Source organism: Saccopteryx leptura, chromosome 12, assembly GCF_036850995.1.
Source record: "Saccopteryx leptura isolate mSacLep1 chromosome 12, mSacLep1_pri_phased_curated, whole genome shotgun sequence".
In the NCBI taxonomy this organism is placed as follows: domain Eukaryota; kingdom Metazoa; phylum Chordata; class Mammalia; order Chiroptera; family Emballonuridae; genus Saccopteryx; species Saccopteryx leptura.
In genome coordinates this window covers 26,058,997-26,635,712 of record NC_089514.1, presented here as the reverse complement: position 1 = coordinate 26,635,712, position 576,716 = coordinate 26,058,997, and the positions used below count along the sequence as shown (strand labels likewise).

The 576,716-nt window shown below is 38.5% G+C and overlaps 2 protein-coding genes, 1 non-coding gene and 2 pseudogenes across 5 annotated transcripts; 3 read left to right on the top strand and 2 right to left on the bottom strand.

The window, feature by feature from the left end:
- The first annotated feature begins 6,968 nt into the window (after positions 1–6,968).
- On the top strand, positions 6,969–20,825 carry LOC136384063 (isovaleryl-CoA dehydrogenase, mitochondrial-like). 3 transcript variants are annotated; one of them, XM_066354116.1, is made up of 13 exons: positions 6,969–7,183; positions 8,233–8,322; positions 8,527–8,578; positions 10,870–11,039; positions 11,877–11,970; positions 12,170–12,306; positions 13,960–14,056; positions 15,172–15,265; positions 15,778–15,859; positions 16,592–16,696; positions 16,795–16,867; positions 17,517–17,602; positions 20,488–20,825. In XM_066354116.1, the coding sequence occupies exons 1-13, from the start codon at positions 7,031–7,033 to the stop codon at positions 20,527–20,529; spliced, it is 1,275 nt and encodes a 424-aa protein (XP_066210213.1). In that variant the 5' UTR covers positions 6,969–7,030; the 3' UTR covers positions 20,530–20,825. The 3 variants fall into 3 exon arrangements, with proteins under 3 accessions (XP_066210213.1, XP_066210211.1, XP_066210212.1); XM_066354114.1 differs by lacking the exon at positions 20,488–20,825 and adding an exon at positions 18,135–18,573; XM_066354115.1 differs by lacking the exon at positions 20,488–20,825 and having other exon boundaries at positions 17,517–17,738.
- A 25,114-nt stretch (positions 20,826–45,939) lies between these two features.
- Positions 45,940–46,015, top strand: TRNAT-GGU (transfer RNA threonine (anticodon GGU)). The gene has a single exon. It is a non-coding gene; the product is annotated as a tRNA-Thr (tRNA).
- Positions 46,016–91,939: 45,924 nt separating this feature from the next.
- Positions 91,940–483,761, bottom strand: THSD7A (thrombospondin type 1 domain containing 7A). The gene is made up of 28 exons (XM_066354435.1): positions 483,239–483,761; positions 314,120–314,951; positions 275,999–276,247; positions 272,981–273,162; positions 241,042–241,197; positions 239,430–239,642; positions 192,227–192,421; positions 182,194–182,428; positions 177,818–177,933; positions 167,008–167,140; positions 165,728–165,831; positions 149,903–150,097; positions 147,787–148,050; positions 136,195–136,373; positions 133,873–133,878; positions 130,553–130,686; positions 124,877–125,030; positions 123,186–123,330; positions 121,035–121,150; positions 117,257–117,374; positions 116,858–117,003; positions 115,859–116,033; positions 108,846–109,019; positions 105,694–105,789; positions 101,613–101,695; positions 101,045–101,255; positions 98,018–98,105; positions 91,940–97,297 (listed from the first exon to the last, which is right to left on the bottom strand). Exons 1-28 carry the CDS (start codon positions 483,411–483,413, stop codon positions 97,213–97,215), a joined length of 4,959 nt encoding a protein of 1,652 aa, XP_066210532.1. The 5' UTR covers positions 483,414–483,761; the 3' UTR covers positions 91,940–97,212.
- LOC136384090 (tropomyosin alpha-3 chain pseudogene) lies at positions 334,063–335,395 on the bottom strand (annotated as a pseudogene).
- LOC136384277 (small nucleolar RNA SNORA42/SNORA80 family) lies at positions 366,722–366,832 on the top strand (annotated as a pseudogene).
- Positions 483,762–576,716: the final 92,955 nt, after the last annotated feature.

Sequence of the window (576,716 nt, the reverse complement as noted above, 5' to 3'; positions counted from 1 at the left end):
CAAAAAGTTTTACTTCCTTCTTGGAAGAAGAGAGTAGGAAACTCAACTGTGGCGGGATCCTCACTTCCTTCCTTGTCAGGCCTCCCTACATAACTCCTGGCTGTGACACTCTCAATGTCTGTTGTTACTCCTCTTCCCAATTAGAGACCCTGCTCTCTTGTGCAGTGGTCCCCAACCTTTTTTGGGCCACGGACTGGTTTGATGTCAGAAAATATTTTCACGGACTGGCCTTTAGGGTGGGACGGATAAATGTATCACGTGACCGAGACAAGCGTCAAGAGTGAGTCTTAGACAGATGTAACAGAGGGAATCTGGTCATTTTTTAAAAATAAAACATCGTTTAGACTTAAATATAAATAAAACATAAATAATCTAAGTTATTTATTCTTTCTCTGCGGACCGGTATCAAATGGCCCACGGACTGGTACCAAACCACAGCCCGGGGGTTGGAGACCACTGCTCTTGTGAACTGGTCTCACCAAGCAGCTTGCACTTCATGATCTACTTTGTACCACTAGCCAGCATTTGTGTACTTCTTCTTTTCTTTAAAATTGATTTTAGAGAGGAAGGGAGAGAGAAACACATCGATTTGTTGTTCCACTTATTTATGTATTCATTGGTTGAGTCTCGTATGTGTCCTGATTGGGAATCAAACTTGCAACCTTGGTGTGTTGCGATGATGCTGTAACCAACTGAGCTATGTGGCCAGGGCAAGATTCAATTTTCTTAAGTAATTAAGGACCTGATTAAGACAACAAAAAACACAGGAAATTATTTTGATAAAACATGGAATCATTGCTTTTTTTTCTTTTGTATAAAAGAAAACTTTTACACAAAGAATTTGGTCCTCTGTAGCATAGAAACAAAACAAAACTTTAGCCCTGGCCATGTAGTTCAGTTGCTTAGAGTGTTGTCTCCACACAACAAGTTGTGGGTTCATTCTTGGTCAAGGGCACATACAAGAAGCAACCAATGAATGCACAACTCAATAGAACAACAAATCATTGTTTCTCTCTTTTCCTCTCTCTCTAAAATTAATCACTAAAAATTTATAAAGAATTAACCATGACGGAAGACAATTGGACTTTGGGTAATGGGAATGCAGCATAATCAAATGTCAAAATAACCTGGAGATGTTTTCTCTGAACATATGTACCCTGATTTATCAATGTCACCCCATTAAAATTAATTTTAAAAAAAGAACCAAAGAATGCATAAATGGGTGGAACAACAAATTGATATTTCTCTCTCTCTCTGTAAAATCAATCAATAATTTAAAAAAAGAACTTCAATTATGCTTTGATATTTAAATTCAATCACTTGATTAAATTTATTTTAACCTTATTCAGCTTGACCTCACATAAAATTTTCTTTCTAAAGATTTCTTTTTCGCCCTGGCCGGTTGGCTCAGCGGTAGAGCGTCGGCCTAGCGTGCGGAGGACCCGGGTTCGATTCCAGGCCAGGGCACACAGGAGAAGCGCCCATTTGCTTCTCCACCCCTCCGCCGCGCTTTCCTCTCTGTCTCTCTCTTCCCCTCCCGCAGCCAAGGCTCCATTGGAGCAAAGATGGCCCGGGCGCTGAGGATGGCTCTGTGGCCTCTGCCTCAGGCGCTAGAGTGGCTCTGGTCGCAACATGGAGACGCCCAGGATGGGCAGAGCATCGCCCCCTGGTGGGCAGAGCATCGCCCCTGGTGGGCGTGCCGGGTGGATCCCGGTCGGGCGCATGCGGGAGTCTGTCTGACTGTCTCTCCCTGTTTCCAGCTTCAGAAAAATGAAAAAAAAAAAAAAAAAAAAAAAAAAAAAGATTTCTTTTTCATAAACTTTCTACAACTTTCTGTGTCCCCTTTAGTACACATGCTTGTTTTCTCATTCATTTAGAAACAGTCAGTACACAATTATTTCACTTCCCTTAACAAAAACATATCTCCATATCTCATGCATTTTTTTAAGCCAAACCATATCCAATTTATCTTGTATACACAGTTGTTTTTCCTATTACCATTAGTTTCTGGAACTTTAATTACATATTAGAATTCTTAACCTTTAAAATGTTAATTCCCAGTGAAAACTAAGAAGAGAGACATTTTCAAATATCTGATACACCAGTATTTTTAGATTGATACATTTATGAACATACTTCATAATTTCTAGAAATACATATTTTCTCATAGTACCAAACATTTTTTTAATGTGGCAGAAAAAATATTTATTTCTTATTTATTTCTATTAAGTGAGAGGCAGGGAGGTAGAGAGATAGATTTCCACATGTGTCCTGAAGGGGATCCACCCTGAAAGCCCCCTAAGGGGCAATGCTCTGCCCATCTGGGGCCATTGCTTCGTTGCTTGGCTACTGAGCTGTTTTAGTTCCTGAGGTAAGGCCTAGGTGCCACTCTCAGCCTCCAGGGCCGACCAACTTGCTTGAATGAGCCATGGCTGTGAGAGGTGGGGAGAGGGGAAGAGAGAGAAAGAGAGAGAGAAGTGGGAAGGGTGGAGAAGCAGATGGTCTCTTCTCCTGTGTGCCCTGACTAGGAATCGAACCCAGGACTTGCACACACCAGCCGATGCTCTACCGCTGAGCCAACCGGCCAGGGCTACAAGACATGCTTATTAATAGATACAAATATTTTTAGTTTCTTTATAATAAGCAAAAAGTAGATAAACCTACATTCAGTAATCATTAATTTATTATTTTATCTTACTTGGAAATGCCCTCAACATTCAATGAATATCCATCATTTGATTTGGCCAGCAAAACCTTAAAACTTCAGGTTACCAAAAATATTTTTATGTTGCTGAAGAGTTAATCTAAAAGAAAAATCTTATTTATATTTATTTCATTTACTTGCTTCTAACAATTAAGTTAGATTACTCATGAAAATTTTATTATACCAAATTTTCTTGATGACAGATTTTGCAACAGAGATAACATGAACTTTATTTAACTAATAAATCCAGGTTAAATAAAAGTATTTAATGCTGGCCCTGGCCGGTTGGCTTAGTGGTAGAGCGTTAGCTCGGCATGTAAAAGACCTGGGTTCAATTCCCGGCCAGGACACACAGGAGAAGTGCCCATCTGCTTCTCCACCCTTCCCCCTCGCCTTTCTCTCTTATCTCTCTCTTCCCCTCCCACAACCAAGCCTCAACTGGAGCAAAGTTGGCCAGAGCATTGAGGATGGCTCCATGGCCTCCCCCTCAGGCGCTAGAATGGCTGCTGCCGCAACAGAGCAGTGCCCCAGATGGGCAGAGCATCGCCCCCTGTGGGCATGCTGGGCGGATCTTGGTCAGGTGCATGTGGGAGTCTGTTTGACTGCCTCCCCGCTTCTAACTTCAAAAAATACCAAAGAAAAGTATTTAATGCTGATGAGTCTAAAGATAGTCCTATTTATCCAAACCAAACTCAAACCAGCTTCAATCTCAAATATTTTCCCAGATAAAATAATTCTGAAAGGCATTTGGGTTAGTTCTTATCTTAAATTTGAGGTTTCTTATATAAGCACCTGTTTGTTTAAGCCAATTTAAAAGGGAGCTGGTTATTAAACAAAATAAATTAACCATATCATTCTAAGGAAGAAAATACCATACAACACACATGAACACTGTAACAGGCAGTTAGACAGCCATGTGCAGAGCAAGTGATAGGGAACCCTGAAAGTGAGAAATTTGGTTATGGTAATAGTAGCTTTTAGTTGTAATGAATAGATTTGTCCGGGTTAGGAAATAGTTAATCTGCTTGCTGTTCTCTATTACTGGCTTCCTGGCCTTTACTTTGAAATGTAGCAAAAAGTTTACCTTTGCAGGCCAGCTGGGGAAAGGCTGCATTGGGGAGGGACCTGACAATTAGGGGGGTTTAAATCACAATAGTTGTTTATAAAAGCGTAGCCACCGGATTTACTGTGAAAAGTCATAGCCTATAAAGTATTTAGAAACTTAGTTCACCAATCTTTCATCTTTACCATGTAATCTAAAAAAACAGGGAATCTTTTCACAGAACCTGGAGGCTCCAGGTCCCAGCTGTTCCTGGGAGACACTTGGCCCTATTGCCTTGAAGATTTACCACGGACACCAGACAGGACCATGCTGTCTGCTGATTAGACCTGTGCTACATCAAAAGAACTTGCGGAGGAAATGTTCCTACAACTGAACTCCCACTTCCTGCACATTGTGATGTGACTAACTGCATGGACTTTTACCTTTTATTTTCTTTTGGCCCTGAACCCTACAAAAACCTCTAGCACCAGGAGAATGTCAAGACAGCTTGTGGACAGAATTCCCCTGCCTTCACAGGGCTACTGGTTTCTTTGATAAAGACACACCTTGTTCCTACTCAGTCCTCATCTCTGTCTCTCTCTCTCTCTCTTCCTCTCTCTCTCTCTCTCCCTCTCTCTTTCTGTGACAGAGAGAGAGACAGATAGGGACAGACAGGAAGGGAGAGAGATGAGAAGCATCAATTCTTTGTTGCAGCTCCTTAGTCTCCTTAGTTGTTCATTGACTGCTTTCTCCTATGTGCCTTGACCAGCGGGCTACAGCAGAGAAAATGAACCCTTGCTCAAGCCTGCGACCTTGGGCTCAAGCTAGTGACCTTGGGTTTCAAGCCAGTGACCTTTGGGCTCAAGCCAGCCACCCTGCACTCAAGCAGGTGAGCCTGTTCTCAAGCTGGATGAGCCTGCGCTCAAGCCAGATGAGCCTGCGCGCAAGCCAGTGAACTCAGGGTTTCAAACCTGTGTCCTCTGCGTCCCCATCTGGCACTCTATCCACTATGCCACTGCCTGGTCAGGCCCTCATCTCTCTTTAAATTGGCAAGAGGGGTGATGGGTAACGCCGAGTCCAGCTTTGTTTCCCATTACACAGGACTATAGGCTCGACCACAGGAGGTTACGAGGGCAGAAAGTCAAGGGTGACAATAATGGGCAAAACTGGGAAGACAAAGATTTCACCCCCTGGGTTAACTTTCCCCTGGCATATTACTAGACATGCAGGATAAAACCCCTTAGCAGGGGAATGAATAAGGAGGCCAGAGACTAGCCCCAGCAGGAGAATGTATAACTTGTCAACTGTATTAGAAGCTGTTTTATACTTTCTATAGACATAAAGATGAATTGCAACACTACCACCAATGTATCTTACATAATTTGCTTTTGCCTTTTCTCCAAGGATACTTGGCTAAGACATTGTTTTTCAGAATTAGGTAGCATGATCAATCACTCATAAGATCTGGGAGAGACTAGATATCTTGATATCAATCAAGTGATCTCCAGGTTGGAACAACCGGACCTGACAATCTGAAGAGACATATACCAAAGACTTTGAAGACACTCCTGAGAAAAGTTCACCACCACCATCCTTGCTTAGCTAATCACATATGGTTATGATTTTAACCGTTACTAACCATTCTGAAATCACTGTAAAAGACCCAGCCTGAAAAGAGATGTTAAAGCACACCATAAAGTCTGAAGTCCTCTGCCTTCTCAGGTCACTGGCCATCCGATTAAAAGTACATGATCATGATTCAATCTTTGTCTCTGCTTATTGAGTATATATGTGACAGGTAGCAAGAGCACTGGCATTTTCCAATTAGTATACGTAGAGACAGACACACACAGAGATCTTTTCACCGTAAGACAGACATCATAGTGCAAAACTCACTAACTTAGAAAGAACAGCTGGCATAATCACATTGATCTGTTCACATGGCTAAGTTGTTTTTCTTTTTTCTTTTTAAGAATTACCTTACCGAAATTTGCATTTTAAAAGTTGGCTTGGGTAAGAGTTCCTGGAGAAGACCTAATATTCACATCTCAAAGGCACAGGGAAAGAAATTCAAGCTCCTCCTAGAAAGACTGGTTTCATAAAACAAATATAATTCTTTTTAGATTAATAGGGCAGTTTTTGCAAGGTTTTGGCAAAAAGAATTGGTGAGCTTCCATTGATTTTTGGAGCCAATACCTCAACAATTGGGTTGCAGTTTAAATGGTGGCAAGAGATTGACAAATCCTTCCACCCATTGTTGGGATGTTTCTGTCCCTCTGGGTACATTTCTTATCAGGCTCTGACATTAATTTCCAATGTGGCCAAATTTCTGATCGGAAAGTCATTCAATTCTTTTAAATATCTTGTCAGGTTTCAGCTGAGATAAATAGTATTTCTGGTGGTATAAAACATTCCCGTGAGCCGAAGGCACAAAGTTGATTACCTCTAGAGTCTTTCTCTCTGTTAGCCTAAAGAAAAAACTGACAGCTGTCATAGGGAGAAAATCTTTCCTCTACCTTCAAGTTTCTTTTGGCTGGTCTAATAATCAAATGGACTTGAGACAGATTAACAAGACATATTAACCAAATATAATACATACATATGTTTGAGAACCCCACATATGTGAGAGAGTCAGAGACCCCACCTGTAGAAAGCTTCAGAGATGAAGAGAGAACAGGGGTATATGAGACATCCTGGACTAAGGCAGGGGTATAGTGCCTGCGGGGGTCCCTGCAGGATGATAGGAAGAGCAGATGCTTAGTTAATAGAAGTTTGTCCTGCCCTATAGATAGTTCAAAAGAGGGCAAACCCCCTAATTCAAGTTCTCCTAGGTAGAAGGGAGGGGTAGAAGTTTCTTTTGAGCCTGAAGCTAAAATCGTCCTTAGCTCAAAACAATCCGCATTGCAATGGTTCCCAAACACTGCAGATTTGGGGAGTTTTCCCTTTGCTGTTTCAGAGCTGCTGCCGTTAGGGCTGCAATTTCAGCGCAGGGGAGGTCCTGTACTATACTCCACTCAGGAAAGGAGACGCTTTCTGTCTATTCTACTTAAAGGAGATCCAACTTAGCACTGACACCAGCAGGTTTGGCGCCTGGCACTCACACCGCCCCACGAGCGTCCACTGGCAGGGTTCGCCACTGAAGGGCTCGGCTGTGGGCTGGCAGCCGAGAGTGACAGGCGGCTGGAGACCCGCCCCGCGAGGTGGGGCAGCGAGCCCGGATTGGTGGAGCGCCCAGGGCGGCAGGGCTCCGCTCGGGCTCCCGCTGGAACAGAGGTCGGGCGGCGATGGCCAGGACCGCTTGGCTGCTGGGACGGCGCGCGCCCAGCTGGAGGCTGCTGATGCCGCTGTCGCCGCTCGCCCGCCTGGTTTCCCAGCGGGCCCACTCACTGTTGCCCGTGGACGATGTGATCAACGGGCTAAGCGAGAAACAGAAGCGGGTAGGGAGCCTGTCCCTCTTCCCTGCCCCGCGGGCTCCCGGCGTGGCCCGTCTGCCTGCTCCGTGTCGCCTCGGCGCGCTCCTGCCCACGGCCACCCAGCCAGGGGGCGCCCGGGCTGCGGGGGTTCGATGGGGAGTCAGACAGGAAGGCTCCCGGGAGACTGATGGTGTTCTGGCGGATGTTGGCAGCGGCCACCCACATGTGGCCAGAGTGCCCTCTCAGCCAGGTTAATCATTATTCCACAAGAAATCTTTTTCAAACACTCACCTCCGGGGTCTTGACATGCAGGGTTATCTAACCCCACCGAGTCAGAGCACCAAGTGGACTGGAACAATGTCCTTGAAAGATGGCATTCCACGTGGCGCTGAACCAGAGCCCTTCCAGGGGGAAGGAGGCTGCCACTTGGACACGGGGCCCTGGAACCTGGTTCTCCTGTGGCAGCCCGGAGCCTGCGCCAGTGCCTGGGGAAACTGCACGCCTGTCGGGGTTTACCGTCAGCAGAGGCTTAAGTCACCCGGGAGAACTGGAAATCAATTCTGGTTCTCAAAGTTTACTGCCAAGCAGTGTCCAATTTCTGAGTAATTGCTTTCAGGCAAAAAAGGGCAGAAAAGAGCCAGACCAGCACCTAGAACTGAAGGAGGCACAGTAAGGTGTGTGTGTGTGTGTGTGTGTGTGTGTGTGTGTGTGTGTGTGTGTGTGTGTGTGTGAGTGTGTAGGCGGGTACCGGGAAAGGCGGGAAGAATTACCCAGGGTCAGCTCGTGCAGGGCCTTGGCCGCTTAAGTATAAAGGAAAGCTGTGGATTGATTTTATGTAGGGGAGTGGCATTTAAAAAAAATTATCTTCACGCTGTCTAGACTGGGGACCTCAAGAAAGAGGGGTAAAGATTATCTGGAGGAAGCATAAACTACGAGCCTCTAAGTTTCGGCTGATGCTGTTTGGTGAAGGGTCTGGGGGCTGTTGCTCTGATGTGTCCTCAGCAGTGGAGACGCTGTCCCGCGTGGCAGTGCAGTGCCGTTGAAGGGGCGTCTGTCCACCTCTCTCCCTCTAGTTTCGTCAGACCATGACTGAGTTCTTCCAGGCGCACCTAGCCCCCCAGGCCCAGGAGATCGATCGCAGCAATGAATTCAAGAACCTTCGAGTGAGTCTTGAGGCCCACACCGGGGAGTCCGGAGGGTGGTGGTCTGGGAGCTGGGCTGGCCTGGGACGTACCCTGCAGCTACAAGAGCTCGTATAGTCTTCCGGGAAGTGAAACTCCTCAGAAGTGCACCCCTTTCTGGGGTGTGTTTGGGCCTCATGGTTCCAGGTGTCCAGGGTCACTGTACTCACTCCGTTTTGTTGGCAGGAGTTCTGGAAGCAGCTGGGGAAGCTGGGAGTCCTGGGCATCACAGCCCCTGGTGAGCACAGTGTCACTCCCTAAAGAGAACTTTTCTTGCATGCCCTTTAACACCAGTCCCAAAAGAAGCAGGGAAGGAGTGGAAAGATCGGGCTGAAAGAAACCTAGAACTTCCTCCCTCTTGGTTCTGGGAAAGTGCCCATTGATGTCAGCCCTCCTATTTCTTATATTTGTTGTGCTTTATTTAATTTTTAAAATTAATCTTCGGAGAGTGAAGAATGGAGAGAGGGAGAGAAACATCAATTTGCTGTCCCACTTATTTATGCATTCACTAGTTGATTCTTGTATGTGCCATAACTGGTGATCGAACATGCAACCCTGGTGTATAGGGTTGCAATGCTGTAACTAACTGAGTTGCCAGGTGGGGGCTCAGCCCTTCTATTTCTTAGGCAGAGATGTTGAAAAGGTAAAGAGATTAAGTCAGTGTGGTTCACTTAGATCAGGATCGCTTAGACTTTTGAAGTCTACACGCTTACTAAGCTCTCCCAAGTGATCTGGCAGCTGTCTTAGTACCTCAGTCCGCGGGTCAGGCTCTGCCCCATAGTAGCATCTAGGCACACAGCTTGGCCCTGCGGCTCCTTTGGGAACAGATGGCGGTGAGGAGGAGAGGGATGCCTGTCTGGGCCTCCACATGAGGTAGTAGATGATCATTCACTACCCTGTCCTACAGGCTGCCCTGTGTCCTTGGGTTTCCAGGGATAAAGGGCAGAGATCTTGTGGGCTCTGATTTGGATGTTGGCCTCTAGAGAGCTGGTCCAGCCTGGCTTGCCGGTGTGCCTGTGGCCTCACCAGCTAAGCCTGGATGGCATTCCCTGGCTCAGCTTGTACTCACTGGGCATTGGCATAGAGGTGAACACAATACACTTCTTATACCTTCCTCTCACCACTTGGGAACAGTTTTTGGATTCGAGCTGATCACAGAAAGTTACATTGTGAGTAATGATAAAATGAAACCACTTAAAAATTAACTTAACCACCTTAATGGAAAATGGTAGGGAGAAGGCCACTGAGAACTCCCTAACAAGATTCCTTCTTCCACTGTGTCTTGGGGGTTTATGAGCCCCCATAGAGAATATGCTTCTGAATCAGATGGTAGTTAGTAGAAGAAAGAGGTAGTTAGAAATCAGAACTTCAAAAAGAAAGTCAGATATGAGTTCTGGTTTCTGCCAGGTTGTCATGGTCACTGTTTCCAGTGTCACCCACCTGTGGGCTTTCCTTCCCGGAATTACAGGCCGGGGGTCAGGTCAGTTAACCCCTCCCAAGATCTCTGGATGACCCTGACTTCTCAGTCAGAGTGAACACATGCAGAGGATCTCACCAGGGTTTACACAAACAGCTGGACAGGGGCTTGGTACCAGATCACCCTGCCACTTTGATCACTTTGATTTTGTATCTGTGCCAAGGACAGGTCACATTTTTTTTTTTTTTTTTTACAGGAACAGAGAGAGAGTCAGAGAGAGGGATAGATAGGGACAGACAGACAGGGACGGAGAGAGATTAGAAGCATCAATCATCAGTTTTTTGTTGTGACACCTTAGTTGTTCATTGATTGCTTTCTCATATGTGCCTTGACCACGGGCCTTCAGCAGACCGAGTAACCCCTTGCTGGAGCCAGCGACCTTGGGCCCAAGCTGGTGAGCTTTTTGCTCAAGCCAGATGAGCCCGCACTCAAGCTGGTGACCTTGGGGGTCTCAAACCTGGGTCCTTCTGCATCCCAGTCTGACACTCTATCCACTGCACCACCGCCTGGGCAGGTGACAGGGCACATTTTTATGAGGAGTTCTGATATTCCCCACCGGCGTCTCTTCTGCCTCTGCTGCTCTGCCCACCGAGTTTTCTTTAGGTCCAAACCTCTGCTAGGAAAACCTCACCTTCCTCAGGCCTCTTACACACACATCCTTTGTGTCTGTTCTTTGTGCTTTGATCTTCCCTCTTTGTGTTTCTTGGTTCAACTTCAGGTCCTCTTCCTTTCTTTATACATCTGCCTCTCTATTTCTGTCGTTTTCTGAAAAGTGGGTACTCGGGTTCTGTTGTCTTCATTAAGAGTTCTGTCAGGCATAAAGCGGGGGTTGCACTGACTTCTCTAAATCCCACCTCAGAGGCAGCAGAAAAACCAGTCTGTGTGTTTGTAAGCAGAGTCCATGGCATCAGCTTGTTGACTTTGTCAGGGGGAACTTGGAACAGCTCCTACTAGGATGTTTCTCCACTGTCAATAAATGTTAGGCTCCTGTCAATGTCCTGGGTTAATCTGAGCCGCCTTTTCCGCTTCCCCTGCACAACCTCCCCTCCCAGTCCAGTACGGCGGCTCTGGCCTGGGCTACCTGGAGCACGTGCTGGTGGTGGAGGAGATGTCCCGTGCTTCCGGAGCCGTGGGACTCAGCTATGGGGCCCACTCCAACCTGTGCGTCAATCAAATTGTGCGCCATGGGAACGAGGTCCAGAAGGAGAAGTACCTGCCCAAGGTGAGGAAACGGGAATGGAGAAACACGCTGCTGTCACAGTGCAGCCACCAACCACGAGGCACCTCCCCTGTGGGTGAGGGCCAGGCAGACTTGTGTTCTATAGCATGCTGCCCTGAACCAGGCATGGTTAGGAAGGGGTCGGGGATTCGCTTGCAAATACTTCAGTCCAAAAATTAAAGATCAGCTCTGGCCGGTTGTCTCAGTGGTGGAGTGTCAGCCCACCATGTGGATGTCTTGGGTTCGATTCCCAGTCAAGGCACACGGAAGAAGTGACCATCTGCTTCTCTACCCCTCTCCCTCTACCCCCACTCTTTCTCTTTCTTTTTTCCTCCTGAAGCCATGGCTCAGTTGGAGCAAGGTGGCCCCAGGTCCTGAGGGTGGCTTCATGGTCACTCCTCAGGTGCTAAAGTAGCTCGGTTGCCAAGCAATGGAGCAACAACCCCAAATGGGTAGAGCATTGCTCCATAGGGGGCTTGCCAGGTGGATCCCAGTCAAGGAGCATGCTGGAGTCTGTCTCTCTGCCTCCCACTTCTCACTTAAGAAAAAAAAAATTCAAGATAAAAACTAAAGATAGGGCCAGACATCCTGAGTTCATCACTGAAAAAATTTTCAGAGAGCACTTTAAGAAATGGACTAGTAGGATCTGCTTTCTGTGCATGGAGAACAGAAAAAGGGAGAGATGTTTTAGCTTTGTAGACACAGGGTTTCTCTCGTAAGACTTGACCAATAGCCATTCTGAGAAGTTCGAAGGGGTGTCATGTGAACAGGCAAGTAGTGTCTGAGTTCCTGCAGGTGCCTCTGAAGTCATAACCAGGCCCTTTGGGCTTCTCCTTGCAGCTGATCAGCGGTGAGTATATTGGAGCCCTGGCCATGAGTGAGCCCAATGCTGGCTCTGACGTTGTCTCCATGAAGCTGAAGGCAGAGAAAAAGGGTGAGGCACCTTCTGACTTGGGAGCTGAATCGGGTGGAGGGAGAGACCCTCTCGGGCTGAGGGAGCAGTAATGCAGGGTGGCTGCTGCTGGGTTTCCAAACTGTGTCCAGCTGGGCACTTCCTGCTCAGCAGGTCTGTGGACCGACTGGCTGCGACAGGCCAACGTGGCTGGTGTAAGCAGCCAAACCTCTGTTCTTAGGAGATCACTACGTCCTGAATGGCAGCAAGGCCTGGATCACCAACGGCCCCGATGCCGACGTCCTTATCGTCTATGCCAAGACAGATCTGGCTGCTGTGCCAGCTTCTCGGGGCATCACAGCCTTCATCGTGGAGAAGGTGAGTGGAGGGCAAGGCACGGTGGGGGGGGCCTCTGTCTCCCGACAGTGTTGCAGATAGACCCTTTCGGCTGATTGCACACACGCTCAATCCTGGACACTGTCACGCTCCCTGGGGCGAGGGCGAGGCAAGAGCAGACTGGGAAGGGGGTGGCTGACATGTGGAGCCCCGGGGGACGGGGCGAGTCTGACATTGGTGGAGCCACTCACCCAGCCTGGCCACACAAAGGGCCAGGAAATTGAGGACTGGAAGGGGACAACTGGCTTTGGCAAGAAGGTGTCATCGGGATGCCCAGAGCAGCGATGGAAGCCTGAGGGCGGTGGGGGTGCGAGTGGAGGCTGAGTGGAGGCTGCAGCTTTAGAACTCTGACAACACAGGCAAGAGGGACACAGGGTAGCAGTTAGAACGAAAAGCTGGGAGTTTGAGTTTGTTTTTTAAGAATGGGAGAGGGCCGAGCACATTTTTTGGTAAAGAAAAATAGGAGAGGGACAACTTGAGCAAGTAAGCAAAACTCAGCGGGGAGAAGACGGAGAATTGAGGGTGGTTACAGGTGATGGGGGAGGTTCATCTGCCTGCCCTTGGGGTGGAGGGCCAGGGCACCTGTGAGGGCTGGGGACCATGGGCGCGAGGGAGTTGGTAGGCGGTTCCATGAATTAGTGTTGTAAAAGTTTGCCGTACTCTCCCTAGGGCAGGGGTCCCCAAACTATGGCCCGCGGGCCACATGCGGCCCCCTGAGGCCATTTATCCGGCCCCCGCCGCACTTCCGGAAGAGGCACCTCTTTCATTGGTGGTCAGTGAGAGGAGCACATTGACCATCTCATTAGCCAAAAGCAGGCCCATAGTTCCCATTGAAATACTGGTCAGTTTCTTGATTTAAATTTACTTGTTTATTTTAAATATTGTATTTGTTCCCGTTTTGTTTTTTTACTTTAAAATAAGATATGTGCAGTGTGCATAGGGATTTGTTCATAGTTTTTTTTATAGTCCGGCCCTCCAACGGTCTGAGGGACAGTGAACTGGCCCCCTGTGTAAAAAGTTTGGGGACCCCTGCCCTAGGGAGCAGGGGAAGGCAGCTGGCTAGGATTGGAGGATGAGAGTTGAGTAGCCTGAAAGGGCTGGCTGAGATCGGAAATCTCACAGCTGGGTAAAGCCGTTCAGCCAGGAGGCAAGCGGATTAGCATGTGCACTCCTCTGGGCGCTGGCCAACGCATTTCGCATCTGATCTGCCTGGATCGAAGCATGCAGGTGGTTGAACTGATCCCGGCTGGGACTTAGTTAGGTACAGATGGTGGAGCAACCGAGGGCCAGAGGACTTGAATGGGCTGGGGGAATGTCTGGGAAGTGAGGAAACAAAGACAGGAGGGGTCCGGAGGGCCCCAGGGATCGGGCTTTTGAGGAAGAGGTGCCCCCTGAGAAGTGGGGAGAACTGAAGCCAGCAGCAGGGAAGGCTAGGGACCCCGTGGGCTGGTAGGGCTGGAGCTGCCAGCAGCGGAGCAGGTGGGTCCAGGGGCCGGGGCCCTGGGACTAGAGTGCTGGAGTGACATGTGAGTACTGCGGCTGGATGGGACAGTGGGAACTTTTCAGGGGTGTTCCCTTTACAGGACCCCCTTGGGGCCTGCTCTGTAATCAAGGTCACCTTTTGTTTCTGTAAAGAGTATGCCTGGCTTCAGCACCGGCAAGACGCTGGATAAGCTAGGGATGAGGGGCTCTAACACCTCTGAGCTCATCTTTGAAGACTGCAAGGTTCCTGGTGAGTCTGAGAAACGGTGGGCCCCGGGCCTGACCCCTTCATAAGCTGAGAATGCCCAGCTCTTGCTAGAGAGGCTCCCCACTGTTAGCATACCAATGACTATGCCTAGACCGCGGGGGGGGGGGCTGCCACTACCCTATTTGCCAACTGGCCCGTACGTGCACTCTGGAGCTGTTAGGGACAAGTTTTCCCTGTGTGCCTGACTGAGGGGAGAGCCTACAATGTCCTTCAGACATCCCTGTCTGTCCATCTCCCTGCACAGCCTGGGGGAGGTACCCAGTAACAATGCTGAGAAGTCAAACCCATCCAAATACACGGACGGAAGGCAGACTTAGCGAAGGGAAGGCCATTCCGTTGGAGTATTTTTCTCCCCTGAAGTATAATGAAAGATGCGGCACGTTGTGGGCGCACCAGCACACCCTTCCTGTGCTAATGAGAACAAGGACACGGCCTTGGTCACTGACTGGGTTTGCTCTGCCCCGCAGCCGCAGACAAGCCCTCACCCCCAGGACCCCCCACTCATGCAGACTATGCTTTGGTTCCAAGGAGCGTCGAGGGGAGAGGGGGTCGGTGCAGACCATCTTTTGTAAGCAGGAGAACACTCCAAGGTCACCCAGGGTCCTGGCATCCGGGGTAGAGAGGGGCTCTGTCACTAGTGCTGAATTTCCTATCTGCTGGGCAGTGGCTCTTCCATGGACTACCTTGGAGAGGAGGGGAAGGGAGGGGACAGGTTATACTGGACCAAAGCAAGCTCATCCTGAGGGAAAGAGTAATTATGGGCATAGGTGTGAGAGACGGGCAAATCAGCTTTTCTTCTGTCTCATCCAAGGCAGTGGAGAAGGAGACCAAAGGATCGGACCTTTGGTTGTCTTGCGGGTGGTGTGTGGATGGGTGTGAGGGTGTGTGGCGTGGTGGGGGTCTATCTAGCAAGCTCTACTTCTGACTGGAAGTGATAAACTCCCTCCTTTTATCTCACCCAGAACCACCCTAGTTGAAGGTCAGGTGACATATTTCGCTACCTGTATGGGAGCCATGGTACCAAACCTAGTGGCTTTTATACTAGTGAGGAGTCTGTGGACAGCCCTCTTTCCTCTGACCAGCGCTTCTCCCGGCAGCCGACAACATCTTGGGCCAGCTGAGCAAGGGCGTCTACGTGCTGATGAGCGGGCTGGACCTGGAGCGGCTGGTGCTGTCCGGCGTAGCCCTCGGGTGAGTGTGAGGCGCAGGGCGGAGCTGGGCTCTCGGCCACCTGGGCCAGGGGCGCCCTGGCCAGAGCAGCTGCAGCTTCCCCACGGGGGCCACGGGGGGCCACGGCCTGGCCATGCACATTCCCTCCTGGACCTAGAAAGAACCTCCCTCTTCCTCCCACATGTTAACTTCTTCACACTGAAGGGCAAGACCGTTAGTTGAAAGACACAAGGCTGAGAAGCAGGACTGGTCAGTTACTGAGGATGTGCAACAGGACACCTGCTCTGAGGCCCCGCCAGGCAGGGCTCTCGCTGCTCTGTCTGCTCCCGAGGGAAAGGGCACAAGTCCTGGGCAGCCAGTGCAGTGGCTGAGCTGAGATGACAAGTGTCCTCACTCTGTCTTCCCCTCCCTAGAACTCCAGCTCCTTGTCTCACTGAGTTGCCCCCCCCCCAGCCTTCCCACATTGGCATTTTGCCACCCCCGCTGGACGTGGGGGGACAGTGAGTCCCTGCCCGTCTTTCTCCTCTCCACAGGCTCATGCAGGCTGTCCTGGACCACACTGTCCCCTACCTGCACACCAGGGAAGCCTTTGGCCAGAAGATCGGCCACTTCCAGGTAAGTGGAATGCTTTGTTGAAATGTGCTCTTTTGTTGGGTTTCAGCTTTCTCTCTTTTTTTTATTGCTTGATTTTAGAGAGACAGAGACACACACAGAAAGAGGCATTCACTTGTTCTATTTAGTTGTATTTCCTTGGTGGCTTCCCATATGTACCCTGACCGGGGATCAAACCCACAACCTGTGTATCAGGACAACACTCTGAACAAGTGAGCTATCCAGCCAGTGCGGGTTCAAGTTTTCCTTAACAAATGAGGATACAGGGCATGTGCTAGGGGCATTTACTATCCTCCCCCAGCAAAATGAATCTGAATGCTAGGAATACAGGCTTCTTGAGCATGCTACCTGGCTTTGGAGGTTGTCGGGAAGTTCATAACATGTCGCCTCGCTTCCTGTTTGAGATGAATGAACTAGGCATTGTTAGGTTGGAGGGTGAAGCATGCAGTTTGGGGAAGTGTGGGGGAAAGGGAGATGCGTTTTCTAGTCTAGGACGTTAATGAGGTGAGGTGAGGTGGGTGGAGGGCCGTTTGTGGGTGCAGCGGCAGCCCTTTGGCCTTGATTCCAGACCTGCTGCCGTCTCCGTCATCCCAGCCAAGTCCTGTCTGCTCTCTGTGCCCTGATGTCCCCATCTGGCTGTCGGGTTGCTACTGCTGATCTGCTTTTGGTGGCTGTGGAGAGTGTCTGACAGGAATGTGGCCCCAGCATGTTGACTTGACTTCCCCTTCTGCCCAGTTGATGCAGGAGAAGATGGCCAACATGTACACCCGCCTAATGGCATGTCGGCAGTACATCTACAATGTCACCAAGGCCTGCAATGGGGGCCACTACACCCCCAAGGTGAAAGCCTGCCCAAAAGGGGGCAGTGGGCAGGTTACTGGGATCCCTCTCTGTGTGGCCCTGGCAGGGCCATGCTGACCTGGGACCCCCTCCCCCAGGACTGCGCGGGTGTGCTTCTGTACTCAGCTGAGTGCGCCGTGCAGGTGGCCCTGGATGGCATTCAGTGTCTCGGTGAGTGGCCCCCACGCCCAGGGCTGCCCCTGCTTGGGAGCCTGTGGCTGCCTCTAGCAGGCGACATCTCTCCAGCCCCAACTCTGAGCTTCAGTTAGCTGCCGCTGAGCAGCTGCCCCGAGGCTCCTCCAGCCCCACACAGCTCCTAGAACATGGAAAAGCCAACGAGCCTGGGACACTGGGAAGTGCAGCGAGAGGTGCTGAGGTGGGGACAGCCTTGTCTCACAGCTGCACAGCGCTTAGGAGCACAGACCCCAGCCGGCGGGCTAGGCTAAGGCCCGGCTCTCCCACTGACCGGCTCTGGGACGCGCACATTACTTCACTTCTCTGGGCCCGGCGCCCCATGAGCGCCATGCAGTATCTCCTTGTCCCCCTTTTCCATGTTTGCCAGTGACCTTCCCCTCTGCCTGCCTGCTATCCCTCCGCACTCCAGGTGGCCTTCCAGCCCCTTGTCCACTGTCCTCCCGAGTAAGCTACCCGGTACCCTGCCCTCTCCCAACCTCCTATTGGTTCTTATTCACCAGTCTCTCTCTCTCTCTCTCTCTGGCCCGTTTCTGTGTCCTTCGCCTTCTGTTTGCCTCCCTCGGTCTGCCCACTGCCCATCCCTTTCCCTGTTGTCCTTTCTTCTCTGCCCATGCCCTGGCTACAGGTGGCAATGGCTACGTCAACAGCTTCCCCATGGGCCGCTTTCTGCGAGATGCCAAGCTGTGTGAGATTGGGGGCGGCACCAGCGAGGTGAGGCGGCTGGTCGTCGGCAGAGCCTTCAACGCAGACTTCCGCTGACCCCAGACCCGCACCCCTGCCCCGTGCCGGGCAGCCCTCCTCCGCTGCCCGAGGCCGGTCCTGCTGCGTGGCTGCCCTTCCCGCGCCAGCTCTCCTCCGCTGCCCGAGGCCGGTCCTGCTGCGTGGCTGCCCTTCCCGCGCCAGCTCTCCTCCGCTGCCCGAGGCCGGTCCTGCTGCGTGGCTGCCCTTCCCGCACCGGCCCTCTGGCCCCTGCACTGTACAGAGACAATGGTGGCCAAGCGCTGCGGGCCTCGGACAGGCCTCGGAAAAGCGTTCAGTGGCTTAAAATGGACTCGGCAGGAAGCACAGTGGTTCTTCTGGGGCTTTCTGGGTGGGCTTTGGTGACCCTGCGCCTGGGCTCTCTTCCAAGCCTGACGCCCTGCCCTCCGGGGTGGCACGTGGGGGTGGTTGGGCAGCCACCTGTTTTTCTGGGGTGGAGTTCTGGCAGGGAGCTCAGTTACTGGGACTTGGTATTCTCTTCCAGGGAAAACACCCCTCTGCCCAGGCTCTGTTACGCCAATATCTAGAGGCATCAGCCCAGCAGCTTCTGAGCAGGCACCCACTCTGCACAGCCCCGCGCCCCTCCAGGGACTTCATCTTTTAAGGCTGAAACCCCACCATTTTGGGGTGGAGCTCTGGGAACAGGCCTCTCAGAACACGTGTGCCAGGCAGAGTCCAGGGGGCGCAGAGGGCAGCACGCTTGTGAAAGATCAGCTGACGCTGGCCTCTGGCAGCAGCACTGCGGTGCCCTGCCCCCACCCAGTGCCGGCCACGTGGCAGCCCACAGCCGACCGGGCAGCAGGCCTGCGTCATCCGGCTGGGCTCCAGCCAAGGCTGCCCGTGGACCCTGCTCTGGGCACCCTGGGGCTAGTTCTGCAGCGTCACAGCAGCCGCTGCCATTCTGTATTAAACATATTGTGAAGCAGCCCCATCTGCTTTCTAACTGGTGTTTTGGGGGAGAAGCAGTTGACTGGCTGCTGCCTCCTGACTGGCTCCAGCCCTTCCTGCTGGGAGAGGGGTGGGTCCAGGTCTGCCCCTGCCCTCCACTCCGCTCACTGGTGAAAAGGGGCCTGGGTGGAACCAGCCCTTAGGAGAGAAGTCTCAGCCTCCCTTTTCCAGATACCCAGGGGGTTTTAAAAGGTAGTTGGAAGCCCAGAGTGGTAAGATTCTTGGAGCTTGAAGGAGCTCATAAACTTTTGGAAACCAACCCATTTTTTTAAATTGATTGATTGACTTGAGAGAGAAAGGGAGAGAGAGAGAGAGAAAAATATTGATTTGTTCCACTTATTTATGCATTTATTGGTTCTTTTTTTTTTTTACAGGGACAGAGAGAGAGTCAGAGAGACGGATAGATAGGGACAGACAGACAGGAATGGAGAGAGATGAGAAGCATCAATCATCAGTTTTTTGTTGCGACACTTTAGTTGTTCATTGATTACTTTCTCATATGTACCTTGACCGTGGGCCTTCAGCATACTGAGTAACCCCTTGCTCGAGCCCGTGACCTTGGGTCCAAGCTGGTGAGCTTTGCTCAAACCAGATGAGCCTACACTTAAGCTGGTGAACTCAGGGTCTCTAATCTGGGTCCTCCACATCCCAGTCCGGCGCTCTATCCACTGCGCCACCACCTGGTCAGGCTATTGGTTGATTCTTATATGTGCCCTGACCAGGGATAGAACCCACTACTCTGGTGTTTTGGGACAATGCTCTAACCAACTGAGCTACCAGCCAGGGCCTAAAAGAAACTATTTATTCCACTTACATTTATTTAACTTACTTGCTTTGAACAATTAAGTTAGATTGCTTTGAAAATTTTATTATACCAAGTTTTCTCACTGACATATTTTAAAAGCGATAACATGAACTTTTTAAACTAATAAACACAGATAAAAATAAAAATACAGTGCTCACAAAAATTAGGGGATATTTTATAGCTTCATATTTATCTTGAAATATCCTCTAATTTTTGTGAGCAGTATATTATTTAATGTTGATGATTCTAAAGATATGCCTATTTATGAAACCAAACTCAAACCAGCTCAAATATTATAAAATATTTTTAAATATTATAAAAATATTATAAAATATTTTTCCAGCTCAAATGATTCTGAAAAGAATTTGGGTTAGTTCCTATTATAACTTTGAGATTTCTCATGTAAACACGAGTTTAAGCCCATTTTTACAAGCTTCTTTTTTTACTATTTTTTTTATTTTATTTATTTATTTATTTATTTATTTATTTTACAGAGACAGAGAGAGAGTCAGAGAGAGAGGGATAGATGGGGAGGGACAGACAGGAACGGAGAGATGAGAAGCATCAATTATTAGTTTTTTCGTTGCGACACTTTAGTTGTTCATTGATTGCTTTCTCATATGTGCCTTGACCGTGGGCCTTCAGCAGACCAAGCAACCCATTGCTTGAGCCAGCAACCTTGGGTCCAAGCTGGTGAGCTTTGCTCAAACCAGACGAGCCCGCGCTCAAACTGGAAACCTCGGGGTCTCGAACCTGGGTTCTTCTGCGTCCCAGTCCGATGTTCTACCCACTGCGCCACCGCTTGGTCAGGCAACCTTCTTTTTTTAAAAAAAATAAATAAACGACATTATTATGAAGTAGAAGATACCTTATAACACACATGACTATACAGAGACACACAGAGGTCTTTTAGCCATAGACAAAAACCATATGTGACACTAACTTAGAAAAGTTAGTGTCTAATTAAATTGATCAAACATAATTAAATGACATAATTAAATTGATCAAACGGCTAAGGTGTTTTTTGTTTTTAAAGAACTACCTTCCTGAAATTTGTATTTTATTTTATTTATTTTATTTTTAGCAAGAGGAAGAAGAAGAAGGAGATTGGAAGAGAAAGAGATGAGAAACATCAACTAATTGGGAAATAGTAAATTTAAAGGAAACCTCCACAAAACTAATCTAAAGACAATGTGCAGGAAATAGAGATGGTTCTTTTCCTCCACCAATTGACAAGAATAAAATTATTACATTTTTATTTCAACAAGGAATCTGGCAGGAAACAAGCGTTAACCAGCAGTGGGGCTGTCATATGCTTAAGACTAGTGTGCATCCCAAGGAGTTAAAATTCCTTGTAAGGGTTCGCCACAGGAAGATGGGGGACAGAGCTCCAGGAGGTAGATTTCCGGTGTAAGAATCGAGATGTAATCGAGATGTAATAGAAGCCCATGAGGTGCTGAGCTGGGATTAAGGGTTTTACAGTAAAACTACCTAATTCTGGAAACCCATGTCTGATGGGCCACCGTCCTAAGAGGGGCCGAAGGGGCCACCCTCTCCAGATGGTATACAAAACATGGGAAGAGAAACAGGGGACACCCAATCTCTGCCATCATCTCTATTCTCTTACAAATGAGAAACGAAGGCTCAATACAAGAAGCGCCTTTGGACCTGACCAGGTGGTGGTGCAGTAGATAGAGCATTGGGCTGGGATGCAGAGGACCCAGGCTTGAAACCCAGAGGTTGCTAGCTTGAGCACGGGCTCACCAGCTTGAGTGTGGGAACATAGACATGAGCCCATGGTCTCTGGCTTGAGCCCAAAGGTCACTGGCTTGAAACCCAAGGTCACTGGCTAGAGGCCAAGGTCACTGGCTTGAGCAAGGGGTCACTCGCTCTGCTGTAGCCCCTCCCCCCCCATTAAGACACATATGAGAAAGCAATTAATGAACAACTAAGGTGCTGCAACAAAGAATTGATGCTACTCATCTCTGTCTCCCTTCCTGTCTATCTGTCCCTATCTGTCCCTCCTTTTGACACTCTCTCTGTCTCTGTCACAAAAACAAACAAACAACAACAACAAAAAAAACACCAAGATGCGCCTCTAGGATACATCCTTAAGAATTGCAATACAGCCTGATCAGGTGGTGGCGCAGTGGATAGAGCGTCGCACTGGGATGCGGAAGACCCAGGTTCGAGACCTCCAGGTCGCCAGCTTGAACACAGGCTCATCTGGTTTGAGCGAAGCTCACCAGCTTGGACCCAAGGTCGCTGGCTCAAGCAAGGGGTTACTTGGTCTGTTGAAGGCCCATGGTCAAGGCACATAAGAAAAAGCAATCAATGAACAACTAAGGTGTCACAACAAAAAACTGATGATTGATGCTTCTCATCTCTCTCTGATCCTGTCTGTCTGTCCCTATCTATCCCTCTCTCTGACTCTCTCTCTGACTCTGAAAAAAAAAAAAAAAGAATTGCAATACATTGGACCCACAAACCTTAAAAGAAAATCAAATTAATATTCTTCTGTAATATAGCATGACCTCAATATAAATTTGGAGATGGGGAAGTTTGGCATAAAAATGGTGGTTTAAATTATAACACTATCTTCCAACTAGATCTTGTAGGAGATAAGGAAAATGGACAGAGGTGCCCTATATACAGGTCTTAGTGCTACAAAAAAGCAGTCCTGGGTTATATAAAAATAGTAAAGTAGATCCTGCCTTCTTGGCAATGATGGGTGAAAAGGAACCTGGTTCTGGGGACATAGCAAAAAATTCTTTGCCCTCATTTGTGACATCACAGGAGTCGGTGGCCCCCTCGGTCCCAGACCAGCACTACCATATGCAAAGTCTAGAGAACTAAGGGGGGATGGAGAAATTAAGGCTAACAATGAAAGCAGACCACCACCTAAGGCAACGCCCTCTCGGCCCTCTCCTCTACGGGAAACCTCGGGATCATTAGGGATCGTAAGGGTCCAGGTCCCGTTCACCATACAGGATTTAATAAGCATTACAGACAGATTAGCTTGACAGATGATCCCAGCCCATTTAGAAATGAATTGGGGGGAAAAACAACACCTTAACCTTTGGTCTATCCTGGAACAATGTTAATCTAGTCCTCCAGGAAGTTTTAACAACTTCTGAAGGCAAAAGCATTAAAGGAAAGGCAATAGCTTATGCTGATGCTGATATGTTACACCTACAAAATGTTAATTACCCACCGGGAAAGGAACCAGGACCTTATACAGACCCTCATTGGGATTATAACATAGAAGGTAGAAAATAGTTAAGGGACCACATGCATTTCTGCCTCTTACAGGGAATGAAAATTTCTCAAAAGAAACCAGTTAATAATAAACAGGCGATCCCCATGGAGTATATGCTAAGGGTAGCTTCCTCCGTGTTCTATAATAGAGATCAAGAAAAGCAGGAGAGGGCCCTAGAAAGGGAAAGACTCAAGGAGAAGAGGCAGGCTCAGTTAATAACTGCCCTGCAGGGGCAATGGCCACAAAACCCACCAAAGGAAAAGCCCGATGATTCTCTCTCTGGGAATGGTCATAAATGCAGAAAGCCTGAACATTGGAAGCACAAATGCCCGGGGGTGGGGCCTCCCCCCAAACTATTTTCCTATGACAAAAGTTCAGCCATTATAGGCAGGGCTTCCCCAAGGACCAAAGGGTCCTGGATCAATGCCCTTAGATGCCATGGCCTTAAACTGATGGAGCCCTACACTCCAGCTCGCTCCAGTTGGCTCCTGTTAGGAACACCTTCATAGAAGGGATGGAACCAAGGGGAACCCTTGAAGTGGCAGAAGACCTATTAATTTTCTTAGACATGGGAGCTGCCTTCCCTGTTAACCTCCCACCAGGGACACCTCTCTTCCATCACACTTCATACAAGGAGTAGATGGCACACCCTGGGTAAGACATTTCACTCCACTCCTAAACCGCCTTGGGGGAAGCCACCTTTACACACCAATTTTTAGTTATGACAGAGTGCCCTATGCCATTATTAGAGATTTTTTTTTTTTTGTATTTTTCTGAAGTTGGAAACGGGGAGGCAGTCAGACAGACTCCCGCATGTGCCCACCAGGGATCCACCCTGCACATCCACCAGGGGGCGATGCTCTGCCCATCTGGGGCATCGCTCTGTTGCAACCAGAGCCATTCTAGCGCCTGAGGCAGAGGCCACAGAGCCATCCTCAGCACCAGGGCCAACTTTGTTCCAATGGAGCCTTGGCTGCGGGAGGGGAAGAGAGAGACAGAGAGGAAGGAGGGGGGGTGGAGAAGCAGATGGGCGCTTCTCCTGTGTGCCCTGGCCGGGAATCAAACCCGCGACTCCTGCACGCCAGGCTGACACTCTACCACTGAGCCAACCGGCCAGGGCCCATTATTAGAGATATTTTAAGTGAACTTAGAACTCAAGTAATTTTCTCTACAGACACTGAGGAACTTGTCCCCATTATGGCATTATTCATTAAAAGCAGATCAAATAAAACTAATATAGATAGGAAACAGAACTCAACTGTTGAGTGAAGTTTGGCAATAGGAATTCCTGAGCTCACAAAGTCAAACCAGTTATGATCAAATTAAAGGATCCAACTAATTTTCTTAAAAGAAGACAATACCCCATGAATTTAGAGGCCAGGGCAGTTCTACAGAAAATCATTACTACATTCCTTGGTCATGAGCTACTAGTATCTTATAATTCTCCTGTGATTCTCCTATCTTAACTGTTCAGGAAAGGATGGGACCTATGCATTGGTTCAGGATTTAAAGGCAATCAATAAGGCTGTTATCCCTATACATCCTACAGTATCCAACCCTTACACTATCTTGAGACAATTCCTCCCCAAGCCCAATGGTTCTCTGTACTAGACTGAAAGGATGTCTTCTTCTGCATCCCATTAAACCCAGCTGGCCAATTTTTATTTGATTTTTTTGTTTGTTTGTTTGGGTTTTTTTGTTTGTATTTTTTTGAAGTGAGAAGTGAGGAGGCAGACAGATAGACTCTCGCATGCACCCGACCGGGAACCACCCGGCATGCCCACTAGGCCATGGTGCTCTGCCCACCTGGGCCATTGCTCTGATTCGACTGGAGCCATTCTAGCACCTGAGGCAGAGGCCATGGAGCCATCCTCAGTGCCCAGGCCAACTTTGCTTCAATGGAGCCTTAGTTGCGGGAGGGGAAGAGAGAGACAGAGAGAAAGGAGAGGGGGAGGGGTGGAGAAGCAGATGGGCGCTTCTCCTGTATGCCCTGGCCAGGAGTTGAACCGGGATTTCCACATCCCAGGCTGACGCTCTACCACTGAGTCAACTGGCCAGGACGCAATTTTTATTTGCTTTTAAATGGATAGACTTGCAGGGACATAAGCAACAACTAACTTGGACTGTCCTCCCTCAGAGATTCAGAAATAGTCTACATTTATTTGGACAGGTGTTGGCAGAGGACTTAAGGAACCTAACATTTGAGGGGGGTGGTCAAATAATTCAGTGTCCCAGCATGCTGTCATAAGGGTTTAAGCTTGTCCCGGGAACTTCAGCACAATTAGCAGAACTAATAGTTCTCACAAGAGCCCTGGAATTAGGAAAGGATAAAAGATTACACACACACACACACACACACACACACACACGTATATGTATATATCCATATGTACATATATATGCTAATTCTAAATATGCATCTTTAATATTACATACTCATGCAGCTATTTTGAAAGAAAGAGAATATCTAAATACAAAACAGGGATCAATAAAATATAGACTTTACATTTTACAACTCCTCGAATCTATTAAATTGCACCCAAAATAGCAGTAATTCATTGTAGAGGCCACCAAAAAGGAATAGATAAAATTGTATCAGGAAATAGGTTTGCTGACAACACTACTAAAAAAAGTAGCTTTTGCAAGAGAACTAGTGGTCAGGGCTCTAATACTCACAATAAGCTTAAGTCAATTTATACATCAATACTACATAAGGAAGGAGAATAAATAGGCTAAGCAGTGTAGATGCACTAAAAATAAAGCCAAATGGGTCCAGGCATGTTTTTTAACAGGACCAGACAATGCCAGGCGCAGGCTGAACAGGAATAGCATTTCTGGTCTAGCATCTATCTGCTCATAAAACCTTTGGCGGCCCTGGCCGGTTGGCTCAGCAGTAGAGCGTCGGCCTGGCGTGCGGGGGACCCGGGTTCGATTCCCAGCCAGGGCACATAGGAGAAGCGCCCATTTGCTTCTTCACCCCCACCCCCCTCCTTCTTCTCTGTCTCTCTCTTCCCCTCCCGCAGCCAAGGCTCCATTGGAGCAAAGATGGCCCGGGCGCTGGGGGTGGCTCCTTGGCCTCTGCCCCAGGCGCTAGAGTGGCTCTGGTCGCCGCAGAGCGACGCCCCGGAGGGGCAGAGCATCGCCCCCTGGTGGGCAGAGCGTCGCCCCTGGTGGGCGTGCCGGGTGGATCTCGGTCGGGCGCATGCGGGAGTCTGTCTGACTGTCTCTCCCCGTTTCCAGCTTCAGAAAAATACAAAAATGAAAAAAAACAGAAAAAAACAAAAAAAACCTTTGGCTACTGTCCTTTTTGGGTCCCCTGAGCTTCCAGGTTTTTTGCTTCTTTTTGGACCTTGTATTCCTCATTGCCTTTGTCCTTTTCCTGTCTTCCAGGCTAGAAACAATTCACTTACAAATGACTGTCGCTCCAGGAGAGTTAGGCATACTTCTCAAACCTCTAGATCAGGGTGCTGACAAATTCTCTATAGAACCCTGACCCTTGCCTGGCCAGACAGGGAACGAGGGATGCTATTCCAGAACCAGGTGGATGCCCTCAAACAGCAGAAAGTAGATACGGAAGATTGACTGTCAACCTTCAACACCCCCAAATCATTTGGATGGTGTCACTTGATTGGGCAATGTTAGGAAGGACGGACAGTTATCAGGATAGGGGGTGGGGAACGAGGGGTTTTAATCTCACCCACTGAATGAGGCATCAACAGTCCTGAGACTGAACAAAACAAAATAACCAGTGTCTCAGCGGTTACAGGAAAAACTACAAATGGGAACTTTGAAACTCTATTACTGATAGCCCGGGAAGCAAAACCTTGAAGCTAAGAGTATAAAATTGCTACAACGTTACCAGATGGGGTGCTCAGACTAGCTGAGCTTGCCCACTCGTGCCTTGTGCCAAGTGTAAAGCCCTACTTAATAAACTGTTTGCTTTGCTTGAACACTGCACCCTGTTTCTTGCCTGAATTCTTTTTTGTGATGAGAACCAAGGAGGGACTCGGGTCTTTTCAGGTGACAATTTCTCAATGTAATCACTTCCTACCAGTCTTCTCCAAAGACAGGTAAACAGAAAGGACCTGTTTGGGGCCCTTTAACGTTGGGTTACCTGGAGGGGTCAGTTTGATCCATTCAGCCTTTGGCAATGCTATGCCAAGACCTTTCGTTTAACACTGTCAATATCCCAATTTGGGATATTATTTATCCCATTTTTTTTTAAACTAAAGGTTTTCATTCTGGTAAAAGGAGTCCTGTGACTCACCTTTCTCTTTGATTCACCCGTATTAGTATTTAAAAATACACATCTCATTCTGTTTATTTGACTTGGAAGCCCTTGCTTTTTATTATTTTTAAAACTGTTATTTATTCATTCATTTATTTTTTTATTATTTTTTTATTATTATTTTTTTTTACAGAGACAGAGAGTGAGTCAGAAAGAGGGATAGACAAGGACAGACAGGAACGGAGAGAGATGAGAAGCATCAATCATTAGTTTTTCATTGCGCATTGCAACACCTTAGTTGTTCATTGATTGCTTTCTCATATGTGCCTTGACCACGGGCCTTCAGCAGACTGAGTAACCCCTTGCTGCAGCCAGTGACCTTGGGTCCAAGCTGGTGAGCTTTTGCTCAAACCAGATGAGCCCACGCTCAAGCTGGCGACCTCGGGGTCTCGAACCTGGGTCCTCTGTATCACAGTCCGACGCTCTATCCACTGCGCCACTGCCTGGTCAGGCTCATTCATTTATTTAATTGATTGATTTGAGGAAGGAAGAGAAAGAGAGAAAAGGAAGAGAGAGAAAGAAAGAGAGTCAACTTGTAGTTCCACTTTAATTGTGTGATTGATTGCTTCTCACACGTGCCCTGACTGGGGCTTCAACCTGTGACCTCGGGGTTGAGCCGGTGCCCTTGGGACCAGGTCAGCACTCTCAGGATTGAACTTGAACCCTGGGCATCAAGCCAGTAACCCCAGGATTGAGCCAGAGATGCTGGGACTAAACCTGGTGACCTCAGCGCTCTAAAGCAACACTATCCGCTGTGTTACTGGCCAGAGTTTGAACTAGCTTTTTCAATGGTTAGAAGCTCGTACCCCCAGAAATAGTGGGTGGTCTTCATGACACTTAAATATGCAGGTCAGCATGTCAGAGAACACTATTAGTTCTTCCTTTTGATCAGAGTGCTAATAATTTAAGCACAAATATTATAGAACAGCTCTTTGACTTAACATATTTTCCTAAACTCTTAATAGCGCACATTTCAGTTTTAAGAAAATTTCAGTGATGACACAATATGGAGAACAAATGGGGGAATAAATCAAGAGAAATTTGCAAAGAAAGCTGTGTCTGAACTTAATACTGCAATAAGTTCAAGAGACTTCCACCAACTATTCTTACTATAAAAGCACTTAGAAATATTCTCGGACAACTTTTGGGAATGACCTACATCATTGCTTTTAACCTTTGTGCGTGTCTCATTACCTTTGTCTGATTTATATTGACATCAAAGCTGTCGCACTTGCAAGGTGGGAGTTCGCGGTGATGGATGTTCCCATACTTACTATTTTTGGAAGAGTATTTGGCAAACAAGATGTTGCCTTTTCAGGATATTTTAGGGAGAGCACATTGCAAATAAGTAATGCCCCCTAAAAGAAAAAAGAAGGGAATAAAGAATATGTAGATTTGGATAAATATAAACCTTTTTAATTTTTTTTCTTTTTCTGAAGCTGGAAACGGGGAGAGACAGTCAGACAGACTCCCGCATGCGCCCGACCGGGATCCACCCAGCACACCCACCAGGGGTGACGCTCTGCCCACCAGGGGGCGATCTCTGCCCCTCCGGGGCTTCACTCCGCCAAGACCAGAGCCACTCTAGCGCCTGGGGCAGAGGCCAAGGAGCCATCCCCAGCGCCCGGGCCATCTTTGCTCCAATGGAGCCTTGGCTGCGGGAGGGGAAGAGAGAGACAGAGAGGAAGGAGAGGGGGAGGGGTGGAGAAGCAGATGGGTGCTTCTCCTGTGTGCCCTGGCCGGGAATCAAACCCGGGACCTCCGCACTCCAGGCCGACACTCTACCACTGAGCCAACCGGCCAGGGCCTTAAACCTTTTTAATTTTATTTTGACAGTTTCAGCAGTGAGGGACTAGATATTTTCTCCCTCCAATATGCATTAGATGGAGACTTTCAGAGGTGTGTGCTTTTACTATGGTATTTATTTGATTCATGATTCATAAAGCACTTTTGTATGAAAGCCGGCCACTGTCTAAGTCAACACACTGACTTTAAAGATATGCTTTGGACATAACTCTCTGTACTCTGACTGGAGCAGCAGGGAATGCCAACAGAATTTAAACTCAGAGTCTTTTCAAAGTAAAATTTGTTAAAGAGAAGCGTACCTAAAAAAAATGTTGGTAGAAGTAAAGGGAAGTCGGTGACTAGGGGAAAAAAGAAGCAGAATTGTATTCTTTTAGAGCTACATTTTGAGAGAAAAATAGTTAATTTTTTTCATTCTTGCTATTTTAAAGTATTTTCTCTACCTTCAGGGGAAAAATAGCAACATTTCTGAAAAAGTGGTAGTCCGATATTGCTTTATTTTTATTTATTAATTTTTTTTTGTATTTTTCTGAAGCTGGAAACGGGGAGAGACAGTCAGACAGACTCCCGCATGCGACTGACCGGGATCCACCCGGCACGCCCACCAGGGGCGACGCTCTGCCCACCAGGGGGCAATGCTCTGCCCCTTCGGGGCGTCGCTCTGCCGTGACCAGAGCCACTCTAGCGCCTGGGGCAGAGGCCAAGGAGCCATCCCCAGCACCTGGGCCATCTTTGCTCCAATGGAGCCTTGGCTGCGGGAGGGGAAGAGAGAGACAGAGAGGAAGGGGGTGGGGGTGGAGAAGCAAATGGGCGCTTCTCCTATGTGCCCTGGCCGGGAATCGAACCCGGGTCCCCCGCACGCCAGGCCGACGCTCTATCACTGAGCCAACCGGCCAGGGCCTATTGCTTTATTTTTAACTAGAACCAGCAGACGGTGATTCTGATTAGTTATTCTAAGTCTTCAAGTCAGAGAACCTCGTTCCAGCCAGGGCTACGTGTGAGTTATTAGTGGGTGGGGAGTCTGCCTGGCACAAGTCCTACAATGCTAAGTTCCAACTGTCAGGGACAATCCTGCTCTCCATTTATTTTGATGAGCAGAGCCGTTCACATAATACCAATAAATCCTTTCAATGGGTTTCTTCTTACATAATGGGCTTTTAGTCGTTTAGGCAACACAACTGGAGGGGTAACTAAAAGCAGTTAGAGCAGAATGAAGCAGGTTGCCAAGGGAAGAACCCACTATTCCTCTTAGCATTCTATTCCACTAGAATTAAAAGCTTTAAGATAAATATTTGTTTCTAATTATTAAGATTTCTCTTACAAACAAAAATGGCATATCTGGGGGGATAAGGCTATATTAAGCATGTATTTAAAAATTTTAAGCTAGAAGAAAGGAGGAAATATTTTGTGTTTAGCAAAAGCAAAATTCATTGGAAAATATCTATTTGTCTGTCTGTCTGTCTATCTATCTCTGGAGTCTTGATTAGTAGTTGATATGATTGGTGAAGGACAAGAAATTAGAATCTCACAAATTCTTTTCTACTTTGCTAAGCCTGTTGGAAAATGTCGCCTTAGCCTTTCAACATTTTCTCTCCGTGACGTAGGCACCAGACATATGGAAATCATACAGTCTGAGACCTCCCAATGATTAGCCGGTTTGTGGCTCTTTTATTCATTCATATTCCACCTTCCCCCAAATAATGCCCACTTTTAAATAACATATACATAGCATTTTTATCTTTTAACTTTCCCAACAATGCCTCACAGTAACCAGACTGTGTGGTATCATTCCTATTTTGCAGATGTGTATGAGATCTTAAGATTTAGAAAGGTTAGGTGATCTATCCACAAGGCCAGATCACCCGGTAGAGAAGATGAGAGTGTCCTAAAGTTTGTAGTCTCTCCATTTTGTGAATATTGTATGGCTTTCTATACCAGCAAGGATGGGTGACCTCCAGAAATTCAGCTGGGGCCAACGCCTAGGATGCCAGGCCAATTGGCTTGGTTTTCAGCATCGGTTTAGCTTGGCTGCTTGCTCACCAACCAGGGTGTCGGGGAAATCAACTGAAAGAGAAACATATGGATTCTGTCTGGAGCTTTCTCCCTCTCTCTTACAGCATTGGCTGTTTCAGAAGTACGGATCTTCTGGGGTTGTTTCCTATCTGGTCCTGGGAAGTGAATGAAACACTTGAAAGAAAAAGGAAAGAACAATATACTCACACCTGAAGTCCTCAGATCATTTAGCAGTGAGTAAGCAATGCCTAATCACAGGGCGATTTTCTTTGACGAATAATTAAATCAACTCACACTCGATGCCAAAGAACAAAGATAGTAGTAGTAAGTTTATAAGATCCAGTTAAATGCACCATTCAATATTGCTGCCTTTCATGCCCTGAAGTTGATATGCTGATAAAAATGACTTTCAGTTATTAGATGTTCATTTTGGAAATATATGTCCTATATTTGGGATTTGGGGATATTTTCTATTTGATTAACGAGGTGCGCGTGTATATATATATATATATATATATATTCATTTTAAATGCCAGCCCAGCAAGTTTACATACATATATATAGGTATGTATATATATATATTATATACATATATGATTAAGAAAAATCTCATTAAGGAATCCAGAAAGATAATATTTTGCAAATAGTGACACTACCACATAGTATCATGTTAGATTTGGAAGTGTCCTTGGATAATTTCAGTTTTCTACCTTATGTGTGAATTTCCTTTGCAACATCCTGAATATACTATTACCACTCTCTACCCAGATCCCAACATGGACAAAGTCATTTCTTTACAACAGTCATTAGAGTGTTAGATGCTGTAATTGTTACAGAGCAGCTCTAACACAAATTAAAATCAACTCTGTTTGTTTTCAACCCATGCTGCTAGTCCTCCCCCGACTTTTTCTTTGAGTAAAATGGCTGTAAACTTGCTGGGCTGGCATTTAAAATGAAATTGAAAAAAAATTAGTGTGTGGTAAAGGCGTACAAGTGTTTAAATATATTCTATGAATGGTCTTTTGAATGGGATCTTTCAAACAATGCAAAAGAGGTAAAGAAAAAAAAAGAATGCATCACTTTCCCTTCATTCTGTTCTATTTTTAAGCACCCCCATCATACTATTTTATTCATCTAAGTGAAATAAAGATCTTGGTTTTAGACTAAACTGTAATTTAAGCATATGTGGGCATGATTTCCACTTGAATTAACACTGAGGGGGATGCTTAGAAAGAATTGGATCATTTTGTCTGGGTCCCTGATCAAAGAATTGAGATTTAGACTGTAGCATGGCATTGGCAAATCGCACTGTCCCTAACTTAGACTGTAGAAGAGCGGCCAGTGGTTAGAGAAACTCTTTGCATGACAGACTCCATGAAATATGAAAAAAATGATTATGCTTCGGCTTTACTACAAGTTACATAGTATGACCTATTTCCAGGAGGGAGGTGATCTCTCTGCATCTCTTTGAGTCTCTGATGGTTTACTGCTCTGGGCGTTTTTCAATAGTGGTGGCACTTCTGGTCTGAAAAAGTTGCACTGGATAGAATTAAATAGGCAAGAAATATTTTATTGCAAGACTATTATTGTACTAGGGGAGACAGGCTGAACTCAACTGTACGGGGGCAAAAGGCGGGAGAGCTTTAAGCACTGGTGGGAGCTAGTGAGAGCGCCCGGAGGACATTAGGAGCGAGGTTGGTGGGAACAGTTAGTCTGTTTGCTAATTGGCACTTAACAAAGTTAGTGTCCTGACCTCCCTCAGAAACAGGGAGATGGGTGCTCTATCTTTCTCCATGTTTATATTTCAAGGTACTTGACAAAGACATTCCTGGGTTGTAAAACTGGCAGGTGGCTGGGAGGAGATTGACACCTCAAAGAAGTGGAGAAAAACTTACAATTGCAAGTTTTCTAAAGTGAATGCTCTGAAACAGGGACAATCAGGAGCTAGTCAGGAAGAAGCCTAAGGCACGGTCAGGAGGAGGGAATGGGAAGGCCATTTGCGGCAGACAGCAGGACCCTTAGGGAATGTAGCCACAGCTGTGGCGCTGAGAGGCAACACTTCCAGGGGTTTCAAAGTGGTGAGCATCACTGAAAAGACAGGGCTGGGCGACTGTCAGAGGACAGCTCCTGAGATCTTGTGAGACACCCATGGGACTCCCAGAAGCACATGGACGGCTTGCCAATGACCTGAAAGTGTGTAATCTAGTTAGAGACAAGACGAGTGAAAATTGTGTCATTATCATTGAGACCCAACAGATAACCGGTGACTGGCCCAGCTTGGCTAAACATCTCAGATTGACTTTGAAACTTACGATACCCTCAGTCCAGAAGCACAGATAGTACGACATGTTGCTGCTTTGTTATTTTTTAAAAAGGGTGTTGTGGTTGGGTGGAAATAACACTGGATAGACAGCTAAAAGATCTGAGTTTTAAAATTAGTATTTTACTTTTGTTTTATGCTACTATTCACCCACTAAACGGTCTTAGATGAGTCACTTAGATTTCCCTTCCTTTCTTAGAAGGAAATTGGGGATAATATATATGTTTCACAGGGTTATAATCAGAACGGAATCAATATACATGACATCCTTTGTCAACCACTGTGCACACAGGTGATCATATCCTTCTTTTGACCTCTACTGGCTCGTTCATTACTTAAACACAGCCTTTGCCTGACCCCAATCATGTCTCTTTAGGACCAGGGCAAATGTTCATCAGCAGATGATTTCTCCTACAATCCAGTTATGCAAATTTATTTCAGTTCCCATTCATTTGAACAGAACATACATGTTTTAGACTGATGCTTCCTCCATTTCATCTGTCACACTTTCTTACTCTCCCAGCCTGCTAAGTCATGCACTTGAACTTCCTTCTTTCCTACTCTGTCAGGAGGTCTTATGTGATGAGACAGAGGTCAGTGGGAACCTTGCTCCACACACTCCTATCTGAATACAAATGTAACTACTGCCGTTTGCTACCAGTGCTCAGACACTTCAGTGGTTGGTCAGTGGTTTCTATGTTCTTTATGCATTGGTTCAAATCTGACTAAATTATGACTCTGTAGCCATAAACTGCTTGACATCAATATCTGTACATGATACGCCAATTTAGTCTGTAGACCATCCAAAGAAGGTGCCGAAGAAAAATCTGTAGTCTTTGATAGAAACTCCAAGTGTCGATAAACAAAAACATTCTTTGATGGGAAAGTTAAACATTTGCTTACCAGAAAAAAACAAAATTCCTAACTTTAAAGGAATTGCTGATTTTTCTATATTATTTTTCAGGCCCCCAAATCAAACTGTTTTGAGAGGCCTGTCTAAAGATGCAGCTGCAGTTACTGTGGCATTTGGCCCTTGTTCTACAGCAATTTAGTTGGAACAAGACCCTAGTGTGTGCTAGTCTTTGGCTTTGTACCCTTCTAACCATAGGCACCGATGGCATTCACGATTATGGATTCAATAGGGCCAACTCTTGTCAGTAATTTGTGAGAAAGCTCCCACGGAGATACCTATGGTGCCGCTGAACAGTGATGTTGGTCGTGTGTTATTTTGCTTTAGGAAAAGCGACAGCCTTCTAACCCGGTCCTGGAAAACCTCCACTCTATCTGATGTAAATTACACCTTGAGTACACTTTGCCTGGGATTGCAATTAGCAGCTGGGGCCTGACCAAATTCTAATTTGTGCAACTGCGGATTACTTAGCACCGGAGAAGAAATAGACTCGGCCATAGCCTTGCTTTGTTCTGTAATTTTGCCTGGGGTTGTTAAATCGCTGTTGGATTCTGCCACTGTGAGCAGCCGGCGGGCTTTCAGACATTTCAGCATGAAAGCCTCTCAAGAAAACATGAAAATCTTTTAACATAAGGTTATCTCCAGGAGACTACATTTTGGTTTAGTTATGTGATTGCCTTTGAACAAATGTGTTTTTCTTTAGCTCTACTTAGTATTTTTTAAATTGATGGACCTGCACGACAGGTTTTCAGATCGGATGCTTTCAACTCCCTTTTTGGGGGTAGAAGTTTCAGCATGAGCTCTGAACAGTTGCGTCAGAGGAATAAATTAAAATATGATCAAGTAGACTGTATTTTGCTAATCTGATTCTTTTCCCGGAAACAAAAAGAGTAGAGAGCTAGAATTCTTAAGTAAGAGACAATAAAATTCTTGGAAGAGAGTTGCTGGATAGTCTAAAATGTTATTTACTGAGGAAATCTTTCACATTTTGAAGAAAGTAATAATTGACGTACAATTGCGTTGTTTGTGAGGTGGCAACAAAGGACTCTTCGGTTCACACAGTGTCAGCGGACTGTGACCCACAGGCCAAATCAAATCCAACTTGTTTTTGTAAAAAGTTTTCATTGGAGCATATCCATGTCTGTTTGATTATGTATTTTCTACAGCTGCTTTTACAGAGACTATATGGTGTAGATTGAAGACCTAAAGTTATACCATGTGGCTTTTTCTAGAAAACAGTGTGTCCATTGCTGGCTTACACCATCACTTTTTCCTTGTAGAATCAGAGATGTGTGTGCACACCCTCTAAATTATTAGAGAATTCGCATACTTGACGAAGCGTTAAGCCTAGGATTTTCCCACGCCTTGGACTCAGTCCAGACATTTGTGGCCATCACAAGCTTCTTGTTCCCTTTTTGTCCCCTTTCTCAAGTCTCTGGGCCCAAGCTCTTATCTGTGACTTGGGAACCAGCACTTTGATAGACTGTTGTTTGATTGATGGTGTATATTTTTTACCTAAACCCTTGGAGTTATGGGGTTTTTTTTGTTTGTTTGTGGGTTTTTTTTCTTCATTTTTCCAAAGCTGGAAACGGGGAGAGACAGTCAGACAGACTCTTGCATGCGCCCGACTGGGATCCACCCGGCATGCCCACCAGGGGGCGATGCTTTACCCCTCTGGGGCGTCGCTCTGTTGCATCCAGAGCCATTCTAGCACCTGAGGCAGAGGCTACAGAGCCATCCCCATTGCCCGGGCCAACTTTGCTCCAATGGAGCCTCGGCTGCGGGAGGAGAAGAGAGAGACAGAGAGGAAGGAAAGGGGGAGGGGTGGAGAAGCAGATGGACGCCTTTCCTGTGTGCCCTGGCCGGAAATCTAACCCGGAACTCCTGCACGCCAGGCTGATGCTCTACTGCTGAGCCAACCGGCCAGGGCTGTAGTTATGTTCTTAACCCAAATGGAAACATGTATATTGCAGTAGTCTCACAATTTAGGCTGCCTGTTTAGAGCTGCCCCTGTGCTATAGTTTGCTCTTATATTCTAAAGCATAATAACACTTCTCCTCTCTTAGCTTTGGCTCGGACTGATCACACACACACACACACACACACACACACACACACACCTTTTAAACCATTACTGTAGACTAATTAGCATCTTTCAAAATCTGCTATTTGAATTGGATTATTTATCCCTCTATCACTTGGGAGAAAGGTAGATGCATGGATTGGTTATTTTTCTTTTGCCCATCCAGAGCTACTCATTCTGGCTATTTTTACTCAGACACCCCACGCCCCCCCCCCCCCCCCCCCGAAGTAGAGCCTGAGAAAAGGGATGCAGGAAATTAGTTATTTTGGGAAATGATGACAGCGGACAGGATTCAGGGGACTCAAAATGGGAAAAGAGAAGGCAGTAAAGCAAATCCAAGAGTGAAGTTACTAAAGTTGAGTGTTAGTTATTGCTATCAGCAATGGGGACTCAATGGGAACCCTTTGAAAAACACTGTAGATCTTCTCTTAAAATTGTTTGCTCAAGAAATAGAAGAGGATTAATTTATCTAATGGCTACCAACCCTGATTGCTCAAGGGTCATCTCAGGGACCATGAATTTTCTTGTACGTGCAGTTTGAGCATGTTGTAGAATGAGTAGGCAGACTAGACTTATGCAAGTGTGTACACACAGCAAAGGATTCCTGAGGCACAGGAGACATGCTGTGTAGCTGAGCCAAGGTTTATTGCTGTAGCTGGTTTCACAGCAATGGCCAGAACAAAATGGCTGCCCAAGGGGCTATGAGGCAGGATGTATGTCTCACTACCTTTCTCAGCCTGCTGCACACCTTAGTGGGCCCTGTTCCTAGATCACCTGAGTTCCCTTGCCATCTGGCAGGAAACCTGAATTCAGGAGAATAGAATGACTGGGTATTTATTTTCCCAGCTTCCTCCCTCTTCTCATTTGCATTTCCTGCAGCTCCTATTGGGTAGTTCTGTTTCTGCGGCTCCAGCTCTCTTTGGGTTTTGGTAACACCATTACACCATTCTCTTACACTAAAGGCCACAGCTCCTGCCAGGAGCACTTCTTGTGTAGCTACAGTTCTCCTTTGTACTTAAATAGCCTTTTGTCTGTCAGGCCTAGAATAGGGTTTAGCCCTCTGTTGTTGCTAACTCTTGGACCCTGCCCAAACCACTTTAAACAGTCCTTTCATTGAACTTTCAGCTATTAAATACTTTGTACCTTAATTTTCTGTCTAAACAAATTAAGGTTTTCATTAGCAAAATAAAAAGACAATCTACTGAATGGAATAACATATTCGCCAATAATACAGCTGATAAGGGGCTAATATCTGAAGTTTATAAAGAACTCATACAATTAAACATCAAACAAACAATTCATCAAACAAAAAATGGGCAGAGAACCGAAATAGACGTTTCTCCAAAGAAGTCACACAGATGGCCAATAGACATATGAAAAGATGCTCGTTGTTACTAATCGTCAGTGAAATGCAAATTAACACCATAATGAAATACCCCTCACACCTCCCATCAATACTCCTCATCAATAAATCAACAAACAAATGTCGACAAGAGATGCGGAAAAAAATGAACCCTCATGGAGTGTTGGTAGGAAGGAAGATTGGTGTGGCCACTATGGAAACAGTATGGAGGTTCCTCAAAAAATTAAAAATAGAACTGACTTATGACCTAGCATTTCCACTTCTGGATTTATATCTGAAAAAACCCAAAACACTACTTTGAAAGATATATGCACCCCTATGTTTACTGCAGCATTACTTACAATAGCCAAGTATGGAAGCAACCCACATGCCCATCAATGGACAAGTGGATAAATTAAGAGGTGGATGTATATATACATAATGAACTTTTACTTGGCCATAAAAAAGAATAGATTCTTGCCATTTGTGACAACATAAATAGACCCAGAGGATATTGGGCTAAGTGAAATAAGTTAGAGAAAGACAAATACCACATAATTTCACTCATATGTAAATCTAAACAAAAAATAGATGAAAAAAGAAAGAACTTAAATAGGCTCATAGAGAGAACAGAATGATGGTTGCCTGAGGGGAGGAGGGTTCAAGGGACTGAGGGGAAAAGGTGAAGGAACTAAGAAGTATTTGTAGTTATAACGCATTTGAACTTAAGTGACCTGCAACTTCAAATAGAGTGTTGTAAATATAGCTTCGTATATATGAAGCACATGGTAACTTCACATCAAAACAAACAAACAAAACACAAGAGTTATACAAAAAATAAAGAGGAAGAAATCTAAATACAACACTACAGAAAGTCAACATACAAGAGAAGAGAGCAAAGGAATAAGAAATGAGTGAGAAGAAATAAAAACAATTAGAAAACTGTTAAGAAAATGACAATAACTGTATACCTATCCATAATTAAATATATATGGATTTAATGCTCCAATCAAAAAATGGATGAGGCCCTGGCCGGTTAGCGCAGTGGCAGAGCGTTGGCCTGGCGTGCAGGAGTCCTGGGTTTGATTCCCGGCCAGGGCACACAGGAGAAGTGCCCATCTGCTTCTCCACCCCTCCCCCTCTCCTTCCTCTCTGTTTCTCTCTTCCCCTCCCGCAGCCAAGGCTCCATTGGAGCAAAGTTGGCCCTGGCCCTGAGGATGGTTCTGTGGCCTCTGCCTCAGGCGCTAGAATGGCTCTGGTTGCAACAGAGCGATGCCCCAGATGGGCAGAGCATCGTCCCCTGGTGGGCATGCCGGGTGGATCCTGGTTGGGCACATGCGGGAGTCTGTCTGACTGCCTCCCCGTTTCCAACTTCAGAAAAATCCAAAAAAAAAAAAAATGAATGAAGAGATAATATTTCATATACATAATGAAATATTACTAGCCATAAAAAAAGAATGAAGTCTTATCATTGTGACACAGGGATGGACATAGAGGATATTATGCTAAGTGAAATACGTCAGAGAAATACAAATGCCACCTGATTTCACTGATATGTGGAATTAAAATAAGCAGACAAAACAGAAACAAACTCGTAGGTACAGAGAACAAACGGATGGTTGCCAAATAAGAGAGAGGTTAGGGAGCTGGGGGGAAGAGGTGACGGAATTAAGTACAAATTGGCAGTTACAAAATAGGCCTTGGGATGTAAATTACAGGTTAGGAAATAGAGTCAATAATATTGTGGGGAATCACTTTGTAAATAATGTAATTGTCTAACCATTTTACTGTACATCTAAAAGAAATATAATAGTAATCATCAGCTGTAATGGAAACAGTTTTTTAAATAAAAAATAAGCAATTTTTAAAAAAAATTTATAAAAGTTGAGACCTATTAGTCCACAAAGAAAAAAACATAATAAATTCTAATTAGCAGAATTATAATGAATACATTCTTTGGCTCCAATGCAAAATAAGCCAGAAATTAGTAATAAGGCAGGAAAAGATTTCCAACTATTTGAGATGAAATGAACATTAATGCAAACCAGTCTCCTGTAAACCCTTAAATCAAAGAGAAGTTCAAATCAGTTTCTAAATCATTAACAATAAAAACATGTAAGAACATTAATGACTTATTATCAAAGCTATAACCAGGCCCTGGCCGGTTGACTCAGTGGTAGAGTGTCGGCCTGACATGCAGGAGTCCCGGGTTCAATTCCCGGCCAGGGCACACAAAAGAAGTGCCCATCTGCTTCTCCACCCCTCCCCTTCTCCTTCCTCTCTCTCTCTCTCTTCCCCTCCCGCAGCCAAGGCTCCATTGAAGCAAAGTTGGCCCGGGCGCTGAGGATGGCTCTATGGCCTCTGCCTCAGGTGCTAGAATGGCCCTGGTTGCAACAGAGCAACACCCCAGATGGGCAGAGCATCGCCCCCTGGTGGGCATGCTGAGTGGATGCTGGTTGGGCACATGCGGGAGTCTGTCTGACTGCCTCCCCATTTCCAACTTCAGAAAAATACAGGCCTGACCTGTGGTGGCACAGTGGGATAAAGTGTTGACCTGGAACACTGAGGTTGCTGGTTCGAAACCTTGGGCTTGCCTGGTCAAGGCACATATGGGAGTTGATGCTTCCTGCTCCTCCCCCCTTCTCTCTCTGTCTCTCTCTCTCCCCTCTCTCTAAAAATCAATAAATAAAATATTAAAAAAATAAAAATACAAAAAAAAAAGGTATAACCAGAGGCAAATTCATAGTTACATTTTTTTCATTATTAGAAAAAACCAATTATCTCAAGAAATTATTAAAGGTAAAACCAAATAACAGGAAGTTAAGCAGATACATACATTTATATAAGCCTCATGAGGACATGGGCCTTGTCAGTCCCGTATTGAGCTTGGAGAACCAGGCTGTGTCCTGATCCAAAAGGCAATCAATAAATGTTTGTTAAATGGGTATGTGGATGAATGATTCGGTAAGAGAACAATTAAAAACAGAATTTGTGGGCGGAAATATCAGTAGAACTGAAAATCTAAGAGCTCCTAAGTATAATCAGGCTGCATTCTTACAGAGGATTCTACCCTTTGGTAGGATTTTCCCCCTGGAGCTATGAAAGTGAACAAACAGATCAATTGCGAATAATTGTTTACAGGAAAACAGGTGACCTGAGTTTAGTGTGATCTCAGATGCACTGGTGGGGAAGGTCAGGGCCTCACTCTTCATTTCTGGAATGTTTGGCATCTTTTGGGGGCAAAATCTGTCTTTAGCTTCGAAATCCCTGAACAGGTACAGAAGGCTTTTATTTCTTTTTTATTTAATTTTTTTAATTTTTTTATTTTTCTGAAGCTGGAAACGGGGAGAGACAGTCAGACAGACTCCCGCATGCGCCCGACCGGGATCCACCCTGCATGCCCACCAGGGACAACGCTCTGCCCACCAGGGGGCGATGCTCTGCCCCTCCGGGGCGTTGCTCTGCTGCGACCAGAGCCACTCTAGCGCCTGGGGCACAGAAGGCTTTTATTTCAACTCCCAAATAAAACCCTTTGCAATAATCAAGTCATTTAGGTTTACCATGGGGTTTTTATTATTGAGAGCCATCCTTTCCTGAACGCGCAGTTTTAGATAGAAGGAGGTTGCTATACTGCTAGGGGCTGAGAAACTGAGGAAGAGGGAGGGAGGGTTGTCGTTGCTTAGGGACCATGTAGGATCACTGAAGACTCATTTTGATTACTTTATATATTTTTCCAATATTATTTCTCTAGAAGTGAAAGAGGAACAAATAGAATCTCAAGCTAGTGCAGGCGTCCCCAAACTTTTTACACAGGGGGCCAGTTCACTGTCCCTCAGACCGTTGGAGGGCCAGACTATAAAAAAAAACTATGAACAAATCCCTATGCACACTGCACATATCTTATTTTAAAGTAAAAAAAAAAAAAAGAGAACAAATATAATATTTAAAATAAAGAACAAGTAAATTTATCTTTTTTTTCTTTTTTTTTTCTTTATTCATTTTTAGAGAGGAGAGAGAGAGGGAGAGAGAGAGAGACAGAGAGAGAGAAGGGGGAGGAGCTGGAAGCATCAACTCCCATATGTGCCTTGACCAGGCAAGCCCAGGGTTTCGAACCAGCGACCTCAGCATTTCCAGGTTGACGCGTAGAACAAGTAAATTTAAATCAACAAACTGACCAGTATTTCAATGGGAACTATGCTCCTCTCACTGACCACCAATGAAAGAGGTGCCCCTTCCGGAAGTGCAGCGGGGCCGGATAATGTCCTCAGGGGGCCGCATGTGGCCCAAGGGCCGTAGTTTGGGGACCTCTGAGCTAGTGGAACATTACTGGATATCTTGATCTAGAGAATGTCACTTCTGAATTCCCTGTTACAAGTCACTCTGACTGGCTTCCTTCACTTATACGTGCAACATCCCCAAGTCTTCTGAAGTTAGGATGAAGTAAAAAGACATATCTTTCTCTGTTGTTAATCTTTAGTCCTAAAAGAAATCCTACTTCTTTTGACCGATGAAAAGGTCAACCACATTGAAATAAAAACCTTCAAATTTCAAAATATTGAATAAGGCAGATAATTTAATATCCTGTCACTAAGGTCCCACTCACCTGGGCCCCCACTTAAAACAATTCAACATACTTCCTTTTTTTTGTTTTTGTTTTTTGTTTGTTTTTTGTACAAAGAGAGAGAGAAGGCAGAGAGAGACAGCTTCCCGCATGTGCCCAACTGGGATCCACCCAGTAAGCCCACCAGGGGGCGATGCTCTGCCCATCTGGGCTGTTGTTCCGTTGCAACCAGGGATATTCTAACACCTGAGGCAGAGGCCAGGGAGCCATCCTCAGTGCCTGGGCCAAATTTTGCTCCAACAGAGCCTTGGCTGCGGGAGAGGAAGAGAGAGAGAGAGAGAGAGAGAGAGAGAGAGAGAGAAAGGAGAGGGGAAGGGTAGAGAAGCAGATGGGTGCTTCTCCTGTGTGCCCTGACTGGGAATTGAACCCGGGACATCCACACAACAGGCCAACACTCAACTGCTGAGCCAACCGGCCAGGGCTCAACATACTTCTTTTTAATCAGATAGTATTTTCCAAGATCCTGTTTAGAATCCTAGCCAAAGCCCCTAACATCTCAGGTGCATCATGCAAAAGACTAGTTTGCCTGTTCGCTTATGTTTGGAAGGTCACCTTTATTGAGGCCGTAATTAATTCTTGCCAGGCTAATAGCGTTCCCTGTGAATCACACAGGTCTTGAGGGGAGAAAATTGATAATCTAACCACAGCAAAATGAGACATCTTCACCTTCCAGACCGGGATCTGGCTCTCTCTCTTTGGCTGGCACAGCTTGGTCTGTAGCTATGCTTGCTGCTAGCTATAGGAAAATAAAATATAGTTCCTTGGCTTTCTTTAGGTTAGCAGCATCTTCTGTCCCTGTTTACAAGTACAAAGTCAGATTCTGAGTCAGCCCATCATCCCCTTAACCTGGAAGCAAAGGCTCTTCATGCAATAAGATACAACAGCTTAGCTAGCAGGAGGTTTTTGGGAAAAGGCCAAATATTCAAAAAACCATCTGCTTGCACTGCTCATAAATCACAGAAATGATTGCCCTTGATCTGCAGCCATTCTCCATTATAGAGGATATTGGTTTCCGAAAGATGTCACAGCATATTGAAATGAGATGGTCTCTTCCAAGCAGAAAATTCTTCTTCCCCATTACATTACATAGTGGAGTGGAATTATGTCATGTTAGCCCTCAAAGGCAGTATCTCAGGCAAGATGCAGGTGGAGGGGTGATTGTAAATTCGGCAACTAGCATAAAGAACAAGCTGTTAAAATTTTTTGTGTTTTCTCCAGTCAAATGCTGTCAGGATCTGAAATGATTTGGGGCAAGAAGTTCTATTTCTGAAGCTGTCTTTCAACTAGGTTTCCATCTTGTCACTTGGAACACTTCCTCACCAGGAGCAGAGACAAAGCGGTTAATAGGATAAGTGTGTAGAGAATGAGTGTACTATAAACAGCCCGTGAAACCTAGACGCTGTTATTATGTAGCACTTGGGGAACCATCTGCAGGATGGTTGGTATTGTACGGAGCCCTGGGGGGGGACAGGATGTCCGGCCATGGCTTTGATGACCTGAGACACAACCTTCCGAGGAGCAGGGGTGGCACATGCCTGCTCCTCTCATTACCCTGTTATAAGAACCAGCGAAGGGGCCCTGGCCGGTTGGCTCAGCGGTAGAGCGTCGGCCTGGCGTGCGGGGGACCCTGGTTCGATTCCCGGCCAGGGCACACAGGAGAGGCACCCATTTGCTTCTCCACTCCCCCCTCCTTCCTCCCTCTCTCTCTCTCTTCCCCTCCCGCAGCCAAGGCTCCATTGGAGCAAAGATGGCCCGGGCGCTGGGGATGGCTCCTTGGCCTCTGCCCCAGGCGCTGGAGTGGCTCTGGTCGCGACAGAGCGACGCCCCGGAGGGGCAGAGCATCGCCCCCTGGTGGGCAGAGCGTCGCCCCCTGGTGGGTGTACCGGGTGGATCCCGGTCGGGCGCATGTGGGAGTCTGTCTGACTGTCTCTCCCCGTTTCCAGCTTCAGAAAGAAAAAAAAAAAAAAAAAAAAAAAAGAACCAGCGAAGGGCCGGGTCTGAAATTCATGAAAAACTGGGGAATTCCTGGTACATTCTTTAACACTTAGGGTTATTCCAGCTGAGCCGACCTGACAGCATGTTTCTGGGTGATCTGTAGGCGGCTGGTTGCAGTTACAGGCTCATATGTGGTATCTTTGTTGAGAAAATGGTTGCAATAAGAGCTCTCTTATTCTGAGTTCACTTTACCATCTGGTCTGAAATCACTTATGTGCTGTGTGCTTAGCTTGATTGACATATAAATTCTATTGTGGCGAAGTGGTACTATGTACCTCAGGTATGTGTTGAAATTGTCTTCAATAAACATCAAATACTTTAAGTGTGACCAACCTTGATTATCATTTTGGTTTATATTTGTTATTCATGATAGTCCTGTGAGATCTTATTAACCTGCTTTAGCTACAGAGGATGTTGCAAAACATTACAGCTTGTGCTTGGAACTGGGCAGTAGGAGAAAGTCCAGAGTGGGGGAGAAGAGAGGAAGAGAGTGGTTAGGTGAAAGTCTTTGGCATTTTAGAAACCTGGGTTTCTATTCCAGTTCTACTTTTGAAATTATATGATATCTAAGCTAACACCAATTTTCTTCGTTAGTAACAATAGTATTGTTTCATAAGAATGATATGAGGATTAAAAATAGATATGTATGTGTTTAAATATACATATATATATTCGTTCTCTATATATGTATAAAATATATGCATACAAATATATATGTTCAGAACAGATCCTGAATAGGAAAGGGCTATTATTATTGCCAATCAAGGAAGTAACAATTCCAGGACAGTCTTTGGTAGAACAGAGAAGTTAGTAGCAGAAACTGAATTGAATAATTAAAGTGAGAGGTGATCTGGTAAAGACTGGGCAGGATCATAGCTGTTTGTCCCAGCTAGTTGTTTCACCCGTTTCCATGGTGACAGATGGAAGGTTCAAACTGAATCAGCACTGAACCCAGTGCAGGTGTGATCCTGCCCGTGTGGGTACCCACTTCAGTTTGCAGAGAAAGAAACGGGCTCAGTTACCTGACTGAGGGATGGGGACTTAGTTCAAAGAAGCCTGAGAAGGATGGAAAACCGAGAGCTTTCTGCAGGTTCCCTGGGCTTCAGGAGCCGGGAAGGAGGTTCATGGGTGTTTTGGTTACAGCACCAGCTCCAGCAACCTTCATCAGAAAGAGATGCCTCTCACCCAATGCACCCCACCCCTCTAGTGAGCACAATCGTCCTGGCTGAAGTTGTACCTTTCCCTACTTCGCATGGCTTTCTGAATAGCTTAGTCTGCTTTCTATTGCTTCTCCGAGGGCAGCCGATGTCCCCTGGTCCCATGTACACTACAAGGCCTTGCCTCCCTGGTGTAGCCAATTCATCCGGGAGTAGGCACCTGACCTCAGCCAGGCAACATGATCTGTATCACAGGAAATGATCACATCAGAATGGAGCGTGAGAGAGGCGCAGCAGCTGAGTTTTGCTAATAGCCTCTCTCTGGAGCAGTTTCTCACCCCTGGCACTCGGGACAGACTGAGCTGGAGACCGTGGCGGGCGCCGTCTTATGCACGGCGGGATGCTTAGCCGCATGGCCAGCCTCTGCCCACGAGATGCCAGTTGCACTCTCCCCTCTCCTCCCCCCATCTGCCACCTTGTGACAAATAAACATTCATTCATCTCTTGCCAAATGTCCCCATGGGAGGAATCCCTCCGGGTCCGGAACCACTGCTTTAGAGCACGGCTACAGAAAGCCTGGTCTATGGTCAAGCACCATGAGTGTCACAACGGCCACTTAAAGACAGAAAATGTTTGGGCTTACCTCAGAGCTCCCGAATCAGAATCTGGTGGCAAAGTCCAAGAAACGATGCTTTGACAAGATTTGCAATGACTTTTTGGCTCACTCAAACCTGGGAAGCCCTTGGCCCTGGCCGGTTGGCTCAGTGGTAGAGCGTCAGCCTGGTGTGCTGAAGTCCTGGGTTCGATTCCCGGCCAGGGCACACAGGAGACGCACCCATCTGCTTCTCCACCCCTCCCCCTCTCCTTCCTCTCTGTCTCTTTCTTCCCCTCCCGCAGCCAAGGCTCCATTGGAGCAAAGATGGCCCGGGCGCTGGGGATGGCTCCTTGGCCTCTGCCCCAGGCGCTAGAGTGGCTCTGGTCGCAACAGAGCGTCGCCCCAGAGGGGCAGAGCATCGCCCCCTGGTGGGCAGAGCATCGCCCCCTGGTGGGCGTGCCGGGTGGATCCCGGTCGGGCGCATGCGGGAGTCTGTTTGACTGCCTCCCCGTTTCCAGCTTCAGAAAAATACAAAAAAAAAAAAAAACCAAACAAACAAACCTGGGAAGCCCTGCTCTAGGATTTTGCGAAGCGTGGCTGGAGGAGCTAGCTGTCTGAGATAGCGAGAGCCGGCTGGACGTAGATTGTAGCCGCGCACCTGCCCAGGCTCAGCGTCACCTGGGAACTCATTACAAAAACAAACCGTTCCTACCTGATTTGATGTTAATCAGAAACTCCGGGGATATCAGTACTTTAACAAGCCTCCCAGGTGACTTCGATGCCACTAAGGTTTTAACTGTGGCTGCCGAGTGGAGGCATTTCGGGCAATTGAAAGGGTATTGGTATCTGGGTCCCATTTCTGAGGATATTGACTTGACTCATTTAGAGTCTGAACTGAGTATGGGCATTAGGATGTTCAACTCCCCTGTGATTCTAACGTGCAGACCAGCTGGAGAGGCACCACCGGAGGGAGGTTCTCCACTCTCCGCTGCAGACGGCCCTGGAGCTCCGTGGTTTCTTCTCCAGTCTTCATTGCTCAGCTGTTATTTTCATCTGTGAGCCCCAACTATACTCTTCCAATGGTGTTTTTAATTAAGCTAGCCTGAGTCCATTTCTGTTGCTCACAATCCTACTCATCTCAAACCATTCAGTGATGGTTCAGGGGAGAGAGTGCAGGCAGCAGACTCTCAGGAAATACGTGAGGCCAGGCATTAGGGATCCGTCATTGGATTGTGTGAGGGGGACGCCCCTGAATAATCTGGAATGGAGAATTTGTAGTCTCTGACATACGGTCAGCTGTTAGGGACCCAGCCCAGTCTCTTCCTATCTGTAGCCATTGGGCAGATGATTTTAGCTTTCAGACATTAGCAGGTAACACTCAAAGCAGCTGCAAAGCTGGTGCACCAGCCTGGGCAAGGGGGTCTGGGCAAGCCACTGAGGGTCGATGCCATATGCGTTCACTGATGATGTCAAGGTGACGGGCCTGGGAGTACAGAAAGTAAGAGCTACTCCAGATGTTTTGGTTAACAAGGTAGGAGATAACTACACAAACATTCTAGAGTGTGATACTCTGACATCTCCATGGCATCAACAGTTTAAAGTACAGTGTGTCCGTAAAGTCATGGTGCACTTTTGACTGGTCACAGGAAAGCAACAAAAGACGATAGAAATGTGAAATCTGCACCAAATAAAAGGAAAACCCTCCCAGTTTCTGTAGGATGATGTGGCAGCATGTGCGCATGCGCAGATGATGATGTAACACCGTGTATATAGCGGAGCAACCCACGGCCATGCCAGTCGAAATGTGGACAGTTCAGAGGAAAGTTGAGTGTGTTCTGTGGCTCACTAAATTTGAATCCGTGACCAAAGTGCAACGTGAATATCGGCGCGTTTATAACAAAGCGCCACCACATAGGAATAACATTACTCGGTGGGATAAGCAGTTGAAGGAAACCAGCAGTTTGGTGGAGAAACCCCGTTCTGGTAGGCCATCAGTCAGTGACGAGTCTGTAGAGGCTATATGGGATAGCTACCTAAGGAGCCCTAAAAAATCTGTGTGTGAGCCCACATTGAACTGCTCTGCATAGGTATGAAACTGGGAGAGTTTTCCTTTTATTTGGTGCAGATTTCACATTTCTATCATCTTTGGTTGCTTTCCTGTGACCGGTCAAAAGTGCACCATGACTTTACGGACACACTGTATATTAGAATAGTATTTCCAAACTGAAGGACAAGTGTCCCTATGTGATGTCCCCCAGCATGGAGAAGAAGCTAAATTCGACATGGCACGGTCGTCCTCTTCAGACTCACATTTGAAAGAAGCGTGTTGTACACCGTCTCCGACCTGTTTTGTTTACTTATCACCTTAGTCTGCTTTCACTGGGTTTTGCTGTAGAACAACTCGTCTCGAGGATCTATCTCATGGCTTACAAAAATAAGCCTTTCTTTCTGCTTCAGTGGCCCAGCCCACTGCCCCTGCGGCTCCGACCCAGGCGGCCGGGATGGGGCCGGTCTGCTCCGCTTGTCTTCTCACACCAGGCCACAGCTGAAAGCGCGTGACCTACCTGGGATGTTCTCCTGGACCAGGGCCGGACTGCAAGGAAACAATGAGGATCTGGGTCCCAAACCTCTTTGTGACCAGAACATCAAGCATAACAATCCTATTTACTTGCCCTAAAACGAAACCCAAAACACCAATCCGAAAGAACATATGTACCCGTATGTTCATTGCAGTATTATTTACAATGGCCGAGATAGGAAATCAGCCCCCAAGTGCCCATCGGCAGATGAGTGGATAAAAAAATCTGCGGTACATTTACACAAGGGAATGCTACTTGGCCATAAAAAGAAGAAAATCTTACCTTTTGTAAGCACGAATGGACCTAAAAAGTATTCTACTAAGCAAAATAAGCCATCAGAGAAAGACAAACACCAGGTAATTTCACTCACATGTGGAATCTGACCAACAAAAGGAACTAACAGCAAACAAGAGAGACAGACTCATAGAGAGCAGGCTACGCTGTCAGAGGGAGGCGCTGGGTGAGGGGAGGTGGAGGGACTGAATCAAAAAGGACAAAAACCCTCAGAGACAGACAGCAGTATGGTGATCACAAGAGGGGAAGAAAGTGGTGAACAGTGGAGGAGAGTTAGGGGGGATAAATGTGATGGACAAAGTCTTAGCTTGGAGGGTTTAACACACAATACCATGTGCAGAGTGTGTGTTGTGGAATTGTGCCCCTAAAACCTGTATAATTTGGTTAACAAGTGCTACCCCAATAAATTCAATTAAAAAATAAATGAAATTAAATAAAAACATATAAAGTCAGGATCTATATTGACTTCTAGGCAATAGGCATTGTCTGGCCCTTGTTGGGAAAAGAGCAAGATGGGAACGTTAGTGACAAGAAGGTTAAGGATTGGGCTGGCGTGACGGATCTCTCAGAATGAGCCCAGAGCATAAAAACAATTGTCTCTCAGGTACACCTTTCAGGAGACTTCCACTGTAGAAGAGACTCTTAGGTAGACAGGATGGCCCCTAGATGTCAGTCATCTGCCTTTATTAGCCTGTACAGTGTTGAAGCAGTGGGCTATGAACAAGGTAGGCGTGCTGGCAGAGCCAGATGCTATGCTTGCTATGGGTTTGACAGCATGAATTTGCCCTCCCTAAACCTGCCCTGCCCACCTAGGATTATTGCTGAGTGCCCAGGTTTCCTGAACCACACCTGGCGCCAAACCTCAAGGGTGCTTTCTATGTACCTGCTAATTAGATAAGCTAAATTGGCTCCCTGCGGTCAGTGAACACATCAGAGATTTTGCTCCATCAGAATGGAAACATAGGCTCAGGGTTCGGGTCGTCTTTTTCTTCCCGGTATACCTATGCTCATCGTCTCTGAGCAGACTGAAGGTCACACAGACTGTCAGAGCGAACGTATTACCCCCGAATTCACTTCGCGGCAAAGTGGCCAGGCGATGGGATGGTACCCAGGGGATTAATGGACACTATTATACGCCCTACCATTCAGAAAATACTAGCCTTCTGGAATGATTCAATGATCTAATAAAAACCCGGCTGTGACATGAGCTGGCAGTTACCACCTTCCAATTTTAGGGCGCTGTTTTGTAAGATGTACTGTGTGCTCTGTACCTGTTATTGGCAGATTTGTAGAGAAAAAGTTCAAGACATCCCTGAAGCATCCCCATTTCCTCTTCTCTCTGAGAGTAGATTGCTCAAACTTTTCTTCACTTCCACAGAGCACCCCTGTGCGCATGTATCAGTCCCCCTTCCCCCCTTTTTTGGCTTAAGCTTATCAATTAGCTTCAGTTGTTTGCAACCAAGTTTCTTAATGAAATACCCTACTGCTAAATTCTTCTTCAAAAGAAAAAATAGCAAAGAGACGCTCAAACGATCACTCTCATTGATGCAAAGTTAAATAGTTGACAATGTTTCAAGAGTACAGCAGATGTTTTAGTTGTATACACAGTGTCCATTTTCTTTTCTTTTATTCCTAAAAGAAATTCTGATGTTCTTTAAAATGGCAAGGTGCCCATCTAAAAAAAGGGGGGGGGGCATTTCCCAGGCTCTTGTATGGCTGGGGAGGACTAGGGAGGGACCTAGTTCTGGTAGAGTGATGTGAGTGGATGCTGCTTTCGGGAAAGCCTTTGAAAGGGAATAAACCTTTCATCACACACCCTTTGTAGTAGGCCCTTTCTTTCCTTGCCTGGAATGTGGCGTGAGTAGAAGCTGGAGCAGCTATTCTGTAGCCGTGGGTTAACAATGTCAAGCAAAGCCATCTGCTGAAGATGACAGAGAAGAAGGATTAGAGGAAGTCCAGGCGCTGATGTCCTTGAGGAGTCCTTGAACCAACCCTGGGTTCCTTACCGCTGGACTTAGTCTAATGAGAGAGGAGTTGAACTCTCATGTTTACCTGAATACAATATGAAACCGATGTTCACAGCTTTTCTTCTTTGTGCGACAAAGACAGAACAAAAATCTTCCTCTTTCTATAGAGATGACAGAGCTTTGCAGGAGATTGGAAGCCATTGAAAGTAAAATTTATGGTTATATGTATATATTTTATCATAGGAATTCAAATAACAAATAACTTTTGCTAGGATTGCTACAATTTTAGCTGACAAAAGGAACAAAGATGATGAATTTAGGACACAGTAAGTTCTGATGTGTCCATGTCAGGTATATTAGTTTATCTTTATTTTTCCAAATATAGGAATTACTTTTTTTTTTTTAAGTGCTGTCACCAATGAATTCCACTATTACCAAGGAATGTTCTTCCCTCTAGTGGTGCTGATGGAGTTGTGTTCTACCTTCAACCTGGCGGAACGGTCTGCAGAGATGGACAGCAGAGACGGGGGTGAGGAGCCCGACGATGATCATGGTTCATTCATGAGGTTCCACTTGTTTTTTCCCTCATTTTGGTCTGCTGGTCAACCCTTTCTTAGTTTCTGTGAGACACCTTCATATCTTATCAACACTTTCCTTTTCTTTCCCCTAAGTCTAATTTTGTGTCTCTCACCTAAGACTCGTAACAAATGCAAGAATATAGAGACAGAGAGAGAATGTTAACGGGGTAGTGAGGGCAAGCCCTGCCAATAAGAACTGGACTTTGATATTGGGTGGGCTGGAGAACTAACTCTTGGGATATGACTCTTGATTTATATAAACAAATCAAGTTTTGTTTCTAACACCTATAGACCTGCACATTAGTGAAATATGAGAGACTTCTAAATTGAAGAGGAAAATTTAGATGGGATGCCCACTGTCAAGTCTGGGAGAAGAGATGCCGTGCCATGGAGTGCTCTGTCACCCCTCTAAGTCCGGGGACCGCCTCACTGAGCAGAGCTTCTAATTAACAAGTTTCCTTAGGAGGAAACCAACAATCCCAGTGTAGAATGAGTTATGGCATCTGGGACACTGAAGAAGTAAAAGGGAGTCTCCTGCTATGAAACAAAGGGGTCGGAGAAGATTATGGAGGACCCTTCCAGCAAGAACGGCGAGAAGGAGAGAGGACGGGAGGGGAGAGAAAACAGGGCAGGGGTGCTGGCGGGGCCGAGACTATGACTGAGTTCAGAGACAAGTAGAAGGCCCCTTCAGGAGACGGAATGACAGCGTCATGCACCCTCCGGGAGGAGCAAACCTCGTGTGGCACAGTGGGCCGACTTGTCTCCTGCGAGGAATGGGGACCACTCATGGCCAGGGTTAGATGATCCATGTTAGCTCAACTATGGTGACATCTCCTCACAAGGGGTGAGTCCTTCATGTATTTTTGATTGTGCACCAGTGACAAAATCCCTCTCCGTTTAGCAGAGAATATTCTGCGAGAGGCAGTTGTCCGGGACAACGCCAGTGTCCTCGCTCAGCTTCAGGGACTAAGTGAACAAAAAGCCACAGCCAAGCCTGGACATTGCTTTAGCCACTTTTTTTTTTTTTTTTTAAAAGCAACCAAATTAAAGCCACATATAGGTAGGGAGGAAAGCTTCCGGCCCCGGCAGGGAGATACCTTTGATTAAAGCTCAGCCTGACCTTCCCGCTTCATTTAGGAAATTGAGACACATTTCCTAAATGGCGGGACTTCACAGAATCATAATGAGCGAGGACCAGAATGCTTTGCGCTACATTTCCATCTTCATCCTGGGAGCGGGTAATGGGGGAAATCAGGGACGGTCTCTACTATTCGTTATCAAAAGAACAATGCAGCCCTCTTCCCCTTGTTTCTTTTGTGCAGAGGCAGAATTATCTGTGGAACAAGCAATCATTCCTGGACACTTGAGATTGCTTTTCTGCACAGCTGAATTCTGAGGTTATTAGCGTTTAGTGGATGCCAATAGTTTGATGGGGAATCTTCTATTTTGAGGGTAAAATGTATTAGTAAAGAATTCTCTCTGGGAAGGCAACCCAAGCTTCAGGGAATATAAAACAAAAACAAAACCCAACAAAACAAATCTGTTTTACAGTTAATGTTAGTAAAATAAACCAAAATATTTTAGTTTTTAGGTTCTTTGATATTTCATTACATCACAATTACTTAAATTGCAAAATGTCCAAGAAGTCCATGTGGTCAATAGGATCTTCCTGTTTTTATCACATTCATCTTGTAGAATTGAAACTGTTCCTACTAATTTGGAAAATATATCCATTGCAAGACTGTATTTGTATTCTCATGAATTAAAATAAACAATTAATAAAACTGGGTTCTTACATTATTAATATCTTCCATTAAACTTTATTTTCTGCATGAGCTCTAAAACCTAGCACCTTTTTGGTACTTAGTAAAGATGGAAACATTGTACTGTAATATTTGTATTGGAAGCAAGGTCTCAAAGAAATTGTATAAATATTTTTTAAACTTGGAAAACAGTACCCCCCACTTAACATATTTTTACAGAATCCGTATAAGGTTTTGGTGAATATATACTCACCCAAGAGAGAAGGATAGATTTTTCTGAAGGTAAACAATGCTTATTAAAGAGAAAAATTCTTCCAGTTGTGTAGAATGAAATGATATAATCTCAAACACCTGCACTGTCCCCATTGTCATTTAATATGTTCTTTATGCAGTATCAGGTCTGTGTTCCTGCAAATGGTGAATATGTAGCCAATAAAATCTCACCTGCATAAGGGAGGAATGTATTATGTTCACATCAATGGTCCCAGAAGAAACCAAACACGTTTATGCTTAGCAGCGGTCTGCATGAGAAGGGGGGGGGGGGGGCGAGGCATCTCAAATGGCGAATGGAAGTAAAACCCATCCGTCGCTATTCAAAACTGAGGAAATACTGCCCTCCTGTGGAAATCTGTAGTGCTGAGGTGTGCGGCGTGGATGGAGTGCTTTTATTATATTTTCCTAGAGAAGAATGCTTTTAGGGGATTTACTTGATTAGGATCTCAGAACAATACAAGGGACATCCATATGCCATATTTTTTCTTTCAACCACCTTTTGAAAAGCTGGCTTTACTATTGTAAATGTAAAAAAAAAATCTTTGGTAATACCTTCTGAAAGAGAATATTCATTCCTTTCAACTCCTTCTGTACCGTCTTCACTGCTCATATCCCGGAGAGTTCAGAGATTTCCCTGCAAAACAAACTAGAGAAATCTGGACATTTTATGGTCCTTTTTCACTTTCTTTCTTTTTTGAATAAAAGGCCATTTTCGCGATGTTTTTGCACCATTAAAAATAAACTTTGGCCCTGGCCGGTTGGCTCAGTGGTAGAGCGTCGGCCTGGCATGTGGGGGACCCTGGTTCGATTCCCGGCCAGGGCACATAGGAGAAGCGCCCAATTGCTTCTCCATCCCCCCTTTCTCTCTGTCTCTTCTCTTCCCCTCCCGCAGCCAAGGCTCCATTGGAGCAAGGATGGCTCCTTGGCCTCTGACCCAGGCGCTAGAGTGGCTCTGGTCATGGCAAAGCGACGACCCGGAGGGGCAGAGCATCGCCCCCTGGTGGGCAGAGCGTCACCCCTGGTGGGCGTGCCGGGTGGATCCCGGTCGGGTGCATGCGGGAGTCTGTTTGTCTCTCCCCGTTTCCAGCTTAAAAATAAAAAATAAAAAATAAATAAATAAAATAAATAAACTTTGCCCTTTGCAAAGTTTAAAATTTTGATATTGTCAAAATTATTACTATTTTCCTCTAACCTTTTCAGAATACCCTTTCTGTCCCCAAGGGGGGGGGGGAATACATCTTCTCATATAGTGTTTTTAATCTCAAACTTCTTAATTCAACATTTTCATTTAATCCATCGACATTATCTTAGTATCTACTTTTATTGGCACCTCTGCTCAGGTACGTGTATATTTATTTTATAGGCTTATTTTACAGTGAATTTTAAAACATGCTAAATAGAGATTCTCAAAGAGAATCCTTGCAGGTACAAAATAGAAGGAAAATTCTGATGACAAAGGGAATATTGACCTTCCTTTGAAATGAAGAGGGATATTTGCTTAGGTAAAAAGATATCCATCATTAAATCTTTGTAACATACTAGGTGCTAATGCTTATATATTATTCTACTCCATAGCATTGGTCATGTGTTATTTCATAGCATTTTAAAAATGTAGTTAGTTGAGGTTTATCTAAGTTTTGATCGTTCTGATTGTCTATTTGTTAGAATTAAAAATTCATGTCCTGAACTTCAATCCAACGTCCGTGAAAATGTAACTGGCATTTTTCTATATTCATGAAATCTCCGTTTTTCTAGAAGGAATTACAGGTAAATACTGTTCTGTCTGAATCTTATTTAGCTGCAGGGGCAGACTGAGAGGTTAGTATATTGAAGAATGAAATAAAGACCCAGCAAATGAACGCCATTTCTACTGAGTCTCAGTTAGTGACTATTTTAGCGGAAGGATAAGGACCGATTACCGGAGACTCAGAGGTGTGTCTCTGTCCTTGGTTGCTCAGGGGGTTTCGTGGGGCTGGTGAAGTCGCCTGTGGGATCCCTGAGATGACTGGCGACTCCCTTCCCTTCCCAGACCGGCGCCGAGAGGCAGAGGCCGGGACAGTGGCCTGCGGTCCGAGGCCTGGCCACAGGGGGCGGGCTCTGCCGCGCGGCCTCTGTTCCCAGAAACACAGCGTCTCTCCAGGGCCGGGGCTCCGGCTTGACAGCCGCCAAAAGAAATCGGAGAACTGCTCTCAACTGTCAGGGTTCAGGATCGGCCTAACTGAAATTCAAAGTCATTTTCTTTGGAAGAAAGAAGTGAATCTTTTCATTAGCATACATTAAAGTCGTATCTTGAGAGGGGCGGGGAGATAAAGGGACGTGATTGGCTGCCACCTGGAATGGCAAGTTCGTGTTTTCGTTTAAAGAAAAAAATTGTAGACAAGAGGGCTCCTCGGGTTTCGCGATCACTAATTTTGCTCGGCATGCGTGGGAGCCACCCCCAAGCAAAGAGGATCTGGCAGGCAGAGGAGATGGTGGTGACCAGGTCACAGTGGATCCGGTCCGCCCCCAGCGAGCCTGGGTCAACCAGGCCCCGGTTACAGCAGGACGGACACCGCTCAGACCCGTGACCCGAGGACCGTGGCAAACGCCTCTGTTAGACAGCGGCCGGGCAGACTGCTGAAGAGGAGCGCCGACTAAAAGCAGTCATGGTTGTCTCTGATCAGATACCCTCACTGTGCGCAAGCTCAGTGACGGGGGAGTTTTCTGGAACTTCTCTCGCACACTGTAAATCGATGACCCACCTTTGCCTCTCATCGGGTATATTCCTCCTTCCAGAGAGCGTGCTCAAGGATTAAACTGCTTCACGCGGTCATTTCAGATTGTAGCATATACCAGAACAGAACACCTTTGGGAAGAGAACTGCCTTTTTATTGCCATGGAATGCATTGTGCTTCAGATAGTGTACTTTTCAAGGCAGGCGTCTGAGTCCAAATACCTTTAGAAGTAGCCCCTGGATTTGAGCTGCATTAAGTCTGGTAACTGTCCCAGGTGTCATCAGAACGTTATGATCCATGGCCTTCCTTTCCTTTGCTCCGGCTGACCTTTCCATTTTATTTACTCTTCTCTTTCTTCGTGGACTCCTGGGGCAGGACTTTGGCCCTTGCTGTTCCCACTGGAAAGCGTGTCCGTCTCCTTGTCCATCTTGGAGTCTCTGGTTTTCTCCAGCACATCTATTTCTCTGGTCTGACTTTCTTTACTCACTTACCGCCCTCTGACATGTCATGTATTTCACTCACTGCTTACAATATGCCGCAAAAGCAGGAATTTGTAAAACTCTGTTTAATCACTGCTAAATCCCTAGAGTCTGGAAGAGTACCAGGAACGTCGAAGGTGCTCAATAAATATTTAAATTAACAAGCAAATATTCACACTAATCACTCTAAATTATCCATTGCTTCCTCTGCCTACCCCATAGTTTTGGGGCCATTGATTTTAAACATTGTCACATGTCCAAATCTATCCACACTTTAAAATCTGCTCAATGTCACCTCATGCAGACTATCTATTGGTTCTTCCCAGTTATAAATAATGCTGTTTTTCTGGCCTCCCTGTAACTTTTATAAATAGCACTTTCTAATTGATATACACACACACACACACACACACACACACACACACACACACACACACACACATGCCTTATCCCTATTACTAGAATGGATGTGCTTTAAAGCAGTGGTCCCCAACCCCCGGGCCACAGACCGGTACCGGTCAGCAGAGAAAGAATAAATAACTTACATTATTTCCGTTTTATTTATATTTAAGTCTGAACGATGTTTTATTTTTTAAAAATGACCAGATTCCCTCTGTTACATCCGTCTAAGACTCACTCTTGATGGTTGTCTCGGTCACGTGATACATTTATCTGTCCCATCCTGAAGGCCGGTCCGTGAAAATGTATTTTCTGACATTAAACCGGTCCGTGGCCCAAAAAAGTTGGGGACCACTGCTTTAAAGGGTGGGCAAAAGTAGGCTTACAGTTGTGAACACTGTAAACACAGAGTTTATTTTTGTATTACTAATTATCGTATAATTTTTCATATGAACTATCAACCTGCTTTTGCCACATCCTATATTTCTTATTAGAATGTATGATCCTAGAAGCTCAACTTCCTGTTAACACACTGCTTTTAACAGTGTAAGTACAAAATAGCCCAGAATTCAAAGCCATGGGCTTTGCAGTCCGATGAACCTGGCCTCAGTGTTTGCCTCTCTTCACCTGTGACAGAGGACTGTGTGGTCTGTGGGTTCTGATGTTGAGCTCATGATATGTGGTGTCATAGTGACATGACACACGACATGTGACCCCCTCCACCTTCTCTCAATACCTTTCTTTACTATCTTTCTTTACTATGTTATATAGCTCTGGAGGGCAGTGACTATAACTTTTTCATCTTAGTGCAACTATGTGCCTAGGGCATAGCAGACAAGAGACATTTGTAAAAGAAATGAAATAGTCATTGTGAGAATTCTACTTTTTTTTTTTTTTTTTTTTTGTATTTTTCTGAAGCTGGAAATGGGGAGAGACAGTCAGACAGACTCCCGCATGCGCCCGACCGGGATCCACCTGGCATGCCCACCAGGGGTGATGCTCTGCCCCTCCGGGGTGTCGCTCTGTTGAGACCAGAGCCACTCTAGCGCCTGGGGCAGAGGCCAAGGAGCCATCCCCAGCGCCCGGGCCATCTTTGCTCCAATGGAGCCTTGGCTGCAGGAGGGGAAGAGAGAGACAGAGAGGAAGGAGAGGGGGAAGGGTGGAGAAGCAGATGGGCGCTTCTCCTGTGTGCCCTGGCCGGGAATCGAACCCGGGACTTCTGCACGCCAGGCTGATGCTCTACCAGAGAATTCTACTTTTTACAATCAGTATAATGGCGAAATTAGAAAAGGTCAGACTAGGTGTGCGTGTTCTCTGCTATTCCACGCAGTGGAGACGGAGCAGCAAGGGGGAGAGATGTATCGCAAGGGGATTAGCAGTGAGCTGTCACTCAGCTCCTGACTCACTGGGTGACCTAATAAGGCATGCCACCTTTTGGGCGGTGGGAGTGGGTGGGCGGAGCTCAGTTAATCATCGGGAGAACAGGATTGTGGGATGCAAAAGTTTCGATGTTACTGGAAAAGTGGATCGCACAGTGACTGCTTAGAGACAGCCGACAAAATGTTTTGAAAGGAAGAAAAGTGAATGGATAATTATTAATATGAAAAAGTTAATGTTATTAGTATAACCTTTGATGTCAAAGAACATTTATTTTTAATGATGTCCTTATGTCATACTGTAATATAGTTCAGTGGCAGTTTTGTAAAGTTTGTTCATTACCTGTCTTTTGTGGAATATGGATTTTTATGTTTCTTAAGAAAGCAAAGTATAAAAGAAATGAGCTGTATAATGAAATTGCACTTACTAAAGAGAGATTTTTTTTGTTTCCCATTAGTTTTAGGTGTGATTATGAAATATTGTCCCTTTGCTTTTTTATATTCCATCGTTTTAGTATTTTGAACTTCATCATATCTTCTCTTGGTTTCTTTTCTTCTCGGTCTTTTGGTTATTTATTGCTCAGATGTTCCTCACTTCTTTACATGTAGTATCCCACGTCTGCCACCTAGTGGAATAAAGTGGTCAAAACAACTTTTTACAGTGATGCTACCGTTTTAATCAGGCATAGTGTTGCTTGGGATAGAAATTACTCCTTTCATCAGAGTTCAAAGAAATACCTGGACTCTAATTTACCAGATTTGTCTAGTGAAACAGAAAATTGCATTTAATTTTCTAAAATGGTTGCTGGATATATAACTATGTTTGCTGTTTTATTAAATTTTGCAAAACTTCTAAAGAGTTGAGTAACCAAAAATAGCTCTGTTATATTTGCTATGAAAAGTATAATAATGAATCTAATGACAGAAATGATTTTAGAAGAAAGGCTGAAATTGAGAGCAGGCCTCTTTTCTGGGGCCCTTCAAAGATCACAGCCATTTTGTCCTAGAAAAAGAAAATTACAAAAATATGTCATTACCCTCTTTATTAACTCTAGGCCATGGAGTATTTTAGGCTGTGATAGATGCTCTTTGAGAGGCAAATATGTAACTGTTACTATTGAACAATGAGTATCAAATTATTTTACTTTGCTATTTGCTTATATTTTTCTGTATGCATGAGTGAAGAAAATATTATTTATTTTTAATCATCAATCTGTGATTTTTGAAATATATTCTCTGATTATCCAAGTCACACAGTTTTATCACAGATAATTTGAAAAAGTCAGAAAGATATAAAGAATAAAAATATACCTGTAATTTTGTTATCCAAACATAACCACTTTTTAATCACTTTGATGTATTTTCTGTCAGACTTTAATCTCTTTGTAGATGTAATACATTTATAATTTTTCTTTGACAAAATTTTAATCAGTTTGGTTCCACTATTCTTAACATTTCATTATAAGATGGACATTTTCTCTCAACTTATATAAGAACACAATTTAAAGAATATTTTTCTCAATTATGTACAAAAGTTATTCAACCATTCCTAATTGTTAAAAGTATAGGTTGTTTCTAATATTTTGCTCTTAAAATTACTGCCACCTTGAACTCTTGGTGTGTACATATTAATAAGAATTTGACTATTTCCTGAGGACAAATTTCCTTGAAGTTCAAGGGTTTGCCGTTAGAAACCATTTTAGGGCTTTTGATTCAAATAGCAAAGTTATCTTTCATAAAGTTGTATTAATTTTTTTTCAGGCTAGCATTGTATAAGAGGACCTGTTTCATTTTACCCTTGGCAACATTATTTCCTTTTGATTAAATGTGTAAAGAACATCTCAATGAATAATAATTTTTATTTCTTTGATTATCAGACTGAATTCTTTTATGGTAACCAGAAATTGCCGTTCTTGCATAATTATTTGTACTTTTGTTCTCTTGTGTGATTTTCCTTGTTGATTCGTTAGAGCTATTTCTAAAGTTAAGCTATTGAGCATTTTGCATCCTACAAACTGCCAGTCATTTTCTCAGCTTCTTGTGTGTTTTATTTGGTATCTGGAGGTATTAATTTTTTGTGGGTAGTGAAATTCACCAAATTTTTCTTTACACCTAACTCTCAGCTTTTCTGCTCAGAAATGTCCTTGTCATTTTCCACCTGCATCTCTGTCTTCTGCTTAACCTTTTCCATTTCCATTTCATAGAGGTCATGCATTTTAGCAACTTCTGAAGACATCCTTTAAAAATGAAAATCATTTTCTTCTGGTTCCTTCATTAAATCATCTCTCAATGTAATTTTTTCTTCTCTTCGTCTTTGGGAGAAATGAAGCAGCATCTTTTGTAGGTCATAATTAGTGAAAAATTCTGTCTGTAGAAAAATTTTTTATTATTAGAGCTAATTTAGAGTACTGTTATGAGGTTAATTTTTTTTTTGTATTTTTCTTAAGTGAGAAGCAGGGAAGCAGAGAGACAGACTCCTGCATACACCCAACCGGGATCCACCTGGCAAACCCACTAAGGTAATGCTCTCCCCATCTGGGTCATTGCTCCACTGCAACCAGAGCCATTCTAGTGCTTGAGGCAGATACCATGGAGCCATCCTCAGCACTTGGGCCAACTTGCTCCAACTTGCAGCCATGACTGTGGGAGGAGAAGAGAGAGATAGAGAGAAAGGAGAAGGAGGAAGGGTGGAGAAGCAGATGGGCACTTCTCCTGTGAGCCCTGACTAGGAATTGAACCTGGGACATCCACATGCCAGGCCGATGTTCTACCACTGAGCCAACCAGCCAGGGCCAATTTTTTTAAATTAGAACTTTAATGAAACACTGGGAAATACTGGATTACGAATTCCTTGCCATTCTAAAATATATGTCTATTTTTTTTAATTTTTTATTAATTAATTTTTTTATAGAGCCAGAGAGTGAGTCAGAGAGAGGGATAGACAGGGACAGACAGACAGGAACGGAGAGAGATGAGAAGCATCAATCATTAGTTTTTCATTGCGCGTTGCAACACCTTAGTTGTTCATTGATTGCTTTCTCATATGTGCCTTGACCGCGGGCCTTCAGCAGACCAAGCAACCCCTTGCTGGAGCCAGTGACCTTGGGCTCAAGCTGGTGAGCTTTTGCTCAAACCAGATGAGCCCTCGCTCAAGCTGGCGACCTTGGGGTCTCGAACCTGGGTCTTCTGCATCTCAGTCCGACACTTTATCCACTGCGCCACCGCCTGGTCAGGCACTAAAATATATGTCTATTTATATCTTTTATTCTCTAAGGATTAGGAGACAGGAAGAATAAGTGAAGACTTGGAGTTATGGAATGAAGATAATTCTAAATGATATTAACATGTGTCAATACTGACAACTCCTTGCTGGGGCCACGCATCAGATAAATTCCTTTAATAACTCAAACATGAAGTTCTGAGGAAGTCTGGCAGTCACAATGACTGATGCTTTGATCTTTTAACATTTCTCCCACCCACATTCCGCTCAGCAATCACCGAACCTTGGCACCTCATTCCTCTCCAACCTCTATTCGTTAATGTGACAAGGAAATTGAGGAGTATGACATTTCAAGCCACAGTGTACCTTTCCCCTGTTGTCCACCTAATTACCTGAACGTTTTGCTCTTTTGCCCAGGAAGGCACCTTGAATGACATCGTAACACTACACACTTGTTTGTGGTTTGACATCCTAATCCAAAATGAGCGCAAATGAAATTAATGCTTACCAATTATCTTTTTGGTTTCTCTATTTCCTCTCCTTGCCTCCCTCCAGTTTAACAACTCTACAATCCAAAGTTTAAAAACCAGTGAAGTGAAATGATAAGTTTATCACTTCTTCACACAGTGCTAAAGAGGTTGAGAGCCAGTTCCTGGTCAGGTCACCTAATTGTGTCCCTAATCCACCATTACTACCTGAGAGTAAGTCACTCAAGTCTCACCATGCCTCCCTTTTCTCATCCTTAGTGAGGTTCTAATTGTACCTACTTCACTGAGTGGTTGTAAGACTCATCTGAGATAACCCCGTTGATGGTATTTAGGAGAGGATCTGACACATAGTAAGAGGTCTAGAATGTCACTGCTTATGCTACAGACTCAATCTTTAAGCAAAATACTCAGCATGTCCAAGAGGGAGCTTCATGACATCAAGGATAAGCTAAGGGATGATAATTTTAAAGTCTTCCACTAGGGGTCTCTATACTTGTATTCAAATGCTAATTTTGTGGGGGGGAGAAACTCAAGTGTTAGAAATTACAGATAATTTGAGATCAGATATATATATATTTTTATCCCTAATAATAATGCAAGCCTAGGATTTATGGGATTGCAATTACAGCAACTTCTTTGAACTAGCATAATTAGATATGGGGAAAGAGGAGAGCTACAGTTGAATTCAGAAGCTAGAATGTTGTACACCCTCAAGGCTTCCTTCTCCTGTCTCTGGCTTTACTCTTCCCTCTCATTGTTGAGAAACTCTCTGCTTCCCATGCAACAAGATCAACAATTCCAAACTTATATGTTAATGCTCCAGCCACCAAACCAACAGAATGAATCAGTTCTGCTCTCCAATAACTCCACTCAGCCCCCAGGTGAGTAAACTGGGATCCCTAATGTGACCCTTTCTGGTGAGTTTGCTCCCAGTCCTGGTCTAGTCAACTGTGATTCCTTAGTGAACATTCCCACTGGGGATGCTCTGTACAACCTGTGTGTGGAGGGAAGGGGCAGGACCCGGAAAGGAGGGACCGGGAGTTAGTGCAGAGGGTGTCTCCCAAAAGTTGGTCTGTAAATCTCTGGTGGAGCAGAGAAACTGGAAGTGCTAGAAACTACAGATAATAAAGTCGGTTCAAAGGAAAGATGGTTCAGTTCTCATGATAACTCTTGAAACGACAGTATTACAAAAACTCTGACTTATGTCGACATCTTTCTTAAATTCAAAAAACTTTGATGAGAATAGAAAATTACTAATAGAATTTTCACTTGTGGAAACACAATGAGTGGAAGAGAGAAAACATTACTCTTTTTTAGGGTTCATCTTAATTGGCATTAAGAACATTAGATGGTAACAAAATTCACAACGTTCCACGACTAATATTTTTATTAACATTTTCTGACTTTCTTTACAGTCTGTTGCTTTAGACCAGCTCAGCTCTATGCTGTTAAATCTTAAATGACATAGAAGTGTGCATATGACAAGTTCCTATTTTCTAGAGGTACACGATATATCTGTGGTTTCTTAAACATCAATAAACAAAAGCGCTGTGGCAATTTTATTATGAAGACCCCCCTCCAAACAGATCCTCCCTATTTTTCATTTAAGTCAATTGCACATTTTCCTGTTGTGCAGCTAGGCATAACAGGCCTGGCAAGTTTATCCTAAAAACCATTTAGAGTAATTTGTGACGGAGATTGGAGACACTTCAGTTGGCTGACGGCTGCTCTCCAGTCAATCAAGATGACAGAAGTCAATGAATCCCTTGGTTTCCCTCTCAAGAAACCTTTATGCAAGCACCCTTGTCAAAGAGAGATGTAGTGGCTCTCAGTGATAGTAAATAGAAGTGGAAGCAGGCTTTTTCTTTCTTTTTTTCTTCTTTCTTTTTTTTTTTTTTTTTGTATTTTTCTGAAGTTGGAATCGGGGAGGCAGTCAGACTCCCTCATGCGCCCGACCAGGATCCACCCGGCATGCCCGTTGCTCTGTTGCAACCAGAGCTATTCTAGTACCTGAGGCAGAGGCCATAGAGCCATCCTCAGCGCCCGGGCCAACTTTGCTCCAATGGAGCCTTGGCTGTGGGAGGGGAAGAGAGAGACAGAGAGGAAGGAGAGGGGAGGGGTGGAGAAGCAGATGGGCGCTTATCCTGTGTGCCCTGGCTGGGAATCGAACCCGGGACTCCTGCACACCAGGCCGATGCTCTACCACTGAGCCAACCGGCCAGGGCCTCACGGCTTCTTTTTAATGGACAAAAGGCTGTCATTGATTCCTACTTTGGACAACCAGCCTCCCTCACCCTTGGAAGCCTTTCTTGAATTGCTAAGTCACCTTGTTCCTAGAGATCCGGATGGGCTTGGAGCAAGTCCACACAGTACTGGGAGAAGGTAAGGCCAGTTACAGTTGTGGTTCATTGCAGAGACTCTTGAAATTTTATGAGCAAAATATAGTTTTTGGAAAGTTAGACAGCTAAGAGAGGTTTACGATCGTTACAGCCAAGCAATTTTATGATTTTGTTATATGAATGAACATGTCTGAAATCATGCAGATTTAACTCAGTGAATAGGAGAGCACTCAAAGTATACATTTTAGACCATCTTTTTGTGGAGTACATTACTTTGTGTGTGACTTCCCACTGTTCTGTGAAAACTGACACACATTTTTGGCTCTGGAAGAAACAAAGCTAGAGCAGGCTCGCTTTGTTGACCCATGTACTGAGTTCTCATCGCCAAAACCCAGAAATCATCAAGCCTGAATAAGCCAAGATACCTTTGGTTCTTAAAGAACAATGTTTTACTTTTAAAATAATCCTTTTTTTTTCCTGCAAGGTTTTATGTAACCAGAAGAAATTTCAGATTCAATGTGTGATGGTCTGAATTCCAGGAAAACAGCTCAATAAATTCCAAACTGAAGTGTTTTTCTGTGTGATCCTAATTACAGAGAAGGGGCGAACAGTTCAAATAATTTACCCTGCAGGATAATAGCAGTCCATATTTGCAATGATCTCTTTTTATCTTTGCCCCAACCTGTAAGGAAGGCAGGGCAGGAAGTGGTGTCCTCAGTTTTACATGTGATGAGGTGATCTGCTTAAAGTCATTTCCGTCAGGGGTCCTCAAACTTTTTATAAAACCTGCCCACTTTTGCAGTGCTGGTCAACCTAGTCCCTACCGCCCACTAGTGGGTGTTCTAGCTTTCCTGGTAGGGCATAGCAGAGTAACCAAACGTCAAGATTGGCCCACCATGAAAGCTGGAATGCCCACTAGTGGGCGGTAGGGACCAGGTTGACCAGCACTGCAAAAGGGGCAGTTTTTATAAAAAGATTGATGACCCCTGTATGAATGACAAAACCAGACTCCCACCTAGACTTTGGTGTTTCCCTTCTCCTAAACTACAATTACTTCCTTTCCTTTCTTTTTTTCTTTTTTTTTTGTACTTTTCTGAAGCTGGAAATGGGGAGAGACAGTCAGACAGACTCCTGCATGTGCCCGACCGGGATCCACCCAGCACGCCCACCAGGGGCGACGCTCTGCCCACCAGGGGGCGATGCTCTGCCCCTCCGGGGCATCGCTCTGTCGTGACCAGAGCCACTCTAGCGCCTGGGGCAGAGGCCAAGGAGCCATCCCCAGTGCCCAGGCCATCTTTGCTCCAATGGAGCCTTGGCTGCGGGAGGGGAAGAGAGAGACAGAGAGGAAGGAGGGGGTGGGGGTGGAGAAGCAAATGGGCGCTTCTCCTATGTGCCCTGGCCGGGAATCGAACCTGGGTCCCCCGCATACCAGGCCAACGCTCTACCGCTGAGCCAACCGGCCAGTCCCCCGCACACCAGGCCGACGCTCTACCGCTGAGCCAACCGGCCAGGGCCCTTTCTTTTCAATTCTTATTTTCCTTATAGAAAATGAACAGGTCCAAAGATTCATTGAAGACATTACGAAATGTCTAGACTAAATATTCACAGAAGAAAAAATTTGGAAACTTTACATTTCTAAAAAGTGGTCATAAGAATATTTACAACTATTTTAAAATATGAAACTGTATTATATAGTGTACTAGTTATCACTTGATAGCATTTATACAATATCCTCAGTTAAAATTTAATTTCTCATTTTAGTTTTGTTTATTGAATTGTGGTTTTTGAAGCTTAGGTCACTAATGACTTCCTTTTCTGACTTTTTATTTATTGAAAGTTGAAAACATACGTGAAAGAGGATATTTGTTATTAAATATATATGTATATATTTGCATTAAAAATAATATTTACAACCATTCTTACTCTGTCTACTCATGAAGACCTTCTAATTGGCTTCACATCTGAAATTATCCAGCCAATTTTTTTACAATTTGAGATGCAAAGTCAAGAGACTTGACAGATTTTAAAAATAATAATAAAAAAAAAATACTGTAGAATACTTTATTTTGGAATTTATGAGCATATTAGTAATATTTGGGTAGCTACTTAAAAAGGACATATTTTACATATGAGTGGGTGTGATAAGTACCTTACACCACACCCCACAATATCCGGTTCCTAATCTCTGGAATCTTCCTAATGTCTATGAAGATATTACCCTACAGCAGGGGTCCCCAAACTTTTTACACAGGGGGCCAGTTCACTGTCTCTCAGACTGTTGGAGAGCCAGACTATAAAAAAAACTATGAACAAATTCCTATGCACACTGCACATATCTTATTTTAAAGTAAAAAAACCAAAACGGGAACAAATACAATATTTAAAATAAAGAACAAGTAAATTTAAATCAACAAACTGACCAATATTTCAATGGGAACTATGCTCCTCTCACTGACCACCAATGAAAGAGGTGCCCCTTCCAGAAGTGCCACAGGGGCTGGATAAATGGCCTCAGGGGGCCGCATGTGGCCCGCGGGCCGTAGTTTGGGGACCCCTGCCCTACAGAGAAGGGTAATTTTGCATATGTGGTTAAGGATTTTGAGATGGGGAACTTATCTTGGGTTATCTGGGTTGGCCCAGTGTAACCGTCCACCTTATAGGGAGGCAGGAGGGTCAGTGGTAACAGACGTGATGATGGAAGGAAGGGTTTGGGATGACACAGGGAGTGGACTTTAGAAGTTGAAAGAGACAAGGAAATAGATTCTCACCGGAAATCTCCACAAGGAATGCAGCCCTGCTGACTGACACCTGGTTTTGGCTTACTCACCTCCCATCCTGCAGGGGAATCAAGTTCATGTTTAAGCCACTAACCCTGGGAGTAACTTGTTCCAGCAGCAATAGGAAAATAAACCGAGGATTTATCATAGGTTTTCCCCTTTCAATTCAGAATACCATAGTCAAGGAAAAGAATATCTATTTTGTTAAATGAAAGATAATATTCTCACCTGACCAGATGGTGACGCAGTGGATAGGGCGTTGGACTGGGATGCAGATGACCCAGGTTCAAAACCCCCAGGTCGGCGGCTTGAGTGCGGGCTTATCTGGTTTGAGCAAGGCTCACCAGCTTGGACCCAAGGTCACTGGCTTGAGCAAGGGGTCACTCGCTCTGCTGCAGCCCCCTGGTCAAGGCACATATGAGAAAGCAATCAATGAACAGCTAAGGTGCTGCCATGAAGAATTGACGCTTCTCATCTCTCTCCCTTCCTGCCTATCTGTCCTTTTCTGTCTCTCTCTCTCTCTATCGCGCGCGCGCGCGCGCGTACACACACACACACACACACACACACACACACACAGATAACATTTTCTTCCATTACATTTTTAATAGAGATTTATGACATCCTAATTACTGGCTATATCTTAATTTTTATTTAATTGAAATGCATCGTTTCCAAAGAAACGTTTACTTTTTGTTGGAGAAAAGTAGGTCCCCTGAGCAAACATAATGCAGTCATGGGTTTATTATTACTATTTTTTTGGGGGGGTATTTTTCTGAAGCTAGAAACAGGGAGAGACAGTCAGACAGACTCCCGCATGCGCCCGACCGGGATCCACCCGGCACGCCCACCAGGGGGCGACGCTCTGCCCACCAGGGGGCGACGCTCTGCCCCTCCGGGGCGTCGCTCTGTTGCGACCAGAGCCACTCTAGCGCCTGGGGCAGAGGCCAAGGAGCCATCCCCAGCGCCCGGGCAAACGCTGCTCCAATGGAGCCTTGGCTGCGGGAGGGGAAGAGAGAGACAGAGAGGAAGGAGGGGGGGAGGGGTGGAGAAGCAGATGGGCGCTTCTCCTATGTGCCCTGGCCAGGAATCGAACCCGGGACTTCTGCACGCCAGGCCAACGCTCTACCATTGAGCCAACCAGCCAGGGCCTATTACTATTTTTAAAGACAGAAATGACTTACCATGTTTTTTTGTTGTAAAAATAGTATTTACAGTCTGTGAACATTTCAGGAAATAAAAATGATATAAATAAGAAAGGTAAAGTTGCCTGTAATCCTAGCTTAGCTAGGAAATGCTCCGATGTCAAATAGAGTGAGATTATCTGGTGGAGCTTCCCCAGAAAGCAGTTCCGTGCCTGCGCAATTGGCCATTAGAGACCGAGGGCTCTGGCTGTGGGCTTTGAACTAGCAGGTGAGCCTGGAGAATGAGAAAAGTCACACTAGTAAACGTCATGTGTCTGGATGGAGCTTAGCCTGGTGGAAATGCCTCAACTTGTCCTGGTAGCCATGGGCTAGAACAGGGGACCCTGGCAAGCCGCCCAGAAGATACAGGCAGGCCTGTGTCCTTGACATGTAGCCCTTAATAATGCTCCTCATAAATGCTTTCCTCTTCTCCCTTTGCCCCGGGTCCCCCGTTAGGACCTGGGGAAACCTGGCCTGGTCTCTGCTCCGCTTTGGAGAATTCATTGCAATTCTCCAGGTGGGATTGAGTCATAAAGGCAAGCGACTTTGTTCTGTCTGAAAGCCTGGCTGTGACTAGCAGTCAAAGGAGGAGCTTCGTGTTCGGTGGTTTCTCCTAGCCCTGTACAGTTCTGCTTGCCGCTTCAGAAGCCCCACCCCTCCACGGACAGGCCCTGCTGCTCGGCTCTCAAGTTTCTCCTCTCACAGCCACTCATCTGCCAGAGAGGTTTCCAGAGGCCTCCCGTGGGCACCGCAGCGACCGTCCAGCCTTGGAAAGGCCGCAGGATGACTGGGAGCTACCTGGATCCCAACATCCAAACTGGAGAGTCGAATTCTAGATTTTTTTTCTTTTTTTTTTTTGCAAGAGGGAGAGACAGGGAGAGGTACACACAGGGCCAGACAGGAGGAGAGAGATGAGAAGCATCAATTCATAGTTGCAGCACCTTAGTTGTTCATTGATTGCTTTCTCATATGTGCCTTGACTGGGGGGAGAGGCTCCAGCCGAGCCAGTGACCCCTTCTTGCTCAGGCCAGCAACCTTTGGGCTAAAGTCAGAGACCTTGGTGTCATGTTTATGATCCCACGCTCAAACCAGAGACCCCGCGTTCAAGCCGACGATCTCGGGGTTTCAAACCTGGGTCCTCAGTGTCCCAGGTCGACACTCTACCCACTTTGCCACCACCTGGTCAGGCATGAATCCTGGCTTTTCTTGACTTTCCTGCTCTGAGATGACACAAAACTATCTCCTTCTTCGGTCCTTTCAGCCAGGAGACAGAGGCAGTGGGGCGTCTGCCTGGACCTTGTCTTCTATCTCATCGTGGGTGGTGAGCCGTTGGAGGAGGTCGCCGGCCCCCAGGTTCACACTGTCTAACCCCAGGTCACAGAGGTGAGCAGTGAAGTGGCAGAGTGGCAGGAGAAGGGAGCCAGAGCTCGAGTGTGAGAGCCTGTTTCTCAACCACGTGAGAGAGCCCCCAGGGGGACTTAGAAGTAGGTGTTCACAGTGAGGGCGGTTTCCTTTCTGACTGGCTGGTGGGAGCTCAGGCATGTTATTTGGGAATGGAATGGAATGTGATAGCATTTGGAAGTTGGAGGGCCAGTGTTTTAGACTGGCAAGTACTGTATACTTTTAATACAGGCACACTGTCCATGGAAGAGCAGTGCTGGGAAATCCTGTCAGGTACAGAGCCCCGTTTAGAGGCAGCAAGAGAAACTCCTGTGTGGCCGCCCTGTCTGGCTGTCCAGGATTTGTTCTGCACAATTCCGGTCTCTGATTTGCACGACATTCCCCGAGGTTTTCACGTGCAGCTGCCCCGCCACCTGACTTCTGTGTATCCAGGTATCTGAAGTTCAGTGTTGTGTAATAATTAATTTGCTTAGGGTTGTCAATCATTATCTTTTGCACACTTTGGTATTGAAACGCTCAGGAGTCTGCCGTAGTCTTAAAAGACAAATGTCTAAAAATGAGACATCTGTGGAAATGTGTGTGTGTGTGTGTGTGTGTGTGTGTGTGTGTTACAGCACAATCAGCTTTGTTTTAAAGAAGCTTTGTTTTCATGGACATACTAATAAATGCATGTATAATCTGCAGGACTCTCACAATCCTATTGCCTTAGACATGGTCTGGGAACAGAGGGATAGCTCTTTGGGGAGGGCTGGGGTAAGGTAAGTGGTTATATGCCCCAGTTTTTCTGTTAAAAATTTAAAGCATCTTATTTTGGCCTGACCTGTGGTGGCGCAGTGGATAAAGCATCAACCTGGAAATGCTGAGGTCACTGGTTTGAAACCCAGGGCTTGCCTGGTCAAGGCACATATGGGAGTTGATGCTTCCTGTTCCTCCCCCATTTCTCTCTCTCTCTCTCTCTCTCTCTCTCTCTCACTGTTCTCTAAAATAAATAAAAGTTTTAAAAAAATTTAAAGTATGATATTTAAACAATTTTTTTGGAAAAGAGACATTAGATTTTCATGACCATTAACATTTCTGAATGTAGATAACAGCATGCATTATACATTTTGCACTCTACTATTGATCTAGAAAAGAACGATAGGACAAATAATCCAAAATGTAAAATAATCCAAAATCTTTGATAATGGTATTCAAAGTAGCAGCTTTCTGTAGTTGCTCTAAGCAAGCGAACTCCCTCAGAAGCTACGCTGTGAAGACTCTTTGCAGGTGTTAGATGTCACCGTGTTTCCTCTCTCTTGTCCCCCACTGAATGCCTCTTGCCATTTTGTGCCTGGTTAAGAATGGATAACACTGAGTTTTGGATGGATAGAAAGCATTGTGCTGGTGAGAGAGGCCAGACCACCAACCAAGGTTTGGTTTTGGCTTTAATGATAGCCATGTACATTTAGCTTAGGCTATTTCCACCTCAAGTTCTACTGCTAGTAGTGCAAATAATTAGGTAAGGAATAAAATAGATTGAAACAGCTCAGCCCCGGCCGGTTAGCTCAGTTGGTTTGGGTCGTCCCGAAACAACAAGGTTGCAGGTTCAATCCTCGGTTAGGGCACACAAGGGAAGCAACCAAAAAATGCTCGATTAAGTGGAACATCAAATGCTTCCCTTCCCGCTCCCTTTTCTCTCTCTCTTCCTCTCTCTGTCTCTCTAAAAAATAAATAAATAAATAAATAAATAAATAAATAAATTTTTAGAAAAGAAACAGCTTTCTGTCTCTTCCCTGGTTCTTCAACAAAATCCCCCTGCAGTTTAGTTGGTGTGACTCATATGGAATGGGAAACTTTCTGTCAGGGCAGCTCAGAGCAGGAGCTCACTGCTCTTATCCCACCAGGCTGAGAATGTGCTATGGTGGCATTTGTGGATCTACTTATGACCATATAAGGGACTCTGGACCCTAGTTCTGTGTTTTCAATCTTAAGGAGCATGCCTTTCAAAAAGATAATTCCAGTGGTTTTGTTTCTGCCCTTTTGGGACAGAGGATTCACCTGCAAATGTCGACTGCCTCTTCCTTTCAACTCTGGCTGACATAGTGAGCACTAGTCCAGTCTATCCTCCACAGCAAGGAGGAGCTGAGCTCAGTGTCGTCGGCTATCTCCACTCGCTCTTTGTGCCAGATGGTGGTTATTCCCCCTGCTCTATTTCCCCTTCTTTCTGAGACATGGCTGACCAACCTGAGACTCCGTTTGCCAGTCTCCCTCGAGGTTCACGTAGTTATAAGAATGAGTACTCACCGATAGATGAGCCAGACCAAAAGTGCAAGAGACATGTGGAATCTTGATGACAACTGAGTGGGTGAGCCAATGGTCCAATCGCTCCTGCAGGGGTCTTGGTCTCTGGCTACGGAAGGTCATAATACGTGGCTTCTCTGCTTAAGCTGTTTGAGTCAGGGTTACTTGCAGCTGAAAGCATGCAACTGGATAATGAGGCTCCCAGTCCATCTCCATGATTTCAGTCAGGGTTTTTTTCCAATCACACCTAACTGTTTACACCTGTTCAGAATTTACAAGCTTAACTCTTCTGCCAAGTGTGTTTTAAATTTAGTGTGTCTTCTTCCTGCTGTTTAAGCATGTTTTATTGTCTTGTCAGTGGAGAAAAGCTCTAGGTAACACACTGAGTGATATTTCACAGGTCTCCCAGCCACTTTTAGTCCAGTATTACTTCATCTCTAGAACTTTAAGACTTCCTTGATTGATCCTATTTTATAGTCCTTTAAGTTGGAGCCAAAGCAGCCATTTATGTTGAAGCCTAAGTGATATTATTTTCTGTCTTAAATGACTTTATATTTTAAAACTTTTATGCTGCAAAAAGTTGGGATTGAATAACTGTTCTAACACGACTTCTAGACTCCATGATTGCCCTAAGTTGGAAAAGACCCTTCCAACCTCCCAAGCAATCCCCCGGAGACCCTGCCCGCTTCTATCTGTTCCCGGATCCAAAGTCAGTGCCACATGGTCTAGATTTTCTAACTTTTTTTTTATAATATTTTTTATTTATTGATTTTTTAGAGATAGAGAGACAGAGAGAGAGAGAGAAGGGGGAGGAGCAGGAAACATCAACTCCCATATGTGCCTTGACCAGGCAAGCCCAAGGTTTCGAACCAGCGACCTCAGAGTTCCAGGTCGACGCTTTATCCCACTGCGCCACCACAGGTCAGGCTGGTCTAGATTTTCTAATGTCTAGAGACAATATTCTGCTCTGTTATCTGTTTCCAAGTAACAAATCATATACAGTTTAGAGACCTAAAACAACAACCATATCGTGTGGTGGGGCAGCTCATCGGTGCTCTGAGTGATGACATGTGGGGTGTCTACACATTTAAGACAGCTCGCTCACTCATCTTGTCTGTCTAATATGTGCTGATTAATGGCTGGGAGCCCAGCCAGTGTGGGTGGTTGGGGGTTTGATTCCTTCCCTTCTTGATAAGTGACTTCATGGAGCTACTTGAGCCCTGGTACAGCATGGTGGCTGGAACCCAAGAATAAGTGCTCTGAGAGAGAGAAGAGGCAGCCATCAGTCTTGTAAGCACAGCGTCACTTACAATGACATTGTTTCATAACTACACAAAACCTAGCAGAGGCTCTGAAGTAACGCCACAAATCCATAAAGTTATGTAATATTTAAAATAGGACGTTTTCCCCCTTTTTAGATTTTCTTTGGGTGTCTAGGATGAGGTGAGAGGTTGAAGTCTTATTTCCTTATCCCACTTGCTCTTGAGTTGGCAGGTTGGATATGTCGCCTTTCTCTGGAGTCGTCCTGACTAAAGGAGAAGGTGGCTGGGGTCCTTAAGCAACTAGAAAAATAAAAGAGCAGCATTTCTGTTCTCATGGTAATAGAGAATAAGTTATAACTGGAAGGGATCCTGTATTGTCTTCACTTTGGCTAATATTAATTTTAATTGACCCAACTTAACACAATTGTACCTTTTATTTATTTTTTATTCATTTGCCTACTTACTATTTTCTCTAATGATTAGCATGGTTATATGCAAGACTAAGCAGGAGCTATTAGACTGAAGGCCATGGGAACAAAGCAAGCTTAAACAAGATGGAGTCGGAGAGACCAAGCATTTCACTCCGATAACAGAGCAGGATGTGCCTTCACTTCATCTGGAAAAATTAGGATTAACAATGAATGTGAAATGTAGAAACACCATATCCCTGACCATAGAATGAGTTTTGCAAGATTTGCAGATGAGTAAAAGAAAAGAGTTCTGTAAAGGCCATAAATGTTCACTAATGTCTAGATTCCAGAAGCCCTCAGGACAGGACGCTGCCTTAACAACCTCTGTGAAAGGCCAAGATACCCGAGCACATTCTTTTGCATTTTGTAAAATGCTTGGCTGAGCACTCTCTCCCTAGATTGTTCCAACGATAACCAAAAGCCTGTTTCGCTTCTGTAAAACTGCTTTGGCTAGGTGTCCACTCTCTCCCCTCTCTTCTTTAGGCCTATAAAAGCAAACCCCTAAGTTCCTTCGGGGCCGCGAGTTCTTTAGGATGTGAACCCACTCATGGTCGCCGGCATTAAATTAAAGACTCCTTAATTTGGCTACTTAATTGTGTGGCAAAACGTTTGTTCCCTCGCTGTCCAGATATAACAAATGCAGCCATATTGCCTATTGGTAAAGACAGTGTTGTACCCATGGAACCTTATTCTATTTGAGAAGGAGGGGACAGATGGGGAGGCACTTGCTAGGCCAGTCTTATGGCCTGCTGTCTAGAGCGGTGGCCAAGCCTAACGTCTCTTTCAAAGAAGAAAAGATTTGGGTCTAAGTGGAGAGATAAAAATTGTAGCTATGAGTGAAGGAGTGAATAAACATGTTGTGTAATGAGGGAGATCTAATATTACATGAACACATTGAAAGGTGTCCTAATATTGTCTATTAACTCATTATATCTCAGGGGTCCCCAAACTTTTTACACAGGGGGCAGTTCACTGTCCCTCAAGACTGTTGGAGGGCCAGACTATAAAAAAAAACTATAAACAAATCCCTATGCACACTGCATATATCTTATTTTAAAGTAAAAAAACAAAACGGGACAAATACAATATTTAAAATAAAGAACAAGTGGCCCTGGCCGGTTGGCTCAGCGGTAGAGCGTCGGCCTAGCGTGCGGAGGACCCGGGTTCGATTCCCGGCCAGGGCACATAGGAGAAGCGCCCATTTGCTTCTCCACCCCTCCGCCGCGCTTTCCTCTCTGTCTCTCTCTTCCCCTCCCGCAGCCGAGGCTCCATTGGAGCAAAGATGGCCCGGGCGCTGGGGATGGCTCTGTGGCCTCTGCCTCAGGCGCTAGAGTGGCTCTGGTCGTAATATGGCGACGCCCAGGATGGGCAGAGCATCGCCCCCTGGTGGGCAGAGCGTCGCCCCTGGTGGGCGTGCGGGGTGGATCCCGGTCGGGCGCATGCGGGAGTCTGTCTGACTGTCTCTCCCTGTTTCCAGCTTCAGAAAAATGGAAAAAAAAAAAAATAACAAGTAAATTTAAATCAACAAACTGACCAGTATTTCAATGGAAACTATGGGCCTGCTTTTGGCTAATGAGATGGTCAATGTCCGGTTCCATATTTGTCACTGCTAGCCGTAACAAGTGATATGATGCGCTTCCGGAGCCGGGACGCATGCATCCCGCGTCACCGGAAGTAGTACTGTACGTGAGCGACGCTGCTACATACAGTACTCCAGGAGCACAGGATATGGATGCTGACCACCAATGAAAGAGGTGCCCCTCCCAGAAGTGTGGCGGGGGCCGGATAAATGACTTCAGGGGGCCGCATGTGGCCCGCGGGCCATAGTTTGGGGACCCCTGTTATATCTGATGCCGGAAAGGGTGAAGCCATATATTGCTGAGCGAGACCACTGCTGCTTTTGGAACCTGACCAGATCAAACGGAAGTCTGCAAATGAGGGGTGTTGCTCATGTCATATGATGATGGACTAGGTAGTTATTAACGACTGAATGAGACTCTAGTGATGTGCTGGTATCTTTGATTTTTATAGTTATTTTGCTGTAAGGGATCCATGTTTGAAGAGCAGGGTTCAGTGAACTCTGAGGTTGTGATTTATAAGAAACATATATTTGATCTTTGCCCATGGTTCTGGTTCACAGCTCCAGATAACTCTTGGCATTTCCTAACTGATGGGAGCAATAAAGTTGTCTTTTGCTGTGTTAATAAAGTGACTTTTGGAACTGACCTAAAGATGGGGGCGTGTTGCCAAGAGAACCGACAACATAATTAGAAGGTTGGTACCTTCAGCCCCACTCCCTCACCCTCCACCCTCCCACCTCTGGGCCGTGTGCAGGCGCAGCAGGTTGACTCAACTGCCAATGGCCAGTGATTTCATCAGTCATGTTTATGGAATGAAGCCTCCAGAAAAGCCAAATTGGATTCAGAGAACTTGCAGAGGGCACGGAAGCTCCACACTCCTTCTCACATACTCTGCCCTGTGGACCTTGTCCATCTGGCTGTTCCTGAGTTGCACATTCTTTTCTCATGAACTGGTAATCTAGTAAGTACAATGTTTCTCTTACTTCTGTGAGCTGCTCTAGCAATTATTCAAACCCAAGGAGGGGCCTGTGGTCGGAAGCATTGGTGACAATCTGGGCTTGCAACTGGCATCTGAGGTGGCGGAAGGGCAGGCTCAAAGGATTGAACCCTTAACCTGTGGAATCTGATGCTATCTGTGGGTAGATAGTGTCAGATGGAGCTGAACCAGCTGGTGTCTAGAGAACTGCTTGCTATGGTTGTAGGACCCGCCCCCTGGTAAACTGGGTCAGGGAGGGGCAGGAGCAGGGGGCTGGGGGCGGGGCCCTCCCTTTAGGGCGCTAACGTTCCCTGCCACTCACCTGTATACTACTTTGTTTTCTCCGTGGTTATTTTCACTAACCAGCATATTGTATTTCTTTACTGTCCTTTACCCTCATTAGAATGTATGACCTGTGAGAGCAAATTTCACCTTTTTGCTTTCCCATGTCCCACTACTCAGAGCCTAGAATGATTCCTGGCACATAGTAGGTTCTCCATAATTATAACTAAGTGAATGAATGAATGAATGAATGAATGGATGAATGGATGAATGGGTAGAGATACACACCACATGACCTGCCTATACTGCGTAAATACTTACACCTCTCCATCTTAGAGAAGATTTTAGACATTTCACTAACCACGTGGTCTTCTCAGACTCGGCTTTCATTGTCTTCCATTTCCTTAATAATGGGAAAATACAGTTTGTCAGCAGTTATCATATTAGTGATGCTATTGGGGACTGTTAGAACTCAGGCTTTTCACGTGGTACATAACATTCTCATTACACCTGCCTTTGGATTAACCAGTGATACTACGTTCCCAGTATTTTTTAATTTAGTCTAACTAGCTCTGGACAGAAGGTACAAGCCCCTCATGTATTTATTACTCTCCTTCACTGCAAAGCTCTAATAGAGTGTCAGGAGAAACATAGTGATAACCCAATTACATAAACATTTGCTCCATTTTTTTTTCCTAGAGCCCTCTAATGCACAGTTTTGGAGAAATTTTCCCCTCCCTACTTTATTAGCTTCAACAATTGAGGCTAGATATCTAATCAGAAAGACAATTATCCGTTCTCTGTGCTTCCAAGTTGGTGCTTTATGTTTTTCTAAGTCCGAATGAGCTGTAAACGTTTAGCTCATTATCTGGTAAGCACCAACCACTGCAGACAGAAGCAGGCTGCTTTTCCCAGCTGCTCTTGATAATGTTGCAGAAACCTTCCTCTTCAGTTCATTAAATTTAACTTCAGGCAATTGCTAAAATGCAAGATAATTCTCTTTTGTTATTTCTTTGGCACTTCCAAAATTCAGTCTCACTTCAGCAACAAAGAGCCAAAGGGTTTTTCAAGGTTTTTTTTTTGTTTTTTTTTTGTATTTTTCTGAAGTTGGAAACGGGGAGGCAGTCAGACAGACTCCCGCATGCGCCCGACCGGGATCCACCCGGCATGCCCACCACGGGGCGATGCTCTGCCCATCTGGGGCATCGCTCTGTTGCAACCAGAGCCATTCTAGCGCCTGAGGCATAGGCCACAGAGCCATCCTCAGCGCCCGGGCCATCTTTGCTCCAATGGAGCCTCGGCTGTGGGAGGGGAAGAGAGAGACAGAGAGGAAGGAGAGGGGGAGGGGTGGAGAAGCAGATGGGCGCTTCTCCTGTGTGCCCTGGCTGGGAATCAAACCCGGGACTCCTGCACCCCAGGCCGACGCTCTACCACTGAGCCAACCGGCCAGGGCCAAGTTTTTTTTTTTTTAAGTTATCTCAGAAACTAGGGTCTTAGGCAGAAAAGAATATGCATTTTATTTATTTATTTATTTATTTACTTATTTACTTACTTATTTCAGAGACAGAGAGTCAGAGAGAGGGATAGATAGGGACAGACAGGAATGGAGAGAGATGAGAAGCATCAAATTTTTGTTGTGGCACTTTAGTTTTCATTGATTGGTTTCTTTTATATGTGCCTTGACCTGGGAGCTACAGCAGACTGAGTAACCCCTTGCTCAAGCCAGTGACCTTGGGTCCAAGCTGTTGAGCTTTGCTCAAACCAGCTGAGCCTGTGCTCAAGCTGGCGACCTCGGGGTCTCAAACCTGGGTCCTTGGCATCCCAGTCCAACGCTCTATCCACTGAGAACCGCCTGGTCAGGCAGAATATGCATTTTAAATGACAAATATTTAGCATTATTTTTCCCTTTATTTATACTGTAGGGCCCTCAATTGTAATTGTTATTTAAGTTGGCTTTATAAGTACAAGATCAGGAGGAAATATTTTCATACTGTACCAAAGATCTTGAGTTTTCATATCCAAACAACTGTTTGTAACAGTTAATATAAATGGCTTGACCATTTTTAAAGCATGATTAAGAAATATTTTGTGCGTGTGTGTGTATTGTGATTTCTCACTAATTTTTTGCCCGTCTGCAGTACTGAAAAAGACAAAATAAGAGGATCTTGCAGATGAGATTTTCCATATTATTCTGTTATTTATGCACTCTAATTTATTTATTTAAACTTTCTATTAGTTATATCCACTTATATTGCTTCCATATGTATGTAACTACAAATATAACTATCCCTATCTATATTAAGTGTGCACATGCTATATATCAATTATCTATCACCTACCTGTCTACATCTCTCTGCCCACAAATGCACACATAGTATGTACACATATCTCATACACATTTTCTATCATGTCTGTCTATCTATCTATCTATCTATCTATCTATCTATCTATCTAATTATCCATCTAACTGTCATCTATCATCTCTCTCCCTCTAGCTTTTAGGACTATTTCCTAGAAGTGGACTTACTAGTTCAAAGGATATGTTTATTTTAAATTAAAAAGCAGTGTCTACATGTCTTTCATTGACTTGAATCAATGAATATTTCCCTACTAGTGTAATATGAAAATATTTCTTTCTTTTAGCATTATACTTGACGTGACTGGGTATTGTCAAACGCTATTTCCCCATCTAGTGGGTCATTGTTTAAAATGGCGATTTGTTTTCTTCAACTACAGTTGTTCATGAGAATCTTTTCCAAAAGTTTAAAACTTTTTTTATTTTCTCTTCTGTTCTTCTGGCCATGTTTTTAATATTCTACTAGGAAGTAAAACAAAACTTTCAATTACGGTTACTGACCCATCCTTAGTTGTTTTCATGTTTGAACAAACTTTGTAAAAGAAGCAGGATCTGATCATTGTCAGTAGTAGGTATTGCTCTCAATACTACGGAGCAATGGACTGTGACTATGGATGGGTCTGTAGTCTTTGTAAGATAATGTTGCATTTTATCACTACATCAGCTTTGATTACAAATCCATACTTACATTTAAATATTTTGGACCAGTAATTATTGATTTTTGAAAGCTAATATGATGTCTATTCTGAAAGGAATTGTATTGCCAAAATCTTTTTTGCAGCATGCACTGTATCATTACTACAGACATACCTTGGTCTGTCATTTTTACTTTATTAAGGAGACATTTTAATTTTTCTTGTGAATTTTTACATATAAACATTAGAACAAACATGGGCATATAAATTAATTTTCTTATAATTTTAAGGGTCTTTTATAAAAATATCAGATCAAAGTATGATCCTTTATGGCTTTCTATAGCCAGGATACTTTCTTATTTATTTTTATAAATCACTTTTCCTGTAGATAACAAGGTAGTGCCATCAGGAAAAAGGAGGTATAGACCTTTGGCAAAAATAATAAAAAATGATAAACAAACAAACAAAAAAAAGTGATAAACATTAAAAAGAAAACCTCCCTGTCAATGAATACTATAAATGAATGAAACTTTAATAAAGATACATTATGAAAGGGTGTGGTTATACATCAGCGGTTACAGAGGCGGCTGGCGGGTCACATGGCATCTGGTTTGACGGGGTTTTCACTATGATTCCTGTTTATGAAAGACTGGGACACAGGCCTCTCTCCCCCCTAAAGATGCTCCGTTTCTCCTCTGTATTATTTTCTAGACTTATTGGCTGACTCTGATTTTCAAATTCTTTTTTACTGTTGCAGGAAATCGAAATGTCATATTCTACAGAGAATGGACTTTAAATGGTCTATTGATGTATTTCTATGGTTCTGGAATGTCCCCCTCTATTCTTCCAAAGTTAGTTCTGGTTGATTTCAGAAGCACTTTGAATTGTAACCTTATTCTGTTCTTTCTGTTTTATTTCTGCTTAAATGCAAATCATTTGACCATTATTGATACAATAAAATAAATTAGGGTAATTTAGGACTGAACAGGACAAGCAGACTGTTTTTGTATTCTGAAATAAGTGCTTAGAAATTTGCAACTGCCTTTTTTCTTTCTTTCTTTTTTTTTTTTTTTTAGATTTATGGACATGCTCAAGGTGTTCTGATCTTATTTACTTATTTATTTATTTATTTATTTATTTATTTATTTTTTGTTCTTTTCCTGAAACTGGAAACGGGGAGAGACAGTCAGACAGACTCCCGCATGCGCCCGACCGGGATGCACCTGGCACGCCCACCAGGGGCGACGCTCTGCCCACCAGGGGGCGATGCTCTGCCCCTCTGGGGTATCGCTCTGCCGTGACCAAAGCCACTCTAGCGCCTGGGGCAGAGGCCAAGGAGCCATCCCCAGTGCCCGGGCCATCTTTGCTCCAATGGAGCCTTGGCTGCGGGAGGGGAAGAGAGAGACAGAGAGGAAGGAGGGGGGGGGGTGGAGAAGCAAATGAGTGCTTCTCCTATGTGCCCTGGCCGGGAATTGAACCCGGGTCCTCCGCACGCCAGGCCGATGCTCTACCGCTGAGCCAACCAGCCAGGGCCATTTTTATTTATTTTTATTGATTGATTTCAGTGGAGAGGAAGGAGAGAAAGAGACAGGAACACTGAGCTGTTCCTGGATGTGCCCTGACTGGGGATCGAACCAGCAACCTCTGCACCTTGGGGCAATGCTCTAACCAACCGAGCTATCCAGCCAGGGCACAGTTGCCCTTTTCTTTTTTTTTTTTTTTTAAATAATTTTATTTTTTTAATGGGGTGACATCAATAAATCAGGATACATATATTCAAAGATAACAAGTCCAGGTTATCTTGTCGTTCAATTATGTTGCATACCCATCACCCAAAGTCAGATTGTCCTCTGTCACCTTCTATCTTGTTTTCTTTGTGCCCCTCCCCACCCCCTATCCCTCTCCCATTCCCCCCTCCCCCCCGTAACCACCACACTCTTATAAATGTCTCTTAGTTTCACTATTATGTCCCACCTACGTATGGAATATTACAGTTCCTGTTTTTTTCTGATTTACTTATTTCGCTTCGTATCATGTTATCAAGATCCCACCATTTTGCTGTAAATGTTCCGATGTCATCATTTCTTATGGCTGAGTAGTATTCCATAGTGTATATGTGCCACATCTTCTTTATCCAGTCATCTATTGATGGGCTTTTTGGTTGTTTCCATGTCCTGGCCACTGTGAACAATGCTGCAATAAACATGGGGCTGCATGTGTCTTTACGTATCAATGTTTCTGAGTTTTTGGGATATATACCCAGTAGAGGGATTGCTGGCTCATAAGGTAGTTCTATTTTCAGTTTTTTGAGGAACCACCATACTTTCTTCCATAATGGTTGTACTACTTTACATTCCCACCAACAGTGTATGAGGGTTCCTTTTTCTCCACAGCCTCTCCAACATTTGCTGTTACCTGACTTGCTAATAACAGCTAATCGAACAGGTGTGAGGTGGTATCTCATTGCCGTTTTGATTTGCATTTCTCTAATAGCTAAAGAAGATGAGCATCTTTTCATATATCTGTTGGCCATTTGTATTTCTTCCTGGGAGAAGTGTCTATTCATATCCTCTTCCCATTTTTTTATTGGATTGTTTGTTTGTTTGTTGTTGAGTTTTATGAGTTCTTTGTATATTTTGGATATTAGGCCCTTATCTGAGCTGTCGTTTGAAAAAATCATTTCCCATTTAGTTGGCTTTCTGTTTATTTTGTTATCAGTTTCTCTTGCTGAGCAAAAACTTCTTAGTCTGATGTAGTCCCATTCATTAATTTTTGCCTTCACTTCTCTTGCCATTGGAGTCTTGTTCCTGATTTAAGGGGGAAAGCCTTCAGTTTAGTGCCATTTAATATGATGTTAGCTGATGGTTTATCATATATGGCCTTTATCATGTTGAGATATTTTCCTTCTATACCCATTTTGTTGAGAGTCTTAAACATAAAATTGTGTTGTATTTTATCGAAAGCCTTTTCTGCGTCTATTGATAAGATCATGTGGTTTTTGTTCTTTGTTTTGTTGATATGGTGTATTACATTAATCGTTTTACGTATGTTGAACCATCCTTGAGATTCTGGGATGAATCCCACTTGATCATGATGTATTATTTTTTTAATATGTTGTTGTATTCGATTTGCTAGTATTTTGTTTAGTATTTTAGCATCTGTATTCATTAGAGATATTGGTCTGTAGTTTTCTTTTTTTGTGCCATCCTTGCCTGGTTTTGGTATGAGGGTTATGTTGGCTTCGTAAAATGTGTTTGGAAGTATTGCTTCTTCTTCAATTTTTTGGAAGACTTTGAGTAGAATAGGAACCAAGTCTTCTTTGAATGTTTGATAAAATTCGCTGGTATAGCCGTCAGGGCCTGGACTTTTATTTTTGGGGAGGTTTTTAATGGTTTTTTCTATTTCTTCTCTACTGATAGGTCTGTTTAGGCTTTCTGCTTCTTCTTGACTCAGTCTAGGAAGGTTGTATTTTTCTAGGAATTTATCCATTTCTTCTAGGTTGTTGAATTTAGTAGCATAAAGTTTTTCATAGTATTCTACAATAATTCTTTGTATATCTACGGTGTCCGTGGTGATTTCTCCTCTTTCATTTTGGATTTTGTTTATATGAGTTCTTTCTCTTTTTTCCTTGGTAAGTCTTGCCAAGGGTTTGTCAATTTTGTTGATCTTTTCAAAGAACCAGCTCCTTGTTCTATTAATTTTTTCTATAGTTTTTCTGTTCTCTAATTCATTTATTTCTGCTCTGATTTTTATTATCTCCTTTCTTCGGCTGGTTTTGGGTTGTCTTTGTTCTTCTTTTTCTAGTTCCTTAAGGTGGGAAGTTAAGTGGGTCACTTGGGCTCTCTCTTGTTTGTTCATATATGCCTGAAGTGATATGAACTTCTCTCTTATCACTGCTTTTGCTGCATCCCATAGATTCTGATATGTCGTATTGTCATTTTCATTAGTCTGTATATATCTTTTGATCTCTGCACTTATTTCTTCTTTGACCCATTCATTTTTTAAAAGTATGTTGTTTAGTTTCCACATTTTTTTGGGATTTTTTTCCTCTTTTTTGCAGTTGAATTCTAGTTTCAAGGCTTTATGATCAGAAAATATGCTTGGTACAACTTCAATTTTTCTGAATTTGCTGATGTTGTTTTTATGGCCCAACATATGGTCAATTCTTGAGAATGATCCTTGTACACTGGAGAAAAATGTATACTCAGTCACTTTGGGATGAAATGTCCTGTAGATGTCTATCATATCCAGGTGCTCTAGTGTTTTGTTTAAGGCCACTATGTCTTTGTTGATTCTCTGTTTGGATGACCGATCTAGAGCCGTCAGCAGTGTATTGAGGTCTCCAAGTATGATTGTATTTTTGTCAGTTTTTGTTTTAAGATCAATAAGTAGCTGTCTTATATATTTTGGTGCTCCTTGGTTTGGTGCATATATATTAAGAATTGTTATGTCTTCTTGATTCAGTGTCCCCTTAGCCATTATGAAATGGCCATTTTTGTCTCTGAGTACTTTTCCTGTCTTGTAGTCAGCATTATCCGATATGAGTATTGCTACACCTGCTTTTTTTTGGATGTTATTTGCTTGGAGTATTGTTTTCCAGCCTTTCACTTTGAATTTGTTTTTATCCTTGTTACTTAGATGAGTTTCCTGTAGGCAGCATACAGTTGGATTTTCTTTTTTAATCCATTCTGCTACTCTGTGCCTTTTTATTGGTGAGTTTAATCCGTTTACATTTAGTGTAATTATTGATACTTGTGAGTTCCCTATTGCCATTTTATATCTTGCTTTCTGTTAGTTTTGTGTCTTGTTTGATCCTTCTCTTTTGTTTTTCTATCTTTTGTTTTTATTTGGTTGTATTCCATACATCTTTCCTCTGTTGCTATCTTTTTTATCTCATGTGCTTCTGTGGTGGTTTTTTCAATGGTGGGTACCTTTGAGTAATGAAAAGGGTCCCTACCCTGTTCATTGTAGCGAACTATTTTGTGAGTACTTTTGCACTCCATCGTCCTTTGCTACTGTTAATCTCCATCTTCTCCCCCTCTTTCTTTTTGTTGTTGTCACAGTTTAAATTTGGTTTTATTGTGTTCTTCTTGGAGCTTTTACTTGTGGCTCTGTTTTTTTTTTGTTCTTTGTATCTGATTGGAGAACCCCCTTTAGTAATTCCTGGAGTGGGAGTTTTCTGATGATAAATTCCCTCATCTTTTCTGTATCTGTGAATGTTTTTATTTCTCCTTCATATTTGAAGGATAGCTTTGATGGGTATAGTATTCGTGGCTGAAAGTTCCTCTCTTTCAGGACTTTAAATATTGGGGTCCACTCCCTTCTAGCTTGTAGAGTTTCTGCTGAGAAATCTGATGATAATCTAATGGGCCTTCCTTTATATGTTGTATTCTTCTTTTCCCTGGCTGCCTTGAGAATTTTTTCTTTGCTGTTGGTTTGTGTCAATTTCATTATGATATGCCTTGGAGTAGGTTTGTTGGGGTTAAGAAAACTTGGAGTTCTGTTTGCTTCTTGAACTTGAGGCTTTAGTTCTTTCCACAGGCTTGGGAAGTTCTCATCTATTATTTGTTTGAGTATGTTCTCCATTCCATTTTCTCTCTCTTCTCCCTCTGATATACCTATTATTCTTATGTTATTCTTTTTGATGGAGTCAGATAATTCTTGTAGGGCTATCTCATTTTTTTTTAATTTTTGAGTCTCTTTCTTCTTCTCTCTGTTGTGCCTCAAGTTGCTTGTCTTCTATTTCACTAATCCTCTCTTCTATCTGACCTGTTCTATTAGCTAAGCTTGTTACTTCGTTTTTCAGCTCGTGAATTGAGTTTTTCATCTCTGTTTGATTTGTTTTTATAGTTTCAATTTCCTTGGACATATATTCTTTGTGTTCATTGAGTTGTTTTCTGAGCTCCCTAAATTGCCTTTCTGTGTTTTCTTGTATATCTCGGAGGATTTTTAGGATTTCTATCTTGAATTCTCTGTCATTTAGCTCCAAGGTTTCCAATATATTAAATTTTTTCTCCATAGATTTTTCCTCATCTAGCTGTGTTACCTCTCTTTCTTTTGTATCCATGATATTCGATTTTCTCTTCCTTAATGGCATCTGAGGGTGGTTTTGTTGATAGTATTAATGAGATTTAATAAAGAATAAAAAGTTTAAAAAAATAATAAAAAAAAAATCGAAAAGATTTGTTTTTTTAAAAAAAAATTAATAATGAAATAAAGAAAAATAAAATAAAATAAAAATTAAAAAAAAAAAAAAGGAAATTATTCCCCCCCTCCTTTTTTCCTCTCCTCTCCTCTCCCCTCTTTCTTGATAAAATCTTGTGGTGGACTGTGAATTATAACAAACAATGCCTGTGATGGAGGGCCTGAATTGGGGAAAAGTAATAAAGGGGCAAAAAAAAAAAAAAAAAAAAAAAAAAAGAAAGAAAAAAGAAAAAAAAGAGCGTATGGACCCACAAAAAGCAAATAAGGAAAAAATTTGGGTCAAGAATAAAATGATTTGCTTTTAGGTGTTGGTTGTCTAAGAGTTATGATGAGAGGATTAAGAGGAAAACGGAAAAATGGGGGGACAAATTAAAAAATTACTATTGTATTTAGTGGAACAAGAACTAGATAATATGGAGAGCCAGGGATGGGAGCACTGCTGGTGAGTTAAAAAGGTGAAGTAAAAACCCCCCAAAATGCCACAAACATAAGTTTGAGTCCCAGATAAGATAATTTGTTTGTTATTGAGGTTTGAATGAGAGGAGATGTAAAGGAAAAAGGAAGAAACTAATATAGAGGGAGAAAAGAAAGAGAGAGAGAGAGAGAAAAAAAAGAGGGAACCACTAAAAGAAGAAAAAAGAAAGGAGAGAGAGAGAGAGAGAGTTAAGGGTTTTGGAGTGCAACCCTCATAGAGAGAAAGGAAGAGAAGAGAAAAGATAATGGGAGATGTAACACTTATGGGTAGTGTAGTTCAAGGAGAGGAGAGAGTAAGACCGGTAGAGTTAATCGGCCAAATTGGAGGAGGAAAAAAAAAAAGTATCAAGAATGAAGATAAGAGAAACAAACGAACAAATATAATAAAATGGGATAGGTTATAAAGTCTGCAGATTATTCCTGATTTTGAGAGGTTATCTTCTTGCTTTTTCTTTTCTCTCCCTCTTCCTGGTCGGTGACTCTGTACCCCGGGTTTTGCCCCTTTGCCACGCTCAGGTGGAGGTTTGCAGTTGATAAGTCTCTATGGCAATGTCATGTATTGTGCTTTAGTCTCGTTGGCAGTCGAGGCTATTAGCATTTATAGGCTCCGACAGTGAGAGAGTCCGTGTTCCTGGAGCCTTTCTCCTAGTCTTTCCTTCCTCAATTAGTAGCCTGATAATCCAGCTATGGGGTTGCTGCTGCCTCTGCCTGGATAGTAAGAGGCTCAAAGAGCTGGCAACTCCCCACTCTATTTCCACTTAGCACAGGGCTCTGGGTAAGGCTCAGTCAGTCAGAGCTGCTAGCATAATCAGGCGGGCTTTCCGGCCATTCAAAGACCTCTGGCTCTGCCACTCTGTCCGGTAACACAAGCGGGTGCCCACTTCCGGGGCGCTTGGAGAAAACTCTCACTCACTGGCTGCGCGCGCAGACCAGGATATCCGGCCAGCAGTCTCACACTCTGAGTGAAACCCCCGACCGCAGGGAAAAGTTGCAGCGTTGGAATTGAGTCTCGCTCTGTCCCCGTGCGCGGCTTTTGCAAGGCGCTGGGGCGGCCCGAGATTCCGCTTTGGCCCACACAAAGGCCCCTGACTCTGCTCCTCTGTGCGATGACACGGGCGCGCACTGCCGAGGCACTCGGAGGAATCGGAGGAATCGCTCACTCCTTATCTGCGCGCGCAAACCCGGATATGAGGCCGGCCGCGTTTCCCTCTGAGTGAAACACCCTCGGCAAGGAAAATCTCCACCGTTGGAATTAGTTCTCACTCCCTCCCGTGCGTGGCTTTCCCAGGGCGCTGGGGCTGCCCAGAGACTCTGCCCTCGGCCCACAGAAAGGCCTCTGACCCTGCCTCTCCGTGGGGCAACACGGGCACTGACTCCCGGGGCCTAGGAAGAAATCTCTCGCCCACTAACTGCGCACCAACCAGGAGACCGGGTAAAATGGCCGCGCCGCTTGTCTTTCTTTGTTTGGGTTTGGCGCGAGTGTTAGCTTGTATTGCCCGGGTTGCCACAGGATCAGATTTTCCTCGGCTTGGATCTCCGTGCCACAGCCTGGTTCGGCCGTTTGTGTCGCGGCCTGGATGTATTCACCCCCTTTGCCCGCCTCAGTTTCTATATTCACAGTTACCAGAGAAAGCCGCCCTGTTTAGGTTAGTGAGGAAGGCGGAGCATTTCTTACTCCCTATTTCCTTCGGGGTTTGGTTATATATTTAGCCAATTTTTCACTCAATCATACCTTTGGGTGTATTGCGAAGCATCTGGAAGCTCCAAGTATAGGTTTTTCTGTTTCTGGTTGAAGATCTTGTTGAGTTTTGGGGGAGATTATCGGTATCGCTTCCTACCCCGCCATTACTCTGACGTCCAATGTCAGTTGCCCTTTTCTTAATCTACCTCCCCTCTTCATTTTCCAGTATCCAAGCTCCCTCCTATTCTCCTATGCAATGAAATTAAAATTGAGAAAAAGTGATGACAGAATTTTCTCTTTTACAGATTCCATTCTCAATATAGTTTCCCAAATCCCACAGCCTACATTTTTACTGGCATACCTTTAGCTGTCACTCCCGCATGGTGCCAGGCTCGGTCGCTACTGTTTTTATTCCTTAGAACTGCACTGTTACTATTCTGTCCATGTCACAGTATTGTGCCTTCTAAGGAGTTGGTTAATGGTTAAGGTTAACATACTGCTGGCCAGTAAAATAAATATAAATGTATTACTGATGGAGCACTGACAACTTAAGCTTTGGATGAATTAGTTGGTCTCTTAATTCTACTGGCTTCTTTGTAATTGATCTACTATTTAATTTTTTTTGGTATTTTTCTTTCTTTTTTTCTTTTTTCAGAGACAGAGTCAGAGAGAGGAATAGATAGGGACAGACGGACAGGAATGGAGAGAGATGAGAAGCATCAATCATCAGTTTTTCATTGTGAAACCTTATTTATTCATTGATTGCTTTCTCATATGTGCCTTGACCCCAGGCCTTCAGCAGACCGAGTAACCCCTTGCTTGAGCCAGCGACCTTGGGTCCAAGCTGGTGAGCTCTGCTCAAACCAGATGAGCCCACGCTCAAGCTGGCGACCTCAGGGTCTTGAACCTGGGTCCTTGGCATCCCAGTCTGATGCTCTATCCACTGCACCACCGCCTGGTTAGCCTGTATTTTTCTTAAGTGAGAAGTGGGAGACTCCTGCATGTGCCTGACCAGGATCCACCCAGCAGGCCCACCAGGGGGCGATGCTCTGCCCATTTGGGGCATTGCTTCATTTCAACCAGAGCCATTCTAGTGCCTGAGGCAGAGGTCATGGAGCCGTCCTCAGCCCCCCGGGCAACTTTGCTCAAAGGGAGCCTTGGCTGTGGGAAGGGAAGAGATATAGAAAATGTAGAGGGTGAATGGTGGAGAAGCAGATGGATGCTTCTTCTGTGTGCCCTGGCCAGAAATCGAACCCAGGACTTCCACACGCTGGGCCGATGCTCTACTGCTGAGCCAGCCAGCCAGGGTGTGATCTGCTATTTAATTTTAATCATTCTGTTCATAAACCTCACCATTCATTAATTCTTTTTTTCATTTATTCGTCCAATAATTAATTATCCTTACTCTGTTAGGTTTCATTCTATGCAAGAAATAAAACAGATAAAGATTTGGCCCCTCTCACGTGTGAGAGTTAAAAAAAAACCACCATAAATCATATAACAATAAAAAATAGAGAGTGGCAGTGGTGGTCAAGAAAGGCTTCTCTGGGCCCTGGCCGGTTGGCTCAGCGGTAGAGCGTCGGCCTGGCGTGCGGGAGTCCCGGGTTCGATTCCCTGCCAGGGAACACAGGAGAAGCACCCATCTGCTTCTCCACCCCTCCCCCCTCTCCTTCCTCTCTGTCTCTCTCTTCCCCTCCCGCAGCCAAGGCTCCATTGGAGCAAAGATGGCCTGGGCGCTGAGGATGGCTCTGTGGCCTCTGCCTCAGGCGCTAGAATGGCTCTGGATGTAACAGAGGGCATGTTGGATGGATCCCGGTCAGGCGCATGCGGGAGTCTGTCTGACTGCCTCCCCGTTTCCAGCCTAGGAAAAAAGAAAAAAAAAAAAAAAGAAAGGCTTCTCTGAGGAGGTGGCATTTGAGCAGAAACCTGTGTGATATGAGGGAGCAGCCAGACATATAATAACGGGAAGAGTGATCCAGGAAAAGGTAACAGGAAAGGCAGAGTATGGTTTTAATAGGAGATTGGGATCTAGTTTTAGCACCAGCATATGACACAGCTCTCGAGGATTGGCGTGAGAGAATGGTGAGCATGCTCAGAATAAAGCAGTGAGCCCAGGAAGTGGAGAGGCTGAGGTGGCAGGGGCCATTGTAGGAGCATCTCTGCTTGGGATTAAAAAATAGGTTTGGGAGAAATAAAATTCAGAAAGGTCTCTTTTTTTTTTACTGAAAAGTTAAAATTTTGTTGATAGCCTACTCGGCATCACTACAATGGCCATTTAAAAAGAGGAGTTCATGTTCTGTTTCTTCTAGGACTGGGACTTCTTCATAACTTATGATCAAAAACTATGGCGGGGTGCAATGGTAGAAGGCTGTGGTGGGGTAACAAAGGACATTTTACTGTGTTTGAAAGCAGTAATAGGAAAACAGAAAGTGAAGTTGTTTCCTAAATATAACTAGTAAACTCAGACCATTTCTCTCTCTTCCCCACTCCCCCCCCCCCCGTCCTCAACATGTTTATGAGATTCAATGGCCAGCGAGAAACATACCGCAAAGCTCATATCAGATCGTTACATTGAGCTGCCTCTGCAGAGAGACGCGAGGGAGGAAGGTGGAAAGAGGAAGAAGTCATCTGAAAAAAGAAATGAAGAGCAAAAGGAAAAGACTGCAGTATCAGAAAGCATGACTGCATTTAAATATGGTTGTATGCATCTCAAATCTTTCGAGAGTAATTGACAGATGAGAACCGCGATGTGAAAAGTGTGTGTTGGCTTTTCTTCTGAATATGTTCAGAGTTCAACGGGAGAAATCACTAGGGACTCAGAAGAAGCAAATATAAAATATAGCCCAGTCATGTTCCTATTTGTGTTTGCAGGGCAAAAACTAGAGTTGCAAAATAGAAAATGAAATTAGGAATTTGACTATGGATGACCAGCCATATATATATATATATATAAAAGTATCTGGGTAATATATTCAAAAACTTTTCTTTTTCATCTAGACTGAGTTGTAATGAACAACACAGAAAATAAGAAGACTGTAAATCACCATTTTTACATTAAGCATTGGGGATAGCTGCATATTTTGAGTGGTTCCCATAGTATTTACAGGGTTCCCTGCTTATATTTTAGCAAATGGCTATTTCAGAAAATGTTTTAACTGCAGGCCACCCTGCCATAACTTATCTAATATGTGCATTCCTTCCTAAAATTTACCTTTTGTGAATTTTACATAATTTGGGGAATTAAAGGATTCAATTTGTTAATGTGTGAGCTCCTGCCCTTTTTTTTTTTTTTTTTTTTTGTATTTTTCTGAAGCTGGAAACGGGGAGAGACAGTCAGACAGACTCCCACATGCGCCCGACCGGGATCCACCCGGCACGCCCACCAGGGGCAACGCTCTGCCCACCAGGGGGCGATGCTCTGCCCCTCCAGGGCATCGCTCTGTCGTGACCAGAGCCACTCTAGCGCCTGGGGCAGAGGCCAAGGAGCCATCCCCAGAGCCCGGGCCATCTTTGCTCCAATGGAGCCTTGGCTGCGGGAGGGGAAGAGAGAGACAGAGAGGAAGGAGGGGACGGGGGTGGAGAAGCAAATGGGCGCTTCTCCTATGTGCCCTGGCCAGGAATCGAACCCTGGTCCCCCACACGCCAGGCCGACGCTCTACCACTGAGCCAACCGGCCAGGGCCCTGCCTTTTTTTATTATTATTAATTTATTGATTTTTAGAGAAAGAGACAGAAACAGAGAGAGAAACACTGGTCCGTTTTTCCACTCATTCATGCCATTATTGGTTGATTCTCGTTTGTGCCCTGACTAGGGATTGAACCTACAACCTAAGCACGTTGGGATGACGTGCTAATGAACTCAGCTACCTGACGGGGGCTCTTGCCTTGATTTTTAAATTTGGAAAACAAGAGGTCCTTTGTCTATGATGATTGATCTGGTGACCTCAGCAGACTTCTAGAGTAAAGGTATGCATTTCTTGAGCTTCCTAAATTGAAGTTGGTAAAAAAGACCCAGGAACAGGCAATAAAAGTAGTAAAAGGATTTGGATATTCACTGAAAAATAAGTTTTTAACCCACATTTGAGCAACCAATGATGCAAATTAAAACAGATACACATGGTAGAATGAAAATGACCTCCATGTTTATGTTTGTCAGCAACATAGTTATTTACAAATTACCCATATGAAAATGTAAAAAGGCATATTACATCTTCACATACCATCTGTAGTAACTGAATAAAGCTTAGTGGCATTATTTGCAAATCTGTAGTTAATCAGTACATAGATATTTTGTGCGTTAAAAAAGAAATGTACATAATTTAAAATAAATTACATTAAATAATTTACAAAATAATACTAACAAAAACTTTTTTTTAAAATAAGGAGCAGACAGCTGCCTCCTTATTTAAACAAAATAAATATTCAGGTAACTAAGTTAACGAAACACCACATTTAGGGGATTATTATTAGTAGGAAGACGTATTGTACATTTAATAGTTATATTTTACACGGACAGATACTGATCTCTTCAAATCGCTGTACTAGCAATAGGCAAGAAAAAGTACCAGATAAGGAATCTTAATGTTTACTTTAAAAAATAAACACAAATAGATTCCTGAAAAATGTTGAGAAAATTTCATTAAGGTGTCAAAATAGGTGATCTATAAACTATTGCTTTGAGGGAAAAAAGAACATTTATAAAACACAACAGGAAGACTGATACTCAATTATATATCTAAATAGAGATTTCTGATCATTGAAAACATGACTCCCACAGACTAAAAGTCCTCACATACTGTCCATTTTAAGGTCTGGCTTGGTAGAAGCATAAAAACATAAAACTACAAAACTAAGTCGATCCATTTATGTCCCATATTTAATAATGTAGACATAACCATTTTTTCAGTGTCCCTGCTAGACACAAAATGATCACATCACACATCCTTTGTATAAAGAGTAGTATTTGCTAGGCCCATACTCCTGTTCCAGACCTGAGAGGCCGTTGCAGTCACGGCCACCTGAGGACAGGCCCGGTGGGACAGGGAGGCGCCTTGTTCTCACATGTACACTCTGGCCCAGGACGGGTCACTCTCTTGCAAGATGCCTCACACACAAGATGCCCATGGATGGCTCTCCTTACCATATCCTCCATCTTAGAGGGAAAACAGAACGAGAAACATATTCATGTCTGGTGATATTGTTACAAATAGTGAGATTTGGGAATGATTCTTGCAGATTGATCCAGACCCAGATCAGCCTAAGTGTGGACACTCCTTTGTGTTTGGGAATGTACTGTCCTCTCTCTCTCTCTCTCTCTCTCTCACTATCGGGTGGATGTGAGGGAGGCAAGATGGAGGTCAGAAAATACTGGGCTGTCCTACATCGAGGGCACAAATTGCCATTTCTCCTGAAAAGCTTTCTTTTCCTCTTTTTGGCATGTCATCGGCACCTTTCCTCTTGACTCATGTCTTTGACCAGTGCATTGACTAAATCAGCATGTTCACTCCCTAAGTGACACTTTCACTTCAACAGAAAGGAAATGTAGATGTTCATTCACCTTTCGTTTTTTCTTATTAAAAATGTGGGATGTTTAGCGGACAGTGGTTCTGAGGGGAGTGGACAAGATCAGCTGTTGATAAGAGAGCAGAGAGAGACCAAGCACAGAGAGCCATCATAAAGTACTTGTTTTCTGTAAGAACTTTTCAGTAAGTGACTTTATCTTGACGTATCCAGGAACTTAAGATGAGTTCTGATTCAGCCATAAGGACCACTGCCACCTGCCTGAGGGTGGAGGAGGGGTTCAGTAAAAGCCTGAGGGTACAGCATGACCTGCCACATGGACATTATATAAGAAATACTAACCACATTGAAAAACAGATCTAGAGAAAAGGGCGATGTATGTTAAGTGCTACTGTCATTCGTTCAGCATTTTTCCTCCTTTTGGAAATTTTAGGTACATATGTATATAAAAGCCATTACTAATTTTTTACAGTGCCTAGCAGAGTGTCTTACCTGTGATAATTCAATAAATATTTGTCTTGTTATAAGTAATTTGTGCTTTGTTGTAAGTAATTAAGAACATGCTTTTATGTACTCATTTTCAAATTAGCTCAAGCTACACTGTAGTGTCCTCAAAAAGGCTTTGAAATAAGGATTATGGTTAAGATCCTAGACAAGGTATTGATGAGTGAGCAAATCAACCCCTTTCAAGAGAGCTCAGTTAGGCTGCTACTGTGTGGTTCATAATGAAACAGTCCAACAAAATAGTATAATACTGTCGATAATCTTTTTTCTTTTTTCTTAAAAATCAGGCGGACTTTCATACTTACACAACAGTAGTTCTAAATCTTTTAGGGCTCAGACCATTTTGGTAAGGCAGACGTGTCAATAGACAAGTTATTACTGTATTCCCCACCTGAATTCTTAAAATGAACAGGAGGAATATGTTTCTGATGAAATTCCAGTAAGGTATTTAACTCATTATTGACTCATGCCAGGAACAAAAATACGGCCATTTTCATGTTGTAAACATGAATGCAGTAACTTTCATTTGTCCAAAATAGCTAGCTAGCTACATTTACCTCTTTCCAACCTTTCTAATAGGTCATCCAGTATGTATTTATCTAACAATGGACTTCTAGTATTCTCCCTAGTATTAGGTCACATTAAACCTAGTCTCCTGCGTATATATTATGTTGTAAAGTACAATCAATTTATAAATAAAATCATCTTGTATTTTCATATTTTATAATTTTGTTTAATTCAATTAATACAATAAAATTAGGATAATACTGATATGCTTCTAAATTAATGACATTTTACAGTATTATAAGTATAGCTTCAGTAGCAACAATATTTTATTTTATCCGATAATTTCAAAGTCATTAGGTGTTACACACAATTCGTAAGGCTGTAAGCTGAATTCTTTAAGTAACTGCAATAGATTCTCTACTATTTTGGACAAATGAAATTTGTTTTATTCAAAGAGATGAATTATCTGGAATACTACTGAGTATATATATTGGAAATCACAGTTTTAGAGTAATAATATTATTTTTGCCATCCTCTTCAATAAGACAGAAGAAATGGAATTTGTTTTTATGCTTTTTCCTTATTTGATTCTTCGGTTAAAGGTAAAATTCTCATCTTCCTGACTATGTGTTTGTTTTGAAATTATTATGTTGCCTAATACAATAAATATTGAATAACAAATTTGTTCACCACATTTCATGCTTATTGAAATATGTAGAACTCTGTTTATTTTGGGGACAATGACATCCTATGCTGATGTCTACGATAACTTTTGCAAATACTTTAATAAACAGCAGGGGGAGTTCAAACTCCGGTATGAAGGTAAAAATATTTTCCAGGCCAAACTACTTTTAGAGCGACACAGCTTTAAGGTAAAAATAGCTGTTGTACTATTTTTAAAAGACCTGATACCGTAACGTCCTCCCCTCTCCCAAGGGTTTCTGTAGTAGAAGCTGCTTGAAAAAAATGGTATTGCTTTTTAATGGCACCTTTTGAATTTTCTTTTCAAACTAAAGAAGTCTTGCAAGTAAGATGCTATCCCACTGAGCCTTTCTCAGGCCTATACCTGTAAAAAATATAGCCACTTCCAACACAGTGATAAGTTTAATGTCTGTTTTTCACTTTCGAAACTAAACCCTGATTTCAGTCTGAGGGTAAATGAATGAAAACTAAAAATGACACAATGGAGAGTTAGCACTGAAAAAACATTTAGTCTAGTGGTCAGCAAACTACAACCTGCAAATATGGCCTGCTGTTTTTCTTTGTTGTTGTTCTGTTTTTAAAGAAAAATTTATTGTAAAACATCCATGCTTATTTTTTTTATGTTCTGTGTATTTTTTTTTGCGGCTGTGCTCTCACAACCACAGAACTGAGAAGTTGCAACACAGACCTGGCTGAAAATATTTACCACTTGGGAGAAAGTTTACCACCCCTTTGTCTAGATATTTAATGAAGCGTGGAACAAAATACTTATGCTTCGCTTTTTAAAATTTTAGTTTTTTGAAATCATAAATTAAAAAGACCACTTTAAATTTTACCAGTGAGAATGAACAGACTATGGATTTCAAAATACATTTGATCCGAAACTAGAAAACAACCCAGACAGGAAAAAAATCAACATACCCTCTTGATTTCTTTCAGATACAAAAATCATCAATACACTATTTTCTCCATCTGCCCCAAATTAAAAAGACAACCAGCTCCTTTTTTTCTTTTCTTTTCTTTTTTTAACAAAGATAACAAATATAAAAATCTAGTCATAAACAGCCTTCAAAGTACAATTAAAAACCAACTAGAGGGATCCATTTTTCGGAGGATTAATGAGTTTGTGACTTGAAACACTTAAATTACTGCCATGTTGTTGATTTCGCAATGGCTGCAGTGATGAGGAAAAGTGTACAAAAGCAGATGTAATTGCTAATTCCATCCTGTCGCCATCCAAAACGAACTTTACTCTCTTCAGGATACAAGAAGTTGCAAATGTCTTCATGACACGCAGCGTTGATGTCTTCATCCCATATGAAAAGAGGCAGTTTCTATGGCAATACTGGTTAAGTATCTATCATGCTGCACTAATATAGTGCAAAAACGTGCCTTCCATTAGCAAAAAGGTGCAGGCAACCAGTTTGAAATTGGGGAAAGTAGAAACTCATCGTATGAACACAAACAAATTAGTTCTCCAGACAATAACCACTACAAAATACTGAATTTGAGTACTCTTCTAAGATACTAGTACAGGTCCAGCATTCGTACTTTGGAGAAAGACAACAAGTAAGTCTTATAAAAAAGTCTTTGCCTCTGAAATGCAAATCAATAAAAGCTACCATCAACCATAAAGATGCTGAATTTACTTAATGGGTTTTCTGCTCAGCTTAGAGCATATCTTTTACATACCATTAAAATGGCTATGAATAAGTATAAAATCTGACATTATAATACGCATCATTCAGCTCAGTATACACGATGTTATGCTTGCCTATAGTATTGTAGAGATCTCGGTATAAAGTCTTCATGCTAAAATGTTACTATGGGTTAACACTGCAGACAGGCTGGCATCGGGCATCCCAATGGCCAATTCCCCCACCACATCTGAGACATGAAAGTAAATCGCCAGTTGGTAGGTTTCATAAAAGATCACACAAAACTCTCAGAAGGCAGCATGGATTCAACTTAATCTTCTCAGGGCTGATGGCTTCCATGCAAGTGGTCTTTTCTTGGTATCTCCAATGGCACTAGGACTTTCACGCTTTTAAAATGGTACAATGCATCTCAAACCACATAGTCTGATTAGCTTTGTGGCCTCCTCTGGATATCGACTGCAAAGTCGGAAGTGGGAACTGCTTGTTGCCAGGATGTTGTACTTCACATGTCTGCGTCTCCATCATAGGCTAAGGTTAGCGGTTTCAGTCGGTTGTTTTGCCTTCTTTGGGGTTTCTTTGGCTTTTTGCTGTTAAAAAAAATCAATTAAAATTGGGAGAAAAAAAAGTCAATCTTCCATTGTAAACTTTACTGTTTTAAATGAAAAAAGTTTGAAATATATTGATAAACCTAAATTACTTCATTGCCTATGTTGCCTAAATTCAAACTTAAAATTTGATTTTCTGGTATCTTTGAATGTCTCAGTTTTATGCTCTGAAGAAACATGACACAGGACCTTTCAAATATTTTATTATCCTATAAAAGATTAATTATCCAAATGGAATTACTTTTGTACTAACAACAGACATAACATTGTAGTGTAATCATTTATATTTGGCCACAACTCTGTATAAATAATACATCATTTATAAATAATAAATGTGTAAAAAGATAGCTGAGTAAGATTAAGTATTACCATAATATCTTCCTCCCGTAGTAACTCAATATAAAAGCCTACAATTCACCGTAAGCACATTCTCCTGCGTAACCAAGGAGGACACGCTTGAGAAAATGGCCTGGAGCAGCTGTGGCTCTTCTTCAGAATTTAAACGACTGAGATTTGGTAGTTTTTAGACTGTCAAAGGCTAAAGCCATGTTTATTTAGAAGTTCAGATAAATGCTAAATAAACGTGGAATACTTATTTGAGACATTAGTTTGCCATTCCTGCGTTATGGTCAATCGAAAGCGTTTCCTCTAAAACAGAAAGATTATTTATCCTCTTAGATTCTGAAATATTTAAGCACTCACCAAGCAAGATAAATCATGGAGACAATAAAGATGAGTAACACAAATGCCCCAGCTGCTACACCGTAAACCCAGGTCTTTAGTCTCCCATCTACGAAGAATGGACATTAATCATTAATTTATATTAGTCTGGCATATAAATGACAGTCTTTAACTATGACCAATGGACCAGTCTCAGATGACCAAGTCCTTTCAAAACTCCAAATGAATTACTGCTTAGGCACAACTAATGATTAATGCAAAGCTGTTATTATGAGTTAGAGTCTCCTTCATTAAAGATAAATTATCAATGAAAACTGAATTCAGAAGTAAATAATGTTTTCAACTTGAGTTCCGATGTCACCTTAACATGTCTAAATTTCTGCTGCCTCTTATCTGAATTTTACTTCAATTCCAATAGACGTATAATGCTACAGAAACATATTCTTTTGGTTTTCATTCTATTTTGAGATTGGCAATTATGAGAAAAGAAAAACGATGCAATTTCAAAAAATCCTACAATTTAGAGTTGACACAGACACGTATTCAAACATAAACTTGTCATTTTATCATCGTTTCCTCCAGATGAACTGAAAATGAATGTATTTAACATTTTGGGGACTCAATAATCCTTTACCTAGTTTTACACTTACATTGTCTTTTAAAGCTGATGTGACAATATCACTTGCAAAAATAACTAATTTGATTACATTTGAAAGGATCTCTAAATAAATTCTTTCTCCCTTTCCTATTACAGGTTATTTTCTGCTTTTTCAAGTTCACATTATGCCGCTTCACTTTTATAGAAGACGTATATTAGCACCTGTTTTCAATAACAGAAAGAAATCATGGTTTTCTCTTTTATGACAAAAGGCAAAAAGCAAAAGTAGAGCTCAGCATTTGTTTTATGGTGTGCCGTTATGGGGACAGCTATCACTCCTGGCAGCATAAGCAGCCCCGCCAAGCTCCCTCCCCTAGAAACACCCTGGGCATTCCAGCATCAAGCTGCCATAGCTTTGAACCGGGTGAGCGTCTGTGCTTTATCTCAACTTACTCTGCATTTCTGTTAGTAAGATGTGTCTCTCCTAAGGGTTTGAAAAAGCCTAAGGGAGCTCATAAGGGTATTACATTTAGCGTAAAACTGGACGTAGTTAAGCAAATTTGGTGTGAATTAGTAAGTGATTTTCTGGGTCTGAAGCTGCTCAAAATTTTTTTTCCATTTAAATTAGTGGTAAATGCTTTTTCACTTTATGTCACTTTGGGAAGGATTCACAGGAAAAATCTACTTTCAGATAGCAGGGGGAAATCTGTATATGAAACCAGACAGCACAAAGACCCTTCTAATTTGGTTTTCTGGTCTCATTCTATTTGAACTTCTCGGTTTTATGTTCTGAATAAACTTCAAACACAAGACGCTATTAATGACTTTACTAACTTAATGTGGTCCTCACATCAATATATATTTTCTGCTGCATACATGCAATTAAACATATATTGGTGTTGTTATAGATTGGATAAATTGACCCCACAGAGACTCTGGTTTAGTCAATATTTGAATGGCATCAAAAGCAAATCAGTACTGTAATTTTTTTTTTCCAAGAGCCAGATCAACTTAGGGGTTCATTTGCTAAAAATACGTTAATAATTTAAGTGTCTTTTCTTGTCAATTCTAAAGATTTAAGATATTGAAACCTGGATTTGAAATCAAAAGAGCTGTTCCATGTCACGTTTCTCTGCCCCAAGTGTTCGTCAGCAAATGTTCTTTGGGTTTTTCAAAAACCGAGAACTGGGTTCTGTAGTATATTAAAATGTTTACTTTAGGGACACTACATATTAAATTAAATACGACAATAATAATATTCTCTCCTTTTAAAAACCAGTTTCGATTTGAGGAGACCTACTTGGATTGAGTCTTAGTCAAGGTCAAGATTGCTAATGGCCATGTTTACACAGACAAGACAGCTTTGCAAAATAAAATGGTTTTTTTTTTCAACTAAAAGCCTAATTAAGATGGATAATGAGGTTAAACATGAATCACTCCAAACATTGAAAATATTTTTAAAAATCCCAATAGTGACTTTCCAATAAGGGAAAATATTTTGACTTAATTCATTAAAAATAGAGATGTGTTAGCTATGCAAATTTCTTCCTTTCTCATGTTTCTGACAGTCATAAAGCAGTCTATGTCTGGATTTGCCTGGATATTTTTTTTGGTCATGAATTAATAATCTCTCTTGGTGTGAGAAAAAAATGGCATAATCTTAGCTATCATATAGCTCATACCGCATATTTTTAAGCACCAGCTTATTTCCAGGGTTAAGTGTATGGTTGAATCCACTGGTGAGAGAAAGTGTACAGAACAGAAATAGCATTTTATCAGGACGTCAAGCTGTTGACTGTATTGGCTTCAAGTCCATTACTAGCCACATTAAGAGCTGTCTGACATGACAAGGGTCTGGTCAGTCTCCAACAGGGTCCCATCTAGACAGGAAGGCTCCATCCCCCCCCCCCCCCCTGTGTATCTAGTGCTAGTATAAATTCTGAGATTTTGAGTGTGCCAACTCGAAGGGCTGATAGAAATTGGTCTGGCTACCAAGTGCCCACCCGACATAGTGCTGTATCATTAATGTTCCTATTTTAGATTCAAACTATTATCAATCTGTGGTTAAATGAAAAAAATTTGAATGCCTTTATAGATTTATTTGTTTCAATACTGAATGATAACATGCTTTTCCTCCTAATTATTATTTCCACTGTTATATTTCTTTGTTCAATGTGACAATAATTATCCTTACAGATTTAAGACTGAGATTGAATAACTAATGTCAATCCTAATCTTTTTTTTCCCCAGAAGAAAATAATTTCATTTCTCTGAATTTTGAGCACGAGTCCATTTTTCATAATAATGGTACAAAAATGATAAGATTCTATGGCAGCATCAGAACAAATAATAAATAGCTCATGTGGACATGTTTGCTCATTTTTTAATCATTTGGCATTGTCAAATGTACAACTGAAGAATTCTACATCAGTGCTGTCCGGTCACGTCACCTGGCCCAAAGGGCTGCAGAAACCAGGTCCTCCCTAGTCCGGCCGGGTTGCTGGAGGGTTGGGTGGGGTGCACTGCCCGACTGGTTTTCACGTCTCCTCTTTTGTCCTCCACGGTGGGGATCACCACCACGGGGATCAGTGTGCACTGCTCAAGAGTACCGTTAGAAGACAGGACTTCAGTGTACCCTTCTTCACAACTGCATGTCCTCGTCTGCGGGAGAACAAGAAGATTTCTACTGTGCGTACACGGGGATTGCCGAGAGCATAACAAAGCTGACTCGAAAAGACAGCTTGAAAGAAGTACCGTTTTGGGGATTTGCTACATGCAATTTCTTGTCTTCACTACATAAAAGCAGAACACACTTTTTGTACCGTATACCAACTTACTCTAACAGTAGAAGCAAGTGCATTCAGAATTGTTTCTACAGATAAAAGGGGAGGTCCCAAAATAGAATTTTTATGCCTCACGACATGCTATTATTTTTTTAAAAGGGAAATGATCGCACGAGAAGCAGTGCAGTGACAAATGATGGGGCTGGCGTGTCTACCCTAATGAAGTCACACATACCTCGCTACAGTACGAGTGGGGTTGACTACACGGTGGCTGACAAGACCTGTCAGCATCAGGCTGGCGTACCACCAAGCAGCCCCCTGCAGGACAGAAAACCACGTTTTGACAAGCAGCACCTCTTTGCGATGATAAAAATACCCTGTTATCTCAGGTTTGTCTTTGAATCCTAAACCATGTTGGGAATCCCACAGACTTTTCTGAGGGCGGTTGACTGTGAAGTATTTGGTTAACCTCGAACACTTTATTTAGGAACTTGAGGCCCTTATTCTTCCGAGGAGACGACACAGAGCGTGGCCCTTAGCAGGTGTTCCACAAGCACTTCCCGAACAGGTGATTTTATAGGCATGACTTTGACAACACTAATCACACACATGTTATTTCTGTCATTGTTCCTGACGCCAAGTTTAGCACTAAAAAGCAGATTTAATTTGTTTTAAAGTTAAAATTCTCGCTTATTCAAAGAAATAGTTTTTATATCCCTTGAGATGTCTATTTAATTTATGGATTACCATATTAATGCATTTTAAAAATAGTGTATATTTCTTTTTCAGAGAAACCACTATTCTTGTTAATTCAGGATTTTTTTTTTTTTTTGTATTTTTCTGAAGCTGGAAACAGGGAGGCAGTCAGACAGACTCCCGCATGCACCCGACCGGGATCCACCTGGCACGCCCACCAGGGGGCAATGCTCTGCCTATCTGGGGTGTTGCTCTGTTGTGCGACCAGAGCCACTCTAGCGTCTGGGGCAGAGGCCAAGGAGCCATCCCCAGCACCCGGGCCATCTTTGCTCCAATGGAGCCTCGGCTGCGGGAGGGGAAGACAGAGACAGAGAGGAGGGAGAGGGGGAGGGGTGGAGAAGCAGATGGGTGCTTCTCCTGTGTGCCCTGGCCGGGAATCGAACCAGGGACTTCCGCACGCCAGGCTGATGCTCTACCACTGAGCCAATCGGCCAGGGCTCAGGATTTTTGGGAAAGAAAACCAATGTAGCTACTAAGTGGTGTGCTTGCACTGTTTTGTTTTTTTTAACTTGACATTGCAGCTCTAAATTGATCTCTTTTTCCTTCTTTTCCAGTATGGTACCAAGTGAGCCTAAGTTGTTATATAAAGATGAGAATAGAGGTCATAAAGAAATAATATTGGTGACTTGGAAGAAGCTCATAGTTTCAAACCACTCTTGTTCAGTTTAACAGAATTTTTGCAAAGCGAAGTTTTTTCTTTATAGATTTAACTATCCTCCATAATTTCTGAGGTGACTATTGTTCTTTGCCTTAATCTCTCTATATTATAAACAAAATAGTCATAGAAAAAATGTTATGGAAAGCAGTCATTGCAAGGCAGTTGCAGTTAAATGGTCGCATTGAAATTATTATTAAACACATAAAGCAAAAGGAAAACAACAGCTTGAGTGTCTTATAAGGGATAACTATTCGTAACATTAAAACAATCTATCAAGGTGTGTAATATACTCTACAAGTTTGTCTATTTCTCAGAAAGAATCTCATCTCTCCTAAAAGATAGAAAAGGAATGTGTATGAAGTTTATCACAAATCATTTACACAATGGATTTTTAGTACCAAAACAGGATTAAAAAAATAAATATAATGCATACTCTACTACATTAAAAAGAAATTAAAACTATGATTTACACAGGTAAACCTCTTAAAATTTGACTTACCTTTGCATTGGGGAATAGCCCCCATTACAGGGGGACAAGAGATTTTAACATGCTGAAGAAAAGGCCAACAAATATTATTTGCATCCTTCTTTGGGGGGAAAAAAAGAATGAAAACTAACAGGACCCTCCGGGGAAGCTGTAACATGATTTCTGAATAGTTTAAAGAAGAATGTAGATATGAATTTTTAGCTCCTGAGCTGAGCGCACCTCTGCAATGTCTTCCGGTCCTGACAGCCTCTGCTTCCCCTCCCACAGCTCTCTGCCTCCCCTCCCACAGCTCTCTGCCTCCCCTCCCACAGCTCTCTCCCCCTGTGCCTCTTAGAGCGGTGTGGTTGGGACAGATTTCTTTCCCAGAAAATCTGTGCAAGAGCAAAGAGTTTCCTGGAAGGTATCTTTTCTTTGTTATGCATGTGTTCACTGGGAGTTGCTGTTATCAAGGGCTTCCTGGTACAGTGTCTCATGTATAAAATCTTATCTTCACAAGAACACAATTTGACATCCTGCTCCAGCTTTCATTGGGAGGAAATAAGCAATTAGGTTTCAATAAATCCAGGTAATTTAAAATTCAATATAAAAATTGATGCTTTCCAAAAGGCATATTGATCCCTGCCCCTGTTATCTTACTGTATATATTACAGCTAAATTTATAAATGGACATACTCAGAGGCACCCAAATGCACTTTACTTTTTCTCTCTGCCAGAGGGTCAAAACGGTGACAGCAAGTCAGCAGGTGACCCTGAACAGTGAACTGTCAATACTGATGCCACTGTTATGCTATGGAGAGTCCAGTAAATTGGATCCTTAAAAACAAAATACAAAGAGACAGGAGAGCATCCTTGGGTCCATGTGCCTGAGGCTGGGGTTCTGGTTCAGACTTTGATTTCTTCTTAGGAAATGTGAAGGCTAGCTTGCCTCACTAAGTACCAGGAGTCAAGTGTTTTCCCTCTTCAAAGGGATTCTTGGAATCCCTTGCCTTTACCGCACTCAGATAAGCAAACTTAATTGCAGAGTAGTTCCTTGGGGTAAATTTGGGTATAAATAAGATTTAAAAAGTTTTTCAGGCCCTGGCCGGTTGGCTCAGCGGTAGAGCGTCGGCCTGGCGTGAGAGGAACCCGGGTTCGATTCCAGGCCAGGGCACATAGGAGAAGTGCCCATCTGCTTCTCCACCCCTCCCCTCCTTCTTCTCTGTCTCTCTCTTCCCCTCCCGCAGCCAAGGCTCCATTGGAGCAAAGATGGCCCAGGCGCTGGGGATGGCTCCTTGGCCTCTGCCCCAGGCGCTAGAGTGGCTCTGGTCGCATTAGAGCAATGCCCCGGAGGGGCAGAGCATCGCCCCCTGGTGGGCGTGCCGGGTGGGGGGTGTGCCGGGTGGATCCCGGTCGGGCGCATGCGGGAGTCTGTCTGACTATCTCTCCCCGTTTCCAGCTTCAGAAAAATACAGAAAAAAAAAGTTTTTCATTTGGATTTCTTCTTTGAATGTACAATAATTTTTATGGTATGCTGCTCAGATGTTCTAGGCTGGAGCTTTACCAATAGATCTTCCTTATTAATTAATAAAAAAAAAAACCTATAGCCTGACTGGGCAGTGGCGCAGTGGATAGAGCATTGGACTGGGATGCCGAGGACCAAGGTTCGAGACCTGAGGTCGCCAGCTTGAGTGCGGGCTCATCTGGTTTGAGCAAAAGCTCACCAGCTTGGACCCAAGGTTGCTGGCTTGAGCAAGGGGTTACTTAGTCTGCTGAAGGCCCGTGGTCAAGGCACATCTGAGAAAGCAATCAGTGAACAACTAAGGTGTCACAACGCACAACGAAAAACTAATGATTGATGCTTCTCATATCTCCATTCTGTCTGTCTGTCGTCCCTGTCTATCCCTCTCTCTGACTCTCTCTCTCAAAAAAACCCAAAAACCAAAAACCCCAAAAAACTATAAATCACAGATTTCTGAATGCAAGAAAGATATTGTGACTTGTGAGTTCATATCCCCTTCATAATACTTTTGATCTGCATGTGCATTGCCTTTGAAGGCACAGAAACAAATATAGTGAACAAAAAATTAATTACTTTTTAGCATGTAGTGAGTTATTACTATGTGAAATTTCTAGTAAAAAGGATCTGAGAATTATTTACTTATAATAATCACTTGTTAGAGTTAGACAATATTTTAATTAAATAAATTCTAGCAGCAATGTCTAAAGTGGCGGGGTAAAGGAGAATTTAATGGAAACACTTAAAAATGAAACAATTTGTCACCGGTCACCAGACAGATACACAGCTCAGGTGTCCTGAATCCAACCATGTGTTGAATACTGAAAGAACATCTTTGTTTTCTTAACTGTTTTCTGTAAGCTATTAGACCATGGATTACAAGAAGACCTTCAAAGAACAAAGAGAAACTGGACGTTTACCTGTTACATTTACACCATCTGACCTTTGACACCAGACTGTCCGGGAGGAGCCTTTCCACGCACTGGCCATCCATTTATACTCGTAACACTGTCCATCTGCAGGGACACAATAAGCAATAACAGAAGCGTCCTGCTGTTTAGAAGGACAATCGTGGTGACAGAGTATTAATTAAATATTTATAAGCAATTGAAAAATAATGAGATCCATCTCGAATGATTCAAGTGTCTATTTATTGTCCTGAAATTGCCATGTGTTAGAAAAATCCAGCTAGATAAACCTAAATCCCAACTCATTTTCCATATCTGCTGTTATACTATCTAATGTAAACCTGGATTTTTAATTTAATTTTATAATTACTTTAAAATGTTATGAAATATCAAACATATAGACAAGGACAAAGAATAACCAAAAAAAAAAAAAAAAAAAAAAAAAAGGAACATTCAATTATCCATAATGCATTTCACAATATTTAGCCATATTTGCTTTGATGCCCTATTATATTCCTTTCTGATCTGATCTCTGTGTCTGTCGGGCAATACCCACTCTTCTGAAGTAGATATATGCAGTTCTATGACTTTATTTATTCTTTTAATATAAATATACTATAAAAATAAATACCTATATCCATAAATAATAAGGTATTATTTTTAGTCAATATTAAAATTAAAAAAAATATCACACTAAATAAATCACTCTAAAACTCAATAGTTAATGTTACAGACAAAATATTTCTATGTGATTTTAACGTACATATAGTCACTTTATTTTAATTTCTATATAGAATTCCATGGTACTAATTACTAGTATCTATTTAACTATTTCCTCTAAGGATGGTGGATTTTTAGGTTGTTTTCATATTTTGCTATTGCAACAACGCCTCAGTGGTCAAACCTGTGCAAGCTTCTTGGTGCTTCCTTAAGGTAAATATCTAGAAGGAAAAGTTCTAGGCATCGCTGTAGGGACAGCTGTAACTTCACTAAATATAGGTCACTTTTTTCCTCTAAACAGTGACCTTTTACATACCAGCAGTAGTGAATAAGGATTACCATTGCTCTAAATATTCACACTTTATAAATGCCAGATTTAAAATATTTGTTAGTCTTGTGGATGAGCAAAGCTATTTTGACATTTCGAACTGCAGTCTTTTGATTACTGAAGCTGTTAAATAGTAACGAAATGTTTGGGTGCACTCAGATTTCCTCTTATGTGAATTGCTTATGTGTATCTTCTGGACTTCTTCTTATTTCCCTGCTGAAATCCATGCTTTTTCTTACTGAATTGTGGCAATTCTTTATTATCCTTCTAGAATAGCAACTCCCAAACTATGGTCCAGAGATCACAGGAGACTCTGAAATTCTTTCAGAGTATGTGTATGCGACATCTGTGTAAGGTAGGATTTTCTTTATATAGAGGGAGGGACTCACAACTTTACAGTTGTCAGTGCATGAAACACAGAAATATGTTATTTAGAGTATGATTTTCTACATAAATGAACAAATATTCAAACATCAGTTTTCACTTTTACTATCATACACACACATGTGCACACACACATATATATAATTGTCTCGAACTGAAAAGTTTTAGAATTGTTCTAGAATTAATCCTTTGAAATTAATTGATAGGTATGATTTTAAGTCTATGGCATCTCTGGTAACTTTGCTTATGGTCTATTTTACTGTGTAGAAGGTTTTAATTCTAATTAAAATTTAATTAAAATCTAAATTATCTTCAGGTTTTTACATTGATTAGCAAAATTTACTCACAGAATGGTATTTTTCTAAATACTATTCTATTTGTAGTAGTATTGATTTTGCTCTTTCTTTTCTTCAATGATTTTTCCATGAGGGAGTCTATTTAGTTAGTCTGGTCAAAAAACAAGCTATTAATTTTGTTGATTATCTTGTGTCTTTGTTTTCCATTTTGTTGCATTTATATTTATTTACCTGTATTGGTTAGACTATTTTCTTTTTCCTTTATTTTTTTTAATTGAGTTGAAATATTAGGTCATTTTAAAATCTTCTCCCTCCTATCTGAGCATTTAAAGTCTTAAGTTCTCTTCTAAATACAACACAACATTTGATATGTAATGCCCCACACGTGTGGTTTTCAGTTTTTACTTGTCTATGTGCATGTGGGGTGGGGGCGGTGGACTTCTTTCTCAATCGTAATGTTATTGATGTCTAATTTTATTTCATTCTCATTTGGGGGCAAACAATTCTCTTTATTTTCTTGGAAATTATTTTAGTTATTTTAACTCTATTTCTTCACCTACAATGTCCCAGGACTTACGGAATGTTTTCTCAGGTAAGTTTTGGAAAGATTTAACTAGACAAGGTAGAGAATTCTAGTTTTTGGGTTAAGTCATCTAAACTATTTGGCTTTCATTCTAAGCATTCTACTCCAAGTTCTAAGCACTCTCCTCCAACTTTTCATTAATAAATGTAATATTTTTGATCCCATTTGCTATTCTGTCATACTCCTTTTGTAACACAAGCGGAAAGGAGAGGGTTGTTTTCTGAGTACTAGAGTCTGCACTAGATAGCAATTCTTTTGTTTTTATTTAGACTTCTTCTGTGTTCCCAACTATGACATTTTAATGCTTGGTGGTTTTAAAAAATGTCATGTATTGCTTATATTTGGTGCATGGCTCTATAAGTGTGTGTGTGTGTGTGTGTGTGTACAGGCATATAGATATGTGTATTCAAATAGATTTTTGTCCAATTTAGAGTAATTCTTACCAGTGTTTTGATTTATCAACTTCTGAAAATTTAGAAAATCTCTCATCTTGCTGTAGATTTGAAATTTAATTTATTTTTCTTTTGGCTTAAAAACATCAAATATATCTTTAGATACAGACATGATCAGGATTGTTATAGGGGTACAATAATGTACTCTAAATTGTCTCAACACTCTTTACTCACAAAACTGGGAGACAGTTTCCCAATATTGCATATCTAATTTATAAAGGGTAGCAAGATTTCTCCTCCTCTAAATCTTTAAAATTCAGAATTATACCCTTAATTCAATTCTCAGCCTTAAGTGAAAGCTTGGCAAATTTGCTTATTTAACAGAAAATCCTATATCTTGTGCTTCTTTGCTTATCAACACAAAATTAAAATGAGATTTTTATGAATTATATAGCACTTACCATCACATGATTTTGTTTCTAACATCTGCTCTGGGCACAGGTGTTGATTGTCTAGTTCTTGTATAATCACTGCTCTGGAACGGACCTGTATTCCACCAAAGCCTAGGTCCTCGCCATTCACACAGGTCAGCTGACACAGGCTCCACGAAGACCAGTCCTTCAAATAACAGTCACCTGCAAAACACAGGTGTGTAGTTTCTATCCATACCCATAAAGAATAGCCCACTGTGCCATGACTGTAGGTAGGCCGGCCATTTATCATGTTTGTAATATTTAGGCAAGTATTTGATATCTGCAACTTGTATGTAACTCTACAAGTTTGTATTAATATTAATATTGTTATCTTCTGTGTGGCTGTTACTGGTATGGACCATGTGTTGTGCAATACCACTATAAAATGTAGACCAGCGCTTGAAGGACCTTGTCTGCTATGACTCCCTTCCTCTTAAGAGACAACAAATAATTAAAACCCACTACATGCTTGCCATTATCATTGTAAAAAGGAAGAAAAATCTAAAAATATATAGAACTTGTCTTTTAGGTATTCATAATTTCAAAAACAGTTTCAAGTCCAAGTCTGAGAGAGCTGGTATTTATGTTTTATTCCTATTTCTTCCCAGAAGTGTGAAGGTGAGACAGCCAGGTGAGCAGCTGCAGAGGTGGCAATAATACATGCTTTTTCTTTGATCTACCTTTTCAATCCAGCTCCCCTTTTGATTGAAGAATAATAGCATGCATTAATGCACATAAATGCACAGATAGCTGAGTGACTTTTCACAAACTGATTATATACCCATGTAACTGACGTTCAAATCAGGCAACAGAGCATTCCCAGAATCTCAGAAACGCCTCTCATGTTATATATTAAATCGTACCACATGTACTTTTTATGTGTGGCTTCTTTCACTCATTTATATTTGTTTGTGAGATCCATCATGTACATATGTAGTTCTAATTTGTTCATTGTTATTGCTCTACTTTACTATCATTATATGAATTATCAAAATTTAGATTCCGTTCTACTATTAATGGGCATGTGGAGAGTTGTACATTTTTCCTATTGAGAATAATGCTGTTGTGAACATTTTATTTTATTTTAGCAAGAGAGAGAGAAAGAAAGAAAGAGTAAGAGAGACAGATAGACAGAAAGGGAGAGAGATGAGAAGCATCAATTCTTCATTCTGGCACCTTAGATGTTCATTGATTGCTTTTTCATATGTGCCTTGATCTGGGGCTCCAGCCAAGCCAGCGACCTTTAGACTTAAGCCAGTGACTATGGGGTCATGTCCCACACTCAAGCCAGATGAGCCTGTGCTCAAGCCAGCAACCACAGGGTTTCCAACCCGGGTCCTCACGTCCCAGGCCAATGCTCTCATCCACTACACCACCGCCTGGTCAGGCTTTTGTGAAATTTTAGTACAAGTCTTTTGGTGGTTACATATATGCCTTTCTATACAGTATAAACGTACGAGTGAAGTTGCTGGGTCATAGTGTATTACACGTTCAACATCAACATGTTCAACTGTTTTGAGAATAGGGAAGATTTAATAAAATGCACCTTTTCCATATTTACATCTACTCTTCAGTATCAGTGTGGTGATACTGCTCAGAGGATACAGTAAATTATAATAGACAAATCCATAAGGGGTTCTTATCACTTTCATTATTTCAGCCATATCACATGAATAATTCATATAGCCTTATATTATGCCAAAGTTTTCAAATATTAGCACAAAGTTGCCTGGGTATGTGATTAATGAAAAAACTTCTTGTGCTATGATTAAGAAATTCTTGAAAAACACAAATTATTGACTAATGGATGCATACATAAAGTAGTAAAGTGGGGTGATTTTTGTAGACTTTTAGTTTAGTATGTCATTAACACTCTATCTAATGTCATCCTGAAATGCAGAAAAGTCTCACAAACTTTGGAAGTGTTAAAGAAAAGATTACTAAGAATTTTTAAGTAGTGTAATAACATTTTACAAACATTTCTATCCCCTAGGAAATGCTTCTTTAGGGTAACTCAATTTTTAATTAAGCAGGCAAAACTATTAAATTAAAAAATTCTTGCCAATATGAATGTATATAACTTCAACTCAATGATTACAAATTACATGGAAATGAAACATATCTTTCTACCAGTAGGCTTTACCTCTGTGCTTATATCACTCGACATAGTGTATTTTGTAACAAAAGTCAATCAATTGTCTAATGGTAGTCTGTGAATTATACTATACTCTCCACAAAATAAGCCAAGTCTGGCTACAAAGATTGAGTGACAGCAAACAAGAGTGAGGCATTACCTTGTTCTAACATACTTTTATAAATATTTTGACTATATAAACCATTGTAATAATATACTACACTATACCTGCCAAAGATACAACAGTTAAGTGTATGAAATGCATTTCCTACCTGAGTACTTTCCTCTAAATTGAGAGTTTATTAGTTCATATACGGCTCTCTTTCTAAACCCATCATTGAAGGAAACTATCACTAGAGAAACTGAAATGAATAGTTTGTTATTTATAAGAGAAGAGCCTCCTCCTGGATTTGTAATTACCTTTATTAGAATGGTGGGTCTGCCCCATTCTATGTTGTTATGGGGCACTGCAGTTTCCCTTTGCATCATTTTCCACAGATTTTAATTTATGTTTTTTTATATCATTATTGGATTAGCTAGCAACTGTTTCTTCAATAAGATGGTAAACTCTACAAGGACAGGGAAGGTTTGTAAACCACTGTATCTCCAATCTCCAGTGCCTAGCCTACAATGACACTTGATAAGTGGTCAGATGGTTGATTGTGCTGCAGGAAGTGTAATAAACATATGTGGGGAGACAGACTCCACGATAAAGCATACGCCAATGCCTGGCAAAGATTCCAGTACTGCTCGATATTATGGGTGGCACAATGATCCTATTATCGGCACTGGAGATTCGGTGTTGGTCTAGGCAGGTCTTCCACCTTTTGGCTTCAGTCAACTTTTGTCGATAATGTGACTGTTCACCTCGTCAAAGCCCAAGGTTCAGTCCTTGGCCCTGTCCAGAGTCCTTACCTGCTGCCACAGCCTCGACTCTGCTGTGACGCAAAATGATTTTATTAAATTAGATTGTGTGTGAGCTCTAGACTGGTATCAGGCCAGTCTGCAGAGCAGGAAATAGAACAGGATAACTGCTGATTCAGGAAAAGGTGATTATTGGCAGGTGAGAGGATGTCTAAGAAGCAACCAGTCAGATTTAAAAAATATATATTTCTTAACCTTAAGTCAATGAAAATATCACAGTGTGCAAAAAATGAACATACACAGTGAGAAATGCCCTTAAAATCTAGCATATAGTTCACAATATCGGGGATTATTTTATTTATTGTTCTATGCAATTTATTTAGTTCATCTTAAACTATAGAAACTACCATTAAGATCACCTCAAATAATTTATGTGTTAAACAATCAGTAAATTGATAAAGGAATGAATGGGCAACCCATGTTGTCAGCTTTTCCTGCTTTTAGGGAGTTAATTCCATTAAAGGTATTTTTTGAAAATATGTAAGTTAGCCACCCTTAAAATTTTCTTAAGTTATATCCCTTTTTTATAGAGGAAGTCTAATTTATGCCCAAACAGTATTTGTTTGCCAAATTCTCACTTTTACATTTTTTGAGATCTTATTTAAAGAAACACATTTCTTAAATAGATATATATTTTCTTATCATTATTACAAGCAAATTGGGAGAATAAACATTTTCTATTTGAGGGTAAAATACCAACAATGCACTTTCAATTCTGTTCTTTTCTAGTCCGCTAACCAACTGTTGCCTCTATGTCTTCCTCAAGACCTTAGGTTCATTCTGGACCCTGAGTTTATTTCGAACTTCTATGTGCCCTAAAGTTCTCTGCATCAAGCCCAAATTCCTAAATATTAGCTTATCACTGTCTGCCAGTTTTTTGATGGGCATTTGCTTTTCATATGTTACTGTATGCACCACTTCTGTCCTACATTGTATCAGAATGATATCTTTCAATGTACATTTCTGTAATACTATTTTTTTCACTTTTTTTTTTTTTTTTTTGTATTTTTCTGAAGCTGGAAACGGGGAGAGACAGTCAGACAGACTCTCGCATGCGCCGACCGGGATCCACCCGGCACGCCCACCAGGGGCGACACTCTGCTCACCAGGGGGCGATGCTCTGCCCCTCCGGGGCATCGCTCTTTTGCGACCAGAGCCACTCTAGCGCCTGGGGCAGTGGCCAAGGAGCCATCCCCAGTGCCCGGGCCATCTTTTGCTCCAATGGAGCCTTGGCTGCGGGAGGGGAAGAGAGAGACAGAGAGGAAGGAGGAGGGGTGGAGAAGCAAATGGGTGCTTCTCCTATGTGCCCTGGCCAGGAATCGAACCCATTTCCCCCGCACGCCAGGCCGACGCTCTACCGCTGAGCCAACCGGCCAGGGCCTATTTTTTTCACTCTCGAATAATAATTTAGCTGGGGACAGAATTTTAGGTTGTGATTCTTTTCCATCACATTTCAAATACAGTAATGTGCTGCATAACAATAGTTTGGTCAACCATGAACTGCATATACAATGGTGGTCCCATAGGATTCTAATGGAGCTGAATTTTTTTTCTCTGATGTCTTTGGGGCTTTACAATAGATTCCCTCTCACTCATAGCACCTCAGATTTGAGTGCCGGGATTACATTCCAAACAATCAGCTACTACTAACCTGTTTCATCCCAGAAAAGCCCATTCTACTAGTGCTAAATATTCAGAGGGCACTATGGTCCTCCCAGATCTAGCTTGTTGGTTTTCAGAGTACACTGGTGTGAATCCTTGTTGATCTTATACAAGGACACAGGTCCATAACAGCTACCTTCAAACAAGTGTTATGTGCCACTGATGCTTGGTAACAGCTTTCTGTGGCTGTGTGGAGCCATCCTGTCCTGTGCTTTGGAAATATTTTCAAGTTGTAATAATGTAAAGCAGTGATTTTCAACCTACTGCATCTTGTGGCGCACAATAACTAATTACTAAAATTCCGAAGAACATAAAAAAATATATTTTTTGTTGATCAGACAAAAAATTTGACAATTTAAGGGAGGAGAGGTCAGTGTCCCTAACTAAAGAGTCAGTTATAGCATGTTTAAAAATTCTTGTGGTGCCTGACCAGGCGGTGGCGCAGTAGATAGAGTGTCAGACTGGAATGCCGAGGACCCAGGTTCGAGACCCTGAGGTCGCCAGCTTGAGCACAGGCTCATCTGGTTGAGCAAAAAGCTCACCAGCCTGGACCCAAGGTCGCTGGCTCGAGCAAGGGGTTACTTGGTCTGCTGAAGGCCCGCGGTCAAGGCACATGTGAGAAAGCAATCAATAAACAACTAAGGTGTCGCAGTGTGCAACGAAAAACTAATGATTGATGCTTCTCATCTCTCCGTTCCTGTCTGTCTGTCCGTGTCTATCCCTCTCTCTGACTCTCTCTCTGTCTCTGTAAAATAAAAAATAAAAAAAATAAAAATTATTGTGGTACACAAGTTGAAAATCACTGATGTAAAGCATCGGTAAGTTTTATCGTCCATCAATTCAATGTCAAAGAGAGCTTTATGAGTTAGATAGGGTCAATGAACCAAGAACAAATTTTCGAAGTCAAACTATTGAGTACTCAGTTGTGCACCCTCTCTATGTTAAACACCTTCTCTTTTTTATGATTACCACAAAGTTTCTTAATCTGACCACTGCTCCAACATGCAACAGCCAAAACCACATTGCTGTGACAGGGACTGTCCCTTTGTTCCCTTATCTATCTTAATTTCTTATTCCTACTGATCCTCAGGCTAACTTACACTCTCCCTGACAGTCACTATTAGAGTGATCTATGCCTTTCCCTGCCAGTTTCTCCTTGATATAATTCAGCTCACATCTCTGTTCACAGAGTAGCATTGACACCTTTGAACATCTGTATCTGACCCTGTCAGAAGGAGGCAGGGGGAGGGCTTGTGGGATGATGTTTATGAAGACTACTGTCATGTACGGTGATGTCCTGGGCCTTCACGTTCACTCACTGACTTACCCAGAGCAACTTCCAGTCCTGCGAGCTCCAGCCATGGTAAGTGCACTATAGAGGTGCACCATTTTTAATCTTTTATACTGTACTTTTATTGTACCTTTTCTATGCTTAGATACACAGATACCATTGTGTTACAATTTCCACCAGCAACATGTTGTACACGTTGGTAGGCTAGAAGCAAGAGGCTATTTACCATGTAACCCAGGATACATCACCTAGGTTTCTGTAAGCACACTCTGTGTTCACACAATGATGAAATCTCCTAATGATGCACATCCCAGCACGTATCCCCATTGTTAAGTGACACATGACTGTATATTCCATTGTCTTTTGGCTTTCATTATAAATGAGAAGAATTCTGCTGTAATTCTAACTCTGTCTTCTAAGAGCAGGTAGTGGGTTTATTTTTCTTTCTGAATGCTTTAATAATTCGCCATTTTCAATGTTTTCTTTTTTAACTACATGTGTCTAGGTATGAATTCATTGTTGATTCTACTTAAGACCCACAGACCGCTTTCATTATAAAGACTTAAATTTTTTTTTAGCTATTATGTGTTTGAAAGCTGCCTCTCTCTTATTTTCTATTCTTTTCTTCTAGACATCCTAAATAGATATATGTTCTATCCTCATTTTCTCAACTTTTCTTTTATATTTTCTCTGTCAAACATCAGCCTAAGGCCTTAATTGCCATCCCCCTAGGTGCCACACCCCTAAAACCCTAGGGGTGTGTGTGTTAACAGTGGCCACAGGGGAGAACTGTGGGAGACTTCACCCCTACCAGTCAGTAAAGAGGCAGTGCACCGCCTTCAGACACTACAGTGTCTGGCTGTTGGCACGGATATTAGTGAATGAGAGGACTGCTCACGTCTCTTAACTTAGACTATACATGCGACCCCTTCTCAACCCTGGTCCTGGAAAGAAATGATTAAAATATAAATTATGTTTTGCTGTTGTTACCTGGGCAAGGCTGGGTGCAGGATTCCTCTAAGACCGTTTTTTTATTACCATCTATAATGGGTTCCACATCAGTACAGAATTCTTCCTCCACCGCTTTGCTGAAATCATCAGCTGACCCATCACTCACTACACAAGAAATGTTTCTTGTTCTGGTCCCTTCTCCACACTGGGCATCCTGGAGTGAAGAAAGAAATAACTAATTAGGAAAATAAAAATAATTCATTAGTGAGCTCATCACTGACAGTCATCTCTGCACCATCGATTTTGATTCATGAGCAGCCAACGCAGCATTCAAAACTCCAGGGAAGAAGTCCTGTAGGAGCACACAATGCACTATTTGTTTTCTAGCCAGAGCCAGGCAAATAAATTTTCATTAAAATGAATCAGTCTCCAAACGATTTTAGCAACACAAGACAGGGTGTGCTTGTTATCAAAACTAATTCAACGAGTTCTGAAACAGCAAGGCACCTAAAATCTTTATGAGAAACCACGTCATACGTAAGCTCTAAAAAGGAAGTCAGGCCCTGGCCGGTTGGCTCAGCGGTAGAGCGTTGGCCTGGCGTGCAGGGGACCCGGGTTCAATTCCCGGCCAGGGCACACAGGAGAAGCGCCCATTTGCTTCTCCACCCCCCCTCCTTCCTCTCTGTCTCTCTCTTCCCCTCCCGCAGCCAAGGCTCCATTGGAGCAAAGATGGCCCAGGCGCTGGGGATGGCTCCTTGGCCTCTGCCCCAGGCGCTAGAGTGGCTCTGGTCGCGGCAGAGCGACCCCGGAGGGGCAGAGCATCGCCCCCTGGTGGGCAGAGCTTCGCCCCTGGTGGGCGTGCCGGGTGGATCCCGGTCGGGCACATGCGGGAGTCTGTCTGACTGTCTCTCCCCGTTTCCAGCTTCAGAAAAATACAAAAATAAAAAATAAAAAAAATAAAATAAAAAGGAAGTCAGGATCCAAATTTCTGCATATAAAGAACGCACATTTCCACACAAGCTTCTTGAGATTTGATACCTGCACTTGGCATGGAGACCACTGGCCATACTGCCACTGATAACAGGGCTTTACTGGGCAAGGCTTGGACTGGTCCATGAGGGCGGGGCATGGCCTTCCATCACCCTGGAAGGGCTGGGTCACTGTTCGTCTTCGGATCATTTTTCCTGGCAGAGGTACAAAGTGACACAGCTTTAGCGATACGTTACAGTTGTTCAAGCACCTATCTCATTGGGAGAAGGCATCGCAGAAAATTCTCCTGAGCAGATTTGAGGAACAAGTAAGTCTTAGATGTTTTGGAAAGGAAGATACCCGGATTCAACCTCACTGAGGATTATTTGATATGACTGAAAGCAAGAGGGACATTTTATTTTGTATTCTTTGACCGTTAGCCGAATGCTCATGAAGGTACAAACTAACCTGTGAGGCCACATGTTTGAGAGCATTTGGACCAAGGAGACCACTCCGAAAGCTGACAGTTGACAGGGCATTCCACCATGCAGGACGTGTTCATCTGCCAGTTCCTCTCCAGGCCCAGCTGAAAGGACAGAGGTAGATCTGTTTGCACTGACATGAGGGCGTGACCGCAATGTGTGGTTGATGGAAGGAGGGGAGGGGAAATGACAGGAGTGGGGACGAGAGGAAAGGAGAGGGGAAGAGAGGAAGAATAAGCGAAATGCATAATAGAATAAGAAGATATCTGGGCCCTCACTGGCTGACTCAGTGGATAGAGCATTGTCCCGGAGCATTGGGTCACAGGTTTGGGCCTGGGTCAGAGCACGTACAAGAAGCATTCTGTGAGTGCACATCTAGATACAATACCTAAGTGGAGCAACGAATTGATCTCTCTCTCTCTCTCTCTCTCTCTCTCTCTCTCTATCTTATGTCAATGGAAACAAAAAGGTATCTGGAGGACAAACACTCAAGCTCTAAAAATATAAAGTGGATCAACCCAGGAGAGTGGGAACAAAGGGCACAGGATGAATGGAGAAGTCCATTTACTTGATATATTTACACAGTGTTGAACTTTTAAATGTGCAATAAATAAAAGTAGATTTAATCTCTAAGTAGGTTGAGTTTCTCTAAGTGAGGAACAAGTAAGTATAAGCGTGATTACTTTCCATTAGCTAAAAACCAGGAATACCATCAATATACAGATCTATAATTGTATCTTTGGGATATCACTTATTTTTATACGTGCATGTTAAACTGAAGACAAAAAGGGAAAGGTTTTAAAGACAAATTGCCACTCAAAACTAAGGACAACATATTGAAGTAACATAAAATATCAGTTTTTATGTACGCTCTCTCTCTAAAAGAAAATCTAGATCACTAGAATTTTTTTAATTATTAATACTTACATACATTTTTTAGTTACAACGATTTTTTTCTTCTAAAACTGATCTCAGAAGCTAACTGTGGTACAATTCAGTTATTTCAAGGTAGTCCTTCATTAGATAATAACACTTTGCCAATGTTTTGGCATTGAGTTCCAATTCTTATTTATGTGCTCTACTTTTAAAACATAAGATGAGATTTCAAACTCAGATACTGTATCTGTAAACATTTAAAAAGGCTCAGGTACAAAGTAGCATTGAAGCAGAAAATTTTAAGGGTACGTTAGGAGAATATCATTTCTTAAATTGGTAATCCTTGGGATTTTCAAGACCTTTTGGATTTTTTCATGGAAGAGAAGCTTATGGTATCTAAGTTATATATTAGAAGATAGCAAAAGCAAAACTTTCTGAAATGCAACACCGTGGTTCAAGTCTAGCTCTTGGCTCTAAGTTACGCAGTGAGAGAAGGTCAGAGTGATGATTTGTGTACTACCTCCCTCTGCATGTGCTCCGCTATGTTCTCCACCAGGAACGCTCGACCAGGATGAGTATTTGGTATGGAAATTTTTACCCTATCACTTATGTAAGGTCTCGTAGTCGCATGAAGTCATGGGAGATTGGAAATTAGAGTCTAAAGATGACATAATAAAATTAAAGTGATATTTAAAAGGTAGATAATAGTTTCATAGAGAGAGGGATTGGCTTACAGAATTGGACTACTCCTAATTTATCTATTTTACTAGAAAATTAAAAAGAATGTCTGTGTACAGATATTCTGGGTATTCAATACTGAGACTTTTTAACCCACTACTACTTTTTCCCTTACATTTATTGCATCTCTTCTTTTTCTGCATATCTATCTATCTATCTATCTATCTATCTATCTATCTATCTATCTATCTTTCTATCATCATCTTTCTAAACATATGTGTTTAATAAAAAAATCTGCTCAGAGATCAATGAACAGGAAAGGAGAAATCAATTACTAAGTATCAGGTGAGTAGATGTCTGAAAAAGACCAAAGATGAAAATATGTTATAAATACTGGACGGGTTTAACCCCAATTTTCTTCTTTGTTGGTTAGTAATGCCATTTTTGGTTATGGCTGTTAGAGAAACAGCAAGGGCGAGCTACTGCTGTCGCACTGAATGCAAGGATTACATGTGTATTAGGAGGCAGGCAATCGATCCATAGTTAGAAAGACAGCCAGCTTTTCTCAGGGCTGTTATTTAATCCCGCTGCATTCACGGGGATGGATAAAATGGGATATGAGTTGTTTAATCCAATTCCTGCAGAGAGGACTACTGTTCTCCCTGAAGACAGTGTTTGCTAGATTGTTATGAGTTAAATCCCTAATTGTCATCACAGCGTTCAACCATAATGCTATTTGTTCACACAGTAAATTTATCCAGTCCCACAGGTACTTAAAATGAGTTATTTGTCAGGTTTTTATTCCATTTTTATCTAAGAAATAAAGAACCCTGTTTATATCTTTATCCTGTAGTCATATGAGCTATTTTTAAATTGGTCTTGTATGATTTGGGTTTAGGTTTCAAAAAGCTCTTAGAGATATGCATTGTATATTTCATTCTGACTCGGGAGGGCATTAATATGTGAATTTGCAAGAAAAGAGACGTAGTAATGAACTAGAAGTAGGTCACAGAAAGCTCTTCAGCCAGTGTATGACAATAATAATGTTCATTAATAACGATGTTATTTTGTAATGGTTACATTAATTCAATGTTATTAGGTTCAAAATTGATTCAGGTATAAAATTTCTAGTTAAATAGAAAGTATGAATAGACTAAGTTGTGTTCTAGGATAATAGTGAGAGAAATTTATTAACTAACCTACTTGTTTCAGCACATTTGAGACGTCTGTTCACATGTTCAAATGGACAGAGGTATGAGGAAATTAAGTTAGATCTACATTACAAAGATATCAAATGGATTAATATATTTTCATCTCGAGTTTTCCATTAGGAGTTGGAACAATTTACTGTGGCTTAAAATAACCCCCAGGATGTGCAAACAGAAGTCATGGTCACCACGTCTACTGAACTCTAATGAGATTAGAGGTTCTTCCTGTATGTTCTAGATCTATTGAGGCTTCTATTATCTTGGTTTATGCTTAACCCAGTGATCTCACACACAGCAGTCAAATCATGTCAGGAATGTGAGGATCCTTTTGGTTTGGAAATCAGACAAAGTAATTAAAAGACGAAGTGTAGCTTCATGATTACTAAGAAAGGCCAACGACTGTTTCCTCACATTTCATAAGGTCATGTCTACAAATGATGACATTACTTTTGTAAAGTGAGTCAAGAATTACAATTCTTTGCACCTGAATGTCACTAGTAGCAGACTCCACTCCTTTGTTTGAATTTCAAGCTCCCTCTTATCCACACTTGAGTACTTAGTGTCTCACAGCTGGGTATTAGGTCCTAATAACGCAATCTGCTATAAAACCACATGCGATCAATGTTTAGCAATGGAATGAATGAATGATGGCTCTTGGCAGGTATCCCAGGCAACACAAAATTCAAATGAAATTACAAAGATGATGAGTAGTCTGATTGAGATTTATTGCCTATATTCACCTCAATTACTTATTGTTCCCCAAGCACTTCTTTCAGAAAAGGATAATTAGCATACCTTTGTGCTCCCAGCAGAACAAAATACAGGAAATGATGTGTAGATATCAGTAGTGCTGGACAGTGCTCTTTTCAAGAGGGTGCTTAACAGTGCAGAAAACATCTGCTGACAATGGGTGGCATGGAGCACAGGTCCCTCGGCTCAGCATGAATTGAAATGATTAGGAAAGGACTTACTCACAAAGATATAACAAAGTACCCCCCTCACCTCTTCGCAATATTTCAGGTCAACTGACTTGCCATCACTTCGAACACAATCCAACATCCTGGTTTTAATGCCGTTTCCACACACTGCCTTCTCACTCAGCTGACATGTGCTCCAGTCTGAAAGGAAGGGAGCCCATCAGAACAGAAGGCCATATATGAAACAGATTTCAAATGAAACTCTGCTGACCCGAATCCCATATTTAATTCACGACTGCTTCCTAAGCCCCACCATCAATCATGCCACCTGCAGAGCATATGGGTCCCGGCTTTGAACATATCAGGAGTCAAGTGGAGCTGCTGGGGTTGCACAGAGCTACAGGGATTATTCTGGAAGGCAGATGTCTACTTGACAATCTTGATAGCCATTTGGTAATATTGTAAAAATGGCTTTGGCTTGCTGATCAAGTGTCATTTAAAACCCTTTTTTTTTTTTAATATATTTTTTTAATATTTTTATTTTATTTTATTTATTCATTTTAGAGAGGAGAGAGAGAGAGAGGAGAGAGACAGAGAGAGAGAGAGAAGGGGGAGGAGCTGGAAGCATCAACTCCCATATGTGCCTTGACCAGGCAAGCCCAGGGTTTCAAACTGGCGACCTTAGCATTTCCAGGTCGACGCTTTATCCACTGCGCCACCACAGGTCAGGCTAAAACCCTTTTTACTATTTAAAAAAAAAGCAGAAATTTCAATTTAACCATTATATTTGTTTCAGCAAAGTAACCATAATTTTTATGGATAGTACTTTAAATGTATTATATTCAAATAAAACACTGTATTTCACTTACTTCCATACTTAGAATGTTTTCAAATGTGCACTTATTTCAAAATCACGTTAGTCATATTTATTTAATTTTTTTATTTCATGTCTTTTTTTATTTTTCTTTTTCTATTCAGTGAGAGGAAGGGAGGCGGAGACAGACTCCTGCGTGTGTCCTGAACGGGATCCACCCAGCAAGTCTACTAGGGGGTGATGCTTTGCCCATCTGGGGCCATTGCTTCATTGCAACCAGAGCCATTTTTTAGCACCTGAGGTGGAGGCCATGGAGCCATCCTCAGCACCCGATGTCAACTCACTCTAGTAGAGCCATGGCTGCAGGAGGGGAGGAGAAGAGAGAGAGAGCGAGAGAAAAGAAGAAGAAGAAAGAGGAGGAGGAGGAAGAAGAGGAGGAGAATGAGGAGGAGGAGGAGGAGAAGCAGATGGACACTTCTCCTGTGTGCCCTGACCAGGAATCAAACCTGGGACTTCCACATGTGGGGCCAACGCTCTACCACTGAGACAACCACCCAGGGCCTCATTCCATGTCTTTTTTCAAAATAATCTTACATCTTTATCTTTAGAGTAACACAACATATTCCAAAGAACTTTGATTTCCTTATATCATCAAAGGAATCGGAGAGAAAAATAAAAAGAAGCAGAAGCCAGCCCGACTGCTGCACAACATGGTACAATTTCTGTAGTTTACATCACTGTGAAATCGCCTGAAAAAGTTCTCAGATAAGCTCCCATGGTTCCCCAAGTCAGATAAACCAATGAACTCTCTTCTTTCCCAGAGTTATGTACCTAGATGTTATGAAGTGGCATTAGGGGAAAAAATAGGTTTATAATAAGCCTTTTTTTTTCTTTTTAGAAAAAAATACTCATCTATCTACTTTTATCTGTACCTTTGATTGTATTGAACTAGTTATATTTATATACTTTTTGGCAGGGGTAAGACTGCTGCTATTTTTACATTGAACCAATCATGCTAATGAACGGCCACACACAATTGTCCCAGGACTGTTGTCCCAGTATGTGACAGCAATTAAACATCTGAAGAAGAAAGACATCTTTCAATGAACCTGTTACCCACAAGAAAGGTATCTTATTTACACTTTTCCCAAAGTGGGAGAATGTCTTAAATAGGATTAATTAGACTATTCACAATCTACCATAGGGCTAATCTTTGTGTGATATTTTCATTATCTATTACCCTAAAGTTTACTAAAAAGCATAACAGGTAAATATTGCTGTTTCTTAATAAAAATTAATCTGGGAGAGTAAGCAGCCTGTCCAAAAGGCACACAGAGGAGAGAAATGATACTGATGGAGCCGCGCTGAGCGGACACACATGCTGCGGCCTTTAACTCCATGATGACATGACCAGTCACCTACCTGTTACGTTATAATCGTAGTGGAAGCAGTTTTTGTTCAGGTTACAGGGCTCCTGCTCAACAGCATCAGGGCAGACTCTTCCTTCATCAGCAGGTTGTCTGATGGGGTCAGCTGACCTTTGCCGGAAATTGCTTTGATTGCAAGGCTGACAGAGAGGAACACAGAAAGGTGACTCCTCAGCCACCCAGGGCTAATGCGTTAGGGAGAGCACTGGAGCCGGAGTCAGAAGGGTGGGGCCATTGGCTTGCATGAACAATCTCATATTACACTTCAATTGCTTCTTCTATAAGATCAGGGAGTTGGGTAAGCTTCCGATGTCCCATCTAGCTATCAGATGCTTAAGAGTCTATGTGTCAAATATTAATAGCTACATTACATCACAGGTACACAAACACATACACATGGTCATATTAATTATTGTAGATCACTAATACAGAAATTATCTATCTATCTAGCTGTCTGTCTATCTACCTACCTACCTACCTACCTACCTACCTATCTCTCTATCTAATACAGTCTCTTGGTCTTAAAAAAAAACATTTTAAGGGTGACTGTGAATAACTAGCTGTTAGTGATTTTTATTTTCCTAAGGCACACAAACACAAGCACTTAAAAAGACTGGCTTGCATCCTCCTACTGGTACCATCTTGTCTGAAAGCTTTTGGCTCCCAAGGACAGAAGCAGTAACTTCAAACCCGTGAATGGAATCAGAAGATCACTCACATGCCCTTGTGAAACTGTTGATTCTTTACTACAGTTTAACTGTACGCAAGTCAACTGCCAGCCCTGCGTTGCTCCTGCTGAATCAGTTGGCTGATCAGCACCTTTAATAATGTTAACACTGAGATGAACATTTAATTTTTCCTTGAAAAGATGCATTAGCAATTCTTGAAACTGTTCTATCTTGTATTTTGGCAAATTAATTCCACACTATGTGCCTTTTCCTTATGCTTTAGATGTCTGTTTGCAATGTGCAGCTTTACAAAGATGCCCAGGGGTAAACCCAATTTTCTACATCACCAGCCAGTTCTGTTTCAAATGACTCTCTTCCCCGGGTCCCTGGGAAGAGCCCCTACGGGCTGCTGAAATCTAGAAGCTTTGTGTGATTTGACACTCAGCTGGCTTCCCAGGCCCAAAGAGACACAGAGTCAGCGTGTGGAAAGCGAATCATCGATGCCCCGCTTTCTTCTTGCTACCTCCTCTCTTTCCAGGATCTTTTGCGTTTTACTGTCGATACTCCCGCTGCAGAATCCCCACTGTATGAAAGATTATTGCTATAATTTAAGTAAAGTGGTTGGGGCAATAAGCAAGGGATGACAACCTGACACCATTAAAGTGCCTTTACTAGAGCATCGTTCTTTGTCCCTTTACCTGGAAGGAGTCATTATCCCCACTGTAATTCTTAACCTGCTGTGTATTTATAAGCCCATCTGAAGGTGTTTTGTGCTGGGTGAGAAGGGTGGTGGAGGATTATAAAGCTTGCAAGAGGTCAAGCTGTTCTAGTGTGAGTCGAAATATCACTAACTTTAAATGGCAGTCATAGAATGAAGTAGCCAAGAAAATACACCTTACTTTTTTGTAACTAATTTGGTAAGTGATTTAATAACTACAATTTTCTCAATAATATCTTTCAAGCTTTAGTGGTGAGGGATATACCAAACTGTATATTAATAAATGGCTGATCATCTCACCAAAGTGCATCGAGTCCACGGACCCCATTCAGATATCACACAATCCTCGGGACATGGTAATTTGCACTCTCTAGAACCCAGGGGCATCTCTTCTGGGTCACAGAGGTAATCCTCTACATGGTCGGAAGGGCCATCAGCTGTGTTCTGCATGCATCTAGAAGAAAACATACCTATCAGTGAAGGAACTGGGACAATTGTAACAATGGGCAACCCATAAGATAGATGGTTCATCTTGACATTATCATGAGGTAGAGGGTTGGGGCTGGAAAGCTTTGCATTTAATGTATAAAATTCTTCAAACAGGAAAACATAAAAGGATCTTTGCCTCTTGTAAATACTTACAGAAGTTTGGTATGATTTTAAAATTTATCCTTGTATGTATCATTAAAATTTTTTTTAAATTATAACCACTCCACGGTATATATGTAAACTCTCTAGTCTTCCACTGAAAGAATAGGGTCATTTACTCTCATATGTGATGCAGAACTAATAAGGAGTGGTCCAAAGAGATTTAGAGGGGTTGAGATTTTGGAATATAACATATTTTTTTATTCTGAAGAAAATGGTAGATTCTGCAGACAAGGTAGATTCATATATGATGGAAGACTAGGCACACTGACATATCCTAGTGAGAGGTTTCATAACATGTTTTTGAAAGTAATCAGGCCTGACCTGTGGTGGTGCAGTGGATAAAGCGTCAACCTGGAAACGCTGAGGTTGCCGGTTCAAAACCCTGGGCTTGCCTGGTCAAGGCACATATGGGAGTTGATGCTTTCTGCTCCTCCCCCCTTCTCTCTCTCTCTCTCTCCCCTCTATATAATGAATAAAAATAAATAAAAATCTAAAAAAAAAAAAAAAGTTAAAAAAAAAAAAAAGAAAGTAATCAATGATATTTATCAAATTGTTTTGTCAAATAAAAAGGTATTTACCCTCCCATCTGCTGATAACTTTAAAAGAAAGCCATAAGTGAAAAGACTATCATAGCAATAGCACAAATTCTCTAAATGCAGTTGTTTGGATTGTCCAATAGTCTTGACCCCTTTTACTGTTCGATTTCTTTTTAACAGAACAGATTCAAACATTGTATTACATTTCATTCTTCTGTAAGCAGTCATGAAGAGCTCTGTACTCACCTTGGGGAATCTAATTATTGCGGCTAGTACCAGACCTTACTGTACCATAGTTAATCTCTCTGGGCACTTTTCTAGCAGAAGAGAAAAACTTTGCCCTTCATCTATAACTTGGGAAGGTCAACCAAATTAATGGGCACAGGAGCAGAATCGCATTGCAGGAGACGAAATGGAAGGCTGGAACTCTTATGCCTCTCAAACCCATGGCAATGTTTTAAACTGTTAATTGAATTACATGACCAATTGTACCTGAAATATCAACTCTTCAGGAATTTACAGTCACTAGAGACGTTGTGTTTTCTCCTACCTTCTCTGCAGAAAACCCTCTCAGTGCAGCCTAATTTAAGAGAAATGTCTTTTCCCCGTGAGATGTTTTCAGATTAGAAAACTGCGCTGTTGTTGGGCATGTCCTCATTAGGTTTGTAGCCTGAAAAAAATATATAAACACTCTCCTCTGCATATTTTGTAAACTGCATAAATACATAAATGAGCTGTATCAAAAATAACAAAAGGGTAGATATTTATTTGACTTTATTGTTGAAAGAAATAAATAATAAATGTCTTACAGAGAATTAGTTTCTCTGGAAAAAAGTTCTACCTTCAATGGCATTAAAAAAATGTTCTGGCCCTGGCCGGTTGGCTCAGCAGTAGAGCGTCGGCCTAGCGTGTGGAGGACCCGGGTTCGATTTCTGGCCAGGGCACACAGGAGAAGCGCCCATTTGCTTCTCCACCCCTCCGCTGTGCTTTCCCTCTCTGTCTCTCTCTTCCCCTCCCGCAGCCAAGGCTCCATTGGAGCAAAGATGGCCCAGGCGCTGGGGATGGCTCCTTGGCCTCTGCCCCAGGCGCTAGAGTGGCTCTGGTAGCAACATGGCGACGCCCAGGATGGGCAGAGCATTGCCCCCTGGTGGGCAGAGCTTCACCCCTGGTGGGCGTGCCGGGTGGATCCCGGTCGGGCACATGCGGGAGTCTGTCTGACTGTCTCTCCCTGTTTCCAGCTTCAGAAAAATGAAAAAAAAAAAATGTTCTGCTGATAGCAGCTTTGAGGGGACCTGGAACAAATGGGACAGTTCAATACTCAAGGTTGGATTGTTGCTAAGAAAAGATTGCATTCAAGGTGGGCACTGACACAACATACAAGGAATAACTTGCAAAGCTGCCTACTGATTCAGAGTTAAGGACAGATGTTCAATACTCTTTTATGTAGTTACGTACATAAAACTTCTTTCTCAAAGGCTTTTCTCATCCTTTACCTTTTATTATACAGTTAACATTTATTTTAGGAAAATCAGAATAAATAACAGAAACTCACATAATTCTATCAGAGATAACCACTATTAACAGACCATTATATTCAAACATATATTTTCATTTCATGAAACATGAGAAACCTTTATCTATTTGTATCATTTAAGAAAAAAACCCAATATTTTACAGACATCTTCTTTTGTTGTTAACTATTTTTCTAAGATATAATTTTTAATGACTACATGTGAATTCCATCATCTGAATGTGCCATAATTGGCCTTGGCCAGTTGGCTCAGCGGTAGAGCATTTCCTGGCATGTGGATGTCCCAGGTTCGATTCCCTGTCAGGGCACACAACAGAAGGGATCATCTGCTTCTCCACCCACCCTTCCCCCTTCCCTCTATCTCTCTTATCCTCCTGCAGCCATGGCTTGATTGGTTCCAAGGAGTTGGCCCTGTGCACCGAGATGGCTCCATAGCTTCTACCTCAGGCACTTAAAATAGCTTGGTTGCTGAGCAATGGAGCAACGGTCCCAGATTGGCAGAGAACATTGCCCCATAGGGAGCTTGTGGTGTGGATCCCAGTCAGATGCATGAAAAAGTCTGTCTCTCTGCCTGTCTTCCACTCACTTAATAAAAAAAAATATAGAATGTGACATAATTGCTAAAAACCTTTATTGTTAACATTCAAATTATTTGTTTTATTTATTTTAGTTGGTATTATTTTCTTATCACTCTAGAATAGACAATAAATATTTGAATCAAGATTTGACCCCAAAAGAAGGCACTATAAGCTCATTTCCTTTTTCAAATTCTTGGCCTTTTCCCTTTTTATATATAAAGGAATTTTGCTTTGAGAAAACTGAACTATGTTAGAAAACACAGTGTTGAATCAAGTTGGAATCCAAGGGTGGGGCCAAAGGCCCCCTACAGGTGTAGCAATAGGAGGTGCACTATCAGTAGGAAATTCAAAAGCAACAATAAAAATAACCAAATCACTGGCTTTTATTATCACAGTGTGCTGGCACTTAAAAAGAAATGCTAGTGAAAAGTATCTCTTCCCATTTGGGCAAACAACTATTATCACCGACTCTTTGAAATGTCATACTATCCTAAAGAAACAGAACAGGATGGGATATAGTAAATCATGCTCACTTACAGGCTCATGTATCCTAAACTGTCATCCAATGCTTGCATCTAAGTAGGACATTTTGACCTTAAATAGTTGAGGATACGGTTAGGGAACTATCTTACTCAATCAGTAAAGAAACATTATTCCGTGATCAGAGATCACAGTCAATGCTGACCTTCTCTTTTCTCTATCTGCATAAAAGATATTTATGAAAAAATAAGTTGATCTGAAAAGTTACTTAGTTTAGGATGTGCTTGGAAATGTTAAGATTATCTATTCACAGAGCAAAAAGAAGCAACATGTACAAAGAGAGTTGAAGGAAAATGGAAAGAACAGTAGTTCTTTATTGTTTGGTATATGTATCGAAACTATATATACATATTCCAAACAAACCCAACTTGATCAAATTCTTATTATAAAGAAAATATTTTTCAATTAAAAGTAAACTTTTAAATTTTGGAGGAAAAGGACAGAAAACAGAATTTCTTTCTTTTTCTTCTGTTTCCCTATCTCTCTCCCTATCCACATCAAAAGAGTTCCTCAGAAAAATAACTTGAGAGAGTTCAGATGAGCTTTTGAAAAAAGAAATAGAAATTATTTTTCTTAGAAGCAAAGTTATACATAGTGTGCTAGATTTTACAATACACATGATAACTTGTTCTTCTTTCCTCTGAAACATAAAAAGTATGAATCTTAAATTCATGCAAAGGTCATGAGTGAGAATGAGCTACTTCACAACGTAAGTTGTCACATTCTGGATGCTTTTATATTTGTCTAACCTGTGTGGCACTCAGCAGGGTTCGAAGAAACTGGTATAGTTACAAAGAGTGACAAGAGACGTGGGTTTGAATGCCAACTGTGTCACTTTATGAGATCCGTGTTCTTAGGAAATCAGTATTTGTGAATCTCCTCTATAAAGTGGAAATAACAAAACCTCATTTGCTTGTTTCCCAGGTTCTAGAACCCTAGAGATCACAGGCAAAGGCTGTAGAGAAAATTGAACAAGTGTCAAACTTGTATTAGGTGTTAGGAAGTTTCTATGAATACGACAGGGCCTCAGTGTGGAGAAACTCTTGGGGTTTAATAATAGTGGCAGGCTGGAAAACGATCTTTTTTTTTTTTTGTATTTTTCCGAAGCTGGAAACGGGAAGAGACAGTCAGACAGATTCCACATGCGCCCGACCGGGATCCACCCGGCATGCCCACCAGGGACAACGCTCTGCCATGACCAGAGCCACTCTAGCGCCTGGGGCAGAGGCCAAGGAGCCATCCCCAGCGCCCGGGCCACCTTTGCTCCAATGGAACCTTGGCTGCGGGAGGGGAAGAGAGAGACAGAGAGGAAGGAGAGGGGGAGGAGTGGAGAAGCAGATGGGCGCTTCTCCTGTGTGCCCTGGCCGGGAATCGAACCCGGGACTTCTGCACACCAGGCCAACGCTCTACCACTGAGCCAACGGGCCAGGGCCGGAAAAAGATCTTCTTAAAACAATGCGGGGCACCTGAGGCAGCACAGAGGAGGCTGCTCAGTAGCCGTTTCTGTGGCAAAGGAAATACTGTGCAGTCTGGGAGAACAGCCTCTCATCACCTGGGGCTACTGAGCACTTAAATGTGTCTAGTGTGACCGAAGAAAACACATTTTTAACTTTATTTAAGTTTAATGTTTAAATTTAAAGTGAAAATAGCCCAAAGTGGCCAATGGTTACCCTACCAGGCAGTGTGGCCAGAGAAGGAGAAGAAACAAGAGGCTTGAGCCAACACCGTTTTAGGAATTCCATCTGGAACAGACGGAAGTATTCCAAAGTCGGCCAGTTTGATATCGAAGAGCAACAGTTTATGACAGATTATCATTAAAATGCACTTAGGAATAGATTTTTCCTTTCAGGAAAAAGTTATTGGGGTTGGAAAATCTGGACTGGTTCAGCTCAAGTTCAATATGAGACTCTTTCCCTGCAAGAAGAGCACCTCAGAGCGAAGCTTCCTGAGTGGGAAGGGCGAGTGTGACAGGAGGTTGCTTGAAGCAGATCCCCTGACAGTGTTCCATGAGCACTGAGCCCCTAAAAGTAAAACTAGCGGCAGTGCATTAGAAGGTCGGGAGGGCGTGGACGCTCTCTCTGGCAGGCAGGAAACAGGGAGGAGGTGTGTTTTGTTCTCTGGGCCCTGGTCGTGGCCTCACCTCACTTTGCGGGTTTGCACGCCCTCTCCGCAGTTATCCCGCATGTCCACAAAGGTCACCTTGCAGACACTCCATGGCTCTGCGACCCATATGTACTGGCTGCAGTCACTCTGGCAAGGGACGACCTCGTACACCTGCAACACACACAGTTCTCAGTGGTCTCCTGTCAGGCACCTGATGAGATTGAGAGGGAAGAGCTTACATCACAATAATCAGTAAACTTTTACTTCAGCTACTTCTATTTCTCTCCACTGTTACTGGAAGTTATCATGGAGAGCTGTATTACTCCACTGGGCGGAACTGGCTGTGCTGGACCCTGTTGCTCCATTATCACATTGCCGTTGTAGGTCTGACCTGCTGGACCACATCTGGGGCATTACCTACTTCCCTGTACTGACCCTTACCAAGACGGCACGGGGACTCGGGCCCAGGACTGAAGGGATACCAGGTGGCCAGAAGGAACACCAGGTAAACTGACCGGAAACTGTCCCACCCCAGCTCCTCCTTGTCCGAGAATAAAGAAGTAGCCTTTCTTATCTCCCTTCAAACCGCTTCCTTCCTTGCAGAAATCGAAACCAGTGTTCTGCACAGGTAGCTGATTGAGGCTTGACTGCTCTGTGACCTTCCTGGGGTGGCAGTAGGTGCGGCCCAGCACCTTGTCCCTCCTAGTGCAGGTGCCGAAACACGTGCTAAGCGACCCAACAGAAGAAGAAAGTAGCTTGACCCTGACATGGAAAATTCCACAAGTCTGCCTTTTTCTTTTCTTTTTTTTAATAAATTTTTATTAATTTTAATGGGGTGACATCAATAAATCAGGGTACATATGTTCAAAGAAAACATGTCCAGGTTATCTTGTCATTCAATTATGTTGCATACCCATCACCCAAAGTCAGATTGTCCTCCATCACCTTCTAGCTAGTTTTCTTTGTGTGCCCCTCCCCCTCCCCCTTCCCCTCTCCATCCCTCTCCTCCTCCCCCCTCCACCGTAACCACCACACTCTTGTCCATGTCTCTTGGTCTCGTTTTTATGTCCCACCTATGTATGGAATCATGCAGTTCTTGGTTTTTTCTGATTTGCTTATTTCACTCCATGTAATGTTATAAAGCCTGCCTCTGTGCTCAGAGCTGCACTGTCCCCAGCTTATAAAAGCAGGCAGGCAGAGCCAGCCACCCCTACCCCAGCCTCCCTGCCCCTCCGGTCAGTTCCCAGGACCCTCTCTTCTCTGTGCTGCCTCCCTTGGGCTCCAGTATTTCGCTTGGTAGTTCCTCTCCATTTCTATCTTGGGGGCCCTAAGGACCCCAAACACAGGTAACATTACCACAAAGTATTGTCATGTTCCGGGCCAATGGTCTTGTTTATAGTTTTGTGTGTCTTCAGTACTTACCACAGGCTACTCATGTTAGGCAATCAATAGATAGTTGTTGAATATATAAATGAATGAATGAATGAATAAAATAAGTGTATAAATGTAGCTATTTTCAAATAAATATACTTTGGCTTGTTGTCTCAATAAATAACAATGAAAACATATGTTTGTGTTTCATTTATGAAATTAAATTAAAATATAAATAACAAGAAATAAAGCCATCCTCAAACTAATGCTCAATCACTTAGGGCAGCAATTTTCAACTGGTATGCTAGGCACACTGGTGTGCCACATGAATTTTTAAAATATGAAATACCGAACTATTTAGTCAGGGGCACTGACTTCTTTTCCCTTAGTTTGTCAAATAAAACAAATGATAACAGCCAACACAGCAGTAGCTATCAGGTGTGAATGAATCAAAATCACATCTATATTTTTTTTTGTCAAATTGGCAAAATATATTATAGTTTATAATATGATGTATTTGGCGTGCCACAGAAATTAGTAATTAGTTTGTGTGCCATGAGATGAAAAAGGTAGTTGAAAATTGCTGATTTGCCCTGGCCAGTTAGCTCAGTGGTAGAGCATTGGCCTGGCATGTGGATGTCCTGGGTTCGATTCTTAGTCAAGGCACACAGGAGAAGCGCCCATCTACTTCTCAACGCCTCCCCCTCTGGTTTATCTCTCTCTTTCTCTCTTCCCCTCCTGCAGCCATGGCTTGATTGGAGCGAGTTGGCCCCGGGGTGGGGGGTTAAGGATAGCTCCATGGCGTCTGCCTCAGGTAAGAGGATCTTGGTTGGGGAGCAATGTCCCAGATGGGCAGAGCATTGCTCCCTAGTGGGCTTGCTAGGTGAATTTCCGTCAGGGCGCATGCAGGAGCCTCTCTGCCTCCCCTCCTCACACTGAATAAAGAAAACTGCTGATTTAGGGTTTGAAAGCAAGGTCTGAAACTGGTCTCATATTATACACCTACAGCCTAAGGCAGTGAGGGTCACTTAAACAAAGCAAATTTTTTGTGTGCTGGTATCTATAAGAGCTTTCAGCCCCAAGTTTGAGGTGGTTTGTTTGGTTTCAGAGTTTATAGAACAATGAACAATTATGCTCTTTTCTCAATGACAAGAATGATAAAATAAAGGAAATAAATAGACCATAATCCACTGCAACAGTCGACTCATCTATATAGGAAAGTGTTTTTTTTAATCATTTCAAAACCTAAGTAAGACAACTCTATTTTATATTTTACACACATACACTATAGCATATGTACACAGTTAGTCTTATATAACTAATTACAGAAAATATAGATTTAAATAGCCCTTAGGAGCCATTCTTTTGTGTAAATTTTATTGGATTAAATACCCAAGTAAAATGACAAAGTGAACTTATTCTAAGTAATAATAAAAAATATGCAGTGTTAGAGTAAGAATCTCTACTTACTGTCATAACTGATCACACTCGCATTGGGTGCTATATTAAAACATGACTAATTTCCACTGTGTAAAACATTTCCTTACAGCTTGTGGGGAAGGGAGAATTGAAGGGAAAATGCCATCTTTCCTAATCCTTTGATGGCGTGTATTTTAATCTCCCACATTGGGGTGAACACAAATCAGTTCAGAGCCCCCTCCTGCCCCCCACACTAGCCCACCTGCCCCTTTACTCTCCCTCTGAGAAGCATGAGATCAGGAGCGAAGGTCTCATTGCCTTGTCAAGGCGGTGAAGTCAAGCTCGTTCCCAGCCCTGCACCTGAGTCTAGCATAAGGAAACACAGGCAGCACGCTAGGAGGTAAAAAGGGAACTGCAGAACACAAATTTTATGAAAAGTATGGTATTTTCCCCTGTAAAAGATAAAAGACACTCGTAGGAAAAAAAACCCCACTTTCCCTGAAATTGGGAGTAAAAGAGAAAACAAGCAGCACTCTGTTGTGAACCAAGAGGTTCCGGAGTTCTTACCTGTGCCTGGAGTGGGTACATTCAACAGGAGTCAGAACCGGGAGAGAAACAAACACAAGTGAAATAATGAGAAAAACTCATGGTCCAAGTTTCAAATATTTTTATCCCTAGAGAAAAGTGTGTGTATATTTATATATATATTTTAAATAATTAGGACTTTTTTCTAGATTTTGGGAGAGAAAAAGCAACTCATTGTTTAAAATTAAGATACACAAATAACTACTGCAAACAGCAGAGTCAAGAAAAGTATTAGATAGAATGAAGACATCATAGGCAATTGAATAGAGCTCAAAATATATACTAATCACAGGGAACTGATAATCACTGCAACTATCTGTGGTTCAAACTGTGAACGTCCCATCTATGTACAGATTGACTGATAAACCTATCCATCTTCATCAGCCCATCTGTATTTCTCCTCAATGGGAAACAGAACTTCAGACACATTTACAAGTCAAAACGCCCGTGATTGGATTGAGGAATTACAACTGTAACAATATCTATGTGATTTACAGTTTTCAACATTGACACAAACCTCTGTGTAGTTTTTACTTTTCTAATATCCTACTAATATATAAATTCTTAAAAGTTTCTTTTTTAAATGTGGAACATTTATATTCAAAGTTGAATATTCAGGAATATATTACTGTTGTAGCTTTGATTTTTCAGTTGTTAATGTCTCGATGTACCACCAGTAAGCTGGAAACAAATACCTCCGTGTCCTTATCAAACCCTGCTTTAGATTTTATGAGAACTGGGGAGTGACAGAGAAATGGCTAAGAGGAAAGACTTTTCACAGCAAAGACAATTGGGCACAAAGTCTTAAACCTTTGCCAATTCACCCATAGAGAACATTTCTCTTTAGTATGACCATGGATAAAATTTGTTAAAATTTAAATTTATTTTTGGAAATTCAAGATTTCTAAACTTACAGAAAAATATTCTTTTTTTATTACAAATATTACATTTGCATTTTTCTATTTCATTAGGGTCATGAAACTATATAAATTTTCTTCTTTGGAAATATTCCCTAGGACAGGGAAACTCGATGACCAATAGATGGCAGTGGAGTAGTACAGTATACACCTTCAGGTGAATTTAAGGACAAATCCAGCTACTTGGGGAAAAATCAAGATTCCTTCAGAGTACTCTCTATGGAGTTTAATTCTACACTTTCTTCATCCTAATCCTTTTATTCAAAAGTTATTTTTATTTTCTCTACAGTGTATTTTTATTGTTATAAACAAATTCAGGTTAATTTGGGAAGAAAGGTTTGTGTTTTGGGAAGCAGTATATTTGGAGATTTTAGACAGTCTATGTATGTATAAAATATATCTATTCATTTAAGGTTGGTTCATATACATAACTTGGTTCATTTGATTAAGATTTAGATTTAAATACACATAAACATATACTCATAGTATATGAAATTCATTCTTGTCTAATTCACATGCAGGCTGAACATAATTGTCTGATGCATCTCATATTACATTTAAATTAGCCACAATTCCTCCTATTACCGTTTTACTTTATATTTCCAATAGAACACAAACAACAACTATTAACAGCAACTAATAAAGTGCATCTGAAGTCCAATAAAGTTTAAAATAAGATTTAAAAGGTCAATGACTAAATTGATAGAAAACATACAGTAGTAACATTGAGGCCATCTTTAAAATTTTAAAGATACTTAATATCAATAAAAAATTAAATGAATACACAGTATATATATTCTAATTTTAGACCCAAACCTATAAATTTTCTTTGATTTTCATTTAAGTGGTTGATAAATGAGATATTTTTTTCTGAGAGTCTAAGAATGAAACAATCTCGCTCTCAGCACCAGTTCAATATAATTTTATGACAGGTTAAATACCTTGACATTATTTTAAAGGTACATTTCATTTTATTTCCATTAAAATATATTCATCCACATATATATGCAGGGTACTCAATATTTCAAGAATACAGAAATAAAATCTGTTTTGGGATTTTAATAATATATATATACATGAAGTAAACCAGGCATTCTACAGATAAAATGGGTCAAAGGCATTGGAGGTTAAATGGTGATAGATGAAGACTTACTTGGTGGAGGGTGAGCACAATAGAGATGTCTTGTAGAATGGGGCACCAGAAAACTGTATAATTTTATTAACTATGTCACCTTAATAAATTCATATAAAAAAGAAATACATAACTAAAAAATATTGATAAAATGGGTCAAATTTCTTATTCAGGGGCCATCCACTTTGGAAAAAAAAAAAAGATCTTTGTGAATCTAAATCACAATACTTTAGTATTTCCAATGGCAGATAATACCTGGTTGACATGGTCCAGCTTGGGGCAAGGCCGTCCTCCATTATATGGTTTTTCACGCAGCCATTTAGAGCGAACCTTCACCCCACTCCCACAGGACTTACTGCAGCGGGACCAGTTGGACCACTCACTGAGCTTGCAGTCAGAGGGGCAGGGGATGATGCAGGCCTCTTCGATGTAACCTGAGCGGAGGAAAATGAGACGAGAGCCATCCTCTCCATGTGTCACTCGCCCACTGCCGCCCACCATTCCCGCTCATTTAGAAGGTCCACGTTTGGCTTGACAGCGACATGGTAATGCAGAGATGTCTCTGTAGTTAAGAATTCAAATTAAATTTTGCAGGAAAATGACACATACACACAGCGACTCTGTTAGAATAACAGCTGAGCAGCTGCCATATGATCTGCTTAGGATTCACCATATTTCAGCATTTCTGACTTTCTGACAGCTCGTGTTTAATTGACAATAACCTGTCGGCTGCCATATCATTCCCATGCTGACAGAATGATTCATTAAAAAAATTATAACAGTTTTCTACAAAATCCTATCGGTTCATGTCACACCAGTTCAAGTTTCTGAGTCCAAGCAATGTTCTTGCTAAAAAAGAAAGCCAGACCCTTTCAATCACTATCCAAAAGGAAGCATTTAACTTAGCATCTTATATTTTCCCTTTGTTGAAAATCAAGTCCAAAGAAGAAAAGTGAAGGATGTTAAATAAATAATGTTTCATATTTTTATAGTGCTGTCAATCTCAAACCACCTTCAGCTCTTGTATTCATTTGATTCTCCTGAAAACCTTATAAATGCACGGGGCAGGTATTGATATTCTACTGGACAGACAAGAAAACAGATGCAGAGAGATAATTGCCAAGTGCAAGGTCATACAGTGAGGTGAGGTGTGAGGAGAGGTTTTCTGAGGTCCAGTCCAGTATTCATTCCATCAAATCACACAACCTATTAGCTTAATACTCGACAGATTTGTCTTGAGAAAGAGGATCATTTTCTTTGAATAGTCCCTTACCACCAACTTGGTGTTTCACTATATTATTTTAGCATTAGTGTTCTCAAGGCAAATATGTAAGAAAAGCAAAATGCCTCTGGTCAAGAGTCAATGTTGTCTTCTATTATATTCTGACTGTGCAGAGTACGTGTTCTTGACGCAAGAAAACATTCTGCCTTATCAGTTTACATCAACATGAAGTATTCAGTTTTGAAAATGCTTTTAAGAGCAACAATTTGTACTAGGAATTCTAAGTAGATTTTTAAAAAACTTTATTGAGACACAATTCATATTCCATAATAGCTCACTTTTTGATATTTAATGTATTTATTGAGTTGAGCATCACCACCACTATCTAATTTCAGAATATTTTCATCACCACAAAAAAACCCCTATACCTATTAGCAATCATTTCTCATTTTCTCCTCCCCATCTCCTAGCAACCACTCATTGTCTTTATGTCTCTAAAAATTCGCTATTCTGTATCCAGAATTCGCTATTCTGTATCTGTTTCAATGAAATAAAACATTACATGTGTTTTTGTGGTTGGCTTCTTTCACTTAGTATAGTGTTTTCAAAGTTCATTTATGTTTTAGCAGGTGTTAGTACTTTATTCCTTTTTATGACTAAAGAATATTCCATTGTATGGCTATATCATATTTTTGTTTATCCACTCATCATTGGATGAGTATTTTAGTCATTTCCACATTTTGTATATTATAATTGTTTTTACTGTGAACATTTGTGCACAAGTTTCTGTGTGGAACTGTTTTCAGTTCTCTTGGGTATATAGCTAGGAGTGAAATTGCTGGGTCATATGACAACTCTAAATATTTTACTCTTTGATTAAGCACCAAACTGTTTTCCAAAGTTACTGCACCATTTTATAATATGACTAAGCAAGGTGTAAGTACTCAAATTTCTACATTTGTTAAAACTTTTAATGTCTTTTTATTTCAGTGTCCTTTGAAGAACAACAGTTTTCAATATTAAAGAATCCTATTTACCTCTTTTTGTCTATGGTTGCTTGATCTTGGATGTCATATCTAGTTAACCAAGGCCTAATTCAAGGTTATGAAGATTTATACCTATGTTTTCTTTTGAGTTCTAGAGTTTTAGCTCTTACTTAGCTATCAGATTCATTTGAGTTCATTTTTGTATATAATAAAAGTTAAGGGTCCAACTCATTCTTTTGTATGTGATTATCAAGTTATCCCAGGTTCATGCGTTAAAAAGACTATTCTGTACTGAATTGTTTTGGTACCTGGTTGAAAATCAATTGAGGATAAATGTAAGGGTTTATATCTGGATTCTTAATTTCATTCTATTGATCTCTATGCCATTAAAACACTGTATTGACTACTATAACTTTGTAAGTTTTGAAATCAGAAAGTGTGAGTGTTCTAACTTCACTCATTTTAATTTTATTATTTAGAAAATTAAATTTAATGGGGTGACATTGATCAAAAAGATAAACATTTCTATAGCATTTGAACGGTTGATTATGTTGTGTACCCACCACCCACAGTCAAATAATTTTATTTTTAAAGAATATTTTGGCTTTTTTGGGTCCCTTGCATTTCTGTATGCATTTAGAATCAGCTTGTAAATTTTTGCTCAAACTGAAACCTAACATTCTGATAAGAATTGTGTTGAATAGTTTGATCAATTTGGGAGTACTGCCATCTTAAAAATCCAGGTACAAGATTGTCAAGTCAGTCCCATGGCAATGTTTCAAAAATATATCCCAATTCTTATATTATCTTCAAGCCACCATCACTTCCCACCTTTAGTTAGCATTAAATTTATGTTATTTCCTTACGTCTGCATTATTTATCTTCATCATTAGGATATAAACTTCCTCAGATTCTAGAAGAATGCTTAGAACACAAGATATCTATAGTAAATTCCTTTTGGCAATTATAAAGGAATTTTAATTTTATAATTTTACTGAGTAAATTATAAAGGAATTCAGCTAAAAGAATAATTTTCCTGGCTTGACCTGTGGTGGTGCTGTGGATAGTGTCAACCTGGAATGCTGAGGTTGCTGGTTCGAAACTCTGGACTTGCCTGGACAAGGCACAGATGGGATTTGATACTTCCTGCTCCTCCCCTTTGCCTTTCACTCAATCCCCTCTACCTCTCTAAAATGGATAAATAAAATTAAAGAAAAAAGAAAAGAACTTCTGTAAAGCTAAAAATAAATGAATGAGCAATAATGTCCAAAGATACTCTTGATTTTGGAAGTGGAACATGAGGCGACTTTGAGGCACTGGTTATGACACTTCTCTTCCTGAAATGGTGGTTATTATGGTAGTTCATTTCAAAATTATTACTTAAGCTTACAGATAATTCTTTCCACTTATTGTGGTCTTCTTCAATTTCTTTCAGTGATGTTCTGCAGTTTTTAGTGTGTGAGCCTTGTACTTCTTTTGTTAAATTTAATCCTCCTGTATTTTATTATTTTTACTCTAGGTAGATTTTTAAAAGAACCAACAAATACTGATTTCTTTTATTAGAGTGAAATAAGACCACCTAAAAAACAATATGACAAATTTAATATATTCGCTTATGTCCCAAGTGCCCTGATTGAGATAGTGTTAAAATCCTAGCCGCCTGACCAGGCGGTGGCGCAGTGGAAAGAGCGTCGGACTGGGATGCAGAGGACCCAGGTTCGAGACCCCGAGGTTGCCAGCTTGAGCACAGGCTCATCTGGTTTGAGCAAAAGCCCACCAGCTTGGACCCAAGGTCGCTGGCCCCAACAAGGGGCTACTCGGTCTGCTGAAGGCCCGCGGTCAAGGCGCATATGAGAGGGCAATCAATGAACAACTAAGGTGTTGCAATGCGCAATGAAAAACTAATGATTGATGCTTCTCATCTCTCTCCGTTCCTGTCTGCCTGTCCCTGTCTATCCCTCTCTCTGACTCTCTCTCTGTCTCTGTAAAAGAAAAAAAAACAAACAAAAAAACACAAAACAAAACAAAACAAAATCCTAGCCAATTTACTACACACAGTATTTCCTAGCCTTGCTTTATCATAAATCACCTGGAACACACACTAAAAGTATAGGTTTCCAGCAATCCAAGACATTATGATACAGTTCACTTGGTGTAGGGTCTGACTTTTGGAAATTGATAATATTTTCTTGTCTTTATTAGGTACTCCCTCCTTTTCTTTTCTTTTTTTTAAATTTTTCTCATCAAGATAATTATAGATTCACAGACAATTGCTAGAAATAATAGAGAGAGGTCCTTTGTATACTTTCCCAGTTTCCTTCCATGGTAATTATACTATAGTTTTAACCAAGATACTAAGATTGATATAATTTATTGAGCTTATTTAAGTTTCATCAGTTTTACTTGCATTCATTTGTGTGTGTGTGTGTGTGTGTGTGTGTGTGTGTGTGTGTGTGTGTGAGAGAGAGAGAGAGAGAGAGAGAGAGAGAGAGGAAGAGTGTGTGTGTGTGTGTTTAGGACAGAAATTAGGGAATGGTCTTGCAGACAGGCAGAACAACTAAAATCTGGAAGAACAGTAGAGTTTTGGCCTTTCTACATATTATATCCAGTACTTTGGTCAAAGATATACGTTACCTGTTTGAAACTTATTATGGTCTCCCTGTTTCATAAGTCCAAAGTTCGTTGAAAAACCCATGAAACCAACACTCCAGAACTCTACTGTGTGTTCCTTTCTGATCACTACCCCTTGTCACATGGGCAACCATTACCCCAACTCCTCACAATATGGAAAAGTTTTACTTCTTGAACATTTCTGTGAATAGAATCAGATAGTGTATACCTATGTGCGCTAGCTTCCTTTCATTCTGCACCGCAACGTCAGATTCATCCTTCTTGTTGCATGTTGTTGAAGATTTTTCGTTCTAATTGATATATGGTATTCTGTTGTGTATATACATATTACGGCTTATTTATTCATCCTATTGTTGATATTTGGGTATTTTTCAATGTGGAGCTATTATTCGTAGTACTATTATGAATATTCTAGAACATGTCTTTTGGTGGACATATGCATGCTTTTCTGTTGCATGTATTCTAGGAGTCAATTTGATGCATCAGCAAATGTGCATATTATAAAACCTACTTGTAAATGAAGTGTAAAAGAAAGTTTTTTTTAAAAGATGGGATCACAGATTTGGTAATTATTAAGAGCAGGATGCAATAACAGAGTTTTCAAAAGTGGGAATGAGGACAATGTCAGATAGGTCCTAGACTTATCTGGGTGGTCACTTCATAAGTTATATAAATGTCTAAGTCACTATTTTGCAAACCTGAAACTAATATAATATCATTTGCCAACTGTCACTGAAAAAGAAAGAAAGTAGGAATAAATAACAGATAATCTTCACAAAGTCAGATGTGCCACTTGGGGTTTTACCAACTGTGCCACAGTGAGGACAGAGAGAAGATGCAACTGTTAAGTTTTGAATACACTATGGAGAGTAAAGAAGGCTCTGGGAGTATTGATAATGATAGAAATGAAAGTCTAATAAAGAATTCATGGATACTTTACGACAATGCTTACTAAAATTTTGAAAAGCATGACAATTTTCAAACAGGTTGTAGTGATCTACTTAAATCTTATACCTTGACTTTAATTATGGCTTGAGGTAAGGAAACAAAAGCTTACTTTACTATTTTGAGTTGAAATATATTTCAAATTTCAGTTCCCTTTACATACAGCACAGCCAGTAAATAAATTTAATCTAAAACAGCATGAGATGCTTAAAAATGTAACTCCTGATAGGGCCAGTAATAATTTTTTAATGTAATAGTTTTGTGTTGCATAGTAATAATTTAAGAAATAGAATCAAACTGTAAAAAATGTCTAATTTCCAAATCAATGCCATTTTGTCACCAAACTATTTAATGTTTGTAAAAGTCTAATAATGTTTATTAAATCCCAATTATTTCCAAATATTATCAATAGCTTTGGCAAAGGGACACTAGTATTTCAAAAGTTATTTTATTAAAATATTTATTAAAAAATTGCATTTTTCCTTGTTAAATTTCAAAATGACTGCAAAAATAAACCTCTAACCTTTTGATATTTTGTATTTGTAGTGGAAAGTAGAAACACATAATCTTTCGTGTCATTACTCCACATGGTAACAGATTAATGGAGATTCTTTCTATTTTATTTATTTTTTTAAATTTTATTTATTCATTTTAGAGAGGAGAGAGAAAGGGAGAGAGAGAGAGACAGAGAGGAAGAGAGAGAGGAGAGAGAGACAGAGAGAGAAGGTAGGGAGGAGCTGGAAGCATCAACTCCCATATGTGCCTTGACCAGGCAAGCCCAGGGTTTTGAACTGGTGACCTCAGCATTCCAGGTCGACGCTTTATCCACTGTGCCACCACAGGTCAGGCTCTATTTTATTTTTTTTAAGTATTATGGCGTTAGTGAGATTTAACATGTATGACTTCAGACTGATTCACAATGTATTATTAAGCAGTAACACTTAACATGTTTATGTATGACCTTTCCAAAAGCATATTTTAGAAAACATCTCTCAAATGAAACTCAGCCTATGAAATGGTTAAAAGATACATTTAGGCACTGAGACAATACTGCCACAGAATATAATGCTTAGTGTTCCATTTTTATTTTCCAGTGTGTGACAACATTCAATAATTGCCTGTCATGTTTATCTAACACAATTAAAATCTTTAATGCTTGTCGTGAACCGCTAGATAAGCATTCCCCTGCCTTCTTCACTAAGATCATTTTTGAAGGCAATTAACACCAAACAATCATGGGAAAGGCAGAAGCATTTGAAGTACTTTGAAGCTAAATAAACTGCTGGCATCTTGAAGCGATTTATGGCTTCTGAGAAACACTGGAATAAAATAAATGACCTCACAATTAGGGTGCTAAAACTTTTTGCAGTTCAACACTGAATTTGACACATGGAAAAATCAAACCCCTCATTTCTCTTCATATTTTTTTTGTATCCTATGACTGCTGTTTCAGGTTGAAATGGATATAAAACACTAGCAGCCTTAAAGGGGCAACCAGAGGACATATTGCCTTTGAGATATATTCAATCACCTCATTCATTTGAATTATGAATGCGCAGATAAAGTAGCTTTCAACACCTTCACAATTATTAACATTGTGCTGTTGAAAGGTGCACTGTTGATAGATTAAAGAATTCATTTTGAAAACACATGGGAAATATTGGTTGGTTCTGATTTACAGCTGTGTAAATGAGCAACGCTGGTACTCTATGTGAAACATCTGGATTAATCTCCATGTGAAACATCTGGATTAATCTCCAAAGTGACCTTAAAAAAAAATCTTTCTTACTTACTTATGTATTATATGCATGTGCCTGCAATCAGGAATGAGAGAAATATAGCTATAACTTTATCTATTGTTGTCTTCATGGGTTTAAAAATATCTTTTAAAATTAAAATATTCCCAAATGAACAGGATATCCCTTTGCAATTATATATTAAAAATTGATAACTATGTAACTCAGGGAAACCAAACAACTATGTATATATTCAAACTCCTATAGTCAAATATTCTACCCAAACTCATACATTCAATGCATCAAAAGTAATGAATCAGCCTGACCAGGCAGTGGCACAGTGGATAGAGTGTCGGACTGGGACGGGAAGGACGCAGGTTCAAAAACCCAAGTGTGCAAGCTTGAGTGTGGGCTCATCTGGTTTGAGCAAGGCTCACCAGCTTGAGCCCAAGGTCGCTGGCTTGGGCAAGGGTTCACTTGATCTGCTGAAGGCCCATGGTCAATGCACATATGAGAAAGCAATCAATGAACAACTAAGGTGCCACAACGAAGAATTGATGCTTCTCATCTCTCTCCCTTCTTGCCTCTCTGTCCCTCTCTCTGTCTCTTCCTGTCTCTGTCACAAATACACACAAAAAAGTAATTAATCAATACTGGGTAATTAAAATTATTATAGAGAAGTGTTCAGGTAAATTAATATTACTACAGTGGAATGCTATTTTGATGTTATTTATTTTTATTTGTTTTGTATAAATATGAAGGTATATCTCTTCATTCTGCTAAGTACTTAAAGATTCAGGAAATTTCAATATCAGCATTAATGGCCATGGGGTTCTGTTGATACTGTTATTCCAATACTGGGACACAGGCACATTCAGATTTATAGATACATTTCTTCATTATCAAGGCCATTATATTTTTCTTGTGTGACAGAGACAGAGAGGGACAGATAGGGACAGAGAGGCAGGAAGGAAGAGAGATGAGAAACATCAATTCTTCATGTGGCATCTTAGTTGTTCATTGACTGCTTTCTCATATGTGCCTTGACCGGGGGGCTACAGCAGACTGAGTGACCCCTTGCTCAAGCCAGCGACCTTGGGCTCAAGCTGGTGAGTCTTGCTCAAACCAGATGAGCCCGCACTCAAGCTGGCAATTTCAAGGTTTCAAATCTGGGTTCTCCGTGTCCCAGTCCGATGCTCTATCCACTGCGCCACTGCCTGGTCAGGCTAAAGGCCATTTCTTATAGCAAACTCTAAAGCAGGGGTCTCAAACTCGCGGCCGTGCGGCCCGCCCACCAATTTTGTGTGGCCCGCAGACTAATCAAACTTCGTGGATTAATCTGCGGGCCAGTCTGCAGCCGCACAAAATTGGTGGGCGGGCTGCATGCGGCCCATGGGCCGCGAGTTTGAGACCCCTGCTCTAAAGCCTTCTGTTGTATAATAAAGAATTTGGCTGGTCTTTGACACTGCTGGGAGATAGACTTCAAGCCCTGAGATTTCTCAAGTTTAAATGATAAGAATCTCTTTGTTATTCATTGTGGGCCCCTTGGACTACACATGAGTTTATCCTAAAAAAATGTCTGGTGGAGGGGATTGGTCACATCCAAAGTCCAACCAGGTGTTTAGAGTGTTGGGGCATTAAGCCACATGATATCTGACCAATCTCTGGAGAGGTAAGATTGAGTTCAATCATGGGGTCAATGATTCAATTTATCATGCCTACATGATGGAACCCCGGTAACAACTTAGCACATTAAAGCTCAGGTATATTACACACATTAATGTGCAGAGAGGGTAATGCCTCCTGGCTCCGAAAAGAGAACATGGAAGCCTTGTGTTTGTGACTTTCCTACACTTTGCCTTTGTGCTTCTTATTTTGGCTGGTTCTAATTGTATCCTTCTGCTATAATAAAACTGTAGTTATTAGTATGGTTCTTTTCTGAGTTCTCTGAGTCACTCCAGTAAATTAATGAACCTGAACCTGATTGGGTAGTGGGAACCCCGAAATCTATAGCCAACTAGTGAGTAAAAGGTTAACCTAGGGACCCCCAAACTTGTAAAACTGAAGTGAACGCAGTCATGTAGAGATATGAACCCTTAACTTGTGATGTTTGGCCTAACTCTAGGTAGTTAGTGCTTGGAATTGCATTCTATTTTCTAAAAAGCTGGTTTGACTGAAGGAAGGTAGTGGACAGAGAAATTGCCATTTAGAGCGTGCTTAGGAGACTGCCAAACTTATAGCCTTCCACTGACAACATGAGAATTGACAGAACATATGTTTAAAAAGTAGTAATTTCCAAAGTAATTAGGCAATAGAGAGAGATTCGGTTTCCTTAGACTTGACTTTGAGTAAACATGTTAGTAAACACTGAAATGTTCCAGTGGACATTTTGGATCAGTTTTAACAGAGAAGGAATAATGTTGGACAAACACAAAGAACCAACTGGAACAGTTCGCTTAGTTAAGGGACTCAGATCCCCTCGCAATCCTCATGAAGTTCAGGGCCATTGAGGACCCATCGTTTTCTGATCTGTACTTTTCTTCTAAAATACAGTGTTGCTTTCTTTAGGCTTTGAATCGACAATGCTAAGTTAGGAAGTCTTCTGCCTTTGTCCATTATCAATTACTTTTGTACTTCTGCTATAATAAGTGATCAAACACTTTTGTGAGTCACAGGATATTTTAAAAGTTTTTTTTTTTAATTCTAAAAATAAGATTGACTGTTAAGTGGCTTACAGAAGCACTCCTGCATCTCATTAACAGATCAGGGTACAAGTGAGAATGTATGAGAATCACTCTGTAAGCTCACCAGTTCTGTGAAAAACAAATGATCATTTCGGTGATTCACTCTGCATAACAATTTAAAACATGAGCAAATACCTACATGCTACATTCCAAAAGAAACATATTTTTGAAGTAATCTCCAATTTTACATTTTAATGTAATTATAACTTTATGCATTATCATCATACCATCTCAGAATGAGAAGTGCATTTGCATTTTTCCTGGTGTCTAATTTACAGTACCTATGCTATATGATACAGAGAATAAAATATTTAGTCATTCTTAGAGATGTTTCTCAAACTGTGCCTATTATAAACACTAAACCCTTTTTTTCTTTGGTAGTAATTGTTCGAAATGTATGGGATGATCTTAAACTTAGCAATGTGTGTATGTTAACCTGAAAAATACTTATTTCTAGAGCTTCAATATCATGGAGACTTTAGGGCTTCTACCACTATATCTTCATAAAACATGAACCATGAGGGATGGTTTTTGGAAACTTCTTTGTAAGAACATGTATAATGTGTAAGAGATTCCAATCAATGTGTCACTATGTTACCTGATACTTTATAAATATGAGATGGTCCCAAGTTCACATTGTTTTCTGAACCATATAATAAAACTGGAGGAGTACCATTCCCATAGAAGTCATTTCAGCAAGATTGAAAGGTAACCGCCATGCACCCCCTCCTGCCAAGTTAACCCATCTCTCTTAGGCCACCTCTATGAAGAAGGTGGGAGAATCACTGTCCAGTGTACGAATGTGTGACTCCTATGGTTCAGCATGACCCACAGTAAACTGATCTCATTCCATTATAAAAACAGTTGCATTAAAATAAGAGAATAATGGAGAAACCCTGCTTAAGGCTGATTATATTAAGACTTATGACCCAAGAGTTCATTAAATATACCGGTCAAAGATGGCCACCCTTCACAAACCTTTTGTAACTCAATTGTTATCATTATATTTTAACTTCTTATTTACTTATTTATGTTTAGAAATAAAAAATGGGCACTTTTTAGATTTTTTGGGCCAACTTCAACTCAATGAGCTTATTTAAACAGGAGATGCTTGAGTTTTCACCAGTTATGGCTTTCAATCTTTTTCTCTGACACTTATGACATTTACGCACATTGCAATCTTGCCAATTTAGTTATTAAAAGTTTGTTTAGTTTAAATTTTATTCTCAAGTTAAATTAAATCGAAACCTCCTCTCCTCCTTCCTTCTTTTCTGTTTCGAGACCTATTGAGGATGGTTGGGTCTACTCAACAGACCCTTAATCAACCCCAAGGCACCGTTTCGCCTTCCTGTAAGGTTTCTTTGCCACCAACTGTGAGCTGTAGTTGCCAACTGCTGGACAGTGAGACAACTGCCACCAAATGTCCCATTACACGTAAGTGATATACATACATTGTGGCATCCCATTCAAGTTCAATAAAACAAAATTCTGTAAGCCCTGATTTCCCTCCATTCTCATACATGTGAATTTTACCTCCACCCCAAAGGAAGTAAATGTAGAATACTGAAGAAAAGCTGGATTACCATGGCTGTTACATCTGGACGCTTCCACGAGCCTGCCATTTTGGTCGTAGCACGCCATTGCTTGGTAGCGGTATCCTTGACCACACTCCTTGATTTCTCCTTGGACTTTCATTCCCAGCAACAGGTCCACCTTTCCCTCTGGTAAAATGCAGTCCGACCAGTTCCCCACGGGCTGCGCACTGTACTTGTCACAGGGACAGTACTGAGTCTCAATCAGGGGGTACACGTGAGAATTTTTACATTTTTCCTTCTTTTTACTTTTTCCTGTGGACAAATTTAAGTTGAAAAATATCATTACTACTTTTAAGCATCCCCTAAATTTTCTCTTTTACTAAACTTCTTTTCTCCATTTTAGCCATATTCAAAAGTAACCAATAAATAAATGCTATTTTCATACCCCACTGTGCTTTCTATCTGGGTAGTTTGTTAGGCTTTCCATAGTGAATACATTTTTTTTTCTAATTAAAAAATATTGGCCCTGGCTGGTTGGCTCAGTGGTAGAGCGTCGGTCTGGCGTGCAGGAGTCCTGGGTTCGATTCCTGGCCACGGCACACAGGAGAAGCGCCCATCTGCTTCTCCACTCCTCCCCCTCTCCTTCCTCTCTGTCTCTCTCTTCCCCTCCCACAGCCAAAGCTCCACTGGAGCAAAGTTTGCCTGGGCGCTGAGGATGGCTCCATGGCCTCTGCCTCAGGCGCTAGAATGGCTCTGATTACAGCAGAGCAATGCCCCAAGATGGGCAGAGCATTGCCCCCTGGTGGGCATCTGGGTGGATCCCGGTCGGGCACATGCGGGAGTCTGTCTGACTGCCTCCCCGTTTCCAGCTTTGGAAAAATACAAAAAATATATATATATTCATTTAAAAATAGTGTTTGATGTAAGGCACTAATTGTGATGGTAAATTTTATACTCTTTAAAATAATTAAAGTCCTCTGAAAAGATTATGTGTTTTCACTGACTGGGAAATTGGAGGTAACTGCCTAAGTCTCTCCTTTATAATGTATAAAAATATGGAATGGAGACAGTCATTGCACTGAACTGCATAGCTCTCTTGTTAATTTCAAATAGCTGGTCTAGCTCTATAGAATTAAAAATCAGAAAATAAGATTTTTGTATTTCTTTTTTTGTATTTATTTTTCTGATTATGATTTTGCATCTTTCAACATTTCTAAAAAGTACTCATTTTACATACATGGTGATTACTGGAGGAAGTATCAATAATATTCAAAATGAAGATATTTAATATTAGGGTAAAAATATTTGAAATGGTTTGCCTATAAATGTAAATAAATTCTCTTTTAAATAAAAACTCAAGTATAACAGTAATATGTGCTTAAATTGTGTATCATTATTTTAATCAGATCACATATATTTATATTTATTATATTATATATTATAGACTATTTAAATTACATGTTTGATATATATTTATCTGTATCTTTCATAAACTAGCTTATATAGTTTTCAACATGACAGGTGGCTTCTTTTATAACTTTTAAATTCTGAGTAGTCTACTAGCACCAATATTTTCAAGTTCCTTTTGGCAACTGACAATATTTTTAATGCACCAGGGTTTAGTTCAGTATGATGGCTCCTGTTCTTGTTCACTGTGTCACTGTCTTTTGTCATTGTGACTACCTTTTAAAAATGCAGTTTTCAGATACAGAATTAATGTCATAGTCCTCTTCTAGAGTACGAAGGATAATCTGAGGCTGTGACAGTGAGAACGGGATAAGAAAATGAAGTGTCAACCTTTCCTCTTGTTCCCAAAATACTTCTCTCCAAGCGCTTCACGTCTGTAGGCAATCCACTGAAAGTACATATGTAAGACAAAAAATAATCTTCCATGTATTGTAGAGGAAGACGGAGTGCAATTTTCAAGGCTCCTTTTTCTTTATACTAAAATTACATATTTTACTATATTTTAATGTGTCTGTCACTGACAACATTAAAATATATTAAAATATGCATCCGAATTCCTTGACGGATTACGTATAGTTATACCAACAACATTCGTGCATTTTCCAAATACACTGTTGGAACTCCCTGGGTCTTACTTTTTTTGTGTTTTCCTATCTTGACAGGCACTGACTTTGGCATTCCAATGGATGGTTCTTACCAACAATAGTGCGCTTTCTGGTCCTCACTGCCCCACAGTCTCCATTGCACGAAGAAAACTTGGACCAGCTAGTAAACTGACAGTCATCTTGGCAGGGGACCTGGCAGGCTTGGGTGAGGGCTGGCACAGGGCCCACATACTGGAGGCATTCGTGGATGCCTGCCTGTCCTCCATCTTGCTTTCGACAAGTAATAGCTAAAGGCAAAACACAGAGCTGTTTATAGCAAATTTGAATGTCTGTAATTACTCTACAATTTAGGAACTCACGTTTTCTTAAGCAGTCAGGGGAATCCTCTTTTAATTCATTAGTTGTAGCAGATATCTAGTAGAAGTGTTCTAATAATCACAATAGCCATAAAATTGATGGTGTAGGGTTTTAAAAAATCACAGATAAACCTCTATGGTTTTTGTGCCACAGAGAAAGCACACATGCTTGGTATTTAGGAGTTTTTATTCAATGCTATTAAGAATTTCAAGTCACATATGGACTATATTTAGAAATGAATTATTTAAGAGACAAATAATACATGGGTTCTGATAATAGTTTATATTTAACTCAGGTTATTCAGAGATGTACTGGGAGATACCACATACTTCTAATAACCGTTCTTATATCATTAGCCACTCTTGGATTCCTATACAGAAGGGTCTTGGTGGCAGCAAACTGGTTAGAAGGTTTGGGTGGGAAGGGGAGGCTTATGGAATTGGTCTTGAAGCTGTATTTGTATATTTTTGTCTTTTTTTTTTTAACATTGGAAGTTTGTTGAGATGGCTTTCGAGTAGTTAATAGGAGGGGCAGTGCCAAAGTCCCCACCCACTCTGTCTACAAGTTGTTCACACGCATAAATAATCAAAAATTTAAAAATGGAATTAAAATTTTAGCAATCTTAATCTATTCACATCCTAATTGATATTTTCACAACTATATATGGACTCTTAAAAAGAGTCCAATAATTTTGACTCATATATATTATTTCCCCAGGATATTCTTTTACTGATTTCTATAAACCATGTCACAGTCTCATCACTTATTGAACATAGTTATAAAACTGTTTTAAGGTAAACAGGTTTTAAAAAGAGCAAGTGATGTTTAAAGTCCCCTCTCTCCTTCCTCCATTTTCCTTGTTGATTGTAAAATAATTCACTCATTTGTTGAGAAAGTATTTGAAACCTTTATACCTTGGTCCTAAAGTTAAGTCTGCATTTAACTGGCTTAAACAGCCTTTGTCAGACTGATTTACACGGCCCTTTCAGGTTTATGGTCCACACTGAAACTGCTTCTGATCTCTGCCCTGTCAGGATTCTGTCATTATGAAACTAAGGTGAAGGGACCTGACATTTTGATCCCAAATGACAGTGAGGGCACACAAGGCCTCATGTTAGACAACGCTCTCTGAATCTGTACACTAAAATGTAACACGTAGTGGTGTAGGGCTATGTGATGGGGTGTGCACAAGGATATAACAATTCTAGCAAAGGAAGGCTTTTTCTGTGTAGGTGAACACAATTTGTTGCAGCTGCTACAGGAAAAGTTACATAATTGTGCAAATGTAGGTGAATACTCATCTATTTTTTAGCTACAGATACCCCTTTATTTAGTACTCACAATCCTGGAAAGGACAATTTTAGGGGGAAATACAGGGGAACGTGAAATTTAAAGATATTAAAACCTGGTAGAGTGCTCAAAAGTGGCCTTTATGAAGGCTACGTGAGAGGAAAAACCTTTAAATGCCCCAAAGAAACTCACCACTAGGAGAGGAGCTGTCTGGTGATCTGTGTTTATCATATGCCTCTAAATCTGACTGTACATTAAAATCACCAGAATAACTTTTGGAAAATGGTCATACCCTTGCTCAACTCAAACCTTCTGATTTAATTGATGGGAGAACAGCGTCCTGGGCCTGAGCATCTTTTTAAAGTTCCCAGATGATATAAATGTGCAGCAGTGGATTGAGACCACTGCTCTAGTAGGTTATATATATTATATATATATATATATATCCACTTACATCAGAGACAGCTGGAATGCTATTAAACTAGAAGATTCTTGGATTCATTCCAGAGCTCCTGAACAAGAATGCTATGTGTGGGGTCAATGGACATGCATGTTTTTCAAGCAGCTCAGATTTCCTTATGCACATTGAGATTGCAGACCCAGCAGACTTCATTATTGAAGACACACGGAGGGGTCTTGCTGAGATTTGTGGCTAAGAAAGAAAGTCCTCTGGTACCAATCGCTCTGGCATTGTGCCAAGCTTAGGGAAACAATGGCTGAGCATGTGAAAATGAGCAAAACAAGCTTTAAACTTGGAGCTCCTGGGAACCTGTCCAAGCAGTGGGCCGAAAAAGGCATCCATACAGTATAGTTTGGAAGAATGTTATCTGTGGATTGATGTAGGAGAAATCCCCATGATGTGATATGTTAATGATTTTGCAGCTCTTCCGTCACCTGTGGAAGCAGAGTTGACTCCTTAAACACTTCAGGCTTAGTAAGCATGCTGGTTTGTGGAGATAGTTGGCCCGTGGAGGCTCAAGAGGAAGAATTGATAAAGAGGAAGATACTAGACTTTTTATTAATCAGATATGTAGGAACCCCAAGAATGCTAAATTCATAAAATAGGAGATTTGAGCCTAACAGAACTCTAGGCTTTGAAGCAGGTTGCACTGTTTACAACTAATAGAAAATTTAAAAACTAAACCTCAGTTTCTTGAAATAAGACTACTTTAACCCACTCGCCCAATTTGGCTCTCTGAAACACAGACCTGATTATAAATCTTTTGAGAAACGAAATGAAATTGTTTTAGGTTCTCCATTCAGGTTCTCTCTAAGGTTCTTTCTCACCTTTCTCACAAGTTCTATCGCAGAATTGCTCCAACTATTATCACATTAAGTAATATCAAAAAACCAAAACAAAATAAAACCTCTACCAGCACAATACAGAAACTAATTTTGTGCAGATCTATACTATTTGCAAAGATCTAAAGCCCTTTTCCCTATATACTTGCAGTACATAAAAAAGTATTTTGACTAGTTGAACAGGGAAAAAATATGTAAAATTCTCATATCTGTTTTCACACCCACTCCGCTCTCCACGTCCCTTATCTGAGATTTTAGACCGTGTACTTTGACTGGATTCCTCATGCAGTGCTTTGCCAACAAGGGGCGACACCACCATTTGTACCAGACGTTGAAAATACATCACACATCTCAACTTGTTTCTATTCTGACTTAGAGGAAATAAAACAATTCAAACACAGGAATGCAATCTGAAATCAGCTTCCTGCTACTGGGGTGAGAAAAATATAAATGTTTGGAAAGGAAATCAGCTGATCTCTCAACTTTACAAATCTTAAAAATCATTTCTAAGACACTGAAAGCAGGGTGGCCCTCACTGTAGAGAGGATTCATCATACTAGGCATGGTTTCCTAGAACACCAAAACGTTCCGTATACTCAGACAGCTGTGTCTGTGTTTGCAGGTGGAGCGTGTATATCTGTGGCTAATCAGGTTCTGCTTTGGGCTGAGGTCTTTTTAGAAAGATGGGCCCGAAACCATGCTGTCCTATAAATAATTCATGAAAGCTTCTTAGTGAGGTCAGCAAACATCAAAATAATTATTGTAAAGTAAAATTCCATATTGAATCCTCTGTTGATTATATCCATTTATTTTATTGATAATTTTGCTTTATTTATTGAGGCCCAGCACTTTTTATTGACGTGTCATGGACAGGCTGCGTGCAGCAGGCTGAAGGTCAGGGAGACATGTCAAGGAGACATCCATGTGACTGACTTGTATGTTATACATGAATCAAGCCAGGTAAACTCAGCCCATCAACATTGAGAAAATGTTGGGAAAAAAAATAAGAAAACCAGTTTTTTAAACAAGTGAATGCTCTCAAAAGGGGAGGTGGAATTGTTGGTTTCAAAGTGACTTAATTTTCTAACCAAATGTAATGTGGAGAATTATGAACCCTGATTTAAACAAATAAACTGATTATAAACAGACACTTTTGAGACAATGAAGGCAAATTTAACATGGTCTGAATATTAGATGATATTAAAGAACTATTGTTGATTTTGGTTAGTGCTATGACAATACCGCTATGTTTAAAAATTATATAATATTTATGGATGGCATATAGCTCACCTGGAAGTTGCTTTAAAATATCCCAGTGAGTGAGTGAAGAGTAACAGTTGACCAAGAATGGCAACGTGGTAAAAACTGTTGAGGCTGAGAGAGTGATGGTTATACTACTAGTATTCATTAAAATATTCTCTTTAAGCCCTGGCCGGTTGGCTCAGCGGTAGAGCGTCGTCCTGGCGTGTGGGGGACCCGGGTTTGATTCCCGGCCAGGGCACATAGGAGAAGCGCCCATTTGCTTCTCCACCCCCCTCCTTCCTCTCTGTCTCTCTCTTCCCCTCCCACAGCCAAGGCTCCATTGGAGCAAAGATGGCCCAGGCGCTGGGGATGGCTCCTTGGCCTCTGCCCCAGGCGCTAGAGTGGCTCTGGTCGCGGCAGAGCTACGCCCCAGAGGGGCAGAGCATCGCCCCCTGGTGGGCAGAGCGTTGCCCCTGGTGGGCGTGCCGGGTGGATCCCGGTCGGGCGCATGCGGGAGTCTGTCTGACTGTCTCTCCCCGTTTCCAGCTTCAGAAAAATACAAAAAAAAAAAAAAAAAAATTCTCTTTACTTTTGTGTATTATTAAAATTTCCCTTAAATTTAAATTTAAAAAGATTAATAAGTAGAATAAATAGAGTCAATAAGTAGAATGTTTTCATGTATGCTGAACTCTGTGCTATGTTTTAAAGAGGAGGATAATAAAGGTTCCTGGAATGAAAGGCAGCAGATAACATTGGCTTGAGCGAAAAGGACATGCTATTAGTCTTATGCATCTCTGATGATGTAAATGGAAGGCTACCAAAGCAACTGTGAAATCAACCTAATAAAATCTAGAATGTGTTTGCTCCTCTTCATTTCCTTGAAAAGGAATAAAACTTCCTTGTTATTCAGGATGCAGAAAAAAAGAAGCGTTACTGGTCTACAGAATTACCATACAGCAGGTGAAACCACGTTGTCATTTACTTTGAATAATCAGAGTGAAATAAACTACTAGATCTAAAATGTGCACAGAGAAGTTCATTACAGGAACCAGAATAAGATCAATGCCCTGATGTAGTGAAAGCTGTTGGATTATATGCAACGAAGAGTTCAAGGAGCTTTGAGACCTGATTTATTAAATTGAGCGATAGTCACATGGTTTATCCCATAGCAACAGCCAGAGACAGACTCTGTTCAGCCGATCCAGTGATTAGAGAAGTGATTTTTCCTATAGTTATGAAAAAAAAATGGCAATAGTGAGAATAAATCATGTAGAAATGAGAAAGAAAGGCTTAATGTGAGCAAGAGTTAGTTACCAAGAGACCTAATTGTGCTTAGAAGACCAAACCTATAAATAATGCACGAGGGCTCCTGTTGGTAACTAGGTGGCTATAACGATCTTCGTCTTCCTCTGTGGAAAAGAGATTTTCACTGACAAGTTTGCTAAATAACACTTCCTAATTGCAAGTTGTGAATGTAACTCTGGCAGAAAGAGGACAATAAATGGACTTTTCTTTTTTTATTGATCTGAAATAGTTACCAATGAACCCCAGACTGACTGATGCTCATAATATACGTGGGAGTCCTTGTATGAGGAGTTACTAGGAAATAATAATCAGCTCCCAGAGGAGCAGCTCAGACAGATCCCCTACTGGGATCGAGGAAGGGTAACTAACTGCCTAACAACAAATGGAGCATTGAGGGACCATCACAGACACACCACAGTGTCAAGCTGATTTTATGAGCTCCTTAAAAAAATAGAAAATGCTAATCATCATTTTATGACAGGGCTCTTATAGAAACAAAACCAAAATTCTCAGATTGACTAGGATGCTAGTATTTGTAGGAATACATAGCCTATTAGGATGCTAGTATTCACAGAAAAGAAGAAGATATTATTTAAAAACAGAAAAATTAGAAGTTTAAAATAATAGTTTATATAAATAAAGCATGGGAAAATTATTGGTTGGTAACTAATAAATACTAAATTAGTTACCAATTTAGCCAAATAAGGTTTTAAAAATTATTTTTTAAATAATTAAATAATTATTTTTAAAATAATTCTGGGAGAAATTCCTTTAAAGCAAGCTCCATTGTTCTTTTTTCTCTTGTTTGTTTTCCACTTCTGTTATTTTTCTTCCTATTAAATAACAGTCTCTGGAAATAAAAGATTAATGTGAGTTGCTGAAATAAACTGGTCCAGATATTCTGGGCAAAACCTCAATAATGCCTTTAAAATGTTAGCGGTAAAACAACAACAACATAGTGTCCCAGAATTTAAGCAAAAAGAGTACTGACCAATGTCACCCCATTAAATTTAATTTCTAAAACATGAAAAAAATTCCATTCTTCTATTGAAAAAATCTTCCTCCTCTTCTTCCTACTCCTCCCCTTCCTCCTTCTTGACCTTCCTCTTATATGACCAGGGCATCAATATAGTAAGCCACTTAATTGAAGCATATTTGTTCACAAAATACAACAGCATAAATGTAGTTAAATACTTATATTTCACATTCTACAAAGTTTAGATTTAATTTTGGTAGAGGAAGAATGAAAACTTTCTCTTTTCTCTTAAGACTTTCCTTTTCTAATCTTATTAACCAGTAAGAGACACAGGGTGAGAAGGGGTCTAGATTTGGGAATACATCTGGATCACACTGGCTTCCACGTACAGAGATTGATGTCAGATCTTAGTAACAGGTCAACATTATAATGAATACCATTGGCAGGCAAGGATACAGAGGGGCTGGAGGATTAGGCTAGTCAGGGTTGACCCTGGCGATCGTTAGCTCCAGTTCCATCTTCTTTACAGAAGTACGCTTGTCAGGAGACAGCATGAGAACATGGAGATTGAGCAAGAGCAAATTTCAAGTTATTTGTATGAAACCTCAGCATCTAATCTATGGCACTTTTGCATTATACTCTTAGTTATAAATGTGTCCCAAAGTAATAAACACTGGAATAACATGTATACATTTTAAATATATGATTGATATTAAGTAGTGATTGATATTGTCCCTTAGGGGAGTCATAAAGAAAAAATAAGGAAATTGTTCAAAATTGTCATTTTTATGAGACATGTATTTTATTTTTAATGCAAATGTAATAGTAACTCAAGCTACAGCTATTATGTGTAGGTTTCAATGACATCATCACTGATAAACCCATAATTCAGCCTTCTAAATGCCATCCAAATTGTAGAAATATGAGCAGAGAAGAAAGACAGTAGAGGTTACAGTTCTATTCACATTCATACATAATAATTCCAATAGTGTGAAGCAAATATGAGCTATTCACTTAAAAATAGAATGTGAACTTAATTTCATATTATTTGCATATCTTTTATTAGAAATATTATAGGAAAGATGCCTATATCCTGGTCCTCTAAAATTTCCACATGATATAATATCTAAGAATGATTCAAGTTTTAAAGTTGCCAAATCCTGTCAATTCCTTCTTTAAAGTATCTTTCCTCTCTGTTTCTAGTTCTTATACCATTAGATAAAATTTCCTGGAATATACCATTGATTGCCCATACCCAAAGCTTTGCTAAGATTCTTCACTACTTCCATTTTTCTATTGAAAAAATCCTCCTCCTTTTCTTCCTCCTCCTCCTCTTCCTCCTTCTCTTCCTTCTGGTATTCAAATACACCTGGATAAATTCCCTAGACTGTGACACTTGCCTCCAACTCACTCATAGGATCTCTATGCAAAATGGTCAATGCACTGTTCCTCAAACATACAGTTTTACTTCCTGCCATTTTTCTTGTCATCTGAGTCATGTATACCTATAGTATATTTATTAGGATAAGAATAAATAGAAACTATTTGTTAAATACTTTTATTTTCTCAATAGGCTGGGTGCAGTACCATGTTGGCCACATGAAAAGTGGTATGTATTCAATAAATATTTGCTTTATAAAATAATGAACTGTATTGAATGATATTTAGGAAGTTTGAATTGGCTTATAAGGACTGGTCTTACTCTGTTTTCACAGCTTTCTGGGAGAGATAATATTAACAAACTTACAAATCTGTACATTGGGATAGAAATTGTATTTAAAAATACTGATCCTTCATTATTGTTATGGACTGAATTGTGTTACCCCAAATTCATATGTTGAGACCCTAAACCCCGATAATGATGTATTTGGAAAGGTGGTCTTTGGGAGAAAATAAAACTTAGATGAGGTCTTGAGGGTGGGACCTTCATGAGGGATTAGTGTCCTTATAAAAAGAGACCAGAGGCACTGGCCGGTTGGCTCAGTGGTAGAGCATCAGCCCAGCATGTGGAAGTCCCAGGTTCAATTCCCAGTCAGGGCATACAGGAGAAGCAACCACCTGTTTCTCTACCTCTTCCCCCCCCCCCTCACTCCTCTCTTTCTCTCTCTTCCTCTCCTGTAGCCATGGCTCAAACAGTTTGAGCAAGTTGGCCCCAAGCACTGAGGATGGCTAGGTGGCTTCACCTCAGGTGTTGAAATAGCTCTGTTGCCAAGCAATGGAACAGCAGCCCCAGATAGCAGAGCATTGCCTGGTAGGGAGCTTGCCAGGTGGATCCCAGCTGGGCGCCTGTGGGAGTCTGTCTCTCTTTCCCCCACCTCTCATTTAATAAAAAAAAATAAAAAAAAAAGAGACCAAAGAGCTTGCTCTCTTTCTGCCATGTGAGGAAAGCCAGGAAGAAAGATCTAGCCCGCACCTTGATCTTGGACTTTCCAGTTTCCAGAAGTGTGAGAAACAAATTTCGATTGTTTAAGCTACCTAGTCTATATTATTTTGTTACAGTAGCTCAAGTAGACTGATACAACTATTAAGACAAAGTTTTAAGCATCTATTTTACAAAAGATTTCTAATGCTTCTATAGAAACACTTGATGAGTTTAGGAAAATACACTGTTTGTAGAAAAATAGCCTATCCCAGGGGTAGTCAACCTTTTTATACCTACCACCTACTTTTGTATCTCTGTTAGTAGTAAAATTTTCTAACTACCCACCGGTTCCATAGTAATGGTGATTTATAAAGTAGGGAAGTAACTTTACTTTATAAAATTTATAAAGCAGAGTTACAGCAAGTTAAAGCATATAATAATAATTACTTACCAAGTACTTTATGTTGGATTTTCACTAAATTTGGCAGAATAAATCTTTATAAAACAACTTACTATAGTTAAATCTATCTTTTTATTTATACTTTGGTTGCTCCACTATCGCCCACCATGAAAGCTGGAATGCCCACTAGTGGGCGGTAGGAATCAGGTTGACTACCACTGGCCTATCCAGTGATTGGCAAACCGCAGCTTGCAAGCCACATGTGGCTCAATCAGATTGAGGACGTTTTTATCAAAGGCCAGCTTAGGAGTACTGTAATTAAATTAATAACAATGTACCTATCTATATAGTTTAAGTTTAAAAAATTTGGCTCTCAAAAGAAATTTCAATCATTGTACTGTTGATATTTGGCTCTGTTGACTAATGAGTTTGCCAACCACTGGCTTATCCAATTTGTGGAAAATTGGACAAAAATTACTGGTGATGCTAGGAATTACTGATATAAAATTTTGCTTCACTGTTATTTCACTTTTCCTTACAAATGCAAAGGAATTTGGTCATGCATAATCATAAATTCTTGTGTACTTTTCACATTTTCAGAAGTATATTGATTTTCTTTTAAAGCACTTTGTGTTCTAATGTAACAACAGTTCAGAAGGTATTTTCACATAGTCTTGAAATCTATAGAATGTAGTCTTGGTTAAGACTGTATTGACTTGGAATAGAATCTTTCTATATTTTTATGCCTGTGCTATTCTAACTTATTTCAGGGTAAGGCAGAGTCTCACTAATTTGCTCTGTGGTGAGTGTCAGCACTGAGATGGTAAGTGGTTACAGCTGGTTATTGTGAGACTCTGGGACCATAACTACTTTCCAAATCCTTTGAAATGAGTCACCACAGATAGTTCCTACAACTAGAACAATTGTGTTGCTAGGACTATTAATACTCAGAATGACAGTCTGACGACACTGGCCATGTTATTGTTAATAGATGTTGAAAAGTAAGTGCAGGTGACCAGATTAAAGGAGACTTGGGATGGTTGGCTAGTGAACTGGTCAAAGAGGATTCCATGTAATGTTTCTACTAATACAGAAGGTTCAAGTCATTTGAGAAAAGCTGAATCCAAACAAGTGATTTTGTAAGTATTCTGCTGAGACACACACATTCTTTCTTTTCTGTGCATACTTAGTAAATTAACTTGATGTCCACTTCTTGGGTGTGATTTATTGTCTTCTAGACAAGAGAATTCTCTCTTTTCTTCCTTATCCTATAGTATTATCTGGTTTTACCTTTAATTCTTTTTTAATTTTTTTACTACTGAAGTTTTTAGAGTCAAAATTTTATTCTTAAATTCTACACAAAAAAAAATGCAGCTATTTCATCCTATCGGCATGTTATTTTACTACTGTGACAGTCCACTGCTCGCTCTCATAACTCTAAAATAGACAGTAAATATTCTTGGCTCTGTGAGCGGTTTCTGTAACAACCACTGCCAGCCCTCTTTGTGCACGAGAACTGATTCCAGCACCACCCATACCAAAATTGGAGGACGTCCATGTTTCTTATATAAAACGAAGTAGGATTTACACACATCCTCCCATATACTTTACATGATCTCTAGATTAGTTATAATACCTAATACAATGTAAAAGCTATGTAAATAGTTGCTGTGCTGTATTGTTTAGGGAATAATGACAAGAAAAACAGTCTGTAGGTGTTCAGTACAGACACTACCATCATAGGCCCAACCACAGAGTACACGTCAGCAACAATACAACATTAAAAAGATATATTTTCCATTTGTGGTTGGTTGAATCTGCAGATGTGGACCCCGTGGATATGTAGGGCTGGCTGTACTCAGTTTTGACTTGTATCCTGAAAGCAGCCATCACCATTATTAGGTAAGGAAGTGGGTATGGCTATGGTCCAGTAAAACTTTAATGATAAAAAAAAAGACGGTGGGTTGTATTTAGTGCATGGGCTATTGTTTACTGATCACTGGTCTAGACCGATAGTTTGATAAAATCTATGGGATAAGTTTCTACCTTTAGAATCATAGAATGATAAAGTTAGCTCTTACATTTTAGTTCATTGGATGTCATTTCTGACCCAGCAAGGAAATAGTAATTTAAAGATAATAGCATTTAGGTTCTTTAGGTATAACGAAATGCCTAAACAGCGTATAAATGCAAATAGATTATAGGAAAAAAAATCTATTAATGGTAAAATATTATACAATAACTATGTTCCCCTCTGTATACAGTTTATTTTAGAGAATTGAGCTTCTGTGACTTCATCAAAACCCTTTCTGGAAATTTTATCCAAATTTCTATCTTCTGTCTTAAGCTATGTCAATAGCTACATTTCCAATGCATACTTGGATATTTAATTGGCTCCCCTGCTAGCACCTCTAACACAATATACAAAAAATACTTTCTAAAACCAGCTCTACATTCAGATCTAAGAATTTTCACTAATATTATAACTATTCTCAAGCTACAAATATTGGAGTTAAAGAATCATATAATCATCTTTGACCTGTTTATTTTTACTTCTGCTATTGCTTGCCACTAAATCCTAAAATTATTTTCTTCTATTGTATGTTGAAGATCCACTTATTTTTGCCCAGTCCTGCCACTATAATTCCTTGGACTCTACTACTTCCTCCTTGCGTTGCTACATAGTGTACTAGCTGGCATACAGACCCACGCGTCCTATCTCCTTAATTTATTCCGTACACACTGACAGATGAAACACTGCTTTCATCGCGTGCCTGCTCCTACGACCTATTGAACAAGGTCTGAAAGACTGATCCTGACATTTATAACTTTCTACAAAATCACCCCAGGCTCCAGATCATACCTTCAGATCTTCAATTCCCACTATTCTGTGAACACATTTGATGTTTTTATTTTGCTTACTTCAAATGCTTAGCTTATAGAATTGATCTTATTTTGTATTTTTTTTCCTTCCTGCTAATTCTAATATTATGGTACAAGTCAAGTTCCAGCTCATCCTTGACATCTTTCTTAAGCTCTTTAGCTTCAAATTGTTGCTTTTGCCATGGATCAGTTTCAGTCTTTAACTTCTACATGTTGCATAAATGTGTAGGAGAAGCACATAGTTAATAAACCAGTGATGTCATTTCCCTAACCGAATGTAAGCTCCTTGGCTTGAACATCTTCATTCTTACCTGAAACTTATGGCTCTTTCTACACAGCCTTCTGAATACAATCACAGTGGAGTGAGTGACTGCAATGAGAAAATCTGATGTAGTAGGGAGGACAGGGGGCAGCTTCTCTATCGTCTTCGCTGAATGATGCTAATCCTTACTGAAAAATTATTTTAATCATTAAAAATCAGCACAGGCCCTGACTGGTTGGCTCAGCAGTAAAGCATAGGCCCAGTGTGTGAAAGTCCCAAGTTCAATTCCCGGCTAGGGCACACAGGAGAAGTGTCCATCTGCTTCTCCACCCCTCCCCCTCTCCTTCCTCTCTGTCTCTCTCTCCCCCTCCCGCAGCCAAGGCTCCATCGGAGCAAAGTTGGGGGGTGCTGAGGATGGCTCTGTGGCCTCTGCCCCAGGCGCTAGAATGGCTCAGGCTACAACAGAGCAACGTCCCAGATGGGCAGAGCATCGCCCCCTGGTGGGCATGCCGGGTGGATCCCGGTCGGGCACATGCCAGAGTCTGTCTCACTGCTTCTCTGCTTCTAACTTCAGAAAAATTAAAAAAAATTAAAAAAAAACCAAAACACACACAAAAAAAACCCAGTACAAGCTGGTACTTTTTAAGTCTCTGACTAGATGAAAATAGCAAGAATCTGACAGGTCAATCATACAGAGTTCTGAAGACAGCCAGCCATGTCCATTGAAGGAAGAACATTTTGCCTTGCCATGACTACCAAAATATATTTCTACACTCTTGATTCTCATTTCATGTTTCTTTAGAAATATAGTCTCCAAGAAAAAAAATAATCTTTAAATCTACCAAAGCAACCAAGGTAGTCTTCATATGGAATTTAAGAGGATTCTTCTTTGTATATTTATGCAGAAATGACTTTCTCTTTCTAAACAGCTTGGAAATAGAAAACACTGCCAAGATAGAGTAAGTAGCCTGACATGTATCCCAAGATTCGACCTCATTATTTAAGTACAGGCAGAAGAAGAGAAACCAGTAACAAGAAACCAAAAATGAAGCAATCAGAAAGGCAGGAGAGGACAGCATTGAGGAAGCCAAAGACCCCTTTTCACAGTAAGTGTGGGTCACAGTATTAGATATTACAAGGCAGTCACCCAGGATGAAGAACGAATAGAAATTTTCAGATCTGGAAATGAAAAGATTATATAGTAATCATAGAAAGAACAGCTTTCATACAGACTTTGTGTCAAAAATACAAAAGACCCATGTTAGTATTGCTGCTTTTATGCCTACTATGAGCTATGCGCACTTTCATTGGGGCCATGATCTCACAGGAAGGGGAAAGGTTTAACATTTAATGAGACTTAATATGTGCAAAGCACTGTGAGGGTCATTATGTTCCCAGCCTCAGAGGCAGGAAATAAATGAACCAAGGTTCTGCAGTTATTAGGTTAAAGAGTTTAGACCTGAAGCTGTGTTCACGCTTGTGCTGTTTCTACCGTGTGTCAGATTTTCTCCCATGGTAGTTTATACAAATATGGCTTTCATCTGTTTTACCTGCTTTCATTTCACACTTGGATGCTTGGGTATTACTGTGCATAGATTTTAGAATATGAAAATTGGAATAATCCTAAAAGATCATTTGGTCCAACCCCTTTTTCCTTTTTCTTTCATCTAAATTAGTGGTTTTCAATGGCTGGTTCATCAGAAATTTCCCAATGATTATAGACTCTATAATTTTCATATGACATCCGGGTGGTTAACTCTTTCATGGACCAGCAATTATTGGGTCTATAATCTTCTAATTATAGTCTGACTCTTGTTCATTACTTCAACTTTCCGGGTCTCAGTTTATTTAGATCAGTGGACCACCAGTTTACTTACATCAGTTGTGCTGGTCTGCCAGAAATATCCTGCCGGTCTATGAAAGTGTTAACCATCTGCTGTTGTATGAAGATTACAAACCCTATGATTATAGACTCTGCAGTTTTTGTACAACATCACAGGAGTTAACTCCTTCATAGGCCAGCAATGATCATAACTATAATCTTCTAATTACAGAGTGAGTCTTATTCATTACTTCATTACTTTCCGGGAATCAATTTATCCCAGAAAGTGAAGTAATGAATAAGACTCACACTGTATTGGTGAAGGAACAAGAACTAAAACTACTTTTGCTCATTTCTAAACCAATACCTGTTTTCATTATAAACTCCAAGGAGGACCCAAATTGCTCGCTAACACAAGTTTCATTCAAGAAGAAATTAGTAGGGCATGATAAGAATGTCTCGTATCACTCAGTTTCTTGATGAGTGATTTGAAATGGGGTGGGGGGGAATGACTTTCAATTCTAAATACCCAAGTCTCTTTCATGGTAAACAGACACGGTTATTTTTTTAGCTAAAGTTCATGGTGGAGGATACATAAAGAAAATTAGGCATCTAAAATAAAATCCTAAAAATCACTAGGTGGTTTGTATTATTTATATATTAAATTTTATGGTTAAAATAAATACTTCTAAAATGATGATCATAAATAGAAGATTTTTACAAAAAAGTAGCTGTTTTTCCCAAATTAGGAAAGCAAACTTCTCATTGTAAAGAAAAGGGGGTTCCAGGTCACCTCAGCAGAAGCTGGCATTCTGTTCTGTATGCTCAGATGTTTGCATCGTCTTCAAATAATATAACTACAATGGAGGGAGCAAAACATCGTATAAATCAGAGAGGTGGTGGCTGTGTGTTCAATTGCATATTCAGCTACATTTTAGTTATGTAGAAATTACATGCTGAGTCAATATGAGTAAAAAAAAAAATCATGTACTCTCTAAAGACTGAATTTGCTACATGTATAATAATATGTTCCAAAGCTTCAAATGTAAGTATTATTTACAATATCCAGTAAATAATGGTGGCAAGCTGGAAACATTTCCAGGACTCATTTCTGCATGAATTCATGTTAGCTCACAGTGCAGACAGATTGCTGTTCACATATGGCAGAATTCGAGTACATGAATCTGCCATTTAAAAATCAGTCCTGCATATGAACAGAAGTAGGATAGCCATGGCAATGACAGGGATGTCATTGCTGAGACTTTCTGGAAAAGGTAACCAATCATATTGTATCTATAGTGCACATAAATAATGCAGTTGGGCACGGATATAAGGATCTTGTTGATTGTTAAAGTAACAAGCAAAAGTGTTATGAGACACCATAATCCAAAATCTAACAACAACAACAAAAACAAACTACAGTGTACAATCTATGTCATAACCACCTTGAGAGCTTCGTTAGATTATCTTCTAGAGATCAATGAGGGAAGAATTCAGCCAGAGGAATTATGGGTAATGTCAAAGAACAAAGGACACAATTTAAAAAGGCAACTTTCCATGCTCTGGCATTAGGTAGACTAAGTGGTAAGCAGAGTTGTATCTGCTCTGCTCCGGTGGCTGAGCATGGCATCAGATGGCAAACCCATCCAGCTGGTGGCTAAGTTAGAGATGCTGGAGACATAAAAAGCAAATCCGCTGTGGAGTGCGGCCTCCCACCTCTTGCCTGTCGTCCGGGCCCGCAGCCCTCCTGCGCCCCCGGGCTGTCCTGTCGCACGCTCCAAGGGACTAACTGGCACCTACGCCATTTGTGCGTCTTCCACCTGCAAGAAAAGAACAGAAACCATATGGAGAACATGGCTTTGACCACTGCACACAGAAGTTTATTTGACAATATTCAGTCCCATCTAAATTCAATTTAGATCTCCAAGACAATTATCAAAAGCGGCAATAACATAAAAGTACTTTCTGTGGCAGTGGAGACAGAGTTCATTATGGTCAAGTTCTAAAAGAATAAACTCCACAAGGAGCATTTAGCCTTTTTAGTGATTAGGACTGCCAGCAGATATACCAGATGGTACCAGAAGCGATGCATTCTGTTTAATTAAGGTATGTTTATTTTCTATTCAAGTTACAAAACTACATTCATGTCATGAGCCTTTTGTATAGGACTCTCTCAGTGAGCATGGTAGTGGTAACTCAGACACTGTCATTATAATACACTTTACAAAAACAAATCCACCAAATAAGTACATTTCTTCTAATAGTTGTCAGTGTTCATTATGTAAACGTGCAGTTATACTATTTGTCATCTCAGAATTAAATACAGATAAATTAAGATGGCCAATCTGCCATCAATTTCACTTTAAATTGCTATTTTGTGATCACACATTCCATCAATGATGCCATAATATTTCATTTGTTTTCAGGATTGCAATTATACACCACATTAAGTCTCAGTTCTTTCTTTTAATAAATAGTGCTGAGGAAAAACCTCTCTAATAATTATCAAGGTGATAATATACAGCTTCAACAACTTTAATTCTCCTTGAGGTGCCCCTAAATGAATGGAACAAACACCTTACTAGCATCACTGAGATAAAGATGTCATTTCATGAGCAAGAATGCCATCGTTTAGGCAGGACAGGTGTTCTTTGGAGCCAAGGGAGGAATACTTAGGCTATTCCTTTAAGTGAAAAGGAATTGCTTCCCAGAACATATGTTTCATAATTATCAACAACTTCCCTGCCTTTCTTGTAGTTGCGTCAACATCAGAATTTTCCCCTAACTCCTGGAGCTAAGACTGCAGTGTGCAAATTCATACAAGTAATTGTGTCCCTGGAGATAAGCTCAGTAGGAGAGCAGCTCTTTTAAAAAGGCAAGAGATGGCACCTACAGCCACAAACACCCCAAATGCCACTGAACCTATGGGACAGGGTTGGACTTCAAGTATGCTGCCTAATGCATCGGTCACAGTGCTTTCTCGTTAACTCCGTTACCTGTAGCTCTGGCATGCCTGTGGGGCCTCGCAGGCCTTCTCCTCGTAGAGAGGCTCAGTGCAGTCCCTGCCTCCGTTGGCTGGCAGCTGAATGATGACCCGGTGTCGAGATTGCTTCTTGACTCTGGAGTCCCCTAGAATGAGGCAGCATTTTAACTCCTGTACTCTGCCCTGAGCAAAGAACTTCCAGATACCAGCCTGTGTGAAGAAATTACATTGCCTCTAGCTACCTGTGCTTTGACAGCCCTGAATGAGAGCCCTCATCTAGTCTAATCATTTCCTAAATTCTCCCCAACACCGCTTATATTGAAAACCCAATCAATTTATATTTTAAAAATGTGAAGAATGAAGAAAACAGTTCGACAGTCGTCTCGCCTTCCTAATGCACAATTGCAAAGTAATTGCTCTTTTGTATATTTCTCTCCCCTTGAGAAATATGACAGCTCTAATTAATTTATTTCCCTCTACCTTAAGTTTATTTTCATGCCATTTCACATAACCCTGTTTACCACATGGGACGCATACACATCTAATGAATCTTTCTTAGGAAAATGTATTCCATGTTTTAATGTGAAATTTTATTTCTTTGTTAGTCACTTAATTTGAAATGCATAACTCATAAATTATTCCAGTCATTTATTATTCATGTTAAACAGTCTAAGATCTTCAATTCAAGTCACATTCTAAACATCAGGGCTGTAAGCAGTGCAATGAAAGTCATTTACTAGAGGCAGAATTTTTAGAGAAGCATTCGAAATAGCAATAATTACTGTAAGTAAATAACTCCAAAATATGTTAAAAAACCAAAGGAAATAAGATTAATCTCCAATGAAACTATCAATTTGATAGTATTATTGATATAAAGATGTTCAAAGTCTTTTAGTATTAGAAACAGATAATGTTTAAGACTTGCCAATTTTAACAAAAAAATATATTCCAACTTACAATAAATATACTTTAGGGATAAACAGCCACATGGTTCAATTTCCCTCACAAAATAATTCCCTAAAGAATTATTTTAATAGAGTTCCCATTTACATATTTTCAATATCATCAAATACTTACTATATAGACTATAGAAAGAGAAATTTTGAAGGCTTAGTAGCCCTGATCAATGAAAGCTTAAACAGAAATGAAATGAAACATTCTTAAAGTTGTTATGTTAGTGGAAAAATATGATTTGACAGAACTTTCCAATAATGAAAATCTTTTCTCATGAAGTTAAGATGTTCCTCAACATGGTCTGGGCAACTGACTCCCAGCAATGTGGACTGAGGATTCCTGTGTTAGATGGGAATAAGGATTAGATTAGTAATTCATAAATGACTGACTGCATAATTTCTTTAAAAAGACAAAATCAAAAAACATATACCTATACCCTGAACTACTAAATCAGAATTTTGGGGAGCTGGGTTTGGAAATCTGTTTTTTACCAAGCTTGCCAGGGCACTGTTATGAACACTCACATTTACTATCTACTAGAATAGATGATCTTACACATCTTGTCCCAATTTCAGATTCTGGGGTTCACATGTAACTTCGTAGGATTATTTCCACTGTGGGGGAAACCAGTACTATTAATGACTGTATTAACTATTTTGGGGAATAATTGGAATACTACAGTTAATGGAGTACGGAGTTAGGGACTGACGGTAGTGAGTAGTAAAGAACTACTTTGAAAATATTATAATGAGCTTTTTTATAATAGTTTCGAACAGTAGTAGTTTGAATGCTAGCTCCAACATTTACATGCTATGTATTTATCTAGGAAAAATCTAAGAAATGCCAATAGGACTTTTAATAAAATTGCTAATGCAGTCTCTATCCATTTTATTGTATAGGATGTACAATGACTCCTATTTTAATGCCCAGATGATAAATTATTTTAATGATTTAGAGCTAGAAAAAAAAAATTTTAAATGTCATTCTTTTTTATTGCTGAGTAATGTGGGTTTTTTTATTTTTTAAATTTATTTATTCATTTTAGAGAGGAGAGGGAGAGACAGAGGGAGAGAAAGGAGAGACAGAGAGAGAGAAGGTGGGGAGGAGCTGGAAGCATCAACTCCCATATGTGCCTTGACCAGGCAAGCCCAGGGTTTTGAACCGGCAACCTCAGCATTTCCAGGTCTACGCTTTATCCACTGCGCCACCACAGGTCAGGATAGAGCTAGAAAAAATTTTGTTTCCCCTGACCATCAGTTAGAATCCACGGTGCTTCTATTTTTTTTTTTTTTTGCTTTGTTCACTAGAATCTCAGAGCTAAGTTTCTTCTCAATTGCAGAAGCTTAACTTAATTTTTTTTTAATTTTTATTTTATTGATTTTAATTTATTGTGTTTACATCGATTCAAGTGTCCCACCAAATATATCACCCCCACCCCCGTGTTCCCCTCAACATCCCCCTTGCCCCTTCCCCCAACACCCTCCCTTCTTTCATCCAGGATTTGCTGTCCCGCTCTCTATAACGCTGTGTAATGTATATATAATTTCACCAATCTCTTTCCCTTCTCTGATCCCATCCTCTCCTCCCCTTTCCCTCTGACCGCTGTCCCTCTGGTTCCTTAGACCCCACCTCTGCCTCTATTCCATTCCTCAGTTCACATTGTTCATTAGATTCCTCAAATGAGTGAGGTCACATGATTTTTTTCTTTCTCTGCCTGGCTTATTTCACTTGAAGCTTACCTTAATTCTCATTTGATAGTATAATTTTTCTCTTCTTTCCCCATTTACTACTTGACTCTGTCCTTCTTTTAGTATTGTTTTCTATTTTTCTTTTGGTTTATGATCTGTCATTAATGTTTTTAAAAGAGTATACACACTATGGCCATCCTTGCCATTTATTTAGCATTGGGGGAAGAAAGAGGTGTTTGAGTTTTAACATGGAAAAGAAGAAAAGAAACAGAGGAGCAGATCTTTCCTTCTGAGGAAGGTCAATAAACCTCTTGCCCTTCCTTTTTTATTTTTTTGTAACACAGAGAGAGAGAGGGACAGATAGGGACAGACAGACAGGAAGGGAGAGAGATGAGAAGCACCAATTCTTCATTGTGACACCTTAGTTGTTCATTGATTGCTTTCTCATATGTGCCTTGACCAGGGAGCTACAGCAGACTGAGTGACCCCTTGCTCAAGCCAGCGACTCAGGGCTCAAGCTGGCGAGCCTTGCTCAAACCAGATGAACCCACACTCAAACTGGCGACCTCGGGGTTTTAAACCTGGGTCCTCCGCATTCCAGTCCGATGCTCTATCCACTGTGCCACCGCCTGGTCAGACCCTCTTGCCCTTCTTAACTTGCAGATAGACAAAAAACATGGAACTGGAAACAAGGGATCCAGAGACTGTAGATGACTGAGTTCAGCATCACCAGCACTTTATAGACTGAAGCTTTGGATCATTAATTGTCTAGATGTCACCTATAACATAGGCAGGGCTGTTCAGATTTGGGAGCAGCAATCAAATGTTAGTGTTTCCTTTCTACTTTGTTTAATGACATAAAGCAACAATGAGACCTAATGTAAAACTCTAAAACATTCTACTGCTTTCTCATCACAACCCGCACAAGTTTGTACTTGATATTTAAGACTAAGAAAACTCTTCTCGCTTCCATAATTGGTTCCACCTTGGCAATCAAGTTATTTTTATAAGAAGTTCAAATACCCTAACCTTATGCAGCCCACAGGACAGAGATTGTGACCTAATTCAAGAGAAACATTCTGAAGCCGTTAACACAGGAAGTGTCATGACATCCATGTTTCTACCCACTAAGAGGTTCGTCTCTTCTTAGATCTCAGTTAAGAAATTACTTATACGTTCAAATAAACAGCACTGTGGAGCTCACCGATGTTACAGAGCTCCCAGATCAAAGTGCAGACAAAGGGAGAGAGCTACAGCACACATTAAAAAAGAAAAGTAGAAGGTTCCTCATTAACAAAATTCCAGTTTGCCAGCTGGAATTTTACAACCTTCATAATTTCCTGTCTGTACTTACACCCAGTTTATTATATGTAGTTAATATACATACATGGCTCCCATTTATCTCAGCGTTTTAGCACCCAGAATAGTCACACGTAGTAAGGACTTAATAAATATTTGCTGAATGATCAAACACATTTATTTCATTTCTTTTCATCTGGATTTTTAACATTTATTTCTTTTAATCCATTTCCTTATAGTAGTAAAAACATGGCTACTAAGTCTGTGCTTTGAAGATTAACAAAAAATAAAGGTATTATTTTGTCCATGGAAGAACATGGAAAAAATAGAGAAATATTCCTGTAGTGTTTATACTTGAAAATACCTATTTAGGATAGGGATAGGAAAAAAAAAGGATTATATATTCAGAAAACAGTTAGGTCATTTATTCAGAAAACAATCAGGCACATAGATTCAGAGGGTATGTAATCTCTCACACAGTTACAGTATTTTTTCAGATTCCTTCACACAGTCAAGAGGAGAATTTCAAGGGCAGGCCAAACTAAGATTGTTAAACAGGACGTGGGAGAAAGAGCAGGCTGGAGGACCATAGTGATAGGAAATTGGAAAAGAAGTGTTTCAGGCAAGGGGCAAAATGTAAAGGTATTTTTCATATCTTTGGGGTAAAGGCATCAAGAGAGAATAGAAGCCGCTGCAATATTCCTCTAGCTGTCAAGTCAATAAATGTAGTGTGAAGAAAAGGGAGTAAACACAGGTTGAGCAGCTAAATGTATTATTTGATCAAAATATTGATTTTTTTAAAGATTAGTTACAAATAATTTATATTCATAAACATATCCTCTTTTAAAAAAAATAACACCCTTTGTAAAATTTATGAAAATTTGAAAATTTAACAAGTGCACTGGTTTAAGGTTTATACTACTCTCTACTCAATACTGATCTTTATCGGCATTGATTTTTCAAGAGGTATCTTGAGAGAGGGCTGAATAACATTTCAAATAACTCCTTTTGTTCTTGCTGGAATGCTAAGCTATTCTGTTCTATTTTCTGCAATACTAAAGTGTAATTTTACCCCTTGAAATTGATTTTTTTAAAGGAGGTTAGCTCCACACTTTCATTAATTCAAAACTCTTATAATCTTTAGACTTCACCTGCAGAATTAAATTTAAAAGAACCACCCCATCCCGGAATCAATCTTCTGTTGCTCTTATCTATCCTTAAACATTCAACTTTGTTTTGCCTTTTTAAAATTGTGTGTGAAAGTCAGTGTAATTTCAATGAAACCTGGACCATTCCCATTTCATACCAAATAATGAAAAACTAACCACATATCATGGCTTTATTTTCCTTGTAACAAAAGGCTAGTTTTGTATAACACCACTGTATCTTTATTCTCAGTTACGGCAGAATACAGGGGAAACAGAAGAGACTTCTCCCGGCACACAAAGCATCTTGGCACTGTTGTCAAACAGCAGCCCCTCTCCTACCCCCTTGATTTTCTTTATTCCTTCAATATACAATTATGGTTATTCTTTTGAAGTTTGAGTGCCTAGGTTTAGGGTTTCTAGAAGCCTATTGTTATAGGAGACTCAATCAACAGCTGCCAAATAGAACAGGCAGGTCAGATCTGCTGGTGGTGAGATGACCTACGCCCAACCAAAGCCAGCCCCGCCTCTCAGAGAGCCTCCTGCACACAAGACTAGAGATTTCTGAGCTGGAATATCTCGAGGAGAACAGTATCATGGTGGCACCACGCATTTTAATTAAGAAAAGTTACCCAACAGACCATGGCAACTAAACCCATTATATCTCACATGCCTGTTACTTGTCACAAGAAACTAGCAGTCCCCAACCCCCCCCCCTAAATGTCTTTCATTATCACCTGGATCCAGAGAACTAGTGACATGCATACCCCGATTTTCAATTTCTCATTCTCTTCCATCCTCTGCTCCTACCACTGCACCAGTGCACATTAGATCTCATGTTTGCTCATCTTCTATCTCTTCCTACAAAGCCTCCTTCACATTCTTTGCAGTGGAAGCTGATGCTACCTAGACACCTTCCCATCTTTTTTCCTCCTTTACCTTTAAAATTCTCCAACTTCTCAGAAGCCCCTAACATCAACTTTACCATGAACTATCTACTTTGTAGCAGCCATCTACCAACACGTCACTAATTAACAACCCTAGCATGTCCCTTACTGTAATCCTTTCCCCTCCTCTAGCCTTGTCACCCCGTTTGGTGGCTTTGGCATCCACATGGTTATTGTATCCAAGGCCCTGTACTCTGCAATACTGTACTTCCTCACCTCTCCAGTGACCTTTTCCCACACCTCACATCAATTACTAGCTCTTCTGTTCACCCCATGATGGTTTTATTATGATCACTACCTGTACACTCTCATCTTTAAACATTTTACTTTCTGGTCACACTCCTCCTAATCTTTCAGTTCACTTACTTTAGTTCTCATCTTACTCAAATTCTTCAAATTCAAAATGGCCAATCCAATGTTCACGTCACTTTTTCAGTATCTATCATGACCTTGGTTCCATCCCGATCCAAATTAGATCCCATACTCTGCTATTATTACAAGTACTCTCTTGGAAACACCTTTGACTCCCTGTTACTCTCTCCCTTGCTTGTATTTTCTGACAAAGTTCCAACCTTAATCAAAACCAGTTATTTTCCTGTACTTAGGCAATTGAAGATGACCACAGCCAGAGAAACATGGGCAATTGGATTGAAAAATCCCTTTCTACAGACATGACTCCATGTCTGTAGGGCACCCCATGTTGCCTACAACTTCTATTACACAGTATTAATTTGCCCATCTTTGCACTCTCCACAATGAAATACATCTTCTCTTTATTCAGAACTCTTCATCCTTCATACTCACTGAGAGATTAGAATAATCATTAAATGCTTTGAGTGTCTTGAACTGCCAGAATGTAAACTTCCTGAGAGCAGGAACATTAGTTTCTCTGTTTACTGCTACAGTCTTTTTACCTTTTTATTTAACATTGTGTCTGGCACATTACAGTTACATGAAACATTTTTTGTAGAATGAAAAAGTTAAGGATTTTAAAAAAATAATATATATAATATGAATCATTTAAAAATAATTTAACAGTAAATTTACCAGAAGATCCTCAATAAATAATAATAAATTTCTATAGTAAGTTTGTCTTTACCATGGTCTAAATACTTTTCCCAAATGGATACATAATTAGAGCTCTAAGAAAGACTGCTTTCAGCATGTCAAATTAAAGCATTTACTAGATGCTGACCATATACAGTGTCTAATGTCTTTACTACAGGAATTTATAGTCACTATAGACTAGACAACAAGTAATATATCAATTGGATCAGAGCTCACAAAGCAAGAGAACTTTAATATATATTATTTCATTTGCATCATAGGACAACTCACAGAAGTTATAATCATGACTTGGAGAGCTAATGTATCCTGCCTAAGGTGACTTTACTGCTAAGTGGCCAAGATGGATGTCTAAACCAGATTTGCTGATTCAAAGTACAGTCATTCCATTATATTATAAAACCCACTCCTCATTTCTATGTTCAAAAACTGAAAATTGTGTCCCTCTAATTCTAATTTAGTCCTTCATAACCCACCTCTATTCTATTTCCCAATTTCACATCTCAACTTTTCCCCACACACTTTAAGCTCCATGGGCTGGTTCCCGTTCTCTTCTTAAATAATGCCTCTTCCTTGTTGTCATCTAAGACTTTTCCTGATGCCTTTGATCCTTACTTGGGATTCTCTTACATGTTCTCTTCTTCAAAAAGATCTCTACTACCATCTTTGTACCAACATTTTCCCTAATATTTGCTTCCACACTGGTGTTTCCCTTTCCTTCCTGGAGTTCTTTCTGTTTTACTGCTAAATCTTATTACTGACTCCTGTAAATCCTAAATTATATAATTTATGTAGAAGAATTCTATATTTTAAATGATAGCAAAAGCTTTGAAGTCAGGGACAGTGTCTTCTTTACAAGGCCATCGATGTACTATTGATATACAGAAATCAAAATAAAAAGTTAGTAAGTATTTATGCATATAGTACAGATGAGTATTAATTTAAGTAATACATGCATAGTATTTTTTTGTGTGACAGAGACAGAAAGAGAGACAGAGGAAGGGACAGATAAGGATAGACAGATAGGAAGGGAGAGACATGAGAAGCATCAATTCTTCATTGTGGCACCTTAGTTGTTCATTTATTGCTTTCTCATATGTGCCTTGACTGGAGGGCTACAGCAGAGTGAGTGACTGCTTGCTCAAGCCAGCAATCTTGGGTTCAAGCTAGTGAGCTGTGCTTAAACTGATTGAGCCCGCTCTCAAGCCAGTGACGTCGGAGTTTCAAACCTGGGTTCTCTATGTCCCAGTATGATGCTTTATCCACCTCGCTACTGCCTGGTCCGGATATGCGAATAGCATTCACAATAATTTGCTCATTCCTTTATATGCTAGCATTTTCTAAAAGTGCCTTATTTAAGTTATCACAATTTGTTTTATATTATTTTAAAATTTTACATATGGTCAAATAAATCTCTTTCTTAGTACTATAAAAATCATTATCAAAGATCAAAATAAAACTCATGTTATTTAATTTTTAATTATAGTTTTTTATGACTAAGTTATATCTATTATTTTTTTCCTTCCCAGTCATATATTATGCATAATGAGATAACAAACACAGTTTCAAGAACTTACAAAAGAAAATTTATAGGTTACTAAACTTGTTCCTAATTTCTGAATACATTCCAATATTTCAAATTATTTTCAAATGACAATCTAAATAAATGAAAACATTATACTTGATTCCTCATTTTTATGAGTGACTATATGAGAGTTAATTTAATGGAATCTCTTCTGCTTCTTTTTTTTTTTTACTTTATTTCCTTTAAATACTTAGACCAAGTCCACTTTTATTTTAAATACTTGACCCAATATAAGAAAACACTCAATATAAGGAAAAGGGAAAGTTTTTCCCCCACTTTCAAAACTTCACTTAAAAATGTGAAATTTGTGTTAGATTATTAACCACACAGTTATAATATAACTGCATGAGTTTTGGAATTATTAGTACATGATCTTATCTTATGCTAACACAAAACATCAAATATAAAAATATCAAGAATAAAATTTCCAAGCATATGAATTCCATGTAATAAATAACCTTTTTATTGTAGTGCTGAATAACCAACAATTCCCACAGAAATATTAACTTATTAGAAGGTATTATTCTATTGCTAATTATGACCAAACCAAAGGATAACATATGGTGAGGTTTTAAGAATATAAGAGGATAAGAGAAGAAAATCTGGAAAAACAAGTCAGAAAATGACATTGTTTTATTAGTAATATTAATGCAATTATGCAATTAGCATTTTTTAAAAGTTAATTCCAACTTCTTTTATTTAAAAAGCTTTTTTAGATGCCTTAGAAGACTTATAAAAATAAAAATTTTCTATTCTTGGTCACTTTGTAGTTTAATTTTATTTAATAATTCAATACTTAAACTAGAAAAAGCATAAAGAGGAACTCATGTTTTAACTATATAAAATTATAGTTATGCTGTAAAAATTTCAGTATCAAATATATAATCTCATAATATCTTAAGGATTTAAATAGTTTTTGATAACTTAAAATATGTTAAACTAGAAGTTGATTCTTAATTAAATGTCTCTAGTGAGAATCAAGAATCAAAAATAAAAGAAAAGCATAAAAGGAATTTAAGAAGAACTATCTTTGTTGGGAGAGTAAAATAAAGAAATAGGAGACAGTGACATTGGTGACATTAAGAGAAAACTTGCTCAATTGGTGCAGAAGTCACCTTGAGGACGTTGATATCTTTCTCAGTAGCAGTGAGAAAGAACCTGCCCTTGAGGGTAAAGAATTAACAAAGTATCTGCCATGATATTAAAGAGTCTTTGTCTGTAATAAAAGGAAAAACAAAATGAGAACAAATCCTTATCTTGTAAATGCCTCATAGCACGTTAGGAGTTGGCAGAGGAAGAATTTAACCATTTTTCTCTCTCCTTTATCCCTGTCCTGGGGGTGACATAATTGAATCTGTAGTGAATCTGGTGCCATGGCTATTTCTTGCTCATAAGTTGGTCAGAAGCTATGAATCCTGATAAGATCACTATATACTCTTATTGCAATACATAAGGCCACTGTACTTTCTTTGATAATTAATGCTAAAGAAAACATTAATATAATAGCAACTAGAATCCTTTCACTTGGATTTTTCTTTCTTTTTTTTTTTTTTTTTTTTTGTATTTTTCTGAAGCTGGAAACAGGGAGGCAGTCAGACAGACTCCCGCATGCACCTGACCAGGATCCACCCGGCATGCCCACCAGGGGGCGATGTTCTGCTCCTTTGGGGCATCACTCTGCCACAACCAGAGCCATTCTAGTGCCTGAGGCAGAGGCCACAGAGCCATCCTCAGCGCCCGGGCAAACTTTGCTCCAATGGAGCCTTGGCTGTGGGAGGGGAAGAGAGAGACAGAGAGGAAGGAGAGGGGGAGGAGTGGAGAAGCAGATGGGTGCTTCTCCTGTGTGCCCTGGCCAGGAATTGAACCTGGGACTCGTGCATGCCAGGCCGACGCTCTACCACTGAGCCAACCGGCCAGGGCCTCACTTTGATTTATATCATAAAGGTTTAAGTCAGTTTTGGCATGAAATTCATTTGTCTAATACTCTAAAGCTATCTTTTTTTTCTAAAAGGAAACCAATTCATGTCAAACCAAGATTACACAGCCCCATGTAAGAATCACAAACCATGTTGAGCCAGAACTGGGAGGTGCTGGTGAGTGGTTTTCTAGGGGAACAGCCTCCAAAACCTGCAGACCATACCTTCTTTACACGAGGAAGGGCACGATGTCCAGTCACTGTAGGGGCTCACGATACAGTCCTTCCTACATGGAAGCAGACAGGGCCTCACTGTTTCAGGACGAAGGCTTTCAGGACACCTAGAAAAAGCACAGGGAAATTACTGGGCCTCTGTCGTGTTCCTGAAAACCAGGTAACTTAATATTAGAACTTTCATTGCTAAAATTGCTAAACAGTCACCAGTCTGAGCTACTTAACTTTGCAAAGTCTTGCTTCGGACAAAAACTATACAACTAGATTCTTTCAAAATGGACCTCAGTAAAGCTTCGCAAAACAGGATGTGTCGTTTTAATAACAGCAGTTGTGCTATCTAAAACAACATGTAGCAATTATACCTTATTTCCTTATAATAAAAATCTCCTCATTAATAAATTTTATTTTCTAACATACTTTTAAAAAATTTGTGGAAAAACAAATCACCAATTTAAGAACCCAATTTTACATCTAAATAGGCTTAGTGCTGATGATAAATTTTCAGGTTATTCTGCACTTTATTTTTACAAAGTATATACGACGTAACATAAAATTATAATGGAGTATATTTCATGCACAGTACATGTGCAAAAACAAAGTTGTATTTATAGCTATATATTTAATAATAAGAAAATAATAAAAGAGCATAGGTGATTATGATAAACAATTTTTGCTTTATTCCCTGTTTCATAATATGTCTTTTTTCTTCCATTACAGTCCTCATTTCAAATTATGCAATTTAAATATTTTAAATACTTTTATAAATAATTTTTGAAACTAAAAGAGTAAATATAAAAGTAATAAAAATAGTAATTTAACAAATAAAATATGTATTCTTGAAATAAATTATGGTAAAATTAAATCAATATTTTTAAAAACACAGCAAAATAAACTCTTAGAAACGCAAGAGAAAAACAATGACAAAACACTGAAATGGCTTACATTGTACTAGGTTTTCACTTCCTAAAGGATAATTATAGGGAGCTGATGTAAAAGTTTTAAATATATTGTCTTGTTTATTGTATACTTAAAATTTCCCAATCATCGTATGCACCTTTACAAGCTAACTCCAGTACTGCTAGTAGTGAAATGTTGGCCATGAGCATTGACATTAGAAAATGATGTATACTAGGACAGTAAAATATAATAACATAATTCATATAACTAAATGTAACTTAGTGTTATGATTCCTAGGAAAGACTCTTTTGAGATCATGCAAAGCATTAACAAATAAGCAAAGAGGCTGAATAAACAACAAACTAGTAAAACTGTGGATGAAATAACTTGGGAAATTAGTGAAGTATGGAATTTCAAAATATTCCCCATGGGAGATGGCAAATTTTTATGTAGGTCAAGATAAATTGTGTTTTAACAAGTAAGTTTAGCAGGTTTCCAAAACTGAACTAGGAGTCAAAAAACAACATCATTAATCTCTTTCCTGTAATTTCTTTATAGGCCTTGCTGATGCTTTATCTTGTATTATAATGATTTATCTACATGTTCTATCTCATACAGAAATATTATGTTCTATTCAATTATACAGATGCAAGTTTTCCTCTCTCACTCTGTAACACTAGAGTTTATTCAGAAGTGAATTTAAAAAACATATCGGATTCAACATTTCAGAAAGAAATAAATCTCCTTGGTTTATGTTATGAAGAAGCTTATGTTTTCCTAATTGATATGACTACTCAAAGTCAGTAGATGACATATTTAACTAGCTGTGAATCACAGAAGTTAAATTAGTGCTACAACTGAGAAAATAAATCATTGGAATTATAATTTAATCTTCACTTTTAACCAGGAATCATTATATGGCAAAACCCCATATATAATCCTGCAAATGCTTTGGAACTATGAAATTATTGATTAGTAATTATTATTGGAAGCACACTTTTTCAATGAGGTAATTTTATAATGTAAACCATGGGAGAGCATTATTCAATTGCATGCTCTTCAAATTTTAGCTCTGAATAAATCAGTAAAATTTATAATGTTATCATTGACAACCTCTAAATTTTGTTTTAGATTAGAAATATTCACAGCAAGATACTGGCTAACTGTGGAGAACAAAATTACTAACAATGAAGCCATTAAATGAACACAGAGATAAATTATACAGCCTAGATTACATCCAATAAAATAAATTCACACTTCCTTTGGCGAGGCAATTGGTTTAGTCAACATGCTTCTTTTCTCTTTTGTGCTGTTTGTATTTAGAGTTTATGGTTTAAATCAAGGAATTGATTTCCCCCCAAATCTTATTCAAGGTCAAATTAAACAGATGTGATAGGAGTTGAAGTTTGCTACTCGGAGGACAGATAAGATCGATAACATTGATTTTACCATTGCACAGTAATCTGTTTTATTAAGAGGAGTTTAAAACAAGGTTTCTATTTGCATCTCTGTTTCAAATGCCTAGTATTGAAAAGCGTTCATGCAGTTTAACCTAGCATTTAGGCATAAGGGCTGTAACATTTTCCTCTGAATTTACAGTATTTGCTTACTTTTCCTGAACTTTAAGGGCAAAGTAAATCCATTTCATTTAACAAATCTATTCATGTATCCAGGTCCCTGCAATAAAGGCTGCAAGGGCAAAGCATATTTTTAATGGATTATTGTGGTGGTCCGACATGGGGCTTCAGGTTACCCTCCCTGTGGAATGATTTAATGTCATTAATCCAGCAGGGTTTTTGTCACACATATACTTGTACATATGTACATCCACTGGCCAGCAAAAGATTTTGTAGTTTGCATAAGTGAGGAAAATATCAAGCGCAACATTTGAAAGGTGATTAACTGTAAAACAGGAAGCGAGTGAGCTGACTCGTAGCTCAGCAGAGCACCCACTATCCTGTGCCGTGACGGGTTGGCCAGGTCAGAACCCTTTGCAGTGAACATCTCTACCTCTGTGCTTGTCCCAGCAGGACCCACAATCCTCCAGGGCTTGGAATTCCTACTCCTGTGATTATTGCTATTGAATTTTAATACACTGTACATTAATTTTCTTTGTTAGATTCATCACAAATTTAGCATCATTTCTATTAAAATATTGGTTTGGGGCTACCCATTAAGCAAGTGGAATAGTTTCTCAATTAAGTCAATTTCTTTTGCCATATGTTTTCTATTATGTTTCCTGATTTCAAAGTATACAAAGTATGGGGCAAAATACTACTAATGTCTGGAATGCAGGCCAGGTGAAAACAACGCATAATGGGTTTCTTACTAATCCCCTGGGGGTTTTCATATCATATATTAGGTACAATATTATCATTTCCCTAAAACATTAACAAAATCTCAAATTTTTAAGAGAAAATAACAATTTCTAAGATTTATTAAGTGCTTCCATTACCATTATTTCTTTTCATTAAATCCTTTCCATAAACTCTGAAAACTGAGGCCAGAATGTTAAGTAGAATGCTTATGATCATATATAATATTTAAGCAGTTGGCCAAGTAGTTGAAATTTATGAAGCCATTTTTTTTACACCAATGTAAACGTGACTGGTTTTGCTTCCAATGTTTCACATGAACTAAGGTAATCTGAATTTTAAAAGATCAGTGCTGTTGTCTAAATCTCAAAAGATAAACGGTTTTATTTTCCCCTGAAAGGATTCTATTTTTAGAATTGATTTCTTAATTATCCCTGAGAATGATTAGCCCTCTTAGGTCATGACTTGTTTTTGTCTGTATTTCTCACAAGGCTCGTAGAGGATGCCAACTCTCCTGTCCTTCGTCCTCCCCTCTAGCGAACGGCTTGCCTCGTTATTACTCTGTTCGCAACCACAGTACGAAACTGATGCTTTTCTATTTATCATAACACGCATCCTATCTCAAGGCTTCCTCTTGGATGTAAATAGCTTCCTCGTTTAATGATGAAGAGATGGAATAAGTTCGGCCTCGGTATTTCTGATATAATATTTTCTAGGGGAAATGAAAGGCAGAGCACAGGAAGCTACTGGCCAATTAAACTAGGCTGTCACTCTCCATATAGCCTGTGGGTGCCGGGGAGGTCATGGATGACCTCCACGGCTAGGACTTTGTGTGCTGTCACTATTGATCAGCCAGGCCTAGAGCAAGCACTTCGTTCACTGCCTCCCTCGCTTCATAAAAGCAGAAAGGGCTACTATAAAACTGAAAGTAGGTATCGCACAGAAAGATTTCTACAGAATTTATGGATCCCTGGTACAAGACTCTGAAACGGTTCTGACTTTATCAGCAGCTGACGTTCAAAACAAACAAATCTTACTCTTGAGGACAGGTATGACAAGCATCACAATGTTCCATTGCATGAAGCAGGCGAAGCCTGAGCCAATCCCCTGCATGGCTGGCCACAGCATTTACTGCTGACATTCTAGAGCCCTTACTTTTTGGGTCCCACTTGGCCCACATTGACCCGCACACAGATGACTTTTCTTGTCTGCATGCCCACAGAGCAAGAGGCCTCCCTGTTCCAAGCTGCGGTTGTGTTGAAGGACGATACTGAGGTATCCTCGATGCACTGGCCCCAGGGCCCCGTTTGCCAGTGATACACCGTACAGGGATGCTCATTACAGCTGCGCACCTCTTGCAACGCACTTGTGTTTGGACAGTGAGTTCCACCTATAAAAATGGACATCAGTGGATTAGGTATGTTGCCAGCAGAAACCTTATCATTTTCTGTCTCTCGAAATTAGCAAAAACAGTAATACCGGTTATGTGTTAGCACAGCACATTGGTAGGAAGGCAAATTACACATTAATCTTACCTCCTTCGGTGTGTTTTGGCTTAAAACTTAAACTATGTGATGTATGTGAAATGTTTTGGGGGACTACAACGGACCTCGGAGAGAGAGGCCACTGTTCTCCAGAGAAGCTGAAAATGAGGTACAAATAAAGCCTGCGTGATTTCTGACCAGGAGAAATCTGGGCATGGAGGTTCTGTGGATGGAGAGAGCACAGTGTGTTTTCAAATGCTATCCCCCCAAGTCAAAAGTTTGAACTACAGCTTTTAAAGTGCTGCTTATTTTAATGTATTAAGCTTTAGGGTGGTTAGAAACAGGGGTTTTACAATCAATTAATGCTCACTGATCTCCCAGAGCATTACTGGAAAAGCCATGCCATAATGGTAATCTTAGATTTCTTCAAATATAAGATGTCATTGGCTGTGAGGTATACTATCACGGCATGTATCCCAACAAAAGAGAAATGGCTGCAAATTAAACTATTATACCATGTTTTTCTTTTACTAACTCTAATTTTTATTGTATGCTTATTGCAATAGCTTGGCATATGACTCATGTACATAGTTTTTAAGAAACAGATACTTTGGTATATAATAAAAGAGAAGGTATTCCTAAAACTTCTTTACATTCACTGTCCAGTCTTTTGAGTCACTGTTCAGCTCTCACTCATCAGAGTTTGTGTTCTCCTACACAGCATTATCTCTGTGTCATGAAAACTAGTGATCATGCTGGACTTCTTAAAAATAAAAGTGCTCCCCTGTTGTCTCAGGGTTTTCTTTCAAGATACTGGTACCATCTCTAAGATTGGATGCTGTGACATTCATAATGGCACCAGAAGATGTCAATGAAAAGTTTAAGCAAGGAACTGAAGAAGGGTTTATTGTCCTTTCTCAAATAGTCCTTAGTTGTTTTGTTTTTTGTTTTTTGAGGGCGCAGAAATATTACAGGACTGCTAATGCAATGAAATTATATGCACTATCAATGACAACAATGTTATAATTGCTGCTTTGCCACAGTGGTTTTAAAATGTGTACACTGTAAAATGCAATAATTACAGAGATACTAAAAGGTAAAACAAATGTGTCTTTTAATCAACAGAATATGATTATGCAAACTTTTTGTTAAGTGCTAGTTCTATTGTAAATACTTTGTAAGTGGGACTTCATTTTATATCCAGTACTGATTTACAAGTTAAAAATTATATAAGTAGATGAGTACAGACTGCTTAAATGATGTGACCACAGTAACAGCTAGGAGTTTATGGAGGCCAGTTTCTTACCACTATCCTGTTTATAATTTCAATTACAAAAATATAAAGAAGAACGTTTGAGAAATTTACTGCTTACTTTATTGACAGTTTGATCTATTCACACTTTTGCAGCTTCTGGATTTCATCTTAGAAACTGAATATAACTGGTTGTTAACATGGGATCCTGGGTGTTCATTACAAAAATTTATGATAACGAAAAGACATATTAAGTGTAAGAAGAGGTGTATTTTAGATATTAGGAAAGCAAATTTTTAAAAGTGAAAAATATGAAATAGTGATTCAGTACTGAGTGACTCTAACATGGAAGGTGACCCCAAAAGTTTGAGATTTGGGAAAAGTCATAAACCAAACCACAAGTCCACACCCTGAGATGATGTTCAGGTGCCACTACACTGGCATGAGTAAGACCATGCCTCTATTCAGCAAGTAAATCAGTAGGCAATTTAAGTGAGAATTTAACTGCAATTTAGAATCATTTATGCAGTGTCAAAGATAGGCTCAAGATCAGAATAACCCACATTAAACAGCATTTCATGAATGTCCCATGCTTCATGAAGGTGAAAATATCTGTCTTAGTTCATATCCTCCATTACAAAGCCCAGAGACCCTGGCAGCCTCTGAAAAGAAGTTTAGGATTTGAATAGGAACGAATTTTGAAACACACTCTTTGGGTTAGCAGTAAGTAAAGGAGCGCTCTTATTACTCATTCCCTGAGGCTCTAGATTTACCCAATCTTATTTCTCAGACACATACATATGAATTATATACTATAAAAATTTTACATATATTAACCACATATTTATTTATTCAACCATACATTCATATTTAATAGCAAAATAACTGATCTACAAAAGATGTGCTTCCTTACCTCATTTTCACTGTGAGTAGTACATATGGTGTTTAAACTGTGAATTTAAAACACTGGATTGTTTTTGACATTGAAATTAACTGGTTGCCTTTGGAAAAACTGATAAGGAAAAACCTTCCATGATGTCAGGAACTGAAGGATAGCTGTTATGTTTACAGACATAAAGACTATTTATTTCCTTGGCCCAATCCAGATTTAAAGCATATCAGCAATTCTGGTCTGACGCCAGGGTACTTGGACAGATAAGCCCCAATGTGGTTTTGATTATAATGACTGTAAGGCCAAGGGCTGCCGCCATCGTGGCCACACACATTCACATGCAGGTTCTCATTAGATTCAGACAGATGGTAAAGAAACAGTGGAGCCAAAAAATGGTGGGCCATCCTTTGTTAAAGTCTCGCACCGGCCGACAAGCAAACACACAGGGAAAAACACTTCCCTCTTCATTCATTCAGAGCTCACAAAGCCCTGACACATTCTCCAGTTCCACAACCAGGAGAATCTTCTCCGGTTTCTCCTAGAATCCAAGGCCCCACCAGTCTCAGCAGAGCTCGCAAAAGCTCCTCACCTCTGTTCCCTATCTCCTTCTTCAAGCTTTCTGCACAAACTGGCTTCTTCTTCAGTCCCCTGCATTCTCTCTCTCTCTTTTCAGTACTTGCTGACTTGAAATCCCCTTCTCCAGCGAACATTAGAAAGACAATGACCCTTCCCAAGCAGGAAGGTAATTTGCAATTTTACAGATCACATAACTGGCGCTGCCCAGTGCCATTTTTTCACACTAAAAGTGAGCAAGCTCAAAAAATACAAATTTTACAAACTCATTTGCCCAACAATGACAATGGGGCAATTTCAAAAGCATGGCTTACAGCAATCAGTCATTGCAGCACTGTCATGTTGTTTTGGGAATAATTTTATGGTGGAAAATTTGATAGATATAATATTGCATTTATTTATTATTCATGGGAAGATCTAATTCCAGACATCTTGAAATATTTCCATTGTACTGGGGAAATTAGGAAACATCACCCATGACAAAATTAGTGATAAGAATATTTAAAGAAAATTCTTATACATAAAAATATATGCTTTATATCTGCATGATTATTTAAGTTTTCTATCATTCCATCAAAGGAAAAGAGGTTATAATACTTTGATGAAATTCTGCCAAATAAGTAAATTTCCATGCTCATATAAAAATACCCATTATTATGTGAAACCTTTCCTCTGGCATTAAAAAAGAAAAGTAACCTTTTTTTCCCCAACAATAAGTCCCTAAAAGCTTTGTTAGGATATATTTGAACAGACCTATGATTTTTATGGTTCTGAAATTGAAGTTCTTACAATTTAGATGGCAGATTGAAAAAAAAAGAACTTGTTCAAAATATTAACTAGCTATGTGTGTATAGAGTGCAACATGCAATGTTTATGTCCAAAGAGTCATGGGATAACTGGAGGGATTGAAAATGGTTCCAGCTACTCTCAAGAACCTCATAATACAGTGGGGAAACTAGTAGGGGTACAAGATGAACATGAACATGGGTATAATCCTAGGTAAGAATATAATAATGTTCAAAAGGGTATTTGGTATAACTGAGATTCAAATGTGTCAGAAGCCATTAATTCTGAGGGGCTGAAAAATGTCTCAGGTAGGAGGCACTGAGATGAGTTTTGAACAGACAGGACTTAGATAAGCAGAGTTCCGGGAAGGGTGAGAAGGAAGGAAAAGTTTTACTTCAGAAATAAAAATTTTGTAAAAGGGAAGGGATGCAGGCAGGTATAAATTTGGGAATTAGCAATATTGATGCAGTCAATGAGAGTGCAGACAGAGTTCCTTCCTATGGGGGAAGTCACAGGCAACAGGGAAAATGAAGTAGACGGGGCTCATGTTAAGAAGAGGTTGTTAGTGTGCTATGTATGATGACAGAATGAAGATGTGTGTAACTTCCCTGCTGCAGCCCACATCCCTTCGATCGCAGACCCCTGCTGGGTGAAAGGCACGTTGGCAGCGGCCTGTTATTGGGGAACTGAACTGGAGAAGCATTAGCCACAGAGAGACCCTCAGGAGGTCCTGCTCTAGGACTACCCCCACCTTCTCCTCCCTCTTTTTTTTTTTTTTTGCTGAAAGAAGACCTCCCACTGTGGAGTCTGCATAAATCCTGTGTGGTGGTCCTGTAGCAACAGATTGAAGCATAACCCCCTTTTCAAAGTCAATAGTGGGAGGAGGAGGAGGAAGGGACAATATTTATTCAGAAGTCAGAATTATGTGTTATGTATAACACAGAATTATGTATATGCACATATAATGGGGTCCTGGGTTCTCAAATTCCTCTAAGAAATACAAGTACTCCCTGGCTCTTAGAATTAAAATCATTTAGCTATAAAAATTGAACTAGTTTATATTCTAAAATACAATTATCGAAGACTACTAATTATATGAGGAAACATTTGGCTTAATTCAATTTCATTTTGCATCTTTTCTCTGCATGCATAGAGCGGGTGTAAAGGCACACTAAATTTGGTTGATGAAATTATAATATCAGGTCATTCTGAACTTTGCAAAAAGATATATTCTCTCATTTCTTGCTCTGTAAAAATAATTATCTATATATGAGAATTAACAGAATTTGTTATTACACTCAGTGGAAAACATTTTGAAAATTATTTTTCCTTTTTAAACCAAGTTTGTTAAGGATATGCAGCATGGGGTCAAAAATTAAAGAGGATATAAATCTAACATCAACTTAAAAATTTTAATTCAAATTCAACCTATTTCTATTTACATAAAAATATGACAGATTTAAGTGTTAAGAGATTGCTTCCTTTTAGGTAGTTTAATTTTTGAAGCAACAGAAAAATTAAGAGTATATTATCAATAGTTTTTCCCCTGGGCCATTTGAAAGAAGTTGTTGAAATGGTGCCCCATTATTTAAATTTTTTAGTTTGTATTTCCTGTACTAAGGTCATTTTCCTACACATTAGCACATTCAATATTCAAGGTCTGGAAATGAACACTGACACACTATTAGCATCTAATCCTCAAACCCATCGAGATTTGCCACTATCCTCAAAGGTCCTTTTTACAGCAAAAGGATCTAGTTCAGAATTGAGTATTGCATGCATGTAGATGTCATGTTTTGTTAGTCTTCTTCAATCTGAAATAGTTCCTCAGTCTTTCCTTAATTTCCATAATCTAGACACTTTCAAAGATGAAAGGACGGATGTTTTGTACAATGTCTCTCAATCTGGAATTTGTCAAACGTTTCCTCATGTGCAGATTCTACAATCTCCATCTTTGACAGGAATATCACAGAAGTGACATCATGTTCTCACCGCACCACAGCAGGACACAGATTTCTGTTTGCTTTGTTATCAGTGATGCGAGTTTGGGTCACTGGATTAAGGCGGTACGGGTCGGACTTCTCTATGAGGGAAATACTCTGACTGTAAACATAAGGCTATTCATCAGATATGCAATGAATACATTTATTTATTTATATCAAGCATGGGTCCATGGCTTCCGATTTTATCTAATGGGTTATAATCTGTTATTACCATTATTTTGACATTCAAATTGTCCCCGTATGTGGTCACTGGGAAATGCATCAAGCCAGCTTCTGTGAACTTTTTACGTTTTCCTCTCTCTCCGCTTCTGGCACAAAAACCTCCAGACACTCCTTGGATTTGTCCTATTGCAGCCTTGCAAATCAGCCATTTCTCTAAGGAAAACCACGTTCCTTTTTTTTTTTTTTTTTGATTATGGTATTAGAACCAAGATCTGAGCATGGAGTGCGCTTGCTGCTGCGCTCCTGCTGTTCCCCAGTCCTTGTTGTACATATAGCTAACATATGTGTACATTTTGTATCATACATGAACACATATACTGACATTTATATTGATTTCAATATCTATCTTAACTAATTGAACACAATTAATTCACATTGATAGCTTTCAATGCCAACACAATACAACAAGGTTTATTCTAACTATTTCTTAACATATAACATATTAGTAACTCGCTTTCCCAGCAATAAGAAACCTGCCTCCTATTATTTTTAATACGTGTATTTATTTGGTCCCCCACTCCCACCCCCATCTCTCTCTGCCATCTCCATTGCTGTAACCACAGGGTATCTTCATTACCCCGTCCAGGCCACCTCACATTACAGAAACCCTTCTCAAGCCCTGCCTGGCCCCCCACCCCACACTGGGCTGACTGCCCCAGTCTCCGATTCCCTCTTCATGCTGCCTGTGCCCGGCCATCCTGTGCTGGGTTGCTGCTTCTACCCTCTTACGATCTTTGTGTCACCCACTGCAAAGCACACTCTGGGTCTCTGACTGTCATGCCAGGCCATCCTCTTTCTGGGGGGGAATGCCCTTCTGACAGTCCACTCTGCCAGGACCACGGCAGACTCCCCCTTCCCTCTTGCCGGCACAGAAGTCCGACAGCTTGGCTCTATCTAATGGCTTTTGGGATAAAACTGTTCAAGAATGGAAAAGAAAAGCCTAGAAAGGAAGGAGAGGGGAAAAAAGGGAAAAGCAAGAAATATGAGAAAGAAGTGCTATTTTATTATTCTTAAATAGAAACAAAGAAATAATCAATAAAAGGTTATAACATTTTAACAATGGAGAGGCCTGGTTTAGCTACTGAATTAGGGCCATATGGAAAAGTCCTTCATCATATATCTTTGAATGCAGAAATAGATATAGATATACAGACAGATATAGATAGATATAGATATAGGTGTGGACAAACATATGCACAAAAATACACATTAAGAAGATGAATAACCCAGGTATAAGACCAGTAGCCGGCACACCTCTGGTTTTAGCACACAGTAGGATTACGTTTGCCTCCACCATGCTTGAAGTTAGGTTCAACTTCCTGTCATGACTGTACGAGCTGTTTTGACATTGAAATGTCAGTATAAATGACATAAAGCACTTCTGGATAGAATATTTGAACGTGGATGCTTTTAATCAGCAGACAGACTCTCCACTATCTTCTCCCACTGACATGGGGATTATGTAGTGGGTCTTCATACGGGTGCAATGCTGAGACATATTATGGCAGACAGACTGCTTTATAGACTTACCCAACACTGTAGCAAAATTCTCATGGGAAGAAGTAAGTGTTCTTTTAAGTTATGAAACTTCTGATCCATCTGCTTCTGCAGCAAAATTCAGTCTGTCCTTAATATGAGGTTATATAATCTTAAATGAATTTAATGGTGAATTTCTGATTGAGATGAACAAAAGTATAAGTTGCTACATTTATGTTGTAAATCCAGATGAATATTTTGCATGTGAATTTGTCCAAAAGTTGTTTCATCAGAAACTCGTGTAATTTATGTCTAATAATTCTCTACATAATTTTACTGTTATCTTTTCACTTAAGGTTGTTACAGTAATTTTCTGATGCACAGAAAATTAGAAACACTTAAGACACACACAAAACACTAATTCTTGAGGAATAATAAAAGACCTACTTTTGTTTAAAATTATAAAGGTTATCTAATTGCAGGGAAATACTGTAATCTTTCTACAAATATAGTACCTAAACCATTTTTTAAAAGTCTCAGAATTATAAAAGGCTGATTTTGAGGAAGATAAAATATGTATAAGTATCCAGGAAATAATAGGTATTAAATAAATAGTTGTTGAAGGACGGATTTTCCTATAATTACACCAGGTTTTGTAACTGTTGTCACCAAAGACAAATGGTAGCAAATTCCCTCTTTGACATGGTTCTGCTGCAGTTTCCATTTAAAATTATGTTTTGAATTTATGCCTTTATATGATTTACTATATAAACATCTATGATTTTAAAGCATGGCTTGCTTATGATGCTAAGCTACCAGACTTAATTAAAAATTATCGAAGTCTCACCCTTTCAAACTAAGTGGATGATACATATCAAAGAGCAATCATAAATTTCTGCCTTTAAAGCATTTCATGACCTTTCAGTGTGAAGCATCATGTCTATAGAAATAATGATCTGGTGAGTTCTGCCAGCATGGCAAAATCTCGGTCATGTGACTCACAGGGCGAAAAGTCACTCATTACTAGTCACACAGCAAGTGTCTACAGAGTGTAATGGATTTATAGGAAGCAAGGTGACCACAGATCTAATTTTAATGAAGTTTGAGATATAACCTGAGCTGATAGAGTTTGAAGTCTGAATATAATCTATACAAGGTTAGAGTTATAGTTTGACAACACAAGGAGTATAATTTTCTCTCTAAAAAGTGCTATTTTTCTATTAGGTTCCATAGATACACCACCTTATTTATTTATTTTTGGGGGGATAGCAAATAGTTAAATTTATAGTAAGGTCACAGAAAAAACATTTTTGAATACTACAAGGAATTTGAAATTTTCCCATATGTAGATTGTTTTAAATATATATATTAATATTTTCTCTAATGTCTTAAGGCCAAGGAAGTTATATTTTTGCATTGATATTATATACACAGATAGCAAGTTTTATCAAACAATAATATGATAAGGTTTTCATCATCTTATAGTATGTTTCATAAACAGAATGAAACATACTATAGGGTTCATAAATGAGAGTGCTTCATAAACAGAAAAATAAAACAGGTGACCCTAAAACTCCTCTCAAATTAAGTATTTGGGAGCGCACAGAGAGAAACACATGCTTACTACAGAGAGAAATCATTATCGCATGAATGAGAAGAGTCATTCAGCTTGGTAATATTTAAATAACACACACCATATATTCTTGAGACAGAACACGCCTTAATGTGACGGAACTTGATTTACTTCTATATTTTCCTTACTCCGGTGTTATTTCCCAGAATGACAGATTAAGTATGACACTGCATCCCCAAGTCACACAGAGGCCAAATCAGCATTTGGATGTAAGCTTGATAGACAATTACTAAGAAACATGTATTTCCAGACAATAGAGCAAACACAAGTGAGGTCTGAATATATGACAAACCATGCTTTATGCACCCAGGAGGATGAAGTAATTGAAGAGCAACATATTTTTAAAGAGAACACAATCTATAGATGAGACTTGTGGTCAAAAAATGGAATGGTTGAAAATTCATATAATTTTCTGTCGAGGAATAGCCTTGCTGGTGTTTATTTTTAAATGAACTTTATTATTGAACATATATGCCTACTTACAGGAAGGCGGAGTGTGATTTCAAAGAGAAAAATTGTTGCTGAAATAGAGAAAAGATGATGAATTCTGATATCTGGAATTTGGGGACCCATTCTCAGTTCTTTTCAAAAGTTTAACACTTTGAACTGGAATCTGAATTATTAGGTAGGAGAAAAGGCAAAGTGAGTTCACTTTTAAAAGTCTTTCTTCTTCTATTAAAGATCTATTTCCAAGATGAATTTTGAGGAACAACAGGAAGTTGTTCAGTATGAATAGAGATTCTCCTTGAATTGCTAGATTTCAAGAAGTCGAGTTTTCTAGAAGATCCATCTTATCCAGGCAAGACAAAGAAAATGAATGCCAACTTCTGAAAGGGCCCTAGGCGCTCTCTGAGGCCGGGGACTTACCTTCCTCGCCCGCATAGGCCAGAATGGACCGTGCTCGTATCTGCTTCCCTTCTGTGGTTTTCCCTGAGCAGGTGTGTGAGCAGGAGGACCACGCAGACCACGTGCTGAGAACACAGTCCCTTGGGCACGAGGCATAACAGGCAACAGGGATGGGGAAGATGGCGTCTCGGCATAGCTGTCTGTCAACTTCTTCTCCTGGGAAAGACATCATCACCAACAATCTATCATTTTTAAATAAATGTAAAATGAGCAACTGAAACCAGATGGGCACCCAGATAAATTAGGTTATTTCCCTTTTATCCTTAGCTAAAAATAAAGTCTAAAGAGTGACTAGCCAGATGTTAAAAGAATACCAGAAAAAAAATATATATATGCTAAAAAGAATCCTCATTTAGGGATATCTATCTATCTATCTATCTATCTATCTATCTATTATATTTCCTTTTATTATATGAAGCTTAGGTGTGTAGATTAAACACATTGTTGAACGTATTTTTATGCTGCAGATACTTTCTCAGTAAGTAACTTTGATACAAAAATATTATGCTTATAATAAGGAGCATCTATGAAATATGATTCCCTCTTTATTTCACTACTGAAAATAAACCATCATTTACAAATAAAGACTCTATCCATAGCGTACGCTAGGTTTTCATGACCCAACTCATAGGTATTTCTATTTACAAACACTCTGTGTCTCCCAGTGCACTTAATTTTGTACAGTTGGCAACCTTTATCTTTTGTTTAAAAAGTTAGTTCAATGGTTGGAAATAGCCAGAAAGTGTAAATGATAGAAATGATAGATAGCATTATAAAAACAGTTCCATTAGGAGACGGGAGGAAAACTGACAAAGTAAGAAAAAGGCAGAAGAATTGTCACTTAAGTGCTTAAAACTCTTCAGTGGTTTCCTATTGCTCTTAAGATAGAACCCAAATTTTAAAAAAAGCTGACAATACCTCAAATGACCTGGCTCTTTGTGTCCCTTTCCAGCTTCATCTAACTCTACTTCCTCCCTTGCCTTCAAAGCTCTAGAGATAGGCACTATATTAGTATTTGTTGAATGAATACAGAGAGTTATACAAAAGGCCAATGTTGGTTAGAGCATAGCGCTGATATGCTGTGGTTGTGAGTTTGATCACTGGTCAGGGCACATATAAGAATCAACCAATGAATACATAAGTAAGTAGAATAATACATTGATGGGTTTTTTTTTAATCTTTTCCCCTTTCTCTACCACTTAAATCAATTAAAAATAATAAAGCATTTAGTACCTATACTATTTACAGATTATGTTATTATGTCTTTCTCCCCTGACTATAACAATTATAATCCTTGGAAAGATAAAAAAATTATTAGGCATACTCACTAGTTAGTAAGAATCACTAAAATATTATGAGTCATAATATCATTCATTCTTCTTCAGTTACTCTGATCTGTGAGATCTCTTAATTTTGTTCTTATTGGCTTTATGGTTTGGCTTATATTCCAATAAAACAATATGATAGACTATATATTTATAGGTTTATAGGTAGAGCACAAAACTCATAGTATAAAGGCATTTAAAATTTTACAACTGACATAATAATGATGACTATTTTTCCTACTGGACATTTTTTCTTGGTGCAAGGTGGGGCGTGCAAATATCTTATTTCCTTCCTTGCCTATAGTCAAACAGGAATTACAGTTTGATGCTTCTTTTATAGTTACTTAATCATTTCTATTCAGAAAGATTTAACTTACGCTGCAGCAATTGAGAGTGTGCTATTAGATTAATTTGCATGGTGTAAGTGATACATTTCTGTTTCTTGCAGTGTAAACCTAAGGGATGTACAATTCGAATTTCTTTTTTCAACCTGTGTCCCATACCTTATGACAGCTCTTTTTCACTTATCTTGTTCTGCTTGGCTAGGTATATTTTCCTGTGGGCACATTCCTTTTAGAGCACACTTCAACTTTCTGTGGAGCTGTTCAGATCCACCTGGGACTCAATCTCAAAGACTTTCTTTAATTTCAGCCATTACTGCATTCCCTCAACTTTGCCAGGTGTTTGCTCCTTGACTATGTTTGTTCGCACCATTGTCTTGCATCCAAATAGGGCATTTTGTTCTAGCCACAATAGCTTTCTTCCTATACTCTTACAGACCAATCTCATATTGCCTCAGTGCCTTTGCATGCTCTCTTTGCTTTGTATAAAAATTTCCAATCTTAACACACAGCCAGGGCTTCTCAATATTCAGGTTTCAGTTCTATTGTCTCCTTTGTGGAGGAGCCTTAATTGACCATTCACAATCTTGCAGTAAATGCTGTAGTTTTAAACACCACTAGAAACTGTTTTAATTGGTTCTTTGCATATTTTATTGTTGATACTATCATTATATTAAAAGCCTAATGAGGGCACAATCTTTATCTGTCTTGTTCATTATTTTGTACTTAGAACTTAATCAGTGCCTGGCATGTAACAGACACTAAACAATCTTCTGCTAAGTGAATAAATGAATTAATGAATTTTAAGCTGTTGTTCCAGGAAACAGAATGTTGGGCTGGACAAAGGTGGATGGAAGTACAATATGTCTTAAATTGCCATGCATTCAAGTGTTCTAGGACTTTGTTCAAATGTAATCACTGAATAGGCAACATAAGCATCACCTGGAAGTTGCTAGAAATGCAGTCTCTCGAATCTCACTCACTGAGTCGAAACTTGCATTTAAAAAAATTCTTAGGTGATTCATAAGCATATGAAATCTGAGAAACATTGCTCTAGAATTTCTTTTTTGCCTTTTTTCTCTTGAGGTTTGAATAGAACCAGACTGCCTCTTGAAAGAGCAGCTGTATAAAACAAATTCATCTTGATTTCGTATATAACACTATTTGTTTCTCTGTGGGACTTACATTTATACTTCTCTTTGTACAGAGTACAACTGGATGAAAACATTCATTCAATGAATAGTTACTGATTGCCCGCCTTTTGTCAGACACGGTGCTCTGAATATTGTATACATCATCTCACCTAATGGTCACAATAACCTTCCTTTTCTGGGGTGTAATTGATACATAACATTATATTAGGTAAACATATTAGGGAATGATATAACATTATATCAGGTAAACAATGTAATGATTCAATATTTGTATATATTACAGAATACTCAATGTCTAATTAACATCTGTCCCCGTACATACAATTTTTTTCTTGTGATGAGAACTTTTAACGTGTACTCTCTGAGCAACTTTCAAATATGCAATACAGTATTATTATCTCTAGTCTCCATGCTGTACATTACACCCCCATTACATATTTATTTTATAATTGAACGTACCTTTTACAACACCCTTCTGACACAGGTGTTAATTTTATTCTTCTTATTTTAAAGGAAGTTGAAGCTCAACCAATTTAAGTTTACTGTCTCAAATAGCAGAAGTTTTGACTAAAGAAGCATTGAACTGAGTTCTAACCAATTCCTTAATTTACTTTTTAACTGGTATGATGGTAGGGAGAACTCAAGATGCCAAGGAAGTTAATGAATGAGCCCTTGTCTTCAAAGAAGTCAAGAAACTAGTATTCGAAGTTGCTTCTCAAGGCACAGCAAGGCATCATCACAGCTACACACAGTCTCACATACAAAGAGTATACACTGTTGACATGTCCAGGGCTACATATTTTGGATGATAGTCATTGAACAAATAGCCATGAATCTGAAAATACAGAATCACTGAGATCTTTGACTTTGCTTTCAAAGGATGGCTTTAATCAACTCAGCTGGAAATATTCACACTCTTTAAAGCTATATCTCCAGCATTCCAGGCATCAGTCATCTGGGAAACATTAGGGAAAAAAAGTTGGGTCTATGGTTATCAGAGCAACACCATAACTTGTCATCTCCAGCTACTTCCTGGGAGTGTTCCTTCTACCTTGTTTTTTGTATAAAAAGTGAGCCTGGAAATAAGGTCTTTACTTACAAGAGCTGTGGAAAATAATTCCATTCCTGTACTGCACATTGAAAGTTATTTTGATTATAAACACTATTTTAATGAGATAAGAACTGTTTTGCCTGACATTATTTCAGAGAATATATGAAGCAGTAACTTAAACATGAACACATCCAAATATGCAGTATGCTGATACTCTTTTCACTTAGAGAAATGGAAATTTTGCTGCTTAGCACTCTGGAAAATTTCATTTTTCCGTATCAGATGGCCTACGATGATGACATTTTCAACGACCATATGTCCCCATTACGGAACCATTTAAAACTTTTCATTATCTGGATGTAAATCCCAATAAATCTGGGCAGATCCATTCAGTTATCACTACAGTGAATGATGAAGTTCTACAACTCATGCCGGCACAGACCAACACAACATACTTTTCTTTCTTTGGTCTTTTAAGGTCAATTTCCCTAAATTCTGAATGTGATGTAAAAAATAGACTCCTCTGCATGCTTACCTTTGTGTATTCAATGTACATATGTATTCTGCCATGCATTTACCAACAGAAAAGTTCTTCCCATGAAGTTCTAGGCATGTTAACCAAACCTGAACAATGTATGTTTTACATGAAATACAGATTACAGAACTAAATGAATGAACCATTGTCTACATATCACATTATTACATCTTATTCTGAAATGTAAACTAAGCATATCTGATTTTATCTTGTCTGTGATACCCTATACAAAAGGTTGAAAAATAAAATAGAAATGCTTTTTGGACTCAAAATGAGATTTAATATTTAAGTTACTGTCTTTTCACTTAACCTCTTTCTTCACAAATATTATTTTAAGAATACTTTTAATAATTCACCATTTTAATAAACTTAAACGTGTATTTTGATACCTTTAAAATAACCCTCAATTTTCCCCTTGTTTGGTCTGTTTCCACGAACACCATCAAACTCTCTCATAAACTCTTCTAAAATTCCCCCTTTCATTCTACTGTGTTTCCTCTTATCAGGATAAGAGATTTGAACATCTGCTTAAAGTAATTACACTAAAAATGCATGAAGATTTCTATAGAAATAATGCAAAATGAGGATTAAAATAAAAGGATAGACTTTTTTTTGTTTGTTTTGGCAAAAATATATATTGAAAGTTTCTGCATTCATTGTGCTGCAGCTTGAATATAATATAAAATACAAATCTTGGTTTATCAAGGTTTTTATTGTTTCCAGATGCTTTAGCTTAGGAGTTTAGTCAAGAACATGACATTAATACATTAAAACTATGATTAATTATATTTTATTGTAAGGCATATACATATTTGGCACTATTCCCTAAATGTCCTTGCATTATTCTGATTTCTTTTTAATCATAGAAATGTACAGATTGCTATAGTTGGTTTTTAACAGCCATAGTACAACTATGCACATTGTACCTCCAGAAGGCATTGCAAAATAAAAACTCAGCAATGTAACAGAATTGAAAGGTGGGTGAACAGAAAGGAGTGATAAAAGCAGAGAGAAACAAGATTTTTCTTTTTAAAGCACACACTATTTAGAAACTGTCTAGCATTGTAATTTTGGGATCAGATTTTTCTGGCCAGACCTAAACAAACTCCACAGCAGAGGTCCCCAAACTTTTTACACAGGGGGCCAGTTCACTGTCCCTCAGACCGTTGGAGGGCCGCCACATACAGTGCTCCTCTCACTGACCACCAATGAAAGAGGTGCCCCTTCCGGGAGTGCGGCAGGGGCCGGATAAATGGCCTCAGGGAGCCACATGTGGCCTGCGGGCCGTAGTTTGGGGACGCCTGCTCCACAGTAATCTTGAGAGTATTATTGAGTCACTGATGTCTTTCATATTTATCAGGAATTATCTTAAAGTCATTTGACTTTTGATAGTAAAAGTCCTTATTTATATATATTAGTTATTTATTGATAACTGATGTACATTTTAAAAAGAATTGAGATGAGAAAATAATGTAGTTTCATATTTGCCTGGATCTTTCTAGGAAGCATTTTCATGTAACAATCTTATCTGAACTTTAACAGCTGTAAGATACATAGTATCTTACTACCACTTACCAACTATGTGCTCTTGAGCCAATTTAACTGTTCTGAGATTCAGTTTCCTAATTTTCAGAATGGAAGCTAATAATAGCATTTATCTTATGGTACAGATATGCATATTAAACGAGAAGAGGTTTAAGTCAAATGCCTTGCTCAGTGTCTGGCACATGATTGAAAAATGTTATCTGTTTTGACAATCCACGTCTACAGTCATCACCATTGGTCAGTGGGAGAGTTGACCGTCCCTACCACTCCACCACGGGAATAGATCTGCTCCACTCTAAACATCACTGTGTTTCAATCAACTTGAACTAATGTGCTTAATCATTTTTTTTTCCTATTTCTGCTTATAAATGGGCTTGCAAAGAGATATTATTAAATACTATTACATTAGACTCATGGTATAAACTTGATCATTCAGTAATTTTATATTTCCTTTTTTGTTAAAATGCTAAGGTAGTGAGGACGCGTGAGACTTCCTCAGAGAGAGAATGTGAGGTAACCGAGACCTGAACAACAACAAAAGAACAGAACAGAAGGAAACACAGAAATCTGAGGAAAAGCAATTTATATAATTATGACTATTAAATTAAATAGTTCGTATTTTGAAAATTATTATATAGAGTTTTGTTATAAATATCTTTTGGGCATTAACCAAAAAATTTCATTGAAATTTATGCTATAGAATATTTAGCTCACAGGGATAAGCAGAATTACCAAGACATATGGTATCCTATTAGACTCCTTTAATTATTTTTCTCTCTAAAAAATAAATAATTTACATCAACTTTTTAAAATCTGTAAGTTAAACAGTCGTACACAATGACTTTCAGTCAGTACGCCTCTTGGGCACTTTGTAGATAAAAGCTAAAAAGAAATTTCTTCTGGAATTTCTACCTGCAGTTACATGGAGCGATATTACAGCACTAACTGAGAGAAATGATGCTACTAAATGAAGGCTCATCAATACAATTAACAAAGTAGTCACGTTTATTATAATCTATTGGCTTATTTCATTTAACTTTAAACGGTTATGTAAATAGAGAGTTCCATATAAAATACATCAATAGAACTCCATTTACTCTGCAATGAAATACAACTCCTGTGATGATCTCTACAGCCTCTTTCTCCATCACATTACGGTGTCTGCAGGTTCTAGCCCTGTGAGTCCCTCGTGGAGCCTTGTGAACGAGGACCACTGGAGTGGTTTTTTCTTTTGTTCTGTTCTTTTTGTTGTTGTTACTTCACATTCTCTCTCTGAGGGAGTCTCACATTTCTAATCTGTCCTGCAAATTATCAACCAGCCTGACAGCCACACTGTTGTGACTATATTATACCCTCAAATGATTCCCTATAGCTCTCCAGATCACGCATGCATTCATGTCTGTTGTGTTGTAAGACATTCCACCATCTGCCCCCACTTGACATACCTTGTCTAGCAAAGTCCATTTCCCATGCCCTGGGAATATTTTTAATAAGACGAGGCTCAGGGGACCTCGTTGCCTGAAAAAGGATGACTCTGAGCCTTTATCAACTCTTTCCATTTTAATTTTCACATGTTCTTGTTTAAAACGCCTTTACCACCTCTTTCTGCATGCCTAAATTTTAGGATCTCTTTCATATTATCATAAATAAAAAAAGTATAGCTATTCTACAGACAGTTATTACAAGAACAATGTAATAACAAGTCTGCAGAATAATAGAGAAATTATTTAAAAATTTTTAGTAACCCTAAGTTTGACTTTTGAATTTTGCCCAAATTATAAAGGCCAAATGGCAAAACTATTATGTTTATCACATAAAATCATTTACAAATAAATATAATGTAAAATTTGGGGCCACTGATGGAGACTGTAGATTGATGGGAAGATTGGAAGTGTCACAGTTTATAAAGAGACACTTTGAAGGCAGTGAAATTTGAACAGTTTTGAGGAAATGAAAGCTAAGTGATCAGAAATGAGAAAGAGGAGTAAAATATTGGAGACTGGTCTATGTGGGAAAGCTTTGAAGCAGAAGCTATTTCGAAGAATTAATCATCACCACTCATTTTTACCAAGATCCTCCACCCCCACGTAGAAATAATAAAGTTTGTACCCTAAAGGCCAAGCTGAGTGCTATAGCTGAGTAAGTCATGGTCTGTCCCCTTTAATCCTTATAATTATAGTGGAATGTCTGCTAGCAAATCATAGGAAGTGAATCCAAGATCAGAGGACGCTTCAGTGATGGAGGAAGTGTTACCCTGTTATACTATTAATTGGTTTGAAAGCTGTATGCTTCCACATTCAACACACAATGTGTCATCAACTCTCCACTTATTTCATCTACAGTTAACACTCATAGTAATTTGCTCAGGACCATCTCAGAGTTAAGAACAATCGTGAGTGTTTGTAATAAAAATGTATTCAGCTGATAGAGAAAGGGTATCATCAGTTCAGCAATCAAGAGAAAAAGTCTCTGTTAAAATCAAACAAAGGCAAACCATGAGTAATAAATATTTGGAGAAAGAAAACCTGCGAGTTCTATAAAAAATTTGTATCCATACTGATGAAAGAGTTGGTTAGTTTAAAATGGGCCAGAATGGCCTGACCGGGTGGTGGCGCAGTGGATAGAGCGTCGGACTGGGATGCGGAAGACCCAGGTTCGAGACCCCGAGGTCGCCAGCTTGAGCGTGGGCTCATATGGTTTGAGCAAAAGCCCACCAGCTTGGACCCAAGGTCACTGGCCCCAGCAAGTGGTTACTCGGTCTGCTGAAGGCCCGTGGTCAAGGCACATATGAGAAAGCAATCAATGAACAACTAAGGTGTTGCAAAGCGCAACAAAAAACTAATGATTGATGCTTCTCATGTCTGTCTGTCCCTGTCTATCCCTCTCTCTGACTCACTGTCTCTGTAAAAAATAAATAAATAAATAAATAAATAAATAAATAAAAATAATAAAATGGAACCCAGTTCCTTTTTTGTTTAAAAATCTACAATAGTTTCACAATGATTATTATTATTGGATGAAAAGAAAGGGAATAACATTTTTGAGTACCTATTATGTGCCAGGCAAGCAATCATCATGGCAATTGAGGAGGTAAATATTTTTAATTCACGTTACAACATTTGAAATAGAAGTTTAAGTTTTGCTTCCCTGGCCCCAAATCATCGACTACTTAGTGGAAGAGGCAGCTCTCAAGCCCATGTTCCTACTCAAAATAATTTTCTCCATCCTAATATGATCAAGTTCAGGAACAAGCATCTGACAGGCGCTTGATAGAAACTGGTAAAGTAAATGAGCTTTTTGAAAACCTAAATCTATGTGCTAGAGCATTTGCCAAAATACACTTTTCTCTTTCTTTCAGAGCAAAATCTACCCTTAAATTTTATCAATTCTATGTTGCTTATGACAAACTGGAAATCTTCAATAGTATAACTACAAAATGAAATTACAGGGCAGACACAAATTTTCATGAATGAATATTTAATTTCTTTGGGGGTTAATTCTTAATACACTATGCAGTGTAATTGTTTCTGACATTTCAGTAATGCTTTTATGAACAACTTGACCTTTGATGGATTTCTCTTTCAGGATTGTAGCTTGATAATTTGCCACAAACAGAACATTCAGGATGACAGTTAAAAAAAAAAAAAAGAATATATTCGGCTTAAAAAGTAATTGCTTTTTCAGGTAAAATTTTATCCAAAATATAATTTCATCTTTTGATTTTTTATTTTATTATTTATTTATTTCAGAGACAAAGCGAGAGTCAGAGAGAGGGATAGATAGGGACAGAAATGGTAAGAGATGAGAAGCATCAATCATCAGTTTTTTGTTGCAACACCTTAGTTGTTCATTGATTGCTTTCTCATATGTGCCTTGACCATAGGGCTACAGCAGACTGAATAACCCCTTGCTCGAGTCAGTGACCTTGGGTTCAAGCTAGTAAGCTTTTTGCTCACACCAGATGAGCTCACGATCAAGCTGGTGACCTCGGGGTCTCGAACCTGGGTCTTTCCGCATCCCAGTCCGATGCTCTATCCACTGCGCCACCGCCTGGTCAGGCTTTTGATTTATTTTTAACACCTCCATGTATTATATATATTGTTTTACATTTACTTTCCTAATCTGTGCTTCAGAACCTATGAAATAACTAGATAAGTAGGGAGCCATTGGCTTTATATGCTTATGAGGACAGATGTCAAAAATCCAAACCACAGATAAAGAAATAAGAGAAATAAATAGCACTTACTTATGTGAATTCTTTTGCTAAAAATCAGCTTGAATATTAAGGAAACCATACCATTCACTTAGAAACTGATAGTACTTTTTTTGTGGGGGCTTAAACAACAAATATTGATTTCTCACAGTTCTGGTGGCTGACAAGCCCAAGATCAAGGCATGATCCTCACATGACAGAAAGGGCAGGGAGCTTCCTGAAGTCTCTTTCATAAGGGCACTAATTCCATTCATTGGGGCTTCACCCTCATGACCTGATCACCTCCCAAAGGTCCCACATTTATATACCATCAAATTAGTGATTAGGTTTCTTCCTTTTCTTTTTTTTTTTTTTTTTATTTAATGAGAGGAAGGGCTACAGGAAGGAGACAGAGAGAGAGAGAGAGAGAGAAAGAGAGAGAGAGAGAGAGAGAGGCTAAAGAGGGAGGAGTGGAGAAGCAGATGGGCACTTCTCCTGTGTGCCCTGACCGGGAATCAAACCTGGGATATCCACATGCCAGGCCAATGCTCTACCACTGAGCCAACTGGCCAAAGCTGTGATTAGGTTTCAATATGTAATTTTTTTTGGGGGGGGGATAACACCGAGTCAGTCTGTATCAGCTACTGAGTATCATTTTAAATTAATTTTTAATGAGTTTAAAGTCAAAATTTTCTGTGTAGCCACAATTTTTTCTGGGGAAGTTCTATATATTTAATGAGAGTATTAAAGGAAGTTCTCCCTCCTCCAAAACTCCATTATAAACCATTACTGATCTCCCCTAATTCTATAGCAGCTGCTGAACTGTATCAATGAAGATAACATAAAATCAATTTAAATACTTTCTATTGTACCACTGTATCTTCTAGCATTATGTAACAAGATCATGCTCATATAGAAGCCATTAAAAAATCAAAGCCACTATTGAACTGAAGAAACCTTAAAAAGTGCTTGGCTTATGTGTACATCCAAAAGATGGAAGCGAGGCTGCCTATTTGATCAAACAAGGAGAGAAGACGCAAGCAGAATGAGTTCCGTAGCTAATGTGCTAAGACTTTTGAAGTCTTTGTCCTGAGGGTAGGAATGATAAGCTAACTTTGCTTGAATTTGGATGGACTTACAAAACCAGGGGAAAAATAGATGAAATAAAATGCACAGAATCAAGATAATAGGGGATTTGGGGAGTTAAGATTTTTATACAAGCTAAATTACTGGCAAGTCAATGCAAAGAGTAACAATAGAGACCTAAACAGAAGAATCTTGCCAGCCGTTCTTTAAGATCATAAATTCTACAATGAGTCAGAAGTTTAAAGACATGCTATGTTCATATGTGGATACCATGCTTCTGATTTCCAGTCTAGGGACAAGAACATAAAATCACAATCTGGAACTAATAAATGCTAATATTTATGGGCATTTATGTGTGCTAGGAACAGTTTTATATTGGTTTTAACTAATGTAATTCTCCAACAATCCTATGATAACTTGTGGTCACACCACAAGTTATCGATATACTAGTTGGATTTCTAGTATTAATTCAGTGCCCATAGGGAGCTGAGATTCATGGATGCACCATTTGCTATTTTCTCACATATGAGGCCATTACAGAGATTACAGATATTGATATTGGTTCTGATGCTGGTTCAAATGTGGTTCTTATATGATGTTGCATAGAAAGCATTTTTCTGGACCCACACTTGGAGAAGCTTAGGCTTTTGCAGTAAGAGTTATTTGGGGTTAAAACAGAAGGTTGTTTACAGGCTTTCAATGTCTCATCTCCATCTGTCCTGCCAAAGGAAAAACCTAGTCTTGTCTTAATTAAGCCCAGTATAGAAACCAAAGTCCAGATATTTTGCACCACTGTCTAGCCCATATCAAAGCTCAGTCCCGTCCAGGCGTTGCTCAAAGCCTGTACTTGGGAGACTGTCTGGCTGTCAGCTCACGCGGCATGACTGCAAATGGGTTAGCACATTCCCAAGCAGGAAGGCAGAGAGAGGGGCAAAAAGGGCACAGAAGGCCGATCTCAAAAGGTCAATTTCTGTTAAGCACGTGTTTATATTTTTGAGGTAGAAGGACTAGCTTTCCTTTAATCCAACCAACCAGTTTCTTTAAAACTTCGTGGGCATGTGCTGGTTCCTCCCACTGACCAATCAGCTCCTTTTTCTAGGCTAGACTTGTGGCCTCTAGGGATGCCATTCTGGCTTCCACTGCGCATGCCTTGAAGTGAAAGTTTAGAAACACAGTCACCCCTACTGGATCAGCAGTGCCTTGCGGAGATTCCTCCCAAATGGCTAGGAATTGAGGCTGGAGGGCTGAGGGCACAATGAACCACGTATTAGCCTTTGAATGCTAAAAGTTCCTAGCCAACAGAGAACTGGGGCTTCTTACTGAAGCAGGCTTTCCAAGTTTTATATATATTATACCATGTCCAGGTCCCGTTGCTCTCTTTCCCCATCAGTATCTAGCTGCTGGTAGCATAGGTAGATGTTAACATATGACATCACAGCACCGTGCTCAATTATCTGATGCACCAAGAAATCACAAATAAATTACATTTCCCCCAAGGGCCACATTTCTGGAGTATGTGAACTGTTTATAATAATCTTGAGAAGCAAGAAATTTCTCATTTTTATAAGTGAAAAAACTGTACAGACCAAATATAAAAGCAGCAAATCTCACTTCAAAATACATGAGTAATGGACACACAATGAAATTCTTTTTGGAGGCAAAACAGAACTGAAGACATTCAGTCAACTGAGAGCAGAGCCAAAGTCAACAACCTGGGAGTGGGAAAGATACAATGTCACCGGCCTCATGACAATATTGAACTTATGTAAATAAAATAATTGAAGGTAAACAATTTGGAGACTTTATTACCAATGACAACATAGATGCGTGGATCTAGAAATTAAACTATCCAACATTAATCAATAAGCTAATTTTAATGGAGCATATATCTGCTGAGAGAGTCAAGATGTGTTGGTACATCTCCCAGATATAAAAGTAATGGTATTGATAATAATTTACCCCATTCCATTTCATTAGAAGACATCAAAAATAAGGTAGTTTGTGAGAAAGCAGTTCAAATAAAGCAAACCTCCAATTTAGCACTGTTTCAAAGATAGCAATGAAAACACAAATATACTTTCCGTAATACCGTTTACAGTGCAATGCACTGTCAACAATCTTTAATACTTAATAGCATATCCCACTCAGAAAATGCTTTTCTTAAGGATAATTGTCCAGGTAAACTAGTAACTTCATTGTGCATATGAGGCAATGAGTCAGAGATGCTGGTATGTTTCAGAAATCCTGATTGCTAAACTCAACTGAGGTCATCATGTTCTTATCTCATTCAGGATGCAGTTACATGGATTTGATAGGGGTATCACTGCCTAGGAAAAGTCTTGAATTTAGGAAGTTTTAAAGGATGACAAAATTTAATTATGCCTTGAATGGAAGTAGAACTGAGTCTCCTCAATACGAGAGGATTAAAATCCTTTGATAAGAGGAAATAATAATTAAAATTTGGGAATTCATTTCATTAGTTGTCCTAATGCTTCCCTCTAAAAGGTCTTGCAAATAAATGGTCTCTAATTCTAAACACTAATTTCTAATAACTGATATAAGGCTTGAATTTCCTTTTGCAGTTTCAGCTTAAAGTAGCAATAATTTAAGTACTTAAAAGAACTCAGCTACAGCTTATGGTTCCAAAAACCAACATAACATAGTAAAGAAACTTTATTTTTTAATTTAAAAGAACTGAGAAGGAGATTAAAGAAGAGAAGGCAAAGTAGTTCTCACAATTGAACTGGGAATAACAGCTCTGCCACTGATAGAAACATTAAAATTAAAAGCAGGTATTCTAAGCATACATTTAAGGCCAATAATTAAATACACTAGAGAATTTATATAATCTAAAAAAAGGCTTAGATGGATTCAGGGAGAATCATCCTTTCTATTAGTGTGAAAATAGAAATTTACAAACATTGATATGCTTAGTGAAAGAGGCTATGGAAAATTTTACATTGGCTAATAGCAAAGTAAGGAATCAAAATAATTAGGAAACGAAGCATGCTAACTGAATGGTATTTGTGACGTTATTGCATTACTGGGGTATGCAATAGAGCTTGAAATTTATATATCTGTAGGGCTCATTATCTACAGCAGGGGTCCCAAACTACGGCCCACATGCGGCCCCCTGAGGCCATTTATCCGGCCCCCACCGCACTTCCGGAAGGGGCACCTCTTTCATTGGTGGTCAGTGAGAGGAGCACATTGACCATCTCATTAGCCAAAAGCAGGCCCATAGTTCCCATTGAAATACTGGTTTGTTGATTTTAATTTACTTGTTCTTTATTTTAAATATTGTATTTGTTCCTGTTTTGTTTTTTTACTTTATAATAAGATATGTGCAGTGTGCATAGGGATTTGTTCATAGATTTTTTTATAGTCCGGCCCTCCAATGGTCTGAGGGACAGTGAACTGGCCCCCTGTGTAAAAAGTTTGGGGACCCCTGATCTACAGTCTTCTCTTTCTGGTAGTTATTTGGCATGATAAAGATCTGGAATTGTGCAGTGGAGAATCTAAGAGCGCTTTACGAAGTTATAAAAAGTGCTTCTGAAGCAAATTAAATAAACTTTTATGGGAACAATACACACATTAAGAGGTCTTGGAGCGATGTCCCAGTTCCTGGCTCAGGATGGAGGCAGAGCTAATCAGCATGGACAAATAACATAACTTCACCAAGGGACACTACACATTACACGTGTTTTGATGTTCTTATCTTTTTAAGTTTTTCTGTTAATTATTTTCCTAGCAAAGAGAATGCATTTTACTACAAAGGATAAAGGCTCTACTTGATTTCTATGGCCATTATTGCATTTAGTTCATTTATATCCTGTATCATTTGGTTACTGATTCAGCTAGTTCTGGCTTCCACACTTCCTCCTCTCCACTCACCAGCCAAAACAATCCTTTGAACACTTCATTCAGACCCCATCAGCCCTCTGCTGAAATCTCCCAGGGGTTTCCCATTAGTGTGGAATTATTTCCCAAGTCCTAAAAGGCCCCGGGATGATCTGGTTCTTGACATCTCTTCTCTGTCTCTGCTGCTTTATTCTGTTGCAGTCTCACTGACCTTCGTAAATCTCCTAGAACGCTCTTGGCCAGGGTCAGGAACCTATGGTTCGTGAGCCAGATGTGGCTCTTTTGATGGCTGCATCTGGCTTGCAGAGAAATCTTTAATAAACAAAACAGTAACTTTAAAAATATAAAACATTCTCATGTAATACAATCCATTCATTTCCTACCAGTCATGTTCATGGTTGCAGGTGGCTGGAGTCAATCACAGCTGTCCTCCGGGACAACACCAAATTTTTATTGGATAATGCGTAACATATACGGGTCATTGTATGGCTCTCACGGAATTACATTTTAAAATATGTGGTGTTCATGGCTCTCTCAACCAAAAAGTTTCTCGACCCCTGCTCTAGACAGTCTCCTGCCTGGGCTCCTCCTTCTGGCTGTAACACTTACCTCTCTACTTGGTCCCTCCTTGGGGAGTCTCTGTTTCACTTTCTTTTCCTAAGAAAGGCCTCGCCTGGCCATTCTGTCTAAAAACACTTCTTCCCGTTCATATCAGGCACCTTTTACAACTGTTAGGTTTGTTAATGATGCATTGTATCCTTTTGTGTGTTTATGTTCTGTTTTCCTCCCTAGAACACAGGTTCTACTCAGTCAGGGATATTCTCTGTTCAACTCTCACTGCTCTATCCCTAACTTTATGCCAGGCATGTATTTCAAGCTTCTTAGGCATTTTCTGAGTAAATAAATGAATATGATATCTAATGAGTATAAGCGGTCATAAGAAGGAACAATTCGGATTCAACAATAGAAAGACAACCCAATTAAAAAAAAGGGGGGCAATGGAGTGAATAGACAGTTCTCCAAATAAGATACATCACAGATAGCCAAAAAGCACATGAAAAGGTGCTCCACATTGTTAGTCATTAGGGAAATACATGTCAAACTGCGATGAGGTATTTCACACCCATCAAGACAGGCATTAAAAAAAGCACAGGTGTTTGGAATTCAGATAATTTGAAACCATCACACATTGCTGGCGGGAATGCAAATTGTGCAGCCTTGTAGAAAATGGATCTCAGTTCCTCAAAAGATTAAACTAGAACGACCATATGACCCAGCAGTTCTCCTTGGTATATACTCAAGAGAACTGAAAATAGATGTCTACAGCAACCTGCACGCATATTTCCACGGCAGCACACTTCACAATAGTTAGGTAAAAGCTTCCCAAGTGTCCATTAACAGATGAATGAATAATCAAAATGGGGGATATGGAATACTACTCAGACATGGAAACATGTTACGATTTTAGGGTTTTGTTGTTGTTGTTGTTTTTTGTTGTTGTTGTCTACTGCTCATTTTTTAAATAAATTTTTATTAATGTTAATGGGGTAACATCAATAAATCAGGGTACATATATTCAAAGAAAACATGTCCAGGTTATCTTGTCATTCAATTATGTTACATACCCATCGCCCAGAGTCAGATTGTCCTCTGTCACCCTCTATCTAGTTTCCTTTGTACCCCTCCCCCTCCCCCTTCTCCTCTCCCTCCTTCCCTCCCGCATCCTCCCTCCCCCCCCCCCCCCCGGTAGTAACCACCACACTCTTGTCCATGTCTCTTAGTCTCGTTTTTATGTCCCACCAATGTATGGAATCATGTAGTTCTTGTTTTTTTCTGATTTACTTATTTCACTCTGTATAATGTTATCAAGATCCCACCATTTTGTTGTAAATGATCTGATGTCATCATTTCTTATGGCTGAGTAGTATTCCATAGTGTATATGTGCCACATCTTCTTTATCCAGTCTTCTATTGAAGGGCTTTTAGGGTTTTTTTTATAACCCTGAAATGTATTTGTTGGACTCTGTACCAACCCTATTAGCCTCAGAGCATCCTAATCAGTTCTGAACGTGCAGTATTTTAACAATATTCACAACTCCAACAAGGTTATCATTGGACTCTCATAGGAGATGACGATGGCAACCTGATCCTATTTTTCTCCCTGTTCTTTATTTGATGTATCTCTGGTTGACCTCTGACAACTTTCAACTTGATTTCAAACTTATGTATTCTACTTCTGGTTGAAAGAAGAGAATTCTTCCCTGACTCTATAAATGTTTGAGACAATTTAATAATCCAGAGTGCCACACACTAGGACAAATATCAACAATTAAATAAGATGGAGGCACTCAGCATGAAATTCCAGTTATCATATATTAGTTACGAAAACAACTTATCGCCACTGTATTTAGGCGCATTCACTACCAGGCACTGAGTTATCATCACAGAAAACTAAAACTTCAAGGATCTTTCTTATTTTTTCAGAGATGAATAAACTGAGTCTGTGATAGGAGAAAAGACTTTCCCAAATGTTTTACAGTAAGTGTCAGAACATAAGACTAGAATTCAGGTCTCTTTACTCCTATACAGTGTGTCCGTAAAGTCATGGTGCACTTTTGACCAGTCACAGGAAAGCAACAAATAAAAGGAAAACTCCCCCAGTTTCACTCCTATTCAGTGCAGTTCGATGTGGGCTCAAACACAGATTTTTTAAAGCTCCTTAGGTAGCTATCCCATATAGCCTCTACAAACTCGTCACTGACTGACGGCCTACCAGAATGGGATTTCTCCACCAAACTGCCGGTTTCCTTCAAATGCTTATCCCACCAAGTAATGTTATGCCTATGTGGTGGCGCTTTGTTATAAACGCAGATATTCACGTTGCACTTTGGTCACGGATTCGAATTTAGCGAGCCACAGAACACACTGAACTTTCCTCTGTACTGTCCACATCTCGACTGGCATGGCCATGGGCTGCTCCGCTGTATACATGGTGTTTCGTCATCATCTGCACATGCGCGCATGCTGCCACATCATCCTACAGAAACTGGGAGGGTTTTCCTTCTATTTGGTGCAGATTTCACATTTCTATCGTCTTTTGTTGCTTTTCTGTGACTGGTCAAAAGTGCACCATGACTTTAGGGACACACTGTATTAGTAGTTGTTCCAGTACACTTCCAGTGGTGATTTGCACACATAATATCTTGGTTGTATTATTCAGAGATGTAATATTACAAGTGCCAAGAAGAAAGGAGAACTGCTTTGGCTAAATGAGTTGGGCCTTCATAACTGTGACTGGCCAAACCCCATTTAGAGCCTGTTAAAATATTTCAAGTAGCAGCATCAACCATGATTTTAGAGTAGTGGATAAAAGTTGTTTAAACTACATAAATTTAGAGAGAACATTTGGCTGTGGTCATTTTTTTAAAGTTTTTTAAGGGGGTTTGCCAATGCCCCATCTTAAATTTCAAAGATCTACTATTTGTATGCATTTTTATTTTAAGCTGTATTCTGTCTATAATGAAGTATAATACTTAATTAGTAATTTAATGAACATACTGAAAAGAAATTCAAACCCAAAAGTTAAGGCAATTATACACATAAAATATATGCACCCATTAAATATACTCATAAAGTCAGAAAACTTAACCTACTTCACTGACCCATTTTTTGAAATCAGAAAGGCAGAATGGAAGATAGCGTTGTTGACTCAGCCTTGCTAATGTCACTGTACTCAGAAATGACTCTGTAAGAACTGATTCATGTCTCCAGATGACATATTACTTATTTGTTAGCTCTTCCAGAGAAGAAATTATAAAATTGTAATTGGTTGATAAAATATAGCCACCCACCCCCCACCTTCCTGCAAAATGAGGCTTCTACAAGACAGCTGACCTTGTCAGTGTGCAGAGATGACCTTGTTTGTCTAGGACAGGGGTAGTCAACCTTTTTATACCTACCACCCACTTTTGTATCTCTGTTAGTAGTAAAATTTTCTAACCACTCACCGGTTCCACAGTAATGGTGATTTATAAAGCAGGGAAGTAAGTTTACTCTATAAAATTGATAAAGCAGAGTTACAGCAAGTTAAAGCATATAATAATAATTACTTACCAAGTACTTTATGTCAGATTTTCGCTAAGTTTGGCAGAATAAATCTTTATAAAACAACTTACTATAGTTAAATCTATCTTTTTATTTATACTTTGGTTTGCTCTGCTACCGCCTACCCTGAAAGCTGGAACACCCACTAGTGGGCAGTAGGAACCAGGTTGACTACCTCTGGTCTAGGAGGTAAGGCTAATTTTTGGCTTCAGGGTGAAGTGCTGTAAATAATGTTTCAGTTATAATTTCTTGATTATTTAATTTTTCTCTTTTTCTTAAGAAAAGGCAGGCTATTTACTGACAATATAAGTCTCCATAAGACAATGATTTATTCTTTTTTCGTTTGTTTGTTATTTGAATTTATTGGGATGACATTGGTTCACAAAATCATACAGGTTCAAGTACCCAACTCAATAAACCACCATCTGTACACTGCATTGGCATCCACTGCTCATTTGTCCCCTTCTTTGCCCCCCCACCTACCTGCCCCCCTCCCAGTTCTCACCACACTGCTGTCTGTGTCTATGTGTTATGCACATATGGTTTTTGGCTAATCCGTCCACTTTCTTTCATCCAGTCTCCTTAACCCTTCAGGAGTGACAAAAAAGCTGAATTTATATTGCACTCTAAAAAACTAAATATTAATTTTAACTGACAATCAATAATTTTTAACAAAAACTTTTGCATAAGAGAAAAAGTAAGACTGATGACAGGATATACTTAAGTAATTCCTTAGGATACACCATGTGTATTTAATAATGAGCTTAAATGAGGGGATGTGGTATCAATTGTTCTGTCACCTTATTAGCACTTTGGTAATAAGAGATCATATGCATCTTTAGTTAAATTGTTGTCATTTATCAGAATTACAGCCATGGTCACGTAGATATAGTCTTTACATAATGCAAAAGGATAAAAAAGGAGAAAGAAATACTATATTTCCCCCACCTATTTTAATGACATGCTGTGTTAGTAGGTTTTGAAAGGTAGTTTCCTAAATTTTTTTTTTTTTAATTTGGGAAAATATTTCTACCTTCTGTTGCTTAAATTGTTGACTCTACGAATGTGATAGATGGCGAGATGGCAATACATTTTTCTTTTTTTTCTTTCTTTTTTTGAGCTGGCAGGGAGAGAGAGAGAGAGAGAGAGAGAGAGAGAGAGAGAGAGAGAAACAGTGGGCCAGCCGCTCCTGTATGTGCTCTGACTGGGGGAATCTAACCGGCAACCTCCGTGCTCCAGGACGACGCTCCAACCAACCAACCTATAAAGCCAGGGCTTGGCAATACATTTCCCATCTAAAAATAATTATTTGAATTCTTCTCTGTACTTCCAGATGTTCACACATTCCTCTTATTCTGCCATCCTATCAGGTCAATGCAACAGTTTTAGTATAGCATTTAATAGTATTATACTTTCCTCAAAAGCCTTCAAGTAAATTTTCTACATTCAAGAATAAATTCCAAGCCATTCGATGGCATGCAAGCCCTTTTATAATCTTACTTTACTCACTCTTCTTTCCAATTATATCCAAACCACTTTCAGACACAGCTTGTGCTCTCTACATATCAGTATATTTGGTCTTCTCTACATATCAGTATATTTGGCCCTCCAGGATGCACGTGTTGCTCTTCTTTTTGCCTTTATTCATCAACTTCCATGTCTTTCCTCCCAAATTTTAAACCCCTTCGTACTTCTCTCAACTTTACTGAATCCTTCACACCCTAAAATGCTGGGTCAGTCTGCACCACCTCATTCAAATTTTCCTGACCACTAAGCTGGAAGCCATCCCTAACTTCTTGTGAAAATCTGTAATGCCCCTGTGGATAGAATGTGGGGCTTTGAGACACTGCAGGCACCGGAGTCAAATGGAGCTGAATTTTACATGCTTTTGCAGCATCACAACCTTGAGTAAGTTACTAGTTTCTTGTCTGAAATGTGAAGTTAATACTAACCCTTTTGGAGGACTCTTAAAAAAATTAGATATGACAGGTAGAGTAGCTAAACACAATATAAAGAGCCTAGTACAAAATAGTTGCTAAAATAAGTGGTAGATATGACTTCTATCATTGTTGATAATGATTCATTTAAAGTTAATCATATGCAATTTTTATTGTCAATTATATTTTATGCATATATACTTTTTTTTTTTTTGTATTTTTCTGAAGTTGGAAACGGGGAGGCAGACAGACTCCCACATGTGCCCGACCGGGATCCACCCAGCAAGCCCAGCAGGGGATGATGCTCTGCCCATCTGGGGCATTGCTCTGTTGTAACCAGAGCCATTCTAGCACCTGAGGCAGAGGCCACAGAGCCATCCTCAGCGCCTGGGCCAACTTTGCTCCAATGGAGCCTTGGCTGCAGGAGGGGAAGAGAGAGACAGAGAGGAAGGAGAGGGGGAGGGGTGAAGAAGCAGATGGGCGCTTCTCCTGTGTGCCCTGGCTGGGAATCGAACCCGGGACTCCTGCATGCCAGGCGGACGCTCTACCACTGAGTCAACCGGCCAGGGCTTATGCATATATTCTATACATGCCACTGGAGTATAAAATCTGATAGACTAAGACCCATGGATATACTATGGCATATTGTGAAAACAAGTGCTTGAAATGTTTCTTGATTGATAACATATTTACATATGAGTTCATAATATTTTTAGAAGTAGATTTGTTAAAAATTATTTTACATTGATTAAAGAGGTTAAAATGATAAAAACAACAACAACAAAAACCTAGCTTTGGTGTAATCTGACCAGAAACTAAACCATTCCAACAGTCATTATGAAAGCAGTCACTGAAAGAACTATAAAATCAGTGAACACAAGCGTATTGATTGTGCTCAAAAACAAAATCCTTCTTCTGTTGAATAATCCAATCAAATGTCACTTTTGCATAAGAGAAAAAGTAAGTTTGATGACAAGCAAAAGTCTCAGGGGTGGGGAGGGAGAATCGATTTTAGTCACAGAAACAAGAGCAATCAATATGCAGACCACCAGTCTACACATACACTGAAGGGGCTTATAGAAAATCAGAATGCTGACTGTGCTATTAAAGAAAATTAAAAACCACAAATACTGCTCTCCAAAATGTAGTCATTTAAAATTTCTGCATCTTTTTAGACAATTTCAAAACATCGCTGATTAAAGAAACAAAGTGATAATGATGACACATTCAAACATTTCATACAACTGAATACATTCACAGACACACAGAAAGCCAGACACATATGCACACATACACAAAGTCAGGTCTTAAAAAGAGTCCTCAGCCTGAGCTATCCCAGTAATAGTATTACTTTCTGTTCTAATTACAAAATGTCATCTAGGTCCCCTCCCACTCTTTTAGACCTTTAAAGAATTAAATACCCCAACTACATTTACATAGTCTTGTATTTTCAAAGAACTTTATATGTATCCCTAATTTAAAAAAATGTTAACTGGCCAAACGTGATCTCTGAAATAGAACTCTTTAGACACTGAGCTCGTAAGACCACGTGGTAAAAAATAGTTCCCATAGTACTCCACTTCCATTGTATAACTCAGGGGTCCCCAAACTATGGCCCGCGGGCCACATGCAGCCCCCTTAGGCGATTTATCTGGCCCCCGCCGCACTTCTGGAAGGGTATCTCTTTCATTGGTGGTCAGTGAGAGGAGCATAGTTCCCATTGAAATATTGGTCAGTTTGTTGATTTAAATTTACTTGTTCTTTATTTTAAATATTGTATTTGTTCCCGTTTTGTTTTTTTACTTTAAAATAAGATATGTGCAGTGTGCATAGGAATTTGTTCATAGTTTGTTTTATAGTCCGGCCCTCCAATGGTCTGAGGGACAGTGAACTGGCCCCCTGTGTAAAAAGTTTGGGAACCCCTGGTAACTTTTCCTTCAAATGACTGATGGGGGAATCGGAGGAATAGGGCTGCCACCTGGCAGATAAGGCAGTCACTATCCTCTGAATTGTTTTTTGTAAGTCAGATATCTGAAAATTAGAATTTAATACGTTAATTAATTCATATGTCATCTTGTTTAGTGTGGTTTGCAACATCTAAAAGTTAGCTAATAGTAATTTTAAAAAGATGAGAGAATTTTATTTTAAAAGTAGAGGTATCAGAGAAGTGAGGTTAACCCAACCATCTGTATATATGAAATCCCCGACATTGGGAACAGGGCCCTCTTAATCTTAGTTCTAAGCTTTTTAGCAGTCAACACGTAGGAGGATTAATTATAGATTCATCTTAGGATAGGACAATTTTCAGGAGGAGTAAAACTGTTCTTTACTTAAAAACGTAAGTAAATTTCTTCCTACAATTTTCCTAAAGGAGATAATGCATAATGTTTGTAATGCATACATGTGACTGCAACAATCTGAAAACGCCTTTTGTGATAGTGCCTTCAAGTACACGCACTATTACACAAAACAATTTAATGTATAGGCAGCTGTATAGAGAAACTTACTATATACTTTTCTATGTAAAAAAAAATCACACCTGATTATTATTTTCTAAAAGGATGTCTTGGAACCTCTTTGATACAGAGTTGATATAGATTTCTATTAGTCCTAAAAGTGTAGTGTTTTTAAGCTCTTTAGGTCTTAAATCATTTGGTTTGACCAAAATTATGAAAAAGATTTTGACAGTAGGGTCTTCCATGACTCTGTCAGGAAAAACTCAAGCGAAGGAGAGTCAGAGATAGACAGGTAGGTGGAGCTATTTGCCAGAGGGCATTTGTAAGAGCATACTCATATCCTCTGTTATTTTAGTTAGAAACCCAAGAGTCAGAACCTGCTTTCTCCATTTTCTTTTAAAAGTACATGTTCACTCACAGACCAACGGGCAAAGGCCCAGCTAAAGTAAGTAGGTCACTTAGCCTATACGGGAACTGGTAAAAATCAATATTATTGAAAATGTTCTTTGGGTAAATATTTCATCTTGTTGATTTATACACGTTTTCTTTCGCACACTTTCACCTTTATAGATGAGACCTCACACTGTTAAATACTCTTTTTAAGTGTTTTTATCATTTATCTATGGGCTTTGCTTTTTTTGTTTAACAGTTTCTATTTTTGGTTGCTCCTGTATCAGACAACCTGAGATAAAACGTGCTGTTGACAATTAAAGAATGTTGTTTTTTTTTCTTGTTAGAGTATCCTGCATCATTATAAATAAATTATTGTAAACAAAAGATAAAATAATGATCATTTTAATGCTAAAACATCACACATAAGAACCAGATTACATCAAAGCTGTGGAAACAGTAAGATAAGAGTTTTTTAAAATTATTTATTTATTTATTCATTTTAGAGAGGAGAGAGAGAGGGAGAGAGACAGAGAGAGAGAAAGGAGAGAGAGACAGGGAGGAGGAGCTGGAAGCATCAACTCCCATATGTGCCATGACCAGGCAAGCCCAGGGTTTTGAACTGGCGACCTCAGCATTTCCAGGTTGACGCTTTATCCACTGCGCCACCACAGGTCAGGCATAAGAGTTTTTTAAAACTATCTATAAAAGCCCATCATTTTCACTTTCCTTAAGGTAATAAATTTATTACAGTAATGCCTGTTTGGTTTCTATCATAATATGGCAATACTTGGGAAATAAAAAAAAAACCAATGCCACACATTTAAATAAAATATCAACACGTGCAAACAATATTTGTCTTTTGTTAAACAGACACTGTCCCATAGTCTATACACTGTCCCACTGTCCCTTAAACATTCACAGGATAATCTGCCCTAGGTCTATTAAGGCATTTTTCATATTTCTATAGAATTTGAATAACAAGGAAATAAAAGAATTATTGTAGTTAAAAAATTGTCAATACCCAAACTACAAAGAAAAATGATTAGGAAAATGGTGCTTTATTAGTAGCAACACAAATTAATAATATAGAAAATATATTTTCTTAAGAACTAAAGATAGCTAACATACTTTTCAGTTATGTGCTAATTTTGCACTTTTATAAAGGGAAGATTCATAAAATTTAATGAATTACATAACTACTATTCAGTAGCATAGTCATAAGTAAAAAATTGTCTTTCCTATCCTGATCTCTAAAAATATGGGCTAAGTCTTTACATTTATATATTGACTTCTACATTTAAAAAATGATCGCTAAATGAAACACAGGATATTATAAAAAGCAAGGAACAGCAACAATCATGTCACCCCCATCTTTGTTTGAGGGTTTCTTTTTTCACATCTCATCTCTCCTTTGAAAAATAAAGGAAAACTTTATAAATAATAGAAGGACACATTAAGGTTCCAGATAGAGAGATTATACATCATAAAAGATGTCCATTTCTTCTAAATTCATTTAAGATTCCCAAAATCCAGGTCAACAATTACAAAAAAGGTTTATTTGCAACTTGGACACAAATGACTATTTAGTGAATTTTTGTAAATTTAGACAAAAGAATGGCTTTACTAAATATTAAAATAAATGACCAAACTATGGAAAAGTGATCTAGTTTTGGCGAAAGAACAGAATAGCTAGGAATATCAGAAAGACCTACAGATCAATTTAAATGTGTAGACCTACTACACATTAATTATTAGAACTAATACATTTTACCTACACAAAGATACTTTTACTCTTCTCTACTGTTTCTTGTAGTTCCTTCAGGTCTTTCTTTCTTTTTTTTTTTTTTTTTCATTTTTCTGAAGTTGGAAACAGGGAGGCAGTCAGACAGACTCCCGCATGCACTCAACCGGGATCCACCCAGCATGCCCACCAGGGGGTGATGCTCTGCCCATCCGGGGTGTCGCTCTGTTGCAACCAGAGCCGTGCTAGCGCCTGAGGCAGAGGCCACAGAGCCATCCCCAGTGCTCAGGCCATCTTTGCTCCAATGGAGCCTTGGCTGCGGGAGGGGAAGAGAGAGACAGAGAGGAAGGAGAGGGGGAGGGGTGGAGAAGCAGATGGGCGCCTCTCCTGTGTGCCCTGGCTGGAAATCGAACCCGGGACTCCTGCACACCAGGCCAACACTCTACCACTGAGCCAACCAGCCAGGGCCCAGGTCTTTCTTTATCAGCTAATTCACTCTTACTCCTTTAGTACATGCTGTAGACACTTTCATTTTCTATAAGAAACCATATTTTGGGTATTATTCCTTAGAACAGATTACTAGAAGTATATAGGTTAACATATTTGAAGTTTATAATGTATATTTCTAAACAACATTCTAAATATCATAATGATTTATAATTCCTCCTCTTCTGTATAAAAGTTTCTATTTCATACCACTGGGTGTTCATTTAATTGATTTTATAAATAGGGAAAAATAGATACTGTTTTATTAATTTTAATTTTTAAAAATTGATTTTAGAGAGACAGAGAAATGGAGAGAGAGAAAGATTTGAAAATAAAAAACACCCTCATTTGTTGTTTCCCTTAGCTGTGCACTCATTGATGACTTCCTGCATGTGTCCTGACTGGGGATTGAACCCGTAACCATGCTGTTTCAGGATAACACTCCTCATGACTGAGCTAACCCGCCAGGGCTCATGAATTTGTATTTTTGTTGCAGTGTTCTCATATGTTTGGTAATCAACTGTATTTCTTTTTACATGAAGTAAACCCTGGTTCTGTGCTGGTACTTACATTAAGCCCAAGGAAGGGCTGAAAGCCAATGTAGTGATAAACTCCTGAGGCCCCCCTGTTACATTCTAGATGAATGACAGACAGTCTTGCTGCACAGCCTCCCAGAATGGGATGGGGTTCCTGGATTTGTGCCATGGGGCTAGTATGATAGCCTTGGATCTTGGATCTTTTTTTTTTTTTTTAAGTGAGAGAGAAGGGGAGATAGTAAGATAGACTCCCGCACGTGTGAGGGCCATAGCTCAGACCAACTGAGACATTGACCTGGGAGAGGAGGAGAGGGAGAGTAGGGAGAGAATAGGGAGAGAGAGAGGGAGAGAGGGAAGGAGAGAGAGAGGAAGAGAGGGAGGGGGAGAGAAGCAGATGGTCACTTCTCACATGTGCCTTGACCAGGGGGATTGAACCCAGGACAACCGCCCGCCAGGCCGATGCTTTATCCATTGAGCCAACTAATAGGGCTGCCTTGGGTCCCTTGACTGTTCGGCTGGAGGAGGCTTAAGACATGTATTGTTTTTAGAAAAAGCATGAAGCGCACTCATTTAGAGTAACACTTTTGAGTGTTTCAGTGAACCTTAAGTCAAAACTAGTTCGTTTCAGATAAATAATTTTTTTGTATATTGGAATTTTACAGGATAGATTAATATTTAAGGTAAAAAGAGAGGTGAGTACAATGTTATTATATATCTTTACATGTTATATATGCCTAGCCACCAAGAATCACAGCTCGGTGCAGCCTGAACTCTTCAGAGTACGTAAATGGCCCTTGAACTCTTCCTCATCTCACAAAAGTGGGCAGTCAGACCAGAATAACGCAGCCCACTCGACCTCAAGAATTACTACCACTCTCTTCTATGAGAAAGGTGAAGGTGGAAAGCAACCCAGATACACTTACTTCAGAATATGGTTAACGCATACCCTCAAATCAATATCAAATACAATTCTGTAAGAGTTCAGAAAAATGTCCTTTACCCTGGAGTCTGACTAAATGATTATGGGATTATAAAAGAACCATCAGCCACCAGCCTTGCTGTCCTTATTCTAGTCTGAGATAAGCACTGCCATTTTCTGAACGTGAAAGCCATATTCTTCATACACATTTTCACACTAACATTAACCTTTCTGTTGACCAAAGCTGCACTTGAAGCCACCAGTAAATCCATTTCGAAAGGCTTTTATCAAGTTAGAACAAGAGGATGTGACTGTGAATGAAGACAGAGGATTCCTTTATGATGCAGATGCAACTTTGGTTTATTGTTTTGCCTCACTGCAATGAACAGGCCAGACCAGGCCGTGCCTGAACACAGTTCACATATAGAGCACTAACGTCATTCAACATAAACCCAGCCTGCTAAGAACCACATTGTAAATGAATGTATTAAAATACCATAAGATATAGAATATTCTTCATATCTAATTCAAACTCTATAAAGAAATCGATTTTAAAATTAAAAGTGAAAGAACGAACAATCAACATATTAATCATTGTTAATAATGTTATAGATCAATTCCAGGAACATGCAACTTAGACAACCTACTACTTGGAAGTAACAGAATTAATACCATTACGCTATTATTTTTTTCAAGTATTTGTGGCACATAAACTATGTTAAAATGACAGCTTTCACCAATATTATTGTTATATATCCATCTTTAACCCTCTTAGGCAGATATCAGGGGTGTGTGTGTATAAAGCTTGGATATATAGTTCACCAATAATTATGAATGGTATTCTTTTAACTACATCATCAGGGACTCTTTAAAATAAATGAAAAATAAAATCTTCATTATAACTTCTTTCTACATTTACTTGCTGTACAATACTAATTTGGAACATTCCTTCTCTTTGTTAGCATCATGACAACTCATAAAAGGTTTTTCACACAAAATATAGGTTCTAAAACATGGATATATTTCCCCATTTTCTAAATTTACTGTGTGACAGATGAACAAGACAGCATCAACATTTCTGATTAAAAACAAATTTCACTGCAATAGAAACCTCAGGATTACTCCCAGATCAAATTTTGTTTTATAGTTATTCTTCTTCATTTAGTTTAAAAAAGAACGAGAGCATCTGTCTCAACCTCCCTCACCCCCCCCGCCCCACAGTGGTTGGCGTTTTATTTCCACTTTATGGTCAGATTATACCACTTCCCTAGCAGAACACTTTTAATTCCAATAGAACAGAACAGAATCTCTTTAACTTGGCTTTTTTTTTAATGATCTGGTGCTATCCAAAAAAAATTCATCTTCTCTGACTTTACAAACAAAAATTCTGCAGTGATAAACCCTAATATCTGCAGCCCCCAACATCTCAAGTTCGGTCACACCTCTATGCTTTTGCACTGCTGTGATTTTAGCCTAAAATACACTGGCCTTCTTAAGAGTTTATATATATATATCCTTGTGGTTAACACATAAGTCATCTCTTTTTTTTTTTTTTTTGTATTTTTCTGAAGCTGGAAACGGGGAGAGACAGTCAGACAGACTCCCGCATGCGCCCGACAGGGATCCACCCGGCACGTCCACCAGGGGTGATGCTCTACCCACCAGGGGGCGATGCTCTGCCCCTCCGGGGCGTTGCTTTGTCGCGACCAGAGCCACTCTAGCGCCTGCGGCAGAGGCCAAGGAGCCATCCCCAGCGCCCGGGCCATCTTTGCTTCAATGGAGCCTCGCTATGGGAGGGGAAGAGAAAGACAGAGAGGAAGGAGAGGGGGAGGGGTGGAGAAGCAGATGGGCGCCTCTCCTGTGTGCCCTGGCCGGGAATCGAACCTGGGACTTCTGCACGCCAGGCCGACGCTCTACCACTGAGCCAACCAGCCAGGGCCAAGTCATCTCTTTTTGAAAGCCTTCAGTGACCTCCAAGGTGGAGAGTAAACTCTGCCCACTCTGTCCCTTAGCACTCTGAACATATCTCTAGTTTAGAAATTATTGCACTATGTTAAAGCAATTTGATTACACATTTTCCCATCTCCCACCAGACAGTGGGTGTTGGAGGGTAGAAACTGTTATTATTAATATGAATACACCAGCACAAACTACACTGCCTGGATCAAAGCAGGCATAAAAAATGTTGCAGAAGGAATAAATAAATGAGTCTAGGTAGCAGACTCTTGAAAATTTACCCAATGTTTAAACTACCAGTAATTCTAAACTTTGTTATGAGATCAGAACTTCTCTAGAAGGTTCTAGCTCTTTCATAGTATGTACCTTTTTCCTGGACTGTATCTTTAAAAAGCCCAGACGAGGTTTTCTGCATAAATTTCATATTTAATAATCTTCATATGGCTTTGAATCCAAGATGACATTTTGGACTCAATAAAAAATATTAGGCAGGCCCTGGCCAGTTGGCTCAGCGGTAGAGCGTCGGCCTGGCGTGCGGGGGACCCGGGTTCGATTCCCGGCCAGGGCACACGGGAGAGGCGCCCATCTGCTTCTCCACCCCCCACCCCTCCTTCCTCTCTGTCTCTCTCTTCCCCTCCCGCAGCCAAGGCTCCATTGGAGCAAAGATGGCCCGGGCACTGGGGATGGCTCCTTGGCCTCTGCCCCAGGCACTAGAGTGGCTCTGGTCGCTACAGAGCGATGCCTCGGAGGGGCAGAGCATCGCCCCCTGGTGGGCAGAGTGTCGCCCCCTGGTGGGCGTGCCGGGTGGATCCCGGTCGGGCGCATGAAGGAGTCTGTCTGACTGTCTCTCCCCGTTTCCAGCTTAAGAAAAATACAAAAAAAAAAAATATATATATATATTAGGCACTCTGTGACATCATGTTATTTCTATCATGATCTCAGCAATAATATCCATTAATGAAATGTTAAAAGGCATAAGACACCTGATCTGAGGTGGCTCAGTGGATAAAGCCGTGACTTGGAACACTGAGGTCACCAGTTCAAAACCCTGGGCTTGCCTGGTCAAGGCCCATATGGGAGTAGATGCTTCCTGCTCTTCCCCCTTCTCTCTTTCTCTCTCCCTTCTTTGAAATGAATAAAATAAAATCTAAAAACAATAACAACAATAATATAAAAGGTAGAAGACAATAGGAAGAGAAAAAGAAAAATCTTGTAATAATAGTGACAAAAATCCTTTGAGGCACTTTAGACATTCCACCATTTCTGTTGGCTCAATTCTGCTCTGGTTGGGACAATGATGCTTTCTTATTCTAATGTCAAATGCTTTGCAGAGACAAAATGAGTCCCTCTTCTTTCAACCAGATTGTCACCTGAGTTTTTTTTTTTTTTCTACTGAGAAATCTTCTGTAGAAATTAACTAATTTGGAAGGCCCGTCAAACTCTTTTACAAATGTTGTCATAGACAGTCTTCAAAAAAATAAAAGAGAGAGCGTCTGACCAGATGGTGACACAGTGAATAGAAACATCAAACTGGGATGCAGAGGACACAGGTTTGAAATCCCGATGTCACCGGCTTCAGTGCAGGTTCTCTGGCTTGAGCATGGGATCATAGACATGACCTCATGGTCTCTGGCTTGAGCCTAAAGGTTGCTGGTTTGAGCAAGGGGTCACTCATTCTGCTGCAGCCCCCCAGCAAGGCACATATGAGAAAGCAATCAATGAACTAAGGTGCCACAACGAAGAACTGATGTTTCTCATCTTTCTCCCTTCCTGTCTGTCCCTTTCTCTGAGTCTCTGTCAAAAACAAAAACAAAGAAAAGAGTAATTAACTGATTACAGGTGAATACAATATATACCTAAAAAACAGAAGCTCGGGTAGACACTCATCCAAAGCAGAAACTTTCTAATCTCTCTCTGTATCAGATCTCTTCGGAGGTAAAAATAATTTTAAAAATTTACTGGTTCAAATAATGGCTGCGGGTAATAATTAAAAAGTGTTGCATGTGAAGAAAGATCCAATGGCTCAAATGACACCAACTAATGCCTCTATCTTCCGCCTGCCTTTTATATCATCAACTTGATGTAGTGACTTTGTACAGCTTCTGCATCTCCTTTAGTTATTTCTTCACAACTTCTTGTGTGTATTCTCTCTTGCTAGCCCAAACTGGGTCATATGCTCATCCTTAAAGCAATCACTGTGGCCAGGCAGATGGGTCACAGCCTTGGTATGGAAACGGAAACAGTACAGTGCTGGGATTCCAATAATTTAACAACTGGTTCTCTGCCCTAATGACCGTTTTAAGTAGAAAAAAAATAATATACCAAAAGGCAGTTTATTATTTAATTATTAATTAATTCTTACATAAGAATAAAAAAGGTACACAGAACTAGAGTATAAGAGTTTTAAAATATTAATGAAAAAATATTAAATAATGCCTGATAAAAAAACAATAAAACTGCTTTTTAAGATATCTCCAACTGGCTGAATTCCAGCACTGTATCAATCCCAGCAAGACTTGCGGATAGGTTCAGGATGGATGAATTTATCAAAGAAAAATTAAAGGCACAGTTGAGGAGAGAATGAATGAATATTGAGGAGGCAAGTAACATATACGTAATTAATATACATCTTTTAAATTTTTTAATCAACTTAGCAATTACTTTTGATCAAAGATAATTTTAAAGTATAAGGTCAAAGATTGAAATTGTTATTTATTTTTTTAGCGAGTTAGAGAGAGAGAGAGACACACACACACACAGAAAGATAGGAAGGGAGAGATGAGAAGCATTATTTTTTATTCTGGTTCCTTAGTTGTTCATTGATTGCTTTCTTATATGTGCCTTGACCAGGGGGCTCCAGCCAAGCCAGTGACCCCTTGCTCAAGCCAGTGACCTTGGGTTTAAGCCAGCAACCTTGGGCTTCAAGCCAGTGTCCTTTGGGCTCAAGTCAGTGACGATGAGATAATGTCTATGATTCCATGCTCAAGTCAATGACCCAACGCTTAAGCTGGTGAGCTTGTGCTCAAGCCAGATGAGCCTGTGCTCAAGCCGGCAACCTTAGGGTTTCCAATCTGGGTCTCTTGTGTCCCAGCCTGGTGCTCTATCCACTGCGCCACCACCTGGTCAGGCAAAGATTTAAAATTTTTACTAGTTAATTCATTTATATTCTCTATTCCCTTTAAGCCTATTGGCCAAATAGCCAAGAAAATGCAGTATATTAATCTTGTGGCTTTTTATACTACATGCCCTGTTTCAATAATATGTGCCCTTTTAATATAAGAAATTTCACACTGGGAAGCATAGCTAAATGGTATCTCATCTATTATTTCCTAATGTGGATATTGGTGAGTTTTTAGGAAGATATATTTTCCCCAGCTCCCACTTAATGCAGTGCTTAATACCAGTAGTCTTGAAGTTCAGTGTTACTACAGATTTCTTTTTCCATTGTATTTAATTGCCGTTCCACAACAATATTTCTTGGTCTTACATAAATCAACTTAAGTCTAATTTCGGGCCATACTCCATGACTTATCTTCCTAAGAAAAGAAAGGAATTGCAGTTTCCTAATATGAAACACTCAGTGCAATAGTTAGGTGAAACAAATAGAAAAATGCCACTCATTATCTATTTTCAAATTAATAGCAATATGTTCCAATAATTAATTTGCACAAATATCATGAAACAATTGTAGTAGCCTTCAGAAGACATTACGAGAGCATTAATTTCAATCAATAACATGTCAAGTGAAAAAAATATAATTGAGAAATCTATTTCACTTGTATAACAGGTGAAAAGATTTTCTATTATGAAATTTTACTGCTATACATTTTCTTTATAATAGCTGATAGAAAAGGAGGAAGTCACCCATAATTTTAAAGCCATATACAAATTCTTTTAAAATGAGCATACTTATGAGGATGTTATGATAGCATATTTATGAGGGTGCTATTTAATAAAGGTGCTATAAAAATAAATGAGATACACTGTAAATCATTTGATCAGTATGGGTAGTAAAATTCTTATCCTTAGCCAAACAAACAAAAAGAATGGTCTCTGTGCTTAGTTAACTGTTTCACTATTGAACTCCTTTCAGAAGAATGAGAGTAACAAGAAATTCTTAAACTGTGCATCGGGCACAATTCTTAGCACTAAATATATATTGACTCATTTACACTCCACAACAATATTAGTGGCAAAGTTAGCATTTGAACCTATGCTCTGTGCTTCAATAAGTAGCATCCAGAAAATTCAATCTTAACAAAAAAGTCTAATGATAAAATGGTGCAAGAGAAATCCTTCAGATCGTATATAGGATTTTATGCACATTCTGTTTATCTTTTTTTTTTCTTTGTGCCAATGCTGTAGCACTTTTGGTCTGGTGTGCTGGGAATTGAGAGTGGTGGAATTTGAAGGCATTTTGAGATGCTAATAGAGTGTACAATTTGATGTCATGCTTTATTTGACATCTGGTAGGCAGAGTTTGAATTTTCAGTTAGAGCAAGACGACAAGTTTACTTGAGGAGAACCTGAGCCATTTCCTGAAAAGACGTGATGCTTAGGGATAAAAGAAAGCAAGAAATTAGTGATAAGACATTTACTGACAATCTGTTATGTAGAGCACAGAGCTAGGATGCAGGTATTCAAAAATAAGCGATGATCCCTACTCCGTAGTGACTAAGAGCATAGGAGGGGAGATTGCGTAATGGTAAAGGACAAATAACCAAATCCTATACCAGGGGTCCCCAAACTACGGCCCGCGGGCCGCATGCAGCCCCCTGAGGCCATTTATCCGGCCCCTGCCACACTTCTGGAAGGGGCACCTCTTTCATTGGTGGTCAGTGAGAGGAGCATAGTTCCCATTGATATACTGGTCAGTTTGTTGATTTAAATTTACTTGTTCTTTATTTTAAATATTGTATTTGTTCCCATTTTGTTTTTTTACTTTAAAATAAGATATGTGCAGTATGCATAGGGATTTGTTCATAGTTTTTTTTATAGTCCGGCCCTCCAATGGTCTGAGGGACAGTGAACTGGCCCCCTGTGTAAAAAGTTTGGGGAGCCCTGTCCTATACAATGTTCAATGGTATAATAAAGAACAGAAAAGCAATTGATAAAATGGGCACATAGTGACTAAGAGCATAGAGGGGAGATTGCGTAATGGTAAAGGACAAATAACCAAATCCTATACAATGTACAATGGTATAATAAAGAACAGAAAAGCAATTGATAAAATGGGCAAAATAAGATCAGGAGAGACATTCTGTAATTCCCAAAAGGCTTTGAACTTTACACAAAAGGCAACAGTAAGCCAACAAAAGATTTTAAGCAGCTAAATGAGCTGATGATAAAGACAGGATTTATGTTGGGAGATCAGTAACCCCAGAAAAAGGAATACCTGATCATGGGATACCAATAAGTCTATTAACTAACTTGTCTTGCTTCTTCCCAGACATGGAGTTTAACTATTTGAAACTAGCAACCCCTCCCGTTGTTGCAACCCCTACGTGAGCCTCACTTACGTCTCTCCTGAATCACAGAAAAGAGCCTCGTCACTTCTCTTCTCCTTTAATGTTTGGCCTCAACAAAGCAACATAAATTATTCTCTAATAACATAAGTCAGTTTTGGTCACTCACCTGCTCAGACCCTCCAGTAGTTTATATTTCTCATAAATTGGTAAGCAAATTTCTGGTTGCTTAACTTTCATCTGAGGTGTCTGCTAAATCTATACTACTTTGAAAAAGAAAGCTCTTTATAAAACTCTGTTCTTTTCTAAGGCATTGTTATGCAAAAGGACATTGGCACAATCCTGAGAGATTTTTTACAAACCAAACACACACATATACACACAGAAGACAGATTAGGGTATGCAATGCCAGAATTCTTAAGGCCAAAGTAAAATTGTGCTTACTACAAACCAAGAGTAAAGAATAACCTATTGCCTTAAATTAAAAAAAAAATTCATCTTTACAACAAATTGAATGGAGAATCTCAAACCAATTACAGGAAACAAATTTCTACCAACAGTGTTAGATGATCCTAATTGTAAAGTAAGGGACCTTAGATTTAAGCATAATATCCAACCTAATTATATTCCAAACACATTAAATAGAGTAGCATTCTACAGGAAGGAAACTTAGTTGATTTATTGCTTAAATTATGGAAAAACAACTCAGTTACAGAGCGTATTCTTGCATTTAAAAGATCAGCTTTTCCACATAATGGTGTGTAATTGGTGTTAAGAAGCAGATTCCAGTTCCAGAGAATGATCATGCTTCTGAAATTGCTTTCTCATCTAGCTCTCAACATACATATGAAGTGACGTTCTTTATTTTCCTTCTTTGTTTCCTCTTCTCTTGCTGCTTTCTCCGAGGGGTGCAGCCTTAATAAACCTTGTGCATCCTAATCCTTGGCCTGGCCTATTCTTCTAGGGGAGTTTATGAATGCCCCCAATCAGTCAAAATGTTAGTCTCAACGATAAGCTTTGTGATTTCTCTTTCTATTCCTGATGCTTTGCTCCCTATCTTATAATTCTTATCCCATATACCTCTGTCTCCTTCCAAACTGTTATTCTTTCATATGTATATATTTGAACAAATAAATCTAGGGGTTATACAATTTATAAATCAGATATAAATTGTACCACAGGCTTAAAATAAAATAGAATAATACTCCATTGTATATATGTTCCAACACTCTTTTTTTCCTTTTTTTCTTTATTCATTTTTAGAGTGGAGAGAGAGAGACAGAGAGAGAGAAGGGGGGAGGAGCTGGAAGCATCAACTCCCATATGTGCCTTGACCAGGCAAGCCCAGGGTTTCTTTTTTTTTTTTTTTTTTTTTTTTAAATGAATTTTTATTAATGGTAATGGGATGACATTAATAAATCAGGTTACATATATTCAAAGAAAACATGTCTAGGTTATTTTGTCATTAGATTATGTTGCATACCCCTCACTCAAAGTCAGATTGTCCTTCGCCATCCTCTATCTAGTTCTCTGTGCCCCTCCCCCTAACTCTCCCCCTGTCCTCCCTCCCCCCACCCCTGGTAACCACCACACTCTTGTCCATGTCTCTTAGTCTCATTTTTATTTTCCACCAATGTATGGAATCATGTAGTTCTTGTTTTTTTCTGATTTACTTATTTCACTCCTTATAATGTTATCAAGATCCCACCATTTTGCTGTAAATGATCTGATGTCATCATTTCTTATGGCTGAGTAGTATTCCATAGTGCGTATGTGCCACATCTTCTTTATCCAGTCTTCTATTGAAGGGCTTTTTGGTTGTTTCCATGTCTTGGCCACTGTGAACAGTGCTGCAATGAACATGGGGCTACATGTGTCTTCACGTATCAATGTTTCTGAGGTTTTGGGGTATATACCCAGTAGAGGGATTGCTGGGTCATAAGGTAGTTCTATTTGCAGTTTTTTGAGGAACCACCATACTTTCCTCCATAATGGTTGTACTACTTTACAGTCCCATCAACAGTGAATGAGGGTTCCTTTTTCTCCACAGCCTCTCCAACATTTGTTATTACCCGTCTTGTTGATAATAGCTAATCTAACAGGGGTGAGGTGGTATCTCATTGTAGTTTTGATTTGCATTTCCCTAATAACTAATGAAGCTGAGCATCTTTTCATATATCTGTTGGCCATTTGTATCTCTTCCTGGGAGAAGTGTCTATTCATGTCTTCTTCCCATTTTTTTATTGGATTGTTTGTTTGTTTGTTGTTGAGTTTTATGAGTTCTTTGTAAATTTTGGATATTAGGCCCTTATCTGAGCTATTGTTTGAAAATATCATTTCCCATTTAGTTGGCTGTCTGTTTATTTTTATATCAGTTTCTCTTGCTGAGCAAAAACTTTTTATTCTGATGTAGTCCCACTCATTTATCAAGAGAAGTGAATTCTCTTGACATTGGAGTCAAGTTCATAAAATGTTCTTTAAAACCCAGGTCCATGAGTTTAGTACCTATGTCTTCTTCTATGTACTTTATAGTTTCAGGTCTTATATTTAGGTCTTTGATCCATTTTGAATTAATTTTAGTACACGGGGACAGGCTGTAGTCGAGTTTCATTCTTTTGCATGTGGCTTTCCAGTTCTCCCAACACCATTTGTTGAAGAGGCTTTCTTTTCTCCATTGTGTGTTGTTGGCCCCTTTATCAAAGATTATTTGACCATATATATGTGGTTTTATTTCTGGGCTTTCTATTCTGTTCCATTGGTCTGAGTGTCTATTTTTCTGCCAATATCATGCTGTTTTGATTATCGTGGCCCTATAATATAGTTTAAAGTCAGGTATTGTAATGCCCCCAGCTTCATTCTTTTTCCTTAGGATTGTTTTGGCTATTCGGGGTTTTTTATAGTTCCATATAAATCTGATGATTTTTTGTTCCATTTCTTTAAAAAATCTCATGGGGATTTTGATGGGAATTGCATTAAATTTGTATATTGCTTTGGGTAATATGGCCATTTTGATTATATTTATTCTTCCTATCCAAGAACAAGGAATATTTTTCCATCTCATTGTATCTTTTTCGATTTCCCTTAACAATGCTTTGTAATTTTCATTATATAGGTCCTTTACATTCTTTGTTATGTTTATTCCTAGGTATTTTATTTTTTTTGTTGCAATCGTGAAGGGGATTATTTTTTTGAGTTCGTTTTCTAATATTTCATTGTTGGCATAGAGAAAGGCTATGGACTTCTGTATGTTAATTTTGTATCCTGCGACCTTACTGTATTGGTTTATTGTTTCTAATAATCTTTTTGTGGAGTCCTTCGGGTTTTCGATGTATAGGATCATATCATCAGCAAAAAGTGATACCTTTACTTCTTCTTTTCCGATATGGATGCCTTTTATTTCTTTGTCTTGTCTGATTGCTCTGGCCAGAACTTCTAGCACCACGTTAAATAAGAGTGGAGAGAGTGGACAACCCTGTCTTGTTCCTGATTTAAGGTAGAAAGTCCTCAGTTTTATGCTGTTTAAAATGATGTTGGCTGATGGTTTATCATATATGGCCTTTATCATGTTGAGATATTTTCCTTCTATACCCATTTTGTTGAGAGTCTTAAACATAAAATTGTGTTGTATTTTATCAAAAGCCTTTTCTGCATCTATTGATAAGATCATGTGGTTTTTGTTCTTTGTTTTGTTGATATGGTGTATTACGTTAACCGTTTTGCGTATGTTGAACCATCCTTGAGATTCTGGGATGAATCCCACTTGATCATGATGTATTATTTTTTTAATATGTTGCTGTATTCGGTTTGCCAATATTTTGTTTAGAATTTTAGCATCTGTATTCATTAGAGATATTGGTCTGTAGTTTTCTTTCTTTGTGCCATCCTTGCCAGGTTTTGGTATGAGGGTTATGTTGGCCTCATAAAATGTGTTTGGAAGTATTGCTTCTTCTTCAACTTTTTGGAAGACTTTGAGTAGAATAGGAACCAAGTCTTCTTTGAATGTCTGATAGAATTCACTAGTATAACCGTCTGGGCCTGGACTTTTATTTTTGGGGAGGTTTTTTAATAGTTTTTTCTATTTCCTCCCTGCTGATTGGTCTGTTTAGGCTTTCTGCTTCTTCATGACTCAGTCTAGGAAGGTTGTATTGTTCTAGGAATTTATCCATTTCTTCTAGATTGTTGTATTTGGTGGCATATAATTTTTCATAGTATTCTACAATAATTCTTTGTATATCTATGATGTCTGTGGTGATCTCTCCTCTTTTATTTTGGATTTTATTTATTTGAGTCCTGTGCCTTTTTTCCTTGGTGAGTCTTGCCAAGGGTTTGTCAATTTTGTTGATCTTTTCAAAGAACCAGCTCTTTGTTTTATTGATTTTTTCTATAGTTTTTCTGTTCTCTATTTCATTTATTTCTGCTCTGATTTTTATTATCTCCTTTCTTCGGCTGGTTTTGGGTTGTCTTTGTTCTTCTTTTTCTAGTTCCTTAAGGTGTGAAGTTAAGTGGTTTACTTCGGCTCTCTCTTGTTTGTTCATATAGGCCTGAAGTGATATGAACTTTCCTCTTATTACTGCTTTTGCTGCATCCCAGAGATTCTGATATGTCGTATTTTCATTTTCATTTGTCTGTATATATCTTTTGATCTCTGCGCTTATTTCTTCTTTGACCCATTCATTTTTTAGAAGTATGTTGTTTAGTTTCCACATTTTTGTGGGTTTTTCCCCCTCTTTTTTGCAGTTGAATTCTAGTTTCAAGGCTTTATGATCAGAAAATATGCTTGGTACAATTTCAATTTTTCTAAATTTGCTGATATTGTCTTTGTGGCCCAACATATGGTCAATTCTTGAAAATGTTCCATGTACACTAGAGAAAAATGTATACTCTGTCACTTTGGGATGAAGTGTCCTGTAGATGTCTATCATATCCAGGTGTTCTAGTATTTCGTTTAAGGCCACTATCTCTTTATTGATTCTCTGTTTGGATGACCGATCTAGAGCCATCAGCGGAGTATTGAGGTCTCCAAGTATGATTGTATTTTTGTTAGTTTTTGTTTTAAGGTCAATAAGTAGCTGTCTTATATATTTTGGTGCTCCTTGGTTTGGTGCATATATATTAAGGATTGTTATGTCTTCTTGATTCAGTGTCCCCTTAATCATTATGAAATGACCATTTTTGTCTCTGAGTACTTTTTCTGTCTTGTAGTCAGCATTATCAGATATGAGTATTGCTACACCTGCTTTTTTTTGGGTGTTGTTTGCTTGGAGTATTGTTTTCCAGCCTTTCACTTTGAATTTGTTTTTATCCTTGTTGCTTAGATGTGTTTCTTGTAGGCAGCATATAGTTGGATTTTCTTTTTTAATCCATTCTGCTACTCTGTGTCTTTTTATTGGTAAGTTTAATCCATTTACATTTAGTGTAATTATTGACACTTGTGGGTTCCCTACTGCCATTTTATAAATTGCTTTCTGTTAGTTTTGTATCTAGTTTGATTCTTCTCTTTTGTTTTTCTATCATTTGTTTCTGTTTGTTTGTGTTCCATACTTCTTTCCTCTGTTGCTACCTTTTTTAAGTCATGTGTTTTTGTGGTGGTTTTTTCTAGGGTGGTTACCATTAAGTAATGAAAAGGGTACCTACCATATTCATTGTAGTACCCTATCTTATAAGTATTTCTGCACTTCATCGTCCTTTGCTACTGTTAATCTCCATCCTCTCCCCCCTTTTTTTCCTTTGTTGTCACAGTTTAAGTTTGGTTTTATTGTGTTCTTGGTGGAGCTGTTACTTGTGGTGTTGTTTTCTTTTGTTCTTTGAATCTGGTTGGAAAACCCCCTTTAGTATTTCCTGGAGTGGGGGCTTTCTGTTGATAAATTCTCTCATCTTTTTTGAATTTGTGAATGTTTTTATATCTCCTTCATACTTGAAGGATAGCTTTGATGGGTATAGTATTCGTGGCTGAAAGTTCCTCTCTTTCAGGGCTTTAAGTATTGGGGTCCACTCTCTTCTAGTTTGTAGAGTTTCTGCTGAGAAATCTGATGATAATCTAATAGGCCTTCCTTTATATGTTGTACTCTTCTTTTCCCTGGCTGCCTTGAGAATTTTTTCTTTGTCATTGGTTTGTGTCATCTTTATTATGATGTGCCTTGGAGTGGGTTTGTTGGGGTTAAGAAAACTCGGTGTTCTGTTTGCTTCTTGAATTTGAGGCTTTAGTTCTTTCCACAGGCTTGGGAAGTTCTCGTCTATTATTTGTTTGAGTATATTCTCCATTCCATTTTCTTTCTCTTCTCCCTCTGATATACCTATTATTCTTATGTTATTCTTTCTGATGGAGTCAGACAATTCCTGTAGGGCTTTCTCGTTTTTTATTATTTTTGAGTCTCTTTCTTCTTCTCTCTGTTGTGCCTCAAGTTGTTTGTCTTCTATTTCACTAATCCTATCTTCAATCTAGGCTGTTCTGCTAGCTAAGCTTGTTACCTCGTTTTTCAGCTCGTCAATTGAGTTTTTCATTTCTGTTTGATTTGTTTTTATAGTTTCAATTTCCTTGGTAATATATTCTTTGTGTTCATTGAGTTGTTTTCTGATCTCCCTATATTGCCTTTCTGTGTTTTCTTGTATATCTCTGAGTATTTTTAAGATTTCTATTTTAAATTCTCTGTCATTTAGCTCCAAGGCTTCCAATATGTTAAGTCTTTTCTCCATAGATTTTTCCACATCTATTTGTGTTACCTCTCTTTCTTTTGTATCCATAATATTCGATTTCCTCTTTCTTATTGGCATCTGAGGTGGTCTTGTTGATAGCACTAATTAGAATTAATAAAGAGTAAAAAGTAAAAAAAAAAAAAAAAAAAAAGGTAAAACACCCCACAAAAAAAAACAGTAATAATTTATTATTTCCCCCTTTTTTTCTTTCTTCTCTTTCCCTCCTCTCCCCTCCTCAGGGAAATATCGTGCCTATAATGGAGGGCCTGATTTGGGGTGAAGAGTTCAAGGGGCAAAAAAAGGGGAGTAGGGACCTACTAAATGCAAAAAAAAAAAAAAAAAGGAAGAAAATCTTAGACAAGCATAAGATGATTTGCTTGTTAGTGATGGTCAACTAAGAGATACAATGAGAGGGATAAGAGGGAACCAGAAAAAAGGACAAAAAAAGGAATAATAAAGAAGAAAAAAATAAAAATAAGTAAAAATCTGTTGTATTAAGTGGAGTGAAGACTAAATACAATGGAGACCTTGGGTTAAGCCCAGGGTTTCAAACCGGCGACCTCAGCATTCCAGGTCGACGCTTTATCCACTGCGCCACCACAGGTCAGGCTGTTCCAACACTTTTTAATCCACTCGTCTATTGATGGACACTCAGGCGGCTTTCACATATGGTAAATAATGCTGCAGTAATGATAGGAACAGATACAGGGTGGGGCGAAAGTACATTTCCAGCTGTTGATATGGAAAATAACACAAAATTAATAACTAATACAAGAATAAACTCACTGGGTCATGTACCCACAGCTGTAACCCTCCTCTTCCCATACCTTGTATATTCTTTCAGATGAGTGTTGTGGGTTTCTTTGGATATATACTCAGGAGAGGAACTGCTGGGTCATAGGCAGTTTCATTTTTAACTTTTTGAGAAACCTAGGTGTTTATTCCTGTATTTACCTCAAGATCTCAATCTGATATGTCCTTCTATTCCCCTCAATACAGAATACATGGGAAAAAGAAGTATGACAACGTATTCAGGAAAAAGTCAGCATTCAACAAGCCTTCCCTTCTCTTTGCAGATGTGGATCCATATCTCATACTCCTTAGCCACGGTGAAACGACACAATGGTGTGTTACAGCTAGATTTTAAGTATATAGAAAACATACGTTGTTAATGACATTTAAGTTAGTTACTTTTAACAAATGAGCTAGAGTGATTGGAGGTTATCCACGTAATAATGGTATTCCCATTGATTTGAATTTTGAGACGCTTTATCCAGTGGAAGAGGCAAGAATCAAACCAGAGCCAAAGGGTTTTCAGAATGGCATGACATTCTCTGAGGGCCTGGCCGGCCACTGCTCTTGCTGCCACACCATTAGTAGTTGTGGAAGGATGAAATGTTGCATCAATTTATTGCCATAGAAATATGGGTTTTTTTGTTTGCTTCATAAAAGTCTGTGTTAAGTATGAACGTGAGCCACGTACATCAATGTCCCTGGTTATGTTCACTTTTCCTGCTGTGGAGGAAAACGAGAAAGGCAGCGTAGAAGGTGCAGGCATTGTGAAACGGCTGAGATTCCCTGCCTTACAAGGCAGCAGCCCAGATAAAATAACAAAACTGGCTCTGAAATTCACACAGGAAGGTGTCAAACTCTGATACCTGAAATAGAGTGAATGGTAAGAAAGTATGTATATGGCATCACTTCATTTTTTTTCAACAGAGGGGATGAAAATATGAAAACAATGTTTGGTTTCCTAATTAATAAATAAGACAATAGCCCCCCCCCCCCCACCTCCCACTTGCAGTCTAATAGTCTTGCTTTGTTCTATCTCTAGCCAACCAATCTGGTAAAACAAAATAATTTTGCTTCTCCAAAGTTACACCTTTAAGTAAAAACACCGGCAAATTTCACAAAAACAAAAAACAACAACAACAAAAATTAAAAAATTTTTTTTTCGCAAAAACAGAAGTAGGGAAGATTTGGGTTTTCTCATCCCATATCCTCTATACCCAACAACCGCTCCACCCAACAGTACCATCTGACCTTTAGGGTCGTTCCTGTATTTGTGCTCAAAGATAGAAAATTGCTTTTCCGATCTTCTTTAATTACGAGTAATACTTCTTCTAATACACATAGGATGATTCTGAGTCCTCTCCCTTGCATTTCTGTGATACTTCCCCGTCTGTCAGAGAGTCTACATAGGTCCTCCCGGGTCCCCTCACAGCCTGTCCCCAATTCTACTCCTGACACAGGGTGACCTGACTACTTGTGAACACACATGCAATATACAGATGATAAACTGTACAACTGTGTACCTGAAACCTGTATAATTTTATTAACCAGTCACCCCAATTAATTCAATAAATAATTTTTTTTTCATTTTTCTGAAGCTGGAAACGGGGAGGCAGTCAGACAGACTCCCGCATGCGCCCGACCGGGATCCACCCGGCATGCCCACCAGGGGGCGATGCTTTGCCCCTCTGGGGCATCGCTCTGCTGCGTCCAGAGCCATTCTAGCGCCTGAGGCAGAGGCCACAGAGCCATCCCCAGCGCCCGGGCCATTTCTGCTCCAATGGAGCCTCGGCTGCAGGAAGGGAAGAGAGAGACAGAGAGGAAGGAGAGGGGGAGGGGTGGAGAAGCATATGGGCGCCTCTCCTGTGTGCCCTGGCCGGGAATCGAACCTGGGACTCCTGCACGCCAGGTCGACACTCTACCGCTGAGCCAACCGGCCAGGGCCATTCAATAAACAATTTTTAAAAAAGAAGATAACAGAAAAGAAATGAAAAAAATAAAATAAAACAACACCAGCAAATCCTAATGATCTCTGGAAATGTAGACAAAAGAATATTTCAGGAAAAAAAAGAGAGGATTAAATGTTTTTAGGTCATTAACGAGGCTGTAAATTTGTGAGAAATGTAGTAGAAAAAAAAGGTCTTGTTATTATTTGCTACATTCATAGGCTTTAATTCTTCATTTCCCTAGCTGAGCTTTCACTTAATTATAAAACAAAATCTATAGCCACAGCCGGGCCTAGAGGTAGAGCCTGCACAACTAATCAACCTTAATTCCCTGGGTTCAATTTAATTACAAAACAACATTTGGTGCAGCTGCTAAACACTTACTAGGTGACCGGCCACATGGTAATAATACTGGAGTAGTATTTACAGGGCTCCAGCTTTTGTTCTTACTCTATCAGCTCAGTAATGGTTCAATTATATGTAAATTTGAACAACCTCTACTCTCTGCTGTACAATAATAAAGAATTTCCTTGGTTTTACACACCCCTGTTGTTGAGCCACTTAAAATACCAAGCTGCACTACAACTAATTAATGTCAAGAAGTAACATTTATTAATGATAGAGACGCCCTGATGAAGCACATTGATAATGAACTGGATATCAATAGCATATGTCTGACCGTCTTCAATTCATTCTGTCTGTGAGATAGACAAAGTGAAACCAGCTCTGTGTGCGGCCAGCTGTCCACGTGCCTGCTAGGTCATCACACACGTTCCTTTTCAGTATAAACCGGCTCAGCTCACCCCCTCCTCCGCTTGATCCTTCGTGTTCCACAAGACGATGTCGGAGGCAAACATTTGTGTTACGAAATATTTTACCAGACCCAATTCTTTTTAACCACTGATATTCTTAAAACAGCCAGTGCCCCTAGTAAATTTAAAATAGACTCAATTTGCACAGACTTTCCTGAAGACCACTGCAATGAGTGAGATCTGATTTTTCAGCTGATCATACGTAGGCAGAAGTGCCACGTGCAATTAACCTTCCGTGTTAGCATTTTTTATTTGTGTTTTAGCTCACCCAAATACACCTTTCACAACATATGGGGTCCCAGTTCCACCCTAGGTTGATAGGAGGATAAGAAAAATTATTTGAATGGAGGGGAAAAAAATTAGGAAGTGATATCAGTAAGGGAGTTAACCAATGATGATAAAATAACTATGACCTTTACTATGTTCACAGCATCTCAGCAGATAGAGTGCCATCTAATCCAAGTTAGGATTGAAGTGGGTGTATGAGCGCCATAGAATGCACTGCTTTTGCTTTCTTTTTTCCTGATGTCAATCTCCTTCTCTTTCCCTTTAGAGCAGGACTGGGTACAAGCTAAAGAGAGGATATATCATAACCAATCATACCCACAGAGAGTAAAAGCAGAATGCACAAAATTCATTCACCACTTTCTAGAACTATAATCCATTTCTTCACCTGCTAACCCCAGATGCTGGTCTGGCTTTTACCTGGTGCTGTTCTGCATGACTATGTTGGACCCTAAACAAAGAAGACACTGCACATTTCAAAATTGAAAGGGTAATTTTTCAGTCCTAAGAGTGTCTGTCATTCTCTTGCCCTGGAGAGCCTCTCTCTCTCCGCACGGTGACTGCCTCACAGGAGGAAACGGTTCTGCCGGCTGGAGGCAAACAGGGAGGGGGATTATGATGGTCACCAGATGTTCCAGGGCCCCTGCGAGGCTGCCGGCCGGGTTCCGAGTGTGCTGTAAACAGCAGAAGCTGTCAAACCATGGGTCCCTGGGGCTTGGTGCTCCTGCTGCTCTGTTGTGCAGGGTCACAGGATTCGAGAGCAAGAAGTGACCTTAGAAGTGCACTTAGCCAGAGGTTTTAAACTATGCCTGGGCAAGTTCTGTTTCTGAAGTGTGTTTCTGGGATTGCAAAAACAGTAAGGGGATCACTTTAAAACAGTACCAGCTCTCTTGGAAAGAATGTGAAAATCTTACGCCAGGTCTAACAAGACAGGATTTTATCACACCGAAATCAGCTATAAGAGTCCAAGGTGATTCCTGTGGTGCAGGAAAAGAACTGTGTGGAAAATCGCCACCCCAGTGGCTCTGTGACATACCCAGAGCGAAGGCCCCTAGAGCGCAGAAATGGATTTGGGAACTCCAGGGTGAGACCGGTCTGGTGGCTCCAGAAACCAGAAATTAAATTATATCACTCAGAGTGGGAAGTAAAGGCTTTGCAAGTCAAATCAACCACTCTTATAACCCTTCTCATTTTCTCTGGAAAATAACAAAAATTACCACTTTAAAAGAATGTAACCTTTTCTTGTTACTTTAAAATGTGACAATTTAATACATTGTTGGCTTAATGATGATTTAATTCATATTCTATGTTACCTGTTTCAAATTAAAAAAGCACCTCTTTACTGCGACTATTAGGAAGAAAGAAAGGAAGGGAGGGAAGGAGGGAAGAAGGGACAGAAAGAGGGAGAGAGGGAGGGAAGGAAGAAGCTAAGGAAAGAAAGAAGCAGCAGCTCTCTCTGTGTTTGTAAATGGAATCAATTACGAAGAGATGACAAGATTTTAAAGCACAGGGTTAGGAGACATTCACAAAAGCAGGATAGACATGTGTCTCACCGTCACTGTTGATGCAGACAACCTCTTGGACCTGAGTGCCCGGACCACACTCTTTTCCATTATCTGGTTCACAGTCTCCAAGCCTCACTGCTTTCCACTCGTAGCAGGATGGCTCCTCACAGGGAATGGCTTCCAGTAAGTGAGGGCAGTTCCCAGTGCCCCCAGAGCCTCCAGGGGGCCCGTTGGTAATGCGCCGCTTCCTCAGTTTGAAGCCTGAATTATTAGGGAAGGAAAATATTAACTGGTGCCATGATGGGTTGGATATTGCAGAAGGCTGGATGAAATCCCATGTGAAAACTGAATGAAGTTTGCAGGCAGAAGTCATATCTGCTTTTAGTCACTGGTGTAGCCCCAAACTCTAGCTTAATGTACATTTAAAAATTTATTAAATATATAAACGAATGAATAAACAGAATGGCCAAAGAGGAACTTTCGTTATTAGCTTACTATAGTAAAAATAAGGCAAGGCACGCCAAGTCTCTCTCATCTCTTTCAGGGCTGGAGGTGGGGTGGAAGGGAGGGAGGGAGAGGGGTGGGAGGGAGAGAGAGGGAGAGAGAGGGAGAGAGGAGAGGGAGAGAGAGAAAACTCTAGTTTGATTTTGCTTGACTTGGAAAATCTATAGTTATAAAATATTCAAAGAAACAATGAAATCGCAAGCTATTCAGAAATATTCATGACCAAACAAAAAATGCTATTACTGTGAATTCTTCAACACTATCACACCATTAAATCTGAAAAGGAACCTCTGATAAAGTTGGATAGTCCCAGAGAAATCATCTCTTTGAGGCTTTGTTGATTTTAGACTCCCTGGAAATTTGAATTGGGGATGTAAACCATGAGCTCTAATGAGTCTTCAGTCCTGCTCTGTGCCCTAAAAGCACCGAAGTGTTGCCCTTCCTGACAACGTATAACAAAACTGATGTCTGTTTACTGCTATGTGGACATACTAGGGTCACTAGGACACTGCCCTTTGAAACAAAATACGAAAATGACTTTAACAATGTGTTAAAATTACCCCACCATGCCTACCACATAATAAACCATTGTTATTTATTCCACTCCTCTTAGATATATCATTTGTATTATAAAAGAAATAGCATTTTGTTTTGGTTTTTACCTTCAGAATAATGAGTTCTGTTTACTGGGCACTAGCTACGGGGTCAGGCACTGAACTGAGAGCTTTATGTTTATCATCTCACTGAATCTTTAGAGAAAACTTGGGTGGCGAGGTTATTACATCCCCCTTACAGCCAAGGGGACAAAGATTTAGATAAGTGAATTAACTTATCTAAACAGCATGGAACTGAAGTTTGCCAATATAGGTCAGTCTGACACCACAGCTCATTGTAACCACTGCACAAAATTACATTAGATGTTCTCCATCTGCTGTCTAAATTAACAACTATCTTGCCTACTTTTTTCACTTTTAATCTTCTGGTACCATCACCAGAGTAGGTTTATTCATCTCTTGAAATCAATACTCTTTAGCCATTCCGGAAAAAAAATATCACCAATGACTAAGCACAGGAAACACAGAGTAGCATTTTTAAATACTTCATGGTATAATTCAATTGATGAGAGTTTTAAGCATGTCATGTTACTATTACATACCTTTTTTGCCTTGCTGGTCATTACAGTTTTCATAGGTACAAGGTCCCCAAGCTGACCAGGGTGAGACCTCACATTCAATTGGACAGGGAATGTGGCACAGTTGTGTGGTATTAGGAACAGGGCCAGTGCATAATTTCAAATCCACTGGTTTTGAGGCTGTATGGAGGAAAATACAGAGATCTCTTTTAAGAATTACACAACCTGTTAGGGTCAACAATCTGCTTGTTCCACATGTATGAGGAAGGGAAATGTTTACAGAAGTGCCACCAAGACATTATCCCAAAGCTTCTCAGCTACACCCAGAGAATAAAGAAAGAAGTGAGCAAAATGCAGCAGGACGGTGGAGTCAAAGGGAACGAGGCTAGAGGTCTTGCAGACTGTTTGATCATCGGCTTTACCGCTAATTAGTCGTGCAATTAATATGCTGAGTCTAATTTTCCTAGGGCCAGTAAAATAATCCTTAAGGTCAATTTTTGTCTCTAAAATTCTTCAGTTACAGCCTAAGAAAGCGGTATCTATTTTAGAGGCCTGGACACAATAAGAAGGGGACTATAGCTTTAAAATATATGGATAAATAGATATTATGGCTTCCAATGAAGCAGTCTCCCTTTCCTACTGGTCTCAGAGAAGTAATTCGTGGAAGTGATGAAGGAAGAGCCCCTGCCACCAGATGGGGCATCTCTCTCCTCCAGCTGCATGACTCATCGGATACTTTCCAGAACTTTTACTGAATACATTATCTGCATATGTGATTCAAATCTCGGAGGCTTATTTATAATTGTCCACTTCTGTTCATAAGTTGACCAATAAACAGTGGATAAGTATTGATTGCCCTTGCTTCTCTTCTATTTTGATGTGTGAAGTTTGGCTATTGTGTACAGCACATGCAATTGACAACATAAATGCCTAAATGAGAAAGATATCTGAAGATATATATATATATATATATATATATATATATATATATATATATATATATCTATCAGAAAAGAACAAAGATCTGTATATTGTATACCATATCGCTATAGTTGCTTCTGTTGTAAAAACTTAAGAAGTAAATGTCTGGGACACACACTTCCTTTCATACAAACTTGTTGCTGTCTGATAATTTGAAATGCCCGTCCCTGTAGAACAAAGAACCGAAATAAAAGAGAAGGTCTTAGATAATTCTCACTTGCCTTATGCAAAGAACTACCCAATTCTGATGGCATGGGATTGCATCTAGAAGCTCACAGAGAAGTTAAAGTAGTTTAGGCTATGTTGTCCTAACTTTTAAATTAAAGTAGTAAATATATCTGCTTGTAGTTTCAACTCGAAGGCAAACTGGAGGTACTTGTGTATCCTTCAACTTCCTGCAAACACAGACACAAACACACACACGCACCGATGCTACCGCAAGGCTCTTACACTAACTCCTCTTTCTGCCACCGTTTTCCAGTTGTGAAAAGTATTCGATAAATACTGTTTTTCACTTCCCTCCTAGGAGTGCTTAACTTATCTCCCTCTCCTCCCACTCACCCCCTCCACACACACTGCAGTGAAAATTGATGACTTAACACCCCTAATTTGCTTAGTATGGAGAACCATGAGCATTCTTAAGTTTATCAGAATTGTTGCTAATGTGCATCATCATCATAACATCAGCCAAAGCAAAAAATGATGAACTGTATTGCTTTCTAACAGCGAAAGTACTTGGCACAATAATGACAGAAAATACAGAAATAAATGCTTCACTTCTCAATGTAAAACATAGTTTGACATCAAAACGCACATTTCATATAAAATAAATGGTTTTTAATTTCCTTGCAGACAGAAGAGTCTTGTGATGGTTAATATAATGTGTTCACTTGACTGGGCTCAAGAATCTCAGATAGCTGGTAAAACATTGTACCTGGGTGTGTCTGTGAGGGCGCTTATGGAAGAGGTGAGCATTTAAATCTGTAGAGTAAGTAAAAAACATCACCCTCACCAATGGGGGTCAGCGTTGTCCTAGTCATTGAGACCCAGAAAGAATGAAAAGGTGAGAAAAGGGTAAATTCAGTCTCTTCTTAAGCTGGTGTATCGATTTTCTCCTGCCCTGGGACATCAGAGCTCCTGGTTCTAGGAAACCAGGAATTACAATGGTGGCCCTACTCATATAATTATGTGTGCCAATTCCTATAATAAATCCTTCTCATTTATCTCTGTACCCTATTGGTTCTGTTTCTCGGGAGAACCTTGATTAATAATATAAGTCTACAGTGTGTAGAGAACTCTTATAACTGAAAGTTAACATAGTAATTCCTTCACTTGGAGACTTTTTTAGACTATCACAGTGATTTTCAACTTTTTTGGGGGGGGGTCTCTTGGCATACATAAACTAATGACTGAAATTTTGCGGCACACCAAAAAATATATTTTTGTCAATCTGTCAAAATAAATAGTTACAATTTTGATTAATTCACACTGAATGGCTAGCTATTGTTGTGTTGGCTGTTGTCATTTTATTTTAATCTGACAATCTAAGGGAAAATAGTTCAGTGCCCCTGCCTGAACAGTAAGATATTGCATGTTTTAAAAATTCTTGCAGGACACCAGCTGAAAATTGGACCATCACTTAAATTAGAATTGTGTATATAATTACCTAAAATTTCTCCATTTTTTCCCAATAAACTAAAAAGTAATTTTAAACCTTATATTGTCTTGAAAATTATGATTACTACAAAGCAAACTCTACTTAGCGCATGCAATTGTGAGGACTGTTGGTGTCTGAAAAAATTTATTTTATATATAAGATTGAGAACTTTAGGAGAGAAACAAGGTTTTATCAAGAAAACAGGTGAAAACATTATGTTTCTAATCCTGGTCATTTTCATGTGAGCATAATGTTAGCTTTCAGTATAGTTTGAGTGAATCAAATAAAATAGTCCCAGAAATCTTCTTGAGCTATTAAGAGTGAAATGTGTTGAACAAAGGATTGAGTAAGTATTGCTTAAAGCAAAGTGCTTTTAAGCTCTTCTCAGCTGCTAAGCTAACCAAGTCAACTGAGATAATACAGTTCTTGAGAAATATCCTCAATTTTATAGATGTCTTTATAGAGTACATATAAAGTTATTTCATTAATCAAAGAAACACAAGGAGAGAGTGCATATTTGTGCATGATTCTATTCCTTTGGTGATTTTCATTATAGGTTTTTCTTGTAAATAGGGTATTTATTGATTAATGTAAATCACAGATACTAGCTGAGCTCCTCAAAAACTCTAAGTCAATTGCATTTTTGCAAGAGCCTAAAGTTATCTGGAATAAGTGTGATTCAATGAATGAGGTAAAGGACAGACCCTGGAGAACTCCCTGTGTTCCAGTTTAACTCGTGGGGTATAATTCCCTTAGTTCTCTGTCACATAACGTAGTGTTTACTGCTGATGACATCTCTCAAAAACTGAGATTTGAATTTTTTAGAATTGCCTACTCATTATTCTTGTATAATTGTACTACCTAAGAAATTGCTCATCCACTACAGACTCCAAAGAAATACGTGTTAGATTTTTAAAGTCTTATTGTTGATCTCTTAAAAATAAAGGAGAAAGTTTATGATTCTCATATGACTTAAAGATTATTCAGTTATATTTACTTTGCATGCTTCATGAGGTTACAAAAGAATGTATGAACTTCTCTGGAATTAACAAAACAAATGAAAAGAACTGGTGCATTTTTGCAGGTCTGAAGTATTTTTGTGTTTTTATGTTTGGAACATTACAAATGGAAAAAGAAATGACTATAAGAAGCAAACTTCAGACTTTTGTTTACAGCCATGTGGCCATTGAGGTATTCTGAAAATTCATCCATAAATAAGAATTTTTCTTTTTCAAGCAGGAGAATTAGAAAAAATTATATCTCCAATATCTTCCTGAAAGCAGAACTCTGTATGTTAATTTTAGGTGAAACCTGTTAATTATATAACTGGAATCATAAGAATATCCTCTAAGCTTCCCCAATTCACAGCATGAATTCAGTAAGGTGGCATAATCCTAAAGCCACCTCTTCCTGAGGTACCCTGGTCCACAGGTCACAGACTCTTCGTTTTAATGGCCTGGTGGGAGGATGGCATATCCAGCATTCTTTAATTATCAGGAGCAAAGGAAGGCATTTTTCAGACAGAAAATGAGAATTTAACTATGAAAGACTATTTGACCTCTGATTACCCTTCACCGACCTACATATTATATAGTCTTGTATTTTATTTCTCATTTAGTATTCATTTGGGTCTAGACCTTAACATTTTTAAGTGAACCCTTTATATAAATAGTATGAGGATATATAACTTCTGAACCAAGGGAAACAAGGTAAGGACAACAAAACTGTTACAATAAATTCAAAGGAAAAGTAGGGAGAAACAGAAAAAAACAAAGAGAATAAGATGGAATAAATGAATGCAAAAGACTAAAGTTAGCCACTAAAAGCCAGAGATGAGCCAACTGAATAAAAATATAAAATTGAAAATGACTTTTTAAATCCACTAGTTTCTCAACAGTTTGAAAATCTGACAATACCAAGTACTGGAGAAGATGTGAGGCAGTCAGAACAGTGAAACACTACTGGTAGAAATCTAAGTTATTTTAAATATTTTGGGGGAAAAATGAGAGATTATCTAGAATGGTTGAAGATATGCAGACTCCTAGGTCTATTCTCTGTACAGACTATCAGACATTTACCTCAGGAACTATTTATAAGAGTTGTTATTAAAATATTGTCTATAATCACAAATATATAGAATAACACATGTCCAACAAAAAGGGAATGGGTATCAAATTATGGATGTCAACACTATGTAACTCTATACAGAGGTGGAAATAAATGAATTTGAGCACTACCGAAAATATGGTGAAACCCACAAATATATAATATCAAGGAGTGAAAAAAAGAAGAAAATATACTAAAGTATACCATTCGTATAAAGTTTTTTAAAACAAGCAATATACAGAAAAACAAGCACTATCACTATGCTTTGGAATATACGTAAGTGTAGGGAAGAGAAGAGCAGGCACAACTGTCCAGGAACTGGCCTGATAGTGTCAGCATGGCCCTGGTGTTCTTAGCAGCTGGCCTGTACTCAGAGCTGTGCCCTGGCTTTCTCCTCTCAGACATAAACAATTTCATAGGACATGACATCAGACAAGGTCATTCTATGCTATGATGAAGTGAGACAAAAAATAAGATGACTTCGTAGTTAAAGTAAAAACACGGTAATTGTGAGAAGTACAAAAATTGTCAAATGGTCCCCTCTCCCAGCGAACATGAGTTCTGCTTCTTTTTTTCTTTTTTTAATAATTTTTTTTTAATGGGGTGACATCAATAAATCAGGATACATATATTCAAAGACAACATGTCCAGGTTATCTTGTCGTTCAATTATGTTGCATACCCATCACCCAAAGTCAGATTGTCCTCTGTCACCTTCTATCTAGTTTTCTTTGTGCCCCTCCTCCTCCCCCTTTCCCTCTCCCTCTCTTCCTCCCTCCCCCTGTAACCACCACACTCTTATCAATGTCTCTTAGTCTCACTTTTATGTCCCACCTACGTATGGAATAATGCAGTTCCGGGTTTTTTCTGATTTACTTATTTCACTTCGTATAATGTTATCAAGATCCCACCATTTTGCTGTAAATGATCTGATGTCCTCATTTCTTATGGCTGAGTAGTATTCCATAGTGTATATGTGCCACATCTTCTTTATCCAGTCTTCTTTACCAACTAGAGAGCTTTAGTCTCACTCTCATCTGTCCTTCTTCCAAATACGGTTTATTAAGAAACCTGGTCATGGAATTAGCCTTGCTTCCTTATGCAAAGTACACTAATCTGAACCCTCCTAAAAAAACAAACACACACCACAACCAAAGCCCAAGTCCTATAATGGGTCCCTCTGACATTGTTACTGAGATGCCCAGCGAGGCCCATGCTGTTACTACCCCTTTCTGCAATGAGGAGTAAACCCAACTAGTTCAACTACAGTCGTATTCCTGGTGAGTTCTGGCTGAAGAGGAAGAGTAAGAACAAAATATAAAGAAAAGCAGAGGATGTTAAACATAAAATTTAGAATAGAAATTCCACTTGTGGGTGGTGTGGGATATGATTTAATTAATAACAAATGCTTATTGTTTTCACCGGGCTGGATAATGTTATGGGGTTCTAAGTACTTAACACATATTAATTCATTTAATTCTCACAAAACTCCTTGGAGTAAATATTCAATTATCTCCATTTGGGGGGAGGGAGGGATAATTATCCTCAAATGTAAAAACTCAATATGGACTGGTTAAATAACTTTCCGCAAGTCACAAAGCTAGGAAACTGAAAATTTTGGATTTACACCAGTTAGTCTGACTCCACAACCTTCAGGTATACTTCAAACTACCTACTATTCCATACGGTCTTGGAAGATAGGTATGCAAGGGGGTTCCAATAATATGTAATATCTTTATAAACAAATAGAATCTCTCTCTCTCACACACACATACACACACACACGCAATACATTTGATAAATGTAAGAATGAATTAAAATATGATGATTGCGGGTTATTAATAAGATAACAAGACTATGAAGATAATCCAACATCAACTCTGCTGACCTATCAGTGAAAATTATACTTTTATGTTCCAGTTGAAATGGGAAACTAAAATTTCGTCCTACCACACATCAAGAACTGATTGCCCAATTACTATCAAAGTGGGAAGTTCTTCACTTATAATAATAATAGTAAATATTTATATTGAATTTATTTAATAAATTATTTTAATTCTTATGATAGTCTCATGAAGTAGGTATAATTGTAATCCCAAATTTGGACAGACAACTAAAGCACAGAGAGATCAAGTAACTTGCCCAAGGACACACAGCTCATTAGTGGCCGTTGGGACTTGACTTTCGAGAATATGCTGTTATCCACTCGATCATACTATTCTATGACAACTAGTAAGAGCCATGTTCTTCCCTCATGCCTACCCCAAGTCCTTGAGCTCTGTAATACAGTGGGTATCTTGACTAGAACACATGATCAATTTTAAAAGTGTTTAGTTATTATGGGATGTGTGTTGGGTGGAAGTAGGAGGACAGTAACAGCAGGAACTGAAAGTGACATTCTTCTAGAAAATAAATCATCAGTATTTTAATAAACAGTTTAAATTCTCATCTGTTTTCAGTGTCAAGTTTGTAAACTAAGTCAATTTTGTCTAGCATCTAAAAAATATACCACATGTGTATGCTAACTCTTTATCATAAAAAAAGGTAGATATTCAGAGATATTTAAGCCGAGATCTCACACTCAGTTTACTTCAGACCTATTTGTAAAATAATATGCCTTTTCTGTACTCTGTGAAAGATATATTAGGGTTCAAAGGCTGAGAAAATGCAGGAGGTTTAATAATTCATTCATCCATTTAGCAAAACAGCTGAGCATTTTAAGCACTCAAAACCTCCTGATATTGTATTTATTTTTTATTCGCTTACCTGAAAATCTGCTTTTCCCCTCCTTGAAATAGTAGTGTTGTTTTTTCACTAAACAAGCTTATTTGATTGCTAACTCACAATTACAAAAAAATTCTCTTGGATTTGAATCTTAGTTTCCAGATAGGTACTGACCAAATGTTATCACTAAGCTCAAGGTGCCTGATAAGAGAGATTCCAAAGACCTAAAGTAAAATCAGTTAAAAATGCTTTATATTTTTATTCATTGCTCAGTCAGTTAAAATAAAACACTAAATGTCCTCCTCTATTCACAGCCCTGCTCTTGTGTCCAGAATTATACATCAAAGGGCGCTATGGGACCAATGGCAATGATGCCTTTTTTGTTTTTTTTCCTTTGTTTGCTAGTGTGTGGTGGCATTTAAGGTATATTTAACCAAAGCTGTTTTAATCCCAAGGTTTTATTTGATGGTGTCTATACAACACTCACTTAATGTCAGCTAGAAGCACTATACTTTCATTCCCAAGAACTGATGTCAAGCAAATAAAAAAAAAGCCTTTATTTTGAAAATTAATTAAATTCTACATGTGTCATTAATTACTTAAAGTTTTTGAAGATGTTCTTCTAATTATCCACAGAAATTACTTTTCTCTTGTCTTTCTCAGGCTGTTACATTTAATGGGGACATAAAACCCACCATGTTCTTTCTAATAATACAGGGTATTGTTTTTAAGATAGTACACTTGCTCTTTAATTTTATAACCATATTTAAAGCAATGATTGAGAATTCCCTCTCAGGATTTAATGTGCTTTAGAACTCGCTGCCAGTCCTGTCTGGCTGTAATGAACTCATTATCGAGCTATTGTTTTTGATTCATTTTTTCTTCTTTTAATTTAAGACATTATATTGTGTATTTAGGAAGCATACATGCACAGTCCTTGAGTTCATTTTCTACATCATAATTAATGTCTTTGGTCTCCAACAGAGTCATCGCTGCTTCCGGGCAGCTCATGAATTGACTGACGGCCACGCCAGTCACCCCCTCGGCCTCCCTGCCTGATCAGAGCTTGCTCCCCTCCTCTGTGCCTGCTGCTGCCGGGACAGCCTCCTGAATTGTGTTGAGGTCACAGATCAAAACATTTGACTGAGGTCACAAACCTCTTTTTTTTTTCTTTTTTCTTACATTTATTGGGGTGGCACTAGTTAACAAAATTATACAGGTTTCAGAGACACAATTCTACAACACATCATCTGTACGCTGTATTGTGTGTTCACCACCCCCAGTCAAGTCTCAGTCCGTCACCATTTATACCCCCTACCCTCCTCCAGCTCACACCTCCACCCCCAGCAATCGCCACATTGTTTGTGTCCATGCGGTTTTTCCTCTCCTTTTCCTGTTTTGTTTAATCCCTCTACATCCCTCACCCAACACCCTCCCACCCCTGACAGCTGTCGGCCTGCTTTCTATCAGTTTGTCTCTATTTCGCTCATCAGTTCATTTTGTTCATTAGATTCTGCATATGACTGAAATCATATGGTACTTGTCTTTCTCTGGCTGGTTTATTTCATTTAGCATAATGCTCTCCAGTTCCATTCATGCTGTCAAAAAGGGGAAGATTTCCTTCTTTTTTACAGAGAGTAGTATTTCATTGTAAAAATGTACCACAGCTTTTTTATCCACTCATCTATTGATGGGCACTTGGGTGGCTTCCACATCTTGGCTATTGCAAATAACATTGTAATGAACATAGGGGTACATATATTCTTTCAAATTAGTGTTTTGGGGTTTTTTTTTTTCAGATAGATTCCCAGAAGTGGAATCTCTGGGTCATAAGACAGTTCTATTTTTAATTTTTTGAGGTAACTCCGTACTACTTTCCACAGCTGCACCAGTTTTTAATATATATATTTTTTACATTAGACTACTTTAGAGCTAAGCTGTTTCAGTGATCCCTGTGTTTAGAACTGCAGTATTTTTACACAGGCCTCTTCATTTTTCTGTTTATTCTTTTGGCATTAGAGAAGGCCTAGATTTGCTCTATTGTGATTTATAGTCAAGTGGACGTAATATTGGATACACCTCATAAATTCAGATGAGGTTTTTACCAAATATTCCTTTAGGTCCAGATTAAATGTAGGAGAGAGTTTTCCTCTTTTCTGCATATATATATATATATATATATATATATATATATATATTCTAGTTTTAATCTCTCAGTTATGGGTGTTGTGGGAACGTGCTATGAAAACTTGCCGAGTTAGGATAACAGAAACAGCAAGGTGCCCCAGGGTCAAAGCCCTGAGCGAACGAGAGTCCAGGGGCCTCTCCGACCCGTACTGGCGACAGTGAGTGCTGGAAACAGCAAAACAGCAGGATGGGATTCAGCAACACAGAAACGCTTAGGCTCTCAGAACAGAGATTAGGAGTCAGCATGTTCCTTGTCCTCTACTGAGAACTTCTTCCTTTGGCTTCCTTGAATTTTTTATACTTGCTAATAAATATCTGAGTAAGGCTAGGAATACGGCTTCAGTCCTTCGATCTGCTGACCGGGGCTGTTGCCTCCCCTCGGCCCCTTGGAGCATTTCATCAGGCCTCTGAGTAGTTTTTGTTACGACAGGTGTTGAGGTGACTGATGATGAGGAAGGCACTAGCACGTGAACACTAACACTACAGCTCTTGTAAACATCTGTAAAGAACTCAGCCCACCAGGCAGCTGGCCTGCTGTTTGGACACTGCCTGCTGGCAGGGTCAGGAGGGCACCCGGTGATGGGCCTTGTCAGTAGCCTTTCCCCTGCTAAGTTCGGGTGCCGGGGAGAGTCCTGTCAGGGTCTCTTCCTGCTTCTTCCAGGATTCTACTCAGTCTCACAAGGGTTGTTCCTTTGCCCCTGTGCCGCCTCTCCTTCATTCTTCTATCAGCATCACCTTAGCAAATAAAACCCTCCTAAAGGTCTAGTCTGTGAACAGGCTTTCTCCTTGTGTCCAGGAGAAACCGATGCAGGCTTCCCCACGTGTACACTCTATTGGTCATTTTAGGAAATTACAGACAGGACCAGATGGCTATGCTCACAACGCAATACTGCCTTGAAAACGATGATCCCATCTTGACACAAATAAAATAGAACTTTGCTCTTTTAACTATAGGGGGAAAAAAAAACATGTCAAATAATTTATTTTGCTGGCCCTGATTTATGTAAGACAAGAACATTTAAAAATATGCGGGCTTTCAAAGCATACATCTTTGTGGAAATGTCAATCATTGTTAGGGTTTAAATTTCACAACCTGTATCAACAACTTGAGGACATACTCTCTAGCTACAGGGGTGGACCATCTGTTGCAGCACTGCAAATATGGAGGATTTCTCTTTCTTTCTTTTTTTTTAAAGGACATGTTGTAGAATAGTCTATGTAAAATACACACAGAAATCTTCCAAAACTTGCTTTTGCTTTCACTTGGAATCATTCTTGAATTCTTCCCTGTGTGAGTCCAGAGACTGAGGTCCCAGACCATGCCAGGGCAGGGCCAGTCCCCAGCATGGAACCACCAGTGACAAATTTTGGTCCAAGCAACTTATGTCTAGTCACTGGTTGTCATTGCGTCATTTCACATTGTCCTTAACTACTAGGCTATGGTAAGCCTATTTTCTTGCACCGCCTTTTAGAAGACCAGGGCAGCAATCCAATGGACAGAAAGAAGTCCCTCCTCCCAATTCCTGCTCCCTGCACCTCCATTCCTGCCCTGCTCCCCTTCCCCTCCCATGAACCCACACTTTACTGCAGCTGGCCTGCATGAAACCGCTGGGTTTGACATGTAAACAGTAGTGTCTCTGATACTACCAGGTCCTCCATTATTAAGCTTTAACACAGAGTAATGTTCACCTCATTCATGGTAATCCATAGATACACGAAACCTGTGTTAAGACTACTGAAAAACGGTACTAAACTTTCTGGGACTTCTTAATTCTTGCATGTGTTCCTTGAAAACAAACATAAAGGGATAACTGTCTCAAGACCACCAGCTGGAAAATGTCTTCATGTAGCATTGGAGCTTATTGGAATAAGACAGTTACTGGTTTCTGAAAATGTGTAACAGAATCACAACTCTCTTGATCCATGCTTAGCTTTGGAACAGCTACTTTTCAATTTTCAGTGTATTTAACAATTGCTGGGGGTCGGGAGTGAGGAGAGGGGTTGTTTTAAATAAGACTCCTGGGTTCCACGCCCAGAAATTGATTTGTTGCGTCTATATAGAAACCTAGGAATAATTTGGGAAATTTTAAACTAGTATTTTTAACAAACACTTCAGCTGATTCTGAGGCAAGTAACGGGCAGGCTAAACTCTGAGAAACACAGCTAGGCAGGGCTGGAGCTGAAGTTAACCACAGATGCCACGGCACTGTGGCACTAAATGCTTACATTATGAAATGTCAAAATGTCACGCACATTACAGAGTTGTATATACTCTGGTAAAGAATTGTCTGCTATTGTCTTTGGCCATAAAATATTATGAATTATTTCTTCAGTGGTATCTGTTTTTTTATTGGCGATTTATTTCTTCCTAGATATTTTTCTAAATCTATGCTCACATTTTTACTTAACATCAGCACATATAAACTGAGTTTGAAGACTTTCCCCAAGCTCTTAGTATAGTCTTTTAAGTGAAACTGCTTAGAAGAATAATTCTGGAGGCTTGATATTAGGGATCCCCGACTCACTTTTGTAGGCTGGTAAAACTACATCTTAGGGAAAAGAGGGTAAAATTGTGGGAGAAAGGAGGAGGGGACTAACTGGGAAAGATTCCTAAAGCAATCGTCTTGTCTGTTCTGGATATTAACCCCACTATGAATATGTGGTTTGTAAATATTTTCTCCTACTTCATAGGTTGCCTTTTCATTTGGTTGATGCTTTCCTTTGCTGAGCAGAAACTATTTACTTTGATGTAGTCCTATTTGTTTAATTCCGCTTTTGTTGTCTTTGCTCTAAGTGTCAAATCCAAAACAAATTATAGCCAAGACCCATGTCAAAGAGCTTACACCCTAGGTTTGTGTCAAGAACTTAATATTTCATGTCTTACCTTCATGTCTTTATTCCATTTTAAGTTGAATTTTTATTCATTGTTAATGTCCTCTCAGATTTTATCTCACAGATTTTAACTTTTTAATCTCAGCTTTATGCCTTTTACATTTATGTCTTTGTCAACTTCTAGCCTACTGTCATCATTCAAATTCTTACCGATTTTATTATCTTTTCTGTTTTCATTTTTTATTTTAATGGCATTTTAAGTATCATATTTATTACCCCCCCATGACTTTTTCTCTAAATCTTTTTGTGTAACTTAAGAACTCTACTCCTAATCGTTTGTATTATTATTATTTTTAAGCATCCCCGGTCTCATCTATTTTCAGATTTCTTTCCCTGTGGACAGCGAAGAGATGAGAGAACAGACAGCAGCACACATGGAGTGGGGTCTTCTCTCTGCACTCTGCTGACCTTCTGCTTAACCTACAGGTTCTCCGGGTGTTTTTAAGTATTCCTTTAAAAAATGGAATGAATTTGTGTTTTAATACTTATACATCATTCAAAGTTCAATGCAGAGCTACATGTTTTAAAATCCATTGACTGTGACACAAAGAATTATTGATGTGAATTTAGAATTGTCAGCATTACATTCAATACAAGCAAGGAGCGACTACGGGCAAGGGTATGGCTGGGTGGCCTTGAAGTCTCCGGTTTCACCTTGATGAGAAACCAGGTGGCATACAGCCTGTGAAGAACTCTTGAGAGGATATTTAGAAGTGAATCCAAAACTAGGGAGCTCGTCTCATATGTATTTTGCTTGGTGTTCTTGTGGTTTTTTGTTTGTTTGTCTGTTTTTTGTGAAGATGGAAATGGGGAGGCAGTCAGACAGACTCCTGCATGCGCCTGACCGGGATCCACCCGGCATGCCCACCAGGGGGCGATGCTCTGCCCATCTGGGGCGTCGCTCTGTTGCATCCAAAGCCATTCTAGCGCCTGAGGCAGAGGCCATGGAGCCATCCTCAGCGCCTGGGCCAACTTTGCTCCAATGGAGCCTTGGCTGCGGGAGGGGAAGAGAGAGACAGAGAGGAAGGAGAGGGGGAGGGGTGGAGAAGCAGATGGGCTCTTCTCCTGTGTGCCCTGGCCGGGAATCGAACCCGGGACTCCTGCACGCCAGGCCAATGCTATACCACTGAGCCAACCGGCCAGGGCTGGTTCTTGTGTTTTTATGTCGAGATGATTGTCTCTGTTCTTGACGGAGTCATCAAAGAACACTCTTTGTTTCGGCTTTTCTTAGGTAAGGGGGAAGTCTCCCAACAGGCTCAGCTGCAGTTCAGGTGCGGGGGGGGGGGGGGAGGCTTGTTCATTTATGGAGACTGATTTTAGGCCAGCTGGCACCAAAAAGATCTGAAAAGCCCCAACTATAAGAAGGCAAGCTGGTCTTTCCTCAAGACTAAAGGTTTTGGAGGTTTTGGTTCCACTGAATAAAGCTTTCTGAAACTGGAGGGTTTTCTCCGTCCCCAAGGTCTAAGCTATAATTGGGAGAGCATGTTTTCCCTCCGCATTATTGCCTAATTACATGCTTCTTGTTAAAGGAGAATTTATTCTAACACATGAGCCCTACTTTTATGTGTTAGATCAGAATTATCGAGACCTTAGTATATGCCTGGCATGGTTGTAAGATCAGTACATGGATTCTCTCACTTAAAAATTTTTTTAAATTTATTTATTTATTTATTCATCTTAGAGGAGAGAGAGAGAGAGAAAGAGAGGAGAGAGAGAGAGAGAGAGAGAGAGAAGGGAGGAAGGAGCAGGAAGCTTCAACTCCCATATGTGCCTTGATAGGCAAGCCCAGGGTTTTGAACCGGCAACCTCAGCATTCCAGATCAAGGCTTTATCCACTGCGCCACCACAGGTCAGGCTCACTTAAAATTTTTTACGAGTTATAGTATCTCTATTTTCTAGAGAAGGAAATAGGTTCACAGAAAAGGTAAAGAATCTGCTCAAGCCTGACCTGTGGTGGTACAGTGGGTAAAAGCATCGACCTGGAACACTGAGGTCGCCGGTTCAAAAGCCCCGGGCTTCCCTGGTCAAGGCACATATGGGAGTTGATGCTTTCTACTCCTCCCTCCCTTCTCTCTCTGTCTCTCTCTCTGTCTCTCTCTCTCTAAAATGAATAAATAAAATCTAAAAAAAAAAAAAAGAATCTGCTCAAGATCCTATGACTCAGACATTCCATTTCTACAATTTACATGCTTGACTATTTAATAATGAATGTTCTCAGCTTTAATTTCTCTGAAGATGTCAGTTCGTCATCCTCATGGTGAAGAATTATTTTGCTGGATACAGAAATCTGACAGTTTTTTTTTCCAGCAAAGACATCGTTTCATTGTTTTATGGCCTTCATCGTCTATAAGGAGATTTCAACCCTCATTTGTTATCTCTATTCGCACATACAGATCATGTATTTTTCCCTCTACGGCAGCTTTAAGAATTTTCTCTTTATCTTCAGTATTCAGCAATTTGAGTATAATATTTTTTTGTGTGTGGTTGTTATCGTATTTATTCTGCTTGGGGTTTTCTGAGCTTCTTAGATCTAAAATTTGATGGCATCTTTTTCAACAACTTTGAAAAAATTTGCCCATTATTTCTTCAAATATGTATTGTCAGATTCCCTAAGCTCTCATCACTTTCCCCCCTTTAATCCTCTTTCTCTCTCTTCTTCAGATCTGATGATTCCTATTGATCTCTCTTCAAGATCAATAACCCCTTTTTTAACTACTCAGATCCAATCATTTCTATTGATCTCTTTTGCAATCTCCAAGTCTACTGGGTGAATTTCTTATTGCAGATCTTTTATATCCTTGAACCTCCATATTCTTATAATGTCTGTTTTTCTCCTTATTCTCCCATCTGTTCATTCCCAAGACCATCTTTTCCTTTAAGTTTTTGAATATATGCATAATAATTTCTTAAAGTCTTTGTCTAATCATTCTAATATCTGGGTCCTCTCAAGGTCTATTTTATGTAGTAGAAATAGACCTTGATAATTGGTCTCTTTATTCTACTACTTTGCACATGGAGTAACCTATTATTGTACACGGGCCATTGTGAGTGATATGTTGTAGACACTATAGACAGTATGAATTATGTCATCTTCCTTTCTAATTTTTTTCTCTGTCAGTTAAATTGTTGGTAGGTTGATCTTTTCAGTTTGCTTTCATTTGGATTAGGAGTTGTCTGGTTCAGGTTTGAACTTGGCTGTGACAGCGTGGTTCCTTCTTCTAGGCAATGGAGCCCAGAGTATTTAGCAAAGTCTACCACCCAAAAGAGCTACAACTCTAGCATCTCCCAGCATTGTCCCACCTAGTCTATCACCTCTCAGTAAAGCCTTGGAGCACAGGATCTCTGCTAGACTTACAGAGGCCCTGCCTGGGCCGAGGACTCATGGTGTACCCCCCACCCTGACTCCCGGAGTCTCCCTCCCACTCATCCCAGTGAAGATGCCCTTTCTCTCCACCCTGCCCTGAAATATTAAGTCACTCCAGCAGCCTGGAACTTAGATTTCTGACTCCTTAGTTCAGAAAGACCCGATGCAATATTTGTCTCCACTTTTCCAGCTCTGTGTAGGTATAGATCTTGCAGTAGAACATGGAGGTGATTGATCGCTTCACCATTGCAATGACAGTTTTCTGTTGCTTGCTGCTTAATGCCTAAAATGCATTGTTTTGCATATTTTGCCCCATTTTATAGTTATTCTTATTGAGAAGGTTCCAGTTACTTAATAACAGCTGAAAGCAGAAGCCTAACAATATGGTTGCTTTTTTGATTATTTAAAATATTTACTTACTGGGTTTTGTGATACATTTCTAACTAGTCATATCTTAGAACTTTCATCTCTCAGGCAACCGGAGGAAGAAAATTTGCCAGAGTAACAATTAGTTAGTAATCATATGTATCAACCCTTGGGGGTCATTACTAAGTCAATTCATTATTTACTCAATATTTACTGAACACTTACATGTTGCCTATTCTGTTAGTGATTTCTACCCCCACCCCCAAGTACCTTTAAGGGAGTTAAAATCTCTTTCGTAGATCATGAAGATTATACTATTCAGATATATATGTACTCTGATGTCATCTTAAAACTTTTATTTATTCTGCTATAAATAAATATGAGTATGTGGAGGGGAGTCAAGCATACCTGAGTGTTATGACTGCAGATGTCAAATAGAAAGATCAATCTATGAGTTTGTTCCTCAGGGGAAAATTCTAGGCGAGGTTTATAAATTGGGGAGGTTAAACAAACACCCTGGTGACCCAGATAATATCATCACTCAGTCATACTATCTCATATCACTCTATTTTAATTCTCTGCACAGTACTTACTACTATCTGATCATTTCTTGTTTATTTCTTTTCTTATAGTCTGTCTCTCTCCATTAAAGTATGAACTCCGTGATAGCAGGCATCTTGCCTGTGTTGTTTACTTCTCTATTTCTAGCATTTGGAACAATACCCAGACATAGAAGGCTCTCAGTAAATACTGGTGGAAAAATGAATGAATACAAGATTTCCTGCCATAGAAAATAGAAGTGTGGGCACTACCATACATATATAGTTTTATTTTCATGAAATAGGAATAATATCAATAGGCCACTGGCTCTGAGATGTAATTATTATTTATAAGAAAGGCACATATTCTAAAACCAGCATCACTTAGAGAGGAGGTAGCTTTTCCCCCAACAACAAATCGGCTTACATGAAGTTAATAGCCCTAAGTTCATGGTTAGGAGCACAGGCAGAAGAGCTAGACTTTCTGACTCACAATTCAAGTTATGATATTTACTAGCTATTTGCCTTTGTAAAATTATCTAACTTCTCAGTATCTCAATATTATATAAAAATTGTACGTACTTCATCAGTTGTAGTGAGGGTTAATAAGCAAATAAACATAAAACAGAACAGTATGTCACATACAGTGCCTACCATCTTCCTAACCCTCCTTGGCATGATCATCATCACTTCAAGGTAACTCATTTAGTTCCATTGATTTATACCTGAAAGTCATTTTGTCTGGAAGAAGATACCAGAAAGTTAAATTGCTTCTCCTAAGAGATGACATTTTGTTGAAGCTGGTTCTCCCTTGTTTCTGTTTCCGATTTGTGCTATGGGCTATGAGCTACGGAACAGATGCACGGACCTTGGATTTTCCGTTATCTGTGCCACTTCTCCTTTGCTCTGCACGTCGGTAGGCCTGAACTCATCTCCCTATCTGAAGTGAGATAATAGTGTATTCAAGTTTATGTCTTTGTCAAGCCTTTCGATTTTCTTTTAAGGATGCTAATCCTATGCTCACCTAGATGATGGCTGGAAAGTGTGTCTCTGTATCTAACTGCACATACATAGAAACCAAAACAGCAGTCCTCCAGATCGTTGTGCCAGGGGATAGAGGGAACTCTTTGCATCTCAGCATCTATCAAAGCTCTAAGGAGCGTTGCCTGAGGGCATAGCTGAACATCCATTCATTCTGATATTCTGAACTCTATCCCTGGGTTATCTCACTGAGCAGAGACCTATAAATCTGTACCACATCTCATTAACCCCACTAATTTGCTTTTCCTGAGTTACATTTTCATATTTATGCCAGTGGCCTACATGGAAGAAACCCACTTAAAGCAAAAGCTTCCTTATACAATGCATTGTGCTGTTTATCATAAAGATGTTAATGAGATGGTAATTCAACATAGTTATAGTGTGTCCTCTTTATGAAGGACTATTGGCAAATTTTATCTCTGACCCTGAATCCAGAAATTGTGTGCTTCTCCTTTACAACTGTTTTTGCTTATCTGATGGACTGTGTGAATTTCATAATTAATGTAGTGTGTCTCTTTGCATTGGTTACAAGCTGAGAGCCAAAACTTGTGGTACTACTGCAACAAATTCACAGGCTCTTATGAGATATATTTTGTACATTACCTATATTATATTCATTATTGCATTGATGTTCTCTTTCTACCAGCATTTTTTCTTTGCCCCATATTACTCATCCATATATTCTTAAAAATCACTGTATTTCCCGTTATTATATGTATTTCCATAAACCAAGGTGGGACATAGGTAAGTGTTAAAAATCACATCATGGCATGCAGTGGATTTCTTTTCTAACTGCACACAGAGTAAGAGCTGCTTGATGAATTCAAGTCACTCTCCAGCCATCAATATGAGTTATTGTCCCATAAAATGTATCTGCTATGGGGAAATCTACATATTTTTATAGAAGACAATCATTACCCTCTCTAAAGCACACCACATACACCACAAGTGCATATTATTCACATGGAAACAGTAACTACAATTCATAGCCAGTTGCTGTGGGCTTGATTCTGACAGTGAAAAGCCTAGGGCAGAGAGTAGTTTATACCAGGTGACTTGATACAATTCAGTAACTGTCTCCATTCAGTTGAACCATATGAAATTGCCTCTAATTGACAGCTCCTGACCTACAGAAATAGCAATTTCATATGATTCAACACAATTCTGTTTCATTTAACCATGGTTAAGACTCCTCATTGGCCTTAAGAACCATCTCAGGTAATGAACTTAAATGAGGTGAACTCTAAAAAGGGCTTAAATTATGCCTAGTTTTTATTTCAATTTTCCATTGTAAGAGGCAGATCTCTGTGGCATTTTCATTTAGTTTTGCAACAGAGGTATCATCAGATAATATGATATAATGTACTTACTTCCAATGATTTTGATCAAGTTATGAACAGCTACTCAGTTATTTTTCTGAAACAAATTCACAGAGTAGTAGGGATAGAGGAGTTTAGACTTGGGAGTAAAAAACCTGGCTTTGAATCTGCCCTCTGACACTTACTGTCTCTGTATGTCTGGGAAAATTATTCTCTATCCATTTAGTCACAGATTAATGAGAAAACTATCACAACATGTTAATTATTTGCTTTTACCCATTTGCTATGGATTTTTAGAAGACAATGAAAAATGGGTCAACAGTTTTCTTAGTGAAAAACAGGACTTTTTATTTTGAAAGTACTTCTGGAAATTCCTAAGAGAAACTTAATAGATTCTAATCTTTATTACCACACCTACTTGAGAACCTGTAAAACAATAGGACTCTTTTCTAACAATTCTTTTCTCTGCATCTATTCATTAATATTATTTTGTAAAAAAAAAAGAGTTAATGTCTCCAGAACATAATGCTGACTATTCAATGTGGTTTTAGATGGCCAGGAACCCTGTGTGATGTAAGGGGCGGATGGGCCAGTGTGGCATTCTCAGGTTAAGCAACGGTGAGAGTTTCTTTTTAGAGCAACCAAACAATCCAGGGTGATTGCAATGATTCTCTGGTAGTAGATGCTACTTAGACTTCTCATAGATTCAGTGTCACAAGGTAGGAAAGTTGTAATGGCCCTTTCTCCCATAACTACTGAAGTAAAATTAGTTATGTTCCTCTTACTCTGGAATAATGCAAAGAAGACTATGTTTTCAAAGAAAAGCACAATTTCACATACAATGCAAGTACATGGTAGGATTTGGGGACATACTGCAAAGAGACTCCATGAATTATACATACTCCATTATGTTCCTCAACCAGCAAGGCCAGTATATAATTATGTCTTTCTAACATGTAGAAGGTTTAGAACAACACAATTATTTGAAGAATTCCTTCCTTTTTCTCAGTTTAACCAGAAAAGTAAACACATAAACAAAAGCAATTACCATTTGTGCAAGACCTTATGCGAAGATATTTTATATATGTTATCTCATTAAGTCTTTTTAGAGGAAAAGAAAGCAAAGGAAGAAAAAAAATGAAGTCAGTGAGACAGATAGATTAATACAAAATGAAACACTATAAATTAGATGTCTAGAAAGTCAGTACCCTTTAACTGAAGGGCTTTTTCTGTCTTTTGTAAAGATGCTTCTAAATGACACAATTAGTAAATGTACCCAGACCTATGGTTAGAATGATGGATAATACGAAAGTTTAGGAGGGAAAAAATGTTATGCCCTCCTCAGAAGCCTAAAATCTTGGGGAGTTGGCATGAATATTCATGAGGCAATTATAAAAGAATAGAATTATATGTAATCCAATGGTAAGTTGTGTAATATAGCATAAGAAAGTTATATAGGCTTTGGATGAAGAAAGATTATTGAGGTCTTAAAATATGAAAAGGATCATTGGAAATAGGAGGAGATATTTGGAGAGCTCAGATAATGCCTGAAGCATTTCAAAGCAGAAAATCAAGGAGCAGCAAGAGAAAAGGAACAGAGATGTCATTGGTCTCTGTTGCAACACATAGGTAATCCTGAGATAAAGTTCTTGTCTATAGACTGATACAGCACAGACTCTGATACTGTGTAGCTATGTTGAATATTAAAAATGTGAAATTGTTAAGATGTACAGCGAATGCATATAATTACAAGAATTTGGAAGGCTCCTTAGAATTCTTGAATTGTGTTTAACCTACAATTTTTTTCATAAATTAGTTGACCCAATACCACATTTTTAGTGGATTCGGACTAATAATATAATAATATGGGTCCTAGTATTTCGAGAGTATTTTTGTAAGCAAAAAATGCTGCAGCCTTTCCAAGATGAATCTGTTGTCATGGCTTTCTTTTCCCACTGCTCTTCTCCCTGGTTTCGTTCCCTTTTTATTGCACGTTGCTTTTAGAAGGAATAAATATTAATGAGTCCCACCATGTAGTTTGTACTCCTCTGGTAATACTGGTGAGAGCAGCTCCTCCCTGTAGAGCAATCATCAGCAAGGCAGGGAGCAGGCAGCCACAAACCATTTCTTTTACATTCTCAGATCGCAGGAGTGTGCCTTTGAAAAAATTCTCGTCGTTCACCAGTGCGCATCCTCGAGTGCTCATTTCAACATTCCTTCTGGTGCTATCATTCATCCGTAACAGACTCGATGAAATCAGTGCTTAAGGGTTACAAAAATCACACGTGCTACAGTCACTTGATAGTGTCAGGTTTTGTGACATTTTATCCGCCATTCTTCTTTCATTAATGGAAAATCTTTAACTAACAGCGCTGGCTTCTTTCCATCTTGAGTTACAGGTATGAAGTAAGATGAAACAGTATCTGAGTGTTAGGTGTTCTTCCTCTCCAATTTCCTACCTTAACTACGAGCAAGATACAGTGGCTTTCTAAAGATTGGCAGCTCAGGCACCTAAAAGCAGGGCTCAGTGAGTATAAATAAGACCGATATTAGACTGAAATTTCTGATAACTTTTGAAGACCTATAGCGACTTCCCAGGCACTTTATTTTCTCCAGTCTTAACTCCAGAACTCCAGGGAAATGGGGCTTTTTAGGACATGAATGTGTTTCTGTTTCTCTTCTTAAAGTAATGATTCTCTTTGGTTTTAACAGAGGCCAAGAATCTATGTCGGAATTTGGGACAGATTTACTGAGAAGCCCATGAAGCTTAGGGTTTAGAGCTCTTCACACGCACAGGCCCCTTCTGAGACCCTAACAGATACCTTAGTGGTTTTATATTTGGGTTATTTTTTTAATAATGAGGGTCCTCTAAATTGCATAACCTTTATGGCTCGGAGAATCTGGACTTCCGTGCCCCTCTATTCCAACCTTTCCCAAAGCTTTCCAAAAGGCTTTTAAGAGAACTCTCATGAGCCTTATGGTAAAATCAACTCCCGATTATAATCACAATGGCACGTACAAAAAAGACAGATTACTGGACCTATTCCAGAGTATAGAATCACAACCTCAATGGATAACATCCGGGAATTTTCGCACTTTCTTACAGCATTCGGTGATTCTTAAACTGCATTTTGAGGACATATACTTTCCTCCAAAATAATTCACCCAATGCACAAGGGTAAAGTTCCTTTATTAAGAATGAACCATGGTTGTAGTATGCTTTGCAGGCCTCAACAAAGAGCCCTGACCTGGAATATCTGTAGAAATCTCTCACTGTAAACCTTAGGAAGCCTTATTCTGAACTCCCAGGAAACAAAGCTATAAATACCAGGCAACCTTTAGGCTATATGCTCCCTGAGGACAGGGATCAAGTCTGCTTTTTCAAACATTCTTACCTTCAACATCTAAATCAGTGATGCAACCTAACGGTTGTTCAATAAGTATTTATTGAGTTAATGAAGGAATACCAAGTGAGAAAACCAAATGTGTAGCACTTCATCAATCACATGGTGATTTATGTTCAGAGGAGTAACACTTGGGAGAACAGACACAGAATGAGTTTAACATGGAATCATCGATTCCAAAGGGTTGTGCCCCCATTAAGCATTTAATCTCCACAGCAACTACATAATAACATAGTGCCTTATAAATACAATCGATATTGACACTAGCATCATGTCATTCTCATCATTACTATTTTTTTTTTAGAGTGCACACTTGGGACTAATGTGTAGTATCTGTAATTATTTCAGAAGACTACACATTGTTGGAGAAATTCAATTGTTTTTAGCCTATTAATATTTTTTGTGTCTTAAGATTATTACCCAATATTTTATCCTCACTAGGTTAATATCAGTCACATATTTCATCAGCACACCATCTATGACTTTAAGACACCAACACACATAATGAAATTTATTATCTTCTCTAGGTAATAATTCCTTTGTCATTACTACCTTTGACTGGGTAATAATGTCAATGTCATTTATCTTTCCCATTAGCAAAGTAGAAAAAACTAGAATAGAAAGAAAGAAATGTTTGAAATACTCATGAATTTTCAGATGTTTCTCTCCTTCAATGTGAAGTTTGCAACCACTTTCAAGCTTCACTGAATAATATCAACTTGGCAACATAATTTTTATTAAGTGTTATGTTTGTTGACGTTATCCTCCACTCTAAAAATACTGAAGAAAATTTTGGACATTGTTGATTATGCAAGAAAAATTTTTATCAAATGCTTTTTAAATGATACAACCATTTAATCCTTTGAATAGTTTAACATAGTGCCCATATACAACTTAAGTCAATCTCATGTTATTTCCTTAAGAAAATAAAATCTTCACCAATACTTTGCATATAAAGATGGCATTGCCTCGGAAATACAATGTGTGTAGTCTGTTATTGTGTTTGTCTATTTGTCTGGAATAATCAAACTTCTATGATCACCATAAACACTAATAATACAGCTGATTAGTTTTATAGATGTGGTAATAAATTTAAAAAATAATTTTCTGTAATAACCTTTGACATTTAAAGGCCATTTCTAAATTCTGTCCTTTTATTTGTTATTAATGAAATCATCTCTGAAAGTACTAAATCATCTATTTAGTACCTTTTATTGAATTTTTTGGATTTTATTTAGTCCCTTCTATTTTCTCTGTTGGATTGGAAGGTATATAAATATATACTTTTATTATTAATAATTGATTATACTATCTTAAATGACTATTATTATATACTAACAATTATTGATTAAATAAGTATTTTAAATTTTTTAACAAGCATAATGACAATATATCCATATAAGTTTTTAGTAGCTCTACCAATTCTCAAACAATATACACCTTATCATTTCCTCTTGTTCATTAATATTTATTAAGTGTTTTAGTCATGAAATGTATCAGTATTGTTTCATACTTACTTATAATTATATTGATTATCCAGGTATTTACCAAATTCTCCCCACATCTTGAATTCTTCTCTTTCTGGGTTCAATTTCTTTCTTCCTTACTATTATCATTTAGTAGTTCTTTCAGTGAGAATTTAGTTGAGGTAAAACCTCCTACTTGTGTCTTAATTTTGCCCATCAGTTTATATTGATAGATAGCTAGGTATATAATTCTAAGTTGACAATTATTTTTGTTGCAATACTTTTAATACATCATTTTCGTTACTTTCCTTTTATTGCAGCTATTGAAAATTTCACTGTTAATTTGAGTTAATTTTTCACTTCTAATTCCTTTTAATATGTCCTTTATTGTACTTTATGAGCTGAAATCTCACTACATTGTGTCTAAATGTACAAATATTATTATTCTGCTAGAAAATTGTTCTTTTTGCCTGACCAGGCAGTGGCTCAGTGGATAGAGCAGCAGCCTAGGATTCTGAGGACCCAGGTTCAAAAACCCCGAGGTTGCCAGCTTAAGTGTGGGCTTCACCAGTTTGAGTGTGGGATCACAGACATGACCCCATGGTTGCTGGCTTAAGTCCAAAGGTTGCTGACTTGAACAAGAAGTCACTTGCTCTGCTTAAGACCCCTGGTCAATGCACATATGAAAAAGCAATCAATGAACAACTAAGGTGCTACAATGAAGAATTGATGCTTCTCACCTCTCTCCCTTCCTGTCTGCCTGTCCCTGTCTGTCCTTCTTTCTCTCTCTCTTTCTGTCGCTCACTAAAAAAACAACAACAAAAAAAAAACTGGTGTTTTTTTTTTACTCTATACATTATTGTCTTTCATCAGTTCTAGAAAATTCTATTTTCTCTTGATATTCTCATTCTGAATCTCATTCTCTTGATATTCTCATTCTGCATGACCATTATCTTCATTTTTATTTTCAACTTTTATTTAGTGTTGCATTTTAAATAATTAATTTCCTTGCATTTGTCTTCAGTTAATAACTGCTTAGCTCAATTTCTCTAAATTACCCATTTACTGTATTTATTTCCAGTAAAAGTATATTTTAGTTCTAGAACTTGTTTCCTTTTTTTATCTGTTCTTTTTCATTGTGACTCATTACATTTTACATTAAATCTTTTTTCTTTATATCTTTAGTAAGTTTTAACATATGTATCTTATAGGCTTTATCTGCTATATCTAATATTCTCAACCTTGAGTCTAATCTTATTCTTTGTTGAGAATTTTAAATTCTATTTACAATGGTTTATCTTTCCTTGTGCAGTCTGCAATTTTGAATGGTGCAGTTTATCCGGGGAAGTTCGGTTAAGATACTTTTCCTTTTCAGAACTTTTGTGTTTGCTTCTGTCAGGTACCGCATTAGTATCACCGACCTGATGCTATTTGTTATATTAATTTCTCAGTGGTCTTTGAACTCATAGAAGTGCCATAAATTGAAAACTTAAACTAGTGTGGGCATATGTCCATAGCTGGAATTCTTAGGAGAGGTTTGATTTTGCCCTGATTTGAGGCTGAGAATGACCAGCTTCTGATTGTCTCCTTCTACAGGTAAACTGAACTTCTCTGCATAACTCATGATGCTACAACCCTTTGAGGTTGATAAAGTAATGTAGTATTTCTGCTTATGTTCTCTTTGTCTCACTAAAACTTTTATGTCGTGGCCCTTTTGGGCTTCCTTCCTCTAAGTTTCTATAATGTGTGACCTCTTCCTGTAGCATCCCTATCCAAAGATGACCACAGAAAGCATTAGTTCAACTTTTTTTGGTTTGTTTTGGGAAATCATTAAATTTCAAGACATCAGATCTGTTCTTAAAAGCATTTAAAACAACAATGTAGTCTGAATGTCTAGGTGTCAAGCACAGGATGATTTTCAGTTATTCTAATGTGCTACATTGCTGGAAATGAAACAGAAGAATCATTAAGTAGGTATTTTTAGGCAAATAAATTTAAGTAAGGTGCATAATGAACCAAGATTAAGCAGCAATAAAAATTAGGTTTCCTGATGATCTGTCTAGGGTCCTTCTGAAAGTAGCCTTAAGATGAAAATATGAAAGATAATTTTAAAAAGTTATCTATATTATCAGAAAAGAGAATATAGATACAATAAATATTCTCTTAACTGAGTGGCCAAAGTAAAGCAAAGTGCATGACTTTGACTCTTGTCCTGTGATCTAACAACTAAACTGTCTTTCTTCTATTTAGAGTCAGAGGTGTGAAGTTTTTTATTCAGCGGTGAAGAACAGGGTGGTGTGAATGTGAACTCTTGCTGAAATAAGTAATTTTTTTTAAAAAAGTGTATTTAATATGTTCAAAGGATACTTTTCAGACAAATTAAAAGAAAACTGAACCATTTTACAAAGGGGAAAGTTAAACCTATCAAACAACAAACATTTACAAAATGTTGACCAAGTCAAAGGTAGTATTAAATACTATTTTCATGTCTACATGACTTCCAAACAGCCTCATTATTTTCTCTTCGATTGCCTTTTTGGTTGAATACTTACTGACATCTCATCAGTAAGCTCTTCCTCTACTCAAAGTTCTCATTTGAGGTAGACAACTGGCCAGCTTCATCTAACACCCAGCATGTTCATCGTTCATTTTTATTAGCTTCTGTCTCAGTGACTGAAACCACTTGGCATCTCTCTTCCCATTTTGTAATGTACTGATCACAGAGAAATTTCATCAAGTAACACAGCAGCCCTCCTCTCTCACAGAACATCCAGAGAACTCATTTCCAAAGATGATCTGATTCCTTCAGGGCTTGCCTATATTTTCATTATTCCATAATCATATTATTACAGTGCTTTTTACATTTTCTTGCCTCAGTGTAGGCTGTTTCTAAAACACAGCCATTGTGTGATTTAGTTCCTTTGTCATTTACCATAGTAAGACTGGTAGAGCACAAAGTGGTATGCTTAGAAATATGATCAATTGTAAAAAGTATTCATACCTTCATTAATTTATCATAACAAAGTATTCGTAACTAAACTTTATCTGTTTTTATAATTATGGAATCCTAGTGCATTTCTGCATGAGTAAATGTAAAAATCTTTTTATGTTTTTACATAATTTGCATCTATAATATATAATGATGCTATAGATAATCATAGTAACGTGAAATCATTTCTATTTCATGGGACAGCTTTGGTAGATTTCTAGCAAAATAGAAAGTGAAAAATAAGTATTTCCTATATGGTTTAAGGATTGTATCAGGGAATGAGAAGAGAATCTCTGATAGGATTTCTGATTGAGATGTCATGTAAAATATTCTCACCTACCTGTTATTTCAAAAGTGATGGATAAGAAAGGTGTAGCACTAGCCTTCGGTGCACTCTGATACTTACTTGCTGAAATAACAGGGAAATAGCACTGTAAGCATCGCCTTTTTTTTTTTTTCAAGTAGCTTTGACTAAAGTAGGCTAGTTTGTGGAAATGGCTGATAAAAGACTACCATTATAAAGAATTTGCATTTCATTTAGGGAGACTATTTTCCTCCCTTATTTTGTTGCAGAACACGCGAAAACATGAGCTCTTTGTTCATCCTGCTGTCTAGTCGACCCACTCGCAGTTCTATCATCCTTCTCTCCATCCATCTATTCATCGACCCTCCAAACCCTTCTCCTGGTTTATCTCATTCTGTGTCATCATACAGGCTGATTATTCAGGCTGTCTTTCTTAATAACGTCAAGTCCTACAGACCTTATCCAGATTTCACTGCCGACTATTAGATAGGCTCTCTACAAAAGAATGTCCTTAAGTTTCCTACATAAATCACAGCAAGCTTCATGGTGCTTTATAGCCAATACATTGGGTTGCCCGCATTTAAAGAACATGTTTATTCTCTTTGAAATGGAAGAATTTCTTAGTTACTATAGTTAAAAGCTACTTTTATTTCAATTTGAGCTTTGTGGGAAAAAAATCTATTCATGTTCATGCATCCAATGATCAGGAACATTGTGTCAGCTTTTTCAGACTTCTGCCAACGCCCTTCCCATGGGCAAGTCCTTTTCCTCTCATTTTCTAATAAGGGCAGATTTCGTGCCAGCGTAAGCTGGCCTTTCTTCACAGCCTACTGCAACTCTGATCAGCTGGCTGAACAGAAATTGTCAAGGGTGATATTACTGATTCTTCTCAGTTGTCAGGATTGGGAGAGTTACCTCTGGCCAAAGCAATACATGAATAAGATGTGGATACTCTCCAGGTATCGAGTCGATATACTTTTGCTTTGTTTTAGAGATGCAATCGCCAAGTTAATAAACTGAGGAGCCACTGAGCCACTTCACCCGCAGGTGTTGTCAAGTACTAAAAGCTACAGAATTAATATTAATATTTTAAGAGGCTTGAAGAACATTTTATTAATTTGGGTTAAGGTGTGCAGAGAAATTGTGAGAACAGTCTCTGTACTGTGTGATTGGCATTGTATTGTAAATACAAAGGGGAGGAAAACATGGATCCCCAGACATTCCACCACACCTGTGGGGAAAGGGGTGAATGGCTATCCAGGTGCAGGAAGAGAAAAGCCAAAATAAACCTTTTCTTATAACTATGAGCCATTTGCTGGCATTTGTCCCCATGGAAACTACCTCTCCTATGTAAATGCATGTGTTAATACATGTGACTCTGGACACAGAGATGGCGGATGAACACTAGAAAATATAGGAATGCCTTTTAATATGTAAAGAGACATCTTTCTACCAATGTGTTGACTTGTAAATTTTGTTTTCTCCAAAAGAATGTATGATTTGCAAATTGAACGTGGTCCTATCATGTTAAAGGACATATGACTATAACCAATAGGGGTAAAGGGCTCCTAATTACAATTTTTGCTTCTGTACTCTCCACTTACAAAACTATAAAAACTAAGTAAAACAAAGGGCCAGCGCACTCTCCCTCAGACGGAGTTCCCACCGCTTGGCCAAGCTAGACAATAAAGCTTTGGTGTGTAATCGACGAACCTTGTTCGTGTCTTAATGTTTCATGTCCCTCCAGATTAGGATTAACATAAACATTCTGATAAAATGCAACTGTCACAGATAAGTTGTGAATATCATACATTACATTTTGAGTACTTTAATAATACAGATTTCAATTTTCTGGAAATGAAATATATTAGTTTCCATGAGGAGAATTGTTATGGCCTCATGTGGTGTGACTCAGTTTATAGTAGTGGATACATCAATGAATAAAATTATGTAATGTGACTCTGTCCTTGTGCTAAGGTGGTTATTACCTGTGTAATACGTTGTGCCAAGATAATCAGTAAAGTTATGTGAGTTTCAATAGCGCTTGTTTTCAGTATTTTTGTATCAGGAAATTTTATTTTTCTCAAGTATTTTATTTTGATAGCTTGGTTACATGTGAAAACAACTTTTCTTGAACAAATACTGCGAATCAGCCAAAACAACAGTGAAAACTTTGTTTTTCAAATGAAATATAATATAAATCGCTCTTAGGGTAGGTTGTTCATGATGACACAGAATTTCTTGAGATCAGTACTTTCATATTTGAATTGCTGGATGAAATTATTTTGAGAGGTTTCCCTCTCCTTGTAAAGTAAAGCCTTCATTCTCTCCATTTTATTGGACGAAGATAAACTGAATATTCTTCACAACACAGTCAAACTATTCTCCATTCACACATATTTATAGTCTCTACTTGTCATTCTTGGCATGCTGGTGTATTGAATAAGTTTTCCACTGGGAAATGCTAAGTGCTTCTGGGGGAAACTCACATAGTGTAAGTTCTGAGGGAAAAAAACTGCCATTTTTAGGGAGAATCCACTGTTTTTGCAATGACTATCAGAGAATTATCAGTATTCTTGGTATTTGACATAAAAGGACACATTCTTAAATTATGTATGTGACATACTTGCATGATAAATATTAATTTCAGAAGAACTGATTATTTCCACATGTACTGATCTGTGTTTTGGCATTTGCTTAGTTCAACAGATAGATCTCAACAGTGATATCCTTTTTGTTTTCCTCTTTGTGTGACTTTTATTTTCATTGCTATGCCATGTTTGACCCTGGTAGGAAAACTCTCTAACAAAATGATTTAAAAATATACCCAGTTGCAATTCAACATTATGAAGGCTCTTTTGAAAGTAATAACCTACAGGACATAATTGACATTCAAAAACTCAAATCTGATCCACCTCTAGCAATGAAATTATACTACTCTGAAAGGACTGCTATAATAAATCCACCTAAGAGTGTTAAAAATATAGCCATTAGAGTGGCCAAGAAAATATTAATGTACTAACATTACATGTTTTACGCCACTTCCTTACGACTTCAAGAAACATTAGTGGTAAATGTATCCCTAGGCTAGATTCCTAAATGAGTTGAAAATGCTATATAAAATTAGTGGACACAACTAAATTTTGCAAGCTATAAATGCAAAACTTCCATGCTTATTTTTCATGAATTGCTGGTCACTGGAGTCCCGCCCTTTTGGGGAAGGCAGAGGACTCATCTCTTCTTTTGTTTTCTGAAACATCCATTTCTCTTGGTTCTTTCTCTCTCTCTCTCTTTTTTTTTTTTTCTGGTCATTCTTGACCAGATTCCTTCTCTGAATACCCTGCCCCATTTTTTTTTTAATTTTTTTGTGTTTGTTTTTGGTTTTTCCTCTGCTGATGTGAACTAAGATCTTTATCTTTGTTCTTTTCCCTTCCCAACCAACGTATTTGCTGGGGAATACTATCCTAACAAATCCACATCTTGCTAAATACAAGATACTCATTTTTTCTGGCAACATTTCCCTTTTTTTTTTTTTTTTGCTTTTTTGTTAATGGTTTGCATTTAATGCTGTTTCCTCCTGCATTCCTGACCCACTTAACTGTATGGTGCATACTCATCATCACTCAGTTCAAGTGCCACTTCCTTCTCTTATAAAGGTTTCTGTTTCTATGATCCATCTATCATTATTCTAAAAACTTATTTATAATGCATATAACATTGTATTATAACTACTAGCTTGCTTGTGCACCCTCCTAAGGACCAGGAATATCTTCCTGATACAAAATTTGTATCAATATTTCTATCCTCACTACCTTACACAATTTTTGAAATTCTGTTGGAAACTAAAACATTTATGTTGAATAGGTTAGTATTAGATATCTTGCTATCCTACAGGTTGAGGGAAAGGTGATTTAGCTTCTAGCACTGATTTATAATGTTCATATTTGTGTGAACTTAAAAGCTACAAATTGAATATAAACTTGATACAATAATGATTAGAATGTCGATGTAATATTCATATATAATAATATTTACATTTAGCCCTGGTCACCTTGAAATCACTGATTCTTTTGCATATTTATTACATCTGGTTCTAAACACTGAGATCTAAACAAAAAAAATTCTAAGATATGTTTAATTAAAAGGTTAAAACCAGTCATGCTTTTGAACTAAAGGGTTTTTGTTTGTTTGTTTGTTTACTATAGTTTAATATTGTATTTATTCTGTATTTATTTCATTTAAACTTTAATTTTTACTCATCTCATATTTTCAATCACATTATAAATAGCAAAAGGAGGTAGATTTTATATGCAAGTTTTACTTATATTACAAAAAGCTTGGGCTTTAGAATATATACCTGTAGTTACTAGATGAGTTTTTATTCTATTTTTATAATTTATTACTCCTACTAAATTTTGACTCAAAGTCTGAAGTTAGAAAATTTAATGAGACATGTCAGTAAATCAGAACAGTCCAAAGATGGAATTGAATTAAATTTTTACAACCAAAATTTGGATTCCTGTTCACCCTAATGGCTGTTCACACCCAGATGGCCTGGTATATACTCCCGCAGCCTCCCCTGCTCGCTCTCCACACAGGATCCTTGAGAAGCAAACACAGTTTACCTTCACTGTCCTTATGGGTGGGTAAGTGTGAAAGGAGGTTTTCGTTGGTCCGCACGCAGTACACCTCTCGGGTCTGGACCCCGCCTCCGCAGAGGGCTGTCTGGTTGCCTCGCCTCTTGTCCTGCTGACTGAGCAGAGGGTCCACGCGACACTCGGTCCACTCCGTGGTCCTCCAGCCATACCTGAATAAAGAAAACGCCATCAGCGGCAACAGTGTTTACCGGAAAACCTTAGCTCTGCTCTTCTAATACTTTTTTCTTAAGAAAGTTAATAATAATTAAAAAAAACCACTTTCCTCTTGAATCTATTATAGACCACCACATCTACAATACTGGCTCAGAGTCAATCTCCTCTTTGTCTTCAGCCGTGCTCGATTCAAGGAGGAGTTAAATTTAGGGTGACCCTGTTTTAATTGCAATTACTTGGAAGTTGCTTATAAATATTTTATGAAAAGAAGGCATAATGCTGAAAATGTGAAATTTTATGTTCAGGGAAGCTGAACTCAAGCTTGCCCTTTCTCGATGCTTGTAAACAGAAGAGGACTGAATTTGAGAACGGACATCAGTCTCAGGGGTGATGAACTCAAACTTTTGGTTTGCCCTCAATAAAGTGCATGAAAATTCCTTCTTCACGCTAGATCAAAAGTATAATTGTGTTTTGATTATAATTGTTAGGGTTAAATAATATAACATGGACAATTTAGAGTTTTCTCTGTATTTTTAAGAAAGAGTTTCATTTTTTCTCCTGTAACACCGAGCATCCCCGATGAATGCTGATAAATGTGGAAAAGAGCTGACGTTTCTAATCAGCGGAACACGGGAAAGACGATCTGTGGCTCTAAACTAAAGCTCCAATCAAGATTATGATGTAGAAGACATGTCGGGAGCATGTGAGCCCAACATGTGCTTTAAGGAGATGGTCAGGGAACCACTTCCTGATGCCACTGAAGATGGAAAGTGATGGCATTTCTCCACCTCAAGGAAAATGGATATTCTAAAAGCACAAAGAAAATGGCTCATGTAGCACTCTGGGTCACTTTAACCAAGATGTTTCCTCACTAATCAGATTAACAGCCAGCATAGGTACAAATGGATGTGCTAATGTGCCTCTCAATTAGACCAGAAGATTAAATGGACTCTCAGGTGTCTGATCTAGATGCTTTGCTTTGTCAATGGTAAAGTTTCATGCCCGTTTTTCATTTTTATAAGTGGGGATTCATGGCTTCACAGAGGTGCAGGACTGGGCCATCAAGGAATAACACTCTTGACACATGTTTATAAAGAAAGTACAGCATCCAGGTTGGCTCTAAAAACACGGATAATTGATGCCTTGGGATGGAGTGGGGGGTGGGATGGTGAGCAAAGTAAAACAAACAAGTCATTATTCATTAGGGTAGTTAAAATGAACATTTTGTATTTTTATAGAATGAAGTCTCAGTTTAGGTCACCCTAAGGAGCCCTGTGAAAGAAGTACATTTTCAATAATGTACATTGGTTACATATTTTTAAAATGCTACTATCCCAAAAGGGGGAAAAGATAGAGACTCAGAATATATATATACAAATATTTAGTTAATGGTGCTTGACTATCTGAGAGGAGAAAGAATAAAACATCTAGCTTGAGAGAAAAGTAGAAGCTCATAGGAAACCCTCTCATTGGAGATCTAGGTGAATCCCTCGCCTATTCTATGGGGAGGAGCTCACAAGTCAGTGGGACTGGTGAGAAGTCAGGAAGGAAACTCTCGTATGGGCCCTGACCAGGGCTAGAACCGGCGTCCTTGGGATGAAGCTGGTGGCTCCCGGGATCCAGATCCAGCTGGCAACCCCAGGACCAGCATCAGCCAGCGACCCTGGCTCTCTGGGACAGTGCTTTCACTACGGCACCACTGGCAGGGCCTCTCTGGGGGTATCAGTCACTTGTTACAGCAGAGAAATGGGCGATTCCAAAGTGATGCAGACTTGAAGAGATATAAATTATCACTATCTTTGTTATTGTTATTGTTCGAATTAGTAGGAGGAGAAGTAATTTTTCTGCTCAATGGTTCATGATGTTTGAGTTGCATGCATGATCTTTAAATGTCTGGACTATTCCAGAGACACTCTTAATGAAGTGTGTGTATATCTTTTGAGAAGCTAAGATTCTCAAAGTTGTTTTTATAAATATTTTATATTCAGACTAAGCTGGATTGTATTAATTGTCAAGATAATTTACAGTAATGTCTTGAAAATGATATTTTTTAAGGACAAAAAGAATATGGTTATACTGCCAGATGTTTTATCAATAGAATTGGTCTTACTCATTTGAATCCAATGAACACTTATTGGGCACCATGTATCAGGCTCTGTGATATATGCTTCTCATTAAAAAAAGCAAAGGGGGGGTGAACAGGCACAATCTATGTCCTCAAGAAGCTTAAAGTCTTATGTTGATGTATTTTACTCTGTTTAATAGGATTTGTTAATATGCAGTATTGCATTTTAATAAACCTTGCTCAATAAAGCAATAGGACCCTATATTTTGAAAGTTTATTTAAGCTTATAGAATCCAGGTTGACAAAGTTTGGCCTGACAACCAAACCCAACCTGTCTCCTATTTTTGTAAATAAAGTTTTATTGCAACATATCCACACTCATAGTTTACAGATTGTCTATAGTTCTAATGGTAGAGCTGAATTGTGACAGAGAACTATGTGGCCCCTAAGCCTAATACATTTGCACTCTTTCCCTTTACAGAAAAAATGTTTACCAATACTTCTTATAGAAAATATATAATAAATATATAGAGAATTGCTGCTAAAAATCTAGCCTTCATGGAGATTTAGAAAAACAGGTTATTAAAGACATTTTTATTTGGTAAAGCCATATTTTTAGGATAGTGTTTGCAAAGAGGTATTTTATTGTCCCACTTAGGATCTGTAAACAGCATTGTTGCTCAACCTACCGTTCAGCTGAAACCGAGCAGCTGAGGACAGGCAGGCTGGGCAGACAGCGCAGCAGAGGCTGCAGTCCTGTTACTCACGTGGCACAGGGCGCAGCCGCATCTCCTGGAGACACACAGGGCTCTTTTTCCTCCAGTTCTGGACACTCGTTCTCGCTGCCAATAGGAAACTGCCTGATGAGCCGTGTCCTCACACGGATGCCTTTAGGGGGCGCTGCATCGTGGCACGTTTTTGAGCAGGGGCTCCATTCTGACCACTCCGACACCTGGCACTCCTTGGTGATCACACAGGACTGGAAGGTCATTGGCAGCGTCTCCTGCTGGCAAAATCTGCAAAAGAGCATCGAGATTCTTATCTCTCTCTCTCTCTCTCTCTCTCTCTCTCTCTCTCACACACACACACACACACACACACACACACACACACACACGCAGATAGGAACTTGGTCTTCGGCTCTCCAGAGTGAAATCAGCCTGGACATTTTTATTTCTACTTGGAGGTGAAATTCTAATTTCATTGAAAATACATCAACATTTATGATGTGTAAAAGTAGTAGGTTCAAAGCTAACATTTGCATTTCTTCCTGTTTTGTAAGAGTTGTTAAATTATTCATGGGAAATAAAAAATAAAGGGATTAAGCAAAATTAGCTGAAACTAAATTTACCATATTGTTCATTTCACTCATTCCGGATTTGCTTTAATTTAGAAAATGAGAAACCAAGATCTGTTAACATATGATCATTCTCATTCTGTTTAATGATTTAAATAAACATGCCTGGCTAAGTTAATAGAAAAAGTAATTTAATATATGCTTAACATTACTTTTAATATCATTTGAAATGTTGTTACTTATAATGTATGCTTATTCAAACACATCATTTCCAGTTCACTCTTTAATACATAGGATACACATGGATATCTTTTTTAAATTGATTTTAAAGAGAGGAAGGAAAAGAGAGAGAAAGAGAAACATCAATTTGTTGTTCCATTTATTTATTTGATTTTTTTGTGTGTGACAAAAAGACAGAGAGAGGGACAGACAGATAGGAAGGGAGAGAGATGAAAAGCACCAATTCTTTGTTGTGGCACCTTAGTTGTTTATTGATTGCTTTCTAATATACGCCTTGACTGGGGGGAGGGGGGGACTACAGCAGAGCGAGTGTCACCTTGCTCAAGCCAGTGACCATGGGGTCATGTCTATGATCTCACACTCAAGCCAGCGACCCCATGCTCAAGCTGGTGAGCCCGCACTCAAGCTGGATGATCCCGCACTTAAGTCGGCGACCTTAGGGTTTTGAACCTGGGTCTTCTGCATCCCAGTAGAATGCTCTATCCACTGTGCCACTGCCTGGTCAGGCTATTTGTTGATTCTTTATGTGCCCTGACCAGGGATTGAACCTGCAACCTTAGTGTATCATGATGATGCTCTAACCAATTGAGTTACCCAGCCAGGGCTACACATGAATATCTCAATTAAATATATCATAAGCATTAAAAGAAGTAATCTATTTACATATATACTATTATAGATCTATCCTCTAAATATATTTCTAATATTTATCAGTAAAGTATTTATGTTCAAACTCTTATTTACCTATGCCTCCTGAAGCACAGGGATGGTGGATTTTAAATTGTAATATCTATAGGCCCTGGCCAGTTGGCTCAGTGGTAGAGTGCTGGCCCAGCTTGTGGATGTCCTGGTTCAATTCCCAGTTGGGGCACACAGGAGAATCACCCATCTGCTTCTCCACCCGTCCCCCTTTCCCTTCTATCAGTCTCTTCCCCTCTTACATTTATGGCTTAGTTGAAGCAAGTTGGCCTCAAGTGCTAAGAATGGCTCCATGGCCTTACCTCAGGCACTAGAATAGCTCAGTTGCTGAGCAACAGAGCAACAGCCCAGATGGGCAGAGCATTGCCCCATAGGGGGCTTGCCAGGTGGATCCCAGTCAGGGCACATGCGGGAATCTGTCTCTCTGCCTCCCCGTTTCTCACTTAAGAAAAAAAAATGTATAAATTGTAATGTCTATATATGAAGATGAAGATGATGTTATGGATTCAATGACTCAGGTTATATGCACTTTGAGGTGATTTCCTGGAATTGAATAATCTTGTGTTGATTCTTAGTTGAACTCTTGCCCATTCTCAATAACCAACAGTGCATGTTTATAAGACACAGGCAGTCTGTCGCCATGACAGAGCCATTTGCTGCAATGGGAGAATGCACTGATAATTCTGCCTGCCACTCAGGTGCTATATTTAACTATGAGAGTCAACCATATAGATAGGCAGGTCCATTTTAATGTAACAACTCACATTCAATCTTCTTACTTCTACTGGCATGCATACAAAAATTGCACTCTTAGAGGAGACAGACCTCCGAGCATCAAAGTCAATTTGTCTGAGTACAGAGGTCTGGGAAGTAGGATACTGTTAGAGTGATGGTCAAAGGACACTTTGAGTCAGCTCTGCTTTTCTTATAACAACACAGAGAACTAAAATCCCATTTTTACTCAAATACCATCTACTGAGTATTAATGGTGCATTAGTACAGCATTAAACATGGAGCAAAACATTTTTCAGTGATAAGCAAGTTTTCACTCTTATACTTGTGAGTTTATTCATGAAACTCAGGCAAAATCATGCCCAAATGATAAACCTCCATAATTCTTCTCTTCCTAAATTTTCCCTATTTAATTTCCTCTTAGAGACATGTACTATCCTTCATGAGATGGATTTCATATATATATATGATATATATATATATCATATATATATCCCTCTATATAACTTTTATTAAGTTCATATTTTATGTAGGGACAGAGAATTAATAATCCATTTTAAACTTTTGTAAAGAAGGTGACCATCGGTTAAGAGCCTCTAGTTACAGTTATGGTAACATGATCAAAGTTGGGATGTCAGCTACGTTACTAGATCATATTGCTTATGATATTATTTATGGTAAAATCGCCTCTTTGGATAAAGGCCATCTGCACTGGGGAAACAACTATAAATACCTGGTAGAAAGTCACAGATCTGACAACACTTTGAGCAGGGCTTGTGTCTTGTGGGGACCTTGCAGGCTAGGACAACGGGTTTGTTTCAAGTGAGAGTAGAACCTGTGGGGCCTGAGACTTTTAAGCCGAGGCAACTCTTGGGCCTTCCTGATATAGAATGTACCTTTTACCCTCTAAGCTGTGTTGTCTGGATTTCTAGAAGAATTCCCAGATGAGCAACATCTGATGCCACAAGGTGACAAGTTCTGGTTCCTGTTCTATATCCCTCTAAACAGACTGATTCCAAATGTGACCTATGGTAGTTGTGAGTCCTTTGTATCCAACAATTTGTACAGCCCATATTTAAAACTTAACACACATTCCCTCCTTCAATACTTGCAATAATCTTTTTATGTGGGCTCCATTATTATTTCCATTTTATAGGGAAGGAGTCTCCGAAAGGTTAGGGAACGTGTTCAAGATCATATAGCTAGTCAGTAGTGAACTGGAAACTGAACTCGGATTTTCCAAAATCAGAGTCCGGCTTCTTTACCAGTCTGCTCCACTTCTTCTCACAGTTCAAACTGAGTGTGAACGTCAGTTTGTTAGAGCAAATGCCTTAGCTGAAGCTGATGCTCAAGTTACTGGCACAATCACTCTTTCACAGCCCAGGGTTTATACCACCTATGTTCTTTGCAAATGTGCTATTCATCCAGAAGAGGAATTAGTAATTATGGAAAAGCCAACACAAATATATTTTTCTGATGTTACAATTTTCATTGGTCCTACATAGGAGAAATCGGTAGCATAAACATGAGAACAGTTTTATGTGATATCATTATATAATTTTTAATATAGGTGACATATAATCTATCATCTATCTATCTATCTATCTATCTATCTATCTTGTAATTTTCCAATACCTCAAACCATTATTTTAACAAATGTGTATTAGGTATCTCTACTTCAGAATTACAAAGACAAGATTAGAGTAATTTTAAGTTGTAGAGGATATAATTATGCTTGGGGAGGCACAGAAGGTTATATGAAATAGTAGTTTTCTATGGTGATTATAAATAATATATAAGAATTTGTCAGATTGTGATGAGGTTGGTTAATAGAGATGTGAAATAATGTAGCCTTTTGTTTGTTGATGGGTAGGGAAACAGAGATCTTCCTTTGGCTTCAATGTAAGGAGTTTATGTTGAAGAGCAGAAATATAAGTGTCACTGAAGCCTAGGCGTGGATCCAGGACAATTATGTAGATCCAGAAAAGCACCTCCTGAGGCTCAGGCTGGGCACCACTGAGAGAGTAGGAGCAACAGGGGGATATTTGTCTTTTATGTCAATTCTGGTGGTGAAATAGAGGATGGAATATTAGGGTACAGATTGGAGGCAGGGAGACTTAATGGTGATGATTATAACATTAACATTTATAATAAAAATATACTGAGTATTTACCATGTCCCAGACATTGGTCAAACTGAGTGAGATCTGATCATAACGTGAGGTTGACTTCATTGAATGTCTACTGTGAGCCATTCACTGTATTGTTTTACCTAGGCTATCTTGTGTAACCCTCAAAACTAATCTGTATGGTAGAGATCCAGTTTTTTTCTTTGGTTTTTTTTGTTGTTGTTGTTTGTTATTGTTTTTTAAGAAAAGGAAATAGAATCTAATGATCTCACCTAAGCTTAGAAAGTAGCAGGCCAAGGATTCTAACTAGATATTTCTACTTGTGAGGTTTATGAAGGTGTCAACAAAGGCAATGACCATAAAAATGAAAAGGAGTTACAGGCCCTGGCCGGTTTGCACAGTGGTCAAGCTTCGGCCTGGTGTGTGGATATCCTGGGTTTGATTCCCGGTCAGGGCACACAAGAGAGGCGACCATATGCTTCTCTACCTCTCCCCCTCTCCCTTTTTCTCTCTCTTCCCCTCCTGCAGGCATGGCTTGATTGGCTAGACTGGTTCTATCACATCAGCCCCAGGTGCTGAGGATGGCTCTATGGAGCATCCACCTCAGGTGCTAAAAATAGCTCAGTTGTGAGCATGGCCCAGATGGGTAGAGCGTTGGCCCTAGATGGGGGCTGCCTGGTGGTCCTGGTCAGGGCATATGTGAAAGTCTATCTCTCTATTTCCCCTCCTCTCACTTGGAAAAAAAGAAAATAAATAATTAAGAAATATAAATTTAAAAAAAGGAGTTACAAACTTAGAAACTATACCTATAACTTGATGGAGAGTTAAAAGGGTTCAAAAAGAGAAAGAAGGCATTTAAAAACTTGCAAGTTTCAAGCTTTGGTGATCTCATAAGCAGAACTGCTATTCTTTGAAATGGAGAACACGGAATGAGAGGCATGTTTCGACAGTTGATAAATGAGTTGAACATTAATGTCTTGATCTAATATGGACATATATCCAGGACAAATCCAAGAGAGAGAAACGTCCATCAGGCAGACCCAGAATTAAGAGTTAGGGTGTAGTAAAGTTCTGGATGACTTGTACATTTGTTGAAACCATGAGCATATCAGAGTTCAAAGCTAAGGCCACTGGAGTAGCTGAGCGCTCCCACGTGGCAGCTCCTTCTAGGCCTGCATAATTCACGCATGGCCTTACCGTGAACCCAGGTAGGCCCATGAGTACTGTGATATTTATTAACTTCATTTTGTTTATTGTTAGTGGGACTAAGTAAGTTCACCAAATCATCCATGGTTATTAAATTATTCAGTTACCATCTTCTAACCATCGTTTCCCTTATTCCGGGCATGCAGAAAGTTGACACTGTAGAGCTTAGGGAACTATAGATTCTGGTTCATTATGCTTTTCATGAGAACATGACCCTCCAGGAAGTCAAAGGCACGGGCTGTGCCTCTGCAGGGCGGCCTGTTAGAAGACGTGGTGGGCACTGTGACTGTTTTCTTTTTGTTAATACGGTATGCTCAGGGTAGCCCAGATGACTGAGACTGACCAGAGCAGAACTTGGCTTTCAGATAAAAACAGATGACACGTAGCACACCTCAGATCAGATAATCAGATAAATATTGAAAAAAAATGAAAAAGTATATAGCAAAGTCTAGTATTTGTCTTTAAAATACTTCATTAAAAAGTGACAGAGCAGAGACATTCCTATTACTTTAAAATAATTATTACATTTACTGGGTTGACATTGTTTAATATAATTTTATAGGTTTCAAGTGTTAATTTTAAACTCTGATTATCCAGTATATTTAAGATTTTGTTTTTTTTTTACTTCAGGCCAAGGTTAAAAGAGATAAACTGTAAATTTATTTTTTTTGATAATTCAAGTGGTACTACATAAAAATAGAATCCTATTTTAAATATTTTTTCCTAAAATTATTTCTGTGGCCCATTTAATGATTATTACACCTGTGAAAATACACCTTGGTTCTGAAGGTAGCCTAATTAACCTCACAAAATACCATTATTATTCTATAGCTTCTTAAACAGAAACTTCTAAGGCTTTCATTTTCTCAAGATCAAATTTAAACGTTCCTTTCTGGTAATCAAAGCTCTCCACAACCTGTCACTACATCCACTACTCTCTCTCTCTCTCTCTCTCATCATCACTTAGACAAAACTAACTCTCAGTCCTCCTTCTCAGTAGCCTGCAATTCTGTCCACTCTTCTGTCTCTAGAGAATAGCTGCCCAGATCTTTCTACTCACTTCTGTTTATACTATTTACCATTTGGAATCCCATATACCATCTCCTTTTCCTCCCACAAGCTAACACTCTCAGGGTCTAGATGGTATGGTCCACACCAACCCTCCACCAAACAGCATCAAGTGTCAATTTTTCCTTCTCATGACTCAATATAAAAAAAAAAGGAAAAGAAAAGAAATAAGTCAAAGAGGACATACAGATGGCCAAGGGACATGTAAAAAGATGCACAACATTACCAATTATCAGAGAAATGTACATCAAAATCAGAATGAGATATCACCTCATACCTGTTAGAATGGCGATCATCAATAAATCAACAAAGACATATTGGTGAGGATGTGGAGAAAGGGGAAACCTCATACGCTGGTGGGAATGCAGACTGGTGTAGCCACTATTGAAATAGTAGGGAGGTTCCTCAAAAATTTAAAAATGGAACTGCCTTAATACCAAGCATTTCCACTTCTGGGTCTATATCTGAATAAACCCAGAAACCTGGCTGCAAGCAACTGCATGCTTTGTGGTATTTTATAGTTTGCTGCCTTCATGGTACAGGAAATCTCCCGAGAGTAGTGCTAGTCACAACGTGGTTTATGGATGAAGACAACTGTTGGTGAGAGGTGTGTAGTGAGCTAAGCAAAGGGACAAAAAGTGCGTGCAGCAGTATTTTTATAGCTATTGAATTCTGGAAAACTCAAGTGCATGACCAGTGAACATCATTCGATGAACAGGATACTGGCCAGTTTTGTTAACGTTGATTTCCACGGTGAGAGGTGTACAGCATGAGCTGCATGGTACACATACATAGTAGGACCGTGTTGCTGAGTCAGTAGGAAACCAAACAAAGATGAAAATAAAAACCAGCAGCCCAAATCTGCTCCTTTACCACAGGCAGCTTGAGATATGCCACACTGGTAGTATTTGATGATTCATGAGCCAGGTAGCCTGTGGCACCCCCCCCCCAATCCAGCTCAATTTCTAGATTCTTCATGAGGCCTATACACTGTGATGAGCGCATATGGCTTTTCATAAATGCAAATCATTTTGGCGCTTAAGAACATTGTATCTATAAACAGGATCTTTAGCAAGATGTCCTTTTTAGTTCCGGTAGAATAAGTCTACAATATATACTTATAATACTCTTATTGAATTAAAGAACATGTTTTCTCTCTGTAAAGGTACAAATGAATTCATAAGATTATTCATGTTACAGGAAGAGTGGTCATATATAAGATATTACCCTAAATCTTTTCATAGTTTCAGTAAGTACCCCATATTTTATATAATATGAACAAACACAATTAGGTGTTCAGAGTAGATGAATATATTCATTTCGTTTCTATCAAACAAAATATATTTGTATGCTTGTATACTGTTATGACAACATGATCACACATTTAATTTGATTAGGTAGCTTGTTCCAAGAATGAATGTGGTTTTCCCAACCTGGCAAGCAAAATATAAGAGTAATGAGGCTTAGACTCTATAAAGAGTGTTATTGTAACTCTACTGAATATGACAAAAAAAAATGGCATGCTTTTCGAGCTAGATTCATTTATCTAATATACTGATACATGACTAATAATGTACTGATGATAGCCATGACTGACTGTCATCATTTCTGGATGCATAGCTTATGCTTACACAAAAATTATTTTAATTTTATTTATTTATTTATTTATTTATTTATTTATTTATTTTTTACAGAGACAGAGAGTGAGTCAGAGAGAGGGATAGACAGGGACAGACAGACAGGAATGGAGAGAGATGAGAAGCATCAATCATTAGTTTTTCATTGCACGTTGCAACACCTTAGTTGTTCATTGATTGCTTTCTCATATGTGCCTTGACCATGGGCCTTCAGCAGACTGAGTAACCCCTTGCTTGAGCCAGCAACCTTGGGTCCAAGCTGGTGAGCTTTGCTCAAATCAGATGAGTCTGCACTCAAGCTGGCAACCTCGGGGTCTCGAACCTGTGTCCTTCCGCATCCCAGTCCGGAGCTCTATCCACTGCACCACCCCCTGGTCAGGCAATTATTTTAATTTTAAAATTACATTCAGAGATTATTAATACAAGAATATAATGCTCAGCTATGTTTATTTTTACTACTGATTTACTGTTTGGTTTTTCAATTAAAAAAAAAGTGAATGGACCAAGAGGACTGCCCAATTTTTCTGAGTGCCCAGCTTTTAACAAGTTGAGTCAGGAGACCTGAGACATTCCTACACTGCTAGTCTTGAGTTGTGTGACTCTGATCAGAAAGAGATTGACTCTGTCGGTGGTCGGCAAACTCATTAGTCAACAGAGCCGATATAGACAGTATAACGACTGAAATTTCTTTTGAGAGCCAAATGTTTTAAACTTAAACTATATGGGTAGGTACAGTGTTATTAACTTAATTAGGGTACTCCTCAGCTGGTCTTTGCTAATCAATAGGTATTTTGTGGAACAGCCATAACCAAGGAGCTAAAGAACTGCATGTGGCTCGTGAGCCGCAGTTTGCCAACCTCTGCTCCGTCCCATAGCTTTTCTCTACGGCGAAATTACACTTTCCTAAAAGACCACCGAGACCCCTCTCTCCAATATTATTCAAGACTCTTGTAGTGTTCATAAGCTAACCAGTCTAATTTCTTATTGGCTTATGTTTGCAGATAGAATCCTTAAAAAAAAAAAAAAAGAAAGAAAAGAAACTTTTCCAAGCTTTATGCTCAAGTTGCATTCCTTTTAAAATACAAAATTAACTTTTCTATAATGTACCATTTATTTATCAATGTGAATGCACGGTTTACAAATTTTTTTTTAGCTAATTTCATTCTCTCATTGTGCCCTCTCCTCCACAGAATTCAGCAAGTTAGAAACAATAATTCTTTTGGAAGCAAAATGCATGCGCAAACAGCTTTTCTTTCTTTCTTTCTTTCTTTTTTTAAATTAAGCCAGAGGTCTTTCCCTTTGCTTTGATATTTGAAAGTCTTTTGTTAAGCCGCAGGGGAACATCGCCAAATGGTGTCACCTGCCAGCTGGAGTGGTCATAGGCTCCCTATTCAAGTTGAGGGCCACATTGCTAGTCAACAGCTGAATGTGGGGATATCAGGTCTGCCTGCATTTAGTAATGGGATAAACTGCTAGAGCCACGAGGCCTCCCTGGAAGGGCCAGTACATACATTCTCTCCCCTTTCCCTCATCAAACGCTTGCATGCAGCTGTTTCCTCATCACCCATGCTGTGCAGGCTACAAGCCATAATGGAGATCCGTGGCACAGTCCCAAAGCCACAGCAAGTGAAAACTGCAGATAGCTTTAGGTGACAGGGTAGAAACTACCTACCAGGCTCCTAAAATGGTGTTGTGTGGCATGAGTCATGTTGGCAATTTATTTCATCAAAGCATTAATGATTATTTTTTAATTTCTGTTTTTAAAACTCCAACTAAACAAAAACAGAAGTTAAACATAACTAAAGGAATATTTTTAGATATTGTTTTGGCTTCTGCACCCAATATCGTGTGTGTGTGTGTGTGTGTGTGTGTGTGTGTGTGTGTGTGTGTGTGTTGGGGCAGAAGCAGTTCCCAGTGTGTATGTGTGTGTGTGTGTGTGTGTGTGTGTGTGTGTGTGTTGGGGCAGAAGCAGTTCCCAGTGTGTATGTGTGTGTGTGTGTGTGTGTGTGTGTTGGGGCAGAAGCAGTTCCCAGTGTGTATGTGTGTGTGTGTGTGTGTGTGTTGGGGCAGAAGCAGTTCCCAGTGTGTATGTGTGTATGTGTGTGTGTGTGTGTGTGTGTGTGTGTTGGGGCAGAAGCAGTTCCCAGTGTGTATGTGTGTGTGTGTGTGTGTGTGTGTGTGTTGGGGCAGAAGCAGTTCCCAGTGTGTATGTGTGTATGTGTGTGTGTGTGTGTGTGTGTGTTGGGGCAGAAGCAGTTCCCAGTGTGTATGTGTGTGTGTGTGTGTGTGTGTATGTGTGTGTGTGTGTGTGTGTTGGGGCAGAAGCAGTTCCCAGTGTGTGTGTGTGTGTGTGTGTGTGTGTGTGTGTGTGTTGGGGCAGAAGCAGTTCCCAGTGTGTATGTGTGTGTGTGTGTGTGTGTGTGTGTGTGTGTGTGTTGGGGCAGAAGCAGTTCCCAGTGTGTATGTGTGTGTGTGTGTGTGTGTGTGTGTTGGGGCAGAAGCAGTTCCCAGTGTGTATGTGTGTGTGTGTGTGTGTGTGTGTGTGTGTGTTGGGGCAGAAGCAGTTCCCAGTGTGTATGTGTGTGTGTGTGTGTGTGTGTTGGGGCAGAAGCAGTTCCCAGTGTGTATGTGTGTGTGTGTGTGTGTGTGTTGGGGCAGAAGCAGTTCCCAGTGTGTATGTGTGTATGTGTGTGTGTGTGTGTGTGTGTGTGTGTGTTGGGGCAGAAGCAGTTCCCAGTGTGTATGTGTGTGTGTGTGTGTGTGTGTGTGTGTGTTGGGGCAGAAGCAGTTCCCAGTGTGTATGTGTGTATGTGTGTGTGTGTGTGTGTGTGTGTTGGGGCAGAAGCAGTTCCCAGTGTGTATGTGTGTGTGTGTGTGTGTGTGTGTATGTGTGTGTGTGTGTGTGTGTTGGGGCAGAAGCGGTGTGTGTGTGTGTGTGTGTGTGTGTGTTGGGGCAGAAGCAGTTCCCAGTGTGTATGTGTGTGTGTGTGTGTGTGTGTTGGGGCAGAAGCAGTTCCCAGTGTGTGTGTGTGTGTGTGTGTGTGTGTGTGTGTGTGTTGGGGCAGAAGCAGTTCCCAGTGTGTATGTGTGTGTGTGTGTGTGTGTGTGTGTGTGTGTGTTGGGGCAGAAGCAGTTCCCAGTGTGTATGTGTGTGTGTGTGTGTGTGTGTGTGTGTGTGTTGGGGCAGAAGCGGTTCCCAGTGTGTATGTGTGTGTGTGTGTGTGTGTGTGTGTGTGTGTGTGTGTGTTGGGGCAGAAGCGGTTCCCAGTGTGTGTGTGTGTGTGTGTGTGTGTGTGTTGGGGCAGAAGCGGTTCCCAGCAACAACATTATCTTGATTCCGACACTGTCTACCCAGAGGTAGCATCAGGTGCCACAGGCTAAAGGTGCAGTAGGACCAGATCACCCCTTCCCACTTCAGATACCAATTGAATGTCCAGGTTGTCACCTGTGCTTCTGACTGGCTATATATCTGAGGGTCCTACAAAACCCTCCTTGGGTTCTATTAATTTTCTAGAGCAGCTCACAGGACTCAGAGAAACATTTTACCTATGAAATCACAAGGTTATTGGAAAAGAACGTAACTCGGGAACAGCCAGATGGACAAGACACACACGGCAGGTACGTAAGAGTGTGAGCTCCATGTCCTCCTCAGTGCGACACTCCGTCCACGCCCCACGTGCTCACCAACCCAGACGCTCTCCAAACCCAGTCTTCTTTGGATTTTTATGGAGGCTTTAACTACATAGACATGATGGATTAAATCATTGGCCGTTGGGACTGATTCAACCTCAACTCCCTCTTCCCTCCTTGGAGGTTGGAAGGTGGGACTGAAAATTCTAGCCCTTTAATCACGTGGTTGGCACCACTAGCAACCAACCCCATTCTTGCTTTCCAAAAGTCACTTCATTAACATAATAAAGACACCTTTATCACTCTCGATACCCAGGAAATTCCAATGGTTTGGGTAAGGTAAATGACCAAATAAATACTTTTATTATAAATCATAACATCACATATTAATTATTAAAAGGAAAACTGCCAGAAATTCTGCTTCACACAGAAGGGTTCTAAATGTTATTGCTGCCCAACATCCTCCCTGAAAAAAGATGAGGTCTAGAATTAAAGCAGGTTCTAAGTGAATGTCCATCAGGATAGAGAAGTGGGGCTTTAGGGAAGGGAGGCTATAGGGACTTTAGTGAGAGGCCCTCTTGGACTTTCACCCCTAGTTCATCCAGAGAAGCTTATTTAACCTATTTTCTTAAAAAAAAAATATTAGGGGCCAATGAGTGAACAGACTTGCATACACGTCCTTTCTTTTTTTATTATTATTATTATTTTTTATTATTTTTTTTATTTTTTATTTTTCTGAAGCTAGAAACGGGGAGAGACAGTCAGACAGACTCCCGCATACGCCCAACCAGGATCCACCCGGCACGCCCACCAGGGGCGATGCTCTGCCCACCAGGGGGCGATGCTCTGCCCCTCCAGAGCCACTCTAGCGCCTGGGGCAGAGGCCAAGGAGCCATCCCCAGCGCCCGGGCCATCTTTGCTCCAATGGAGCCTCGGCTGCGGGAGGGGAAGAGAGAGACAGAGAGGAAGGAGAGGGGGAGGGGTGGAGAAGCAGATGGACGCTTCCCCTGTGTGCCCTGGCCGGGAATCGAACCCAGGACCTCTGCACGCCAGGCCGACACTCTACCACTGAGCCAACCGGCCAGGGCCACATGTCCTTTCTTTATAACATGATCGTGAGCAATCACTGATCCTCTCCGAGTCTTTACATTAGGGACAGTAGTATGTGGCTTTTTTCTTTCCATTTTATAATATAGTTGTGAGAACAGTATGAGTCACTGACCTAAAAAATACCTGAAAATCACTTATTCCTACAAATGTGAGGTATAAAGATGATTGAAAAGAGATAAACAAACTTAAAAATTTGAATCTAACTTTCAGTAAAAACTTTCTTCTCTGAAAGCTATCTGAACTCCCCCTTAACCAAAAACTTTTATCTCAGACTCAGCACTTGATTATTTACTGTCTCTCGTTCATCTCTAATTTTTGCACGTGTGTTACTATTTCTTCCCTATTGGACTCTCTACTTACTCTGATCTTGCAGTTTTATTTATCCATTTGTTTACTTTGTCTCAATACGGGGTAAGACACACACAATATACACTCAACTGATAAATCGCAGGATGTAGACAACCAAATAGGAAGAAATCATTGTCAGCGTAGCAGGTGAAGATGGTAAAGGGTATTTTATGAGGAATAAAACTGTAGAAGAGGCTTTAAATTGGAAGACATAAAGAGCTCTTGAAAAACAGTACTTCAAAATATCCTATCCACTAATCAAAAACTCTTTAATAAACTCTTGAAATATGCAGTCTGTAGGATGAACAGGTTTTTTAGTTCTTTCTACACTGAGAGAAATGAGAACACTAAATCATTTAAAAGAAGATAATTCTATTTGCCATTCCATAATGCATTCTCAAAGGCTTCAAAATGCTCAGGGAAGGAACCGAGACAGTCTGAAATAGGGCTTGAAAATCAACATCTTTAGAGAAATTGCAATAAACAGGAAAAATGAAAAGTCATTACAGTTACATGGGAATTCTGGCTAGAATATTTGTTCAACTTAATGGAAAAATTTCCCATTGTTGGCTATATTTTTATCGGATCATTTTTTCCACAATGTTCCCAAATACAGACTTTGTACTCCCAAAGTTATTTCTCTTTAATGAAAACTAAATTTCATTAGAAATCTCTTTAGTTGAATTACAGAGCTACTCAGAAGAGGATGCTTGAGGGAGATGAATAGAAAGGAGAGGGTAGAGCCCCTATTTGAATACCTATTGGACATCTTAGAATACATAGAGGGTTTCAAGTTATAAATTGAAGTCTAATATAGACTCTAGTAACCAAAGATGTGAAAGAGCCTCACATTTCAACCTCAATAGTACATAGTTGTTAAAACTAGAAGAATTTGGAAAGGCATTTATCAGTTAAAACACACTTTTTTTTATTGCAGTCTGCTTCAAGTATTAGGGTTACCTACCCAAAACAACATTTAATGTGCAATAAAATAAATAAATCCAATTTCTATTTTAGAGGAGAAGGATAATGCATTAAATATATGCAGATTACACTTTTAAATATATAGATTATCATTATGGGGTGGGAGGATTGATTATATAATTTGTTTTTTTATTGTACTAGATATTGTATAATAATTGATTAATAAGGCTATGCTTCAGAGTATATTCATTCTAATATTAATGGACATATTCATTAGTATATTCATTCTAATATTAATGTTTATTCAGGCAGGAGACCTGTTATGTCACTTGCAAAAATAATTACTGTACATTACATGTTTATAAGGTAATAACTTTGTTGATCAATTTCATTAATGTTAATAACCATATCTTTGATTTAATGGTTTTGTGGGCATTATATTTCATTATTTGCTCAGAATAGCTACAATGCATACTAGATTTATAATTAAGTGTAACAGATTCATAGATTTAATTATATATAATCCACTAGACTTTAAACTTCTTCAGTCAAAGCAATATAGAAAAACTTAGGAGGGTGTTGAAGGGGGTAGGTTAATCGAAAAAGCATTGCTACACCTGACTGTAAGTATCATAAAGCACAAATATACATATGTGTATATATATTTTTCCCTTGAAATGAATCCAAGATACTACCCCCAAATGATTCTTCAGTTTTCTAGATGAGGTGACTGTGACCCAAAACTGTTAAATAATTGGCCAAATCCATAGACTTGCTGCCTTAGCATTGAGAGTGCTGCTGTCTCAGAGCCTCCTGAGAATTCTTGAGTTCTCAATGATGGCACTCTGGCCCCAGCCGTCATACCCTAAACTACCTAAGGGAGAGGTACCAGACTCCCGCTCCTGGGGTTCCACCTCCCGGTGGCTTTATTGAATAGCATCAGGATGACCCATGCTGTCCTCCCTCCCCACAGCATGGTCTTTGTGGAGTCTGCAGGAAGCAGCCATCCCCATAACTGTCTCCGGAAGTGTAGGGCCCCTCCCCGGGCACAGCTGTATTCTGCCGGCACTACTGCTCCAAAGCAGACACACACACCATCGAACTAGCTTCCCAGACCCCAGGAAATGGAAAGGTCCTGAGGAAAGGCCCCTCATTAGGTATGCAGTGAAGAGGACAGCCTCTCTTCAAAGAGACCACTTCACAAATTCTGCTTCCTCGGTGCCTTCACTCCTTTTATATTCTTGAATTGGGCCCGGGGATCAAAATCTGTCAAACTAGTATCCAGATATTACTTTTGAATTACATATGTTTCCAGAGATACACGGCATATTTGCAAAATTATACACCCTTAAACGTCTACTCACATATATTTAAATACCTGTATGCAGTGTGTCACTAAAGTATCAGAAGTGATTGTATTGGGTCACACATTTTAAGAGTATATTTTGATAGTATTACCAGATCATTCTTCAATATGGCAATCTTAAGTTATATGCTGATCATCAGTGCTTGAGTATCATTTCATCCTATCCCAGCCCAAACCTCATACCATCAAAATTTCATATGCAGCTTTTATAACTGAAAGAGTGATATCTTGCTATTTCTTTGATTACACGTCAGGATAAACATCTTCACATAAAACCAATTGGCCTTTCGTATTTCTGCTCTGCTTCCCCATGGTAAGGAGAAAGGTCAGCTTCAGTATCTTACCTTCAGGTTGCAACCATAGATTCTTCTCCAGGGGTTTGTTCATATCATCATCCCATAGGATATCTATGTGCATTACAGTAAGCCAATTAAATCCTACGATCAGAGAGTAGCAAGTACCCTAGAGTCTCTGGTAAGACATGAGAGCATGAGAGCTGGGAAACATATGAGATATAAATTAAGAAATTCCCACTTCTGTGAATTTTTGGGTGTTCAACAATCTTAGGCAGATGACATCCAAAATGAAGGGCAAATTACTGTACTTGCTTCTCCTTACACTAAAAAAGCACAATGTTTGGGGGAACTCTGGATTGTGGACGAAACACACACAACATTTAGCACTTTAGATCTGCTCCATTTTCTTAGAAAACTTAGTAAACTGGCAGTCTTGCCTGCAGCCCAGAAAACACACACACAAATGAATGAACAAAGCACTTCTAGCCCATTCAGGCTCCTGAGCCAGAATCTCTGAACTCGGCTGATATAGGCCAGTGGAAATAATACTCATAGAATAATCACAAAAGAGGTTCTCTGGTTTTTGTGCAAAGTTATACTTTTTCTTTATACCTTAACCCCACCTCCCAGTGGATGCCAGTCAAGTTCTTTCTCTAGTTGCCTAAGCACTTGTTAGTGGAAAAGACAGACATGCTGTCAGGAATGAAGGTTTGAATGGGCTCAAAATATACACTGTCCTTCACCAAAGCAAACTGGATACCACCATTCTGAGTGTATAACCTGCCAGCAGTGGTGAACAATCCTGGGAGAATCTGTGATCGGTACGAGATTGAGCTTTTGATCCTAAGAGGGGAATAGTTGATATCACTGGGCCAGACAATTCTTTTGGCTGTGGATTTGTCTTTCTTGTTCACCAAGCTTCTGCCAGCATGATTTTCTAGAGTCTTTGTGCCTTATTCAGTCACGGCACCCTACTACTCCTAAACAGTTAACTTATTGTACAGCAATGGTTCAAGGCAATGGAATGATCAAAATGGAATCCACTGGTCTTAACATGTGGATTACTCATCTTCCAGAAGTAACTGATCTTACGGAAAGAAAGGTCAAAAGAAGTCTCAGTTAAGTTGCCATCCGGAAATAACAGTGGGTGAAAGTGGGATGTTTTACCTGAGCCAGTAGTAAATATATGGCACTATTTTTCCCAGAGCCAAAATAAATATTTCTAGGAACCAAAAGGTAGAACAGGGAGTTATAGCTAATGATCCACTTGAAAATTTTTGGTTTGCATAATTTTGCACATGGTACTTTAGATATTTTAGTTCCCAAATCATGAGTGTTTCCACTAGAAGAAAATATCCCTAGCGATTTGTAAGCTGACACAACCAACAGGCTTTTTTGGGGTCCTCATGCCACTCAATGAACTAGCAAAAGTGGGGGGTGTTAGTATACAGCTGGTTGTGGTGACTGGTTCTGACCCAGACATGTGAATGGAGTTCCTGCTTCAGAATGGGGTAGTACCTCCTGGTACTGCCCTGTCTAGTGTTAGAAGGTAGATCTGCCACACTCAAAGCAGCAGGACATTCAAGTTTTGGGTCACTCCATTAGATAAATGTTCCTGAGCAGCCGAAAACAAAAGGACAATTAAATATACTGAAACAAGTTAAGTTACACATCACAGCTATGGCCTGGTAACCAATTGGGACTGTGCTAGCTTTTCTTTCTTGTTCTATTATGTATCCGTGTATTCATTTATAGTAAGAATACTCATTTTTTCTCTCTACTGTATATTATTTTATTTAGGGCACATTGGCAGTAGATAATATCATAATACTTATTTGTACAGATTTTGGAATGTAGCTGAACTATCACCAAGGAATGAAATTTAATGACTAATGAGACTTGGGGAAGAAAGTGAACACATTTCCCCTTGTAAAGGAACTATGCAAATCAATAGCATGTTGTTGTTACTATGATATTGAAAGTATCAGAATAGAACCAAAGTATCATAATTACTGAGCATTCAAAGGAGGGGCCCGGCCATGGCAACTATCACAGACTGTCCAACCCCACTCTGCTCCAGTCTCCCTGGAGCACGACTTTCTGCACATCAGAGGCTGGAAAGAGGAAGACCACGTATCTCTGGCTCTCTTGAAGCTTGGCTTACACCTGTGGCCTAGATTTCATATAAAGCACATGCAACTGTATGCAAGTTGGAAGGGACAAGAACACAGTCGCACGCAACTTAAGGGACGGGATCTCCCTGAGAAGGAGGCAAGTGTTCACAGCAGTGACTCATTCTTCTTCACTGTCAGAATTGAGCTCTGTCTTCAGGGATATGGAGTGATGAGCAGCGAGGAGAGGCATGGGGCCTCTGCTGCAGCTGTCACCTGGTGGGACCGCGTCATTCTCCCAGATGTCCGTCTGACGGTGTGGCCTCTAAGCTTGTTTCTCTGCCTTCCCCAGGAATTCTGTGCTCTGCCTACAGCCAAGAACAAACTCCGTTCTGCTTTTAAACTAGATGTGTGGACTCTGTTATTGGCAGATAAGAACACTAAGCAGTATACTAATGTTCTAATGAATTCACTTAAGTCTGTTAATTACTGCTTTAGTCAAATATATAGTGTAATCATTTTCAGTGATTTATAAATGGCTTTCAATTTTTTTTTTTCTAACTTGATCGCCTCTTCAGCCCAAGGGTATATATTTTTCTCTTGGCTATCTTTTAGTTGCCTGTTTCTAATTGTTAGGTGCAATTATAGTAAATATAGTCTGTTTTCAATAAATGAAAGAACGATGATTTAATCCATATTTGTCCAGTCTTACACAGTGTATTTTATCTACTGCATTATGTAATTTTGTCCTCTACGATTTCCTTCATCATTTTAATTACCTTAATGAAGGAAATCTATCCAGAAATTAGATACTATTTACATTCTCTTCTATTTTCCTACTGCTTAGCATTTTAAAAAGTATTTTACTGCTGTTGAGCTTGTTTTGCAGTATACAGTAGGGCTCTAAATTTATTTTAAAAAAAATTCTGTCCCTAAACTCTTTCCTAATGTCACAGTACTATTTATTGAGTAAGTTTTCCTTTACTCATTAAGTCAATACTTTCTTAGTGATATCCTAAAATTTTAAATAAAGGAAACCTTTTAATCCCTTAGTCTTTCTATGTATCTGTGCCCCAATGCAGTCATATCACCACTCAGTAACTTGTGACATTTGCAACTCCTTCTTTCAAGAAGTTATCACAGTTCTCAATTTCTCTGCTTTTAAGAGGAAAATGCATCATCACAAAATGCACCTCTCTCTCTCTCTCTCCCTCCCTCCCTCTCTCCCTCTCTCTCTCTTTCTCCCTCTCTCTATTTCTCTTCCCCTCCCGTAGCCATAGCTCAATTGCTTCAAGTGCACATCAGCCAGGCACTGAGGATGGCTCCCTGAAGCCTCTGCCTCAGGTGCTAAAAATAGCTTGGTTACAAGCATGGCCCAAAATAGGCAGAGCATCGGGTGGATCCTGGTCAGAGCGCATGCGGGAGTCTATCTCTCCTCCTCTCATTTGGAAAAGAAGAAGAAGAAAAAAACATTTTAGGTAAATATACAATTACTATAAAATAATATGAGCTATCAACATTGATAAGAAAAACACAAACATTGCCTGACCTGTGGTGGCGCAGTGGATAAAGCGTCGACCTGGAAGTGCTGAGGTCGCCGGTTCGAAACCCTGAGCTTGCCTGGTCAAGGCATATATGGGAGTTGATGCTTCCAGCTCCTCCCCTCTGTCTCTCTCTCTCTCCTCTCTCTCTCCCTCTCTATCTCTCTCCCTTTCACTCTCCTCTCTAAAATGAATAAATAAAATTTAAAAAAATTTAAAAAATTAAAAAATTAAAAAAAAAAAAGGAAAAGAAAAACACAAACAGAAAAGAAAAATACATGTCTTTTGTTCTTCATACATACAGATGCAGAAAAGAGCAAACTCAAAAAGCCTCATAAAATTCTCAGGTTTATTACACAGATAAATGGAAGTTCAAGTAACAATGTGGCATCATTACCTGCTATGCATGAAACTAATCAGTAATCAAGAGCTTTTGTTCAGAAAAATTAAAAGGAAATGTTAGGTGTTGACCACCTTTTTGTAAAGCGTCTAGAAATAGATTTTTAAATTAAATTTGACACAGCAATCCCACACTTGCGAATATGAGCTAGAGTAATAAAAATGTCAGTTCACATGGACATATATATGAGGATATTTATCATAGATTGGTCCTTGGTATTCATAACCAGAAATAAAGTTAACCCCCATCGATAGGGAATTTAAGAATGTAAGAATGGATTAGAGTTATTCTGGATAAATTACAAGAGTTCCATTTTGGACAAAATAAGATGCAGGAAAATGTGCACAGTATGATTCATTTTTAAAAAGAAAAGAAGCAAAATAAGTTAGTTGCATGTATATGTATAATCAATATGTATCGGTTCGTATGAATACAGCTTGTTAAAATAATTTATATTCCACGGGAGAATAAAGGTGTGCTTGATGTGTTAATATTATGCAAGAAAAGGGATAACAAATTTAGCATATATGAAACAATTCAATTTATGTAAAATTCTGTGATACAGACACATAACATGATGCATAACCACCAAAATATTAATGATAATATGCATTATTTATATATACAGCAAAATAAATCTATTTCTACTGTGTATAAAGAGCAATAAAAATAAATATTTCAAAAATAATTACATTGTAAAATATTTAAATGTAAGCTAGAAGACACAAAAGCAAAGAAATATGATCAGTAAACTAAAAAAATATTGGTTTCATTTTTGTTACTAAAATATATTGAATTTTCAAAACTTTCAGATACAAATCTTAATGTAACTTTATAATATTGATGACTATAACAAATGCTCACAAATGGTTCAACTCTAATTTTTGTAACTATATCTATTCATAAACAGCTAAGTTTCAGAGATAAATTATGATATGATTTATGAGTTTTATGTAAACTTTTAATTTAAAATAATCATATAAATAAAAAACTTCTTTTATTTTGTTTTTTTCAGATGATGAGCAATATGGAGAAAAGTCCAAAGAAATATGAATATCAAGTGATCTTAATATGTGAATCAGTTTAAATATTTATAATTTTCTCTTAAGTGTAAAATTGATATTTAATGATGATATCTTCCTAGAATACTGTGACAATTTTATAACTATTCTATCTGAGCCTATCTCATATCATTTCTTCCCTTTGTGTAAGTGGAAATTGCTGATACACATGTTCCTATCAGTTCCTGCTCATCTCTAATCTAGAATAAGGCTCTAGTCTGGTCTAGTAATTCCTGAACCCAGTTACTTCTTTCAGATTCAGAGAGTAAACTGGTAATGGGGTTGACAAACATCTGCTCAGGTGTGTGATACATTTCTTCAATAAAAACTAGTGAAACGTAACTAACAATTCTAGCCTCACTGTATGCCATCCTTCCACAAATATCCAAAAGTTGTAATTCCAATTAATGTTCAACAATTTTCTTTATTGAAGCATATTGCACTATTAGTCCTTTTAAAGCGTTTTTTAAAAGTCTAAAAATTTTTTTTATCCATTTTGCTTTTTATATATTTTTTTGGACAAAATTTGCCAGAACTTTTTTCTATTTGAAATCAATGATACACCAATGGCACTAAGGTTACTGTCCTAGATTAGTTTAATTTATATGCATAAGTACTATTGTGCATTTATATACTACTGAAATAATAAATATAATATTTATAAGGAGATTACACATATAAAGACATAACTTAATTTTCCAAGTTTAAAAACTGATATTGCCGATATGGTCCTTTCTAATGGAGACGATCGGTGCAGAATGACATAGGACGACGCCCCCACTCCCAGTTCATTCTCTGCTTCACTTACTCCTCTCGCTCCCCTGGGCTCCAGACTGTCAGCTTCATAATGAAAGTAGGAGGTAAAATGAAATTATGCAAAATATGTCACCAATGCACTCTTCCCAAGGAACTCCACAAATCACATTCTATAATGTTTTCTTTTTCAAATTGATTTATTTCACAACACCCTGCTTTAGTCGTTCAAATGCAAACAGTTTCAAAAATCAAATTTGCAAGTCTAAAATTAAAGTGACACAGCAGAGTACATGCATCCCTCATGATGATTTCACAGTGTTTTCTAGGCTGACAGTTGTCAACAGTAACATTACATAACATGATATGATCTATTATCTGTTTCTCTCAACACTGCATTATCCAAAACATGAAAAATTCAATTAAAACTAGTTTGATTTATTTCAACCTTTCAATTTATTTTTTACTCCACTCTACACTTTTCTTTAAAAAAATTTTTTTTAATTTAAGACTTTATTCATTTTAGAGAGGAGAGAAAAATAGAAGAGGGAGCAGGAAGCATCAACTCCCATATGTGCCTTGACCAGGCAAGCCCAGGGTTTCAAATCGGCAACCTCAGCGTTCCAGGTTGACGCTTTATTCACTGCGCCCCCACAGGTCAGGCACACTTTTCTTTTTTCTGTCATGATAGCTGATAAAATTTATGTTCTTATTTATGACAGCCCCTTAATAAAAAGTTCTTTTTAATTTTTAATTGATTGTTAGAGAAAGAAAGGAAGAGAAAGAGAAATATCAATTTGTTTTTCCACTCATTCATGCATTCATTGGTTGACTCTTATATGTACTCTAACCAGGGATCAAACCTATAGCCTTGGTGTGTGGTGATGATACTCTAGTCAACTGAATCTACCCAGCCAGGGAAATATAATTTTTTCATAATTTCTAACCACAATCCTCACTTTTCTACTTTTCTTTTTAATTACAAATTTGGTATATCGTATATCCTTTATTTGATTTATACTGTTTATTAAGTGAAAATACTCCACATTATTCTGAACTAAATCACAAAATTCTGTCTTTGGCACATAAAGGTACAAATTTACAGGCAAAGTCTCATTTTAGGCAGATTCTGAATGTACTATTTTCCAAGTTAGGAAATAAGAATAAAATAATTAAGAAATACTAAGTCAATAAATAATTTTGAAATGAAAGTCTGTGTACAGTAATTTTTTTATCCATGGAAATTTCAATGATTTATTTCTATTATTAATTTTTAATATTTATTTCAATAATGTTGGCTGTCACAGATTTGTATTAGATTTGTTGAATATCACAAATCATGCAATTTTTTTTAAATATTCTTATTACAATCACACGTTTTATGCAAAGATAATTTTATTTTGTATTTAGTAGGATGTAGCTAAAGATCATATTATCAATATTTTGGATACTTCCAGAATTTAAAATAGGTTTTTTTGGCTAGTGTGTGAGTAGAACCTGAGATTCTGTGATCTTTGGAAAAGGCACATTTACAGAAAAATGTACATACTTAAAAAGTACAAACTTATCTTCTTAATAGTATCTTAGCCTAGCATAGGTATAAAGATATAACGGTATTTATTCTCATTTGTAGTCTTAAATACATTGATTTCTTTCCATCTGTGAAATATAACTCTACCCATCTGAAAGACATTTAAAGAATCTAAGAAGTTACAGGTTGTGTTCTTTTCTCCTTTTGCTTTCAATGATCTTTACCATCTAATTATTTGAATCATCTTTCCTGATTAATAACATTTTATATTTTGTTAAGCAATTTGTTTATGCAACAATTTTACATGCCTAACTTCTCGCATCTTCAGAATTACCATGACACATACTTAATATAGGAATATTATTTCCAACTAATTTGAATCTAGGCTACCTAAGTCTGATTCTGGGTGTCCTTTTACACCAGTTGCATAAAACTATGACTCTAGTGTCTAGTATGACTTAACTTCTAAGCTCCTAGCAGATGGGGACACTACTTCCTCTTCAGACTACCGAAAAAAGAAAGGAGGAACCTTTAAAAGGTCCACAAGGGACTCAAGTACTTTAACGAATCTCTTATTAACCTGCTTGAATATCTAAAGTGGTTATACTCAATATTACTTTCTAATAATGTAACCACACAAGAGCCTCATTTCTTTAATATGACTTTTTTCTTAATTCAAACTATCTTTTCTTGTCTAAAAGCATCACAACTCACCTCCCCTCAACCAGATCCCTTTACTTTCGCACATACTGCATGTCCACTTCCTTAGTCATTAAGCCCTAGGACATCGGACTCTAGTCAGACTAAACTGTCTAAGACTAAAGCCTCAGGCCTGTTAGCCATGAGAACAGAGTTAGGTCAAACTAAAGATATTCTGGTGGACCTCAGTTGTGCTGTAGCCCCAGGCCCATGAAAGCAGACTGACCCTACCAACCATCCCCTCATGAAACCAGACAGAATGACTCCATGGCTTATATCTGATTCAATGATCAACTACTCTTTACCCTGCTCCAACCAATCAGTAGGGCCCATGACCCCTACTATCTTAGTCTCCGTGACTAATAAAATTTCCTGTAAATAACCTGTCCCATGTGGGCCATCTGGGAGCCAAATTTTAGAATGCACACTTACCTATGTCTCTGGGTTGAGGGACATTTTCCTTAAAAATTCCCTCCCTCCCTCCCTCCCCTCCCTCCCTCCCTCCCTCCCTCCCTCCCTCCCTCCCTTCCCTTCCCTTCCCTTCCCTTCCCTTCCCTTCCCTCCCTTCCTTTCCTTCCTTCCTTTCCTCCCTCCCTTCCTTCCTTCCTTCCTTCCTTCCTTCCTTTCTCTTTTTTTTTTTTTTTTTGCTCAAACTCCTATTAGCATTTTATTGGGCTTTGATACACACAGACAAATGACCGCTTTAGTTCAATAACAACACACTGACAAATCATGTATTATTTTCATGAGTTATTTTGTTAGGTTAAATAACCAATAACCAAAGAAGAACAAAACAAAAGCTAGGTGAAATTGATCCTGACTAGAGAAAGTCTAAAAAATGCCACAGCATGGACACCACTTGAAAGGCTTTAGATATATCTACTTAATTATAAAAGACACTAAAGGCAAAGAGTTGAAAGGACTGCCACAAAGGGAGACACTTAAGATTCCAAAAAAAAGTAATAATTCTCTTCCTGTTCAAACTTCACCCCACAGTACCCTACACTTTCCTAAAATATCGCTAGAGTCATGGAATATCTAAATTAGAAGGTAAGAATCATCAAGGTCAGCACTATTATAACTTCCTTTTCAAAGGAAATACTAATAGGTGCTCACTAAATATTTGTTGAATAAATATACAGATACAGATAATGAACAGCTATTGGCAGAAGAGAACTTGAGATGACTTGGCCCATCAGCCAACCCGCACCCTCTATCACCCAGACTGAGTTTAGGATCAGGCTGAGAAGTATTGAATACCTAGGGAAACATGCAGAAGGAGATCTAGCATGACTCTGGGAGTCAGTATCTCCTTAAGTTTTGGGCCTCAGAAGTATCTCTTGCTCCTTGCTATTTGGATTTAGCCCCATCCCACACTAATCTACATTGTCTGCTATGCCTAGATTAGAAGTCTTTCTATTATATTCATTATCTAAAAGAAAGAAATGCTGAGCCACACCCTTTGACAGACTTCCTCTTCTATTTAATTTCTGGTTTAGAGAAAGTAAATAAAATTGATGGTGGAGAGGAGTGAGTAGAATGAAGTGATTATTAAAAAAGGATCATGGCCCTGGCCGGTTGGCTCAGTGGTAGAGCATCGGCCTGGCGTTCAGGGGTCCCGGGTTCGATTCCCGGCCAGAGCACACAGGAGAAGCACCCATCTGCTTCTCCACCCCTCCCCCTCTCCTTCCTCTCTATCTCTCTCTTCCCCTCCCGCATCCGAGGCTCCATTGGAGCAAGGATGGCCCTGGGTGCTGGGGATGGCTCCTTGGCCTCTGCCCCAGGTGCTAGAGTGGCTCTGGTTGCGACAGAGCGACGCCCCGGAGGGGCAGAGCATAGCCCCCTGGTGGGCAGAGCATCACCCCCTGGTGGGCATGCCGGGTGGATCCTGGTCGGGCACGTGCGGGAGTCTGTCTGACTGTCTCTCCCCATTTCCAGCTTCAGAAAAATGCAAAAAAAAAAAAAAAAAGGATCACACCTTCCTTTCTCTTCCTTTTTGGGAAGGTAAATAAAACCTGGGTAGTGCAGAGTTTGGAAAGCGTATCTAATTATAAGAGTCAAAAGTGATATATGTGCCCATGTTTAACAAAATGTAGTCAAAAACATGAGTTGTCATCATTGTGCAAAGGTATAAGCAGGCACAGCCAGGGACCAGTTTCAGTAGTCTGGTGTCATCACAGATGTCCTTGGTTCTGGTCTACCAAAGTAGTGGGACCCTCAAATAAAATAGCAGATATCAAGTCTTATACATTGTTTGAGGAACATGAAACAATTGACCACCAACACAGAAAAGGCAAACTGCCTGTTCTCTTTTCACTACTTGCCCGTGTGCCATTTTAGCTAACCCAACCATCCCAAATAAGTTGTCACTTATTTGTCACAGTCCTGGAAATTGGAGGCTCATCCCAGGTAGAGATCAGAAGACACAAACTGTTGACTGGAAATTGACAAGATTGAATTTCCTTTTAAATGGATCCAGTTCTGTGTGTTTGACCTCAGAATTCCCAGTGTTGGTACTTTGATTCAGGCATTCCTGGAATAAAAAAATGACCTAGGCCAGGGGTCGGGAACTTATGGCTCACGAACCAGATGTGGCTCTTTTGATGGCTGCATCTGGCTCACAGACAAATCTTTAATTAAAAAAATAATAACATTAAAAATATAAAACATTCTCATGTATTACAATCCATTCCCTTTCTACTGCTCATGTTCATGGTTGCGGGTAGCTGGAGCCAATCACAGCTGTCCTCCGGGACAACACTAAATTTTTATTGGATAATGCTTAACGTACACGGGTTGTTGTATGGCTCTCATGGAATTACATTTTAAAATATGTGGCGTTCATGGCTCTCTCAGCCAAAAAGGTTCCCAACCCCTGACCTAGGCCCTGGTTGCCCCAACTCTAAAATTTGGGCCCTTCCATCCATTCTACATGCCATTCCTGTTTATGAACATATAAATCTGTCTCTGCTTACTGGTAAACCCTCCACATTTCTCTGCCGTACTAAGGCCATCAGGCTTCCAGTCTACAGTGATTATTATTTGCATGCACCCTGAATTAGAACCCTCCCAGTTCTTCACTACAGAAAACCTGCCCATTCCTACTCCTCAGAGTTTGTAAAACTTATGTTTGACTTGAAATGTTCACTTTTCCCATCACACCACACTTAGGGAAATTCAAGTTCTCCCATCTGGGTGAGTAGAACTTGGTAAAATTCTATGACCTTATCAAATTACCGTAGTCAATCAAGATTCAGCTTTCTCTTGAAAACTTCATTAATTTCATCTTAGATTTATTGGTTCATCAAGTATTTTTACCAAGTATGAACTATATACAGTGTGTCCGTAAAGTCATGGTGCACTTTTGACTGGTCACAGGGAAGCAACAAAAGACGATAGAAATGTGAAATCTGCACCAAATAAAAGGAAAACCCTCCCAGTTTCTGTAGGATGATATGGCAGCATGTGCGCATGCGCAGATGATGACGTAACACCGTGTATACAGCGGAGCAGCCCACGGCCATGCCAGTTGAGATGTGGATGGTACAGAGGAAAGTTCAGTGTGTTCTGTGACTCACTAAATTCGAATCCGTGACCAAAGTGCATCGTGAATATCGGCGCGTTTATAACGAAGCGCCACCACAGAGGAATAATATTACTTGGTGGGATAAGCAGTTGAAGGAAACCGGCAGTTTGGTGGAGAAACCCTGTTCTGGTAGGCCATCAGTCAGTGATGAGTCTGTAGAGGCTATACGGGTTAGCTACCTAAGGAGCCCTAAAAAATCTGTGCATGAGCCCACATCGAACTGCACTGAATAGGTATGAAACTGGGAGAGTTTTTCTTTTATTTGGTGCAGATTTCACATTTCTATTGTCTTTTGTTGCTTTCCTATGACCAGTCAAAAGTGCACCATGACTTTACGGACACACTGTATTATACAACCCATTAAAGACACAAAATAGCTGACCATGTGTAAAGTTACAGTAATTTAAGGTAATTTTACTTATTTTTATTTTACTTTTTATTTTTCTCTCCTGTCTTTCATGCATAAAGTTAAAGATACCAAGTGAAGGAACACTAAATTACACAGAGCTGGAACTATATGGTACCTACTGTATTTTTGTTTAACTATTTCTTTTTTTATTTCACTATACGAGATCCTTGGTAGAGTAGAACCTGCCAGAGAATTGCATTTTTGATAAAAACTCTTTGAAAATTGGCATGAAATCCAAAATGTATCAATATACTTTATCTCATATGAAATCCAAAAGTATGCAAATTTCAAACTATTGAAAATAATTTCTGACAAACTCATAGTTACTAACCTTGAGTTAGGAGATATATAAATATATATCTATATTTTATTGTGTCTATTCTTATCCAACTATTACCATCTATTAATAGGAGTATATGTGTGTGTGTGTATATATATATAGATATAGATAGATATATAGATAGATACCAATTAGTGGTCTGGTTTATATATATTAGTAGTCCTTTTTTTTTTTTTTTTTTGGTAAAACCATAGAGAAGAATTAACATATTAATGTAATCTTAACTATCAGTGGTCATAATTAATTTTTTCTTTATCAAAAACCAGCTTTGTTGCTTTCAGCACTCTACACTGTGTAACTGTACCAACATTCCAAGATCTTTTCAGTACAATGGCTTCTTGTTTTAAGCCAAGCACAGTTATTTTGCTCATTTACAATTCAACTGCTATCCTGGTAAGTAGTAGCTGAAAATATCTTCTGTGACCACATCGTTTTAAAATCTATTATCAATGACCATGTATGAGTACTAAATACAGAAGAAAATATTTTTGTCAAGGAAACTTTTGAGGAAAGGCTAGGTAATTGGTCTATAATAAAATGTTACAAGATTAAAGAAAAAAATGATACAAGTTTAGAGGGAAAAAAAGGTGAAAGTGTGAGTAGAGGCCTATAGTAATGCTCAATAAGTAAACAATTTTAAGAAAGAAATAAAATAAAACATATGTCTCTAAAATAAAGGACTCTGAGTTAGTATATCCTTGAATAGGTTAAACAAATAGTGCATTGATGATTTATTAGATTCTGGTTCTATGTGCACTTTTTTTTCCTTTTAACATATTTCCTCCCATTTAAATCTTTTCTGGTTATATTCCAGGCAGAGGGAGACTGGGTACTACCCACATAAAGCTAGCACAATTCCAGCAAACAAATGAAAACAATGGGTGAGGTCACTGTTCCTGCCAAGGACGTGCAAGGTCACTGCCCGATGCAGGCCAGGCTGCTCAGGGAGTGCCTGCTCAAGGGAGTGTCGCAAGGAAACTGTTCTCACACCAGCCTAGGAAGACAGCTAAACTTAGAACATTCAAACAGGAGGCGTTAATAAGGCTCTGATGAAAGCGAGGGAATTGGAAAGGTCTTTTTTTTTTTTTTTTTGTATTTTTCTGAAGCTGGAAACGGGGAGAGACAGTCAGACAGATTCCCACATGCACCCGACAGGGATCCACCCGGCACGCCCACCAGGGGGTGACGCTCTGCCCACCAGGGGGCGATGCTCTGCCCATCCGGGGCGTCGCTCTGTCGTGACCAGAGCCACTCCAGCGCCTGGGGCAGAGGCCAAGGAGCCATCCCCAGCGCCCGGGCCATCTTTGCTCCAATGGAGCCTCGGATGTGGGAGGGGAAGAGACAGGGAGGAAGGAGAGGGGGAGGGGTGGAGAAGCAGATGGGCGCCTCTCCTATTTGCCCTGGCCGGGAATCGAACCCGGGACTCCCGCATGCCAGGCTAACGCTCTACCACTGAGCCAACCGGCCAGGGCTGGAAAGGTCTTAAAAGTTTGTGTGAGGGAAGATTAGGCAGTGATATCACAACATGGTTTAAGGTTAATTCCAGGCCCTAAATCCTTTCCTTTAGTTTAAGCACGTTTTAACCGTTACCTAAGAGGTTCCTTTTGTTGAACTGTCCCATGATAAGATCATCATTTAGACTGAAAATACTCCTGAGAGGTGAAACAGACAGGTGTTCTAAGGTGAAGATATCCTAAGCTTGGTAAGACAATCATATCTCTAGGATGTGAGAAGTGACCCTGGTATCACATTGACGTTTCTGAGCTTAATATATTTATACGTATATATTGACAATGTTAACTTTTAATATTCCATCATCAATGTCAATTAATTTGATAGTATTCCATCACAATGTCAATTAATTTGATAGTATTCCATCATAATGTCAATTAATTTATGACTAAATAGCTTAGTGGCTTCAGGATACAAGAACAGAAGAAATGGACAACATAAAGGTATCTGTAAATGGACCAAAGATTAAACTAAATAAACTAATGCTCAGAAACTATTGGAGTACATTTACAACATTAAGAATGATACTGCTTCTAATTTCTACAGAGAATATATTTCATTTAAATATGCAACAGCAATTGTGTAGCCAGGCACAATAATATCAAGGTATCTTCTAAATAATGTCTCCTGAAAGGAACATCACTCCATCCTATAATATATTCTACTTTCTCTTAGTTGGATGTGATATCTCTCTTGGGAACATTCTTTGACATTTTTTTTTGGTTAATTTTTTCATTATCTGCAGAAATTTATAATTTCCCATTGGCTTTACTTGACTCCCTATTATTCACTAAAAGGCTCAAATTCTAAAACCAAAAGACCTCCTTAAATTTTAATACTTTAACAAACATTTGCTAGAGGCTGATTATGTTGCTAGGCGTTGCCATAGTTGAATGGGAGCTATAAATAACATTGTGGCTCTCATAAAGTAGCTTATCTAGCTATTCACTTATTGATGTATACATGCAAGTCGATATGTGTTAGTCTGTTTCCTTACATGATATATATAACTTCTTAGAAAAATTTCAACATGTAACAAAATACAGTTTTTAACGAAATCTTGGGTTTGACATACTATGAATGAGCTAATAAGTTGTTTTATTACAATACTAAAAATATCCTTTTTTCAAGGAATAAAATTAAATTGACTAGAAGAGCAGACAGAAAAAGAAATGAACTCGGGTCATACTTTAGTTAAAGAGACCAGAATGGGAGATGTGCATAAACTGAAGTATAAGTCTGAAGAGAAAAATTGTTAGTGAGAGATGTTAAATGGGAATATAAAAATAAACAGAAGGTGAGCTTTTCCTGCTTTATCATTTTGGCCAGAGCAGCTATCTTGGATCCTAATGCTGGTTTACTGAGGTATAACAGTTATTGGTATTTGCCCTGACAGCTGGTCTAGTATTTGAAAGAAGCATGATAATGTAGAAGTCCTGGGTTCGATTCCTGGCCAGGGCACACAGGAGAAGCGCCCATCTGCTTCTCCACCCCTCCCCCTCTCCTTCCTCTCTGTCTCTCTCTTTCCCTCCCGCAGCCGAGGCTCCACTGGAGCAAAGATGGCCCGGGCGCTGGGGATGCCTCCTCAGCCTCTGCCCCAGGCGCTAAAGTGGCTCTGGTCGCAGCAGAGCAACGCCCCGGAGGGGCAGAGCATCGCCCCCTGGTGGGCAGAGCGTCGCCCCCTGGTGGGCGTGCCGGGTGGATCCCGGTCGGGCGCATGCGGGAGTCTGTCTGTCTCTCCCCGTTTCCGGCTTCAGAAAAATACAGAAAAAAAAAAAAGTTGATGTACTTCAAGTTTGGAATGTCCCTGTTCATCGAGGGGCATCAGCTTCCTAGAAATGCCATCATGGAAACCATCTCTCCTCCCAGACATCCCAGGCAGCCCTCGAGTCCCATGTCCACAATAGCTGGGTGACTCTGGTCAAGGCTGTATACTGTCCTTTGCTTTTGTTCTTTCTTGGGTGACCTGGTCAAGGTACTTAAAACTCCCCCCCCCCTTTTTTTTAGGTAAACATCTCTATAACATTTTGAACTGCTGATTGCATTGTGTGCTCATCACCCAAAGTCAAATCATTTTCACTTAAAACATTCTGTAGTCAATTTCTGCCACTATATCATATAGAATAATAACATCTGCTCTATCTTATATATAGTGATCTTTAAAATAATTTCAATGTGAAATTTATGTTTTATATAATTGCAGAGTTAATTCTGTGCCTGCCACAGTGTGGATTTAATTCTTAAATAAATAGTACATATATTGGGATGCACTCCAAGAACTGTTTTGAATAAATGTGGAAAGGAGGGACACACAAGATATAAAGTGCGAACATTTAAGCTTGACTTCCAAGATTTTCCTGGCTTCTCTTTAGTCTAGTTCTCACCCCTTCATAACGTAATCTCTAGATGTGTAAATAATCCGCATATATCATATCCTTGCACAATACACCATTACCCATGCTAACTGCTTGCTGTTCCCATATTTTTCTTCCATCACCCTCCTCTCCCTTGTGCATACCTGCTAGTTCTTAACTCTACTGGCATTTCTTCTATAAAGTTATTTATTCCTTACCCCGTCCGCTTCCCTATAGGAAGAACTCACTCCCTCAGCTGCCCCTTGCACACACACCCCCTCCGCATACAGACGTAGACAGAACTTCTGTTATTATATTGCTTTTTTTTGTGCCTCCTTTCCATAGCAAAGAATAGTTCCTTGAGAAGAGGGTCTCCGCTTTTTTTGTTTTTGTTTTTCGTCTATGTATCCCAGCACCCAGAATGTCCTGACATCTTGCTCTTTATTGAACAAAGAAGTAAAAATGAATAAATATCATTAAGTTAGTTATTAGCTAATAAGTAAACCAGCAACAACACGGAAGTAGTTCTCTTGCTCTAATGTTGGACTCTACCATATATCAGTTATATCCATCAGGGTTTGCAGAAAACCAATTGCCAGCTCATATGGGCTAAATCAGAAGAGTTTGATAAAAGGGCTATGAAAAGTGTGGCCAGTGGTAAGAAAAGTCATCAAGGGATAGTGAAGCACCCAGGGTCTAGCAACTAGAGGAAGATGATCCCCTCAAGGTAATAAAAGGACGAAGGGAAAGAATTTTACCAGAACGTGAGAGGGACCTAGTTAGAGCTGTAAGACAAGGTCATAGGACAGGCGCTGAAGCCTTTTGTTAGAGGGATGTAACCACTGCTGCTCCAAGAAGACAAGAATAAATATCCCAACTTCCTTTTCTTCTACCTCCAGATACACTGCTGTTGCCTCCCATGTGTGGAATCCAAGCAGAAAGAAGAGAAATGGGAAGCCTTCTTAATGTTATTATTATTAACTATTGTTATTCTTAATGCTCAGAGACCAGAATCCAGGCACAAAACCAGGATCTGAAAGGGGGTGGGAGTGGCTCTCAAGGACAAACTGCCCAGTCAGTTGTACATTCTGAGAGAAATCAAGGTTCTTTGTTAGCCATATAACATTGTCAAAGGACGGTGGGCCTATCGACTCCATTTCTTCAGTCGGACGTGGTCAGCAAGCAGCTGAGACGAGCTCATGAGAAACGATGATGGGTACCTGGGCAGGAAAACTGACACTTTGGGCATTACAGAAAGTCCTTTCATCTAAAAGCCTACTATTTATTCATGAGAAGTCATAATTTCATAAATGGATTCTGAATAACCTAAAAGTAGTCAGCATTACTTTAACTAGTGGGCAATTTATTCCCCCCTTTTTTTGGTATGGTTAGAATTAGATTTGCAATTTTACTGCTTCACAAAGTCATAATGTGGGAACAAGCCCTCAGGATCATGCAGCATGTCCACTGAGTAAAAACCTTGCAGTTACTTTCCAGGCTACCGAGAGCTGTCTTATTCTATATGCATGACATATAAATTCATCTCCATGTTTCAGTATGAAATGATGTGTGGAACATGGTTGGAAATTAACTTCCTTCCATGAAAGGTATATAGGATTTAGCCATACCTCACAATCTGAGGTATGGTTTTTGTTCAGGGTTCTTTGGAATCACAAAATTTGGAAGGTTTTTAGAGATTTTTCGACTCCATCCTTCTCCTAGACATCATTGCTCATCTAACCTCCACACATATGGTTTAGGGATGAGAAAAGTGAGTCCCAGAAAGTCTAAATGACTTGCTCAACATTGTGTAGCCTATTCTTACTTAGTACTTATTCCCCTACCTATAGGTTACTTAAATTTCTCTCTTATTGATTCAGCAAATTTCAGGCTATTACAAAGCCAGTAGTTTTATAATCAACTTTTATATCTCTGGTCTAGAAATCAATCCTAAAAATAAAAAATGGAGTAGTTAGCAGCTCTAATTCTAAGGTAAAATAGGAATCAGGCATAAAGAGATTGTGTTGAGAAGAAATACCATTTTCTGCTTAACAGATTTAATTTGGAGATTGAAGATATGCCAGAAAAGCATGCGTTTATAAAAAAACATCAGAAGGCCACTAGAGTATTTTCCATCACTACCTGAAATGATAATGCTTAACTTAAATAAAGACAAAAAAATGAAATCGATAATAAAACGAGAGAAAAATACTCTGAAGTATCATTATTTTAGAGGTTATGAAACTATTCTCTCTTCGTGTTTTACCCAGTTTTTAAATTTTTTTATTATTATTTTAGAGCAGTTTTAAGTTTCCAGAGAAATTAAGAGGAAGTTGCAGTTTCCCATACACCTGCTGATCCTACACATGCAACGCCTCCTCCATTACCAACTCATTAGAGTGATACATCTTTTTAAACCAAGGATAAACCTACCTAGACACACCATAATCAAAGTCCATACTTCACATCACGGTTCACTCTTGGTATTGTGTATTCTATAGGTTTGGACAAAAGAATAATGCCACATAGCCACCATTATAGTATCACACAGAGTCTTTTCACTGCCCTAAAAATCCTCTGTGTTTCCCCTATTCATCTCTTCCTCCTAAATCCTGCAATGCTGGTTAATTTTATGGTCTCCATAGTTGGCCTTTTCCAGAATGTCATCTAGTTGGAATCATATACTAGATAGCTTCTTCAGATTGGCTTCTGTCGCCCGGGAATATGTATTTAACTTCCTTCAGTCTGCTTTGAAGCAGGAAACAGGACAGATCTAGCTTCTTTAATATGGAAGTTCTAGCAGTAATTCTGCTAAAAGTATTTTTATTTGCCTAGAATACTGATTCCCCAATATTCTTAGATTTATTTATCTACATTCATTTAGTTATTGTAATAGATTTTTAAAGCCATATTAAGTAATTTTTCATCCTCTTACAATTGTTTCTTAATTTGATATAAAATGATGCATTTTATTTATTTTTTTATTATTTTATTTTATTTTATTTATTCATTTTAGAGAGGAGAGAGAAAGGAAGAGAGAGAGAGACAGAGAGGGAGAGAGAGAGGAGAGAGAGACAGAGAGAGGGAAGGTGGGGAGGAGCTGGAAGCATCAACTCCCATATGTGCCTTGACCAGGCAAGCCCAGGGTTTCGAACCGGCGACCTCAGCATTTCCAGGTCGACGCTTTATCCACTGCGCCACCACAGGTCAGGCCAAAATGATACATTTTAAATGTAATCAGAGTCCATGATCTGTGGCTCTGTATGTTGTCAATTTACTCTTCATTTCATTAGCTTCACTGATATATAAAGCTTCACTGGTATAAAGTTTGAGCAAAATTTAGGTCAAAATATATCATCCTTAGCGTGCGGAGGACCCGGGTTTGATTCCCGGCCAGGGCACATAGGAGAAGCGCCCATTTGCTTCTCCACCCCTCCGCCGCGCTTTCCTCTCTGCCTCTCTCTTCCCCTCCCGCAGCCAAGGCTCCATTGGAGCAAAGATGGCCCGGGCGCTGGGCATGGCTCTGTGGCCTCTGCCTCAGGCGCTAGAGTGGCTCTGGTCGCAATATGGCGACGCCCAGGATGGGCAGAGCATCGCCCCCTGGGGGGCAGAGCACCGCCCCTGGTGGGCGTGCCGGGTGGATCCCGGTTGGGCGCATGCGGGAGTCTGTCTGACTGTCTATCCCCGTTTCCAGCTTCAGAAAAATGAAAAAAAAAAAAATAAATAAATAAATAAATAAATAAATAAATAAAAAAATATCATCTTTGTCTCTTCCTCACTAAGACTTTAATTTTCCTAATTATATATTTATTAATGTACATTTTTATATATAATTCTTAAATAGGAAAAATAATAACCAATTTAACATAATGTTTAATCTATGCCCTAATAAGTTATAACAAATGCAAGTATCATTTTATTAGACTTAGTTTTAAATCTATAAATTTTAAAATATATTTGTTTATTTTAAAGAGCTGGATGGGTATGTTAGGCTCTATAAAGTGGTAGGTGCTACCCTAGTTGTGTATTCAACATTAAATTAAATGTCAGCATGTTAACCCAGTGACAGAAAGAGACCACTCAAGCTGTCTTGGAGATTAATTCAATTACTTGGTCTGAAACAGATCAAGAAATCAATAGAATAAGGACAGTCATAAAAGAATAAAAGCAGGGATTGACTTGAAAATACACATGACACAGAATTAGAGGTGAAAACACACACACACACACACACACACACACACACGGAGCTGTAAGGAACCTGGACAACACAGGTAGGAGAACGAACAGTCATTAGCAAGGCCAGAACAGGAGCTCGGCTGATGACACCACAAAGAAGAAAGACAAAATTACTGTAGAGCTGAGAGAAAATAAAACCTGTAAGTCCAAAGGGGAGAGAGAGTAGCAAAAATCCTAAAAACAGCGGCCAGAACAATGTTATTCTGAGAGAAACTATTATCTTAGATAAGCTAATTGTTTGTTCTCATTAATTTAATCTATATCCTGCACTAAAAAGGATTCAAACCAGCTTTCAAATCTGTCCATAGCAAAATCACTAGACAAAAATGAGTGAAGAAAAATAATGAGGGTGAGAAACAGATGAAGCCAATGGGGTAGGTATGCTAGTAAACAACCTGCATGTCACATAGTCCTATTTTTGCCCCTAACTGCCAAAGTAAACAGAAAAATGTAATCTGTTACAAGGTGCCCCGGGGCCATAAGGAAAACAATCTAGCTGCTCACCAGGCACATGGGTTCAGACTTCAGTGAAATTTATCTGAGATGCTTTTAATTAAAGAACAGACCTGTGATGGAGTAGAAGACATTTTTAATGTCATTTCTACAATATATATGATATAAAATTCTAAGTGATATTACCATAATTTCTCTCAGTTCAGTCCAAATCATAACCACATAAATATTTCAGAGAAGGCAATTATGCAAATAATCCACATTAAGCCACTCCCAGATGGTCTGGTTTATTATCCAAGAGCAAAATTCAGAATATCTGGAGAGTATCATATCTTCAGATAATCCTCAATGAATAATCCTCAATGAATATTTTCACAGCAAGTAAATCACACATGAGAAAATCTTTCATATCATCATTATTTACCCAGACATAATTTGACAAATAATTTCTGTCTAGAAAATGTAGCCAATTAATTACATATTTTCTAAACTAGAAACCTCATGATTAAATACCATCTACTTACCTTAACTTCTGCTGATTCCCCTTTTCTCTTCTGGGGAAAATTATTCCATTTTATAAATCGTGAAAGAGTATTATTTTTAGCTATAGCTCCCTGGGTGGTTGTTTTGACTTTGTTTATAGGATAATTCTGAAAATGCTATAAACTTGGAGATATTACAATTGTGTCTTATTCTCAGTGAAATAAGTGAATTCAAAATTTTAAACCTCTGGCCTTTAAATAAGTTTTTTTTTTTAATGTTTATTTTATTGATTTTATAGAGAGAGGGAGAGACAGGAACATCCATCTGTTCCTGTATGTGCCCTGACAGGGGATCAAACCAGCAGCCTTGCGCTGCTTCGGGATGATGCTCTAACCAACGGAGTTATCTGGCCAGGGCTAAGTAAGATTTTTGTTGTTTTTTTTCTATCATACGTGTAAACAGCACTACTGACCTAAAAAGCAGTACCAGCTCTCAGAGAATCTCTCCTCTTGACAGAGAAACTGAAATGAACTCCAACTGTACAGTGCCTAAACACCAGCAAAGCAGAAACAATGTCAGGAAACCCAGTTTAAACACCTTACAATGGAAAAGGCTACACCTGTGGGTAGCTCAGCCCAGGTTGTTCGCAGGTTAATTTATAGAGCAAGTCTGAAGGACTCGAGCCCCTGGTCTTGGCAGAAAGACACGTGTATTTAAATGGGAATGAAATGTTACCTCAACTCAGCAGCTTGCCCCGTCTTGTTCGTACAGGTAACCTCTCTGGTCTGATAGCCAATCTGGATGTCCCAATATTTGTTCTCTTGACGATTCTGTCTGTTTCTGTTTCTCTTTTTCTTAATCAGTTCCCGGGCCTCTGGATCCCTCACTCCTTTCCCACGGTCCTTCTCCCGTTCTTTATTCTTCCCACGCCTCCTGGCTTGTCTCACCTGTCTGGAGTGGAGCGTGGAGCACGTGCTCCAGGGCCCCACGTGCAAGCTGAACAAGCTCTCGTCCGCGTCACAGGGGCTGGACTGGCACACCTGGAACTCCGTCAGGTTGGGGCAGCCGGAGCCTCCGAACTGGGGCGGCGCCACCACGTGGCGTGCGCGGTGCTGGAGCCCACTGCCGCAGGTCTTGGAGCACTCGGACCAGGCGGAGAACTCGGACACGATGCAGTCCTGCTGGCAGGGGATGAGGCAGGCCTGCTCCAGGAGCGGCTTGGGCTCAAAGTACTCACAAATGATGTCCTCTGCAGGAAGGTCTTTCTCCTTCTCCACGCACGTGATCTCTCTCACCTGGATGCCTTCTTCTCCCTTAATGCACTCCAGGCCTCTCTCCAGACTCCTGGAAATCACGGGCTGACACTGATTCCAGGGGCCCAGCCTCCAGTCGTACAGCTCTTTGTGCCAGTCACAAACTTTGAAGCAACTCTGCTGGTTACTGGGTCTCTCCGCCTGCTTACAGTTTGTATGGAGCGTCGTCCATCCTTCCACGTGAGCACACCACACGGCCCGGGTCTGAATGCCTCCTGGACCACATTCATCTCCCATGCATCGGCCCCACGGACCTAAGAACGACACAAGAGTTAACAGGGCTACGAGAAGAAAACCACAGGTTACTTCACGTTCCTGAAAGACATTTCAAGATCTAGTACATTAACTTCCTTGAAGTTTTAGAAAGTAGGTCTCAGTACATGACTGCTGGAAAGTAATGATCTGTACTCAGTATCGTGGAAAGGGAACTGTGTCAGAGTCTATATAAAGTAACTGCTGGGACAGTTTCACTCTGGGTCCTTTGGGGATTACTCAAGGCTTGCTTTTATTCATTTCCTTAATTTTAGGTTGTTAGCGAATCCATGTTCAGAAAGGATGTTAAAAATTAGCCACAGTGAAAACCCATTACTCCTATCCATCACCCATTTCAGTAACTAGGAAACAAAAGGACCCACATGGAGAACTTCATCTTCTGCAGGCTTTTCTTCCTCGGAGCAATTAACTATTTTGTAGACTATGCTCTGTTCTGCCTCGCTTTCTGTGCTACACATTGTGACTATAAGAGTCTAATAGTCGTGAATGTGTGTGTTGGCAGAAGTGTTTACTTTCCGGTAACCAAAGTGAAAATCTTCATTTTGTTATTTTTCTCATCTTCCCAGTGAAATATAAAAATAGACAATTTAAATTTAACTATAGAGATGACTGCAGCTTTTTTAATATTGAAGGGTAGTGTGGAGTTTATTAGTCTATTCATTTCCTAGGTATGAACTGTTTGGTATTATAGAGCTGTCTTATGGGATACTTAAGTCAATGGCTTTAGTGTGAAATGTGGGCCTTTTACCTTTGAATCTTTCTTAGCATAGATTGAAACCCTCTTATATCTGCATGTATTTTTTTTTATTTAAGGTAGAAAACAGGATGTCAGAAAACAGAACACAAGAATAGCAACCATCTGCTTCTCCCCACCCCTCTCTCCCTCTTCCCTTGCCACAGCCAGAGGCTTGATTGGTTTGAGCATGGCCCCGGATACTGAGGACAGATTGATAGGTCCAAGTGTGCTAGCCTCAGGCACTAAAAATAGCTCAGAACTCGAGCATCAGCCATTGATGGGGCTGCTGAGTGGATCCCTGTCAGGGTGCATGTGGGAGTCTGCCTCACCTCCTCTCACCAAAAAGAAAAAGAAAGTTGTCCATTTGGCATACCCATACCATTACTTTATAAGTTCATATGTGAAGTGTTATAAACTAGGACTTAAAATACACTTACAGAAACAGTCTTCCTGTACTGCTTATGTCAAAACTTGATAAGCTAAGAAAATCAGTGAATTTGTTACATCTATCCATATATAAAATACCTGATGGTATTTTAATCTTATTTTTAAGTTGTCAAAGGAAATTTTATACTCATAAACTTGATGCTCTCTTAGAGATTTTATCCATAATCAGTTTAGGAATCACAGAAGCTCGCATCCTTCTCAGTAAGGGAACATAGTAATATGTATAAAATTAGAAAATTCATTTTACATTTTTGGGGTATTTATTTCTTTTCTCTACTGTGCTTGAGCAAATCAGTAATCCTTACTTCCTACCCTAAACACAGCATATAAAGATAGGTTTATGTTGGACCTTCAGTAGTAAGCTCTATGCCATTACATCTAAATTTCAAATATAAATGTCTTGCACAGAGTCTAAACTCTAGATGTAATTCAGGAGAACTTCTTGATACTTTATTTTTTTAATTTTCAATATTAATTATGAAATTAGACTGATGAATCAGATTAGGACCATTAAGAAGTTAGTCTTCTATACTCAAAGTAAAAATAAAATAATTTTATAGCAAATTATAAATTTGGCACTTAAAAATTCTTGTAGTTCTTAGGGAGGTTATACTATTCTTAACGGGTATATTTAAACTAACTGATGAAAATTGATATTTTATAGAAATCTGAGTATACAAAATGTGAATTAACTTCCGAGTCTGCATGTAATTGCTGAAGTAAGAAAAACTGACACACAAAAAAACACAAAATCTTTAAAACTATAAAATAGAACCATACAACTCTAGCTATTATATTTGAAAATTACCCTAGAGAAAAACTGGTGAAGATATTTAACTCTTACAAGCCAAATTTTAGCAAAAACTCCAGGCTTATGTCTAAGTTTTTACAGAAATAAAAGTGAATGATGGTTACTTTGAAAATGACTCATGGTTCACCTACATCAAATTAGGAGAGCTCCCTTCTTATACATTCTCAGAACAGTCTGCATGCTTCTCACATAGTGTTTAGCAATTTCAATTAATGTACTGAATAATTGTTTTCCAAATATCTATTAATCACATTAGAGTGACTGTGAGGAAAGACTTTTGACTGTCTTCTGTAGTATTTGGTTTAATTGTGTCTTTTAATTTTATGGCTGGCTGTTGAATGAACTTCCTCATTTTGTTTAGAAAAGAGAGAACTCAGTTTGTAGATCTTACTATCCACGGTACTAGTATATGGTCAATGTCAATGCCAGCAGAAAGAAAGAAACTGAATTCAAGGAAACGTCTACACTATTTCATACGCATTAATAAACAGTTCTAAAGTTTACTTACGATAATTAGGAAAACCATACATTCTAAATACAAATATAATTCAATTTTCATTCCAAAATAAACCCATCACGGATTCCTATTAACCATCAATTTATAAATAACCCCGTTGGGTTTATTTTCCAAGTATATTTGCATTGAAAACAAGAAGATAGGGAATCCTGAGAAAATTCCATGGAGATCCATAAAAACACTTTCTAGGCTGAAGGAAGATAAAACATCTGAGGGCACCTGTGAAAGTGGAGGTTGGAAAATCAGCACAACTGAACCTGAAGAAAGCTCATTCACTTCGCAGGCTTTAACAGCTGTCTTATCTTTTCATTGCACCTGGGTATCACACGTGTCCAATTAGCAAACCTTTTGAAAAAGTCAGATCTATACCACGGTACAGCCGCTGAAGGGCTGTCTAGTTTTCCTCCAGCAGTTTTGAAATAATCACACATTGAACAGAAAGGGAACCACTTCTAAAATTGCTCTTGACAGCTAAAAATTGTTAGCCCAATTAGCTACCATGTGTCCATGGAGTACAGATGTTTCAAAAGGCAATTTCAAAGGACAATACGCAAACTCTATCAAGGTAAACAAGACACCCTCTCCCAAATACATTAAGACTGTGATAGAGACCTCCTGTGTCTTAGCATAATGTTACATTGTAGCCCTCTGTCTCCTATAACTAAGAGTTGGAAGTGGTGATATAGGAAAGGTGGTGGGTGTTTGTGCACACGTGTGGTGTGTGTGTGTGTGTGTGTGGGGGGGTGTTTGCTTTTTAAAAAGAACAGAAAGAATTTCCAATTGTTTAAAACTTGCTTTATTTATTGTTCTTGTTCATGATAACATAAAGAGGACTTGGACTCGAACTGCACAAAACAAATAGGCAGTTTTTTTTTTACTTAAGGCCTTGAATAATATCACTTTATAAGTGGAAATGTATTCCAGGATACAGATTTGTAGGACTGTGTTCATTTAGTATCATGCAAAAACACTTCAAGGATGTAGGTCAGAAATATATGTAGAACATTTACCTGACAGATTTTATATAAATCAAGAAAAAAAAATACTAGATGTCTTATTCTACTAAAAAAAATTTAAAGCAACTATTTACATATCCAAAATATTTCAGTAATTGATAGGCTCACAATAAAAATATTTTCAGTGGGAATTGATGCAAAATTACACAAAACTGTTATAACAACTATAAATCAGTGCTACTTGGCTCAGTTTTCCTTAGGCTAGTGCTTTAAATATATTCTTAACTAACTGCAAAAATATTGATAAAGGGATTATAAAAATTCCTGCTAAAGAGGGTTATAACACGCCTATTCTCTTCCATCTACAAAAGATGGCCTTTTAAATTTAAAATCAGTATTTTTCACACTATATTCAACACTGACTTCTAAGACTGAGTTTTATATGTCAAGGGCACAAGAACAATACAAGGTTGAGTCTATAAAAGGCCACATTATTGACAGGTGGCTAGCAACTGTTCCAAATAGCCTTATAAAAGATAAACACTATAAAAGGAGCATGGGAAACTGATGCGAACTACTTTCTGTCCTTGTTTGCTATAAAAGACTCAAATGAGCCAGATCCCTGTTAGACTAAATATGTTTGCATCGTCCAGATGAGATAATGCATTTTCCCTCCTGGATTTGGTTAGGGAACAGCGTGTTCTAGTTTGCCAAGACCAAGGAGTGTACAAACAGCTCAGTAATATACTAAATTCTGTCTCTTGAATGCTGCACCATACACCATTTTAAAATTCACAGTTCACAGAATTAAAAACTAATTGTTTTTTACTCAAGCAAATTACTTTAGAAAAAAAAAGAAACTGCTGATAATTAATAGGAAAGAAAATTCCTCATTAATCCCATAAACTACCAGTAAGTAGTCATCATATCAATATTTTGATATTATCCTCTTAGGCAATTAAAATACATATTTATATGAACTTAAGACTGTGCTATAAATTATTTTATCATCATCTTTTTTACTTCACAGTATGCTATAAAAATAATTCCCATTTCGACAGAGTTGGGGGGGGATCAAATACACACACACACACACATTTTAACCTACTACAGTCACTAAATCTCGTTTGCTCTTCACATTGACACAATTAGACCTATATCATATAATGGCAAAATCCGTTGTATTAATTTATCTAAATGATATTCTATTTGTGAAAATTAGGTCTTTTTAAAAAAATTGCTTACAACATCATAAAAGGCATCCATTGTTGTACACTAATCAACTAATTTAGTCTGAGTTTTGCAAATTTTCAAGATAAAGCAAGTATTACAAAAATGCCCATCAAAATGTACCAGTTTGCTCTCCTACCAGCAATTTATGAGCATACATTTTCCCTTATCTACAGGTGGCTGTTGCTCCAGACTTGGGCTTCTCTCAAGGGAAACTTAGGGCCTTATTTCCTCAGAGAATCCATCCTTTGGACTCTTTTGAGTGTAAAGACAAGTCTTTTGACCTTTAATTTCTATCCTTTTTATAATGTGGTCTCCAGCAAGACCTCATAGTTTCTTGAGAATTGATAACATCGTTCTCTTATGTTAGTACTGCAACATAATTTTGCCTATTTTGTACTCTTTTGTTCATTTAAAAGGGTTTTTTGCTGTGGAAAGAAGCAAACATGGGCTTAAATGTCTGTCTTGAAGTAGACCCATAGTTTGGGTGGCTGACATATTGTGCCAATCAACATCACACTACTTAATTTAATAATAAATATGCACACTGTCTAGGAGCCACCTTGTATGGGTTTATGAACACAAAACCAATTAAATTTTGAATATTTACTGACATAAAATAGATTTAAATTTTATTTTTAAAAACAAAATGAGAGCACATACCTTTTTCACTTGAATTTGTAATTTAATTTAATTTCAATTTAAAAATATAATTCTCAAATGACAAATCACTTTGGTAGATCAGGGAAGATCACTCTGAAGTCAAACTGAGCTTCCCTCTTCACTAAGTAATTAAACTTTAAAATAAATTACGTTAAGAATATCAAATTAAGTGTACAAAACTAGGACAAGCTCTTTAAGTCTGATGAGACAATGAATGAGGAATAAGTGACTAGGATAGCTGATTTTACAGTTGCCAAATATAGTGTCATCTATTTTCAGGTTCTTTCATGTTTGCTCTCTCTTAGGAAAACTATTGATTTGAATTCTGGTTTTCCCCATCTGTAAAATATAATATAAAACACATGATTAACTTCCATTGTCTCATAACACTATCTGAACCATAAGCTGAGTATCAATATTATGAGATGTGGGGGTGCAAAAATAAAGTTTCCTCTCATCTTTGAAATTATTCTAGTTGGGCTAATAATCACATTAACTTAAGACAGATTAACAGGAAAACATGTCCAAAATTTATTATGGATGTCTACTGGAGGGCGCTACAAGATCCAAGACACAAAGGCTCACTGCGTAGTTGAGGTTTATACGTATTATGGATGGAGGAGGAAGGGAGCAAGGGTCAGGGATTTAATGGGAAGGGAGGCAATTCACAGGCTGATGAGAAAGAGCAAATGTTAAAAAAAAAAAAAAGAAAGTCTTGCTGGGCAACCCAGAAACAATGGGACACGGTGGGAAATCTCTGAAGAGATTTTTGCTTGGATGCTCCCTGTCTGCACATTGAACTCATATGTGCTAAGGTGAATATGCTAAGATTTGCTAAGATGAATTTGCTAAGCTTCCCTTCCTGGAGCACACACTATCTACTAGGACACAACAGTAAGCAGGGTCTGGTGTGTTGTGTAAGTGTGTGTGTGTGTGTGTGTGTGTGTGTATGTGTGTGATATGTTTTCTTTTTCCCTCTGCTGTTGAAATCATGGTCTTGCCTCCAAAACGAAGGTGTCTATGCTGCAACTCTCCAATTGGTCCGGACAGAGATTCCACAGAACGATTTTATCTATCAGAAATCTGTCCAATAGCATCAGATCTGAGGGCCCTTACGCCCTGAGTAGCTTAGCAGCTTGCACCACAGCCCAGACCTGCTGGAGAAGTCCCTAGTGTAGGATCCATTTATAAATGGCAGTCTTCTGAGTCAACCAATAAGTGGATGGTGGCAATATTCCCAAATGGGATATGTGCTGCTCTCAGAATATAAAGAGGCTATGTTCGTCAGCTTCCAAGATAGTCCCTGCTTCTTGGCATTCGTGCCTTTCTATAATTTCTACCAACACCAAATAGAGATGACCTATGAAGCCGCCACTAGCATAGTGCAGAAATATTGGTGTAATGTAGAAGTCTAGGTCAAAAGAGATATTGTGGCTTCTGACTTGCCTTCTTTAGATTAATTTATTTTGGAAAAAAATCAGCCAGGATGTCATGAGGATACTCAAGCAGCCTTTTGGAAAGGAACTGAGACCTCCTCCAACAACCATGTGAGTGGTCCATGGTGTCCTTGGAGCAGAACCTTCAGCACTAGTCATGCACTCGGATAACTTCAGGCCTGGCCAGTGTCTTGACCATAACCTCATGAGAGATTCTGACTCAAAACTACCCAGCTAAGCTGCTTCCAAATTTCTGAAACACAGAAAATGTATAAAGAAGGTTACCTTAATCAATGCCCATATATCTACATTGCTGTATATCTATAATCTCCATATAATTTCTATCCCACTAAATGCTGTAGTTATATAGACTTAGATAAGTGAGCAATTCAGATACCTAAAACAGTAAATTTCCAACACACTAATTAGTAGATGCATAAATGTAAAGTATAAGTAAATTCACTTTTAAATACAAATGATTTTTGCTACCAAAATACTTATACTTCATCTGAAAGTGATTACTTCATCTGAAGCCAAGTATATCCTTCCAAACTCCACGTTTCAGGAACCTGAGTGGTTTAGGGTTGTGATTTGCAACATTAGTGACTTAGAAAAATCTATTAAACCTCAGATTATTTCCATAATGGGTAAACGTCAAGTAAACTTTATAATGCTAAAGCATGAACTCAAAATTGTAAGTTGCTAGAAAAAATGAGTAGGTCATCAATCAAAGATTTGAATGTAAATGCTTCAATTTTCCAATCATTAAATTGAGAATTATCTTAATTTTTTAGAAGTATCTTCCCAACATTGACAATAAAACATAACTCAGAAACTTGTAGACATTTCTTAAGAAATAGATTATTATTAGTCAGTATTTTTCATATAATAATTTTAGTGTGGAAAACACAGCGTATATAACAAAGCCCTAAATTAAGTTATAAAATGTAAAGCCATAACTGGATTTGGTCTATGGTGAATATTTCTAATTCTGATGAAAAGACATATCCTCTATTAATAAAATTATATAATTAGTTTTATCTGCAAAAGAATGTTATCAGTTAAGCATTATTGAAGATGCATACAACTCTTTTATTTGTTAATAAATGTGTACGCTATATCTTTACCTAGAAAAATATTACTTTTAGTATGAAATATTAAGCTCGCATACAAAATCAGAAAGTCAGAAAGTAAACATCCATTTTTTGGTTTTTCTTTTGATCCACATTTGTTCTGTATTTGGATGTAAATTTCTCCTTGGATATTAAATTTATATGGGCTGAAAAATTCACCAAGTATTAAAGAATCGTAATCTTAAATCATATTATATTAATACCAGTTTATGAGGCCAATCTATACTTTAAGATACATCATTAGTCTTGTAAAGATACACGTAGATTTGATACTTCTTTTGCATGATTAAGTCTCAGTGAGGGCCCTGGCCAGTTGGCTCAGTGGTAGAGCGTCGGCCTGGCGTGCAGGAGTCCCGGGTTCGATTCCCGACCAGGGCACATAGGAGAGACGCCCATCTGCTTCTCTACCCCTCCCCCTCTCCTTCCTCTCTGTCTCTCTCTTCCCCTCCCGCAGCCGAGGCTCCATTGGAGCAAAGATGGCCCAGGCGCTGGGGATGGCTCCTTGGCCTCTGCCCCAGGTGCTAGAGCGGCTCTGGTCGCGACAGAGCGACACCCTGGATGGGCAGAGCATCGCCCCCTGGTGGGCGTGCCGGGTGGATCCCGGTCGGGCGCATGCGGGAGTCTGTCTGACTGCCTCCCCGTTTCCAGCTTTAGAAAAATACACACACAAAAAAAAGTCTCAGTGAGGATGGACTTTAAAAACATTACATATATATTTATTGAATATTAACTCAAAGTATTAATACATGATTTCACTGAGTAATTGGTTCCAAGAGAATAATAGTATGAAAATTAAGGCAGATGGTTAGAAGAAGAAGAGAGCTAATGGTTGTTACACATTCATGAAATTTGTAAAATTTAAAAGTGAAGTGTCACAGTGATAATGAACTACTCAGAGACCAGACAACATGCTCCAAGGGGCTGAGGGGAGGCAACAGCCTGGTCAGCAGCATGAAGGACTGAAGTCCTGTCCCCAGCCTTATTCAGATATTTATTAGCTGGTACAAAAACTCAAGGAAGCAGACAGCAGAAGTTTTCAGGGGGGTGAAGTAAAGGACAAGGAACATGCTGACTTCTAATCTCTGTTCTGAGAGCCTAAGCGTTTCTGTGTTGCTGAATCTTGTCCTGCTGTTTTGCTGTTTCCTGCACTCACTGTCTCCAGTACGGGTCAGAGAGGCCCCTGGACTCTCACCCTAGGGCACCTTTCTGTCTCTAATTGTTCACAGCATATTCCTACACTGAAAGACACCCTGGTGATAAATAGTGTAACATTTTATAGCCATGGAGGTTATATAATCGTCCTAGTCAGAGCCCAAGCCAGGTGTCCCAGCTCAGTATTGTCACATGCTACCTTAGGAGATTTTAATTCAGATGAATAGCTCACAAAGGAACTCTATTTCTCATACTCTCATTAGTAAATTATCAAAGTTACCTTAGGCTTTATAAATCCTTCACTGTCATGAACAAATATTATCTTTATCTTGGAGTCTAATTTGTAAGGAGCCACAGAGATCCTGCAATACATCTTTCTTCATCTTACATTCTTTTAACCTCGGATGGCACACTTCCGGTGAAAAGGGCTCATGGTTAAAGCAAAGTTGCCCATTCTGGTGATGGAGTTTTATTTATTGATTTATTATTTCTTCCCTATATTTCTAAAAAATCTCCTTCTCTAAGAATTCTACTCTAACCTTTTGTCAGCTTTTCAAATATTTTAAAACTTTGAACTAAATAATCTCCTTTTTTTTCTTATCCTAGTTAAATTTCTGTTCTAATCATTAGACTCACTTTTCTGCAGCACAGTTAGACTGTACATTAATATCATAGAGCAATCTTGGAACTAGTATAATGGAGAAGACAAATAATAAAATATCTGACCATATCCACATATCTTCTATTCTTATTCACATAAATAAAGGCAAATAACTTCATATTCATGTCAACATAATGAGTCTCATCCCAACTTTCTAGATATGCTGTTATCTCATCTCATACACATTTTGTCAAGGATCAGACTTTTCTTGATTTACACTGTGATGTGTAATGAATTTACTCACTATACACAGTCTTTTGGTAATTGCTTGGCTAACTCATCCGCATCAGGACAAAGAAACATATTAAAAATTCTATGCCTGAGTGTCTATGACTTCATGGCTGACTCAGAGAGCTATATGTACGCTTCACCTCTGAGCTCTCCCAGATTACTTAATCAGCAACTTTCACTGACTCGGGCTCCTGAGGTACCATGCATTCAGTTATCATACCTAAGACTTCTTCTCTCAAAAGACTATAATTCCATTGCATAATCCAGAATTGATAAACTTTCGTTTATATTTGAAGATAAGTGCTAATAATATATGTTTGGATGCTTTGACATAGTGTGTATAAAATTCTATGAAGAAATAAGATCAATTACATAGCAAATGCTTTACACATTTATCTGCATCTATTTAGTATTCTTTTGGTGGAAAGAAATGAGAAGTATTTAAATCAAAATTCCACTCATAAATTAAATGCTCTTTATAGGAAGCAATTCCAGTGCTAAAAATGTTCGCAGCCTTCTAAACTGAATACTCATTATTTGCTAAAGTACATAGGGCATAAGAGCTCACAGTCCACAGATGGTCTCCAGGGTAAACAGGACACAGCAGAAGGACAGAGGAAACTTGCATTTGGATTACCTACCTATCTGATGTTCCTACCAGAATTCATTTTTTATTTAAATTTTTAAAAATTTTGTTTTATTGTGATAAGAACACCAATATGATATCTACTCTCAAAAATTTTAACTATATAACACATGAGTGTTCTACATTATATGTTATATATATGGTATATAGATACAATATTATACAATAGATCTCTAGAACTTATTCATCTTACTTAACTGAAATTTATGCCCATTGATTAGCAGTAGCTTCTCAATTCCCCCTCCCTACCCTGGCAACCGCTATTCTACTCGCTGCTTTTATGAGTTTGACTCTTTAGACATATCCATTGCACACCATCTTTTCTTTATTTATTCATCTGCTGATGGACATTCCAGTTGTTTCTACGTCTTGGCTATCGTGGTTAATGCTGCCATTTTACAAAAAAGACATGCAAATGGTCAACAGGTATATGAAAAAATGCTCAATGTCATTAATCATCAGGAAATGCAACCAAAAGCAAAATGAGATATCACCTCACATCTGTCAGGATGGCTAGGATCTGAAAAACCAAAGCTGACAAGTGTAGGAGAGGATGTGGAAGGACAGGAACTCTTGCCCACTGTTGGTGGGATTGATAATTGGTTCAGCCATTATGAAAAACAGTACAGCATTAAAAATACAACTACCACATGGACCACAACATGGTCCAACAATCTTACTTTTAGGTTATTTATCCAAAAACACTGAAATAAGGATCTTGAAGGTATGTTAGCAGTACTTCTTTTTATTGATTATCTTTTTGTTATATCTACTTTGGCTCCAGGCATTAGTTTAGATCACCTGTTTTTCTAAAGGCAAGTATGCCAAATGGTCTAATTATTTAATACCTCTGACCTCATTCATACCAATATATGGTTAATCAAAATATTCCATATAATTTAACAAATATTATATGTGCCTGGGATTTTATAAGCATCCAGATTTTTTTTTTTTTTTTTGCAAATCCAAGTCAGAATTATTACTTTTCTCATTTACCTATGAACTTCTTCAGTAGAAAAATACTAAAATTAGAGGTGGGTAGGGTTTCCTTTCACATTATTGAAAAGTCATTATTGGAAGATTCAAGTAGTTTTTAATGCAAAAGGGAAAGATGAACACTGTCTTCTTATTTAAAGTATGAAAAAGAATGAATAATTAACTATTGGTTATTCATCATAACAAATTCTGAAGTGCGTTCTATGTGACCCAATTTTTTTTTTGTATCTTTTTTTTTTTTCTGAAGCTGGAAACGGGGAGAGACAGTCAGACTCCCGCAGGCGCCCAACCTGGATCCACCCGGCATGCCCATCAGGGGGCAACGCTCTGCCCACCAGGGGGCAATGCTCTGCCCCTCCGTGGCGTCGCTCTGTTGCGACCAGAGCCACTCTAGCACCTGAGGCAGAGGCCAAGGAGCCATCCCCAGCACCCGGGCCATCTTTGCTCCAATGGAGCCTTGCTGCGGGAGTGGAAGAGAGAGACAGAGAGGAAGGAGAGGGGGAGAGAGGGGTGGAGAAGCACATGGGCACTTCTCCTGTGTGCCCTGGCCAGGAATTGAACCCGGGACTTCTGCACTCCAGGCCGACACTCTACCACTGAGCCAACCGGCCAGGGCGTGACCCAGTTTTTAAAACTGCATGTAGTAAACTTCATAAGGTATCCCGTTGTCATTATTTTGAAGAGTGGGGATGAAAGGACATCCACTTCAACAAAGCAGCCTTAATGATATGCTTTAGATCACAGCTCTTCAGAGGTTGCAAGTTCACATTGAATGCTTCTGAACAGTAGAGTGAGTTTTGTGGATTCTAGTCCGAGAGCAGAAAGATACGTGCACTGAGAGCCTAAAGAAGAAATACATCTCATTTTTACTTAGGAATGCAAAGCTTGAGGGCAACGATGAGATGTCACTTGGAGAGGTAGAAATAGAACTCATGGGACTTACAGCTGGAAAGGGACAGCTTTACAGAAGAGAATCCTAGGAATAGGGAACAATATAAACAAAAACAGGAAATGCAGACTGGATATATGAAGATCCACATGGAACCCATAGATATGAAAAGAAAAGAGTTTAGGGCCAGGTTGGAGAAGGCCTTGGAAGTGTTCTTATAGGTGAATCCTATATTAGTATACCTTATAGTATTTTACCCTAAGTGAATCCAAATTCTCTTTCAAAAATCTGCTTTAATTGTGCTGACTCATTCTCTTTTCAAGTTATAAAGGTTTAAGAGGATTCCTCACACTATCCATCCCACATGTTTTGACATTCTGTTCAATTGTGTTCTCTACTCTTCACCAAATATTTTATGTATGCAAACGCATTTCTCAAATAAGATTTTAAGCCACTCAGGTATAGGAGCTTTGTTATGTTCCTTTTATAGTTCCCACTATAGTGCTAGACTGCCAATAAAAGTTGATATGAGAGTCCTTTCCTTAATACATTTAAATCATAATTGCTATTGCCCCTTAATAGGTACTTGCTAAGCTGCAAGAGATAGCAGAGAATGGCTGTTTCTAGAAATCCTCAAGAGAAAAGACTCTGAATTAAAAAAAATAATAATTTGACATCCTGTATGAATTATCAAGAAGCTAAAAATAGAGTAGCTGACTATGGAGGTCAAGGTTATATTATACTCAAAAAGTGAGGGCAATGAAAGTCAAGCACTAGATAGGATGGCCACCCTGCTGGCATCAAAAAGGGACCAGCAGGTGGCGAGTCCAACGTCAAAACTGCATCAATTGTAAACCTAATTGGTGAGAAAACGAACTCAAAGATTTAAGGAAATTTGTGCCTAAAAATTGATCCAAAATTCAACCAGCTGCTCAGGGACATAGACAATGAAAATATAAAGTGTGAGATGAAGCCACCAATGATTGCTTAAAATAAGCTTTAATACTATTTTCCTTCTGGTTTGTTTTCCTTTTTCCCCTGATGTTGGAATCAGAAGGATGCATGCTTATCATGTGTATTTTATTTTAGACTTGTTTGTCACTTGCTAATATGCTTGTGAAGATGACTGTAAGAAGTAACAGAATTAAAAGTGTTTTCCCCATATAGGTCTTCTTTCACTTCACTGGCATTAATGGTTGACTCATTATTTCAATGGCATTTTTTTTTCAGTGTCACATTGTCTCTCAGAGGGTGAGTCACATTTTCATAAGTGCTGAAAAGCATCCTGGTTTCTTCTGCAATAAGTACTACTCCTAAGATTTGAGCTTCACAAATCTCACAAATCTCAACCTCTGAGACAGTTCTGTAACTCATTTTGCCAATGGCGAATTTTTTTTTATCTGTAGATAAGCAGTTTCAGAAAGTTGTACCATAAAAATATTCCAGTCTCATGTTCTTTTGATATCTTGCAGTTTTCAATTGGCATAAGAAATTATAAAGCAAGGGCTACTGGAGGGGAATTTCTTTATCTCTGACTTCTGATCTCTGTAGCTCCAGGAAAACATCATATTTGTTGCTTCTCTTGAAAAGACAATGAGTACATATAAAATGCACTTGACTGTATTTTAAGATTCTTAACAAAACTCAATGGAAGGCCATATGCCTAAAAGGATGAGTGAAAAAAATGGGGAAATTATCCAGTATGGATATATTTCTTAGCATTTAAATTGTACTTTTTTTGTAGAGATATTTCCAAAAGAAAATGACATATTTTGGGTTTTAAATGTGCTCAAATTAAAAAAAAAAAACAGTCTTTCACTTATTTGCAGGTCTTCTGTTTATTACCCTTGAGTCACTGATATTCTTATTGTGTACATGCTTGGTTATGATATGAGCAACCCAACTCCCATCAGGTTATAGTATCTTATTAATGTGCTTAAAAGCACTAGAGCCCCCTATACTCACATTTGGAATTTAAAATTGTCAGCTGCTTGCCCACTTTTTCCCACCTGTAATCTGATTTCTCTGCTAGAGAAATCTTTTCAACATGGAAGTCTGTTCACGTCATCTTCTTGCTTAAAACTCTTTGACTTCCTTCCCATTGCTCTTAGATTAAAGCAAAGCTTGTTAGCACAACCTATAAGTTCCACCATGATCTGACCTGAACTTCCTTCTCCAAACCTGTCTTGATTTTTGTTCCCTCTCAATACTGCGCTTTACCCACACTCATCTTCTACACTACTTCTCCTCAATTAAATCTCTATTATAGCCTGTAGTGTATTGCAATTATTTATGTCAGGGGTCTCAAACTTGTGGCCCGCCGAACAATTTTGTGCGGCCCGCAGACTAATCCATGAAGTTCAAAATATTTTGGATAAAATTAAGTAAGCCTAGGGGCCTACTTGTATTTTTCATTTCTCTAGCATCCTAGCTAGATATTAGCTTAGTTAACAGCAGTTGTGATGCGAACTACAGTTTCTGGTCGTTTTGTGACACTGAGTAAACTGCATGTACGATTGTGCTTGTTGTACTGATTTTTTTTTGTTTTCAACTGCAGTGAGAAAAGTGTTGCGTAACAGTTGCCTTTTGTAGACCTAGTGCGGCCCGCCAAATGGCTGTGATCTTGCTCTGTGGCCCACATGCTGAGTTGAATTTGAGACCCCTGATTTATGTCTTTCTTCCTATAGGTTATTGGTATCTTGAAGGTAGGTACTATCTTGTTATTTCTCTATCTCTAATATTTAGGATGATGCATATGAAATATTAATTGCTGCTACATAAACACTTATTTAAAGAATACATTTAATGAATACAAATTCCAGTTGCTTAATTTTTAAAAAATGTCACTGTTAATATATTAGTGAGAAGAAACCTTTCCCAGTGAGCACAATACCTTAATTTAGTAAAAATATGTATTTCCACAGAAGCCTTATCCAAGAATCTTGACCCCTTCTACTCAAAGTATGATCCAGGGACCAGAACTATCAACACATCAAAAATACAGAAACTCAGGTCCAACCCCAAAGCTACAGAATCAGAATTTACATATTTAGAAGACTCCTATATAACTTGCATGTATATTAAAAGTTGGAGAGGTACAGATCACTAATTTACACTGGTTTATAAAGGGATCTTCATATCAGCCTAGATAGGGAGGCATATGCTTATATATGAAAAAAATTAATATGGAGAAAAACAAATTTTTCCTAGAATCATTTATGAATTTGTTGATGCTATCAAAAAAGAAGAAACAAGAAACAACTATTGATATCTACCAAGTACTGTGGGAGGCACTGGATATACCATGATGTTTAAAAGCGATGCTGTTACTGACTCTTGCAATGTTCCACCTATTCAGAGAAACAGCTTAAATAAAACATATAAAAAGTATTATACACTTACTACTAAAGCGAAAGTTAACAGAGAATTCAGGTTAATATAAATCAAATAAAAATTCTAATAAAATAATTTTAGAAGAGAAATGATTCCAAACTTTATTCTTGTTATATCAACTATATCTAAAATAAACATTATGAATAAAAGCAATGATAATGAGCCCTACCTTCTTTTATAATAAGCCATATTTTGATGTCAAAAGAAATAAAATATGATGGCTAAGTAAGAACAGAACATAATAAAATATTCAAAAACACCAAAAAATCAAAAACATATATTATAAGCAGAATGTAATAAAAGTAGCAATTTATATTAATAATTAAAGACTGAATAAAAATAAATGACATTGCATTGAGCTAAAGCCTGCCAGGCTTACACGCCTCTGCTGTGAGGAAACAGGGACACTGGAAGGTAGGCTTCCCCCTCACTCCTCTAAGGGAGGATTCAGTCTCTTCCAGCCCTGCTCCAGCCACCTATGACCTAACCTTGCCCAGAAAGCTGGGGTTTGCCACTGAAGGCTGAAGGTGCCCAGGGCCGTCGGCCCCATCTATGACACTGTGGACGAGCCTAGGGTATTTCTTCCAAGAAGCAGGTAAACTGATCTCATTTGCACAAGGGCCACTTAACTATGTTTTGCCTGAATAGTCAGATTTTTTATTCTTCCCTCAAAGATCTCTGTTGTGGGTGTTGATAGTCCTATTTTCTGCTGCTTTGCTTAGTATATAGTGTTTCCTTTATCCCTCCTACCTCAATGCCCCACTCATATTTCAGGCTGGGACCTACTCCTAATTTAGAGCTCTCCTTCCCCCTTTTGCCAACTTGTATTATGAATTCACCTTTGCCACCCAGCTTAGTGTATCCCAAGGTTCTCTTTACCATGCCACAGTCGCAGAGCTCCAGGGAAAAGCAACCTGGTCTCAACTCTCCAGGCAGAGGAGAACAGAAGCTCCATATCCACGCATGCTGCAAATGGCTTTTCCAGTCTACCTGGATCATTACCAGCTAGAAGCAGCGGTCATTGGGACTTGGACATGAGCTGCAAAGTATAGAATGGTGACAACAATTCCAGTGCCATGCGGACTTTTCCTGTGGGGAAATTTCCTGGACTCCTGCTCCCTGTGACTGAACTGGACACAGCTCCTAACAGACTGAACTGTGGTTGGGTTGCATTTCTCAGGGATTTGGCATGGTGATGGGGCCAACTTGGACTTGGTGAACATGTTAAGGACACTACTCTTTTATGGATTCTTGCTGTATTGGCCAAGAGTTTGCTTAAAGGCTTTTAATCACTGTAAAAAAATAGAAGACTGGATAAAGAAGATGGGGCACATATACACCATGGTATACTATTCAGCTAGAAGAAATGATGACATCGGATCACTTATAGCAGAATGGTGGAATCATGATAACATTATGCGGAGTGAAATAAGCGAATCAGAAAAAAACAAGAACTGCAGGATTCCATACATTGGTGGGACATAAAAGCGAGACTAAGAGACATGGACAGGAGTGTGGTGGTTACGGGGGGGGGGAGGAAGGAGGGAGAGGGGGAAGGGGAGGGGAAGGGTACCAAAAAAAACTGGATAGAGGGTGACGGAGGACGATCTCTCTTTTGGTGATGGGTATGCAGCAGAACTGAATGACAAGATAACCTGGAAATGTTTTCTTTGAATATATGTACCCTGATTTATTGATGTCACCCCATTAAAATAAAAATTTATTTATAAATAAATAAATAAATGACATTGAGTTGTTGATTAGCTCTTTGACAAAAAGAAGCTAAATCTCTACCTAGTAACTTACACTAAAATAAATTATGTATGGCTAGTAGAGACAAATATAAAAAAGGAAGCCTGTTATAATCAGAAATAAAACAAATATTTATAAATGTGTATTTTTTTAAGATTTCATTTATTGATTTTAGAGAGAGGAGATGGAGAGAGAGGAAGGATGGGGGGGGGGGCAGGAAGCCTCACCTTGCTTTCTGTATGTACATTGACCAGGCAAGCCTGGAGTCTTGAACCAGTGACCTCAGCATTCTAGGTCGATGCTTTATCCACTGCACCACCACAGGTGAAGAGTAAATGTGTATTTAAAACAAAGTAAAATGGCCTGACCAGGTGGTGGAGCAGTGGATAGAGCATTGGACTGGGATGCAGAAGGACCCAGGTCTAGACCCTGAGGTCGCCAGCTTCAGCGCAGGCTCATCTGGTTTGAGCAAAGCTCACCAACTTGGACCCAAAGTCGCTGGCTCGAGCAAGGTGTTATTCAGTCTGCTATAGCCCCACGGTCAAGGCACATATGAGAAAGCAATCAATGAACAACTAAGATGTCGCAACGAAAAACAAATAATAGATGCTTTTCAACTCTCTCTGTTCCTGTCTGTCTGTCCCTATCTATCCCTCTCTCTGACTCTCTGTCTCTGTAAAAAAATAAACAAACAAACAAATAAATAAATAAATGTTAAAGTAAAACGTCTTCTATTTATTATTTTTTTTGGAGGGACTGGTTCTTTATTTTAAAAAGATACTTGTCAATTTTCAGTATCAAAACAGTTGCACTATTGGTTTCTCTTTCTCCCAACTGGCCCCCAAAGAGAGCACATCAAAGAAGAGTACATTTTAAGCCAGTAAGCTGCAGGATGTGCACCTAACAGAATTCACAGAAACCTCACCGAAAAAGGGGAGGGACTTGGGTAAGGAAAGAAACTTTTAAAGATCAGCACACTGCCAGCCCAGACTGGAGTGAGCTCTCACAGCCAGATGGGGTGGCCAGTATACCCCAACCCCAAAGAAGCAAAGTTTCAAAATAATACAAAACTTAAAAGTTTTGTACATAAATTATTCAAGATTTCTCCAGCACTGATAAAAAGCACAATGAGATGGCACTTTTAGAGACAGCAGCTTCAGACCCAGAAAAGGGTGATGAGATGAATTTCATATGGCTAAATCAGTGACAAAAACAATTTTCTTTCTTTCAAGGCAAAAAGCAAGTAACTGGTCACCTCAACGTAAGGGGCACATGATCCATTCTGTGAACCCCTGGGAAGGGGGTTAGATGGGACAGGATTTGGTCTCTGACAGAGAGGTCTCGTTTTAATTTGTTTGGTCACTTCTGATGAAAAAAATAAAACTGCCCAAAGATACCTTAAAGCTGAAACCTGAATATCACTTTTTTTTTTTTTTTTTTTGGGGCTCACTCCTCCTAGAATCACCTGTCTGGTTTTACTGGTACTTGGCACAAAGCAATAATTCCCCATAGTAGAGTCTTTCTCTGCGCTCTGTTTGGCTCTCAGTAAGGCAGGCCCATATCTCCTTCCCTTCTAGGGAGAGGGCAATATGGATTGAGCTGAAAAATTACCTTCTAAAAGTGATAAAAGGGATTAGACTGCTGCTTGAGAACTGTGGCTTTGGAATGTTGTACAAATGGTTGCTACACCAACAACAAAAAAGTAATTACAAAATGTATACATCACAACATGCTTTTCAAGACACTTTACATTGTGCTCACATTCCCTTAAATGTTGTTCCAAAAGTTGCTCAACCTCTAGCCCAACCAGAATCTCTGGGAAGAGGCAGAAACAGTTTGGCGAAAAAGACATGTGGGGGTAGGGGGAGACAGTGAAAGGAGAAAGCAGCCTTCCAGTTAAAAATCAGCCCTCAGTTTAAAGGTCAGCTTCCAGGCAGGCTGGCCTCAGGCGGAGTCAGGGTCAGAGGAAGGAGCAGCGGTGGGGCAGGACTGGGGTGCTTACATCTCGTTCAGGTCAAGCAGAGTCTGGTCCAGCACCCTTTGTGTACAGAGGTGTTCCTCTTTGGTTCATTTCAGTTTATCTTCCAAATCATCAATTGTCTTTTCCAACTTGGCTACTGATCTCTCAGCAAACTCAGCTCGGGTCTCTGCCTCCTTGAGTTTATCAGTGAGAATCGTTATCTCTTCCTCATAGTTGTCTTCTTTTTGAGAGGACTTTTCTTCGGCAGCACTCAGACACTTCAGGTTCTGGTCCATCAGTCTGATCTGCTCATCCATCTCTCGGCAACGGGATTCTGCAAGCTCAGCTCGTTCCTCTGTGCGTTCCAAGTCTCCCTCAATAATCACCAACTTCCGAGCCACCTCTTCATACTTCCTGTCTGCCTCTTCAGCAATGTGCTTAGCTTCTTTGAGTTGGATTTCCTGGAGTTCCATCTTTTCCTCATCTTTTAAAGCTCGGTTTTCAATAACCTTCATACCTCTCTCACTCTCATGGGCAGCTTTCTCAGCTTCCTCCAGCTTTTGCAGGGCAGTGGCCAGGCGCTCCTGAGCACGGTCCAGCTCCTCTTCAACCAGCTGGATTCTACGGTTCAAGGAGGCCACCTCAGCTTCAGCCTGCTCCCGGGCTCGCCTTTCTCCCTCCACCTCCCGCTGGAGGCGCTCAGCCCCCTCCTCTGCATCATTGGCCTGCTGCTGCAGAACTTGAATCTTGCCTTTCACCGCCTCGATGGTGGTGATCCCGGCCATGGTCCCCACCCAGCACTTGGTCGCGTTTGGTTTCCTGCCCGTCTTCTATTTCTAACCCTGACATACCTCAGACCAATTTTTACAGTCAGAACAATTAGAATATCTAGCTAAATAATAAAAAAAATATCTGAAGACTTCAGAGACATATAATTATATCAAGAACTTGAGGTACCATGATACCACACAAAAATGAAGTGCAGAAAAGATTTGACATTTGCTTCCACTTGTACCCTTGAGGATATAGTTGTATTTCTTAAACTGTGGCCAAGAGGTGAAGAAGATGAGCAAAAGTTTTAGTCATTTTATAGACCTGGGAAGAAACTATTATGTACAGGATCGACCAGAAAGTACAATAACCCAGCTGTCAGTTATGATTTCCAAAATGCTATGCCGGTGGATAAAGTATAAAGAAAAAATATACACACTTCTCATCAGCTGAATTCCAGATTAGAAGAAGGTGATATTTTTGTAACCTAAGTAAACAGCAGACACACACACACACAAACCTTACCTGGAAGATTCTATCACTTATACAGAGCCCCCTTCCCATTTTCTTAAATCACACTGCTGGCACTCAGCAAAAAATTGCTTAAAAGATTAAGGTATAGGAGATCCATATACCAGGGTTGCCAGATCTGTGCATTGAAGTGACTGATTGTTTTTTAGAAAATGAAAAACATAATGAAGAATTTCTTGGCCCTGGCCAGTTGGCTCAGCGGTAGAGCGTCGGCCGGCGTGCAGGAGTCCCGGGTTCGATTCCCGGCTAGGGCACACAGGAGAGGCACCCATCTGCTTCTCCACCCCTCCCCCTCTCCTTCCTCTCTGTCTCTCTCTTCCCCTCCTGCAGCGAGGCTCCATTGGAGCAAAGATGGCCCGGGCGCTGGGGATGGCTCTGTGGCCTCTGCCTCAGGTGCTAGAATGGCTCTGGATGCAACAGAGCAACACCCAGAGGGGCAAAGCATCACCCCCTGGTGGGCATGCCGAGTGGATCCCGGTCGGGCGCATGCGGGAGTCTGTCTGACTGCCTCCCCGTTTCCAGCTTCGGAAAAATGAAAAAAAAAAAAAAAAAAAAAAAAAAGAATTTCACCAGAGAGCATAAATTTATCTTAAAAATAGGTAAATGAAAAATCTAAAACTGAAAAACAGAATAACTGAATTAAGAACAAATAAATAGATTTCACAGCAAGGGGGCTAGTAAGATAGGGAAAAAGTTCATTAAAAATATCTAGAATGATTCAAAAATTGATGAAAAAATATATGGAATATGAAAGAAATCTTTAACATTCAAACAAATTAATAGGAGGAGAAAAAATATCCAAGAAGAAAACATTCAGGAAGTAATAATAAAAGAAAAGGTAAATCCAAGTGAATAGTGAATGTATAAAACAATAATAACATGCATAATGAAGTTTCATTTATATAGTCTAAAAAGATATATTACTAACAGCATTAACAAGGAAAGATGAGGGAAACAGAGGCAAAGAATTTTAAGGTCATTAAAATTTCTGGGATGAAATAGAATTACAAATTTATAGTTTACTTTAATAAATAAAGGTAAATGTAAGCTACTAAAATAATAGCCAACAAAGTATAATTAATGAGCTATTAGAAAAGAGATAGTGATAATAAAAATAATAATATAAAGGAGAGAAGAATATATATAGAAGAAATGAGAAAAATAAAAATAGTTAAGATGATTTAGGTTTACTTAAACCAAAATGCATGGATTTACATTAAATGTGAATGAAATATATATCTAAGGTAAAAGACAAAGGTGGTCAGATTGGATATAAAACCAAAACCCAACTCCTGCTGCTTACAAATATAACATCTTAGATAAGGAAACTGGAATATAGTAAAAAGACCATAGCATACAAACAATAACCAAAAAAAATGCTGGTGGAGATATATTAATATCAGACAAATACATTTTAAGAATAAAAGTATCAAAGACAGACATTCAGTAATAATAAGTATCAATCCACCAGAATGATAAAACTTTTTAAAAATTGTATGTATCTAATAACATTTGGCCTCAAAATGTATAAAGTTAAAATTGATGTAACTAGGAGAAGTACACAAGTGTGTAATTATAAAAAAAGACCTCAAGCCCTGGCTGGTTGGCTCAGTGGTGGTAGAGCATCAGCCCATTGTGTGGAAGTCCTGCATTCGATTTCTGGCCAGGGCACACAGGAGAAGCACCCATATGCTCTCCATCCTTCCCCTCTGCTATCTCTCTGCCTCTCTCTTCCCCTCTCACAGCCAAGGCTCTATTGGAGCAATGTTGACCTGGGCGCTGAGTTCGGCTCCATGGCCTCCACCTCAGGTGCTAGGATGGCTCCAGTTGCAATGGAGCAACACCCCGGGTGGGCAGGACATCACCTCCTGTTGGGCATGCCGGGTGGACCCTGGTCAGGCGCATGCGGAAGTCTGTCTCGCCACCTCTTTGCTTCTCACTTCAGAAAAATATATTTTAAAAAATACCCCAAGACACTTCCTTTATTAGTTGATAAAAGAATTAGAGAAAATATAACTAGCAATTTAGAAGATTTGAACAATATGATTAACAGAATCAACGTAACTGACATACATATACAATTACATTAATAGCTACACAGTGAACATGCCTTTTTTTAATGCATGCAAAACATTGACCAAGATGGATCATATGCAAACTTTAAAGCAAATCGGCATATAGCTCAAAGGATTGATTTCAGACAGGATATGGTTTCTTACCACCAGAGACTTAAGCTACAAATCAATAACCAATGACAAATAGAATTTCCCTGAGTGTTTGAAAATTAACAATACACATTGATGTAACACAGGGGTGTAAGAAGGAACCACAATGAATATAAACTAATTTGTAGCAAATGAGAATAAAACTTTGACATCAAAATTTGTGAAAAATGTATAACTTTAAGCACTTAGCTTATAAGTACTTTAGGAAAAAAGTTGTAAAAACTATGATATAAGTATTCATATGAAAAAAATTAGAATAGGATAATAAATTTAAAAAGTAGAAAGAAGGAAATGAGGGTAAGAGCAGACATTAATAAAATGAAAATCAAAAGTTCCATAGAAAAAAGTCATTTTTCAAGACTGACAATATTGATAAACCTCAACCAAGACCAATAAATTTTAAAAGAGGACACTTTCAAATGACTGATATTAAAAAGTTAAAAAGGAGACATCCTTAGAGATTCTGTGGACATTAAAAAAATATTATGACAAATCTTATGTCAAAAAATAAAAAATTAAATGAAATAAATTTCTAGAAAAACCACAAAACTTATCAAAACTAACATTAAGAGATATAAAAAGTTTAAATATTGCTCTATTCAACCCATAAGAAAACATTCCCACAAAGAAAATTCTTGGCCATGATGGCTTCATTGATGAATTTATCTAAATATCCCCCCCCCAAAAAAAATTGTGTTAATTAGACCCCAACAATATTCCAGAACACAGAGAAAAAGGGAATCACTACAAGCTAATTTTATAGGGTCAGAATAACCTTGATCCCACCACCTGACAAGGATATTAGGAGAGAGAAAAATTACAGACCAATTTATCTCATGGGCATAGATATAAAAATAATTTTTAAACATCCGATATTTAAAAGCAATCTGGCAATAAATACATCAAAAGGCTAATGCATCATGACCAACTGGAGATTTCTCCAAAAATACAAGATTGGCTTTCATGTTTCAAAAGCAATTAATGTAATAAAATGAGAATTCATCACTATGCATTGTTAAGTCAAAGTACCAGATATTAGATGAAATATATGACTCTCAATATTGTTGGACAAAAATATGACCGAAATGACATTTGCAAAATAATAATGGTGATTTTTTTCTGCCTCGTATAAGGGATTTTAATTTTATTTCCTTTTTTCATTGTTTCCCTTCATTTTAAATAATGAATTATGATACATTTCCTTTAAAAATAAATGTAACATGGTACAGTAAAAATAGAAGTTGCCTACGTTCTGAGGTATTTTACTTCTACATAATATTAAGACCAACAACTGCCTGTTTAGACACTCCTCTTACTATAATGGTGTTCTCTGGTTTCAGCACTAGTATAAAATCTTGTTATTCACCTTTTATTGCTGTCAGTCCTTATAACCCACAATCCTTTGTAAGCAACTCAATAACTTTCTCTTGTATAAAACACTTCAAGAAGGCCAAGAGTTTAGCTATCAGAATAATAAATAGGGTTATCAAAGTACCTCAAAACATATGTATGCTGTCCCTATTTATAACAAAATATATACAATCTTTGGCAATCAGAAGAACAGAGTATATTTGGTATCAGATATATCTGGGTTTATGTAGATGCTGGTCTTTTATTTATTGTACTTCTATTTACTATGTGTCTTTGGACCACTTAACTTCTGCAAGCATCTAACTCTTCATTTATATATAGAAGATAGTAATTGAACACAGCTCATAGAATGCTGTATTAAATAGATCACACATTTAGTGTTGATTGTTCCTGGAAGGGAAGAACCTAGTGAACAGATACCATATTTGCCTAAGCTTCAGAGACATGTTTCTTTCACAATAAAATCTACAATATATGGAGTGATCTGGATGTGACATATTCTTGGTGAAAACACTTTATAATAATTTAAACTTCACAGCAGCAATTAGAAATGTGTACAATTCTTTTCTCTTACTGATGATGGCGTCAGCCCAGAGAAGTTAATTGCCTACGATCACATATTAGCAAGTGCCAGGTCGGTTTTTTTCTGGTCCTACTCTCTCTCTCTCTCTCTAATACTCTGGAAGTAGAGCAGTGTCACACCCTGAGATACTAGACCAGCGGTTCTCAACCTGTGAGTTGCGACCCCAGTAGGGTCGCCTAAAGCCATCGGAAAATACATAATGCATATCAGGTATTTACATTCCGAATCATAACTGTAGCAAAATTACAGTTATGAAATAGCCACCAAAATTATTTTTTGGTTTGGGGTCACCGCAACATGAGGCACTGTATTGCGGGGTCACAGTATTAGAAAGGTTGAGAACCACTGTACTAGACTTTAAAATGTTCTTCTTCACACCGTCTAATGTTGGCTTTCTAATCAGCTGGTGGTCTTCACCCTGCCTTGTGGAGAATGAGGGGCACTCTAGGCAGGGCGCAGGAGAGGCAGGAGGGGTGTCCACAGAACAGCAAAGAAAGCAAAGGAAAAAAAGGCTGTATTTTTAAACTTCCAAATAGGCTTTTGAAGTTGACATAAAAAAATATGACAGTTTCAAAAACAAAGTTTTTTAACTTAAGAGCTAAGTTTTGCTAGGAGAAGAAAAGAATCCTGAGAATAAAAAGTGAAGGGTTTGATAGAGCTGGGCATAGAGTTTATGCCTTAGTAATAAATCAGAAACAGACTGGAGGAAAACGCAGAAGCTTCCCTCTCCCCGCTCACAGCACCCAAGACTAGCTGAGGATCCCTGGGCCCGGGGAGGGAGAGTTAATGAGGACTGCAGTGATGGGGCGGGATCTGAGCCAGCCCTTCAACAGAGGAGCAAAGTCAAGTGCAGAAAGCATTCCCACAACCGCCCATCGCCATCTGTGGGAACCCAGACAAAACCTACTTACTGTCCTTCACCTTTGGAACGGGCACCATACGTCACCCGTGTCAAGGAACCACAGCGGGGTGGTCGCCCAATAATGCTCACAGGTCCCTACTGTTGGGTGGCTGCATGCTGCTAGGGCCACCGTTTCCTCCCTGGGCCCTGGGATTCTGCTGAGCCTTGATGTGAACCACTCAGTTTGGGCAGTCCCCTATTTCTGAGTCAGGAAACCTAGTTTTTACCTGGATAGGAATGACTATATTTCAAAAGGAGAAGTGAGGAGTATTTCAGGATGTCTTCCAGGAGCAGGTGGGACCAACTCAGGATCTCGCGGGGCGGGTAGGACTGATTGGGTAGTACAAACATATTCTGCCCTTTAGTTACTTAACAACGAGTCCAAACAGCCACTGGAACTGATGTGAGATTGTATATGGCTAACGCTCGTAACTTTTTAAACTGCTTTACACAGAAACATAAAAGATAAGAGTGATATGCTTTCTAAAGCACTTCAACTACTACCAAGGATGGAACAGACCCTGAAGTGCATGATCATAACCTTAAAGTGCTTTCCCTGACCTTTGAATACTGTCCCCTTCACAGCATTTCCTGAGATCCCAGTTTCCCTTGGAAACAATCCTTCCCTTTGGACTCTACCCATGGATCACCTTGAGAGCCTCTTATCTCTGTCACATTTTCGTTTTTCTTATCTTCTCTTTCAAGGGCGGAAGGCAATCAATAAGAGAGTGTCACTTTCTAATAAGATGGATGCAAATCAAAGAAAAGGGAAAGGGTGACTTAAGCGTTAAATGTTACATTGACGGGTCTGTTACTTATAGCAGACTTTCACAATTCAGGAGCCATCAATGCCAATTCACAGGTAAAGCAGCATCAAAAGGCTTTGTCTGTGATGTCAAGCAGAGTTTGCTTGGCTGCTTCTTGATGGTATAAGCATGCTTAGATTCCAAATAAAGGAAACATCCCCAGTTCTCTCTGCATATATAAGGTCATGCAACAAAGCTTACTCTAAGGAGAAAATGTGAATGTCAGAAGAGCCAACTCTGAACTAGTTATTATGACACGACGCCAAAGGATTTTCTAATTGCCACTGAAATTGTTCCTGCCCATTAATGTTAATTACCAATAATTTTCAGACCCTGCCAGCTAGAACAGCTTTGCAGGCATATAAATTTAATAAAGACGGTATGAGTAGAACTAGTAAGTGGTAAGGCTGAGACCTAAAACCCCAGAGGAAAATAAAAGGCCAGTATGAGTTGGGTTTCTATCCTGTCCTCACTTGAACCTCTCTTGATCTATCCACCACATACACTGCATAGTCCTAGGCTGTTCTCCTTTCTCAGGAAAGTTCTCTCCAGTGTGACAGTGACAAACCCTCTACAATATGCGGCTAGGAGGGCTTTGGAGCACGTGTCTCTTTCTGTGATCTCTAGATGCTTGCACCTAAAACTCCCTTTCCTGGAGTGAGTGCTCTCTGAGATTGGTAGGCACAGTAAGAAAAGCACAGTCTTGGGCAGGGGTCCCCAAACTGCGGCCCCCTGAGGCCGTTTATCTGGCCCCCACCACACCTTCTGGAAGGGGCACCTCTTTCATTGGTGGTCAGTGAGAGGAGCATAGTTCCCATTGAAATACTGAACAGTTTGTTGATTTAAATTTACTTGTTTTTTATTTTAAATATTGTATTTGTTCCTGTTTTGTTTTTTTTACTTTAAAATAAGATATGTGCAGTGTGCATAGGGATTTGTTCATAGTTTTTTTTATACTTCAGCCCTCCAACAGTCTGAGGGACAGTGAACTGGCCCCCTGTGTACAAGGTTTGGGGACCCCTGGTCTTGAGAGTCCTAAAGACCTGAGTCCCCAGCTCACTTCTTAGCAGCAAGAACAGATCCAGCTTTTGTGTGATCAGCAGCTTGTACAATTGGGAGCTTTCTCTATGAAAGAAAGTACAGAGTTACAGATACAAAATGAGGTCCAAGAGTGAGTTTTTTATATAGAATGAGAATATAAATAGATACAAACTCCAAGTTTTTAAAGAATAACAAATATAAAAATAGATGACCCATAACAATATTGCTAGAGCCTCTCCATGCACGTGAGGGACTTTACTTTCTTAAAGGTAAACCGTCCTCTAATTTGCCAGTTAATGGTGACCAGGATATTTACATCACTGTTGGTCCAATAAGTTTGTAAATATGATATATATGTTTGCACACTTATAGTTTGCATTGGCTGTGGGGGACAGGCTGTAAGCAGGCAGGGTCCTTATAGCCTAAGGCTTAGTTTTAAGACTAAGCCTTTCCCACCCTTTTAATACTAAGATCTTTTTAAAACTAAGCTTTTCCCCCACACCCTTGACTGTTGCATGATGTGGGGTGGTGCACTCTTATGAGGAATCCCATTATGCCTCAGATAAGTGACTTTGTATTAGAGACTTCCTTGTTTGTATATTGGATTAAAGGTTTTGGTTTCTACACCAGTGGTAGTCAACCTAGTCCCTACCGCCCACTAGTGGACATTCCAGCTTTCATGGTGGGCAGTAGTGGAGCAAACAAAGTATAAATAAAAAGATAGATTTAACTATAGTAAGTTGTTTTATCAAGACTTATTCTGAGGCCCTGGCCAGTTGGCTCAGTGGTAGAGCGTCGGCCTGGCGTGCAGGAGTCTGGGGTTCGATTCCCGGCTAGGGCACACAGAAGAAGTGCCCATCTGCTTCTCCACCCCTCCCCTTCTCCTTCCTTTCTGTCTCTCTCTTCCCCTCCCACAGACAGGGTTCCATTGGAGCAAAGTTGGCCGGGGCGCTGAGGATGGCTCCATGGCCTCTGCCTCAGGCGCTAGAATGGCCCTGGTTGCAACAGAGCAACGCCCCAGATGGGCACAGCATCGCCCCCTGGTGGGCATGCCGGGTGAATCCCAGTTGGGCGCATGCGGGAGTCTGTCTGCCTCCTTGTTTCCAACTTCAGAAAAATACAAAAAAAAAAAAAAAAAAATTTATTCTGCCAAACAGCAAAAATCTGACATAAAGTACTTGGTAAGTAATTATTATTATATGCTTTAACTTGCTGTAACTCTGCTTTATAAATTTTATAAAGTAAAGTTACTTCCCTACTTTATAAATCACCATTACTGTGGAACTGGTAGGCAGTTAGAAAATTTTACTAACAGAGATACAAAAGTGGGCGGTAGGTATAAAAAGGTTGACTACCCTGTTCTACATTATAAAATGGGGCAGAGGAGCCCATGCTGGAGGACAGCAGAGAAAGGCCATGTGGAGGGTAGGAGAAGCAGCCAAGATGGTGGAGTGTTGAAGGAGAAGCCAGTTTATGCGGAGTTTGTTCAGAAAGGAGATGGGGAACAGAGGTGAATAAGGCTGGTGAGGTAGAAACCTTTGATTCTAGGAAACTTGGATGAGTCAGTGGCTTTGGGAGCCCTGACTGGAAAGGGAAGTGTTTTCCCACTGTGTGTATTTTTTGCCCACTGGGTACAAGCTAGGATTAAAGATAATGGCCCACTAGTTCTTGACTCCATTGTTTCATTAGCGTCTGTCTGAATCAAATTTGAACCTGCATGGGCCACACGTCTGTGATGGTGGCTGTGGCTACTGGCTTTACACTTTCTTTAAGCAAAATGCTAATGTACAGTACAACATTTTGTTTAAAAATATATGTAAGGGTATGTTTTATAAAATATACCCAAAAATGTAAAATAATGATTTCTTTTTAAAAATACAAAGGGTGACATTCCATTGTATAGTAGCAATTAAGCTAATAATTTAGGAAAAAAGAGGAATTAAAACATGAAATTTCATTAGTAATCATTGCATTAAATTGTTTTTCTAATTTAATACAAGCACATTAAAATAAGTCAGAAAAACTGTCTACTCACAGCTTGTATTGAATAGAATCTAATAGTACTGTTTTATGTTGTGTGTTTTAACAGTTTCATACTAAGTGCTAATTTTCTGAATTGGTCTAAGTCCATTCACTGAACATTATAGGAGGCTCTATTAGCTTTGTTCACAATATTCTTTTACTTTCTCTTCGGAAGCCAATTGGTTCAACCAGCAACAAAACATCTGTGCTCTTTCTTATGTCCCCCCTGTCTTCTTCAGAGTCATTATTAATCACATACTCTTTTCTGTCAAAAACTTAGCTTCCAAATAAAAACTGTTATAGTAAATATTAAATTAACATTAAAAAGTAGGGAAAAGTAGAGAGAAGAAAAGCATCTTTGGTCTATAACGCAATGGCAATAGTCGTAGATCATAGCCATATTACATTAAACATACTCCTGAAAAGAAGCTGTCATGTTTAAATGCCAATAAATGTTAGTAGTTTGTGTTTCATTATTCGTAACCCATCTATGTATCAATGTATGCAACTGAAAGTAATCTATAATTACCCTGATTTTTGATAATTCTCTGTCATTTAATAAAACTGTACAAAGCAAGCCTGAAAAAAAATCTGAAAGGAACTACTGATCTGCTTTAATAAATGTACCGAGAAAAAATTCCCAAGCCATACATTAAACAATTAGGAAAAAACAACATATACAATTTTTTTAATATTGATAGTTAAACCAATGCATAGTCTTTTAGATTTGGAATAGGCTCCAGAGACTTTGAGCTCAAACACTTCATTCTGTGTACACTAAGACTAGAATGCTAAAGTGGTATATTCAAGGCTAAGCTGGGACTCATGATAGTAAACTGGACAAGAAGCATAGGTCTGTGTCATCCAGTGTAGCGTTCTGTTTTGGGTGTGAAATGTATTATTTTTTCCCTGTGAGAAATGGAAGTATTATGGTCTTAACCACACAAATACATCATCATAATTAAACAAGAATAAATGAATCAAATAACCAGTTTGCATGTGTAAGACACAACCAGAGGTGAAATAGCCTGCCCTGGAGAGACTCGTAATTGATGGTGTCAGTCAATCTAGGTCCTGAAAGAGGTATGAGGCAGGAAAGTGTGGGAACAGAGCAGGTGCATGTAATTGAGCCGCTGTCTTGAAAAGTCTGAGACTATTTCCTTAAGATCAGCTGACTTACTGGGAGTCAAATAATGAGCCTGGGCACTGTTGGTTATTATATATATTGTGTAAGTATATATATAGCTTTTTCATCACTGCACTGAATTTTCTGCCAAATGAAACCTAAGTTTCAAGAAAGTGGGTGGGATATATTTTTAGATGAGCGGCTGTTGGCTATGTTTATGGGCGCACTGTCTGCCTGAGATGAGGGTTTGACATTTTCAACCAGTCCAAGCTATTTATCACTTAATATTTTTCTTTTCCTAACCCACATATCATTATGTATATGGATGGTCTCTGTTTATAAAGGTCCCATGTGGAATATGAAAGAACTGAATAAAAAATGAATTCATTCCTTTATAATTAAAATGATTACTTTTGCTGTTAATATGCACAGAAAACATACCTCACCAGAGGAGAGGAAAAGACTTATATATACCTCTGGCTACCCCCAACAGAAAATATGTTTTAGCGTGACAGAAACATAATGCTTAAAAAGATAATTTTGATTAATCCTTCCAAAAGGGACCAAAATAAAAAATCTCACAGACACGGACAACTGTGTGTTGACTGCTGGGGGGGGGGGGGAGATTGTGTGAAGAGGTGAAGAGGACATAAGGGGACAAATGTTATTGGACAAATATCTACGTGAATTGGGGTGGTGAACACACAAATCAGTGTACAGAGATGTGCTGTAGAATTGTACACCCAAAACCTGTATAATTTTGTTAACCTGTGTCAGCCCAATAAATTCGATTTAAAAAGTACAGGGTATTAAATATATATGGAGTGCTCTTGAGCAACTCAACAATCAGTGTGAGAGCTCTTTGAAGTAACTTTCTGTAATCTGAAGAATGTTGCAATTTAAGAATGTTAAAAGTATGAAGTGATCTTAAATAAATGAATAATTAACATTATTTTGGAAATTAGAGAAAGTTAAACTACCTTAATTTTTATAGTTTCCCTAATTCCCTGGCCAATTTGCTCAGTGGACAGAGCATCAGCCCAGTGTATGGATGACTTGGGTTCGATTCCCAGTCAGGTCACACACGGGAAGTGACCATCTGCTTCTCACCCCATTCCCTTTACCCCTTTTCTCCCTATTCCCCTCCTGCTTAATTGGTTCGAGCATGGCCCCGGGCATTGAGGATGTCTCGGTTGGTCCAAGCAAGTCAGCCTCAGGTGCTAAAAATAGCTCAGTTGATTTGAGCATTGGCCCAAGACAGGGGTTGCTGGGTGAATCCCGGTGCGTGCAGAAATCTGTCTCACTATCTCTCGTCCTCTCACTTAAAAAAAAAAAAAAAAAAAAAAAGCAGTTTAAGTTGCAATATGTGACATTCAACAGGTATGAAAACAATTGGAAAGAACGCCAAGCTAAACAAGGAGCATAAACAGAGGCAAAAAGCAGACAATCTTTGGATTAACATGCTGCTGGGAGTCCAGTTTAAATACAATGTTAAGATATAGTGAGATTGGAAGCCTAGTTTTTACCAGATTCTGCAAAGTCGTGAAGGCTAGGCTAACGAGTTTATACTTGAACCTTTAGGTTCTATGGTATGGACAATGGAGCGCCATTACCCCAGAGGAATCTTCATCAAGTAGGCAGAAGCCAGAAGTCTACAGGCTTGTGGCTGTGAAACTGGGGGCAGCTGATCCAGGCATTGAGCAGGGCACACTCTGTTTGGCAGTTGGGTTTTGAACTTTTGTATACATAAAGGACAACATTTGTATTCAAGAGTTTGCTTAGGGCTCTCCACCAGGTAGCTAAACCAACTTATAAATGTAAACCACTGTTCATGGGTGTTAATGCTGTGGTAACACATATCTAACATAGCCCTGCTGGAAACAAACGGCCTTCTCCAAACACATGATGACTAAGATGTACCACTTCCAGAATTCTGGTAGTTTAATAAAGTGATTCACTGGGGTGAAGGGGCCTCATATCAAAGCACTGTAGACATATTAACTTACTCAGTAAAAGCACAGGACTCACATAATTTCAAAGTCTTTGGTATAAATCTATTATTTACAGAGATTCGATCCAATCCTTTTGAAGAAGTTTTCACAGTATCATAAGCTAAAAAAGACTGGGTCCCAGTACTCAGACTACCCCAATTATATCTACTTCTTTACTACTGTGAGGTGAAACTAACTCCTTTCGCTCTTAGCTCACATTTTCATAGTAAGCTGGCAGTCAGAATAGAAGTCGGTCTTAGATGGCGACTCTCTGACTCCCGTAAATAGATGTGATTTTCTCTAAGAGTTAACGGGTTTGCTGATGCTTTCAATCTGATGAGAAGTGTTCCTGTGTGCAGTTCTGGAGGCTAAGAACAGATAAAGAAGAGCTCTCTCTGGTGATGTCTGTGGAATACCTGAAGGCTACAAAGGAACATTAATAGACCTTCGATGGTAAACAGTGGGAACAGAAGGTAGTAAATGCTTTTAGTTGCTTTTCTGATGCTGCTAGCACTAGCAAAATCTATCTTCAAAATGATCGAAAACTTCAACGGCCAGCTCCTTTGATAGCCTCTGGTCCGCCCCTAGTGATGCATGGCTTCAGTTATAAGACATCACCAACTCCTAGGATGAAACTGTTTCTTTTTCAGTCCCAGACATGATTCAGAGCTGCATATTGTTTATTAGTAATAATCAAATACCTAATTAATTAAACTGCACGAACTACAGCAAAATGATTTTATAGGTGTATTTGGAAGTCTATAAGACACTCTTCTCGTTGAGAAATATCCTATAGAGCCTGACTTGTGTTCATTTATTATTCATTGTCATTTGCAGTTTGCTTAATTGTTGTGAAACCCATTTACAGTTTTACACACCCTTTTAAAAGATGGTCACATAAAATCTTCATTGTTTTTACTTTCTTGATTGGAATGCTTAGCTTTTTTTATCGGTAGATGACTAGAAAGTTATAACACATTGTACAGAAGGTTCATATAAGATCAAATTTGGGTTATCACTAAATCTTTACCAGGACAATGAAATGCCATCTACACATTTCATCTGTAATATACGTACTCCAAATAAAGATGATTCAAATTTTCCATAGTGACTTCAAGTTTTTCATTCTGTGGTTGTCTATTTAATAGATTCCTAAGGAAAGTAGGAGTGTTTATAATCAGTTTCTTAAGATTTTTTATGGTTAAATGATATTAAAAAATTATATCTACTGTTTTCTCTCTTGGCTCTCTTAGTGTCATTTATTTTTTTCCCCTCTCACTTTTAAAAATAAAATATAAATTATTATTAAGAATGGAATTCAGTACAGTTTGAGACATTTTGGTCCCTAACTTGTATATATAAAGTTATTCTTGTTAGAGTTTATAAAATATTCCAGAAGTTCTGGTATATAGTTGATATCGCAACTTTGAAGCTTTGCTCATTTCCTGGCTGTGGATATTTCTAATTAGAGAATCGTTATGCTTCCTCCTTTCTTTTAGATATTCCCATGGGGAAAACACTAAAATCAAAAAAAAAAAAAAAAGGAATTTTTTTAAAACTCAGGATGTATTTTCTGATTTTTCTTTTTACTTAAAATACTATTTCTGTTGCTATTGTTTGCTATCAGAAGCTAGATTATACAGCTGCTATTTATAATTCCCTGCATTTAAAATGAATTTGGTCAAGCTGATATTAAGCTATTACATTACCCCTTTCATTTTATTATTAAAATTCCTCTCACTGGATTATGTTCTATCTTAGATTAATATTAAGGTGTTACTCCTACAATTAGGATTCATTCTTTTATTTTGAACAAATTTTGCATATTTTTGGTTGTCCTATATTATGTGACATTTCAAAGGGCGTTATTGTTCAATCTTCATTATCAACATAGAATAAACATCTTTGTCTTTTTTTTTTTTTTTTTTTTTTTTATTTTTCTGAAGCTGGAAACGGGGATAGACAGACTCCCGCATGCGCCCGACCAGGATCCACCCAACACGCCCACCAGGGGGCGACGCTCTGCCCACCAGGGGGTGATGCTCTGCCCATCCGGGGCTTTGCTCTGTCGCAACCAGAGCCACTCTAGCGCCTGGGGCAGAGGCCAAGGAGCCATCCCCAGCGCCCGGGCCATCTTTGCTCCAATGGAGCCTTGGCTGCAGGAGGGGAAGAGAGAGACAGAGAGGAAGGAGAGGGGGAGGGGTGGAGAAGCAGATGGGCGCCTCTCCTGTGTGCCCTGGCTGGGAATCGAACCCGGGGACTTCTGCATGCCAGGCCGACACTCTACCACTGAGCCAACCGGCCAGGGCTTTTGTCTCACTTTTGCCAACAATTTTAATTTGATTTAATGGTGTCATATTTTCTTTCAGGGAAGCAGTTAAATTAATTTTTAAATAAAGACTCATGCATATCACCAAACTTTGTGAAGCCATGTTGGAGCCTGAGGCAAAAGGAAATATGTGGAAATGTTTCCTGGAAGCAAACTCATTAATCTTTTTTATTTCAAAATCTACTTCTTCGTTTATCCAATTTTGAGTTAAGAAAAATGCCATGTTTGACCATTTCTCTTGACCAAGAGATAATCTAAAAAAATTTAATTAGCTTCAGCTTAATTAAAATTACAATAAACTACTTTGTGTCAAAATTCAGCATGAAAATATCTGAAACCATTTTTTCATTAATTATATTGTTCTAAAAAAATTAACCATTGAAAAAATTAAAAGATGTATTTAGAGGTGGACATTTTTGTGTTTGCTTACACTTCAAAATGGCTCTGTATTTGGCAGTAGTCTTTATTTAAAATTTTGATATCATCTTCAGGATTTTTTTTTGTATTAACTTTGATTTCTAAAAATATTATATTAAAGTGCTATTATTTTGATTACTGAGTTTTTTTGGCACTAAAATTTTACACTGAGACAAATACCTCTCTTGCCATATCTTAGTTCTGCCTTTGGTATACACAAAATCACCAGTTATTTTAAAAAATGTGCACTAAAATACTGATAATACTAAAAACATTCTTTTGCTAATAACCAAAAATAAAAATGTTTGTTTAATTAAAATTATTTATTTTGGTTGTAATAAGCAAGAATGACTGTCCTATTATTATGGTTTTAGTGGTCTTCGGACAGAGTCTCACAGTTAAGAAAAATATATATAAATACACACAGCTTATAAGCACATTTTGTGGCAGACATTAAAACATTCAGTAAAAGAACTAAAGGAGGCCCTGGCCGGTTGGCTCAGCGGTAGAGCGTCGGCCTAGCGTGCAGAGGACCCGGGTTCGATTCCCGGCCAGGGCACACAGGAGAAGCACCCATTTGCTTCTCCACCCCTCCGCCGTGCCTTCCTCTCTGTCTCTCTCTTCCCCTCCCGCAGCCAAGCAGCCAAGGCTCCATTGGAGCAAAGATGGCCCGGGCGCTGGGGATGGCTCTGTGGCCTCTGCCTCAGGCGCTAGAGTGGCTCTGGTCGCAACATGGCGATGCCCAGGATGGGCAGAGCATCGCCCCCCGGTGGGCAGAGCGTCACCCCATGGTGGGCGTGCTGGGTGGATCCCTGTCGGGCGCATGCGGAGTCTGTCTGACTGTCTCCCCCAGCTTCAGAAAAATGAAAAAAAAAAAAAAACTAAAGGAAAATATCTTGATTTCATCACTCAAAGGGGTAAACAGGATTAGATTTTTATTTTGAAGCTCAGAAGATTTACTTATATTTGTTTCTTTTTCATTTCAACTTTTAGAGTATTGCTGCTTAAGAGTATTTTTCTAAGAAATAGTTTGGAAAACAAACCAGAATGTCACCCATCAAACATTCATATCCCGCCTGACCTGTGGTGGCACAGTGGATAAAGCGTCGACCTGGAAATGCTGAGGTCGCCGGTTCGAAACCCTGGGCTTGCCTGGTCAAGGCACATATGGGAGTTGATGCTTCCAGCTCCTCCCCCACTTCTCTCTTTCTGTCTCTCCTCTCTGTCTCTCCCTCTCCTCTCTAAAATGAATAGATAAAAAATAAAAAAAAAAAACACATTCATATCCCATGGATAATCAGAATGTGTTTCATACCTGCCGAGTCCTGCGCAGTGGCCAATGACGCTGACTAGTGCCTTCTGCAGCCCCAGGCAGAGCGTCTGGACTCTGCTGTGAGTTAGGATCCTCTGGGGAACTTCTAAGCAATACCGATACCTGGGGCCTTACCCAAGGCCAACTGCTGAAAGGTTCTAGCAGACGGAGCCCAAGCATCAGCATTGTTTAAAAGCTCCCCAGATATTTTAAAGTGCAGCCTGGATGGAAACAACATAGCAGGGTTTACCAGAGAGAACACAGGCACTGCCTACAATCATTCGCCCTCACATTCAAAATGCAATGAGGTCATAGGTGAACAAAATAATGCACTTTAGAAAAGAAGATGCACAGACAGACCTTCCTGAGAGGTAAAATTTAAACAGACACTGGAAAGGATGAGGCAGCAGCTGTGTAAGGAACCGGAACAGGACATTTCAGGCAGAGGGAAAAACACGAGTCAATGTTGCAACTGGAAAAAAAGAAGATGAGTGTGCAGGACTGCAAGGCAGTGGGGCAGAGTGACAGGAGTGGAGTTAGGTAGGTAAGAAATGGGGGCGGGGAGGAGGACGTGACCCGGAAGTAGTTTTCTGTGCCTGCATTTCAAGCCCTGCCTTGCCCCTCTGCACCTGCCTTGCCCCCTCTGCACCTGCCTTGCCCTATGCCAGCTGATTCACAGAGCAAGTCTTTGAGAGCTGTAGTAAAATGGAAGAGTTTAAGCTATAAAGAAGGCTATAATTAAGACTTAATTGGAATTCATTTAGATAGACTATAAAGATACATTTAAAAATAAGTTTCTCCTCTATTTGTTCTCTCAAGTAAAACTAAATTTTTGTAGAATTCCCTTCTTTCTAGGATTAAAATGTAGATAAATATTAATTTCTACACAATAGAGAAAAACATTTAAGATATGACAATGGAAGCTCTGGCCATGACAGGACTATGTCATAAAGACAATCCTCAGAGTCTGAGGCCAGGAATTCTTTATTTGACAAACTATCTTCCCAGCAATTATGACCAAATTGGTTAAAGCTGCTAAAATGATAACTATTATGTCAGGTCAAAGCACTTACTGGTTCAATGACTGCCTTCAATATCACAGTGTGCAATAAAATGCCTTTCTCAGAACTGTCATTTCCCCTAATTTGATTGAAATAGAGAAGTAGCTTTTACTGGAACGGGATTATGACTTCTAACAACTGAAGTGCAGAGAGTAGATGTCACTTCTGTGACCTTGTCCTTGTCATATCACAGTGAGAAAAGGTTTTGAGGGCCACACTTTTTCTCTTCTTTTTTGGTCAACTGAAAATAAAACCATGTTTTGGGTTCTTTTTTTTTTTTTCTTTGACCAAACCAATTAAATGATGTTATCCTCTTAAGAGCCATAGGTTAATGTCACAGGCCATTTTGGTCCAGCTTCGATGGTGACATTACTTTAGAAAATGAAAATGCCATTCCCAGGTGCCATTTTCCTTCAGGCAAGAAGGTTAACCCATAATTTCAAAAACTATAAGAGGTCAAACCTTTAGAAATCAATAGCAAATGGAGTGAAGATAGATTTTTATGTATGGAACCTATTCCAATTAAGAAAGCTTTCACCCATATGTAATGAAGAAAGGGAAAAGGTTAGCTTTGGACAAAGACCAGTGAGCATTCCTGCCAAGCTGAATTACACAGACTTGTATCTGCCTGTATGTAGTTCAAAGCTTTAGCTGTTACTAAAATGCTGCCAAATTATAAAATTCACTTATTTCATGGGGAATATTATGAAACATTTTTAGCTTCATATAAACAAATAATTCATATATTATAGCAAATAAGAACTTAAATACTCCTAAATACTCAGCATGACCACATACTCTTAGAATGGAGAAAACAACATTCCACATTCTCCTGAAATGCTTGGAGACCTAAGTATTTCTTTAGCTATATCTTCCAAGGGACAAATTGTGTGTCTAGGAAAATAAACTACAATACATTTTTCTACCTAACCTTTCAGGCTCCAAAAAGTAACCAAACTTGGTGAATAGACAAGAAGCGAAGCGTGTGTTCACCTTGGTCAGAGAGTGTGAGGCGGCCATATATATACTTTGAAAGTGCTTGCTTCCCAGAGTAAAATTTGTATGACAGATTGATATTTTAGAGAAAGTACAAATATATTAGAATGAAGGTAAGTCCTCAATTTGTCAAAGACAGCTGAGTTATCTCTCTTTTTCTCAAACTGAATTTCCTGAAATCTAGGTCTGATTGGTGGCCACAATTTACTCCACTGGCTCTCAGGTATTTTATTTCCGATAATGAACTCTATCATGAGGTTGATGTTGGTGTTGTTTTTTCTTCAGCTCTATTGTTTAAGGAAGTGGCTTCTGTATTTCAGAAGATGAAAGTTTGAAACAAGCTAGTTTTGCTGAGGAATCTTGTTCTATGGTAGGTAGGCTAATCCGTTCCTAGAGTCCTTTTGGGGGAAGATGAGCACACTGAAGGCTAATTTATGCCAGTCCCCAAACAACTCATGCTTGTTTAATTCTTATTCTGGGGAAAAACAAGTCAACAAGTCAATCATTTTCTTAAAAGAATCTTTTTTTAAATAATAGACCAAAATTAAACACATATTCGGGCTGATACTTCTAACACTTCTGCTAGGTTGAAATAGTTCCTTTTAAAATGTTAGCTGAGTCCAATACGCAAGTGTTCATCTAGTGGGATACTTGGATACTTCCTTTATCTATATTTAGTTTCTCTTTCTTAATGATGTTTTCTAAATAACAAAATACTACCTAAAGTAGTAAGTATCAGTGACAAATATAAGTGGAAATAGAAGTTACAAAGTCATAGATGTTTTAAGCAGTTCCTCCTGTTTTTAAAAAAGGGGGGGGGTGACATTTTTACTAAATTTTTGAGAGAAATATAAGAAGAAACATGATTTGCATATGAGTGAAAATGTCCATGATGTGTTAGCTTTTTATATCTTCTAAAATTTAAATGATTGTCATTCCAAATGAAGGAAATAATTTACATTCATCCATTTATTTAACTTTTTCCAACATTTATTTTATTATGTACTAACTGGAGGGGTGCTCATAACCTAATAAAGCAATTAAATATGTACATTCCTCCATATATTATAAATTTAAAATAAACTTAGGAAATTTAAAGTATCTCATTCAAAGTTCATCAACCAGAAAATGGTCAATGTGAGACTTTTATTCTTGAGTTCAAGATGAGGCTTGTTGAAATATTCAATCAGAATATTAAAGGTTAACTATAATTAAGACACCATTTCATCTTGTATCTGTAATAAAAGAGTAGTGGGTTTAGTGTTATGTTTTCCTAATGGAAAGGTAATAGCTTTGCTGTTGATTAGCTTCATTCTCTGTTCTCATCTGAAAAGCAAGAACAGTAATACATACAGGGTTACTGCTGGAGTAAATTAGAAAATATATGTGCACAGAATGCCTGGCCATTTGGCTCAGTAGTAGAGTGTCAGCCTGGCATGTGGCAGTCCAGGTTCGATTCCTGGTCAGGCACACAGGAAAAGCAACCATCTGCTTCTCCACCACTCCCTAACTCCCCTCTCTCTCTCCTCTCTTTCTCTCTGTCTTTTCCCCTCCCACAGCCATGACTCAGTTGGAGCAAGTTGGTTCTGGTCACTGAGGATGGCTCCACCTTTGGCGCTAAAATATACATATATAGCTCTGTTGCTGAGCAATGGAACAATGGCCCCAGATGGGCAGAGCTTCACCCCCTAGTGGGCTTGCTGAGTGGATCCCAGTCAAGCACATGAGGGAGTCTGTCTCTTTGCCTCACTGCTTCTCACTTAAGAATAATTTTTTAAAGAGAGAGAGAGAGAGAGAGAAAATATGTGCGAAGAACCTGGCATGTATCAGGTTCATGTGCCGTGATTTATGGTAGCTGTTGCTATGGTTCACAACATTACTGCAATTACATGCATATTTTTGAAAAACAAAAAGTTCTATAATACATGAGACTTGCAACTAATTACATCTCTATTTTACTTCTTGCATGAAAGCTCAACAAATACTTTTCTAGTAATTTATTTCATACAACTCGAATAATTTCACTTTGCATTTTTCTCAACATCCCAATAACCAGGTTTATAGGGGTACTCAAAAAAAAATTTCCATTTGGGATTTTAAAGCATGCAGCTATATAAAGTGTGAGTGTAGCTAAGGAGTCTTGCCACTTACTTAAGGAGTCTTAACTACTTACTTCATCAGTCGTTGTCTCATTTTGCTGTACCTGTTAGCTATTTTTCTAATCCTGACTCCAGTTAATTAGTGACCTCATTTTGGACTTTTTTTTTTATAGTGCCACTCTCTTAGTATGTCATTTCCAATAGTACACACTTCTAGCAAGGAAAAAAGTAGACCAACTTTATGCCCTTCCCAGGCCACCAGAAACTGGTTGGATTTAGACATAGTACTCCATGTCACCCACTAAATTACAAGCTCTCTGTCCATTGAAGAGGTTTCTAGTTAAACTGAATATTAAAAGTATTCAGACACAGGGCAAAAGACTGATAAATGATTTGAATGACCGATAATGCCTTGAAGAGGGAGTAGCTGACTGATGCCACTATTGAATAGGAGGTGGTGAAACTTCCATAAGCTTGAGGCACTGTTCATCACACTGCTAATGAGGTTTGTTACAAACAGTTCATAGCAATCAGAAAAGGGACAGTGGGACTTCTGTTTGAGCAAAGTAACTGTGAATGTAGTCACAATATTTGAACTAAAATAATGCAATATGCTTCCTATTCCAACTTGTCTAACCGAAATGAACTATTATTCTTCACTTCCTAGAAACATAAATTAACTTATAATACCTACCAAAAAAGTGGGAGCTCAAAGTCTAGTTGTGGAGGACTATTCCACAAAAATCTTAGCATGACTATTACATATGCAATAACGTGATGAATTACTAGAATATAAACTTAATGTAAATAATTGAATGTAAACTTGCTACATGCCAAAATTCTGACCTAGATTGTATCATTATTCTCAAAAATAATACTATGACCAGAAATTACTCATAATTTATGGATAAGGAACCCAAGACTCAGTGAGGTGACTAAATCCCCCATGGCCACAGAAGTAACATTCGGATGAAATGAGGTATTAAAAAAACTACCTCTAACTTTAAAGTTCATAGATCTTTCTTCACAGAATTGTTTCCAGTTATCTCTTGCTGACCATAATAAACTTCAATTAAAGAATAATACTGGTAAAACAGAAAGTATACCAGGAATAGTAAAAATAATGAAGAGTCTTAAATGAATGAAGATCTGAACATGTTGAACCTAGAAGTAGTTATTGATTCACTTACCCAAGTAAAAGTAAATGAATGCCAAATGTGAGTCACTGTCTGTTAATTAGATGCTAGAATTCCAGAAAATTATCAAGAAATAATCTGTATCCTCAGTTGCCTACTTAGGATTGGAGAAGGAGGAAAAAGAAAATACGGATTTCCATGTAGTGCTAGCTATCAGCATAGGTTCTATGGAAAGACAAAATTGAGTACCTAATCAATCTGATATGGGGTGGAGCAGAATGACCTGACCAAGAAGGCATTAACTGAACTCAAATTACAGGACTCAAAGGAGCTAGCCTGTCAAATGAGGTGGAAAAGGATGTTGGGAGAGCAGTTAATTGACACACAATGTGGAAAATTAAATGTCGGTGTGATTCGTCCAAAGACAGTAATGTTAAGACATAGTAGTATAGGATACTAGAAAATACATAAATGAAAACTGATTTATCTACTAAATAGTTCGGACTTCATCTTGAATATGGTAGCAAATAAGTGACATTTTAAAAATCAGACGACTAATGGGATTTTAGAGAGACGTTATGGCAGCAATATGAAGACCAGATTGACAGTGGGCATGGCTTAGGACATGAGGACTAGCAGGCTACTGCAGTGGTGCACAGTATGTGATAATAAAGAATTAAAATAAGTCAGTGCACTGATGGTGCTTGCTAAATACACATGAGGAGTTTAGGAAGACTAGATTACCAGGCTGAATAATTTCATAAATGCTGAGGCCAGTTACTAAGCTAGGAAATAAAGAATTAGAACCTAGTTTGGTGAAGAAGATGAATCCAGCTCCAATTCAGACATGCTGTGTTTGATTACTGTGTGGGACAAAGACCTCCAGGTGTTCAGTAGGCAGTTGGAAATAATGAGTTAGCAACACAGGTGATAATTAAATCCATAAATGAGGATGAAATTGGCAAGAGATAATATATTGTTTTAAAGATTGATCACAGAAAAAGATTAGACTTCTAATGGGACTCCATCAAACATATATAAGACAAACAGCTGACAGATACAAGTTGATTCTAATTCTGTATAAGGAAGAACTTCTAAAAATGAAGGTGCTACCCCCAAAGAGAAATTCTTGGTAGTGTTCAAAGAAAAGGAAGTAAAAAGTGAGTGTGAAATGGAGTTCTGGAATATTATAGATCAGGGCTTACAAACTATACACCTATAAGCACTAGGCAAGTAACACACAAAACTGAAGAGAGTCAGCAGTAGTAATATAATACGAGAGCTCAGGTCTTGTCTGTGTAGAACACAGGTTGTGTTCTGATGATGGCTATGAGAATACAAACCCACCACTACAGTTTTGATCAGAAGTTCAAGATCTCTGATGATAAGACTTCTGTGGGAAACATCAAGCTTTCAAATACCGGCAATGAATTTAGTATCTTTGAATTGCGCAAGGCCAAAGCGATTGCCATCTCTGTGGATTTAACAATGGATTCTGGTGACATTTCCTAGTATAAGATCTGTGGTTCTTTCAACCCTTGTACTTCAGATAATATCGTGACTTCTGGTTTTTATCATAATAGTTTGATTTTCTATATTTGGATCTAATTGTATTATTTGCCATTGACGGACCTATCTTTCACCTTGAACCTTCCAAAACATTATCACATTATATTCCCTGTACCTGGAATAACCTCCCCAGTCACTCAGACTGTTGACTGCTCATTAACCCTGTAAGGCCCAACTCATGCCCAGATGTCTTCACAAGTAACCTCAGGAAGAACAAACAGAATTCTCCTTTCCTTAAGTAATGTTAACAATTTATTTTCTATGCTTGTTAAATGTTACCTTATTTTTGGACTACAAACTCCTTGATCATACTGATGACTTACACAATTTTATATCTTACATGGTGTTCTGCATAAATTTAATGTGAGGTAAAATATTTCTTGAATGAACAAAGCCCAAGAAAGAGGCATGGGTAATTCCTGTTCTTCAACTATTAATTGAACTCCAAAAATTAATAATAATCATTATAGATCCTTTAAAGTTTATAAACTGCTTTCAAATGTCTTTTCATTAGCCTTCACAAATTTTCCTTAAGATGAGAGAGGAAGCTATTGTTAATAACCTTCCACTTAGTTTGTGATATCTCTGCAGAAAATACAGGAACCTATAGAGTAAGAAGATCAAATTGAAACTCACCTAGTTTCTAAACTTAAGCACCATTCTAGGAATTGTAATAAAATTCCTCCACTGAAAATAACACCAATTAAATGCAAGTAAAGAAGCACTGCACACTGAGATCTTTCAGTAAACTAAGTGTCTGGTAACTGGTGTTCCCATATTTATTAATTTCAGACTGCCCCAGTTGATCTGGGAGCTGTTGACTGTTTTTACTGTATAATCATAATTATAAAATTGGCCTTTCTAATTATAAAATTAGTACAATTATTAAATGTACTCTGACATTTAATATTGTAGGTCGCCGGTATGTCAGAATCATATTACTTTTTTTCAAAAATAAAAAAATTGTTGCATATCTATATATGATACAATGATTATTTCTCTGTAAAATATCTTTATAAAAACTGAACAATCAGAAAAAAAAGAAAACCCACCACACCATAGACAGCAATGGTTTGATGTTTGGATCAGGAAATACGACCATAATATACAGATAGGTAGCTTCTGGCTGTAGAGCATTTAGACAGTGCATCTAAGAAGTGATTTTTTTTTCATTCTTTCAGATTGCATGAGTTGGCAAATCAACAATACCGTATTTCATTTAGGCTTTCACATAATTTATTCGCTCCTGCAAAGAGACAAGACCCTCTAGGGAACGTCCCAAATCTCTGTAATGTTACCTCTTACTATATTTTCCATTTAGCTACAGCTGACAGATGTGACAAAATTGTAAGTAGCCAGGCAACTCCCCCAACGGGGCCTACAGAAGCAATTCCCACAGCTGCACTGAAGAAAGACTGCAAATTATTCCACACTCAGGTTAAATTACTTCAAGTTAATTTGCGCTTGAAGTTCTTTTTCTAAAGACACCTTTATTTCTCAATGTATCATAGAACTGTTCTGGGCTGATTCTATTTAGGTTCAAAATAACACTTCAGGTTGGAAATCATCCAACTCTGAGAGGAAGTACAAAGATTACGGAATTTGCTGGTTTCAGAAACTGTAACCTGAAGAGAAAGCAATGTCAAAATTATAAAAACTAACAGTTCTAATCATTTTAAATAGGTACAAAAAATTGGAGAATCAGATCAGGTTTTGAGGCAGCTATGTGGCCCAAGTTTATTTTTCATTTTATATAAAAGTGATTAAAAAAATAAACATGTATGCCTTAAAATGTCACTGATGGTTTTGTTTTTGTTTTTACAATGTCAAGATACCTTAACATTGCTAAAAGTCAGATAACTAATTAAAGTCCTGAAAAGTTCAATACTGTAAATTTGCAGCAAGAAAAAAAATGAATCTCTGTCATATTATTAATATAGTGTGACTTCTGTGTTTAGACTAGTTAGATGCCGACCTGAAGGTATGGAATCCTACATTCTATCCAAACAATACAGCCTCAATCTTTAAAAAGCATTAGCTTTTCAAAAAAAAAAAAAAATTATGTCCCATGGCCTTAGAGAAGGAAAATGTAGTACACGAATATAGGTTTAAAATTAAACCTATACTGTACTACTATTGCTCTATTTATAGTATGCTTTTTATACCTTCTTTCTGGGAAAAAAAAAATGGAGAAAATCCACGAGAAAATATTTTTCTAGTAAAAAGTACTGACTTAAGCTTTATATCTTTAAGGATATTTATTAGAACTAATTCTTAATTCTTTATCAGTTTTTTTATCAGTCTAACTTTATGACTACAAATACACTAAAAGTATAAGTAAAATATATAAAATATAAGTTAATCTTGCATAATGCAGAAGAATTCTTAAAATTTGAGATCCTGGGCTACCCTAAAAGTTAGTTACGGTGATCAAAATGCATCCTAAATACAGTGTGTCTGTAAAGTCATGGTGCACTTTTGACCGGTCACAGGAAAGCAACAAAAGATGATAGAAATGTGAAATCTGCACCAAGTAAAAGAAAAACTCTCCCAGTTTCATTACCTATTCAGTGCAGTTCGATGTGGGCTCCATTTGTTGCCGCAATTTGTACCCCGTAAAACAGAGACGTTTCTTTAACACCTTATGAACTGTAGTCTTGCTTAGGTGTATTGTCGAGCACAGGCACGCACAGATTTTCTAGGGCTCCTTAGGTAGCTATTCCGTATAGCCTCTACAGACTCGTCACTGACTGATGGCCTACCAGAACGGGGTTTCTCCACCAAACTGCCGGTTTCCTTCAACTGCTTATCCCACCAAGTAATGTTATTCCTATGTGGTGGCGCTTCGTTATAAACGTGCCCATATTCATGTTGCACTTTGGTCATGAATTCAAATTTAGCGAGTCACAGAACACACTGAACTTTCCTCTGTACCGTCCACATCTCAACTGGCATGGCCGTGGGCTGCTCCACTGTATACATGGTGTTACATCATCATCTGCGCATGCGCACATGCTGCCACATCATCCTACAGAAACTGGGAGGGTTTTCCTTTTATTTGGTGCAGATTTCACATTTCTATCATCTTTTGTTGCTTTCCTGTGACCGGTCAAAAGTGCATCATGACTTTACGGACACACTGTAGATAAATGCTGCATGTATAGTTTTGTTATTATTTTTTTTAATTCCCCTTTAAACTCAATTGCAGAATCTACTAGCTTTGCTATTTCGTGGTACCACTTCCCAGGGTGAAATCTTCAACTTTCCACCTATATCAATGAAGTATGACAGTGATTGCTTAACTGACTTCTTGGGTCTCATGTAAATAAATAGTGTGTTATAAAAGTGATTATGATTTGCATTGACAGAGATGTCAGGAAAAGTACTGAACATGTTCACATAGACAGCTGCATTGTCCCAATACATTCTGTGCTGTCCTGGACAAAATCTTCTCACTTATTGACAAGCAAAGCCAGAACAGTATATAAGAATACTACTCTTATAATTATATGGAAATAGTATTTGTAGTTGATCATTTGATAAACTGTATATTTATTTTAATTGGTTGTAGTTACTAAATTTTACTATTTAATTACTAAAAATTACTATTTTCTGAATACGATAAGGCGTATAACATGCTAAAGATATAAAACTATTTCACAGGGGGTCTTCTGATTGTAGATCAGGTTAGAGCAGGGCTCGGGAACCTTTTTGGCTGAGAGACCCATGAATGCCACATATTTTAAAATGTAATTTTACAACAACCCGTGTATGTTAGGCATTATCCGATAAAAATTTGGTGTTGTCCCAGAGGAAAGCTGTGATTGGCTCGAGCCACCCGCAACGATGAACATGAACGGTAGGAAATGAATGGATTATAATATATGAGAATGTTTTTTATTTTTAACGTTATTTTTTTTATTAAAGATTTGTCTGCGAGCCAGATGCAGCCATCAAAAGAGCCACATCTGGCTTGCAAGCCATAGGTTCCTGACCCCAGGTTAGAGAAATGCCACTTGTTAGATCAATTCCTGGCGGGCTTCCAATTATGGGATAACAGAAGGGAAATTGATTAAATAATGCACTCTCTTTTCCTACAATGATACTGTAGAAACATAGTTAAGGGCAATAATTTCAGATAAAAACCTACTATACAATGCTGGAAATGTCATAACTTTTGAAAAGCAGTTGAGTTTTATGTAATTCTATTTTATTCCCCTACTAAAAAATTCACTTAAATAGGAGAAAAGATTTTCAAGTGGCTAACAAAAATTATTAACTTAAATTAACAATTAGGACATATGCCGCCTTCCATGGAAAATAAAATTAACAACTGTATGTCCAACCAAAAGACAGAAACCTCACATGCATACTCTTTACTAAAAATTATGTTATTAAAACTACCGCTGGAATGTTTTCATGTTTGCCTGTTTATATATAGGCCTTCATAAAAGTAGATGAAAGATTCAGTTATCTCTCATAAGCATTTCTGAAAATTATAATAATTTATTTTGATATTAATCGCAATCTCATGTTGGAACTATTGTGCCCTAGATTCCATGGCTGTTTGCTGTCACTGCCTTATCTTTCTAATAAACTGTTCCCATATTCATGATTACTTCACAGCCTAGGGAAAATAACAGACTTCATCTCCAAGTAATCCAACTTCACGTTGGAAAAATTTGGTAATTTTAAAGAACTTTTTGCATATATTAAATTTACATGCCTATGTTGCTTGCCATGTTTTTTTTTAAGCAACGAAAACTTTATTTTATTAGCTTTATTTTACAAGAACATAAAAAATACCCTACCTTTTCACATACTGATTTAAAAAAAACTCTTTTGTAATTCTCATTACTTCAAGAAATTGGTTTGCATAATTTAAAATAGTAATATTTACTTTAAAATTTAAACATGTAATAATATTTCTTAGGGTTTCAGTTACCACTTTTCAAGATACACACACCACTCAAACTGTTATAAAACACAATACATGTGCATTTTTCCTTTCTTTTTATGTGGGATGTTGCCTACCGGGATAAATTAGACTCTGCATGGAGCATATAGTAAATATATCATCAGGGCTTTCATATATAATTCATACAGATTTTTAATATGTAGATCTTTCTTTAAGCATGCATGTGAATCATCTGAAGATTCGTGGACATGCGTAATTTATTTTCCTTCTTAGTTCAGCAATATATTTATTTCATCGCTGAGTGTTCTGAACAGTTTTTCTAAGATATATATTACTACAATTCACTAGGAGGATATTAAGAAAATAGAAAATAAAGAATCATTCAGATTCCATGAAGGTCTTTTCCCTTAGCTACACTCTATTTGGAAATGGACAGAAACTATTATATAGAAACTGTTGTTGTTTTCTTTGTGAAGTGCTTAAAAAAATTTTTTTTTCCATCTGGGGCATCACTCTGTTGCAACTGGAGCCATTCCAGCGCCTGGGGCAGAGGCCACAGAGCCATCCCCAGCGCCTGGGCCAACTTTGCTCCAATGGAGCCCTGGCTGCTGGAGGGGAAGAGAGAGACAGAGAGGAAGGAGAGGGGGAGGGGTGGAGAAGCAGATGGGCGCTTCTCCTGTGTGCCCTGGCCGGGAATCGAACCCGGGACTCCTGCACGCCAAGCCAATACTCTACCACTGAGCCAACCAGCCAGGGCCTCAAAAACTTTTAGTGTGCAAATAAATCATCTGGGATTTTGTAGAACTACAGATTTGACTTACTCGGTGTAGGGCAAGAACTAACGTTCTGCCTTTTTAACAAGCTCCCACGGGACACAGATGCTATTGGTCCTTCAGCCACAGTTTCAGTTGCAAGGCTCTAGGTGACAAGCTCATGCTTCTTCCCACTTCCCAAATACCACTACATCTGGCCTCTCAGACTACATTCCCTAAGGTTGACTCATGTGACAATAAGTGGGCTACACAGGGATTTGACTTCTGAACCAGTTTCTCTCTCTTTCTCTTTTCCCCTTTCTCTCTCTATATTTCTCACTATCTCTCCACATTTCTATCTCTATTTTCTCTCTGTATCTCTTTCTCTCTCTCTGTTTCTTCTTCAGTCTTTCAAGATCTGGTCACACCTGAGATCACTTTCTCTCCTGTCAACAATTTCTCATGCCATGCTAATGGCTGTACCATGTCATCTGCAGGTCTTATTTCTGATAGTTCAGTATATTTCCTGGGTCTGAACTCTGTTTTATGCCTCAGTCTACCTTCTACTTCTATAGAATTTAGCAGTGAAGAGCATGTACACTCAGTAAATTTATGACTATTTTAGTTTTCTATTGCTATATAAAAAAAAAATCACTACAAACAGAGAAGCTTGAAACAACACCTACTTATTTGTTCATATGTCTATAAGCCGGATGTCCAGTATGGTAGGACGGGGTTCTCTGCTCATGGTATCATGAGACTGAAATCAGGTGTCAGCTGCAGGCATCCCCAAACTACGGCCTGTGGGCCACATGCAGCCCCCTCAGGCCATTTATCCGGCCCCCTGCCGCACTTCCAGAAGGGGCACCTCTTTCATTGGTGGTCAGTGAGAGGAGCACTGTATGTGGCAGCCCTCCAACAGTCTGAGGGACAGTGAACTGGCACCCTGTGTAAAAAGTTTGGGGACCCCTGCTAGAGTCTGGGGGAAATCCAGGACCAGCTGCTGATAGAATCAAGGGCCTTGCTGCTATGTGACTGCTGGCCCTGCTTCTGCTGGCGGTCAGTAGGGAGTCGCTCTCATCAAAGCAACAATAGCATCCTGAGTCCTGTGTGTGGTCTGAGTCTCTGACTTCTGCCATCAGCCTGGAGAAACCTTCTGCCTTAGGAGGGCTCATGTGAGATTTTTGTCTACCACCCACCTGGATACATTTCCATTATTTTTAAATCAGTCTAATTTGAATTTGAATTATATCTGCAAAATCTCTTCACAAAAGTACCTAGATTAGTGTTTGAGCTGGGAATCCTGGGAAGCCATCTTAAAACTCTGCCTGAGCAGATCAGAATGGTTCTTTGGGTCTCCACTCATCTGTAAATGAGATAATATGAATACCTATCTCATAAGATCTTTGGGACAAATACTGTAGTATTACATGTAATGCATTTCGAACATCATCTGGCTCATGCTAGGTACTCCATATCTATTAACTGCCAGTATTATTATCAATATTATGGTCACTGTCATCTCTTGCTTCTTATTCCTGCCTCAGGAACAAGGCTAGCTCAATGTAATTCTTCTCAACTTCCTTAGACAGAAACTTGCAATCCTGTAGGCTCGCCGCTCTGGAAAATCTCTGAAGAAGCTACTCTATTAAACAGCTGTTTGAGAAAACACGTTCAGGGCCAAGTATTTCTGCTTAGGAAAAATATGCACAACACTCTTAGCTAGCTTTTTTGTCTAGACAACATCAGCTCTCCGAATGGCCCCCCCATGGGTTTCATTCACCCTTCCTAGATGAACAAGTGTGTGTGTTGTTGCACACTATCATGCAAACTTACCCCCTGGCAGTTCCGAAGTGTAGAAGAGGCTAGAAAACCCTTTCCCAAATTGTCTTAATTTGCATATTACAGACCTAAGAGCACAACTACAAACTATGAGACATGGTTTCCAGTTCACACACACACACACACCTGTACTTGCTATTTATTAGTCCCGTGTTGTAGGTTAGAAATCTTAGGATTTCTTTTTTTTACTGAGTAAAATTTGTTTTACTATACCCAATGAGTGGACCAGGGTTAAAACAGGGTCAGGGCGGGTCCAATGTCCACAGTTGTCCCAGTCATTGCACTGCAGCTCTTATTAACCCTTTGAGTAGTGAGGTTTTTTCATGCTCGCTGACCCCCAGGAGTGAGTTATTTTTCAAAAAATGAAACTACCCATGCCAGAGCAAACCATGGCCCTGAACCATTGCCTGGCCTCTGCCCATAGGCTGCAGGCACTGAAGTGGGTCGCACAGTGGAAAAAAAAAATGAAACTAGTTCCAGTTACAGTTTTATTAACTCAAAATCATGTTTGTTTGATAGCCAATTTATGGAAAGAAGAAGAACATACGTTTGCCTTTTTTAAATGTTGCCTTACACATTTTTAAAATAAAAAATTTTGTCACGATCGTACTCTGGATGGTCAGGAGGCACAAGAACGTACATAAATGTTTGTACTACTCAAAGGGTGAATCACACCTCAGAAGTTGCTGTTCTTCCAGAATTAATATTTGCTATTTTTTTGAAGGTATCTGTGTTTCTTAAATGTTTACAAAATGTACTACTACCAACTAGCATATTGCCTAGAATAAAGTCTTATTTGCAGTCACTATTTAATAACTTTTTTCATTGGATGTTAAAATTAAATATACATTGTGGTCTCTGAGATACTCTGACCTTCTCTTTCCCTTTGCTTTCACATTTTATATCTTCCTAATGCTCTGATCAAACAGACTCTGATGGACAGTGGGACTTATTGAAATTCACTGAACAAATTAACATGCTTTATATAGCGTACCATTTTTTTGAAAAAAAAGAGCAAAGCTAAAAGATCAGAGAAGCTTTAGTTAAAGGCATCCCCTCTATCTAGTGCAGAGAAGAAAGAAGAAAATTTTCTCACACAGAAACTGGAATTAATGATGTGTAATTGGCTATAGACACAGACTTGAGCTAAAAACAAAACAGGTTTCAGAATACAGTTGATTATGACTTAATTAATGGTATCTCTGAACCATAAGCCAATTTGTACACTAATTTTATACACATAACAAGTATTTAATTGAGAGAAACAAAGCATAAGAAACCCTCATTAGGGTCTCAATATAAGTAGGGAAAAGATAGTCTTTATCTACAACTTGATAGAAATTTTAATTAAACTTTAAGGCAAAACTGCAAGGAATGAATCATGGTACACCATTGCTTCTAATAAAACAAGGCTGCCTGAAATCCAGAATCCTCAACATTTTAAAATTAAACATGGGGATAAAATCAGAAATAAACTATTTTTAAGACATAGGAAGAAATGGTAGATAATAATATATCTTGGTATATATCTAAATAGTACGTCTTACTATTAATGGAATTATATTATTTTCTTCAAATCATGTACAAGATACAATTTAAGTGCCTTAACCTTGCGGGGAATAGATATATAGGTGGAATATCTGTTTTAGAACAATATGTCCCTCACTGAATTTCTTTGATAGACAGGAGAAAAAGCAGGAGAGCAGACAGAAACCCTTACGTGTCCCAGTGATAGTATCTGGATCCTCAGAAGGGTCACTACAATCCTCATTCCACCTCGAGCTTTCTATATTTTTCTCACCAGCACTCCTTTGCCAATTTGCTTAAAACAGTTGAACTACATTTTTGTCACTTGCACCTAAAATAACTCTATCTCCATCATCCAATTACCCTGAAGTCACACCCGGAGCAAGAACCGATTCTTAAATCACTAATTCTAGGGTTCTGCATTCTGGATATGATTTCTTTATCCCCCATCTGAAGTGTTCAACTTCCCCCACCACACATCTTTTTCAACTTCATTAGAATCTTGAGTACATTTACCTCTCTGATTTTTCTCACATTTTTCTTTCTTATTTGTCTTGGACAGAGTGCCCTATGATGCCATCAGTGGTCCTGCCAAAACCCTAATATCTCTCCGTTGCAAGCTTTCTTCATACCTGCGCTGGAGTTTCCCAGAATTTCTGGGAACAAAAGAGATCTGCTCATCAGCCAGGTTATTATCATTATAAATTCATGATTATTATCCTCATATATTTTCTGCAAATTAATCCACTGTCTCTGGTTAATTCTGAGACACATAGCCCATGAAAAAAGAAAAAGCATTTTAAACATTTTAAATCAAAATCTCATCAAACTCACTCCTCAGTTGCAGGATATAAACTCGTCCGACACTTCGCAGTCAAATAGAACACAACTGCATAAGCTCCAGCTGTGCCACCAAACGTACCACACCTGCCACTGTTTTCATTTCTGCGTAGTAATTAAAATCCTGGGCTTTGGAGTGGGGGGGTCTTCCACTTATTAATAGGAGGCCTTAAGCTTCTTGGTTATTTTTATAAGACTCAGTTCCCTTATCTTTAAAACTGGCATTTAAGAGTCTGTATTTACTGACTTGTTGCAGGATTAAATTTAATTATTCATGTAAACTGCTTAATCTGGGGCCTGGCACATTATTAGCTTCAAGAAATAATAACTATTGCTAGATTGTTGTTGTTATTTTGTGGGACTATTCTCTCTTCCTTATTTTCTGTTTCAACAGACAGGTGTTTCTTCCACCAGAGGCCAAAGCTGCCGTGTCTTCCTGACACCTGTCCACGTCCTGCTTCTGCTTTTGTGACCAGTGTTCACTATTAAGCAGTAGTCGTGGAAGAAATTCATAAAGGGCAGTTTTATTATACTTCGGAAACTTTTCTACCAATCCTACTCCCCAGAATAAGGTTTGTGAGCTTGGGCTAAGATTGGGTCCACGAATTACATGTGAATATATATGTGCTACTTCTCTTCCCTCGCCCTTCCTGGGGTGAAGGTGCACAGTGTACAACCTAGTAATGGTTTATGACCAAGAAAAGGTTAGGACACTGTTCCTCTATGGCTTCTGTGACATTTGGGGGCATCATTTGGCAAGTTATATGGTAGTCTGGGTATATTATGAGCTACCCTAAAGAAAACAACAATAATTTATTATGCTTCATTTAAAACAGCTCTCTAAAGCAAAAGCATACTCCATCAGGGGTCTGCAAACATTTTACATAGGGGGCCAGCTCACTGTCCCTCAGACTGTTGGAGGACCGCCACATACAGTGCTCCTCTCACTGACCACAATGAAAGAGGTGCCCCTTCCGGAAGTGTGGCGGGGTGGTGGTGGTGGATAAAGGGCCTCAGGGGGCCACATGTGGCCCGCGGGCCGTAGTTTGGGGACACCTGCTCCAAGTGGGTGTTTTTACCTAAGCTAAGTTTAACAGCTGCATTATATTTGAAATGCTAATCATTAATTGACATTTCAGAACTTAAGTGACTTAAAAAATAGAGTGATTAATTCCCATGCAGAGGAAAATCAAAACACTGCTGGGTTATTGCATGTAATTTAAAGGTTTTTGTCATTATCAATTGAGATATCCAACTTCAGAAAATTAACTCCTCAAACCTACAGATATAGTGCACTAAGTAAAATAAAAGCCTTCATCATCATTACATTTGCTTAATAAGTCATAGAGATAGTTAAATAATCTAAAAACATGTTTGAGCCTTTTGATGAGTGAAAATTACATGCGAAGTTCAAGAAGTACCTCTTATAAATTTTAATAATTAAATATAAAAGTGCTTCCAAATTTAAATGAGCCCGGCCTAGACTAATACATCTAGTTCTGAAAGTGATACTCACTTTGATTAGTGTGATGCAGTTGCAGATGCACGTGGGACTTGGATGTCCCCTTCAGTTGGCCTGTGACAGCTGGGGCTCACTCTGTACCCCCACGACCCTCCCCACACAAAAAAAGACAGAAAGAGTTGTGCCCTCACATCGGGGACTGAGGGATGCAAGAGGATTTTACTTTTTACATTTTCCTTGATTAGATTTTATAATACAAATTTGTACTATATTTTAGGTACATTTCATCTAAATTGCCTTAGTAGGCAAAGCAATTCCTTTTGTTCTATGGAAAAATGTTTACAGAGTATCATTCCTTATGACAAATTAATTTCTGTAAATTAGTCTGTGACGTATAGTAGGGATTACCCAAATAATTCTCTTTCCCGGTTTAAAACCTCATTTTCTGTATTCCAGCATTACTGTTACTCAGTGCCTCTAACCTATGACAGACAAAGGCTTCCACACGAGTGAGCACATAATATGCTGTAACACGTGGAAGCACACAATGATCAATAATAGCATTTTTATTATTATTGTCTCCATGCTATACAAATGGTTCAGGTTGTACTTTTGACTACGATACATTGAAGCCACATTGATCTGGTCCTTACATAATGTTTCAGAATAACCATAATTTCGCACTTCAAAATTGATCTTAGAAGATTTCTTATTCCATGTAGACAATATCTAAATGTAGTACTGTCAGACATCCACATTTACATTAAAATGTGCTGCTAACAAGGCACCACTTTGCAATTTGTACACATATGTCGTTTTTTTACAGCTAGAACATGTGTACTGTGCCGGTGTCAATGCAAATGCCTTGGTCTTAAATATGAACGCACACTAAATATTTAATAAAACTAAGTACTACTATCATTGGGGCGCAAATGACTATTTCAAAGCAGAGACTGCATATTTAACTTGCTAGTGCGGGAAACACACAGTGAGACTTAAGAGGCTACAATTCCTCAAAAAGTAAAGAAAAGTAGCATTAATTTACAAAAGTATTTTTTATATTTTGGAAACTACCCACTATTCACAAGGCTAGTCTATTCAGACAGGACATGCGTGTTTCACTTGCTTTCAATAGTATGTTAACATCTAAACTTAAACCCTTTTTTATAAGCATTTCTATCACTTGGGTTTTAAAAATTGTCTAAATATTTAAAAACAAAAATATCAACTGCTTAGCAGGAACACATCGCATCTTAAAACAAGGTACATCTATAAACCAGGTGAAATAGTACAAACCCAAGAAAATGTGTTCTAATCACTCTCAAAGAGTAAGCCCAAGCTTAACAGAAAATCATTAAAATACATTTATCAGAGCCTAAAGGACCAACGACTTATTGGTCAATAAGTGATCAGTCATCTTCTGGTCATTATCTGAGCACAGTAGACACCGAGAATCCACTCAGCACTGACTTAGGGTTTTTCAGTTCTTGCTTTATATGCAAGAAAAGCTCTCATTGACATAATTTCCCCTTTTTTAATGTTTTTAAAACATGAACCAAAGAGGTAGACTAACATGCAGTCTAAAGAAAATGTTGTCCACAAAATGTGCAACTGGCTTAAATATAAAATGGAATGAGTTTCCAAAATGATTTAACTGTTGGACTACGGAGGTGACACTGAGTTTAGAAAATGAGAGTTCTTTCTGTCCCTGATTCAGAGCAACCACTCTGAAACAGACCTCTGAAGTTTCACCCCTAACCACGACACCATGAATCATTGATTCCTTCCGTAGTTTCCTTTGAATTCATACCCAAGTAGCTGTAGATCCCAGTGAAGCCTCAGTGAGAAGGTAATCGTTGTTTGTCTTTGTAAGAGTTTGTTTGTTAGTTCGTTTGCCCTCCTAATTTGAATGCTGCCTCTTAGTAATGGAGCTGTTAATTTTTTACAGACCTTCTGTTTAATCACCACACCTGGCTTCATCTGCTGTGCGTTGGCTGCTTTCTGGACCCAGTATCTATAATCCAGTTGGGTTCTGGGATCATGGAAAATTCTGGGCATTTACTATTAAGAAGAGCCCAAAATGACTTTCGTTTTGCCGTTTATTAACTAAAATCAATACATTCTATCATCATCGCCTCTGCAAAACCTTGGATGTGTGTGCTGGCAGGCAAAACCATCAGAGAAACTAAGATCTGCCCTAGCAGCAGAGAAATCTTATTCTTATTTTTAATTAATTTCAAATGCACATTGCAACCAGAGGCTACAAGGCCCAAAGGAATCTGTCCTAAAGCCTTCAGCAGCCTGTGCTTACAACCTCATTTCCATGTCTGCTGCCTTCAATGCTTGCCTGATATTCCTTTGAAATTCATTTGGTTTGGGCCAAAATAACTCTTGAAAGTGAAAGAAGCTCATATAAATAAAATATTTTATTCAAGAACCTCTTTATGTTTTTTATCTATTTTTCTGTACTGTCAAAAATTTTGAATATGTGTATTTCATCTCTTCCCTTATCTGTGATTTCCTAAAGCTAAGGAAATGGGCCAATGAATTGGCTAAGAAAATAGCATGCAGGTGAGTCAAGTTGAGGAGTGCCAAGGAGTCACTCAAATATTCTTTGAAATTTCTCCCATTTTATATTTGTTTTCACCCCATTTCTCTCACCTGTGAGAGAATTCCATCTTCACTGCCTAATCAAGATTTATTAACCTTCAACATGCCTGGATGAGAGCGTGGAGTTAAAGCTGGTTAAACAGATGTTATATATATTAAAGAGATATTACAGGGACAGTGTTATAATTTATTTCCTAGTGTTAAACATTTATAATTATTCCTTCACCTCATGTAGAAATAGTTGTTATAAATTAGTGATATTTTATAACAAGAGGTACTATTAAAACATATTTAGTTTTTAAAATAATTAAGTGAATTTTGCTCATGTTTTCCATAGGTGTGAGAATGTTTCCATAGGTTTGAAAAAGGCAAAATAACCAACAAAAAGAAGACAGCACAAATATTTACTGTTTGTTTTCTAATATATATATTGCGGCATTATATTCTATTGACGCAAAATGGCAACACCCCTTCACAAAGAACTTCTAATAAATCAAAGATCAACAATTCAAAAGGACAAAATACAAACCACCATAAAACCTTAAAACCTTTTAAAATAAATCACTTAATCTTTCAAGAACTAGGTCTTCTCAACTGTAACATAGAGACTTTTGAGCTGATTATATTTAAACTCCACCCTAGCTCTGAATTATTTCACCAGAACATTTTCTCTACTTATTCCAGCCCAGGGAGTTATGCCTTCTCTGAATCCTAAGGCTTTGGACCACCTAGCTGACAGAGTTCTGTTACATGTCATCTTCTGTACTATGATCTAATACACTGTACTCTGATATGCTGCTTCCCTATACATTAACAAATAACTATTGCAAATCAACTAAACATACATAGTGCTTAAGGAGTTTAGGGTATTAAGAGTATTATCTAATGTGACCATTAGATGTCTAGACTAGGGGTCCCCAAACTGCGGCCCCCTGAGCCCATTTATCCAGCCCCGCTGCACTTCCAGAAGAGGCACCTCTTTCATTGGTGGTCAGTGAGACACCACGCAAAGCGTGGCCTCGCTCACGTACAGTACTACTTCTGGTGACACAGGATGCAGGCGTCACAGCTCCGGAAGCACCTCATATCACTTGTTACGACTAGCAGTGACAAATATGGAACCGGACATTGACCATCTCATTAGCCAAAAGCAGGCCCATAGTTTCCATGAAATACTGGTCAGTTTGTTGATTTAAATTTACTTGTTCTTTATTTTAAATATTGTATTTGTTCCCGTTTTTTTTTTTACTTTAAAATAAGATATGTGCAGTGTGCATAGGGATTTGTTCATAGTTTTTTTTATAGTCCGGCCCTCCAACGGTCTGAGGGATAGTGAACTGGCCTCCTGTGTAAAAAGTTTGGGGACCCCCGGTCTAGACATTGTATGTGGGCAAATAAAGCACATCAGCAAAGGAAACATAATGAAAATCTGAACAATATATGATTGATGCCACATGAATAGTTTACAAAGTTCTTATAAGGAAAATTCAGACAAGGAGGACATTGAAAAATCTTTCAATTTTGAGGTGTTTTGAACTTACTATACATTAAACTCTGTACTAAGCCCTGGAAAACTAAAAACGTATAAGATATGACCCCTGCTCTCATAGAAAGCACTAGTATAACTGAGCTAGTCTATTTAGTAGACAAGGCTACAGGGTTTCTGAACCACTTGTTCAGAATATTTATGTCTCTGTTGTGTTGCAGGCTCTTTGTTCAAGCTGAAGTTGCAATGTGAATTGTATCTTTAGCCTGACCAGGCGGTGGCGCAGTAGATAGAGAATAGGTCTGGGAAGCAAAGGACCTAGGTTCAAAACCCCAAGGTCACTGGCTTGAGCTTGGGCTCATCTGGCTTGAGCATGGGGTTGCTGGCTTGAGTGTGGGATCCTAGACATGACCCCATGGTCGCTGGATTAAGCCCAAACTTGAGCAAGGAGTCACTAGCTTGACTGAAGCCCCCCAGTCAAGGCACATGTGAGAAAGCAATCAATGAACAACTAAGGTGCCACAATGAAGAATTGATGCTTCTCATCTCTCTCCCTTCCTGTCTGTCCCTCTCTTTCTTGCTTAAAAAAAAAAAATGTATCTTTATAGTATTCCCCATAATGTCTTGTACAAACTAGGTAACCAATGGATACCTCTTAAATGAATGATTCTCTTTACCACGTGAATTTTTACCCCAAACACCTTACTATAGTCAGATCAGCCTGAGTAAAAAAAACAAAACAAAACAAAAAGCCCTGCTGGCATGACTTACACACCATCTGAGTGTCAGAGCTACTGTGGTTTCTGACTCATCAAAGTCCTGATCTGGCCTTTGTAAATGAGTTATGATGAGTCGAATCACTTACGATTCAGATTTGAGTCTATGGCCATAATTCAAAGCTAGACTGAAAGAACCACAAGGAGTGTCTTCTCTACTTCAACTGCTGTCTCTTCTGATCTATATTTTATAGTCGGTACCTGACATTATTTAAAAATAAATAGAATAAGGACTTGTCAGAAATAGATAAAATAGTTTAACTTAGCTTTGATTGTGGTATATTAAATACCGAGAAGGAATCAGTACTTGAAGGTTGCAGAAAATGGCCTATTCTCTATCAATGGGGAAATAAACACTTGGATTTAGAAGATAAATCTTTCTGGGAAAGCCATAGAAAGCACAGAAAGTTAATCTGTCAAGAAATAGAATAGTTCCTGCTAGCTAAAACCTGGTACCTTTGCACATGAGACACAAGCTAAGGGCACTCTGGCTTCCCAACAGGCGCGGGCCAAACACGTTTTCCTACTTGGATACGATCTCAGGCAGCCAAGCCTGCTGATGGCAAACTCTTAAAAAGTCAGATAAAATATATGTGATACCTACAAACTTCTTTAAGAGCGCTGTAAAATTTCAGTCCAATTTAGTTTTACAGTCTGATTACTGAAAACACAACTGAATGAGCACTATGTACACAATTGTTGTATGCATTAAAACAGTGGTTTCAAAACTTTACCTAGCGTCAGAAAACCATGACGTTTGGTGAAACATATTGCTTGGCTCTACTCCAAGGGCTTCTGATTCAGCGGGCCTGGGAATCTGCATTTCTAACAAGTCCCCAGGTGACGCTGATGGGCCATGGAACAAGCCTCGAAAACCAGTGTGTCGTGGATAAATTAAGTATATCTTTCATTTTAAAAAGAGAAAGAGAAAAACAAACAAGAAAAGAAAACTTTGATAGTGTTATTGCTCACGACTTTTCTAATTTCAAATACAATACATGTACTTACTTCCTGAAACTTAATCTGTCTTTCAGACCATTTAGGAATTAGATTTCCAGTCACTCTGATTTTGTTATATCCACCCATCAAGGCTTAAGTCTCAGAGATGAAATCCAGCAATGGGTAGTATGTTTTCATCTACAAATATATGCAGCAAAAATTTTACCTGCAAATCCCAAGGGGGTAGAGACCAGAATTATTTGAGGGGAAAATCCAGGAGAGAAATTCCCTGTTGAATTCTCATATGCAGAATTAAAAAGCACTTTTTGAGTTCTAATGCACAGAGAACCCGTCTGCTGACCTACTTCTCAAGAAAGTGTGATTGATCAAGTTTGCAAAATGCTGAGAAGGGCAAGTGCTTTATTATTTCACCCAAGGAAAGTAAAAAAAAAAAATGTTTGCGTTATTAAATTTCTATTTGTTACAAGCACCTATTTAGAGACTGTCATCTGCTTTTGATCACAGGATATTATGCAGGTTATTTCAAAACTAAGAAAAGAGAAAAATATGTAGTTAAATGTGTTTCAGGATCTAATTGCCTGATATTTGCTATACAAATAATAATTGTGATTGTTACCTTATTTTATAAAGTAATGTTCTTATTAAAGTGGTTTGGAGAGAGAAAACAAGGTATGTATTAAATGGTCTTAAGATGTAACTATTAAATAATTTATATTACATATTTTAATTCAGCAAACAAACTTACAATTTACTTCCTTTGTAGAAAAAGCTTTAGGAGCATTCCTAATACTGTCTTCTTTTATTCTCTAAGGACTGCTAAAAATCTTGGTAAGTTAAAGGAATATAAACCAACCAGACAGCAAAAGTGCTCAAACTATTTAGCTGAACATACAAGCAAGGAACTTTTGATAATTTTGTCCCTCTGTCATTTCAGACAATGGATTTTGGTTCTCGACTCCATGTGTGATAAACGGAGGAGCAGAGAGTGTCTACCTTGAGCCACCTAGCCCAGAGTTCAAATGTGATTTTTTCTGATTAGTTGTGTTAATATCCCCGGGTGTACATGATAATCCTAGGACCCTAGTGAAGATTCGGAAATGCTGCTTACATCTTAAATCTGGCACTTATTTGCTTATAAAGCTATTTAATCTCTCTATTCTTATATTTCTTTTCCTTTATATATCAATAAACTCACCCTTGCACTTCCATGTTTTAACATCATCAATTTCCTCATCAGGAAAGCTTCTAGATAAGACTGGTATTAGGATTATATGGAATAGTAAATGTGAAGCTATAATGTGTAGTACAGTATAGGTACTCAACATGGTCATTTTTATTAATGGAAAAAAAGTGCTAGCCAGTTATATCCCAGTGAGAACTGATAGAAGTCTGTGACTCCAATGACAAAAGTTTCACCCTACGGGTAACTACTCTGAGCAAGAGGAATGTGGTCAAGGCCAATCTACATGTGAGTATCAGTTGAGATAAGAACTGGTATTTAGTATCTTTGTATTCATATAAATAAAAGCCTCAAAACTATCTTGCAGGTGCTAATTTTAATCCAATTTCTTTTTTTGGTCACCAGCAAGGGTTTATTTTTAAAATCTGTTAGCTAGTACACAACAAAAAGAAATAAACAAAAATGGTCAGCTGAAACTTTTTTCCCCCACATGAAATATTCAAAATAAACTCGTATGAAATATACCACATAAATACAGATCTGAAAACTAGAGAACTTGTGTCTACTGTACGTATGATTCCAAATTGTACTGGGACTAGTACAAATGAGGGATTTAACCAAAGAGAATGATAACATCATCATACAAAAAGACAGGTCCATTTACTACCCTATGTTCCTGGGCTGAACCTGTGTATTCAACACTGATATCACAATCCACAGCCTACTACTGTAGCTAGAGATTATTCATTATTGGTTGTTCTTGGGCTTGTAAGACATAAATATGGAATCATAAACTCAGGGAAAGAACAGACAACTTGATTTCTCTCATTACGTAAGAAGCCATTTGCTTTGAAGTTTACAGTGTAGGGATCACCCATTTATCCTTGAGCCCTCTATGACTTGGATTGGGGAACTTTAGTTAAATGCCCTGAGTGGATGTCTCTTGGATGCAAACACAAGAAAGTGTGAGTGAGTGACCTTTGTGCAGACACAACGGAATGCATGTGAACGGGCTTTAGAAAACGAGCCTAGAGGTTCTGGATTGCCCCTTCCTTGTACTTGTTAGCAAAAGAAAAAGAATGTACTGACAAAATTAGCCTTTTCTCTGTGTCAGCACAATGGCCATTAATCATTCTTCTCTTTGTCACCTGGCCTCCCTCCCTGGTAATCCTGGTACCTCTCTTCTGCTTCTGATAAGAAAAGCTAAGAGGGAAGGAGATTCAGGAGATCTCTCCTGCCTCCCTTAGCAGGCCTCCCTCTCTCTCCCTCTTGACATAAGTTTGTGTCTTGAGTAAGTTTTTTCCATGCGACACTGGCAGTTCCCAGCAGGCTGGAGTACAATACAGATGCTGAAATATGCAAAAAGCCAACATTCCGATACAGCACAAATCATTCATTTAGATAGTAGGTGTTGGGCAGATAAAATGTATTATGCTCACTTTGTTAAAGATAACACGAGGAAGCCGTCGCCCAGGTGATATTAATGTGTGTTGGGGTGGGCTAAAGGCAGGCGGAATCCTTGTAGCCTGGGGCTTGGTTTTGGGATTAAGCCTTTCCTACCCTTTTTGATGTGGGGTGGTGCAATCCAATCATGCCTCAGAAGGTGATTTTGGGTTGGAGACTTCCCTACTTTGTATATTGGATTAAAGGTTGTGAAGCTACACTATAAAATGGGGGCAAAATGGGACTTGGCTCTTGGTTCCTGAGGTTAGCATGAGAGAGCAGAGAAAGTAGAGCCAGCAGCGGAAGGAGGCCACGTGGAGTAGGCCAGGAGAAGCAGCCAAGATGGCGGAGTACTGAGTGAGATGCCAGTCTGTGTAGAGTTTGTATCTGGGATAAGGAAGAAAATGGGGAACTGAGGAGAATAAGGTTGGTGAGCTAGAAACCTTTGATTCTAGGAAACTCAGATAAGTCAGTGGCTTGGTGAGCACTGAGTGTGACTGGGTTTTGGAGCCCAGTGTGTATTTTTACTTGCCCGCCGGGTGCAAGGTAGGATTAAAGGTTATGGCCCACCAGTTTTTGGCTCCATGGTTTCTTTACCGACTGTCCGAATCCAATGCGAACCTGCAAGGGCCGGGCTGCTGTGATAGTGGCCCTGGCCCTGATTACTGGCTTTACAGTAGGCATTAGGTATTCCCCTCAGCCCCAAAGATCAAGTTATTTTGACTTCCTATGCGCACAGCTATTGGCCAGATCTTAGGTATCCATGACCCAGATGAAACCTGATGCCCCGATGACCCAAACAGAGAGCATTAGATTTGCTTCCTCCATCTTAGATTCTGCATTTATTTACTTACAAGTGTCCTCTATGTAGTACCGGCATCAAAGCTCTTGTCTAAGTAACAGATATAAGTGGCTGATTGCAAGCTATTGTACGAATCAAACTTCTTTTTCCCATGTAGAAATCATCCATTTCCCAATAAGATTTCTTAAGGCATAAGTCAAGCCAAAGGGCATAATTCATACACAGAGTCATCCTAGAATTTAAATTCTTTCCAACTTGAACATTCTAAGCCCAGGAATGAATATCAAATTTCTCCTTCCTTTGAACTTTCACAGCTTTATATCTCTACTGGCCTCTGATCAATTATTCATCTTTGTGTGGCTATGCATATGTAAAGAATGACTGAGTAGACAGATAATCCTCATAACTCTTCCAAACCCAGGATGCCTTAATCTATAGCTTCAAAGCTATGACTCATCAATTAACACTGTTCTGCATAGAACGCTGCTGCTAGCCAGTCAGCAGCTGGGTGAAGTTATGCAAAACTCAACTCCTAAGACTGTAATATATTATTCCACTCCCATTCTTTATAAGGGGCAATGCCGCGAAGAAACTAATAAATAGGTTTAAAAAAAAAAGCTGATATTGTTTTACCAAGTTCCAGTTTATGCTTATAATATTCTCTTCTCTAAATGCCTCTATCAGCCTGTCTAAAACATGCCACGTTGCAGAGGTTAAAAAGACAAATAAACTAATGGCTAATCTCTCTGACATGAATAAGACCCCCTGCAAAACTTGCTCTGAGAATGAGGTCTGAATTTATTGTCATTCTACCCCTCCAGCAGATTACTTATGTGGTCCTAAATAGGTATATGCAGAATATAGGGAAACTTCTAGAACAGAGTAATCGACAAAAGCTTATATATATCAGGAAGCAATTTTAAGTATATTTCATGCATGGGAAATTCTTTTCCTTAAGGCTTCAAAAATAATATCTCAACCTATATTTTAGAAGTCAGATAATCTCATTTTTTAGTCTAGTGAAAAACCTCAGCAAATTCAACAGGTACATTGAAACGAGACATTCCCTTGTCACATAAATGCTGTAATTTTTATCAGTGGGTCCTGAACTTTTCACATGATTCATATTTTTTAAATGGAATGCTGGTAATACAGTCTTTTTTTTTTAAAGGTGAATTGAGGTCAGTCCTTTTAAAAATGAATAGAACAGAAGAGAATAGAAAAAAATAGAACAGAAAAGTAAAGAAAGAAAAATGAGTGCATTATATTATATATAAAAAGAGTTTTATTTCTCAAAACTTTTAAGTTATATATATATGTGTGTGTGCTCACTGTCACAGTTTTAAAACTATTTATGATGAGGCTCACAGCCAAAAAAGTTTAGAAAGCAGTGATGTAAGAAATCCTGCATACTGAAATCAACAAATGTATTAGTAAAATAATAATAATATTTTAAAACGTATTCTCTGTGCAAGGCAACATTCATAGTGATTTACATATTTCTCAAGTATTTTTATTACTACTGTGAGGTGGGTATTTTTATTTTCTACTTTGTACATATTGAACCACTGAGACCTTTCTCAGAGGCTCTTATAATAGCATTTTGAATGAATTAGTTTTCAAATAATGCATGTTTTCATAAGTGAATAAATAATTCTGATTTGATCTATTATAACACACTGATAGATTTAAAGACACCTCTCCCACATTGCCACATTTTAATTTTATTTTTAGCAAGTGCATGAAAATATTTTTTCTTTTTTTTCTTTTCCCAAAGTTAGAAATAGGGAGGCAGTCAGACAGACTTCCACATGCGCCCAACCGGGATCCACCTGGCATGCCCACTAGGGGACGATGCTCTGCCCATCTGGGGCGTTGTTCCATTGTGGCCTAGTGCCTGAAGTGTAGGCCATGGAGCCATCATCAGTGCCCAGGCCAACTTTGCTCCAGTGGAGCCTTGCTGTGGGAGGGGAAGAGAGAGATAGAGAGGGAGAAGGGTGGAGAAGCAGATGGGCGCTTCTCCTTTGTGCCCTGACCAGGAATTGCACCCAGAACTTCCACATGCCAGGCCAACGCTCTTCCACTGAGCCAATGGGCCAGGGCCAAAAATATTTTCTTCGTTTTAAAATTCCACAGGAAACAAAGCAGTTTGTTTGGATATTGGAGCTAATATTTGGAGGTAAGTGATACTATTTGATTAAATTTGCTGAAAAATAGCATATACAGAGTTCTCAGTATCATCATTCTCTCTCTTTGATGACCTTCTTCACACATGGACCTTCTCAGTCAAGTTGAAAGAATTCTGAGTTAACTACAACAGACTGTTTAGTGTGGCCATTGCAAGAGGTATATCCAGAAAGAACCACATGAAGAAGGGGGTCCAGGAGAGCATACTGTTCTCATTTTCTCTTGTGGTAGGCTGTATAAGACTGGCCAAGTGGCTCTCATTACTTATAGAAAAGTCAAGTCAATGACTTGACTCTTCTAGGTCAATTAAAAGTTGGGTTAGTAAATGGAGGCATCCATTGTTCAAGAAAAATAATGTGTATGAAAGAAGTGGATAGCATGAGCAGGTGATGGTGCAGTGGATAGAGCACTGGCTTGGGATGCTGAGGACCCAGGTTCAAAACTCCAAGGTCACTGGCTTGAGCGTGGGCTCATCAAGCTTGAACACAGGCTCAGCAACTTGAGCACAGGGTCACCAGCTTGAGCAAGGGGTCATTGGCTCAGCTGGAGACTCTTGGTCAAGATATATATGAGAAAGCAATAAATGAACAACTAAGGTACCATAACTATAAGTTGATGCTTCTCATCTCACTCCCTTCCTGTCTGTCCCTTTCCCTCTCTCTCTCTCTCTCTCTCTCTCTCTCTCTCTCTCTCTCTCACACACACACACACAAAATAGTGGATACTTATACTGAAGTTATGAAAATGAAATACTGTGTGGAAAAATCAGATCGTTTTCATTTAAAAGCAAAGAAATCCCTTGTTCCATTGCAATAAAGCTTAGTTTGTTATGAAGAAGAAACTCCAAACCAAAACAAAGTCAGTTTAGTATTTGCTAATTAAATAGTACAATAGCATTTCCAACAGAAAGAGAAAAGTAAAGCCATGATGAATGCTTAAAAATGATATTTTAAGGTCTCCATTTGTAAATGGTTTTAGTCATTTTAATTAACTAGTGAAGAGTGATTAAGCTAGCTAGAAATACAGGTATATAAAAGATAATTCACATGCCTACCACCTGCTGTTAAGATTTTTTTCTCTCTCCCCTCTCAGTCTGTCAAAGCAATATAATTTTGATTTGAGAGCTAGATCATGTTACATTCTCTCATTTGAAAAACAAGATGTGTTAAAAAGAAAAAAAAAGAAGACTGACTTTGCTGCATACTCAAGCAACAGTGTTATTTGAATCAGTTATTAGGATTAAACTCTGCAAAAGCCCAAGGACTCCCATCCTTAACAGCTCATTGGCCATAAAATAGCACAAGGTATTCTACAGGGTCTAATCTACCTTCTATTTCCTTATTCCTGAGCCTTCCAGAAGGATTAAAAATAGTAAATAATGAACATCTTCTAACATGAAAGCCACTTTGTAAATATTAAAAAATAAATCAAATTTGTTTATTCTACAACCATATGAAAAAAGGAATAGTTTTATTTAGGTAGGAAATGAAAAAAAGGGGGGGAACTCATGCACCCTGACTGAAGTGGCTCAACTGGAGTTATTCAGATTCTAGAAAGAGGAGGACCCAACAGGACGTGATAACAATATCTGTAAGGAACACACAGAGGTACATCTATCTGCCTACTGGACCCCTTGAGCAGCATGCAAGAGCTAACATTGATTCTGCTTTACTTTTCTGTCCACAATATATCATGCTCTTCTACATGCAGGGATTTAGACATGTATTTCACTCTGCCAGCATTAGTCTTCCTCCAACTCTCTACTCTTAAATGCTCTGTGACTCTTCTAGTTCTAAAGTGACACATCTAGTTCATCTCTCCAGTCAGCACATAGTATAGGACAGTAATGGAGAAGAGATCAACAGGTAAACAAGAAATCACAATAGATGGTTTTGAGGAGGAGGATGCAGATATACAGAATGCTGTGGGCAACTAATGCTGCCTTGTGGCCACTACAGACATCTATGCTCACTGAAGAACAGTCTCCTGCTTTGCTCTCCTAGTGTTTGGTTTCTGGGCTTTGGAACCTTGAACTTCAGCTACGACCTTGTAATATTTCTATCACTAAGGTCTTCAACAAGTGGGTGAACACTGTCCAGTCCTTTGAGGGTCTGAATGGCAGGAGAGCAGAGAAAGAGCCGACTCACTCCCTTCCTGCCTGTCTGCTTGAGCTGGGATTGGCTTTCTCCTGCCCCTGGATTAGAATTTTCACCATCAGCTCCTTGGTCCTCACTGGAATTTCAACCACCAGCTGTCCTAGGTCTGCAGCTTGCAGATGTGCAGATGGAAAATCCTGGGACTTTCCAGTTTCTAAAATCTCATAGAGTGTTTTTTTGATTATAGGAAGGCTCTAAACAACTTTCTGTATTTAAACATGGTTTTCACCACCAAAATTGCCTACCCTACCTACATATATGTATATATTTATATATAATACATAAAGGGGTGGGCAAAAATAGATTTATAGTTATAATACAAATAAATAATACAATCATTAAATAATAATACAAGAACAAATTGTTTCACATACAACTGTAAACCTACTTTTGCCCATCCCTACATATAAAGAAACTGAATTATGGTTATTTCATTTCCTATGTCTAACCTGATAAAATATTCAAAATATTGTCACATTTTTATATTGACCTATTAAAATATTTTCAGTTTGAATACTGGCACATTCTATAGTTTTTATGAATAATTTAAAAGACAGTGCTGCATGGAACTAGCTGGTACTATACTACTCACAAAAATTAGGGGATATTTTATCACTTTATATTCATTTTCAAAATAAATTAGGGGATATATGATATTATCACAAATATTTATTTTTGAAATATTCCCTAATTTTTGTGAGCAGTATATATTAGAGCCAGGTTCTCTCTCTAAAATGTGTACAATTCTGACAATAATTTAGGAAAATAAATTATGAATTAGCTATTAAAAAATCTTCACATGATCCACAGTCCCTTTAAAGAGCAATTTCTAAAGTTCCAAAGAAGATATAAAAACAAAACAATGTAATACATCTTAGAGGAATTGTCCTGATTTTGTTCAAATAATTTAAGATGGTGTGAAATTTGGGCAAGTAGAAGTTTTAATTTCATTGCAAATTTTCTTTACTGTTCCCAAAAGGTTTCAAACATAGATACCATTGTTGAAATAGGGGAATTATGAAAAGCAAAAAGGATGTCAAAGAAAGCATCAGACAAACGTATTACTTTATACTCATTGAGAGATTTGTAGCTGCTATTGAATCAAGAGCTGGACTTTATCTTTCCTGTACAAACTTAACATGTGTGTGTGTGTGTGCGCGTGCACGCATGTGCATGCACATTACCCCAAAATCCACATAAGGCTGAGAGTCCCATCTTTCATCCTCCAGAGAAGGGAAGCCTTTGGTTACCTACATAAAATGCAGATTAACAAACACCCCTACACCTACCTTTTTTCTAGGTTCCTTCAACCTTCTGCTCTTAGCTGAAACCCGGCTTTTAACTGTCAAGCCTATTTTCAACAATGTGACTCCTATGTAAGATTGGTCCCTCTCTATTTTTTGGCTTCCAGCCTGGCTTTCTTGGGGACCCAAGTCTATCGATTATCACCATTCCTCTACCCTTAATCTCTTTCTACTAGCTCATTTCCATCATCCTCTAAATACGCTCAAGACTCTCCTAGTACAATGAAGCAAAATAAAACAAACTATAATACTGTTCCTTATGTTACATTTCAATTTCTGCCATTCTCTTACCTATTTCTTGTAGGCTGAGTCATCCAAAGTTGCTCTTTCCATTCACTCTCTCCCCTGACTGTAAACCACCTTCTGCCACTGGGTCCAACCAGTATCCCCTCCCAGACACCGCTTGCATCATGGTCATCCATCTACACTGATAGATCCACTGCATACCTCTCACACTTTATGTGCTTGGACGCTCAGCAGCATTTGACATTCTTGTCAACTTTGTTCTCTGCAAACATTATTTTCCCTTGTGTTTCAGATTCTTAAGGTTTTGACTTATCACTCTGATTGTTCCTTTTTCTTCCTCTTTGATAGATCCTTATATTCCACCCTCCCCCTAACTTCCCCTAACTAATGGTATTCCTTAGGGCTCTATCTGAACTTTCCTCCATTCTTTTTCTCTCCACTCTCCACTGGAGCTATCACACCTAATCCCACGCCTTCAATTACTAAGCATAAATTTATGAATCGCAAATCTTCTCAAAGCAAGACATCTATTTATCTTAAGCTTCTAATATATATATGTCTGTTAGAAAACTCTACTTTCTACTTACAGTCACCATGTACAAGATGAAATTGATCTTATCTCAAAAATCTGTTTTTCTTCTAATAATCCTGAAGAATCCTGAATGAAACCATGTCTCTCCATTCCCACTGCACTACCCTGAGGTAGCTGCAGGCGTCTCACCTAGATGACTGACTGAGCCTGCTCAGTCTTCTTTACAATTGGTCTCTCCCCTCTGTAAGTTGTAGCCTGAGTGAGCTTTCTAAACTGAAAACCTAATTTTTGCATTTTTATGTCAAACGCTTCAATGTCTCCCCAATAATCTTAGATAAAAATGCCACATTCGTATGCTATTCCAGGCCTTCGGACTTCTCACCCGCTCTACCACTGCACCTTCACTTGAAGTCTCTTTTGCTCTCTATGCTTCATACATACTAAACTCTTATTATCTTTTGCCCCTAAGATCCTTTAATATGCTCTTTATTCTTCTGCTTCAAAACTTCCTCCATCTTCTTTGCCTGGCTAGTTTCTGCTCTTATTTTTACCCATGGCCTAAATTACATTTTGTTCCAGAAAGCCCTAATCAGGCCTCACAATCTTTACCCTGAAAGTACTGTAGCATTCTATACTCTTGCCAGACCATTTAACAGTTTTATTTAGACACTTCTTATACTAATTTGTTTGTGTTCTAAGTTGTGTAGCCAGTAACCACGGGCACCATCACAGCCGCCTGGCCCATGCAGATTCGCACTTGATTCAGACAGATTGTAGAGAAACAATTGAGCCAAAAGCTGGTAGTCCATTGTCCTTTATTCTAGCTTGCACCCAGCAAGCGAGTAAAAACACACACATTGGGCTCCAAAACCCAATCATTCAGCGCTCACAAAGCTAATGGCTCATCTGAGTTTTCCTAGAATCAAAGGCTTCTACCTCACCAGTCTTATTCACCTGTTCCCCATCTCCTTCTCCTCCACGAACTGGCTTCTCTTTCCCTATTCTGCCATTTTGACTTCCTCCTCCACGTGGTCTCCTTGCCCTGTCTCCATGGGCTCTTCCTCTCTACAAGAATGTAATCACTCTCCTCTAATGGCCTCCTAGCTCCACCTTTTAAAACCTTTTGGCGCGAAAGCCCTCCTCCAACACACATTAGCACAACCATTCTCCTTCCCAAGCAAGAAGGGCATTAATATTATCACCTAGAAGACGGGCTTCCACAAGGGCAGCGCCATCTTTAACAAAGTGAGCATAATATATCTTATCTGCCCAACATAAGTCAAACAGCAAACTTATTGTCGTCAAACTGCAGACCTGTATTCTTCACAGATTTTCTTCACAACTTGCAGTTCATGAACAACAAATTGGATATAATATTTTTTGACAAAATAGTGTGTGAGTTGTTAATGCCTTCTTGTGTGTATACACAGGGTGGGGCAAAGTAGGTTTACAGTTGTTCATATGGAAAATAATACAATGAATAATAATATAAGGATAAACTGTGTTTCACATACAATTATAAACCTATTTTTGCCCCACTCTGTATGTATGTATGTGTGTGTATATATATATCTTAAACAAGAACACATTTATATTCCATATACATTAATGAAAGATCTTTGAGCTATAAGGGGTCTAAGAAATAACCAATTTCAACATCCTCACTTTAAAAATGTGGAAAGGGAGGGTTGGGGGAAGTAAGTAAAGAGAGACAAATAAATAGAGACAGAAAATGATTTGACTTTGGGTAATGGGTATACAATATAATCAACAATTCAAATGTTTACCTGAAACCTATCTACTCTCATTGATCAATATCACCCTGTTAAATTTAATTTTCTAAATAAAAATTTGAAAAAGAAATGTGGAAGATTTGATTCAGAAAAGGTCAGTAATTTGCCCAGGGTCACAGAATTTATTTGTTTTCCTGCCAATTTACGTATTTCCAAGTAGCATCTCTCTCTTCTTGCTTCCTTTATTTCTTCATGTAAACTATTTAGGTGTGCTTTTCTTTCAAAAGACTTTGAAAACCTGAAGCAGCTACTTATTTGGTATTTAAATACACAAATAATCTGAACCTAAAAGACTAGCCTGGAAGAGCAGCTATATGTCTGTAAAATATTTTATGTATGCCAAACCTCCCTTCTAATATCCATATAATTGTTATTTTTACCACCTCTCCAAATCATCCTGGCAACATTTTTTATTATGTACAAAATAATAAAGGCGGTAATAGAACCTGTATATTTCCCATCCCTGTGAGCTTTCTTCTTGAAATAAATTCATTCCTTCAACAAATATTCATTGCCTACTAGGTTTCAGGTGCTGTTCAAAGTACTCTGCATATGGTAATGAAGACGAGAAAGAGTCCCTGCCCTTACAGAGCCTGTACTCTAGTTAAGGAGGTAGAAAAATAAACAAGATAAATAAGTAAATTAAATGGTATATTAGATAGTGATAAGTACTAAAATGATAAAACAGAGAAGACAAATTGGAAATGTTGCTATTTTTTATTTGTTGTTTGGCCGGTTGATTGATATACACTTTTATTTGTAGCTATGGTCAGAGGATTGTCACTTGAGTGAAGATCAAGGAGACAAGAGCCATATATCTATTTGGGAAAAGAGCATTTCAGCGGAGGGACGAGCATGACTAGTATGTTCAGTTATAATAAGAATGTCAGTAGTACTCGAGCAGAGTGACCTGGAAGATTAGTAGACTATGAGGTCAGATAAAAGGTAACTGGGACAGGCCATACAGAGCATCAGAAGGCATTATAAGGATGTTGGCTATCTGAGTAAAGTAGGAGGCTATTGGGGCATTGTGTGCACTCTACTTGCTAAATTGAAAATTGACCCAAATGTAGCAAGGGTGGAATCAAAGAGACCAGTTAGGGAGCTACTGCAATAATCCAAGCAAGAGACAACGGTGACTTGAATCAAAAAATAATAGTAGTGAAGGAGTGATAAATGGTGATATTGGAATGTATTGTAAAATATATTCATGATATTGAGATATACATGAATGTGACTATATTATTCCCACCCTAACAATGTATTATTTAAGCCTAAATTTTGACATTTTGACACTTTGTGGACATTTAAGGAAGCTGACTTTTTAAAAGAGAAAATAATATGTTTTTAGGTTTAAAAAAATAGATCTTTTACTTTAAGGCCACCATAATATATATCTGAACACTGAAATCTGTCAGCTGAACACAAGAACATTCAGCATCAATATAGGAATAAACAAACCTAAGTACATATAACAACTAAAAACATTGATCAAGCGTGCTGTGTTAGCTGTGAGTGCTAATCATAAATGTAAATGCTACTGAGGACTTTTCCCCAGGTCAAATCAGGGAAACACTTTTTTAAAAGTTGTATTTATTGATTTTAGAGAAAGAGGAAGGTAGAGAGAGACAAGATCATCCATCTGTTCCTATATGTGCCCTGGCCGGGGATCCAACGGCCAACCTCTGTGCTTCAGGATGAAGTTCTAACGAACAAAGCTATCTATCTGGCCAGCGCAGGACATACTTTTTAAAAAATCCCTAAACCCAAACTTTTAGTGTAAGACTGATGACAAAAACAATACACAAATTAATAAAACTCCTAAACACCATTTAACTGTTAAACCGTCTCTCTCTCCTTTTTTCTTTTTTCTTTTTTTTTTTTTGTAAAATTGAAAATCTTACTCAAACACGAGTCATGGAAAAATCAAGCATCTTTAAATTTGAGTTTTAACATCAGCCTTTTGTACTTTCATAAAAAAAATGCTGAACTTTTAATAAACAAAAGCATTAACAAAAATAAATCTTACTTCTAATTCCTAGGGATGCCTGCTACCGCTCATTAATCTGATTACACACATAATGAAACAGAAATAACAGGATTAATTTTATATTGTTAAACTTGAGGTGTTCTCACCAGAAACTGCACATAGAGACTGAGCTTACTTAATCACTTAACACAGATTGTAGGATAAAGACTTGCATTAAACATCTTCAGATCATTGTTTTCTGGAATGTGTTTCAAGTTTGAAAAACATACAGTACTTAGCTTGTCTTTGAATGGCAGTATAAAGTAATTACACATGAGTTTAGAACCCAGGTTGGATAAAGAAATGTCAACAGGGACATATAAAAATGGAAAATAGTTTTGAAGATTGAATTTTATGTGGTTTATTCGTTTTTAAAATAAGCTACTTCATGTATTTAAAGTGAGCTTTTATTTGGACATGCTGAAATGTTCATGGTATTTTTCTGTGTGTGTGTGTGTGTGTGGGTGTGAACAGATAAGCACACACATATTATATTTATTTAAACATCTAAAAGTATTTGTATGAGTGTTTTGGTACAAATCTCTTGCTTTCTCTGAACTTTAATTATCAAGAGTGCTAGGTTATATGTACAATTTAATTCTAATTGTAGGTTCAATACTCATTTGCTGGGAGTCCTTAGAGAATTTTTCATCCTCTGTGGGTCTCTGTTTTTTTCATCTATAAAAGAGACTGTAATAATCACAATATAAAATTTTGTATGTCTAGTATAAACACATTGAAAGTGACTTAGAAGAAAATCTTAATTTTTTTCAACAGGAATGAGACTTACTTATTTGAACCTTTCTTATTTTATTGTGGTTACCATACCATAGTTTTATCACATTTAAAATTATTTAGAAAAAACATTTACTAGTGCTTTATAGAAAGAAACAAGAAGGTGTGAGGCAGTTTTCATGACAGCTAGAGTAAAAAGTAATTTAATATATGTAACACCAACGGGTCTACATCTTCTGGCAAAGTTGTGCGGTCTTGAATGATACAGTCATTCTGGCAGCTTGAACCAGAGTTCAAAAGAATGACATGAATAAAATATCATGTTTTTATTTCCAATACTTAATGAACTTTTCCATTAATACTTTGACAATAACAATCCATCACCCCTCCCCCTCATCTAAAGCTTCTGCCACACATCATAGTTTTAGGTCCTAGATATAACGATTAGGTTCAGCTGTAAAATACACTGATTCAAACTGAAAGGTTCATTAGTCACATAATAGGAGCAGCACCAAACAACTGCACAATGAAATCTAGGATTTCCCTTTTGTCTACTTTTTGGTACTCAATCTGTTTTGGCCTGAGGTCAGCATACAGACAGATGTCCAGAATTGATTTTCCTTCTTTCTTTCTTTTTTTTTTTTTTTTTTGGTTCCCTAATGACACCCTTTCCCCTCTTTGCATTAAACTGATTGAGGCGGACAATGACTGTCCTGATATTCTAAATGGATTGTGGACTCCCTCATGACATACCTGAATCAAAGAGAAATGTAATTTGGACCGATATTTTTTCCACATCGGCTGTTTTATCTGTGAGTGCCATATGAATCCTGACCAGTGTATGAGTAGGCTGAAGTTAACTTATTTCCCCTTATATTTTATTCCATAGTCTGAAGAAAATAACACTGACTTGGGAGTCATAAAACATAAAAGCCCTGTGCCTACTGGGTCTCGTGTTTTTTAGATTACCTTTTCAACTGTCTGAGAGTAATTTCACATGTCCACTGCAGTCCCTCTCCCGTAATGAAAACGGAAAGTTTGGGACACAGCTCCTGATGAAGCTGTTGGAGCTCTGACAAGCTACATGACACATCAACCACTGGCTGGATGACAAGGGTTCTGAAGCTCGTTTCAGAGGCATCCAAGTTATTTCTGAATCTAATCTTGAGACCCCAATTCTGATATTATATCACATTATAGCTATTGTCTATCTCAGGAAAATGTAGACTTCAAATGACAGACAGGACCGTACTCTGCCACTGTACCAGAAATGCAGGAGGTAATATATGTATTTGTGAAGTTGAGTCATTGAAATAGTTACCAATATCACCAGATACTCATTTTCTACTCTCTTGAACCCCTTATTCATTCCTTTCCCAATATCTCCTTTTCTTTCCTCATTGACCTTCTTTTTTCCTAGGTCATCATATTTTCAGTCTTATTACAGAAATTTCCCCTCCTTCTCTCTCTTACTCAATCTATCAAGAGTGTGTGAAATCTCAAAATGATAACGTGTAATAGGGGAAGAATTCAAAACAAAGATATGATGGTAGAATAAGTTAATGAATACATCACCTATAGAAACATCTATTATAAGGGAGACCTTCACTTATCACTCCTTGTCTAAATGCATTTGGGACCCTCAGTGTTGAAATAATTAATAAACACCATTACCAACTTAACACAATGGGTAGACGTGGAATACCAATAAGGGTTTCATGTTTTTAAAAAGTAAAAGACTTCAATATATTCTTTATATTTTCCTAATTTACTTAGAAGATTTGATATTTCTGTTGTTTTAAATAAATGACAGAAAAGTATCTTAAAATAATACTTAAAGGCATTCTAATATCAACAGGATTTGTTCATTCATAATAGAGATTTAAATTTCTCTTTATATCCATTACTTTCCCCACATCCAATAACGAAAGTAACACTTTTTATCTCACGGTTTACGAATTGCTATTTCTTTTTTGGTTCTTAAAATAGGCTTCATTTTATTTTGTCTCTTAGAGAAAAATCCTTAAATGACACCCCATTTTCTATAACTGTCTTCAAATTGGAAGCAAGTTTCCATGGCACTTGTAGGAAAATGCACCGAAGTGGTGTAGGATCTTGTTATTTGAAGTGTGGTCCAAGGACCAGCAGCCTGATTTACTTGGGAACTTTTCAATTGCATACTCCCAGATTCTAACCCAAGACCTATTTCATCAGAGCCTACAAAAGTTCTCCAGATGTTTCATTAATTTTCTTATCTATAAAATAGGAAACACACATTAGTATTCCTAACATTTAGTGTACAAATTGATACTGGCAACTCCACTCAGTACTCTTGCATATGAGAGAAAGTCAGAATTTGATCAAACAGAGGCATGCTCAATCTTTTCTTTCATTTTCAACTGTGTAATGTATTAAATTTTCCTTGTACACTAATGCGGAGATTTAAAAATTTCATAATCAAGAGTAGCATAAATGAATCTTCCCCCTAAAAAATAGGGCTTCAGAAGTGTAATAATAACAAAAATTAGTTTGAAGCCCTGGCCAGTTGGCTCAGTGGTAGAGCATCAGTCCAGCATGTGGAAGTCCTGGGATGGATTCCCAATCAGGGCACACAGGGGAAGTGTCCATCTGCTTCTCCACTCTTTCCTCTCTCCTTTCTCTCTATTTCTCTCTTCCTCTCCCATAGCCAAGGCTCCATTGGAACAAAGTTGGCCCGGGCACTGAGGATGGCTCCATGGCCTCCACCTCAGGTACTAGAATGGCTCCAGGTATAACAGAGCAACACCCCAGATGGGCAGAGCATCGCCTCCTAGTAGGAATGCTGGGTGGATCCTGGTTTGGCTCATGCAGGAGTCTCTCTGCCTCCCTGCTTCTCATTTCAGAAAAATACAAAATAATAATAATAAAGATAGAGAAAAATATGCAAACACAAGTGAACAAGACACTGACAAAGGTATTTCTTCTTTTTCTATTACAAACGTTTTCAGTCATAACGTTGGCTGGGGGGGCAATGACAATCTAGTTATACATATATATCCTGTAAGAAAAGGACAAAAAATATTATAAAGAAAGTTACTTGACTTATGATTCATATAAACTGTTACTAATTACATAAGTATACTTTGGTCTTTGAGAGTTGCACTGATCAAATCCCACGTATCCCTCAAAATATTTTCTCTACTGCGTAGATTGAATGTAGATTGATTGAGTGTATCAATCTGCACACTAAATGTTAGCGCCAGTTAGTGTGTTTGTTTTCTAGAACCTTTGCGCTTCACGGTGAGCAAAATATTTTAAGACTAAGGATTTTGTTAATAAAGACAAACTTCTGCCACTTTTTCAGCAATGTTAAAAATAACCGATCACTTCACAGAAATGTTCTAAATTAAAGAATATTTTAAGTATCTTTTATAATTTCTAACTTAATAGTGAAAGAAATAATGAAATAAATTTATACTATTAGGAAACTGTAGGTTTTCCTGCCCTAGTCAAAGAAAATGACTAAAATAATATGTAGAAAACATATGGAGGCAAATAAAATGAATTCTTTTGTCAGCAAATTTTATACTGGGAACACTGGTGATGAGGTAAAGAAACAGGCACTTCAGGTTACTTAACTTTGGAAGGCTGTTCATACTGGGATGTAAATGCGAAAGTTTCTATCCTCTATTAGCTTGTGAAAAGCGTAGTTTGAAATAATAAATAAATCTTTGCCTCAATACTCTACTCATCTCTTGCAGCCTGCTGACCACCCATTTTTGTACCACATCTTTCACTGAATATCCCTTTTATATTATAATTTCTCTTCTGTCTCAGATTCTCTGTGTTCGCTGATAGCTCCTCAGCTATTTATTTCTCTTGTAGTGCACCTATCAGCCCCCCATGACACCATCTCAGCTGACCTGTTCGTTCTTTTTTTTTTTTTTTTTTTTTTTTGCATTTTTGCATTTTTGCATTTTTCTGAAGTTGGAAACAGGAAGGCAGTCAGACAGACTCCCGCATGTGCCTGACTGGGATCCACCTGGCATGCCCACCAGGGGGTGATGCTCTGCCCATCTGGGGCATCACTCTGTTGTGACCAGAGGTATTCTAGCGCCTGAGGCAGAGGTCATGGAGCCATACTCAGCACCCAGGCCAATCTTGCTCCAATGGAGCCTTGGCTGTGGGAAGGGAAGAGGGAGACAGAGAGGAAGGAGAGGGGGAGGGGTGGAGAAGCAGATGGGCGCTTCTCCTGTGTGCCCTGGCCGAGAATCGAACTCGGGACTCCTGCATGCCAGGCCGACGCTCTACCACTGAGCCAACTGGCCAGGGCACCTGTTTGTTCTTGATTCCTTCTGTCTCCACTGCCCTTCTATTCCTGTTAAATCAGCCTCTCCACCTTCCCCAGGACATACCATAGATAAATCTTACTTTGCAATTTTCTTTGACCATTACATCTTTAAAAATGCTCTTTTTGGCCTTCCTGTACATCTAATTAATATCCTTCAAGAAATTATGTATTGCCTGGCCAGGCAGTGGAGCAGTGGATAGAGCGTCAGTTGGCAATGCAGAGGATCCAGGTTGCCAAGGTTGCCGGATTGAGCACGGGCTGACCTGGCTTGAGCACAGGCTCATCAGCTTGAGCACGGGGTCGCTGGCTTGAGCATGAGATCATAGACATGACCCCACAGTCACTGGCTTGAACCCAAAAGTCACGGGCTTGAGCCCAAGGGGTCACTCAGTCTGCTGTAGCCCCCTGGTCAAGGCACATATAAGAAATAATCAATGAACAACTAAGGTGCCACAACGAAGAACTGATGCTTCTCATCTCTCTCTTTTCCTGTCTGTCCCTGTCTGGCCCCTCTTTCTGTTTCTCTGTTTCTCTGACAAAAAAAAAAAGACCATACACATTTAACTTTTTCTCTTTCCAAGATACTGAATATATTTGTTCTCCTGAAATTCTATATTTATTCCCTATACAGATAATTTGACAGTAAATCCCTTATCGTCTTGTGCTGTATTATGTCATGTTGTATTGTCGCTCCATTACACACATTAATATACTCTTCTATTTAATTATTTTATTATTTTTCAGAAAAATAAGCTTCTGTTTATGAGATTTAAACTTCCTTTAGGGGATATAACTGTGCTTTTCCCAAAGTCCAACCATGCTGTTGACTAAGAGGAAATGCTTCTTAATAAGGTCTTAATTTGGAAAAGATTTATCAAGTATGTATATTGCATGTGTTTATGTATATCTCATAAAATTAAGAGTTCTATTTCCATAATGCCTCAGAGTTATTAATAGAAATGACATCTTTATGGTGAATTCTCAAAGTTAATTGCTTGAGTTAAAAAAATTTGTCTTCTTTCCAATAGCTTAAGATCATTTTTGTAATATTTCATCTTATCATTTATTTTATTCATGAAATTAGAGTAAGTTCAATTGCCTGATCTAAATAAATACCATAAGCAATGAGCCACACAGCAATCAATACACCTGTAAAACAGAAAGGCAATGTGGTTGATAAGACAGAAATCAAGCTGTAGACTAAACCTCAGAGAGTTTGCAAAGAAACCTAATTTGTGCTCATGAAAATAGAGAAACCTGTTGAAAAGAATAATTATGACACACGGTATTCCACCCTTCTGCTTCAAAAATGTTATTAAAGAGCATCTTATACTTGATCACCCTAATTATCACAGATGATAACAAACACCCTAAGTCCAGTTTATTTTAGTGTTAGAATCCAGTTCATTAATGTTTCTGATACTTTTACTATGCTTCCAGGTCTTTTTGCAAACTTAAATTGAGTATTTGCACAATTTGGCACATATTAAGAACAATAGCATTTACTACTTAAGGATTTTAAAAAAGTGCATCTCTGGAAAAAATCCTCACTGCAAAGATATGATTTTAGCTGCAAAAAGAGACAGTGTTGTTTACTGAGGACCAAACACATGGGCACATATTTGCTCTTGTGAAAACATGAATGCATATTTTTTATTTTAATAGAAAAGATTCACACAACATCACTTTAATAGAAGAGTGAGATTTTGAAAATTTGCCATCTATTGCTTCAAGTATGATAATGCATAATTTTCATATGTAAATAGATTAACGGTTGTCCAGAAATGCAAAACAAAAATTTGAAAACCCAGTAAATGTGGCATACCGCAGGACACACAGTGCAAAATAAAACTATGTTAACACAAAACTGACTCTTATTCATGAGTTTAACACTAAAGGGAGTATTTTTCCAAGCATGTATACCAGTGTCTCTTCTTCTTTTTAAAATACTTTCAGCATATTTTAAAGTTAAAGATATTTTCACTGTGCCTATATTATATAGTTTATGTATAAAATACAAAACAAAACATTTATACATGTACTGAGAACCTTTCAATATTTCATAAAACAACAACAGTAAATGTTCTTTCAACTCCATCTATAGAGAATTGCCTAACCTTGGAACCAGAGTTAATTATCTTCATGGCTTTGAAAGTACAAGTAAGAGGCCTATGGCAGTGACCTTATTATAAGATTATCAAATGGAGGTGAGGGCATATGAACCATGGTTGAAAGCCTGTTTCTTCACATGAATCATTGTCAAAGTTATAACCTATACTCCTCACACAGATTTTTAGAATATGCCCTCAAAGAATGTGATTTCAAAGACATGTGTACATTGGGTTGATCCTGGACATACCTAGCAACTTCAAACTACCCCGTATAACTACCTAGCAAATGTGGCACCTTAAACATAAATATCCAAAGAGTACTAGCTAATGTTAATTACCCAGAACTGTAACTAAACAAACTTGTATGAGAATACATAAACAATTGTTGTAGACATTGCTATTATCCCCAACTAACAAAGCAATCTCATCTCATATTCTCAACAAGGCAATTTCTTCCCTATGCTAGGTCTTGTCCTCCAATAAAAAACCTCAGAAGGAATTGGTGTTTCCTACGGACTGATGCCCACAGAAGCAGCTGAAAAACAGGAATATCCCTGTGAGTTACTCCACATAAAATTATGTCAATATCAGCCCTGTTGTTATCCCCACTGTTGAATTTTCATTTGATAGCTCCTAAAGTCAGACAATACATCTTAACTTATGTACACTGACCAATACATCTTCATGTTGATGTTGGTATTTCTTAAATGACATTTAATGATCAAAATCTAGGATATATGTGTTCAAAAATAATGGAATGGAAGAGCCCATGATCACTTTATCCGCTCTTGTATCACTTTCATGCAGGTGTTTGGAGGAAGAGAGAAATAGTGATGCAGTTGATCTAGTTGATGTAATGCTGAATGCCACTGGGAAGACAAATGCGTCCTGCAGTAAACAAGAGGCGATTTCTATGCAGACGGTGAAAAGTGGGGGTCTGAAACAGTGAGCTCTCTATGAATTCAGTGCTGAAGATTCAACATGGTTGACAAAGATGTGGAATTTGAATAAGAACAATTAAATAGCTCTAGATAAGGTAGAAATTAAGGTTCACAAAGACCTCCATCACCCTGGCTTTCACCCTTACTAAAATTGCTCATGACCTATTTGATATTCATAGATATTTTTCAGTTCATATCTCAAAAAATAATTTGTTATTAATGATACTCTGGATAATAAACTCTCTCTTTCCCTTTTTCTCTTTCTTCCCTTCCCTTCCCCCTCCTCTTGCTACTATACTAATTTTCTATTATATTTTCTTTCCTAGACTCTTCAGACTCTTCTTCTTTTCAGTTTATTAAAGGCAAATTTTTCAGGGTTCAGTTCTTGGTCTTTCCTCTCAATTCCTTCCAATATCTCTTTCTTGAAGATTCCTTTGTATCATCTCTTTTTTTTTTTTTTTAACAGAGACAGAGAGAGAGTCAGAGAGAGGGATAGACAGGGATAGACAGACAGGAAAAAAGAGAGATGAGAAGGATCAATTATCAGTTTTTCATTGCGACACCTTAGTTGCTCATTGATTGCTTTCTCATATGTGCCTTGACCATGGGCCTTCAGCAGATTGAGTAACCCCTTGCTCGAGCCAGCGACCTTGGGTCCAAGCTGGTGAGCTTTTGTTCAAACCAGATGAGCCTGCGCTCAAGCTGGCAACCTCAAGGTCTCAAACCTGGGTCCTCCGCATCCCAGTCCAAAGCTCTATCCACTGTACCACCACCTGGTCAGGCTATATCATCTCTTTGATCCCTCTACTGAACACTGTAATATTGTTTAGGTTTCTCTCTTAGACCACTGAGAGTGGGCCTTTCTTATATTACCAGTATTTGTGTCCATATTTATTTTCTTTTCTAGTATGCAAACTTCTAAGGAATGAAATTGCTCCCTACACAATAATTTCAATTTTATAAAATTTTCATTACATACAGGCATAACACAGAGCCTGATCATGTTTCTTAAAAAATATGAAAGTTTGCAGAAATGGAGAAATTAATTTAATGAACTCCCATGTTTGTTTGTTTTGGACGAAGCATTTTCTGGTTGATTTTATAGTCTTTTTACAGAATTGACTTGTAAATGACTTTTACTGCTTAGAGGTCCAAATCAAATTACCTTATTTTTACCAAAGGGTACACTTATGGTACTTTCCTACCTTTATGGGTTACAACATTTTTCTTAAGAACCCTCTGTATCTTCAAATAGGTCTTCTTACATTTTCAAATTTTCTATCTGAAACACCTTTCATCTCTAGCTGATTGTGCTGTGCCACCTACATTTCTAGTTCAAATTCTTGGTACTCCATTGAAATGTCCCCTAATCATTATTCTAGCCAGTTTTTTCTTCTTTTCTATAGTCACAGAAATTTGTCACTTACCTAGCATTTAAGAATATGTTAGTACACACCATGCCAAGTCAAGTCTCTGTCCATCACCATTCAGAGGTGGTAAATACACAATACAGTCTACAGATGATGTGTTGCAGAATTGTGCACCTGAAACCTATATAATTTTGTTAACCAGTGTCACCTCAATACGTTCAATAAAAAAACAAAGGAAATTAGAGGGACAGCTAAACATTAAATTACCTAAGAGAAAATTTTAAAAAATCAATTTTTCCAAAAACTAAGATATTTGATACTAACAGGCCAATCGATCAATAGGATTGAATGGACTTTTCTTTTTTTACACGTCTCTTTTGCTATAAATGACATTGATCTTGTCATGATTACTCTTAGATTAAGTACATTCTTAGCTCCAAACTGAAATGACTTTGAAAGGTTTAATGGTATGAAAACACCTGTGGCCACAGGGTTTGTGTAGCTGCTTCAGGCTGAGCCAGAGATACAGGAAGAGAAAGGGCCTTCAGTATCCCGACACTCACGATGCAGTCACGTCGAGCTGATCCTTTCCTTAGCATCAGGAGTAGATACTTGGGATATTGATGCAAAAGCCAAAGCGATGCACCTTCCAAATTCTTCCTTCAGCTTTGATGTGTTAAGTAATGCACCTTCTTGCAATTATTACCACTGTTTGCTTCATGGCTCTGGAGAATGACTCAAAGAAGGTAACCACCTTCACAACCATAATTCATAATTAGTCAGGCTGCTTGATTCAAATGCCAACCCCACTGCTCATTGTAGGGCGTGACTATTGCAACTTTTCCTTGCCTCCTCTCTTTGCTCTTTATAAAATGGGGATATTGACAGCTGTGAGAGAAAGTAAGAGTTTGCCACCTCAAAATACTTCTTCCTGGGAATATTATTTTAAAGTAGTTATTTTTAAGAAAAAAAAAACTCAGGAAGAACCTGTGACCTCGCCTCAATCTGCCTAAAAGAATTGAAGTACAGGACCTGCTCCAGAAAGGGAGATATCATCGCAGAGAACTATGCTTTAGCATGAACTAGCTGTGTTAGACAGGGAGGAACCTAGCAAGTCTGATTGTTTGGACACCCTACCTCTGTGTCCCACTGTTTCTGGGTCACCCAGTCAGAATTTGTTTAGAAAATGTTTGCTCCTTCTCAGCCACCTGTCAATTGCTTACCTTTCCTTTGAGGTCCAGACTACAACCCCCCCCTTTCTGTGGTTGGGTCCCATATTTTTACAGAACCCCTGCATGCACACACATAATTAAATTTGGTTATCTCATCCTGTTAATCTGTCTAAATGTCAATTTGGTTATTAGATTAGTCGGAAGAACTAAAAGGCAAAAGAGGAAATTTTCCTCTCCCCCACAGATGTGATGAAAACTAAATGATACTCGGCATCTAGCATATAGAAAGAGCTCAATAAATATTAATTCATAGTAGTGGATGCTACTATGAGGAGCTTGCAATGCATTACCTAAGAAACCTTGCTTTGATATGATAAAACATCCTATAATCAGATCATCTCTAGCTACAGCAAAGATAAATGGAATGAGATTGCTTGCATGGTGTAAACTTAGTTACAGATTATATTCTTTAGATTCTTGTCTCACTGCAGATTATTAAATTCAATAGTGTCAGCCTTTAAAAAAATAATATATCAGTTAGTGAGAGTTATTGAAGTGTCTATAATGTCACAGTAACAAATTTTTTTCTGACTTTGCCTGACCTGTGGTGGCGCAGTGGATAAAGTGTCGACCTGGAAACGCTGAGGTCGCTGGTTCGAAACCCTGGGCTTGCCTGGTCAAGGCACATATGGGAGTTGATGCTTCCAGCTCCTCCCCACTTCTCTCTCTCTGTCTCTCTCTCCTCTCTCTCCCTCTCTTTCTCTCTCTCCTCTCTAAAAATGAATAAATAAAAAAATAATAAACTTTAAAAATTTTTTCTGACTATTACAGAGGGAACATTATAATTAATAGGCTCTCAAGCACACGTTTTATGGATTAGCTTCAAAACTATTTCTTGATTCATTTAATATGCAAGAAATAAAAGTTGAAGCAGTGTAATATGATGCTAAAATTGTTAACATTAATTTTTGGATGGATAATGACACTGTCAACTCACAGGAAGGCATGTAAGCCCAGTGCATTGTTTATAATATAAATATCTTAGTCTGGATATGCTTCACTACAGATGAAAAATGGACATGTACACAAAAATATCGCATAGTAAAATGAGAACTACATGACCAGAAAAATGGAACCAATACTACCTTTTTTCTTATACTCAAATGGCAATAGACTAATTAGTTCATGTGCTATATTAACCATATGTAAATGTTAAGTTTTAAACATTCCCATAAGTACATAGCTCTTAAAGCTCAAAGAACCTTTCTTACTTGCCTAATTGACAACCACATTTTCAGATTAGTATCAAGGCAATGAAGTATCAAATAGTGTTTATAGACATTCAGTGAATTCTTTTCTAAAGATGAATTCATAGAAAATAAGTAAAGACATCATTTGGCTAAAGTCATAGATGCATCTAAGATATGTGAAATAATAATAACAATAATAATAAGCTCAGTCCACATGACAGGATAGAGCGAAGTTGTACATGTTACATAACATTTAATGAATCTGACATAATGAACATGGAATTTAATTTGGCTTTCATTTCTAGTGCTGTTCAAAGCTAATGTGCAACTGTGACAAGAAAGCTCTAAGTGTTGTTTTTATTCTTTTGGCATCAAAATCGTCAAGTAAAGCTAGGAGTTGTATTGATATTCAAAGTGCGAAGTATGCTCCTCCTATATGCAAATAGAAAACTGAGAAGCATTTCCTGGTTCAGAAAAACAAAAGGCACTCTTGGCCTTCAAAGAAGGCAAATAAAACTCTTTGAAAATATTTTGGCATTTCTTCCATTTTGCTGATATCATGAGAACATTTTCTATACCAGAACGTGAGAACACTGGGAAGGTCAGATGAGACTGAGAGATGTGGCTGGCTGGGAAGACAGGAGCTGTTTTATGTGTGGTGGTGGGAAGGGATGCAGTTGGTTACACGTTTTTTGGGGGGCTCCCTGTAAGTGGGGCCAAGGGGAGGTCCCTTGGCCTGGTAGTGGCTTGTGGAAGGTCACAAAATATAAAGGAAAGAGGAAGAAGAAGGCCAACGGCCATACAAGGCCAATATGATTCCTTGCTTGTGCCCTTGCCCAAAACTTCCCAAGGCTAAATTTACCACACTCACTGAGTTCTTGCCATCAGTGGACATTTTCCAGAAAATCCCTGGAAAGTGCCATTTTGTGCACAAGTAAGCCCAGAGCAGAAGGAAAGCTGAGGCAGCAACCAAGAAGTCCCCAATCAGAGAGAGGAACTCAAAGTATCATGGGCTACAAAATTAGAGCACTCATTGGTTAAATTAAATATGAGACAGGAACTATTTTAAAATAATGATGCTAAGACCTCTAAGAGGGGAAAAGGAAGGCTAAATGTAAACAGTATATAGTATGTATATAAACCAATTTTTGAATTAACTGTGTTGACGATGGAAACAAAGAATACATTTGAAGAAAATTCTCATTACCCCAAACTATTTGCAATTCAAATAATTTTATTCTTTCCTTGGCAATATTTATAAAACTACCCTTAATTTCTTCATGTTTATGGTTTTTAAAGCTCATGTACATCCACTGTCTCATATGATCCTCACACACATATTAAATTTTTATGTTAGATAAGACCAGAATAGTTATTTTTACTTTTAAAATGTGGGTGCTAATTCTCAAGGATAAATGATAAGTCCAAGATCACAAAGGGCTTATTAATTTAGGACTTCAACCCAGGATTCCCAAGTTCACACTCCTTCTGTTCCTTCAAGTAAATCTTTAACTTTTAACTTTAGGAGTACAAAAAGTAGTAAAATTCAAATTGAACCTCACTGCTTCTTGTTTATTGTCTAGTTGTGATTTTCATAGAAAGCAGCCAAATTCAGGGGTAGTATAAAACCAGGTGAACTGAAAATAACTGAAAAACATAATTAAAAAAACATGATCGGACTCAACAGTCTTTGATGTAACAAGTAGGGTAGGGGAAGAAAAATAGTAATATATGTATATATATATATATACTATATATATATATATATATTTGTTTCAATACTATATCTATTATAAGATAATTCTCAATTCTAATTGTTATAATAATGGAAGTGTTTAGATGCACAACCCAGACATTCTATATCCATTTTACCCATTTCTAAGAAATTCTCATGGAAAATGAACATTCTTGCAGCTGAAGAGGAAAACCTTTGTGCATGTCACTGGCATTTGCAGTTACTGTCAGAAGACTTGGATGTTGCTATTAATAAGCATCCCTGCTGTTACTGCACATCGTGATTTATCATCTGCACATCTAAGGGGGCAGAGGTCAGATCACACAGAAGAAGCCATTTTTTCAAAGGTGGCATTTCTCCTTCCACAGTCAGTGCTTTAAAACATAGTAATTCATACTTAATTAATGGCTGTCTTCTGTGTCATGATTGTGTTCCTTGAGGTCTACAATGCAAACTGCTACTTTCCAATACACCTCTTCAATAACATTACCCGCAAGGTTAGAAAAGTACCTCTGCCATTAGGAGTCCTGACTCCTCTTCCTTATTGAAGAAATCTGCTACTACATTAAGGTTCATTCAAAGGATGAAGATCAAGAAATTTTATGACTTGAAACACTGTGCTATATATTATTGCATTTCGAAAATCTAATTTATAGCCAGTGACATTTGTCTACCTAGTTTCTTTCATTAACATTTAGGAAAGCATATAAATATTTTATAGCCCTAATAGATGAGATACTTAGCAATGCTTTATTGACTTTCATTATCTTTACAAGGCAGTTCAATAATAAATAGTTGAAGTGTTTAGAATGTAACACAAACCAGTTTTGCCAGCACTGTGTTTCCTTATCTCTTAGACCTGAAATTTATAGCAATCGGAAATAAATTTATCATCCACTGGGAACATTCACCTAAGTCTGCGAGCCCGAATTCATCTTCTACATGTTCTTTAAGTATCTCATCAACTTCAGGATGAGTTCAACAGGGAGCATGTTTCTTTGAGAATATCAAATAATTTAGAATAAATAATGCCCTCCTTTTGTAATCTAATACTATCTATTCTGGTTTCAGATTTTGTTTTCAGTTCTCACATTTTAACATATCCCTCTTAGTGTATAATATGTTTTCTTGAGAATAGCATTCCTCTTGGAAACTGTCATTTCGCTCTAGACACAAACTACAACATGGTCACATGAAGACTAAGTACAAAGTGATGTGTGAATTCACTTATTATCTCCTGTATAACACGCAGAGTTGTTTTAGTAGGTAAAGGTCTGTTTGCCCATCCTAGGCTATGGTTACCTACTAATATCTCTACATTGTATTTAGGGATCTCTTCAAATTCGCCTCTTTCCTATTTTATGATTTTTTAAGCTGTTGATAAAAATTTCAAGGGTCTGGATTGCTAAAAATTCAAGTCTGATATAAAACTAATGACTGTTCCATCATTAAATAAGCTTTGAGCTTATAGCTAACTTGGAGGGCACCCACTACAGTCTGCCCCACACACCACTTGAAATATCAAGACATGTAATACAGACTAGATTGACATGGCTTGACATTACAAGATTTCAGAGGGTCTTAGGAATTTTAGGAAGCCAAAAATAATCCCCACAGTTTTCATAAATATTATTATCTCATGACTTTTTACATACCATGTTGGGTATTACAGATAAATTTTTCTAATATAGTAATTGCCCTGTTAATAATAAACTAGAAGATTTGTTTTTTGACCTTAACATAACTGACTTGTTAAATTAAGCCCTGTATACATTGTGACTAATGTACCAACACTATGTGATAGCAAACTTATAAAGCAAGCCCTTCTCTGACATCAAAAGACTGAGTAATGAATATAGATTTATTTGTTTTCAATTAAAATCAGGAGAGTAATGTTTTTATTAATTATATATCATGTTTAATTGACCTAATTAAAAACTGGATTCACTTGGTATTGTTATATTTGCCCTTATATTTTATATATAAATATTTATTTTGAAATAATTACAGAATTATGGAAAAATTACAAAGATTGTATAGAGTTCCAAGCTAATCTTTACACGGTTTCCCCTAATGTTATCATCTTCTATTACCAGGGCACATTTGTCAAAATTAAGAAACCAACATTTGGTATATTGCTATTTACTGATTTCCAGACTTTATTTGGATTTCACCAGTTTTTCCCACTAATAACCTTTTTAAGACCCAATTTAGAATTTCCTTATTACATTTAGTTGTTATATCTTCTTAGGATATTCCAGATTATAACAGTTCCTCAGACTTTGTTTTTGATGAATTTGACAGTTTTGAAGAGTACTAGTCACATATTTTGTAGAATATTCCCCAATTTGAGTTCCTCTGATGCTCTTACTATTAGCCTGTGATTATTAATTATGAGCCAATATCTCATTGATGAAGTACCTTTCTCATCCTAATATGTAAGGGGTATATAATTTCAACATGATGTCACTAGGGATATTAACCTTGATCATTTGGTTAATGCAGTATTTGCCAGGATTCTCCACTATAAAGTGACTAATTTCCTTATCCATACTCTATTTGAAAATGAGTCATTAAATTCATCCCACATTCTGCTTTCTGGAGCTGGAAGGTGGTAATTTAATAAGTCATATGAAAGATATGTTCCTTCTCCTCGGCTTTTATTTTTAAAATATGATAATACTGATTCTCCTCACTGCCTTATGTGGATGGTGGCCGCTCTCCAGAAGTGAATAACATACACTTTCACGTGAGTTTAATCTAGTTCAAAGTAATTGTGAGTGAAAGTTATTCTGATGGTCTTACCAGTTATTAGAACCTTTAGCTTTCCATAAAAGAAAGAAATATATTTTCTCCTTTGAAACGACTAGTTTTCATAATTTAATGAAAAAAGATTACACCTAAAAGTGAAAATCTAAAATATTAACAAGCTTGATTGCCTGCAATGAGAAAATCATATTTTATCTATTAAATATTTTATAGTGCTATGTACCTTTTACATTTATTATGATCATTTTTATCAAATGATTCTTTAAAAATACCCCATGAGATGGCCCTAGCTATGAACACAAAGATGGGCACTTGACCGGCTTCTCTAATGAATTGAACTGTGATTCTAAGTACTTAAGCACCTCTCCCTTTAGAAAGTTTAAATATTTTTAATAGTAAATTCAGGGCCTGCCCAGGCAGTGGCGCAGTGGATAGAGCGTTGAACTGGGATACGGAAGACCCAGGTTTGAGACCCCAAGGGTGCCAGCTTGAGCACGAGTTCATCTGGCTTGAGCAAAAAAAGCTCACCAGCTTGGACCCAAGGTTGCTGGCTCGAGCAAGGGGTCACTCAGTCTGCTGAAGGCTCGTGGTCAAGGCACATATGAGAAAGCAAAGAATGAATAACTAAGGTGTCGCAACGAGAAACTGATGATTGATGCTTCTCATCTCTCTCCATTCCTGTCTGTCTGTCCCTATCTATCCCTCTCTCTGACTCTCTCTGTCCCTGTAAAAAAAAAAAAAAGTAAATTTAGGAATACTGAGCTACAGAGAAATTTAATCAAATTGTTAGATCAGTACAAATATGCTTCTTTAGAATCCAAATTAGTTTTACCAATGTGGCTTCCTGGGTTTATTCATTTTATTCTTTCATTCCTTAAGGTTATAGTCTAGCGCACACCAAGCCCTACACCAGGTGCTTAAGATGCAGATAGAGAGACAGTGTCTACCTGTAAGGAAATAGTTATCTAGTATAAATTGATAAACACAGTGAATGAACGATAATTTTACAGTCAATATATGCTACAAAAAAAAAATAGAAAAGGGGAAAGTGTGAAACACAAAACCAGAAGTGTTTGAGTTTCCTGGAAGGCCATGAAAAACTTGTTAGGAAAGTGACATATACTGAGACTTAAGGGGGCATCAACCAAAAGAACAATGGACAAGTAGACATTCTCAGCAGACAGAAAACTAAATACAAAGGCACAATGATATTCACAGAATAAGCCACATTCAGGGAAATACAGTTTTTGCCTGACAGTGTGTGTATGGAAATTGCAGATAAGAGGGTTGAGGAAGAGACCAGTGGCCAAACCATGAATGGAACTGTGCCACTTGAAGGAATTTGTACTTTAACTTAAAGCCTAAGGAATTCTAAGTAGGAGAGTTTCACACAATGTGATTTGTGATTATAAAAGCAGTCCAGCACAGCATCGAGACAGAGAGGCCAGGTAGAATACAATTGCAGTGCAGAAAGCAGGAGGGCCTGAGGACAGCGCCGGGAAGAAGAAAGGTGAGTTCTTTGCTAAACTGTTAAGAAAACAAACTGATAGGACTTGCTGAATTGATTAAATTTCAATAGTGAAAAACAGATTTCTCTTTGGAAAAAGCTTAGGAGGAGGAGAATTAAATGAAGGCTGTTTCAGATAATAGAGATAACTGTCTAATTTGGCCTGAATAGTAGGTGATTGTAGAAAAAGCTGTCCCCCAACTTAGGAAAGGTAATTTGTTCTAGAAAACACTTCTTAGGGCAAAGTGTCAGAAGAAGTTTACAAAGCATTTGTCATTCAATTGTTAGCTAACACATGGTTGAATAGTTAAAAATCGCAAACAACTATTCTCAATATTTCTGTAATTGAATATTAAAGCCTCTCCTTCAAAATAAAACTCAAAATAAAGCCAAGATAAATCATTAAATTATGTAGAAGCTTAAAACTATATATTTTTTAATTATATATACCCTTAGAGGTATATAGCATCATTACAGATCCTGTGAAGATTAAAAGGATAATGAAGGAATACTATCAATAAGTCTATGCCAACACTTTTGATAATATAAATAATATGGAATGATTTTTTGAAAAACAAAATCTGTCAACACATGCACAAGAAGAAATAGGTCTATTATTATCTAAATAGGCCTGTATCAACTAGAGAATCTTAAGACAAACCACACACAGGGAGGAAATTTTTACAAATGATCCATTTGATAAAAGTCTGCTATCTAAAATATACAAAGGACATAAGAAGAAAACTAACAACTGATTAAGAAATGGGCCCAAGATCTTAGTTTAAAAAACTATATAGATAGCACATAAGCATAAGAAAAGATGCTCCACATCATATAATATCAGGGATATGCAAATTAAAAGAACAATGAGATACCACTACACAAGTATTAAAATGGCCAAAATCTGAAACAAATGACTTCAAATGCTACAGGGGATGTGGGATAGCATTAACTCTCCTGCACTGCTGATGGGAATGCAAAGTGATACAGCCACTTTGGAAGCCAGTTGTTGATTTCTTCCACAATTAAACATCATATAACCATATGAACCAGTAATCATGCTCCTTGGTGTTTGCCCAAAGGAGCTGAAAACAATGTGCACACAAAAAACAGCATATAAGTTTATAGCAGCCTTAGTCAGAATTGCTAAAACTAGGAAGCAACCAAGATATTTTTGAGAACAGGCTAAAACAACAACAACTTTGGTACCTCCCATGGAATCTTATTTAGTTCAAAAGAGATGAGCAGCTAAGTCCTAGAAAGGCATGGAGGAAATTTAAAACACATATTCTAAGGACCCAATCTGAACATGCTGTATACTGTGTGAGTTCAACTATATAACATTATGAAAAAGGGCAAGACTGTGTAAACAAACAAAAGATCAGTGACTGCCAGAGGTTTGGTGGGGGAGGGATGAACAGGTAGAACATAAAATTTTTAGAGTAGTGAAAACACTCTGTCTGAGACCATAATGATGATGTACCATTATACATTTATCCAAATCCATAGAGTATACATCAATAGAGAGCCCTAAAGGAAACCATGAACCTTGGGTAATTATGAGATGTCAAAGTAGGTTCCTCCTTGGTAACAACTATGTTTCATTCTGGTGAGTGGTGTTGATAATGGGGAGGCTATGCGTGTGGGGCAAAGGGGATATATGGGAAATCTTTGCACTTTCACCTCAAATTTGTTATAAACCTAATACTGCTTTTTAAAAAAAGAATTCTTTCAAAGAAAGTAAGTGCTATTAAGGTACTAAACTATAACATGTTTTCTTTTAAAGATATTTTTAATTATAAAATGTAATGGGCCAATAGTGATACATAAATAACAAATTTATAACTTACAAAATATATTTTGATGTAACAAGTTTATGTAATATAATACTGTGTTAAGGTAATATCTTTGATAATATTTTTCTGCAAATTCATTTGTTAGATCATTATAATTTATACTTTTATACTTTATTATTCATTGATAAAATTGAAATCACTGTCACTCACACTTGGACAATATAGGATCAAAAGTAATTTTTTATTCATTTCAATTCTGAGAAAGAATTCTACTCATGCAATTGTTACTAATGTTGTTGAGATTATTTTATAAGGTATGACATTACAATAACTTTTTTTATTTTTTTTATTTATTTTTTATTTTTTTTATTTTTATTTTTTTGAAGCTGGAAACGGGGAGAGACAGTCAGACAGACTCCCGCATGCGCCCGACCGGGATCCACCCAGCACGCCCACCAGGGGGCGACGCTCTGCCCACCAGGGGGCGATACTCTGCCCCTCCAGGGGGTCGCTCTGCCACGACCAGAGCCACTCTAGCGCCTGGGGCAGAGGCCAAGGAGCCATCCCCAGCGCCCGGGCCATCTTTGCTCCAATGGAGCCTTGGCTGCGGGAGGGGAAGAGAGAGACAGAGAGGAAGGAGGGGGGTGGAGAAGCAAATGGGCGCTTCTCCTGTGTGCCCTGGCTGGGAATCGAACCCGGGTCCCCTGCATGCCAGGCCGACGCTCTACCGCTGAGCCAACCGGCCAGGGCACAATAACTTTTTTTTAAGGTGAGGAAAGATAGAGAGACAGACTCTGCATGCACCCCACTGGGATCCACCTGACAACCCTCATCTGAGGCAGATTCTTGAATCAACCGACCCAGTGGCTGCAAGAGGGTAAGAGAGAGAAAGGGGGAGCGGGAGGGGAAGAGAAGCTGATGGTAGCTTCTCATGTGTGCCCTGACCAGGAATCAAACCCAGAACGTCTACATGCTGGGCCAATGCTCTATCCACTGAACCAACTGGCCAGGGCCACAATAAATTCTGATTTATTATTTTGAAATACAAATTTTAGAAGATCCAATTCAACTTGCAAAAGTTTTCTAGAAAGATTTAATGCTATAGAAATTCAGTATTATGTAAGTTTTAATTTAACTTTAAGTTTAAATTTATACAATAGCTTTTAATGTTTCCTCTGGTATTTCTTATAACTTACAGAGTTTGTTTGAGAAACTAGATGTGGGTTTATAATTTGGTCCATAATCCAAAATAGCTATTTATATAACCTATTGGTGTATTTTCTATTACAGAAAAATTAGTATTAAAATTGTCTATTTAATTTGCTCATCTGAAGATCATATTAAAACTGTGTTCTTTTCCACAGGCTGCGATAAACTTCACATTTAATTTGTATTTCTAAACTGGTGTATATTCATGTTGCAATGTTACAGCACTTTTCCAAATTAGAAATCTGAATTTTTGTAAGACTTCTGATAAATCCCTGATGTGCTTTATTGCAATGATCACTCATACACTATTATTTTGTAGTCATATATCAACAAAGTCTACCGCCTTACCACCTGTCTCAGCCCTCGGGCTGCATCTTGCAGATGCAGTCGGTATGGAATTGATGGAATTGAGGAATGGACTGGCAAACTAGTCTCCCACTGCGGGTCCCAGCACCACCTGCATGTGGAATCCTTTCTTCCTCTTGAGGCTGCAGTCAGTGCCACCATCACTGATTCTGCGACAGTTGCTGCTGTCATCACTGTTCATCCCGGCCCAGTTTCCAGATTAAAGAGAAGTCCACTCTGGAGTCCACTGCTTTCTGGACTACTCTAAGGCCTGACCCCTCACATGTCAAAAATACTCAAGAAAGCTGCTCTTTGAAAAGATTAAACTGCTTATAAACTCAGTAAGACAAGTAGATACTGAAATCTGCATTTGCCAGAGGAATCTTTTCATTCATCTTTCAAGGTACAGGGCTTGGCTTCAAAGGTTAGAGATAGAATGGATGTATGAAAAAACCCTAAAGCAGCTCAAAGTGGGAAGTCAAAGTAAAGACCTGCAGAAGATGCCAGCACTCCCCTCGGGCGAACCTGTCAGTCACTAAACTAAAAACGGAGGCTGAGATAGTTTTCCATCACATCATTATTTCTCTTTGAAAGGAAAAAAAAAAAGACTGTTATAAGAATTCATAACAACAAATCTGAATCATATGGTCTCTGTTGGAGCTATTCAATTCTCCCATTGTAATAGAAACACAGCCAAAGACAAAGCATAACTGTTGCTGTGCTCCAATAAAACTTTATTCATAAAAGCAGGCTGAATTTGTTCTTCAGGCTATAATTTGTTGACTTCTGGACAAAACTACCTTAAGTGAAAATTTATCTTTAAGAGGGCCCATGTAGGTAATGATCTGGGGACCGGCTGGAGCAAACACAAATCTCTTTCAGAAAAAAATATTTCAAACACAGCCTTCAAAGAATTCCCATAAATAATGTACCAAGGACCATAAGTTCAAAAGGAAATGCACAACCATGAGTAAAAAGTCAACAAAAATAACCCATAACAGTTAAAATGTGTACATATAACAGGTAATAGAATTATAATGTAAGAATGTTTACTAATGCAAAAGTAACAACACATAATAAAAGTACGTTAAAAGAAAATGAGGCTATAAAAATTACCATGTTGTTTGGGAAAAAAAAGAGCCAATAAACTGATCACAAATAAAAGACTTGCTTAAAATGAGAAATTCAATGAGAATGTTAAATAGACGATTGGATATATCAGAATAGAGAACTTATGACTTGAAACACTAATCTGTAGAAATCATTAATAGTGTCCAGACATATGAATATATGACAAGGAGAAGAAAGAACGAGGGGTTCTAACATAACTAGTCAGTGTTCCGAGAATGAGAGAAAGCAGTAATGGAAGAAATACTAAGAATTTTTCAGAATTGGTAAAAGACACCAGTTTTCAGATTCAGAAAGTCAAGTGAATCTTCAGCAGTATAACTCTTCATAAAAAACACACATCTAAAAGCAGAACACCAAAATCAAAGCGTATGACTAGTAGTCACGGCCGTCAGAGCCACCAGGCAGGTGCAGGTTCGCATTAGATTTGGATAGAGACAGACGGTAATAAAACTGCGGAGCCAAAAACTGGTGAGCCATCTTTTATTCTAGCCTTGCACTGGCAGGCGAGTAAATACACACAGTGGGAAAACACTTCCCCTTCCATTTAGGGCTCCCAAAGCCACTGACTTTCTCCCGGTTCTCCTAGAATCAAAGGCCCCACTAGCCTTATTCACCTCTGTTCCCCATCTCCTTCTCCGTGCACAAACTCTGCACGAACTGGCTTCTCCTTCAGCACTCCACCATCTTGGCTGCCTTCCTCCTCTGCAACAACGTGGTCTCTACCAAAATGGCGTCCTAACTCCTCCTTCTTTTAAAAATTTTCTGCACGACAATCCCACCTCCAGCACACATTAGCATAACCAAGCCCTTCACAAGCAGGTAATTATCAGTATCACATGGCAGCAGCATCATGTGAGCAGCAGCCATTTTTTAACAAAGTAAGCATAAAAATCACATTTTACATACTTATTTGCCCAACACAAAGGAATCTATTAAATTTTCTCAAAGTACTGAAATAAAGTATCCGTCAATCTAAAATTGTATACTACTGTGAAAAGCATTATTTTATAATAATAGTGAACTTAGATATTTTCAGACACCCACAAATTGAGACAACTTACCAAATTCATATTCTCACTAATAGAATTCTAAAGAATGTGCTTCATAAAAAAGTTATTGAGTCAGGCAGTGGCGCATGGATAGAGCATTGCCCAGGATGCAGGGAACCCAGGTTTGAAACTCCAAGGTTGCCAGCATCAGCACAGGCTCATCTGGCTTGAATGTGGGCTCCCTGGTATGAGCGTGGGATCATAGACATGACCTCATGGTCACTGGTTGGAAGCCCAAGGTCACTGGCTTGAGTCCAAGGTCACTGACTTGAGCACAGTGTCACTGGCTAGGTTGGAGCCCCACCCCCCCCCCCCCCCCCCGTCAAGGCACATATGAGAAAGCAATCAATGAACAACTAAGGTGCTGCAACAAAGAATTGATGCTTCTCATCTCTCTCCCTTCCTGTCTGTCTGTCCCTATCTATCCTTCTCTCTGTCTCTCGCTAAAAAAGAAAAAAGTAAAAAAAAGTTATTGAATCCAAAGATCTAAGAAAGAAACATGGGTGAATTTAAGTCACTATTGACTATATAAAGAATAAAACTAATATTTAGAGAATAAAAAAATGCAAGCACTAAATGTGATAAATAATATATGAGTTGGGAAGGGATGATTAAATTTAAAGCATTCTGAGGTACTTGTATTTTGGAGAAGGCAAAAATATTTATAATTTGTTAAATGTTTCTGATATCTATTATAACCACTGAACAGTTCGTTATATAAGTGTAAACCTTTCAAACTAGAAGATAAAAAAAATTTAATTGAATGATGTTTGAGAAGACCTAGACATTATGAGTTAAGTACATTTGCAGAGGTAGGAATAAATATAATGTGTTGAAAATAATATTTACTTAATAGTCACTTCAGAAATATTAACATAGCTGAATCTGTAGTGGAAAATAAAGAAACTGAATATAATTTTAATTTATGTCAACAGAACAATGATACATGCTCAAATTGTTGTTCATCACTATGTGGATGTTGCTAACACAAAGTATCAGTCAACAAATGTACATGTTGTGAAATCCAATCTTCTTGTTCACTGAGCTTCCAGGAACAACTGCAGAAAGCCAGCCTCACAGGAGGCCAATTATTGCAATGAAGCCTCTAGGCTCACATAATCACAACATCTGTAAAAGTCCCCTTCATGGATAGTTTACAGTAGATTTTATTACAGCTTTCATGTTGTACCAGAGGCTTTAGCACATACGGTGCTAATAATATCAGCAAACAACCAATTAAAACCAAATAATCAAAATTATTACTTTTAACTAGATATAATTTATGAGGTTTAAATTTGTTTTAACATGATACCAATAATTTATTTTTCAAAGAAGTATTTAAAAGCTAATTATCCACTAACTTTACATATTTTGAAACACAAAAATCACTCAACATTCTAGTTTATAATTCTAATACAAACCTGTCATACTGCTAAGATGATGATAAGCTACAAACATGTCTAACACAAAATTATAAATGTCAAACAAACCAAAAAATTATTTAAGCATGCCTGAAGGTTCAACTACTGTTTCTAAAACTTGAGAAAAATTTCAATGACATAAAATACTTTTTAAGATTTTTATAGTCAATTCTTAAAAAAGTAAACACATTTCTAAATACAGTACAAAAGTTGCCCTGGGTTTCACCAATGACAAGTATTTCATTAATGGTTAAACAAGACATAAAAATAAAAACTTTTCATAGGGAAGGAAAATCTAAAATCTGTTTATCTAAAGTGAAAAAAGATATAATACCTTTGTCTATTACCACCTGGTCTATATATAGCAGCTTTGGAGATAGAATTGCTTATATAGAAACACACTTTCTTAGAGCTTATTTTAGGAAAATGCTTTTAGCAGGGATTTTATTTTCACAAAGGCCATTATCTCATTATTTATATAAAGTGTATCCTTGAGGAGACTTATTAACATGTGAACGGGAAGTAATAACATATAAAAAGAGTTGCAAGTTGACAAATTCTAAAAGTCACTTACTCTTACCACAAAATCCTTCAAACCACTCTCCATTTTGATATTACAACTGCCTCTCTAATATCTTCCCCCTTGCTCAAAATTCTCTATTGTGTCCCTCTCACGGACCCAAACAAAAATTCGAAACACATTGGTATAGTACATAAGGCCATTCTGAACTGTTTTAATATCTCCCTTTATACTCGTCCTTCAAAACCAACTATATCTCTACTCTGTTGTTAACCAAATCACTCCACAGCCAGATACATGCAAATGCTGCTCTCTCTGCATCTAGTGCCTTTTCCCTTCTCTGTCCTATCTGCCTTACCAACTCAATGCAACTTTCAAGTCTCAGTGAAAATCTCTCATTTTTTGCGCATTTCTTGGCTACCTGTATCTCCAGTAGGTTGATTAGATGCTTCCTTTGTACTCATAGAAATGAAAAATATTTTGACATTGGATTGTTATAGTTTATGTGTATATACATATGTACGCTTGCACATCTGTATATGTACATATATACACAGGTATGTACACATGACTATGCTTATCTGTGTGTATTTGTATATTTTTTATATAAATAAATCCTAACATATAGCACACTTCCTGAAAATAGTCTACTCAAAAAGTCAAGTGGATGGATTAGTAAGGCTTGTTAGCTCTTTTAATTTATTTTAACAATTACAAAGTTGTTACCACCTTTACCCATCCTTAGAACATAATTTCCCTTAATGATTACAGTAGTATTTGTGACAGGTCATCAAATATTGTTCCTGCCCTTCAAGGAAAAAAGCTATTTCAATAGTTGCTTTAGCTTCTCAAAGTTCTTTTCTATTGTCCATACAAATATAAATTTTTGATGTTCATATCTAAATTTGCTATATTATTTTAGGATTATTTCTCATAAAATTATAAAGACCATAAATATCCTTCAAACATGCTCAGCCTTGGCATGTGTTAGTGAGACATACCAGTCAATGGAAATATAGATATTTTTTATCAGTCATATGACCAGCTACCTATGAAGAATAATAGCAAATTATACTAGGTCAGAACTAACAACTGCTTTACTACTTGGAAGTTGTTTAGACTAATGAATAGTTAAAATACATTTGGTTTGTATAATCATTTCTAGAGAAAGAACTTCAGTGACTGCCAACTTAAATTTTGTTTCTGAACTATATTTTCCTAGTTTCTTTTAGTCACACATTCTCTCTATCACCAAGTGAGAATGCTTTTCACCTGCTTGGATTCTCCTGAGGAAAGACTGATTCCCTTGAGAAGTTTAATTCAAGTAGAGAGCAGCAGTGTTTTATTTTATCCCTACACTGGTTATAACTCTATAGTTCTGTCTCTTCTACCCTGTGTGCACCCCAAATATGTATGGCGCTATAAGGAAATAAATCCAATTTTCCTTAGTAAGATGCCAGACCTGAGCAACTTGACTGAATAACAGTAATTGTCCAAGCCTGAGTTCCATCTCAAAGAATAAACAGAAATTATATTTTTTACTTGAGACAGAAATCTAAGTAGTTTGACTTTGTAATGATCTGCAAAACATATAACAATGAGATGTCACAGTGTCTATTCAGTGATACTGTATTCTGATTACAGTTAAAAGTAAAAACAATGCAACTACTTATGTGTAGAAGGACAATGAATTTTAAAAGGTTTACGAAGTTTCATGTCCCTTGACCTTCTCTTATTACTATTGCCCAGTGAACCTTTTCAAGATGAATGGTGTATATCTTTATCTTTGACAGTCCATTTAGCAATCACAATATTTCCTATAAGTTAGATAAATTGTCCAGTCACTTAACCAAAAGAAAGGCCAACATCAATTGCAGCAAAGGTCACTCAATTCAGTTTTGTTCTATATTAAATTGTCATCAGACCTGAACAGCAATTTCATCAATAACACACAACAAGAATCCTCCAAAATTTAGAAATCAACCGGACTGTCCTATGGGAAAACTGAAAAAGGTAAATAAGACACAAGTTTTCAAGGCAAAGTCACAGGTTATTGAACGCAAGATCATACTTTCCCAAGAGTATCATTTATCTTTTAAACTAAATATGACTCAGTAATAACTCTGTTGATTCGACGTTTGTCCTTACAGAGATTATACAAGTGAATGTCATGTGAACTTTATAAATATAAGTTTGACTTTCTCTGCCAAACTAGCCAAGCAAAGACTATATAAAAGAAACAAAGTAGATTATGATACTATGACCTGATTTCAACTATGAGGAGCCTGCCACACAGATCCAGAATGAGAAGGAAGCTACGGGAAAACTGACCTGGATACTTCCAAAGATTAAATGCCATGAAGAATAAAGGGAGGCCAAAGGTCTCAGACTGTGGGAAAATACAGAGCCAACTCAGCCAAGGCAATGGGTGGGTTTGGGCTTATTCAGGATTAGAGAACAACCACACAAGTAAAACTGCCATTTTAAGAAAAACTGGGGAAATTTGAAAATGTGGCATATTTGAAATTGCTATTTATTATCTTTGCTGAGGTAATGGGATACAGCTGTGTGGGAGAAGGTCTTTGCTTCTGGGAAATGCAAACTGAAATGTGAGGAAGTGTTGTGATGTTTGTAGACAACATTTAATGACTTGGCCAAGTGGAGTGTGTGTGTGTATGTGTGTGTGTGTGTTCACGTGTGCATGTGTGCATAATGAAAAACAGGAAGAAATAGAGAGTATATGAATCTAGAGGAAGGGTGTACACTGCATATTATTAATATTTCAACTTCTCAGTGGGCTTAAAACAACTTAATTTAAAAAATCAGATCTTGTTATTCCTCATCTCAAAAACCCATACTAGTATGCCATTTGGTTCTGAAGTAGGCCCTTCCTTACAGTGGCCTACCAAACACAACATGATCTAATCTCTTTGCCTACAATTCTTCGCCTTTTGTGAATTCACTCCAGCCGCTCAAGCATATTTCCTGTTTCTCAAATCTATCAGTCATACTTTTGTACTTCTTATTCCCTCGGCCTGGACTATTATTCTTCTAGATGTATTAATTCCGTATTTAAGGACGCCACAATAAGACTTAGTCCAGCTACCTAATTTAAAATTGTCACTCAGCTGCAACACACATTATCCTCCAGTACATTTTCGGTTTCTCAAAATGTTATCTATTTGCTTACATAATATTTTCACTTTTATCGTATGCATTACCCCAAAATAAGGTCCAAGAGGGATGGATTTTTGTTTGATGAAAAACCTAGGGCCCTGGCCGGTTGGCTCAGTGGTGGAGCGTCAGCCTGGTGTGCAGAAGTCCGGGTTCGATTTCCAACCAGGGCACACAGGAGAAGCGCCCATCTGCTTCTCCACCCCTCCCCCTCTCCTTCCTCTCTGTCTCTCTCTTCCCCACCCTGCAGTGAGGCTCCATTGGAGCGGAGATGGCCCGGGCGCTGGGGATGGCTCCTCGGCCTCTGCCCCAGGCGCTGGAGTGGTTCTGGTCACAACAGAGCGACGCCCCGGAGGAGCAGAGCATCGCCCCCTGGTGGGCGTGCCGGGTGGATCCCGGTGGGGCGCGTGCGGGAGTCTGTCTGACTGTCTCTCCCCGTTTCCAGCTTCAGAAAAATACAAAAAAAAAAAAAAAAAAAAAAACCTAGGAGAATTTCTGGCACATAACAGATTAATTCGTTCTCTTCGCAAGTTTAATGAATGAAAAACAGTTTTATGGCCTTCCCTGGAGTTAGAAAATACAAGATCTACCTGTGATCATGTGGTGTAACACAACGGATTGGGAAAGATAAAAGCCTAAATTGGAAAGAGCTCAGCACAGGAAGACGGAAGTCCGGGAGGCGATCCACGGAATAAGGAATAGGACTGAGAGACGACCTCAAGACACTGATAGTTGTTCACTTTTAAAATATGAATGAAGAGCTGAAATGGGAGTAAAATAAATATATTCACTATTGTCTAAAGATTATTTTAAGATTTTATTTATTTACTTTAGAGAGGAGTGAGAGAGTGAAAAGGAGGGAACGGTCAGGAAGCATCAACTCCCATTTGTGCCTTGACCAGGCAAGTCCAGGGTTTTAAACCGGCGACCTCAACGTTCCAAGTTGATGCTTTATGTACTGCGCCACCGCAGATCAGGCTTGTCTAAAGATTTTGTATACATGCGCATTTATAATCAAAGTGTTTAGCATAAATGTAATCCAGTGAGATGTGCGTGAACTATTTGATAAGTGATGTGCAAGACATGTTCAATCAAAATTTAAATAAAAAACTACGCTTATCAGACTATACCTACCCAACGATGGTATTTATATTAAAGTTGAGATTGTGCATTAGCTGCCTTCAAAGCTCATATGTTAAAGAACTTGGGTCCTACACTAAATATCAAAGGATAGTGGTAATTGGGACCATAAGCTTGTCATGAAGAAAACATCTAATAAGTTCTTCATATTTCAAATATTAAACAAACCAGCTGCAATTATAAACTGGCTTGACATAATAGGAAATAGATAACCAATGACTTGTGGTAACATGAAGTTATTTAAACTCCCTGAGAGTGGAGAAAGATGGTTAAAAATCTTAAGGTTGGAATGCATGACACTCAAATTTCCTTTCTGGATGTGCATGACTTTGTCACTTTTCCTGGGTAGTAGTGGTACTTATTTAGGAAATTAGTGATGGGAATGATCAAAAGTGATCTGACCTCAGGGACAGACTTCTTGAACAAGGACACTGAGATCATGGTTTCATTAAAAGTGTTGGAAGATTTCCTATGTGCTTAATATGTATCTTAGTTTAAAAAAATAAAATTAAGAAAAATTTACTGTGCCTTAATTTATAATATAAATATAAAATACTTTGTTTTTGAAACCTTATCTAAGAATATAATATTTAAGTGAAAATATATTTTTTGAATTAGAGTCACTTGGTTTATATATTTTCTAGGACACAATCAAGAATAGCATTCCAAGAATAACAATGCTTCAAATTCTTAACACATGGCCTATGATAATGCATTTAATGGACTTTAAAATAATCCTTTGTAAAAAAGCCTATTCTGCGAAACGTGTTTAAAATGTATTTATAACAATAGTTATTAAATAATCAATGTAGTGGTCCCTTAGTTGAGACTTAAGTAAGTGAGTCCATAAGTTATCACTAGGTTGCCATTTAACATTAGCTTGTGATGATAAATAAGTTTAACTAAGTTATGTTTTGGGCTGTTTTTTTTTTTTTGGATAGGAATCTATTTCTCAAGAATTGGCAGTTTGGGAAATGCACTTTCTAAGCAAAATTCTGCTGAGTGTGTTTAGCTACAAACACTTCTGGTATTTACATGTAGGCATTTCCTACTCCCCATATAATTCTATATCACTTGAGTTATTAATTTTAGTAAACAGTTCTTCAGTTCCCACTATTTACAAAGTACTACTTGCAACTCTTCTAATTGTTTACATCAAATATTTTAATTTATTGATTTATTTATATCAAGTCAATTTATTTATATCCAATAAATAGCTGTGTATTTACTCACCAGTAGTTAAATTTTAAAGAAAAAATCTAAGTTTCCTGTTAACTTTAACCTAAAATATCTTTATGATCACCTACAATATAGAGAAATTATAATTCAGGCATTTAGAAAATTAAATAATGTAAATAAAGATTATTTTTGCAAACTTGATATTTCATTCTATTATTCTAACCTTAAATTGCATTTAATACTAATACAAAGTATTATGAGATCAGTCAAAAGATATATTAGATGACTGTCAACATTCATACCACTATTCCACATGTGTTCATTTTTCTTTTACATAGTGAACTGACAGAATTCTGAGATCCTTGTAAATATTTTTAAAAAAAGGAATTAAAAAACAAAGAAAAAATGACATTGGATTATAACGAATACTTTAATAAAGCATTTTAATTTTCAGTCACTTATTTGAATGTTACCTTATCATACTCAAAGATTTTACTCAGTAAAAGAATCAAGTTAAATCAGAGTTAATTTTAAGTGATTAGTGTTTATAGACATATGTTATAGAACTGAACAGCTGAAACCTAAATCATTTTGTTAACCAGAGTCACCTCAATAATTCAGTTAAAAATAAAACTAATCACAGAAAAAAGGTGTTTAAATAGTTAATGTTGCATTCAGCAGTCAAGCCAAATATTTATTTTGCTCCTGAGCATAACAACATTCCAAGAATTATATTTTAACTGCAATTGAAACAATCTGGTTTAATCTTAGGTTTGCTCAATGTCTGAACTTAATGAAATCATTCTATACATGAAATTATAGGATACATTTTCTATTTTTCTAAAGTCAGATGTGTACTTTAAAGAGCAAGGTTAGTGCCAATAGGGAGCCACATTTTATCAGTGTTCGCCAGGAAGAGGACTAGTATTATCAGTTGTATACTGACAAATGATAATTTCAATCTAACTTTTATACTTTATCATTACCCAGGTCTTGCTATAAATCTCAATTCTACTCTATGGACTAAATTCAGTATGAAAAATGAATATTAAATAGATTGTGTGGTTTAAATAATTGGTTTTAAACATTCAGTATATAAAAAATATATATGTATGAAATCATTACCTTTTTAAAATACAGTAAACATTTATGTATACTTTGCAAAAATAATGATAAAAGGTCAATATTTAATGGTTAATACTCTTTATTTCCACATCTACTGAAAATACTGAAATGTGTCAAGCACTCTTGAGTAAATAATATTATTTATGGTATAGTAAAAGACAGCATTCTTTGTAACATATACTATTCAAAAATTAAAGGTAATAGTTACTTGTATCTATAAATTTACCTAATAAATATTGGAATATTTAAAATGTTTTTATTTTTTGAGATGTAGGAAGCTAAAAAAGGAGATAATTTCTGGATACCAGTATATCCCATAACACCCCCCTTTTCTATTAAATGTTCCCCGGCAGGCTAATTTGTCAAGCCTGAAAAAAGATACATATATTATCACTGACCATTAAGGATTCTTCATCATAATTAATATTATAAAAGATATTTATGATATAATTTTAAAGCCCATAAATATATAATTATTCTCCTCAATTAAAAATATCAACAATGGCAGTTTTCAACCAGGTACAATTTGGGAACTAACTGTATTCTAAGCACTTCTTATAATAAAGATGAATAAATGAAAAGCAAAGAGTTTTAATTTAATGATCATTAGAAATAATGTATAAAATAAGACAGACTATGAAGTCACTGAAGATGTTATAAATGCAAAAAGAAAAGTCTACCCTGTGTACATTTATAATTCAATATGTAAGTAGAAATTAAATATAGAATAAATGTGAAATAGCTCATTTAAAACATTGCAAATGCATTTTGTTTTAATACCGTATGAAAAGAGAAAAAATAAAGCAAAACTTTAGAAACTGTAGCTCATTAAAAAACAACAAAGAAAACTGATTAATGAAATGGTAATAATAAAATTTCAATCCATATTGAATTGCTATTATAAATATAAATTATTCTCAGATTACTCTATGCAATTTTAATTAAAATTTCAGTAATATTTTTTATTGGAGTTTGGGAAAGTAACTCTAAAGTTCACTTTGAAGAACAAAATTCTAACAAAAGCCAAGAAAATTTGGAAGAATTGTAGAAATGAGGCCAAATAGTATTTTATAAGAAACATCTTTTAAAACTATAATAATTAACACTGATACTAATACAGGAATCAACAATTAATGAAATAGAAGTAAGAGCCAAAGTAAGACTTAGAATAACTAAGACTCTGATTATTAATAAAGGCTCCATCACAAATTTTCTGGGGATGAAAAGTAAATATATTTGAGACATTAAAAGACATTTCCTTAGGGTCTGCATAACAAAACTAATTCCAAATAAATTGAATGGTTAAATGTAAAATCAGTACTAAACAATAAGAGCATTCAAAGAAATATTTAATAATATTTAATATTAGAAGAAATATATAATCATTACAGGTAGTAGGAAATGACTTACTGCATATAAAAACAATAAATTATTATACAAAGGGGGGAAATCAGGCACATTTGAAGCACAGACTTTAAATTTCTCCATGGAGAAATCACTTCTAAATTATAAAGAAAAATGACATATAAGATGATTAATAAAAAGCCTATTACTAATGATAAGAAAAAAACTAAAGCATAGGGAAAATAAATGGCATGAAGAAACAATTCATACAGACACAAGTAAATGGCTAGAAATGATAAATAATCCAGGTTTACCTAATAATAATCTTCAAATTAGTAATATGCTGTTTCAACAATAAGATTACTGAAATTTAAATAATCATGATATATATTGGCAAGTATTTGGTAAAGTGGCACTGATATACTGCCAGCAGAATATAAATTAGAATAATATGTAGAACTATTTGATAAGAAGCATACAATTAGCCTTGCCTTTATGCCAGTAAATGTTTAACTGCAAATGTAGTCTAAGGAAAAAAGATATAAAATTTAAGTATAAAAGTATTTACTATGCTATTATTTGTATAAGAAATAAATCCAATACACTCATTAGGATGGCTATTATTAAAAAAAAACACCCAGAAAATAAGTGTTGGCAAGAATGTGTAAATATTGGAACCTTGTGTACTATTGATGGGAATGTAAATGGTACAGTAACTGTGGAAAACAGTATGGCGGTTCCTCAAAAAATTAAAAACAGAACTACCACTGATCCAGCAATTACAGTTCTGGATATATACCCCAAAGAACCACAAGCAGAGTCTTGAGGAGATATCTGTACACTCCTGTTCACAGCAGCACTATTCACAATAGAAGAAAGGCGGAAGCAACCCAAGAGTGCACTGATGGATAAGTGGATATTAATTATGGTATATACATACAATGGAATGTTAATCAGCCTTAAAAAAGGAAAGCAATTTTGACACATTCTACAACATGGATATATCTTGAAGACATTATGCTAAGTAAAATAAGCCATCTACAAAAGGCCAGATACACTATGATTCTACTTATATCCAGACCTAGAGTAGTGAAGTTCATAGAGACAGATAGTGGAACCATGCCAGGACTTGGGGGAACAGGAGGGAATGGGGAATTACTGTTTAATGGGTACACAGTTTCAGTTTTGCAAGACGAAAAAACTTCTGGGATACCTTATGGTAGTGACAGCACAACACAGTAAACACACTGTCACAGAAATGCACACCTAAAAAATGGTGAAAGAGAAACAAGCTCACGAAGAACATTTTGATGATTGCTAGATGGGCAGATGGGAGGGAGCTGGGGGGAATGAGTGAAAAAGGTGAAGGGACTGAGAACTACAAATCGGTAATTACAAAATAGTCATGAAGATGTCAAGTACAGCACAGGGAATATAGTTAATAATTTTGTAATAACTGTATATGGTGTCAGATGGGTACTAGATTTATTAGGGTAATCATAAGTTATGTAAACATCTAATTACTATGGTGTACACCTGAAATTAGTATCAGAGTGGAGGTCAACTGCAATGAAAATAAATTCTTTTAAAATGGTGAAATGATAAATTTTAAGTATATTTTACCACAATTTTAAAAACTAACAAAGGGATCAAACTAAATGTCACATGGATTAATTTAAAATAACTATGAACATTCAAATAATGAAATAGTTACCTAATTTCTATATTCCCCCCCCCCCAAATGCTCTCACTATTGTCAAGGTACATTTGACAAGTAAAATAAGTGGGATCTGATTCTTTAAAAAGACAAGTGGCAAGTAAAGTAGGATTTGTTTGTAGACTTTTGATGGTGAAGCGGATATCTCTCCTAAGACGTGTTAATGGGCACAAGGAAGCTGCAATTTCTCTTTCTTTTTTATTGAATTGACTGGAGTGACACTGGTTAATAAAATTATGTCGGTTTCAGGGGTACAAGTCTGTAACGCATCATTGGTACACTGCATTGTGTGTTCCACACCTAAAGTCAAGTCTCCTTCCATCACCATTCATCTCCCCTCTACCATCCTCCACCTCCCACTCTCCCCCTTCCCTCTGGTGATCACCATACAGTTATCTTTGTGTATGAGGTTTTTTTATTTCTTAATCCTTTTGCCTTTTTCAATAAAGCAAACCAAAAGTGATTCTCTAGATAGCTTCCTCAGGGGAAAGAAATACCTCTTTCCAGATCACCAAACATCTGAAACACGAAACGGAGGGCATATGTTTCATTTTCGCCTCCAGGCCAGCTAACAGATTTGTAGAAGAAGCTGTTCTACTCTCACATATGAAATTTCTCCCCAGAGACAGAATCTGCATATGAAAAATCCGGCCCAATAATGGAACACATCGAGCTGCTGTGACTACAATGCCTGGAAGCACAATGTTGAAGGCTTTATAATTTTTCAGAATTCCCTGGAGAGAGAAAGAAAATTAAAAAAAAATAATAAGTCCTCCCTTTATTATCTGGTCACTATTCACAACCTTATTTGCTAATAGAGAGGGTGGTCCATTATAATCGGATCTCATTTTCTGTTTAATGACTTTATATAGAACCTGCTTGAAATTCATATTCTGATGAATGAAGCACTACATCCTGTCTCTTTTCGATTCCTCTGTTTTGATGTTTGCTGTGTTTTTGTAAAACTTGGGGTTTCCTCAATCCATTCTTCATACTCAATTTGTAAAATTTTTTTAAATCAGCTTTTGAAAATGTAAATATTTTATCTATCAAATAAAGTAACAAAACAATACAGAAGTGGTCTAAAAGAGCCAAAGGCACATTCTGACAATTAATAAAATTGTTTTCACATAAAAGTCCTAACATCATAAAGCCTGAAATTATTTCACAGCTATCTAAAATTGTGACCTGCAGTTATTAGTGACTCTCTCTCATCAAGCCCAGTTTAAATTTAAGGGATTTCAGCGACCAGTAGCAATCACTATTAGCTTTTAAAACACTGTTATATATTTTGCAGTTGATTTAACATCAGAAAGTTTATCCTACATTTACTCTGTTAGGCATTCATTCTGTGTACATTCATAATTGTTATAAAAGCATTGAAAGATATAATTTAACCACTTTATTGAGGCCAGAATGGAAAGTGATGCTTATTTTGCAGGACAGCAAATCACCAGACATAATGTACAAGGGATAAAAATGCAAAAATTAATATAAGATGCTCAGTTCAATTTCTGAAAAGCCCATTTTCTTTACAGGATTCAAACTTATAGGTCTCTACCAACAGAAGGTGGATATTTGGTGCCATTTGATAGCATTTTCAAGAGATTTACTAACCGGTTTTATCACTAGGAGTCCTAAGTTTAATAAAGAGAATGTTCACATGTCCAAAAACACAAAGAATACTGGAGCCAACAGACCCAGTAAACTGACAGGAAGGGCCACCAGCCTGCCTTAATGGTATGACAAAGGCTGTGGTTCACATGTAAAACACACACACACAAACACTAACTTGATTTCTTCAGCCAGTTGTGTCCAGTATCTATGGTGTAGTGTATTTTTATATGACTGAGAGTCTTAACCTATGTGGGCAAGTCATCCCTTTTACTGAGAGCTCAGAGTAGGGAATGGAGATGATTCCTAGATGTTACTTGTGTGTCTTCCAAATTTCCAATGTTTATCCAGGTAAACAGTCCAATTACAGAATTACCTACTACTGAAAAATCTATTGATATAAGGAAAACATTAATAAAGTCAAATTCAGAAAATCTTTGTTAAATCAATAATTCTTGAAAGTTATGTGATAACTAGTGTGGGACTTGTGACTTGTCACACTTTTTTTTTATCTTTTAATCCTCAGTATATTACACTATGGAAACTCCAACAATAAGATTGTACCAGCTTCTAAAAAAGAGAAACCTTATCTATTTAGTAGATACATTACCAGATTTGAGGTGTCAGTTTTAGAAGAGGTTTTGAAATAGATAATCCACTAAATAGATTCTCATTTCTAAAAGATAAATACTTCTTCCTCACCTATTTTAACAATTATCACCAGATAATGTTTTAGTTATGACTAACCAAGTCATAACACTTACTTAATGAGTCTTTTTATTTTTATATCTACTATTAAATAATTGCATCTGGCTAATAGTCCCCAAAAATAAAGCTCCAGATATTGAGTCTCTATTTTTGAGGAGTTCAAACTGAATGGAAACTGAGAAAGGAAGATGGGATAGAGAGAAAGTAGAGTAAGTTTGTTTTAGAAAATTCACCAGCTTGGAAATAAAGGTATCTTTAAAAACAAATGAAACACTTTTAAAATTGTGAAGAATGGTATTGAAATCAGAGATCCCAGTTTATCCCTTATACCTACAGGGAAAAGTATAAGAAAATAACTGCAGACTAAAATTGTTAGCAACTCTTTTCTTGTGAACAGAAATCATATATCAATGATTCTACAAACAGTATACAGGAACAAAATATATAATATCCTTATTCATATTTAATCACCATGCAGCCTCTGTATTAACAATAATTTGTAAAGCACTTTCACATACATGATATAATGTTCTTATACCAGTCCTACGAACAAAAGTATTTATATTCCCATATAATAAATGTAAATATAATTGGTATCATTAATTTTTTGACCTAGACATACCGTAGAGATTTCCTAGGTTAAGTCTTTAATTGTGTGAAAAGTAGGGATAAGTGAAATTAAATGATTTCCCACAGATCAATCTGCTGGTTAGTACTAGAGATAAGTCTGACACCTAATGTGATACTGTTTTCACTATACCAAATTGCTTTAATTGGAAAAAAGCCTTTGCTCCATCAATTCTATTATGAACTACCAAGAAGTATTTAATCTATTTCAGAACTGTCTACTTCTGGTCAATGTTAATGTTCCCTCTCCTAGACCCTTCACCTACTTTAACCATCCCTATTAGCAGTTAATTCCTAAACAAGATTTCTAATTAGATGCTGTCTTCCATAGAATAGATCCAAGTTTCCATCTCCTTCCTGGATATTTTTATCTGAATTACTAAGCTTTGGGTATAAATTAGAACTTTAACTGAAGATGATTCTGAAAATTTATACCTTTGCACACAGAAAGCTTAAGAGGGTCAAAGCTTCTAATTTATAGCCAAAGCTTATTTATTCAACCACAAATCTTCCCATTCTTCTCATACCACTCAATGATTATTTCTGCTTCCACAGGCTGGGTCCTACTATGAATGAGTTGCTATATTAACTTGTTTATTGATTTCTCTACTTCCTTTCCTTTTCAAGACATCTGTCAATGGGTTGCAGAATCAATATGTAAAACAACTAAACTTAACATTATGACACACAAAAGGAAGTAAAAACTTTGGGCAATTATTGTAAAACATTTTATCAACTATAGCAGAAGTAGGCAAACTAGAACCACAGATACCTCCAATGATCTGTATCTCCTCGTTTCTGTGTCTTGTATAGTTTCCTCCCACACTAAATAAGGCTGACCCATGTAACCAGTCAAATACTGTTGCAATAATAGTGCATGACTTTTCTGGCTAGGTCATAAAATAATTATGGGTTTTGCCTTGCTTTCTCTTAGATCACTAGTTCTGGTTGAAGCCTTCTGCCACATTTTGAGAATACTCACATATCTCTGTGTGGTCTACTTAGAGTATAGGGTCACATAGAGGTTAAGAAACTGAGGTCTCCAGCCAACAGACAGCTCTAACATGCTGGGCACAAGAGTGAGCCACGCTGAAAGTGGATTCTCCAGCTCCAGACAAGCCTTCAGATGACTGAAGCTCTAGTCAACATCTTGAGTGCAAACTCAGGAGAGATTCAATGACTGCATCACCCAGCTACTACATCCAACTCCTTGATGCCTGACCCTTCAGAAGGGTGTAAAATAACAAACATTAATTGTTGTAAGCCACTAACTTTTGCAGAGCAAAACTTACACAACCGATAAATTACATGACAATGATAAATTTTTACACAACACTGAATAAATTAATAGAAGAGACCTTTAATTTTACGGGGAGCTTTATGTGGCAATAAAATACTCTAAATAGAGAATCAAAACTTGGGTCCTAGGTATGAGGCAGTAGAAGCGTATGCTGTATAAAATACAAGGTTAGGAAACAAAGAAAAGGAAGGTCATTCTGCAACCTTTACTCTCATGTAAAAATCCAATTTATCAACCTTTCCCCAGAGTCCATTTTATTCCATACATGGTTCATGTGTTTGGTGCAAAGGAAACCGATATTATCAAAACCTAGGTGGATTCTAAATTAGAAAGATCTGTCAAGTCACATGTTTCTCTTGTTTGTATGTTTATTAAACATCTTTTTGACATACAAAAAAAGAAACAGCAAAAGGTAACATGATTTGGCTCTATATTGATATTGTCATAATTCTTTGTTTTGAAATCCAGTTATCTCTAAAAATTTAATGCAAAAATTATATTTTAATATTCTAAGCAGTTGTGGCCTGACCTGTGGTGGTACAGTGGATAAAGCATTGACCTGGAACACTGAGGTCACCAGTTCGAAATCCTGGGCTTGCCTGGTCAAGGCACATATGGGAGTTGATGTTTCCTGCTCCTGCTCCTCTTTTCTCTCTCCTTCTCTCTTTAAAATAAATTTTAAAAATCTTTTTAAAAATATTTTAAATAGTTTCAAATGAAAAGAAAGACATTCAAATTCTTCTAACATATAAGCCAGGCTCTTACCACCTCTACTCTACACATTCTTTATTGCAGAGGCTTTCCTCGGCCTTGTAGGACACTTAGCAATATCCTTGGCCCCCACCCACCAGATGCCAAGAACAACGTTCTCTTCACCTTTCCATATGAAAATAAAAGACTTTTGCAGATTTCAACAAATATTCCTGGGAAGACATTTCAACCTTCATGAAGGACCACTATTACTGATATATAAGGATGCAATGTAATTTGCAAGTACTAACTGAAAAAAGTATTGATTTTCCACAAGAGAAATGTTTCCATCTGTTCAGCAGCACTTCGTACCTAAGGATGAAATATAAAGAAAATCCAGAACCTTCCGTTTGGATTTTTTTATTATTAAAGAGTTTCAGGCCATCTGCCATAGTTATAATAATCTGCCAGGTTGTCACAAATGATCAGCCTGATGTTGAGAATCAACAGGAAATATATATAATATTTTTAGAAGGGTATATGATGTCTTTACTACCGAGGATAAAGAAGGCTTTTAATAAAACACACATGTGTGCGCGCATGTGCACGTACACACACACACACAAAGCATATGTAATCTGGAAAAACCAGCCATTCATTCTCAGTATTAATAGCAGGTAACCAAATGAACTGCAAACTTTTTTACTTAAGAAAGAACAAAAACAATAACCTTTAAGTACCAGGGATGACGGAAATCACAATCTGAAGTCTGTTTTATTGAAACTTTCAAAGCTGAGTGAATAGGAATAATCACCTAAATCAATGAAAGGTCTTATTGAATAAATTAAGAACATAAACTATTTTATTAATGGACTTAAAAAATATAAATATTATGTTTGTATGCAGCAAAAGCAGTAATAAAAGGGAAGTTCATATCACTATAGGTCTATATGAACAAACAAGAGAGACCCCAAGTAAAGCAATTAACTTCACATCTTAAGGAATTAGAAAAAGAAGAACAAAGGCAACCCAAAACCAGTAGCAGAAAGGAAATAATAAAAATCAGAGAAGAAATAAATGAAATAGAGAACAGAAAAACTATAGAAAAAAATTAATAAAACAAAGAGCTGCTTCTTTGAAAAGATCAACAAAATTGACAAACCCTGGGCAAGACTCACCAAAGAAAAAAGAGAAAGGACTCAAATAAACAAAATCCAAAAGGAAAGAGGAGTAATCACCACAGATATCATAGATATATAAAGAATTATTGTAGAATACTATGAAAAACTATATGCCACCAAATTTAATAATATAGAAGAAATGGATAAATTTCTAGAACAATACAATCTTCCTAGACTGAATCATGATGAAGCAGAAAGTCTAAATAGACCCATAAATAGAGAGGAATAGAAACAACTATCAAAAACCTCCCCCAAAATAAAAGTCCAGGGCCAGAAGGCTATACTAGTGAATTCTATCAAACATTCAAGAAGACTTGGTTCCTATTTTACTCAAAGTCTTCCAAACAATCAAAGAAGAAGCAATACTTCCAAACACATTTTATGAGACCAACATAACCCTCATACCAAAACCTGGCAAGGACAACACAAAAAAAGAAAACTACAGACCAATATCTCTAATGAGTACAGATGCTAAAATACTAAACAAATACTAGCAAAACGAATACAACACATTAAAAAAATAATTCATCATGATCAAGTGGGATTCATCCCAGAATCGCAAGGATGGTTCAACATACGTAAAACAGTTAACGTAATACACCATATCAACAAAACAAAGAACAAAAACCATATGATCCTATCCTATCAATAGATGCAGAAAAGCAATGAATAAAATACAACATCATTTTATGTTTAAAACACTCAACAAAATGGGTATAGAAGAAAAATATCTCAACATAATAAAGACCATCTATGATAAACCATCAGCTAACATCATATTAAATGGCATAAAACTGAGGACTTTTCCCCTAAAATCAGGAACAAGACAAGTTGTCCACTCTCTCCATTCTTATTTAACGTAGTGCTGGAAGTTCTAGCCAGAGCAATTAGACAAGAGAAAGAAATAAAAGGCATTCATATTGGGAAAGAAGAAGTAAAGGTTTCACTTTTTGAAGATGATATGATCCTGTACATCGAAAACTCCAAAGACTCCACAAATAGACTACTAGAAACAATGAACCAGTACAGTAAGGTCACAGGATACAAAATTAATATATGTATACAAAAGTCCATTGCCTTCCTATATGCCAACAATGAAACATCAGAAAACGAGCTCAAAAAATAATCCCCTTCATGGTTGCAACAACAACAAAAAATACCTAAGAAGAAACATAACAAAGAATGTAAAGGACCTATATAATGAAAACTACAAAGCATTGTTAAGGGAAATCGAAAAAGATACAATGAAATGAAAAAATATTCCTTGTTACTGGATAGGAAGAATAAATATAGTCAAATGACCATATTATTCAGAGCAATACACAAATTTAATGCAATTCCCATCAAAATTCCAATGTCATTTTTTAAAGAAATGGAACAAAAATCATCAGATTTATATGGAACTATAAAAAACCCCGAATAGCCAAAGCAATCCTAAGGAAAGAGAATGAAGCTGGAGGCATTACAATAACCGACTTCAAATTATATTATAGAGCCACAAAAATCAAAACAGCATGGTATTGGCAGAAAAATAAGACACTCAGACCAATAGAACAGAATAGAAAGCCCAGAAATAAAACCACATATATATGGTCAAATAATTTTTGATAAAGGGGCCAACAACACACAATGGAGAAAAGAAAGCCTCTTCAACAAATGGTGCTAGAAAAACTGGAAAGCCACATGCAAAAGAATGAAACTCGACTACAGTTTGTCCCCTTGTACTAAAATTAATTCAAAATGGATCAAAGACCTAAATATAAGACCTGAAACAATAAATTACATAAAAGAAAACATAGGTACTAAGCTCATGGACCTTGGTTATAAAGAGCATTTTATGAATTTGACTCCAAAGGCAAGGGAAGTAAAGGCAAAGATAAATGAATGAGACTACATCAGACTAAGAAGTTTCTGCTCAGCAAGAGAAACTGACAGCAAAACAAACAGACAGCCAACTAATTAGGAGATGATATTATCAAACAACAGCTCAGATGAGGGCCTAATATCTAAAATATACAAAGGACTCATAAAACTCAACAAAAAAACAAACAATCTAATAAAAAATGGGAAGAGGACATGAACAGACACTTCTCTCAGGGAAGAAATACAAATGGCCAACAGACATATGAAAAGGTGCTCATCTTCATTAGCTAATAGAGAAATGCAAATCAAAACTACAATGAGATACCATTTCACACCTGTTAGATTAGCTATTATCAACAAGACAGGTAATAACAAATGTTGGAGAGGCTGTGGAGAAAAAGGAACTCTCATCCACTGATGGTGGGAATGTAAAGTAGTACAACTATTATGGCAGAAAGTATGGTGGTTTCTCAAAAAATTAAAAATTGAACTACCATACGACCCAGCAATCCCTCTACTGGGTATATACCCCCCAAACTAAAAAACACTGGTACATAAAGACACATGCAGGCCCATGTTCATTGCAGCAGTGTTCACAGTGGCCAAGACATGGAAACAACCAAAAAGCCCTTCAACAGATGACTGGATAAAGAAGATGTGGTACATATACACTATGGAATACTACTCAGCCATAAGAAATGATGACATCGGATCATTGACAACAACATAGGTGGGCCTTGATAACATTATACTGAGTGAAACAGTGAATCAGAAAAAAACTAAGAACTATATGATTCCATACGTAATTGAGACATAACAATGAGACTCAGAGACATGGACAAGAGTGTGGTAGTTGGGGGGGGGGAGGGGGGAGAGGGAGAAGGGGGGAGAGGAGGGGCACAAAGAAAACCAGATAGAAGGTGACAGAGGACAATTTGACTTTGGGTGATGGGTATGCAACATAATCAAATGTCAAAATAACCTGGAGATATTTTCTCTGAACATATGAACCCTGATTTATCAATGTCACCCCATTTAAATTAATAGAAATTATGTTTGTGATTCTCATTTACTTACTAGAATTACAGACATTTCTGCCATGATATATTTTGCTGTGGCACCCATGGCTACAGGAAGCAAATGGAATAATTCTTGCAACATTAGAGACTTCTCAGCAATACATATTACAAGATATTTTAGAATACTTTTCTTTAATGCCTGCTAAAATTATATAAATTTTTCCACTTTACTTGAAGGATTGTGAACCATTTACTTGAATAGAGGGATCTTGATTATAAAAATAGAAGAATACACTTTCTGTTTTAGCTGTGATTTCTGCAGAAGCTGAGTCTGATACAATGATTTGAGTGTGCATAATTTATTTTCTGGTTTAAAAAAAAAACTGGTAGAGCAATAAAAAAGTGAGACACAGAAGGTAAGGGCAGCCAGTAAAGGATGCATGTGTTAAACTAGCTGTCACGGAAAGTAACTGAAGTTTAATCCCATTAGGAAAACTTTGAGAGCCAATAGTGAATGCCCACTCAGAGCCATCCACGGGGAAGCAAGAGGGCTGGGTATTTATACACCAACACTCATCGGCCATTGCTTGAATTTTATGACCAGGTACATTGATTCCATTGCATTTTTGGCTTCCTCCACAGGCAGTGAAAGCAGAAAAGGTTCTCAGGTAAATACAGACTTGGGCAGTTATATGTTACCTCCTCACTAGTGAGTTAGAGGAGATACAGGTGGGCCCCTGGCCACATCTGCTATATTACAATTTCTATAAAATAATAAATACAATAGTCCAGAAATGACAAGGAAACACTGCTGCAGATGTCTCTCCATATCAAAAATACAACAAAAATATCTTTCTATGACAAGCATCCAAATGAAATTGAAAATGGAAAAATAATTCCCCTTTGGTTCATCAGTTAATTAATATAAGCCATAACTATCCACTTATTACTGTTCATTTTTACAATGTTTATTGTTTGTTTTAAAGATAAGTGTTATAAAAAATCTGTGCAAAATTACAGGAAAATTACACAGAAAAGTTACACACTAAAACTGAATACCTTCTCCTTTGAAACTAGCATCTCCCTAATCTTGCTAATGAGAGCTGTTGTAACTATTTGCTTGTGATTACTCCAGAAATCCATATATATCAATATGTGTTTCGAGGGTTTTTTTGGATTGACATTTTTATGCTCCCTGAATCTTAGAAGTTATGTCATTCATCAATTATGAATTCTCAACCAATATTTCTTCAAATATTGACATTTGAAATTCCAATTAGATGTAAAATAATCTCATTTTTTCCTCCATGTCTCTTAACCTCTTTCATAATTTCTAACTCTCTGTACTGCGTTAAATTCAATTTCACCTTCTCCCAGGTAACCAGTTCTCCAATTACCCATATCTAATTGGCTCATTTATCTACTGAATTTTTATTGTTTTGTTTTGTTTCTAGGTTTATTTCTTTTCCTTTTAAATATTCCTGGTCATCTTGTATAGTATCTTTCTGATCCCAGAATTTTTTGTTTCATATGTAATTTTTAACCACTCCAAATGCAGTTATTTTACAAAACTGAAGCCAATAATTCATTCACTAAAATTCTGGGAGTTTTAATTATGCTGTATGTAGTTTCTCCTGAGTTTTATTAGTTATGGGGAAATTTTCGTATGCATTGGAATTTTAGACTGTAAGCAACAATTCAGACTACACCATAAATTCTTGGTTTGCGGTGGCTTTTGTCAAGTATCTTAAGAAATTCAATACAAATGGTTTCACTATACATTAATTTTTCACTTTGTTTAGGTAGTATGATTATTAACTTTGGACATATAAGATGGAGACCTGTGATTATACCCCCCTTATATGCCAGGAAGTAGCCCTTCATGTGTCTAAGATTTAGACACATAAGGTCTCAATTCCAACTGCCTACTTCTCAAACTCTATGGCCTTGTCACACGTCCTCAGATGTCTACAAAAGTCCAAATCCCTGATTACTAATTTTTAATTGCCCTCATTGTAGAGCTAACAACTCTGCATTTCAGCTTCATTTTATTTCTGGCCCTTCAAATTTCCTCTCCATTCTGCCTGACCAGGTGGTGGCGCAGTGGATAGAGCATCAGACTGGGATGCGGAAGGACCCAGGTTCGAGACCCCGAGGTCACCAGCTTGAGCGCGGGCTCATCTGGCTTGAGCAAAAAGCTCACCAGCTTGGACCCAAGGTCGCTGGCTCCAGCAAGGGGTTACTCGGTTTGCTGAAGGTCCGCGGTCAAGGCACATATGAGAAAGCAATCAATGAACAACTAAGAAGTCGCAACGCGCAATGAAAAACTAATGATTGATGCTTCTCATCTCTCTCTCTGTTCCTGTCTGTCTGTCCCTGTCTATCTCTGCCTATGTAAAAAAAAAAAAAAAAAAAAAATTCCTCTCCATTCTTATGAAGGGCATAATGCTACTTTTAGTGTTAGATTACGTTTTATTTCATACTTACATTCTGTAATACACAGTACATACATGATATGTAGTGTTTCATAGTATGTAAAATATTCTTATTTGATCTATTTATTCCCATTTTTACTCACTCTTTATCTTTATTTTTAATCCTGTCCCTCAAATATCTCCTATTCCTTTAGCACATTCTGTGCCCCACTGTTTTTATCTCTTGAATCCATATTTAATGGAGTCTGTAATTATTAAAATAATGTTCTAATAAGCACCTTGAATTCACTCATATATATTCTCTTTATTTTATATCATAATCTTTTCTTTTTAAGTGAGAGCAGGGGAGGTAGAGAGACAGATTCCTGCATGTACCCTGGACCAGGATCCACCCACCAAGCCCTCTAGAGGGGGATCCTGTCTCCATCTGGGATCATCCATTGCTTGGCAACACAGCTATTTTTAGTGAGATTCCACGGAGCCATCTTCAGTGTGCTGAGGCCAACTCACTAGAGAGCCATGGCTGAGAGAGTGGTACAGAGAGAGAAAGAGAGAAAATAGAATGAGAGAGAAGAGAAAAGGGGTAGGGGTGAAGCAGATGGGTGCTTCTCCTTTGTGCCTTGGCTGGGAATCAAAGTTGGAAAATCCACACACCAGCCGACATTCTACCTCTGAGCCACTGGACAGAGCCATAATCTTCTTTTTCAATCATAAACACAATATATCTTAGCCTCAATTCAACTTCAAACACAGTTGCAATCAGTCTGCCAAGCCTTAATAAAAAATGGTAATAGGCTAATCTTTTGCTCTACAAAAGAACTCTCTCAAAACACAATGGGCTCTTGAAGTTAATTCAAAAGCCCTAATTCACTTTTTACTAAATCTTTTAAGACACTTCTGTGCTTCCCCCTAGATTTCATTTCCCATTTCAATCTGAAATGATTTACTTTAAACTGCTTTATCCATTAAAAAATATCTCTGCTTAGCCCTGGCCGGTTGGCTCAGTGGTAGAGCGTCGGCCTGGCGTGCAGAAGTCCCGGGTTCGATTCCAGGCCAGGGCACACAGGAGAAGCGCCCATCTGCTTCTCCACCCCTCCCCCTCTCCTTCCTCTCTGTCTCTCTCTTCCCCTCCTGCAGCCAAGGCTCCATTGGAGCAAAGATGGCCCGGGCGCTGGGGATGGCTCCTTGGCCTCTGCCCCAGGCGCTAGAGTGGCTCTGGTCACAACAGAGTGACGCCCTGGAGGGGCAGAGCATCGCCCCCTGGTGGGCAGAGCGTCGCCCCCTGGTGGGTGTGCCAGGTGGATCCCGGTCGGGCACATGCGGGAGTCTGTCTCATTGTCTCTCCCCGTTTCCAGCTTCAGGAAAAAAAAAATACAAAAAAAATAATAATAATAAAAATATCTCTGCTTATTAATCCATTTCTTTCTCCCTTCTCTTTTCAAATAATAATTTGTTTCACTTATTTCCTCTTCTTTTGAATCTTCAGTTGTTCCTTCTCCAACAGATCCTTCTTTCTGTTTTATTTTTTTTTTTAATTTTTATATTCACTCCTGTCTTACACTACATTGTGACAGATACTGGACCAATCCACAAGAGCCATCATTAACCCTATGTTGCCTTACCCGCCTATATCATAGAGTCAAGTAAGCCAAATTATTCAATTGTGCATCTCCCTAGCAGTCATGAATAGAGATGGTACATGGTTGTGGTCAATAAAACATAGCTAGAAAACTCTGGGGAGAGATTACCTCATTATACAGAAAAGCAAAGTCCTGCCAGGAGAAATACCTTTCCTCTCTCTGCCTCCCCCACTCTTTCTGCCTGGAATGTGGTTGTTAAGTCTAGAGGAGCAGCAGCTGAGTTGCAGTCATAAGTCACGATCTTACAAAAAAGATGCTAAGAAAGGTGAGTGAAAAGCAGAAAGCACCTGGGATCTTGATATATTTTTCAGCCACACAACTCCCTGGATGCCTCACTCTACAGTTCTTTCTAATGGAATAATAGACAACCTTAAAAAAAAAAAAAAACATACAAGAGCAAAATTTATTGTACTTTTTTATTTTTGTTACCTGCAAGCCAATATCATATTAATGAATGCCTTGCCATGATCTCTCCCTACCCACCCCCCATCCAACTGACAAAAAGTTAAAACATTAACCAAACTATCTAAGCTTTGCTACCCCTATTTGGTCACCAAGGGTTCTTTACAAAGCAGTGATTGCAAATTGGTGACCCTCAGGGCATATTAGCCAAGAGTTATTATATTTCACTCTAAAGAGTTTATACAAATATTAAATTCCCAACATTTAAGTGTTAGAAAATGTTAGTTCTTTGGATTTCTGAGTTAATCAAAACAAAACAAAAGATCAGGATGGACTGACCCCTACATCCTGAAGCATCACATCTCCAATTGTACAATGGCTGCTTTTAGAACTGAAGCAAATAATAAAATAGAGAAAAGATATATTTTCAACAATGGTACTGGACATCCACATGCAAAAAAATTAAAAATATATGAATCCAGATACAGACCTTACACGCTTTACAAAAAATTAATTCAACAGAGATCATAGATCTGACTATGAAACATAAAAATATACAACTCCTAGATGATAACATAGGAGAAAATCTACATGACTGGATATGGCAATGGCTTCTTTAGGTGTAACATTAAAAACATGGTCCATGAAAATAAAAAACAAGTGATAAAGCTGGACTTCATTGCTATTAAAAACATCCCCTCTGTGAAAGACACTGTCAAGAGAATGAAAAGACTAGTCAGAACCGGGAGAAAATACTTGCAAAACACGTATGTGACAAAGGACTATTACTCAAAATAGGCAGAGAACTCTTAAAGCTCAACGATAAGAAAACAACCAACCATATAAGAAATCAATCAATGGACAACTAAGGAACCGCAATGAAGAATTGATGTTTCTCATCTCTCTCCCTTCCTGTCTCTCTGTCCCTTTCTGTCCCTCTCTCTGACTCTCTCTGTCTCTGCCACAAAAAAAGAAAGAAAGAAAACAACCAACCATATTAAACAATGGCAAAAACTTAAACAGACTCTTGCCAAAGAAGATATACAAATTGGCAAATAAGCATATAAAAAACGCTTCACAAAATATGTCATTTGGAATTGCAAATCTAAACCATGAGATACCACTACACATCTATTTGAACAGCTAAAATCCAAAAGACTGACAACACCAATGGCTAAGGAGTATGTAGAGCAACAGAACTCTCATGCATTGTTGATGGGAATGCAAATGGTACAGTCACTTTGGAAGACAGTTCGGCAGTATCTTCAAAAATTTAAGAAACTCATCCATATGACCAAGCAATCACATTCTTTGATATTTACCCAAAGGAGATGAAAATTTACGTCCACACAAAAACCTACATATAAATATTTATAGTAGATGTATTCATAATTGTCAAAACTTGGAAGCAATCAAGGTATCCTTCAGAGGGTGAATGGATAAAAAAAACTGGTACAGGCCCTGGCCGGTTGGCTCAGTGGTAGAGCGTCGGCCTGGCGTGCAGGGGTTCCAGGTTCGATTCCCAGCCAGGGCACACAGGAGAAGAGCCCATCTGCTTCTCCACCCCTCCCCCTCTCCTTCCTCTCTGTCTCTCTCTTCCCCTCCCGCAGCCGAGGCTCCATTGGAGCAAAGATGGCCCGGGCGCTGGGGATGGCTCCTTGGCCTCTGCCCCAGGCGCTGGAGTGGCTCTGGTCGCAACAGAGCGACGCCCCGGAGGGGCAGAGCATCGCCCCCTGGTGGGCGTGCCGGGTAGATCCTCGTCGGGCACATGCGGGAGTCTGTCTGACTGTCTCTCCCCGTTTCCAGCTTCAGAAAAATACAAAAAAGCAAAACAAAACAAAACAAAAAACTGGTACATTCTAATAATGGATTATATTTATAAAAAGAAATGAGTCACCAAGCCTTGAAAAGACATAAAGGAAATTAAATGCACACTATTAAGTGAAAAAAGTCAATCATAAAAGGTTAAATTATGATTCCCGCTATATGACATTCTCAAAATGGAAAAACTATAGAGACACTAAAAAGATCAGTGGTTACCACGGGACAGGTGGGAACACAGATCTTTAGGGCAGTGAAAATACTCAGTATAGTATCATAAAGAGATTTAGAGATATATATATATATATCTAAAGCAACAGAATGCAAGCGTGCATCCTATTGTAAGCTACATCAGTGTCAGAGTAGATTCATCCATTTTTGACAAACGTGCCACCTGGTGCAGGATATCAATAGTGTGAGTCTGTGTATGAGTCAGAGTATATAGAAACTGTCTGTACTTTCTTTGCAATTTGCTATTAACTTAAAATTTCTCTAAAATATAAAGTCTATAAAAAATTGAAGTGAGGCCCTGGCCAATTATCTCAGTGAATTAGAGTATCCTCACGAAACACTAAGATTGAGGGTTCAATCCCTGCTCAAGGCATATACGGGAAATGACTAATGAACAACTAAGTGGAAGAACAAATGAATGCTTCTCTCTGTCTCTCTAAAATCAAACAATAAAAAATTGTATTTATAAAAATGGTTGAAGTATGTGCTCTCACCTGGTTGATACAATCCTTATGTGGTTCAGTTCATTCATGTATGCTGCATGCCTACACACTACAGGCATTTTCCACTTGTAGTCTGAATTCTGTTCTCACCAACCAACGAAAATTACTCTAGACAGTTATGAATAAACCTGTCATTACCCATAATGGCCTTTTATTAGCTCTTTTTTATTTAATTTTTTTAATTAATTTGAAAGAGAGAGAAAGGAAGAGAGAAAGAGAGAGAAACAGTGATTTGTTGTTCCAGTGATTTGTTATTTATGCATTTGTGACCCTAAACTCTACTGTATATTTATTTTCATATATCAACAAGCTAAATGACACACCCTGCATCCCATGATTAGAAGCAAAGGATCCATAAAAGTTTACAAGATGGCCGATGGAACTCTTCCAAGAAGTCTCTGCCCCTTTCAACACTGAATATTCTGCGGAGATCCTCTCCCGGGACCTCCCTCCCCAAATCCCGCCTATAGAAAAATAGGTAAGAACTATTAGGATAAAGAATTCCCCCACACACTCTTCTCTGAACACACCTGCACCCCCTCCTCAGGTGTGTATCTTTGCTTCTTCTAGCCTAAGCTCTAAGCTTCCCACAAGCCTTGCAGCCAGGCGAGCAGTGGGCATGGCAGCTTGTCCCAGGTTTACCCCATGACCCTGTCTCCAAGCGCCCTACCTTTACCTCACTATCCTGAGCTTCAATAAACTCACTTTTACTTTCACCAGAAGTCATTCTTGAATTCTGTTCCTGCATGAGTCAAGAATCCAGTTGTCTTTGTGCCAGGGCAGAACTAGCCTCAGCTCAGACCTCGTCCATTGACACTTACTCTTCTGAAATACTCGACTGTTTCCTTAATACTTAATCATATTTTGCATTTGTCCTTCTGTAGTCTTCCCCAAATCTATCTGACCAGGTTTGTATTTCTAAAGCACTCAAAATTTCCTGCACATGGCCCCAATTTTGTTTCCTGAGACACTCTTGGTATTATTCACTGCTGGGAAATGTTTTATTTTAATTGATTTTAGAGAAAGAGCTAAAGAGAAACATTGATTTGTTGTTCCATTTATTTATGCATTCATTTCTTGATTCTTGGGTGTGCTCTGACTGGGGATAGAACTTGCAACTCTGGTGTATTGGGATGATGCTCTAACCAACTGAGCTACCTGGCCAGAACTGGAAATGTTTTTCCTTTTGCCTCTACACAAGCTGTGTAAGCCCTAGTATGTCTTAAAATTTTTTTTAACAATTATTCAAGTACAGACAATGAGGCATGCTGTTTCCTAAACATTGGCAGAGAAGCCATTTAGTGTGGAGACTATTGGTATGTAATAGGGAGCTATGAATACAACTCACAGGCTCTAGAGGAAGGCTTGCTTTATTCAAATGTCAACTCTATCACTCAATTGCATGAGTTTTTAAATCTTTCTGTGACTTGATTTCATTACCTGTAAAATAAGAATAATAATACAACCAATCACTGATGTTGTTCTGAAGATTAAGTAGGTTAATCCTTAGCACTAAAAGAACAAACGAAGTATCAGAAAGTAATGTTTTTAAAATGTTAGCTGTTATTATTGCTACAATCTAGTGAAGGAAATCAGACAAAAAGCAAGTTATATAAGTAAAATGATTTTCAGGGAATAATGAGCACTATGAGGAATATTAAACTGAGAGATGTGATAGACAGATTGAGGAGACAGATTGGATGGTCGAAATAGCCTCTCTGAACAAGTAACACTGAAGCCCTGATCTGAATCACCAAATGCACACAGTTTCCCATGGATCCAAAGGCACAACTTTAAGAAGAGGAAAGGCAAAGTGCAAAGGTCTGAAGTGGTGTGTCTGAACACAAAAACCACTGGGACTGAAACTTTGTTGAGTAAAGGAGAGACAAGCGATTAGATCAGGAAGATGACAGCCAACCATGGAGGGCACTCCTGGCCACTGGAAAGGGCTATACTTTTATTATAAGAGAAAAAGGAAAGCCCAGAGAAGATTTTAAGCAAGGGCATGCACCATCTGCTATGTGGGCAGGAGAGGAGGAGGGAAGACAGGTCCCTGCCATCCACCAGGCAAATGAGGACATACCTCTTGTCTTCTTTCCCAAGTACATAATCTTGGTCTTTTAAGAATAAACTCATAAAGTTTTTTTTTTAAGTTATTGCTTCAGAGACTCTGCTGATCTCCCTTTAAATTGCCATTTATCTGCATTTCCCTTTTGGTCCTCGTTGTATAATAATTCATACATGTGCAAGTCTTCCTAAGTATCTTATAAGCTCCTTGTGGGCAGGATTTATGTGAAATGAATTTCTGGGTCTCTGAGTTTGTGTTTTAAACATTTGCTGGAGAAAGTAGCTTTGTATATCTAATTTTATATATCTAGAGTTAAATATTAAAGTGCTATAAAATATGAATAACAAAATCTTTGCACTCCATGGACACTGTTCTTTCAATAGTTGTCTCGAGTATTAAATCTTATGGAGATACAAATGAGAGAAGGCAAGGAGACACGAAATGTGCATTGATATAGAATGTAAAAGAGGCAAAGATAATCACTTTTTGAAGTAAAAAGGGGGCAAATTAAATATTTATTGACTTCTCAATCAGAGTCAAGACCCAAGTATACAAGATTGACCTAAAAGCGCTGAATGTTTCCAGGCAACCAAACAGTCTTGGGCTGAAAATCAAATTAAGCAGCTCAAAGGGCTAGCTAGTGCTGTCGTGTAAGGAAGTGAATATTGTTAATGAAATAAAATAGTAATACACTCTATAAGGGAACTGAGTTGTGAACTGCTATCCTCTGATTGACAACATTTACACAGAAGGAACAGTCTGAACACGTGTTGAGAGATTTGGAAAGCTTTGGAAAAGGCACCCAATGCTTCACTTCACAACAGAATGGTTTCATACTCAAACCCTTCAAATTCTTGAATCTCGGTTCATTCACTGTTTTAGCACAACAGCCAGAATTAAAGATTATAAAGCAAGACTATCCTAAAGAGAGATAAAAGAAGCATTTCTGTATGAGAAAATTAAAAGTTACATTAAAAAGATGGGATTTGCTTTTACTTAAAATTTTCCTAAAATTATAAGATCTTTTGCTGAAGAATTTAGGCTGACAAATACTGATGTCAAGAAACGCTTTTAACAAATGATTTTTATTTTAAAAATTTCAGATTCAATTACACACATGTATGTACATATAGAAATGCCACACATACATACTATTATAAACTTATAAAAATAACATACATATAAAAACTGGCAGACACTTATTCTGAGAGCTTAGACAGTAAGTGATTTTTAAATGTTTTCTGTATTTTACATGAAAAATAAAACTTAAGCTTTTTTTCATTTTGTTGGCTACTCACAAACCTTCTTCCTGCTTTTACCATTTTTTTTTAAAGAACATTCAACTATAATCTACAATCACGTTTACAATATTGTGAAGAATGAAAAAAAGCTGTGGTACATACAGTGTGTCCGTAAAGTCATAGTGCACTTTTGACCAGTCACAAGAAAGCAACAAAAGACGATAGAAATGTGAAATCTGCACCAAATAAAAGGAAAACTCTCTCAGTTTCATACCTATTCAGTGAAGTTCAATGTGGGCTCATGCACAGATTTTTTTAGGGCTCCTTAGGTAGCTATCCCGTATAGCCTCTACAGACTCGTCACTGACTGATGGCCTACCAGAATGGGGTTTCTCCACCAAACTGCCGGTTTCCTTCAACTGCTTATCCCACCGAGTAATGTTATTCCTATGTGGTGGCGCTTCGTTATAAATGCACCGATATTCATGTTGCACTTTGGTCACGGATTCGAATTTAGCGAGCCACAGAACACACTGAGCTTTCCTCTGTACCATCCACATCTCAACTGGCATGGCCGTGGGCTGCTCCACTGCATACACGGTGTTACGTCATCATCTGCGCATGCACACATGCTGCCACATCATCCTACAGAAACTGGGAGGGTTTTCCTTTAATTTGGTGCAGATTTCACATTTCTATCATCTTTTGTTGCTTTCCTGTGACCGGTCAAAAGTGCACCATGACCTTACGGACACACTGTATATAGAACGGAATACTATGAGACCATGAAAAAGAAGGAAATAATACCTTTTGCAACAACATGGAGGGACCTGGAAACTATTATGTTAAGTGAAATAAGCCAGGCAGAGAAAGAAAAATATCATATGACCTCATTCATTTGAGGAATCCAAGGAATAATGAGAACTGAGGAATAGAATTGAGACAGAGGAAGGATCAAAGGGACCAGAGAGGAAAAGAGGACAGAGGGAAAGGGGATGATAGGATGGGATAAACCTGAAGGGAAGGGGGGAGGGCGTTGTAGAGAGGGGGGAAGGAAATGTTGAAGGGAATAGGGGGAGGCATTCAGGGTGACCCTAGAATCTATGTAAACGCAATTAATTAAACTTTAAAAAAAGAAAAGAAAAACATAGTGAGGAAGTTTGGAAGCCAAGCCTTGTATAATTTTCTTATCTACTATAAGTTTACAAAATAATAATAAAAGAAAATTACAGTTTAATCTTTTATGCTTGTGGACAGTATTAATAATGTTATGTGCAATGATGTGGCCTGCTAGGACACAGATGAGTCAATACATAAATACAGTTTGAGATTACAGCCTAAAATCCTGAAGTTTGTGTGTCCCAGCAGCTAGCTCAGCCGGGTCTGCTCTGATTATCCAATTTCCTTGGCAACTGGTATTTGTTAATTCTTATTATAGATTACTATGAAAATTTTATTGAACTGCTTCTCTCTCTAGTGATAAAAACGCTATTCCTCCCAGATCCTAGGAAATTTTGTAGTAAAAGTGGTAAGATCAGATTTGTTTACCCTCTGTAAAGATTGGGGCAAAGCTGTAGTTTCCCAAAGCTGAGGTGATGGTGATAGTTGTTCTGTAAAGTGGGTTACATAGTGAGGCTTTTGTCCGCTGGTAGGAACCAAGTTTCATAGAGAAAATTCTATAGTAAATCATAGCAGCCTGGGTATTGACTGCTGTGTTCTTCTTAAAGGGTACCTTTGGAAATAAAGAAGGTATAACCTAAGTAGTCTAGTAATTTTGATACTAATGGCTATTTTATCTTTCATATAAGCAAACGGAAAGTAAGTTCTACTTTCTCAAATGACAGAGGGATGACATGAGATGAGTGCAGCATGTAAAGTAATTCAGCATTTGCTTTCCCTGGATAGCTCATCTTGTTCACGTTCGCTGCTTCCTCCTACGCACCTACCTCCTACTTTGGGACACTTCCCCGCTCTATCCCCAGAGGCTATTTCCCAATTTTACATGTTGACAGGTGGTCTACCCATTTGGTAACTTTACCTAAATGCCCCACAGAAAACTTCAACTCCACATGCCTGAAAATGGAACCATCAGTTCATAGTGAAACCACTCTGTATTTTTCCCATAAGCACAGTCACCCAGAATAGAACCCTTAGATGGTCTTTTCCCCCCTTCCTTGTCAGTCTTGCCGTCTTATCTGTCAATGCTTTTACTCTCTCCACATCGTCTATTACCTCAGCATCGTGACTGCTTGACTGAAGTTTCTTATCCTCTCTGGCACGAATTACTCTGAGTCATACCTGATCACTCTGCTGGTAATGTAAAAGCTTTTCAATTTTACAATAGAACTTTGCTACAGTCAGCAGTGATCTGCCTGCCCGATAGCATAAATCTGAACGTCATTTTCCTGCTGAGAAGTCCTTGATGGCTGCCCATTGCAAACTACTCTTCATGGTACACGAGTCCTTAAAAATCTGACTCCTAACTCCGAGCTCTATATTCCTGAGTTTATTACCGACACTGCTCTCCTCCACTTTATCCTGTAGCAAGACACACAGTCGGGAAAATCTAATTAGAGCTTCACCAGCTGCGAAATGTACTCAAATACAAATTCCAGGAATAGTACACCGACTAGCTAAGGTTATTTAACTGGCCCATGGAGTGACTGCAATACCTCCCCCAACAATATCCAATGAGGAATCTGTAATCCCAATTAAAAAAAAATACTGAAAAGTTCTTAGAGAGGAAAAATGGGTGGGTGGGTCAAAGGAAACAACAAATTTTAAAATTCCCACTGTACTGTAGGTCAGTAAACATTTTCCGTAGGGCCAGAGAGTAAATAGTTTAGTGTTTTCAATCCATATAGTCTTTGTCATGATTATTCAACTCTCTGTTGTAGCTCAAATGCAACCAAAGACAATATGCAAAGGAATAGACATGGTTGTGTGCCAATAAAATTTTATTTATAAAAACAGATCATGGTTAAGATTGGGCCTGGAAATTGTTTTTCAATCCCTCCAATGTGTCAACAGCATCGTGATTTCAAAGTAAGATACCCACGGATCAATTCAGATTTTGTTGTGTGTTATCATCGGAAACAGGCAAGAAGTTACATGATCCTGTTTGGTATCTTCAAATGAATAAAAGAATTACACAGTTTCTATGCAACAGAAAAGGACAACCACAGGAAAAATAAAGCTAAGAGAATGAGATGGAAAGACAATAAGAAGGAATAAAAAGAGAGATTAAGAAAGTAAGAAGTATTTCACAACATCAAAATTTAATGGCAGAATTAATATTTTCTTCACAAGCAAGACAAACATAATTAACAATGCAAACCCATCGGCCATAAGAGAAATATAGCAAATAATTCTTCCAATATGTAATGGCAAAAACATAAAGCCATGATATACAAGTACTATGAAGTGAACTTGAAAAAAAGTCTGCCTTTTAGGGACATATCAGAAAAAACCCTTACAGAAACTAGATTTAGACTAAATATAAAAAAACAAAAACTAAAGAATCTGGAAATCATAATAAGACAAGGTAAAGTATTCTATTTTCTCCTAGAAATCTAAGGAAATAGATTAAAATGAAAACATCCAGAAGATATATTATTTTAATATAACAAATGAGGAGATAAATATCAAAAATTAGAAGATAGAAGTAGATACTATGTAGTCATTAAATAAGATAATGATGTTTTTTAAAAGTCATGTGGAAATGCTACATTACACTTTTCAAACAAAAAATAAAATATAAAAATTTATAAATAGAACATTCTATTTTTTTGTTAAATAACTGAATAGAATTAAAAACTCATGCTTAATTTTAAACATGTTGTCTTGAACTTCTAATTTCAAATTATTTTCTGCTGCCTTATGTATTTCCTTCTTCTTCCAATTTTTTTAAGGACAAGTGAAGAACAGAAAGCAATGAAAACCAAATATGCAGATGTATTTCCAATCTGTTGGTCAGATAACCAAATATAAAATGATCTTAAAATTTTTGAGAGTTTAGGAAGAGAAACAGAATGAATTTTAGGTTCTTCTTTCAAAAACTGATGTGAAATAATGAGGGGGAAAAAGAGAATAGGGAGAAACAGAAATTTTCAAGTGCATAATGATATTCTTGTTATGTTTCCACTTAATTATGTTCTAATAATGTATTTCATTTTCTTTACCATCAGTAAAACACAGTGAGTAAAAACAAAGAAGTTTGTGAGGTCAAGATACATAGGCATACCTCCTATGTTTTTTTTTAAATATAAAAATAAAGGATATACTATACAGAAGCATAACAATTTTACTCAGAATCTGAAAAATTATAGTCAGTACTTCAGAGCTCATCCAGTCGCTTTGACAGTTTTCCTGCAAATTTAACTGAGAACTTCTTATTAAGCCATATTGAATAGCCTCCTGTTGGCCTAGAATTATATCCATATCAAACTTCTGCTCAGGAATTAATGATCGCTAGTGATGTCTTTCAGACCAGATATAAAGGAAAGTGGAAATCTCTTCTGCAGATCCACTTCCTTCTCTCTCCCCACCCCCACTAATTTTTTTTTTTTTAATCAGGCAACATGATATCCAGATTTAATTCAGGTCAATCTCTTTCTAATCCGCAGCGTGAAGGGAAACACAGTATTGCTGAGGGGTCTGCACCAGTATTTATGCTTGCTTAATTTTCCAGTAAGCTTTTATACCATTGCCTAAGACCTAAAAATCAAAAATGAGGGGCTCATCCTCATAAAAGTCACTTGAAACATTAAGTCTCTTTGCCAATGCAACATTTTCAACATTCCTCCCACCCACTTCACTATCATACAAAAGCACACGTCCCAGTTTTGGCTTCTTCAGAATAGAAGCAAATTTTTTTATGTCCGAGTATCCTGCACCAGAAGTTTACTTTTTAAAAAGCACTATATTAAGAGACAGTAAGACTCAAATGAAATAAAAACAGGATTTCATTTTTCTAAGTATTAAGAACAATCAAAAAAATTATATACTTCATAAATACTATTGTTGGCTTTGGGTTTTTTTGTTTTCTAGAACTGTTTCAAACAGGCATAAATTAAACGTTGTATCTAGAAATTCCAGGCTTTTGTGGTGTGCTGTTGTTGGTTTGTTTTGGGTTTTTTTTTTTGACATATTAGATTTTAACAAAATGTTGCAAAGGTTTTTGTTTTGTTTCATTTTTACTGCAGCAATGCCCTACTTTTGGTCTGGCAAAACATTAGAGACAGTCAGTCATTCATTTTAAAGAATTATAGTATTCTCAAGAAAAATTAGCTACACTTATTAAAAATATCTTTGAAGGTACACATGTTCACACATGCACACACACAAGCATACACACAACTAATACATTTTTAGGGAGAAAAGAAAAAAACCTAAACTCAGCTCCCACTGGAATAAGCAAGCCAATTATGATTTGTCAGAAATGATGCTACACTATAGGTAGGAAATCTCAGTCAAATCCATGCTTTACAAATACAGATGGCCTTCAATTACTTTTCTGGAAATGGCCTGATTAAATTTTTTTTAACTTAACACAATTTATAGACTCTAATTATTCTAATGTTTTATTATTAGTAAATAGGTTTAAGGTTAGATTTCAATAAAATAAGAATATTTATTTATAATTCAAATATATTATTGCAGAAGAATTTGCATATAATTTTCAAATAAATACAGATTTGTTGGAGTGACCAAGATGAAGACAAAAACATTTGGAAACAATGGGACCAGAATATGTGATGAACTGCTGAAATGAGAGGCTCTGGGAAACATAACAAATATTTGAGAAAAAGATAGAGAAGCAAAAAATGTGGGATCAAGAAAGACCCAAATGGGCCCTGGTCGGTTGGCTCAGCGGTAGAGCGTCGGCCTGGCGTGCGGGGGACCCGGGTTCGATTCCCGGCCAGGGCACATAGGAGAAGCGCCCATTTGCTTCTCCACCCCCCGTCCTTCCTCTCTGTCTCCCTCTTTCCCTCCTGCAGCCAAGGCTCCATTGGAGCAAAGATGGCCAGGGCGCTGGGATGGCTCCTTGGCCTCTGCCCCAGGCGCTTGAGTGGCTCTGGTCGCAGCACTAAAAGAATGACTCCAGTTGCAAGGAAGCAACGGCCCCAGATGGGCAGAGCATCGCCTTCTAGTGGGCTTGCCAGGTGGATTCTAGTCAGGGTGCATGCGGGAGTCTGTCTGTCTGCCTCCACTTCTCTCACTAAAATAAGTAAACAAACAAAAATTTTAATATCTTGTAAGAAATGTCCACTCTCCCACTATTATTTTAAAAGATAATTTTAAAAATATGGCATTCCTCCTATATTTATTCTTCCACACAAAGTTCAAAATACAGTAATTTTGTGCAGGTTTCTACAAAACTCCTTTGCTCTTATGATTACAACTGCATCATACTTGTCTATTAATTTAAAACTCATTTACATGTTTATGATATTAAGTTTTCCATCCAGGATATGACATACTTTGCTATTTACTCAAGACTTGCTATATGGTTTTCAATGAAATGTGATCATTTCTTCATTTAGGTCCTACTTATTCCTTGTTGAATTATTTAGATATGATATGTGGGGTGCTATCATTTTTTCAGAAAATGGGAAAGGCACTTTTTCTGCCTTTTCTATGTCTGCCTATTAATAACTAATAATCTGCATATATTTACATTACATCCAGACACATACAAACTTTCCCATTAATGCTAATATTGTAGCTTTTGTAGGTACACAGTCATTGCATGTGTCATATAGTTTAAAATGCATTAAAATAACAGTGCTGAATTTCCACTCAAAATGTTATTTATATGGGAATAAAATATTGAATGTGTGACAGAAAATAATTTTTAATTCTTGTTTAGAAAAAAGTTTTTCTAAAAAGAAGCCAACTGCCCTGGCCAGTCGGCTCAGCGGTAGAGCATCAGCCCGGTGTGTGGAAGTCCCAGATTCGACTCCTGGCCAGGGCACACAGGAGAAGCGCCCATCTGCTTCTCCACTCTTCCCCATCTCCTTCCTCTCTGTCTCTCTCTTCCCCTCCCACAGCCAAGGCTCCATTAGAGCAAAGTTGGCCCGGGCGCTAAGGATGGCTCTGTGGCCTCTGCCTCAGGCACTAGAATGGCTCCCGCTACAGAGCATCCACAGATGGGCAGAGCATCGCCCCCTAGTGGGCATGCCAGGTGGATCCCGGTTGGGCGCATGTGGAAGTCTGTCTGACTGCCTCCCCTCTTCTAACTTTGGAAAAATAAATAAATAAATAAGTAAATAAATAAATAAAAGCCAACTGATATATAACGTTATTTTTGACAATTCTAGTTAGACTCCATTAACAATCTGAAATCCTCCGCAGCTATAAACTTAGTGCCAATCAAGACAACTCTGAATAAACATTTATATCTCATAGATGTTTTTAAGTTTATCTCATATCTTTTTTCTCCAGTAGAAATAAAAAATTTGCCTTTAAATTGATCTGACTTATATTTCACAACACTTATATAAAAATAACATTTAAATCACATGCTATTTGCAGCAAAATACTGTCTACATTGTTCACTTTGCTTTCTCAATTTTACTTTTCTAATGTATGTGTGATTTTACTTTACTTAAAGGGATAAATTACTTTATAAATAAAAATAGTACATCTCAGAAGTAAGCATGTCTCACACCTCTGAATGACCCTGAAAAAATAGCTATTTTAGCCCTGGCCAGTTGGCTCAGCGGTAGAGCGTCGGTCTGGCGTGCGGGGGACCCGGGTTCGATTCCCGGCCAGGGCACATAGGAGAAGCGCCCATTTGCTTCTCCACCCCTCCGCCGCGCTTTCCCTCTCTGTCTCTCTCTTCCCCTCCCGCAGCCAAGGCTCCATTGGAGCAAAGATGGCCCGGGCACTGGGGATGGCTCTGTGGCCTCTGCCCCAGGCGCTAGAGTGGCTCTGGTCGCAACATGGCGACCCCCAGGATGGGCAGAGCATCGCCCCCTGGTGGGCAGAGCGTCACCCCTGGTGGGCGTGCCGGGTGGATCCCGGTCGGGCGCATGCGGGAGTCTGTCTGACTGTCTCTCCCTGTTTCCAGCTTCAGAAAATTGAAAAAAAAAAAAAAATAGCTATTTTAATATGATTCAACTTTTAACTCAGTTAATATAAAAGTTCATCCACTTGTATTTAATTTAGAATATTGCTTAAGGAAGTGATATATGTTTAATTATTTACCAGAGAATATTTAACTGAGACATCTAGACCTCCATCTTACAAAGTATCTGAAATATAGACATTGCACAACACGTGTAAACAGAAGGGGGTCAAAACACAGGCAGAAGTATTGATTAGAACTAATGCACAGTTATGGTAAAAGTTTGTATAGCATTCATCTGATCATTTTGTCCTGTTAACATGAACAGAAGGGGTATAATTATTAGCACATCTTCTTACTACTATAATAGATTTATCTGCTATTATTTTAGTTTTTTTAAAAAATAAAATGCATATAAAATGTATACAAATCACATATTCTTGATGAATATTCATGAAATGAGCACAACTTTGTCACCATTCAGGTGAGTTGAGTAACATTTTCATCAATTTTTAAATGTATACAAGATACAACTGACAAAGATGAAGATATTTTTGTTATTAATGTGTGAAGTCAGTATATAACTAATAAAGCAAATGATCCTCTTTAAATGATTTCATTCATTTTGGCAAATGAATAACAGTGTCATGCTTATATATTAATAATGATATTCATTTCTTGGGGAAAATAGTGCTATATGAAAGGAATAATATTCAACATGTTAGCAAATTATATAAAAAGTGTTTCCCCCTATTTCTCTACTTGGTACATAGCGATGTTTTTATTTAAAGTTGAAAGTCTAATTGAACAACTTTTAGTATCACAGTCACAAAAAATGATTTACTGTTTAGCTGCAAGAATGATTAGATTAGGCAAATGAATTTGTGCAAATAAGTTCTTTAGTTTCTAGTGCTGTAAATTCTACAACACTGATGTTCTTTTTATTTGTAATGACTTAGTATAGTACATTGTTTTTAGACTGCCTCATGCTCCAAATTATATTACTTCATAACTGCATCAGGAAAACATTAACGCTCAGTTAATAAAGCTATTATATTTTGCCTAGCAAAGGGAAATATATTTAATTAGAAAATGAAGAGAGGGTTGTTTTGTTTTTGTTTTTTATTCTAAGAGGCTTCCTGAATCTTCTTAAAGAAGTGTGCCTACAGTCGAAATGCATTCATACCTTAGATACCATTCCTGGTCGTCATCCTAAAACATTCAACTCCAATATTTATTGGCAGTAAAAGAAGCAAGCATAATATTGGGTTTTATCTCTGATATTAAAAGTCCCTATGCATATTAACAATTGCTTTCCACTTAATATGTATCATATACAACACTAGACCCCAATTGGTATAATATAAAAAAAAGTGTTTGTTGAAGAAACATTAAAAATTAAAGATTTTAAGAGCTGGATGAAATATAGAGAAAAATCCAATTCACCTGTTAACAGTCACTGAAGCTCAAGATTACACAATCAATTAGCAGCAGAACTGTAGATTTTGATACTCCAGTGCACATATATGAAAGTAACAGAGAATGAAGTTCTCATGTGCATACTCGAAGACATGAAAATGTTTCGTAGATGGTTAACTGACCCAGAGGAGTGTATGGTGCTGGCTCAACTAGGTGTGTCTAGATCACAAGTATGAGAACCAAGAACCCAGGGCAGAGGAGTGAGGAGGGCACATGCTGGACCACAGGTGAGGACTGCAGAGTCCTCAGAGGGGCCCATGGTCCTACAGCAGCTCAGACGTTATTTTGAAGGATGTCATACTGAGTCTAGACCAGGGGTCTCAAACTCAACTCAGCATGTGGGCCGCAGAGCAAGATCACAGCCATTAGGCGGGCCGCACTAGGTCTACAAAAGGCAACTGTTACGCAACACTTTTCTCACTGCAGTTGAAAACAAAAAAAAAATCAGTACAACAAGCACAATCATACATGCAGTTTACTCAGTGTCACAAAACGACCAGAAACTGTAGTTCGCATCACAACTGCTGTTAACTAAGCTAATATCTAGCTAGGATAATAGAGAAATGAAAAATACAAGTAGGCCCCTAGGCTTACTTAATTTTATCCAAAATATTTTGAACTTCGTGGATTAGTCTGCGGGCCGCACAAAATTGTTCGGCAGGCCGCATGCGGCCCGCAAGTTTGAGACCCCTGGTCTAGACTGACTCACCATCTTTTTTTTTTTTTTTTTACCTGAGATCTATTCTTTTCCAAGGGCCACAGTAAATCTTTCACATGCATTATTTCACTTAATTCTCCTAAAATATCTGTGATGTGATGTGAAGTATGAGTGAATTGAGATATAATGAGCTTAAGAGACTTGGCCAAGGTAACAATGCCAGAAAGTGCCAGAAACAGGATTTTATACCAGATACACTTCAGTTCAGAGCTTTCATTGCACCACAAAATATCATGGATTCCAAATTCATGTAGTCTGCATTACTGAGTGAATTATATTTTCAAATAGTCATATTCATCCATAGAATAGTTTAACAAATATAACTTCAGATTTGTAAAAGATTTCCCCAAAGAATTGGAAAAATAAGAAAATTATATTTAGATTTGGAAAAGTGAGTGGGAGGAATCAAACAAAACCAGTAACAAAAATACAAAATAATGATTAAAATAACCACAAGAAACATGGAAGTTATAATCATGTTTTTCTAGTTTGTTCAAGTCGGTGATATGCACATAGAATATTGTTCTAATTAGGCAAAACTTACTACAAAACTGCAGTAACACATATATAAAAAATATACATGATATATTATGTATACAATAATACAATGCATATTATTAGAAATGAATTTAAATCAGTTTACATAAACAATTCCAGAGCAATTTTTGCAAAATGAATATTTCTCATTTCAAGGCCAGTGTTTCAGTATGATTTTTAAAGCCGTTTAACATTGACAGCTTTCAGCCTATCATGTATGAGGAACTATTAATAACCATGAAGACACCTTTGTGCTTTTAACAAAACTCTTGAGTCTCAAACAATGAGTTGGTTTCCCAAGGCTGCAATTTTCTGTTTTTAGAGTACAGGAATCTTCTGAACTATATCATTTCCTTGTTCCCTTCAAAATCTCTTTCCTCCAACAATGATGTAGACATGTACTTAGATAATCGTCATTCAGGGATTTCATATAAATGCATATACTATATAAATGCACTGAATTAGTGAATTTAAAATCTTAGAGTGTGAATGGGGATGTGTGTTTGAACATTTTCTCATGTGCCTCTGATGTAGACAAAAGTTTGAGATACGTCATCTCTATGTTGGGAGTCTTGCCAAAATAAAATCTTTAAAATCAACACAACTGAAATATAGATTAATTCAAATGCTTTTGGAGAGTAGCTAAGTGCTCTACACAAAGTTCTATACACAGTGTTTCAATCTGCATAGCTTAAATTAACTGAAACAATGTTTATGGATGATAAATTATATTTTTTATGATATCATGAGACCTTCAAATCCTAGCTAATAATTAAGGCTAATATCTTTCTTTGTCAAAGGAAATGAAAATCAGGTTTAGCCCTGGCCAGTTCGCTCAGTGGTAAGAGCATCAGCCTGGAGTATGGATGTCCCTGGTTGATTCCCTGTCAGGGCACACAGGAGAAGTGACCATCTGCTGCTCCACCCCTCCCCCTTCTCTCTCTCTCTCTCTTTCTCTTTCCCTCCCACAGCCATCCCTTGAATGGTTCGAGTAAGTTGGCCCCAGGCACTGAGGATGGCGCCATGGCCTTGGCCCAGGCACTAAAATAGCTCACTTGCCAAGCAACAGAACAGCCGCCCCAGATGGGCAGAGTATTCCCCCTTGGAGGCTTGCCCAGTGGACCCCAGTTTAGGTACATGCAGGAGTCCGTCTCTCTGCCTCCCCACTTCTCATTTTAAAAAAAGAAAATCAGGTTTATATCACTTTTAATGCATTAAATATTGTGACTAAATTTTACACACTTCCATTGCTAATTTAATGAACTGCCTGATACTCTTCAGTCGCCACAAATGTGGCCTCTCTGTCTCCATCTGCAGCCTGAGTCTGCCCTGGTTCTCGGACCATTTGACCGATGGGGGGAAAGTAATAGAGAATTGACACACATTTGGTGACTCCATGGAAAAAGCGTTAATTCTGTAATGGGTGTTTTTTCCTCTTTTTGCTATGTGCAGGCCCTCCTATTTCCCCCAGTTCTGGGAGGTGAACCTTGCACTGGTTCCCTACTGGTACCCAGGGCTGTAACTAGGCCAGGCCCTATCTGCAGTCACTACATCTCAGGCTACTGCCCGCCTACACTTGCACTCACGTCAAGTCTCCTGACCTCAGTCCATGTATCCAGGCTTCCTCCCCTTACATACACTGAAGACTTCCCTGTTCCCATTCCCACTGCAATAACATATTGACATTTCTTCTCATTCTAAAAGGAATGTAAAGGAAATTGAGACTGTCACTCTTCTGTATCCCAGTGATTGATCCCACAGTCATCAAAATATAAATAGAAACATTATGCTGTATTTATTATTCCTAGCACCCACAGAAGACCCAAAATATGACAATATTAGCTTTTTTACTCAATTAAAGTATATACACTTGGCATTTCATTGTGACTACAATTTTCTAGGTTGTCAATGCAATGTTTTCAGACCAAAAAGATATAAACAAAATCTACGCAGGGTTTTAATGGTCTCTATATTTTGCATAACATTCTAATTAAAGAAACTGTTTAACATCTCTTCAACGCTTCTTTAGAGAACACAATTTCCTTATATCATTCACAAATAAAAAGATTTGTTGTTAACTTTTATTGATTCACACCAGACTACAGTTTAGAAATGTCAGTTGGTAACTTATAATGTAAAATCAAACATAGTAATTTCAACTCTTAAGACATTTATAATCATATGCAATTTTAAATAAGTTGAAATATCAAAATGCACAATTTTATGTAGACATGGTTGTAATCTATTACATTCAACATCATTTATGTATCCTTACTTTAAAAATACAGTGCAGTTACAACATAATAGGTCTCAAATTTTCACTTGTTTTGACTGTAACTAATAGATTATATTTTGAAAGGATAATTATATTTGCCTTACTGGATGATTTCAGATCTTTGCAAGGGCACAAGGCAAACTACTCAGGGATCGATTTCTTTATTTTTATTTTGACCTTCATTCAAAAATGGACAGCAGTTCTCACTGTCTTACTTCTCCAGTTATTTCTGTGAGAACAAAAGCACACTTAATTTATGAAAACAAAACAGAATCTATTTAATACCATATGACCAGCTACCTATTTCAATAAATCTTTCTCAGAGTGCTAACTGGCATTGTACAGGTCAGGAATTATAACTCTTAATTTTAGGAAATACTTATTCTTAATTAAACACAAACTTCAATTTATGCAATACATTCCACAATGCATTTCTCTATTTCAGAGGGAAAATTTTTAAGTATGTAAATAGAAATAATTCCCTAAAATAATTTCAAAAGCTATGTTAAACCTAAATTTAACATTTTATTAAAATGTAAGTCCAGGAATTAAAACACTCAATGTGCAAAATATAGAGCTTTTGGAACATAGAATATACAGTTTGTCTTCCCAAAGAAATAGTAAAAAGAAAATTTATTAGGATTTATAAATAAGACACTTCAATTTTAGTCCACAGAGTTTAGAAATGTTTGCTGGCATACAATCATTTATTGAAACATATATAAAAATAAAAGATCAGAAGGATGTTGGGACTTCGGGTCTGAACAATGGTTCCGCATTAAAACAGATCACTGTTTGGCCCTGGCTGGTTGGCTCAGCGGTAGAGCGTCGGCCTGGCGTGTTGGAGTCCCGGGTTCAATTCCCAGCCAGGGCACACAGGAGAAGCGCCCATCTGCTTCTCCACCCCTCCCCCTCTCCTTCCTCTCTGTCTCTCTCTTCCCCTCCTGCAGCAAAGGCTCCATTGGAGCAGCGTTGGCCCAGGCATTGAGGATGGCTCTATGGCCTCTGCCTCAGGCGCTAGAATGGCTCTGGATGCAACAGAGCAACACCCCAGATCAGCAGAGCATCGCCCCCTGGTGGGCATGCCGGGTGGATCCCAGTCGGTGCATGCGGGAGTCTGTCTGACTGCCTCCTGGTTTCCAACTTCAGAAAAATACAAAAAAAAAAAACAACCAGATCACTGTTTGGCCCCAACAGTTCTTGGATGATAAACAGCATCGTTCAGCACCGTAGGGTAAGCAAGCAGGAAAGGCTCATGGGGCCTGGGTGGCGAGCAGAGAGCTGGTGGAAGACAGGTGTTCAATGTGCAGCTAAGAGAATGAGAAGCCAGCCCCCAAGAACCCTCCTCTCTGCTGCGTATTTGTGTCTAAGTTTCCTACTTCTCCCACACAGTAGCCTTGGACCTTTACGTCTCCCCTCCACTGCTACCTCAGACCTCCGGCATAATTCCTCACCTGCACAAAATGTTCAATGCAGCTTGATTATTTTTCTAGACTTCCTCTCCCTCTCTTTCTCTTGCTCTCATTCTCACTCTCTCACCTGCTCTCTCCTTCTAGGGCAGGGGTCCCCAAACTTTTTACACAGGGGGCCAAGTTCACTGTCCCTCAGATCGTTGGAGGGCCAGACTATAAAAAAACTATGAACAAATCCCTATGCACACAGCACATATTTTAAAATAAAATAAAAAAACAGGAATAAATACAATATTTAAAATAAAGAACATGTAAATTTAAATCAACAAACTGACCAGTATTTCAATGGGAACTATGGGCCTGCTTTTGGCTAATGAGATGGTCAATGTCCGGTTCCATATTTGTCACTGCTAGCCGTAACAAGTGATATGACGCGCTTCAGGAGTCGTGATGCATGCGTCCCGCGTCACCGGAAGTAGTACTGTATGTACATACAGTACTCCAGGAGCACAGGATGTAGATATTAACACCAATGAAAGAGGTGCCCCTTCCGGAAGTGTGGTGGGGGCTGGATAAATGGCCTCAGGGGGCCGCATGTGGCCCGTAGTTTGGAGACCCCTGTTCTAGGGGCTTCTAATTTGTTTTAAGGTCTTATGCTGACATGACATAGACCCAAGTGACCACTATTAACTACCTTTTCGCTCTGAAGCATTTGGGTAAAAACAATGTTCCCTAGGTGCTTCTATTGCATTTTTCCCTACGGAAAATGTATAGAATCAGCTACACCCTCAGGCCTTCTAAATTACACATGGTAACTGACTGTGGCCACATGTAGGTACAAGCCACAATGAACACATGACACAGCCTGGTTCTATGGCTGATGTGGAAGTGGGCTTGAAACAGATATAAATAAGATTCATTTGCATATATATTTCAAACTGGCAATTAGCTACTGGTCAAGATAATAGCTGGAAATAGTGTTTAAGAGATGGGTTACGCCGCATATCACTTACTTTGTGTATCAAGAGGATGATAATTATTTACTATCAGATATATTTTGAATCAAGTAAAAGTCTGATTTCTTACACTTAAAAATGAGGCCCTGGCCAGTTAGCTCAGCAGTAGAGCATCAGCCTGGCGTGCGGGGGACCCGGGTTCGATTCCTGGCCAGGGCACATAGGAGAAGCACCCATCTGCTTCTCTACCCGCCCCCCCTCCTTCCTCTCTGTCTCTCTCTTCCCCTCCCGCAGCCAAGGCTCCATTGGAGCAAAGATGGCCTGGGCGCTGGGGATGGCTCCTTGGCCTCTGCCCCAGGCGCTAGAGTGGCTCTGGTCGCAGCAGAGCGATGCCCTGGAGGGGCAGAGCATCGCCCCCTGGTGGGCAGAGCGTCACCCCTGGTGGGCGTGCCGGGTGGATCCCTGTCGGGCGCATGCGGGAGTCTGTCTGACTGTCTCTCCCCGTTTCCAGCTTCAGAAAAATACAAAAAAAAAATGATATGAAAAATTAATAAATAAAAATAAAGTATAAATCAAGTTACTGATTTTATCATCTCTTTTTATTTGAAGATTTATAGAACTGTAAACCAAACTCAAATAACATTAAGTATTGCCATTTGTAGCCCTCTCTGAACCCAAACTTGTTATGAATAAACTGGTTAAATGTGATCTGAATTATTCACAGCATTAATTTATGATTGGCAGTGACTACAGTATGCTTTTTATTTATCAAGAAAAGATTTATAACACCTAAGGATAGGTCTGAGCAGATCACTCCCCATAAAATATCACCTGACACAAGTTTTAAATCAATGGATAGTTTTTAATTCTATGTTACAATACATAAGCCTGAATTCATTTTTTATCCTTGTCCAAAATAAAAGGATTAGTCTCTTGCTAGGCTCTTTTTGGGCCTATTTTTCCAGTTCTCAACTAGGATCAATAATTCTAAAGTAAGTAATGCCAAAATGAATGATACCAGCACATGAAATACTGTCAGAGCACTGTTGATACACACCGTGTGCCTGTCTTCTGAGTGTCCTCCATTGTTCTCCTGTCCCCAGTACCCCAGGGGGTCTCTCCCTGCTCCCCACCTAAACATCCATCTCTCCACACACATCTGCTCAGAAGGCTTGTTCTGCCCCGAGCTGTTCCGCTTGTGCCCGAGTGCACCACCTCCAGGTCCCAGCTCCATGTTCTTCAGGGCAGTTTAGAAAGATGCAGAAAACAAAAACAAACTAAACAACAACCAAAACCCAACTATTCAACGAATTTAAAACGTGTATTTTTAAGCATATTTCAAAGTTATAACTTAAAAATTAATAATATTGAGATAGAAAGCCTGAGATTTGTCATATTGGCAAAAGTTTTTAAACCTCTATGTCCAGTTTTGGTCACATGGAAGATGCACCCTCATTCTCTTCCAGTAGGTATAATAATTTGACAATCTGTATCAAGAATCTTGAAAATGTGTATCCCTTAAAAGGAATAACTGCTTTTCTAGGAATTCATCACTTAAAAAAACTTTAAAATATGCAAAATATATACTTACAACAATATAATTCACAGTACCTTTTAAATAAGAATTTTTTAAAAACCTGAACGGCCAGTATTACATAATAAAAAATATACTCCATTAAACATTATCAAATTTTCTAAGGATATTTAATAAAATAAGAGAATTATCATGATGATATGAAGTGAAACACTGATACAAAATTATATAATCTAAGAAACAGTTCCAGAATTTATTCATTTATTAGCCAGGTACTGACACCCAGAATGTCACAGATGCTGAGAACCAGAGATGACTAAGACAGCCCCTGCCTAGAGGAGTTCACATTTTAATAGTAAGAGTGAGAAATGGAGAATAAGGCACGAACAAAAGTTACCATTACTTCAGCGGAGGCCCATATTACACACCTATGGGTGCAAAAAAAAGAAAAAGAAAATCAAGTATTGTCATTAAAGTGGTGCCAAAACTCAGAAAGGAAGTGACACTTCAGCTGAGTCTAACAGGAGGGCAATTTTCAAATTCTGCGCTCTTCCACTCTTAGAATGATGGCTGTTTGTTGCTTCGGTACCAACACTACAAAAGAGATATTCCAGTTTACTACCCACAACTCTCCTGCCCTTTCTGTGATTGTCTATGAGTGTAAGAAAACCAGAGCTCACTTATTAGAGGAAGATTTTCACAGCCTATGATCACAGCCTTGTGAATGTATCAAATTATATTTTGTGTGAAGAGGAACAGTAAGAATTAGCCATGCTAAATATTACAGTAAGCACTATTATATCATCAAGTAAGATAAAGCTAAGACATTTTTTAAACTAAAATGAACTATTTTAAGTAAATCTGGAACCTGTTTACTTGCTTAATTCCTGGGTCTAATGGGGATACTAATATTTTTCATGAAGCGATTTTAAATGGTTTTCCTACTAAAACCCAAAAATGGGTCTCATATGTACCAAAGCATAAATGGTACGACACAAAATTCAAGGTAAACTTGGCTGAAAGTTGTATCTGAAATGAAATCTTAGTGATTTGGTATTTCTGGGCTCGTGTTGAAATTGGGGGTTCTGGGATCGTGGGCTTGACAAGGACGTGGAACTGAACTGACCATTCAGTTAAATAACATGGAACTAGGGAACTTGGAAAAAACATTTGGTCAGGAATAGTCCAAATCTGGAACTCAAGCAGACAACCCAGGGAAACATTACAAGATTGAACCAGGAAGTTAGAAACCAGGTAGAAACCATGGCTGTTTCCTGAAGCTGGCAGGTTTAGGAAGAACAACTGACAGGGGTTACTAAGGATACCCAGAGGGAGTTTCTGTAGTTCAGAGGCAGGGAAAGAGCTATTCACATGACAAAAGCCATAGAGATGGTTAATTCACACCTTTGCATCTTAACCACGTGCATCCCCGGCACATCACACCTCCCAGATTTTGACTCATGCTTTCAAACCCAACATGACTGTCAATACCTCTGGCAGAGCTTCCCTGGTCCTCGCCCTTTCCCAGCCTGGATGGATTGATCACTCCCTCTTCAGTGTCTTGAGAGCACTTCACACGCGCCTCTCTGATAGCCCCAATTACACTGATTTATGGTTATGTGTCTGCGTCTTCTTCAAAGATACAAGCTTGTCAGGGATCAGGGGACCGGTCCATGTGTCTACAGTTCCCCATAGCCAGTAGCAGATCCGGCCAGGGGTCAGTGAAATGTGTGGGCAGTAAATAAAGCGGCTCAGGGAGCACCTACTTGGTGCTAACATCATTAATATGTTTGTAATAGATAAAAGCAGGGAAGGGGGGAGAGAACAGCTTTGCTTGAAAATTAAACATCAAACACTTGGTCTTCATCCCAGGTTTATCTTTCTATTCTAGATGCAATAATATTATGCAAAAATAACAAGATACATACTCCACATTTGTACATGTAGGCAAAAACATTGAGGGTCTTAGCATCACCTTAGAATGGTTTCATTTCAACTCTCAAAAATATGGGTGTGAATAGGATAATATGGATGACATGGGTGTCGAAATTTCTGGATGTAGAAAATCATTCAGGATAATACCGATACATCTAAATATGCTTTTAAAATACACAATAAAGTGAGAAAGACTGAAAGATTTCTCAAATATGGTTTAATTCAGCATCTTACCAATCAGAAATTTCATGCAGAACTTCCTCACAATTCTAGTTCAGCAATAAATTTGTGTTCATAATAAGATTGCAGTGCACTTCAACCTACTGAAGACATTTCTGCTCTCAATAAACTACAGATTAAATTATGTCCAGTACAATGTTACTGTTAAGTACATTTTATTGGTTTATTTTGAAATGGTGATTGATTTGTGTGTAATGTCGCTTCTGCCCATTAAGAAGACTTTGATTAAGATACCAAATTTCCTGTATGCAATGGCTAAGAGAGAATTATCAAATACACACACATATACACACAGAAAGAACAACTTAAAATTAGGACAGGCACTGTACGCAAGTTTTGTGAAGTCTTTCAAAATGGAAAGAATACTCCCAAGTTTTCCTCAGGGGTAAAACTACTACCTGGGGTAATATTGAAATAAATGCTTAAGGAGTAAAATACTTCTACAATGTGCTCATGATGCATTTAGAAGGAGCTAGTCTTCTACTTCGTCAAGAGGAACTTTTGATACTGTCTCAATATTTCGAAAGAGACAAGCATAGACTGCTTGAGTTCAGTTTTAATCCCATCACACTGGTGGGTAGGAAACTTACCACATAAATCCCTGATTACTGACAATCCTAATTTTTATCTCTTTCATCAAATGCCCTAAGATATGTAGTATCTTGAGAAAAGCCATTTTTAAAGTACAAGAGACAGAATGAGAATGTTTCCAAAGCCTATTTACTGTACTATTTGCAAAGGATTTCATTTGAATAAATTCACACTAGTTCTTTTCCTTTCAATAATAAATTCTAGCTCATCACACAGCTGTATCACACACAGCAGCATACACTGAGCATTTTCCTCGTCCGGCTGCCGTAAACAAGTATAATGATGCTGGCAGGTTTTCACTTGGTCTCTTTCAGGGAAGAAAAGAAAGTGAAAACTACAGCTGGAATTCAAGACTCCCTGTACAGCATGATGCCAAAGTCAGCATTTCTATTGTCAATAATATTCCTACTCAAGAAATGTTATCTGTTTATATATTTGGCAAACAATTCCCTGAAATGAAAGGTGAGCTGCATGTTGTACCCAAACACAACACAGATGGTCAGACAAGGCAGGTAAGAGAGAAAAAAAAGAACAAGCTTAGTAATAAAGAGAACTTCAAGGAGTGAAAAAAACCCGAGGCCACTAAGATAAAGGAGATTATTATGTGTAAGAGTATGTGTGTTGGGGGGAGGAGACTGAAAAAGAGAGAGAAGGTCCGTGGGGCATTCTGGGAAATATAAAGGGGAATTTAGGATGCTCTGTTGTATGATGCTCAGTATAAACTTCTGTGTTAAACTGTCAAGAAAATCTAGTTCAAATCTACATTACATTTTTCAACTGAAAAAAATGATAATATCAATATACTGAAACTAAATACTGAGTTGTAAAAAGAAAAGTATAAAGCAGCACTTTATCCTTTCTATGGTGATTCATTACGAAAAAATATGAGCAGGTGCTACCATTTGAGGGTAATGAATTGTTTAAATATATTATTCTATGTCACAAATTGAAGAAAGCTCTGAAAATAAATGTTAATATCCCAAGAACATTGTAAAATGCTCAGTTAAGATACTGAATAGTCAAAATATCAAAACACAAATTTATAACCATTCCCCATATTTCCCTATGCTTATCTAAAAGTATTAAACCTACATTTCTGTCGTTACCCACTATTGTTTATACCATATAGTGCTCATTTCAATATTTTAAGCTGACTCTTCACACAAGCGAAGATTTTTTCCCCCTACCCTTTGCTTCTTCAATTAAAGTACTAGGACTATATTTTAAAGTGTTTTGTATAAAATTACTATTTTTGTGTGGTCGTAGAATAAAGGAAACCAAGAACATTGTTCTGGTTGCTAGTCTTATAGTAAGCGCGGTTCAGGTCAAATCAATTAACCTCAGGTACCTGAGTTTACTCTTCCATTAAAGTAGAAGCACCTTACTTCCTGTCCTGTATTAATAAAGAAATTGTGACAATCTAGCGAAAGAACATGTGTACTTGGAGAATCATAGAGTACCACGAGAACACCAGCAGGTATTGCTATTATATTCACTAAACTGTAAAAACCAAGTGGGCTACTTCTAAAATGCATTATCATTTACAGTTTTTCATTAGTTTCACTTAGGATTCCTCTTTGCATTTTAAATACACGTTAAGTCATCTTCTCTTTCTTTAAGTCATCATACTTACTCATCCCAACTACTTTATTTCTTTTGTTTACTGAAGCCATCACTATACGATCAGATTAAAAAACCAAAACGAGTTTCTTCTAGACACCCTACCAAGTGTGTTTATGACCCTTTGAGCAGATTTTCCTCCTAAATTTGCTTTTATTCTTATGAACTAGTTCCCCTAATGCACTTTCCTATATGTTCTACTACTTACCTTCTAACTACACAACGGTATCTTTATTGAAACTTTAATGTATTTTCTCAAATGACAACTACATCGTCATTGAAGCTCCTGGAAAACATAATGTATATTATGCTGTACTCACTTCAAAAAATATAGCTCAAATAGTCAGGCAGTTCCTCATAATTCCTTAAGATTTCTTAAAATTCTGGCACTTCCTTAACATTAAACATAGTTACCATTAGACCTAGCAAAAAGAAGTGAAAATATACAAATATCTGTATACACATGTTCATAGCAGTATTATACATTCTAGCCAAAAAAGTGGAAACACAAATGTTTATCAATTGATGAGTGGATAAATAAAATAAACAGAATATTATTCAGCAGTAAAAACAAATGAGGTGCTGATACATACTACAACATGGATGAATCCTGAAAACATGTTCAGTAAAAGAATTCAGTCAAAAAAGACCACCTAAGGCACGATCCATTTACATAAAATGTCTAGAATAGGCTAATCTAAAGAGATAGAAAGTAGATTAATATTTACCTAGGGCTGGGCCTGACAGGGACGAATGGGGAGTTTGGGGTGAGGGCTAAGGAATACAGCATTTCTTTTTGGAGTAATGAAAATGTCCCAAAATTGATTGTGGTAAGGGGTACACGATTCTGTGAATATACTAAAAGCCATTGAATGGTACACTTTAAACAGATGAGTTGCACGGTATTTGAATTGTATCCCAAAAGCTGTTATAAACTGGCTATGTGATAGCAATTCCAATATTCTGCATATGGCCAACAGAGCAGATCCATCTTATATAGAATAAATAACTTTTCCTCTAATTTTTCACATTTTCACTAAATAATTAACTTAATTTAGCCTTCAGATGATTCTGTTGAGATAGAAAGTCAGTCTGAGAATGAACTCGAAAGCTCTGAAACTTTGATCCTGCTTTGGGACATCGTGATCTTGTTCATGATGCAACAGCGCTGGATCGACCAAGGCTGAAAGACCACCTTGTCTGCTCTGTAATAATTATTCTCTTCTGGTGGAATCTTCACAGCTGAAGCATTTCAAAGCCAGTTTCTCTTACAAAACAAGCCAAGGAAACTAAAGAAGCCACATTAAATCTTGCAGTAAAAGACAGGGAGAGAAATTTTTCTCGGGAGCAGTCAAAGCTTTCCTTTGTGAATTATTTGATGCCATAAATCCCAAGCCATTTGGATGACTCTCCCATTAGAGATGTGGAGTCACCACGGCAAACTGTCAGAAGGAGCCGTCCTACAGAATGATTGAACCCTATGATCTTCGCTGCATTTCTGTGATTACCCGCCCCAGCTCAGGGCAGCTGACGCCTCGCTCGTGCGAGCGCCTCTCATCCCGTCAACTAATGAGAACTAATGAAGCAGATCCTGCACAGCCGTGGAGGGAAATGTCGCTGGCTGGCAACGGAGCTGTTCGGGCACTTTTAATTTAATTTGGATGTCCCATATATTCTCATGTAGTCATTCTCTAAAACTCAAAAAAGGACCTTTTCTGTCCCTATATCTAAGCTTCAGTTTTTTAAATACCTGATATGATTGCCAAAGGCAGTCTGTAGACTAGTACCCCATAATCTAACTTTGACTCACAACATATTGTATTTGGTCAACAATGTTGTTCGAGATTTTTTCTTTTTTAATTGGACTCTCAACTCTAAATGATGGTGCCTGACCAGGTGCTGGAGGGTCGGACTGGGACGCGGAGGATCCAGGTTCGAGACCCCGAGGTCGCCAGTTTGAGCGCAGGCTCATTCGATTTGAGCAAAAGCTCACCAGCTTGAGCCCAAGGTCGCTGGCTTGAGCAAGAGGTTACTTGGTCTGCTGTACCTCCCCCCCACTGGTCAAGGCACATATGAGAAAGCAATCAATGAACAACTATGGGGCCGCAACGGAGAATTGATGCTTCTCATCTCCCTTCCTGTCTGTCTGTCCCTATCTGTCCTTCTCTCTTTCTGTCATACACACACACACAAAAGAAAAAACTCTAAATGATGGCAAATAATAGACCTGCAGCAAGGGGGAGTGGTGATGATACTTTAATTGAGTCACACAGACAACTCTGTACAACCAGCCTTTACGCCTGGTCCGCGTCACTCGTTTACATTCTCTGTCACTGACCCAGCAGGGAAATAACACACAGATTTAAGGCTTAGTCATTTCGGCATTGGTCTAATCAACACTATATAGGAAAAAAACATTAAATCTCCCTTCTATATAAAAGCCAGAAAGGATGTTCCACTATTGAAACAACTATGTTTTATTAGCATTAACTATAGATAACATTACTCATAGAAAGTTTGTAAGGAGAAATACAATAGTTCACTTGTACAATTAACAATGATCATGGATAAGCTGGTAGGCAGATGCTCTTAGAAAAAAAGTACTTCTTAGAACATTTTGTTGGCACTGCAGTTGAAGACACTGTTCAGACCCCAGTGTGACAAATATAAAAAGATAGTTTGACATAAAAGTTTTCCTTAAGGAGAGGAAAGGGGACTTTGAGAAGGGGTCATTGTCAACTCCCTACATCCTTTCCTCCAGAGCATCAAAGACCACGGAAGTCTCACCAAGCACATCCGTAGGTGTTTCCACACAAAGAAATTTTGAAACACATGGTCCCAGTTTAAAAAGCCACACCTTCAGCATTTCCTGTATGGCAAAGATATGCACAATCTCACATCAGAATAACACACTAAGGCAGAATGTCTGTGTTTCCAAACTACACTTGGAACAGCTCGCAAACAGCAGAGCCGGGGGCTGTGCGGCTGTGCCGTGGGCTCCGAAGGCAGGGAGGACGAGGAACTATGGCGGAGGCTGAGAAGCCTGAGCTGCGTATACAGCTGCAAAAAGGAAGAATCGAAAAGAAGGGAAGGAGGGAGACAGATGCAGGAGACAAACTCTCCCAGGACGGAGGCACGCACAGCTCACACCAGGATCACACCAAGTACAAGATAACATTCGCTGAGCACTGACACAGGCCAGGCACCATCTCAGTGGTCTACAGGTTTATGTCATGTGACCTGCAAAATAACCTGGAGAGAGGTAGGTACTGATATCACACCTATGGTATAATTGAGAAACAAGAGACACAGCGATTATACTCTTCGTAAACTGCAACATTAGGTCAAGATTCATGTCCTTCTGGCTCAAACGTTTGTTACTGAATATCTTATTTTATTTATTACACACACAAATGTGCATATTTATTAATTTATTTATTTAACTACTTAGCAATCAGTGTTTCTTTCATTTCAAGCTATGGGGTCAATTCTTTGCAGCTAATTTCTTTCACTGTCAAGGGGAAGTACCTGAGTACAGTAGATCTCTCTGCTACTTAACAGTTGCATTCTCTGATTTTAGTAGAGAAAACCAAAATAATCTTTAAATAGTGAGACCCAAACAGGCACTGTTTGTGTTTTGCTTTAGCAAGCGCATTCTAGAACATACTTGCAAACACATCCTTCTACAATCCTCAGAGTGTCCTGTCTGTGCTACTGTTATTATAACGTTAAAAGTGTGGCACAATTAGAAAGCACTGCATTGGCCACAGACCATGAGTTAAATTATTCCAACTACACAGTCAATGCCTGTGCCTGATACCTTTGCTTGGGAAAATTAATTTTCCATCAGGCTCTCTCTATAGTCCTAAGTTAGTTACTTCAATACCGTCTTGTATTTCTACCCGTGTTCACACAAAAACTATCCACTTCTGAGTCAATGTTCTACTACTGTCATTTTGGGTGCGCCCAACACTTGGTGTCCATAGGAAGCCCTGTGGGAACAATCTAAGTCACGGGATGCCTTGACAACTAGGCTCAACTCACCAGGGGTTCAGGACAGTGGGCCTCCACTGCTTCCCAGAGGTTCAGGAGAATACTGAACCTCAACCTTATACCATCCCACGGTTTCCTCTAAGCAAGAGCAAGAAGTGGACATACAACTACTGAGTTATTAACCAGACATTAATAACTCAGCTAGTGATACAGCATGTGGGGCGTGTACTTGAGAATCTTACAAGCTTGCAAGCTCAATATACCTTTACTATATCGATCATTTTCTTTCATTTCAACATGTCATTCTTAACTCTCAAACTCTCTCCCAAGGTGTCTCCCTCAAGTTGGAACAAACTAGATTAAGTTTAGGCCCATCTCCATTTATCCTTTACTTAACTTCCATGTGTGCTGTCTCTTTATAAAACAATTGTCTTCAGTGTGTGTCATGTCATCAGGACAAAAAGTATAAATAGACTGTGCAGTGCAGAATGGATTGAGACTTCTACTGTCACTTGAGTTCTACCTGCTCCTGCTACTCTCATTCATTATATGGAGAGAATGCAGATCTCTCATCAGAGAAGGCATATGAATGACAAGTAAACAGATGAAAAGATGATGCTCAACATCTTATGTCATTAGAAATAGCAAATGAAAATAATAAAAATATGCAACTGCACACACCTACTAAAATAACTAAAATTCAACATAGGCGAGGATGTGGAGCAACAGGCACTTCCATTCATTGCTGGTGGGAATGCCAACTAGTATCTCCACTTGGGAAGACAGTTTGGCAGTTCCTTACAAAACTAAATTCACTCTTATGAATGATCCAACGACCATGCCCCTTGGTATTTACTCAACAAAATTGAAAATGTATGTTCACACAAAAACCTGCACCTGGGCTCTGGCCTGTTGGCTCAGTGGTAGAGCATCGGCCTGGCGTGTGGAAGTCCCGGATTTGATTCCCGGCCGGGCACACAGGAGAAGCGCCCAACTGCTTCTCCACCCCTCCTCCTCTCCTTGCTCTCTGTCTCTCTCTTCCCCTCCCGCAGCCAAGGCTCCACTGGAGCAAAGATGGCCTAGGAGCTGGGGATGGCTCCATGGCCTCTGCCCCAGGCGCTAGAGTGGCTCTGGTCGCAACAGAGCGATGCCCCGATGGGCAGGGCATCGCCCCCTGGTGGGCGTGCCAAGTGGATCCCTGTCGGGCACATGCGGGAGTCTGTCTGACTGCCTCCCCATTTCCAGCTTCAGAAAAAATATATATATATATACAAAAAAAAAAAAAAAACCCAAACAAAACCCCTGCACCTGGATATTTAGAGCAGCTTTATTCATACCTCTAAGACTTGGAAGGAACCAACATGTCCTTCAACAAGTCACTGAATACACTGTACTACATTCATACAATGGAAGATTATTCAGTAATTAAAAGGAATGAGCTATCAAGCCAGTAAAATACAGGAAGAAAACTTAAATGCACATTACTGCGTGAATGGAGCCAATCTGAAAAGGCTATACATACTGTATTATATCACTCTTGAAAGAGCATCAGTCTGAAGACAGAAAGAGGATCACTGGTTACTATGGATTTTGGAGGAGAGAGGCAGAGACAGAGGGATGAACAGGTGACACACAGAGGTTTTTAAGGTCAGAGAAACTATTCTGTGTGATATTTAATAATGGATACATGTATTGGTGAATAATTGTCATTATATATTTGTCTCAAACCATAAAATGTACATTACAGTGAACGCTATCATAAACTATGGACTTGAAATATAATTTTAAAAGAATGCTGCTGATTTGCCTGTTTTCTCCTTTCTTCTTGTTTTGTTGCTCTGTTGATGTTGATGGCTCAACATCTCCCCAAGTTTTAGCAACCATGCAAGGCCTCCCCTGAATTTACCAATGTCACTCAGTAAATCCCATGGGGAGCATCCCTCTGCTGTCTCCTGGGGCACAGGGCATTATCCTATTACATGTGTCATTTGAAAATTATTGTCCATATAAAGGAGCACATTTGTGCTTTTTCACATCTGCTTTTATTTCATTTATTTCCTTATGATGTAACATGGATACAATAATATGGAACCAACAGGAACAATAAAATGTGATTTATCTTACAATAGAAATGTACATATGTCCTATTAAAAGGATATCTTTTTACAGTTAAAAAAGAACAGTAAAGAGTATGATTTCACACAGTTTATGCTGTGTTTCCCCTACTCTTTTCCAATGCTTTCTGTTATAGCAAAATTCCTGTAAATGTTACTTTTCTGTTTGCTTGGGTACCTCGGGATTCAATGCCACTTCCTTTATCATTCATCACTTTAATGCATTCCAGAGTGTCAAGAGTAAAGAAAGCTCTGATAAAAAAAAAAAAGTTAGAAAAAATCTCTACCTTCTGACTCATTAGCACCTCTAGCTCACACTCTGTGATGTTCTTGTGATAGGAAAGCTATATTTTCCCAAATGCTTCTTCCTCCATGCTTCTTTCATCAAGGACTGCCCTAATGTGCCTTTATACTAATTCCAAGGGAGCCTGTTCTAGAGATTTGCTAGACTGAGGGGCTTCTACTCTCTCCTTCCCAGGCAGATCCTACTGTACAATGTCACCCTTCTAACTTATATCAGAGGTTACAAGGCTTCATTGCCTCCTATAAGGTTCCAAAGCACTTCACACTTCCCCAATACTCTCATCAGAATGTCAGCATCTCATCCCGCCAACATCAAACCAGTTTTTTATCCAGCAATAACACAGAGAAAAAGTCTGGGTGTGTGCTGCCCCACAGCACTCTCAATATCAGTCCTGACTGGGGCTTCCCTCATTGTGCAAACCAGATAGCCACCCACAGTTTGCATAAGGAATGTCCTGATTACCACAGTCCATTGAGATCTTACGACTTCAGAAAACCAACTGACTTTTTAACCCAAATAAGTAATGAATTTTGAGCACTAACTGTGCTATGTATGCTAAGAAAGAAGGGTAGGAAAACAAGACATAAATTCTAGTATCTTTTAAATAATCACACCTAACAAGTAAAACAAAACAATGCAGAAACCACAAATAATTGTACTGTAAAGTAATAATGTCTGATGATGTGAATTGTAAGAATATGAACTTCAGATTCTTGAAAAATTCCCTGAAAGACAACATAAAATAAAGTATAAAATAATTCTAATAAAATAATTCACCCTGAATTTGCTGCTTAACATGTTTTTATGGCTTTTGGTCCATGCTGAAGACATGCCGTATTTCCCAATGAATACGACACACCTGTTTTTCTAAAATATTGGGGTCTAAACACTGGGTGCGTCTTATACAATAATTGTAGTTTTTTTTGTTTGTTTGTTTTTTTGTATTTTTCCGAAGCTGGAAACGAGGAGAGACAGTCAGACAGACTCCCGCATGTGCCCGACCGGGATCCACCCGGCACGCCCACCAGGGGGCGACGCTCTGCCCACCAGGGGGCGATGCTCTGCCCCTCCGGGGCGTCGCTCTGTGGCAACCAGAGCCACTCTAGCGCCTGGGGCAGAGGCCAAGGAGCCATCCCCAGCACCCGGGCCATCTTTGCTCCAATGAAGCCTCGGCTGAGGGAGGGGAAGGGAGAGACAGAGAGGAAGGAGAGGGGGAGGGGTGGAGAAGCAGATGGGCGCTTCTCCTGTGTGCCCTGGCCGGGAATCGAACCCGGGACCCCTTGCACTCCAGGCTGATGCTCTACCACTGAGCCATCCAGCCAGGGCTAGATTTTTTAATTGCATTTCCCGCTTTTTTGCACTTGTTTTTGTGCTCATTGTTGAAGACAGTGATTCATCATCCGACACAGATGAGGACAAGCTAATATAGGGGAGTTTTGACAGGGATGAAGAGTTGTATGAATTTTATGATGAATAAAATTTGAGTTCAATAACTTTATGTAATACTTTTTTTTTTCACAATACGGGCCTCAAAATTAAGATGTGTCTTATACACAGAAGCATCTTATACATGGGGAAATACAGTAGGTGCCAAACTAATAAAAACGGACAAGCCTATCATAAAATAACTTCTTTCCAGACTTGTCTTTTCCATGGTGTCCCTTCATAGAAGACAGACAAATGTGTTGGGTCAATTTAATTCCTACAAGTTTTTAGGGGATTAAATGGTAAAGAATGCAAAGAGAATGAACATTTTTGAATGTCTACTGTATTTAGGGCACTGTGCTAGATACTTTTATTTACTCTCTGGTAAGACTTCACAAATGCCCTCTACTTAAGATCTTCTGTCACCATTCTAAGGTAAGAAGACTAAATAAGAGAGTTTCAGTAACTTGACCATTTAGGAAAACGTGAGATATAAACAGTGGTTTATCTATCCCCAAGTCCATGTTCATTCTACCCCACCATACTATCTCCCTTATAATTTGCTGGAGTACCTAGCACTCTAACTGTATCAATTTGTCGTTTCTAATGCATTTGTCCCCCCCTCCCTCAAAAAAAATGATGCTTTAGTGAAAGCTAATGCACATTACTGGACCTGTTCCAGGTCATAAATTTCAGTAGCCATTGTATTATATAACAGAATAATGGCAATAATAAAACTACCATTTACTAAAGGTCTAATATGTCTCAAGCACTCTACTAGTACATTACATGTTACCATATTTAACCCTCAGAACACCCCTATGGAATATATATTATACTGTTCACAAATTTTACAGGATATTTTATAGCTTCATATTCATTTTGAAATATCCCCTTTTATGAGCAGTATGTTTATATTGGAGATAGAAAAAAAAAGATTCAGGGAGGTGAAATAATTTTGTAAGATCCATGTTTCTCTGGATTAACTGACATTGATGCCCACACTCTGTCCACTCTGTTCCATCTCTCTCCTTCATTTAATGAGCAAACTGGTTATATTCCAAAATAAGGCAAACTGTAAGCACAAATGAAGTGCAAAATACGTTTACTAATAAGATAATGCCACCTAATGGCATCCCCCTCTCCTTTGTTATTTAAAGAATAGTAAGAGAAAAACTGACAGGTTTTCCATATATTTTGCAGAATATTTTATATTAGTACAAGTACATGAAAGAAAAAAAGAATAAAACGTATTTTTACTTTCTTTTGAAGCAGGGATTATTTCATGCACAATTAACTAGATAAAAGACAGTGATTGTCATTAATACTTTTATCTTGTATTGGATGAACCTACTTCAGAAGCATTTAATGTGAGAAATAATTTCCTTGAGTGAAACTCACATCTATAATACCTTTCTCACCTGAATTTTGAACAATGGCTAGTGTGTACCTATTGAATGAATTTCAATGTGATTTTATTATTATAAAAATTAATTCAATCACTTCATTAAGGCTTTTTTGAAAATATATCTCTATGACAAAACCTGGATAGTACTATCTTATGTCTGACTCATGTTAAGTCAATCACATTCTGTTCCAAATTAGGAGGTGAGTACAATTAGCCATAATAATAATTGAAAACAACTCCATATTCTAGACTAATTAAAAAGTAAAAAAGTAACTTATCAGTAACACTAAATAATTATCTTCCAATAATATAAGTGCTTTAGCTCTGTGTATATAAAATATTTCCCAATTATTCACATAAAAACAATTTGAAAGTTATCTTTCAAATGACAGCAACAAAGTTGCTGAAACACTTATATTTTAATATTATATATTCTTGGGTTTTCTCTGCTAAAAATAGAAACAGTGTAATAGGGAGACTTAAATACCACTTCATTATTCATTTTATCAATACTATAGCTTTTCCACTAACTTTATTCAATCAAGTTTGCATCTCTACCACTCTACTTAAAATGTCCTTTCCCAAAATACTGTCAACTATCTTACCAATTCTTTTTTCCTTAATCTTTTCCAAAATATTTCATAATCCCTTTCCAGCCTTTCAGGAATTTTTTTAACTTTTTGCCACCATTCCCTTCATAAAATTTCTTCTTCCATTTAGTACCTATTGTCATTTTCCTTGGACCTGTTCTGACCGCAGGTTCTTGGGCATACAAGTTCTCTCATTTCTCCCCTACAGTGGTCCTTTAAATCTCCATATCCTGGTCCCTCTTCTCAGTATTTTTTCTTCTTTTAATGATTCTCCACAACTATAACACCTTATAATGTCATATATTTTTAGAGTTCCAGGTCAACAACTTCAGACTTACTCTTTCTCCTAAACTACCCACCCATTAAATTTCCCATTACATCTATTTATCTGAATGGATTACGGGGTCATCAGGTTACAACAGTCTCGACAGATGACATTTCGAGTTTATGACACTCCCATAAAAATTATAAAAATTGAAACGTGAGCGTTTCAGTTTATGCCGTTAGCGTTGCTCTTAAGGACTATGTGGGTGAACTAGTTTGGTTGCACAGCGGAAGAATACGCAGTAACACAGGGTCTGAGCGGTGGAGTTAGCGTCCCCCCAGGAGGCTTAGCTATACCATTTTGGACTGTAAAAAGCGCAGTGGTCCATTTGTGTTAGGCTATGGTATGTTTCAACTTACACCAAAATTTGGGTTATGCCACTGTCGTAGGAATAAAACTGTCATAACCTGAGAACCTCCCGTATTGTTACCTCTAGTTCAATATATCTGATTTAAATTGATAATCTTTCTCCCCAACCCCCAAAAGCTGCTCTTCCTTTTTTCAATTCCTCTGTCACAAGTAGCTGGGTGCAGTCATGATGGAGATGTGGATGGCAGACACTGTGTCCCCTGTACTAATCACACTAAAACTTCTATGATGTGACCCCCAAGTTCTCTTCTACTCACTTGTTACTATAACTTCTGTTGTCCTAGTTTTGCTGCCTTTTGCATCTCGATCCTCTCCTTGCTGACCTTTTAGCCCCTTCATTTCCCTCTCATCATTTTGGGCAAAGAATAAGTCAATACTTTGTTCCAGGATTCCAAAGGTCTCCACCTGCTTTAAAAATTAAGTTCTAACATCTTTACCATGGTTTCAAAGTTTTCTTACAGTCTGGTCCCAAGTCACCTTGATGGCATTAAATTCATTCATTTACACCAAACAGCCCGGACTTGAGCTATAGTACTTCTAAGACCTAAGCATGTTGTCATGCCTGTCATTTTTATTGTCTCTTCTCTCTGCACAAATTGGACCTCTAGTCTTCCCTGTGTAGAAATCCAGCTCATCCTTCAAAATCCAGATCAAGCCCTGGCCGGTTGGCTCAGCGGTAGAGCGTCGGCCTAGCGTGCGGAGGACCCGGGTTCGATTCCTGGCCAGGGCACACAGGAGAAGCGCCCATTTGCTTCTCCACCCCTCCGCCGTGCTTTCCTCTCTGTCTCTCTCTTCCCCTCCCGCAGCCGAGGCTCCATTGGAGCAAAGATGGCCCGGGCACTGGGGATGGCTCTGTGGCCTCTGCCTCAGGCGCTAGAGTGGCTCTGGTTGCAACATGGCGACGCCCCGGAGGGGCAGAGCATCGCCCCCTGGTGGGCAGAGTGTCGCCCCTGGTGGGTGTGCCGGGTGGATCCCGGTCGGGCGCATGCGGGAGTCTGTCAGACTGTCTCTCCCTGTTTCCAGCTTCAGAAAAATGAAAAAAATAAAAATAAAAAAATAAAAAATCCAGATCAACATTATTAGCTCCTCTCAGAAATCCTCCACATCCCCCTTTATCAGCTACACAACCTCTCTGCTCAAATAGTGTTTTATTCATTGTAATGCTGGTGGCCAGGGCCAGCCAGGTCCACATTGGATTCGGGCAGACAATAGACTCTCTGCAGAGCCAGAAAGTGTTAGGACCATTTCATTTAATAAAGTCTCACAACGGCAGACAAGCACACAGGCAGGGAAAATCTCTTCTCCAGCACACAAACAGCAAGAATGGTCCCTCAGAGTGGCGGGCAGGCGCCCTGCCATCCACAATCCCCCATTTCTCTCCAGTGCGAGCACCCATAGCCTTATATTAGGCTAAGCACACGCGCCTCTGCCAGGGGCTCACACACTAATCAAGCAAAGGGCTTGCAGCTGGTAAACCAGCGAGCAAGCCTAACACAGCTGCCCCCGTTCCACCTCTTTAGGGTTGCTCGCTTCACAGTCTACATGACAGGAAACAGAGACTACAGCAACAGCAAAAGTTACACAATAATTGCAATTACAAAGGTGCCCTTCACAATGTCTCCTGAGCACTTTGCCCAGGGTGTCACCCGGCGGCCCACCTCTAACTCCCTACCTTATGGTAGGTAGGAGGGCCAGTAGAGTCCAGGGCTGTGTCCATGGAAACCATAAAGTGTCCTTGGTGCACCTCTGCACCTGGATGAGTGTGGACAAGTCCTGCCGGGGGTGAGGATGACGGAGACGCAAAGATTCGATTCCAGGGACCAGGTTCAATGACGCAGATCCACTTTATTCAGAAAGTAAGCTAGCTTATATACGTGGGTTCAGCCTATAGGGTGTTACAGCGTGTCCTTCGTAGCCAATGGATGAAAAGATCAGGGAGCTGCATTGTTGGCGCTAAGTCACTTCCTTATAGCGGGCGAGCTCCCTTCCTGAGTGTGCCCAGGAGGCTTCTGGGAGCTGGAGTATTCTCACAGCATTGCATCAGCCGCAGCTGCTAGGAATGTGCTCTGCGCTCCACCCACAGATGAGAACCAGTGCAGGAGGTCCCCCGCAGGTGCCATGGCCCCCCCATCAGGGTTCTCACAGTACTGTCCACGAGTGACATGTCCATCCATCAGAGGAGCCAGTGCCCCTCTCTGGTCATAGTCCAAGAGTCAGTCCATGACAGGCAGCCCAGCAGTCTGTGCAAATCACCAAGGTGAAGGCCCATTACAGGCAACTAGCCACACAGCTCTTCAACAGACCTCAGCACCTTTCCACAGTGTGCCATTGCCACAAACTCCATCCACACCTCAACAAGCTCAGACACTGGCCGGGTCAGACACATTCAAGGCCTGTGTCACCTTAACAGTTCTCTTAGCTGCTGCTGCTGTGAAAAAAAAGCACCTATTACCTTCTAATGCCAACACCTGCTGCACATTAGAAGGGCACCAGTGGTTTGCCAATTTCACATAGAGCCTCTGGCCCCCGCCCATCCCTGTCAGATGGGTCCCTTGTGCTTCCCCCTATTCAAACTGGAACACTGGGTCTTGGGGATCCTGTAATCAGAATGCCAGCCATTTTTGAGCAGATGCCAGGGTCCACCACTTCCCCTACTTTTTCAGCAGCTGGAACCTCTGTTCTGACTCAAGCAGCCGCCAAAGCTCCAACAAGACTTTATTAGGCTTGCCATCTAATTTCTCTCTATCTGCCCTGGCTGCAATCAGGTCTACCCATATCTGTGTTCGGGTAACTTTCACACACCTGTTCCACTTGTTAATCAGTGGGGGGAGGGGCAGCAGCCCTCACAGCCTTACATTCCACCTCTGTTCCGGAGAGCATGATACCATCCACCCCTATGTCGCACAGCCACACCAAGCAGGCTGCCAGAGGCTCAGCAGGTTTCTGTCTGAATTTCACCCCCAACTCCATCAGCTCTGCCCGGGTGTAGGGCCGGACCACTGAGTGCTCCAACACCTGGGAAGGAGGCTGTGGCTGCCCCTGGCTTCTGGGTCTTTACCTTCTTGGCAACCACCAGCCAGGCTTGGAGTCTACGGACAGCAGTTGCAACCTGAGCCTCCCCCTCAAAAGAGTCAGAAATGCCTACTCCTGCCAATGCAGAGCCACTCTGCTAGCAGAAATGCAGCTCCATCTTCTGCACCCATTTCAGCTCCTGTGGCTGCAGTTTCTCAGCCTGAAGCTGACTCTCAAGCTCCTGAACCTGCAGTTTCTGCAACAGCCTCACTGCCAACATTCAGCTTCAGGGGCAAACTGCAACTTGCAAACCCATAACTCTTTGTCCAGAGACCTCTCCAGTTCCAGGCACTGTTGGTGCTCAGCCTGCACCTCACACTGCAACTCTCAGATGTGGTCAGCCTCCTTCTCCAGCGCTCGCCCCAGTTCACACCATTGTTGGTGCTCAGTATGCAGCTCATACTGGAGCTTTCAACCTTGCTTAGTTTCTCACACAGAGCCCTTGGTTTCTTCTCTCAAAGGATTATAAAAAACACCCAACCCACGATCCCCACCAGGAGATCCACAAGGAACAGCCACTCCTCTACGCCACCCGTCAAGGTTGTTGGTGGCTCCATACCGATCTGCTCCAAACCCTGCCCACTACTCCAGATATAATGCCAGTGACCAAGGCCAGGCAGGTCCACATTGGATTCAAGCAGACAACAGAGAAACTGTGGAACCAGAAAGCATTAAGGCCATTCAGTTTAATAAAGTCTCACAACAAGGGACAAGCACACAGGCAGGGAAAACCTCTTCTCTGGCACACAAACAGCAAGAATGGCCCTTCACAGTGGTGGGCAGGCACCCTGCCATCCACAATCCCCCTGAGCGCAAGCACCCATAGCCTTATTAGGCCATGCACACGTGCCTCTGCCAGGAGCTTACTCACTAATCAACCTAACATAGCTGCCCCACATTCTGGAGTGTGGTATGCCATGTTGTAGTTGTTGTGTATGTATAGTACTATTCAATTGTGAGTTTTTTGAGGGCAGGAATGACAATACTTTAGTTAGCTTCTACTACCACAGTGACTTCATATAAGTCACCCTATAAGTTTTCAATAAAAGTTTCAAATTGAAAAAAAAAGTTTCATATGACATAAATTGTACATTAAATTTTATATATTTATATAATATATATCATGTCATAAACTATGTATTATATAGATATATACAGTATATGTGTATATATATGTATATGTCAAGATAATATATATATGCATATATGTGGTATATGTATATGCATATGGGTACATACATTTGAAGCACTTTCAGGATGACAAGGCCCTTGGACATCCTCTTTTCTATGTAATGAATATTACAAAATAAGAAACCAAGAACTGGCCCTGGCTGGTTTGGCTCACTGGTAGAGCACGAACCACCATGTGGATGTTCCTGGTCTGATTCCCGGTCAGGGCACACAGGAGAAGTGACTATCTGCTTCTCCACCCTTCCCTCTCTACTTTCTCTCTCTCTCTCTTTTCTCCTCCCATAGCCAAGGCTGCATTGGAGCAAAGTTGGCCTGGGTGCTTGGGGTGGCTCTATGGCCTCCGCCTCAGGTGCTAGAATTGCTCCGGTTGCAACAGAGCAATGCCCCAGATGGGCAGAGCATCGCCACCTAGTGGGCTTGCAAGGTGTATCCCAGTCGAGCAAATGCGGGAGTCTGTCTCTTTATCTCCCTGCTTTTCACTTAAGAAAAATAGGAAGGAAAGAGGGAAGGGAGGGAGGGAGGAAGGAAGGAAGGAAGGAAAGAAGGAAGGAAGGAAGGAGAAGAGAGAGAGAGAGAGAGAAAGAAAGAGAAATAAAAAGAAAAAGAAATCAAGACCCAAAGTCATTCAATGTCTTTGCCAATGTTCTAAAGCTTGTTGGTAATAAACACGGTGTTAGAGTTCCTGCCCCAGCTTCTCATCCAGAGTACCTTTCTCTACATCACTTCAATGATCTCACCAATAATGTGACTCCGTATAAGTTGCTGTACTAAAACCAAGGTAATCCCAATGAAACAGATAGATATCTTGGACTGTCTCACCTCATTTCTCTGCCATTTCCCTTTCTGTGTCTTTATTTTCATCAAATGAAAAACACTCATGATTCTGTCATCTCTATATTTTTATTTACAATGTATCCTTCCCCGTTAAATATTCCCTAGTTCCTCCAATAACTATTCTCAATTACTTTACAGATACAGTAAAGTCCCCTTTCCCTCTTGAAAACAACAGAGGTCATTATTTTGCTCTCTAGCTTAATTCACCATTTTTTTTTCCACCAAATCAAGGATTACCATAAAAAATGATGTCATTATCATCCTCATCATAGTAGCTTATTTATATCTGGACATGCATGTAACTTTGTAGATTCCTTCTCATAACTCATTTGATCTTCATAACACTATAAATAGAGAGGGTATTCTCATATTTAGATGCAGCTTAAAAAATCAGGGGTCAAAAGTTAAGTGAACTGCCAATGTTCCTATAGCTAGCAAGAGCTAGAACAAATGTACCAACCAAGGTCTCCATATTCTTGCTCCTGAGAGCTTCCCACTATTTTATACTGTTTACTGGCTTGTGTTCCTACCATGACATTTATGTTAACATATATTGGCACCTCAGTTCCTGCACAGTGAATATTGCCTAGAATCTTCTTCTATCTGAATAATTGCTTGGCTCTTATTACGTTAATAGCACAAATTTCAACCAGGCAAGTACTATTTTTGTCCAACACCTATCTGAGAAGCTCTTACCAAGCATTCAAATAATACCATTTAATGGTAAATTATAGTTTGATTAGTGTTACTATGACCAAGCTTTTGAAAGATAAATGGCTTTAGCTAAAGTAGAGACCTTCAACTCTTGCTTTTCTATTGAAATTAATTAATTTGATGTTATCTGCATCCACTCATCAACTGATCTTTCAACTGCAAGTGTTCACAAGAATGGCTAACATTGATTCAAATGGCTTTTCTAAAATTCAGTGTGTCTGTGTATGTGTGTATATTTGTGCAACATTTTGAGGCAAATTATATAGGATAGCTTTAAATCAATTTCTGTCCAATCTCACTAAGTAGTCAGATAGATGCAACTCCTTTAAAAATTCAAGATATCAGTATAATTGCAGAGTAGGCTGATCTGTCTGTGTGGCAGAGCGCTACAGATAGCTGAACTCAGGAAAGAGACTTGCTCTCTAACTTGTTTGCAATCTCATGATGAATATATCCTGTCCCTCCTTTCTACCGCATCCTTCTCTTAAAGTGTAGACATGACCAAGAAAGTTAATTTATAGCCCTAAGCAATAGAAATGTTTCCCAGTTTACTCCGATAAACACCACAAGTTTCAAGTCTCCTAAAGAATTCTGTGTCCTTTAGACTGGAGCAAGAAGCCGCTGGAGAGGGAATAGTAATTCCTCACTTGGTATTTTTTTCCTGCCTGTCACTGCCCCACCAGGACCTTGAGTCAGCACTTTGCCAGGAGGTTCAAAGGAACAATTAGTTGCTGCTTTTGTTGGTTGGTTGAAACAAAGCAAAAGAATTTTCCAAGCAGAAAAAGTTTAAATGTAAACATTCTAACAATTGGGCACTTTTTAAAAATCTGCAATTCAGTCGTTAAGAAATGAGCTTTACCTGGTCTCAGTAAGCTCACTGGAGCCCCGTTCGCCTTTAACTGCCAGAACTGCTCTTGCTTGGCTTGTTTCCACGTGTCCCACCTATCCAAGGTTATATATACAATACTTAACCAATTCAAGTCTATATTCATCTGTATCACGGCACTGAGCAAATAGTTTGCCTCAAGATAGAATAAAGACTGGGGCTAAATGTGTGCTGGCTCTGCTAGAAAAACATGTAAGAAACTCATAAAAGAACGAAAATCCAGAGGTTAAAAACCCGGTACTTCACCTTCCAAGTGCAGCGCTGGCTGTCCTTATTAACTACACAGCTGCGAGAGAGAGAGATCATTCCAGGGACTCACTAATGCCTCTTAGTTGTTAGGTTTCTCTTTCCAAATAGCATCGGACGTGACCTAATTTGCTGCCCAGGACTCATACTTTTACCTTAGGACCCCAGCACGCACGGGCCATCAAGAAGCACCGGGGTCCCTCCCAAAGCCCGGCAGTTTCGTGAGGCAGACCCAGAAGTGAAGACGGGACGAAGGGGAACTCCGTGCCACTTACCAGTCCTCCACAGATAGAGGATGGGAGCCTCCGCCTCGCCCTGCGCCGCAGCCCCGCAGGCGCCCGGGCACAGCAGCAGCAGCGGCGGCAGCAGCGGGAGCAGCTGCAGGACGCCCCGGCGCCGGCCCGCCGCTCCCGGGCTCCGGGACGCGCAGCGCCTCGCTCGCAGCCCCATGCCGCTCGCGGCCGCTCCAGGGTCCAGATCCCGAACGCGGTCGGCAGGGAATTTTCCTTCGCCCTCCGCACGTCTTCCCAAGGAGGACGGAAAGCAGAGCCCTTCCCTGCTATTGTTCGTTTCCGATGAAAAGGAGGGAAAGCTCTCAGCACCAGGGAACAAAAGCGTCCGCGGTGGCCGTGGCTGCCGCCGCCTCCGCCTCCGCCGCCGGCGGGGATGCTGCTGCGGCTGCCATTCCGCGCACAGTGGCAAGTCCTAGCGGCGAGCGAGCGCGAGGCAGCCGTCCGCAGGGGGCCCCAGCTGACTGAGCAGGTCCTCCAGGTCTGGGAGCCGCGCAGCCCCCGCCAGCTGGAGGGAGAGGAGGGGGGCGTGCGCCCGAACCGGGGAGAGGGGGCTGGCGGGGGCGGGGGCGGGCGAGAGCGCGAGGGCAAGGGAGGGAGGGAGCGCCAGAGGGGCCGCCCAGATGCAGCACACCCGCCCCAACAACTCCGTGCACATGGTGTGATGAAATATGTTTGGAAGGATACTCCAATAAAAAGAATCATCGCCCGACAGGCTTCGGCTTGACAAATAACAGGCACTGAAATTCCTCGTCACCCAACGAGTCTAATACTAGATCTAGAAGCATGGTATTCTTGGTGTATATTCACACAGAGCATCCGTGTTTAGAATGTGTTTTAAGCGGTGTCTTCCGAATCACTTTCTGTGGGGCGCAGTATAGGATCAGAGGTGAAAAGCCTTGTAAAACAACAGAGGTGTTTACCTGCTGCCGAAATGCACTTACCCACTTTTTTGAGTGTTTTTTTTTTTAAACTTAATCTATTCTCAATAAAAGTATGAGTAATATTGATCTTGGACAAATCAAAGTACACTGTGATTTAATAGGTTTCTAAACAGAATTAGTATGTAGTAAGTATTCCCAGTGCGGTCTAGTTATAGGGATAAAATTTTATAAAAACTAGTCGAAAATTATATTTCAGATAGAGGAATAAAAATCTCTCTCAAAAACAGGCTGTCGTTATGTATCCACACACTTGTGAGTAACATTAAAGGAGAAACTGAGTTTTCATTTTTTAGATATCTTCAAATTAGTAAAATTTTTACTTAAAAATCCCTGGCACTCATTTTCCTGAACTTAGTGAAGAAAAACGTCATCTCAATAACCTCATGCGTTTGGGTCTTTTGTTCTTTGTGTTTCACTTTCTTAAACCAGTGTTAAAGGAGGAATGGGTGTGAAATCAGATAATGCTTTGCCCTTTCTCTTTTTTCCTTTCCCCAATTATGACCTATTATTATTATTAATTCATTTCCTAGTAAAGCTAAAATAATATCAAGGCATTTAGCCAATTAACAACTCTGCAAACAGAAATCCAAGCCAAAGAAAAACTATTCACATCCTGTCAGCAATATTTGGCCAAATAAAATAAAATTTAAAAAGCAGGAAGACTACTTTGATGAATATCCTCCATCAGCAAAGCCAACCCAAGAGTTGTAAATGAGGAAGCTACTGCTTCTGAGAGAGGAAACCTTCCATAAAGCTCTCTTGGGACGCCTGTCATTTTGCAGATCATTCCAGACACAGCCCTTCTGCATGCATTAGATTAAGAGCAGGTTTGATCAAATAATTCCCAGATCCTGCCTGTTTAAGTATTCTGACATCAGAGGAAATTAGCAACGTTGAAGCTTGCAAATTCCTTCTTTGTTTACTTTCCACTCTGTTAGGCCTCTAAGAGGGAATTAAAAGCTCAGAGAGCCCTAGCTCTGTGAGTCTGTGATTAGGAGAGATAAGCTAGTGTGGATTACTATTTCTTCACTGCTGAAAAACAGGCAACAATCAAAAGATTATGGGTTGATAAGGGGTACAAAGGAAGCCTGATCTTAACTAATGTATGACTCAATGAAGGAGTTACACCAAACAAGAAACAGTTAAACCCAAGAAGAAAACAGGACCTGCTTGATTCTGTCCTGTAGAGAAAACAGCAAGACCATTCTACAATGGCAGTGTTTTCCTATCCTGTTTGTTTATTTCACAGCTACCATAAATGCTCTAACCCCTGAAATCCTCTAACTCTGGCACAAGGAAGATTTCAAATGGGGAGTAGTCTGTTAATATCAGCCCATTCTAAGCATTCTTGGGAAGTCCCAAATCAATTCATCAAGTAGAAACTATTTATATAATAGAAGAGAATCTAAGAGTCAAATTAATGTACAAGGTAATTACTTAACCCTTTGGAAAGTCATCAGAAGAAGCTATACTTGATAGCTTAATGCAAAATGAAAATTTAAGATTCTAATCTTTATATTTATCCATGCTTGTATGATAACTGGTCAACTGGGAAAATGTTTAAACATTATCGCCGCAATTCAAGTATTATACTTAAGAGCCGGGAACCACTTCTAAATTTGCTGCCATTTAAAATACTCAACTAAAGTGAATATTCTGCAGTAGTGCTTAAAAATAGTCAACAATTGCTATATTTCTTTTAATTCCAATTTATACAAGGCTTAAGGATCACACAAGAACACACACACATGCACCATCAGTCACTAGCAAAGACATCTCTGGACAAGGTTATAGAAACTAAGTCATATAAACATCTGTCTCCACCACCGCCACATATCTGCTCTATAACAATGTCATTATTGCACTTGAGGACAAAAAGGTATGGGTCTCTGAGGAGACAGAAGTGATTTTATATATATATATAATCACTGAATATATATATTCAGATACATGCTCCTTCGTGAAAGCTGTAGTGTTCAGTTGGGTAAATCCTATCAATAAAAAGATAGCAAGACATAGCATTCTTTGTTTTCTATAGTATGATATAAATAACATACAAATGTTTAATGACATGATGTCAAAATCTAGTCATGAGAAGTCTCAAGGAGGCAGATTAAATTGACCATCTGTACAGCCTGCCATGGAGGAAATCGTCCATCATTTTTCATGAAGAACTGTTCAAGTATTAATGAGCCAGGGCTATAAAAGTTTTCCAAACCAATGGATGAAAAATGCAAAGCATATTTTTTAATGTTTAGAAATGAGACGATTCTGAACCTATCACCTCTCATGTGGTATCCTTTCATCTGTCTTTATTATTTTTCTATCATGCCCAACTCCAGAGAGTGGGGAGGGTGTATACAAATCTATTGCATGTCTTTTTCTTTTATTAGAACATAAGCATATAAACTTATTGCATAACTCATAAGACATATGGATAATGGCTCAGTGATTAGTACCAATATTTAAAATCAACCATCAAAAATTCAATTACTTGACAGAAAGGGAAACAACTTTTAGTATCATCCATTTTTATGAATAAAAACAGTAAGTAAGTGAAGAAATATATAGTGATTCATTGCTATATAGGGTTATTGTTACATAAGCCAGTGTTTAAGAATGTCCAATTTGAAATAAAAATTTCAAAACATTTTTTTTACATAAATGAATTTGATTTCTTTAAAGAGGAAAAAAAGAAAGAAATTCTGTTTGTATGGCCTCTAGGTGTCATACTTGAACAAGATTTGGGGTTGGCAAAATTAATTTTGGGCTTCTTTTATTCCCCTCTTCCTTGCCACACCCACCAAATTATTAAAAAATAAAACATTTCATTTTTTATCTTTGCAATAAGTATCCATAGATTTTCCTTTCTCTCCCAAGTCTGGGGAAGAGAGAGAGAAAAAGAGAAGCTCAAGGAAGCGGGGTGGAGAAGCAGATGGTCACCTCTCCTGTGTGCCCTGACCGGGAATCAAACCCAGGACATCCATACACCACCGGGCAGACACTCTACCACTGAGCCAACAGGCAGGACCATATTGTACTTTATTAGCATAATTTAAATACCATCAAAGGCACCCATTTAAAGTATACAATTCACTGGTTTAGTCCTACAGTTTACAACTATCATCACCATGTAATTTTAGAACATTTTCATTAAGTCAAAAAGAAGTCCCAACCCCATTGGCAGTTGCGCCCATTTTCCCCCTCACCGGACTCTGGCCACCGCTCACTCACTGTCTGTCTCTATGGACTGACCTATTTTGAACATTTTATGTAAATGAAATCATACAATATGTGACCTTTGGTGAATGGCTTCTTTCACTCAGTGTCTTTTAGGTTCAATCATGGTATATTATGAATCAGTATGTCCTTGCTTTTCATGACTGAATACTATTTTGTTATGTGTATATACTATGTTTTCTTTACCCTTTAATCAGTTGGTGAATATTTGGGTTGTTTCCATTTTGGTTATCATAAATAAATATTTATGTACATCTCGTAACTCTTTTTGTCCCTCATTTCCCCCTTTCCACCTTTTTTCATGTTTTTCAGCAAACCATTGTAAACCCTCTGAATCTTAAAAAGCAATTTTTGAGTTAATTATTTTTAGTGGATACTCTAAGGTCTACACTTTATTTCAGAATATTATTACTTCATTCACATAAAATATGGAATATTTTTTCCAATATGTCTCCTTTTTCTCCCCTTCCTTATGTGACCTATATAAACCCCAAAGAACAGTATTATAAATACTGCTGTATAAAATCTTAAATAATTTACAGGGGGTAGGAGAAAATAATATATATTAAATATAAATATTTTCTCCTAATCTCTCTAAATTAAGATTACACACACACATACACACGCGCACGCTCGCGCACGCGCACACTCTCACATGTTTACCATTCTGATATCCTTCTTCTTCATGTGGGTTGGAGTTACTATCTGGTTTCATTTTCTTTCAGACTGATAGACTTCCATTACTACTGGTGGTTTTATCTGGCAATGTCTTTTTTTTTTTTTTTTTTTCATCTTCATTTTTGAACGATAGTTTTTGGTGGATCAAGATTTCTTGGTTTACATTTCTGTTTTCTTGTTTTCTTTCACTCTGAAGATGACATTCTAATTGATGTTTTCTTCAAATCATTACTCCTATTGAGAAGTTAGCTGATTCCCTTCCACTCGGGGCTTTTTTTTTCTTTCTTTCTTGATGCCTTCTAACATTTCCTTATTGTCCTGGTGTAGAACTCTTACTCTACTCAGGGTTTGCTGAAGTTCTTAGGCATTTAAATTAATGTTCCTCATCAAACTTGGGAAGAATTGGAGCACTATTTCTTCAAACATGTTTTCTCTACTCCCTTCTCCCCCTTCATCTGGAACATCTATTACATATTTGCTGGCATGCTTGATGTTGGCTCACAGGTCTTTGAGGCATTGCTCATTTCATATTTTTTTCCTTTCCTATTCATCAAATTAGATCATTTCTATTGATCTGTGTTGAAATGTACTGGTTAAGCTGTGTTATTCTCCAGGGACGTAGGCTATTTCCATCTTTTGACTCAGTATCTCAACATGTGGCCTACATGATTGCTTTCCAAGGGAAGGAGAGGGCAAGAAAGTCCTATACTGCTACGAGATGTTTCCATTATTTCTCTCTATAGGCCATTGCACTATATGATGCCACGGAGCCACAATCTAATTGTAAGAACAGCTGGAAAATTTGCTTCCTTCTATTCCCGAGATAAAGAAAATGGAATGGATTTAATACATATATATCTAGCAATATCTGTGCTATAAATTTCTACCTACAGATAACACTGTAACCCAAAATGCTTATAATTTTCCTTTGCTTATCTGGATGTCATAACTCTTTGCATGTTTTCTAGTCAAATTTTTGGGCACATAGGTAGGCAATAGTGGGTTAATATCGATAATTACTGAAATGTAAAAATCAAAGTTTGTTCTCTAGAGAGCTGGTAGAAATTAAGTTGGCAATAGTATAGTTCTCTTAAGATTCACCTCTGATCAAATAAGAAATAAAATTCACAGTGTAGGCAGGATGGAAGTGATTACTCCCTGGTGGCTAACATGATGGGCTGAACGTAAGTTCTGTACGCTTCACACCCAATTCCTACAAAAACATCAACAGCAAAATTTCAAACGTATAAACATATAAGGCAATTTAAAGTAGAAGAGGAAAAAAACCCACAAAACGCGTCTTTAATAAGAGTGGTGGATAGTGGTCTCCTATGTTGCATTATCCTTTCATATTTGGGCAGAATTTTATAATAGGTTATAAGACTTCATAATCCCTCAGATGTAGTCTATATAAACTACATTACAAATCTGGGTTGTATAACACGACAACCCTTCCTTACCCCACCTTCGGAGTATGAGATACCTCTGAGTTATGACCCTCCCTGAAAATATTTTGCTTTATACTTTGATACATATTAGATTTCAGCTTCCTCCCTTATGCTATTATTTTAAAAGTTTCCTGCTATTAAAACTTTTTGCTAAATTTTTGACTCCATCAATTTTGTGCTACAGTAAGTCCTCAACATGGATAGGTTATGCAACTTTAAGTTAAACAATATATAAGAAAACCAATTTTAGTATAGACTAATTGATATAAAAAAGAGATAAGTTCCTACAACTTTGCTTCAACATTATAGTGAAACACTGTTGAATGAAATGTCATTTGAGAACCTGTACCTTCCTTTCCTGTTCTCTTTGGCCTTATATGTACTTTTTAAATCCTGCCGTTGGTGTTTTAGTGGAATGTTAGGATAAAGCAGGGAGAATCGTTTAATTGTGAGTCAATTAAACCCATTCTGTTTCATTGTGAATCAATTACTTTATTTTCTATTTTTCTTTTTCTTATGTATTTTTCTTATCAGCTCTAAAATAAAACTTTTATTTAATGTCCATTATTTTCACATATTAAATGTCACTTAGACCTTTCACGTCAGAAGAAATTAGTGGAAAAGTTACTTTTATGTGGCAAAAGAAAAATTAAAATACAGAGGTTTGACAACTTTCCTATTTAGTTAGTAATAAATTTGAAAGTCATACAATACCATAATCTCCCTTTCCACTTTGCTATCCAAATTAGAGACAGCTTTCTGAAAATCAGTGGTCCTGAACAGAAACTCTGCACTGAAGAAAATATAATCAACACAAATACTTGTCTGATTTGAATTTATTTATGGTACAACACCCATTATAGATGCATAACAAGTACTTATGAAAAGAAAGAAATAAGTTAAATAATTCACATGCCTAAAATTTGAAAGTAATTGTTTTTTAATTTTGTAAATAGAAAGAGAAACAATTGTGCCCAAATGTTCCAAGATAGATAGATATGCAGAATGAATTTAAGGACAATACATTCCTAAGAAAGAATGAATCTTGGCATACATGAACCAAAAAATGAACCAAAATGAACCCATAAATGAACCAAAAAACTGAAGCTTGTCTTGGAGATAAAACTTTATTAGATAAGAGATATGCTTGTTTTAGAAAAATTGACAAACATTGTTGATAGTCTTGCTACTGATTATTTTAAGTTGATAGATCTTTCTTTGCTTAGAGAATGGTCTTTTTAAAAAAACTTTAGCCTAGTAAACAGTAAAAAGAGGACAGATATTCAACACATCTTGGCATTCACAAGTGTAAAGAGCATTTTATTCTCGTAGAGTAAGATATGCTTACATCTTATACACCATGCCTTACAATGCAATAGAAAAAACCCAGAGTGATGCAGAATTTACAATTTGACAATGAAAAATCAAGCTCAGTGTAAGACAAAGATATGGCACATTGAGAAAAAAGCCAATAAATTAGCTCCATCCAGTGTGCTACCCTGTGGGGACAGCACACATCACTACCAATTTTTTTTTCAAGCTGCTAGTACATGTCTGTAACTGAAGATAGGATGAAAACCTTTCTAATTAATTGCTACCAGCAGATCTGCTACTTCTAAAAGTTTTTTCCTTGAGATACAGATGCTAACCTATTTTAGCATATGACAATTGTATCCTTTTTCACTTTATAAAGAAAACAACTTTTCTTTCATTGGCTAATCTGTGGCACAGAAATTGTTGCAGTAGAACCCAGATGATGATACAAGAAAAAAAAAAAGGTATTTAATTTTTTTTTCTTTCTAAGTTAAATAATGGGTTGAGAGCTGCCAAGTTTTGGCTAAAAATAGCTCACCATCCAATTTTGCTGTTCTACACTGAAAAGAGATGAACATAGTAAGCAGCTAAGCTGGGATGTGAGCATTCAATGTGAGATGGTTGAGAGTGTGTCTTTAATGAATAGTGGTGGAAACCTCATTTTATACCTGTTTGCATGTTCTGTAGTTACTTTTTAGTCCAAAATAAAAAATAGGAATATAATATTGACTTAAGAGCAACACTATCAGCCTGACCAGGTTGTGACGCAGTAGATAGAGTGTCAGACTGGGAAGCAGCGGACCCAGGTTCGAAACCCTGAGATCTCTGGCTTGAATGAAGGCTCATCGGGTTTGAGCACGGGCTCACCAGCTTGAGTGTGGGGTCACTGGCTTGAGCGTGGGATCATAGACATGACTCCATGGTTACTGGCTTGAGCCCAACGTCAGTGGCTTGAGCCCAAGGTCAGTGGCTTAAGCAAGGGGTCACTTGCTCTGCTATATCCCTCCCCATTCAGGGCATACATGAGAAAGCAATCAATGAACAACTAAAGAGCCGCAACAAAGCCTTGATGCTCCTCATCTCTCTCCCTTTCTGTCTGTCTGTCCCTATCTGTCCCTCTCTCTGACTCTCTGTCTCTGTCAAAAAAAAAAAAAAAAAAGGCAACACCATCAAACTTATGCAAGCCAAATATCTAGGTCTAAGCCCTTCCCATCATGACCCAGATGTAGTTACAGATAGGTTTATAGTATCTACTTATTTGATCGCAGTTCTTTTTTTTTTTTTGGATTTTTTCTGAAGCTGGAAATGGGGAGAGACAGACAGACTCCCGCATGCGCCGGACCGGGATCCACCCAGCACGCCCACCAGGGGCGACACTCTGCCCCTCCAGGGCGTCGCTCTGCGAGACCAGAGCCACTCCAGCGCTTGGGGCAGAGGCCAAGGAGCCATCCCCAGCGCCCGGGCCATCCCTGCTCCAATGGAGCCCTGGCTGCAGGAGGGGAAGAGAGAGACAGAGAGGAAGGAGGGGGGGGGTGGAGAAGCAAATGGGTGCTTCTCCTATGTGCCCCGGCCGGGAATCGAACCCGGGTTCCCTGCACGCCAGGCAGAGGCTCTACCGCTGAGCCAACCGGCCAGGGCTTGATCGCAGTTCTTATGTGATCTCTACTATGTCCCAAATCAAATCTTTGATTGAAATTCACCCATTTATTCAACCAATGGGAAAACATGTACTGAGTCCCTACTATGTGCCAAGCACTATGTTAAGCTCTAGAGATACAGTGACTTATACATCATGTATCACTCACTGCGCCTTCATGTATACGTGATAATGAGCTTGAAACTGTATATGCTAATCAAACTGCCATGTTCCTCGACTATAGGACAGCATAATACATATGATCAGCATTGTGTAGACAAATGTAAAATATTAGCTGAAGAAAGAACATAGGATCAAGAGAAAAGCCTATTAAGATATTAATACCCAAGATACTCTGTTGGTGTGTAAATAAGTAACAGTGGGCATTATCCTCACCGCAATCGATATATTGCAGAATAAATTCCTCCAGACTGGCAGCCCACACAGTGTATAATGTACAGAAACTTCACGCTCTCTGTGTCGTCGCTACGGATGTTTGAATCCTGCTGTGTTCACATTCTGGACTACTGAGATGACTGCGCTTTCTTGGCAGCTGAAAGGGAAGCTTGCTCTGGTTTCCCCTGTAAGAAGCAAGGGGCAAACCCTATAATCCATCTTAATTTCACCCCATGTGACTTAACAGGTAGTGTTGGTGGGGGCAGGAAACACCACTGATAATGGCTTGTGTGAAGAAAACACACAACAAATCAAACAAAAAAAATAATATTGGCTCAATGAGTTTAACTAGCAAGAGATTTCTCTTTAGTAAAAGAGAACACAGACCCAGACCTTATCATATTTCAATAGCTCATGATGCATATGTGCAAGCTATTAACGGTTTATGTATTCTTAGAAAAAAATAGATTTCATGAAAAAAAGAATAAGCGGAGATTTTTAAATGGGTACTGTATTGTTTTTTTGTTTGTTTGTTTGTTTGTTTTTTATAGAGACAGAGAAAGAGTCAAATAGGGACAGACAGGAATGCAGAGAGATGAGAAGCATCTATCATTAGTTTTTCACTGCAACACCTTAGTTGTTCATTGATTGCTTTCTCATATGTGCCTTGACCGTGGGCCTTCAGCAGACGGAATAACCCCTTGCTCAAGCCAGCGACCTTGGGTCTAAACTGGTAAGCTTTGCTCAAACCAGATGAGCCCGGGCTCACGCTGGCAACCTCAGGGTCTCGAACCTGGGTCCTCGGCATCCCAGTCCAACACTCTATCCACTGCCTGGTCAGCTAAATGGGTACTATATTGTTGGTGTCAACACAGATGGTATCTTTTTTTAGTTAACAGAAGCACTAATGTATTTCATTATTGCAGATCATACAAGTACAATGGAGCAAGAAGGCTAGTCTATTTTTAATAGGTATTTTTTAAATATAGTCTCATAAAATTCCTGCATGTGTCTATGCTTATTCCTGACATAGTTAGTACTATTTCCTTAGCTCTCCATGCAACTAAAAGAGCTCTCACATTATGATGCTTCATGCAAGACTGTAAGCCACCATATTCTTCAGTCTTTAAAAAGAAGAGTCTTAACCACATAATAAATAAACTTAATGCTTACCTCTAAGCAATAAGTAATTCAAATAAAATCATAAGTATTGGCTTTACAACATGTTTTTCCTCTCTAAATTATGACATTTGAAACATTTCCTTAAATGGCTTTCATTTTTATTGCACTGCAAAAGTGATATCATATTCTTTGTACGCACTTCATTATCTCATTTGATTGGGTTTTAATTCCTACAACATACAGCCAAGGCTGATGTGCCTTTTGCAATTTGAAACAGTGGTTGCATGCTGAGAATAATTAGCTTCACTAAGGCAGAACAAATGATTTCTTTGCAAAACACCAAGTCTGTGTTTCAACAAAGATAATTGCAAAATGCCCAAGTTATCTTGGGTGTTCTGATATAGTTGGTTACTTTGAGTTTAATTAACATTTTTTGTAATCTTAATTCCCTAACAACTATAGTGACCCAAAGATTATCATAATGTTGCTTTTGAAATTGGTTCATTTGATATGTCAGTTTTCATTAGAATATTTATTGTACATAGATAAGTTATCAAATATGATTTGTTTATAATCATAATTTAAACAGAACAATTTTATTGTTGCCTGTAGTGACCAGAATGGTAGTGGGATATACCTTCCTTCTCAATCAATCCTGAAAATTTGAAGCTCATGTATTAATCCAATAGGAGAATATTTATAAGAAGCCAGATTGGTAGAGTTTTCTACATTTATTTTTAGTAAGATAATACAAATATAGTAATTAAATCCCACAAATCAATTTGTACTAAAAAAAAGTCATTTAGTAATAGCAACAACAGAGAAATGATTATAATTCCTTATAATTAAGGGGCTAACCTTCTTTAAAATAGTAAAATCTGCACTAAAAGGCTCATATAATTGTTTATATTCTTTAGTTAAGGTTCTTGTTGAGTTCATGATTATTGCAGCACCTTGAGTGGAAGCATTAATCATAGTTCTTGGTGCAGCAAAAAGGTCATGAAGTGCATACTGCTCTGAAATTAAACCTTATTTTCACATCCCTATATGGCTGCAGGAAGCTTAAGTTGTTGCTGCATTATGCAGAGCCATGTAGCATATTATAGCTTCAGATACGAGTGGTTTGACAAGTCTAATTCTATGTAAGATATCTTCAATTCTTCTGGCCTTGCTACAAACAAATTCATCCTCTAAAATGTGCCTGGGATAATCAGGTAAACACAAGCTTTAAAAATTTTAAATTTTATAGTCTGTATTTACATGTATGGCATCAATGGTAGGTAATGAAACCATCATCAAATTATGCTTCATTCTATACATTTTCAATCCTGAATGTTAACAAGTTCCTGTTACTTATTTGGTTGAGATAGAAGAAATGCTTTTAAAACCTAGGGCATCCTTCTTTACTCATTTTGAAACTAATGAATCACCAAAATGTTTAGCAATGTTTTGGAAAGTGAGTTACCTTCAGAACTGTAACTCTGAGTACAATTTGAAATGCAAACTGACCTTGTGTATAGGTGCTACACATCTCATTGTAAATGTAAATACTAGTCCAGTTAGCAAGTATGAGGAAAGTAATAAGAATTACTTGAAGATTATTGAAACAGTAAAAGAGAAAATTTAATAAAAACAAACTCGAATTCAAAGAGTATGAAATTCAAAAAGTATTCATTTCCCAAAGAATATTGCCTTATCTTTGTTCAACTTTTTATATACTGTATATTTAATGATGTTTGTTTTTTTACAACCCCAAGCATCTATAGAGGTTTCCATGCTAATTTTTTTCAGTAAATGACTTTGAATAGGTTCATGTTATACACTGGAATATTTAAAACATTCATATTTCATAGACACTTATAGACACATACAAAACTAAACTCATTTTCTCCTAATAACAGTTTTCAAGTCAAGTTATTTTCTTTTTTTTTGTTTGGTGAACATGTAACTTTAATGTTGTCTTCTTTCTTAATACATTCCATTTCTGCCTCACATTGGTTAGATCAGGTTCAAAGGTATATTTCTTTCATTCAATAAATGTGAATTCATAAGAGGGGTAAAAAAAGAAAGTGTTCATTGAAATGCTGTTCTATTATAGTAGGAGTTCATTTTTCTTACAAATCAAGTTTAGTTGCCTTAGCAACCCATTCATTTCAAAAGTTCAAAGTCAGTCAAACTGTATTAAGAGAATATAATTGGAAAACTATAGTAAGGGAATATAAATGACAATTTACTAAGAGTATCATGTTGTTACAATAGTCTGATCATTAATTTAGCATGAGTGATACCAGTGGTAAACTACTAAGGTTTCATATAGAAGGTTTATGGCTACTGTTCAGAAGTACTTAAGTGACAATAAAAAGTACTTAAGGGTTCATATGTGGTAACAGAAGATTGATTCGATTGTGTACCAGTAAAACAATTAAGTATAGTAAAAATACTTATTATTTTATCATTTATAAAGTAATAAATATCACCAAGCTATTCGACTAATTTATGTACAAGTTGAGGTATCCTGTGTTTCTACCATTTGAAATTAAATAAACCAATATTTTTAAACCACACCCTTCACACTCCTTGCACTTGACTCATAGAAATAAATTTTTAAATAAAAAAAAGTACAAACAAGTCATACTAACTGAAGAAATAGTCTGATGTGAGGCTGGATGGAAGAGGGAGAGGGGATAGCAAAAAAGCTATCTTTGTCTCGAGATAATGCATGTTCTTTTCTCATCTCCCTAAATTTCTTTAAAACTTGATATAATGAACATATATAGGAGTTAGTATGTAATCTGGAGTTGCATTCTTTTTCTTGTTTCATAGAAGCCAGTACAATGCAAAGATATAGCAATAATAATTAAGATATGAACTCCAAAAGTGCAGGATAATTTCACTAAGAAATATTGATAGCAAATTTTGAAATAAGATATTGGTAAATTGAGTTACTTGATAGAGAAGTAGAATATCACAATAATAGTCATGTCCAGAATGCAAGGGTGGTGAAAGATTGAAATTTATATTATATTATTCTCCCATATTCATAGTGAGAAAGAGAAATTTTGTGATAATCATAATATTCTAAAACCAAATTTGATAAAATGCCTTAGAAAAACAAAAAATAGATTGGTATTTTCATAATGATAAAAGATGCATGTATCACAGGTAATTACCTATACACTCCTTAAAACACTTAACTATATCCTCACAAAATTAGTGAACATTATACAATGTTATTACTGCCATAGAAGTTTTCTGGCCCTGGCCGGTTGGCTCAGCAGTAGAGCGTCGGCCTGGCGTGTGGGGTACCCGGGTTTGATTCCCGGCCAGGGCACATAGGAGAAGCGCCCATTTGCTTCTCCACCCACCCCCTTCCTTCCTCTCTGTCTCTCTCTTCCCCTCCCGCAGCCAAGGCTCCATTGGAGCAGAGATGGCCTGGGCGCTGGGGATGGCTCCTTGGCCTCTGCCCCAGGCGCTAGAGTGGCTCTGGTCGCAGCAGAGCGATGCCCCAGAGGGGCAGAGCATCGCTCCCTGGTGGGCAGAGCGTCGCCCCCTGGTGGGCGTGCCAGGTGGATCCCGGTCGGGCGCATGCGGGAGTCTGTCTGTCTCTCCCTGTTTCCAGCTTCAGAAAAAATACAAAAAAAAAAAAAAAGTTTTCTATTATTCTAATAATACAAGAAAATATAATCAGCCAAAATAAAAAATAAAATGAACAGCTACAAGAAAGAAATGAAAATTATTAGTAACTAAAAAGTATAATATTAATATATATCCATACAAAGTTATCATTAATTTTCTAAAAACTAAGAATAATCAGTCATAAAATGTGATTAAAGGAATTTCCATTTATAATTTATAAATGAGGTAAGCGAAAAGAACTTTAGAATTAATAAGAAATGTATAGGACATATGTAAAAAATTTTGGATGATGCCAGCAATGTGGCAGCATAAGAAGACAGAAAAGACAATAATCATACGATTTAACTCATATGTGGAATATAAAACAGAGATCAATAAACAGTCAGATAAAACAAACAAATACTCAGACACAAACAACAGTAGGATGGTTACCAGAGGGAAAGGGGATGAAGGGAGTATGAAGGCAAAGGGCATCAAATACATGGTTATGGAAGGACACTAGACTTTGCAATATACAGATGATGTACTATGGGACTGTACACTCGAAACTCATATAAAGTAAGTAACCAATGTTATCCCAATAAATTTCATTAAAATTTCTTTGAATTTTTCTGGAGCTTTCTTTCTTTCTTTCTTTCTTTCTTTTTTTAAATAAAGTGAAATGTAGGAAGGCAGAGAGACAGATTCCTGCATATGCCCTGACTGGGATCCACCCAGCAAGCCCTCTACCAGAGCGATGCTCTGCCCATCTGGGGCCACTGCTCCGTTGCTTGACAAACAAGCTATTTTAGCACCTGAGGTGAGACGATGGAGCCATCCTCAGCACCAGGAGTCAACTTTGCTCAAACCATTTGAGCCACGGCTGCAGGAGAGGGAGAAAGAGAGAAAAAGGGGAGGGGTAGAGAAGCAGATGGTCATCTCTCCTGTGTGCCCTGACCAGGAATCAAACACAGGACTTCCACACACTAGCCAATGCTCTATTGCTAAGCCTACCAGCCAGGGCTAAGGAAACTTTCCTAAATAATGAAAAAAATATCTATTTAAAATAGATAGGTCATTTTCCCCTAAGTTACTTTATATTTTTATTAATCTACTTTTATATTGTTTTCCTTACATTAAGCCATATGATTAAGTGACAGTAAAAAGCAGACAAATGGATTCTAGCACTTATGTGGAAATATACAGCTGTGGAAACAGTCATCATTATGAAGAGGGAGTCTAGTTCTCCTATACTGCTCACAAAAATTAGGGGATATTTCAAAATGAATATGAAGCAATAAAAAAAGAAGCATTTGGTTTTTTTTCATTAAACAAGAACATCAGAAAGGAAACAAGTCAAAGAAAGTTGTTCAATTATGCAAATGAGATGCAAAACCAACTTTTATTTCATTGGTGAAAATATGAAAAGCTGAAAGTACCGGAGTATCTGTACGTTCCCAGATCCCCTAATTTTTGTGAGCAGTGTAGATAGATATCACTTTAAAAACAAGTTGGCAGTGGCACAACTGGAGATGTACAAAGCTTGGACCAGCAGACAAATCACTGGATAGAAGATGTGAAACAAGGAAAAGTTTATGTGATTAGAATATAATGAAGGGGCATTTCAAATCAGTGAAGAATCAATGGCCAAAATGCTAGCCATTTAGAAGACAATACATCCTCTGTGGAGTGTCCAATTTGATTTTTAGAACTTTATTCTTAAATGCCTACAAATAATAAGTGGAAAGCTGCTGAAACACATGAAATAAACTAAAACATACACGTAATTATTTTTATAAAGAAAGGGAACAAATAAAAAAAAATGGGGGAAGTAAAAAAAGCAATCATAGAGAAAAAAAATAAAATCAGAAAACAGAAATAAGATATGATAAAACAGGAAGAACCAGAGCACAAAAAATAACACTTTGAATTTAAGTATGGGTAGCAAAAACAAAGAACTTACAAAAAGTTTTACTAGGTAAAGATAAGAGAATATTCCAAAAAAGTAGATGCAAAATGAAGATGAAAAACTTAGTTTCTAATTGGCACTTTTTACTAAGTAGTATAGTCCTTAAATCAAAGAAATTGTGAATAGGTGAACAAGGTGTAAGTCTTCAAAAACTCTTGGCCCTGGCCGGTTGGCTCAGCGGTAGAGCGTCGGCCTGGCGTGCGGGGGACCCGGGTTCGAATCCCAGCCAGGGCACACAGGAGAAGCGCCCATCTGCTTCTCCACCCCCCCCCTCCTTCCTCTCTGTCTCTCTCTTCCCCTCCCGCAGCCAAGGCTCCATTGGAGCAAAGATGGCCCCGGGCGCTGGGGATGGCTCCTTGGCCTCTGCCCCAGGCGCTAGAGTGGCTCTGGTCTCGGCAGAGCGACCCCCGGGAGGGGCAGAGCATCGCCCCCTGGTGGGCAGAGCGTCGCCCCTGGTGGGCGTGCTGGGTGGATCCCGGTCGGGCTCATGCGGGAATCTGTCTGACTGTCTCTCCCCGTTTCCAGCTTCAGATAAATACAAAAACAAAAACAAAAAAAAAACCCTCTCAAAATGATAACTGACGAAACCACAGTTTTCTGAATGTTTCTTAGTCATTTTTCTCAGTACAACATGATGTAATATGTATATAAAGAAAATTTCTAAAAAGAGAGAGAATAGAAATTACAGATATAGACACACATATATGAAAATACATGTATGTATAATATTTATATTGTGTATAATTAAGTGGCATATATTCTATAACAAGGCAAGATACTTGTATGAATATGTATGTTCATATCTATAAATTAGTTAATATATTCATTTAAACTAGATGTCTTTGTCATAAATAGTACACCAAATATGCTCCTTAGATAGAATTAGAAAGTATAGATTATGAAATTTCCATTTCTTTAAAACATTTCCCTTTTAAAGGCTTAACTATCTTCAAATAGTGATTCATCTGTTTACATGGACTTCTGTGAGGTTCTCTTATTAGCCAGAGAATTGTGAATAGAAAAGAACTAAAACGGAGGAACTTGATGGTTGATAGGGAGTAGGAGGAGCCACTTCCAAACCCAGAATTATAGGAGATTTCTCATAAAATCAGTGGTGAATGTTCCTGAAAAAGAAAATGTCCAGCCTGGTTTAGGGCCAACTCTATCCTGAATAATGATAATAATAGCTAGTACTGATCATGCTGTCTTAACATTTCATGTTTTTATTTTCTGGAATTTTCTTTAAATTATGAAATTATTGCTTTACTAGAATCCAATTTACTAGAAATTTTGGGAATTTTCTTTTTGACAGAGACAGAGAGAGTCAGAGAGAGGGACAGATAGGGACAGATGGGAAGGGAGAGAGATCAGAAGCATCAATCCTTCGTTGCAGCACCTTAGTTGTTCATTGAAAGCTTTCTCATATGTGCCTTGACCAGGGGTCTACAGCCTGAGCCAGTGACCCCTTGCTCAAGCCAGCGACCATGAGGTCATGTCTATGATCCCACACTTAAGCCAGCAAGCCTGTGCTCAAGCTGGTGAGCCCTCACTCAAGCCAATGACCTCGGGGTTCCGAACCTGGGTCCTCCGCATCCCAGTCCGATGCTCTATCCACTGCACCACTGCCTGGTCAGGCTACAGAATATTTTTTTATCAGCTTGCTCTTCATATATAAACAAAGCTATATAAAATAAAACATACAGTCCATACTCTCCTAACATTTGCATATTTCTGTGAAATTCTGAATAAAATTAAATTTTGCAACAGATGAATTAAAATGAAACTTGGAATACTTAGGGAATAGATTATCTACACTGGATGTTTCATCCTTGAATAATCACGAATGGACAGCATAGGAAGACTGATGACATTTGGGTAAAACATAACCCTCTTATCTCACAAAAATAATACATGTGCATCTAGCATATAAAATAACAGAAAATCGCCAATTTTTAAAAGAACTAACTGGGCATATGACTACTCTTGGCTTAAGAGTTTGAATTTATTTTAATAGTAAAAAATATCTAGGATTGGTCTTTATTAATAGCACCTAGAGTTTGGGTGGTTTGATTTGGAATGCTTATTAAGTCCTGGTAGTGAGGCAATCATACAATACAACTAAAGCCTTTCACATACTCACTTTACCCAGACTTACTAATGTTTAAAGATGATCAGCCATAACAAAATTTCAAAGTTCTTGAACAATAATTTTAATTCCATTAAAAAAAGTTAAAATAAACCTAGTATACATGTAAATATGACATTTTAAGTATATTCCATTGTTGAGTCAATTTAATAGTGAATTATTTGCAAAGTTAGTTGCATACATACACTTATAAATACAAAAACCTCCCCCCACAAAAAATTTCCCAAGGTAATTAAAATAAGAAATTAAAGTTAAAAATAGGATATTTTTAGATAAGAAATAGCTCAGCAAAATACAGTTAATTCTTCATTAAATAGTTTAGACATTTCCTTAAAGATGAATGGAAGAGAGAGTATAGCCTATTAATATTAATATGTAATGATAATTTCATTTAGAACTCAAAGTTTCAAATAGTAATCACCCTGAAAAGTCAATCAGCAGAGAAATATATTAGTGGAAGAGAAATTGCAATCTGGACACGTGAAGTAAATAATTATTAAAAGGAGGTTGAAGAATTTTGTCAGTCTCTTAGAAATTAAAATAAAAACGAACTGAATACACTGATATTTATACATATCTATCTCTACACACATATATGTAGATACACATAAAAACACATATACATAAAGTCTCTTGAATGTGGACTTTGAACACTCTCTACTGGGATCACCTGCGGGCTTTCTCAGGCTGCTGGCTGCTCAAGGGAGAGAGACTAGGGAAACCCACTCGTCCTGATCCAATTTAGATATGCAAATTTTATCTTATGCGCTTGAAAGGAACATTATGGCACTGCATAATTTGCCTTTTCAGTGGTAAGATATAAGTTTTTTCTTTTTTAAATTGAATTTAGTGGGGTTACATTGCTTAATAAAATTATATTAAGTTTCAGGTGTACAATTCTATAATACATCATCTGTGTGTTCAGCACACCAAGTCATGTCTCTTTCCAACTCTATTCATCCCCCTTCGCTCTCCTCACCTCCCCACCTCACTTTCCCTCTGGTGAGATACATTTCTAATCTAACAAACACATCCCTCTATTGGCCACTTGAACACTCACCACATTTTATTCAAGCTATTGTTCCCTTTCACTTTTAAACTATACTTTCATATTCTAAACAATCATATTAGTTTATTAGGAAAAGACCTATTATAGAAGTCAGGCTCCCCACTAAAGAAGGGAAAATCTTAAGTGGTACTTAGTTAGTAACATATGACATACTTTGGAAGGAACAGACACAAAGTCCTTGGAAGAAAAAAAGATAATTACATTTTTCTAAGCCAAATATATTTTTATTGATGTGACTTAATTTTGAAATGAGAACTAAACTTTTCAATTAATATACCTACCTTCACAGAAAGATATTATGCTCAGCAAAGTTTTTATTGATTTAGCTAATGATCTTTTAAAAATCATTCTAAGAAAGTGACTATTGTGTTAAGATCTATCTGTAAGTCATGGTTTTAAAGTAACCTTTTTCTCATTACCAAGACAAGAAAATGTCCACATTATATTAACAATTCTTTGTACTGTTCATAGATTCTAACCATTAAGTAGGAGAAATAAATTGTATATATTTTTTTCATTTAATGCTTCTATCTCACTTCTACTAATATTTCTGTCACTATCATGTCTACATGGAAAGAGTTTAAATAAGACCAAGTTTTATTCAGCAGACAATTTCTATTCCAAAAGTAGTATCACTACTCCTGTTCACACTCAATTGTACCCATTTCTCTTTATGATATCCAAGATGCAGTCTGCAGGAAGAGCAGTTGCAGAGTTCCATTTTGGCCATGTATAATACTAGATGTAAAGATGTGGGAGAATAACGTAAGTGGGCGACTGTATATACAACTCTGGTATACAAAATAGATACTACAACTACAAATTTAGGAGTTGTAAAAAAAACCCTGCATTTTCAAGAAGGTCATATTTAATTTTTCCCCTAGGTAAAATTCATTAGAAAGAGAGTTACAAATTCTGTATTTCTTAAGTTTGCTCTTTCTTCTCCAAGCCAACTTCCATTAACTTGGCTTTGGATCCACTAATCTCAGATATGGTCTGTTTTAGCTTTAAAATGCCTCTCTGCAATACTGTCAAAATGCTTCTATCAAAACTATATTTTTAACACAGAAATCTGATATGTTTTTGCACAGCTACATGTCCCATGGTTTCCTTTTGTCTTTATGAAAATTTATGAACATTTTAACATCATCATGTTACTCTCATCCACTTCTAGAGCACCATTTCCTACCTCTCCCCCTCACATATAATGGTTGCACAAGATTGTCCTTTCTTGCCTGACCAGGTGGTGGTGCAATGGATAGAGCGTCGGACTGAAGTACCCAGGTTCAAGACCCCGAGGTCACCAGCTTGAGCATGGGCACATCTGGCTTGAGCAAAGCTCACCAGCTTGAACCCAAGGTCGCTGGCTTGAGCAAGGGGTTACTCGGTCTGCTGTAGCCCCTCGGTCAAGGCACATATGAGAAAGCAATCAATGAACAACTAAGGTGTCGCAACGAAAAACTAATGATTGATGCTTCTCATCTCTCTCCGTTCTTGTCTGTCTGTCCCTGTCTATCCCTCTCTCTGATTCTCACTCTATCTCTGTAGAAAAAAAAAAAAAAGATTGTCCTTTCTTAATCTTTAGACTGAGTTATATGACCATGCATGGCACGCTGTGAGTCATGCTCTGTCCAAAGTCAGAATTATTATTTTAATTATTTGTACATTCTATGGAGTTGGTATTGTTTTTCACATTCAGTATCACAGCTCCCAGAAGAGATCTACACATAATTAACACTCTGGGTATTTGGTTGAATTGAGTTGAATTAGGATTTTCATACTGAATATTCAGCTGATAAATCAACAGTCAGAAATTAAACCTTGTGGATATGGAAAACAATCAAGTTTATTGTTGCATTTATAACTTATTTCCAATTGTCTTCTACTTTATTTTGTTTATATTACTCTGTATGTCCCTGAATTTTTAAAAATTTTCTTTATGTCATAAACTAGCAACACTCATTACGTCAATATCCCCAAACCCTATCTGCTAAACCACGAGGAAAGGAAGGGGTTGCAATTAGTAATTGCTATCTGGAGTCACTACTTGGGTCAGACCTCAGCTTCAGCACTCACTGGCCTATGTCAATTACTTAAATAGTTTAAGCCTCAGTTTACTTATCTCTAGCATGGGGTGAGTACTGTATCAGAAAACAACAGAGCCTGACCTGTGGTGGTGCAGTGGATAAAGCGTCAACCTGGAAACGCTGAGGTTGCCGGTTCAAAACCCTGGGCTTGCCTGGTCAAGGCACATATGGGAGTTGATGCTTCTTGCTCTTCCTCCTTCTCTCTCTCTCTCTCCCCTCTCTATAATGAATAAATAAAATCTTAAAAAAAAGAAAACAACAGAATTTATTATACTTCTGCAGATTAAATTAGGCCATATATTTTATGTTCATTTACAGGAGTAGGAATAACAGATATGGCATATTTATATATTTAATAAACTTTAATTAATTTCAACTATATTTACAAACATGAAAATCTCAAATATAATGCTAGATAAGGTAAAAAAAGAACACAAACAGAATTATTCAACTTATGTAAATGTTTCAAACACACTAAGGTATGTGCAGTGTTAGAAGTATATATGATCACAGGTGGGACACAAAGTTGAGACTCATGGACATAGACAGGGGTGTAGTGGTTACCAGGGGGAAGGGAGGGATAAAGAGGGAGGGTGTTGGGGGAAGGGGAGGGGCTTAAAGAGAAACAAAATATGTGGTGACAGAAGATGATTTGACTTTGGGTGATGGGTATACAACATAATCGACTGTCCAAACGATGTGGAGATGTTTTCTCCCATCCAAGTCCTAACCAGGCCCAACCCTACTTAGCTTCCGAGATCAGACGAGATTGGGCGGGCTCAGGGTGGTATGGTCGTAGACGCCTGAGAGGTTTCCTCTAAATCAGGGGTCCCCAAACTTTTTACACAGGGGGCCAGTTCACTGTCCCTCAGACCATTGGAGGGCAGGACTATAAAAAGAAACTATGAACAAATCCCTATGCACACTGCACATATCTTATTTTAAAGTAAAAAAACAAAACGGGAACAAATACAATATTTAAAATAAAGAACAAGTAAATTTAAATCAACAAACTGACCAGTATTTCAATGGGAACTATGCTCCTCTCACTGACTACCAATGAAAGAGGTGCCCCTTCCAGAAGTGCGGCGGGGGCCGGATAAATGGCCTCAGGGGGCCGCATGCGGCCCGTGGGCCGTACTTTGGGGACCCCTGCTCTAAATCTATGTACTCTGATTGACCAATGTCACCCTATTAAATTTAATTGTCTAAATTAAAAAAAAAGATGTATGAGGCATACATACTTATATTATTGAAAGGTTGAAAGAAATAACACAAATCAAGCTATTGCTTTATTTTTGTAAAAGCAGAGGGGTAAGATGGAAGTACTTTTCATTGTAGCTGGAAGGGTTTTTTTCTCTTTAAAAATTTTGAGAAAATATGGTAAAATTTAACCATGTTATACTGGACATATAGATACAAAGAGAATGCTAAATTTTTTGTTTATGTGTATATTTTAAATATATTTAAAAGAGTTTATACTATTAGTCAGAAATTAAAAGAAAATATATTACCTAAAAAAAAATCTGTCTACTTTCAGATAATCTGATCAAATAGATTCAAAAGTACACCTAAAATAGTTATATCTAAACTATTAAAATTAATATTAGTTTGAATTTTAATCAACATTACAGAGACATAGTTGATTCTTGTTTATCTTTAATGGTGAATTAGTCTTCAAGTAAATAAAAAGTGACGATTTAGCACCAATTTGAAGATCATTAACAAAAAAGACTTTTAATGACTATACAGATGTTGATTACTAAATCTGGAATTTTTAATTAATTATAGAACTGAATTATATTAGTTAATCAAGAGAAAGGGGCTTAAATTAAAAATATAAATACTGGCCCTGGCCAGTTGGCTCAGTGGTAGAGAGTCAGCCTGGTGTGCAGGAGTCCCGGGTTCGATTCCCGGCCAGGGCACACAGGAGAAGCACCCATCTGCTTCTCCACCCCTCCCCCTCTCCTTCCTCTATGTCTCTCTCTTCCCCTCCCGCAGCAAAGGCTCCAGTGGAGCAAAGTTGGCCTGGGCACTGAGGATGGCTCTATGGCCTCTGCCTCTGGCGCTAGAATGGCTCTGGTTGCAACAGAGCAACGCCCCAGATAGGCAGAGCATCACCCCCTGGTGGGCATGCCGAGTGGATCCCAGTCGGGCGCATGCGGGAGTCTGTCTGACTGCCTCCCTATTTCCAATATCAGAAAAATACTATGTGTGTGTGTGTGTGTGTGTGTGTGTGTGTGTGTGTGATATATATATATATACTTACCACATGAAATATAAATCATGACAAAATCACAAATAAAATCAAATTCATTCTTTTTAAATCAATTGATTTTAGAGAGACAGAAAGGAAGAAACAGAGAGACAGGGAAGAAGAAAGAAAGAGAGGGAAGGAGAGGGAAAGAGAGTGATGGAGAGGGAGGGGGAGAGAGGGTGAAAGTAGGAGAGGGAGGGAGGAGAGAAAAAGGGAATAGAGGAAGGGGAGAGAGAAAGAGAGAAGCATTCATTTGTTGTTCCACTAAGCTGTGTTTTTATTGGTCACTTCCCATATGTGCTGTGACCAAGGATCAAACCCACAACCCTGGAGTTTGGTAGACAACGCTCCAACCAACTGAGCTAACCAGCCAAGGTCTCCAAATTTTGCAAAATATTTAAAACTCTTTAACATTCCATCCAGGCAACCACAGAAATAAAGAAAATGTAATGCCAGCAGCACAAAAATTTGATGCTCAAGGATCAACATTGTGCAACAGCATGAAGCAAGAAGAAAAGTACATCATTTCTCAAGCCATCATTGTAAAAATAATCTTTTATGTGATTTGAAGTCACATTATACACATTTTTGTAATCTATTCTCTCCATTAAGTTAGCCCATGGGCTTTTCACTATTTAAATATTCTCCTATAATATGCTTTTTTTATTGCTGCACAGTATAATTGTACTATATTGTTGAGCCACTATCATATTTGGTTACTTTGTTTCTAATTTTTATTTTTAAAATCAACATTTCAATATACATTAGGTAATTTTAAGATAAATTCCTACAAGTGAATCACTAATTTAAAATATGTATACAGGCCCTGGCCAGTTGGCTCAGCGGTAGAGCGTCGGCCTGGCGTGGGAGGGACCCGGGTTCGATTCCCGGCCAGGGCACATAGGAGAAGCGCCCATTTGCTTCTCCACCCCCCACCCTCCTTCCTCTCTGTCTCTCTCTTCCCCTCCCACAGCCAAGGCTCCATTGGAGCAAAGATGGCCCGGGGGCTGGGGATGGCTCCTTGTCCTCTGCGCCAGGCGCTAGAGTGGCTCTGGTCGCGGCAGAGCGACGCCCCAGAGGGGCAGAGCATCGCCCCCTGGTGGGCAGAGCGTCGCCCCTGGTGGGCGTGCCGGGTGGATCCCGGTCGGGCGCATGCGGGAGTCTGTCTGACTGTCTCTCCCCGTTTCCAGCTTCAGAAAAATACAAAAAAAAAAAAAAAAAATTAAAATATGTATACATAATTATTGAAAAGACTTTGTTTTAGAACAGTTTTTAGATTTGCAAAAAAATTGAGCAGATATATATATATCCCACATCCAGTTTTCCATAAGTATGGCATATAAATTATAATTAATGAACAGTATTGATAAATTAGTAATTAAAATCCTTAATTTATTTCAATTTCCTTAGGTTTTGCTTAATCATTTTTTCTGTTACATTGTAGTTTTCTGTATCCATAAGCTATTTTGCAAGCTGTCCCATTACAGGAATTTGCTAAATGTTTTTCTCATGGTAACAGTGGGGTTTCAAGTTACTGGGAGGAAGACCACAGAGGTAAATGCCATTTTTATTTTATCATATCAAGGTGACTGTCTTCCACATGAGTTATTCATGTTGATGTTGACCTTAGGTAGTGTTTCCCATGTATAAGGCTAGTCTTTATTCTTCCCCCTTTGCACGCTGTCCCTTGGAAGGAAGCCTAGTCATAAGGAGTAGGGAGTTAGGCTCCCTCTCCTTGAGAATAGTGTACCTACATAAATTATTTGGAATTCTTCTGCATTTGGATATTTGCTTCTTTTCCCTCACTCATTAATTTAACCAAATATTTATTTCTATAAGTGTGGATACAAATAATGATACTATTTTATTTATTTATTTTTTTAATGATACTATTTTATATTTTAGATTATACTCTAGTACTATTGTATTTATTTCGTTGCTCAAATTGTTCTGGCTTTGGTCATTGGGACCTCTTTCATTTGGCTCCTATTCTCCTTTGTAAAGTCTACAGATTTTGTTCAATATTTTGTTATTAAAACTTTAAAGACACAGAAAAGTTGAACAAATTACATGAATACCTCTATAACCACTGAAACTCAAGGCAACAATTTTTAAGATTTTACCATATCTGCTCATATCTCTCAATATATATTTGGTTTTGTTGTTGTTGTTGAAATTTATGGTAAATTGTAGGCATTTCACCCCTAAATATTTATGCATTCAACTCCTAAAAATAAGGACATTCTCCTACATAACCACATAACATTTCACAGTTTAGAAAATTAACAGTAATTCTTTGATATCATGTAATTAACAATCCATACTCAAATGATACCAAATAAAAAAAGAAACTTTAGTTATTTGTTTTTTTTTAACTTGAATCCAACAAAGACTCCCACTTCTTTAGCCTCTTGAATAATCCACCATCAGCCATTCTAATAGGATGGTCTCCTTCAGGTCTCACATATTTTTATAGGTAAGGTTTCTGTTTTTTGGGTTTTTTTTTCTTTTCTTTTTTCTCCTATTAACTCACTGGGGGTAAGGGAGGAATCCTAGCTGTCACTTATCAATCACAGTCCTGGAAAAGCCAACTGTATTTTACTGTCTTTTATTTGATAAGCTTATTTTCAAATGTTTTATTAGTCTGACTTCTTAATCCTCAGAAAAGCTTACAGGAATTGCAAGCCAATAGTAATCTCATCTGCATTCTATCTAAACCAGGGGTCCCCAAACTTTTTACACAGGGGGCCAGTTCATTGTCCCTCAGACCGTTGGAGGGCAGGACTATAAAAAAAAACAACAACTATGAACAAATCCCTATGCACACTGCACATATCTTATTTTAAAGTAAAAAAAAAAAAAAAAAAAACGGGAACAAATACAATATTTAAAATAAAGAAAAAATAAATTTAAATCAACAAACTGACCAGTATTTCAATGGGAACTATGCTCCTCTCACTGACCACCAATGAAAGAGGTGCCCCTTCTGGAAGTGCGGCGGGGCGGATAAATGGCCTCAGGGGGCCGTATGCAGCCTGCAGGCCGTAGTTTGAGGACCCCTGATCTAAACAATACTCCTTTATGACTTCTGATAGTTGGATAACAATCTTCATATTATCCAATGTTCCTTAAAATGTTATCCTCTGTTTTTTCTCTTGAGAATGAATAGAGTCGAGTTGTATGTCTGTCTGTGCTTATGCTCCTGACTTCATTTTGCTGAGATTTAGTTTCATCTTTAACAGTTTCCCAGCATTGTAAACCAAGTTAAAACTTAGAATTAAAAGATGACCAATAGACTGTATGAAAAATGGAAAGTTCTCGTGAGCTTAAATAGAGGAATGAAAAAGTTAACATGATTCTTAATCTTTTAGTGTTAGACTGTATCTTGTCCACTTACTCCTATTAGAAAAAGGGGTTTCACTTCATGTTGGTAGAGGCATTGCTAAACCAGATTAATTAGAATGCTAACAAAACAGTCACACTGTTCCAAATCCTCATCTTAAATCGTCTTCAATCTGTTTAAATATACAAGGATAAGTAGATTGGCATTAACAGTTTGGAACAAAAGCAATGAGCAGAGGGGGGAAAAAAAAGCTTAAGTCACCTTACCGTATGTAGAACAACATATAATCCAAGCCAAATAACTGAACACATGGCCTGAGGACTCTACTAAAAACTCAGACAAATGCAATGGCAAGTGTGCAACTGCCACTCTCCAGGAGAACCCGGGTTCATGGCTGACACAGCAATATCATGTTAGAATAAATAGTGCTTCTCCAGAGACAATCCAAACGCTGTTACAATCACATTGTACTATCTTTGAAAATATCTCTTCAGCCTGGCGTGAGGGGGACCCGGGTTCGATTCCTGGCCAGGGCACATAGGAGAAGCGCCCATTTGCTTCTCCACCCCCCACCCTCCTTCCTCTCTGTCTCTCTCTTCCCCTCCCGCAGCCAAAGCTCCATTGGAGCAAAGATGGCCCGGGCGCTGGGGATGGCTCCTTGGCCTCTGCCCCAAGCGCTAGAGTGGCTCTGGTTGTGGCAGAGCGACGCCCCGGAGGGGCAGAGCATCGCCCCCTGGTGGGCAGAGCATCGTCCCTGGTGGGCGTGCCGGGTGGATCCTGGTCGGGCGCATGCGGGAGTCTGTCTGACTGTCTCTCCCCGTTTCCAGCTTCAGAAAAATACAAAAAAAAAAAAAAAAAAAAATTGAAAATATCCCACCCTTCCCCAAGTTTTTGTTTGTTGACAGTTTGAGGCTTTCCTCCTTTAACACAGATTAATCTTTAAAGTAAATTGGTTTGACATTTGCCTCGAGTTTATATCTTTTTTTTTTCTTCTCAATCCATGCCATCCTAAATAGGAGTGCACGTATCTACCAAAGTAGGACGAGTTGATTTACAGGTGATAAAATTAAGCTAGGCTTGTGGATGTGCAGGAATATTAGATAAGCATCCATTGACACCCATACAGTGTCCCACCCCTCCCCGAAATATCGCAGGGGCTTCATTTTGTAGTCAGCACAGTCATCTCAGGGGTTCACGACACCACATGCTGGTTCTGTTGGAAGAGGCGTCCAAGCCCCGCTGCTCCCATGACTATGTCATCCCTCAGGGACCCAACAGCATGTCCCCAGACCTTAATTACATAGTCTCTTTTTTCTTTCCGTGTGATGAACCTTTGTGAAATAGCTATTATACCTCTATTCTTCCATAGTATACTTTATATAAATGGCTGGAGTGTAAGAGCAGACTATTAACACAAATTAACCTGACTTTTCCTTATCGATTTAGCACATTTATTGCTGTATGTGCCACAAAGTTGTGGTAATTGGTTCTTACAATTTATTCAACATCGGTCAATTATATGTATCTTCAACTTAGCATTTAGATCCCTCTATAGATATAGAAACAGGATCATTAAATATTTAGCCTCTGCCTCACAAGGCTGCTAGCGCAGTCTGGATGCTTTTAATATTTTTTTCACTTAATATTTTAATCTTCCAGTCACACTGTTTGAGGTTTCCAACATAAAAGACACACGGTTTTTCATCTTTTCAAATACAAAGTTTCTTTTCCTTTGTGAGGATTTTTGAGTTTATTCTAACAACTGTTTCCCAGCACTGATTTTTATCTTAATGAGTTCTTATGAAAATACACTTCCTACAGAGTTCATTTTAATTATCATCGTGAGTGAATGTTTTTTACACGTGACTTATTGTTGGAGCCTTTTGTTTCCTCACGCCGGTTCCTGCAGGGTTCACTCACACAGCTGGTTCGTGTCTGAGGGTGTGCATTTTCAAAACAGACACCTGCTGATAAAAGAAGCAAACTTGATAAAATGACAAAGCAGGGCAATGTCAGCTGCCCAAATATTTGTCCGTTCAAGTTTTCACCGGGCGATTTAAAAATGTTAAATAACGTAAAGTCCACTTTTGGAGAAGGAGTGTATCTGCAAGACAGGCTTTTATTAATTAGATATCGTTGATGGTATATGCACTTGAAATGTGTATTCTGTTCAACCAAGTAAAACATCATCAATGACACTGTGACATCCCTTTCCCTAAGATTTGTATTCACTCTATTCTGCATTTCTGCTCTTTGAATGGACATGTCAAATTCCTGCCTTCCCATGAGAAAAATTTCAATGAGCTTTTATGTAGACACACATTTTTTAACCCTAAGCATGCAACTATATGCAGTTACTAGATAATATTAAGTCTGTTTTTAAAGTTTTAACATATGTCATAAATCAAAATCTTTTTACTTAATAACTGGCAATCAAAACCACTGTGATTATAATACTGTTCTGGGGTAGGTTTTTTTTTCCTTTACTTAAATTCAGAATTACAAAACTCTTTGGGAGAAATTGCCTTGCATACCTGATTCTATTATCTAGACACAGCTGTATATGGAAGCACAAATCTGGTAAATATTTGCAATCCATTATATTCTCTGCTTTGGTGATTAACAGTCCATAAAGAGATTTTAAGCAAAGCTCCAGTTCTAATCTATGCAGGCTTTACATCTCAGATCCCCCCTGAACCAGGCTGTTATAGTAAGAAGTCAATGATGCAGCCACAATTTCTAAACTATGACAGTGAATTTTTTAAAACCCTGAGGAATTGCAGGCCCATTTACTCCATCTGTGGTACAAGGCAGAGTAAACAGGACCAAGGGTGTATGAGACTATAGTGACGGAATATAACGATTCATTTGGGCATGGAAGACTAACAAAACACACGTTAGAATGCACTGTGGGGCTTAGCATCTTCCACAAAATGAAGATGAGCTTTTAATCACCAAATCCACACACTGCCTAGAGAACCAATCTGGTCTTATATTATTTCTAAAGCATCTAATAAAAAGAATTCAAACTCATTGATATTTTTATAACTCAGTGGACTTATTTTCTCTAACTAGGAGCCTCAGTTCCAAATTTTCAAATGTGTCTTTACAAAACAAAGCCAATACATCTATACAGCGAGAGTAGAATCTGTCAGACTACGACTTTGTAACATTGTGAATTATAATTACACTAGAAGACAACAGGAAAGAGCAAAGAAAGCAATTAAAGGACACTGTCGTTATCCCAGGTTAGTCATAGCTCCTTTTTTAGACACTGATTTGTTGAAGCAGGGCAATAATTGACATTTGATTAAGGATCCATATCTCCAATCCAAATGGTGTTCAGGCTTAACTATTTAGCAAAGAATTTGAAATGCTAATAAATAAATAAAGCAAGAGGCTCTTAAGCAACAGAACATCCTGACAACTATCATTAAAGTAGAAACATAAAAGTGCTAAAGAACTTTCAGATTTGAGGCTTATTAGAAATCATATTTGCTATTACTTCCATTGATCCCCCTGTTGTTTGAGAAAGACTTACCTATAAAAAAAGACAACAGGATGATTGGCTAAATCAAATCCAAATTCACAATTTTTAGACAATTTGTTACCAAATTCTTTGTCCTTTCTCATTCTGTTGCCCTTTTCCAAGCTGTGAGCATGTCTTGTATATGCCCTATTATATCTTGCATAAAGCCAAATATGTTAAGCTAAAATGCAGCTCAAGAAATTCTTAGCCCTGGTCGGTTGGCTCAGTGGATAGAGCATCGGCCTGACGTATGGATGTCCCAACTTCAATTCCCAGTCAGGGCACACATGAAAAGTGACCACCTACTTCTCTTCCTCTCCCTCTTACCCTTTTCTCTCTCTTACCCTCTTATAGCCAGTGGCTTAATTAGTTTAAACACTAGCCTGGGTGCTGAGGATAACTTGGTTGATTTGAGCATAGTCGCCAGACAGGGGTTGCCAGATGAATTCCGGTTGGGGCGCCAGTGGGAGTCTGTCTCACTATCTCCCCTCCTCCCACTTAAAAAAAAAAAGAAAGGAAAAAAAGAAATTCTCTCATGCTTCAGAAGTAAAATAAGGGCCCTGACTGGTTGGCTCAGCAGTAGAGTGTGAACCTGTGTGTGAAAGTACTGGGTTCAATTCCTGTCAGGTCACACAGGGGAAGCAACCATCTGCTTCTCCAACACTCCCCCTCACCTTCCTCTCTGTCTCTCTTTCCCCCTCCCATAGCCAGGGTGTTTTCAAGCAAATTGGCCCTGGGCACTAAGGATGGCACCATGGCCTTGCCTCAGGCACTAAAATTGCTCAGTTGTTGAGCAACAGAGAAACAGCCCTGGATGGGCAGAGCATTGCCCCATAGGCGACTTGCCAGGTGGATCCCAATCAGGCTGCGCGTGGAATTTGTTTCTCTGCCTCCCTGCCTCTCAATTAAAGAAGGAGGTAAAAATTAATTAAAATGTAAAATCATGATATAGATCATTATTTCAAAAAAAAATCTTGCTATCTACAATAGAACTTCTAGGGGAAAAAGAGAGGAAAGGAAGAAACAATGACAAAAGTAATAATCATTACAGAAAAACTTTTCTTGTAATGTTTAAAAAACAATAAGGACAAAGATTAAAAAATGAAAAAAGGTCAGTAAGATGGCACAATAGAAGGTCCCTTGTGAATTTCCCCTCCTCTTTAACATCAATAATTTGGCAGCCAAAAGTGCTTTTGTGGGATCTTCAGGATCCAGGTAGGAGATTGTGAAATACCAGTGGAGTCCAAGACCAAGGAAGGCTGGTTTGAGAAAGCAAGCCCATGACCAGGTAGCTGACTCCGGGACTGTGGTCCTGCTACAGATCCAGAAACAACTCTGTCCTCCTTTGCCTTGGATACAGTTCCATTTGTCTTTGATTCTGCCTGTGGCATCACATGTCAACTGACTCAGGAGAGTTATACCTGTACATCCCTTGGGCATAGGTCTGCAGACTTTAGTCTTGGCTGTGGACCTTGAAACACCAATGGCACTTGGTTCCAGCCTCTCTCAGCTACAGTCTTGGGCCAGTCCTGACTGCCCAAGGACTCATTAAGTGATCATCTGGAGCTTTCTTAGGGATTTGGTGGGAATTATGGTCATCTGCACACCTGGTCAGAGGCCCAACATCTGCAGACCCAAATATGAACCCTAAAGCATATCCTTACCCAGCACCACACCCTCCTGAACAAGGAATAGTTCCAAAATCTAGCTCTGCCTTACACCCTGGTGATAGGCTCATCAAGTATGCAAACCACTGTAGAGTCAGTAACAGCCATGTAACCAGTTTCCAGTCTAGCTTGACTGCAAATCTGGGGGTAATCCCATAAGCCTGAAGAAACAATGGGAGAACATCTTTATCTGCCCATAGCAGTCTGTCAGGAGTAGAAGACATGTTTCCTCCCTTATGCACAGGCACCAACACAAGACTACATGGATCACACAAAGTCAGGAAAACAGGATATCACCAAGGTGAAGGAATGGCTTGATATGTTTAAATTACTAAAAGAAAAAAAAATTGCCAATCAAAAGCACAATACTGAGCAAAACTCCTTCAAAAATGAAGAATGATAAAGATATTCTGAGACAAAACATAGTTGAGAAGTTCACCACCAATGAACCCTCCTACAAGAAATGGTAAAGGAGGAAGTGACATCAGAAAAATGGCACCGTGAGGAGTGCTCCTGATACCTCTCCCTGAAACTTCAACAAATTCAACAACTAGAGACAGAAAAACAATCTCAGGAGCATCTGAAATACACATACATCAAACTAAGGTACAATTGGGCAAAAAGGTGGCTGAATATATAACCCACTCTGAAGGAAATAAGTTGGAGAACGGAGTATTACACTTTCCTCACTGACCTGAACAAAGGCTGCTTTCACTTGGAACTGAGAGAAAGTAAGGGCTAGGGCCATAAAAAAAGCTGGGTTAGGGCAAAGACGTTCAAGCTGAGGAGAGAGTGTGCCCACGGCTCTGCCCACGCGGAGCTAATGCCAGCGGCAGACCCCGGCAGAGGTGGGCGAGCAGTTGCCTTGTTTAGTCCCAGTCTCCTGGTCGGTGAGCATGGGCAGTGTGTGAGTGGATCCACCTGGTGCTTTGGGAGTGGGTGCCTGTGTTTCCAGAGGAGGGGCTGGGTCAGAGACTGTCAGTAGTTACCCTCTGTGTGGGCTGTGACCAGAGTTTCTGGATAATCCCAGCTTCCCAAACAATAGTGCGGGGGAAGTGCTGGAAAGCTGGCTTCCCTACACCCGGACCTGTCTGAGCATAGCACCTCCACCAGCCATACAGGCTAACAAAGCACACTCCTGGGGAAGAGAATTGCGGAAGTGGTGGGAGAAAGGGCGTTCAGGCAGCTTGCAGACAGACTCTGGAAAGCAGACCTGTGGAGTGCTGAGGCATACTAGACATCCCCGGGGGCTCATAGAAAGACATCTGAAAGGCAATCGGCTCCCAGCCCTGCCTGATTATGCTGGCGGTTCTGGCTGACAAAGCCTTACCCAGAACCCTGCGTTGAGTGGGGATAGAGGGGGGATTTAGCAGAACCTCTTGCTGTCCAGGCAGTGGCTGGGGCAACTTCACAGCTGGGTCCCAGGCTGCTGGTTCAAGAAGGTGAGATTTAGGGAGAGGATCCAGGAAAACAGATTCTCCCATTGTCGGAGCCTGCAAATGCTAACAAGCCCCACCTACCAGTGGGACTGAGGCCTAGTTTATGTTATCAACATAGTGACACAACAGTAAATCTCTGCCTAAGAGTGCCACAGGGGCAGAACCTGGGGTACAGTGCCACCAACAAAAAAGAGAGAGAAGAAAGAAAAAGGAAGAAAATAACTTCAAAACCAAAAAAAAATCCACAGTCTTTATAACATTTTCCATTTTTTTCTTCTATTTCTTATCTTTTTCTTTTCCTTCCACCTTGGTTATTTTATCCTCTTTCTGTTTTATTCTTTTCTTTTCATTTTGAATGTTATTACCCATAGGTGTTACATTTTCCATTCTTTTTTTTTCTATGAGTGTTACAGTCCAAAAAACTTAACTCAATTTTTTTCTCTCTCTCTTTTTGTTTCTTCTTTTCTTTTTCACTTTTTCTCTCATTCATATCTCACCCACAAACAAATTATTTTATTCTGGATTTAAATTTTTTCTTTATGCATTTTGTGTGTATTTTACTTCATTTTTTATCTCTTTAGCATTTCACCCAACTCCTGCTCTCTATTCTGTAGTTTTTGTGCCATTTAATACAATAAAATTTTCATTATTCATGGTAATTTTTGTTTTTTCTCTTTTTCTTCTTTACCTTTTCTCTTACACTGTTTCTCTCAACCATCATTTACAAAAAAATTATTTTATTCTTAACCCAAATTTTTTCCTTGTGGCATTTTGTGGGTTCTTGCCTTGTTTTTTGCCTCTTTGTTACTCCCCCCCAACCCAGACACTCCATTCTACATATTTTTGTTCCATTTAGCACAATAGAATTTTCAGTTTTTCACTGCATTTTCTCAAAAAAATTTTTAGAAACCTTGGAGTTAAATGACAGAAAATTTAAAAGTGAAGTCCTAAAAATACTCAGGGATATACAAGAAAGCACAGAAAGGCAATTTAGACAGTTCAAAAAACAATTCAATGAACAGAAAAAATACTTCACCAAGGAAATTGAAACTATGAAAATGAATCAAACAGAGATGAAAAATTCAATTCATGAACTGAAAAACGAGGTAACAAGCTTAGCCAATAGAACAGGCCAGATAGAGAATTAGTGACATAGAAGACAGGCAACTAAAGGTACTACAGAGAGAAGAGGAGAGACTCACGAATTAAAAAAAATGAGATAGCCCTACAGGAATTGTCTGACTCCGTCAGAAAGAGCAACATAAGAATAATGGGTATATCAAAAGGAGAAGAGAGAGAAAATGGAATGGAGAACATATTCAAATATTAGATGAAAATTTCCAAACCTGTGGAAAGAACTAAAGCCTCAAATTCAAGAAGCAAACAGAACACCAAGTTATCTTAACCCTAACAAACCTACTCCAAGGCACATCATAATAAAATTGGCACAAACCAATGACAAAGAAAAAATTCTCAAGGCAGCCAGTAAAAGAAGAATACAATATATAAAGGAAGGCCCATAGATTATCAACAGATTTTTCAGCAGAAACTCTACAATCTAGAAGAGAGTGGACACCAATATTTAAAAGTCTAAAAGAGAGGAACTTCCAACCAAGAATACTATAACCATCAAAGCTATCCTTCAAATACGAAGGAGAAATAAAAACATTCACAGATACAGAAAAGATGAGGAAAATTTATCACCAGAAAACCCCCACTTCAGGAAATACTAAAGGGGCTTTTCCGACCAGACACAAAGAACAAAACAAAACTATAAGTAAAAGCTCCATCAGGATCACAATAAAAACAAGATTAATCTGTGATAACAAAAACAAAAAAAGGGGAGAGGACAAAGATTAACAGTAGCAAAGGAAAATGGAGTGCAGAAGCACTCATGAGATAATGTACTACAATGAACATGATATGTATGCTTTCCATTATTTAATGGTAACCACCCCTGAAAAAACCAACACAGAAGTACATGGCTTGAAAAAAGAAGTAACAGAGAAAAGAAGTATGGATTACAACCAAACAAAAACAAATGATAGAAAAATAAAAGAGAAGAACCAAACAAGATACAAAACTGTCAGAAAGCAATATATAAAATGGCAATAGGAAACCCTCAAATGTCAATAATTACACTAAACGTAAATGGACTGAACTCACCAATAAAAAGACACAGAGTAGCAGAATGGATTAAAAAAGAAAATCCAACTGTATGGAGCCTACAAGAAATACATCTAAGCTACAAGGATAAAAACAAATTCAAAATTAAAGGTTGGAAAACAATACTCCAAGCAAATAGCATGCAAAAAAAAAAAAAGTGTAACAATACTCATATCTAACAATGCTTACTACAAGACAGCAAAGGTAATCAGACACAAAAACAGTCATTTCATAATGAGAAAGGGGATATTGAATCAAGAAGACATAACACTTCTTAATATATAAGCACCAAACCAAGGAGTACCAAAATATCATATATCTATAAGACAGCTACTGACTGACCTTAAAAAAAAAAAACCCAACAAAAATACAATCATACTTGGAGACCTCAATATACTGCTGACGGCCCTAGATTGTTCATCCAAACAGAAAATCAATAAAGAAATATTGGCCTTAAATGAAACACTAGAAGAATTGGATATGATAGACAATCACAGAACATTTCATCCCAAAGTGCCAGAGTATACATTTTTCTCTAGTGTATATGGAACATTCTCAAGAATTGACCATATGTTGGGCCACAAAAATAACATCAACAAATTCAGAAAGACTGAAATTATACCAAGCATATTTTCTCATCATAAAGCCTTGAAACTAGAATTCAACTGCAAAAAAGAGGTAAAGAAACCCACAAAAATGTGGAAATTAAACAACATACTTTTAAAAAATGAGTGGGTCAAAGAAGAAATAAGCGCTGAGATTAAAAGATACATACAGGCAAATGAACGTAACAATACAATACATCAGAATCTTTGGGATGCAGCAAAAGCAGTAATAAAAGGGAAGTTCATATCACTATAGGCCTATATGAACAAACAAGAGAGAGCCCAAGTAAACCACTTAATTACACATCTTAGGAAATTAAAAAAAAGAACAAATACAGCCCCAAACCAGCAAAAGTAAGGAAATAATAAAAATCAGAGCAGAAATAAATGAAATAGGGAATGAAAATACTATAAAAAATTAATAAAACAAGGAGCTGGTTCTCTGAAAAGATCAACAAAATTGACAAACCCTTGGCAAGACTCACCAAGAAAAAAAGAGAAAGGACTCATATAAACAAAATCCAAAATGAAAAAGGAGAAATTACCACAGATATCAAAGATATACAAAGAATTATTGTAGAATGCTATGAAAAACTATATGCCACCAAATTTAACAATATAGATGAATGGTTAAATTCCTAGAACAATACAATCTTCCTAGACTAAGTCATAAAGAAGCAGAAAGCCTAAACAGACTCATAAGCAGGGAGGAAATAGAAACAACTATTAAAAACCTCCCCCAAAATAAAAGTCCAGGGCCATACAACTATATAGTGAATTCTATCAAACATTCAAAGAAGACTTGGTTCCTATTCTACTCAAAGTCTTTCAAAAAATTGAAGAAGCAATACTGCCAAACACATTTTATGAGGCCAACATAACCCTCATACCAAAACCTGGCAAGGACAACACAAAAAAAGAAAACTACAGCCTGACCAGGCAGTGGCGCAGTGGAAAGAACATCAGACTGGGATTCAGAGGACCCAGGTTCGAGACCCCAAGGTCGCCAGCTTGAGCACGGACTCATCTGGTTTGAGCAAAAGCCCACCAGCTTGAACCCAAGGTTGCTGGCTCCAACAAGGGGTTACTCTGTCTGCTGAAGGCCCGTGGTCAAGGCACATATGAGAAAGCAATCAATGAACAACTAAGGTGTTGAAACACGCAATGAAAAACTAATGATTGATGCTTCTCATCTCTCTCCATTCCTGTCTGTCTGTCCCTGTCTATACATCTCTCTGACTCACTCTCTGTCTCTGTAAAAAAACAAAACAAAACTACAGACCAATATCTCTAATGAGTACAGATGCTAAAATACTAAACAAAATACTAGCAAATCAAATACAACAACACATTAAAAAAATAATTTATCATGATCAAGTGGGATTCATCCCAGAATCACAAGGATGGTTCAACATACATAAAACAGTTAACATAATACGCCATATCAACAAAACAAAGAAAAAAACCATATGATCCTATCAATAAAGCAGAAAAGGCATTTGATAAAATATAACATTTTATGTTTAAAACACTTAAAAAATGGGTATAGAAGGAAAATATCTCAAAATAATAAAATCCATCTATTATAAACCATCAGGTAACATCATATTAAATGGCATAAAACTGAGGACTTTTCCCCTAAAATCAGGAACAAGACAAGGTTGTCCACTCTCTCCACTCTTATTCAACGTACTTCTGAAAGTTCTAGCCAGAGCAATCTGACAAGAGAAAGAAATAAAAGGCATTCATATTGGGAAAGAAGAAGTAAAGGTTTCACTTTTTGCAGATGATATGATCCTGTACATCGAAAACTCCAAAGACTCCACAAAAAGACTACTAGAAACAATAAACCAGTACAATAAGGTTGCAGGAAACAAAATTAATATACAAAAGTCCATTGCCTTCCTATATGCCAACAATGAAATATCAGAAAACGAGCTCGAAAAAACAATCCCCTCATGGTTGCAACAATAACAACAACAACAAAATACCTAGGAAGAAACATAAAAAAGAAATGTAAAGGACCTGTATAATGAAAACTACAAAGTCTTGTTAAGGGAAATCAAAAAAGATATAATGAAATGGAAAAATATTCCTTGTTCTTGAATAAGAAGAATAAATATAGTCAAAATGACTATATTACCCAAAGCGATATACAAAATTAATGCAATTTCCATCAAAATTCCAGTGTCATTTTTTAAAGAAATGGAACAAAAAATCATCAGGTTTATATGAAACTATAAAAAACCCTGAATAGCCAGAGCAATCCTAAGGAAAAAGAAAGAAGCTGGGAGCATTATAATACCTGACTTCAAATTATATTATAGAGCCACGACAATCAAAACAGCATGGTATTGGCAGAAAAATAGACACTCAGACCAATGGAACAGAATAGAAAGTCCAGAAATAAAACCACATATATATGGTATATATATATGGTCAAATAATGTTTGATAAAGGGGCCAACAATACACAATGGAGAAAAGAAAGCCTCTTCAATAAATGGTGCTGGGAAAACTGGAAAACCACATGCAAAAGAAAGAGTGAAACTCGACTACAGTTTGTCGCCTTGTACTAAAATTAATTCAAAATGGATTAAAGTCCTAAATATAAGACCTGAAACAATAAATTACATAGAACATAGGTACTAAACTCATGGATCTTGGTTACAAAGAGCACTTTATGAATTTCACTCCAAAGGCAAGGGAAGTGAAGGCAAAGATAATTGAATGGGACTACATCAGACTAAGAAGCTTTTGCACAGCAAGAGAAACTGACAACAAAACAAACAGACAGCCAACTAAATGGGAGATGATATTTTCAAACAACAGCACAGATAAGGGCCTAATATCCAAAATACACAAAGAACTCACAAAATTCAACAACAAGAAAGCAAACAATCCAATAAAAAAATGGGAAGAGGACATGAACAGACACTTCTCCCAGGAAAAAATACAAATGGCCAACAGATATATGAAAAGATGCTCATCTTCATTAGCTATTAGAGAAATGCAAAGCAAAACTACAATGAGGTACCACCTCACACCAGTTAGATTAGCTATTATCAACCAGACAGGTAATAAGTGTTGGAGAGGCTATGGAGAAAAAGGAACCCTCATCCACTATTGGTGGGAATGTAAAGTAGTACAAGCAGTATGGAAGAAAGTATGGTGGTTCCTCAAAATATTAAAAATAGAACTACCATATGACCTCACAATCCCTCTGCTGGAAATATATCCCCATAACTCAAAAATATTGGTACGTAAAGACACATGTAGCCCCATGTTCATTGCAGCATTGTTCACAGTGGCAAAGACATAAAAACAACCAAAAAGCCCTTCAATAGATGATTGGATAAAGATGTGGTACATATATACTATGGAATACTACTCAGTCATAAGAAATGATGACATCGGATCACGTACAACAACATTGATGGACCTTAATAACATTATATTGAGTGAAATAAGTAAATCAGAAAAAACTAAGAACTATATGATTCCATACATAGATGGGACATAAAAATGAGACTCAGGGACATAGACAAGAGTGTGGTGGTTATTAGGGATTGGAAGGGAAAGTGAGGGGGTGAGGGGAGAGGAGGGCACAAAGAAAACTAGTTAGAAGGTGACAGAAGACTATATGACTTTGAGTGATGGGTATACAACATAATTAAATGTCAAAATAACCTGGAGATGTTTTCTCTGATTCTTTGTACCTTGCTTGATTAATATCACCCCACTAAAATTAATTAAAAAATAATAAAATAAGAATAAAAATTAATAAATACATAAATAAAAGAAATGGTAAAGGAAATTCTTCAAGCTATAACACAAAAAACATAACTATATAAAATTTCAGTGGTAAATACCGGCAATACACAGTGAAATTCAGAATATTCTAACAGTATAATGACAGTACATAAATCAGGTTTAACTCTAGTGTAAAAGTTAAAAGGCAAAGGTATTAAAATAACTATAGCTACAATTATTTGCTAATGGATATATATTATAAAAAGATGTAAATTATGACATTAATAACAAAAATGGGGGTAGAAGTAAAAGTATAGAGTGTTTGTATGCAATTAAAGGTAAATTAGTATTGCCTTAAAATAGACTGTTATAAATGTTTATGTAAGTATCAAGAAAACCATTAAAAAACCCTTTAATAGATACACAAAAGATAAAAAATAAATAAATAAAACCAGACGACATCAACAACAAAAGTAAATGCAAAGGAAGTCAGGAAGAGAAAAAAAAAGAAGCTACAAACAGTCAGAAAACAATAAAATGGCAATAGTCACTTCTTACTTGCCAATTATTACTTTAAATGTAAATGAATTAAATTCTCCAATCAAAAGACAGAAAGTAGTTAACTGGATTAAAAAAACACAAAAAACAAAAGCCTACAATATGCTGACTATAAGAAACTCAATGTACTTTAAGGCCACAAGTTGTCTGAATGTGAACAACAAAATATAGATCAACATCTATGAAAATCTTTCTGCAAAACAGGCATTTGTAAGCATAATTCAAAATGAAAGTGTTAATGAAGGATAATAATAGATTTGATGTCTCAAATTTTCTGTTCCTTATAAGAAAACCATCATCGACAAAATTGAAAGGTAAATAAATGATGAACCAGGGGAAATTATGTGCAACACAAGTTAGAGAACAATGTATAACATTTTTAAAATAAAAAGAACTCTTACAAATCAGAAAATGAACACATGCACAGTTCACAAAATAAGTATGAAGGGACTTAAAAATGTTTGTATTCTTTGAGTTACCAGTCTCACTTCTAGGAATATAGGTTTAAGTGATAAGCTAAAATATTCTTAAATAAATGCCCCCTACATAATTTTATTTATCACAGTATTTTAGGAGACATCTTACATTGACGTATTTGTATAACCGTACAAGTATATAAAACAATGAATTCCTAAGTCAAGTTGTTTGATATGTTGGTGAAGAGTACAAAACATAAAAAATGATATTTATATTGAAATTTATTATAGAAATAAATTACATCCTGGAGCACTGAGTATAACATGGAATTGGAATGGTATCTAAACCTGTTTGAGAGGAAAATACTCAAGCTGTTATGTTTAATCATCCTGGTCCTGTTTATTCTTTATTTCAGACCATCTCAATTACTTTGCTTCCTAATTCTCCTGATTATGTCTTCAATCATATACCAGATTGTGTGTCTTTTGTAAACTAATTAAGTACATCTATGTAGGTTGCTAATTTTCAAATAAAGTCAAATAACCAATGTTCTCCAATCCTATAGGGGACTGAGATATTTTGGCTGCACAATAGTAATAACTATTAATAACGTTTGTTGAGTGCTTATTGTATTTCTAACAAAAGAGCTATTTATGAAAGAACTTTACAAAGATTATCTTATTTATTTTTTATCTAGCCCCTGTGAGGAAAGCACAAATTATATCACCGATTTTACATGAGAAAAATGAAGCATGGATAATTTATACAGCTTGCCCATGGCCACACAGCTCAGAAATAGCATAATGACGATTGTAAGCCAAGGTTGCTGCCTAAAAGGAGCTTACAATATAATTGGGTACATAATATATTGTGAACAAAGCATGGAGATTTGTGTATTGAAGACTGAGAAGGTGCTCATGAGGCTAAAAAATAAAAGGAGTTAGAGGTACAGGAAACAGCACAGAAATGATGTATAAATATTGCAAACATTATATGGTACTTCTGGGAACCATAATTTGCTCTTTGTAGCTAAGAACGTGATTTGAGTGAGGAAGTGGCAAATGACAGGATGCAAATAAATGACCTGGCCATGAGGGTGCGTATACAGGCAAAATCAAGAGATATGATAAAGACGGAAACCTCATTACCAGCATGGTTCATCAATGTGTCCATAAAAGTACAACATGCCTTCAAAAAGTGACACAGTGCTGGTGCGTCTCCTTAGATAGGGCAGACACTGACAATAAGCAGCTCCATGATATTCTGTGTAGGAAGACTATGTATGGCAAAAATGTCAAAGCCAGCATTTAGTTTGGGTCCCTGGATAACTCAGTGGAGTAGAACTTGCCTGCCTACCTAGAATTGTCAAGAAGAAATAAGTTTCTCTTTTATTTAAGCCACGCTATCTGAGGTATCTTTGAAAGCAGTCCTTGGCCTACACCCTCATTTTTTCATGGATTAATCATGTTTCTTTAAATAGCTTCATGTGTAAGTTTCATTTTGAGACTAAAATTCAATTCAATATGTCAATACAAAAGCTCTGTTATCAGTTACATTAACCTGTATAAACAAATACTGCATTACCATAGTTTGAGAATGAAAAAATATGTGGGAAGCATCGAGAATACTTATAGAGGAAATTTTAAAATGAGATGTTTTATAAATACATATGGTTACCAAGAGTGTCCTTTATTCTTTATAAATGTTCATTCCAGTTTTATGAACACTTTAAGGAAATTAGAAGCTCAAAAGCAATTAAAAATAAGTTGATATATGGATAAATTAGGTCATAGACCACCCAAGTAAAAGGGCCACAAGATATATATTTTCAAAAATATTAAAACTAGGCCTTGGCCGGTTGGCTCAGCAGTAGAACGATGTCGGCCTGGCATGTAGAAGTCTCGGGTTTGATTCCCAGTCAGGGCACAGAGGAGAAACACCCATCTGCTTCTCTACTCTTCCCTCTCTCTTTTCTATCTCTCTCTTCCCCTCCCACAGTCAAGGCTCCATTGGAGCAAAATTGGCCTGGTCACTGAGGATGGTTCCGTGGCCTTCACCTCAGGTGCTAAAATGGCTCTAGTTGCAAAGAAGCAAGGGCCTGGATGGGCAGAGCATCGTCCCCTAGTGCGCATGCCTGGTGGATCCCTGTCGAGCACATATGGGAGTCTGTCTCTCTGCCTCCTCACCTCTCACTTCAGGAAAAAAAAAAAATTAAAACTAGATACTGAATTCATTACCAGATTTTCTTAGAGCTAAGGCAAAAAAAAAAAAGTTATATACTTTGTTTCTTTTTGAACATGCCTTAAAATATAATAATGTTTTTGAAACAGAAAATAATAATGTAAACTTTTCACCTAAGGTTTCATATTTTGGACATCTTCAAATATGACTTTTCAAAGAAACATTTAAAATAATATATTCTCTTATTAATTAAATGCCAAGTCCCAAGCCATGATCCTAAGTATATGAAATCTAATCAATTAAATAGAAGACAAAGAAATCCTAATAATGCATAACCATTTAAATATAAATATGCATGGCTTAGGAATTATTGATAAGCTAAAGAGATTCAATAAAATAGTTCACTTTCTCCCTAAATCACACTGATTTATGAGAGGTCAACTGAACTGTCAGATGCTCACATTTCTACAATGTTAGTTTAGCATCATATATAAAATATTAATCATCATAACACAGTCTTCAGCTGTGCTACGATAATTTGAAAACCATCAGAATTAAAGTAATCTTCATCAAGTTAAAAGTATATGTATTAGGTGAAAAAAGTCAAAATTGATATTATCCCATCATTTATTTGAAAGGAAAATGACTAAGGAACAGAAAAATTACTTGTCTATAATAGAGTTCATGTCTCGAGGACTGTGATTTTGAAAGAATGACCTGCTCTGATTTCACATTCACTAGGAAAACAGGCACAGAGACTGACAGATGAAGAATTCCAGTACTATTCAATTATTTTTCATGTTAGAGACCTTATGTTCAATTTAGTAGTTCACATTTTCTTAAAAGACATTTAGTTGTAGTTGGGTTTTTTTTTTCATCTGGTTCTAAGAGGATTTGAGGTATGAAGTTAAAAAAAAATTGAGCTAAAAACACCAAAAGAATCAGAATAGATGATTTCACATAAATGAGATGAACCAATTTCACCAGGAGGACATTGGACTATAAGAATGTCATGTAAACCAGTGGTCCCCAACCTTTTTTTGGGCCACGGACCGGTTTAATGTCAGAAAATATTTTCACGGACCGGCCTTTAGGGTGGGATGGATAAATGTATCACGTGACCGAGACAAGCATCAAGAGTGAGTCTTAGAGGGATGTAACAGAGGGAATCTGGTCATTTTTTAAAAATAAAACATTGTTCAGACTTAAATATAAATAAAACGGAAATAATGTAAGTTATTTATTCTTTCTCTGCAGACCGGTATCAAATGGCCCACGGACCGTTACCGGTCCGTGGCCCGGGGGTTGGGGACCACTGATGTAAACGGTATCCAAACATAAAAATACTTTTAGTAAAAAAATCAAGTTAGGCCTGACCTGTGGTGGCGCAGTGGATAAAGCGTCGACCTGGAAATGCTGAGGTCGCTGGTTCGAAACCCTGGGCTTGCCTGGTCAAGGCACATATGGGAGTTGATGCTTCCAGCTCCTCTCCCCTGTGTGTCTCTCTCTCTCTTTCTCTCTCTCTCTCTCTGTCTCTCTCTCTCCTCTCTAAAATGAATAAATTAAATTATAAACAAAATAAAAAAAAGAATCATATATTTCTAAAAAAAAAAAATCGTTATACTGTTGACTATTTTTCTAGCAAGTTTTCAAAATAGTAAATGTTTTCCAAGATTTTTTCTACAATTAATTACATATTGCCAAAATAGTTTAGAAAGAAATCTGGCAAGATCCCTTTTGTGGATAGATGCATGAGATATAACAGCTCCCGGACTCACCATTTGGGAATACATTCTTCTCTAAAAGCACAGGAATGACTGGTTGTTCATTATGTTAGTTTTTATATGGATGGCTCATATATAAAACACTGGGACTAATTTACAGAATTTCATTTCTCCCTTTACATTCATTTCAGGGAATCTCTTTAAGGGAAAGATTAAAATAATAATGAGGATTCAGAGAAGAACATTAAAAATGAATAAAAGTAAGCCTAATAGACTTAAAATTATACTGGGTAAAAACTGAGACAGAATTAAAGTGTAACAATTGTTTGTAAATGTCTGAATTGTTTTCAGAGAAAGATGAATTCTTAGGCCTATTCCAAGCAAACATGTCTGTGCACAATAACAATAAAATACAACAGGAAATGATGTTAACAAGCACTAAAAGCTTAAAGGATGTGATATTATAATAACTTGAAAGAAATAAAATCTGGCTGAAATTTAAAATTTCACTAGCTGGAGAGCTAAATTATATACACATTTGTTTACCTGTGACTATAATTTTAGTGAAAAACTCATAATTTAAGTATGAATTTAACACCACAGTCTTTTTTTTTTTGTATTTTTCTGAAGCTGGAAACGGGGAGAGACAGTCAGACAGACTCCCGCATCTGCCCGACCGGGATCCACCCGGCACGCCCACCAGGGGCAACACTCTGCCCACCAGGGGGCGATGCTCTGCCCCTCTGGGGCGTCGCTCTGCCGAGACCAGAGCCACTCTAGCGCCTGGGACAGAGGCCAAGGAGCCATCCCCAGCGCCCAGGCCATCTTTGCTCCAATGGAGCCTTGGCTGCGGGAGGGGAAGAGAGAGACAGAGAGGAAGGGGGGGTGGAGAAGCAAATGGGCGCTTCTCCTATGTGCCCTGGCCGGGAATCGAACCCGGGACTTCTGCACGCCAGGCCGACGCTCTACCGCTGAGCCAACCGGCCAGGGCAACACCACAGTCTTTTTATAATAAAAATACTCTGTAAATTAGAAAGACTTCTGTTGCATGAAAATTAAGCTAAAACAATTTTAAATTAACAGATCCCATATAGAAAATGTTAAGTTCTTATTTTTGAAAATTGATCTAATTTTGACACTAAGGTGCCTTTATTACTGGTTATAAAAGGGGGAAAAAAAGTAAGAGAACTGAATTCTCTTTAAATCATATAGACCAGTGCTTTTCAACCTCAGACTCTATAATCTTCATATAATATCAGGGTGGTTAACTCTTTTGTGGACTGACATGACATTTTTGGCAGATTAAAAATAATTTGGCCCTGGCTGGTTGGCTCAGTGGTACAGTGGCAGCCCAGCATGTGCATGTCCTGGGTTCAATTCAATTCCCCATCAGGTCACACAGGAGAGGTTACTGTCTGCTTCTCTACCCCTCCCCTTTCCCCTTCTTTCTCTCACTTGTCTCTCTCTCTCTCTCTCTCCCCTTTCACAGCCATGGCTTAATTCAAGCACATTGGCCTGAGCACTGAGGTTGGCTCCATGGAGCCTCTGCTTCAGGCACTAAAAATAGTTTGGTTGCAAGCATGGCCCCAGATGAGCAGAGCATCAGCCCCTGATGGGGGTTGCCAAGTGGACACTGATTGGGGATACATGCAGGAGTCTGTCTCTCTATCTCCCCTCCTTTCACTTGAAAAAGAATAAAAAATAAAAAATATATATAACTTTACATCAGGTTTATAATGAAAACCACTGCACTAGACCATACTATAAAGAAAACAGAATTTATAAATTTATCATTGTTATTTCCTAAGGCAAAATAATGTAACGATTATAAATATTTGTACATACATAACCATATGATGACAACATTCATAAAGCAAAAAGTATAAGGACATAAGAGAAATTACATGAAAATAAATCACTAATAGAAAGCTAATTCACATTTCTTATTCATTTTTAAATTAACTGAACAAACTAATTATGAATATAGAAGGCCTAAAAATTAATTTAAAAAGAAAACAAAATACATCTCCTTTGATAGTGTCAAAACATTAGTCACCAAAATGATAAGTGTGATTCCACAAAGAAAGACTAAACATTCCATAAAAATGTAACATTTTTCAAAAATAAGCAATTTAAAGTAAATATATCATAGGCTTTATGTCTCATAATTTAAATATTAGTGATTACCAACTTTTTTTGTCTGAGTCTCATGTAATACTGTCTTTTATGATGTATTTCTGAAGAAGTTACCTTTGACATGGTGAATATAGGATGACAGTCTTAAAAAATAAGAATGAAGGAAATTCCTATTTGACCCTCAAATATTTTTCTTTGTTTCTCAAATATTTTTCAAGTCATTTTCACCTATGCAAAATATTGACAGTGTATTAGCAATGACTAACTACCTATTACCTAAGAGATAATGAATGGATGTGGAATTAATATTTATTGCAATAATTTATTGCTTGATTTGCTAGGCAAACATGATTATACCTGCTTTGAAAACAACTATGATATTCATAATAATTTGTTCACATACCTACACTTCCCACATTCTTAGAACTTCCCTGAGAGCAGGAACCGTTTTAGTTGTTTCCTCATTACCTTCCACAGTACATTATACATAACACATCCTAATCAATATTTATTGAGTTACAATATCTTTACCAACAGATAAAGATATTTGCTTGAATAAAAAACTGATGTTTCAGTGTAAAAAAAAAAAAGATTAAAAATAATTTGACAGAGGGACATAGAAAGGACAAGTCAAGTGCTTAATTTAGGCCAACTGCCCAATTCTAATTAGACCACGGGCACAGGGGTCTTTACTGATTTCCATGCTCCCTGGAAAGCCCTGGAGACTGCAGAACAGCCATCATGGCAGCCAAGCAAACCATATGGGAACCCGTAGACCACAGCTTAATTAGCACTGAAAACTGTGCCAGGAGTGTCAGCTTCTATTTTTAGATTACTTCATCTTTGAAATATCAAAGTTTTAATAAAGTTCACCATTTTGCCTTTGCATTTATCTTTTCCTAGAATATAAATGTTAGATAAAACTATGATTATAATTACCAAACAAATAATAATAATAATTAAAATAAAAGCTCACTATGACAGATAATAAAGAAAAAATTAAAATCCTACCTTCCAGAAAACAAATATCATTATGTTTTAAATATTATTGATGATTTAAAGTAAATTTTATATTTAAACAAACCACACTGTTGTGTTTTTTTGGGGGTATTTTTTTTTGGTATTTTTCTGAAGTGAGAAGCGGGGAGGCAGAGAGACAGACTCCTGCATGCGCCCAGCCGGGATCCACCCAACAAGCCCACTAGAGGACAATGCTCTGCCCATCTGGGGCATTGCTCCATTGCAACTGGAGCCATTCTAGCGCCTGAGACAGAGGCTATGGAGCCATCCTCAGTGACTGGGCCAACTTTGCTCCAATGGAGACTTGGCTGCAGAAGGATAAGAGAGAGATAGAGAGAAAAGAGAGGCGGAAGGGTGGAGAAGTAGATGGGCACTTCTGTGTGCCCTGGCCAGGAATCGAACCTGGGACCTCCACACGCTGGCCGACACTCTACCACTGAGCCAACCAGCCAGGGCTGAACCATACTGGTTTTATTTAAACAAGGTACCTGTTTTACATTTCAATAATGAATATTCAAAATTAGATGTTAAATAAAGCCTTAACTTTCTAATCTTTGCATCATACTGTATCTATTATCTTTATAAAATTTTAGGGAGACAATATTACTAAGTTGAATAATTTGATAATATACTTGATAAAGGAGTAATGGAATCAAAAGCAGAGAAAGAAGCAAAACTTTGTTCATCTGAATCTTAGTTCAGTTCTTTCTCAAGACTAAGAGTCAAATGAAATCTCGGAAGAGCTAGATTCAATTTACTTAGCTATCATTTCTATCTAAAATTCCTTAGTCTAAAAATACCGTGTAAAGAAACTAATTTATACATTGTATTAATCTATATGGCTATAAATACATTTAATTTTAAAAACTAAGATAATCAGGAACAAGTGAATGTTTCCTGCATCTTTTAACCTAACCTAACCACTATATTTAGATTTAAAAAAATTAATTGATCTGTGGCTATCAGGTAAATTTAATCAGTGCTTAATAGTATGGAATTTATATCATTCTAATTAAATTACCAAGTAAGAATAAAACAAAATAAAAAACTTGTGTCTTTGTTGGTGGTTTTCTTTTCCCCTGGAAATTCTTTGTTGAACCATCTGGCCTAGAAAGTTGCAAATATTGCTCTCTGGGCAGTGATAAGACCAAGTACCCAGAGGCTAAATCGCAAAACATTAACATCTTCAATAATTCACTGCTCTAACCACCCCTCTGCCATTGTTACATCTTTTAATGAATCAACTATCATTTTAGTCCTGTTGACTGTTTTAAACCTAGCTTAAATATTTTATATTGATATAATTTTTACATAATGGTAGTGCTTTTAAAAAGGCATGATAAAAATGTCTTCAGAAAAAAAAAAAGAAAAATATCATAAACCTATATAATCTGGTAAGAAGAAACTGAAACTGAATGTTGAGGCCATTGAAACAATGTTTCTGGATTTTGATAAAAATGTAGTTTTTAGGGGTATATAATAAATGTAGTTATTACCAAATAAACTATTTGAAATAGATAAAACTTGAGTTAATTCAATATTCTTTCTCCTTTTTACTGTTTATCTTTAAAATCTCACCCATGAAATCATATTAATAATTACCAATATCTAATGAGTAAGCAATTAGTATTACAGTGGGATTTATTGACAGGTATTTTGAAATGAAATACAAGTAAAAATATAATATCCACAGAATAAAATGTCAATTTGTAATTTAAATTTTCTGAAACTAATTTTGGACATCTCCATTTTGAATTAAAGGAAAAAAAATTGCCAAAAAGCATTCAGTGGTTTCTATTGATCTGGTCATACTGAAATTCACTACACTTTATTCTGTCACTTAATTTTACTTTTGACATTTTGTTCTTTAAGGCACAAATCTCTGGAGTAAATGGCACCTGCAATGGCTTCTTTTGTTCAAGAAAGAAATCTTTGGGAATGGGCCCCCAAAGGCAATTTAGATAGCTGTTTCCATTCTGCAATATTTTCTCATAGACAATGAAAAGACTTAAAGGGAACCAGGCTGACAAATAGAGTTCCCTATAGATCCCTAAGTACTTACACAGAAGTTTTAATGACCACAAAGCAAACATAAAGTACACAACTGCTTCAATAAGCAGACCCTAGTGGGTAATGTACCTTTAGATGTAAACTGATAGTGTGATACACGAATGAGTGATTTGAATTATACTTTGCACTTTTCTCACATGCATTTGACTTAACTATTTTAGCATCGCTGGATTTTTTGATGGGAGAGAGGTTTAAAGGAATGAGTTGAAATGATGAATAGATTCGCAGTTTATACACATAAATAATGCAAGAAGTAGCAAAAATACAGCAAGTTAATTATGGTTTCTAAAGTTCACAGTAAGCTATTTGTAATCTGGAAAATAAAAATACAACAGTCATATTCAGTGAAGCAATAGGAAAGCATAAAAGAATAGGTATGCTTCTCAGCAGGACCTAACAGGGAATTACCTTGAAAATTAAAATATTTTTATTAAGAAATTAGTTTTCTGGTCTCTGGATGCCAGATACAATATGGGACAGATTGTTCAACACAAATAGGTTAGGAAAGGAATCTGCTCTTTGGTTGGGCGAGAGACTATCTCAGCCCCTCTCTTACTCTGCGTCTACTCACCTCGGTGTCTCCAGAGCTCAACCCACGGATGATGATGGTGAATAAAAACTAATTATTGACTTTAATTGGATTGTTCAATAAATATGACAATACTAACTTTAGCTGCTTTTAAAGTTGATGTATTGGGGTGACACTGGTTAATAAAGTTACACAGGTTTCAGGTGCCTGAATCTGCAACACATCTCTGTACACTGCATTGTGTGTTTACCACCTCCAAAGTCAAATATTCGTCCATAACCATTTATCCCCCATTAACAAATACAGGATGGGGCAAAAGTAGGCTTACAATTCTGGATACACAGAATACAGAGTTTATTCTTGTATTCTTGTATTATTTATTAGTTATTGTATTATTTTCCATACAAACACCTGTAAAGCTACTTTCATCTCACCCTGTATGTGTGTCCATATGTGTGTGAGTGTATGTGTGTTATATGTAAACAGAAAATAAGGGGGAGAATACATATCAGTAAATGTGACAATTTTTCCACCATGTATATAAACATAAAAAACTTAAAAATTAACCCCCCCCAAAGTAAAAATATGTGAGATCTAGGTAATAATATCTGTCTCTTGCAAAGAGTTAAATTTGTTTCTGCCAGGCATCTCAGGGAGCAGACATGGCAAATCATCTTAATCCAATCAGGAACGGGGAAATCTGTACATAGCGGAGCTGCAGTCTTAGTGATGAACAGTCTATTTCCTACTCATTTGTATTCCTAGGAAGGGACCCTTTGTGTTCCCAGCTCAAAACTTATACCCACGCCCCTCCTTCCTGAAAGCATACTTGCATCTGTTTATTTTTATTCATTATATAAGTTCTTCCTTTCTTGAATATTCACCATATTGTCTTAGGTGTCTTAAGTATGAAACTTGTGAGTTGAATAGGCTTAGAGGTCACCAATATTATCATCCTGACATTTTTACACGGAAGTTTGAGCCATTTACATATATCTGCTATACATTTTAATTTATATATTTATTTATATTGTGCTTTCTATTGTTTTGTTTCCCCTATCTATGACTTTTTAAATTTTTTGTCCATTGTTGTAGAGGCTATAGCCTCTTCAAAAGAATATCACTGATAACTTTTTTATGTTCCTCAAAATGAGAGTCCTTAAAATTTATTCCTTCAAATATTTACCTTATGTCAAAGATTAAATGGCATATTTTGCTTTTAACTATTAGGAAAAAGAATTAGGTAGAGTTTTATTTTTTCCAAGTTTATTTAACATATCTTAGCATTCTGAGGCCAAATTATTACACTATAATTTATGCATAATGTTTCTTATAAAACAAGTCCCTAACAATGATGTCTATATGACATCTAAAATTTAATATACAATTATTGAGGCTTGTTAAGGCTCGTCTTTCAAGGATTTCATTGTTAGATTCTAATCTTTTTTCCAAATTTAACATGTTATTTATGTTCAAGCACTTTGGCCCAGGGCTTCACAAACTGTGATGAAAGCTGATTTTCTTCCTTTCCATTATAGATATACACATATCTATCTATGTATCTATCTATGTATCTATCTATCTATCTATCTATCATCTATCATCTATCTATAGAGAGAGAGAGAGATTTTTTTTTGTATAAGCTCAGTTTTAAATGGAAATTCAATGATTTAAAAACTGCTCATATAAAACCAAAATTAGGGACTGTAACATTATATACTTTTAGAATATTAGAAATGCTAAAGCTAAAATGAAATAACACTAAAATTACTTTTTGAACCATGTTTCATTATGGAAAGAATTAGCAGAGAAATAGGCCCACATTTGGGGAAAAGAATAGAATGCAGGTTTGACGATGGCAGCTGCCACCCAAGCCCCTGATTGACACAGCTATTTGATCATGTCACTTGTAACCACTATGTAAGATGTGGCTTCTCAGTCTTTCCCCATACATTCCACACAGCCACTTCTAATTGACGGGGGGGGGGGGGGTGACATAAGACCAATCTGCGATGGAAAGGAACAAAAAAGTATGACAAAACTAAAAAGACCTATTTGACTCTTATTCTGTGTCTTTCTTTCAAATTAAACATATGTATATGACAATATATAACAAACGTGCGTAGGGGGAAAGTTATAATTGAATAACTGAGTTAATATGAATGAGCAGATAGCTCTGAACCAAGTAAGTTCATATTCCAGCATCCTGTAATGAAGAAGAAATGTGATTGTGGAAATATCAAGTTCAACTTTAGAACAGAGAAGTCAGGGAAGGTTAAACACGGTATGGACCTGGAAGCTCTATTTAAATAAGTTAACTTGGTGCGAACACAATGCAATATACAGATCATGTATCACAGAAATATACACTTGAAGTCTATATCATCATATTAACCAATGTCACCCCAATGAATTTATTTTAAAAAAAAAGAACGAAAAGAGCTAGGTTGCCCTACATGTCACAAAGAAATAAAAAGACATAGAAAGAGAAAAATAAAAGAAACTTTGGAAGAGTTTTGAGGAAACCAGAGTGTGGCAAAAGATAGAAACAGGGAAAGTCTTGGGATGAAAAGCCAAAATGTAGTTTATAGTCAGGTCTGAGAATCGTTTCTTCCTTGTTGCCTAGTTCTTTTCAGGCCTAATCCTATAATGAACCAATTGTACCCACCTTTTCTCTGAAAGCATTTTTACACTGACATAACAAACTCTAATGCAACTTCTCTGAAATGTCAAAGATGGGCATAGCTTGACAATTTCTTTTTATAAGAATTTCTCTTATTATTTTTTGCTTAATCCCTTCATCTTTTTTACCCAGCCCCACAACCCTAACCCCTCTGAAAGCTATCAGTCTGTTCTCTGTGAGTCTGTGTCTATTTTATTTGTTAGTTTATTTTGTTCGTTAGATTCCACATGTCATTGAAATCATATGGTACTTCTTTTTCTCCACTGGCTTATTTTAGTTAGCATAATAAAAAGAAACTCAGAGACACAGGCAACCATGTAATGATTACCAGAGGGGAAGGGGGGCAGGGGAGGTAGAAGAGGTAAAGGGGGTACATGGAGATGGAAGGAGACTTGACTTGGGTGCTGAACACACAGCCCAGTGTACAGATGATGTGTTACATACAGACTGTACACCTGAAACCTATATAATTTTAGTAACTAACGTCACTCCAATAAATTTAATAAAAAAAAGAATTTCTCTTAATTTTACTCAGATATTTCCTCAAATACATGTTTTAAGGACAAATAAGACATTCAAAATGAATAGAGATTATATATAATTTATACTTTATACTATATGTAATATAATTATATACAGCACTATGTGTGAGAATGAACACGCACACACACACACACACCATGGGGAAACTCAAAATCATTTAGCCATAAATCTTCTCAGATGGATCCATCCATAGATTCCAACACAATCCTGTCCAAAAGTGCTGTCAGCTTCTTTTGTTTTAAAAAATTGACAGGTGGATTCTAAAATGTATATGAGAATACAAAGGATCTAGAAAAGACAGGCCAATTCTTTTTTTTAAACAAAGGACAAAGAGGTCTTATACTACTTGATTGCAAAATTTACTGGGTACCTTCAGTAATCTATATTGTCTGGGATTGGCAAAAGACTAGAGTTCAGTGGTACAAGCGCAGAGTCCAGAAATGGACCCACATGAGCATGACCATCTGAGTTTCAAAAGAGGTACCAAAGCTATTCAGTGGAGAAAATCAGAGCCTTTTCAACAAATAGTGCTGGAACAACTGGTTACCCTAAAAGGAAAAATATAAATATAGATTTTAAATTTCACTACATTACAAAAATGAACTATGTGAATTACAGAACTAAATTTAGAAGTTAAAATTATACAAATCCCTAAGGAAAACAGAAATATCTTTGCCAACCTAGGGTAGGTAAAAATTTCTAAGACAGGTAATAAGTACAAATTTAAAACACAAAAGAGAATAAATTGCGTATCAAATTTTAAAACTTTGCTCATTGAAAGACATTATTAAGAAAATAAAAAGGCAAATCACACATAACAGAAATTATTCTCAATACATTTTCTGCCAAAAAAAAAAGTAGCCAGAATAATGAACTCTTAGAATTCAATAATAAAAAATAAACCTCAATTAAAAGCCATGTGGATGTACAGTACAGCATAGGAAATATAGTCAATAACATTGTAATAACTCTGTATGGTGCCAGGTGGGTACTGGAAATAACAGGGGGGACATTTTGTAAATTATATGATTGTCTAAGTACTATGCTGTACACCTGAAACTAATAGAAAATAATATTGAATGTCAAAAAAGAAGTCCAACATTAAAAAAAAAGAAGCTAAAGAAAATAGGCTATTTGATTAGACCTTTCACAAATGCAGTGACACAAATGACAAATACGCACATGAAATTTTGCTAAACATTATTAGTCCTGAGAGTAATGAAAGTTAAACTCCAAATGAAATCTCACCACATACCCATTAGAATTGCTAAAATAAAAAAAGACTAAAAAATTCCTTATAAACTTTGACCACTGCTGGGCAGCAATATAACAAAATAAACTTCTTAGGCTAACTTGATATACACAAAATTTGATACAAAGGTTTTGTGGTTTAAATTATTGCACTGGTTGTTTTCCACATACTTCTAGAAAGTTCAGACAATAATGGAAAATAATAAATACAATACTGAGGAAAAAGTAAAGCAACATATCTCTATAGGCCATAGGAAGTAAGGTTTTATCCCAATTAAACTTTTTGGGGGGTCTTTATTACAAAGGAATAGTTCTAAGTAAAATCACTTCAGCTCTTTGTACATGACTCACATTATACCTCTTTTTAAAATTTTTTTATTTTTCTGAAGTTGGAAATGGGGAGGCAGTCAGACAGACTCCCGCATGCGCCCAACTGGGATCCACCCGGCGTGCCCACCAGGGGGCGATGCTCCGCCCATCTGGGCCGTTGCTCTATTGCAGCCAGAGCCATTCTAGCGCCTGAGGCAGAGGCCATAGAGCCATCCCCAGTGCCAGGGCCAACCTTGCTCCAATGGAGACAGAGGAAGGAGAGGGGGAGGTGTGGAGAAGCAGATTGGTGCTTCTCCTGTGTGCCCTGGCCGGGAATCAAATCCAGGACTCCTGCATGCCAGGCGGACACTCTACCACTGAGCCAACCGGCCAGGACCACATTATACCTTTGATATTGTTTAGAGGTCGGAAGATCCTTTTCTACCAAACAGTAACATCTCCCTCATATCCTCTTCAATCCAGTATGACATCATTTTTGTGACTTCCTCTTTATTTTTGTTTGTTTGTTTGTTTAATGATAGATGTCTTGGCAAAATGCTTTTGGTTTCAAATGTCTTTTAGGGGATTTTATAGCTTTTCATACTGAAGCCACTCAGAGAGCAGTTATGACAGATAAGGTGCATATGAAAGCATTAGGTAATCCGCCAAACATCACGCATTGTCGTCACTTAATTATTAGTTGTGCTTCCTACCTACTTGAGCTGTAACTGAGTCTGCAAAAGAGCTCTGATAATTTTCTGGACTTGCTTAAAATAAAAAAAAATAAATCTTTCTATTATATGTTACAAACACAACTTCCTATACTATGTGAAAAAAGCTATCTTCTCACTTTTTAAGTTAATATAGTGAAATCGAGCCCCTACTGTTTCTTTAGTTTTTCTCTTAAATGTCCCGCCAATATATTCGCACTTGAAGCCATCATCCAAACATAAAATATAAATATCTTACTAGCAAAAAATTAGAATAAAAATGATGCTTACAATATCACCTTTCTGGCAGGTACTGTATTTTTTTCTTTTACCTTTGCAATTTTACTAGAAAAAAATGCTTTTGAATAGCATCAATATTATATGACACTTTTAAAATTTATTAAACACTTTAAAAGAACTATATGGTCCTTGGAAATATAAGTCAAAGGTTGTCTGCAAACTCCAGGAGTCTGGTGCGCACCAGTAACAGTGAGTGTGAAGCAAAGCTATTTGTAGAAAATATCAGACAGGCAAATTAGGAAAACAGTGAAACAGAGACTGAACCAGGAATTGAGACATGATTGAAGAAAATGGAATTTATTGATCACAATCAATATATCCTGCTTCTTCAACTTCAGGTGAAAATGCCCAAAGTTTTACAACTTATTTTAGCACTTCAGATTCACATAAGAGCTCCAAAAATAGTGCAGATGATACAAGATCATTCACTCAGATTCTCCTTATTGTGAACATTTTAGACTATTTATCAAAACTAAAAATATTAACTTTGTTATAATCCCTTTAAGTAATACACTGAATTTATTCAGATTTTATAAAATTTTCCTCTATTTTATGTCCCAAGATCCAACTCAGAAGTCTACACAGCATTTAATTCTCTGGTTCCTCCTCTCTGTGATTTCCTCTACCCTCTCTGGCTTCTCTTGACACTGTGTAAGTGTACTACTCAGTTACATTTTAGAACAGGGGTCCCCAACTACGGCCCGCGGGCCACATGCGGCCCCCTGAGACCATTTATCCAGCCTGCCACACTTCCGGAAGGGGCACCTCTTTCATTGGTGGTCAGTGAGAGGAGTAAAGTACGGTCACGTACAGTACTACTTCTGGTGACGTGGGATGTATGTGTCACGGCTCCGGAAGCGAGTCCTATCACTTGTTAGGGCTAGCAGTGACAAATATGGATCTGGACATTGACCATCTCATTAGCCAAAAGCAGGACCATAGTTCCCATTGAAATACTGGTCAGTTTGTTGATTTAAATTTACTTGTTATTTATTTTAAATATTGTATTTGTTCCCGTTTTGTTTTTTTTTTACTTTAAAATAAGATATGTGCAGTGTGCATGGGGATTTGTTCATAGTTTTTTTTTTATAGTCCGGCCCTCCAACGGTCTGAGGGACAGTAAACTGGCCCCCTGTGTAAAAAGTTTGGGGACCCCTGTTTTAGAATGTCCTTCCACTGAGAGTGACATTTTCTCAGACTAGACTCAGATTTGGCATTACTGGGAAGAATCAGATAGGCGATGTGTCCTAGGGCCGTGACGGTGAACCTTTTTATAAAAACCGCCCACTTTTGCAGTGCTGGTCAACCTGGTCCCTCCCGCCCACTAGTGGGCGTTCCAGCTTTCAATGGTGGGCCAATTGTGGTGCGGTTTGATTGTTCCCCTACCAAAGCTGGAACCCCCACTACTGGGCGGGAGGGACCAGGTTGACCAGCACTGCAAAAGTGGGCGGTTTTCATAAAAAGGTTCGCCATCACGGTTTTAGGGGGTCCGTGAGGTCCATGTGTATTCCTAGCATAACCTTGATAACTTGGCTAGTGGTGTTTGTTTGCCAGGACTCTGCCCTCTATAGTTACTATTTTTTCTATTTAATTATAAAATAAAATTTTAGGGAGAGGGCACTTGGAGACTATGTAAATATTTTTTTGCCTATTTATTTTATACCTGCCAGTTTAGTATGAATCAGTGAACCATGTCTCTGCCGATTCTATATTCCACAAATGTTAAGGAAATGGACGAGAATGAGATCTATTTATCAGGAAGACTATCTTTTCAAGGAGGAGAGCTTTCCTGGTCCCTTATAATATATGCTGGGATGGAAGGTGCTGTGACATTGTTAAATACCAACCTTGTCTTGGTCAAATTCAACCCCACTGTAGGCAAATTCCAGAGTTTTATAACTTCAAAAATTCTTTGCCAGAACATGGTATTTAGTTTTTGTTGCAGAACTTAAGGCAATCAATTTAGAATGACAGGTCCATGCAGAATTTATGTACTAAGCAACCAAGGACCAACATAAATAAGCTTTATTCTCTCCTCATCACTTATTAATTTGAAAATCCTAATGAGATCCTTGAATAGAAGGGACACTAAAATTTGTTCATCTTCCCTGTGCTCATATAGTGGATGCATTATTTGATTTAATCATCAACTAACTTTAGAAAGAAGATAACTAATACCCTCATTCAGGTAAGGTAAAACTAAGACTTATGGTATGGAATAAATTTTAAAAATCATAGAGCAAGGAATGGAGCTTAGTGTAAAACCCAGGTATGCCTTTTTCCCAAAACATGAGTTTTTCAACAGCACATACACCTTCTAAAGAAAAATATCTAAACAGGAACAAAAATAGTAAAAAAGTGACAAGTATAAACTGGAAAAAAAAAAACTGACCACGTAGGACAACAAAATCTGTTCGGGTGTGTTCCTGAAAGTACAGTGTGCTCCATAAATAAAACAGTGAACATAAATCACGCTTATTTGAGGCACCGTAACAATAGACAATGAAGAATAAATAAAATGCAGAGTGCAAAAACACACTCTGACTCCTGAATTCATCATCTTCATGAGAACAGTTCTCCCAAATGCCAAGAAAACTATTCTCACTGTGTACGCGCAATGTTTATGCCCAAACAAGAGGAGCCCAGCAATGCCAAAACAGTAGCGACGGGAGCCTTTGAAGCAACTGTATCTTTCCAGGCTGAGTAAGGAGCGGAGACACCAGGAAAGGAAACGCATCAGGGAGATACAGAAGCTACCCAAAGGACAAAATCCGAGAAAAAGGAATCTCCCAGAGAAGAAGAATCCTACACGATCTGAGCCACCAGGAACTTGCACCCTTAATACAAAAGGCACAGAATGGGCAAGAAGTCAAACTTTTCTCTTCAATTCACATTGATTTACAAGAAAAGATGTGAGGAATTGTGAAAAAATGATCAATTAGTACTTATTTTTCACATTAGAACTTGTAAGCCAGAAAGGAGTTTTAATACAACAAACAGAAGGTATGAAGTCAGGTATAAAATGACTGCTACAGAGGGAAGTACTAATTGAAATGATAAAATTATTTTCACTTTTTTTGTTGTACCTTTAAACATTTAGGTTGCTTGTATACTTCACATGAAAAAGGTTTTCCATTTTATTTGTGTCACATGTATCTTCATAAAATTTGGATCTAGAAATTATAAAATGAGTTACCTAATAAAAGCAATAGTAATATATACATTAGTAAATCAGAAAAAATAAATGTTAGTATTTAACTTTCCTTTATATAAGAGCCCCAACAATATTTGAGTAATTAATCATACATTATTTTTATAAAAACTCTTCTTTTGAACACCGTTCGATTCTTTCCTACATATATGTCACTCACATAACTGAATTGAAGATACAGAAGACTAAAAGAAGTGATGTAAAATGTTGCAATTTACCATAGCATTCTTAGCCCTAAATAAGATCTTAATCTGGGAGACAGAGAGATAAAATTGTGAGAAACACATAAATATGTGGAAAGGGAGTGAAGAGAAAGAAAATTTAAATTCTTAATCTTATAACAATGCTCAATAAATATTTTATTCTATGGCAAACACATGTTGGAGTGTCAACAGAAGAGGAATGTTGAGGACAGCTAATGGGCATCAGAGCGGCCTACACTTGAGTTGCTTAGTAGCCTCTGCTGCTCTAAGTCCAATTTTCTTTCAGGTAAGACCTTATGAATTTGCATTTCAGATTTATCAGTAATAATGGAAGTTTTAAATGGATGGTAGAAAATTCCTAGAGAACAGTTAAGAACAAATATCTGCTGGACTTTTATATGTTATTCTGCCAAATAAGTAGGATTTGCCTCTAAATTATATTTACTAAGACTTTGCCAAGCTTGAAGAGTAATATGGTTTATATACCTTGATTCAGAAGGATTCCAGAATAAAATGCTTTATAAAGTAATGTTTGTGCTAAGTACTTTTAGAAAACCAGTTAATATCATAATCAAAGTATTTAGTATGAAAAGACCAGATATATGTATGTGTGTGTGTATATATATATATCAGTGTGTGTATATATTTATATATATAAAATTCTAAAATATGTTTCTAATTTCTGTTATCCAAAATCAATTAAAAAATATAATTGTACAAAAGATAAAATTGCAATATCCTTGATATTTATTTGAATTGTGTACTTTCTTTCTAGAATATTTGAAATACACAACAGAAGCCTAGGTTTCATGAATAGAATGGGCTAGGATTATAGTATAAATGAAAGTGTTAATTATATTAGAATCAATCATCTATTGCAATGGGTAGTAAGAAAAAACAAATATTAATAAAATTATATTAATATCAAATATATATACATATATATCTTTAATCATGAGTAAATATCTACTCATGAGTATAAAGTCTTAACAAAAGTATAAATATTACAATAGTTTATAGAGCATTGTATAATTGATTATATCAGCCAGAATAGAAGTTAGATCTTAGGCTTCAAAGATTAAAAATTTTAAAACAACTAAATGAAGTTCAGTCTCTAAAAATTGAAGCTTTTTTTTTATTAATAAATTTTACAAAAACATTTTGTGGTAGACACATAGTGCCCCTGTTTTCAAGTGAAGAGACTATGAAATAAAAAAAACTCAGGATTTTATTTTCAAAGATTATTAAGTTCAAGAACACTAAGAAAAGCCAGGAAGGCTCATTACAAATACCTCAAATGGCATCAATGCCTAAGATATGATTAAAACCGAAAAATTCCCAGTGTCTATTTCCACAAAGTCTGAACAATCGATTTTCAATTAAATCACGTTCATTATAAAACTTTAACCTGCAGCCGGCAGATCTTTTGTTTGTTGAATGGGAAAAATAAGTTAGCCATCTGTTAAAAATCATCTTTCTACGTTTTAATGAAAAAAATTTATTAGTTGGTAGAATTTTCCCATTTTCAGGAATAAAGGACACAGGAAACTTCTATTGTTCAAGCTGACTGGGCTGCCAAGTGGAAGGCTCATCAGTCACTGAATTGCCCTTGAGCGGCACAGTTTTATGATATTTCTAAAGAGTCTGTTTGTACCTGAAAATGTTCTTCCACTTAAGAAATGCATTCTGGAAGTAGACACATTTTCTCTCTATTCTTAGGTAAAAGGAAAAAAGAGAAAGAGAGAAAAGGTATTTTTCTTTATTGCTTTTCTTTGTTTTCCACACGCACATTCAATAAACTGTTCTGTCAAGAGAAAGAGCAAAGGGCTCAATTCAATAAAAAATTGCAGTGATTATGCTATGCAATTTTGCTCCTGCTACTTTATCACAATTTGCCATTCAAGTGGACACTGCTATGCTCCTGGCGTTAGACGGGGGGAGGGGAAAAACTCCATCAATTGTGCTACAAGGTCATTTTATACCAGAAAGACACAAGTCCAATTTGAGAGTGTGTCTATGTCAGACTGTCAGCAGTCTTTACATCATAAAACAAAGTCATGACTTCACGCCACACAAAGCAACCAAAATGGGTCATTATCAAATAACACTTACTTACCTAGATAATTCTGGGGCCTGAGTTACATAAGTTGTCATGCAGCTCGCTCAGGCCTCACAGGTATAATTTAACTAATTACTGCTCCGTATTATGGCTCCACCTCAAGTCTGTTCTAATGAGTATGAAACACTAGGAAGGAACTCAAGCTTGGAAGGTTGATTCAGTTGGCTTGTCGTGTACATAGAATTGAAAGGGAAGAGAAGTAAAGCTCTCTACCCTTCAGGATGATCTAGGTCTTCTTTCAATTAGGCTCATTTTCTGAAACTATCAACATAGCATAGATTGCTACAAACATCTTTATGTATGTGTTATAATTTCTAGCATGCTTGCAGCTGTCATGGGTCACTATAAAAGTTATTAAGCTATTTTATATTCTTTTTATTTATACTATTTTATACTTATAGCACATCTCAGTTCAGACTAGTCATATTTCATGTGGCTAATTGCTACTATATGGGACAGCACAACTTTAGAATCTTACCGGTAAAGCTAGACATGTAAAAATAACATATTATAAACATGCCAAGATCTCTAAAATGTTCTTGGGATTCAAAAGGTAGAAAGTGACCAAGTGGAGAATCAGACACAGTTCATGAGTATCTATGCCCATGATTTTAACAGCAAAAAATGTTATATACAAATAAAAATGTGAGGTGGAAAAGCAAAGTGTATGAGGAAGAGGATGTATTTTAGTGTGCCTGGAGGTGACTTTAAGAGATAGTCAGTTATGTGGAAGCTAGTTTAAAGGTTTCTATCCTTCAATAAATGAAACATTAATGATGAACTGAACAACAGCGATGGAGTCGGGAAAGAAAAGTGAGAACAGAAATAAAAAAGACAGGGAACATACAGAATTACTATTTCTTAGGAGTCTAAGAAAAACTTTACTACCAAAAGAATTTTATACTATGGACCTGTAAAAGCAAGAAAATAAGATCATCAAACAGATTGGAAATAGCAAGAAAAGAAAATCAATGAAATAGAACACACTTGACAGTCCTTCCCCCTCTTTTTGTGACAGAGACAAAGAGAGACAGAGAGGGACAGATAGGGACAGACAGACAGGAAGGGAGAGAGATGAGAAGCATCAATTCTTTGTCATGGCACCTTAATTGTTCATTGACTGCTTTCTCATATGTGCCTTGACTGGGGGCTCTAGCAAACCGAGTGACCCCTTGATCAAGCCAGCGACCTTGGGCTCAAGCTGGTGAGCCTTGCTCAAACCAGACAAGCCCGCACTCAAGCTGGCGACCTTGGAGTTTTGAACCAGGGTGGTCCACATCCCAGTTCGACACTATCCACTGCACCACCACCTGGTCAGGCCCACATTTGATAATTTGACTGCACAATATTATGTATAATTGTGCAAACAGTATTAATGTTAATAAAATTCCTTATTTTTGCAAATCATCATAAATCCATGCTTTTCAAAACATCAAAACTCCCATAAAATAGTACTCATCCTAATAAATTATCCATACTGTGGTATGTGATCTACACAAATTAACCATCAAAGTGACTATTTCAGGATCTAAGCTTTGGGTAATTGACAATATCCGTGACTGTGTCACAAATAAGTAGGCGTTTATATGATGTCTCTAGTGAAAGTTTTTCTAGCACTCTTTGTGTGGTATTTATTGTGTGTAAATTTTTAATGAAATTTTTAGAAGCCATTTTTCATCCCTGTGTCTCAGTAAACACCCTGAATAATTATATACAACCCACTTTAACATCATTTTTTTTTTAACATTGTCTCTCTTTATACCTCAGGACAGTCGCAAAGAAAAACAATGTGACCTTTTCAGGAAGAATATATTGTTTTTAATATATTTTTGGCTTTAATTTTTTAATTCTTGGAATTGTAATCTCTAAAAGATCTAGAATTTAATTCCATTTGTAATAAAATTTGTGGGACCTAATTAGAAAAAAATAACTCTTCTTCAAAGTAACCTGTTAAAATTTTGTCTGCCACTTGGCCATGCATCGTCTGTATCAACTTTACTGGTTGACCAACTAATAAGTACTTGCATTAATAAATACATTCAGACTATTTTCATCTTTGAATTGGAGATTTTAATAAAGGCCTTCCAGAACACAAAACAACACTATGCTTTTCCTTTACCAGCTTATGCAGAGGGTAGCTGCCATTGCTTCAGAGATTACCACTATTATTATTTGAATTACCGAGGTCCTGTTCATAGAAACCTGTGTAGCTAGTGAATCAAACACACACACACACACACACACACACACACGCACACAATTATACACTAATGGAGGAAAAACTTTTTTTTTTTTGAAACTTACAAACCACCCAGCTGTCCAAATAAATAATGTATGCTACAGCTGGCCGCTACATGGCCTGAGTGCCCTGTGACAGCAGATGTCCTGGTTCTGTACGTGTGCTAGTAGAGAAAGTCCCAAATTGACAGTCAAACAAATTGTGATAAAAGCCTACGGGTGAGCTTTTTATTAAAAAAATAATAGATTGAATATATTCTTTTCTACCAACTTCTCTAGACATATAGTAAAATCCTTTTTAACTATAAAATATAAAACTATCCGATAGCTTCCAAAAGGATAAACACATTGTTTGCTGTTTGCTTTAAATAAGCTCTCAGGTCCCTAAACTTGCAATTAAGTATGTTTTCTTTAATTTAGAAATGTGCTTAGAATCTAGAGAAACAGCCATTCAGACAGTTGACATGGAGCTTTCCCTTTTGACAACTGACACTTGTTTAGTGATATAATGAGGACCTGCCTGAGCCTAGAGTTGCTGGTAAAGTAAATGCAAACATGACAAATTTCAAGACAAACATTTAATGAAAACATTAAAATATGACATCAGCCCTGTCTTTAAGAATTCCCACTTAGAGGAAAAAAGAGATTTGAATAAATAATATCTTAACTCTCATAAATAAAGTGTGCATATAACAACAGTAGCACTGATGAGTACAATAGTCCCCCCTTATCCACAGTTTTGCTTTCTGGAGTTTCAGTCATCCATGGCCAACCAAGATCTGAAAATATTAAATGGAAGTTATGTGCTGTTCTGAGTTGCAGGATGAAGCTTCAAACTGTCCCATTCCGTCCCCCAAGGACAAGAATCACCCCTTGTCCAGTGTATCCAGTCCGTTTACACTACCTGGCAATCACTTAGGAGCCATCTAGGTTATTGCAGCATCCCCAGGGCTAGCGTTCCAGTAACCCTTCAAGTAGCCGAATGCTACATCACAATGCCTACATCATTCACTACACTTCATTTCATCACGTAAGCATCATGTCATCACAAGAAGGGTACTGAGTAGGGTACAGTAATACATTTTCAGAGAAATGGTTTTCATTACAAAAGTAACAATATAAAGACTTTTTACTTAAAACAAAGATGTTTTCAGAGAGACCACATTAACATAACTTATTATAGTATATTAATTGTTCTAGTTTATTATTAGTTATTATTAATCTCTTACTGTGCTTAACTTATAAATTAAACTTTACCATAGGTATGTATGTATGTATGTATGTATGTAAATATGTATGCATGTGTACAGGGAAAAAACATAGTGTATATAGGGGTTTGGTACTATCCACTGGGGATCTTTAAACATATCACTGCGCATAAGAGAGGACTACTGTGAGGCCATGACGAGCAAGGAGGCAGGTTAAAGTTCTCATAAAGGAGATGATTATCAAATTGGTTTGAGTCTTGATTGATATATTTCCTGAGTAAGCAACATAGTGCAACATGGTGGTAGGGGAAAGAATTCTAGGCAGAAGAAATAACATGTATACGATCGGGTACAGTTGAAGTAGCATAGTAAACAGGTTTTTAATGACTGAAATATAAATTAGAAAGTGGAAGTAATAGTCTGGGGAGGAAGACAGGAGAGGTAATAAACAACCTTGTATACTATGCTAAGGAGCTTAAATTGTACCCTGTAAGCAACTGAATTCTACTTAAATTTTTGAGATGTAGAGGAACAAATATTGGAGTTTTTCCAGTAGGAAGGTAAAATGCCTCCTTTTCACTGTGCTGAGAATGAAATAGAGCATAAATGTACTGGAGGTATAAATGAGAAGTCTCTGAAGTCATCCACATGAGAAAGATGCAGATTTGAGCTAACACAGTGAGGACTGAGGGCATTTCCTTAGTCAAAACCAATCTATGGCTCCTCATTGACTTCCTCAAGAGCCAAACTCTTGGTTTCAGCATAAAGGTTCTCATAAATTTAAACCAACCTTTTAACCTATTAACTCTCTCCCCACTATATTCCCATACCAACTCCATTTTAGTTCACTGGGCCACTATTCCAAAATAAGATCTGGTCTTCCAATCTATCTCTTCCCTAAACTCTGTTATTCATCTTTATCCAGCAAAATTAATTAGAACTCTTTTAAATGTCTTACAGAGAGTACTTCAGTTTTATCCCTGTAATTTCTAGGACAGTATCTTCTACATGATAGAGTCTCAATAAATGTTTGGTTAGTTTCATTGACTATCTTGCCTCAGTATATGAAGAAACAAACTTGGCTAGTTCACCTATTTATCCTAGCTGAAACAAAGGTATATTTTAATTTGTTTGTTTGTTTGTTTGTTTGTTTATTTTAGTGTGGGGGGGGCGTGTGTGTGTATATTTTTCTTTTTTTTTTACAGGGACAGGGAGAAAGTCAGAGAGATGGATAGATAGAGACAGACAGACAGGAACGGAGAGAGATGAGAAGCATCAATCATCAGTTTTTTGTTGCGACACCTTAGTTGTTCATTGATTGCTTTCTCATATGTGCCTTGACCTGGGGGCTACAGTAGACCGAGTAACCCCTTGCTAGAGCCAGCAACCTTGGGTCCAAGCTGGTGAGCTTTGCTCAAACCAGACGAGCCCACGCTCAAGCTGGCGACCCCGGGGTCTTGAACCTGGGTCCTCTGCATCCCAGTTTGATGTTCTATCCACTGCACCACCACCTGGTCTGGTGTGTGTGTATTTTTCTGAAGTTAGAAGTGGGGAGGTAGAGAGACAGACTCCCTCAAGCACCCAGCTGAGATCCACTTGGCATGCTCACCAGGGGGGCGATGCTGGGCCCCTCTGAAGCATTGCTACATTGCAACTGGAGCCATCTTCAGTGCCTGGGGCCAACTTTGCTCCAATGGAGCCTTGGCTGTGGAAGGGGAAGAGAGAGCTAGAGAGAAAGAAGAGGGGGAAAGGTGGAGAAGCAAGTGGGTGCTTCTCCTGTGTGCCCTGGCTGAGAATCAAACCTGGGACTTCCACATGCCGGGCCAACACTACCACTGAGCCAACCAGCCAGAGTCTCTCAGGCTATTTCTTGACCATCCTACGAGACTTAATTTTAACAGTCAAATTGCCACCACCACATGTTCTGCCAGCATTGTAAACTCAGTCATATTCAAATTACCTTACTTCTCAACTATAGTATTTCCTCCCTCCTGTGCTCTTGCCAGTATCTGTTCATTCAATCACCAGTGACAAAGTCATCTACATCTAAAACCTCAAAGTCAGCTTTAACTCATCTACCTCCATCTGTGACTTTAATTACTGTCTAAGTTTTGTCAGTTTTACTTCTGTGGTGCTTCTTTGTTCCATTTTTAGTCTATGCAAGACTTTTGAAATAATATCCTTTTCTTCTTACTGCCATTAAATCCCTCTTCATCCAATTTATTCTCTATACCAAGACAAACTAATGGTAAAGTTTCAGTACCATTAATACTATTTTGAAAGGTTTAGCTAATGTAATTATCCAAGAAAATTAAATATTTGAAAATATATATTAAAAAAGAAAATATAACTCCTTTGAGGATAAGATCACTGAAACAAAATATCTCATTCTTAATAGTAATATCTTTCAAAATTATAAAATACCTGAATACTATAACACAAAAATGTCCTTATACTGAAAATAAACTTAATAAAAATGAACTACTTCAAGTTATACAATGTTGGAAAATCAATATCAGAAGAATAAAAGGGCTTAAGTGGAGATAAATTTTATTTTCTTAAAAGTATTATAATAACAATGTCTTATGATTGAACATTACCATATAATGAAATTTTAAATTTAACCATTATTACTCTTTTATTGCTTTTGTTTTGAAAACCAGAAAATAATTTAAGCAAAAGGAAAAAAAGCCCTCATAGACACAGACAACAGTGTGGGATTACAAGAGGGAATGAGGTGTGAGAGATAAAAGAGCGTGAAGAGGAGATAAATGGGCCCTGGCTGGTTGGCTCAGCAGTAGAGCCTTGGCCTGGCTTGTGGAAGCCCCGGTTCAATTCCAGGTCAGGGCACACAGGAGAAGTGCCCGTCTGCTTCTCCACCTCTTCCCCTCTTCTTCCTCTCTGTCTCTCTCTTCCCTTCCCTCAGCCAAGGCTCCATTGGAGAAAAGTTGGCCCGGGCGCTGAGGATGGCTCCATGGCCTCACCTCAAGTGCTAGAACAGCTCTGGTTGCAACAGAGCAATGCCCCAGATGGGCAGAGCATCGTCCCCTGGTGGGCATGCCAGGTGGGTTCCAGTTGGGCTCATGAGGAATCTGTCTGACTGCTTCCCTGCTTCTAACTTCAAAAAAATAAAAATAAAAAAAGAGGGGATAAATGATGCTGGAAAGAGACGTGACTTGGGGTGGTGAGCACACAGTACTATATACAGATGTTGTATTATGGAATTGTATACCTGAAACCTATATAAGTTTTTAACCAATGTCAACCCAATAAACTCAATAAAAATTTTTAAAAAATAAATACAACTAAAAATAAATAAAGGTTTAAAGCCAAAAACAAATTCAGAAGAACATATGTCCAAAAAACCTGAGAAGTTTTTGAAAAAATAAATCAACAATGTAAAGGAAACTTGTTTTACCAGTGTAGTCATTTACTATTGCTGTGTTACAAATCACCACAAAGTTAGTTGCTTAAAACAACACCCATTTGTTATTTCGCAGTTCTTTAGGTCAGACATTTAGCACTGCATAGGTGGGTTCTCTGCTTAGAATATAACAGAACTAAAACCACAGGGTCAGCTGACTACATTCTCATCTGGAGCTTGGGGGCTTTTACGTAATGGTGCAGTAAACAAGGTTTATGTATCCTGTTTCTTCTCATGGAGAATCACTTTACCTTATCTGTTTTCACAAGGCTGGAGACGTGGAATTGAACATGTATCCACAGCAGAGGAAAAATCTAGCATGGAGAAGTGTGTCTTGATGTCAGGGCCCAGGCCACTGAATGATGGAAAAGCAAGTGTGTAGATAGTAGTCATGCCATTACTTTCTTTATATGTTTTACATCTTTAACTCAAAATACATGCATACTTATCAATTTTAACCACCTTTATGTTACCTTGTTCAGTGCAAAAAAAAAAAATATCTCCCCTTTTGGGACTATTCACAGAGAAAGAGATGGCCACCTTGGCAGTCTCTCCCATTTTGAAGATAGTATTGGGTTTCAAATACATTATTCTAAACATATAATTTTCTTGATTATACTTTCTTTTTATGCATTTACTGAAAAAAAGAACTATCTGTCTAATATTTTGGGCAGTAGCAATATTTTTCTCAAAAAAGAAAGGAAATATGTATTTCATTCCAAATGCATCTTAAAATAAATGCAATTAAGCTTACATTATATTAACAACCAACTGTAAAATTTGGTGCTGGTGGACAGAGACATTTTGAAAGCAACTTTAATACTATGGTTTTAGATTTGTTATTTTTAAGACCTAGAGGAAAACTCACAAAGACTGTTAAAATAAAATTTTAAAAAGGTCCTTATATGCCTATCTAAAAGACAAAAAATTAATTGATAAATTTTCTTCTGTAAATCATGCCATATAATAATTTTGTTTATTAAAAATTATTAAAGGATGTTATTTCTAATCATGTTCAATGAGGAACTGGCTGTCTCACCCCAAAATGGTCAAATCATCTTAAGAGCAACAATTAGCATATGGAAATTTCTTCACAAATCTGACTATACTTGATAAATCTGACTATACTTGGATAAGAGATTTTATCCAAACCATGAATATATTTATATTTATGCTGCAGGGTATTTCTATCTAATTCTTTCCTTCTTCTAATCCACACCCTTGGAATTAAAACAGGAAGATTTTGCACTTTAATGAATGCATAAATACAGTATCAATATTTACTCAACTATATTGTTTAAATTTCCCAATGCAGAGAAAATGCAAACCCATTTGCATTGGTAATTACTTAGTATAGACTCAATTAGCTCACAACAGTGCTTTTAAATCTTTGATAAACACAATAGATTGGGTAATTTCATATCTCTGCATATACATATTTTTTCTAATACTCTGAAAAGAAAAAATGTGTTAAAGTTGTAAGCTTAAAAATAAACTGCCCTGTGGTGATACAGTGGATAAAGCATTGACCTGGAATGCTGAGGTTGCCGGTTCGAAACCTCAGACTTGCTGGGACAAGCACATATGAGAAGCAACTTCTATGATTTGATGTGTCTCATTCTTCCTCCCTTCTCTCTCTCTCTCTTCTCTAAAATCAATAAATAAAATATTTGGGTCATGGCCTACTGGCTCAGTGGTAGAGAGTTGGCCCAGTGTGTGGAAGTCCCAGGTTTGATTCCCAGCCAGGGCTCACAGGAAAAGCGCCTATCTGCTTCTCCACCCCTCCCCCTCTCCTTTCTCTCTGTCTCTCTCTTCCCCTCCCACAGCCAAGGCTCCACTGGAGCAAAGTTGGTCCAGTCACTGAGGATGGCTCCATGGCCACTGCCTCAGGTGCTAGAATGGCTCCAGTTGCAATGAAGCAATGCCCCAGATGGGCAGAGCATGGTCTCCTGGTGGGCATGCTGGGTGGATCCCAGTTGGGCACATGCAGGAGTCTGTCTCTCTGCCTCCCTGCTTCTCACTTCAGAAAAATACAAAATAAATAAATCAGTAAATAAATAAATAAATAAATAAATATTTTTTTGAAAAGCCCTGGCCAACTGGCTCAGTGGACAGCATCCACCCAGCATGTGGATGTCCAGGGTTTGATTCCTGGTCAGGGCATATAGAAGAAGTGACCATATGCTCCTCCTCCCCTCCCCTTCTCTCTCTCTCTCCCTTTCTCTTCCCGTCCCACAGCCATAGCTCAATTGGTTTGAGCGAGTTTGCCTCCGGCACTGAGGATGGCTCCATGGCCTCCAGCTCATGCTCTAGTGGCTCAGTTGCTGAGCAGCTGAGCAATAGAGCAATGGAGCAACAGCCCCAGATGGGCACAGCATCGCCCCCTAGAGGGCTTGCCAGGTGGATCTCTGTTGGGGTGCATGCAGGTGCCTGTCACTCTGCCTCCCCTCCTCTCACTAAAAAATAAATAATAATAAAAAAATAACTATGATTCCCGGCCAGGGCACACAGGAGAAGCACCCATCTGCTTCTCCACCCCTCCCCCTCTCCTTCCTCTCTGTCTCTCTCTTCCCCTCCCGCAGCCAAGGCTCCATTGGAGCAAAGATGGCCCGGGCACTGGGGATGGCTCCTTGGCCTCTGCCCCAGGTGCTAGAGTGTCTCTGGTCGCAACAGAGCGACACCCCGGAGGGGCAGAGCATCGCCCCCTGGTGGGCAGAGCGTCGCCCCCTGGTGGGCATGCCGGGTGGATCCAGGTCGGGCGCATGCGGGAGTCTGTCTGACTGTCTCTCCCCGTTTCCAGCTTCAGAAAAATACAAAAAAGAAATAAAAAAAAATAACTAGCCAGCCTGAAACTTAATTATTCTTAATAAGAACAAAAACACTAATTTCCTAACAGAGAAGGTAACTTAACAGGTGTAGCAAAATAATTTTTTAAAAAAATTACAGGTAAGAGGAAACTATGCTTGATTACAATGATAGATGTATAAGTGAATACATTTTTGGGATTAGAATTATTAAATTAAAATTTATTAAAACATTACTATAATTTGTCTCTTTTTTCTTTAATATACCAGGAAAAGGTATAAAATTTATTAATTTTGATTTGGTTTTCTGTATTTTTAAATAGTTAGCTTGTTTGCAAAAATTGCCCAAGTTTGTCTCTTCTGTTCTACTTATATAAAGAAAATTACATTAACTCTTCTAGTTTATCCATGAAGGCCATAACCTTAAACTCTTTTAATTAAAATATATGAATATTTAGAAATTTTTAAAAATGTAAAACACTGAAGAAAAGCCACTTATAATAAGCAAATTCCATATTTTTTTTAATGTGTTTTCTTTTTATAACAAAAAGTAAAGAGAAATGTCTCAGGCCAAAGACAAGCAAGGAATCTTCAAGTTTTACTGATCATAATATCTCCTTGGTTTAACATTATTAGTCTTAATCTACATCTATGATGCAGAAGGATAATTTGTATTTTATAACTAAAGTAAAAGCAGTAGTTCATTAATTAAATTGGCATTTGGGGGGTTGGGGATAACTAGTATTATTTTTTTATTTTTTATTTTTTATTTTTTTTTCTTTCATTTTTCTGAAGCTGGAAACGGAGAGACAGTCAGACAGACTCCCGCATGCGCCCGACCGGGATCCACCCGGTACGTCCACCAGGGGCGACGCTCTGCCCACCAGGGGGCGATGCTCTGCCCATCCTGGGCGTGGCCATGTTGCGACCAGAGCCATCCTAGCGCCTGAGGCAGAGGCCACAGAGCCATCCCCAGCGCCCAGGCCATCTTTGCTCCAATGGAGCCTTGGCTGCGGGAGGGGAAGAGAGAGACAGAGAGGAAAGCACGGCGGAGGGGTGGAGAAGCAAATGGGCGCTTCTCCTGTGTGCCCTGGCCGGGAATCGAACCCGGGTCCTCCGCACGCTAGGCCGACGCTCTACCGCTGAGCCAACCGGCCAGGGCTAACTAGTATTATTTTAGGTAAGTGCACGTCACTTATGGGTTTTAATCAAAGAATAAACCTAAGTCTTCATATATTGAGAAGGACTGTAATTATACTAAGCATCTTTCTGATCCAAATGCTATAAAATAATAAATTAATTACATAAATAAATTAGAAAATTCACTAATATGTAAAGATTAAAAAACATGCTTCTGAACAAGCAATAGATCAGGAAAAAATCAAAGGATAAATAAAAAATACCTTCAGAGAAACAAAAATGAAAATATATCAAAATTTGTGGGATTTAGCAAAAGCAGTTCTACGAAGGGAGTTCATACATATAAATACCTGCATCAATAAACAAGAAAACCTAACTTTACACCTCAAAGAACTAGAAGACCAAATGTAGCTCAAAGTTTGTAGAAATAAGGAAATAAATATTAGAACAAAAATAAATGAAATAGAGATCAAAGAAACTAAGAGCTGATTCTTGAAAAGATAAACAAAATCAGCAAACCTTTAGCTACTCACCAAAAAAAAAGAGGACCTAAATAAATACAATTAGAAATAAAAAAGGATGCCACAGATACACAAAGGATCTTAAGAGACTACTATGACAATTATATGTCAACAAATTAGACAACGTAAAAGAAATGGATAAATTCCTAGAAACATACAACCTACCAAAACTGAATCATGATAAAACAGAAAATCTGAACAGACCAATAAAAGATAAGGAAATTGAAAACATAGGTAGTAAACTCCTTGACAAAGGTGTTGGCAATGATTGCTTAAATCTAACATAAAAAACAAAAGCAACAAAAAAAAATTAAAAAATGGGACTATAGCAAGCTAAAAATCTTTTATATAACAAAGGAAATTATCAACAAAATGAAAAAAAAATCTAATAAATGAGAGAAAACATTTGCACATCAAGTATATAAAGTGGGGATAATATCCAAAATATATAAAGAACTCATACAACTCAACAGCAAGAAAACAAACAGTGGACGAAAGAATAGACACTTTTCCCCAAAAGACATATAGATGGTCAACAGGTATATTAAAAGATATTTAACATCACTAATTATCAGAAAAATGCAAATAAAAACTACAATGTTCTATCATCTCATACCTTTCAGAATGGCTAGCAACAGAAGGAGAAGGTAGTACATGCTGACAAAGATATGGATAAAAGGGAATCCTTGTGCCCTGTTGCTGAAAATGTAAATTGGTACAATGTGAAAAACAGTATGGAGATTCCTAAAAAATTAAGAATGGATTTCTCATGTGACCTATCAATTCCACTTCTGCAAATTTATCAAAAAAAAATCCAAAACACTGAGTTGAAAAGATACGTACGCCCCTATGTTCATTGCGGCATCATTTTCCATAGCCCTACAGGAACAAGCTGAGTGGCCATCCACAGATGAACAGGTAAAGTAACTGTGGCATACATATATACAGTACAGTGGATAGACACATAACAGAATGAAATCCTGCCATATGCAGCATGGATGGACCTCGAGGGCATAATGCTAAGTGAAACGATTCAAACAAATCAAGACAAATACCATATGATTGCTCTTATAGATAGAATCTAAGAGCACACACAGAAAAAATTTTGGTGGTTGCCACAGATAAGTGATAAAGTTGGGAGAAATGGGTAAGGGGGTCAAAAGTAAAGATAAAAAAGAATTAAACTTCTGGGGGAAAAGTTCAACCTTTTTTTTTTCATGGCACAAACACACACTAATTACTAAGGTCAGTGCCCCTGACTAAATACAACCATTTTCATCTCATGGCACTAATAAATTAGTTACTAAGGAAGAAGAGGTCAGGGCCCCTTTTTCTTTAGTAATTAGTTTATGAGTGCATGAGAAACAAAGGTTGAAAATCACTGATATAAGGAATAGATATAAAAGGATCACTCAAATAATCTGAGCTCCAGATGGAAAAAAAAATTAATAAAAAAGCGAGCCACTTCCCCCATACCATCCTATTTAATCCTTCTTCTAAAAACAAAATCCCAAACAAAAAACAGGCTATTAGTGGAAAAAAACTGGTGAAATTCCAATAAGGCCTGTAACTTAATTAATAATTGTATATCACTGTTAATGTCCTAAAAACAAACAGACAAAAAAACCCCAGAAATAAGGAGGTTGCATCCTGTAATTTTTTCCAACACATATACAGGATGGGCAAAGGTAGGTTTACAGTTGTGAGTACACGAAACACAGTTTATTCTTGTGTTATTATTATATTATTTTCCATATGAACAACTATAAGCCTCCTTTTGCCCTATCCTATATTATATAAACTTACACTCAGCTACTGGTCACAGGCATTTAATCAATATCTATTAAAATAATGGCTAGAAGAATAAGTTGATTAAATTATTTGACTAGGTTAAGTGTTGCTGCTTCTAATATTTTCCACATTTCCACCTCACAGTCAGAAGCATTTTCATCATAATCACTCTGAGAAACAGAATGTTATTGGTCAGCTTTTTGGGTTCCACTTCAGCCAGATCTACCAAAGCAGAGTATCTGCAGAGGAAGTAGCCAAGTCTAGGTTTTAAAAAACCCTGAGGATACTCTTCTGTGGAAACTTATCAGTGATTCTGTCCTTTAAATATATATAAAATATATATTAATCCCAGAAAACACCCTTTACTGTATGAATCACAGGAGCAAAAGATCTCATAAATAAGACAGACATCCCGGTCGGGCGCATGCGGGAGTCTGTCTGACTGTCTCTCCCTGTTTCCAGCTTCAGAAAAAAATGCAAAAAATAAAAAAAAATAATAAAAAATAAATAAATAAAAACAACCAACTCAGTAACAAATTATTTTTCCTAGAGTTTTATGCTATTTTTTATTAAGTGTTTCTGTGGGTTTCAAAGAAAAGTCAGTATAGTTGAAATAATCTCATCAAGAACTAACACACATGAAAGGAAAGAAATATGTTTATACATATTAATATGGTAACACTGAGTTCACAGTGTCCACATACATTGGAAATTGCAATAAAACTCACTCTTCACTTAGCTGTTGTCATCTGGCAAAGTGTTAAGCAGTCCACATTACTTTGGAAAAATGAATTCCCCATGGTTAGAGCTCAATACCCTTGATGGTTATAACTGCTGGTTAATGCTGTCATCACTCAGGATGCTACTGGCTTTTAACCTGCCTTATTGTGAGAATGGCTTGGATTTTCTAAAATCCAGTGGTTAAGGGCACTTGGTAAATGGAAGGAAGCAATTATACAACAGACTTCATATTTATCTTCAACTAATTTATCACATGAAGAATAAAAATTTAATGAGGCAATGTACATCACAGCAGCCGATAAAAATTGGACAAAACACCTTAATGTGTTGCCCAGATGTTTACAACGCACATTCAGAAGTGATCTGTTCTATTTTATAAATGACTGCACTTCCCTGAGTGGAATAACTCTATTTAATGCCAATCATGGCTTTTTGGTTAATAAATCTCCAATGTTTAGATTGTGTTTTATATTAAAAGCCAGCTGCTGCACATATATATATCAGTCACAACTGAGTTGTGTAACTCAAAAATAAATCATGCTGTCTAAACCCTATCCTTTCTCCTTGTTCTGATATGCGTCCATCCTATAACTTTAATGCAAATATACAGCTTAGAATTTGGGGTTATGTATTGTTTAGAGAAATCAGCAAGTGGAACTGAGTGAGAAGCTATGAGCCTGTCACTAGGATTATACCCAGGAGAAAATAAACTCTCAGTGAGGTGCCATGAATGTGGCAGACATTTGCAGAAACTCTCTAGAGAAATCAAGGGCATCATGTCCTGGCCAGATAGCTTAGTTGGTTAGAGCATCGTTCCAAAGTGAAAGGTTGACAGTTCGATCCCTGGTCAGGGCACATACAGGAACAGATTGATGTTCCTGTCTGTCTCGCTCTCTCTCTCTCCCTCTTCCTCTCTCTTTAAAGTCAATACATAGAAAGAAATCGAGAGCATCATTCTTTAAACATCAGAGTTTTTCCAATCTAGCTAATCATAACCAGAGGTGTATGTTTGTATCCCCAGAACCACATTTTCTTCATGGGTTTTCTCAGTTACAACATCTTCAAAGCAGAATAAGATTTATATGATCCCCTCATACCCTCACAGAACCTCCTAATGCCTATGCCATGAGTTTCATCACGTGTATCTCAGGCTAGTCCTTTCTTAGGAACACATAGAAATAGTAGTTACAGTTAGAAGACTTGTTTTGCAAGTAACAGGTCCCTATGCTGACAGCAGGGTCTTCTGACTTATATGCTAAAGTCTGTAGGAAGCTTACTCTAAAAATAAACCTCAATAAATACTCATTAACTTAAAAGTGGGGGTCAGGGAGCAGGCTATACCTTCTTTAAATATGCTCTAGAAAAGACTGTCAGAACATTTCACTTCCTGTATCACTAGCATCAACCGTGCTGCGTGGCGGCCTCTAAATCCAGTCTTCCACCGCTATTCTTAGTCCAGCCATTTTCCTTTTATGTATAAAACATGTTAAATACGTGATATGCTTAGAATGACCTAGTAAGTGGCCTAAAGCCATTTTAAGTGTCTACTCAAAATAATAAAATGGATCTAAAGAAGCTAACTGAATGCACAGTCAGGAATTCTATCTAGCTTCTATGCAACCTTTTTGACCAAACGGCAGATACACAACAACCAGTGGTAAAAGAAAAGAAAAAAATTCTAGGAGAATCCGTAATTGTCTGTCAAGCCCATAAACCCATAATTTTCCCTTGGTGGGAACAATATTCAAATCATAATTTTTAACATTAAAGTATTGACTATAACTTGTTTAAATGACAGTGTTGAGGGTTGTAAACATTGATTTTTGAGTGCCTCTAAAAAGGCAAAGTCAATCCAACACCCATGGTTTGCAGGAGAGAAAATGGGTCAAACTCTCAAAGCAGACCACAATTCTGTAGCATCTGGGAATGATGTCTACGTTCTTGAATACAGACTCCTTTAGAGGCTGCCAAGGCTAGTAATTAAAAAAGGAACCTACTGAATACACACATATGTTCAGTAAGAGAAAAGTAAGCAAAATCTCTATGCAGTAAAATTCACAACACTCATCAGAAAACAGAGAGAAAAAACCGAGTAGAAAAAATCATGCAGGACAGCAGGGAGCCAAATCAGGGCAGAAATCATTTCTACTGAATTACCAGAGTTACTGACAGGCAGCAAGATCTACTAATTTACCCTCAACAAGAATAATCAAAGTTCTTGCTTTTCCTGACTCCCTTGCTTGCTAATTTATTCTTACAATGAAGGCCCATTAGCTTTTTATTTTATTTTTATTTATTTATATTTTTCTGAAGTTGGAAATGGGGAGGCAGTCAGACAGACTCCCACATGTGCCTGACCAGGATCCACCCGGCATGCCCACCAGGGGGCGATGCTCTGCCCATCTGGGGCGTTGATTCGCTGCAACCAGAGCCATTCTAGCACCTGAGGCAGAGGCCATGGAGCCATCCTCAGTGCCCTGGCCAACTTTGCTCCAATGGAGCCTCAGCTGTGGGAGGGGAAGAGAGAGACAGAGAGGAAGGAGAGGGGGAGGGGTGGAGATGGGTGCTTCTCCTGTGTGCCCTGGCTGGGAATCAAACCTGGGATCCTGTATGCCAGGCCAATGCTCTACCACTGAGCCAACCGGCCAGGGCCCCCCATTAGCTTTTTTTTTTTTTAAGTAAGCATGTCTGACTTCCTTATAACTAGAGAGAGACTAACACAGATGACTTACAAACACTTCTTCTGAATGACATTTATGTCGTAAATAAGGTGATATTGTGATAAATCCAAATGTGACCATTTTCCCTAGCACCTACCAATTAGATTAATATTACCTTCTCTATTCATGACAAGAAATTGATATAATTTATCTCATTTCCATTTAATCAGTTGCTCACATACAATTGTAGTAAAAATGAAATTAAATAATTTATTTTATTCTTTATCAATTACATATACCAAGAAACTGTAACACTGAGAGGAATAAAATTTAAGCTATATATATTAAAATTACTATGTTCTAATAAAAAAATTCTGAACATAGCATAATTGAGGGATACATGGCATATAATTTGGGAATTAAATGTTTTTTAAAGTTTTAGTCAGGTTCATTGTACCTTGATTTTCATACTCTACTTTATAATATGCTATAGAGCATGGGTTTGCAAATTATGGGCTAAATCTAGCTTCTGCCCGCTTTTATATGACTGGTAGAATTAAAATAATTTTTTTTGCATTTTTATATGATTACATTTTTAAAAATGATACAGGGAACAAGGTAATAATCTCAGATTTGCCTCTTACCAGGCAAAGCCTAAAATATTTATTAACTGACTCTTTACAGAAAAAGTTTGTCCTGGTATTGAGTATACTGCATCCATTAATAAACTGAAATGTTGTTATAAATTAATCATTGTCATATTCTGAACTCCTAGCAGTTCAAAAAGCAACCAATTATCACCACGGTATCAACCTCCCCGTCCTCATGCTAATTTTTTCAGCTGTAATCATCAGTCTACCTCTATCTCTGGTCATCATTCAGAGAGAAGACATAAAGTCAGATAAAAAACCAACGAGATTAATCCTGGCCAGTGGCACAGCGGGTAGAACCTCACAGGCTTGAATGTCTGGGAGAAGCAATCAATGACACAACCAAATAGAACAAGTTGATGCTTCCCTCTCTCTTTCTCCCTTTCTCTCTTTCTTCTCCTTTCTCTGTCTATGTCTCTTTCCCAGAATAGAGGCTTAGTATCAGTGGGAACCTGCTTTTTACAACTTCATACTAAACTGTCTTAAATTAAAATGTTGATATCGTCATTTTGTCAACAACTCATATTTTACTAAATTATTTTTAGACATTCAAGATAAAGACCCATAACTGATGACCTCGGAACTTACATGAACTCTCTCATAGCCCATTAGTGACCCTGCTATTTTTGGAGGTGTCACAAGATGTTAATAATCTACAATTATTTAAAGTGAAAGTAGGATTCTAAACTGAAGGTTAAAAGCAATTTTGTTCCTAGTCTGCAAGAAAAATGATGCTATAATCTTAAATTTTTATATGAATGTCTGAATGCTGGAAAATTTTATGTGACAAAATAAAAATATACCTAAATATAAATGGTCTCAGGTAAGTACATAAACCCCTAAATCATACACAAAATTCTATCTATTCCATCTAGAGTAGTTTTTACATTTTCTGGAGTCAATATTTTTTGAAAGACATAAAATCTTTGGACACATAAATTTTCTATAATGTCGATGAACTTCATTGCCTTTGCTCTCAATTGGCAATGTTATACTGGGATAAAACACAAAGATAAAACAGGGAGAGCACACTATAACATTTTAGGAAGAACATAAAGAATAGTAAAATGACTTATTACAGAATAGGAACTACTTTCAACTTCAAACTAGTTCTCAACCTCCGTGAATGAAGAAGTATTATAATGATTTAATACCTATTGCATTAGACCACAGTAGATAAGTCCAGTAATTAATCCTCTCAAACAAAATCTATATCTCTAGAGAATAGAGCCATAGGAACAGTAAATGGTGAAAATTACAAATGTGGTCTCCAGGCTAATTATTTCAAACTTAAATAGCGATGTTTATGATCTATCTATTAGTTGTCAAGTTATTAATTTACAATGAAAATGTATTTGCAATGAAATGTATCCAGTATATTCAATAGAAATGAAACTCCATTAATTGTTTCATTGGGGTGCACATTATCATCAATATCACAATCAGCCTTTATGGACAGCTATAATAATGCTGCCTGCTAGTCTTCCTTAAGGGTGAGTAGACAAGCAGCAATCAGCAATACCAACAATACAACAATACAAATCAATCATCATTAATATCTATTGATGGGGAAATGCCCGCCATAGTACAACTTTTTGTTGCACCATTGACAACTTTTTGTTTTTTGTTGATCTAGAATGAAAATATACTTGCAGCTATATGCCAAACTAACTTTAGTGTAATAAAATGGAAGTTTTCAACTATACACAGGAAGGCACAAATAATAGAAAAAGATAGATAATTATAGATATGTGTGGATAAATAGATCTACATTCATTTATATAAGTGAGTAAATATATACAGTGGTCATGAGTTCCTTTGCTATTTTGAATATCAACCTTTTTCAGATACAGAATTTGTACATATTTCCTTCTATTCCATAGCTTGCTCTTTATTTTGTTGATTGTTCCTAACTCTTTATTGTTCTGTTCAGATTTTCTATTTCTTCATGATTCAATCTTAGTAGGTTGACCCTATATTTCTTGGAATTTATTATCTATTTTAGGTTATCCAATTTGTTGGCATAAAAAAATAATTGAAAAACCTCTTTGTAGGCTAACCAAGAAAAAAAACAGAACTCAAGCGAATGAACTAAATAAGGCCCTGGTCAGGTAGCTCAGTTGGTTAGAGCATCATCCCTATACACCAAGAATGTGGCTTCAATCCCTGGTCAGGTACTGGTACCATAGAAATACAGTGGATCAAAAGAGATTGCCAGCCTGACCTGCGGTGGCGCAGTGGATAAAGCATCGACCTGGAATGCTGATGTTGCCGGTTCAAAACCCTGGGTTTACCTGGTCAAGGCACATACGGAAGTTGATGCTTCCTACTCCTCCCTACCTTCTCTCTCTCTCTCTCTCTCTCTCTCTCTCTCTCTCTCTCTCTTTCTTCTCTCTCTCTAAAAATGAATAAATAAAATTAAAAAAAGAGAGATTGCCAACAAATTGGATAACCTAGAATAAATCATAAATTCTAAGAAACATACAACCTACCCAGATTAATGAATAAATAAGAAATCTGAAAAGACCAGTAATAAGTAAGGAGATTGAATCAGTAATCAAAAACCTCCCAACAAACAAAAGTCCAGGACCAGACCTGGAGAGTCTAGAATGGGACAGGGCTGTGTCCAGGTCCATTAGCAGGGCCATGGTCAGCAAGCTTACAACCTGGGTGCAAACTTGCCTTCTCAAAATAGCCCTTTTCAATCTTGGGCCCTAATGTTATTTCATAAACTCCTACCTTGGTCCCAATGTTCCACAAAGGCACTATTGTCCATGGTAACTATCAAATTATTGTTGTTATGGAGGCATACAGGTGAAGACCTTCTATTTCATAACCTTGCTGACATCACATCCAGATGCTATGGGTTTTTAAGTAAAGATTCAACTAGATTATATTATTGAGTTGTAATCTTACACCTTTAAAAAATTGCTCTGTAACCCCAAATTTTGTGACAAATAAACAGTGGGAATCTGACATTCTAAAGAAATGCCTTGTAAAATCCTTGCCAACTCCTATGGTTAAGAAAATTAATATAGTTTCTACTCTAGATAAAGAAGAGACATTGGTTATATAATATGGATTGGTTATATGGAAGAGTTTTGTCATCAATAAACCTGCTTTTTTATAGTTTTATTGAAACCAATGTACAGATAATATGAGTGAAAACACTTTGTAAATTGTACTTTATTATATAATATTAGTTTTTAAACTACCACTTAGTGGTATTAGTAATAATTAATAACAATATTAATTCTTATGCTTACCATGAGGGGTAAGCAACCACTTATGAAGGCAACCTCTTAATTCAAGGTGAAATAGGGATAAGCAATACAGAGGAAACAATTAAGTTAAATTTATTTTTTCTAGTCTTTTCTTTCTAATATTACCTCCAGCTTGGTGAATTTCTTGTATTTCTCAATATTTACTCAGTCCTGAACTGTGCTTGTTTTTGATTGGTATTTTCTGAATTTCCAAGCAAGTATGACTCAAATTTTAATATGACTTTGAATAAATGATGGTTCTGGTTGTTCACCATGCAAATCATATTTCCTTTAGGCTGTAAACTCTTCATATTTGTATGTCATTATTGAGACATTTGGTAAAATAATCATGCTAAATTATTTGCTTCCTTGAAAACTCTTCTAAAAACTTTTGTTATATTATACAACATACTTTTAAGGCCAGTAAAAGACAAATCATTATTTAATACTGTCATGATCATGCTTCACAGAAAACAGTACCTATACAAACTACACAGCACCATTTTGGTGAGAACAAGAATTGCTCCAAAGGAGAGATGGCTTCGGGTGCAGCAGAAACATGATGTAAAGGTGTTATAAAAATTTCCTTTGGGAACTATTGGATCCCTCATATTTTCCCCATTTGGGTCATAATAAAGATTTGAGCTGGGCATTGGGCCAAGGTAAAGACTAATATCAGACCACGGAAGGACAAGTATACTCTGAATGCAGATAAAAAGTAATGGGATGGCCAAAAACCATTCCAGAAGAAGATAACCTGAACAGATCAAAAAAGGAAAAACAAAAAACTGTTATGAATTAGGTCCAAAGGGATTCCCAAGCTAGGTATTTGAGTTCCCTACTTGTTTTAAATAATAAAGTCATTCCAACATAGTTGGAACATTGAGAAAAAATTTAAGCATAGCAAGAATTCTGTGTTTGCTTAAATGTGATGTCATCTGTAAAAAACACTTGGTGACAGAAGAAATCTGTTCCCATCTGAACAAAGCTATTTAAGCTTACACAACATACAGACCCCACCAACAACAGATCACATTATCTATTCATGAGCAACACCTATCCACTCATGGTATTACAACTTCTCATTTCTGTTAACCCACCACCCCTACTCTGAAATAACTCACAGCTGCCACCCTTCCAACTTCTATTCCACCAGCAAAATTTGCGTCCTGAAAAAAAAATTTAAATGTCATATTTATTGTAGTATGCATGTGTGTGTGTGTCTATATATTTAACCATCTAACATGTGTAGAAGAATGTTTCCAACTTTATTTAAGTACTACCATTTTTTATGTTGTCACTGATCAAGTTTTAGAGAGTTGTGCTTATGTCCCTATTTTTCCCATAATTCCTGTAATTTTTTTATTGCTTAAATTTGCATAGCAGGTGATTTATAGAAACATATTTCATATTGTAGCTGAGCTGACTGTATGGGAAAAAAAAAGTGTAATTCCACTGTTACATGAACCATTCAAGGAGAGTTTATTTATCCATAAGATATTATTTAGTATTTACTATTTAAGAAATGTGATAAATTAGGATTTATTTTCTCTAGCCAATACTATCAAGATGTCTAGAAAATATGACTTTGATACTAAAACTACATATGCAGCATGGGGTTTTTATTATTTTTATTAAAGACAAATCTTTTTGGTAATGACAGTATTTTTAAGCTTGTTTTGTTTCAATATATCTTTAAAAGTTTTTAAAAATGTTTTATACCTAGTGAAGAAAATTTTAAAGACCTAATTTTTAACTTGTAATATAGGCTACAATTTGATTACTTCAAAACATGTCCAACTGCAAGCACCTGTTAATAGAAAAATAAAATCACATAAAAAATAAAGCAACAGATCAATCCACTGATCTGTGACTATGAATTTCATAATGCTAAACAAAATACTAGCAAATGAATAGAATTCAAATGTATAGCAAAATAGTTATTTATTTTAGTGAAGGGGAACAGAATTTTGCAACTCCAATATGTGCCTCTTTGGCATAAAGTTTATTTTATGTTGATAATTTTTAAGAAGCAGCTCATAGAAAAAGCTTCCAAAATGGAGAAGTTACCCTTTTGTAAGTGAAATTTATTAGAGAAATCTCCATTTGTAAAAGTGTCTCCCTCTCTATACCAGGAAGAGGATGACTCTAAATCTCTAATCTATGTAGAAAGAAATATATTATGTATGACTTAAATCTGCATAACAACTTTACCTTCCCTAACTGATTCCTCCACTCCTCAACATCTCGTTTGATCTTTAGCTGTAAATAACATTTCAGGGGATGGCTTGGGCCATTTTGAGGGGGTTGAAAAGTTTTCCTGGGTATCTCCCATATATACAAGAGGTATATACATTATTAAATTTCTGTTTTGATTTTCTCCAGTTGATCTATCTTTTATTATGAGGGGTAGTGGTAGGGGAATGTCTCAGCCAAGAACTTAGAAGGGTAGAGGGAAACACTTTTCTTATCATGCACTAACATTTTAGAAATAGTTTTTTAATGGCCATTTGTAGACTAGATTTCAAAACTGAAATGAGGTTAACAGACAAAGAGCCAATTACTATTTTTTTCTCTGTTTCTAACCCAGGACTAAATGAATGTTAACAGTGTAAATTGAAAGTGAGAATTTTTCAAGTCCATTTTCTCTTGCGACATTGTGCTTTGTTCTGTTCATCTGAGGGATGATGGGTTTTCAGAATACTCTGGCCTCTACCTATTTTTTTTTTGGGGGGGGGGTCTTAATAGCTCCACGTAGTGGGAGGGGAGTATTTCAGCAGTGTGCAAGAGCTGGAGCATACGCACTTGCGAGAGCCAGCTGTGCATATCTCTTTCCCACTTTCCCGTCACTACATGCGGTGATGTCAGATGGGTAGTGTGAAACCTGCAATGATGGAATCATTTACACCAAGGACAGTGGCTACAAATCAAGGCATTTTCCCCCTTAAGAGCCAATTGTTAAACATTTATCAGCACACCCCTGTTTTAGTATGATCATATATCTGAGTAATGCAATGAAAAGTAATCAGTAATATTTAGAAAAAAAATACATTTGTCTTTCAGATGCTATTAAGACGGTGATGATCCAAGGCAATTGGGACTTGCACAAATAAATTCAAAGGACAGCTATATGAAACAGCATTTTCTTGGAGCAATGCAAAGTTGCCATCAGATTACAGCCTGGTGAACGAGAGGTAGAAGAGAGAGGGAGACCGACTGCATAATTTCACGGTGTTTGGGTAAGAAGATTCAGCACTGGTTGAAAAGGAACTGGAGAGGAACCGCAAAGAAAGGATTGCACAACCCTATAAATAAAAAATATAGGGGGGTTACTGATCTTCTTCAGAACTGTAACATTCCCAGAACTGGAACAACTCTGGTGTGTCCTCAAGGAGTCTTATTTTATATCAGGGAAAAGGAGAAATTTCCCCTTTCTACCCGTCTTGAGTTCTTATGGCTGGATAAATAATAAAATTGACATAAAACTAGATTAACAGAGAAAAACCAATTTAACACGTGCAAACAGATCATAAATGATGCTCAGAGGAATGATGAGTCAGCCAGCTTTTTATATTTTTAGGAAATAACCTATAGACTTGTGAAGAATTAACAGGACAGAGAAACTTAGGTTTGGGTGCTCATGAGTAAAGAATCCAAACAAAGCTTGGGCTTTGGTAGTAAATTAGTAAACAAGGAACAAGGTTTGTTTATATAGGATGGTCAGCCATGAATGCCTTAATTCTGGCAATAAAGATATCTACCTCTCAAACCCATGGAACAAGGAGGGCACCCTGCACAGGGGAGATTTATTTCCTACACTCAAGGAGACAAGGAAGGGTCAACATGCCCTTCTTGCATGAGCTACTTGTCAAATAATTCTCACTCAAAGTAATTAATACGCCATTGTGGGATATTTTGGACTGGCCTGTTCTGGGCCCCAACATAACCTAGCAAGTTGAAATATGCCTAATAAGAACACAATAAATAATTGTCAAACAAAAATAAACAAGACCAAATTTCTTCTTTTTTTTATTACAATATCTGATAAGCCTTTATTGACATAGAGCCATATCAAGGTTTAGAGAGAATAAATCCTGCCTAAAAATAATCCAAACTAGCAAATCAATTTAAACAATGATTATTCTAAAATGCGAATTGGTGTCCTCACTTTTCCCCTCATCAAAACCACTTTATGGTTTCCCATTGTTTGGTGGAATGGATTTCAAAATTCATAGCATAGTTCATTAGGCAATCATAATCTGTTTCTGGCAACTCCATGCTTTGCAAATTGCAGCCGCGTATCAACTCCTACATATCCCCTTTTCCCCTATTCCAGTCTAGCTTTCTGGTTCTACATGTTCATAGGGCATACTAAAAGTTCCAATCCTATTGCCCAAGCCACCTTGATTTGTAAATCATAAATCTTTATCTTCTAAGAATCATAGAGTCTGTTAGAGACAAGACTGTATTCATCCCATTCACCACTTACCCCATGCATTGTGCATAGCTATGCAAAAAAAAAAAAATTGTTTTTAATGAATAGATGAATATTAAGGAGTATAAGATGAAGGGGAAAGAAAAGCTAGTATTTAGTTACAGAATAAGTATAGTTCATGCATTATTTATTTTTTATACATTATAAGGTTATATATTACTGAGAAAATGCCTGAAGATAATCAAGTAGCAAGTAAAGTTTAACTCTAGCACTTTGTTTTTATCTTACTCTGCCTTTTCAAATAAAAATTCATTTGTGCTTTCATCAGGATTAGTTCATGCCAACTCAGACTAACACTCTAACCATCATTTCACTTATTTAAAAAAACAAAAAACAAAAAAATCTGCATATAGGATTGGTTAAGTTTCGTGATGATTTTTTCTAAATTAAATACAATATATACTAATGCTTAACTGTGAGGAGACCTACATGTCTATGTGTAAGTACATATACAGATGGGGGTAGACTGATGTACACGCACCATCCAAGTTGAAAGCAACATCAATAAGAAAAAACTTAGAAGTTCAAAACAAACAAAAAGATAAACACTGTCAATTTTCTGAGTAGACTGATTTAACCCAATCAATTCCTTCCATCACCTATCTCTCCCATACCCCAAGCCAAAACACACCATTCTACCTAGCTTGACCAAGTGATACTCTTTGTTGATTAAAAATAAGACCTGAGACTAAATCTAAGCATTTCATTCAGGCTCATTTTTCTTGAGAATGACCCAACATTTAGTTGTGCATAAATTTGCCTAGCAGGCACTTCCAATATAGTTTTAGTACTGTGAATGTTTATTGCCAGACATCTGTTTTAAGCCTCTCTTCTTTATTGTACTTACTCCATCTAAATGCATTCTTTTGGTAAACAGAAGTAATTTAAAATGAAATGACATCTATTGAATCAGTCCCAAACTAATTAGTTTTTTCTTCCCCAAAAGATGTAAAAACAGATGTTTTTGTTACTCCGCCCTGATACTGCATATCTTTTTATCATGGTATCAGTTTGTTTAATCTTTTCTATTTTCTACTTTTAATGGATGTTACTGCTTACAGTTTATACAGAAGTAATCTTAAAACATTATTTTTATGTTCTGTTATTAACTTTAAAATCTGATATCCTTTGATGTAAAAGTAAGAAGATACAAAAACGCCTCCCATTGAATTAGTCTAACATATGCAGTGGAAGACCTTCCAAATAGGTAGCAGAATCCTTGAACAAAGATAATTTGTGACAAAATTAACTTTTGGCACCACATAACTCCTCCAAGTTTGTTTCCTTATCTATGAAATGACAAAGTCATATTAGGTAACATTTGAATTCTCCAGGTCAAGAATAAGATCTTGGATTTATACCCCTCCTCCTTTTATTGGCGGGTGTTAAAATAGTGCCTCCAAAAGAAAAAGAAAAACAGTTAAAAAAGCTAATGAGAGCTAAAATAGATCATTACCACAAAGCCAGAAAGAATAGAGTTAGTAAAGAAGGGAGTTGTCAATAGTGCCAAGTGATAATGGTAATAATAATTCACACTTACATAGAATACTGCAGTTTCTAAATATTTTTTCATGCATAAACTTTGTAACCAGTGACAACTTTGTAGTGGAAGGACAGATATTTTCATCTTTTATGGATAAAAAAATCAAGGTTAAGAAAGATTAGGTCAAATAAATAAACACAAACACAGGAAGATCTAAGTCATAAAATATTTTTGTTTCGATGTCTTGACTTGTTATAAGCACAGCTTCTGATCTGGACTGCATGGGCTCAAATCTCAGACCACTGGGTGATTACTGACCTTTGACCACCCTGGTCCTGTGTATGTTCAACTATAAAATAAAATACAGATCATGAAAAACAACAGAAAAGACCTGTAGCAAGGATTAAAAAGCTGGATATATGTAAAGCACTAAAGCAGTTGCCTGCCATATGATAAAAGTTAGCTGCTGTTATTATAGTCATTAAGGTAACCAGCAAATGGAAAATACGTACATCCACAGCACCACTGCCTCTGGTCACTTTCCCTTTATGGGGCTCTGGAGGAGTTATGGAGACAAAGAAAGTGTGTCGGGGGAATCTTCAAGGAGCAGCAGCAGCCAAGCAGCCACTTGAGGCAGTAGAATGACAAAGTTCAAGGCCCTCTTCCCTGCCACTAATGCTGGGGGGGGGGGGGGGGGTGAACCCTGATCTGAGCCATCTCTTCAAACAATAGTGTATGAGTAGATAGAAAGAATTTTCTATAGAAATGATGTCTCAGGTTAGAAGTTTTTAGTTGTATTTAATGTTTTTTGTTTGTTTAGTGTATGATATATAAGACTTTTTGGTATCATTTTTGGTATACATTGCAGTATAAAAAATTGCTTATGGAAATTTTTAACATTAGCATATCTAAGAACAAATATAAAGTACAAATTTTGAAAAAAAATTAGAATGAAAGATCTGATTTTCTATTGATATTCAATCTCACAAAGTACAATTGATACTAAGCTTGTAAAATTTTATTACCATTATGTGATAAATATGTTTTAGGTATAATTTAACTTCATTAAAGTTCTCTTTCTAAAGACTTGACACCATTCTTAGGCTAGTATTGAAAAACATTAAAATCTCCATGCAGCAATTTCAGATATGTTCACATGTATTCTAATGAAAATATAGCCTTACTTTCAGACAAAGGTGGAAACAATGAAAAGGATTATAGAATATTTATTACCTGAATTTATAGATTTGACTGTGTGTTAAAGAAAATATTAATGGCCTGAATGACCTAGATTTTTGAAGTATTATATTTGAAATATTTTCTTTTTTGTTCTAAGCAAATAAAATAAAATCCTAAAATACATTAGAGTGCATTGAGATTTAATCATTTTATTTAGCTTTGCTACCAAGAAACAATTTGATCTTCAAAACAATCCTCAGAACTAAGGAAAATAAGTACACAACTATTGACACTGTAGAGATGAAGAGATTGAAGCACAGAGAGATTAAGGGAATTTTTAAGGACTTGAATGAGTACTCAACTCTTCTGAATACCAGTTCCCTTTTATATCAGTTATAAAGGAATGGCAAAAAATTATTATAAAATATAAAATGAGTAATCCTTAAACTTGAAATAAAAGATGAGATCATAGAGTTTTATAGTATGTGCAAGAACTTTTTTTCTAGCACTGAATTTTTAGAAAGCACAAGATGAAAATGATACAATCCAAGGGAGATAAATATTCATTCTAATAAATGTAACAGAGTTTCATAAATTAAAATAGCAATAAAATAGACTTCTAAAATAAAGGCAAAGTTATTATGTTCTACTTAACATCTACTTCTCCACTCCTCCCCCTCTACTTCCTCTCTGTCTCTCTCTTCCCCTCCTGCAGCCAAGGCTCCATTGGAGCAAAGTTGGCCCTGGTGCTGAGGATGGCTCCATGGCCTCTGCCCCAAGTGCTAGAATGGCTCTGGTTGCAACAGAGCAATGCACCAGAGGGGCAGAGCATTGCCCCCTGGTGGGCATGCAGGGTGGATCCCGGTCGGGCGCATGCGGGAGTCTGCCTGACTGCCTCCTCGTTTCAAACTTCAAAAAAATACAAAAAAAAAAAAAAAAAAAAAAAGGAAAATTTGACCCATTCAATACATGACTGTTTTCTCTATTCAGTACCTTTGAGGATAAACTGGCTTGCCCATTAAAAATGAGCGTCTGTCAAATTTGCTGTATAGAAGATGTTTTCCCGGTTTAAACATGTGTGCCAGATGGTAAAGCTCACCATAGACCTTTACCTCCAGAGTGTAGTCAGTTATTACACAAAAGCCTTCAGCGTTTGTAAAATATCTTTTATCAAAGGACCTGAAAGGAGGTTCCAGGAAAAAAGAAAATGGAATTTATTCTTCCCTAGTGTCTTCCAGTCCTACAGAGTAAGTCAAGAGTCACATTAACTATGTATGAACTAAGAACTTAGAGAATACACTGAAAGATATTCTCAAGAAACAAAGCTTGTAAAATTCTCAAGAAACAAAGCTTGTAAAATAAAATTTTACAAGCTTAGTATCAATACACTTGACTTTCTTTGGCATGTTACCTACTGTCAACCATAGGATTCATTGAAATTATTGGTCAGGTTATTCTCACTGACCTGTAATGCTAGCTAGGAAGAAAATTTATTTCATTCTACAATGGAATTAAGGGCTACTAGACAAGTGTATAATGATTTAAAGTGACTAAATTAAACAAGTTGATTTTATTATAAAATATTGTTTATAAAATGCCTCTCTTTTGAAATGACCAGAATAAAAGGGGAACAAAAAGTTATATAGAATTCCAGTTCTGTCAAGTATTATGCAACTTTGGGGAAGTTCTTAACTGTGCTTAAATTTTCCTGTTTATGTAATGGAGAAATAATAGAACTAGCCTTACATACCTGCTGTGAGGTTTAAATTAGTTAAAAATAAATGATTTAGCCTGACCAGGCGGTGGCGCAGTGGAAAGAGCGTCAGACTGGGATGCAGATGGCTCCAACAAGGGGTTACTCCGTCTGCTGAAGGCCCGTGGTCAAGGCACATATGAGAAAGCAATCAATGAACAACTAAGGTGTTGCAACGTGCAATGAAAAACTAATGATTGATGCTTCTCATCTCTCTCCATTCCTGTCTGTCTGTCCCTGTCTATCCCTCTCTCTGACTCACTCTCTGTCTCTGTAAAAAAAAAAAATAATAAAAAAATAAATGATTTAGAAAGTGTCAAATTCCTGTAAGTACTCAACACATACTAGCTATTTTTATGTTAAATAATCTAAGAACATTATTTAAAAAATAGGCCCTGTTCCCTACACATTGAAAGCTTTATCTCGTTAAGAAAATCCATTTTCATGTATCATTCTACACTAAAACTTATGCTCATACAAATATACATATACTTAGTTTTCTGTTAGTAAAAAAAATTGGTCATACTGGATACACTATATTTTAACATGCCTTTTCACTTAGTAGCACAGCTGATAATTTTTAAATAAAACATAATTTTTGAAGCATTTATGTCCCTTATTACATTTTTCTTAAAGAATGCAAAGAACATAGGAATAAAAATGTTATTGGCTAGTCTAATAAAAATATCCTTAAAAGGAAATTCCAAAGCACAGTGTGATGCATTTGGAGATAAATACAACATTTACGAGAACATAGTCTGCAGTCACTAAAGCGAGATAGAAACAGAATTATCTTTATACACTGTCTTAAATTTTAATAAGAACAAACAATTAAATGCTGATTATAATCTAGAGAATGGGACATTAAATCTAATAAGCATTATGAAGATAATTTAATCCCAAACTATCATTTGCCAAACAAGGAAAAGAAATCTAAGGAGGTTAACTTTCTAGTATACCATTCAAACTATGAGAATTGAGCAAGTCAAGATTTTACAACATTGAATTTGAATAAAACTAAAGGAACACTTGGCTTCTGCATCTGATAGTGCAGACAATCCTTCTATTCAGGGAAATTAGAAAACCTTGGAAACACGGAAAAGTCATATGCTTGAAGGAATCAAAGAAAGAATAAAATATTGAAGAGTTACTAGGCCAAAATCTAGGGGAGAGTGAGGGCCCAGAGATGTGAACCCAGTTTCCCTGTGAATTTCAGAGGAGTAAGCTGAGAGACTGAGAAGGGCTTTGGGTACTCCTGTGAACCTGCGGGTAGGGGGGAGGAAGATGAAGAGGAAGAATTCAAGTCCAGGGTCCACATAAAGCTCCCTGCTGAAAACCCTTGCTGTGATTGGAACAACAACAACAACAAAAACAAAACAAAACACAATCCACCTTTGGATCATTTCAGTTACTGAAATGGGGATAATGTAACTGTGAGATTGCAAAAATAGACACGTGGGCCAATGACATGTTACTCCTTTTTGAAGAAAGATAATTTTATCCAAGGACTCAGGACACTTGTACAGAAAATTCTACAACTACAATGTTGCAATATTGATACCAAAAATAAAAAGCACATAAGGAGATAACATAAATACACAAAATAGACCATAGGCACTACAAATAATGACTTTATCAAATGTAAGCTTTAAAATTTTTAAATAACTGTAATTACTATTTCTGTATAAAGAATAATTTTGGGAATTCAGACAGAGACCTGGAAATAA

Bases quoted from the DNA above. Each gene is read 5' to 3' on its own strand.
- LOC136384063 (XM_066354114.1), top strand. From the start codon at position 7,031: ATGGCCAGGACCGCTTGGCTGCTGGGACGGCGCGCGCCCAGCTGGAGG. The intron at 8,323-8,526 runs GTGAGTCTTGAG...TTTTGTTGGCAG, and splicing joins ATGAATTCAAGAACCTTCGA to GAGTTCTGGAAGCAGCTGGG. The intron at 15,266-15,777 runs GTGAGTGTGAGG...TCCTCTCCACAG, and splicing joins CTGTCCGGCGTAGCCCTCGG to GCTCATGCAGGCTGTCCTGG.
- THSD7A (XM_066354435.1), bottom strand. From the start codon at position 483,413: ATGGGGCTGCGAGCGAGGCGCTGCGCGTCCCGGAGCCCGGGAGCGGCG. The intron at 136,374-147,786 runs GTAATCCAGCTT...TCCTCCGCTCAG, and splicing joins GTCCAGATGTAACAGCCATG to GTTACATCGAAGAGGCCTGC. The intron at 97,298-98,017 runs GTGAGTGCTTAA...TTTTTTTAACAG, and splicing joins TCCATGATTTATCTTGCTTG to CAAAAAGCCAAAGAAACCCC.